The 576716-nt window shown below is 45.4% G+C and overlaps 2 protein-coding genes across 5 annotated transcripts; one reads left to right on the top strand and one right to left on the bottom strand.

Annotated features, from left to right (window-relative positions):
• Positions 1–177929: 177929 nt before the first annotated feature.
• Positions 177930–573666, top strand: CRACR2B (calcium release activated channel regulator 2B). 4 transcript variants are annotated; one of them, XR_013608854.1, is made up of 11 exons: positions 429690–430173; positions 454411–454667; positions 460510–460621; positions 482386–482554; positions 511921–512067; positions 512892–512982; positions 514542–514637; positions 558239–558426; positions 558938–559009; positions 565318–565543; positions 565595–571447. XR_013608854.1 is itself a non-coding variant. In XM_078682798.1 (11 exons), exons 1-11 carry the CDS (start codon positions 429960–429962, stop codon positions 573542–573544), a joined length of 1407 nt encoding a protein of 468 aa, XP_078538924.1. In that variant the 5' UTR covers positions 429733–429959; the 3' UTR covers positions 573545–573666. The 4 variants fall into 4 exon arrangements, 3 of the variants coding, with proteins under 3 accessions (XP_078538925.1, XP_078538924.1, XP_078538922.1); XM_078682798.1 differs by lacking the exon at positions 565595–571447 and adding an exon at positions 573539–573666 and having other exon boundaries at positions 429733–430173; positions 565318–565372; XM_078682799.1 differs by lacking the exon at positions 429690–430173 and adding an exon at positions 177930–178059 and having other exon boundaries at positions 565318–568935.
• On the bottom strand, positions 205787–256157 carry LOC144824335 (uncharacterized). The gene is made up of 3 exons (XM_078683452.1): positions 256077–256157; positions 238988–240172; positions 205787–205828 (listed from the first exon to the last, which is right to left on the bottom strand). The coding sequence occupies exons 1-3, from the start codon at positions 256155–256157 to the stop codon at positions 205787–205789; spliced, it is 1308 nt and encodes a 435-aa protein (XP_078539578.1).
• Positions 573667–576716: the final 3050 nt, after the last annotated feature.

Here is a 576716-nt window from a genome sequence, read left to right as displayed (position 1 = left end):
GGAACAGTAATGCTGAGGTGAGCACATCCCAGTGCTGTGAGGAGCAGTAATGCTGTTTTGAGGAGAGTGGATAGTGCTGTGTAACAGTTATTGTACAGGGAGCACATTGCACCATTGCTGAGCTGGGAGTGCACCGCTCAGTTCTTCCGTAAGTACGGTGTGTAGTGTCCTGTTGAGCCTTCATGCTGTAGTTCCAACGGTACATGCTGATGTACAGCACTGCAAGTGAATGCGGCAATGCCTGACGAGAGCATCCCATATTATCAAGCAGTATGCTTTCTGGAGAGAGCCTTATTGGGCAAACTGAAATCAAGATGATCGTCAAATGAAGCTTGATCCAAGTCCGTTACTGCCAAGGAGGTCTGTGATGAGAGGGCACAGCATGCAGCCTGCCCAAACAAGGTTTTGTAGTTTACTGCACACAGCCAGAACATGCTAGGATTGCATGGTAAGAACTCTGCCTATTGTAGAAAGAGTTTACTGTGAGATCACTGTCTGCTGTCAGAACATACTAAAATAGCAGATGTAAGGCCCAAACATGTCAGCACAAGATTCTGTAGTTAGTTTACTGTGTGCACCCAGAACTTGCAAGGACTGTATGGTTTGGTGGCTGCATGCCGCAAGAATGTGTGAAGATCGCGCTGGCATGGTCCAACAATGCGGCCGACTCTCACAAGAACTCAGTGGTGAGGTTACTGGATTCAGATACAGCACGCCAGTATTGAAGAGCGAGGTTGCTGCAAGCAGCTGTGACAGGTGATGTCTGTTGAGGCGAAGTCCATACACACAAGCGGCCCACACTAGGATTGTATTGGTGGGTTAGTGAATGCAGTCAGCCTACACAAGAGGTGGTTGGGGAATTGATGCAGAAGAACATGTGAAGAGTACAGAGGTGAGGTCCATTTACGCAGCTAGAACATGCAAAGCTTGCAGAAGGAGGGCCCTATATGCATCCAGGACCTGTGAAGGTGGCAGAGGTGAGGTCACAGCCACCCTCTGACAGATTCTGATTCGGCATCCTCATGAAGTCAGAGTACCTCAATGTTGCATGATAAGGTAATTATGCTGCCAGAACACACGAAGCTTGATTAGATGAGGGTGTTGCATGTAGTCAAAATCATGGCAGAGCTGTACTGTGACATACTATTGGTAGATGCAAACTGAATATGGATTGCTTTGTGGCTATTTCTGTGCTTGCAAGTAGCTGCCTGCACATGCAGTGACTTGATGTTGGTGCTTGTTTAAAGAGAGATGACCCCTCTCACTGCTTGGATGAGTTAGAGTGAGGGATGCGACTCGAGGGCTTCTCACCCACACCCTTGTCCAATCTCATTCATCTCTCTTCCTTGGTTTTCTGTCTTTATTTTTTGTCCCTTGTTTTTGTAGTTGCTTTCCTAAAACGGATCCTTTTAGGTTTGTGTGTTGTGTCGCACATTGCCTAGTTAACTTTGCAGAAGTCGTTATCTCTTTATATTAAAGTGTGCTGAGTTTGGAGGACTAGGCGACAGGGGATGTGTGTGGATCTCTGTAGAAAAACTGCTAAGTCGTGCACCATTCTGTGATGAGCCTCTCTACCGTTTTTATTATCCATTCCATGAGGGATCCCAGACGTGGGTCCTAGGGTTATTTAAAATAAGGTTTTGATGTTCTTCATGTGATAAGCCCATTGTAAGACGCAGTCTCAAACATTTAAAACACTGTCAAAAGTTAAGCCTGTTTTGAATTATATGCATTTTTTCTTTACATTTTTGCACTTTTTTTTATTTTGACCCTTTTTTGCTCAGTTTCCAAGTACTTAGAAATTACTTTTTTAAGAGGTTATCTGTAATGACATGGCTGGTACTCCTCGACTACATACTCCTCTTTGCTTCAAAAGCTGCTAGTGGATGTCTAGCTTGTGCCCCTCCTTGAGAGTTGCCCGAGTGTGAAGGTGAGGTGGTGGCGCTAAGAAAAGGTTCCTGAAATGGCTCTATGTACACACGATGTATGTGTCTGCTGGCACTTTGGAGTTAGGAGTGCAGTTGTTCCTTTTAGGTGTGCATATCAGACACATAGGTTGCAGTTGATGTTTGTCCTGTACAGTGTATCTTTGTGACGGCACACAGCAGAGGTGTGCCAGTGCAGATGATGGGAATCCGCCCCCTAGTTCTCCTTCCCCTGGCTGTGCTTGCTCCCCTGCAAACTGGCTGTGCTTGCTTTCCTGCCACCTGGCTGTGCTCGCTTCCCTGCCCCCTCGCTGTGCTTGCTTCCCTGCCCCCTCGCTGTGCTTGCTTCCCTGCCCCCTTGCTGTGCTTGCTTCCCTGCCCCCTCGCTCTGTTTGCTTCCCTGCCCCCTCGCTGTGCTTGCTTCCCTGCCCCCTCGCTGTGCTTGCTTCCCTGCCCCCTCGCTGTGCTTGCTCTCCTGAGTGTGTGTGTGGCTCTGGGTGGGTGTGTGTGGCTCTGGGTGGGTGGGTGTGGCTCTGGGTGTGTGTGTTTGTGTGTGTGGCTCTGGGTGGGTGTGTGTGTGTGTGGCTCTGGGTGTGTGTGTGTGGTAGTAATTGCTGTCTGCTGAGATCGTCCGTAGGGTACAATAGGTCTCACATTTGCGAGAGATTAAGCTAATGGCAATGTAAATGACAATGCCATTTATGTATGGTTTATCAAAACCAATGCATAAATACAAATTTTGTCATTTACAATGCCAATAGCTCTAACTTTTCCAAAGGCGAAACCATTGCATTGTAAATGCTTGTTAATCCTCTCAGTAGATGATAACACCGAAGAAGTAGGCACTTTAGAATTTTTTTTCCCATTTAGTATGGAGGAGTGTGGAAGAGGAGTAGTGAATGCAGGTGAAGTGGCCGTTGTTTCTATTAAGTGGGGAGTTGCAGCTTGGTCTAATTCCTCCATGTCACCGTGCGATCCCGAAAAAGGATTCCAGGTGTGAATTGTGGTGGATTTAGTATGTGGAAATAGGATGGACGTTGAAGCAGCGCCTCTACCAGACTTTTTTTTTTTGTCCTCATTCTGCCAATTCACTAGTTGGCTATAGTTCCTTCCATCTCTGGTAAAAACCAGGCCAGGTTGGAGTCATTCCATTCAAGAGTAAAAGCCGTTTCCCCTTCCACCCTTCACTACAGTCCCCGTAACACAGAAGGGAACCGGACCGACAGCTAAACATCGACTTAATCATTGGACCTCAAACTTTTGAATCCAATCCACCAACTTAACCCATGCTTTTTCTCGACTGCTGGGTTCATACTAGGTCCTGTTTACTTATATATTTAACTTTTTTTTTTGCATTCCAGAAAAGGAGGTGGAACACCCAATTCCATGATTTACTAATATCCCATCTTCCTAAAAGAATCACATAAAAAATGAATCTTGCATCTGACCTGCTGATGCAGGTAACGTTATCTTGACAAATTCCAAAGAAAACAAGCAGGGGGCTTACCCTCACTGAAATACCTGTGACTTCAATTAAAAATTCACACACCTCAGACCAAAAATTCGTAATCTCTGGGCATGTTAAAACACGTGAAGATCATCAGCTGCGGGATCTCTACATCTTGGGCATACATACTGTGTTCCTGAGAATTTTTTTTATCTCGCTGGGGACCAATACACCCTGTAAGCAGTGAAGAGATTATTGCATTTTAAATAGGCAGGTTTAACAGTCTCTCTAAGCATTGTAAATTTATATTCATCACTTCATCTCCCCAGAGCTTCTGGATATCTTTGTCCAGATCATCTTCTATGTTAACCAAAGTGTGATACCACAGAGCTACCTCCTTCGTAACAGTGCCAGTTTTTATTGCTTGATCTAACCAGGAATCATCTTTCTCCTCATTTTAATCTTGACTCCCCCTCCACACAGAGAGCTGGTAATACTTAAACTTGGTTAGTTGGCCCCTTCGAAGTAGATTCTATGTTTCCCAACCTACTAACTCAGTTCTTGACTTCAGATCTCTCCAGCAAGAGATACCCGCATTCCTTAATGGGAGTCTAAGTGAGTCGTTCAAACACTCTGGGGGCCCTAGATGCATAGTAGAGAATTCCTATTTTTTTCCGGATAATGACCCATACTTTCAAAGTCCCCAATAAATCTTCAATCTTACTTTTTTTTTAAACTTCGGGTCTTCAAATTTAAACAGAAATTGATCTTGCCCCTCCCTCAGCTCCCTAAGCATTGCCCCAAAGAAAATTCCTGTTGCTGAGCTATCAGCTTTTGTAGTGTAGTTCCTATAGTCCCAATAGGCTCTGCGCATTGGAATAATATATTCAGCAGTGTAGACGTAGGACTGAGTTCAACTAGGTCTCTACTGACTATATTAGACTTAAGTTTTTGCCAGCTAGCTCAGAGGTCACTAGAAACTTTCTCGAATAAACGAGGAGGAGTTTAACCTCCCTGGATAGACAAGAAGGGATTAGCTTCTGACAACCATATAACATGACAACTTTGCTCTCTCAGAATAAGAGTGTATCTCTAGAGTCATGTGACAACAATAGACAGCTATTTCGCTCAGTCAAGTGTGCATACTTAGTTTCACCAGAGTGCAGAGAAAAGAAAGACGGGCGTTTTCAATAAAAGGTGTAATTTATTGAGCAGTCTTCTTCCTCATACAAGAGAAATGAATTGCCACAATTGCAATACTCATAGTAAAGTAAAGTGCGTACAGTAAAAGGAGGATTAAGAAATAATACTGTAAAAGCATTGATATGGTTTCTTAGCCATAAGATACTTTAAAATAGATAAAATATATACATACTTATATACATTGACTAACATACTCAACTGGTGCTTCTAAATACGCCTACCCCGGTGTACCTGACCTAAGCCTAATACTTGGGAAGGAGTAAGTAAGTAGCAGTTTAAGTTAAGTTGGTTTTGCCAAGAATCTGAATCAAGAATTCTCTCTAAGGTTTTAGTCAGCTCCGTACCTGGGTATTAGAAAGCAGGAGGTCTGGTATCTCTCTCTCAGGACTCGATATCCCAGTAACCCGCGAAGGTATCTGGAAACACCGGAGCTGGATTTCTCTGCAGGAGAAAAGACAGCGTCTCTTTCAGTGCGTCAAAGAGGAGGGGCAGCGTCCGTGGGCTCTCGCATCAGCTGGGCTCTCGGGCAAGTAGATAGCTGCTCTGCTCCAAAATCACCACCGTGTGTTTGCTTAAGGCAACGTTGGTATATTTATACCTGAAAGGTGCCGGGTTTGACGTAAGGTTGGACATAAGACGTCAATAAAGATGTCACTAAGAACTGACCGTTCTTACAGTGCTTTACAGGAGTACTAGGACGAAATCAAAACAAAAGCACAGGGGATTTCCCAGGTTGCTGGAGGTTTGGTTTGTTTAGAGAACTCGTTGTGCTTTCTAGGAGTCTGGGGAAGTAGCCTTGCTTAATGTGACAGCATGTGCTACGACTGAATATGGATATGATTATTATGCCATTATAGGGATATTATTGATTATAACCGAACAAGGGCATAAAATTGTAATATCGATTTAGGCTCCTGGATAAAAACACAATACCCACTCCACGATCTAATGTCCATCATTACTAAAACTAGGCAATAGTAAACATTTAAAGGTGCATGTGTATTCAAACCCACCCCAAAATACATTTTTTGCATTTGAAATGGTGTATGCGAAATACATGAAAATGATATTGGTACTATACGCTTTTCAAGCAGTGTAATCATTTAGTTAAAACGATGCATATATATGATTAGCTGAACGATTTGCGAAATTGACACATGAAATGGCTCTTAATACAGAAAAGAAGGTCGAGACCATTCCATCACATATAAATACAGTCGCTGTAAATGTGCTAGAGGCTGAGGTAATATATTGTCTCTAGAGTTCCTAAAAATAGAAGCTCTGTTCTCTAAGAATAGTTCCACTTTAAGCAGAGTACAAGTGCCAGGAAAAAAGGTAAATATTTTGAAATCGAAGAAAAAATTATTTTGCTTTCAGTGGGAGAAAAATAGTTCTAAATATTTTCAGTAGCTTTTGTTTATCAAAGCTGAAGGCCGAATTCAGAGTTCAGGGAACGCTGTGTGCTCGTTTGCCTAAAAAGCTATTCTTTTTGTTCAGGGGAGAACATCATTTCAGACAGACTCGCAAAAAAGTTGTCTACGGCTTCAGGTGAAAGTTCGATTAAGTTAAAAAATGCCGCAACTGAGCAGTCGTGAGAATGATTGCTATCGTCGATGTCAGGATCAGCAATGCTCACAGAAGGTCGTACCTGGGTGATGCCGCTCTCATCTCGTACTTCACTACCCCCTAATCGTAGTGGTGAAGTCTCAACGAATGCCGTCATCAGGATGAGTAACTGCTGGGGACAACACGATGCATCAGCCGTTATCGGATTTAGCAAAGTATCTATATCCATTGGTACTGCTGATGGTAGTGTAAGACAGACGTCCAACACGCATTCTTCTCCGCATAGCATACATCGTAGCACAGGTAAGATGCAAATCTGCCAGATGGGTCTGAATGAAAGAAACCAGGTCATATTCAGATCTCTTAGCCGGGCTAATCCAAGGACTTTAGTTATGCGGTCCCGATAGCGTACAGCTAGGATCGTTTCTTCCATTGTTGCTGGAGTCTTGTCTGCGATTTGGCTTGCCATATCGGAGCAGAAGTATCAAAAATAAAATGCCTGCTACGAGTCCCAACAGAAGTGGTAGGCCGCCAAAGACAGAATGGACAAAATTAGGAAAAATGCCCAGAACTGTTTCGAAGGGTGTTAACAGTCCCGAAAAAATTGTCTTAAATATATGTGGGATACCACTGGTATCAGACATATTTAGGATTTGGCTTAGCATTTCTGCGAAATGCACTGGGCAATTTGATGATAAAAGGGTATGTATCTCTGCCGTTGTCCTTGCAACTTGCAGATCATACGTTTCTTTTGATGACGTCAAGGGCACAGTTGTCTGTAAAAGAACAGACTTCATTCTGCTTAAAGTATCAATTCGAATAGAAGAGATATTCAAAAAAAGGCCAAATTGTTGTCTCCGTATCTGGAGTGCTGTTTGGATAAAATACTTGCATACAGCAAGTGACCATGGAACTCACGCTCACAAGATAAGCTGTTCCTGGCACCATGCCACAACAGCTGTGGTCCACTATTAGAATATAACTCCCGTTAGAAAGTCGTCTAAAGAATGGCTCTATTTGTGTTGCAGGTGTGCCATGCTGGTGACATGAAAGGTTATTTGAAGTCCCCTCACAGGCCCCATGCAGGTCAATACCTTGCTTAGCGATTGTTTACAATTTTTCCCACTAAGAAATACATTCTGTTTCTTTTCACTATAACATGTGTGTGTGTAAGGCAATTTCCATGATGACTTAATGTACCCTTTACCCAACCTTTCATACTGGCCTGCTGGTATATACTCTTGACAGTATTTAAATTGGAAAGTTGTTATCGGAATTGTTATTATACCATGTATTATCCATTCAGTGACAGGTCTTTCTGACATTGTTAATGGTAATCTCTCAAGTTTTTCAATGCTCGGAATCGTATAGTCTGCTCCTTTCTGTGCCAAACTGATTTATGTATCACTAAGGTTAAAGATAGAGAATAATGACGTTGTGTTGATTAAACGCCAGGGCACGTAGCCTGAACGCAGATTTTGCAATGTCCAGCCAAGCTGTACAATAGAACGTAATTGGGACTGACCGTGTTGTAACATTAGTAAGTCTTGTTCTATGATATCAATAGCAGAGGATACAATACTGTCCAGTGAATATATTCTGGAGGACAGAGTCATTAACCCATTGTCCACAATAGAAAATGATTTTTCCAAATTAATACGATCAATTTCTCGTATTTTTTCTGCTGTTTTAATTTGCATCACTTTCCAAGCCTCGTTGTAAGTAGCGTATATACCGGCCGCTATGAAACGTTTTTGACGCTGTTTGCGTGGCCCCATTATGAAATCACGCAAGTCAGCACCGTCTTTAAGTAAAGTCAAGTGTTGCTTAATTTCTGCCAGTGTGGATTTATGTAGCTATTCGAGGCAGAGTTTTCCTACACTGTATGTTGTAACTATCCCTGGATGTTGTCTCTGGGAGTATCTTGGGTCTGGCCTGGTCAACTTGAACCCCTGTATTTTGTTCAGGAATCTATCTTGACATTTATTTGTGTCTGTGGGCCAGATCAACCATTTTTTCCAATCAGGATGAGTTCTGTTTTGGTTAAAAATATGGGATACGTCTATCTCAACATCTGTTGTGCTATTACTATCAGGTGTTGGCTTTGGAATAGACGGTTTGTTTAAGTCTTTAATTTTGGCTAGGCCAAGACAGGTTGTCTGTTGAATGGTGTCATTCAAGAATATAATTTGTTCTGGAATCATGCAGGCTCTAAATAATGCTTCTAGACCTTGGACCTGCCAATCTTTGGTACCCCAGATAGTTTTTGTTTCAATGTTGTTTTTCCAGAAATCAAAACCAAATGTGGTCATTTGTTCATAAAATGTTTCTGAGTAGATCAATTTAGTATTTGTCAACATTGTTTTCATTCCTGTCTTATTTAACAATTTGAAATAAAACGTTTCTGCATCACTTGTGTTAAATCCTGAAAAATGCGGGAATTTCCCGAAAAATGTTTTTGAACTACCCTTTGGTGGAGTTGCACAATGTTCCCATTGATTATAATTAAAAACATTTCTAGGTTGAGCAGATTTATGCAAATAGTAATGTGCATAGTGGTTGTAACAATACATTTCTTCATAATTAGATGAACCTTGTAAGAAATCATGTTCTGTAAATTTTGCTGACATTACTAAATCTGACATCATATCATTAATGCTTTCAAAGTCCCAATCATCAGAGAATGTACTCTGTTTTACAAAGTCACTTAATGAAACCTTAAACTGGTGTGGATATTTCAAGAGCTCGACCGGGCCATAGATTTCGTAATCTGTTTTGTCCCATGCTACCCCACCGGGTATTGGATTGGCTGTGACATTCACTGATGATAGTTCTCTTTTCTCGATGTGTGATGACTTGTGTGGCTTTAGGACCAAGTTGATGTTCTGACTTGCTGTGTCCATTGTACTGTATTTTCCCTCAATAAATCTTCCTAAACAAAGAACCATGATGAGCCAAAGCAGGAGGAAAAGTACACCTAACACAATCCAAAATTCAATCCATGGAGAAATCAGATAGGTTTCTTTGAGTTGATGAAAGAGTTCTCTTACTTTGTCTTTAAAAGTTTTTGTTGTTGGCTGTTCTTCAGGCTCGCTTGGATCCTCAGAAAAGTCATCGAAATTGATGAAGTAGCCAGATGCAGTTCTGTCAATTGTTGGAATCGCTTCCGGATTTTCAGTTGCTTTTGCATTTTTTGTTTCATTAGCATTGTCTGAGGCTATTTATTTATTTATTTATTTATTGCCATTTGTAAAGCGCAACTAATACCCGCGGGCGTCTTGGCGCTAGAGAATATTTGCATGAGTGTTGCTCAGTGCGGCTTGCGGTGTCCAGGATAATTTAAGGAAAGAAACTATTGGTTAAACAACCAGGTTTTTAGTTTCTTGCGAAACTGCAGGAGAGACGGGCTTAATCTAATGTCTTGCGGCAGGGTATTCCATAGTTTAGGTGCTGCTGTCAGAAAGCGACGATCACCCCAGGATACTGTTTTGGGCCGGGGGATCATTAGCTGGTTAAGGTTAGAGGACCGAAGCTGTCTAGGGGGAAGATATCGAACCAGCTGGTCCATTACAAACTGAGGACCTTGATTGTTTAGGGATTTGTACACTATGCATAGCGATTTGAACTTAATCCTATTCTGGATGGTCAACCAATGTAATTGTTTTATTGTTCCGGAAATGGCCGTGAATTTGGGAATTCCCGAGAGTAGACGTGCTGCAGCGTTTTGTATCGACTGCAGCTTTTTTTAAACCTTAACCTGGGTGTTTAAAAATAAACCATTACAGTAATCGAGTGCCGAAAGGACCAAGGAGCTAACCAAAGTTTTGGTGGCCGCTGCTGGTAGGAAAGGACTTATTTTCCTAATCATGCGTAACTTATAGTGAGCTGTAGATGCCACTTTATTCGCATGGTCCATAAAAGTAAGGCCATCGTCAAAGGTGACTCCTAGGTTTCTGACCTTAGCCACTGGTGTAGGGAGTGCTCCAAATGTAGATGGCCACCAGACTAAAGACCAAGATGGTTGAAGTGGACCAAAAATGACCACCTCGGTTTTTTCCGAGTTGAGTTTTAGGCAGTTTATTGCCATCCACTCTCCTATGGCCAGCATTCCCTTTTGAAAGCGTTGGGCCACCTCCAGACCGTCGCCTTTAATGGCTAATACCAATTGCGTGTCATCTGCATACGAAGTTAGGCTCATCCCATGGCTTTTGATGACACTAGCAAGGTCCGACACATAGATGTTAAATAGTGTCGGACTTAGGGATGAGCCTTGAGGTACTCCACATGGCAGAGACAACTGGGCAGATTGGTATGTCCCCAAGGTGACAGCCTGGGTTCTGTCCTTGAGGAACGAGGCAAGCAGTTTTATTGCAGTTTGTCCAACGCCCATTTTACCGACACGGTCGACCAGGATCTTATGGTCGACCGTGTCGAAGGCCGCAGACAGGTACAGCAATACCAAGACTGCTGTCCCACCCTGGTCTCTGATTGCTCGCACATCGTCTGCCGCTTTAATTAAGGCGGTTTCGGTCCCATGAAATTTTCGGAATCCGAATTGTGTGTCATCCAGCAATCTGTGGTTCTCGATATACTCCGACAGTTGTGAGTTCATAGCCTTTTCGACCACTTTTGCTATAAAAGGGAGACTGGCTATGGGCCTATAGTTCTTTAGTTCGCTTTTGTCAAGACCTGGTTTCTTTAAAAGGGGTTTCAGTAGTGTCTTTTTTAAGGCACTGGGATATGTTCCTGAACTCAGGATGGAGTTGCATACATGAGTAATGATTGGTATTATAGCGTCCATCACCGGAAGAAGCACGAGTAGAGGGCAGGGATCTAATGCCGATCCTGTTTTGATTGTGGTGACAATGGTTCTTACTTGGTCGTTGGTTAAGGGATTGAAGCTGTCAAAGATAGTGGTATGTGTATTGGAAAGAGTGGGATTGATTGTGGTGGAATAGGAAGCAAAAGCTTGATAAATGTCATCTACTTTGGAAAAGAAGAAGCTGGCAAGCTCATCGCACATTGTTTGTGATGGAGGTGGAATGAGGTCGGGAACGTTGCCTGACAGTATTTTAGTTATTTCATATAGTTTTTTGCTAGAATGTTGAGCTTGCTCGATTTGGGCAGAATAAAAAGACTTTTTTGCTGTTGCTATCATTCCTTTATGAACAGCGAGAGATTCTTTATATCGCTTTCTGCTTGCCGCATCGTTTGTTTTCCTCCACTGCCTTTCACAGTTCCTGCTGTGTTGTTTTTGCTTTTTTAATTTATCTGTATACCATAAAGCTGTTGGCCTGGATCGGTTTTTGGATATAGACTTTGTGGGAACCAGGAGATTAGTAGCAAGGCCAAGCCAGTGATGGAACTGTGATGTTACCATGTTTGGTTCAGATGAAATCAAAGGCTACATCGTTGTAGACAGGTGTTTCTTGACGAACTGTTGCAATTTGGGTTTCAAGAGGCACAAGTTCCATGGCATTGTTGCATAGTCCTTTTGTATTCACTGTAGGTTTATCAAATGTGATTAGTCTCTCAGTTTGAACCTCTTGTATTGTAGCAAGTTTAGGTGTTCTGCTACATCTTGGGAGTCCACTGGGCCTACTACTTATTATTGGCCACATGATTGTGGTTTCACCAGGTCGATTGATACAACTCGGTTCTCCTTTTTACCAGCAAGGGGCGATAGTACAACTGATCTCGTTCCGCTGACAGCTAAGACAGGTACTGCTTTTCTGTAAGAAGGCCCAAATTCCTTCTTTACCGCGATCTTCTCTCTGACCAGATCCCCAATCTTTGGAATCCAGACAGGCCTTGCTGGGACAGGTGGTTTATCTTCAGTGGCTGTTTGCTGTTGTTTTAGCTTTACGTTGCTCAGGCCTTTTCTTGTTTCATTTAAGTCCTGTAAAACAGCCAAACGATCTTTGATATCAAGGCATTTTTCTTCTACCACTGAAGTCTGACTATCTAAGTCCTGAATATGCATTCTAGTCCTGAACAATAGTTTGTACGGGCTGAAACCTTTCAGAGAATTTCTTGGCAGATTATTAAGACTACGTTGGACACTTGTTAAATGTTGGACCCACCCATCACCTGAACCTAATACCCTCGCCGTTATAGATTGCTTTATGTCTCGGTTTTTTCTTTCCACAATCCCATTTCCCTCAGGATGGAAGGGACAAGAGTACCGCAATGCAATGCCCATGCTGGTCATGGCCTCCTTATAAGCTCGAGAGCTGAAAGCAGGTACCTGGTCAGAATGTAGGATGCCAATTGCGTATGTGCCGATAAAGACTCGCAAATCTTTTATAACAGTTCTGGCATCAGCCGAGCGCTGGGGCCTACATTTTTAAGTGAATTTAGTCCTTAATAATATACAGTGGGAAGCATTTTTTCTGTTTGATTATGCGCATAGATCGCCTTATGCTCTCTAATTGGGGTCCTGGCACTACTCCGGCCGGTTCGCCACTGCGATCTCTGTTGCAGTTTTGACAGCTCATTACAAATTTGTAATGTTGCAGGCTCATATCCGGCCACCGGTATTCTGATTGTAATTCTTTCAGAGATTCCTTGATCTCTCGGTGCCCTAGACCTTCACCCATGTGTACGTCTGCTATTAACAAGACTCTCCTGTTCGTGTTTGGAATTACTCTATCCCCCACTCCAGGGATTCGAGCAAAAGGTACGGAGTTTGCATCTATTACGTATGTATAATTGAGTGGATAGTTCACGGGTAGTGCTGCGCAGTCGCTTTTTGAAGACGTTTTTACCGCCAGCATGGTTTCCCCGTCTATGTATTTTTCTGAGCGTTTTTTTGTGGCTACGGAAGCCGGTTGAGTTGCTTCCGCTGTGGCTGTGTTAGCCAATGAATTCCCTGCAGCGTGAACGCCATCACACTGATGACTCAGTGTATGTATCACGTGAGTCTTTTGTAGTTCTTTTCGTAAGAGAACTACTTGTTCCCAAAGCGTTTTTTGCTTGATTGTGGCACCTGTGTCATCTTTGTAACCGTTTTGAACCCAGTTCTGCAAGTCATTATTGTAAGACTTGACGCAGGAATGCGAATCGCACACTATTAGTGTCGGGAATTTGCGATCGGCAATATCGAGCGCCATTTTTTAAAGCTATTAATTCAGTTTGTTGACATGAATTGTCTTTTACAGATTGAGACATAGTTACCAGTGGTCTCAATTTACCTTTGTGCCACTTGCATTTAACAACCTCGCACGTAGCATTGTAAGCTTGTTTTCCCCAAACTGAGGGTTCTGCATATCTGTCTGTATATATTACACAGGCGTACTGTTGTAGTGGCAGAATTTCGATTGCCAGAGGATATTCTTTTTCATACGTTAGATCTTTCCGTTTTTTCATGTTCGGGTCAAAATAGTATTTCACTTTTTCTTTAGCAAGATAATTTTCCCATTGTATCCATTTTGGATCTAATGCCACGGTAGTTAAATTGCGTGGACTTGTTAATGACTCAAAGGCTGATTCTGTTGTTAAAACAGTTATCCTTTTGCCTTCGGCTTGGGCTTTTTCTTTTGCTACAGCTGTTTGAACTGCATTTACAATATTTTCCACAAGACTGAATGATTTTTCAGCTTGTGAGTACAAATGTGATTTGTAAGCTATTGGTACCTTTTCTCCCTCATAAGAGGTCAGATACGTGAATCTGCATCTTCCTGGGATGACTCGGATTACAAGGTTGCGTGTGTTGTCGCGAGTTTGTAATTTTGTTTTAGCTAACATGTCTGTTTGCAATGATCTCAAAATTTCTGTGTGTTTTTGAGTCCAATTGATTGGTTTAAAATCAGGTTTTATTAATTCATAGAGAGGTTTAACCCTCTCTGCGTAATTTAGAATGTATGTTCTTCCGAAATTCAGGAAACCTAGTATTGATTGTAAGTTCTTCAGCGTTTTTGGTGCTTGGAGGACAGCGCATTTCTCTAAGAAAGTGTCCGCTAGGCTTTTGCCTTCAATTGATAATTCATATCCTAAAAACAGGACAGTTAGATGGGCAATTCGTGATTTTTTAAAGTTGAATTTGTAACCCTCTGCTGCGAACCCAAGTATTATGGTGTTCACTCTTTTCAAGTGAGTATCCAAGTCATCATCTGTCAGATAGATGTCATCGACATAAGATAATGCCTCATCGTCATATATCTGTAGTAACTCTGTTACTCTTGCTGAGAATAATCCTGGGCTATTCTTGAATCCCTGTGGGAGTCGACAGAAATTGTTTTGTGACTCCATTATTGAGAAAGCGGTCAAGTACCTGCTTTCAGGTGCAATGTCTTGACAAAAGAATCCATTAGAGATGTCTAATGTTGTTTTGTATTTTTTGCGCACGATATTATTCATTAGTGCTGCACTGTGTGAGTTTTGTACTGCAAAAGTTTTGCAACATGAGTTAAGGTGTCTGTAGTCCAAAACTAGACGATATGAATCGTCTGGCTTGGAGACAGGAAACAAAGGATTGTTCATTTGAGAAGTGCATGTTTCAATCACCCCTTGGTATTCAAGTTGATCTAAGATCTCCCTGACTTTCTTTTTAGCTTCTTGCTTAATTGGGTACTGCCTCTGTGCAGTTGGTTGACATTTTAACTGGATTTTGTGAGGAGGAGAGTCCTCATCCCATCCTACATGATTTTTGTATAATGCAGGAGCTTACAGGAGCTTGGGCTACTGCCCATTTTCTTGCATATATATATTTTTTATGAATTGGAATATGATTTGAGAAGGCAGGCATAATCATTTCTTCGCCATGAGGGCACTCCCTGACAAACTCTGGGGGCCAGTCTTTCTCAGCTAAAAGGATGTCATAGCCTTTGGAAAGGTTATCCCAAAATAGACCCCTTACTTTCCTAGTCTTATCTCCCTCTATACGTAATGTTATCTCATATATTTTATGAGGTTTGGTAACTCTGGTATCCGCAGTTTCCACCTGAATGTATTCATTCCTGTCCACTGTCTCCAGATGATTCATCAGGATCTTGCGAGCTATGGTCACTTCTGCTGCGCTGTCTAGCACTGTCTGGGCCCACTCTCCGTTTTTCAGCTGTGTCCTCAGTATCCTTGGCATGTTTGATTATTTTAATACTGGCTACCTTCTTTTTTGGAAATTTTAATTTTTTACTTTGATGAGCAGGTTCCTTGTCTATGGACTTGATGTGCTCTTCCCTGTGTTCTGACCGTCCTCTTCTTTCAGATTTCTGCGAGGAAGTCTGAAAAGATCGAGAGGGACGTGTATCAATATCTTGATATCTATCAGGTTTCTTTAAATTATCCCTATTTCTAAGGTTGTATCTTTTCTCAGAGGGCTCCCTCTGGGGAGACTTGTGTCCTTGGTCCGGAGATCTTTCTCTCCGCCGAGGAGACCTTCCTCTGGACTGGAATCTTTTTTCTTTGGGAGTGGATTGTTTATTTCCATCCCAGCTCTTTTTTGGAGTGTTTAGATTATTTTTAATAAATATCTTTTCAGGATTTTCAGTTAGTTGGGGTTTTACTGGTTTCCCACCCAAACTATCTCTACCTAGTTCTTCATAGGATTTTTCTATGATTCTGGCAAGTTCAATTGGTTGGTCTGCTATATCTGTTTCTTTCAATTTCTGGCGGATCGCCACAGATGCTGCTTCTCCTTTTATGTTGGCTAATAATATAGCCGAGACCTGCTTAAATTCTTTCAGTAATTTCATACCCAGAGTTAAAGCAGGTTCTGGACCGTATTCATTTTGAATCTGTCTTAGCTCATCTGGTATTACCGCCATGGACGGAATACCATGTGTTTTTGTGTAAATGGAAGCAAAGACTGTACCCCAAGTGTCACAGTCCTCCACATGTGGTGCGATCCCCATAGGGAGACAGATAGTCAGAATTCTGTGTTTCTCAGTAGGGGTAGTATCCGGAAATACTGCCTCTATTTGAGTGATTTTTTGTGCTAACCAGTATGGAATTTGTTCCCGTTTTGCGGGTGTTTTACCAAGACAGGATTGTATATTCTGTGGTGTTATTTTGTTTGTGTTCCCCTGATGAGGGGTCAGCTGTGGAATGTTAATAGCTGGTTGGACTGTTGAAGTACGCATTACATATTGGACTAATTGTCTATGTATTTTAATCAGTTGTTTTAGCTGTGCTAAAAGTTCTGGTACTGACATTTTTTCGATGTCGGGATGTGGTGTGTAGCTGGCTAGAATCGGCCTTTAAACCAGAGCAGGTGCTCGTGGTATTTTAATGGGATTTTCACCTCCTCGAAAGGGGTGTACTCATCCGGAGGTTCCTCTATTTTGTAATAGTGGAAGTCGTGTGTGACAGCGTTTGCTGCTGGATAGTTTATCCATGAATAGAATACCTCTGTCTGCCGATATTCATGAGCCTCAATTACGAATACGACTATTCCACCTCTTGGTGTTAGTCCATTTTCTATAAGTTTAAGAGTTATAGTTCTTCTTATGTTGACCGGAATGAGTAAAGCATTCGGGTCATTCTGTTGGAGAGTTGTGTCTTCCAACAACAGTTGAGACGCTGTAGCATCTCTTTCTTCGTCTCCGTCAGGCATTTTACTGACAGAAGGTTTTTTGGTTGCAGATCAGGTTTCAAGGAAACAAAGATTAGGTGCACAATATTTTGGAACACTGTATCCTTCAACGTTGACTATACCAAAAACTATACATAGAAATCTCTTTCTACTAAGTTCCGGCGGATTTTTTTACCTTTTACCCACTCCAGACGTCTTTTGGAGTATTTACGGGAAAAGGGGTCTGTGTGAAAAAGCACGACTGAGTTACTCTAACGTCTTGCGTTAGATTTATCGCCTTACCAAATGTTGGGCGCCATGTAGTGTAGTTCCTATAGTCCCAATAGGCTCTGCGCATTGGAATAATATATTCAGCAGTGTAGACGTAGGACTGAGTTCAACTAGGTCTCTACTGACTATATTAGACTTAAGTTTTTGCCAGCTAGCTTAGAGGTCACTAGAAACTTTCTCGAATAAACGAGGAGGAGTTTAACCTCCCTGGATAGACAAGAAGGGATTAGCTTCTGACAACCATATAACATGACAACTTTGCTCTCTCAGAATAAGAGTGTATCTCTAGAGTCGTGTGAAAACAATAGACAGCTATTTCGCTCAGTCAAGTGTGCATACTTAGTTATCTCTAGAGTCGTGTGAAAACAATAGACAGCTATTTCGCTCAGTCAAGTGTGCATACTTAGTTTCACCAGAGTGCAGAGAAAAGAAAGACGGGCGTTTTCAATAAAAGGTGTAATTTATTGAGCAGTCTTCTTCCTCATACAAGAGAAATTAATTGCCACAATTGCAATACTCATAGTAAAGTAAAGTGCGTACAGTAAAAGGAGGATTAAGAAATAATACTGTAAAAGCATTGATATGGTTTCTTAGCCATAAGATACTTTAAAATAGATAAAATATATACATACATATATACATTGACTAACATACTCAACTGGTGCTTCTAAATATGCCTACCCCGGTGTACCTGACCTAAGCCTAATACTTGGGAAGGAGCAAGTAAGTAGCAGTTTAAGTTAAGTTGGTTTTGCCAAGAATCTGAATCAAGAATTCTCTCTAAGGTTTTAGTCAGCTCCGTACCTGGGTATTAGAAAGCAGGAGGTCTGGTATCTCTCTCTCAGGACTCGATATCCCAGTAACCCACGAAGGTATCTGGAAACACCAGAGCTGGATTTCTCGGCAGGAGAAAAGACAGCGTCTCTCTCAGTGCATCAAAGAGGAGGGGCAGCGTCCGTGGGCTCTCGCATCAGCTGGGCTCTCGGGCAAGTAGATAGCTGCTCTGCTCCAAAATCACCACCGTGTGTTTGTTTAAGGCAACGTTGGTATATTTATATCTGAAAGGTGCCGGGTTTGACGTAAGGTTGGATATAAGACGTCAATAAAGATGTCACTAAGAACTGACCGTTCTTACAGTGCTTTACAGGAGTTCTAGGACGAAATCAAAACAAAAGCACGGGGGATTTCCCAGGTTGCTGGAGGTTTGGTTTGTTTAGAGAACTTGTTGTGCTTTCTAGGAGTCTGGGGAAGTAGCCTTGCTTAATGTGACAGCATGTGCTACGACTGAATATGGATATGATTATTATGCCGTTATAGGGATATTATTGATTATAACCGAACAAGGGCATAAAATAGTAATATCGATTTAGGCTCCTTGATAAAAACACAATACTTTATTTAGGAGCATCCAACAGTTCTTAAAGAAAAAAGCATGCCCGTAAATCATCAGGTCGACTAAAGCCAGCCCACCCTTCTCCAATCTCCTCCTTAATCTTTTCCAAGATATGTGAGAGCCCTTCCAGGCCCAGATAAAGCTACCTAGTCTTCCTTGAAGTTTAGCGGTCTCCCTTTTATCGAATAATAATGGTATAAAGTTGAAGAGAAAAGTAATTTTTGGTAAGATAACCATCTTGATAAGGTTTACCCTGCCATACAAATTTAAAGGGAGATTTGCCCACCTAACCAATAGTCTCCCTACTTCTTGGCTGATCTTTTTCCAGTTCACCATAGTAACTTCTGCCAGTTTCTGCATGATTTTAATACCAAGAAAGCGCATGCTCGATTTTGCCTGCAAAGTTTGCTTTGGTTTGTTCCATTCCATGATTTCAGTCTTATTTCTATTCACCCTGTATCCTGATATCTTCCCAAACGCTTTTGCTTTGACATTAATGTGGGGATGGCCCTTTCGGGATTCAACGTATAAAGTAAAAGGTCATCGGTGTAAAGAGCTAATTTAATCTCAAAGTTTCCATACCTGAAGGAACAATGGTAGTGTCCTTTGTAATCCAAGCCACTAACGGTTTAATGTACATATTAAATAAAAGGGGGGGACAGGGGACACTCCTGTCTTGTTCCACGCATTATCTTGACCCAATCAGTTAGCTCTCCATTTACAAGCACCCTTGCTCTAGGTAGATGGTACAGAAGTTGAACGGCCTTTATTATGTTAGTGGGGAATCTGAATCTCTTTAGGACCTCCCAGAGATATGGTCAATGAACCTGTTTGAAGGCCTTGGCGGCATCCACTGCCACAACCGTTACAGGCAAATTGTAAGTTTCCGCCAGGTCTACTACTCTAAGCATTAAAAAGGTTAGCTCATTAAGCTGCCTCCCAGGGATAAAGCCTCTCTGGTCATTGTGTATAATGCACTTTATGATCTTAGCTACCCTGGCAACCAAAATCCCTGCGAAAACCTTATAATCAGTATTCAGCAATGATATGGGCCTGTAGGAATCAATCACAAGAGGGTCCTTATTTGGTTTCAAAATCAATGTTACCGTTGCCTCAGCCCAGCTTAAAGGAGGATCTTCCCCATCTCTCAATGTTACATTAAAAAGCTCCTTAAACCCTGGTACTATGCTATCTAGAAGGCTAAGGTAAATCTCAGTTAGGAGGCCATCTGGCCCAGCAGCCTTCCCTCTGGCCATTTTTCTAAACTCCTGTCGGATCTCCTCCTCTGTTATCTCGGCTGCTAGAGTCACCTTCTGGTCTACACTTAAATTCAGGACTTCAATATCCTTATAAAAACCTTCAATATTGTCCCTCCCAGGGGAGATATCTTCTTTGTACAGTTGGCTCATATGTCTAAAGACTTCCAACCCAATTTTAAGATTAGTGTCGACTATATCTCCTGTCCTATGATCTCTCAGACTTCTTATTTGATTGCGGGCTTTATCTGCTTTGGCTTTCCACGCCAACAAGGAGCCACTCTTCTCACCATATGCAAAGTGCTGTAGTTTGCTGACCTTTCATCTGTCCAACAGTATCTTATTGAGGGCTCTTTGATATTCTGCTTGCAACAGTTCTAATTGCTTAGTAAAGGAGGCTACATTGCTGGAACAATTATCGGGTATCTTAGAACTTCGCGTGCCGATACACGGCATGATGTGTTTTTAATTGTAACTAGAGATACACGTAAACCATGACACCCAAAATTGTAGTGGTCATTGGTTTAGTATGTGCATGGCTTATACAACGAAGGCACATATGAATCAGGTACTGTCTTAAGATGGCACTGATTCTTGGGTTCACTGAATGAAGTTTTTTGTGTTTGCACTCAGGATGGCTCCGTGAGAACATATCGAATCGCGATGCCGATTCACGGCTTGATTCCTATTACCAAGAAGGGTCATATCCAGCAAGTTTAGAATTGAATGCAATCTCATGAGGTCAGTTGTAATAATAACAATATTGTTGTTCTACTGTCAACATAATATGTAAATTGACATAAGTTATTGTCTTTTAACTAATGTGTATGTCGATAAATTAAAACTTTAGATGAGTGCTGTGAACTGGCACTCAATGGGGGATTGGTCCGACAGTAAGTGTATGACCTTAAGATGGCGCTGATTTTCGGCAATAGGCTGTTAGTCTCTTTTCCCTTGCAATGCTTTGCCTTGCCTTTCTTTCTTCTCCCCCCTTAGCACTGAGCCTTTACCCTCACTCTTCAACTCTGTAAAAAGCGGATCCCCGTTAGACCCAGCCCCTATGAATATTCTAAAGCTGGCCCTGCCTAATATCAGTACACACATCATCCATCTAGTCAACACCTCACTTGAATCAGGAAGGGTACCCCAAGACTGGAAACTGGCCATGGTTAGGGCCCTGTTAAAAAAGCCTCATCTCGACCCCCAGGACTTTTCCAACTATCGTCCCATTTCCTTGCTCCCGGGCATTAGTAAACTTGCCGAGAAATGGGTAAATAAACAATTAGCATCCTTTTTGGAGACCCACAACCTACTCCATCCAACCCAAACTGGGTTTCGGAGAGGGCAGGGAACGGAGACGGCACTGTTGAGGGTGGTAGAGGATTCCAGGAGGATTCTGGACGCAGGTGGCAGCGCGGCCATTATCCTTCTGGACCTCAGTGCCGCCTTCGACACGGTGAACCACCGGGTCCTCCTGTCTCGTCTCAGAAAGCTGGGCGTCAAAGACAGGGCACTCATGTGGCTGGAATCCTTTCTTGGTGACAGATCTTTTAAGGTCTTCTCAGAAAATAGCTGCTCTCCACTAATGCCATTACAGTGTGGGGTGCCACAGGGTTCCTCCCTTAGCCCCACACTGTTTAATGTATATATGGCGCCCCTGGCGGAAGTAGTAGCTCCCTTTGGGATCCAACTGGTAAGCTATGCTGATGACACCCAGCTAGTTGTCTCTCTCAATCAGGTGGAATCCGCCCCCTCCAGGCTTTGCCGTTGCCTGGAGGCAGTAGCAAACTGGATGGACTTGTCCCACTTGAAATTGAATGGAGGAAAAACAGAGCTGATGCTATTAGGAAAACGAGCCATATTCAATAACACGATACATTGGCCCCCTTGTATGGGTCCAGGACCTACCCCAAAGACCGAGATAAAGAGTCTCGGGTTTTGGTTGGATGCAGAGTTGTCATTCAAGACCCAGGCAAGGAGGACAGTGGCCACCTGCTTCGGACTGCTGAAAACAATTCGGAAAATCCTCCCTCAGCTACCCGAAGCAGCAAAGAAAACCATAGTCCAGTCCCTTATTCTGTCTAGGCTGGACTATGGAAATGCTATCTATCTTGGAGCCCCCGTGTCGGTTATCCGGCAACTTCAGGTTGTCCAGAATTCCGCAGCACGGCTACTTACGGGCACCAACCATCGTACATCAGCCAAGCCCGCACTCTGCACCTTGCACTGGCTCCCCATAAAGGAGCGAATCCATTTTAAGACACTCTGCACGGTCCATAAAACACTCTATGGGAGTGGCCCCCCCATTCTAGATGACATGATCAGACCATACAAACCCACCAGGAATCTCCGCTCGAACCAACAAAACCTGCTGATAGCTCCCAGGATCAGCAGAGCCCGCACAGGAGGTCGTCTGTTCTCCCACAATGCGGCTGGGCTGTGGAATGCTCTTCCTCCACCTCTTCGTCAGGAGCCTAACCTTCTTGTCTTTCGGAAAAAGTTAAAAACTCTTCTGTTTCCAAAAACTAGATAATTCAGATCTCCTTTTTTAATTCATCCCTGTCTGGTCAGTTTTAAGCGCTGGGATGCTCCCGAGTGGCCATGCGCTATAAAAGAACCTTTTAATAATAATAATAATAATAATAATAATGCTCAGGTAAAGATTTAAATGTGGCGCCCTCCAGTGTGACTTGTAAACACTGAGGAAGGACTGTTCCGAAACGCGTTTGTTACAAAATAAATGTGGTAAGCCACCACCGCGAGTGCTCTTATTCTCTGTTGGAGTGTGGATGAGAGTTTGGAGCATAATGTAAAGGCTGGGCTCCACCAGCATACTTGCACCCGCCTTGGAGTGATCCGCGATTTTGGTGCAAACAGAGGGATATATATATATATATATATATATATATATATATATATATATATATATATATATATATATATATATATATATATATATATATATATATATATATATATATATATATATATATATTCCAACGTAAAAGGTTGCCCTTCGGTGAAGACGCCTCCTTGATGGGAAAGTTCTCCGTATACTTAGCAGGCTGCAGTAGGTAACAGCTTCTCACTTGAATCTTGCATTCAAAGCCAAACGCGTTTCAGACATTAACTCTGTCCTTGTTCACTGGCAACAAATTGAGCAACAGCCATCATTGTAAACTTCATTATTTATTTAATCACCCAAGTCCCGCCCATGTGGGCGTTGTGCCTCATTGCCTCATGGTACTTGAAGTCCTTGCCATAAGTGCTGTTGTGCTCGTAATTTCTAAACTGTATTAACCCTAGTGGGTAGATAGAAGTTCAAAGCTCTTCCTTCTGCCAATATCCAGTCCCGCAAAATTGGACTCTCACATCTCGCAGCATCTTGAGTTTTCAAGCACTGCTTAACCGCTTGTCTGCAGTGTGGCGTTCTTCGCGACCGGACCGGCCGCTCATATTCCAACGTAAAAGGTTGCCCTTCGGTGAAGACGCCTCCTTGATGGGAAAGTTCTCCGTATACTTAGCAGGCTGCAGTAGGTAACAGCTTCTCACTTGAATCTTGCATTCAAAGCCAAACGCGTTTCAGACATTAACTCTGTCCTTGTTCACTGGCAACAAATTGAGCAACAGCCATCATTGTAAACTTCATTATTTATTTAATCACCCAAGTCCCGCCCATGTGGGCGTTGTGCCTCATTGCCTCATGGTACTTGAAGTCCTTGCCATAAGTGCTGTTGTGCTCGTAATTTCTAAACTGTATTAACCCCAGTGGGTAGATAGAAGTTCAAAGCTCTTCCTTCTGCCAATATCCAGTCCCGCAAAATTGGACTCTCACATCTCGCAGCATCTTGAGTTTTCAAGCACTGCTTAACCGCTTGTCTGCAGTGTGGCGTTCTTCGCGACCGGACCGGCCGCTCATATTCCAACGTAAAAGGTTGCCCTTCGGTGAAGACGCCTCCTTGATGGGAAAGTTCTCCGTATACTTAGCAGGCTGCAGTAGGTAACAGCTTCTCACTTGAATCTTGCATTCAAAGCCAAACGCGTTTCAGACATTAACTCTGTCCTTGTTCACTGGCAACAAATTGAGCAACAGCCATCATTGTAAACTTCATTATTTATTTAATCACCCAAGTCCCGCCCATGTGGGCGTTGTGCCTCATTGCCTCATGGTACTTGAAGTCCTTGCCATAAGTGCTGTTGTGCTCGTAATTTCTAAACTGTATTAACCCCAGTGGGTAGATAGAAGTTCAAAGCTCTTCCTTCTGCCAATATCCAGTCCCGCAAAATTGGACAGTGAACAAGGACAGAGTCAATGTCTGAAACGCGTTTGGCTTTGAATGCAAGATTCAAGTGAGAAGCTGTTACCTACTGCAGCCTGCTAAGTATACGGAGAACTTTCCCATCAAGGAGGCGTCTTCACCGAAGGGCAACCTTTTACGTTGGAATATGAGCGGCCGGTCCGGTCGCGAAGAACGCCACACTGCAGGCAAGCGGTTAAGCAGTGCTTGAAAACTCAAGATGCTGAGAGATGTGAGAGTCCAATTTTGCGGGACTGGATATTGGCAGAAGGAAGAGCTTTGAACTTCTATCTACCCACTGGGGTTAATACAGTTTAGAAATTACGAGCACAACAGCACTTATGGCAAGGACTTCAAGTACCATGAGGCAATGAGGCACAACGCCCACATGGGCGGGACTTGGGTGATTAAATAAATAATGAAGTTTACAATGATGGCTGTTGCTCAATTTGTTGCCAGTGAACAAGGACAGAGTTAATGTCTGAAACGCGTTTGGCTTTGAATGCAAGATTCAAGTGAGAAGCTGTTACCTACTGCAGCCTGCTAAGTATACGGAGAACTTTCCCATCAAGGAGGCATCTTCACCGAAGGGCAACCTTTTACGTTGGAATATGAGCGGCCGGTCTGGTCGCGAAGAACGCCACACTGCAGACAAGCGGTTAAGCAGTGCTTGAAAACTCAAGATGCTGCGAGATGTGAGAGTCCAATTTTGTGGGACTGGATATTGGCAGAAGGAAGAGCTTTGAACTTCTATCTACCCACTGGGGTTAATACAGTTTAGAAATTACGAGCACAACAGCACTTATGGCAAGGACTTCAAGTACCATGAGGCAATGAGGCACAACGCCCACATGGGCGGGACTTGGGTGATTAAATAAATAATGAAGTTTACAATGATGGCTGTTGCTCAATTTGTTGCCAGTGAACAAGGACAGAGTTATTGTCTGAAACGCGTTTGGCTTTGAATGCAAGATTCAAGTGAGAAGCTGTTACCTACTGCAGCCTGCTAAGTATACGGAGAACTTTCCCATCAAGGAGGCGTCTTCACCGAAGGGCAACCTTTTACGTTGGAATATATATATATATATATATATATATAAATGCTCGATTTCCCTCGCCTGGGCAAAAGGATGGACCGCACTCTGTGGTTCAAGCAAATACGAACTTTATTTTCGTATTCAAACAGCAAACAGGATGCGTTTCGGCATCGCGCCTTCGTCCAACTGTTACTGCACAGCATGTTGCTTCATTTTTAAATAAAGTTTCACAACAATTAATGAAATTACTTCATTTCCTGTAACTTCATTGACATGAAGGATGCACTCAAAGTCATTTGCTTTCAGAGCGGCCATCTTAGAGTGTATTTTATCTACATATCTTTTACCTAAGAAGCCTTGACCGTCTCACTGGAACAAACATTCAGCCCTGGATGGGCATTCATGAATCATTTGACAATTAATGTTTACATACACATTCAATGAAAATTAATAATAATAATCAACTTAAATATCAAATCCATTGTTTATGTAGATATTTACATTTCAATTAGCTACCAATATATGGTTCATCTTTTTACGAAGACTTTTTCAGATCTATCGAATGTGTGTCAGATGTGCAAATACTGAATGGGCTAAAGGGTTGCAGGTAGTGCTTTGAATCATTTAAGAGGAGGCGGGGAATGATTAACTTATTTGCCTAAGTGTATAGCTAGTTCTTCTTCTGTGTTTAGGCCTGCCGGAGTTCTGGTTTGGAGATCTATGATAAATCTCGATTCCAGTCTGCGGAGCTGGATTTCCCTGTCTCCTCCCCGATCTTTCAAGGGGACCTGATCTAGATAGAAGAAACTTAATAGATTACGATCACTCTTGTGTTCCTTAGCGAAATGCCTCGCTACGGGGTAATTTGGGTCATTGTGCTGGATAGCTCTTGCATGTTCGAGTATTCTTCTTTTTACCGGGTGTATCGTGCTACCGATTTAATAAAGTTTGCATGGACACTCTACGCAATATACACAATATGGAGTAGTGCATGTCAAGAATTTGTTAATTTTCCTACTGGTCAGTGTACCTGGAATCTCATAGGTTGTGATCTTAGTACTTGTTCTACATGCTTTGCAATGTTGACATGGAAAAAATCCAGTCAAATTGCCTAATCTTGGTGTCCTAGGAACTGAATCAAAGTGGCTGTGCACTAGAAGGTCTCTTAATGATCAATTTCTTTTATATGTGATCTTGGGGTGACTTGATATATCACCTCCTATGATTCCATCTGCTTTTAAAATGTGCCAATTATGAGAAATTGCGTGGTGAATTTTTCTAGAATCTCTTGAAAAGGTTGTAATAAAGCGAGGGGTATTGTCATGATTACTTGTTGGTCTACTCTTATCTTTTAGTAGATTTGCTCTCTGGATATTTTGAACCTTATTATAGGCCTGTTGTAGAATCTGTTCCGAGTATCCCCTCACTTTAAATCTTAATATTGACTCATGAGCTGCCTCTTCAAAATCTTTTGCTAATGTACAATTTCTCTTGAGACGTAGTAATTTCCCGTAAGGAATACTATTCTTTAGAGGTTTTGGATGACAGCTACTGGCTTCCAGTACAGAATTCCCTGCTGTAACTTTGCGAAATAATGAAGTGAAGATCTTTCCTTCCTTGATAAAGACTTTTAAATCTAAAAAGTCTACTTCTGAGTCACTGATGTTGCCACTAAAATATAAAATGTCTGATATAGGATTCAGCTTCAGTTTTGGGACCTTTCCAAAAGATAAAAAGGTCATCAATGTATCGATGCCCCCGATTATTGAGGAGACCCAGTGTTGGTTTTCATCGGCCCAGGCCACCTGCTTCTCCCACCAGCCGACGAACAAGTTCGCGTAGCTGGGGGCGAAGCAGGTTCACATCGCCGTTCCCCTACTCTGTCTGAAATATTGTTTCTGGAACAAGAAAATATTGTTATTGGGGCAGAAAGTAAAAAACTCAATTAACATCACATTATGCCGTGAAAACTTCAAAGAACGGGTCTTGAGGAAATATTGCACTGCTTGTAAGCCATGCTCATGAGATATACAAGTATAGAGTCTTGTAACATCCAAAACAATCATCAGCATCTCAGGATATCTGAGATTGTTCTAATAAAATCGGTAGTATCACGAATGTAGGATGGTAAAGTTTTCACATGTTCGATCAAGAAGAAATCTAAGTATTCAGACATTGATTCAGTAAGACTTCCCTTTGATAAAATAATGGGTCTGCCCGGAGGTGATGTCGTATTTTTATGAATTTTGGGCAGGTGATAAAAGGTCGGTGTGACCGGTTGTTGACATGTCAGAAATTTATGTTCGTTAATGTCAAGCATTCCTTGTGATACCCATTTGTCAAGCAATTTGTGATACTCGATAATACTAGTATTGTATTCCTCTTTGCTGATTTTGGTGTAACAGGTAGTATCCCTTAATTAGCGTAGTGCTTCTGTGCAATAAAATTCACGAGTCATTAGGACAATATTTCCTCCCTTGTCAGATGGTTTGCAGATTAGATTCAAATTTTTCCAGTGCCGTTCGTTGAGAAAGTGATAGATTCCACTGTTGTCGATTGTGATTCTTTGAACCTTGTCTTCTCATTTTCTCGAGACCAGTTTTGACCGATTCCTCAAATACATCGATGGCATCATATGGCATAGCAGGTATAAATCTTGAGGGAGGGTTAAAGCTGGTCTTTGCTCTTTTTTTTGTGATACCAAACTGTTCAGCAGATTCTGCTGTGTCCATAGTTTGTTCATGTTGATCACTTGTAGGTTGACTGGCCATTATTTGTAAAAGATTCAAGTCATCCGCCTCAAGATTTTCCATTGGTAAGACATTGATCCCAGTGTCTTGATTCATGTTTGTAATATTTCTAAGCTTATGAAATTTTAAAAGCTTTAATTTACGAGTAAATAGGAATAGGTCGATTCTGGTCTGGGTATATTCAAAGTCGTGTGATGGACAAAATGTTAGTCCCTTTTTAAGCACTTCTTCTTCAATCTTAGTGAGTTTATACGTAGTTAAATTCACTATTGTAAGATCCTCTAAAGGAACTATCGCCTGCTGCTCTCTTGCTCCTGGTTTGGGAGGCCACCCCTTGATGTTCTGATGTTGAAGCCAGCTCTTCGTGTCTGTCTTGTCTTTGTCTTTGTTCGGGGGTTTGCCTTTGGCCCCCCTCTGGTAAGACTGTCGCATTAGTTGAAATTCCTCGCGAAAAAGGGACTGCGAGGAAACCAAATCTCTTGCTGCTGATCGTTCATCTCCAGATTGCTCAGTGTCTGTTACATCTGATTCCGAGGTGAGAACTACTTGAGGGCTTTTCTTGCTGGCACTACTTCTCAAGGCTCTTCTTGAAGCATCAAATTTTTGAGCAAAAGTCAGGATGCGTCCTTGCTCATAATCACGAGCATCCCTCAGAAATTTTGTTTGTTTGCGTTTTCTAATTTTGTCTTCGTAGGCGAGAAGGTGTTTTTTCATCGCTTCACGTAGTTCGTCTCATTGTGTTGAGTCTTGGTCCTGCGCTATTAATGCTTCTAGCACTTCTATTTCTTTTTGGCATTTCGCCCTATCGCTCCAAGCAAATTTAATTAAGATCTTCAACATGCCGCCAGAATCTATGCGGTATAGCTCGCCCACTCGTCAAGTAATTGAGGGTCTGGATTTTCGTAAGCGGGGACCGTGTAAACACGGAGCCTGCGCGGGATACGTTGAACTTCCAAATAATTTTGAAGGGAAGTCGCTTCCCACCATTTTCTGATCTCGCGTTCAAACAGTCTTTCAAGTTGCACGAATAATGTTTTGAGGGGGCTTTGTACACTTGTTGCAGCATTACTTGCTGATCCACTTTGCCCTTCTTTTGTCTTGAAAATATATATTATATATATATATATATATATATATATATATATATATATATATATATATATATATATATATATATATATAATATATATATTATATATATTTACATTTATATGGGTGCAAGAACACAGCTTCACATCCCAGCACTCAATTTGCCCCAATGCATCATGGTAAATGCCGTGCAAGATACTACTTCAGTAGTAGAAATTAACTTTTGACTCAAGTTTGTGCTGTCTTTGCTGTCTAGCTCGAGGCACGTGTTTCTGGATTCATTCTTTCATCAGTAGAGAGAAAAAAGTAATTTTGGAAGTGCTGGAAATGCTGCTCAACGTCATCTCGGGTCTCTTTACTACATATTGGACACAGGTGCATCAAAACAAGCTCGTCAGTCCATAGCTCAAGGAAGCCTTTTCAAACAGAAGGAGGGTGGGAGCACACTGCATCGCTTCCCAGCACTCAATTTGTCCCAATGCATCATAGCAAATGCAGTGCATGATAGTACTTACTTCAGTAGTAGTACATTTTTCACCCTTGTTGTTGCAGCCTATGCTGTGTAACTCTAGATGCATGTTTCTGGATTAAGTCCTTTATCAGTAGAAAGCAACAAGTCATTTTGGGGGTTCGGAAAATGCTGCCCAAAGTCTTCTCAGGTCTCTGTACAACTCACTGGGTGCAGGTGCATCAACAGAAAATCCTGAACGCAGGAGCTCAATGGAGCGTTTTCAAACAGGAGTTGGATGGGAGCACACCGCCTCACATCCCAGTATTTAATTTGCCCAATGCATCATGATAACACTTACTTCAGTAGCAGAGATATATATGTATATATCTTTAGCAGGTGACTCTTTTTGGTTTGGACATTAACGGCTTGCCTGAGCCGTGGAAGTGAGCCCCGGTGCCGTAGGCACCCCTGCGGTCGCGTCAAGCGGCGTGACTGGTGAAGGAACAGGTGCTGAATTGCGAGGAGTTAAGAGCAAAAGTACAGCTCCAGGACTGTGTCACACTCCACTGGGATTTTATTGTGATGGAATGCACGCACAGAAACGGTGGCTCACTGCAGCTTATAGGCGAAAACTACGACAACCAGAAGGCCATTGCGGCCACGCACACTGGGGCGGAATGTTGCAGGTATTTAGTTGCCGCCTAATCACCGCATCTGTTGACTGCCACTCCCCAAAGCTCCTGAAGAAATGTTTACTATGAAACACGTCGGGCTGGGAAATGATTTTTTGCTGACTTTCCTGAAGCTTTTTACCAATGCTACCTCGCAATAAATGAACTGGCAGATATCTTCCTGTTGTGGGCCCTTCTTTAGCAGGTGACTCTTTTTGGTTTGGATATTTATATATATATATATATATATATATGCTGGAAATAAATTGAATATCTACGAACTATTGTTGGATGGTTTAATTGAATGGTGATTACTGCTGGTTCCCGAGTGCATTCACGCTACGTTTGGGAGCGTGTGGTGAAACGATATATATATATATATATATATATATATATATATATATATATATATATATATGAATCCGACTGTGATCCAAAGTTCAAGCATCCGGGTGCTCTTCAGCGGTGCACGCAAGGCGCGGCAGGACCCAGCCGCGTACGTATTTCTTTTGCGGTTTCTCCCGAAGGGGAGAATAGTTCCTTGTGCACTCCCAAGCTTCACAATAACTTTCTCTTACACGTATTGGTTCGTGAATTCTTTAATTATCACAGCAAGCCAGCAACACCTTACGCGTTTCGGTCTCTACGGAGAGAGAGACCTTGCTCACCCTCCATGGTGTGTTGTGCTTCCAGTGCCTATCCCTACTGCCCTCCATGGTCAGCTTGCTGCCTCTGCCATGCACCTTGCCCCTAGCCTCAGTTTCCATGTGCAGACCCCTATCCCCTCCCTCCTGCCTTGTCTGGTCCTTTATCTTGCCCCTGCCCCCTCTCTCCTGCCCTTCATGGTCCGTTATGCTACAACTGTCTCTCCTGTGTGTCTGGTATGATCAGCTTACTGCCCTTGCCTCTTCCCCCTCTTCTCTCTGTTGTCAATGTGCATTGCCCTGTCCCCTCCATATTGCGTTCCATGGCCCGTCGTGCTGCACTGCCATTCCACTTGCCCTGTGTGGTGTATTGTGCTTCTACAACCCCTGATGCCTGCTCTGCAAGTTGGTTTGGTGCTCATGCCCATCTTCCTCCTGTGCTCCCTTATCCGAGTCCAAGTCCCTACCCAATTCCTCCTTTCCTCCAGGATCCAATGTATATTATTTACCAACATTTTGAACTTGGTAAGAGGGAGATTTAAGAAAAGAAAACCTGGGAAATGTATTTTACCATTGACTCGCATTGAAAAAGAGGAGCTTTTAGGCAGGAGACAGATACAAACCCTTTTGGACTTAAAAACATCAGTAGTCTCCTGCCTGAATTGGGTCTGTCAGCATGTATGGTTGTACTGCCTCTGCCTCTTCCTTCGGCCCTCAATGGTCTTTCATGTTGCCAAAGCCTTTTTTTACCTGTACTGCATGGTTGGTGTCCTGCCCTTGCCCCCCCTTTCCTCAGCCCTCCTTTCCTCTACTCTCTATGGTCACTTCCCCTACCGCCTACCCAGGGTGGTCAGCTTATTGCCTTTTCACCTTCCTAAAATGAGGAAATATTTTCTTAGTTCTCAAATAGCGACAACACACTTTTAAATAATTTGCTATCTTTATATTTTTTGTATAGTTGATCACTCGATTATTTGTTACACTTAAGGGAGAGGATGTGTTGTTACTGTACCAAGATAGCTGCCAACACTTTCTGGTTGAAGTCTTGGCATCCAATAGCATTTCATTAGGTGTTTGGGCTTTGGGCTATCAAATATCTAAATATTTTAAATATCTCTGAAACCACTGAATGGATTTAGGACCAAATAGCAAGCTTTCGGTACCAACATCTAGCTTTCTGCCAAACTTGGTGTAATTCCGTTCAGTGGTTTGGGCTGTAGTCATGTTAAAAAAAATTAAAAGCTACATATACCTAACATTGGGAAAACATCTTGTGGGGCCCCCCCTTTTTTCTCCACCCCCTCTTGACAGATCTCCCCGAAACTTTCAACATAGCTGCTAATCCAAAAAGGGGATGTTTTTCGTAAATATTGTGAAGATTCGTCAAGTTGCTCAAAAGTTTGGTAAAACAAAAAATGCTTTTCCTCTTGAAACTTTTGTCCTAACTATAAGTACCTACTGGCGACCACCAGTGTACACTGAGAAAACCAAAGGTTAAAGTAACATTATGGTTAGGTGTGATAAAAAAGGATCTGTTTTCATAAAAAAAAGATCATACACATACACTGAAAAAAACAACGGTTAAATTAATGTTATAGGTGGGTGAATTTTATTACAAGACACAGAGGCTCCTATTATGCAGTCTTTTCTTGCTTTTATCAAACAGCAGCCAAGCAAGAACTATGTTTCCCAAACATGAAAAGTAAACTACAGAATTACATAAATGAGATGTTGAGTGAACCCATAATTATGTTGACTGCGAACAACAAGTCCTCTTATTTTGATGCAATGAGTTAAACAGGAAGAACAGAGAAGAAAAAAATAGGCAATAAAATAAATAACATAACAGTAATTTCCAAAAAACAGTTCATGCACAGCTTATGAACTCACATATGACATAACTCATGACATGTTCTATAACATTGTTTATGATCTCATTAATGACATCTCAAATGACACCATTAATGAAATCATCCAATGAGTGTGTTGGTTTGTTTTATAGTTTACATAGAGGTGGGTAACTGCCATATATTTCTGTTCTGCCTAATTTTGTACAGCTTATGTCCTACTAATGGGTAACATTGTTTACAAAAAGTGTGTGCTCCTAATGCACAATGGCTGTGTAGACTTACTAAACATGTTATAAATCTTTGTATTCAATAGTAACTTTATGTGCAGGTGCCAATTAGCATGGGTTCATTATGTTCCACACAACTTTTTTGACTAGTTTGTGCATAGAATGTTTTGCGGTGATCTGTCAAGCCGGAGCCGAAAATAAGAGGGGTTACCAAAATGCAAAATGCCCAAGCATTTTCCATAAACTTTTTTAGGCAGTGCTATAGCAAAAATTGCTGAAGGAGTGACATCAAATTTGGAAGGAAGCTAGATCTTGGTCCACTGATTGTGTTTCCTGTGATTTGGTTTAAAATTAGTTCAGTAATTTTTGAGAAATTATGGTTCAAATATATTGATATATTCAGGCAGTTGGGTCCAAGAGAGGTTTCCCAGAGACCCGCAAGAACGTGATTTTTTTCCTGTCAGTCTTCTTGCTCCCGCGGAAGTGAGAGACACCTGTGAGTCCCACAGGAACAAGAGACTCCAGCGAGTCTTTCAAGAGCGGATGCTCTGATTGGCTGGCTTTTGGAGGTTTAGATATTAAATGGCTGCTGTTACTGGTTACTCTGAAAAATTGCTGGTGTTGTGTGAATGAATCAAAGAAGTTTTATAAAGGGTAGGTGAAAGGCATCCTGTGCTCCTAGTTATTGAGAGAAGGTCTGTAAGGCATAAGTGCTGTGAAAAAAAATGTGTTCATTTTTTTGGGCTAAATTAGCGATCATGCAGGACTCTCGCGGTCTCGTGAAAAGTAGGGAGGACTAGGTGTGTTCTCGTTAAACTCTACTAGGAGAAAGGCAACTTGTCCTTGTAGTTATTGAGAGGAGGTCTGTAAGGCATGAGGAACAAAATGTAATGTTTTTCTTAATGTTGTGAGCTTGCAGGATTTTTGCAGGAATCTGAAAAGTAGAAAGGGGTAGGCGATCTTGATGGAGCAAGGTGCGAGCAACTGCTGGACTGCACATGCATGCCTAAAGCCTGCAAGTGAGAGTGAACTGCCTGTGCTCGGATGGGAAGTTCAAGGCTACTCTGCTCTGGAAGTCAGGATGATTGCCAAAACATGGACACTCCAGAGTTCTGAACGTGGGAAAGAAACGTAAAGTTACCAGTCAAGGAAGTGACTAGGCCAAAGACTGTCCTAAACAATACCCTTTTATTAATTTGCTGATTCACTGTGAATATGAGTTTGTAATGGTGAGGAGATGCTCACCCATCCCACATTTGTTCAATCAGAACCCGAGTTGGTGATGTTAGATACTTTTTAGATAGATTAAGTTAGGAAATTAGTGTATAAAAAACCCTGATTTTGCTTAGAAGGGGTCGCTCTTTCGATTTCATCTCGAAGTGCTGTCGGATTGCAGATCGATTCCTGGATGTAAGATACTTTGATATATTTTCTTGTTTTCTTTGCAGGACTGTAGGATAAGATGAGGGCGTTAGTTAGGGATGTTAGGAGAGAATGAATTTGGAACTATCTATTCTTTGCTAAACTTTCAACTGATTTCTAAAATAAATGACTATTTTCCGAGCTCTAAATAAAATGATCATTCTGAAATAAAGTTCAAGATTTTTACTGAATAAAGAATTAATTAATGCCTATATGTCAGACATACTAAAGTTTGCTTTTAATAAAAATTAGGAAGTTGGAAAATTAAAAGCTGGTCTTGTAATTTTTCCTACGCCTGATTTTCTTTCTAGCAGATCCATTGCCACTATGGTGGTGTGTCTGAATAAAATTCATGTTTGTTAAAACCATGGTAAATTGCTTAAAACTATAGATGTAAATAAATGACTAGTTAAATAGGTTTATACACACGCCAATGTTACAGCATTACTCCTTTGTATTTCACCAATCCCTGAAGTCGAATTAAATGACAGAGAAAGTGTGCAGTGTTATGGGCCCCACTGGTGAATGAATGCGTGTCTGGGTAATTCAGGGGAATGGTGAGGCTGATTTAGAATTTATTTTTGGAGTTCCACTGTAGCAATCTCTTAATACTCTCTAATATGCACACTTGTCATTGCAGAAAGCAGTTCGACTGGGGATGGAAGTTGTTTTATCAGAGATTACTATTTGCGCCAATCAACTTGGGAAGAGGTCTGAGCCACACCCTACAGCATACACCTTAAGCCGTGGGGTAAGCTGTCAGTGAAGAGGCTCGTACTGCTCTACACTCTACTTTGCACACCCAGCATCCCAGAGAGAGATGTGAGCAGTGTATCTCTACACACTACTATGGTTACCGGTCTTCCAAGGGAAATGTATCAGCAGAGAGGCCAGTCAATGCCCACACCCTATTACACACACCCATCATTCAAGAGAGTGGTCTCAGTGGACAGGTCCTTCCACAAACCATACTGTGCACTTCTGTCTCACAAGAGAGAGGTCACAGTGTAGAGGCCAGTCCCTCTCTATACCCTAATATGCACACACATCAACCAGGAAAGAGGTCTCAGCTGAGAAGCCAGTCCTTCCACACACCCTACTATGCACACCTGTCATCTGAGACAAAGGTGTCAATGACGAGGCCAGTACCTCTCTGCACCCATACTATGCACACCTGTCATCCCAAAAAAAGGTCTCAGCTGAGAGGCTAGCTCCTCCCCACACACTACTATGCACTCTCCTGTGGAGGAGTGATGGTGGATAGGTTAGTCTCTCCCCACAACCTACTACATACACTTGACTCCCTGGGGAAAGCTGTCAACATAAAGGCTAGTCCCTCCACACTCCATACTACGCACACCCATCATCCCAGAAAGAGGCTTAAGTGGAGGTACAAGGCACTCCACAAACCCTACAAGACACTTCTGTCATCCAAGAAGGAGGTCTCAGCTGAGAGTCTTATCCTTCAGTGGGATAATTTGGCACATTCCAGATCCTTGTTCATTTTGGGACCACTGCCACAACCCGTCTGCCGATCTGAGCCTCAAAACTTGATGACTGGTAGATTTCAAATGTCCCTATTATTTGGCTGAAGAATTCCAGGCCTGCATTGATATCATCCATGGCTCTGTCATCTCTGCGGGTACTCTTAGGGGTGCTGGGAAGGCCACTATTAGCAGTGTGGTCAAGACTTTCCTTTGCCTTAAGGAAAGTAAAAGTCAAGGTCAGATGAAAGACCCGGAGGTTCAGATCTTTAAACTTGAGTGGCAGTTCCTGACCGGGTTGTTCCCATCCCTTTGGTGTCAGTTGAAGTTAGACAAGACATCACTACAGCAACTCGCTCTGGAGGAGACCCATCACTGCTAAAGGACTTCTACCAAAAGAGAGTTTTTGTATTCAGGGATAAATCTAGTAAATTACTCTACTGGTTAGCCACCAAAGAGATGATCTACAGGATCGTCCCCAAGGTCCTGGACAGCTTCGATGTGTGGCGATGTAAGCCACCAGTACTGCTGCAACATTTGTCAACTATTATTGTTCCTTCTATGCTCACCAACCGCAATGTCAGAGAGAGCAAACCCGAACAACCGTGGTGGATAATCCCCTGTTTTGCTCTCCTTATCCCATATGAAAGATCTAGACTTACCCCTCATAGCGGACAAAAGAAGGGACACTTTGATCAAAAATAAGTCTATCAAAACACCTGGGCCAGACAGATTTCCCATCAAATATTACCGTAGTCTTCATTATATACTCATTCCCTGTCTTTTAGACCTCCATACAAAGGCTAAGGCCCACGGTCTGTTCCCCTCAGAGCTCAATGTAACCACTCTGGTGGTCATTCATAAAGAGGGGCGTCCCATGGATCAATATTCCTCTTACAGGCCTATTTCTTTGATCAACTCAGTCCAAGTGCAGACTAATGATGTGCTCTCTGATCCATTTCCTATCCGTTGAGGCACTAGCCAGGGCTTAGCTCACCTGATCAGGTGTGATACACAGATACAGGGCTGGTGCTAGGAGGGAAGACAGAATTGCACTATATGATGACAGTGAACTCTTATACCTGACCAATCCCCAATCGGGCCATGTCTAATACAGATCCTTGCGCTGTATGTGGAAGCTTCTGGACTCCACTCTAATTGGACTAAATCATTGCTGATCAAGGGTGTCACAGGCATGATAGCCTGGCAAGCCTCTATGCCAATCAAATGGACCAGTTTTCAATACTTAGATATTCATATCTCCCTGAACCAGTGCTGACTTGGAGTCTTAATCTCTCTCCTCTTCGACAAGCATGAAGCGGGACTTTCAACAATGTGCCCAGCTCCCACTCCATATTCTTGGCAGAGTAGCCCTGTTTAAAATAAGGCCGCTACCCCACTTCGTGTATATCCTGCAAACCTTCCAGCTGACAATTGCAGTTACCTAGTCCCAGATCCTTAGGGCCATGATGCGCTCTTTGGGCTGGCTGTCCTCCTCGTATTGCCCTCGATAAATGCTAGCAATCAATTTACGATGGAGGGATGGGCATGGCAGACCTATGACTATATTACTGGGCTATGCAGCTCCTAGTGATTAACGACTGGTTGACATAAGGGTGTGGAGACCAGGCATATTATGCCGAATTGTAGCTTTTGGGCCTTGATAACATTATAAGTATGGGGAGCGAATCCCCCAGCATCTCCCAGAGCATAGTAGTGATATTCCTGATCTGACACTAAGGGGCCCATTAGGATGTCGGGCGGATTGCCCCCGCCAGGCGCTAGGGAATCCAACAAAGCCTAGAAGATACCAACTGTATGCACATTTGACAACTGTGGTATAAAAATGCTAACCTACAAAGGCTATTGGATCCCATAGATCAGTTGATACAATATTCGAGCGAGTATTACAAGTGGGGTTTTTGTTCTGTATATTTTGTGCTATTGATATTACTGTATTATATTCTGTATGTCTCACGTTTAGATCCTTTTGCAACCTTTTTTGTTTCAATTTTAGAATTGGTGATTTATGTGTCTTTTTAACAATTTTTATTTGTATGAAATGTAATTTACATTGTTGACATTGTTTTTTTTTAATAGAACTGTATGTTTTCAGAAGAATTGATTGATTTTTTCTGAAATTTTAATACCAAATTTTGATTTTTAATAAAAGATTGTAAACGTTATACTTTGGTTTCTGGTGTGTCCCCTTACAATAGGTCTATGGGTTTTGTGGACAAAAAAAGAACATCTGTCCCTTGCATGCCGCAATCTCTTAATATTATTCCAGGGATTTTCTCTAGACTTACTTGGCGGTAGCCACCGCCAGCCTGGCGGGGGCAATCCGCCCGACATCCACACTCGTTCCCCCCCCGCCATATTAGTATGGCGGGGTGGGACCTCAGCGGACGGAAAGACCGTCCACCGCTTTTCCGCCCCGGTCGCCTTGCGGCCGGGGCGGAAAAGGAATAATATGGTGGCAGTGTCTATCAGACACCGCCAGCCATATTATGATGGTTGTATTTAGGTGCCTTTCCGTGGCGGTGATGCTGCCACGGAAAGGCATGCGGTCTTCACTCTGGTGGCCCCCTGCGGGGGTGAAGTATAGGAAGTATAGAGTGAAGTATAGGTGGAGGGTGCACACGGGGGTACCTGTGGTACCCCCTTCATTTGCATTTACAAAGCGGCAGGCACCGCGCGGTGCCTGCCGCTTTGTAAATGCAAATGCTGAAATGCATTTTTAGCATTGTGGCAGGCGGAGCAGAGAGCACCTTCCGCCACAATGCTAAAAATGCAGGATGTTGCCGCCACTGTGGCGGGCACATCCTAATACCCCCCACGGGACCCCCGCCCTTATGGCGGGCGGTCCTGAATACCGACAGGATGGCAGGCGGACAATGTCCACCCGTCATCCTAATGACCCCCTAAATGTCACATATGACCGGGTGGGTGATGTTTGGCAGGGGTCTAGCATGACATCATTTCAAGACTTGCAATAAAAATTTGCGTTTTCTAAAACTCAGTTTCATGTACACCTGCAGCTCTGTCACGCACTCGCATGCCACCAATCGGTGATTCTGGACCCACAGAATACAGTCTGTTCAAAGCGAAACTCCTGATAGGAAATCGGGGAGGGGGTTATATCCCTAATTTATGAATTGCTAATGATCAATACCCTCAATAGGTCCATAACACTCAAACAGAAATGGGAGAGCTGTGTGAGTCCTCTGGATGATGCTGATTGGAGGAATGCTCGAATGGCTCTACGGCCTATAGCCATCTCCTTCCATCCTCCTACAATCTTGGCCAATAGTGACATTGACCACTAGTAACAATCCTTGCTTTCTCCTAAAGTATCAGAATGGCAGGCTAATATCACTAGGGCACAAAGCAGGAGTATTTTATCTTTTTTGTTTCAGGGACTGTCCCCATAAACATCTTACAAAATGGGGGCATTAGTGGGATTATTTTGGGCAGTTTAATGTGTACTTTGGGTTTGATAAACTATTCATTACTGATATATCACTTTGTAGTGGTGATGTCGTATGTGAATTTTCCTTTTGGGAGATTGTTGGTACTTTGTACTGTACTGTACATCTCAAATCAATAAAATTGTGTTAAAAAAGATAAATAATTTTGTTAATGCTGCTTTTTTTCCTATAGGAAAACAAACAGGTTGCAAACTTTTTCTAAGAAGGCCTACTTTTAAAATTGTTTATATCAACATTCTCAAAGGGGAAGAGGTCTCTAAGAGACACCTTTCTGTTTGAGAATGGGTTACCCCTACCTTGCGGTGTCTGTAAATTTTTATGTTTTGCAGCTGGATTTTGATTGCAAAATATTAATACATCCTATTGAGAATCACTATTTGTAATGGACGGCCTAAACACGCCCCTTCCGTAAAGTTATTCGGTATATACTCACAAACCCAATTGCGAATCAGTCACATGTGACAGAGTCGCAATTTGGGCTCTTTTATCCATACCAAAAGGTCATTTTGCAGTCCCAAAGGCTCCAATTTTGGGAATTGGAGCCTTTGCAACAGCAAAATCTCTTTATATATCTGGCCGGTTGTTCTGTGGCCTATAGCAGTTACAAACTAACTTACTTTTTTTTTTTTTTTAGAACTAGAGCTCATTGTAGCTTCTAGCTCGGTTTTAATGTTGTTTCACAAAAAATGCACAAAAATATTTGAGTTTTTGTTGAACACGTATTTGCAAGTATGTTTTAACGTAATTCATTTTGGATGTTGTTAAATATGATGCACCTTTTCATCTTTCCCATCTCAAATGCACATCTAAGGCACACGTGCATTAATACCAATAGGATACCTGCGCTTGGTTGGTCTCTTCTGCCAGCCGGCCACTTTCCGCACCAGTGGTAATCTTGAGAGAGATGGACGAAGAAGGAGCCGTCACCGATCAGCACATTGAGGACTGGTAGGCTCGCTTTAGTGAGTTTAAATTGACTGGCCTTCTCCTGAAGTGTGGAATGTATCTATTCCCACACAGTCTGCCTACTATTGGGAGCTCAAGTCATATAAAAAAAACTCTACTGTCTGGAATACTACAAAATCATGGGTACTGGGTTCCACATCCAGGGTTTTTCTTACTTGACCAGGGCTACCACCCCGACTATTAATGGCATCATTGTGAAGCCATCGGACTTGAGCACATGATGAGAGCCTCCGACCACTCCCCTCTCCATCCTACTTACAGCTTTTCCCGAGGGCCCAGAGACCTGGGGCCTCTTTTATGAGAAATGACGCATCGCTGCGTGAAAGCAGCGATGCGTCACTTCTCAGTGCGCACTCCTTGCGACATACCTGATGCGTCATATTTAATGTATGACACATCATGTCGCAAGGAGTTACAGATACGTCAGTATTTCTGACGTATCTGTAAGTGCAAAAGTGACACATTGCTGGAGTGTGTCACAAAAGTGACGCAACTCCAGCAATGCGTCCTTTCACATGGGGAAAGCCCCATGTGAAAGGGCTTGCGTCAGTCTTACGCCTGCTGTGAGGCAGGCGCAAGATTTTGACGCAACAGCGTCCTAAAAGTGACACAGTGAAATCTCATAGATTTCACTGCGTCACTATTACGAGGCTTTTTGCGGGGGAACGCCCCCTCTGCATACATTATACCTGACGCAGGTATAATGTAGCGCAGGGGTTTACAAAGTGACGCATCTGCTTTGTAAATAGTGCGCAACAGGAGGCATGTTTTACGCCACCGATGCGTCACAAAAAGTGACGCATCGGATGCGCAAAACTGACGCAAGGCCTCATAAATGAGGCCCCTGGTGTCCAGCTAAATGGCATTACCCTGTCCTCCATCTTGAAATCACTGTCATAGCACACCACGTGATACCTAGCATTACTGTTCCTTGTTCTAAATAAAGAAGGGCAAGTTTACGCAGATGAATAAATATCGTTCCCAGAGACTTCTCTTAGCATCACACTTAACCAAGGACATTCTAACTGCCTCAGGCTATTAGCTTACAATGTAGCAACTACTATGGCTCAATAATACTGTGAGAATGACTGTATCCCATCCAACTCTACTATGAGAGAATCTTCGAATGTATTGTGTAGTAAAATGTTTCCTCTTGCTTCTCCCTCATTGGTGCATATCCCGAGAACCTTGTACTCATGTAGAATTGTGTGACAAGATTTATCTAAAGTCCTATAAAAGGCCATGCATTTCTCTGTACACAGACCCCTTCTCCCCACCTTTAGAAGGCGAATCTATGCTGGATTTTATACAGAACTTTACAGAGTTCTTTGTACCTAAGAATCGTACGCTTAGCTGCTAAACTTACAGATGGCATATTTCATATATTTTGCAAATTGATTCATTATATAAATATTCAAACATCAATTGGTATCTGTCATGTCATAGAGAATGCCTCAGTACTGATTTCTTGGAATTGAGCTTTTGGTTATGTTATGTTAACAAAGTTTTATATAGCGCTCGTACACCCAGAGGTTTCATGGCGCTGACTGACAGATGCTCTGGAAATAGGGGAAGATTAAGCATGAGCCTGGACGAACAGCCAGGTTTTAAGTTGTTTCCTGAATATCAGGAGGTTGGAACAGGAGCGGATTTCTGAGGGAAGGGAATTCCATAATTTGGAAGCAAGGGTTGCAAACCTGCGGCCTCCCTGGCGTGGGGGTTTGTAAGGGGGAATGGTCAGGAGATTTTGGTTAGCGGACCGGAGGCGGCGGGAAGGAGTGTATCTAGGCGAAAGGTCGTGGATGAATTGGGGGCTGCGGGCGTGGAGGGATTTGAAGGTGATGCAAGCCGTTTTAAATGTAACGCGTTGAGAGATGGGAAGCCAATGAAGTTGTTTTAGTAAGGGCCTTGCTGATTGCCAGCATGGCAGTCGATGGATCAGTCTGGCTGCCTGATTCTGGCCATCTGGAGGCGCCTGCTGAGGGCGATGGGAAGGCTCAGATAGATAGCGTTTGCATAGTCCAAGTATGATAGTACAAGAGCTATCACCACCTGGATCAGGGCTGGCTGGGTGAGCATCCGGCTTATCTTCTTGATCCTGCGGAGCTAGAAAAAGCAGGTGGACAAAACTGAGCTCTCTTGGGTTTTTAATGACAGGTCTTTGTCAATGAACACCCCCAGGCTTTTAACCGAGCTGGAGGGAGTGGGAGGGGAGCCAAGCTCTGGTGGCCAATAGTGTGGGCCACAGAATAGTTGGCTTTTGCCATTAAGAACTAGTTCGGTCTTGCCGGGGTTTAATTTCAGCTGGTTGGAGTCCATCCAGTGGCGATATGGAATATAGTGCTTTGAAAATCCTGAATCGATTCAGAGGAATTGCCAATGGTGAAGATGAGTTGGAGATCGTCAGCGTAGTTGAAGGTGACGACTTTAAATGTTTTAAGAGACTGAATCAGAGGGGACATGTAGATGTTGAACAAAATAGGGGACAGCGAGGAGCCTTGAGGAACCCCGCAGGAAGTGCGGAGTTTGGGGGCTGAGAAAGGGGCCAAGCAGACGGCTTGGGTACGGTCACTAAGGAAGGACCTGATCCAATTATGAGCTGAGCCACAGATGCCGGCTTGTTTGACACGGTCGAGAAGGATGTTATGGTCGACCGTGTCAAATACTGCCGAGAGGTCTAATAGGCATTATGACAGAGGGAATTCAAGACAGCAGTGATAACTGTCTCAGTGGAGTGAGCAGGTCGAAATCCAGCTTGGAAGGGGTCCAGAAAGTTGGATCGCTCAATGAAGTTTGAAAGGTGTGACGTAACGTGGGCCTCCAATACCTTGGCCAGGTAGGGGAGGAGGGAGATTGGCCTATAATTGCATAAAGTGGAGGGGTCGGCTCCTGTTTTTTTTAAGAGGGGTACAACGACTGCCTCCTTAAAGGTTTTGGGGACCACGCCTTGAGATAGTGATGCATTGAAAAGTCTCAAGATCGGAGGGGAAAGTGCCGAGAATATATTTTTTAAAATGTGGGGGGGACAACATTCTCGAGGAGAGCCAGATTTTACCCTGGTCAGGAGGGCTTGTAAGGAGAGTGCGTTGAGGGGTGGGAAGTGATCTAGGGAGCAGGTGCTGGAGGCAGCTGCAGGGGAAGGAAGTAAGGGATCAATGGCAGGGATGCTGGATTTGATGGTGGCAATTTTGCCAAGAAAATATTGATTAAGGGAATTGAATAGATCCTGGGTAATCAAAGGCTTGGGCAGGATTCTTTCGGAGTTGGAGAGTTTGTTAACAATAGCAAAGATAACCATGGATTTATTATCCGAGTGTTCTATTATGCTGGAAAAAAAGGCAGCTTTAGCTAGAATGATGGCTTTCATATAGTCTGCTCAAGCAGTCAAGTAACGGTTTTTTTCAAGTGGGTCGTAGGCTCTCCTCCATATCCGTTCCTTTTTTTTTTTTTTTATGCATCTAATGTTTATTTCTTCTGTTAAGCCTGTTTTCAGAATGCTAAAACATTATCAAGTTAGCAGACCGATGCACATGGAGAGAATGATTTGTCAAAGAATAAACACTTTGTTAAAAGTAGTAGACCCAAGACTGCAGCATATTGCTCATTGCTCCAAAGGCTATATATGTACCGCCATATTGCATTTTGGTGAATATTAAATCAGACTGGACGGTGCCTACCTCCTTCCACAGACAATACTCAGTTCAGTTTTTTTTTTGTTGTTTTTAAAAAAAAATCTTTATTGACATGAAGGCATATGAAGCATTTACAGTAGTACAATCAAATTTCAGCCCTGTATTCGTATAGTCACGTATCCGTAGACCATTATATTCATTGCATATTCCAATGTATGACTAAATCTACCCCAACAATAACTTGCGTAACTGTTCCCATATGTTTATATAGCAATCTTCGGAGTACAGTAAAAGGTCTTTCGTTGTGTGCTGTATAACGTTTGTCCCTCATAACATAAAGTCTAAAAAACCTAACATGGGTCATCACTCCCAGGTACGCATTCCCTGTTTCTCTCTACCCACCAGCCGTCCCCCATGCCCTTTGATTTATCTCGTAGGAAAGCTGTCTCACCATGACACTGCTCTTGGACCAGTAAAGTAGCCACCCATCACCCAGCCCGCTACTCATCCTCCCCTTCGGAGTGTAGGTCTTCTTCTTCCGGCAGTGGTTCGCATATTTCTCCCCTATATACATTCCAAGCTGCCCACACCTTGTTCCATTTGCGGGGGCAAGCCCGAAGCACATATACCGCCCTTTCCGTCACCATCAGCATGTCCATATTTTTAGCCCATTTATTTGCTGTAGGCAGTTCCGGAGCCCCCCATTTCTGTGCAATATCTCGCTTAGCCACTGTTATGGCTAGTGTAGCCCAAAGCAGTCCATACCTATCTAGGTCGTTGGGGTCCCAGATGTTCAACAGGCATTTACGAGGCTCGGGTAAAATGGGGATCTTAAGTGTTTGGGAGACAGTGCGCATAATTTGCTTCCAGAATTCCTGTATCTGCGGACAATCCCATAGTGTATGATACAGTGTCCCCTCCTCCCCGCAACCCCTTAAGCAAAAGGGATGAGGTGCCCTATGTATTTTGTGAAGCAGCGTCCTAGTGTAGTAGATGCGGTGCAAAATTTTTAGTTGCACCAGTCTGAACTTTGCCGAAATGCCTACCTCCCTCGGGGAGGCTAGCGCCTCATTCCACTCCGATTCATCTGCCTCTCCTATATCCCCCTCCCATTTTGCTTTAAGTTTCATTGTAGGGTCCTGCAGGTTGTTGACCAGTTTTTTATATGTGAGGGAAGTCGTGCTTTGTTGCATAGAGTCTGTCAGTAGTCTATCCTCTAGTGGTGAGGACTCTGGTAAGTCAGTGCCCATTGAAATCGCCCGGAGTAGAGCGTGTCGGATCTGCACGTACCTAAACGTTTCGGTGGGGCATAGGTCGTACTGTTGCTGGAGCTGTGGAAACGTAATCACCGTGCCCTTGTCCCATAGGTCCCCCACTGTGGAGATCCCTATGCAGTCCCATTGCGTAAAACCTTTACAGGATCTAAGGTTCCCTAATGATTTTGTGTCCCACAGCGGTGTCATTTTGGTGATCTTTCCCTTCCAGCCCATTCGTGTTTGCGCTATGTGCCACAGGGCCGCTGTGTGCTGCGTCGGACCCAACAGCTTTTTAAGTTGCGATTTATTATATAATACTGTGAGCATGCATTCCGTCCCTAGCTGTGACCAGTCCGCCTTGTATGCTGGGTCGTCTCTCGGGGTGTGGATCCACTGGTTAATTATTTTAAGTTGGGCTGCCCAGTAGTACAATTGAACGTTGGGTAGTGCAATCCCTCCCTCTTACCAACTTTTCACCAACTTGTCATAGGCTATACGCGCCGGGCCATTATTCCAGAGTAGGTTTGAAACTAGTGCTGCAACTTGTTTGAAATACCGTGGTGAGACAAGATACGGGGTGTTTTCCAGCACATATAGAAATCTGGGAAGAGCCATCATTTTAAATAGAGCCGCCCTTCCAAGGAGGGTTAGAGGCAGGGTTGCCCAGTGCTTAACATCTGCACGTAGGTGGTCCATAGGCGGCTTCAAGTTTTTATCAAAGAAGTCCGTGGCACTATTCGTAATGACGATGCCAAGGTATTTAAAGGAGGTCGTCGGCAACGCTAGGGGGCAGCCTTCCTGCAACACCGGTTCCGGGCCCTTCAGTATGTATATTACCGACTTGGACCAGTTCAGGGTATAACCTGAGGACTTCCCATGTATATTGCAGAGATTTAATAAGGCAGGGATCCCGTTGTCAGGGTCAACCATATAAATGAGCATATCATCCGCATATAGGGAGATTTTATCCTCCCATCCTTCCTCCCATTTGATCCCCTTGAATATGGGCGTTGTTCTAATCAGGATTCCCAAAGGTTCTAGCACTAAGGCAAAAAGTAAGGGTGACAAGGGGCATCCCTGCCTGGTCCCCCATCCCAGCGGGAACGTCGGCGAGATGTGGCCATTGGCCACCACCTGCGCCACCGGCTTCGTGTAGAGTAGTCGTATCCAGGCTATATACTTCGGTCCAAAGCCCATACGTGCAAGAACCGTAAATAAATATTCCCATTCAACTAGATCGAAAGCCATTTTGGCATCAAGGGAAAGAATCACTGCCTTCTCCGAGAGGAGGTGTGTACGAGCTAATACCCCATGAACCCTCCTGAGATTCAGTGCTGTACTCCTGTGGGGCATAAAGCCCGATTGGTCTGGGTGGATCAAGGTTCGCAGGTGAGGCATCAGACGGCTGGCCAGAAGTTTAGCCAGCACCTTGGCCTCTACGTTAAGCAGGGATATTGGGTGATATGAGGTACATTCAGTTGGAGGTTTTCCCGGCTTTGGTATGGTGACAATCGTGGCTGTACGCTGGTCAAGCGGAAGTTCCGCCCTTTCCAGGCTTTCCCTATACATGTCTAGTAGAGGTCTGCTGAGCTCCGAGGCCATCGATTTATACCATTCCACGGGCAGGCCATTGGGACCCAGCGCTTTACCTGACTTCAGTGCCTGAATCGCCAACTGAATTTCATCCTCCGTCAGGTCCACCTCTAGTTCTTGCATCGCGTCTTGTGTTATACTGGGGATGACAATGTCGTCAAGTGAGAGTGATGCCGCCTGTGCAGTGACGACGTGTTCTGGGGTATATATCTCCTGAAAATGATTTGCTAGGGTGCGCACAATTTCCTCTGGATGTGTCTGTAGCTGCCCGTCATGGGAGTGGAGCCTCTGGATACCCCTCGCGCTTCCCCCTCTCCTGTCTAACCACGCCAGCATCTTCCATGCCTTGTCGCCCACCTCATAAATTCTATGTGTAGTGCTTGTGATGTGATGGACTTGCGTTTTGAGGTGGGCTGGTAGTGTCGTTGCTGCAACTGCAGTGCGTATGCTGTTTCCGGGGTGGGATCCGCCATGTGGGTAGTGTTTGCGCTGTGGAGTGCCAGCTCTATCTCTGTGAGTTCTCGCCGGGATTCCCGTTTGTGCCCCGTTATCGCTGCTATTGCTTCACCCCGCAGGACCGTTTTATATGCTTCCCACAGGACCGAGGGCGAGGCCACCGTTCCCACGTTTTCATCAAAGTAATGTGTTGTCGCTAATTTAAGTTTCTTCCTGATCTTAGGGATTTTTAAATAATTCGGGTATATTGGGTAGATTCTAGCGCTTTTCTTTTCTTTGGTGGTGAGTGACAGCAAAATTGGGGAATGGTCAGATATGCCTCTAGGCAGGATGTCTATTTTGTCTACGGACCCCAGTCCAACCCCTAGGAACAAAAAGTAGTCTATTCGCGATAGGCTATTATGTGCGGCAGAATAAAAAGTGTATTGAGTCGCTGCTGGGTGTAGGTGTCGCCACACGTCTGTAATGCCCATTGCCTCCAGAAAGTCTGGGAGCGTTGCATTTTTCCTGGGGCGGTCTCTGATGGGAAAGGTATCCAACGTAGGGTCCATTATTGCATTCAGATCCCCCCCTATTATCGTATCACCCTCAGGGAGATCTAGGAGGAATTTACCCAGGGCAGGCAATGCTACGGAATGAAGTGCTGGGGGGATATACACGGAGATCACGTTGAGTGGCCTCCCCTCCCATTGGCCATGTAGGGCTGCGAAACGACCCTGGTCGTCCGTCTTGCGGTGTTCCACTATAAAGGGCGATGTCTTTTTCATTAGTATTCCCGCCCCTCTGGAGCCTGTTGTGAACTCTGCATGCACTGCCATCACATAGCCGCGTCTATCAAGCGCTTTACACTTTGCCCCTGTGAGGTGTGTCTCTTGGAGTAACACTAGATCTGGGCTCTGGCGTTTAATGGCTTGCAGAGCCAACCCCCTCTTTATTTTATCCCCTAAGCCTCTGATGTTCCAAGTAAGCAGGCGCAGGGGAGGTACTTCTGTAGTCGTAGGGGCGCCCTCAGTGGGTGCAGCGCGGAGTGTGTGGGTCATTGGAACGTTGGGATAGCAACATGTGTGACGTGTCGCTGGTCTCAGTGCAAATGCAGCGTTCCGAGTCGGTGCTTAGGAATAGGCTGGTATTCGGTGTGTCTGCATACCTTGTGGCGTGAGTGATGACTTCTAACATGAACATGAACTGTAAAACTTTCCCCCCGTCCCCCCTCCGTGCTCCCCTGCTCCACGGACAAACCCCAGCCCACTTCCCCAACTTTGCAGAGTGCTTTGACCCTTCCCCAACTATCTTACTTGCTCGTGGGGTTGGTGAGTCCCCTACTGGCACCTGCTTTGCCCACCCTACTCAGCTTCACCAGGCCCAAGGTCCATTGCGGCGCACTCAGTCCGCTCCATACCAAGTCCATCTTCAGACAGGGGCTGGTTGTCCAGAGTCAATTGGACCTTGCGCCACGTCGGCCTTTGCTCCTTCCATGTCGTCTCGATGTACCGAGTGCCCGGTCTGCTTGTCCGTGTGTTTGCCGTTGTGATGGTTCGGTCGATCCCTATGTTGACGGTGAGGTTTTCCCACTTGTCTCCAGCCTTCAAGCCAGTCTTGTGCCACTTCCGGCTTATGGAAGAACCACGTCTTCCCATCGGCTACAATCCGTAATTTGGCAGGAAACAGCATGGAGTATGGCAATTCTCTGTCTCGCAGCGCCTTTTTCACCTCAGCAAATGATTTCCGGCGTCTGGCCACTTCCGCCGTGTAGTCCGGGAAGAAGGCCAGAGTCGAGTTTTGAAGCTTAACAGGTGGTGAGACTCTTGCCGCTTGTAGGATTGCGTCCCTGTCTCTAAAATTAAAGAGTCCGGCCAACACAGGTTGCGGCGCGGCTCCTGGTTTGGGCGTGCCACCAGGCACCCTGTGCGCCCTTTCTACTGAGAAGAAGTGAGACAGTCCTTTGGGTTGCAATTTGTTTTTTATGAGATCTTCGACGTAGAGGTCCATCGCTCCCTTCCCTTCTGTCTCCGGAAGACCAAGGATGCGTATATTATTCCTTCGGGAACGCCCTTCTTGGTCGTCCAGCTTGTCTTGTAGAAGCCTGGTGACTTTCTCCATGCGTTCCATAGCTATTTGCAGCTCTGACATGTCCTCCACAAGAGATTTCGTGACTACCTCTACCTGGGACACCCTTTCAGTCATTTTTTGGAAGTCCGCCCGCAGCAGCGTTACCTCCGAAGAGATGGAGCCCACTGTAGCTTTGACGTCAGAGAGGGTTCTCATAATGTCTTCCAGTGTCACTTTCTTGGTTCCTTCCGTTTCTGGAGCAGCGTCCGTGGAGTTTCGCACACTGCTTTGCGATTGTCCGTGCTGGCTATAGGCAAACTTATCAAGTCTGGTCTGCGTTGACCCACTTCTGGTTCCTCTGCCCGCCATGGCTCGATGTTTGCGGCTATGGGTCCAGTCCCGGTCTGCACCGCGGTTAGTGTTCTGCAACGACCCTTGTATCCTCTGTGTGGGTCAGGGAAGAGCGGTTCGGAGTGGGTCCCGTCACTTTATGGGCCAGGAAGTGGGTCCCTCTGTGGTTATTTTGCCTTTCGTTGGCAGGGGCGTCCGGCACGCCGCGGTCGAGCCGCTCACCGAGGAGCCACCAGCTGCGCACCCGCCGAGGACCACCGCCCCCTCACCGGTCGTGCCAAACACCTATGATGCGTATCCTCCGGGCTGCCTCTGACCGGTGGGTCGCTGGTCTGGTCGGGGTGGTAGAGGTTCTTAGTGCCGCTACTCTGCGCGTCTAATGCGCCGCGTTGCTATCCGCCTCCATTAGAGCCCTGAGCGGGGACGATTTCGTTATGATCCTGCTGGGCTGTCTGGGCTTGCTCAAGACCGTTCCTATATGGCCAGGTGGAACTCCGTGCCAAGTACTGCTTGCTCGGCTGGTGTGTTGCACACGGTTAAAAATGCACGGGTCCAGTTGGAGACTTGCTGGAGTTTTGCCCGCCTGGCATCTGCCCCGCCGCTCCCCACCCGGGTTGGGGTTGTTGCCGCCTCCAAGGCCTAGCCGACCGTCACCGATCCCTCCGGGGTGCTGCCCAATGTGGTCACGTTGTCTACGGGACCCCGGGGGCACCTGCACTCACCGCTAAAGGCCCGCTCCGCTCGGGATCGGCCGCGCTGCTGCTGAGGGCGAAGGGGTCTCTTCTCACCCGTCGCGGTAGTATTCCTTCCAGCTCAGCAGCGCCGAGCAGGCCTCCTGTCCGCTGGGGTGCCGTATGGTCATGCAAGGTGTCTCTGGACGTCCGGCCACCCGCACAAGTCTGCAGCCGCCTCCTTTCCTCGGTAGTATACCCCAGGCTTCAGCAGGCGTTCCTGCCAGTCCACGCCTCTGCGGTGCCCCAGTAGTACCCACAATTGCTTGCACCGCAGGGGTGTCTTTTGCTTTGTCCCGGTCGGGGAGCCGTCCCCTGGATCAAGCCGGCCAGGCCTCACTTCCGCCGGGGCCGGACAATCACGCAAGGCCAACGCTCTTCACCTGCCGCAGGCCCAATTTCGCCAGTGTGTGATTTGGTAGTTTCCAGCCTCCGTTTTTCGCCAGGGTTGGATCGGATGGTGCCGCTTCGGTGCCGGACCCGGTTACCGCTACTTCGGGTGAGTAATTCAGCGGATTAATGTGTCGGATTGTTGAAAAGGCGCAGTGCCCTCGGGAGCTCTCACTCTATGCTGCCGCCATGCTTGGCTGCTAGCCACGCCCCCCCATATCCGTTCCTTTTGACGGACAACTAGTTTTTGGGCCCTGAGGTCATGAGAAAACCATTTATGGGCATCCGACCGGCGGACGTTTTTGAGTTTTTTTAATGGGGCATGTGTATTACTTGCTGCTAAGAGCCAGTTTGAGATATCTGCCTCGGACTGATCGAGGTCTGCATTGTAGGCTGGCATAGAATTCTCTAGATTTTCCAAAAAGGCTTGTTTGTCGAGGGTGCCCCATTTTCTAATGAGACCCCCCTTAGTAGTTATGTGTTTGCTATGCATAGAGATGGAAATACTGGATTTAATCAGGAAGTGATCGGACCATATGCAAGGAGAGATGATAGGCAAGGAGATAGTGAGGTTAGTGCTCCACACCTGGTCTAATATGTGTCCCTTGGTGTGGGTAGCAGAGGTAATGTGATGGCTGAAGTTGAGGCCCAAGAGAAGCTCCGTTAGTTCGCTGGCCTGAGGGCCGCCGAAGTCACTGTCAAACCAATAGTTGAAGTCGCCGATTAATAAGATTTTTGTATAATCGTTAACCATAGCGGCCAATTGGTCGCACAATGAGAGAGGGAAGAGGGGCATGTTTTGGAGAGGTCTATATATCAGTATGCATATTACAGGTCCCGTTTTCGATTCGAGTTTAATGACAAGATTATCAGCTGCGGGAAGGTCGAGAGACGACATCCTGGTGAAGACATGATTTTTGTCAATGATGGCTGCCACCCCCCATCTACTTTCCCTGGGGCTCGATTAACGTGCAGTATGTAGTAATTATCTGGGAGGGCTGCCAGGATGTCCGGGAAGGAATCAGTGTTGAGCCATGTTTCAGTAACAAAAAAATGTCAGATTTGTGAAATGAGAGGAGAAGAAAAATATCTAGCTGGTGCTTGACTAGGGACCGGGTGTTGAGGTAGAAAATGTGAAGTTGTTGATCTCCAGCACGTGCTGTGATGGACTGCTGGTTCGGACAAGGAGCAGTAGGAAGGGGGTCCAATGGGCTGGTGGGGGTTTGGAGGATACCTAAATGTATCAGATGGTCGACGGTGGTTGAACAGGGTAAATGGGCTGGCTGGCGATGATCCCTCAAGGTCTCCGAGGAATACGAGGCGAATGGGCTTGGGGGCTGGCTCCTGGGCCCGGACGGGCGCGGACGGGCGCAGACGGGCTTTCCTTTGGCACGCCGGTGGCGCACCCACTGCGCGGCTGGCTAGGGGTAGTCATTATATGCTGGCGAGGGCGGGAGGGGCCAAGCAACTGGACCAGCAACCCGGAACTTCCCCCAAGATGGCGGCTTACCCTTGATGTTCCCCGCGGCAGCGCCTAATCGGCTGCGAGGGATGCAAGTGCAGTAGTTTGGTAGGTAGGCTAGTGCAAAGCAATCAAATTTAAAAACAAAGTTTAAAAATGCGGCAACTAACTTTCCCAGCTTCCGCCTCAGGAAAGAGCAATCTATCTAGTCTGCGCGCATGAGTCCTGGCGCGGCTTATGTACTGGTGAGGGCGGGTGGTTTGGTATTAGTGACAGATCCAATTGGGGAGCACAAAGTCCAATTTGGGACTACTCCGCTCCCTGTCCTAGCTGTTGGTTAATTTTTTTATATGATCATTTAGTAGAAATAGATGTACTAACAGTAGGGACCTTCACCCTGGATGTAAGCCACTGCGAGTTCCACTGAGTAGCTATTGCCAACTCTAAATCTATGGGTGTATTACTCCTAGGTATAATCCACTGCCAGCTTTCCTGGGTTTTCTCTGGGTACAGATGCCCCATCACATAATGGATTATTACTCTTAGATATTACCATCCAATGCCTTCACTAGAATTACAACTTTTACATTATCTTCTACAAAGAGTCCACATTTTGGACAATTACTCTCACTGCCTGATAGGGGAAACGCCTTTTACAATGCAGGTTGAGCCACGCGTGCCGTTTCCCCTTAAGCAGAACCACACTTGCCTTAACCACGCATATGCCTTTAACCACGCATATGTGTGGTTAAGGTAGTGCCCGATCTATGCGCTGATGGGCAGGCACAGGAAGAAGATGGATCCGGAGAGAACGTGGTCTATTAAGTGGGGTTGGGGCCGGAAATGATGGGGTGGAGGAGTTCGTTTTTTGGGGGCTAGGGGTCATTTTTAGGGCTCAGGGTTGTTCTGAGGACTCGGGGGTCGGGGGTTCGATTGCCTTTTGGGGCTCTGGTGGGTTGGGGTTGTTTTTAGGGCTCAGGGTTGTTTTTACGGCTCAGGGAGGCTAAGGGTTGTTATTAGGGCTCGTGGTCAGGGTTGTTTTTAGGGATCGGAAGGTGTTGGGTTGTTTTTAGGTCTCAGGGGGGCTGGGGTTGTTTATAGGGCTCGGGGGAGGGGGGGTCAGGTTGTTTTTAAAGCTTTGGGAGAGTTCAGGATTGCTTTTAGGGCTGGTGGGATCGGGTCGTTTTTAGGGCTTAGGGTGAGGGTGCTTGGGTGTGATCTTTACCTCACATATTTCTTTTTCAGTCAGGCCATTACCACAAAATTGTGTGGTAAAGGCATGCGTGGTAAAGGTGTGCATGGTTAAGGAATGCGTTGTTAAGACGCATCTGTTGTTCGGGCAGCGCTGTAGAGGCATGCATGGTTAAGCCATACATGCCTCTATCATACAACCACTGATAGTCTCCTCCTGGCTAGTGAGAGAACTGTAATCCTAGTCCATTCCTGCAGATCTTGATGTAGTACGAACCTCCCTCTCTCTACCCGGGGAACATCCTTTACAACGCAACTTTTACAACGCACTACCACTACGACACAACTTTTACAACGCAAGTTATTACAACGCATTGCGCTGGGGGGCGCTCTAGGATAGGGAATAGTTTAATTTACTATCCAACACCTTCCCTACTATCCACGGGGACTGGAGTTGGAATAGTAAATTAAACTATTCACTATCCAGCGCCCCCCAACGCAAGTCGTTGTAACGACTTGCGTTGTAAAACCTGCGTTGTAAAGGCATGCGTGGTAAAAGCATGCGTTGAAACGTCATACATCCCTCTACCCTAATCATGCATAAAATGGCAGTAACTTGAGTCATCCAGATGCATATCCAACCATCCTCTCCCCTATAACTGGCTTACGCTGCTGCACCACCCTAACTCAAGTGGAGAGTCTTCTGCTGCAACCAGTGGTGCAGATGGGAACCAGATGAAAAGTCTTAACTTCCAAGGATCTGAGAGCTAATTTGAGGCACCACTCATCACAAATTTAACCTACTCCTCAATGCCTTACTTCCATCATCTATCTCACCGTTAAGCGCTGCGTCTCAAGACAAGATGAGAGCACCCTCTTTGATAAATCGAGCAGGATATGAAAACATTTCCAACAGAGGCTCAAAACAAAGATAATGGACTTTCAACCACACATGGTGTATGGTGTAGATTGGTACTCTGGTGGGTAAGTGTCACACAAGGGGGTAGCAAGCGATATATAAATGCTACAACACTCAAAAACAGCAAATCTGCACCCATTTGTCTCAGTTTCTTCAGTTGCGCGTTCAAGCGATGGAGGCATGAATGGCAAGCACTGGTAGTTTGTTGCAGGTTCCAGGAGCTTAAGAAGGAGTGATGGCTCTTGCATAGGACTGAGGTTCATGTCGTTTATTCAAGCTAGCTGCACAGACATTGGGACCTCCATGGAACTGCTTACATGGCCTGGATCTCGCTAATTGTTTTGTGCACGGGATCGATTTGCTAAAATTAGAAATACTAGTGAACTGGATGAACCTCAGACTACCCTCAGCATTACGCTCTAAATACGAACAGACCAACATGCAATGCACAGTACATTACAGATGCAAATAAAAACAGCAGCCCTTGGAAACAAGGCAGGGCTCTAGCAGACGATGCAAAGCAGGAGATGCAGATCGTGAGGCTTTGTAATCAAACCCAGTCAAATAGTGTCTGCACTCCTAAGCAAAAGAGCCCTGTGTTGGGAGTGCACGGTTTTGCTGAGGGATTTAAATAGCCCTCAGGCGCTGTGTGACCCTGCAGTAAAGAAATGTAAGTGGGCTGTCCCCGGCTATTGGGCCTCATTTATGGAAAGTGACGCATCGCTACGTAAAAACAGCGATGCGTCACTTTTCATTGCGCCCTCCTTGCGACACCAATGATGCGTCATATTTACAGTATGACGCATCATGTCGCAAGGAGTTACAGATACGTCAATACTTCTGACGTATCTGTAAGCGCAAAAGTCACGCATTGCTGGAATGTGTCACAAAAGTGACGCAACTCCAGCAATGCGTCCTTTCACATGGGGAAAGCATCATGTGAAAGGGCTTGCGTCAGTCTTACGCCTGCTGTGAGGCAGGCGCAAGATTTTGACGCAACATCGTCCTAAAAGTGACGCAGTGAAATCTCACATATTTCACTGTGTCACTATTACGAGGCTTTTTGCGGGGGAACGCCCCCTCTGCATACATTATACCTGACGCAGGTATAATGTAGCGCATGGGTTTACAAAGTGACGCATCTACTCAGATGCGTACTTTGTAAATGTGGTGCAACAAGGCACATTTTTTACTCCACTGGTGCGTCACTAAAAGTGACGCACCAGCGGCGTAAAAGTGACGCAAGGGCTCATAAATGAGGCCCATTGTTTTTATGTAGTCTACCTTGCTAGGGGCAGCTGCTCTCCATTGTGTAGGACCCTCCACAACCCCTGGGAGGAGAATGCAGTCCTCCTTTGTGTAGCAGTGGCGCTATTAACAGTTGTCAGCAGTTGGTAATACCGAGTTCCTGGAGGATTAGTGACTTTCACTGGTACCACCAAATAAATGCTATGGCTCACACATGTTTTTATCAGATCGAAGATCCTGATGAACAAAAACCTGGATATTCAATCTGCACACCAACTGGTTCGTACATGGGTATGAAGTTTATGATTCGACCAATGTACTAAGAGGTTGCATCGCCAATTGTACATTCACAGCGGTCATAAAACACCCGCCTACCGAATATTAATTAGCAAGGTTCCAATTTGCAACACCCAGGGATTATCAGCAAATTCAGGGATTGTGGCCTGCAAGGACAACAAACCAACATCCTCACAATCACTTTTCCTAACTGGAAACGTTGGGGAATATTCACAAGGAAAGTAGCGAAGCGTGTCTTTAAACCAAGAAGGCTAACGACACGCTCCGTCACTTTTGAAACGCAGAGCTGCACCATATTTACAAGAATATGGCGCAGCCCTGCGTTTCCCCATGCTCTGGTGCTAAATTAAGCTGCCTAGCACCAACTCAGGCACCTTTGCACCGTAGTGCAAGGGTGCCTGTGTTAAGAAAAGTGATTGTTTATGTGCCGAAAGGTATCCCTTCCTGCACATAAACAATCTGAAATGGTGATTTGACACTTCTATGTGTGCTGCTTAATGAAGCACACATAGATGTTGCAAAACATAATTTTTTTTAATGATTTTTTACATGCAGGAAGAAATACCTTCCTGCACATAAACAATCAAAGGCATTTTGCTGTTTCCATGTGTGCTGCACAACGCAGCACACATTGAAACAGCAAAAACGAGGAGAAATTATACATTCCACCTCATTTCGCCAGGGTACGACCAGCTTTTCCCTAGTCACACTGCCCATATTTACGCCACCCCTGCAAATAAGGGGCAGCATCACAATCAATGGGTGTTGCGGTGGAATGCCCACAGCAACACCCATTGCCCTCCCCTTTCACACTAAGTACAGCGTGAAAGGGGGCTTTATTTACAAGGGAGCGTTAAACTACGTTAAGTGGCTTAACACTGCCTTATAAATATGCCGAAGCCTGTGTCGCCAACACACACCGTCTTTAAAAGTGATGCATTGGCTTTGCAGTTTTGCTGCAAATGCCAATAAAATCACAGTTAAACCTAAAAGTGACATTGTGGTGGAGGTAGGGGGTTGTAAATATGCCTCTTACTTTTTAAAAGCAGTTTGTGCCTGTTAAAAGATAGGTGCTGCTTCTAAAAAATGTTTTTCCATTTAGGAATACATCAGGGCATTGAGGTAGGCAATGGCCCTTTGGAGCACTGCTCACGAGAATAAATCCATATACTACAGATGAATTTGAGCAAAGTTATTGCCTTGTTTTAATCCTTATCATTGTTAACACGTTTTGATTTATGATCATTTGTAAAGAATTATCACACCTCAAAGCATAAAGGTAACTGTTTTGCTAAAACACATAATTAGGTGGGGCCTAAAGTCAGCTTTAACTGTTTTATCCCTCTCATTACTGAACAAGCATTTACAATGCAATGGTCTCGTCATTGTTAAAGTTAGAGCTATTGGCATTGCTCATGACATTATTTTTTTAATGTTTTGTTTTTTAAAACATATCAATAAATGGCATTGTCATTTACAATGCCAATAGCTTAAACGCTCGCAAATGCGAGACCTATTGCATTTGCACCCACACAGAGCCACCCACACAAAGCCACCCACACACACATATAGAGCCACCCACATAGAGTCACCCACACAGAGTCATTCACATAGAGCCACCCACACACACACAGAGCCACCCTCACACAGACAGAGCCACCCACACATAGAGCCACGGTTGGACTTGGCCCTGAACTTTTTGCCTTCCTCCAATATTCTCTCTGACCTGTTTTTGTTGGTTTAATGACTCTGGGCACTTTACCACTGCTGACCAGTGCTAACGTGCATATGCTCTCCCTGTGTAAAAATGTATACATTGATTGGTTTCCATGATTGGCTTATTTGATTTACTGTCAGACCCCAGTAAAGTGCACCAAGAGTGCCAGGGCTTGTAAATACAAATGCTGCTGGTGGGCCTGCAGCACTGGTTGTGCCACCCACAGAAGCAGTCTAGTAAAATGTGTCTAAGGTCTGCCACTGCAGAACCTGCGTGCAGTCTGGTACTGTCATGCTGGCTGGGCAAGTGCACCCACTTGCCAGCCCCTAAACCTTCCCTTTACTTCATGTGAGTCACCCCTAAGGTACGCCCCAGGGCAGGGTGCATTGTAAGCATAAGGTAGGACAAGCCCTGATGTGAGTGGCTTGTCCTAATAGTGAATTACAGCCATTTTTGTTTTTCACTATTGTAAGGCTACCTGTTTTCATAGGCCAGAATGGGCTGCTGGAATTATTACACTCTATAATCCCAGTAGGCTCAGGGAACATGGTAGAAAGTCAAGTTTAGTATGCCTAAACTCAGAATAATAAAAGACATCTTTTAGTAAAGTTTATTTTACTATCCTGTGTTTGCAAATACTACTTTTATGAAGTTAGTATTTGCTTGCCTAACCATTTCAGCCCGCCTCTGCTATGTGTATCTGCTGTCAGGGTTCTGTGAGTGACAGGGCTGGGGCTGACAGGTGGTGAATAGAGGGATTACACCAGGATGGGTGGGGGGAGTGCCCGTTGACTCTGAATAGGGCTGTGCTCTGCCACCTCAATTCTGGCTCCGCCCCCTGGGGAGCGACTGATGACTCTGCCCTGCACTTTGTAAAGAGGGAGGGGAAGACTGTCGACAGAGTGCTCCTGGACTGTACTTGTCACCACAATGCTGGCTCCACCTCCTGCGGAGCGTCTGAGGTCCCTGCCCTGCTCACTGAAAGGAGAAACCAGAGTCTGCAAAACAAAGTGCTCCAGAGCTTAAATGGACTATGCAAAGGCCCCCCTGGCCTGAAAGAACAAAAGAAATGGTGTATAAAAGTAGGGGCCCTGCTCCTAAGAAAATAGATCCTGTTTTGACCACGAAGAACCTCTGCCCGACTAGAAGGAAGAAGCTGAAGGAGGAAAGACTGTCCCTGACCTGAAGGACTGGCCTGCAGTGGTGCCTTGCTGAGGAAGGAGAGGAAAAGACCAGAAAGGACTTTGTGACATTTGTGCCTGAAGCGATCTCCAAGGGCTTGCCCCCTGAACTGAGCCCCAGGACCACTGGACTCAATCCTACCTGTGCCCGTCTGTTGCTGAGCCCTTGCGTTCTCTTCCCTCGCCGGAGCCGGGATTACTGGTGCCCTCGCCCCCTCCTAAGGTCGTGACAGCCCGGAGCCTGGCCGCCCCTGCCCGCTGAGAGCCCCGCTCGAGTTCGAGCCGCTCTCTACCCGCTGGGCCGGGCCGCCCGCTCTCCTGTCACCGCGCCTGCTACGGAGCCCGTGGTGCGCCTCTCACCCCCTCCCGCCAGAATTCACACGGAGCGCATTCCGTAGCCCTGGACGGCCCGTATGGTGACAAGTACTCGGGCGCCCCCCATTGCCCTCCTGCTCCCCAAGGTCCGTGCCGCACTTCCAAGAAGCCTCCAGTACGTCCCGCACCGGAGGCCCCGTGCTGCACCTGTCTGCCCGGGAACGCAACACCCCCGCACAGGTCCCCAGGTAGGGGCCCATCATCGCGTAATAAGACGAAGTATGTTCCGCAGGCATGAACGGCGCCTCACCCCGTGAGCGGCCTTAATCCCCGGACTGCCGGCACCTCTCCTCGCCCTCCCGCTCCCCGGCCTCGCACTTTGAGGGGGTCACGAGCCGGACACCTGCACGGAGAACTGCGGGCCCCGTCCCAGGTCCGCCCTCACCTGGGGCTGCGCCTGCAACGCCTCGGAAGCTCACACAAGGTACTGTGAAACCCACAAACTCGATAGTGAGTCTACAATGGACTCAGGGTCCGCAACGTTCTGTTTTCCCCGCATCGCTGTGCGCATCAACCCTTACAGCGCTGTACACCTCGTACATTTCTACCGCGAGGCGCGTAGAAGTTGGAACACCTTTGTTCAAGCTAGCGAGGTACGCATCGCACGGGAGTGCAACGACGCGTACCCCATTGTGAGCCCACCGCGTGTATGCCTCGCATCAAGCGCCGCGCCTCGGACTAACGTATCTGCGAGGTGCGTGAGGGTTGGCGAGGCTGCTTGTTGATCACCTAACGAAACGTATGCAGCGTACAGGAGCGCTACGAAGCGCCCAGCAGTGAAAAGCACTGCCAAAACAGAACGAAGCTTTGCCTTACAGATTGTGGAACCAGTCTAAAGGATATTGGACCGTTTTAAAACCGAAGAAACTTGTGAATTAAGCCATCTTTAAGAACTTGAAAGAACTCTGTTCTACAAACACCAGTACTGTGGCCTCATTCTTTAAAAGTTATATGGTCTTGTGATAACTCTGCATAACTACTTATTTTTACATAAAGTCCATGTATTTTTTATACGAATCTTACGCCTGGTGTTCATTTGTGGTGGGTCCATGATTTTACTGTATGTGGTCATAAATGCTTAACTGACTTAGCGCCCTGAGGATTAGCCTTGACTGCTCGCGCCACGCAACCTAAAGGGTGAGCTGGGGTTATTCTTGAGGAGTGAGTCCCTTACCCTGACTAGAGGAGAGGGTCCCTGTTTGTCACAAGTGCATACCTGTGCCAACCAGAGAACCCCAATTCTAACAGCCACCTACAAAAAAAGCTACCCACACAGAGCCACACACACAGTAACACACACACAGAGCCACACACATACACACAGAGCCACACACACACAGAGCCACACACACACAGAGAGCCACACACACACACAGAGCCACACACACACACAAAGAGCCACACACACACACACAAAGAGCCACACACACAAACAGAGAGCCACACACACACACAGAGCCACAGAGCCACTCACACAGAGCCACATACACAGAGCCACACACACAGAGCCACACGCACAGAGCCACACGCACAGAGCCACACACACAGAGCCACACGCACAGAGCCACACACACAGAGACACACACAGAGCCACACACACAGACCACACACACAGAGCCACACACACAGAGCCACACACACATAGAGCCACACACACACACAGAGCCACACACACACAGCCACAGAGACACAGGTCAGCCAGAGCGCTGGCGTCCATACCCTAGGCACCCACTGCCCCTCACCACATGCCCACCTCTGTCCAGTAACGCCCTGGGGATCAGAGGCAAGAAAAACGATCACAACCAGGGAACAGAGGCAAGAAAAGCGAGCACAACTAGGGGGCAGAGGCAAGAAAAAACAATCACAACCACGGAAGACAGGCAAGAAAAAACGATCACAACTAGGGAAGAGAGGCAAGAAAAAACTATCACAACCAGGGAACAGAGTTGCAACAGCAACACGTGGATATGTGTGGACGACATGATGGTTCATGAGGATCTGCAGGTGAAGGAGAACCCAGGCTGGTGCTCAGTGTGAACATTGGACGGCTCTTCTCTCGGTCAGGACAGACCTGAACTATTGACGCAGATTATAATACTGGTGGCCACCACCAACGATCTCCGATGAAGCTCCTCACTGGGATCCAAGGCGCTGGAAATTGAATAATAAAGACATTTCTTTTTTCACATTTGGAGATGGGGACTGAAATGTATTATATGGATCCCTGGAGAACCAAATAAACTTTCTTTGTAATATCATTAATTGTGAATTTGGAACATAAAGACCCCTATTTTGATTATCTGTGAGAGGCTTGGCTGAAGGGACTGATGCTCCCTCCATTCTTGAGTCCTTCGCAAGAGGACAGTGTGTTCTGGGTCTCACGCCTGGGACAAGAGTCACACATGAGCAGAACCTTATCTTTTTGAAAAATTGGGGAGAGGTTGCTTCGTCTCAGCCATTCCTCCACTGACGCTGCAAAGTACTGATGTAGTTCAGAGCCTCGGGTTCAAGAGCGCTGATCAGACCACCCCCAGCACGTCTCGACACTTCTCTGGCGACCCTCAGTTTGAGTTATGGGGGCACCCTGGCTCTGGTCCTCTCAATCTTAAAACCCAGAAACTTGCGCTCAGGCAGGCTAAACGCCACTGGAGGCGTAGGTACTGTCCTGATCTTAAGGCTCAATACTTGGCCCTCCTTCGTGCCTATAAAAAAGCTATACTCTCAGCCAAATTGGAATATTTTTCCCAGAAGATTCAGCAGGCGGTCAATAAACCCAAAGAGATCTTTACGATTGTACATGAGCTTGCAGCTTCTGATAGATTCGCCCTTAAGCCCATTCCCTCCCAATCCCTATGCAATGCCCTCAACGACTATTTCATTGAGAAGATTGCCACGATTAAGTGCAATATTACCCGGCCCCCCCTTCCTTCTCCTGTCCCTCACTGCCGCCGACCCTTCCTACCCTTGACCACTTCCCCTTGATTTCCAAAGAAGCCTTCCTGGCTCTGCTGGGGAAAGTCAAGTCGGGCTCTCCCACTGACCTTTGCCCTGCCTATATTCTGAGGGAGACTTTCTCCAGCTGTCCGAATCCCCCCTCATTTTGCTTAGCTCTTCCATCACTCAGGGAACTGTTCCAGACCTGTTTAAAGTTGCCACGGTTATCCCCATCCTCAAAAAATTGGGCGCAGAGAGAAAAGCAAATAGGTTAAAAGCTGACCTTGAGAAACTGGAAAAGGAAATCAGAGATCTGAATTGACATGAGACCACTGAAAAAATTAAGATATTCTAAAAAACATTCCAGGCCATCTAATCTATTTAAATATAAAAAAAATTAAAAAGATCAAAATAGACGATAAAGAATATGATGGTGGACATATTTTTACCTTTGACTGCAAATATGTCAAATTGAATAGGGAAAAAACTGCTTCCACCACCAATAAGCAGGGAATTGCTTTGATCAGCAGAACGTCAATCTCATTCTTGGAAAACGTTTTACCACATATACACTCAAAAACTACTCAAGATGTTTAGTGGATCTGAAGCAACACAGAGTGAGGAACAAACTTAAAAAAGATGTAAAAAGAGTGGGAGAATGCGGAGAGGCAGACAAAAAAACAAAGAAAGGGGTACAAGCCAGGTTTATGATAAATAAGGGCCAGGTCAAATAGTGGGTAACCCAATGATTGTTTACACTTATGACAGCTCCAAGGATCAGACAATCAATGATTGTAGTGAACCAAGACTTACTACAATAATATTTATACAAGTCTGTTTGAAAATTAAGATTAAAACCGTTTTTCAACAATTGCATAACCAGTATAAATATGCAGTTGATAAGAATACACCATCAAATCAATTCATTTCAGATGTTTGCGAAGTACAAACCCTGCTATCTTAGAGTGATGCTGAATATGAAAACAATATGAAAAGGCTTTTGATTGAGTTTGGGGTAGAAGGGGATACTAACCTTGATTGTGGGTTTAAATCTCACTCGAAATGCTTACAACCTAGTTCAGTTTATCGATACACTGAAGACATTTATAGAAAGTTTCACGAGATTTGCACACACTTTAGGACAAAGATACCAACCCTGTTTATTTAGAAAATTCTATATTTTCAAAAGAAACGATGAGTTTATTATGACTTTAGTTTTAGTTTACAGTTGACCATTCACATATTTTCACTACAAAGGAAAAGCAGAGTCATGATGACAATCCCACATTTCAGTTTGTTCAGCCCACAATCAATTACCCGGCAAGGCCCAGTATTTTCATCAGATATCGACGGACCCCCAATAAAAACGGGCACCTCCTCCTCGTAAAGCAAGTCATAAAGTAGAAAACAGGGACAGGTGTGTGCAAGATTAGGCATGGTTTGTGTGCGATGAAAGGTTTATGGCACGTTGTGCCTTGATACTATCTCGTTCGGCCACTGGGAGAGGAACTGACCGAACAGGTTTGGCCTTGGGCAGTGGAGTCAGCTTGCCCAGGTCACAGAGAAGTCAGGAAAGGTGTACGTGTCCTTCAGGATCGTGTTTGACCTTAATCATTGGCCTATGTGAGGGCAACTCACAAAATGGCTGCCGTACCCAAAATGGAACCCGAGGGTTCAGGACGAAAACCGCGATTTAAAGGTGAAATCGTCACTCGAATAGGACGAAAATGCTTGTGCATAGTGTACTAGCCATTCTCGGTTTTCTGATATCAAAATCGTCATGATACGATGATGTTTATAACATGGGTCCAGAATTTCAAGTACTACAATTCAAGATAGATTTCCAAATTTGTATTGTTTTATTAACAATTATGGAAGTGAAGGAGACTAATTTGGGATAGAATAAATACGGCATAGGGGACTTAATTGGTGATTTTGGGGGTGAAATGTTTCTTTTATATTGATGGAAAACTACACCTTATTGTTAGAGCTTCACAAATCATATATAAATATACAGATAGAAAATTTGATAAAATAAAATAAAGAATTATACTTTGACATTCAGAAGGGGAAGTTATCCTTTCCTATTGTATTCATTTTGGGTACAGGCAATTTACACATATTGTCCCCTATTTGATTCACGACTGTCTGGGTTCCTAGTTATCTGGGGGTTTTCATATCAAAGAAAAAAATCCTCCTTGCTTCAATAATATGACATTGGGATAGACATTTTCAATAATTGATGCACTAACCTTCATTGGCTTCTGTAATACAGTGAGGTTTTCCACTAGGTTTAAAGTGTTCTTGCTCTTAATTTTTTCATTACATGTGCCACCCTAATATGGGGGTTATACTTCTTTACTCTTTCTGCTTTTTAAGTATGTCTTGTGACGCCTCATGTATTTTTAAGCATTTTTCCAGATGTCGCTCATTTTAAACGCTGAAGTGCATGTGTCCAAATGAGGTTTGCAGAATATCAAATATGCTGGTAAGCTTCCAATATAGCTATCCCTATTGCATGCTTGAACAATTTTGGCTATGGGGCCTGAGTTATGCACCTGGGGCACCTGTTCTCATATAGCGATCGATGTAGCACTGTTGCACTATGTATACTGTGGCAGGGGCATTCTAGCGCCTACAGGCATTGCACCGAATCTAGGGGCCCATTATGATTGCGGATAATCCGCATCCTCCGGGCCGGCGGAATCCACCGCCGGAGGATGCGGATTATCCGCTGCGGACTGAAGAAATACCCCCGTCAGATTAGGATGGCGGGGGGATATTTTTTCAGTCCGCAACTTTTCCGCTGCGGTCGCCTTCCGACCGCGGCGGAAAAGCTCTAACATGTCTGCCGGTGCCTTTCAGACACCGCCAGGCATATTAGGATGTCTGCGGTACTATGCCTTTCCACAGTCTTTTGTTTGGGGGCCCGTTGCGGGCCCCCATGGGTGAAGGAGGGTGGGGGTTGCACATGGGGGGTACCTATGGTACCCCCTGCCTTTGCGTCCACGAAGCGGCAGGCACCACGCGGTGCCTGCCGCTTCGTGCATACAAAGGTCAACATGCATTTTTTAACCTTGCGGCGGGTGCTGCTTGAAGCAGCATCCGCCGCAATGTTAAAGGTAGGGGATGTGACCGCCAGGGTGGCGGTCCCATCCTAATTGCCATGGAGGGACCGCCGCTGCCCATGCGGACGGTCCCTCTTCCTCGGGGGTGGCGGACAGACGCAAGTCCGTCCGCCATCATAATAGGGCCCTAAATACACGATTTACTATATATCTTGACTGGCTGGATGGCAGGAATATCTCAATACCAACAAGTATGACACAACCATAAATATGATTGTATATACTATCAAACATTTGTATATGGTGCCTCTCAAGGACATTTGAGAATGTGGTCTTTATTTCCTACTTGTGTCAGACAGTATGAAGAATGATACGCCATCGAATATGCCATACTTAATAAAATATTTCCTTCCTAATAGTAGCTGTGTAATAATGTAAACACATGCATGCCATGATGTTTTTGCAACACATGGTTGTGGTTGTAACAATTTATTGAGGCTGTATCATTTTTTAAGCTGAAGGATTTTGGAGTTATAAACAGAGATAGTAAATCTATAAATAACTGTAATTAGTATCCATTATGGTATTAAGTCCTTGTACCTGGTGGGAGTATTGGAGTGGCATGTACCATATTATTGGTAAATAAGCGGTTATTTTCCTAGTATGATATCATATACAAGTGATCCTTCGATATATTATTCTGATTAGACTAGTAGTTGATACATATATCTATCCCAGGTTTTTTAGATACTGACACTTGGATTAATTACATGGCCAATTAAACATAAGTAAAGACTAATCAAAAACTAAGAATATTTACATATACCACTTTTGTGGTAATTCTAATATATTTGTTCTTCCTCTAAATTATGTTTGTGATTGATATCTATAACTCACATTTGATAACTTATGTTGATTCTTGATATGAGATGTGTACCGCATTGATTATTTTCAGACAAAAATCTTCTTCATAGGAATACTGAGATGAACAAATTAGTTAATGTAAATAATGTAATAATTGTTGTTTCATAGAGTTATCTTAAAAGAGCAGACAACGCAATTGATTACTGTTTCATTATATATGCTAACATTCTTTGCCATAAGGACATAAAGAATTATTATAATTATTGGAAGACTCAAGATGATTGAAAAAATAGTGCACTAACTGACATATTCGGTGCGAATGTTGTGTATTCTTTTTTAATTGTATATTGTTCTTAATCATAATGTTTAAATATTTCTTGTGTGAATTTTCTGATTGTAGCTCTGAAGAAGTTAATTATATGTGCGGTTAATAAAGGATGGTTAATGACATTAGTTTTTGATTTGTGTGCAGTAGCTGTTAAGTAATGGGCTACATTAAGGGACTGGTATACTCCCCTTGAACAGTGTGCTGAGCATAACTTTGTAATAAACAGTTGACTCGATAAGGGTGGCAATTTCAAGATACCCTTGAGTGGGGAGTGTGATGGTCGATCCCCTTTTGCTCGTTCACTCTATGTTAATATTTATTTATTTATTTATTAAGTTTATATAGCGCTGGCTAGACCCGGAGGTATCAGAGCGCTTTACATGAGGAAGAAGCATTGTTTCAGAAAATGGTTACAAAGTTACATCAGTTACTGGAGCGTAGTTACAGGAATTACATGAGTGCAAAAGCATAGCATAAACATGAGGGAAAAACAATAGGCAAGGGGAGAGACGATAATGAAAACGTTCACGGTAAAAGATTAAAAATTAAAGCCCATAAGATAAGTAGGAAGGAGAGTTTGGTCAGAATGATTAATGTAAGATCTGTAATGTATGGGAATTATAGTAGTAATTTGTGTTTTCATTTTAAAATTTCATATTATTTTTTAAAAGATTTATGAGTATGTTTGCTGTAAAGAAAATGTTGTCTTTTGTTGTGTTTTTAAGGTTTTTCGAAACTGAAAATAAACTATTTTGCCTGACTGCTGACTGAAAGGCTAAGCCAGAAAGCAAGATGAAAGAAAACGAAACAGAAGAATTAAAGGAAATGTACCCCTACTTGCTATGCTGAAGAATCACTATGTGCGTGACAACTAGGGGAGAGTTGTTTCTTACTCTAGTTGAATCCTGAGTCCAAGAACTGAGAGAGACAGTTTTGTGTTCTAACTCACAAAGCTATCTAAACCAAACCTACTAGAGACAATTTATGGAGCAGGTGGGACCTGGCACCTGGAGAAAAAGAAAAGAAGTCCTAGATGATGTAGAACGTCCATGACCAGAGGAGGATGCTAAACCACACATGAGGTCATTGTTAACTAGTGTACTGATGGTGAAAAACCAGTACCAATCGTGCAAGGCCCTAAAAACTGATGTGGGTGAGACCTCAATGCATTTCCAGTAGAAAACTCATTTTAAAACCATTAAGATAGTCCATGCTAATTGAAGAACTTTGTGGCAATTTTGCCTGGTTTGTGAGACAAGTGTTTCATGTTTGTGTGCTCCCAGTGGTCGAAGTGGGCGGGAACGGCAGGGCACGGCGTGCCCCTACTTCTTTAATTCAGTAGATTCCGTTCCCCTACTTTTTTATTATGAACATGCGTCCCTGGATGTCAGAAATATTCTGTTCGTGGACGGGCGGGGAGTAGAGAAGGAAAAGGTCTCTGTCTCTTACTTCCTGCCCAGACAAGACAAGGAAGGTGTTCGCTTCTGCTCTGCCGCTGGCAGCTGCCCCCTCTTTCTTACTCCTATTCCCTCTCGTTCTAACTCCTTCTCACTTTTCCAAAAATCATGAATCAAGAAATGGTTCATACCGTCTCTTCCTGTCGTCCATTTGTACCCCTGTGAAATGGATGCAAAAAAGAAAACCACTTTTGCTGGAAATGCCGTTTTTACATTTTTCTATTCCAAAGTGCAGCCTCAGGAATAACATTTTCAAACTCTGAAAAATAATTAAATAAAGCAAGATGGAGTGTTCTTAAAGTGGCCAGATAATTTTTTTCAAACCCGAACACATTGGCGCCACTTTACAGAGTTTGCCAGTAAAGCGCTACTTTTGTTTTCTTGTCTTTCTTTGAACAGCATAGTTTTCCTCCAGTACCTCCTACCTGGAGGCAGGGCCGGCGCTAGGCATTGGGCAGTAAAAGTAAAGTCCACATTTGTAAAGCGCACAATCACCCGTAAGGGTCTCTAGGCGCTGGGGGCCGTCGGGAAGATTAAGCGAGCTATTGCCCAGAGTCACATGGTGGTGGGCTAACCTGCCGCCGGAGCCGGGGATCGAACCGTGGTCCCCAGATTCCAGCGTCAGTCGCCCTGGCCGCGGCGCCAGTGTGGGCAGCTGTCCGGGGCCTGGCACTCTGCCTGCCAGGATGGGGCCCCCCACAATGGCAATTAACACCCCACTAGTCCTCGTGTATGTCTGCCGATCAGAGTGAAAGAAATGCTTCACCAACGGCCTCCTGGGGCCTCTAAGGGATGGTGTGGGAAGGCCTAGGGGAGGGCACACCTCTCAGGCAGCCAGTTCAGAGACTCGGCAGGGCGCCCATTGTCAGCACTCCTAGGACCGGCCCTGCCTGGAGGTACTGCAATACCTGGTTGATGGGTGGATTGGAAAACGAAATGTGTACGGCGGCTTTGTGTTCACAAATGTGGTCTTTTGAAACCATACTGCTTACGTTTTGTAGGCATATAAGCAGTGGACATTGAAATGGGTCCTTTCTGGGCCCTGTAGTTATGTCCTTAACTTTTCAGGCAAAAATACTTGTTGATTTCTGAATAATGACTGTAAAAGCGTTAAGTTCACCATGTTCCTGCTTACATTTTACATGCTTTATTAAATATTTCATTCCTAATGAGTGTTTGCTTTTTCCAGGATGTTGTTACCTTTTCTTTTAGGCAGCATATTGCTCTTGCCTAGTGTGTAATTTGAATTGAGTCGCATCCAGTTATTTATAGCAGGTCAAATTGGATTGTAGCTGAAGGCAGTATGAGTTTCTCTCAGTGGGGCAGTATGGTGTTCAGTGAGGGAGCAGATGTAGCACTGGGGGCAGAGCTGCTAAATTTAGAACTGGGGAACCAGGTTCAGCCTTCATGAACAGTCCCCCAGACCACTCTCCTGAGGGAGCACATTCCCATGCCAGACCTTAGAAGGCACCAGAAAAGCCCTGGTGTGTTAGCACCAGCAAGTGGACCCTAGCAGTGGCAAGTGTGGGTTCACCTTGAAGGCTTGCCCACCACAATCCATACTGAAGTTCACCTCCAGTCTTGCGGGCAGGCCTACGAAGTAGCAGACCCTAGAGCAACAGTGACTCTGTCACTGAGGTCACAGGACCCCTGAGAAGAGCTGGCTCTAGGGCAGTGCGACTAGTGTGACCGCAACGGGTGCTGACTTTGAGTGGGGGCATCGTATATTATGGTTTTAAAAGCACTTGCTGCCTCCTTCCTGGCCGCCAGCTATTTTCGGCAATAATAAAAATGTCATGATAACTCTGATGAATAAAGCTCTTCCTAGAGCGAGATGGGAGTTTTGTCTAGTGGAAGGTTTGACTCATGGAAAGATAACGCAGAGGGTTAATGTGCCTGCTGCAAAGAAAATGTACCAGGCCCATCACAAAGTGCACATATTGTAAATAGGTCAGTGGGTTACTGCTTTTGTCAGTGAGATCCTTTTGCTACTTGCAGTTTATAAGTTAAAATCCTAACAAAGAACAGTGAGCTATTAACTTTCATCTAAGAGCTGCATACAAACTGCAAGGTATAACCTAGAGCGTTATGTTTTTTTCCCTAAGCCTTTGATTATCCTAATGTTGCAAAAAGTGTTATTTTTTATACAAATCAATAATGATTTTTAAAGAGAACCCCCAATCATGGAATTAAGTTTTAAATTCTGAGTTTGTGTTTCTCCAGGCCAATGACTATTAAACTATACTGTCTACTAGTATGGTTATCATGTGACTCCTACACCTTGTAGTCCTTTGTCTTATGTAACATTTCTTATACAGTCATTTACACACGTAAAATTGATTGTCTCTGTGTATATTGCTGACGACAGAAACTCCATGGCTCGGAAACAAATGGCTCGTGCTTCCACTTTTAAGCTTTTTTGGGACATTCTGTGATTAAAATAAATTCACAAAGTGGAATATGTTTCTAATGTCAATAGCTCATATTAATCGTTAAATAATCATGTGTATCCATTGGTTGAATTACATAACATAATAAGCTGTAACTGGTCAGTGAAATGCCACACAAATACTAAAGATTGGGATGTTTTGCGCATCCTGGCCACACCTCTAACTCCGCCCACTGATCCAATCCTCAGGTTATTCCCGCCCTCTGATTCTCCGCCCACAGTTCCCCTACTTTTTTTCCCCACTTTGACCACTGTGTGCTCCAGAAGACCAGGGGTGAAAGAAAAACAACTGTCCAAGCCAAGGAACAACCTTGTGGGCTAGTTGCTTCACCCAATCCCATATCAAGTTTATCTTTTCAGTCTGTCCAGTATAAGTTTTGTAGTGTAACAGGACATTTCCAGTGCAAAAACTATCCTTTAATACTTTCCGCACTCTGTATGTGAGGTGTACAGTGTAGCACACAGGCAAGGTTTGAAACGTTTTAAGAAAAGAAAACTTTTCTCAAAGCCAATGCCTTCCTCAAGGAGACATGCATTTTGGGCGCAAATGTCTCTCGAACATTATTTGATCGAAATCTGAGTAAAACCCAAGGGTGGTTCTTTGAGAACTCCCATGTACCACCCATGGTTTGCCATCTAGGCGCAAAGTAACATGAAGAAGTACATAGCCCTACATTGCATGACTAAGCAATTTACCAGTGCAAATCTGGATTTGCATTGAAAGTGAATCCCAATACAACATGTTGTGCTGTCTTTGCATGAATTTTGTGACACAAGCACAGTGCCAGGTTTTGCTACATTTTGCCCAAAGTATCTTATCAATGAAAAGTTATGAATGTTTTGCATTTTTCTTCCAGAAAGTAATAGGTTTGTCTGATGATCATATACATGGTATCATAAATCCTATCTCACTATATGATGCATTATGCACAAGTTTCTCGGCCCCCTTTCATTGTATGGAATCAACTTTCTCACCTCCCCTTTACAGCCTCTGTCTATTACTCCTTTTTCTTTCTTTTCTCTGTTTCGCATTCTTTCTTGTATCAGTCTTCCTCACTTGTTTCCTCTTTCTTTATCACTTTATCTTCCCCTTTTGCCATTTTATTTCTCACTAGTTCTGTTGTTTTTTCTCTCTAGTTTTATATATTTCGCTATGCATGTGTTTATCTCCCAATTCCTTATCGACGACTTGCCTTTCTGAAGAATTATTTTTAGTGTGCATTTAAATATTGCATACATAGGCCAAGATTATCAAAAGTGTCATCCAGCGGAGCATAGAAACCAAACTAGCTGTCCTGCGTTGTGTGACAGGGAAAGAGCAGGGAAGCACCATATCTACCAAGACATGGCACTCTCCTCTTCTCTCCTAGCGCCAGCACACAATCAGGCTGCCGAGCAGTACGCATGCACCGTTGCACCAGAATGCAAGGGTGTCTTCGTGCAAGCGCGTCCAGTTCAACGTACTATGCTTCAAGTAACTTTAACACATTTGCCACTTTGTTTGTGTGCTGTACAGTGCAGCACATATGCGAAGTGGAAAAAGTTAGGAGAAATAAAAGCATTTCTCCTGTTTAACGCCTGCTTCATAGTGGCATTATTTTTGGTACAAACCCCTTTTTACTATTCATAGTAGATAGGATTTTGCGTTCAAAACCATGGGTGGTTGCAATGGAACGCCCTTGTACCGCCCACTAAATGCCTCCTTGATGCAGAGTAACGCAAGGCACTGCTTTGGGTTACTTTGAGAGAACTTTTCAGCATAAAACAAGTTTCACTCTGGAAAGTAAACAAAAAACATTTTTTGCAGGTGTGTGTCTCTTTTGTGACCCAGTGCAAAATGTTCGTTAATTTGGGCCCATGTATGCTAACCGGGAAGAGGCAGTTGTATTGGTCTGCATGGAATTCCATCCCCTTAAAAGCTCGAGCCACCTCAAACCATCTGTTATTTCGCAAACTTATAAAAACCTGGCTGTTTGCGTCCATCTAGTACATCCTCTGTCGCACTAGTTGTAGGCATGTCCGCAAGCGCTGGGACGCCCCGTTGCTGGGGTAGCCATGCGCTATACAAGATCCCATAACATAACATAACATAACATGTAAATCAGCAGATCCCCTTAATGGTTGATAAATCCTAACTGCGCAAATGTTGGATGCACGCCTCCATCATCTCTTTGGTACTACAAATAATGGTGAACAGCAGGCACAACTGCATTGTTTGTCTACCAAAGAAATGAAGAAATCTGTGTCTAACAAATGTTAGGTTACCTCTCTCTAATTTAGCAAGATGCCCTTCTATTTTTCAGTGGCGGCTCCTCCGCTAAAATGGAGGAGCGTTGCCCCACTGCTTTGCAGCAGTGAAGTAAAGGAAACATAAAATTATAATAACTCGTGTTTTTATCATTTTATGCTTCCTTCTGCTGAAGCTTTGCATTTTGGGTGGGGCTGCACCGACGACAGAGCAAAGGAGTGGTATATCCAGTTCTGTGTGCACATGATTGTTTGGCCAGCCCTCTTGGGCCGGCCAAACATTCATGCACACTTTAATCTTCTACAGGCAGGCTGCATTACAGCCTGCGTGGAGAACATGCCCAGGCCCCCATTCCCTGGCTGAGCACCAATCCACGGCGCTAAGATCAATCACAATGCTGCATTTCAGTGTTGTGATTGGTTATCGGGTGGCTGGGCGCCGGGGGCTTCCTGCTGCTTCCTGCATCCTGCTGGGGGATCTGCTTTTTTTGTCCCCCGCCTCACCATCCGGGCCAGCAGCTGCTACTGCCCTTTTTGCTAACAACGCCCTTCACCCCCCCCCCCCCACCCTAGCAGTGTCCTTCCTTCATAGAGGTGTGTGAACCACTGAAAGCTTGATTCAGGCTCCAGCCTGAAGCCTGGCTCTAGCTCATCTCGAGGTTCTGTTGAAACCTTGATCCCATGATGAGCTGAGCTTTCATGTGGATTCTCCCTCCCTTCCTCTGCTTGGAATGTGATGTTAGGGCCAGGGCTGCCGATATAGGATCTCAGGAACAAGTTTGAGTCTCAGCGTAACCTCAACATCATGTGGTTTTGGGTAAATCACTTATCTATGCGTTCATCTAATGCAGGTAACCTTGTGTAGTGTAACTGATGCTCATGTAAAGCGCTCCACTATCTTTTGGTGGAGTGTCCGCTATATTTTAACAAGCATTTACAATGCAATAGGTCTCGCATTATTAAAGTTTGAGCTATTGGCATTGTAAATGACAATGCCTTTTATTCATTTTTTTTTTAAACCTGCAATCGGTGCATAAACACGCACTTTGAACGTATAGTACTTGCTTACGATGAGCAAGGCTGGCAGTAAAAGAGACTGCCAGCCTTGCGTCTCATAAACATGGACTATAAGTATAAAGTGCTTGTTTACGCACTGATGCAAATGAATAAAAGGCATTGTCATTTACAATGTCAATAGCTCAAACTTTAGTAATGCGAGACCTATTGCATTGTAAATGCTTGTTCCTTTTGTTCTTCTCTCCCTGGAGGGACTCTTTTTGGTTATTTACGTAAAATGTTTCTGGACAACGACAGAACACAGATTGAAAAGGGTTCCATGGTCAGCGCAGGTGAGCAGTGCGTCAGGGTAAGGCTGGAGACCACACTGGATGTGAAAGCACAGAGCCCGTCCCTGGCTCTGACTGGAAACCACGTCATTTTCTTCTAACGAAAACAATGGAAATGATTGCTATTCTGCGCTGGGCAATACATTGCAACCTTTGAGCTTTTGTGGCATTCTAAAAATAGACATTTTCCTTTTTATTTGCATAACATTTATGGCCACAGCTGGAAACGTTGTCCCGCCCTCCCCAACAGGGGCGCTTTACCTGACACCTCTGCGTAAAGAGATCCGGGTGGGTGGGCGTGAGGGAGGGAAAGTGGTGTTTAGCCATGTGGTAATGCACAATCAGATAGAGAGATGAGAGGGGTTATGCAAAATGCATTCATGCAGCTTTCTGATGAGATACGGATTCAGTAAAAACAAGGACGATTAACAGTTCAAACATTTTTAGGTCTCGCGACCTATCGATGCGCGCATGCGCATCGAGCGGAGCGAGAATTCAAGTAGCGAAAACATCATGAAACCACCAGCTTTTTGCTGGCGTTTTCATGGCGTTTTCATGCAGTTCACGTGAACCACGTGAACGCGCATCAGGCACTCCTCCCACACCTCCCAGACATCTGCTCGCAAAAGGCTCTCCTCCCTCCCCACATCAAAGGCATCAATCACCGTCCCACAGGCTTCCCCAGCGCTGCCCCGCCCCCTGCTTCACGGCCAGGCCATCTGTTCCCTGCCAGACCTCGCCACCCCTCACGCCTCTTTCTCTAACTTTCCTGCCTTCATGTTTCCATGCGTAAACATCTTCCCTTTGAACACTAGGACTGTTGCAATCACTGTGCTTACTGTTTTGTTTAACTTTAATCAAGGGGTATGTGCATTGGCGGCATGCACTGATGGCAAGAGCGTATTTTACGATTTTTGCATCTTAATTCCCATAAACTGACACTTCACAATTTATTGCGGGGGCGTTTCTTTACAAAGCCAATTACTTTGGTTCTGGTAGGGCAGCTGAGCAGCGCCTTACACCTCAACATCCCATTCAGACCCTGCTGCTTTCGCTAAATTGCATGCAACTCATCTCTGCTAACAAATACCATTAACCAACCACGCACTAATTCCCCCACCAAACAAGCATTGGCATTGCAAATAGGTCTCGCTTGTGGGACCTTATAAGTATTTAGTTTTGCAGCACAATATCTGATTATGCAACAAGGATATTGTGCTGCAAAACTAAATACTTATAAGGTCCCACAAGCGAGACCTATTGGCAATGCCAATGCTTGTTTTATTTCTCAAGATTGCATGTTTTCAGACTGCTTCAATGTTCATGGCCTTAATTTTACTACAGATATTTTTTTTAAATCTTAAAATGCTGGTAGAGATTATATTGATTTCAATACCTCAGATTTATTACTGGCTTGAATTTTTTTTTTTTTTTCTGCATCAGAAAAAAATCACACGGCTCTTCTGCCCTGGCAGCGAGGCTCGAGTACCCGTGCCCTAGTGGTGCACTGGCCGGGGATGGGTCCCCTCAGAGGGCACTGCGGCCGTCCCTGGCACGGTCGGTCACGTGTGTAGTGTGGTGGTAGGCGTACAGACACGGACACTAGGACCCGGGAAAGGGAGGAGAGTAGATAGGGTTTGGAGATCGAGGGAAGGAGTCGTGTGCAGGATTAAAAGCGAGATTCAACTATCATTACGTGACATGTCCTTGTCGTCTGTGGTCAACAAGGGACACGACAACGTGCATAAAGTGGGGGGGAAAGGGTGAGAGTCATCTCGGAGGGCACCCCAAACTCACCTGTCCAACGACCCCCGAAAGGGAAGCGTCTGGAGTCGGCTCGGTTCTCCTCTGTGGGCGGCTGAGCAGACGCCGCCGGAAGCACCGGCACTGCCCTCACCGATTCCCTCGGAGGAGACGGCTCCCAGGACAGCTCAACTACTCTCTGGGACTCTCTCATGTGCACTGAGGCGACGCCGCCAATCTCTTTATAGTGCTTTAACAAAACTACACAAGTTTAGAACAGCGCTAAAATAAAACAAGAGAAGTCCCGGGTCCCAGGAGGGGGCCCGGGTCAAAGTAGAGAGGCGGGGTGTTTTTTGGCGGCGTCGCATTGCCCAGCAGCCCGGTGAGTGAGGCACCCCAGTGCATGGAAAGTGAAAGTGCTTTCAAGGGCTTAAAGGGAGACAGGAGATGCTCAGGGCGCGCGCGTCCACATATCCAGTCCGATCTGGTCTGCAGCCTGCGCGTGCCCCTGTCCGGCCTGCAGCGTGCGCGTGCCCATCTCCTGTCCCCCTTTAAGCCCTTGAAAGCATAGCCACCGACTACAGGTCTTGCTGCGACAGGGCTTCGCCCTGTGTCGCAGGTGCGAGACCTAAAAACTGCAGAAGAATACACCAAGTAGTAGAAACAAAGCCTTAACATAAGGAAAGCCAAATAGATACCTATTTACTGGATGATTTGTACAGAGTGAAACGAGAAAATGTGGATACATTTTGGTTACCCTGTGTAAATTGTGTGATCATACCCAAATATTTTATTTCACCAAAACTATTTTTTCATTATTGCATATGAAAGCACAAAATTATCACTTTGAAAAAGTACTTCTCAGTGCAGTTCTATAATGAGCCCTACTAATGTCAAAGCTTCCACATGTTAAAGAAATGCACTTTTTGGATCTTTGAAGACACTATGATACTTATGTGGTTTGCTGCTTGATTTACATAACTTATATTTTCAGGCCTCGGCTCGTGCACAGGCTCTAAAATCATCCAAGCCAGACCCTAAGCTCGATCTCGGTGCTGGCTCACCTCTCCCTATAAATTAATTGGCTCGCCCTCTCTACTCCTACACAAGAGGGAGATTACCATAACGCGATTACCAACCTCATTGAAGATTGCTGCACCTGTAGATTGCAGGATGTGACCTTCCACCATTGCTATATGTGAGAGAATGCCTTACACCTGGATAAAAATGCTGTACTGAAGAGGGCGATCTCCTAACACACTCGTAGGGTTCGGGATGTTTAACTCACTATGGGGCATATCATCAAGGGGCAGCTATATAATTATCGCCGCTTTAGCGTCCGTTTTCGGGTGAAAAGCGGCAATAATTATATCCCATTATCAGCAAGGTCACGCTATCGCGTGAATCCTTGCCTTAGCGCCCTTTTCCCTAACGCCCAGATTTGCATCTCTAATGAGATGCAAAGTGGGCGTACCATACCAAACTGACATGGAAAATGTCGCTTAACAACATTTCTCAAATTAACAAGGAAATCTCTAACCTGCTTAGCGATTAATAAAGAAGCGCTAACCGCGCTTAACGCAGGTTCCTGTACGCCTGCTTTCAATCTGATTTAGCCATGTAATCCAATGGGAGGTGGATTACATGGCTAAGTCCACCCTGCCCTATCAGCAAGGTATCGCCTGTCACAGTGCGATTATCGCTGGACTTCCAGCGATAATCGCACAGTTTTGAAGCTAACACTTGGATTTCTATCGCTCTGGAGATAAGCGTTGCTGATAGCACGCTATCTCCGCGATAGAATCCAACGATAGCCAGCGATAATTATCCTAGCGCTAAGTGCGCTTAGCGATAATTATTGCCGGTTGTTCCTGATATGCCCCTATAAAAGTATACAAAGATTCCAAAGAGCGTGATCAGAATCAATGGTTCATGAGCCAGCGGGTGTGAACCAAACCTGTTCTGTAAAATAAATCTTCGTTTTACATATTTTACCGGGGGTGAACTCACTTCCCCTTCCTCCATTTCCCTTTGCCGCCGCCGACTGAAACTGCCGCTGCCATCTGGATAAGAAAGTGTTGGAATCCGTCTCTGGAATGGTATAACATTCCTTAAAGGGAAGGGACGGTTCAAATATTAATCTGTTTCACAATGAATGTGTCAACTCTGCATAACAGGGATGAATGAACACAAACGAGTTACGGACCATTTACATGGACACGATGTAAAGAAAGAAAGAATAGGTGCACTGTGGAAAAACAAACTATTCTTGACAATGATTACTGAAAAAAGTATCGTGGAAAGCAGAAAAAACACTTGCACTAAAGAGTTATGTAGCAAGAAAACGAAATAGCGTTCAAAGGACACAGGCGTTTAGCATATTTGAATGCACAGGCTGATTCTCACATTTCCTCAACTGCGATTTACATAAATACCTTTCTAGTTGGAAAAACAGAAACATGACAACCATAAACCAGTGTGGAAGGCAGGACAGAGGGAACCCAGGGAGCACCAGGGCAGTCATAAGGGCTTTGACCTCAGCCCTACTTAGGGGGAGAGAGGGTCCCATATTTAGTTTAAATTGTGCACTGCAGGGTTACATGAGTGGGAAAAGTGTGCAACACCATATATACTTACAATTGTGTTGATGATGTCATTGGTTGAACTAAAAGTTGCAAAGGCAAGCTGGTGTTGTCTTGTGTGAGATGTGTACTCCTAGATACTCAAGGGATACCCTATATTGCACATTTATGTGTACGGTCATCTAAGAATAAGCAAAGGTAAAATGTGAACATTTTCAGAAATCATACAGGATACTTGCTCCCATTGCATAAGGAGGCTTTTTTTATGAAGCAGTCACAAAACCAATAATTCTCAGCTCTGAAAGGTCGAGCTAATGACTCCATTACTTACTGGCAACCTTTAATACCCCAAATATGGTACCCCTCGTCCCAGTCAATACAACGTGAGGAGGCCCCGCCCACCAAAAGTCTTTTACCACGCTTCGAAAAAAAAAGTCCTTCCTTTATGTCCATGGCCTACATGGACTAAAGGCTCCTCCCCCCACGCCCGTTCTGTTAGTATCAAGACACAAGAGTAAGGAGGTGCAGAAGGCCTCACCAGGGAGGGAGGGAGGGGGTTTGACTGGGACGAGAGAGACCACATTCAGGGGAATGAAGGTTACCGGTAAGTAATGGAGTCATTACCCCCTCATTGGTCCACCAAAACATGCTACACCAACTTACGATAATACAAAATAAGTTTAGTCCGGGCACAACAATTACCTCATTGCTGGCTTCATAACATTTAATCCAAAGTTATCAGAAGTGTCAGTCAACACATCCAACCTGTAATGTTTAACAAATGTGTGAGGGGTGGCTCAGGTAGCAGCCTGGCAAATCTCCTGCATAGTCACCCCACCAACCTCAGCCCCGGAAGAGGAGACAAACCTAGTGGAACAACCTTGAATCTGAGAAGGAGGAAAGTCACAAACCGACTTATAGTACTGAGGAATAGCATGTTGAATCCATCGACTCAAAGTAGAAACAGACCCCTGTTTACCCTTGTTAACACTCACAAAAGCAACAAAGAGGGAATTCGAAACTCTGAATCTGAATCGATCAATCAATCAATCATAGCATTTGTATAGCACACTACTCACCCGGAGGGTCTCAAGGCGCTTGGGGGAGGAGGGTCCGCTACTGCTCGAACAGCCAGGTCTTGAGTTGCTTCCTGAAGGAGAGGTGGTCTTGGGTCAGGCGGAGGTGGACGGGGAGGGAGTTCCACGTCTTAGCAGCCAGGTAGGAGAAGGATCTTCCTCCCATGGTGGCTCTTCGGATGCGGAGAACGGCGGCGAGGGCGTGGCTGGTAGACCGTAGCTGGCGGGTGGGAGTGTAGAAGGTCAGGCGGTCGTTGAGGTATCTGGGGCCTTGGTTGTGGAGAGCTTTGTGTGCGTGGGTGAGGAGTCGGAACGTGATACTCTTGTTGACGGGGAGCCAGTGCAGGACTCTCAGGTGTCCGGAGATGTGGCTGTGTCGGGGGATGTCCAGGATGAGTCGTGCTGAGGCGTTCTGAATGCGCTGGAGTCTTTTCTGAAGTTTGGTTGTGGTTCCGGCGTAAAGGGTGTTTCCGTAGTCCAGACGGCTGGTGACTAGTGCCTGGGTGACCGTCTTCCTGGTATCTGTGGGGAGCCACCGGAAGATCTTGCGTAGCATGCGTAGGATGTTGAAGCATGACGAGGAGACGGCGTTGACTTGTCTGGTCATCGAGAGGGAGGAGTCTAGGATGAAGCCCAGGTTGCATGCGTGGTCCGTTGGTTTGGGTGCGCTGCCCAGGGCAGGGGGCCACCAGGAGTCGTCCCAGGCAGAGGGCGATGATCCCAGGATGAGGACTTCCGTCTTATCTGAGTTCAGTTTCAGGCGGCTGTTCGTCATCCACTCGACAACGTCTTTCATCCCTTCGTGTAGGTTGGTTCTGGCGGTGGCGGGGTCATTGGTGAGGGAGAGGATCAGCTGAGTGTCGTCGGCGTAGGAGATGATGTTGAGGTTGTGTTGGCGTGCGATGGCCGCGAGGGGGCTCATGTAGACGTTGAAGAGGGTGGGGCCGAGCGATGATCCTTGTGGTACGCCGCAGATGACTTCGGTGGCCTTGGATCTGAACGGGGGGAGGCGGACTCTCTGTGTTCTTCCGGCGAGGAAGGAGATGATCCACTCCAGTGCCTTCTCCTGGATTGCGATGTCGATGAGGCGCTGCACTAGGGTGCGGTGGCAGACAGTGTCGAACGCTGCAGAGAGGTCCAGGAGGATGAGTGCCGCTGTTTCCCCGTTGTCGAGCAGGGCTCGGATGTCGTCAGTGGCTACAATGAGGGCGGTCTCTGTGCTGTGGTTGGCTCTGAAACCAGACTGTGAGTGGTCGAGGGATCCATTCGTCTCGAGGAAGGCGGCCAGCTGTCTGTTGACTGTCTTCTCGATGACTTTGGCAGGGAAAGGAAGGAGCGAGATGGGACGGTAGTTTTTGAGGTCGGTGGGGTCCGCTGATGGTTTCTTCAGTAGGGCACTGAGTTCGGCGTGCTTCCAGCTCTCTGGGAAGGTGGCGGTGCCGAAGGAGGTGTTGATGATGTCTCGGAGATGGGGTGCGATGATGGAGTCGGCCTTGTTGAAGACGTGGTGAGGGCAGGGGTCTGTTGGTGATCCGGAGTGGATGGTGCACTGTTCATCGTGTGGATGGTGTCTTCGGTGCTGACCGGGGTCCAGGCGCGGATGGTGGTGGTGGGGGGCGTTGGTGTGGTCGTAGGGTGCGTCGGCTGTGGGCTGAAGCTGTTGTGTATGTCTGCGATCTTGCTGTGGAAGAACGAGGTGAGAGAGTTGCAGAGTTCTTGCGATGGGGTGATGTCGTTGTTTCCGGCGCTAGGGTTCGAGAGCTCTTTGACGATGTAGAAGAGTTCCTTGCTGTTGTGGGCGTTGTTGTCTAGTCGTTCCTTGAATGCGATTTTCTTGGTGGTGTGGATCAGCTGGTGGTGTTTTCGAGTGGCGAGCTTGAGGGAGGTCATGTTGTCTGGTGTCGGGTCTCTGCGCCAGGTTTTCTCGAGGGCTCGGCAGTTCTTCTTAGAGCTCTTGAGCTCGTCGGTGAACCAGTGTGCTCTCTTGTAGCCGGGTCTGACGGGGGGGGGTCTTCAGTGGAGCGAGGTCGTCTGCGCAGTTGCTGATCCACCTTGTGAGGTTGTTGGCGGCTTGGTTGGGGTTCGCTGAGCTGGCGGGAGGGTGCTGGCTCAGGGATGTGGTGAGCTGTTCGGCTGTGATCTTGTTCCAGCTTCTGCGGGGAACCTGTTGCGGGTGGTGGTGGGTCGTGGTCCTTCTGAAGCTGAAGTGGACGCAGCTGTGGTCTGTCCAGTGGAGTCCGGTGGCGTGGCTGAAGGAGATGTCTTTGCTGGAGGAGAAGACGGGGTCAAGCGTGTGGCCGGCGTAGTGGGTGGGGGTGGTCACCAGTTGCTTGAGTCTGAGGTTGGCGAGGTTGTCCAGCAGGGTGGTGGTGTTGCGGTCATTGTTGTTCTCCAGGTGGAAGTTGAGGTCCCCTAGGAGGATGTAGTCAGCGGAGGGGAGGGTGTGCGGGCTGATGAAGTCGGCGATGTCTTCGCTGAATTGTGTGCGTGGTCCCGGGGGTATGTAGATGAGGGTGCCTCTGAGGGTGGTCTTGGGGTCGGTGTGTATCTGGAAGTGCAGGTATTCGGCGGCTGTGAGGGTGTCGTCGGAGTTGGTTGCGATGCGGATGGTGTTCTTGTGGACGATGGCGATGCCTCCTCCTGTCTGGTTGACGCGGTCCCTCCGGGTGATCTTGTATCCGTCCGGGATGGCGATGGCGATGTCGGGCGCTAAGGAGGCGTTCATCCATGTTTCCGTGAGGAAGGCGACGTCTGGAGATGTGGAGTCGAGGAGGTTCCAGAGTTCGACGGCGTGTCTGTGGACGGAGCGGGTGTTGAGCAGGATGCACTTCAGGTGGTTGCTGCTGGTGCTCGTCTTGGCGGGTTTGATGCAGGTCCGGATGCAGGAGAACTTGCAGGATTGGCAGGTGAAGGGTCCGTGGGTGCGTCCTCGGGTGGCTCGGTGGCAGCCGGGGGTCCGGTCGGTGTTGAGTGCGTTGAGGGTGGCGGCGTCGTATATCCGGCGGGTGGGCTGGCATCTTCGGGGGCCAGAGGTTCTGTCGCTGGGCGCGGTCCAGGCGCGGACGGGCGCAGATGGGCTTGCCTTTGGCGCGCCTTCGGCGCACAATCAGCGCACCCGCTGCGCGTACGCATGCGCTCTGCCATATATGGAGGGTGGGGGGGCGGGGCGAGGGAGGGGCAGCTGGGAGGCGGGAGCGGGGTGGCGAGTGGGGGGGAGCGGTGAGGTGATGCGGAGGGAGTGTGGGTGGGGCCGCGGGGGAGCAGCATGCCTTAGTGCGATCCAAATAACACAGAAGAGTACTTTTAACATCAAGAAAGGAGAGATCATCAAGCTGTAGATCATCACCCTGTAACACAGGCAACATCAATTTCTGATCAGAATTAAATTTAGAACTAATCTTAGGAATAAAACCAGGATCAGGACGGAGAATCACACTATCAGGAAAAATGTGCCGATACGGGTAAGTAGCGACCAGAGAACCCAACTCCCAAATACGCCTAACAGTAGTGATGGCTGAAAGAAACACCAATTTTAGGGGACAATCAAACCAACTAGTCTGATTCCAAAGGCTCAAAAGGCTCACATTGCAAGCCCCTCAACACAAGAGGCAAATCCCAAGAGGGAAGAGTTGGTCATTTTGATCAATCTTATTGGGAAGGGCCACCATCAAAACTAAATCCTCTAGTTGTTCCTCAGTACTGTTGCATGCATTGTCCTCCTCTTGGACCACATATACTTTTTTAGGGCGCATATTTGCACGACAACCCTTGGCAAAATGGTCCTTCTTACCACATTTGCGACAGTCCTTGCCCAGAGCAGGACAATTAGTATAAGATGCAACATGACTAGTAGATCCACAACAGTAACATTGTGCCTTGTTGTGTTCATCACACTTTGGTGCTGGCAAGTCTACCCTGCCTTTAGTTCTAGGATTCCCTGTTTTGCACTCTGTACTATATTCTAACCCATCAATCCACACCAGGTGCATTTCAAATTTTTATGGCCATTGTCCCCATCATTCCCTTGGTGCACCTGGTACTTCCAGGAAATTAGAAGGCATTGCAAAGTCAAAGCACGAATGCTCCAAATGCTCGGGGAGGCACCCTCTCGCCAATTGCTTCGGGAATGCCGGAGGTACATCAGGGTCCTAGCAGGATGGACATAATTCACAGTGGCAAAAGAATTCAGGGGCGAGGGAGGGGCAGCAGCGTCCAACACAGGGAGTTACGGAGGGGAGAACAGGGACTTCAAGCGAAAAGCTCATACACTGGTGAGGTTAGACAGACTCATGTTTTGTTTGGAATCTTACCATAACAGGGAAGATAGCCATACTTTGCAGGAGAATTTCCCATGGGGTTTCAGGTTGGAAAACACTGGCCCGAGAATGTTGTTTTGGACAGAGAATTTGAGATCAGTCAAGCTACATCCACAACTGGTGTTGGGCAAATTAAGAAGGGAGATGCAGGAAGGGAGGATGGCCAGGCCTTTTGGAGTGGCCACTGGAAGACTTGATTGTTTCCCTGATTGGGGTAGTGCCTAAGAAGGAGACAGGGCAGTTTAGGCTCATTTAACATCTGTCATGGCCAGAAGGCCAATCAGTCAATGACTTAATTGGGAAAGAATTAGTATGAGTCTAACTCCTCAGTGGATATAGCTACGCCTTGGTGAAACAGGCATGGCTGAGAGCTTATATGGCAAAATGTGACATTAAATACTAATTCCTTTTATTATGTGTACATCTGGATGACTTTCGATTGCTAGGTATACATTTTGAAAGGTCATGTTATGTGGATAAAGCCCTCCCAATGGGATGCTTGATTTCATACAGTCTATTTGCGAGGTTCAGCACTTTCCTGCAGTTTGCTTTTCATGCAAGGAATGGGTCAAGAGAAAGTGACACGTTACCTCGATTACGTTTATATGGTCACGGCCAGCGGTAAGTTTTCAGGAGCTCGTGGAGGATGTGGGAGTCCCCTTGGCACAGGTGAAAATGGTGGGGCCGGTAACCACCATTTCTTTTTTAGGAACTGAGTTGGATTCCTGGGCAATGATAGCGCACCTTCCACAAAAAAAGTAGTTAGGAATGCAATTGCTGTTAGACACGATGTGGCAAAATCAAAAGTCACCTAAACATTGCATGTAGGGTGGTGCGGGCAGGTAGGGCATTCTGAAGGAGGCTAGGCTCAGGGCTCTCGGGGCATTCCCTTCCATACGATCATGTTAGGTTGTCTGCGGGAGTGAAGGCAGATCTGCGATGTAGAGGAATTTCCTGGACTCATTCAATGGCATTCTCATTCAGACACAACAGAATCTTGACTGGGATGTCCAGATTTTTTCGGATGCATCAGTTGGCATAGACTTTGGTTTGTATTGGCAGAGATGCTAGTGTGCGGAGGAATGGCTAGTACTGCTGGAAAAATGGAGGACGAAGTATTGCATTTCTTGAGTCGGTCCCATTAGTGGTGGCAGTCATATTGTGGGGCACCTGGGTACAGCATAGAAGGGTACTCTTTAGAATAGACAATATGGCTTTGGTGCAAGTGGTTAACAGGCAGTCAGTGAGAGACACTCAAATCCTTAAGTTGCTGAAAGTATTTGTGCCTAAATGTTTACGACAGGACATTCTGTTTAGAGCCAGGCATGTACCAGGTGTGGACAATTACATTGTGGATGCTTTTTCTCATTCACAGTGGAAGAGGTTCCATGGACTGGCCATGGACTGCCGCCGGAGTTATGGACATTGGGAGACAAAGGATCTGTCGGCTGAAAGTGGGATAACTGGTGATGTGAATGTTTGAGGCATATTAACAAGCTTGGGTTGAATTTTTTAGCTCAGGAGCTCGCCGCCACCCGGCTGAATGGGAAAGAATGGAGGACGCTCTGCAGTTTATATTACGACTGACAGAGCAAGGTTTATCAAGAGTCACGATCACAGGAAAGTTGGCAGGCATTGCCTTTATGGGGAAATTGTTGTGGGGGTATGCACCACAGGCAGGAGAGTTGGGTAAGAGGATGTTAGAAGGTTGGACTAGAGAAGAAGGTAGGGCGGAGCATAAGAGGAAGCCTCTTTCTTAGCAGGTTTTGATAGAGTGATTCATAGTTTTCCAGAAGTTTGTCATTCACAAGTTGAAACTGCTTTGTTTTTCACTCTAATATCTTGGATGGTTTGTGGAGCTTTTCATGTATCAGAGTTGTTAGGTGCCCAGGGTGACAAAGGTTTAAAATGTGAGGATGTTATCTTTAGACAGGACGGTTTGGAAATCTGCTTACTCAGGTCTAAAACTGACCAGCAGTCGATAGAAACAACAGTGCTCTTGCAAGTTCAGGAGGAGGTGTGGCCAGTGGCGTGGGGCAGAAAACAGAGAACACAGGCAGGGGGACATGAGCAGGTGGGTTTCACCCATCAACAAGGGGATCAGGTCACTTCCTTCCAACTATTGGCAGTTTTGAGGAAGGCGGTGATGCAGTTGGGTTTGGTGGCTATGGATTTTGGTACTCATTCCTTTAGGATTGGAGCAGCGACTGAGGCAGGCAGGAGAGGGTGGTCTAGGGAGCAAATAATGGGGTTACGCAGGTGGTCATCTGAGTGTTACCAGAGGTATGTTAGGAGCAATGAAGGAGAAGGGTTTGATTGTTAGTTAGAATGATGTGTGTATACTATTTTTTCTTTCAGGTTGGGTTCCAGGTCTGTTGGCTGCTGGCTTGGCGGTGTGGATGGTTGGACATTCCTTCATAAAGTGGGTGGATCGGATGGCAGGGAAGAGTGCTTGGGACAGGAACCTGAGTTTTCACAATAGCTCATTCTCAGTAGAGTGGTTTGGAAAGGGAGGTCAAAGGTGGAGGGAGTTGTTGCCCAAGCTCAATAAGTTGATGATTAGGAATAGGTGCCCAGATATTTTGGTCAGTCGCAGCTGGTCCATTGGACCTAAGGGGCCATGTCCCCTTACCATTTGCCCTTCAAGAACAGTGTCTGTTATACTGAGCAACGGTCAGCCTGGCAGACACTCTTTATTTTCAGGTCAGGCAGTCAGGAGTTAGATGTGCGCCAAATGCGCAGGTTCCTGGCTACCTGAGCTGAACTGTGCTGGTCTGAGGATGTCACAGCTCCTGTGGCCCTGAGCGCCTCAGCTCAGCAAAGGTCCATGAGGCCCTCCCCTCTCAGTGACGAGGGCTAGCGTCACTCATTGCCTCGGACCTGGCCACTTCAGTATTAAGCCCTGAAGCACCCAGGGCGGAGTGTCAATCAGTGACACTTCATAACAGAGTGGGGTGGGGTAAGCAGTCTCACCGACACCATCCAACTCCGTGAAGAGGTTCGGACAGCTGCCTCTCCTCATTAGCTGACCTTAGGTCAGCCAACAAGTTAGGGCAGCAGTCCCAATCTGACCTTAGGCCAGCCAATTTTCTGAATCATTTTGTCCACCATAAGCGTGGAAGGGTATACTCAGATGTGAGTCCCTTGCTCATTGCACCATCAGGATTCAAGCAAGCCGGGCCGACGACGCCTGAAATGGCAGAAACCGGTCCCCGGAAGCTTGTTTCCTTCCCAGTATAAGAATTGGCTTGGTAGTTTGGTTTGCCCTGTTCCCATCATGCACTGGGACAGGAACAGACTAATTTGCATATAGCCAAGTTCTGAGCTGGGATGGTGCAGTGAGCTAAAAAACGGTGATGGATCAAGCCCTGATCTTTGGACTGGGTAAGAGTGGTCTGCTTAATTCAGGCACTCTGTTCATCACCACCCCCTTTTCTGAATCATTTTGTCCACCATAAGCGTGGAAGGGTATACTCAGATGTGAGTCCCTTGCTCATTGCACCATCAGGATTCAAGCAAGCCGGGCCGACGACGCCTGAAATGGCAGAAACCGGTCCCCGGAAGCTTGTTTCCTTCCCAGTATAAGAATTGGCTTGGTAGTTTGGTTTGCCCTGTTCCCATCATGCACTGGGACAGGAACAGACTAATTTGCATATAGCCAAGTTCTGAGCTGGGATGGTGCAGTGAGCTAAAAAACGGTGATGGATCAAGCCCTGATCTTTGGACTGGGTAAGAGTGGTCTGCTTAATTCAGGCACTCTGTTCATCACCACCCCCTTTTCTGAATCATTTTGTCCACCATAAGCGTGGAAGGGTATACTCAGATGTGAGTCCCTTGCTCATTGCACCATCAGGATTCAAGCAAGCCGGGCCGACGACGCCTGAAATGGCAGAAACCGGTCCCCGGAAGCTTGTTTCCTTCCCAGTATAAGAATTGGCTTGGTAGTTTGGTTTGCCCTGTTCCCATCATGCACTGGGACAGGAACAGACTAATTTGCATATAGCCAAGTTCTGAGCTGGGATGGTGCAGTGAGCTAAAAAACGGTGATGGATCAAGCCCTGATCTTTGGACTGGGTAAAAGTGGTCTGCTTAATTCAGGCACTCTGTTCATCACCACCCCCTTTTCTGAATCATTTTGTCAACCATAAGCGTGGAAGGGTATACTCAGATGTGAGTCCCTTGCTCATTGCACCATCAGGATTCAAGCAAGCCGGGCCGACGACGCCTGAAATGGCAGAAACCGGTCCCCGGAAGCTTGTTTCCTTCCCAGTATAAGAATTGGCTTGGTAGTTTGGTTTGCCCTGTTCCCATCATGCACTGGGACAGGAACAGACTAATTTTGCATATAGCCAAGTTCTGAGCTGGGATGGTGCAGTGAGCTAAAAAACGGTGATGGATCAAGCCCTGATCTTTGGACTGGGTAAGAGTGGTCTGCTTAATTCAGGCACTCTGTTCAACACCACCCCCTTTTCTGAGCCAATGAGGGAAGGCAGCAGGCCCAACACTCCTATGACTTCTGAGGCAGAGCTGCAGGTAAGTGTGATTCTTTTTTAACTAAAGGTTGGTGCGTGCGTGTATGTTTGAATATTTGGTAATAAGTGTTGTGAATGGATGTGTGGGTGTGTGTGTGTGCATGCAAATATGTGAATTCATGGGTGTGAGTGAGTGTGTATGTGAGTGTCCTGTCGCCCCCAAACCTGAAATTACTGTCCGCCACTGATTTTGGTGATCCATTTAGGGGAAAATGACATGGTTGTGGAGAAAGGTCTGGCACTCTTACGATCAATGAAGCAAGATTTGAGAAAGGTTAAAGCCCAATGGTCATGGTGATTTGTAGCCTGGGTGAGTTCATTCCCAGGAGTTGTTGGAGAGGTGCAACCAAGCCATCAGCCTTAGATAAAGCCAAGAGGAAGTTTTATAGAGAAATGCAGAGTTTCTGTAGGGATTAGGGTTTATGAAGTCTAGAGCATTTTTACTTACGTTCTGAAGAGGCTGAGTCTTTGGGATGAGACCATACTTGTTGGAATTGAGGGAGTTCTTGGTTAGGACTGTGAGGAGAAAGAAGTGACTTATTGTTGCCGGGTGGAGGGAGGGAGGGCAGAAAAAGGCAGGTTGGTGCTTTTTTCTGGTGGCCCACAAGTTTGCAGGCCTTTACCAAAGGTTGATTTGGTTATTATAGGCTAATCAGACAGAAAGGGAGGGTATTAACAAGCCCACACAGTGATCCTGGAATAAAAAAGGGTACGTTAAGGGAATATCAAGTTGGGCTCAGGTTAATTGGTTCATTGTCAAACAGAAGGGGAAGTTTAACGTGAGACAATCATAGAAGTCCAATAGGTCATGATGTCAAAGTTTGAAGGGTAGGTATATGGGGGGCAGGTTTAGGGGAGGGGGGAAGGAATGTAGATTATTGAATGAATAGTGAGGTTTTCTGTAAGGCCTGGAGAGGTGTGGCGCCGCAGCCAGGGCGACTGACGCTGGAATCTGGGGATCACGGTTCGATTGCCGGCGGCAGATTAGCCCATCACCATGTGACTCTGGGCAATAGCTTGCTTAATCTTCCCGACGGCTCCCAGAGCCTGGAGACCCTTACGGATGATTTTTTGCGCTTTACAAGTGTGGATTATTATTATTATATTAGGCTGAGGATGTTATGTGATACTCACCTGTGTCAGTAAAGGGGCCTTTTACACACACAGTGGTCTGCAGCGTGCCCCATTTCACCCAATTACATTACCGCATAAAATATAATTAAAACTGTACTTAACAAAAGTAACAGACATTACAAGAACGCAATCAAACGGAATGGGATAAAGGCAGACCACTCACTGTATGAAGCAGTGAGTACAATCCTGTCACTGACCGAGCCGGTGGGGATTTACACATTCAATATATTGCCCAAAAATGTTTTCACAGTGAGCTATTAAATAGTAAAAACGTTAACACAACTGTGATAAGCTTCTCCCTAGAGAACAACAAACAACAACAGGAGGCGGGTTGGGGTGAGTGACTGTATCCTCAGGTAGGAGCCATAGAAACAAGATATTTGGAACCTCTTTAAAAATGTAAAATAATAAATATTCTCAGCTTGTGAATTGGGCTGTCCCGGAGGCGGGAGGCCTCATAGTTTAGGACAGGAACGAGGAGGACTCTACAAGGGGGTATTGTGTGAAGAATTTATGTCTGCAAGTTGACTTATTGCAGAGTTTTTCTTTACACAATGACAATGGCATTGAGGAGGAATCAAATGCTATTTTCTGCTGCGTATATCTCTGTACCATGTAGAACTAAATTTAAAGCGTTGAGCTAACATGTGGCATAAGTTGTTGCAAAAGATACCATTTTAGGGGGTCCAGAGCACACTTTTTGCAACGCTTTACATAGATCTTTGCAACATTTTTAAAAAACGTGCAAACCCGCACATTTTTATTTTCCAACAAGGTAAACCAAGCCCGTCTTGCAGGGAGTCCAGCAACTAATCCATATGTCAGGGCGAAATGGTAATGGTAGAGGCTGTTTGTTTACCTTGGCGTGAGGACTGTGACAGCTTAAGCACCCGCCATCACCTGCGCCCTGATATGCCGCTAGAGTTAAGGCACGCCACACTGACATCAGTCAGAATGAAAGAACACACTTTTTTTCCAAATGTCAGTTTTCAGCTGGACAAATAAAGAGTCTGAATATATCTGAACAACCGAAGGAGTGAACCAGTGAAAAATGAGCGTGAACACAAACAGAAGTTAAGTGGCTGAAGGCCTGTTCAAAGGCCCCGCGGGGGTGACAGTGCAGCAGGGTGTTTTCCCGCCTTTGTTGACGGTATTGACAGATTCGTGGTCTAATAGCGCTCCTATTGCTATTAATAATATAAGGCGGTTTTCGCAACGATGTGGGGACAGAAGCCGTAGCTTTAAGAAAGATCGGGGGCGGGCGAAACTGGTATACATCACACAGCTATGATATATTTTAGTCTTCTGTAATCCCTCGTTACAAGGGAAAGGCACGGAGTTGTTGTTTGAGGTGGACAAATATGCAAGAGTGCGCCCGACACCCCCAGTTCCCACGAGAGGGCTGACTCAGCAGTTCCGCGTGGTGCCACAAAGCACAGTTAACATGTTTTCAAGATTTACAATTAAATACATTCCAATGAGATTGTAATGCACTGCGCGGCAAGTTAACCGCTCTATCCCCGGATTCAATATGGCGACGTCATCTGGCATCAAACATTGAGCAGCCCCTATCTGCCGACAGGATACCTTTCTTGTCGCTCTCCTAGCTGAAGGAGGTCAAAGCGCCTGGTACCCCCGCGAGGACAACGGAGGGACGCTGGTGGCAGTCTACAGGTAGCAAAACGTCTCAGGATGTTCAGTTGAAAATACACATGGAGCACTGCAGAGGTCTATAGCTGTCACCTTTTGGGAGGAACTATTTAAGTATTAATAATATAGCAGCCGGAATATCACTATCATTGCCCGAATGCCCGCGTAACCAATCCGACGCTGCTTATAAGTATTTAGTTATGCAGCAGGTCCCAAAGTCGAGACCTATTGGCTGTACCAATGCTTGTTTCAAATAAGAGCTCCCTGAGGTCTGCTTTCGGACGAATCAGAATGGCATGGTCGGACCACATGAAACCGTAAGTCTGAATGTTAACAGAGCTTTTCAATGATGCAGAAAAAGAAAAAAAAGAGAGAATCGAGTTGTCTCCAGACAGAACAGTTAACATTTTAGACATTCCTAATCAGTTCCTCCTGTCATGTCTGTGCTCATGTCTAATTTAAGCTCTTTTTCTGCACACTCGTGTCCTCTTGTTTGTTCTCTCTACCATCACCCTCATCACACTCTCCTAACGAGTCTTCCTTCTCCCGCATGTGACCCTACTTGCACCCTCTCGGGTCCATCTTCATTTTTTTCTGCTTTTCCCTGTTTCCACCACACACTCCACTCCTTTGTGTCTCCTTTCTGACCTCTTTCCTACTTAACTTTTCATCCTTTCTCCTTTAATCCCATTTCCACCTTCTCACAACCCCTTCGAGCACTGTTATCTTAACATTTGTGTTTCTCTCTGTCTATGATGTCTGCCCTGCCAACATTTACTTTGGACCCTCACACCCCCTCACCCTCACATCTCCTCACCCTCACACACCCTCACACCCTCTCACCATCACACACCCTCACACACCCTCACTCACCCTCATACCCTCACACCCTCACCCACCCTTACACACCCTCACTCACCCTCACACCCTCACACACCCTCACCCCCTCACCCTCACACACCCTCACACACCCTCACTCACCCCCACAACCCTCTCACCCTCACTCACCCTCACACCCTCTCCTTTACACCCTCACACACCCTCACCCTCGCCCCCTCACACACACTCACACACCCTCACTCACCCCCACACACCCTCATACTCACACACCCCACCCTCACACACCCTCACACACCCTCACACCCCCTCACCCTCACACCCCCCACCCTCACACACCCTCACACACCCTCACACCCTCACACCCCATCACCCTCACACCCCCTCACCCTCACACCCTCTCACCCCCACACAACCTACCCTCACACAAACTCACACCCTCACACACCTTCACCATCACACCCTCACACCCCCTCACCCTCACATCCCCTCACCCTCCCTCACACACTCACCCCCCTCACCCTCACACCCCCTCACCCTCACACACACCCTCACACACCCTCTCACCCAGCCTCTCCCCCTCACACACCCTCTCACCCTCACACACCCTCTCACCCTCACACACCCTCACCCTCGCCCCCTCACACACACTCACACACCCTCACTCACCCTCACACACCCTCACACTCACTCACCCCACCCTCACAGACCCTCACACCCTCACACCCCCTCACCCTCACACCCCCTCACCCTCACACCCCCCACCCTCACACACTCTCACACCCCCTCACACCCCCTCACCCTCACACCCCCTCACCCCCACACAACCTACCCTCACTCACCCTCACACACCCTCACACCCACCCTCTCACCCTCACACACCCTCTCACCCTCACACACCCTCTCACCCTCACACACCCTCACCCTCGCCCCCTCACACACACTCACACACCCTCACTCACACTCACACACCCTCACACTCACACACCCCACCCTCACAGACCCTCACACACCCTCACACCCTCACACACCCTCACCATCACACCCCCTCACCCTCACACCACCTCACCCTCACACCCCCTCACCCGCACATCCCCTCACCCTCCCTCACACACTCACCCCCTCACCCTCACACCCCCTCACCCTCACACACACCCTCACCCACCCTCACACCCACCCTCTCACACACCCTCTCACCCTCACACACCCTCTCACCCTCACACACCCTCACCCACCCTCAACCTCACACCCCCTCACCCTCACATCCCCTCACCCTCACATCCCCTCACCCTCCCTCACACCCTCACCCTCACACCCCCTCACCCTCACACACCCTCACACCCTCATCATCACACCCCCTCACCCTCACACACACACTCACCCTCTCACCCACCCTCACACTCCATCTCACCCACCCTCACACCTCCTCACCCTCACACCCCCTCACCCTCACACACCCCCTCACCCACACCCACACCTCCCTCACCCTCACCCCCTCACACCCCCAAACCCCCTCACCCTCACACCCCCTCACCCTCATTCCCTCACCCTCACACACACCCTCACCCTCACACCCCCTCACCATCACCCACCCTCACCCTCACACACACTCTCACCCTCACACACCCTCTCACCCTCACACACCCTATCACACCCTTTCACCCTCATCCTCCCTCACCCTCACATCCCCTTACCCTCACACCCCCTCACCCTCACACCCCCTCACACCCTCACACACCTGCTCCCACACCCTCTCACCCTCACACCCCCTCACCCTCACACCCTCACCCTCACACCCCCTCACCCTCACCCCCTCACCCTCACACCCCCTCACCCCCGTCACCCTCACCCCGTCACCCTCACCCCCGTCACCCTCGCCCTCACACACCCTCTCACACCCTCTCACCCTTATCCTCCCTCACCCTCACATCCCCTCACCCTCACACCCCCTCACCCTCACACCACCTCACACCCTCACACACCCGCTCACACACCCTATCACCCTCACACACCCTCACCCTCACACCCCCTCACCCTCACACCCTCACCCTCCCTCACCCCCATCACCCTCACCCCGTCACCCACACCCCTGTCACCCTCACCCTCACACACATTCACCCTCACCCTCTCACCCCCTCACCCACACCCTCACACCTCCTCACCCTCACACACCCTCACTCACCCTCACACCCTCACATACCCTCACTCACCCTCACACCCCCTCACCCTCACAACCTCACCCTCACACAACTTCACACCCCTCACCCTCACACCCCCTCACACCCCCTCACACCCTCACCCTCACACCCCCTCACCCTCACACCCCCTCACCCTCACACCCCCTCACCCTCACATCTCCTCACCCTCACATCCCCTCACCCTCCCTCACCCTCACTCCCCCTCACCCTCAAAACAAAACATAGCATAACATAACACAACAAAGCATAGCATAACAAAACATAGCAAAACACAACAAAACGAAGCAGGGCATAACAAAACACAACATAGCATAGAATAACAAAACAAAGCTTAGCACAGCATAACAAAACATAGCATAACAAAAGCACGGCTTAACAAAACATAACATAACAAAATATAGCATAGCAAAACAAAGCATAGCATATTAAAATACAACAAAACATAGCATAGCAAAACTAAACATATAATAGCATAGCAAAACATAGCATAGCATACCAAACACAACAAAACATAGCACGAGAAAAACCGTCACCCAGGCCCTCATCACCAGCAGACTCCACTACGGGAACGCCCTCTACTCAGGAACAACAACCAAGCTCCTGAGAAGATTACACTGAATCCAGAACGCCTCGGCACGACTGATCCTCGACGTCCCCCGACGTAGCCACAACACACCCCACCTGAGAGGCCTGTACTGGCTTCCCGTCAACAAGAGGATCACCTTCAAACTCCTCATCCACGCATACAAAGCACTACACAACACCGGACCTACATACCTCAACAACCGACTCAGCTTCCACACCCCCACCCGAAGCCTCCGTTCAGCCAACCTCGCCCTCGCCACAGTCCCTCATATCCGGAAAGCCACCGCCGGCAGAAGATCCTTTCCCTACTTCGCCACCAAGACCTGGAACGCTCTCCCTACCAGCCTACGACAGACTCAGGACCTGCTGGCCTTCAGAAGACTTCTCAAGACCTGGCTCTTCGATCAGTAGCGCCCACCCCACCCCCCAGCGCCTTGAGACCCTCACGGGTATGTAGCGCGCTTTAGAAATGCAGTGATTGATTGATTGAAAACAAAGCATAGCATAATAAAACACAACAAAACATAGCAGAGCATAACAAAACATAGCATAGCATAACAAAGCATTGCATAGCAAAACATAGCATAGCATACCAAAACAGCATAGCATAATAAAACACAGCATAGCATAGCATAACAAATCAAAGCATAGGATAGCAAAACATAGCATAGCATAACAAAACAAAACATAGGATAGCAAAACAAAACATAGCATAGCATACAGCATCACTCAGCACCACAACAGCATCACTCAGGGGCACCACAACATCACTATGCGCTGCCACAGCATTACTGAACGCCACAGCGTCACTCGTTCGCCATCACAACATCACCCAGCGCCACCACAGCATCAATCTGTGCAACCATTCAACAACAACTGGTTCAATTATGTTCTCTCAATGTTTCAAGCTTTATTACAAATGTAAAAAAAGATGTTAATATTTCACTTCTGTTCTTGGATTTTCGTCACAATAAAATACACTGAACATAATCTTCACAAAAGTTAATTTCAAAAGTTTAAGCTATTGCCATTATAAATTACAATAACTTTTATTTAAGTATTAATTATTAAAAATAATTAAAAGCCATTGTTATTTCTAATATCAATACATGTAAGTCACGTAAATACAACACATATTGCATTACAAATGCTATATGTGTCACATTTGCGAAAGTTATAACTATTGGCATTGTAAAAGACAAAGCAACAATTTCGCTATTTTCACAAACAAAACATAAATAAAAAATGTGTCATTTACAGTACCAATAGCTCAAACTTTCCTAATTCGAGACCTATTGCGTTGCAAATGCTTGTTTTCTTTGCAATGATCACAAAACGAATGAAACTGATTTGGGGGGGGAACGGCTGGGGGCAGACCTAAAGAAAGTCACATTGTTTGGTTCTGTCACGTGGCCACAGCCTTGCTCCTTTTTAAAGCAGAAGAGATAGGCAAAGAAAACAAAGTCACCAACATGCGAGCTGCGTGGTGCGTGCACGCTCGTGTGACAGCAGTTGTTTTGAAGCACATTTGTGGCTTTTCCTTCTGGGAGCATCCACCTTGTGGGAGTGAGCAGCAGCCAATTAGCATGCACGCCGCTGCTCACTCCCGCAATGTGGATGCCGCCACAAGCACAAGTTTGTACTTGACAATGAGCAGAGCGATGGCTAAAGGCCTTACTATGCAGTGCATGTGTGCTACGTAGGCGAGACCTAAAAAAGAGAGCATCACGTGCACAGAAACAGGAAACGACAGCTACCCAGTCCACACATCATATGCAAGCAACACCAATACAAGGAGAATGTATGACGTTACAAAGCATACAATTACAACGCATGCATTTACAATGCAGTTTTTAGACCGCAACATCCCTTACAACGCATACATTTACATCGCATGCCATTACAACACATTTTTTAAAACTACATTTACAACGCATTCCATTACATCGCATAATACCTATACAACGCATACCATTACAACGCATACCATTACATTGCATTTAAGGTAAATGTTGGATAGTGTAGGGGTAAAAATCACTATTCTAACTCCAGGGGGTGCAACAGTAGGATAAGTGTTGGATAGTGTAGGGGTAAAAATTACTATTCTAACTCCAGGGGTGCAACAGTAGGGTAAGTGTTGGATAGTGTAGGGGGTACTATGCGTTGTAATGGTATGCTTTGTAATGACATGCGATGTAATGCCTGCATTGTAGTGACATGCGTTGTAGTGTCATGCGTTGTAGTGACATGCACTGTAATGGCTGTGTTGTAGTGTCATGCGTTGTAAAAGATGTTGCAATGTAATGACTGTGTTGTAAATGTAGTGCAATGTGATGACTGCGTTGTAAAGGTTGTTTTCTATACAAGGACAGTGGAAAACATGCACAATCAATACCTGCCTTATAAGATGGCTGAGAATGGCAGCTGCTTGTGTGCCTGGAATGCCCACATGACTTGCCATTCTGGACACCGACCATACCAAGTCGTATTGAGCATCTGTGCCTGTGACTCAATGGAAGTGGAGTCACAGGAACGTGGACCAAAGAAAACCACCTAAGACCCTTTTGGTTTGGTGGGAGCCTGAATCGTGCATCCTTGCCTAAGAGGAACTTCATTGACCTCTTCACCCTCTAAACATACGTTGTTTACTCCATTGTCTAGGACTAGTCATTCTCAACTCAAAACCATTGGCATAATCCTACAGTGGTGCATGGTTCCTGAGCTAACATAGTTTGAGGCTTCAGTTGCATCCAAATCCTTAACTAGAGTGTCCACCATTCCCAGTTGGTGTGATCTAGCTAGCCCAGTGGCTGGTCCAGATATTTGGGGGCACTCCAAACTCAAAAGGTATGACTGGCTATATATACACAAACCCCTAACATTTAAAACATGGTTTGGTCACAGCCATGAAGTCCCATCCAATTTCCTGGGATTGTCTATTCACCCCAAACTTGTGCAAGACTAGTTAGAACCATACAGGATCCCACCAGCCGTGTCTGGTAGCTCTTGTTGTAGCAATGGAGCACCTAGTCCCTTCTGTACAGTACATTTCATGAACTAGAGACTTTGGATAGTGCTTGGCAAGGACCTGAGTTCACTTTGGATGATATGTTTTGTTGATTGAGGATGATCGCCAATGGATTTGCCCAAGTACATTTATCTTGCCTGAAACCAGGACAGTGGTGGAACTACAACAAGGGGCAGGCGGATTACAGCCTTGATGAATCTAATGCTATTGGCTGAGGTTGTCTGAACACATGACACAAGGAAATCAGAGGATCACTGAGTCTTAACTAGTTCTTTTCATAGGCTAGTATTGTTAATAGAGCTCCATATTAAAGTCTTTATAACTCAGAGTTGGAGATGTGCAATGCTAAAATAATATTTGGATTTGAATGTAGTCAACAGAAGATACTAAAACATTTGTTTGCACCTTGTGTATTACATGTAACTGTTATACATGTTGCTGTTTTAAATAAAGACAAATGCTTTCTATACCCACTTTCTTCTCTGCTGGCCTTTGCCTGCGCAGGTGCTCCAGTGTCACGTGGCTGGTTTAGGCCTGGGGAGAAACACTGCCATTTTACATGCACATGTTTCTTAAGTTGTCTTCTTTTCCACAAGTTGAATTTTGACCCACATTTGCTTGCGTGACAGTCTGGGATATGGTTCCTAGAAATATTATTGTTTGTTGATCGTCTATTAGGCGACATAGCTATCATAAGAAGATAAACAATGACAGCCTGGCTGAGGTCTCTGCACAGTAGAATGGATTTGTTTTATTATATAAACATGAGCATTTCTGTGTTCAAATCAGAGGAGCACTCTCCTCTCACTGCAAGGTTGCTGTTTGTCGGAATTCCAGCCCAGCTGTTCCTGATTCCCTCTGCGAGGAGGGATGTCCAACTTGTGACAAAGACGGGCCCCTGAAGACACTTATCCTCAGGTAAGGGAGAGTGACATCATCCAGTAGGGGATTTGGCAGATCACCCGCCCTAGGCAACTAGGTTAAGGAGCACATAGTAGGAGAACACTATGCACAGTTCTTATATGCCAGCATATATACATTGCATTAGCACAATGGTGACATTTGTTATCCTTTTCATTGTTCTCGTGATGCTAATAACTCTCATTTGTATCTGTCTATTAATCGTTGCCGCACATATATTTTATACAAGAATCGCAATGCTACAATGAATATTAAAACGTCTACTTGTGTTCTTCTTGTATAGCTCTTTGGGTATGCACAAGTGACTAAATTAAAAGGGTTCTAGGGGCCAGATGTAGGTCGGCAAATACCGGTCGGTAACGGCCGATTTCGGCCGTTACCGACCGGTATTTGCAAATGGAGATGTAGGGGCCTTCAAATTTACAGAATCGGTATAGTTACCGAATCGGTAAATTTACCGATTCGGTAAAATACCGATTCTGTAAATTTACCGAATCGGTAAATCAATATGTAGGTGGCACTGAAAACAGTACCACAGGCCCTTACCGATTCGTTATTTACCATGTAATACTATTGCATAGTAAATAACGAATACCTGCGTACATGCACATCTGTGGATGTACACCTGTGCCATGTAACACACATACATGCCCTTAGGCATGTATGTGTGTCACATGGCACACAAGCCACAAACAGGGGTGCAACAGGGTGTCAAAGTGACACCCTGTCCCCATGGCAATTCGGTAATTTTACTGATTCTGTAATTACCAAATCGGTATTTGCCATTGAATCCTATGGGCTTCAAGGCCCATAGGAATCAATGACAAATACAGATTCGGTAATTACAGATTTGGTAAATACCGAATCCTCCCGATTCGGTATTTTTTACCGAAAAATTACCTACATTAGATTTACCGATTCATGAATACCGAATCGGTAAAATTCACTATTTATGAATCGGTAAATCTAATTTACCTACATCGGGCCCTAGATCTGTTACCACGATTCCTTAGGAGGTCAGGATTGTCATGTTCTGAGGTTGCATATTCCATTTGTTACCTTTCTTATTTTCAGGGGTACTTATGGTTGCACTGTGAGCTAGCAGGGCTATAAGCCAACATATCCTGAGGGGGTGCATAGAACCAGTCTGCCACCATCCCAACGTTTATGTTGTCCAACAAACACACAGGGGCAGATTTATGAAGGCCTTGGGCCGCCGGTGCGTCACTTTTTCCCATGTTAAAAATGTTGCACCGGCGGCGCAAGGCCTTCATAAATCTGCCCCACAGTTCCTACTGAGAAAGTAGAAGCCGTACGACACAGAAAGTCTTGGGGATGATGCTGATCTTGAAGAAGACTAGTTGCCTGATGATTGTTGTTTTCCCTAACTGTTCTGGCAGAAGAGGAATAATATCTCTAGTTAGCATTTTTTCATAATGTCCTGGATAATTAGTACTTCTTTACTGTAGGAAATTAGGTTATTAGTTGTGCAGGATGTGAGGCATGTGCAAGTAATAGGTCCACAAGTTCTCATTACTGGAAACTAAACACCCTATTGTAGCACTTGAGTCTCTCAGGGTAGCGAAGCAGACCAGATCAAGGTCTACTCAGAGAAAGGTGGTGGGAGCTCATACTTACCATTTGCTGGTACGCAGTAATAACACTCAATAGACGACTGTCCCGTTAGTGATTTAAAAAAAAAAAAGAAAAACTACATTTATTACACACGCACGCTACTAAATACTACGCATTGATTTACAAATATATACATAAAGCATTTTGAAAATACATAGGATGACAGTGAAATCACACATCATCCTGGACTGGGTGAAGCTGGTGGACTGTCACTCCGCAGAATTCTACGTAATAAGCCCAAAACTCCACCCAATTCTGCGGAGTACCGCAAGCAGGCGGAGTTGTATTTAATTGTGTCAAATAAATAATAGTCAATGAACTGTGCGGGTTGGATGCGCATGCGCACCCCGTGTTCACTCAATTGCGACGCATGTGATATAGCAGGCGAATGCACATCAATTATAATTTGTGTGTGGTGTTTTTTAAATAATGAGGCACATAACCTGAATACTTGCAGCGCACTGCTCTCTGAGGGGCAGACAGACCTGGCAATACTGAGCTTAATAATAGTATAATTACTCACGATTGCAGACTTCTTGTTTGCTGATATGCTGTGTCTCCAGCTGCAGCACTGATTGCAGTGTTGTGCTCACTGAGCCAGTACTCTCTGCTCAACAGAGCTTCTATTTCCGAACTTCCTTCAGGGAGCAATTTGTAATCCTCAGAACACACGCCTGTGATGATGGGATTTGCTACCAGAAGAGTATGCAATGATTAAAGAGACAAAATCCTGGAAAATGTTGCTCCTTGCATTCCAGAAGTGGTAGTAGAACGAGCTGCTAAGCCAGGCAAAACTCGCAGACGCTGATTGATTCAGTAAATCAACTCAGTCTCACTCTCAACTCTAGTGTAGACTCTACACAGATCTCAGAGGAGAACACTGACCTTTTTTTAACAACAAATTTGTATTGATTTTCCAACGTACCAAATGGGCGAAGCTCAGGGGGGATAATACATATAATGTGAATGAAATATAGTCCTTAGGTACATCATACAAAACCCATATAGTCTGTAGAATGGCAGACTGAAAAAACTGTAAACAGCACCAAACAGACATAGAGAGCATTACATGTACATGATATATACATTTCCAGCCAAATATAATAAAAGTCAGTGCACTGAACAGGTGAATTGCTAACCACCAATCGTTCAATGGGGTCATGGGAAGCGGACTGCGACATTGGGGGCGGTTCTATACCTCTGTGAGTGGCCCAACGGTTCCAGATCCTCCTGTGCTTCTGTGGGCACCCTATCACCTGAAAAACCACAATTTCGGCAGTCATGCATCTGTCCATTGCCTTTTTCCATTTAGTCACGCTGGGCGTGTACGAGTCCTTCCAGTGCTGTACTATGTCGCACTTAGCTAAAATGAGGCCCAAGAATAAAAGGTGCTGCTTAGAACGGTTCTCCCCAATGTCGTCTGAGCTATGTAGAAGCACTAGTTTGGGGTCCAGTGGAATACTCCAAGCCAGCGCCTGGCCCAGGCAGGGCACCGCACTAGTCCAGAACGACTGAATCGCCATGCAACTCCACACCTTATGTAGAAAGGAACCATCGTCGGCGCGGCAATGGAGGCACGTAGGAGACTGGATTGCACCCATTTTCCATGACCTGTGGCGAGTGTAATACACCCTATGAAGGTATTTAAACTGGATGAGTCTGTATCTAGCGGACACCGGTGCGTACCGAGGGCTAGCCAAGGCTTCGGCCCAGTCATCGTCTGTGAGGCCAGCAGATCAGCTGCTTATGCCGCTCTGATTTTGTGGATGGTGGTCTCAGAGCGTGTATTGAGTGTCTGATAAACTTGCCTGATCTTGTGAGCCCCAATGTTCCCCATCAGTAAGCGGCCCTCCAATGGGTGGAACTGAGGCAGGCTTCCAGTTGACGAATCTGAGGGTCTAAAGCATGTCGAAGCTGCAGATAATGATGGTACTGTAATTTATGTAAATTGTAATCCGATTGCAGACTTTGAAAGGATTTAAGGGTAGTGCCCAGCATGACATCCCCCAGCATGGAAATCCTGATATGGTCCCATTTGCGGAACCGACAGAGTGCAGAAAAGTGCCCTGCCAAAGGGGAGTGGATCCTGTTAGCCTGCCCCACCATCCCATGGACCGAACCGTCCGTCTCCAGATCTGTATGACTGTTGGCATGCCGGAGGAAGAGTGTCTAATGATGCATTGCTATATAGGAGGTGCAGCAAGGGGATGCCGGACATGGCAATCCTCTCGACTGCGTAGGCAGGGTCCATCACTCGCTAATCACCAGTAGGTGCGAGGTGGAGTAATACCCGTGGACATCCACCACTGCAATTCCCTTGCAGAACGTGGATTGTGTACACGTGGAAAGCGCAACCCGAATTGCATCCCCCTGCCACAGGAATCTATTCAGGAGTGCATTAAGTTGTGTAAACCACAATGGAAGAATGGAGTATGGAAAGTTTTGAAGCCGATACAGTAGGCGCGGTAAGGACACCATCTTAAAAATCGCAGACCTTTCGTATAAAGATAGGGGTAACTGTGACCAAATCGTCGTCTCATTACGGACAGCCGGGATGAATGGGGTGATATTGTGCGTCCAGGAGACTGTGGGACACAGCGATACAAAAAACCCCAGATACTTAAAGCCAGTATCAGCAATGAACAATTCCACAGCCCAGGTCTGACTTCTCTGTTCCCTGTAAATAGGAAAAAGTGTGGATTTGGATGGATTGGTGTTCTACCCTGTGGTTTTGCCGAGGATTCAAAGGATTTGGAGCACAAGTGGTCCTGAGAACCACGGGTCTCACATGAAGAAAAGAGCATAATCCCCGTAGAGTGCGATTCTATCTGAGCATTCCTGTGCAACCCGAATTGCATCCCCCTGCCACAGGAATCTATTCAGGAGTGCATTAAGTTGTGTAAACCACGATGGAGGGATGGAGTATGGAAAGTTTTGAAGCCGATACAGTAGGCTCGGTAAGGACACCATCTTAAAAATCGCAGACCTTCCGTATAAAGATAGGGGTAACTGTGACCAAATCGTCGTCTCATTATGGACAGCCGGGAGCAATGGGGTGACATTGTGCGTCCAGGAGACTGTGGGACACAGCGATACAAAAACCCCCAGATACTTAAAGCCAGTATCAGCAATGAACAATTCCACAGCCCAGGCCGGACTCCTCTGTTCCCTGTAAATAGGAAAAAGTGTGGATTTGGATGGATTGGTGTTCAACCCTGTGGTTTTGCCGAAGATTAAAAGGATTTGGAGCACAAGGGATCCCGAGAACCACGGGTCTCACATGAAGAAAAGAGCATCATCCGCGTAGAGTGCGATTCTATCGGAGTATTCCTGTGTCCAGTCCATCCTCCGAATCAGCGGGTTCCGGCGCACCCATGCCGATAGGGGTTCTATCGCTAAGGCAAACAGGAGAGTGAACAGGGGGCATCCCTGTCTCGTGCCCCGGGGATGGGAAAGGGGGTGGAACAATAACAGGCTGGGAGAACCGATGCTGTGAGGTCTGTATACAGCAGCCGCGTATAAGCTATGAACCAAGGACCCAGATTTACAGCCCCAGGAGCTTGAAGAGGTAAGTCCAGCTCAGGAAATCGAACGCTTTATCTATGTCGGCAAGTAAGACGGCCGCCTGGCAACCTAAGCTGGGCACTCGTGCGATGGCATTGTGAATTCACCTAATATTGGGCCTGGTGGAGCGCTGTGGCATAAAGCCAGACTGGTCGGGGTGTACGAGATCTTGAATGCAAGAGCGGAATCGGTCTGCCAGGACTTTCCCTAGGAGCTTGGGCCCGAAGTTCAGCAATGAGATAGGACGATATGAGGCTGGGTCATCAGGAGGACGACCGACTTAAGAAACACTCCGATCTCGGCATGTCGCCAGTCCATTGGCAAAATACGCTGTTCCAAGGCTTTATGCAGAGCCTCAAGCAAGTGGGGGGCCAGGATCGCCATATGTGGGCGCATAAATTTGCTGGGAAAACTATTCGGGCCTGGGGCCTTACCTGGGTGAATGTTTGCTAATGCCGCCAGCAGGTAATCTATCGTTATGGGACTATCCAGCAGGTCGCGCACTTGATCGGACAGTCTACGGGGGGAATATCCGAAAGGAATTAGATGATCAGAGGCTATCAACTCCAGCTCTCAGTAGAGCTCAGAATAAAAGGTTGAAAAAGCTTGAACCACCGCTACGGGGGAGGTACATAATGTACCATCTGGGGCCTTCAAGAGAGGAACCTGTACTGGGGTTGATCTAGCCTGGCGTAGCCGATGAAGCATTTGACTGGACTTATCGTCCCATTGATAGATCCTGTGCTGAGTAGCCAGCCATGCCTCTTTGGCCTCATCAGTAAGGAGCTGATGAATTTGCTGTTGGACATGTAACAGATTGCGCCGAGAGCTGGGGGCCGACCCTTCTAACAGTTGTGACTCTAACTGGCCTTGACGGTCTACCCATTCCAATACCCGTGCTAGGCACCTCTGTTTCTCCCCTGTACGAAAGCTATTGTCGGTCCCCCTGATCGTCGGCTTGAGAGCCTCCCATAATGTTATATGTGATGGAGATGTACCTACATTAAACCGGAGATATTCCCCAATGTCGAGTCATAAAGTCTCCTGAAACTTAGCATCCGAAGGAGCCAGGGGGACATACACCACCTGCACGGGGTCTGGTGGATCCGTAGGCGCTAATCTGTGTACATAACTGTGTGGAAGAAATATGTAGTCCAGCTGCGAAAGTGTATGATGTACGGCCGTCGCGTATGAAAACCCCGACTCTGTAGGGTGGAACGTGCGCCATGAGTCGGACCAACACAGTGTGTGCTCAAGTACATTCAGCTTGGAAGTCGGGGGGGGGGTCTGCCGGGCTGCACCGCACACCATCTATCCTGGGGGGCCATGGTATCATTCCAGTCGCCACCTAGGATCGTCAAGCCGCCAGGAAGGTCACCCTAGAGCTATGTAATTTTGTCTGCGAATGTTTGACCCAATGGAGGGAGCGCATAAATACTCCCTATCGTCATTTGCTCCCCTGCCACTGAGCCCTAGAGTATGGTAAAGCGCCCGCCAGGGTCCAACCACTGTTTAGAAATATGGATCAGCACACAGCGGTGAATGAGGATCGCTGTGCCCCGCACACCTCGTGTAAATCCAGAATGGTATATAGTGGCGAAGACAAACCTATTAAGGCAAGGATCTTTGTTGCCCAACAAATGTGTCTCCTGTAGCAGAAGGACATCAGCATCATAGCGCTTGGCCAAACAGAGTACTGCCCCTCACTTGACTTTGTTCAGCAGCCCCCGTACATTCCAAGATATTATGTTTGGTTCTCCCAATGAAGTGTTCCCCATATGTTGTATCATTCCCCGCGTCACAGTCCATATCTGTTAGTGTAATATCAATGGCTTGATGCGTGACAGTGTAAATGGTGCAGAAAACATTGATAACAATAAGAAACCCATAACCCCCCACCCACCCCCACACTCCTATACTTCCAGAAACAAGGAGTACCTGTTACGGTGGAAACATACCTCAGGCCCCAAACGTGAAGACCTAAGCAATCCCTCCAATAGAACCCACTCGGCCAACAGTACAAAACATAACACAAAATGTCCAGGGGCATGGACTGTCTGTCTTCGCCTAGAGCCGGTATGGAGGACTCCAGTACATTATGTTCTAATACCCCATTGTAAGGGCCAGCGGTCACAGCATGAAGCCAAGAGACTATCCGGGTCTACATCATTCAGTGGTTTGGGACTGATCATGGACTCTCCAGTTGGAACGGGATCTGTGTCGCTGTCTCGGCGTACCTCTTTTTTGTCGGCTCCTGTGGGACCCCTGCCAGGAGTCAGAATCCAACAGTGGCGGCGAGTGTGGCTTGAGATGGCGCCTCTAGTCAGTCCAGGCGAATATCTCCTCAGGAGAGTCAGAAAAGTGGGTCTTGGCATTGAAAATTACATTCATTCTGGCGGGGACAATAGCGCATAGGACAGATTTAGTTCCCGAAGCCTGCGTTTTGCTGCCACAAAGGATTGGCGCTGCTGCTGCACCACTCTGGGATAGTCAGAGAATATCATGATTGCGTGAGAGTTATAGACCATTTTTTCCTTGTGAGTCTCGGCAAATCGAAGGATGGCGTTGCGGTCAGAATAAATGAGGAGCCGAGCAATCACAGGCCTTGGGCGTTCCCCAGGAGGCAGCTTCTTGGCCAGGGTGCTGCGGGCCCTCTCGATCACAAAGCAAGGGGACATCGCATCGGTGGGCAGCAGGGATTTGAGCCAACCACACAGAAAATTGTCCATGTATGTGCCCTCGCATCCCTCTGGAAAACCCACCATGCGGATGTTGTTGCACCACGCCCTGCATTCAGCATCCTCGACCCATGAAGCCAACTCCTTTGTGACGACTGTAAGTTTGTCGACCTTCATTTGAAGGGTGGTCACTGTGTCTTCTACTGTGGAGACCCTGGTTTCCGCCTCTGTGATCCTATCCACAGCCTTACGAAGGTCTTGGTGGAGGAAAGATACCTCTGAACCGACCGCCCTGATCTGGGCTTCAAGCGCTGTCCATGATTGGGAAATTGTCGCTAGCAGGGCAGCGTTGTCTGAGGACGAGCCCTCGGCACCCTCCTTTCCTGAGCTTGTGGTGGGATCGCGGTCCATTGTGCTTTGCTTGTTTGTCCTTGCCCATTGTTGGAGGAGGAGGCAGCGGAGATACCAGGCAAAGAGCTTATGTCAACGGCAGGTAGGTCAGATAGACACGAACGCCCGTCCGCTGCGCCGTCTTCTCGTGTGTCCCGGATGTGGATCCTCCAAGTGAGGCCCACTGCTCTGCATACAAAGTCCCAAACATGTCCGGGGCAGAACTCCAGGCCAGCCTCACGGATTCTGGCCTCCCTGACGGCAAGCCACACCAGGCCTAGCCCAGCTGCTTCCGCATCCTGGGGAGGACAGCCAAGTAGACCCCCTAATGGGACCAAACTCGCCGGACCCCTGACCTAGGCATCCACCCCAGCCAAGGTCACTCAGGATCACCAAAGTCGGGTCCCGCCTTAACCTCGCCCGACTCAGGCCGTCCCAATGTTTCACAGGCTTTGGCACAATGCCGGCAATGGGGCATCCAAGACAGTCTCAACGCCGCCCCAGCGCACCTCTCCGGAGCTCCATGATCCACGGTGTGATCAGGTGAGGTTGTATATGGGGGGGAGGGAGGGAATCCTGTCCCAGGGCAGAGCACACCTCTGGCCCGCCGCCGCACCAATAAGGTTCCCATCCAGTGCCGGAACCACCTTTCAAGGACCAGGGGCTGCAGTGTCAGTGCCACCAGGAGTGTCAGGGGGGGAGAAGGAGACGCCCACCAGTGGGGCACCCCGGGCGATGCAAAGCCAAGAAATCCCTGATCCCGCCTGCCGGCAAGCCCCGCCCAGCACTTAGGCCTTACCGGTGTCGTGGTCCTCTGGTGGGGGACGATCTTCAGCCATTCCGAACTAGATAGCTCTCCGTCCGGGAGTTGCAGGATGCCACTGCGGAACAGGCGCAAGCACAGCGCGGCTGTTGGATTACTTCGATGACGACCTGCGTCGTCTCGGGTGTATAAGTTCACAGCCTGCCTCGCTCTCTGCGCTGCAGTCATGTCAGAGCTGGGCCCCAGCCAGGAACACCTGCCGCAGCCGAATTTGGGTCCCGATAGGGGTGGCGGTGTCTACACATACCGTCCCTCGGTCCGGAAAGTCAGTGGGGTCAGGCTATAAGGCGGATGTTTGCAAACATGAGCTCAGGCCGACGAAGCACGACTAAGATGCGTCTGCCATGCTTGGCTCCCAAGCCACGCCCCCTGGAAACACTGACCGTATAACTCAGATTCCTGTTCTGTGCTTTTTCGTGTAAGGGCAAGGAAACAAAATCTCCATAACTCGCACAGCACTGCATGATTTATTTTCGAGGTCCTATGTTACATGAAGTAAAAATGTGTGTGTGTGCCTGTTGATTTCTTTCTCATTCTTTGGGAAGCACCCAAGCGTGTCTATTTTTCCTCTAATGTGATTGGAAAGAGGCCGAATTCGTGAACCCCATTATCTCTTCACAAATGAAGTTAAACTAATGTACAATGCAAGGGAAGAAAAAAAAAAACGGGAAAGAATTTTGTCAGTACGACAGCCCAATACACATTCCGGACTGGTACTTGTAGGAACCCTACTTGCACCAATGACACTCGGAGCCCAGGGGATATTTGTTTAAGTAATTTATTCCCCGGAGCGCCGGGACTACGTGACTCTCACTGAGCCCGACCGGCGCCACACAAAATGGCCGCCTTCCGGTTCCGGTTGTAAACTTCCGGTTCCGGCACTGGTCGGCTACAACTAGACCGTCACCACATATCTCCCCCCTTTATGCAACTACCAACAAAAACAGGAGAAAATAGTCTTACTTAATGTCCATAGTAAAGTCCTTGAACCTCTTGGGAGTTCTCACGATTCTTCCTACTCTTGTTCTCACCACTCCTTCATTCTTCCCGCCTCCTTGGGTATCTGGGATGGCGAACAAACCTTGTGTCTCCATTCCTTCCAGTTTCCCTTCATTCCTCTCTTCGTCATTGCCTTTCCTGCTTGGACTCCCTCCTTTCTCCCTCTCTCTGCCGTTCCCACCATGTTCGTTCTCTGTCTCCTCCACTTACTGTACCATTCCTTCAACATGCTCCTCGACATTCCTCATTCACCATCTCTTCATCTCCTTCCATGTCTCCGTCTGCTCCCACTCCCCACCTCAGGATTTTGCTGCATTTCGCCATCCTGTCCTGCGACCACACCTTGCCATCGCTAAGTAACGCCGATCTGGCATATGGTTCTAAAACCTGTAGAGGCGGTGTGAACTTGCTTTCTCCTTTCCTTCTCATGGTCGCTACCTTTACTCTCACCCAGTCTCCTTTCTCCAGTGTCACTCCTTGCACATTGCGTCTCTTGTTGAAATGTTCGGTGTACGTCTCTTGTGCTTTCTCCAGATTCCTTTTTACTATTGCCGGCGACCATTTGCTCTGCACTACCATCTGCCTCCACGCTATGTTATCTTTTGTGAAAGGCTCTCTACCCCTCAATAATTTAAAGGGGCTGTAGCCTGTGCTGCCTGGCGTGATGCGGTAGGCCCATAGCATATTGGGTAACTCCTTCGCCCAATCTTGCCCATCACTTATTGCTGCTTGGACCGTCGCCATTATTACCCGGTTGAAACGCTCGGCCAGTCCATTTCCAGCTGGTGGTATATGGGAGTGTGCTTGACTTCTATCCCATTCCTGGACATAAAGGCTTCCCATTTGGCTGAGACGAACTGTGGCCCATTGTCGCATGTTATTACCTTGGGGATACCTTCCTTTATGAATATAGCATTCAAGAACGTTAGTACCGCTTCAGTGTCCACTGTTTCCTTCACTTCTACCTCCGGCCACTTGGAGTACCTGTAAATTAATACTATAGCGTACTTCTGTATTCCTTCAGTGTTCAGGATGGGTCCTATGATGTCAATAGACACCATCTCCCATGGGCCTCCGGGCACGGGGAACTTCCCTAACTGTGGCCTCATCATGGTTTGGGATATGTCTGCCTTGGAGCAGGAGTCACAATTTCTCACATACCTTTCCACTTGAGCGTCAATAGCCGGCCACCAGTACGCCTGTCTAGCTAGGGCTTTGGTCTTCGTAATCCCTTGGTGTCCTTCATGTAACAGCGCCATCGGTATACAACGTTTACAACGTAACTTTTACAACGCACTACCATTACAATGAAACTTTTACAACACAACATCCATTACAACGCATACATTTACAACGCAGTCATTACAACGCATGACACTACAACGCACACCACTACAACGCATACCATTACAACGCAGTCATTACAACGCATACCATTACAACGCAAAACTTACCATCCAACACTTACCCTACTGTTGCACCCCCTGGAGTTAGAATAGTAATTTTAACCCCTACACTATCCAAAACTTTCCCTACTGTTGCACCCCCTGGAGTTAGAATAGTAATTTTAACGCCTACACTATCCAACACTTACCTTATATGCAATGTAATGTAATGCGTTGTAATGGTATGCGTTGTAAATGTAGTATGCGTTGTAGTTGAATGCGTTGTAAAGGTATTTTTTAAGAATTCGTTGTAATGGTATGCGTTGTAATGGTGTGCGTTGTAATGGATGTTGCGGTGTAAAAAATGCGTTGTAAAGGTATGTGTTGTAAAAGTGTGCGTTGTAACGTCATACATCCGCGCCATCAAGTGTTCTATGAGTCCATGGGGAGGAATGACTTTGTCACCCCTGAGCAGGAACAGGGGGTCCTCCCCTAGTGACAGCTCGTCTCTCACTTCCCAGTACTTCCTCAAAATCTCGTTCAGGTGCCTCTTCTCCGGCCACCCGTGCATGACATACCCTTTTACCACTTCCAAGTCTTCATCTAGTCTGTACGCCTCTGCCCATTCCTGCGCGCTGATCACTTGCTCCATGTCCTGCACGGTCGCCACCATGTAGCCTTCCCATCCGGGTTCCTCCTGTTCTTCTGCTCCTTCCTTGGCAGCTGCCCTGCTCAGAAAGTCCGCTACTTTGTTCTGTGGCCCCGGTATATACTCCACTTCATACACGAAGTCTAACAGTCTTAGTGTCATTTTTGCTATCCTCGGGGTGGCATGCGCATGTCCATTAGATGTCAAGACCTTTATTAAGGGTTTATGGTCTGTGCGGACCAAGAACTTGGCCCCCCACGGATATTGTCGGAAGCGTTCCATCGCCCACACCACGGCTAGCATCTCTTTTTCTATGACACTGAACTTCTCCTCATTTGGTGCCAGGGATCTGGACGCGAAGCTGACTGTTGACAGCTCTCCTTTGTCTGACCTTTGCATTAATACTGCTCCCAGGCCCCGGTCGCTGGCATCGGTGGTAAGTATGGATTCTGCGGCCGGGTCAAATCCTTTAAGTGCTATGGCCTCGCCCATTTCCTGCTTTAAGGCCTCAAATTCTTCCTGCTCTTCCTTGTTCCACTTGAACCCGTTCCTCTCCTTCAGCAGTTGGCGTAGGCAGTGTGTCTTGGTGGCAAAGTTGAGGATGAATTTACTATAAAATTCGGCCATGCCCAGGAACGACCTGACGTCTTCTTTCTTCACAGGGGCTGGCACGTTTCTTATCGCCTCCATGTTGGCTCTCTTTGGCTCTATCCCTTTCTCGCTAACTTCATGACCCAGGTAGGTCACCGACGGCACACCAAATTTGCACTTCGTCCACTCTGCGGTGAGTCCATTTTCATGTAATGTACGTAGCACAGTGTGCAGTTTCTCATTGTGCTCTTGTTTGGATTTTCCCATTACAAGGATATCATCTTGGAAGAATTGAACTCCTTCCACCTTTTGGAAGAGTTTGTGCATCAGTTTTTGAAATACAGCCGCTGCAGATGCCAATCCAAACGGCATTCTCACGAATTTGTAACATCCAAAAGGTGTTATGAAGGACGTAAGATGGCGGCTGGAAGGATGGAGTTTTACCTGATGGTAGGCCGAGGACAGGTCCACCGTCGAGAACCACTTTATTCCTTTCGTCCTAGCAAGCATCTCATTTATGCGTGGGAGTGGAAATTTGTCTATTAGAATGTTTTTATTAAGTTCCCTGAGGTCTACACATAGCCTCACTTTCCCGTTGGGTTTTTGAGCCACCACCAAGGGCGACAACCATTCCTCGCTCTCTATGGCTTGTATTACACCACTCTTCTCCAATCTGTCGAGTTCCTTTTGTACTGCCTCCCTGCAACGGAGGGGAATGTTTCGGACCTTGTGGATAACAGGTTTCGCTCCCTCTTTCAACCGTATCATGTGCTTGAACCTGGCCAATTCTCCTATCTGTCCGCTGAACACTTTCGGATACTCTCTGTGCCTGGCTTCATCCTCTCTTCCTTCCTCCGTATGCATCAGCAACACTTTTTCTACATCCCCTGGATTCAGCTGGATCCCCAGTGCGCCTTGGTCCTTCCAGCTGAGCACCGACGGTCCCTTCTCCGCTACATACAGTTTACAGGTGGCTCGACGTCCTTTGAATTCAAATAGTAATGGGCAATAGCCCACCATGGGTATTCTCTGTCCAGTGTAGGTGACTGGTCTCACATCCATGGGGCGCAGTTCTTCCTTTAATTTTGTCCTGAATTTCTCTTCCCACACTTTTCTTTGAACAATCGTGATGGGGGCTCCTGAGTCTGCTATTATGTCAATCTGTACCCCACCGATGTGCATGTTGAGCCTTGGTTTGTCTGACTCCTTACATCCCACGTCCAGGACTTGGGCGTCGATATAGAGGACTTCATCAAGGTATTCCTCCTCTGCTTGCGCTTCTTCTTCTTCTAGACCCCCTTGGTCTATGTATTTGACGGTGGCTCCCTTGGATTTCCGACGGCACACCTTCTCATAATGACCAAACCCACCACAGAACGCACACTTTGCCCTAAACGCTGGACATACTTTGTCGTTGCCCAAGTGTGATGCGCTTCCACATCTATAGCAGCTCGGTCTTCCTCCCCTTCCTGTCTTTGGGGTTGCTCCCTCTGTCTGTTGGCCTCTCCTGGTGTCTTGGTTCCTGGGTGGTTCCCGTTGCCTGGGTTTGTCTCTATTGCTGTGCATCATGACTCTACAGACCGTTTGCGTTCCTCCTGTGTCCTTCCGGGCTGCTTGTGCACAACGTTTGGACATCTCTGCCTTCTTCACCAAGGCCCAGACCTCTTTAAGGGGAGCGTCGCCGTTCACCCATAGTTTCTCTTGAATGTGCGTGCTCGACGTATGCATTATGATTTGATCCCTTACCAGATCGTCGTGGAGGGTACCAAATTTACACGTGAGTGCTAGCTTCTGCAGAGCTGCCACGTACTCATCGACAGTCTCTCCGCTTTCCTGTTTTCTCTGGAAAAAATTGTATCTGTCTATGGCCACACACACCACAGGCCTGTAGTGCGCATCTAGGTCCTCTATGGCATGTCTGAATACATCCGTATCTGTCGCATCCCTTGGACCTTTGACTATGGTGTCAAACACTCTCAGCCCTTCTGGTCCCAGATTATGTAGTAGTATCTTCCTTCTCCTCGGGCTCGTGTACGCGGCTTCACTTTCGTCCTCCAGTGCCTCCAGGTAATTTAGGAAATATCGTTTCCAATCTTCCCAAGGCATCGTGGGTTCTCCTCTTTTTGGAAGGAAGGGCACCATGTGGGTGAGGGAATTGGACGGTGTCGCCATCCTTTCGGTGCCCCTCGGGCCTGCCTGGGCGGGAACAGTATGGTTGGGCGGGCTGCCAGGTGCTTGTTTGGCGTCTCCGTCCTCCCCCTTGTTCTCCCCGCTGTCTGCGCCTCCTGCAGCCCCTTCAGTTGCTGGGTTCGCTTGTAGTCCACCCCTGTCCACCTTGCTAGGCCCCTTACCCCGCTCCTGCTGATACGCCAGCGTGCCGTGGCTGGGGGGGGCGGGTAGGTGCTGGACTGTGTTTCCTCCTCTTTACCGCCTATGGTGCGGGGCTTGCCGCGTTGCTCCGGTTCTGCGCGCTGTTTACACTCGTCCCGCGCTATTCACTTCTGGCCGCATCTTTGCCGGGGTGGTAGCCCTCGGTTCGTAGTCGGTGCAGTGTAGTACCACTCCGATAGTGTGGAGCGGAGCCGGCACTGCTGCGTGTTAGTCTGTTGATGCTCCGATCGCCCTCTGCCGTGCTCCAGGATTTGCACCTGAGGCTCCGGTGCCGGTGTGTTCCTATTAATTTTTTTTTCTTTTTGGTTATTCCTGGCTCTGGTCCCGCCTCGTCGCCATTGTAGGAACCCTACTTGCACCAATGACACTCGGAGCCCAGGGGATATTTGTTTAAGTAATTTATTCCCCGGAGCGCCGGGACTACGTGACTCTCACTGAGCCCGACCGGCGCCACACAAAATGGCCGCCTTCCGGTTCCGGTTGTAAACTTCCGGTTCCGGCCCTGGTCGGCTACAACTAGACCGTCACCACAGTACTTGCACGTAAACAGAGGTGCAAGAAAGGCTGGACAGGTGAGAGCAGAGTTGAATAGTTGAAGCTAACTAGGTGAGGAAGAGGCACAGTTTTATCACTTCAACGCTTCCTGTCACTTACCATCACAGAAGTGGTATTTATACACCTGTTGAAGGAGCCACACTTTGCCACTAGTGAGGACAACGGAGGCAGTAGAATCCGCTTTGCAGCGGTTTCCGAAGTTTTTCCAAACATCGCGCTTCAAGCGGAGTGCAGCGTGACCCAAACTCCACCTGCGCAGTGCAGTTTTTGCCCACACCTGAATTCACCCCATAAAAAGTAATGGCCCTCAAAATCACAGTAACTAACCCACTTATGCCAGAGAGCAAATCACAATGTATGGGTATCACCTAAGATAAAACCGGCCTATTGGCATTATCAAGCATTCACATTTACCATATTACCAGAACAACAAACCACATGTTAAAAAAAACATCATTTTGGGAGTAAAGGCAATGATCAATAATAGCCATGGGTAAATGCAATTTGAATAAAGCATCCCAACCTTCTGTCAGCATTATTGATTCAATAAAACATTTTAAAATGAACTTAACATGTGTTTGTGTGATGTGTATATACGTTCAGACATTATACAATGTAACAATAAAAATAACCCCTAGAGGGACCCACTTTCAGACCACATAAAATACAGCCATACATTCAGTCCTAAAGGGCGCTGCACTCCATATATCTGCTTTAGACACCTTCTGGCCACATAAAATGTTGCCATAGAACCAGCACCTAAATTATCCTGTACTCCATATATCTTCATTAGACAGCTTCATACCACATGAAACCCAGCGGTAGAACAAGCCTGTAGAGGTTGTTGTACACCCAACTATAGAGCAAAAGCTCCAGCCTTGGAACTGCTTTGAAAAACAAATGAGAATCCTGGAGGGGTCATCCTTTCTTTGACCCTGTAGACTTAAGTTCTCCAGTTAGGTAAAGGTTCCTTGGGGCTTCTTAAGTAATCTGCGGCACTCCTGCAGCTTGCTGCATACTTTTTATGTTAAAAGGTTTGGACAGAGATAATAATGACCCTGCGCTGAGCTCCTAGCTACTAGACCGGTGCCCAACCAGGTTGATACTTGAAACACACTATAACCTTACTCATAGAGAGCTATTGCAAAAGATATCAATATTACAAATAGACGTGCAATGCCCCTAAATTGTATTTCATTGCGTTTTTTCTAAAGAATCTTTTAGATCTCTAAAGGATTTTAGAATAACTCTCTTATTTCATATCACAGTCTAAAATAGCTTCAGTACATATAGATCCACAATTGCAAGGATTCCAAAAAAAGACAATTGCAATGATTTCTAAAAATCAGAAAAAAACTTTCAACCAATTCAGTCAACAGATATCATGTTCAGTTTAATCAGTAGTTGCCAGAATTACACATTTTCATCCAACGCATGTTTCTCTAAATCACATGCTGCTTCATCAGGTCTGAAATTTAAGAAATAACTAAAGTTGTATTCACAATATTCATAGGCATGAATAGGCTTACTATTAAAGTATCAGAAGTATGAAACTATAAACTTTCATGGTTAAATACCACATGAAGACTCATGGAAATCATTAAAATCATTATTCCAAAGAAATTGAAGGTCTAATTTGTTTATCAGTTATGCACTCAGAGAGAATATGTACCAACATAATTTCAGTGTAAATATAAATATCCGAACACATCCCACAGCATATTCACTCAAACCTCAAATGTGAGTGAATGTGCTGTGGGATGTGTTCGGATATTTATATTTACACTGAAATAATGCTGATGTATTATAATATCTGGCTGAGTTTTCCTAACTTCATGTGGCATTTAACTTCATGCGGTTTACGAAATGCTCACCCCTCCGGCCAAATGTTCTCTATTGGGGCCAATCTCCTTGGCCCATTGTGGTGTCGCTGCCTACCTGTGGGATTGATCTGGGTTTTTGTGTGGGTAGGCCTAGTGCCTGTGACAGGAAACGTCCCAAAATGCAACGTGGACACGTCACATTTTTCAACATTTAAAAAAAGTAATTAAAAAAATATATATATCAAATCTAAATAAAAGCATTTCATGATAATTTTCTTCCTCCCGTTGTGGTTTCACTACTAATTCTTTTCATGCACTGGTTATGTTTTTATAATCCGTGACTTTTTGCACCGTTAGAGCTAAACATATAGAGAACCTTCTCTTTTGAGTATATTGTGTACTTTCCCTGCCAGCCTCTACCTTTATTAAAACCAGGGGCCCCCTTCTCTTGAGAGGATGTTTGAAATTTAAACAGATCTCTACAAATGTACAAGGATTTTGCAATTCAAAATAGTTTTTGCTCAAAAACCAAGAACAATGATTTAGGTTTCAGAATTAGTAAATATTTCTTCCATGACTATTAGGGATTTAGAGGATCAAATATTGTCGGTCTAGTCAAATATAGAAACAATCTTTAGTTGGAAGTGAGATATTCACGTTCGGCTATAGCTATGTGGCTGTAAGACAGAATAAACCTTGAGAACTTCTTTTTCAGATCAGATCTTCTTTTGTATAGAAAATGTTTTTTGAAAGAGACTATGAGGTTTTTTATCGTAGATTTTAAAGTACCTACACAACTTTCCATCATATGATCCGAAAGGAGGTTAAAGCATGATGAATGAACCAATTAAATATATCTAAGAGGAATTGGAATGCTATGAGTAGAGCAGTTGACTTTACACGATATGTGTGGGACGAGTGCGATAACCAGTGAATAGTGGGTCAAAAAGTTTAAGTAACTTAGAACTCAGTTCTTTTCACACACAGGAGATAAAGCGCTCAAGCAATAGAGAAAATATCAAGGAGTCGAGTACACTGGAATCAAGAAGTTGTGAAACCCTATAGGTAATCTTACTGTCACCACTAGCAGAGGATTACATTTTGCAACAGTGTATTTATTTCTAAGAGAAAGGTGAGTAAGGACAGTTTTCAATACTGGGAGCTAATAGTGTAGACTCACAGGACCTCTAATCAGCAAGAACTTATTCATCTCAGTAATAAGAATTTTTAAATCATCCCACTGATGGTTATTGCTTCTCTTTCAAGTATTTCAAGAAAATACATACAAGAATGGTGAGAAAACAGTACAGTGCTGTATCTTATTAAAATATCTACAGAATTTGTGTATAATGTTTTCTCTGTGGTACGTATTCTCTTTGAGTGTTTAACTGATAAGCACTCATATCCTCAATTCCTTTGGAACAATGATTTTAATGATTTCCATGAGTCTTCACCTGGGATTTAACCAGTTTATAGTTTGAACTTCTGAAATTGTTCAGCGGTAAGCATATTCATACCTACGAATATTGTGAATACAACTTTTGTTATTTCTTAAATTTCAGCCCTGAACAAGCCGCATGTGAAGACGTGAACCACTTGTTGCCTGAAAATGTATAATTCTGACAACTACTGATTGGACTGAACATGATATCTGTTCATTGAATTGAAATGGTTAAAAGTTTGCTTCCCTTTTTTTTTAAATCATTGCAATTGTCTTTTTTGGAATCATTCCAATTGCAGATCTAAATGTACTGAAGCTCTTTCACACTGTGATATGACATAAGAGAGTGATGTTAAAATCCTTTGAGATGTAAAAAACTTTTTGGGAGAATAAACTGCAATGAAATACAATTTATGGACATTGTATGTCTGTTTGCAATATTGATATCTTTTGTAATAACTCCGTATGAGTAAGATTATAATGTGGTTGGTGGTGACCTCACTGTCCTAGGGCCACCACAGGTAGAGAACAGTGTTTTTAGTCAATTTTGGCCCCGTTGGACATTATGGGGCACTCCCTCAGAGTGGTAGTGGTCTTGGGCACTTCCTTTTTTGAGCTGCTTGGCCTTTATGTTTTGTTTTTTCATCTTGGGAGTGCCCGGTCCTACTCGGGCACACCTACGGGTTTCCAAGATGGGGATCAGCCCAGGGAGCCCCCCTTCACCTCTCCTCTGTTTGGGCCCAGAATTGGGGAGGGGGGCTGGCCCCTGGCTTGGCTCTTGGGGGGCGACAGCACTCCCCGCTTTCTCGCCATGGTGAGGGGACCAGAGTTGGGCAGCCCAGGCACTAACAGATTAAATCCAGCCTGGGTGTTGGAATCCCCGGGCCCTCAGAATGCTGGGGCGGGGGCCCTACGCACGCCCACTCCCAGGGTAAAAAATGGCAATTTCTCATTGTGGGGACCCACGGGCCTTGGCCCATATTTGGGTTTTTTATCGATGCTGCAGCAAAGCATCAAACGCTCCGTGTCCTTGCCAGGGGTGTCAAATATCAGATCCTTGATCTCCCTGTATCTTGGGCCTCATTGGGCAGTTTTGCTTGATCTTTGGCTCAGTTTGCTCCAGTTGGCGAGCCATATCCAGTTGGCGAGCCATAGCCACCTGGAGCACTATCCTTAGGCCACCAGGTCACTAAGGTGACAAACCTTGCAGAGACATGGTTCCAATGGCTCTCTGCACCAGTCTTTCTTTTTTTTCTCCTCTGGGGTTTTATTCCTCCTTGGCGCAGAAGTCCAGTTCTTGACTCCCACAAACGATGTGAGGGAACCAGCTTCCCTGGACCTGGGGAGAGATCCATTTGTCCTGGGTTCACTGTAGTCTGGGTCCTGAGTCCAGATGGGCATCAATAGGTTCCTCCTTACAGAAGTCCATGGCTGCTGCCTCCAGTCCCAATGTCCAGCAAAAAGCACAACCAAGAGAGCTCTCCCCCTTCTGGAAGACTTTTTAGGTGAGGGTGGAACGTTCTAGAAGCCAGGCACCTCTGGCCAATCCTAGGGTGCCACATCACTCTCCTCGCCTGTCTCAATCCTCCTGCATAGTATGCTGGAACAATTCTAAATGACTTCACCAAGGAGTCACTTGTCACATTTCCTCTGGGGGGGGGCTCAGCTCCACCCCTTGCTGATCACTGCCAGGATCTTTCCCACTAAAATTTCAAAGCAAAGCCCCCTTTTGTTTTGGCTCCAGAGGTCTAGGCTCCTTCCTTTGTTCAGTGGGTTTGGGCTGGCCCATCCCTGGTACAGTAAGACAGCTAACCGACTTGATGCAGATCGTTTATCCCCACCCCTTTCATCCCGAGGAGCTGGGTGAAGCACTAATTTCTCCCTTTGTGTTGGGAGGCCTTTGTTCCTGCTGCTGGAGAGAAATGTAATTTAGTTTGGACAACAGGGTGGCAAAAGGCCTGGGCTAGGATCCTTAGCTGAGCCAGAGAATGATGACAATCATGGATGACCCATAAGCTGTACAGATATTTTCTTGCAACTCTCAGATTTGTATTTGGAAAACATGTTACGCCCATTCTGATAAGTCAATGGACTTTGTAACCCAAGGTAGGCAAAACTGCACTCAAAGGCAGTTTTTCTCCTACTTTTAAAGTAAATTGTCAATAAAGACAAAACTGTAAATCACACTGACTTTCTCTTTGAGTGCACACAAACATTATAAGGCCTACCTTCGGTCAATATCAAATCCTGAAGAGTCCCCTCTGCACCAGGCTACCTTTGCGCAGTTACTAGGCTAAATATGACGGTAGTCTCCCTCGCGCAGACTGCACATGTGTGCACATGCTTGTGCATATGTGTTTGTGTTTATCATCCAAGTGCCCCTTACCCTAGCTGCACCTCAGCAGCTTTATCATAAAGGCAAACCCTGGCGGTAAACATGCACAGTCCATTTGCCATGTGATTACTGTTAGTAAGACAGTTGTATTGAGATTCACCAACAGTAAAAAAGTTCAAGATTGGGTGATCCAAAAAGCTAAAAAAACAGACATACTGAATAGGCGGAACCCATTGTAACATTTGCACTCCAGAATGGAATTTGGGAATAAGTTGCAACTGTTCATATTAGTGTTAAACCAAGGAATTATTTATCTTTCAAGCAATAAATCATTTAAAGTGATAGAGTGAAACAAAGCAACTGGCCCTCCCTCCTCAGCAGTGATAAGCGTGGCTCAAATCCACCCGAGTGACTTACCACACTCGCCTATGATTACCAAGTAATAAGTCAGCCGGACAGTGGAGAAGAATAAACAAGCTATTTTATTAGGCCACAAACTCCCATATGAGAGGGCCCTGTCCGACCTCACCCCTAGGAGTGCGCCGAGAGGACTGACCCATCTCATCATAGCAATACATTATAACAGGATACATTAGTATAAAACACGCCCAGTCTGGAAAAGTACTGGACCCCTGAAAGAGCAAACAATGGCCTCATACAAGAGTCATCTGCACCTGCGATGGCAACATTTCTTATCTCGGCCCAAGGCCGCGGAGCCAGGCCTCAGCGTCTCCAACACATGAGAACAGCACTGATTAGAGGTTTGTTATAGTTTCGATCACAGTTAGCCAAAAAACGAAAACTGCTGCGTTTAGGGTTTTTCTCTATTCCTACAGGAGGGGTGAGCGAGCGCGACTCGCACGCAGAAGCTCTCCAAAATGGTGGCACACAAGCTAAGCTAAGGAAACAGAATAGTGTCACACGCAAAAATGAATATTGAAAAGGAGAATATAAACGTAAATACATGAATGAATATATCATTGGTTAGACACATTATGCTAACTCATAAGCGTATGTGTAAGTGGGCGGGGCATCGGAAAATGAAACCTATCAGACCCTCCTTTTAGCATGATGTGGCTAACATGAGTGCAGCCTTTATTAGCTAAAAGAAGGGCCTTTACATCAATTGCTAGGGGCGGGGCATCATATCAATCGAAAATATCATCATCAATAAGCATTAACCAACGAATATCATGAAGCTCTACATCATCTGAAACAGGATATTGGCGTGTTGGTCTCCGAGGAGGTCGTAAATTGCTGGCACACATGGAGCAACAAGGAGGAAGGCAATAAACGCATAAACAGCAGGTCAGCAAGATACCCACAACTCCCACAACACCCATTAAAATCTTCCAACCCCAGGAGGAGAAAACACCCCACAACCATGTCTTTAATGACCAGGTACCCGTATCCTGATGGAGTTCAGCGCCCAATCTATGGAGCTTTTGTACAGCTAAGTTAACAGTCGGGGCCGAGTCAGGAATATATACACAACAAGACGTCCCGATGACGCGGCAGGCTCCACCCCTGTCTGCAAGGATGTCGTCAAGCACTATCCTGTTCTGGATCGTAAATAATCTCATAGCCTGCATCTCAACGGACATATTGGCCGCAATATCTGCCTCCGCATTCACTACCTTTTCCATTACCCTTGACAGTCTCCTAATAGCTCTACTGTTAAAGATAGGACCCCAGAACGGCAGCAAACCCTTAGAGAAATCCGTCCATTGTTGCAAAGAAGTGTCAGTCTGATCTACATCCTCAACTTGGAGTGCCCTCCTTTTACGCTGTCCAGGCATTATAGCAAACCGCCGATGGGTCTTATGATAATCTGAGGGTGCTACATAAACAGGGGGGAGTAAATAAGCCAGATAGCAGACCCCACCCCAACCCTCAGGCAACCACAAATAACCATTGCCCCCGCATACAAAGTAAATATTCGGGGGAGTTATTAGAGAAGGACTAAGGGGCAGACGAATCGAAGCAGTCACATTGCAGGAGCTGTCCCCCACCTTGATAGGACCCCTCCCTAAGATACAGAAGAAAGGTGAAGGCCCAACAACTGCCAGGGGCACCAAGGAACGACCACTACTATTTGTCGTAGGAGGATGCCTATAGGCTAAGGAAGAGTTCAACTGAAGAAAACTTTCCCTCACTTTGTCAGTATCGTTGGGTGTCACAAATCGTTCTACCTTCTTCGAGCATGTCTCTAAAAATGTCTGATCAAAACATCCGTTAGTAAACAACCGTTCAAGGGAAGAGGTGGGCATAGGGCGTACTCACATTGTCAACGTCGATCCTGTACCAGGTAGTCGGGGGTCCAAAAGATCAGGCTGCTGAAAGAATTTAACCATGCCAATTAGAGTGTACCAACCCACACAACTATTCACTGGTGTTAAAGGAAGTGCCAGCAATCTATCCTTTTTATAGGCAGCAGAGGGAAGCAACCCACAGACCCAACAATTTGTCACATTATACACAGCATGAGCATGATGTAGAGTCTTAATAAAAACATTATCTTGATAGCCCTTCCGCATGCATTGTTCGCCATAATCAACAGTAATCATATTGTGTTCGGGCAAAGCAGATGGTGTGGGAAAAAACTTATGGACAGGGTAAGCTTCATCAAGAAAAAACAGTATTCCAAGCACTATCAGAAATACGATGATCAATATCGCTATGACCACCACCTTCCCTTTCTGTGATAGGGCAAGCCATGGGGAATCTGGTTCTGGTCTACGAGGAGCTGCAAAGGGTTGCTCCTCCTCAGGGATGGGGCGACCAAAGGGATACATTTTTTTCCTAACTAAAAGTCCAAAGCTAAACTACAAAAATACTCGAAATAGTCCCAGTCACTCCGAAGCCGGCCAGAGGGGTTCTTCACCCTCAGAAGGGATCTTCTCCCTGTGTCCGTTAAAGCCTCTCAGGCAGACTTCTATTGTTCGTTCCCTAATCCCACGACGGAGTCGCACAGTCTTGCAACTCAGGAGCACTAAATCTGGGCCCAGGCACAATCCTAATTTCTCATTCAACAGTGTCTCGATAGTGCACAAGGGCTCTTACCAACAGTCCATCCCTATCACTGGACTAACCTGCAACACAGTCCTCATCTAATCCCTGTCTCAGCCCTTCTTCCAGTGCTCAGAACCTTTTCTTCTCTTTTCTGGGCCCCAAATGATACCGAGTGCTCCCTCGCACCTCTAGATCCGTGAACAAAATGGGGGGCTCAATGACAGAAGACGTATTCTCTGCTGTTTGCTCGCTGTGTTCAGAAGAAGCCTCATCACTTGCAATCAGAACTGGCCTCTTTGCTCTTTGATCCGGCTCCTCACCTCTCAACGAAGCATCCGAGAAGGGGGTGTACCGAGGAACCGCCTCGCACTCCTGGTCCGCAACGCCGTCTCTCACCCATTCATCATATGGCAGCGGTAGGGGAACACGTTTAACATGCGAAGCATGCGTCCACGCCTTTCGACCCTGGATCTGAAGTGCGGTGCGGGTGGTCAGAATCACCTGCCTCGGCTCTGACCACCTGGGTTCCAAACAGGACTTCCTCTGGTACTTCTTCACGACAACCCAGTCCCCGGGTTGTATGGCGTGGCCTGGCCCCTCCGGCAGCGGCTTCAGGGTGTCTGCTACCTGCTGATGAATAGAACAAAGATCTTTAGTCAAAGCATACAGGTAATCTATCAACAAAGGATAATCAATTTCGGAGAAACATTTTGGTCTAGGGACGCCCCACACATTGGCGGGGCGGCCAAAAATAACCTCGTGTGGTGAGACACCTGTCTTGGAATTGACTGTCACTCTAGTAGAAAGTAAGGCTAGAGGAAGGGCATCTGGCCAACACAACCCCGTACTCTCTTGTATCTTAGCCATCTTCAATTTGAGGGTCCCATTGAACCTCTCTACCAAACCCGCAGCCTGAGGGTGCTGTGCTGCATGAAACTTCTGGGAGATCTGCAACCCCTTACATATCTGTTTCATCAATTCAGCATTAAAAGACGTGCCATTGTCGCTCCAGATCACCCGGGGCAACCCGTAGCGGGAGAAATACTCTTTGATCAACATCTTAGCTGTGGAGATAGCTGTACAATCCTTAGTTGGGAAAGCCTCCACCCACCTACTAAAAGAACATACCACCACTAGGACGTACTTGAGGTTCCTAACCCTTTCCATTTCAATATAATCCATCTGAATCACTTCAAAAGGGAAAGAAGGAGGGGCAAAGTTACCAACTGGAACAGGTGTTCCCTTTCCCGGATTATGCCATAAGCAAACCACATGCACTGTCGCACCAAATGGGTTGCTACCTTGGAAATGTTCTTATTGCTCCACACTGGGTCTAACAATTTGGGTATTCCCCTTGCACTAATGTGTGCTGGCCCATGAGCCATTGTCACCACTGGAAGGACATACGCGTCCGGCAGTAACCATCGTCTTTTGTCTGTCACATCCGTCCAACACTCATCCGAGTCCAACCGTCCCCCACCATCCTTCCATGTCCTCAACTCATCCTCAGTCGCTTTTTCTTGTATGTTCCGCACACTTTGTACAGTATTCGCGAACATGTTAACGTCCGGTACCCACCTAGCTGGTCCTGCCACAAACATTCGTGGGAGTTTTGTCCTAGCCGTCTCCTTTGCTGTTTGATCTGCAAATGCATTTCCCCGTCCTACATCATCCACCACCACTTTGTGTGCACTGCATTTGATCACTGCCAATCGTTTGGGAAGCGTCAATGCTGTCAATAGTCGTAGTATCAATGGGCCATTCTGAATCCTCTGTCCGTGTGATGTCAAAAATCCCCTCTCCGCCCACAGTCGCCCGTAACTATGAGCCACGCCAAAGGCATATTGGCTGTCAGTGTAAATATTCACGTCCAGTCCTTCACTCAACTCACACGCACCCTTCAGTGCTATTATTTCTGCAGCTTGAGCTGAGTGATACGGAATCCTAGAAGTCTCCACCACTGTTTTCAAGGTCGTGACTGCATATGCTGCAGTTGAGGTACCATCCGCAAGTTTAAAACAGGAACCATCAACATACAGCTCCCCGTCAGGATCATCTAGGGGGGTGTCTGTCAAATCTATCCTTCCCTTTGTCTCCTCCTCTGTCCAAAACAAACAATCATGGACTTCATCGTCCTTCTCATCTGAAGGGATGGGTATCAATGTGGCCGGGTTCAGAGTGGCACATCTTTTAATCGTCACATGGGGTGCAAATAAAGTCATCTCATAACCAGTAAGACGAGCACTTGTTAAATGCTGCGTCTGAGTTCTGTTCAGTAGAATATCCACAGCGTGCGGTACCATCACTGTGAGTTCTGAACCCAACACGAGCCATGCCGATTGTCTTATTGAGACCGCAGCAGCCGCTGTAGCCCTTAGACAGCTCGGCAACGCTCTCGCCACATTGTCAAGCATCGCAGAAAAGTAAGCGTACGGTCTCTGTTTCCCGCCAAAACATTGAGTTAGGACAGACAACGCGCAACCTTCTGCCTCGTGTACATAAAGCACAAAAGGCTTCTGGTAATCAGGAGTTCCCAAAACAGGCGCGGAACACAAAGCAGTTTTTAGTAACTCAAACGCTTCTTGACATGCTGGAGTCCAGGGCAAGGGTTCGAGCAGTTCTTTAGTAGTCAAATACAAAAGGGGTTTTGTTAGTAAAGCATAATTAGGTATCCACTGGCGACAATACGACGTTATACCCAGAAATGCGTGCACCTCTCGCTGCGTGTTAGTTACAGCCATGTTAGTTATCGCCTTGATGCGCTCCGGGGTCAACCTCCTCCCCTCCTTCGATAGGAGATGACCTAGGTAGGTAACCTCCTGTCGACAGTATTGGAATTTAGGAAGGGACACTTTATGTCACTTGTGAGCCAAATGATGCAGTAATTTAACCGTTGTTTCTCGACACCCCTCCTCAGTGTCAGATGCGATAAGAAGATCACCTACATATTGCAAAAGAACATTGCCTTCGGGAAGCTCTAAGTCATCTAATTGAGCTTTCAAAGCCTGACTGTAAATGCTGGGACTCTCAGTATAACCTTGGGGAATTCTACAAAATTTGAAACTTCGGCCAGCCAATAAGAATCCGAAAAGGAAACGGCTATCAGGATGCACAGGAATGCTAAAGAAAGCATTTTTTAAGTCCAAAACAGAAAAATATTTGGCCGTGGGGGGTATCATTGTCAAAATGGTAGTAATATCAGAGACCACAGGGTATTGAGGCTCAACCACCTTATTAATGTGGCGCAAATCAATCACAAATCGATAGACGTCTGGTGTGTCATCAGCCGCATCGGCAGAGTGTCGTTTAAGGATCGGGAGAATAGGGCTATTACAACTGTTAGAGTCTGTCTCCTCCACTACACCTGACCGTATCAGATCCTGTATTATCTGTAGCAAAGCCTTCTCTCCATCCCTAGATATCTTGTACTGGGGTATCCGCGGCAACCGACCTCCCGCCTTGACCTTGATGGACACAGGAGTTATGTCCATCTTCCCCACATCAGTATCACTACTGGCCAATAAAGTCTCTGGTATTCCCACAAACTCAGCCGGGAGAGGCTCGTCTTTCGAAAAACACTGCTGCGCATGCGCGACAGTAGGACCCAACGTGAGATACACACCGTCTGGAGAACAGTAAACCGTAGCATTCAACCTCTTTAATAAATCTAAACCCAACAAATTCTCGCCACAATTTGAAGTCAGAAGGAAAGGAGAGTCATCAGTAAAGGGACCAATCGTGAGAGCAAGAGGTTTCAAAATGGGGCTAATCACCGGAGTACCTGAACACCCACGGAGATATTATTCTTGCCAGACAGAGCCACCCCTGGGACCTGGGAACGTGCCACAGAACTCTTCATAGCACCCGTATCCACCAAAAATTGCTGAGAAGACCCCAATAAATCCGCAGTCACATAGGGTCCTTGTTGATCAACATCTACAGAAACCGGTCCCATGCTCTGTCCTACGCTGTCCTAATTATGAGAGAACCCAGTCAAGTCATCCATGGTATATGCGTCATTGTAGTACTGTCTGTCTCTACCGGCGTCACCCTCCACTTGGAAATGTTGGGGATCCTTCTCTTTGTCAAAGTAATTCCGTCCTGGTCTCCTGTCCTCATCAAACTGTCTGTCGTCCCGACGAAAGTCACCCCGACCTCTACCTCTGCTTGACCCAACATTGGTCCGGAGTTCCGGACAATCCCTCCACCAATGTAAATGTAGTATACTTGTAAAGCGCACAGCTGCCCCAGCAACGGGGCGTCCCGGCGCTGTATAACTCTGGGGAACCCGTCCTGGCTTTCCTTGTGAGATGGTCCCTGCTGGGAGTCCCAAAGGTGGAGCCAGGCATCCCCGGAATTGGTGGGGCCGTTGTGGAGATTAGGCAAGCTAATGCCCAGAGTTGCCGAGTGTGATCCCTGATTAGAGTAAGCACCGAAGCGAGAATTATCGAGTCTGCTGACCAAGGTCCACGACCCTGCCGCGTCGGGAATCGAACCCTGGTCCCGGGCCGACTTCTGCTCTCGGGTCTGCCGCCTCTAACCAGTGAGCCACACCACTCCACCCAGTGAGCCACACCACTCCACCCCACCACTCCACCAATGCCCCTCCTTTTTTCAGTTCGCTCACTGGTTCTGCCCTAAACGCTCTCTCTTCTCACCCCTTCCGTAACTACTTCCCCCTCGGCCCGCTACCATGGGTGGGGCTCCACATCCCCCACCCTTCGACACCTGCTGCAACAACACTCTCGTCTTCAAGTCTTTGGCTTTCTTCTCCTGTCTGTCTTTGTTCTCGTTCTCTCTATGCTCATAGTACTGAGCCATACTCAGAATACCAGAGGGGGTGGACGTCGTCCACGTACTCTCCGACGCCTGCAACCTAGCCGATATTTCCGGTAACAAATTTGTTACAAATCTATCAACGAAAAGTCGCAGGCCTCCATCCTGAGATAGATCCTGACCACTAAAGTCCATGAAAGCCTCCTCGAAACGAGTGAAAAAGTCTGAAACTGCTTCATCCTTTTTCTGCCTACACGCAGTCAACTTATCCCAATCCACTTTCTTTGGAGGAATAAGGGAGTGCATATATTTTATTATTCGTCCTGGTAATGCTAAAATCTCAGCCTTCGGCTTCTCCCCTGGCTTCCGTTCCTTGTCCCAATCCTTTATTTCCTCCCACGTGCCACCTAGTTCCTCTGCATGATCCGTCCCCTTCACCTGTCTCCACACATCCACCGGAACCAGCAACCCAAAAAACAATTCTATGTCAGCCAAAGTCATAACTGTCGAGGAAGCTGCTTCTGTCAGTTCCTTGTAGTATGCAGTAGGATTCTTTCTGGAGTCAGGCAACTGAGCCTTCAAAGCTAGAACCTCGCTCCTTTTCCAGGGCGTGTATACCCACTGTTCCTGGAAATGAGCTGCCACACGAGCCCTAGTGATATTCTGAGTTACTGGGTCCACCATTTCAGACACTTCAGGATGGAAAATAGGGTGTACCTCACGCATTGGGTGCACCCCAGGAAAGTGGGGCTCACCTGCCGTTGGCAACTTATTTCTGTACTCCAACAAGGACCGCAAACTCTGCAACACATCTCTTATTCCAGTATTAGCCCTATAGGCTCTGTTCTTGATGTCATAAAGAACCACAGGCGCCGTTCCACCATAGCCCTGTTCCCACAACGCTATCAGTGTCGTTGACATATGCCATAAAGCATGCTGCTGCATCAGGGGTTCATAATCTTTCATTGTGGACCAAATGTCTTCAATCGAGTAAATATTATTCCTAGCCCACTGACAAGCCTGATTAGCCACCACTGTTTTCTCATCCAACCCAACAGCGGAACGCGTAAGCAACTTTCGTACCTGAGTAAGTAGCCCACTTCCCGCACCTCGAGCCGGAGTCACCAGCCCACCCTGAGGGGTAGCACTGGCAGAAACAGTAGGAAGTACAGGAGAGGCCACAGGTGGGGCCGGTGAGCCCGCCGCCAAAAGAGATGTTAGGGGCGCGGTCATTGAAGAAGTGACAGAAGACAAGGCTTGTTCAACATCTCTCAACAAAGTTGGGGCTGAAACGGGGGAGGTGGAGGTGCCAGACAAGGAAGGGGCACCCGTTTGTGGAACCGAAACCACTGCAGAGGAAGCAGAACCCATCAACACAGGGTATAACGGTTGCGGGGCATATGGGGGAGGGGGCGATCATTCAAAATGTCCTCCATCTCATCTTGCTCTTCCTCTCTTACCACATAACTTTTATTGTCTTGTAACCTGTAAAGTCTGTCTGCGCGCTCAATCCGCTGCTCATTCTCTTTCTTAGTATGTTCTCTCGCCTTCTGCGCCATTGTCTGCGCCGCCCTCTTCTGAGCTACCTTCTCCTCTCTTAGCTGTTGCTCCTTTACTTCCTTCTGCCACATCCTCAGGGAATCAAACATGCTCTGGCGACTACGGCTAGCAAACAATCTGTCTTGTAAATAATCTAATTTGGCCACATCGAAAGAAACAGTCAAAGGCCACTGCAAATCCACGTTTCCTTTTGTGTACCTGTGCCACAAAGTGTTAAACAAAATCGGAGTCAGTCCATGCTTGACATACATCTCGAAATTAGGGGAGCCCTCCACTGGGGCGGGTTGGCTCTCGGCCAATCTAGTGTCTGAGGTGCCGCAGCAGCACCCAAGGCACCACAGCTTACTAAAACACGGCATCTCCACTCACACAATCTCACACCAACACAAAATTCTCCATCGTCCACTCACGGACTTCCAGATCACACAATCGCAACAAAACACACACACATACGTAATCACACTTCTTGTACGTTGAATCAACCCCTACCAAACACGTGTTACCAAAATGGGACAAGGCCCGTCGACCAAGTCCTGGGGAACCTGGACCCTACCGCAGACCGAACAGTGCACACACCGTTCCAAAATTGGGGATCACATCCGCCTCCCGAGCGGCACTACAGATCGCGGCACACTACACCACGTGGTATCCGGGACCCGTGCCCAACGAACCACACACCCTAGGGGTTCGGGTAAGTCCCAGAATCCGTCTGCAGTGAGCCGCACCTCGACCGCAGTACCATCCGGTCGGATGACAAAACAAACGTCCACCCAATCTCCACCAAGTCTGTCAGGGCGCCACTTGCACCCTGAGTTCCCCGGAGCACACTAGCCCCAGGAGCACGCCGGCTCCTCCAATCACCTGAGACGCACCGGTCTCAGAGACACACCGGTCTCATGGAGCATCCCAGCTCCCTCAATCAACAGTCGGACTACTCACCTTCTATACGCGGTACCGACCTCTACTGTTCTCCACCGCCGGCTGCTGGGACCAACACGGTCAGCTCCAAAGTTCCGCCTTCCGGACCCCGGCGCAGGATCACAAACCGGGACCTCTCCCGATCAGCAGGGTGGGGCAGCGCTGCGAGAACCAAGCTCAACATCAAAGTGGGTACCCAGACCCACCGTGCCGACCAGAGGGTCCCCGGCCTTCTGCTACCCACTTACGGGTGAGAAAGATCCTTATCGCGGGGTCCCTGTTCGGGCGCCATCTGATAAGCGTGGCTCAAATCCACCCGAGTGACTTACCACACTCGCCTCTGATTACCAAGTAATAAGTCAGCCGGACAGTGGAGAAGAATAAACAAGCTATTTTATTAGGCCACAAACTCCCATATGAGAGGGCCCTGTCAGACCTCACCCCTAGGAGTGCGCCGAGAGGACTGACCCATCTCATCACAGCAATACATTATAACAGGATACATTAGTATAAAACACGCCCAGTCTGGAAAAGTACTGGACCCCTGAAAGAGCAAACAATGGCCTCATACAAGAGGCATCTGCACCTGCGATGGCAACATTTCTTATCTCGGCCCAAGGCCGCGGAGCCAGGCCTCAGCGTCTCCAACACATGAGAACAGCACTGATTAGAGGTTTGTTATAATTTCGATCACAGTTAGCCAAAAAACGAAAACTGCTGCGTTTAGGGTTTTTCTCTATTCCTATGGGAAGGGTGAGCGAGCGCGACTCGCACGACGAGAGAAGCTCTCCAAAATGGTGGCAAACAAGCTAAGCTAAGGAAACAGAATAGTTTCACACGCAAAAATGAATATTGAAAAGGAGAATATAAACGTAAATACATGAATGAATATATCATTGGTTAGACACATTATGCTAACTCATAAGCGTATGTGTAAGTGGGCGGGGCATCGGAAAATGAAACCTGTCAGCAGGTATTCTTTGTTTACTGCTCTCTAACAGAAAACAATGCTTATAGCAAAGAATCCAGACTCCCCTAGCTCACAAGGTCCCACAAATATGCAACACAAACAAGTAGTTGCCAAGGGCACTGAAATATTGCTGACTTGAATACATATAAGACAAACTGAAGACGGTAAAATATTTACCATCTCACAGGTGTCAAGCAAAAAAGAAGACTAGCAAGAGATGAAAGAGAAGACTAAACCTCCGCTAAGGCAGAGGAGCATCGCTCCAGCGCTTCAACTGCAAGCTGAATACAAAAAAAAAATGATAATAACGCTCCGTTATTATCATTTTGTTTTTTGTATTCAGCTTGCAGTTGAAGCGCTGGGGCGGGACTGGCCTCCTGGTGTCACGGGGGCAAACCATCAAATGCGCATGATGGTTTGCTCGGCCGTCTTTGGCCGTCCAAACCGTCATACGCACTTTGCATGTTCTCCACCCAGTCTGCATTACAGCCTGGGTGGAGAACATGCAAAGACTGCCAGCCCCTGAGTGAGCGCCGAACCATGGTGCTCAGACCAATCACAATGCTGCTGTAAGCCAGCAATGTGATTCGTTTGAGGATTCTGGGAGGCTGTGTGCTTCGCTTCCTGGTTCCTGCTGCAGAGAGGACGGAGGAGAGGTGGTTCAGGTGGGATTGAGGTAAGTGTTTTTTTATTTTTATTTTCCCCCTCCCTCCCTCCCCCCACCCCACCACCCCCGTTACCATTAGCTGTTACTGGGGTGGGTGGGCTGTTTGCTGTCTATATGGAGTCGGCGTTTGATATTTGCATCGGTAAGATCTTTCTTCTCATCTATCAGCAATTACTATGAAGCATAGTAGGGTTTCTTTGATAAAGCTTACTGACATTGCAAATGAACACATGCAGGGAATTTTGGAGGCTATTTGCAATACCGTGCTCAAGTTAACATTTCTGTCATCTTTTAACGTAAACTGGTGAAGTAACGCTTGACGGATTGCTCAATTCGGCAAATATAGAACTAGGATATAATTGGACCATAAGAATGGGAAACTCTTTAACATCTAACAGTTAATATCGAGTATATGTCTCTCATTCTAGAGTAGATTAAAGAGGAAGGTTTAATGTGTGGTTTGCAGCGGTATCCACCGTTCCCTCTATGAGACTGTCTTTCAATTATGTACGCCATCTAAGTCAGAAGTAAGAACGTACAGATAATGCCTAGATTGGACGCTAATCTATATAGTGTCATACTGATTGTTATCAGACAATGACGTGTCGTATGGTATTGGAATCGACGCGCAGTATAGAAGTTTGGATATAAATATATTAGCTAAAGCAATATTGTCTTTGTTATTTGTGAAGTAGTATCATCATAATGATTATTATCAACTAGGAATTGTCTTGTATACTTTTCCAACATGTATTCCTAATGGGAGCTTTTTCTAACCACCGTATTTCTGGTAGATCATATCTGGATCCAGGATATTCACGTGTTAATCTACACACAAGTGGATAAGGAGTGTCTTTTCCGTCTGCAGTTAGAATCCTCATCATATACTGAAGAGGTTAGTGCAATTGGATTCTACATGCTAGGATTAGGTGTTAGAATTAAGAACAAATATGGGATTGAAGATGAGGAGTTTAATATAATTTACTTATGTCTTTACAGTAAATACACAGATCTTGTTTACCCGCTGACGTGATCCCCCATTGCATTTCTGATTACATAAACGTGACAAGGACCCTGACATTATCGGGTAAGTATATATGACTCAGAGATAGTATCAGATTTGGATAAGTGAGATCACATATGTGAGGAAGCAATAAATAGGGTAACACCGTATATATTTCACCCCTAGGCTCTGTTTTTCGACACATGGATTTTTTCAAAATTACTGCAATAATAAGTTGACGCCTACATGCTACAAGATGCAGGTAGATATACAATCTTATTAATTAAGAGGAACCCGAATTAAAGTGAACAATAAATACAAAACGACTACAAATGGTATAATAATAATGCGTTTAGTATTCAGCAGTGACTAGTTGGTTAAATGTGTTTAAAAGAAATCATTACAGTAGAACAAGAGAATTAAATGAGGCTATGCATTTGAATTAAATGAAAAATACCACTGTTCCAGTCGAGATCTGTTTTCTTCCAGTAGAAATTTGTCATATCTAACTAGAAAATTATATGGCCCAGTGACTATACACTAAAATGTAGAAGATGGGAGAATATATAAAAGACGTTTAACCTTTTACATTTGAGCTTTATAAACCAAAGGGTTATATCGAGCATATACATAACATGGAAACTCAAAATCGATGATTTTTTAGCTTTTTTATGCACAGTGGTGATGTCAAGAATGGATGTTGATGAGCTTTTCATGAGTATGTGAATATTTGTTTACGTTGGTGACTTACATGAAGGCTCTAGCTTTGGAGCTGGCCGACCTCAATGTTTTTAAAGGGAATAAAACGTCGTAATTTAGGCGTTGTTTAGTTATCATTGTAACCTGCACACTAACTTCGGACCACAATTATAATGAGGTAAAAATTCTTTTTGTATTAGAGTAAACCACTGGTATGGAGTATAAACCCTGAAGAAGGCTTTGCCGAAACGCGTTGGTAGTTTACATCTGCAACCAGTGCTTTCAAGAATCGACACAATTGCTATTATACATTTGTAAATTGTCAACAAATAATTGGGTCTTAAACACTCTTGATCTTTTTAGGTGGCGAAATATCATATAGCATCTGGTGGTTTAAATGTGGTTTTTCTGAAACATGTATATCAAATAACTGTTTTTATGAAATGAATGAATTATTATGTCTGTATCTATGTATGGTTTTTTGACCAACACTTTTTTGATAAAAGATTAACACAATAAAAATAAAAATAAGTTAAAATATGTTTCTATACAAAAACATTACCAGTTTTTTTTGTATTTATTTTGACTGGTGGTCCTAAGGTATGAGTACGAGACGTGTTAATTATATGCACTGAGCCCGGTGCCAGTTTCTTTTCCAAAATGAGCAGAAGAAATCTGTCCTGCCCTGAAAGGGTGCTTCCCGAATATCAAAACTACAATATTGATGGAACACAATATTGAGGATAGAATGTCAATAACAGATATTGACAGGTAACTAATACTAGATTTTCTACATCTAGCTCTACATATTTGTAGCTACCCAGTACATATATATTTAAGGTATGTGGAAATGGAATTAAGTATAGTAGATCTATTCTTCCCAAAGATGCACCTATCTTTTGACATATTGTTCCCCAATATTCTTGTACCACGATATTGTTGGTGTCGATATTCAGTAGTACAACCCCTGAAAGTAGGTTTTCCACCCTTCAGCCCTTCTGCCTGTCCACCTGACCCTGCCTGCAGCTATGCCATTAGGCAAGCACCCCTCCTAAACCCCCCTACCCTCACCCGCCCAGGAAGTACTGAAGGTTAGGGCTATGGCTGAAAAGAGCTGGGAACATTTTTCAGTTAGCTTGTTTTTTAAAGCTAAACTAACAAGCTACCTGTGAAATGCTGCTCTTTTATTAACCTATTAAAATATCTTGCTTTTGCATAACACTTATCATAGTTTAGCTGTTTCAAGTCACTGTAACTATCATTGCACAATTTTAACTGTTGTTCAGTTTACCCACCTCAGATGGATAAACGCCTGGGTTTTCTTCGACAGGATTAACACTCATCATCTTCAGATCTCTGCAATTTTGAGCTGAGAAGGTACAGCTCAGGAGCCAGTCAGTCAGATCCGGTTCACGGATTTTCAGAAGCCCAGGAAAAATGTCTTTTTATGGTTTGGGTCCTGACCCACCCATTAGCAACACGAAGACTTTGAGTTCATTTCCATTCATTTGTTGCCAATGCCATCACATGTGTTTTTGTGGTGGTGCTGTAAGGCAGCTGCCTAATGTGGGCTAAATCTTTCTGTGTCAATGTGTTGACCATATCTGCAGGAATGAGCTGTGGATCTTGAAGTAGCTTTTCTTTGCAAGTACTTGCAGGAGAGGCAGGAACAAGAAATGGCAGGAGTGGCTAGTGAGACCATCACTACAGCACGGATTCTGGAATGCAAAACAGATGCCGCTAGGATGGTCGAGTGAACGCTGACATGTTCCTGTGTGTACGATATGGAAGACACGAGTTAAAATCTTTACGGACTAACTTAGCCATTCATCTTTCTGAGGTTGATACATTGAGTAAGGGGCGTGCCAGAAAGTATATTTAGAGTTAGTTCACACGCCAAATTGGTTACTTACTTGTTAGTTAGAACCAAATGGCTATAAACAAGAACTTTCAATAGTATGTGTGACAAATTAGTTAACCTGGGGTATCCCCGGACTGCCAGATACGAAGCCTTGGAAAGATGCACCTATAAGGCTGACAACTCCACAGTTGTCCTCTGATCGACACCCACTTCGTGTCACCACACCAGGATAGACTGACCGGCACTGTTTTCTTTGTGTTTATTTTTATTTTTATTTGTGGCTGCTGGAGTGATTGTGTCTCCCTCTTAATGTTTTCTGCTTCTTTCAAAACTTCCCTAATACGCAGGATGTCCTTGTCCACAAGTGTTTTGATCTGCAGCTCTGGTGTCGGGTGTGAAGTGCTTCATATGCATTTTCCGTGTTATTCTGTAAGTCTCATGTTTTTGCGACGAGTTGATAACAAAACGATTATACTGTAACCATCACAAGGTTATACAATTGTAAAAGTTACTAAAGAAATAGCAAAACAAAAAAAAACAAGAACATTTAATGAGCAATAAATAAATCTATGTATACCTGATTGTATTGCCTGTTACTACTTTTCATATGCGCATGAGAGCCCCAACGAATGTTTGATTTGCATTTTTTTAATTCAAAATCATTAATTCGTATATATTCTAATACGTCTGATACTAAGGGGCAACAAACGCCAGCGCCTTATGTTCTAGTTTTAACTGCAATTTCACCGCATTTAACATGCTTAAAAGTCTATTTGTCTTTAAATGGTTTCTATTTGCTTTTACACACATTCAGACCCCGAGAAAGTGTTTTTCTGCCATATCTCTGTGTCTCTCTTAATTGCCTTATGAGGTGATGCTGTAGAGCCCAACTACCCACACAGACGTTCATCAGCCTCTTATCTGTTCCATAATGATAAACTCATTGTTAGCCAATATTTACACGTACCATGGCCCCCTGCCTGTGAAGCGTAGCAGCTCACACTGAACCGTTGCCTCGGCAGTGCCTGCATCAGGACACTCTTCGGCATCCGTAGATTGAAAGAAAGCTCCTGGGCCGAAGACGAATGTCTCAAGGTCAGCCAAAACTTGCCCGAAGCAGAAGCTCGCAGAAGCTGGCAGTTACCCTATAGGGTATCATTAAACTGGGAAATGATCAGAGCTGGTATTTAAAGCACTTAAAATGTGATTCAGGCAGGGTGAATCACTAAAGAAAATGTGCTAATACTATATTAGTAATAATAATAATGCCCATACAATAATAAGTATAGTGCTCATTATTATTAACAAGCATTTGCAATGCAATAGGTCTCACAGTAGTGAAAGTTTGAGCATTATCATTTGCAACAGCAGTAGCTCAGACTTTCAGTAATGCAAGACCTATTGGCATTGCAAATAAAAAAATTAAGTAACAAAATAAATTCCACGAATCAAGGCAAGGCTGTAGTACCACAGGCTGTTACTTGGTGTCCCTGTAGAGTTGTAATGGGACCTCTTTTAGCCACATAATTAATGCAAGTCTCTGCTGCAATATTTCTGTTTCTAATTCTGTTAAGGGTGCAGTACCTTATGTGGACACTAGAGGTCCCTTCACAACACCACTCGGACACCTAGTAATAACCCATGGTACTGCACCCTTAACTAGCTGAGTGCATTTGCGGCCGCACCAAGAATTTGGAACTCTCTCCCACCCGCCATCAGAAGAATCCCTTCTCTGGCACGCTTCAAAAAGGAGGCAAAAACTTTCCTCATGGGTAAATTCCTCATCTAATCTCTGCCTTCAACAACCACAGTGTGCCTGACTAATCTAAGACTATGACCTTTTCCACAGGTCACCTATCACTTCACCAAGAAACTGTGGGGTTTTATACGGATTCTAACTGTAATCGTAGCCATACACTTGTGTGTCTCTATTCCCCATGGGTCCAGCACCCCTGCCCCTCTCCAATCGTTTTGTATACTTATGTACTTCTAAGGCTTTTTTGTTTGTTCACTTCTGTAAACCTTGTTAAGCACTCTGATACCCTCAGGGTCAAGTTTGCACTCGATAAAACACTAAAATAAATAAATAAATCAATAATAAATCATTAATGCTAATGAAAGAGCATAATGTAAGTTTTACAAACTGTCCTTGTGCAAGCCATGCAAATTCAAAGAAAGGGGAAAAGCATTTTTTAAACAAAGCATAGTGATGCAGAAGAGCACAGTGATATAGAAGACCGTAGTAGGAGGTGAAAAGGAAGTAAGTTAGGCAGCAGACGTGCAGGGTAGAGGCCGCGTGTTTTGGCTGCGAATGCTTTAAGTTTGTGGCGAAAGGGGTCAAGATGGCGGCCGCAGCGTTGGCCGTGTGAGCAGCTTGTACACTGCTCTCCTGTGGTTCCTCATCTGGACTGATTCACCCGACGTGGATGGAGTGAGGACGGGGCTCGGACTTAGTGGTGACCCCTTGGCGATTTGGTGGTGGTTTTCTGGAAGCTTGTAGGACCCGGTTCTGGGTTAGAGTGGCGGGGAGGTTGGCGTCCTCGGCTGCTCTCACGGAGCGGGGCGGAGCACAGTGCAGCAATCCTTGCGGAGTCCTCGCGGAGCGGAGTGAGTGGAGCGGAGCTCGCAGTGCGGAACGCTGCAGCAGCTGATTCGCGACTTTGCCGGGCGGCTTGCTCCGGTTGGAGTAGTGGTGCAAGCAATGGCCCGAAAGGGAGAGGGGCGAGAACCCGTGGGGGAACCGCTGCAAGCTCAGCAACAGGAGCGGCAGTAATGGATGACGGAGGCGCTGTGGCGGTAAACGTGGTGAATGTGGATGCAGATATCACCCCACAAGCGTCCAATGGTAGCGGATTTGTCAACGGAGCTACCAGACGCCGGCAAACTGTGCAGGCTCGTGACTCTTCGGGGCCAGGTGAGCAAGTGGTTCTTGGAGATACGGGCCCGAATAATAGCTTAGCGCTCGAGAGTAGGCGCACACAGCAAGACACTCCTATTAAAAATCGTACTGTACCTGCGATTTTTAACAAAAGACCCACGCTAAAAGCCAAAATCTGTAGATCCAGAAGTAGTTAATCAAACCCCCCCCCGCCCCCGCTTGTAATGGGGGTCTCTGGGGCCATCATATTATCAGCTCCATCAGCAGAAATGGTGGATGTAGCAAACTCTGGGACAGACATGGCTGTGAATAGTTTGGAGGTATTGAGCAGCAGCCCATCAACTTCGGGCAAAGCCACATCAGGTAGTCTAAACATAGATGGTATAGACTGCAATGGAGGTTCTCTTGTGGATAAAGGAAATGATGCTGAATCTGCTGGTTCAGGGGAAAAATTCTACTCTATGTCTGACCTTTCAATGGTCTCAGAAAACGGCAACGAAAATGATAATGACAATGTCAGCACAGTTGGTGACTGGGGGATTATGGGGAAATACAGGATGAAGATGACGACTTAGAGCAATCTCTGAATCAAGAGACTGAGAAAAATGCAGGAGTCCGGGGATCGCCCACCACATGAGTTGACGATGCCTCTTGATCAGCCTAGATGGGATGGCACACCATCTGCGATGTTCGGTCAGGCGGCAACATTCAGTACAAACAATCCAGATGATGATGATGATGTGGTCACACTGAACACAATTTATAAGAGTATCATGGTCCATCGGGCCGAGACAAAGGCAGAAGGCTTGCGAACACAGGGGGCGGTGCGGAAATTACAAAATGCTGTACGTCGTATTGCAAAGTCCTGTAACCACTAGGGTAGTGGAGGTAGAAGAGCGCATTTCTGGTGCAGAGGACTCTCTGGTCAAACAACAGTCAGCTATTGAAATTTTACAAAAGACCAAGGCGGATGTTGATTGGAAGTTAACAGGTCTGGAGAACCGATCAACACGCAACAATTTACGGGTCTTGCGTATAGCTGAGTCCAAAGAAGGGCAGGATGTGAGACAGTTCATTGTTGAATTGTTTAAGGAGACCTTCCCTGACCTGAAGGACTGGAATTGGGAAACCGAGGTCATCAGGGCGCCTAGATTCCCGTTTGTACAACGTAGGAGAAAAGGGGATTGTAGGGGAGAGGTGAAGGTACAGCCTAGAGCAATTCTGATTTGTCTCAATAACTATCTGCTTCGTGAGGCAATCTATGACCTAGCGAGGCCGGACAGGCGTCGGTCTGGCAAAGGGTGCAAATTTTTTGTACGCCCCGATTTTTGTCCATCCACTATGCAACAAAGGTGGAAATTGAGGCAGTTAATTTCACTCTTTCAAGCCAGAGGTGGGCAGGCATTCCTCCTTAATCCCGCCAAGTTAATGGTGATTTATAAAGAACAGACTCAGTATTTTACATCGGAGGCTGTGGCGCAAAACTTTTTGAAGACATTGGGCAGTTAATAATATAGTGTACCTGTCTTCTCATTCTGTAACATTTCAGTTTTCATGCTCTCTTCTGGCTTTTTTTTTTTTCTTTCTTCTTCCCTCTCCGGTATAGCAGTAGTTTGCGTATGAGCATAGTATGCATATAATATTTGGTCATAAAGGCAGTGTGCTAATTAGTCAGGATGGTATATGACTACAAATGTAATGCTTTTTCTCACACTTGATTGTATGCATAATATTTCTGAATGATTACATCGGAAGAGGGTCGTATTGTTGTTGAAGAGATGCTGCGGTGACGGGTGGAGGTTGGGTTGAGGGCCACGGGGGGAGGGGGGTGGTGTACAATTACTCTCCATCACTGAGGACATGGTCCTTATGCCCCGGTTTGGGTGGTGGGGGGGTGCGGAAGGGTTGGGGGGTTAGTTGTCAGGGGAGGGGGGATCTAGGGGTGAGGGAAAATAAAAAATAAAATCAATACATGAGTACATTTCTGTTTATTGTATGAAAGCTTGGTATGCTGGGCGCAGGTTCTTCTGTCGTGGTGGTACAGTAGAGATAGATGGCGGTTAAGGGTATAAGATTGGGCATGTTGAATGTCAGGGGATTGAATCTTCTTAATAAAAGGCAGCGGGTTGCAAGTGAGCTACAGATGCTGCGCTGTGATGTGATGTGTCTCCAGGAGACCCATATAGTATGGGCTAAGAGAAAAGTGTTAACAGAGTTGGGATATAATGTAGTGGCGTGTACTAAGCAGGGTTGCTATTTTGGCAAAAAACACATTGCTAATACAGGTAGGATATTGACGGATGGACTCGGGAGATGGGCAATAGTAGAGTGTGTTGTTGGGACACTGAAATTCACGCTGTGTTCTATATATGGTTCTAATTTAGATGAGGGAGCAATTTTAGAATTTCTCAATGTTGAGTTGGCGTTATGGCCAACTCCTGTAATCGTATGTGGTGATTTAAACATAAATCTGCTGGCCAATGCATTGGGCAATAACAGTTATAGGTATACTGGCAGAAAACCAAAGTGTTTAAGGCGCTGCAATCACTGATTTCTGCACATGGTCTGGTCGATTCGTGGGCTCTACTGAGGGGTACTGACCCTGGATACACTATTTTTTCCTGTCCACACCTAAAATTGGTGAGGCTGGATTATTTCTTTGTCCGCACCATTTGCTGAAGGACGCATGTATCCAGGTCTATCCAAGGGTTACGTCGGACCATGGTCCGGTAGTCTTAACTGTATCATGTATTGGTGTAGCAACTAAGCCTAGGGGATTCTCTTTTGATCGGAAACTGCTTTTGGATCAAAAATTTCTTGCGTATATGAAGGAGTGAATCATTATTTTCTTTCATATCAATCGGGGGAGTACGGATACTGGGTATGTTTGGGATGCTTTCAAAGCTGCTTTTAGGGGTGAAGTTTTCAGCTTTGGGTTATACACTCAAAAACAGCAGGGGCTAAAGTTACATGAACTATATCAGGGTCTTACACTGGCTGAAGAGTTGCTTGTGCAGGGTATACATGCTGGCATAGATGTTGGAGAACTTACAACAGAAGTAGCCAGGTGCAAGGCAAAAATAAATCTTCATTGGAGCCAAGAGGCAGCCAAGAAATATGTCATCAAGTGTCAATTGAATTATGAGTATGGGGAGGCAAGTGGCAGGTGCCTGGCCCAAAAACGTAGATTAAAGGAAGCTGCTCAAATAATTAATACTATTTTGGACTCTAGTGGGAGGCGTGTTGAGAATGAGACTGGTATACTGGATGTATTTAAAGACTTTTACAAAACATTATATGCCGGAGAACAGTATGATGGTCAAAAAGGTGAACTACTCTTACAGTAGTACTGTGAGCAAGATCTTGGGGAGGAGAAAGCAGCGAGGTTGGAGGCCCCTATTACGATGTGTGAGTTGGAGAAGGCCATAAATGAGTTAGCAGCTGGAAAGGCGGCAGGGCCTGATAAACTTCCTCTGGAGATTTATACAATATTTTTCGGAGTCTTACAGGAGGATATGTTAGCCACATTTAGACGAGCTCAGAGTGGTGCCTCTCCTAAGTCATGGGATGAGGCTAGCATTGTTGTGTTCAAGAAAACAGACAAACCTGCCGATCTCCCGGCATCATACCACCCTATATCTCTGTTGAACATGGATGGCAAAATGTATTCAAAAATTCTGGCGACCAGGTTGGCGACAGCATGGATTTATCCCTAAACGGGGAACAACGAATCATGTTAATAGGGAAATAACGTTGTTTGATCATGCTAACGGTACTGGTGACGCCCTCAGCCTTATTTTATTAGATGCCGAGAAGGCTTTTGATCATGTTTCATGGGGATTTTTGTGGACTGTGATGCGACGACGTGGGTTTGGGCAACAGTTTATTAAAGCTTTACAGATGTTATATCACCAACCAGTTGCCAGGATATGTACCATGGGGCTCGAATCAAAACCGGTGTTTATCAGGCGGGGGACTAGACAGGGGTGTCACTGTTCCCCAATATTATATTCACTATACATTGATCCTTTTTTAAATATGATTGAAAGTAGCCCTCGGATCCAATCAGTAACCTTACAGCAGCAATAATATAGCGTCTTTGCATATGCCGATGACGTGGCCGTGGTATCGCCTAAACCAGCAGTGGCAGTGCATGAAATAGAGCAACTTGCAGCAGAGTATGTGGTAGCATCGGGCTACAAGTTAAATACAGCCAAAACACAAATTTTATGTGTTAATATAGGTCCATATACTGGCCAAAGGGTCTCACAAGAGGTAACTTATTTGGGGGTTCGGATAAGGGCCTCTTTGTCTGCGCTTGTTGAGTCTAATTGGGTGAAGCTAGTGATGGGGGTTCGTAGACAATTGGATCAATGTGAATGTCTACACCTATCGTTGGTAGGAAGATGTAACGTTTTAAAGATGATGATCCTACCAAAAATATTGTACTTTTTTAGATGTGTACCTTTGGAGATACCGCAAGCTAATCTTGCGCAATTACAGTCTATATGTGCGAGATTCATATGGGCACGCGGAAAAGCGTGTAGAGCATGCGATATATGGTTCTACCAAGGGCTGTAGGTGGGTGGGCTGTCCCTGACTTTACTCTACACTATTATGCGTGCATGTTACAACATAGGAATATATTGCTCACTGGGGTAGGGCCAATAGATATAGCAGAGTCTCCTTCTATATACCATATGTTGCTGGGCACTGATGTAAAAAAAATGTTTGTTTTTGAACCTGGATTGGAGCTACTATAAGCGCACAAGATTCAAGATTCTTATAGCCGCATATAAAGTGTGCAAAGCCATTAAGAAGATGTATGATGTAGAAAGAGTTTCCTTGTACACCCCACTAACAGCTTCGATTTTCTTTCCAAGTGTATTCTAGGATCGGGTTGTATACAACTGGCGTGCTAAAGGAGTCGCCATGGTTGGTGACCTATTCATGGAAGGTGAGCTAAAATCGTTTGACCAGCTCAGGGAGCAATATCAGCTCTCTCGGGCGGATTTCTTTAAATACCTACAAATTAGGGATTATCTGTTGAAAACCCGCTGGAATATTCAACCTAACCCCCTTATCGAAGCAGTAAGAAAGGAGGCACGAATTGGCACACTTTACACTCTTATGCTTGGTACAATGCCTGATGACCTAGAAGCTCATAGCCATAAATGGGAGAATAGATTAGGATGTCAGGGTATCCAGCTGGAGACTTCCATTGAGCTGGCTGGACAACTATTTATGTCTGCTAATTTGTCCGCCCAACATTACAAGACTGTTTTTTATCTTTATTTTACACCTGACAAAATCGCTAAATGGGGGTGGACCAGGAGGGAAAATGCTTTCGATGTGGGACTCCAGCTGCTGATGTGGTGCATATTTTTACTCATGTGGGCAGTTAAGTAGGTTATTTAAGCATGTCAATAAGTTTCTGACTGAAATCTTGGGGGTACCCACACATTAGTCACCTATGCAGATTTTGTTGGGGGTAGAGATGGGTGCAGCTGTGGATACAGTACCCGGTAATGCAGTCTATTTGATTTTTGTAGCCACAGCTGTGGTTAGGTTGTGCATAGCCTCTTGTTGGCTACAAAAGGATGCCCCGTCATTTGATGCTTGGAGGGCAAGGTTCCTTGCTATGTTTAATATGGAGTATAGTTTATATGCTCTGAAAGGTCGGCGGAAAATGAAGCTGGGGCGGCAAATTTGGGGTGCAGTCATGACTTACTAGGATATGTAAAGCCTTTTTTATTTTCCCCTGCACACATGTGATGCTATGTATTAATTTTATATTTTGCCGTGGATTCTGTTCAGATGCTATCGCCCTCCTGTTTCATGTGCCTCATTTTCTTTTGTTTTGTACTCATGTATTTTCAATAAACATTAAAAAAAAGTTTGTGGCCAAAAAAGTTTGGTTTATTTTTTCCTTTGGTGTAATGAAAGAATCAACAATTAATGAGTGTACTGGCGGAAAACTGCATAGTCATTGAAGATTATCACATGCAGGTGCTAATGTGCAAACACTTACATTCATTTAAAGACATTTCCAAGCAAACAGGAACTCGAGGAGGTTACGAAAATACGCTACTAAAATAATGTGTTTAACATAACTGTATTTAAATTTTGATTAAGAGAATTATTCCGCACTTACCCTCCTAGGGTTGCAGTGTTCAGAGTCTTGCCGGCAGGTGGAGACACATCCTGGAAGACCAGATATGAAAGCTGCAGCCACAGGTACCGGCTGCACCATGGCTGGACTCTGCTCCATCTCATCCTGAGCTGTGAGGTCAGCCCCAGGTGGAGCTCTGGGTCCAGTGCAGAGCAGGCCTGTAGTATGAGGTGAGCTAATTAGTAATCCCTAAGTCCACTCTACTCATGTGAAAGTGAGCAAGAGTGTAAAGTACTAGAACAAGCGTAGTACCTGAAATAGAAATGGAAATCCAACCTCACAAATCTATGATCCACTGCGATTGCTTGAATAGACCCATACAGAGAAAAATAGGATTTCCATCAACATACTGTGTAGATCAAATCTTTATCATTTGGTCATCCTAATCTGGCTGGCGTGTCCAAAGGCTTTCGTCAGGGCCACAGTTCTAAATACTCGCTACTGCATTTCAAAAGTGCAACAAAAAAGGATATCAGTGTGCAAACAAAGATAGATTCTCCTCTGTATCAACTTGGTGTATCGTCCATCCGCGTTGTACAGGGAGTGTGCCTCACCTCTACTGGAACCTAGCTCAGGAATAGAAGGAGGTCCCGCTCTGTCCGTCGCGACCCCTTTACGCTCATCTGAGCTCAGTGGGAGGCCAGATTCAGAGGATAATCTATCTTTGTTTGCACACTGATATCCTTTTTTGTTGCACTTTTGAAATGCCGTAGCGAGTATTTAGAACTGTGGCCCCGACGAAAGCCTTTGGAATTAGTCCAGTTTGGTTGAAACATGTTGGCCTATTGAGAAGCAGCTATTTGGTTAAACTGCTTCACTTGCTTGGTTTTATTGAGGGAGATAACAATGCTGATTAAAGTTTGTTCTTATTGTTTCTCTGTCCTTTTTTAATCTACACCACTTTTTCCTTTTTGCACTGCACTATTTCCCATCTAGATCATAGCTCTATGGTCGTCACAGCGATTGAGGGTTTGACCCTGACGAATCTGAGGCATGGCATGGTCTTACTGATCAAGAGACACGCCAGCCAGATTAGGATGACCAAATGATAAAGATTTGATCTACACATTATGTTGATGGAAATCCTATTTTTCTCTGTATGGGTCTATTCAAGCAATCGCAGTGGATCATAGATTTGTGAGGTTGTATTTCCATTTCTATTTCAGGTACTAAGCTTGTTCTAGTACTTTACACTCTTGCTCACTTTCATAGGAGTAGAGTGGACTTAGGGATTACTAATTAGCTCCCCTTTAGACCCCCAAGTTGTGTTTTGTGATAATATAGCTTGTTTGGGGATTTCATCCTGGTAATCGGTCTTTAAATAATTCCCTGTGACCCTTTTTCACCACATGTTATTTAGTACTGTAGTATGAGGTAACATCATGGGGAAAGCAACAAGGGAGTGAGAGATAGTGTTAGTGGTAGGAACGGGCACTGTTACCAACTGGGAATGGAAGTCCCGCCTTGCGGATGATGGAAGGCTAGTGCTAGGCGTGCAAGGCCATCTTTGTTTCACTGTATTTTTTCTGTGGCAATGACTGTAAGCGGTAGTCGCAGCCGCGCACAACAAAGTCAATGACATGGCCACCATTGTCAAAGTTGTAGCGCAGCATTCCTATTTGAAAAATGTTTTGAAATGTTTCCGTCCATGTCTTATGGATGAGCCGTGCATAAGAAAATAAAGGTGTGGCCACCGCTGTTGACCCCGAAGCATGCAAAAAGCACATCTTTAAAAAAACATGTGAAAGCCAGAAGTGTTGCGCTCCTTTAAAAATAATATATTAGTGCGTGTGGAGCATTAATGGCGCAGCACCATTGTTGAAGTGCTGCTTAAAAAAAGTTACGCGGTTGCAGGACAGCATGTTGTGCCTGCAATAGGAGAAAGTCATTTCAGAAAATAGTGCCGACCGACTGTAAATAAAACATATTGAGTAACAACACATATTACAGGGGCAGTCCTCAAGGGAAGTTACAACAGGAGAGAAGGAGGTACTAAAGAGGTACTGCTAAGCCTATTCACGAATGATAAGCCACCATTTACAAAGGACAGTAATAGGTGTCAATTGAAAAGATGGGCGGAAAATGGGCAGAGCTTCAAGTCCCTACCTGAATAAAGCATGTCTCAAAGAGACAGCGCAAGCGCTGCCTATGTGAGACCTATAATGCATGGAAGGTGGTAAATAGCCTTCCTGTGGCTATATCACAAACAAGTTCTGAACCTGCTCACTGGTGCAGAGTGGATTTGTACGCCTGTTTGTATTAATGAAACCCTGTTGTTTTAATGGCAGCACAGTTCACAAATGATCAGAAACACAGATTTATTTACCCCTCCGGTGGCTGAGCTGTGCTTGTTCACAGTACAGCTCTTGGTTCTAAAGCACAGGCATTACTAAATGCCATGCACTGTTTTTTATTTTCTGAATCAGTCGCTTTCTTTGAAAACTATTCAAAATCATGCTTATTCTCTTACTGCCCGCAAAAATATTCACAAAAACACATAAAAGTACAGATTCACTTTTACATCTCTGCATGCATGACTTTTATGTGTTTTTTAATGTTTTTATTCACCACCATTCCCAGAAGTTTGCTTAGAAAGCTGCGCTAGGCAGATGCTTACAGGCATTCTTATGGGAATGTCACAAGACTTAATCTCTGGACTCCTATTGTCACCGGTGATACTTCTACATAGTGTTGAATTATGCAAAGAGGGAATTGAGCCCTCAGTGCATCTACTCACTTTTTTTCTCAGCAGTGAAACATTACTACCCTAGGAGAAAACCAGTAGTTAATTTGAGCTGGTGGTTGCCGGTATGGCCCACCGGTACTCATTTTCAGGGACTGGTATTTATTTTTCCTCATTGGACATTTACTGAGAGCAAGAGAGGGGAAAACACTCAAAAGGAAAAGAAAGAGAAAAAGCAAGACAGAAAAACCGTCACAAATGGAAAAAGCAGGGACTGACAAGAGTGAGATAAAGGGGCTAGCAGTGTCTGGTAGTGGATTAAAGAGGCCTGAGGTGGATACAAGACTACACAGCCTTAGTTTTCAGTGCATCAACATTTAACAGCACCAGCCACAGGCTTCTGAGCAGAACTTTGGGCACCCGTGCTCATTCTTTTACAAATCAAGCACTGGAGAAAGTCCTTACCATACAACCCCAGAAAACCTGGCATCGACACATTCCACGTACTATCTAAAAAGGAGATATATTCCAGCCTTTCATTAGAGTAATTTCCCAAACTTTTCTTGCCTAGGAAGTGGTCAGATCGGAGTTTGTGAATCCTCACAAATGAACATGTGTATGTGTGTTCCCAAACCTACAAGGCAAACTGCAGTGTGTGAGGTTGCATGTGATCTCAATGAAAATCTAACATGTAGATAGATAATGATACTGACAAATTTATTTCCATAAACCATTGTTACCAGAATTGTCTTTTGGTAGACGAATCCAACCCACAGACAGACATTCTTGAAGAAAGTGTTGTTTCTTCACATTTGATTTTCGTTTTGTGGGAGGTTTTAAGGGGGTGGGTTCTCCCCAGTAATTCCCTGTCTCTTTTTTCCAAAGACACTCTTCCCTGCCTTCCATGCCCTTTGTAATACTCACAATCCCACTTTATTCCAGTTTTTTAAAACTCTTTATCCCTATTCCACTTTACTCCTGTTTTTTTACAAACACCTTACTCATCCTTCCAATATATTAAGGTTTTAGATCTTGCCTAACACAGAGCATATGATGTCTGTTGTGAGACATGTTGTTAGATTACAATGGGTTTAGAGCCAGCCCATTGCTTACCACCAGTTGGCTTCATTGTCACTCTCATTTGCTTACTTCTTATTTGTTAGTTGACGTAGACTTTCCTTCTTCTTCTTGTGTTTGTCCGTCCTCTGAACCATGGACATATTATTTGAGTCCTGCCACTGCTCATTTTTCAGGTGCTACTTTTTTCTTTTTGTTTAAGACTCTACAATAGTGTATGTGTTTTCCAGCTGTCTCCTTTGTGTACTTCCCCCAACCCGTGTTTCTTCCTCGCCCTCCTTTAGTTGCCATTCTTACTTCCTCTATTCCCAACTTTCTTTGCCATTCTTGCTTTCCCACCACCCCTTTCCTTCCCAACCCCCTCTTGTCTACCTTCAATTGCCCATGAGTTGCCCCATGCCCGCTACCCACCCTCCTTTGTCTGTGTGTTTTTCCATCCCGCTCACTTCCTTTTTTGCCTGTGTGTTGCCCCAGCATTATTGGCTTGCTTCCCCCTTCCACCAACCCTGCACTTTCAGATTGCTTCCCCATTCCCTCCTGCCAGCCCTCAATTGGCAGCTTGGTTTCTCATCTCCTACCCCCTGCCTTCCATTGTCAGCTTGCTGCAACTTTTAGAAAGTTGCCATTTTATTACTTTAACCTTTCAGTGCCTCTGCCTGTCTCTGAATACACATCTGGGTTGGGTGACAGCTGGGCTTTGTGCATTCCCTTTAGACAGTCACACAAAGGGAGAAGAGGTGTGACATTTGCATCCTGATGGCCGATCTCCAGGCTGATGGGCCTTCCTGAGATTGATTGGGAGGTAGGAGCGGACACTTGCACCTGAATAGGGGTGTCCCACACAAAGAGCTGCATCCCCGTTTTAGCGAGTCTGGACTGAGGGCAGGAAAGGCAGGAAACTTGTGATCTTCAAAGGCCTCTTTGAAGTCTCCCCCACTTCAAAGGCACATTTGGGTGTAAGTACCGGACAGCCCGACATCACCAAATCAGATCTTTCCTGGAACCGAGGACATTCTGGCAGAAAGAAGATCTGCTGTGCTGCAGGACGAACTGTCACTTTGCTAACTGCTTTGCTGTGATGCATTGACCTGACTGCAAGGTTCAACAATTACCCAGTGCTGACCCAAGGTCCTGACTGCAAGGTTCAATGATGACGCAGCACCAATCTGAAGACACGGCTGCGAGGCTTGAGAGCGCAAAACGGAACCAACGCATCAAGTCTTCAACACCGATGCTTGCTCCATCCAAAGGCACTTATTCTGCGGGCCCTGCATTGGTCCTGTAGCCGGCCTGCCCGCCATTGCGGTCATTTAAGGGAACAGTGGTTCTGCCACCTATTTGCTTCAAAAAAGCATGAGATCCTATAATCAGTTCTGTCCCTCTTTTAAGATGAGACTAACAATTAATGAAAAAAGAATTTTTTTTTTAAAAAGAATTTTAGCTTCTATCCAAACCAAAAGAAAAACTCATGTGTTCTATTTCCAAGATATGATTTTAAAATAAATGAATATACGCTGCCTTTTTTTAGCATCAATAAGGGCCTTTTTCTGAATATGCATGGCCACCTGAATCAGGGACAAACTCCTTAATTGCTTTGACCAATTTGGACTTGGCATCCCTGCAACGTTTGATGTACCAGGTCAGAAGATGCTTCCTCTCGGTTGTACACCTGGTTTCAACAAGGAAACGGCTCCTTAATTTCCTGAACAGCCCATTATGAGTTTCAGAAATTACATCCAATGATTCTTCCCAACCTTTCACAAGAAGTGGCACCAGACCCTCCATCCCTTCAGCCAGAATGTGGAAAATCTGACTCATGGCCTCTTGCGAAGCCTCAATACTGCACCATTTAACCCTACGCCAATTGCAAGAGATCCTGAGTCTCCTGTCCAATAGTCCTCCACAATGGTCAGCCTGTTCAATAAGGCTTAGGTTCAGCTTGAGGACCAAAGTATTACGGTCACTATCCTTTTGAGGCACTACTTGCACTTCTTCAAGGAGTGGCCATAAGTGGAGGCCCCAAAAAATATAATCGATCAAGCTGGGTGAATTTGGATGATGAAATGTATGGTCCCTAACCGATCAGGAATTGTTCTGCCATTACAGGCTCTCAACCCATGATTTAAAGTAAGGGCATTTATCTTTATTGCCGTCGGAGACCATTTTTCCAGAGGAGGTATTTAGAGGGCTGGAACTGACCATAAATCATCTTCTTCGGCTGAAAGGGCCAGGATATCGAGACCCAGATGCTCGAACTGACAATTAAGGTCACCCCCCACAATTATCCTTGCATCAGGTGACTGGAGTGATATATGTAGATTCAGTTGATCAAAGACCAGTGTTTCCCTATTTCTCCTAGCTGGTCTACAGTACACTTTATATATCAGGTAGGTTTCAACCTGTGGGGCCTTAAGACATACACACATTAAATTGGGGAATCAGTCATGATTTCTTTTACCATACCCTTCACTGTAGTCCTTACCCAAATAGTGAGGCCCCCAGAGGGCTTACCCTTGCCTACCTAAGTGGCGAGCGTGGTATAGTTGACATAACCAACATGAAACTAGGGTTAGAGGGACCAACCCCCAGATTCATCATGGTCATGTTTTGCGAGTCCTTAATAGCAAATTTTAAGGATTCGCTATTAAAGACTCGCAAAACGGGATGCATGTAGAAATCGCAATATTTTATGCGATTTCTACTGCTTCCATATTTGCGATTCGCTAATTTCTAATCGCAAATAAGGAATGGCTTTCCCATTCATTCCTATGGGCTTAAAGGCCCATAGGTGGAGTCATTCCTTATTTGCAATTAGCGAATCGCAAATAAGGAAGCAAATTCAAGGGTGCCAGGGTGTCCAAAGGACACCCTGTAGCACCCCTGAAATGGTAATGTACACTGGTGTTGCGCACACACATGTCCAAAGGACATGTGTGTGTGTAACATACAACTTGGAAAAATGCACTAAAGTGCATTTTTCTAAGTTTTTGCTATTTACCACGTAGTTAGATGAATCCCAAATGCAAAAATAGCGCTCGCAAAGGGCCAGATTCTCAGAATCTGGCCCTTTGCGAGCCGATTTCGGTTTGATGAATCTGGCTGCATGTCTCTTGGAAGAGGAACTAATCAGACTGTTCAATAAACTCTCACCAGTTGGGGAGTACTAATTTGGCTCCAAGCCTGCTACATTCCAAACGATTAACTGGACATTCCCGTGAACACCTAGGGCAACATGGGTTGAATGCACTGGAGGATTCTCTGGTTGGCCTTCAAGACTGTTGGGGGTATGGAGCAATCTATAGTGAACTATGGGGGGCGACACCTGTTTGTCCATTACCTCATTGGCCATAAGTCATTCCACGGCCTCTATATCACTCAAAACAGAGAACTTATAGGAACAAGCAACATGACCCGGTGTAATCATAGGATACTGGCATTGAACTGGAAGAAGGAGAGATGGCCTATAAAAAACCCAAGAGGGAGAGCAACCACTTTTGTTTCAACAGGTTTGTAAAATGCTTTTGTGCTCTAAATATTACATATGCATGCAGGCCTACAAACATTTAATACGTCACAGACCCCTTCAATATCTTTCTTAGACTGTCCTACCCATCCCACCCTCCTGATCTTTATGACTTCATTTAAATCCCAGGCCATAAAATGTTCGCGCTTTAAAAGCCAGCCAGGAGACTTATTACCGAAACCATCCCAATACTCTTGCTGCCCAACCTTCAAAGGGGGAAACCTAGCCAAAATAAGACAAAGGGGAAGGCTGCAGGAGGAAGGCTCAGATTATCGGGGCATGGGGCGTGGAAACAACTACCAGGGGCTGGTAAGGATGGTACCGAGGTAGGCGGGGCAGTGAGGATTTTGTTGATCTGCGGGCGAACACCAGGTTGAGTTACTCCACTGTCCTGGTGTACAACTGTGGGTGATCTAAGGGCTTCTCAGATAACTGGGTCGGGATAGGAGTACTAGTGTGATTGTCGCTAGGGGCAATGTTCTCCAGGGTTGGTGGATCACAAGTGACAGAGCAAACCCTTGTGCTCTATGAATGGTCTTGCAAGGATTTATTAAAGGCAGGAAGCACAAAGTTTTCAAGAAGACGGTCCATCACTGGTTTCAGTTTGTCCTCTAGTATTTTCCCACAAAGTTATCGCACAATGCCGTAAAGGTCAGGGAATCCAGGAGCTGTAAATTATCAGTATGGCATTCTGCATTTTGAGGCAGCGATGTGGGCATTGGTTGAATCCATGATAGCAATTGGCTCTTAGGGCTTTTATTAGCGGGGGTTGCTTCCTTTTGCTGCCCTCCTTCTTTCCAGGTTGGCTTTTCCTCTTGACCACTACAATGGGAGCCTGTTGCTGCACTGGGGAACTACCACTGGTGACTCTGGATGGGCGGCTACTGTTTCAGAACTAATATCCGGACCAGCGGGGACTAGCAAGGAAGTGCAGCGTGCATTTACACCTGCCAGGCATCCGTTTTTGAATTCCTGGTAGGTATAAATGAGGTATTTCCGGTAGTGAACTTATTTTACATCCTTGGTGAATAGGGCCAATGTCTTTCTCCCTGGACAATGTGACTTGACACATTGCTCCCTACACGTCCGAAATGTGCTTCTTTGCCGCTTCCCATCAGCCTCCTTGGCTGACACCCTCTGCACACTCTGGGTGTGTGTATGCTGTCAGAGCACTTACAGCTTTCCCTGACACTTCCCCATAGTTAGCGTTTCTGTTAGGTCCAATGGCTGTGCCAGCCCTCTGCCGCCCTGGGCGAAGGCCTGTAATTACCTAATGAAAGAGTCGGCTCTTCTAGTTACAGGTGTCTAGTAAGGCTTATTAAAGCAATCTGAGAGCCTACGCCTTTGGCGAACTCTATCAATGTCAGCCTGCCCTGCCCTGAACTCATTACTGCAATGATGAAATATGTTTCCGCCATTTAAAAAAATACTTCATTCATGTAAAAGAAACACCGCCTCGCATATTAAGGGATACTCACCTCTTAGCCTCAAATCGTAAAATTAATGTTCTCGCTGTCATCACAATCCTTGCATGTTCGTTTAAAACAATAACATGATTGGTTCACTTGTGTTTTTATTTCATTTTCAACCTTACAAAGAGCTTTTGACAGTGTCCACCATTTGAGGCCAGTATTAAAATGACAGGTCATTGGTTTAAAATCCATCTGTTCAGATGTTCTACAATTTGATGAAGGGGGCACCAAGCCACTCCCCCTCCTTCCAGGACCTGTTCTAAATGTACCAGTATAAACCCTTTCTGTAATATGAAACGCTTATGATAAAGATATTTGGTAGGAATCCAGACAGTTGAAACCTGACATGTTTTGGCTTTAAATGCACAAGCACGCAGAGTCGTGTTGGCCTACTAGGAATCAAGCACTGCCCGATGGGCTGGTGTGAAAGGTCAGTGTGTGGGCCGTGTTTTGCCGTTTGTGGGCCTGTGGAATGGTTTGTTCGGCTGCTTTATGCTGTTGGTTTCCCTGATGTTAAAACAAACATTTCCTACAGCAAGCTCAAATCCACACAGTCTTCCATACTTTGCAAAACCCATATACTACATCGTATTACTAGTTCAAAACTACCCCATTTGCAAACATGGACCATTTTTTTTAGCTCTCAAATTCACTAAAGGGGTCAAATTTATGTTGGAGCCTGGACCTACTTTCTATCCCAGTCCGACCCTGCAAGCATGCGTTCTCCTCATTTACCCAAGTAGGGACCCTGTATATATCCCCAAACTCCAAAACGAACCCATAGATGCATCAAGCATCAATTCTGCGAAATCCAAATAGCGAAAAATAACGAATCGCTATTAGGAATTCGCAGAATGAGATGCAACATGAAACTCGCTAATAATAAGCGATTCGCACCCTGCCGCAATCGCCAACTGCGACTTTGCAAAATTCCTTAAAAATTTGCAAAACCGGCTGTTTCCAACCCCCAAATTGTGAAATCGCAAATAGCGATCTCGCACATTGCGAGATCGCAAAAACGGGAAGTTGCATTTGGAGAACAATGATGACATCACTACCAGGAAGTAGCCTGCTCCAAGCATCATTCAGACCACAGAGCTGGATACAGGAGGAGGCAGAGAACTGAGCTCCAGGAGCCACACCCTGCAGTGCCCATACAAGAGTGCAAATCAATCTACAATGTCCCAGGAAGCTGCAGGACCAAGTGAGAAAGCACGCAAGTGGAAAATAAAGTTCAGTGAGAAGGAACTGGAGTACCTCATTGAAGGAGTGAGCAGGGACCATGACCAACTGTTTGGGAAGCTGTCCCGGAAGGTGGCCGAGGCAACCAAGAGGCGCATCTGGGTGCACATCAAAGCAAAGGTGAACGCGGTGGGAGTCACCCACCGGTCCATTGATGATTTTAAAAAGAGGTGGTACGACCTCGGAGACCGTGCCAAGGAGCGCATTGCTGAGAGACTGGGGGAGAGACTGGCTACGGGAGGGGGACACTCCACAGTCCATGAAAACACCCCCATGGAGCACCTAGTGGAGGACACCATTCACCCGGAAGCCTGCGTGGGCGTCACCCAACTGGACACCTCCCGCACCACACACCAATCTCAAGGTAAGAGGCATGCTACTGCTACCCCGTACCCTGACAATGCCCCCAGTACAATCCATATTTGTGAGCATAGTATTCCAGTACCGGCTCCTTCCAAATGCCCAAATGCATTGTGGAATCTGTAGTGTGTAAAGGTGCCTGATAGCCACACACAGCCAGATTAGTAAAGATGCACAGACCCCTAAAGCCAGCCAGGGAATGCATGCATTAACCAATAGCGAGCCTGCATGCATGTTGCAACCTCCCAGGTGCCTTAATCATACCAGTAATCATGCACTCATTCACATCACAGGAGGAGCGGATACTGGCACGTCCGACAGCCACTTCCTCCACATTGCAGAGACACCTGAAGAGACGGAGGGGGAGAGGCAGCATGCACCTGCACCGACACCCAGGGCCACCCCTGCAGCTACAGCCGGAGCACAACTGCACGACTCGGCACATAAGGCAGTGGAGCAGACCCCACCACCACACAGGAGGCAGACAACCCACAGCAAGTGTGCGGGCCCTCGCCAGCAGCAGGTCAAGGCAGCAGCGCTCCGTGCCAACCACAGCAGCCATGGAGCAACACGCACACAACTAGGGCCTGGGCATTGAGGCTCAGATGCTGCGTGTGCACCGCAAACAGGCGCAGCACATGGCAGCAATGCAGCTGCAGCTGTACAAAACAGCACGCAATATCAGTCTCCTCACAGAGAGTGTGCAGGAACTGACCACAGCGGGGAGGGAGAGCAACCAGCTGGTAGTAGCGCAGCAGGACGTCACCTGCAGACGCCACAGGCAACTGCTCACACGCCTGTCAGCCTACACCCGTTCGAATCTCCTGATCGGGAATGCTGCATCCCAGCTCTCGAGGAGATCATTGGCCATGCAGATCCAGATGGTCCAATGCTGTGAAGACGTAGCAAGGGCCCTGGAGCAGGTCACCAACGCTGTGGAGCACCAACAGGCGGCAGACCATAGCAATGCAAGGGGGGAGGATGATGCCAGCGAAGAGGCATCTAGCCTCAGCAGCCTGTCTGTGCCGGTGCAAACAGACAGGAGGCGCAGTGCCCGGCCCAACACGGCATCTCGACAGGACCAGCCTAACGTTGAGGGTGAGAGGCGACAGGGTGCGTGCGGCAGGAGGCGCTAGTTACATTACATTACAGGCTGTGTGTTGGTGAGGCAACCATGCACACCAGCTCAGATTACATGACCTTTGATCTTTGAATACCGTACCCATATTTGTTGCTGATGGAAGCACATTGAGACTGTGTGAAATAAACGCAAGCTTTATTCTGAAAACAAATTATCCTCATGTCAATCTTTGATGTGGCTTGCATGAGTGCAGTGTTGTGTGAGGGGTATGGATGCACAAGAAATAGTTCTGTGTGATGTGCGTGCGGCGCCTGTGACCTTCAGCAGGATTCTCCCCGTGTGCATGATGCACATATGCAGGTGGCAGGTTGTCCCCCTCCGACTCACTACCAGACACTTCAACAGGTATCCTCCGCAATATTGTGAAGTATGGCGCACACGGCCACGATGCGGCAGCAGATCTCAGGCTGGTATTTGAGGGCCCCGCCAGTCGCTCTATCAAATTTCTGGTGTGTATATGCGCACCATTGTAACTCCGTTCCTGTGGTGTTGCTGGGTTGAGGTATGGGGTGAGGAGGTAATCACGGAGGGCGTAGGCGCTGTCACCTGAAAGGAGGAGCAGAGGGTCAGTGCCTGTTATGCGCGGCAACATGGTCTTAACATACTGTATGTGGGCATGTGTACTTACCTAGGAGATGTCCCTCGCCAAATTCACCCATGGCCAAAACGGGTGTGTATGCCGCTGTGCCGGAAGATAAATGAATCATGCGTGCTCCCTGGGTATTGTGCCACAATGTCTTTAATGATGGTCTTCGCATTGCAGACCATCTGAATGTTGAGGGAGTGATATGACTTGCGGTTCCGGTACATGTATTCGGTCTCTGCGGGTGGACAGATGTGTATGTGGGTACAGTCGATGCAGCCAATTACATGGGGGAAATGTGAGGTATGATAGAAGTCCAGTTTAGTTTGCATTAAGTCCTGTTGGGTTGTTGGGAAGGTGATGTAGGGATGTATTCGGCTCAGCATGGCTTCCAGGAAACTCTGTGGGCAGCGTGAAAGTGTACTCTGGGATATACCCCCTGCATATGCGACTATCCCCTGGAAGCTGCCGGAGGTCAGGAGGTGCAGGTAGCACAGGACCTGGACATGAGTGGGCACGGCATTGGTCCTCCGTGTTGGGTGCTGCATCAGGGGGTCAAGTTCTCTGATGAGCTTCTTAATCATTGCCCCATTGAGCCTGTATTTGGAGTAGATCTCCTCTTCAGTTTGTCCCAGTAGTGTAATCCGCAGATGGATGATGCGTTCATGGATCCTGTGTCGGTTCTGGGCTGCAGTCTGGAGCCTCAGCCGCCTTGCCACGATGTAGAGACCTGCCATTGTGACTTTCCTCATGCTCCTACTGAGTCTCCTTAAGTGTGTTTGATTTAGCCAACACCTGTTTTTTGTTTGCAAACGTTTTTTTTTTTTTGACTTCATGGTTACCACCTGGTTTAGCTTCTCCTTAAATTGAGAGTCATTTTTAGCGAATTATGGTAATTTCGCAATGTGCGATTGCTGATGCATGTGGATTGCGATTTGTTTGCGAACTCGCTATTTGGTTGCGAAATCGCTATTGATTTCGCTAAATATGTGGGGAATCGCTTTTAAGGAATCGCAATGGGGATTTCAACGGGTTTAGCGATTCTTTGTTTTGCGATTTCGCAATTTGCTGCTTTTGTACTTGATGCATTGCGGAAGTGGAAATTGCTATTGCAATCGCTGTTTCGCAACGATTGCGATCGCAATTTTGCTTGATGCATCTATGCCTAAGGTCCTAATTCACAAAGAAAAACTGAGAGAAAAGTCAAACTTTATGACTTTTGATATTCACAAAGGGCATTTACCACTCGTAAATGCCCTTTGTGAATATCAAAAGTCATAAAAATCGACTTTCAGTATTCACAAAGGACATTTACAAGTCGGAAATGCCCTTTGTGAACACCGAAAGTCGTAAAGTTCGACTTTCAGTTTTCACAAAGGACATTTGCAAGTAGGAAATGCCCTTTGTGAACACCGAAATTCGTGAAGTTCGACTTTCCTCTCAGTTTTACTTTGTGAATCTGGGCCTCTGTATTCACAACTCACGCATTATATATTACACCATCATATGTCACACACTGAAATTATATAACCAAGAACCCACAAATCAGGTATTTCCATTGTGTACCCATGTAGGTGCCACATTGTCTGTTCAAATGCTGAATACCACGTACTGCCATCATATGTCCCCTAGGCAACCCCATCATGAGCAAGTGATTAGAATCTTATTCCAAATTACTCACAATCATGCTATTACCACCACGAGCAGGGTATTGTATTGATTTACTGGGTGAGTGGATGGGGGTGCCTCATCGTCTGGCAGTGAATATAATCATCAGTTGAGGTAATCATATGCTAGACTTTGCAGTCATATGCCCATGTCAGTAATCTTATCACAGGCACATTTAAATGGTACTGGCATTTTGCCCAAAGGGGTACACTGTTCATATAACATGCATTGCTGTTGTATGACCATCAATGGCGGCTGGTATTTAACAACTGTGAGGGGGTGGCTGGGAAGGGAGGAGGGAATAAGAAAAAATTAAAACTTCCTTGTTGCTGCTGCCTCTTGTTCCTCTTCACCCCCTTCCAGGGCAGGAACCACCCAGCTCCTAGACACGTCATAGCCAATCACACTGCTGCAATGCAGCGTTGTGATTGGTCTAAGCATAGTAGTTCGGTGCTCAGCCAGGGAATGGGAGGCTGGGCATGTTCTGCACCCAAGCTGTAATGCAGCCTGGTGCAGAACATACAAAGTGCACATGACGGTTTGGCCGGTCCGAGACAGCTGGTCAGAGCGTCTTGCGCACTTGGAGTGGGCAAACCACTCCTGCCCTGCTCTGTGAGCAGAGCAGTCCTGCCCCTACACAGCTAAGCAAGGACGGAAAATAGAATGTTAATAACAATGAGTTATTATCCTTTTATTTTTTTCTTTGTTGGCCTGCTCCGTGGGGCGACGCTCTTCCTCTTTAGCGGAGGAGCCACCACTTCTGACCTTGTGTCACATGTCCGATATTTTCACTTTATGCGCAGGTATGTAGCTGTAGAGGTAGATAAGGTATGCAGTATTGAAGACTTTAGCCTGCAGGGGTCATTATTACCTTTAGCAGGAGAGCCTGTCATTATGTGCATCAGCTGTCATGGGTAGGCAATTAGTGATCACAAAGCAACAGTTTTCATAGAATACAGAAGTGCATACCTGTACGTAAATGCATTGCATGGATAACACAAAGGTGGCACCGTGCAAGTGACATGGTGAAACTGGCATGACAAATAACTATCTAACAGTAGAATTGCTTCAGTATTTCTGTCATATGTGCAGGTACTCATATGTCATGTAACAGCACCATATGCCAACACAAGTGACCCAGCATTAGCCAGTGAATGCCACAATTTGTTTGCTAGCTGAATATGACATAAGTGACTTTTTAGGTGATGGGTGTTGAGGGAGGAACAGCGTAATTTTACATTTTTAGAATGTGATTATTCTAATGTTTCACGTATATTTCAAATAAAATGTTAATTTTAGCCATACGTACACATGTTTATTAAAGATTTACTGTATGCCACATGCAATATGAATCTAATGTACTGACAAGAGATATATTCATTCAAGTTTGAAAGTGCACATGCATATTACATGTGCACCATTGATTTAATATTATAAAATTGCCCTAACTAGGCCTGTTATCCATTCTGCCTAAAAGACTGTTTTCCATTTCTGCTTACATGACTTTTCCCTTGCAGGGGCATTCACACAAACTGTTAGTTTGAGGATACACATAATACTGTATCAGCGATAGAGAGAGAGCCTGAGAAGAAGACCTTGACAAAGCAACATGGAGAGCCAGAACGGGAACTGGAGAGTCCTATTCAGCAATGTTACAACATGGCTTGGTTGAGCAAGGACGATGTCATTCCCATGTTCAGTGCGGACATTTTGTGAATGTTGCAGTTTACAATGTGAGAATGGAAAAGGACAATGGAACCCCTGATGATGCAAACAGAGAGGTGGTACCTGAGAGATGGTAGTGTTAATAACTAGAATCTACCCTGTCTGTTGTTAGAGCCATTGGACTTTGAGAGGTTTAGACCGCTATGTTTGTTCCCTTGGATTCTTGCTGAGGTGTGTGTAGGAAGCTGGCTCCCTAAATAGTGCCCTAAAAAGAAGTACACTGTGTAGAGAGTACAGTGGGTCCCCATTTGGCTTACAGAGGCTAAAGTAGATAATACTAATGATCTCTATTGTGGTAGTGTGGGCGAGCCCTTAGGCTTATCAGAGGGCAGTACTAAGCATTTGTTGAGGCAACAAATGAGACACACACTCAAAGAATACGGGTCTCTATCGGTCTCTGTTTTGTGCCCTGGCACAGGCGGTCCATTTTTTTCAGACTGCAGTGACAGTAGGCACATGGATGTGTGCTACTTGCACTGCTCACTTCTCACTAGAGGAGAAATTACGGCTTGATATCATGCCAGGTGAGCGTTGTAGGGGAAGGGAAATCCTTTAAAGAGAGTCATTTTCTCTCTGGATTTCCCTTCTCTTTTTGAAAATCAGGAGCAGCAACATTGTCGTGGTGTCACCAGGGCTTTAAGTGGAAGCTTTTTCATTATTATATACAAGCCATAGTTGCTGCTTATTTATCTTATGCAATGAAGAACCATTGACAAAGCCAATAGTCCTGACTTGTTGTAGGTATAATGTTACTTGTTGTATCATATATCTAGATGCAATAACAGAAACAGCAAAATACAAGTCGAGCGGCACACTATACTAAGCACAGATTTTTAGCTTACGTGTTTTTAAGCCACGCACTAATTACATTGGCCACGCCACTTTGAGAGACCCTCCAGTTTTTTCACCCCACGTAAAGCCCTGCTCTCTCCCATTGCCGTTCTTTGTTCTGTTACTGGGGCGTCGTGTCCATGGTATAAGTAGCAATTGTCTGTCCAGTGCTTTAAATGGGCCGGTACTCACCGGTACTGACTACCGGCACTTCTTCATTTTCTCCCCTTGAGTACCGGCACTTTTTTCTAGAAGAAAGAGAGTACCCGTACTCATGGGGATCTGACTTTAACCGAGGCAGCGCTCTCCCTTTATCCCTCAAGTTATACTACGGCAGCACCTTTCAAGCACTGCACGGAATCAATCACAGGAGCTCGCCACCAGGACCCAGCGTGAGCCTTTTTAAATCAGAGCATGGGTGTGTCTGCTGAGTCATTTGCTTATCCAAAGATCTTTCACAGTGGGCGCTAAGAGGGGGCTGTAAAATCTAATGGGTGGTGGTGGGAGGCACTATTCAGGACATAACAAAAGAACGTATGGGAAGGCTTTTATAGTCGCCACACATCTGAATTGCTTTCTTGCACACTTCCACTTCCACACTCGCTGATTCCGATTTCATCGACCTTGGACAGACCTTAAGACCAATCAAAAATGTGGAGATTGGCACCTGATTCCCCAGTACAGACGTTGTTAGCTCTGGCCCTAACTCCGGTTTACAAATGTTCCAGGAGAGACTTGTTTATTTATTTTATGCATTTTTATATGGCGTGGACTTTACCCGAAGGTGTCAGAGCGCTTCACAAAAGGAACAGTAATGATACATGAGGAGAAAATTACAAGTGAACAAATTACAAAATCAAACGTTAAGTTACATGAGGCAAAAGTGACAATTGTGAGCAAACAAAATACAAGAGGTAGCAAACGATACATTACAGGAGGAAAACGTGATGTGTGCAGGTTACAAAAGCATACAAAGTACAAGTAGAGGTATAGTACTGCAATAAATGGCAGATACTTCAGTACAAGAACAAACGTTACATGAGGCAATGGTGGCACTTGCACAAGTATCTAAAGCAAACAAAATGTAAGAGGTAGCAAACAGTATGTTACAAGAGAAAAGTGACGTGTGCATGTTACAAAAGAGTACCAGTACTGGACAGATGGCTCAGTGGCCTGTAGGCCACCAGTTCGATTTAAGGCAGGCTGAAGCAGCATGTAATCCTTAGGCGGTAGATAAAATGCATGCAGATTTCGTGCATACAACTTTGGCACGGTCAAAAAGCTAACCCCGCCCCTTGTTCCCCCTTAGCCCCGCCCTAAACTCCGCCCACTGCTCCTTTTGGTGAGTACCTGCACTTATTTTTTTCCATTTAAAGCACTGGCAATTGTGTATCCCATCCAGGGGCTTCCTGCCCTGTACTCCACTGTAGCATTCTTTTATATAATCTGACATTGTGTAGTCAGTCAGACATTGCTTTCTTTGCCAAGCCAAGGGCTGTAGGTGACGTTTCTGAAAATGATAAACTCCATGTTGAGGAAACTCACTTAAACTTCTAACTATGTTTTATAAAAGAACAAAGGCAGTACTCTCCTACAAAACACCTGGTCTACGGGGCTTGGGAAATAGCTGATTGACTAGGGGCCTAATTAGGATGGCGGTCGGACTTACATCCGACCGCCATCCTTGCGGAAATGGGACCGCCCGACTAGCTGTCCGAGGGCCAGGGAGAAGGGGGGGCACTACGGGCCCCCAATGTCCCTTTCCACCTGCCTTTTCATGGCGGGTAAACTTTGAGTTTCACTGTAAACCATTTCCCAGACAGAGATTAGGTAGTGATTATCGGCCCTCCTGTGCAACGAAGAGCAGAGAGAGCTACTATAGTGATTGGGACGGGCCAGGGTTGCAAACACGGAAGCACAGTGCTGTGCCACGAGGCTCAGATTCACCAAAGAAGCTATGGGAGGTGGAGACATTTGCGAGCTGCTCCTGGACACAGACCACCACTGCAGTGTCTTTATAGAAACTTGGTGTGGTCATGGTAAAGAAGGCATATAAGAGTTAATTAATAGTCCTGGTGTTGCAATCAATGAATGATCCTCTGAAGGCAGGTCACGTATATTTTATAGTGAAGTTTATTTAAAGATAATAGTATGGGTGGAAAGCGGAGGTTGTAAGAAGTGTGTAGGCGCTATACTTTGGGCCAACATATTGACTGGCGCCTGAGAGCATATAGCATAAGGGTGCGGTACAGAGCCTCCTGCTACTGTGCGGCTTGGCCCCGGGCTCACTGAGTTAAGTGGCAGAGGAGAAGTCATAGTGGCCCTGCGTGAGCCTGATGCTGTGCGCCGCTAGTGCCCCGGCAGTTCGAACTCTGGCAGATTCTGACCTCCAGGGAGACCTTGGATGACCTACCTAGATACGGCCCGGAAGGTGATGCCATATCCCAAATGAATGTGGCTGAGTTATTGGGTGCAAGACTCTGGCTGTAATATAATAACTGCACAATAAGCGGCATAGTGAATCTTCATTAAGACGCACACTAGATTGTTAGCGCAGGATTTGACGCTACCTCATACAGTGCTTGGCTAGGTCGCAAGTTATAACGGAGCATTGTGCTGCTGAGGACATTGCGAACTGTGGGATGTGCTGGCTGGCATCATAGTTTGAGCTTGAAGTGGGGAGCACTCCATGCAGAACTGCCCTTTGGAGATATAGGTGTGACGCTACCTGATAATTGGTGCAGTCATGGGCAAATTAGACGCCAAACAACCGAAAATTACCTTTGACAATAGACGCTCGGCTAAACAAGTGGAACCTGACACTGAGGTGCAAGGTAGCTTAGAGAAAGACATGTCATGTGGAGACGGTGGAGAAGATATGCGGTCGCTGTTACTAGAAATGCGCACGAGTCTCCGCAACATAGACACGCTAACTACGCAGTTGGAAAGCGTGAAAGAACAGGTGACCACACATGAAACAAGACTGGATACTCTGGAAAATAGACAATACAGAATTCCACCAATTTCAAACTGAAACGAAAGAACAACTTTTACAAATGGATAAGCTACTGAGCATCATTAAAGCAAAGAATGATGATTTAGAAGCGAGATCTCGAAGGAACAACCTTCGCGTCACCGGCATTCTGGAAACCACAGCGATCTCGAAAATGGAAGAATTTGTGTCGGACCTCCTGCATGAGGTCTTTGATCCTCATCTATCCAAGGTATTTGTGGTGGAAAGGGCGCATAAAGCCTTGGGCCCGAAACCACCTGTAGGGGGTACACCTCACCCAATCCTGGCCAATCTACTAAATTATCAAGACAGAGACCTCGTATTGCGCTTGGCGAAGGAAAAGGGCCAGATTACTCACAAAGGTAACACCTTATCCTTTTACCCAGACTTCACCCCAATGGTGCAAGCGGCAAGGCAGGAATTCCTCCTAGCTAAGCGACTCTTGCTACAGGCGAATATACCATACTCTTTGTTATACCCGGCTAAACTAAAAGTGCAACACGATGGCACTGCACATTATTTTATTGATGCAAAATCTGCACTTAAATTTGCTAAACACATTGTTGGTAAAGCACCTAAAGGGCGTGGGGAGAAGGACAGACACTCCGACAGCAGGCTAAGCGATAACGATTGAAATGCTGATGTGTCATATTATAGTAATGCTGTACTGTCTTGTGCTATACGAGGGGTTTTTCTTTTCTCTGTTCCACCTACATTGAAACTAAGTGTATCATTCGGATGTGCTAGGCGACCCCCTAAGGGGACAGGATAAAAGTTTCCTTTTTCTAAGCAGGCGCAGAGTTTAGCCTGTGCACAATTATCCCGGTCACCCTGCGCAAGTAGGGGAGTAGGCCGGCTTAACCTCGCCCTCCTGGGAAGGTTCCCTAAGTTCTGCTTGTTAATGCTAGAAGTTGCTGTTGGGAGGGGTATACTACAACCTGATTGGGGGGTTGGAGTGGGTGGTGGGTGGGATTTCCGGGTTACTTGTTTATGTTTCTGCCAGTACACAGCAGTCGCAAAAATGGAAACGATGCAATGTCAACCTCTTAGCATGCATGGGTCAGACAGGACATTAAGTTGTGACTTTATTTCATGGAAACACGCACAAACACATTAAATATCCTGACATGGAACGTAAGGGGTTAAATGATGGAAGTGGAGATTTTAATGCTGTTCTCAAGGACACTGCTGACAGACAAGGTACAGCTCGATCATAGCACCCCCAAGCAAGCGCAGCTCTGCAAGACATTATGTCTGATGGAGATTTATTGGATATTTGAGAGGGAACTTGCATCTCCAGTCCACACGGGGCCTGGTCCCGTTTGGACTTCTGGTTAGTCTCACGTGATGTTGCTGCTTGGACACTTGAGGTGTCACATCTGGCGTGATCGCTGTCGGACCGTGCACCATGCCTGCTTAAATTATCCTTGCCTTGGATGCCCCCGCGCATATTCACCTGGTGATTGCCTTCACATGCATTGTTGGATAAGGCTTTTAAGGAGGAAACAAGGTCAGATATTATAGAATACGTTAACATAAATTCTGGATCGGTAGACACTGAAGCCATGCTTTGGGACGCATTTAAAGTTGTAATTAGAGGACAATGTATCGCAAGGCAGGCAGGAGTCCTTAAGGCCATTCGGGGCACGCTTGCTGACCTTGAAAAACAAATTAGAGAATTGGAGGGGCAATTTTACTCTCAGTCAGATCCAGCCATGGCTGGACTTCTGAAATCCAAATTACTAGAGTTTTAAGAAGAAGCGAACCGGGAGGTGAAGTTCCTTGGGAAGCATGCAGAGGCGAGGCGATACGGTGAGGGAGATAGGCCAGGGCGCTCTTTAGCAGGTATGATCCGACAGTCCCATAGCGCCACATTTGTACACGAGATAAGAGGAGTTAATGGGGTTGTTGTCAGAGGTCAAACGGAGGTACTCAATGAATTCTACACCTTCTACTCTACCCTTTATCGTGCGGCCGGAACAGCGAGCTCTGAAAATATGCTTGAATTTCTGGAATCTATTGCCTTAGTATGGTTTAATGACGCTCATAGAACGTATATGGACCTACCCATCACGACAGAAGATGTAGTACAAGTGATAAAGAGTTTACCACTGAATAAGGCCCCGGGACCTGACGGTTTGACGACTGCCTTTTATAAAGCCTATGCTGAAGAGTTGGCTCCTGGGCTTCTTGCAGTGTATGAGGAAGCACTAGAGACAGAGATCTTGCCACCGTCTATGAGAGAAGCGATGGTTATAACGTTGCTGAAGTCAGATAAGGTAGAAACTGAAATGGACTCTTATAGACCATTGTCTCTAATAAATGTTGATGTAAAGATATATGCTAAACTGCTGGCGAACCATCTTCAACCAATGCTTCCAATGATTGCACTTCCCGATCAGTCAGGGTTTATCCCAGGGAGACCAACGTCGCACAATCTGCGCACTCTTTTCTCCGTAATACATTATCTACACCCAAGTGTTCAGGCTGCAGTTATTTTCTTAGACGCGACAAAGGCGTTTGACTTGCTAGAATGGCCATACCTCTTCCTGCTACTATCGTCCATGGGATTCAGCCCTTTGTTTGTTAAAAGAATTAGACTCCTCTATATGATCCTGACTGTCCGCATTAGAGTGAATGGCTTGGTATCGGACACCTTCCAAGTTTCGATAGGCACCCGGCAGGGATGCCCGATATCGCCATTTTTGTTTGCCATTGCTATGGAGCCCCTAACAGCCAGGATAAGACAACACCATACCGCCAGGGGTATTGGGTTTAGTACCCGAAGCCCCCTGATATCGTTATATGTGGATGATATAACTCTATACATCCTTAACCCGGCAGAAAATCACAACCCAGTACTGCGTGAATTTATCAGATTCAGGGGGTTTGCTGGCATCTCCATTAACTGGGCAAAATCAGTAATTTTCCCACTTATGGGTGGCACGAAAGAGGTGACCTCTGAATATCCGCTGCGGTGGGAGGCAGATGAGGTCAAGTACTTAGGGGTATGGCTGAGCCGAAATCTCCAGGAGATTTGGAACCTGAACTTTGGGAGGGTTTACTCATGGCTAGAGGGTAAAGTCGCAATTTGGTCTAAACTGCCTTTGTCTGTTGCGGGGAAAGTGGCGCTGGTAAAAATGGTCATTCTACCAACATTTCTTTATGTATTTGTAAATGTGCCAATCCCCCTCACCCAACATTTTTTTAAGACTCTACGCTCACAATTGCTATCCTTAGTATGGCAGAAAAATAAAAGTCAAAAACAAGAAAACAAATGTTTTACTTTTATTTTTGTTCCCTGTCCCCCTGCTCTTCATACATGCCAGCCGCCGCTGCCTGCTGCTGCCAAGGGCCACAGACTTAACTGGTGCCACTTGACAGTTGTTATTGATACCTAATCTGTGCTGCCTTCTGTCCCCCTTCCATGCTCCCCTATACGGACACAGAGGCTGCCGACCTGCAAGCCTTGCACATCCGTATGGGTCCATACAAAATATGAATGTTAAGAGAATGAAGAAAGCATTTAATGGCACAATGCAAAGAGAAACATTAAATATGGCCGCCAGTGACTTACCAGCCATTGAGTGCTTATTTTAAACATAAATCCAGGCTGATCATTGAGCCGCATCTATCTGAAGTAAGTAGCTCTGAAAGCCCTCTAAAAGTTTCAGAATTGTGAACTACTTCAGTGATCAGGGTCTCTCTTAGGTTACCATCTTAGCACCCATCATATTGACCTCTAGGTTGATCTCTGACTGGTGTTCTTAAACATCTTGGCATTTCATCCAGGAATATGCAGATGACCTCAAGGTTCATTGCAAACTAGACTCTCCTACATACATCTCCAAGGCTCAACTGGAATAACGCTTTACAGCAGGGTTGTGATATAGTGATGCCTGCTATCAGAGCCAGAAGCCAAGGTGAAAGGCAAGTCATGCAGCATCATTGCAGTTTCAGTTTAAACAATGAAAACGAGAACTTACTATTGATGTTAGGTTTTTCTAAATTTTTGGCTATGTGTTTATATTTTGCTCATAATTTGCTACTGGAAAGAAAAATCTCTCTGCGTACTATAGCTCATTTTGAGTTACAGACTTTTTAATATGATTTATATAAACATTGATTCTAATATGTTTTTGCAACAAACTACTAACTGCTTTTTGTGTGTTTAAATTTGCACTGCATGTCCCACTTTTATTCTTCATGTCTGCAACCACACACCCTCTTTCATTTAGAGTAGCAAGACCACAAAAGATTTAAGAGGTTTGTGGAAAGAGTGATGATGTGACCATGTATTTTAAGGATTGAAATACCCTATGTGAAAAGGATGTTGCAAATCCCCTCGGATTTTCATGTCCTTATAAGAGGTCTTGGCTTTTGGACTCATTCGTTTAACTGGTCATGGAAATCCTCAGTGACTTGTAAAATCCTTATAATATTTTACTGTGATACTTTCTCCTGTAGATGATGCTAATGCCAACATATGCTGGTTCTACTGTTGGCCTAAATGGCTGATTTGCCACTTTTTGCATCATTATTCAGCAAACCTGTAACTTGCCTAGTGGCGTAACGAAACACGAGGGGGCCCCCCTGCAAAGTACATGCAAAGGGCCCTCCGCGCTCCGGACCCAGTCCGCAGCCCTCAGCTCAGGTACCTGCCAGTGCCAGAGGGTGCCCCCGGACTCGGAGATCAGGGCCCCCCTCTCCCGCACCGCGGTGGTTCTTTTGTTACGCCACTATTAACCAGCGGCTGGAGGCAGGACTCGTTATGTCGTACGCCGTGATAGTCCAGTGATGGAGTTTGCCCACAACCTCTCATACGTAGTGCTTATATTGTACCGGTGCTTCCTGGTGGACAGCATCAGAACTTATTTTTGAAGTCTGGAACTAATTTATCATTACCAGGTTGATCTAGAACAAGAGAGAGAAAGGCAGAAAAGGGTGAAAGAAGGATGAAGGGATAAATAGAGAACAGTCACAAAGGGAGAAAGCAACAATGAAAAAATAGTCAACAAGAGTGAGGTGAAAAGACAGGAAGTGTAAGAAAGAGGCATGCTGTGGAATGAAGAGTAGACTGTATTGGTATTCAGCAACACCGGCATTCAGGCACAGTCTCCAAAGAAGAACAACCTGGGGGGCATTTGTTTTGACAAATTAAGCACAACCCCGTGTCTGATCACACTCACAAACTTCATTATGGTTTCTGAGGTTCTCAACAGCATGAAGGATGTTTACAGACATATACACAAACACAAATTTCCAGCAAATTGAGTAAGAAGGAAGTGAGCACCGGCACTTTCCTAAGGCAAGGTAAGTCAGAGAAGGAAGTGAGCAACAGCACTTCCCCAAGACAGGGTAAGCCAGAGGAGGAAGTGAGTACCCGCGCTTCCCTAAGGCAAGGTAAGTCAGAGGAGGAAGTGAGCACCAACACTTCCCTAAGGCAATTATCTGTGCTCGCTTCCTCCTCTGGCTTACCCTGTCTTGGGAAAGTGCTGGTGCTCACTTCCTTTTCTGACATACCTTGCCTTAGGAAAGTGCCGGTGCTCACTACCTTCTTTGGCTTACCCTGTTTTGGGGAAGTGTTGGTGGTTACGTTATTCACCACTTACAATCAACTTATACCAAATGGCAGACCTAGATGCAATTTTTGGCCGTGGGAATGTCTAGACCAGCATGGTATGTATCTGCAGTGCATCTTTGGCAGCATTATTTAAGTGATAGTCTCTAAGTCCCTCTGGACAAAAGCTAGTTTGTAAAAGAATGTCCTTGACTGATTGCACAAGTGGATGGACGTTGTTTGAGAGTTCACAGATTAAGTGATGCGTCCCATAACACTAACCGTTCCCTGGTAGTGATCACAAGCAACATGTAAACACTTCCCACACAGGAACAAACACACTTCCAACCACACACCTCACACAGTATAGCGTGCTACCCATGTAAGCAGGCGCTTCAGATCCCCACATAGGGGTAGTAAGCGCTATATACATTTTCCAATACAACCAGTGCTTTAATTGGGCCGGCACTGTCGGTACTGAGTACCGGCACTTTTTTATTTTGTGAGGGAGAGTACATGCACTTCTCAAGAAAAACGAATAACTTTTAATTGGAGAGTACCGGCACTTTTCAGAAATAAGCAGGTACTCTGGTACAAAGTACCTGGGGCCTCATTTATGAAAAGTGACGCATCGCTGCGTGAAAACAGCGATGCGTCACTTTTCACTGCGCTCTCCCTGCGACATGATTGATGCGTCATATTTATAATATGACGCATCATGTCGCAAGGAGTTACAGATACATCAGTATTTCTGACGTATCTGTAGGCGCAAAAGTGACGCATTGCTGGAGTGTGTCACAAAAGTGACGCAACTCCAGCAATGCTTCCTTTCACATGGGGAAAGCCCCATGTGAAAGGGCTTGCGTCAGTCTTACTCCTGCTGTGAGGCAGGCGCAAGATTTTGACGCAACAGCGTCCTAAAAGTGATGCAGTGAAATCTCATAGATTTCACTGCGTCACTATTACGAGGCTTTTTGCGGGTGAACGCCCCCTCTGCATACATTATACCTGACGCAGGTATAATGTAGCGCAGGGGTTTACAAAGTGACGCATCTGCTTAGATGCGTCACTTTGTAAATAGTGTGCATCAGGAGGCATGTTTTACGCCGCCGATGCGTCACAAAAAGTGACGCATCGGAAGCGCAAAACTCACGCAAGGCCTCATAAATGAGGCCCCCGCACTTCTATTTTTCCATTTCAAGCACTGAATACAATACAAATGCACTCTCCTTTGCAAGAGTCCAGCTGTGTACCGTGAGTACCTCTGCGCTTCCTTGTGCACACCTGCATTGTAAAGTGGCAGCAGTGTGCAGCTTTTCAGGGCCTTCGGTTGTTGGGTGTAAGAACATAACAAGTGAGATTCAAACGGCCTTTGTTTCAAAGCTGCAGCACCGTGAGCGGAGTGTAAGTTTCAGCTTCATTTGCAAAAAAGTACGTGATTACCGGATGTTACCACGTCATGTTCACTGTGCTCCTTCAGCTCCATTTAAAATTCCTTCTTCATAATAATAATGATCGGCATTTATAATCTACGGGAGTCGGCATACATATTTAATGACAAGCACACAAGGTTTTCTGACGTTCACTAAGGGGAAGTTAGGAAATTATAACTAATAATACGTTACAAGAAACACTTATTTATGTTTTTTTGCCTTTTATTTCACCAACAGCCTAACAATTTTTTAGTGATAAACATAAGGTTACTGCCTCCTTTTCCTGGGGTCCGAGTCCCAAGCGGCACGCACCGTGTTAATGCAGGCTATAAACTGCTCGGGGAGCTGTAATCCCTACTAGATGCAACTTGGATGAGGCCACACCAAGGCCATACAACATGGAAGAGGAGTGACAAGTTCACACAACATGCACTCTGCAGCCAGAGTGCTGTGCTGAGGGGGCCCCCTGGAGCTTGGGGCCCCCCCCGCACTGCGGGGGCTGCGGGGACCTGTGTTACGCCCATTACTTGCCTGTGCTCGTCCATTTGCGGTTAAATGTGATTTACGTGGTTTTTGATGCTGCTTTTCCAGCTGAGTTCAGTGTATTTGGTTTATCTCATTCTACATAATTCTGATAATCTGATACTTCACATTGTCAAATATTACTTTGGTTACCCTGTTTTCTTTGGTATAACTATGCCCTGCTAGCTAGCCAGTTTGCTTTCTGCTGAATACTTTCGATTCCTTTCAGCTCTCTAAAATCTAGCTGGGTGAATGCCGAGCTATAGAAGACAAAATATAAACAAATTCATTAAAACCTCCTCTAGATCCCTAGGTGAGGTGATTGTATATCAGAGTTTGCCTAAACCGCTCGTCCAAAGTCTAAAGAGGGAATCTATCAGGGTGAGGGTGACCACTGTGTGTCCAAGAGCCCTCCTGGTACATGTGGAGTTAGGAGTAAGTGACCCACTCTTTAGACAGACCCTCCAGCTTATCGCGATTTTGCGATTTGCAAAAAAATCGCGAAATCGCGCGATCTCTGGAAATGCCGCGATATTTGGCATAAAGCCCGCGAAATTTGCCGTTTCCGCCGAAGAGGAGCGAGGCACCCATTTTCCATTTGATTTGCGGCGAGAAGAGAAGGAGCCAGGAGGTCGAGGACGCGCGGCCGAGAGAGGGAGAAGACCACGGCGGCCGAGAGAGGGAGAAGACCACGGCGGCCGAGAGAGGGAGAAGATCAGCACCACACCAGCAAGAGGGGGAGAGAGCACGAAGCGGCAGCGACACACACGAAGACTCTTCCTCATTCCTCAGAGACTCGGACTCGTCGGAGCAGGAGGAAAGCCGGCCGGCGGCGAACAGAACACTGACAGGTACCGTCCGTAGGCAAGTTTAAAACCAGCTTCGTTAAGAAGCGCTGCCCGGGTGGGAGGGGGGCAGTGGAGATGTGGAAGAGGAGAGAGGGAAAAGCTGTTATTGCAGGCCTCGCCCGGCCTTGGGTAAAGTTTTTATTATTTATTTATTTATGCATTTTTATATAGCGCGGACTTTACCTGAAGGCGTCAGAGCGCTTCACATTAGGAACAGAGATGAAACATAATGAGAAACATTACAAAAGAACAGATTTGCAAAAACATACGTTACTTACATAAGGTAATAGTGACATTTGTGAGCAAACAAAATACATGAGGTAGTAAAAACTGTGAGCAACCAAAAATACGTGAGGTAGTAAAGGTAATAGTGACAATCGTGAGCAAACAAAATACTTGAGTAAAACTTGTGAGCAACCAAAAATGCATGAGGTAGTCAAAAGTGATTGATGAAAAATTTATAATGCGCAAAACAATAACCCGCAGGTATCAAGGCGCCTAACAATAACATCTAAAAATGGAAACATGCATCCTTACACATAGGCTTGCAGGAAGAGGCGAGTTTTAAGGGCACTTCGGAATTTCTGTAGGGAGGGTAGGGACCTGAGATCCAGAGAGAGATCATTCCACCATTTAGGGGCCAGGGTGGAGAAGGCCCTGCCACCCCACTTGGCTCTTCGTATGCGGGGAACTGTCAGGAGCAGTTTCCTGGAGGAGCGCAAGTCCCTTCCAGGAGTGTAGTGGGAGATGATGGAACCAACTCCCGTGTCGCTGTTCTTTGCAATGGCTCTATAGGTCATGCATAGGACCTTAAACCGTACTCGGTGCTCTACCGGTAGCCAATGCAGCGCTTTCCTGGCCAACGTGGCCGAGGAGAGTCTGGGAACATCCAGAACAAATCTGGCTGCGGCATTCTGGACTACCTGCAAGCGCTGCAGCAGGCTCCTGTTTAGCCCCGCGTACAGCGCATTACAGTAGTCCAGTCGTGAGCCGATAAGTGCGACAGCTATTTGCTTTCTGGATTGCTGAGAGAGATATTTCCTGATTCTTCGCAGGGTGTGGATTAAGCCCCAACAGGTGGAGATGGTTCTACTAACCTGTCTGCCCATATCCAGGGCAGGGTCTATCATCACCCCAAGATTCTTAGCAGATGTTGTGGGGGAAGGGCACTCTCCTAGCGAGTCAGGCCACCAGCTGGCTGACCAGATGTTCTCTTTCCCTCCAAACACCATCACCTCAGTCTTCTCCCCATACAGTTTGAGTGAATTCTGGATCATCCACTGACCAACCGCCTCCATGCAAGATCTAAAGTTGGAGGCAGTTGGTACATCTGAATGGGAAAGAGAGACGAGGATTTGGGTGTCATCTGCATAAGAAACTACCTCCATCCCGAAAGTTCTAATTAGTCTGGCTAGTGGGGTCACGTAGATGTTAAATAGGGTCGGACTAAGAGCCGACCCTTGCGGGACCCCACACAGCACCGGTCGGGATGGAGATAGGAACTCCCCCAGTTTGACTCTTTGTTCCCTTCCGTCAAGGAAGGAGGTCAGTAGATCTAGAGCTGCGTCCTTCACCCCCACTTCCCTCAGACGAGATGTAAGTACTGAGGGGGGGAGGGTATCAAAGGCCGCAGTTAGATCTAACAGGACCAGGAGGGTGGTCTGGCCCCCATCCACTTTCGTGCGGATCTTATCAAGCACAATAGTGAGGGCCGACTCAGTGCTGTATTCCCTCCTGAATCCGTGCTGGGAAAAGTCCAGACAGCCCGAGTCTTCCACGAAGGCAGCGAGATGCTTGTTTAGATGTGCCTCAAGCATCTTCGCAGGGGCTGGGAGCAGTGAGATCGGACGGAAGTTTTTTAGGACCTCCGGATCAAGGGAGGCCTTCTTTAGCAGGGGTTTCACTACTGCACTCTTCCACTCCGAGGGGAAGACACCGTCTCTCATAGCTAGATTCATGATTTCTAGCAGAGGCGGTAGGAAGGTTTCCCTACACTGCTTAATGATTTTCAGTGGGCAGATATCTAGGGGGGAGCCAGATTTGGTCTTATTAAGCAAGATCTCCAGATCTTGTAAGACCAGCGGGGGAAAAGAGTCCAGGGTGCTCAGAAGGGAGATATCTGTGGTGGTCATGTTCATCTCAACCCGAGCAGGGGGCCCACTGATAGATGCTCTTTGTTCCTCAAGAGCCAGGTAGATATCCTGTATTTTGGTGTGAAAGAAGGAAGCAATTTTATCACATAGATCTTGCGAGGGTACAACAGGGTCAGGAGTTTGTAGGTTGACTAAGGAGTCAACGATTCTGAAAAGCTCCTTCGGCGAGGAGAGCGAGGTTGTCATGGCCACAAAGTAATCTTGTTTGGCCTGCACAATCTTAGCCTTGTATTTCCTGACCAGGAGTTAGTGAGCTTCCTTGTTCTTGAGGTCCCAGCCTGAGTGCCAGAGCCTCTCCATCCTCCTCACTTCTTGCCTGAGGAGTCTGAGGGATTCAGAAAACCATGGGGCAGATGGTCTTTTTCTGGCTCGGCGGCGGGTCTGTACTGGGGCCAGTTCATTCAGGGCCTCAGTAATAACCTGTTCAAAATGACCAACTGCGGTCTGAACACTGTCCATGCCAGTGGTAGAAAGACTGACAGCCCATGGCGCAAAGGAGTCATTGCTGATATTCCTAACATTTCTGGCAGTTTCCACTGAGTGTTTCCCTATTTTACTTCCATCCATCCTATGACATTCCAAAAGGAAAGGGACCGCAAGGTGATCGGACCAAGACAGATACACCGGATCCTTGATGGTCAAACGATGGTCATTAGAGAAAATACCATCTAGTATGTGGCCCGCACGATGGGTAACCCCACTAACTCGCTGCGTGAGTCCACAGGACGCCAAGGCCTCGATAAGACATGAGGTATCAGATAGATCATGCCGTTCTAAATGGTAATTAAAATCACCTAAAATGGAAAAAATTTCTCGACCAAAGTAGGGTTCCAAGGACTTGAGGAAGTTGTGCGTGAAGTCGGTACTCGGGCCAGGAGGTTGGTACAGCAGAATTCCGTTGAAAAAAGGGCATTGCACTTCCTTTATGATGAAATAGAAAGCTTGAAAGTTATCCGGAAAGTCGGGTATAGGTACTGTGTGGCATTGCAAGTGGTCTTTGAAGAGGATCGCTATACCCCCTCCCACTCGTCCCTGTCTGTCCAGTCTGGCCAGGCAGTACCCTTCCGGGACCGCTTCGATCAGATCAGGACCAGATGAGTCTTTAGCCCAAGTTTCAGTGATGAACACTAGGGCAGGCTTTCTGTCTAAGACCATCTCCCTAAACATTATCTTGTTTTTGACAAGGGAGCGGGCATTGATCAAAATGCCTTCTACTCCCACTGTCCTGGGTCTACAGACGGCGGGGTGGTCAGAGGAAAGGTGACGGGGAACAGGACTAACAGGCCCACGCGTGTGGTAGCAGCCACATCGTAAAGGGAAATGAAGTTCGTCAGGTTCACAGGAGTGCGAGCACCACAGTGCACAAGAGGAGATGAAAGTGACAAGTGTGCAGTTATAAGAGAAAACAGAGTATAATTTGAGGTATAGTACTGCAATAAGTGCTAGACACTCAGGCACAGGAACAAGCGTTACGTGGGCAAGGTGGCACTTGTGCAAGTATCAAAGGTAAAAACATGTGAGAGGTAGCAGCCGTGTGTTGCAAGGGCAGAGTGGTGTGTGCATGTTACAAAAGGCACACCCTCCAATCACAGGCATACACTGATCTACTCTGTGTGCTCAAGAGTTCTGCAAGGGCTGTTGGACGATTCATACCACACATCCATTTCCTTGGTTTCTGTATATTTTAAAACCCGGTAACTGTGCGGTCCTGACGTGTCCCACCACTTGTCTCTCCTTTTACAATTATTTATAGTTTTGCATGAAGGAAAACATAAACCCAGGCTTACGAAAAAGTATGTGTCCAGGACTAAAGGATTTTTGTAAATGTGGATATTAATGTTGCTTTCTCCCTACTTGCAAGCTAGTCACCTGCAAAAGAAACAAAAATTTGTGACATCGTTTTGTTATAATTTTTTTTTTAATTAATATATGCTCAGCAATTAGTACAGTCCTAGTTTCTTTACTCTACAAAGTTAGGCTGTTCGATGGGTTCAGGGGGTGTTTCAACGTGAGAGGGAGAGCATGGAGCGGGGGTGGATGTAGGAATAAAGAATGGAGGGCAGTAAGTCGGGGGGTAGAGCAGAGGGAGATTTGGAGTGCTCGGAAGAACTGAACGTACGTGGCCAAGATTAACATGCCTTTTAACTAAAACAAATGGGCTGAATTGTAAATAAACAAAATGTACATAGCTCCATGTTGTCAAATAACTCAAACAGTAAGATATCTGTGTTTGGTGTTGCAAAAACCCCAAAATAAAATGCCGCTAAATGCCGCTAAATTTCCATTTTTGTGCCGCAAAATTTTCATTTTTGTGCCGCTAAATTTGCCAATCCATGCCGCTATATCCTGGGGGGTCTGTTTAGATGTCACACACTTACACCTTTAGCTTCCTCATGTTGAAAAGCCATTGTCTACCATACATACAGAGGGGCAAGGGTCACCCCATGCTCATGACTTGATAGATGTCTTGTCTGCCTCAGTTCTATGCTCCTTGTTAAATGGCTTTCTTCCTTAATTTGGTTTTGTACCTGGCCCTTGAGCACAGCCTCTATACCATGATTTTGACTGGATGAGTTATAGCTCTCGAATGCTAACATCAAGGGATTGTTTTTTCGTTCGCGTTTTGGCACTCCATGGGAACACATGGATTTCATTGCTCTCTCGCTATCCGCATTCTTCTTCCTAGTTACCACCTCCCACACTTGTCCATTTCTCCACTGCCCTTTTTACCACGCGCTTCATTGTTTTTTTCTTTACTTTTTTATTGCCTTTGCAAAAGCCTGGTAGCAGAACATCAGTTCCAGGCTGCTTGTCTTCCTGCTTGGCCCTTGCTCCACCACACCTTCTCAAATCCTGCTTTATATATATATATATTTTTTTTTTTCTTTCTTTTTTTTGCAAGCATCTGCACACTAATATCTGGCTGCCCTGTATTTGGTCTAAATCCATGTGAATACTTTATTTCTTGATTTGCTGTCCCAAATTAGCCATTCACTATCTCGGAACAGTAAATTAATAATAGAGTATATCAGAAAAAAATCATTCCAAGAAGACCACTTCGCATCATTGTGCATGTGCATGAAGCATCCACTATTTTGGAACAACTTATATTATGCTTTGAAAACATAACATTTCATGACGCATATAAGTGTGTATGCATCGTGTGGACACATGGTCGAACATCTTAAAGTGAATTTTTTTAAACTATAAAAATGTGGTGCAGCGTGGCTAAAAATAATTATTAGAAAAAGGACTATGATGCATCCAGTGCTAATGCACTTTTAAAAAAAGTATTTGTCCTGGTTGTCTCATAACTCCTCTAAGAATGTGCTTGTGACCACATTGCAAAGCATCTGAGCTGCTGTACAGCATAGCTACAAAACATATTGCCAAAGCCAATAGATCTAATAGGCGAGACCTATTACCTTTGCCACTGCTTGTTATATTTTTGTGCAGCCTGTCTCATTATCCAACAATAAATGTCCATTGTTTATTTATAGCCTTAGACGTTATATTTTCCCCAACAAATTGATTATTTTGTCTCCAGTTACGTGAAGTCATTTCTCCCTCTTTGTGCCTATGAATATGTAATATGTGGGTGTTATCCTTTGCATGTGCCGCTGGTGATCAGTTTCAATGTGTTCTTGCTCCTGTATATGTGGTGGTGGCTGCCTGTTGCTCAAGAATCCGGTACTTGTTTCCTTCTAGGTACGAGGAGGATTGTGTGCGCCTCTGTTGCCATGGACCTGTTTACGCCTCTTTAGGCTTGTCTTGTATTTGCCTAAATTCCCCTGTTGTGCTTTCTAAGTCTTGTAGAGTTGGATGCGGGATATCTGTTGATCCATCTGCCGGTGCATTTGTTTCTCTCTGGTTGCGGAGAGCTGTTTGCAGGCACCTGGGTGTTTCTTTCTTCGATGGGATACACGCACGGTCCCTTTCTTTCCTTCCATTCACAGGGAGGGCGCGGCTTACTTTTGCCCCAGCTATTATTGTCAGCAACTAAGGCATGTGACAGGCTGTATTTTATGATACCTTTACTGCCTCGCTTACAAAGCGCTCAGACACCAGATTTGTTGGCACGTCAGGGGAATATACAAATCGTAAATAAATAAGAGGGAGGGAGGGAGGCTGCGTGCAGCTTCCGGGTCGCTCGGGGAAGCCTCTGAGGCCGTCCCAGTGCCCTGCCTCTCTGCCCGGCCCGGCCCATACCGCCTCCCGGCCCTGCCCACCTGTCCTGCCGCTGTGAAGCTGCCAGAGCTCGGGACCAGGATCCGGGTCAGGCGGCAGCAGGTGCTCCCCTGAGTGCCGGCAGTTCCAAGTGCATGCAAGTCCCCAGGTGAGCAGCTCTAGCTTTCCATGGCACCTTTTACGATTACCTGCCTTCCTTCTCTCGTGTTCGCTTCAATCTGAGCCTGTTATGTCTTTATGCCCTCTTCTGCATTTTTTGTAGCCTCCTCTTTGTACTCTTTATAGCTCCCAAACACATGTAGAGAGAGGCGCACTTTGCTTTTTGATTGCTCCGTGGGTAAATACCACACACGCATCTGGTGGTTGGTGGCGGCGGTAGTGTGCAGGTGGTGGCGCGTAAGAAGAAGTGAACGTGTTATTCAAACTCCCTCGGTGATAACACGAGCCCTCTAGAATTCCCTCAGTGAGAGGCCGCCTGCTGCACTTTGGCCCCTCTGCTTACAGCTGGCCGCGCAGTGGCACCCGTCACCACCACGCAGGTGGCATTCCTGTGCATTTGAGTTTCTGGTGCCGTTATAGTGATTGGGCCAGGGTGATTGGGGCGACACCGCGCTAGAGCTGAAGGGGTTGTAGAGAATGGAGACGTATGCTGCAGGAGAAGCCAGCTGTTGCGCCTGGGAATGCCAGCGAAGCGCTATATGAAAAGCATGCCCTGATTCTTACTTTTTTATTCGCGTTTTCACCTGACTGGCTGGCAGACTGATTACAATTAAAAGGCGCTAACTACAGTTGCGAATACATTGCTGGAAGGAAGGAATGCATGCTCTGAATTGCCACGCGAGACTGATTGGTAACACAAATGCCTTATAATGAACATATGGGTCATTCGTTTTACCCTGGTGGATAAGAGCGCACATTGGCAGCGATGGGAATGGTCGATTGCGGGTGTCTTCTCAGCGCATCCTCCGATTCACAGGTTGACCTTGGTGGTCAGTGCCAGTTCACTCTGGAGAGGGTAGGCCTCCTACTTGTTTAGATGGACAGCACAACCTCGAACTGCTATTGTCGATGAAGGTTAATCCTGCAGCAAAGGGGCCTATTTAGCGCCTTTCTGCCTGAGGCATTCCGGTTTATTAAACATTCTCTGACTTTTGCAACCCACCAGCCAATTAAAAGTTAGCTTCTGAGGCCTCTGTCTAATCTGCCAGTGACGGGTTCCAATCCTGTCTTGACTGACTTAGCTGGGTAAACTAGTATTATGTGGTAGAAAGTCACGTATAAAGCCAACTTGTAATGGTCTAATAAAATGCATTAAGTAAGGGCCACCAAGGTTGAAGACCGAGTGGTTTATAAATGTCAAAATAATCCAGTGATTATATTAATGGACAATGAAGTGCAACATGGTAAAGTATTTAATCTTCTTTATATTGATGCAGGTTGCACAAAAAAGCTTTTTTTTTTATTTTACTGGAGAATGATCTCGGTAAACCCTGAGCCAGTACTGGGCTATTGTGAGGGACACTGGAATTATGCTCCAGGAAGGGCCAAATTATGTGTCAGAGTCGACTAAATTATGCTGCAAAATTATGTGGCACATTTAGTGGTATTATTACCTCGTGATTGCGACATTTTTACCCGTTGGCACTATCTATGCAAAGGTTTCACCTGATTAGTACCCTTTGACACACAAATACAGGAATAATCAACAGAAAAGTGACAAATCAACCTCTGCGAAGGGCATTTCTCTGCGTGGCAACACATGTTGCAGCATTTTTAGCACGTTTTGGTCAGTTTCAGATAGAGCTATTTTTTTCGTTGAGATCTGCAAATAGTACAGCACATGATGACAATGTGACAAATATGGAGAATCCATATTTATGTGGAAAATGCAGCAGCCATAAAAAAAGGCATAATTCCAGTGCCTCTGGCTAAAGTGTTGTCTTATATAATAAAAGGGTTCACTTATGGTGTTAATGATGTGGGGTTTTATAGACAACATTTTTACTGTGTAAAAAGCGTGCTGTGCAAGTAGAAGTGAATGATTTCACTGCTACTGTCTTCGATGTTCAAATTACAATGTGCTGCATTCTCAATATAATATTGAAGTTTCCTTTACGTTTCATTGAAAAAACGTGTCTCACACTAAGAACAAATGTAAATATGAGCAGCCTTTTTCCGTGCTTTCATTATTTAAATGCATTGTCATACTTATGACCAATTAGATGTGCACAATGAAATCAGAATGTAAGTCATAATTCATGGGAATGATAATGTCCAGTTATTATGGAAATAATTCATGAGATTTAAATAATTCCAGTGAAACATGGGTTTTTAAACCATTGCTTCATGTGCACTGAGGGCCTCAAGTCTTCTTGTTACTCTGCCCTATGCCAATGTGAAAGGGCAGGAATGCCCAGTATTTATGAAATACGGTGCATTCTTGTCCTTTCCCCCTGCACGGGCACATACCTTCCTGCCTGGCGCCATCGTAGGCACCCTTGCACCACGATGCAAGGGTGCCTCCTTTGCAGGCAGGATTGTTGTTGCACGAAAACAATCCTGAGTGGTGTTTTCCTCTTTCTATTTGTGCTGCAGAATGTGTGCTGCAGAATGTGTGCTGCAGAATGCAGCACACGAGGAAAGAGGAAAAACCAAGGAGAAATACAAATATTTCTCCATGATATGCCTGTTCTGGGGGGGGCGTAAGGTTGTTGTGCTGCCCCAGGTTTGCGTGATTAACTTAATCTGGGGCTGCGTCAAAAAATCCATGAGCGCTGCTTGAGAAAACCCATGCGGCGCCCATGGAACGCCTCCTTGACGCAGAGTAACGCAATGCAGCGACTTGCACTGCTATGTCATACTCCATATCTACAGGGGCGGCTCTAGGCCCAAGGCGGCCCTGGGCAGGGAGCGTAGGTAAGGGGCCCCAGAAGAGGCGGTCCGGGTGTGGCGGAGCCCCCCAGAGCTCAGGAAGGTGTTTTAATAAAAAGTCCAGAAAAGGCGTTCGATGACCAATACCTGCGGCTGCTCCTGTCCTTCCGAATTCGTCTCAGAACGATAACATTTAGGAGAAGGAGGGTATTGTGACACACGACATGAGGGACCGGCACAGACAGCTGCAGGGCCATGACAGGGGCCCGGACCCACAGCCCCACCACAGAGAATGAACCGGTGGCCTCTTTGCCCGGAAACATTAATATCGATGCCATATGGTGAAAGGCTGAGTGTGGCCTAAAATAAGTGCGCTTACTCACAATTATTACTGGCACTGGCAAAGGTTAAAATGGCTAGGTAGGGGTGACATGAATTAAACCAAACGTGGGGCGTGCTCGCGTTTCATAAATGCTGGCAATGGTTACACAGTCAAACATGGTCATTGTATGCGGGGAGGGGGCCTCCAGAGTTAGAGAAAGTTCCCTGCCCGGCAAAGGTTTACAAAAATGGGCACATGCTGTTGCGGTATTACTTAAAGGTGGGGGGAGAACGCCTCCTGATAAATGAGAGAGGTGGGCGGGTAGGCCATCGTCTAATCCTCAGACGGGACATGCAGGGTATCGTGCAGTAAGAAGAATCGATAAAAAGCCAGTTCAGCTATGGGTGTGTGCCTTGCCTGCAGAGTAGGACAAATGAAGAAGAAAGGGTATTGAGCAGCAATCTAGCTTACCTTACAATGCCAGCCGTAGCTCAGGATTTAGAAAACGCTGGTGCCGAAAGGAGCTGAAATATAATTGGAGTGTGCGCGAGGGTGCATGAACGTGCAACGTCATCATTTCTCACACTTAGGCAGAGTCAGCACAAGACTACAGTATTAGCGTGGCGGCCCCTGGGGTTTGGCGACCCTGTGCAGGTGCACAGCTTGCACATGCCTAAGGCCGCCCCTGATATCTATGAGGTCATGCAAAGCCCTGCAGTATCGCTATGCGTTGCCTCATAGATATGATTGAGGGGGCTTGTGCTGCCGACAGCGTATGCCTCTCATAAATAAGCTCCTTAATGTATATAACAATATTCACTTACATGCTGGACACCTTGAATTCATTTTTTAGAAGTTTGAATAACAGCTGTTGTCATTAGCCTATTCAATGGCATTCGCTTTACGGCTGGCATTGTCTTCTAGAATCATGCCTGTAAGAAAAGGCAAAGCCTAAATAGCCCCTTTCATTCATGTTTATAGGGCAGTATCTGTGCAGTTTAAATGCAGTACACTGAGCCAACTTCTTGCTGTGCACGTGGACTGTCACACGGATGCTTTGGGCATGGATTTTTACATGTGGGTGAATGTGCTTGTATGTCTGTCAGAGGACGGCAAAGCTTCTTATTGGACACAATAGCCATGTGCATAGAAACGTGCCACCATCCTCATACAGTTATTTCCTTTATCGGTGCTACGCATGGTCACCTGTTGTACGGCTGTTTCTATACAGCGATCAATACTAGTTCCCAATGAGCCCGTTTCTATACGCTTCAGATTTTGTAACTATAAGATAAATTGAGGTTCCCAGGTTCACACAGTGAAGTTATGTGAAGTAGGCCGGAAATATATCAAGGCTTTATGGTTCATAATACATTATTTTACCACGTGACTAGTATATCACACTTTTTCACTGACCTCACTCTTCAAAATAAAATGATTAGAGCTGAGGGAATGGAGTAATAAATTCTTCTAGTGGGTTGCGGTTTGTTTATAAGCCGGGAAACACACCCTGTGACCGAAGATAAGAAAAATGCTTAACAAATCCCCACAACTGACACACTTCCAGGTTCCATTCAGGTTACTTGGAGTCAGAGCTGGCTTTAGAGCTGGTGGCACCCTGGGAGACAATGTTTGTTGGCGTCCTCCCCCCATGACCCTCTTTTCCATGAATTCCCTCACTACCACCCTTTAACAGTGACCCTCAAGTCTTCATAACCACTCTCTCCCACATGCTTTTCTTTTGTTTTATAGCACTACTCATACCAGAGTTGGGTGTAAGTGCACTTTATATCTCACACCTTACACAGAGACAATGACCCACACGTGTAAATCAGCGTATAAGAAATGTTACATAAGAAAGAGGACTACAAGGTATAGAAGTCACATGTCATCCATACTGGTAGGTAGTATAGTTTAAGTGCGCTTGATCTGGAGTAGCAAGAACTCAGAATTTAAAACGGACCACTATGGTTGGGGTTGTCTTTACTAATAAGAATTGATTTCTATCCAAATAAACCCTTTTTGCAACATTTAGATAATGAAAGACTAGGGAAAACCCCACAAAGCTCTAACCTATACCTTAAAGTTCTCCAGGAAGCTCTTTGATGACAGTTAATAGCTTACTGTTCTATATTAGGGTATTCATTTATAAATTGCAAGTAACAAAATGATTTAGCCAACAAAAGTTGTAATCCAAGGAACTATTTACATTATATGCACTTCTGTGATCTGCATGGTACATGTTCTTTGCAGCAGGCATATTCACCCTTGGTGCTACTTTATGATGAGTCAAAACCTCCACTAGACAAAACATGAGCTCTATCTAGAAGGTCCATTAATCACCAGAGTTATCTTGACATTTTTATTGTTGCCTGAAAATTGCTTGAGGCAAGGAACCTGCAACAGGTGCTCTTAAATCCACAATGTATGTGACAACACAGCACATCTTGAAGTCAGCACCTGGTGCAGTAGCACCCATTGTACCACCCTAGAGCCGTACCTGCCTGGAGTTAAACATGGTCAGGTGTTTGAACGCTGGGGAATGATTTTGACTCGCCAGCCACGTTAGTTATGTGTACTGCTGGCATCTATAGCCGATCGCTGCAATGGGAGGTTGTAAAACCAGAGCTAAGCGCAGATTATGTATCTACCCGTCTGCCTTCGCATCTGCAACAATCCAGTAGAGTGCAGCAGAGAGCAAAGACCAGCAAACGCCACAAGCTAACCGCCACACCAAGGGCCGCGAGTAGCGAGGAGAGGAAAGGAAAGGAAAACATATGACGGTCGGCAGTAGATTCACGACGGATCTGAGAGCCTTGGACCCGTAGAGCCGTAGAGCCGGAGCCGTAGAGGCGGTGCCGGAGACAAGAAGAGGTGAGAGGCGGCCCTGAGGCATTACGGGGGGGAGCTGACAAGCTGTGTTACCGCTGGCTCCGAGTACGGCAGGGAAAAGCTGGGGGAGAAGCAGTGGAAGCAGCGATCCTGGCTGCACTGAACACCGCGGGATAAAACCTGTAAAAACTGTTTCCAAAACTGTGTGTGGCTGACACGAGTGGCTGACACGAGTGCTCTGCAGGAACTGTAGGAACTGCTTGAACCGGGATTGCTACTAGTATTGTGAGCGCCCTGGTTTCTCTGGCATGTTGCTGCGGGAGTTTTAATCAGCAAATCAGCTGAATCCCTGCTCTGGAGTTGCGATGTCCTCTTGTATTTTAGACCAGGAAGCATATGATCATTAACTTAGTGGCTGAGAAAGCTTCAGAAAAAGAAAAAAAAGACAATTAGCCGCTAAGTAGTTAAACCTAAATAAATAAATATTACATCATAACCACAACCAAACAGTGAGCAGTGAATCGACAGGACAGGACAGGACGCCAGAACGCCATTGCCTCGAGGCGGACGCGAGCGTCTCTACCGCTGTCGCTACCGCTGCTGCTGCTGCTGCCGCAGAGGGAGTCAGAGGGACATAGAAAACAGCAAACGGTAAACGGATTAACTGCCACAACCGAAAAGAAAGCGGGCCATCGGCCGGCCGGCTGCTGGCTCCCACCTGCTCCCATCTGCTGTCGGCTTGGCTGTCAGCTTTGCGGAGGTGCCGTGGACTGGCCACGCGTACGAGTAGCAGCAACTACAGGCTGGTGTGAGCACTGAGTCAAGCGTTGTAACAACAACACCGCTGTAGCCTTGCTCCGCCGCACCTGGTCACCTGGTCCCCCAACCAAAATCTACCAGCCCGTCGAAGGAGCCGAACCCGCACACGCTCTGGTTGCAGCACAGCAGTACAGCAGACCGGCCATGTGCGAGAGGAACAGCAGCTGCTGGCGGGTGTGAGCGCTGAGTTAAGCACTGTGATAACAACACCGCAGCAGCTTTGCCTCGTCGCGCCTGGCCCCCTTACCAGCCTCATCGCTGATGAATTGAGAAAGTCCAGGGGAATCCAGGAGCCAGGAACCAGGAGCGAGGGATAAGAGCATCTGCGAGCCGGCGAGTCAGCACCAAAGTGGCAAGGCACGAGGGGGTGTAATCTGCTGATCAGGTTGTTGGCTGAGGCTAGTACTGCCTCAGTCGCTTGGAGGTGAGACGTTTGCAGCAGAGCCTGTTGCCAGCTGCTAAGACTGCCCCTGGGCTGTTGCTGTTTTTGCAGCCTTGCAGCCCCAGTCCATTACCTCTGGGCATTCAACACTTATGAGAGGGGTCAGGAGGTGTCTAAGATTTGGCCCCGCCTAGCCCGCAAATAACACCTTGTGAACTCACCATGGAAAACATCAAGCCCCTTAGAAGACTACCACGGAGAAAGGGCACTACTCTCCGCTCCGCCTCTCCCGGGGAGGTTCAACAGGAGTCGCCACCACCTCAAGATATAACGTTACACTCAGGCGGCCTACCATAGCAATCTCGGATCAGCGACTTCTTCGGAAAAACTCCTCTCCAAAAGGGCTCTCCTTCCACTCATCCACTACGGCCCGACGCGGATTTTAACACTGACACTCAGAGCGAAAACTATTGCTCTCCTAGCCCCGTTCACATTAAAAACTCAATTCTGGAGAAATCCTCTCTGTCCTCGTCCAAATCCTCTGCCTTACATGAGACATACCAGCTGCATACGCTCTCTCAGGAGGTCGCCTCTACGACCCAGGACAGTCTCTCTGCCTCACTGAGCACCTCCTCTGCAGCCCTGGGAAATTCATCCTCACCTGTTTTCAGCTCAGACTCCTTAAATACTACTGTATTAAACACTGCGACCAAGCTGCAAGTCCAAGCCCAGGTCTATGGCAGCGTCCAGTTGACATCACCAGATCACCTTGATAACTGCAACGTGGCTAATCCAACTTTGAAGCACCAACTTCAACACAGCCCACGCTTACGTTCAGGGGCTCCCTTAATTGGACATAATGACCATTCATCTTCAAACAAGAGTTTTAACTATGATGATTCTTTCTTACCTAACAAACTATCCAACCGATTTCTGGCCTCCTTAGAAGCCCGAATCGAATATTCACTTGCTCACTCACCGGGCTTTAGCCCGCTCTCAAACTCTCTTAGAACGTTAACGGAGGACCGGAAATCTCCAGTGTTTACTTCCTTGGACACCACACACTCTATTTTGGTCTCACTGACATCTCTGCATGCAAAGCAAGACGCAATAGCTAAAGCCACATTATGGCAGTCGCAGAAAATGGAGCTGCAGTTCGACTTAATGCAAACTCTGGCCTCAGCACTATCGGAACTGGGCTTCAGGATAACCTCTCTTGAAAGTGTGGCGGCGCTAATGGGCACTCAGAATTCCTGCCCTTGCTCTCCAATAATCGACAAACTTTCGTCTCTCCCCGAAATCTTGAGTGCAATCTTGAAAAGTGTGAAGTGTCATAACAACGGAGAAGGACCATTAGAGCCCACGCGAGAGTCTCATCTTTCATTCACCGTTGAAGAGCCCTTATGCTCTGCCATAGTACCTTGTCCATCCCCAGAGAGAAAAAATACTTCCCCTTGTGTCGGCCCAGTCACTACAAGTCCAGCCCGCTTTACACCGGGGACTAGTCCCTGCCCCCCCAAAGCGGGCTTTGAACCCACTGAAGTCATTAGTCGAACACCAATGCATTTATTAACTACACGATCTGTCTGCCCCGACACTGTCCATATGGACATGGCCCACAGCTTTCCTAATGCCTCACTGAAACCTTCATTGTCAAGGAGGGAGAAAAAGAAACTCAAAAAACAATCTAAAAAACAACGCTTAGCGAAAAGGAGAGCGGGGCTTGAAGGCTCAGCAGCACTCAGTTTGCCAGCCATTAAATCAAGGGGTCTCCCTTATTTCCCCATTTTCAACTTGTCTTCAAAATCCAAAACAAAAACTACCGAAACAAGCATGACTGACGAGGGCTTAAAGGTCACCAGTGAACAGCCCGGTCTATCAACCCAGGGAGGTCCTGGGGCCACAACAGCCATCGAATTAAACTTCCCACCAACAGTGAATGATCCATTGTCTAACAAAATCACAGCATCAATTATCCATGATCAAAGACCTAGGAATCAGACCATCACTGTACAGTCTGTTGCAGCAAAACCAGAAACCTAACCATCTACAATTCAGGAAACAGCTGAAAACCTTCCTTTTCCCTTGAATGGTTATGATATTTCTGGTTATCCTAATGCGCTGGGATGCCTACGGGTAACCATGCGCAATATAAGTGCATATTCCATTCCATTCCATTCCAAACACGGAAGAGTCCACTTAAATGTCAGGTAATGGCGAAATCATCGAACGCGGACCCGCAAAGTGCAATAGAGGGCGATGCAACAAGCAGCTGTGCTTATCATTTATCTGAGGACCCATCTAGAGCCAGTTGGCTCTCCACTGTGCACATGCAGAGGCCCTGTCCGCCCCAATTGCCACAAGTATCAGAAACGGTAAGCCACCCAGGGGGTAATAATCACCCACCTGAAGCTCGCTTCCAACTTCTGACGGCGCCAGCACCTTCAAATGACCTAGCTAGGACCCAGAATCACCATAACCTGGAAAAGGGAGCAGAACTAGTCTTTTTTCCTCACTACGAGCACAAGGGCTCATACGATGTCCTCAATAGAGGCAATCTCATCCGTCTAGTTAACTGTGTTCCAGCGTTGTCTGGGGTTACCTCCTCAGACCTTATATCGGTCAAGTTTTTTACAATACCAGGAAAAGGGGGCTTAGAGGCCACCACCACATCGTGGTCCCAGGAATCCATTAAGAATGCAATCCTTAGGGAAGCCAATTTATTTGAAAATTGGGGCATCGAAATGTGGGTTCCTACCCATCAAAAATATCCCCACGTTCTCCTCCCCCAGGCCCCAGCGAAGTAGTATATTAGCGTACTGAAGGGGTCCTGGGGGGCAACCCATGCTTGGCTTCTGGAAGCGTCGAAAGTGGACAATCTCTTAAACATCGCATGTCATAACAACCAACGTCTGATAAGCTGCAAACCTAACTGCTCTGCCTTCTATGCAAACGATATCCGCCACGGCTATTCTGCCCTTGAGCCTCTTACTAACTTAGTCCAGCAGCGCCCTTCCTAACACGGGCGCCAGTCGGTTGAACCCTAAATTAACCATCACATCCTGGAATGTGGCCGGGCTAAAGTCAATTCTTGCCTCAAAATCAGCCGTGGATTTCCTAAACAAAAGCGATATCATATGTCTCCAGGAGACTTGGTCTCTATCTCCTTCGCCTTTGCTTGGCTATCACAAACTCTTTCAACGAGCCGTCCAGGCCAACCCCCACGGAAGACCCTCTGGGGGCCTCTCAATTTACATTAAGCACAGCTGCAAGATAACGGTCACACCTATTTCTCGGAACCTCACAACAGGGCAGACAGTACTCATCACCGGCCTCTCACTGTCAGGTAGGGCCCTCCCAATTCTCCTAATCAATTGTTACCATAATATAGCGAAAACCACAAAATCAACTGCAACTGATCTACTGGTAAAACATCTGGAAGATCTTCTACTGGAATTCGCACTTACGGAGGTACTGTTATTAGGAGACTTTAACATCAAAGACCTCGCAACTAATGGTCTCCTAGCAAGGAAAACCAAAGAGCAGGAAGCGATGACCATTTTTCTAACAACTTACAACCTCCGGTCAGCTCAGCAAATTATACTGGAACAGCACCCGGGTGTTCATTTTTTGCCCACGTTTAGAAACATCTCAACTATTGATTATATTTTCTTATCACCGCTTTTGGGCAATAATCTGGCCAGGATGGAAATTCTCGATCGTATGGAGAGTGACCACAACCCCCTAAAGGTAACAATGCATCTGCAAACGCCTTTTGCCGCGGAAACAACAGAAGTGGGGCAATCATCGCGGGCCAAACTCCACACCATGGCTAGAAGAATTAAATGGGATTCACTAGGCTTTGTCAAGGTGGGAATTTGGCTTAAGGCCGAAATACCTACCTTCAGACAAGAGGCCCCCACAGAGTTACATCACCTGTGGGATAATGCCATTGTTAAATTACAGGATCTCTTGGTTGGCCGCGTGGTTCAGCCCAGACCATCTGGGCCACGTCCAAAGCAAATTCATGATCCAGCACTAGCCTCCCAAAGAAAGACCCTCAGGAGGGCTGTGCGCCGGCACAAACTGATCAGCACTGTACATACTGCCAATAACGTGGCTTCGCTGCGAAAGACCTTTAAGAAATCCTTATGGGAAACCAAGAGACTAAAAGAACACTCTGAGTGGCTAAAAATATTCAACCTGCTTAAGGGCAATAGCCAGTCCAAGTTTTGGGCCTACATGAACAAACTCCATTCCACTAACAAGATGAGAGGAAACGCGGTTTGTGAAGAAGATTGGGTCCTGCACGTGTCCCAACTATATCGCAGTGATACCTCGGACCCAGCGGTGATTGGACTAGGAGATCGTGTCGAATCCACTCAAACAGAAACTCATGAGCTGACGACTGCAGCCGAGGTCTCCAAGCATCTGCGAAATATGAAAAACGACGGTGCCCCAGGGCCCAACGGTCTTCCGGCTGGGGTATTTAAATGTGCCCTGGAAGAGTGGGCGGTCCTCTTGAATCCTCTATACAACAACGTGTTCAGGACATGCCAGCTACCAGACTCATGGTCAGGCTCGATTCTATGCCCCATATTCCAGAAAGGAGACCCCACGCTTCCGGCCAATTACCGACTCATCGCACTGTTTGATCTTGAGGCAAAGGCATACGCACGATGTCTTCTTAGGGTGCTTGAAAAATGGGTTGCTGACAATAACATAATACCATACTACCAAACGGGGTTTTAGGCATCAGCCTCCACAATAGACAATATCACCACTCTAGCCATCCTGAGTCAATAAGCAGCCCAAAAAAAACATCTTCCACTTTACTGCTGCTTTATTGACTACAGCGCGGCTTTCGACAAAGTGTCTCGGAACACCTTGTGGAGGAAACTGAATAAGTGGGGGATCCCGCAGAGCCTCCTAGGAGCACTCATCTCCCTGCACAAGAACACATGGGTGCAAATCAAAACCGGCCCAAAGACAGTCTCTGATGGGCTAAAGCAAGGCTGCGTTCTTGCCCCTCTCTTATTCAATCTTTATATTCTAATCTTTTTATTGGAACATTTTTAGAGAACAGCAATCTCCTCCCGCCAAAACTCGGCCCTGTTAATAAGTCTCTGCATATATTACAATATGCGGATGACATTGTAATAATGAACCAAGCCAAATCGGGTCTCCAACGAGCGTTAAGTACGCTCCATATATACAACATCGCTAATGCCTTGAAAATCAATCAGGCAAAGACCAAGGTACTGATATTTGGCAGATGTAAGAATAAGAAAAGCTTAAGGTGGAACATCGGGCCTGCCAGGATCAACACAACCGTAAAATATAATTATCTGGGAGTCTGGTTCAACAAGACGTCTAGACCTGCAGCTCATTTAGCTGCCTTGCAAAAGAGAGCAGGAGCAATCACATACTCCCTGACTCGGTTGAACCTGTCCCTGCGCAGTCCCTCTGCAGAAGCCATTCTGAAGGTGATCAAAGCTACTCTTCTTCTTGCCTTAACCTACGGGCATCAGGCCTTTCCCGGGGCGTGCTCTGCTAGTCTTGATCTCGCCCAAATCTCCACCTATAAAAAAAAATTCCACCTCCCAAGTTTCATTCAGCGAGCAAGACTACGTTTGGAGCTGGGCCTACAAAGACAATCAATTTACTGCGAGGCCGATACCCTGAAATATTTCATAAGGTTATTAAAAGCCGGTGACAACACTTTAAAATCCCAGCTAAAAGAAACCTTTTCCAGTCCTGGCAATCCTTGGAACATTCAGATTGCAAAGGCCATAATAGTGCTAGAGATGGACAACGCATCCCTTCTTTTAGATACCATTCTATACTCAGCCTGGAAAAATGCCATCAACAGACAGGTCAAATTAATTTCCCATGGCATGGATCTGCACTCCGTAAAAACATCTTCCATTTTGTTCCCACTGAACTCTTCGTATCTTCCCGGGAAACCGCAAGCCTATTTCCAGGAAAACTTAAATGCAGTGGCACGGAAGAATATTATGTTCATGCGACTTCTTGGCTTGCGTTCAACGGCTTTTAACAGATGGGCTCCAACAAGGGAGGGGGGCCTGCAGACTGTGCAATTACCACTCTGAGTCATGGCTGCATCTCCTGTGTTGTTGCCCCAAGAAAGTCCCTCTTAACCTTTTCAGCGCGACCGCAATTCCCCCTCCGGTGCTGGGCCCTAATAAAAACGGGCGTGGTCATGACGGAACGGTTCCGTCATGAGCACAGCTCAACCGTAGCTCATGACGGAACCGTTCCGTCATGAGCATCGAAGGGGTTAAAACCCTTGTATTTAAGATGGGGCATTAGGACATGCTGGGAGGCTTTGGCCTTTTGTTTTGCGTCTACTGACACTCAAGTGCTTGCAAGGTCGGGAACATTTGTGAGACTCTTGGACAATCTTCTGTTACCTTCTTCGGCCCCCGCTCTCCTACGTCCTCCCCCTCAAAAACTCATCACCGACTTTTTCTCCCCCGTGGTTTAGCACTTTGCGTTTTTATTATCTTTATTTTGGTTTTGCGTAGCAAAATGTTTATATCGGCAATTACAAGACTGTTTCTCTTAGAAGCACAACGGACACTAAGCTCTGTGAGCTGTTTCTCAGCTTTATATCTCTGTTTTCTTCCTTTTATCTTAAACATTACAAATGTGTTAATGCTGATTTTTTATATAAGTGCTAATGCTGTCTTTTATAGCAGTGGTTTTAAGTAACTGTGCTAAACTAATAAAAACTTCAAACTACCTGTGGTATAGCGCCTCGAATGAGCGGGGCTGATGACAAGCTCTTTGTCAGAGCAAACCTTCTTACGGATTCCCAAGCTGTTATGATGCCAGTTGCAGAGTCCCAGGTCCTTCGTATAACAACTACAGTGGGCCTGCACTTCGTTCGTCTGTAGCCCCCTCAGAGAACTTGTGGCACCTTCCACAGGATCACACAAGAGTATTACCCAATTTTTTTTACTGTTTTCTTACAGCGAAGGGAAGAAAAGGCCGCTTAGAGTTCACCGAAGTGGGAAATCGAGGGAATTGATATTCAACCTCCAGAGCAAAGACATTTTATGCATGTCATCAAAAACAAACAAAGATTTCCTGGGTTGAGTGCTGGCATCGAACAGTGCCACCCCGCAAGTGTGGGCCCAGTCAGGGTCAGCCAAACGTGTCTGGTTGGAAACAGTGGTATAGCTAGATCATCAGCTGGAAATCCATGGAAGCTCTCTGTGCTAGAGACTGCTCGAACCAGGCAGTGATGCCCTTGGCGGAAAAAGGCCAGACTGGAAAATCACTTCTTGGCATAAGAACTGTGCATGGCAGCCGAACATGACCCTCCGAAGCAATGCTGTGCATCGCCTGTCTACTAGAAGCATCCTAACCCATGGAGCAAACTATAGATGAGCTGCAAGACCTCTTTGTTTTGCAAAATATTGAATTATAGTCAGTGAGATGGTGATCCTCACCTAAAATTGTTATTTTTGTCAAGTCTGGTGAGCCGGGAGAGTAAGGGAAGGCAGGAGATGCTATTTATTTTAGATATGACATTAGCCTGACTTTTTGATTTTGCTAAAATGATATGTAGGATACGCTTACTTATAGGGGCATTCAACCAGCCTTCTTCATCCATTGGTCTATTGCTGCGTCACTCATATATTTCTTCTGTCCATTGCAGTATACAACATGGGACCATGGGTCAACCCACTCAGCCATTGGCTAATTCCACTGGGATTGATGGCAGTCTACCCTTTCACATGGAGCACATCCTCATCCCAAGTAGTTCTCATGAGTGCCAGGGACGACTATGGCAAGGTGTGCTTTATGAGACAAAACATTTTGTTTTGCTTTTAGCCATTTTTAGGTTGAGCATTCAAGACCTCTTGTATATACTTTAGTAGATACTTTTATGTGTATGTACTTTGTGGGCACTGGAGAGCAGCCCTAGGACTTGTCTGCTTCCACTTAGGGTCTTTTTTTCTGTTCAACTGCCTCTATTTAACTGTCTTGATAGAAAACGACCAGTAGAGGTCAGTAAAATACCAGAATTGCTTTCTGCTGAGGGACTTTTAAAAAAAAAATGTTTCTGGCAACTGCCTCTATTTAACTTTCTTGATAGAAAACGACCAGAAGAGGCCAGTAAAATACCAGAATCACTTTAGCATTCTCTAGATTCCAGTCCATTGAAATTGTCTTCCACGAGCACCCATAGACAATAATATTTTTTTCAAGTCTTGAATTTTCAGTGATATGACCACCAAAGGCCCTGATTTTATATTAAAAACAGAGCCATTTCCCGCTGAAAGGCAATATTTCTCTCCATGTGTCCCGGTACCTTGTGTGTCCCTCAGTTTGGTGCTTAGTTTCCCTCCATATTAGAGAACAGTAGATGTTTCAGCACCCAGGCTAATGTGCTGCATAGCTAAATACATATAAGGTGCCAAGGGTGAGACCGATTGCATTGCAAATGCTTGTTTTTAATATTGACAAAAGGCAAGCACCTTCTCCAACAGTATTCCTGAAAACCGCAAAACATCCAGGTCTTCGCCCTACCAATTAAGTAGCCAGTATTTGTGCGCGTCATTCATTCGTCCAGATTAATGCAAACTGCATTTACCAGCATTTTTCCATTCCAGTGCGTTAGGATGTCTGCCCGCCTTTATTAACGAGGATTTGTGTATACAGCGGATTATCAATGGTGTGTACATAGCATGAACACCCCATCATGGTTTGTGTACATTGTAGCACCCATGATGAGTGCCCACGCAGGTAATCAATGGTTTGCGAATTGCAAATGCCACGAAGTTTCCTACTTGCGTGCACAGCATGGTTTAAATGGTGTTTGCACATGGTGTACCCACCTCACTGCTGCTCCTGTTTAATGCTGCCAGGGGCCTAAGCACACGTTCTGCTTTACTAATGGTTTGGACAGGATGTCTGCGTACTATGAATGCCCACAAGGTGCTTTTACCAGGGAATTTGCTAGGATGTTGTTTTTAAAATCAGTTTTTACACAACATACACTTGCTCGGATTTGTGCATGTCATAACTTTTCAAAGAATAGGATATAGCAATCGTTACATGCCTTGTTAATGAGTCTCATGACATTTCTTCATACTGTGATGTACATGAAACGCAACGAATTATTCATGAAGTGTACAATTAACTAATTGCTCCAACTTTTATTTTTTGAATTCACCCATATTTATGTACACCAGGAGTTGGGAAAATCATGAACCAGGATGTTTGCATAACGTAAATGAGTCAGGCTTTGTGCACAGGATTAGTCGGTATTTTGACATGAAGCACTTAGGATTTTGTTATACAAGACATTTGGCAATAATTCTGAACACTGTAGATTGCAAACATTTCTGCATATCATTCATCATGAATTTATTGGTCTGTTCAGGTTGAAGACCTAGTGGTTTATAAATGTGAAAATAATCCAGTGATTAAATTAATGGACAATGAAGTGCAGAAAAACTACTTCTGAAACCACAAAAATTCAATAAGAAAAAAACATATAACCGAACCTTCTCTGGGATGGCACCTAGAATTTGGAATGCTTTACCCCCAGAAACCAGACTCAACCCTTCCACTGCCTCATTCAAAAAGGAAGTAAAAGCCATCCTCATGGCCAAATTCACATGAATAGGGTCCATAGAAACCCACAACCTGAACGGGATAAAGACCCCTGTAAGCAACCTTTGCACCATATCGTCCCTCGGTCTCACACTACGAGACAGATTGTATATCGCTTCTTACTTATTTGCTGTTTACAATACGCCCCTGTACATTTGTTTTTGATTTGCTCTTCTTTTTTGATGTGTAAGTAACATTTATTGATTGTACAGCGCTCTGATATCCGCCAGGATCTTGTTCGCGCTCTATAAAACTTTCAAAATAAAAGATAAAAAATAAATAGATGGACATTGCTACTCTCCGATACAACTTTTGTACTACTCTTCGGAATATATGTATACAGCAGGCGTCATAGTAGTAAACATCTCTCACGTCATGCTGTTGGCTGTTTGGTGCATTGTTCCACCTCCTAGGAAGTGATCCCATTTATCATGGTAGAGGTGCATTGTTTTCAGTATGTGGCAGGAGCTGTTAGGTGAAAGTGGGAACCATCTTGAAAATAATGCTTCCTCTTCTCAAAGCAAGACATTCTGCATTACATGTACATTTTTATCCAAAATATGATCTCTAAATGCTCTATTCTAGGTTGTGTTATGTTTCAATGAAAATATTTTTGTTGCAGAAAAAACACCCATTTAAATTATTTTTCTCTAAAAGTAAAATCTGACAAATATCCTGCACTTTATGCTTTTCTTGACGAGCTGTGCCTTTACATGACTTAGTATTTTATCCAGTCTCCTGCTTTATTCCCCATGTTAAACTGCCCTGTTTCTTTTCATTGGGAGTGTGCTCCTCACAAAAACTGTACCTACAATTGTGGTCCTTCTTCAATATTGCTGGTTGTGTGTACCACTGCAGTTCTTCTGTGTCATTGGTTGTATCTGCCATTATGATGCTTATTCGGTGTCTCTCATTGCATCATTGTGCGCACTGCTCTGAGTTGCTGGCACTGTGGTCCATTGTGATCCTGTTTGCCTTTGCGGTACTTTTTCTTCGTCACAGGTTATGTGTACCATTGTAGGACTTAAACACAGTACTTTTAGAGAAACAATGAATCCATTCTAGCTAATATACGTACTGGCACATTTATTATTATTTATCAACAGTTTGCCATAGTTACAAGCTGCTACTACTCTTTTTTTAAATTCAGGACACCTATTATTTCATTTGGTATTGCAAGATTGTGTTACTCACACTTTGTACACCTAATAACAGCTTCTGGTACTGCCTTCTTTTACTGCACACTCTTTATTTATTTATTTGCAAAGTTTTATATAGCGCTGGCTAGACCCGGAGGTATCAGAGCGCTTTACATGAATAACAGTTTTGCATAATTACATTAGTTACAGTAGCATAGTATAACATAAAAGACAAGCCCCCATAGAGGATAAAAGGTATGGGGGAGGGGGGTAGAGACAGGGGGGTTGGGAGGCAGATCAGATCTGTCAGACCACCAATGGAAGAAATTACATCATGTGGCCCAAAAAAGTTAGAGTAAACGAGCCCACAAACCAGTTGGGATCACAAAGTCAGGGCCGGACTGGACATAGTGGGCACCGGGCAATACCCCGGAGCGCCGCATGGGTGGGAGGATGGTTTGGGGCCCCTGGGGGCCGTTTTTGTTACAGGGCCATTTTTGCAGCATAGCTGCAAAATCGGCCCTGTAACAAAATTGGATGAAAACCGGCCCTGGGAAAGAGCTCGGCGGCACCCACAACCCCCCGGGGGGGAGGTGGGAGCGCGGCCGAGCACTTTGCCAGGGCCGGTTTTGGTTCCCAGTCCGGCCCTGCACGAAGTTACAATGTCCAGTGCCAGAATTCACTCACTAAGTTGAGGTCACCTTGGCAATGTGGGGGGGCCACAAGGAGGGGGCGAGATAAGGGTGCCTCACAGTGATCATTAATGACTGGAGGGGTGGAAGGCGTCTCAAAGGGGGTCATCAAGAAGCAATGGACAGGCAGGCGACATAAGGCGTGGACCAGCGGCAAGCAGTGATCAAGGACTCAGTCGCAGCAGTCCAGATGGCAGACGCAGAGCTACGGTAACCAACGACCTCGGCACAAAATGGTGGACCCACAGATCAACAGAAAATCCAAGCCAAAAACAGTAGAGAAAAACCAACATCAAGGAGCAGGACTGGTATGGGCAGGCAGGCAAAGGATAGGGAGGAAGGAAGGTTGCTGGAATTCACCGATAACTCTCGAGTCGACATGGAAATTCTGGTAGCGTAGCAGTATCCTGACCCAACCTGCTGTAGAGACGAGGGAAATCGGATTGGGGGCCCAAGCAGCAGCCCCAGAGGAGGAGAGGCAGCACACTCAATTGGATTCGCCATGGAAGACAAGCTCAGGGTCGGGAGGGCGTGCTCACTCGGACTCCGCAGTGGAAAACAGGCTCAGGGGTACAGTGCGGCAGTGTCGCTGTATTCTCGTTGCTGCTTTATCTGTGGCACAATAATCGAGCGTTCCAGCAGTAAACCTGAAAGGTGTAGTGGGATGTCCAGGAAGGTGTTGCAGATCATCGGTGTTTCGTCGGAAAGGCGGGGGAGGAAGGAGATGCAATGGAGAGCCGAGGAGAACTGTGCCCAATGTCCGTCTGGGTAGGTGATGGCCGCGGGGGTGACCCGGAGCCAATTACCTCTATAGCTGTCTAGCGGCTACACCGGGCATCGGCCATGATTCCTTGGTCTCTGCTGCCAGAAACATCAATCGCGTTTCTTCCGAAGATATCCAGCCCAAAGGCGCATGGCTTGGACGACAATGTGCATGGGCGCCTAGGCCCGTTGTCTCCATAGCCCCGAGGCACACAGCGGCGAATTAAGCTCAGCCAAACGAGTTCGATCCGAGAACAAAAACCAGCCTCCGACTTCGGAAGACCTGGGGAACAAAAAGGAACCCGCCAAGAGCCCATACATGCAAAGAAGACGAAGTGCGAGCCGATCTCTCCTCCCGAAAGTTTGGGAAGGAGCAGCCCAACCAACCAACAGACGGGAGGTGGAGGCAGAGGAGGTGAGTGCTAAGAGGAGCACCGCGAGTGACCCACAACCCATTAGACCCAGCTAACACCCTCCTGCCACCACAGCCATGCACACCGCCCAGTGCAAACACAAAGAAAACAAACGAACACACAGACTCTGAGAATCGGATGCAAGGCGGAAACGAAACCAGAAACCAACCAAGGGCGCCGCCATCTTACCTATCTTACCTAGAACGACCGCTCCCGTAGGACTCCGCTCCCTCGCAGCCACAAAGTATAAAGAGCAGACGCTGGCTGACCCCCCACCCCGGAGAAAGTGCCGAGCAGAACATAACCTCCGGGCCCCGCAGGAAGCGCAGAGGCAGCCGGGGAAGCTCGAAGCTCAATCCATAACGGGGGCCGGGAGAGTACAGGGGGAAGAAGGAAACCGAAAGCAGCGCTGGGGGCGGCCATCTTGCGAGCTCATGCCTCCTCTTCAAATTGAAGTTAGAACAATGCGCAGGCCCTAAAAAGACCAACAAAGACACGGAAGGCCGTGCCACACCTGAGACAGATTAAACAAGGAAGGGCAACAGAACCACACCTTGAAACGGACTAAAAGAGGAAGAGCAACAGAACTGAGACCAAAAGCAGCCATGGGGGCGGCCATCTTGCGAGCACAAACCTCCTCTTCAAAAATGAAGTGAGAACAATGCGCAGGCCCTAAAAAGACCAATAAAGACACGGACGGCCGTGCCACACCTGAAACGGATTAAACAAGGAAGGGCAACAGAACCACCGCAGACCTCGCAAAAGACAGCAGCGCCAAGCGTGAGACAAACTCTAAGTATAACGCGCTACGCAATAAGGCAAGAGGAACAAAACACACCACAACACGTCGAGCGGGGGGTGAAGAAAGGGGACAATAAGGGGGCAATAAGAAGCAGTCAGCCACGAGGCATCGCAACACACGAGTAGGTGCACCACTCCTGAGGAGCTGGCAGGTGCAAAGGCGAAGACGAGAAGCATCAGGGAACCCAGCAGATATAGAACACACCACACAAGCTCTACACCAAAAGGAGAACCAAACAAGGCCCTAACCTCGCTCCAAAAAGAGGGCAGACTAGGCTGTTTCCAAACAAGAAGAGGCCTAGACACCATGGCGAGCCAGGGGGAAAAAGCCTCGAACGACATCAAAAAACACAGGAGAGACATTTCAGATTCACCCCTGAAACAAAAGAACGAAATAACCCTAGACATGATCCTAAAAAGGGTGAATGAAGGCAACGAGGTAGCCAAGTCAACTAAAGCATCCATCGACAACATGCAGCTGGAACTAGCAGCAATAAGAGCGGACCTCCACAACACGTACAACAGAATAGAAGCAGCGGAAAAACGGATCAGCGACATTGAGGACGTAACGCTACAGAGGAACAAAATGCTAGCAGAGAACACCAAGATCTCAAAAGCCCTTCAAAAACAACTGGCAGAGCAGGACGATCGAGCATGGAGAGGGAACATCGGCATCCTTGGCATCCCTGAGGGCGCAGAAGATAAAGCCGGGGCCTGCACAACCCTGCTTGAGGAAATAATACCACAACTAACTGGGCTCAAGTTCGATAGACAATTCGAAATAGACAAAGCCTACAGAGTGCCAGCCATGAAACCACCGCAGGGCAAAGGACCACGGCCTATAATATGCAGCCCGCTAAGATCGAACCATACAGAGGCGATCTTCGCCTTCGCTCGTAAAAACCCGAACCTGAGATGGGAAAGCAACAAAATAATCCTCACGCAGGACTTCTCCAGACAAACAGTGGAAACCAGGAAGGGTTTCCTATCAATGAGAGATACGCTACGAAGAAACAACATCACCTTCAGCTTCGCGGGACCAGCGAGATTCAAAATCTCCGACAAATGGAAAACACTGATCTTCGACGACCCAAACGACCTAAGGAAGTACATCAGAGGACCGCCAACAGAAGACATGGAGTCCCAGAACCTAGGAGCGGCAAAAAGAAGCACATCACCAGACAATGGGGAAAATGGAGAAAAGCCGATGTGAAGGCCAAAGAATGCGTCCACCAGACTTAAGACCCTAACGAACAATGTTACCTCAATACCGATCTACCTCATTCTTTCTACCTCCATTCGCACCTCAGCCAGGTCATACAGAGCCAACCAAGCTACCTCACAACAGACCTACCTCACAACGTATCTACCTCTGGAGGCGTGTAACTGAAGGACCACATAAAGGGGAACTGAGGAAGTCCCACATATATCCTTTATGCAATGTCGATTTGTTCACAGGGCGCGTAAGGACAGAACATGGGAAGAACTCAATACTGTGCCATGGGGGGGGAAATGGAACAGGGAACTTTGCTGACGCACACCCACTCAGCAAGCAGCGGGGGGAGGAGGGAGGTGTGGGAGGGGGGCTGAGGGGTAAAGGGGGGACACCGGGTACAGTTATATGGTTCTCCCACATCTCCTAATCTATCTTTCACTTTTCTTCTCTTCACTACCTACCCAACTCTCGGGAATGAACACAAACAACCAACAAACAGCATGGACAAGGCACACCGCCATAAAGTGGGAGGAGCAGTAAAAACTGTAAGCTCATCCTACCCTGCACTAAGACAACCCAACACACACAAAGCAACACAAACTAAGCGCGACACCTACCGCATAGGATGACACACATACAACAGGGTCAGCTGTTAGCCAATATCAAAGTAGTCTCCTTCAACGTTAAGGGACTCAACCACCCGGTCAAAAGAAGGAAGGTCATAGAATACTTAGCCAAGCTAAAAAGCGACGTGTGTGTCCTTCAGGAGACCAAACTATCGGCCGATGACGCAAGCTGGCTCAAATCGAACTGGATAGACCACGCGATAAGTTCACCTGCATGCCACAAAAAGAGAGGAGTTATCACACTGATAAACAAAAAAGCCAAACTAAAACTGCGAGACTCCTACGCCGACGAAGAAGGGAGAGTCCTAATAACCAGCCTGACCAGGGGGGAGGAGTCAATACACATAGCAAACATCTACGGGCCAAACACGGAGGACAGGGACTTTTGGACAAAAATAGGAGACAAACTGAGTGAACTCCCACAAGACGATCTCCTAATAGTTGCAGGAGACCTAAACCAAGTGCTATACCACGCGACAGATAGACACCCACACAGGCCTAGTCACAACACGCAGGGGGAGAATACTCTCAAAAACTTGTGCGCTAAGCTCCAACTTAGAGACCCATGGAGACTCCAAAACCCGGACGCCAGAGACTACACTTTCTACTCACACCCCCACAACTCCTTCAGCCGGATCGACTACATTTTTATCTCGGAATCACACACTCACCTCATAGACCAAACAGAAATAGCACCAAGGTCAATCTCGGACCACCCACACATTAGCCTAACACTGTCAGGGAGGCACAACGGGGAAACTACGCGCAGATGGAGGCTCAATGATGAACTCCTCAAAAAGGAGACCATTACAGCAGAATTAGAGGACTCCATGAGAGACTATCTAGAGCATAACCACAACCCAGACACCGACAGGGGCATCCTCTGGGACGCCCTGAAAGCCACCATCAGGGGGAAACTACTATCCATCAAAGGAAGATTGAATAGAGAGAGAAACAAAAAGATCACAGAACTAGAGAAAGAACTAAAGGACCTGGAGACAGGTCACATAGCAAACTTGGAAGACAGGAAGACTCTCACAACACTAACAAAGAAGAAATACGAGCTGAACAAAATCTAAGCGAGAGAGCGGGAACATGGCTCAACAAATACAAGGCCATCAATCTGTGCACCGCCAACAGAGCTGGGAAGGCACTTGCCTCCTATCTAAAGAGCAAGCAAAGACAGCACGCAGTAGCCACCATCACAGACTCTAAAAACAAATCACAGACCGCAAATAAAGAGATCCTCAGGGTTTTCAAGGAATTCTATGGAGACCTATACAGGGAGGACCAAAACCTCAACAAAGATGGCGGTGCCGAGCTCCTAGATAAGATCTCTCTACCTACACTCACAGAGACACAGAGAGGAACTCTAGAATTAGACATCATGGGTGACGAAATAGACAAGGCAGTAGCGAGCCTTAAAGACAACAAAGCCCCAGGCCCAGATGGCTACACAGCGAGATTCTATAAACAATTCCTACACGTAATCAGACCAACAATGGTACATGTGTTCTCAGACTGCATCCAAAAGGGGAAAATGACACCTACAATGGCGGAAGCCAACATTATAGTGATCCCAAAGGAAGGTAAAGACCCACAACACCCCAAGAACTACTGGCCAATCTCCCTAATCAACGTAGATTGCAAGATATACTCAAAGATCTTAGCGACAAGACTAAACGCGTTCCTGCCCAAACTTATACACTGCTCACAAGTAGGCTACCTTAAAAATAGGATGTCCCATGACAACACTAGACTCTTATGACACCTAATAAACTACGCTTCCGCCAGCAACAATGCAGCGGTCATGATCGCCCTCGATGCAGAAAAAGCCTTCGACAGAGTGTCATGGCCCTTCCTAGATCGCTGCATGCAGAAATTGGGTCTAGGTACTAACTTCAGAAGGATGGTACTAGCGCTATACAATGAGCCTAAAGCCCGCGTGGTAGTGAACAGGGCTACATCCGAACCACTCACCCTAGAAAGAGGTACAAGGCAAGTCTGCCCACTCCCTCCAGCCCTCTTCCTGCTAGCCCTGGAGCCACTTCTAGCCATGATCAGAAATAACAAAGACATAAGGGGAATCCCAATTGGGGGAGACACAGTTAAGCTAGCTGCCTATGCGGATGACATCCTCATTACCACTGAAAACCCAGGCCCATCAATAGCCGTGCTTATGCCGACTATAGAGGAGTACGCACAGGCCTCAGGATATAAACTCAACAAAGACAAATCAGAATGCAAGCCACTTAACATCCACACAACCAGGGAGGTGCTGGGGAACTCAGGGCTGGCTTGGCAAAAAAAATTCCTGACATACCTGGGCCTACAATTCGGGAGAGATCTCAAGACCACGCTAGACCACAACAAATCGACACTACTAAACAAACTGAAAGGGAGATTAGAGACGTGGTCACCTAGATTCATAAGCTGGTGGGGTAGAGTGGAAACAATCAAAATGATGCTAACACCGATGGTTAATTACATGCTCAACATGCTACCACTGATCAACACAGAGGACTTCCACAAACACCTAGACAAAATGATAAACAAATTCCTCTGGAAAGGCAAAAAGCCCAGAATAAGCCTACTTAAACTAAGGCTAAGCAAAAGCCTGGGAGGGCTAAACGTAACAAACTTTAAAACATTTCAAACAGCATGCATAGCTAAACAAGGGTTATACTGGCTAACCCCAGAACAAGACTACACGCCAGCATGGTTCTCACTGGCGAAAAGAATCTTAAATGGCCTCGATCCCCTAGCCCTACATACAGCGAGCAAACACCTCGAGATGGCCAACAACCCAATACTGAAGAACACCAGGAACGCCCTACTCAAAGCAGACAAAAAAATGGAGGCTAGCATTAAAAACACTAGATGGGAATCGATATGGTTTAACCCCAAAATAAAATACCGCGAAAAAACGCTCAACATGTCCTCCTGGTACAAACATGGCATCTCCAGCCCCAACCAACTAAGCAACCAAGACGCACACATCACATTCGACACCATAAAACATACACACAAACTAAATGACATTGAGCTCTATAACTTCCTCAAAATAAAGTTGGCAATCACAAGAGCAGAACTTAACAAAGCTAGCCCCCCCCCCATCCTACAATACGCTGCAAACCTAAACAAGGCAGGTCACCAGACGTCTCACCTCTACAAGCTCCTAAGCCCAGGAAAATCCAAACTCAACAACAAAGCTTTAGAATACTGGGAGTCACTCCTCCACAGGCGTCTCGCCGAAAGGGAACAGTCTAACCTCTGGACGTCAGCAACACACAGCAAAGTCACCACCACTCTAGCACAAACAAAATTCTGGCTACTCCACAAGATATACTGGACCCCCTCCCGCCTAGCTAAAATAGGGATACGAGACAGTGACGAATGTTGGAATTGTAGCAAGGAAAAAGGTGACCTGGCACACCTAATCTTCCACTGCCCTAAGGTTAAAAGATTCTGGAACAGAATAAGCAACTTTATAAACAACGCTCTAGGCCTCTCAATACAGCTAGACTTCCACGTGGTGGCCACGGCCTTCATGGCACCATCAATCCAATCCAAAGAGGACAGAGAGGTGATTGACCTCCTACTCACAGCAGCAGTTAAGACGGTCCTAAATAACTGGAAGGACACAGGGAAAGCATCCTTTAAGGTCTGGTTCAACTGGATCACCTTCCTGCGGGGGGCGGACATCATTACTTCTAGTCACACATCAAAAACACACACAGGAGGCAAAATGTGTCTCTCCCTGGACAACTACCTGTCCTCACACAAACCCCCCTAGGCAATCACCAAGGGGGATAACACACCCATAGGCATAGTAGGCGGGAAGCCTGCCCAACTCCATCAACACTCGAACATTGTGTTCCCTCCCACTTTCTCACTCTCTCTCTTTTCCCACTTTCCTTTCACCGTCACCCGGGGGCACGGACACATGCCGCAGATAACGCCACGCACCGAGTATACGAATGTAGCACGCATGATCTCACAAAAGGCCGTATGTAACCTAACCGGCATATAAAGTTGTCAAGCTGTTCCTTTTCCCCTCGGGAGACATCTACTCTACTGCTGTATACTGTACCGTGTATATAAAACTTCTTCTCAATCCAATAAAAATTCATTTGATATCCAGCCCAAATGCAGAAGGTTGGAGAGAAAAAGGACTGCAATTAAATATGACCCCAGGTGTTTATAAGGGTTGAAGGATGGGTTAGATTTTCAGGGGATTAGAGCCAAAAAGGCAATCCCTAGCCAGGAGCTCCCGACCTGAGCTCCTCACCTGTCTGCCTTCTTGGTATCGGCCTCTGGGCAAACATAGCATTGACAAAGTCAGTAGGTCTGATTTGGATGTGCTAAACCAGGCAAAAGGGGCGTGTTTGAATGCATAAGCAGTTTAAAACCAGACTTGTTGGCTTGCCAACACTTACTAGTTACTTTGCAAATGTAGGCAGAGATCTCCACCATCATGGCAGAGGTGTCCCTATGGGAAAGTATATATTAAAGTTTATTATACTATAAAAAATATGTTGATGTATAATTTGAATGTAAATACATTTCTGTGCAGGGCGAAGGCTGTGCATAGTAGGGGTGTGGCCAAATCAAGATTGTGTGTCTGGAGGCATTGGTCTTCTATGATAAGGTGTGCACAGGCCAAAGGCTGAGTGTTGTAGGTGCTTCATCACCTAATAGAGCTTGGATTCCTAGAGGGAGTGGGCTTTCCATGAAGACTTCAGTTCAAGATGAAAGGTATGTGTAGTAGCGGCTTGAAAGATGAAGACTAGAAAGGTATTTTACATAGTGGATAGTTGGCATCAGATTACAAACATGGTGGCCGTGGTGTTGCTGCACAGAATTTGTCCAGCTGCACAAACTCACTGTATAACATACTAGGTGATTATTACCATTAAAATGGGCTAGAGAGCCATTTCAAAATGGCGACTACAGTGATTTTGCTCACTTCCTAGTTCTTCCTCTATAAACAGCTGTGTAATACTTGGATACTGGTATAAATATGAGCAACAAGATGGCAGCCAGTGAGAATCCTGTAATACTCCACGAAGGATATGCACGTCTGGAGCACACTTCCTAGGTATGGGGCTGCATTGTTTTTTCAAATTTTACATGTGGCATGTACAACCTTATCCAGATGTATGCCGGACCAGATGCACACATATACAGCAGGTTTAAACTGGGACATATAGACTGATGAATCATGCAACACGAATATGGATATACTAATGTTGCACGTACCACATTATGGTTACCACACACGTATATACGGTTAGTCAAGATTTGGGCACTTATATTGTTGGCATTTGCAATGTTTACGTGGTTTGTTTACACTTGGGCACTATCAATACAGTTTATCATGTCATTTCGCTGAAATTGACATGCAGATGAATTACAACTATTAAAAACACAGAATCACTGCTGAGCGTACTGATACATGTGATGCATAGAAGTCTTGTTTATACTTTGGGCACTAATAATGCACTCTGTGCTGTCATTACGCCGAAAATGACATGGAGATGAAATATTTAAAAACACCAAGGGGCATATTATCAAGCGGCAGCGATAATTATCGCTGGCCGCTCTTAGCGCGAGTATAATTATCGCTGGATTATATCGAAGAGATAGCGCTTTATCATCAACGGTTATCTCCAATGCGATAAAAAATCCAGCGATAGTGATAAAATGTGCGATTATCACTGGAAATCCAGCGATAAAAGCACAGCGATAGGAAAATCATCCTTGTAAATAGGGCAGGGTGGGCTTATCCTTACAATCCACCTCCCATAGGATATAATGGCTAAGTAAGATTCAAAGCGAGCAGATTGATAATAGGAGAAAGGTTTGTTAGCGCCATTATCCACGTTATTTAAGTTAGGTACGCCCACTTTGCATATCATTAGCGTTGCAAAGCTGGGTGTTAAGGAAACGAGCGCTGAGGCATGGAATCACACGCTAGCGTGTCCTTGCTGATAGTGCGATATAATTATCGCCGCTTTTCACCCGAAAATGGACGCTAAAGCGGCGATAATTATATTGCCAGCCCTTGATAATCTGCCCCCAAATCTCTGCTGCCCCTGTGATAAGTTACTTATCATGTTCAAATACGTCTTGCCACAATGTGGAGAAGTTGCCACAACAGACAATATTAGGAACTAATTGCTTGTGGATGCATGTTGTACACTTGGGAAGCGTATTGTAGAATGATGCACACTGAAGCACATGCTGGGAAATAGCCACGTAGATTGATAGTACATATGTATACTACCAGAGAAGGAAAGAAAACAGTGTCTCACACACATATATGTTATTTTCAGTGACTGGACAATTGATTTTAGAGAATCGACCTTGCACCTACACATCTTGCAAGTGCTGGAGGTGAGCTGAGATAGATATGTATGATGATGTTGATTGACTACTTCCCTGGCATGTATTAGTAGTGAAGGGTATGATATATAATGCAGGACTGAAGTACTAGATATTTGGAGACTTTGGGATAACAGATGCAGCCTCGATTTATACCTGACTAGGGAAGCAGATATCGTGACAGTCATTTGATCATTGGTGGGAGATCTATAATACTAATCACCTCATTTTCAACCTTTGACACTTCTATGGTATACTCAGCTTCTGTCCTCTGGGATACTTGATTGGTGTGTGCCACTGGCTACTAGACCTGCTATAGATATAATGTATAACAAGTACTGTCTTTCTTGATAGTTCACGATAATATCTCTTCTACACGTGGTGAGTGGGCCAGTGTGACCCAGGTGACAATTTTCGGGCCACTTCCTGTCCAGGGATGACTCCTAAGGCATGTATGTTTATCATGGTAGCCTTCATAAAGTCTTCTGCCAAATCTGCAGCAAAGATGAAACCCATGTTGGCATAGAATTGAAAGACGATTTGAGAGAAATAAAGGCTGTTGGTGAAACATACTATGGAACTCAACGTTGATTTACTTTGGACTGCTCAATGTTTTTTGTTTATGACCTGGACCTGATCCAACAGAAAAAGAAATGGTGGCTCTTCCTCCTTCTTCAGCACCCGTTACTTAATGTTATCTGCTGATTGTGACATTTGGAACTTTGTTGACATTTAAGTGTGTGCGTCCTCCTTCCACAGCCACCTATCTTGTGCTTGTAGTAGGGCCTTGGTCACCTAACGGGCCTGGGTGTCTGGAGGGAGTGAGCTCTCTGTGACTACTTCTGTATAAGTGGAAGGATGTGCGTAGTAGGGACTTGGCCACCTAATGGACCTTGTTTGTCTGGAGGGAGCAGGCTCTCCTTGAGTTGAGCACAGGGTTACGTCGATGCATAGTTGGACCTTGTCCACCCAATGGAACTTGGGTGTCTGTAGGGAGTGGACTCTCTCGGGAGACTTCCCTACAAGGTGAAGAGTGTTCGTAGTAGGGGCGTGGCCAACTAATAGGGCTAGAGTGTCTAGTGGCAGTAAACTCTTTTGTACGAGGCAAGGAGTGTGTCTTGTAGGGGCATTGCCATTGCCAACTAGTGGGGTCTGGGTGACTAGATGGAGTGGGCTCTCCATGAAGAACTGTGCATAGTGCAAAATTGATGTGTGGTAGGGGCTTATTCACCTAATGAAACTTGGGTTTCTTGAGGGAGTGGGCTCTTCATGAAAACGTCTGTACAGGGCAAAGAGTGTGCGCAGTAGGGGCATGGCCAACTAATGGGGTTTGGTGTCTGGATGGTCCGGGCTCTCCATGAAGACTTCTGTGCAAAGGGAAGGATGCGTCTAATAGGGTCTAGGTCATCAAATGGGCTTCGGTGTCTGGAGGGAGTGGTCTCTTCATGAAGACTTCTCTAGAAGGTGAATAGTGTTCATAATAGGGGATTATACACCTCAGGGGCTTGGGTGTCTGGAGGAAGTGGACTGTCTATAAATACTTCTGTGCAAGGTAAAGAGTGCATGTAGTAGGGGCATGGCTACCAAACCGGGCTTTGGTGCCTGGTGGGAGTGGGCTCTTCATGAAGACGTCCGTACAAGGGGGGATGTGCTTGGTAGGGGCTTGGTCACCTAATGTTTTTTTTTTCAAGAAGTGCACTGTCACTGGAGATGTCTGTAGAATGCGAAGGGTGTGCGTAGTAGGGGCTTGGCAAACTGATAGGGCTAGGGTGTCTGGAGGGAGTGGACTCTCTGCGAATATTACTGTCCAAGTTGAAAAGTGTATGAAGTAGGGACATGGCATCTAACGGGGCATCAGTGTCTGAAGGGAGTTGACTCTCCATGAAGAACTCTGTACAATGTGAAGGGGGTGCACAAAAGGGGTTTGGTAACATAAAGGGTATTGGTTTCTTGAGGGAGTGGGTTTTCCCTTCAGACCTCTGTTCAAGGCGAAGGGTGTGCATAGTAAAGGCTTGGCCGCCTAATGGGACTTTGGCGTCTGGTGGAAGTCGGCTCTCCATGAAGACTTCTGTAAATGGCGATGGGTAAGGGCAAAGCTACCTAACGGAGCTTGGGTGTCTAAAAGGAGTGGCCTCTCAGTGAAGACTTCTGTACAAGGTGAAGGGTGTGTATAGTATGAACATGGCCACTAAATGTGTCTTGGGGTTCGGAGGAAGTATGTTGTCTGTGAAGATATCTGTACATCGTTGGATGTGCGTATCTGGGGTTTGTGTTTTTTTGTTGTTGTTTGTTTTCTAAAAACTTTTTTCCACTGGTCCAGCAGTTTTCTCATTGGAGGCAGTGCAGACCCTGTATGCTCTTGAGGGAATACTGTGAAAGCACACGAGGGGTTCACACTGGCACCTGCAGAAGTGCTGCGTGACTGGCCAAAATTGTTCTTCTGACCCCTGGGGGGCTCACTTTAGGAGCACCCCATAACTGCAAGGGGGCAAGCATGCCCTTAAATTTCCCCTTTGGATTTTTTTTCAAGATTCAAAACACTGGGGCCGAGTCCTGCGTTCTATAATGGAAGTCACAACCTCTCTGTTTGGGTTGTGGCCAGCCAATGAGACTGCCTGGCTCTATGTGAATGCACCCGTTTTGCGGTACCAAGACAGATGATGGGAAAAAAAGCCCTCACTGCCAATAAGAGTGCTCTATGTGTCTGATTATACAACCCTCTATATATTTCTGTTTTTTAACCTTATTTTCCCATTAATGGCTGAACTAATTTACACAAAAACATAAAAAGCATGCTTTCTAATTAAGCAACTATCTTTCTGCACACGACGGAGGGGCCTTTCTTTCATCTCTTGCTTGTATGTGTCCATATGTTGGGCACCCTCCCCCCACCCCCCTTTCTTGACTTGTTTATGTAGGTTAGTGTAGCGTAATATTAAATAGAATTCGTCCACAGAAAACAGGCAATAGATACTTTAATTACGCTAGCAAAATAGTCATCTGAAAGCCTTTTTGGCGAAGCACAGCGCTCTTCATGCCTTTTCTAAACACTGTAAACAGTCGATAAATTATGGGAGCCATCTCTCCACTGGGATTGGCTTGTCTCCAGAATGTGTGCGGTCCAGTGCAGTGCGTTGTGGTGGACATTTCTCTGTGTCAGACAGAGGTTTAATGTTAAACTGTGCTTATCTGAAGCCACTCCTCCCACACCCAAAGGACGCCTATCAACAAAAGATGGAGCACTCTATACCCACTCCCACCTGCACTCTACCCCCAGTGGATCGATGTGTGAGTGTGATAACCCGACAGATGGTTTGGGTGAGAGGCCCATCCTTACACAACCCGAGTGCATTCCCTTCACTGCATCACCATTTTATCGTTCATAGACAGCTGTGCCTGGCACATACCGAGGAATGTGCAGGAGGGAAGGTTGAAATGTATGCACGCTGAGGGAATGCTGTCCCCCCCTTTAATAAGCTGGTATGTGGGATGGAGTAGCCCACATACTTATTCATCACAATTCAGAAAATTAAGTACACCTATAACTAATTTGTCCTTATTATTTTTGACATGTCATAAAAAAATATTTCACACAATAGGTTCACACAGATGCACAAAAAGTCTAAGATACTGCTTTGTGTGACTTGTAGAGCCACGGTGGTATTCTTCAGATTAAAAAGTTTGCTTGTCATAATGTGTGGTGATAGCCTACAGACATGCCATTGAACACTCCACTTTCTCATGGCTACAGAATATGACAATTGGCTTCTCAATTGGAGATTGATTCCTGGATTGACATGGCTCGCCATTTATTACAAGGCATCCTTTATGTTTCAAACTTTGATAAGTACAGTCAAAAGGCTTGTGATGGTGGGCGAGTAACATGGTTGATTGTTCAGCCATATGGCTGTGATTTTCATCGGATTTTAAAGTAATCCCTAATGACAAGGCTTGCAAAGGGCAGTGAGACCACTGATTAGGGGTCGTGCGCGAATATTTTGAATGAATGAATCAGTGTCCAGTTAAGAAGGCCGTTAGTATTTTCTGTAGCCCTGGTAAAGTGGAATATTCGGCGAAACACGGGTTGGCAGTTACCAAAAAATGTGACACTGTAACTTTTTTAATCTGAAGCTAAATGCTGGAACACTGTAAATCATTAGAAAAGCACGCAAGACAACCTATTGTACTTTTTGTTGATCTATTTGAAATTATTGCGTTTAATATTCATTGATGTCATACCAAATGTAATAAGGGCACATTTGTTATAGATACACATAACTTTGCTTCCCACAACTAGCCTGAATTTTGTAAAAAAAATGTGTCAGGAAGATACCTGACATTTGGTGTGTAGCAGCAGCACAGGGCCATCAAACTTAAACAAACCCACTAGCCCCATGAGCTAGCCAGGTTCTGAAAGGTTTCCAGCGATGGAGCAGCGTCATCCAAGCCCAAGCATTGCTCTGAGCGGCTGGTAGGACACTGTCAAAGTCAGTGCAACACCTGACCGACGCTTATGAAATGAAGGCTAGTCAGTCACAAGCAGCATGTGCCTCTGAAAGTCCTGTAACAGCCCAGTCTTTTGCTTGGATGACAGTAGAGATGGGGCACAGTTTTTTTCTGGAAGGCTTGAAATCCCACAAAAGTTTCAGTCATATATCAAGTTAAAGTAGGAGGACCTTTTCTCCGGTTTGGTGGAACTATATTTATTTATAATATTGGACTCAATTAATCACATACATCAGAGAAGGAGAGGAGAGAAGAGGACCTGAGAACTTAATCACACTTTCCTGGGTCAATTTAAAATTGCTTGCAAGAAAAACGTGAGGCATAGAGGATGGATGGACAGCAATTAAAGAAAAGCAGAGAATAGTATTAAGATGCAATGCCATCGTCTCTTTCAATGTCTTGGCAACATCACATTGAGAGCCGCTATCAATCAGATTTTTAAACACAGAAGTTCACTTTAGTCATGTGTATTAATTCATTGCTGTTTTTGAGCACATGCGTGTTGGTAGCAGCGGAGTGCCTGTTGCCAGCCGCACAACATACATGAAGATGCAGAGTCTTCAAGAGTGATCAAAAACCTGAAGATCTACTTCACCAGGTGTGGGGTGGGATTACTACTATATTGTGCACCCTGCGACACAAGGAAAGAGCCTACTGAGGTGACTCACTGAAGTGCTGTCACTGGACCTGTACACGGCGCTATCCATCAGTCTGTTGACTCAATAACTTTCAGCCGCCTTTAAGAGCTGCTTTGGCTGACTCATCCGTTCTAAGCAGCTACTTAGGCCTTCGCACAGAATTCTGGTGTTTGCTCTCTGGGGTTTTCATAGGTTCATTTCCTTCTTGCACTTAAACTGAAAGCCACTCCTGGCTCTGAATGAGAGGCCCTCTGGTAGCTCACTCCTGGAGAAGTACCAGCTACAAACATAATGTTCCCAAAATTATCTAGTCTCCTGCGATGAGTCCCACTAGCAGCTCTTCGTTAGTTTTCAGGCTGATCTGTTCAACATATCAGTGCCCGACTCTCCAACGCTTTGTAAACAGTGAAACATCTGATGACATGCTCTAAAGTTTAAGCTTGATTCATTTGGCCTCCAGAGTTACCTTTGTGGGCTCTCGATGCTGGAAAGCGGAGTATAGAATTGCCAATATGGGACATCCACTGGGATTACAATCCTTATCAGACCTCTCCTCCTCTTCTTGTTCCTTTATCAGGCTCTTTGTTGAAGTCTTGAAAACAGACTACCAAAAATGCATGTCCTTGAGAGAGTATTCCTGTAACCCAAGTGCCAATATCCACTTCAAATTGTCTTGAGGGTTCTTACTTCTATTAATACATTCTTGCACTTTGGTCATGGCATGCATCTCTCTCACCCTCTCTCAGTCAGTAATAGTGATGACAACTGATTCCAGCAACTGTAAGTTGCTTTATTTGTAGTACTTTCTATTTTACATAAAACTTAATTTAACGCTCTGGTCCTCTAAGGAATGCAGCCATTGTTCCTAAAATGTGTTGGTCGAACCATCAGTATCCTTCACTCAAAGACCAAGCTCGGATTCCTACAAATCTCACTTGGAAGATACTTTATTGTGGTCCATCCTATAAAATGTGGAACTCTTCAGCTGTTTACAAGTTGAAAATACACATGCACCTCTTATTCTGGAGAGACATAGGAACCTGGTTCTTTTCCTTCTTCCGTCGTGTGGTGGAACACTGCCTGCCTACACGCGTTTTTCATCTCCACTACTGTTTATGAGCACATCTCAGTGTTTCCACTTCCTTGGCTTTGACTTACTTGGCCCTCGCTGCTAAAGTTGACTTTATGAAAGTCTTTGCAAGGTATGTTTTAAATGAATTAGGCCTCTACATTTCAACGCAATCTTGTGATACCTGCACATACGACTGCAGCATTAAGTCTGCCGCACCATTGTTGTAGATCTTCCCTAGTATTTATTCAGGATACTCAATGTGAGGCCACTGGGCACCTTCAAATCACACTTTTATGCTTTTCATTTTACAATCTGTCAGACTAAGCAATGGTGCACGGGGACACCCGAGTGGAAGATTGTAATACCAATATCTCCATTGTGGACAATGCCGCAAGACAGGATTTTTGGCAGTCAAACTGGCCTAAAAACGTTTCCTAAAGTCATGGAGCTGGGTAGTGGATTCATGTTATTGTTTAACTGCAGGACCTGTCGGTATTTAAAACTTTCAGTATATTTTTGCATTCAAAGTCTTATTTTCGTATATCTTGACATAATGCTCGATAATGCCACAAAAAGACAAACATTTTTTAAATAACAAAAATGGACAATGTAAAGATCCGAAAGGTAGGATCCTTGTGGAAAATATTTTATGTAAACATTTTTATGTGAAACTGGCTAGTAGAGTTGTAAAGGTGCCTTAAATTGTTTAGGGAAAAATCAAGTCTGTGGCATATACATGTAATTATATGTAGTAACATTAGGCCAGTTTCATATTAAATATTATATAAAATAATAGAATATTATTGTTGAATAATGCCACCTATGAAAAGCCCTGCAGCTTCTTTTGTTGAATTATGCTACTTACTTTGGATAGTTTCTATATTTGTGAACTTTTAGTTTAATTCTAAAGTCGTGTGAAGGTGGCCACAAAAATAATCCTCTGCAACAGTAAACAATAAGTAATCAGAGTCAAAACATTGTAAAAATAGAGGCATGGAATGCAATATGAAAGCAGGATAAGAAAAACTCTTAATCTATTTTGTTCCATTGCACTCGTTTCCACACCTAACGCCCGCATTATGAGTGACCCAGAAAATGACTTGAATTGTCCTCACCCTTGTCTCACTCTGTGGTGGGTAAAATCCAGGTAGCTACTGTTGGACCCTGCGCATCTACTAAAAACATTAGCAATTACTGAGGCAATCTGTAATTCCAGGGCTGATTTCGCTGGTCCTTCCTCATTTTCTCCCACATTTTGTCCCAAATATTTCAGCTGCTTTCATGATATATTGTATATATTTCTCCATATTTGTAAAGCACCCTGAGTCAACGTTAGAATGTTCCACACTTTATAAAAACTTCAAAGTCACATAAAATGAAAAATTAAAAGCTGTATAAGACAGAGATCAGAATTCGACCAATACGGTTGAGGCAATCACGGATACCTCTATTAAAAACTGGTATATGGAGAAAAACACGCCCGAAAAATAAGATCACACTTATGTATTATGGTACGGATGAGGTGCAGCAGAGACCAACTTCAGATGCATCAAATATTACTCATAAACCAATTGCTAAATAAAATTGCAAGCTTAAATAAAAGAAATCCCAGCAGAACTAAATCAGTCACTAAAAAAACACTGATTGTAGTAACTGATTTCCCAAAAAAGATACCAGTTAGCTGTCTTTAATTAAAAGGGGTTGTGAAAAGCAGGAATACAGAGAATCTTACATTTCTACTTCTAGAAAATCAATTGAAACTTCACAAGGACAACAGGAAACATTAAAGCCTAAATAGTTTATTGAGAAAAACGTTCATTCTAAGCACAGCCAAACTCTAAGTAAAGCCTTGACCATGATCATAATTCTAACTTCAATTATTACATTGGACTAAAAACAGAGTATAGAACCATACGCATAGCAGTTAACCTATAAATGCAGCTCTTGGCAGCTGAATGGGTGTCCCATATACAGAAGAAATAAGCATATAAAAAGGTGCTTAACTAAGCCCAAACAAAATAGCAACATATGCTCTGCCACACACCTAATCTAGGTTGGAGATGATATCTACTCTAAATCAGACAAATGTTACTTAAGACAAGTATGAAACAAAACAGTCACAATGGCTGAGCTGTACACGAAAATCCACAAGACATCCGGGAGAGTGGCACAAAAATTTGACCAACCAAAAAGCCCAAAACAAAATGTGTTTTTTTGGACCCAACAATTAAAGGACATTAAGGGATACCAAAGTCAAGCAGCCTCACCACTTTAGGGTTCCATAAAGCATGGTAACGATGTGGTTTCATGCAACGCAGTTTATACATGGCATATGAAGTACAACATTATTTGTTAATCAGGAGATCAGATGTATTTGACTCAGAAGAGTTCACGCTCCACTCCCCATGTAGGAACCATTCTCTTCTATAAGAGAGGTTTACTAAGTTCCTCGTGTGGCCTATTAGCATGCTACTGCTAACCCATGTGCAGGTTATTGTGTTCATTTTATTTTGAGTATTTGTTATGTGCAAATGCCACACAAACCTGCCTTTAATTTTTTTGATGAAATACAGCAAAATGATTTTTAGGAATGGTTTCATGTTTAATACTCCCTTGATATTTGGCTATTGAAAATAATTTTTGGGACTCAGGTGCACAGCCCGATTTAGAATTTGACTGACAGGGTACTCTAGCGTAAACGCAACAGAGTATCCTGTCTACCAAACCCTTGGTCCATCAGCCTTATTTAAAGAGAGATGGGCCTTACATTTTCTGTCGATGGAGCCCTGTTGGGCCGTTAGAGGAATTACACCGCTTGAAGGCCCTATTTGAGGGCAACAGTGTAATTTCTGGATTTTTTAGGTCTCGCCTAGCGATGCAGCGCATGTGTTGCACCCCTTGGCGAGATCTATTGTCTTCGGTTTTGGTAGCGAAGGGTTCCAAGAAATGTGCATGCGCCCGGACAGGCGTGCACGCATGCGCCCAGACAGGCGATGTGCACGCGTATGGCTCACGCGTTCAGCACAACACGCGCACAGTGCCTAAAACATGAATGTCACCTTGTGCAATACAGCTTGTGCTCATGTAAAGCGCTTCAATAGCTTGGGGTCGAGTTTGCTCTATACAAAAACTACACAAATCAGATGCCGTCACGAGCGCACTGCAGCCCGGCGAGCTCCAGTCCTATTGGGCAGGCAGCAATGTCAGAGTGCGTACACGACCCTCGTCACCCTTGCGTCCCCAGTAGGGCTTACGTCGTGTCTGACCATGACCTTGCATTCCAGCTCTTGAGCCGTTGACTACCTCTGCCATCTGGCGATTGTATGTTCGTACCTGGTGATGTCTCAACTGTCCTGGAAACGAGGCAGTGCTGCTATGGGCTGTCTCACCTACACAACAAGATGGGAATGACTAGGCTGGGTCTCTTGAGTGCAGGAGTACTGGAAGGAGGCTGCTCTAATTGGCTGCTTTTATCCGTGGGCGGGACTCCCTCAAGGGCACCAGTCACTGTGACGAACATTCACTGCCATTAGGTGAAATGGCTTCTGGTGGATGTGGACGAAGCAATGGCATCCGACGACTAGGCCAAGATGGCGGCCTTGCTGGAGAGTGAGGGGCCCGAGGAAGGGGAGTGTCGCTCATCCTGGTGGGAAACATTGAAGAGAGGAATGCGAAGGACAGGTGAGGGAAAAGTGTGATTGATGGTAGGTGAAGGGAAGACTGTGGAAGATAGTTGAGGACAAGGGTAAAGTAAAGTGAAAAGATGATTATGGAGGAGAAGTCCACACATGAGTGGAGGAGAAAGATGAGCGGGGTTAGAGGAGAAGTGTGGGGGAAAGCTGATAACACACGAGATATGATGAGAGTGAGCACACCCATCAGCCGAAGTTTACCTGGCTGAGCAGGAGACACTCTTAGAAGGAGAACTGGGCAGTACATTTGCACCCCTTTATTCATAGCGTCCAAATCAGCCCAGGAGTATGCGAGGGGCGAAAGCCTGTGCGTTACGTATCAGAATGAGCTGCCTGCTCTTCTATGTCAGCGACAATAGTGCTGTCCCTGAGGGGACATGCACCCAAGCCGGTGATATGTACCCCTCCACGAATGCCAACTGCCCTAGCTTGTCTCTTGCTTGTGCGCAATGGTGATGTGGCGCGGCAGCTCAGGGACAGTGGATTGGTGTTGCATGCGCTTTCCCACTTTCATCACCGTCATTGTATCGAAGCTGACATATTACAGAATAATGTGACTACAAAGGCAGGCAATGTCAGCACAGCAGCGCCTATGCCACTGTAAAGGCATGTGGAAACACTTGTCACAACTCATTGGAGACAGGATCGTCTAATGTCACATTTTTAGGTCTCGCCAGGGTTGCGCACATTTTATGGATAACCAGAGACACTGTTACCGGCCTAAAGGAACTTTCCAGGACTGCAAGTGTGCAACTTGCTTATCAGCTGTCAGTGTACATACAGAGCTGTTGCAAACCAGCGTACAGCGTGGCCACTTATTCAGTAGCACAATACTTAGTAGTCTGTCGCCGGGGAGTGCCTTTCTTGTTATTTTACAATTGTGAATAGAATGTTGAATTGCTGCTCCTTTCTCTGTAATGATGTAAATGACTTGCACAGAAGTGAGCAAACACCTGTCAATCTCAGCCTGAAAATCAAGTTCCAGCTGGAAGTTTCTGACCGACTTGGACTGCGGGTTTGACCCATAAATGGTGGATGCCCTCGAGCTACAGCCTAGTATAGAACACGCATTTGCAATGCAATAGATCTTGCATGTGCGAGATTTTGAGCTATTGGCATTGTAAATGACAATGCTTTTTAAAAGGAATTGTCATTTACAATGCCAATTGCTTAAACTCTTGCTAATGCTTGTTACTGTCTGTCACTGCCAGGAAAAGCCCGTCTGTAAGGGACAGAAGAAAAATAATGACCCCCACGTCCTCGGAGAAACTCCAAAGAGGTGGGGCTGATTAGTTTTATGTTTTTCAAAAATGATTATGTAAAGCAAAAGAAATGTCTAAGGTTTGGAGGATGACGTTCAAAACTGATGGCGACTGTCTATCAGATTTTTTTATACCTTGAAGGAGCTCTATGTGACAATGGTCCTCTTCAAGTTATAGAGATGATGGCTGCACTAGTGATCATCCCTAAAGTGTTAGACAGTATGTTAAAGATGAATACACTCGTAAATGCAATCAATAGTTGCGTTATTCATCAATCTTGCCTTGAGGTGTACAACAGTTGAGAAATACGTCTTGTAGCCGTCAGCGCTTTCTGCAATACTCCAGTCATCCTGCAATCCACATTCGATTCCCCGAACCCGAACAACTATGACCTCAGGTTCCATACCTGGAGCCTGATGTCGTTACACCGACCACAACACAGTAGTCCATCAAACTATATATAGTTGACCCTTCGTTTTTGCTTGAACAACTTGCCCTTCTTAATACAGAATCAGTAATGTCAGAATGCAGCAAATGCATCCATTCTGCAATGATAATCTACTCTATATCCTAGTTTTCAGTGGCCATGGTGGAAGGAAGGATAACTCAGTGGGCGAGGGTACCTAAAAAAATCGTTAACTTTCTTAAAGCCACCAGCCAAACTATGTGGCACAACCTACAACATATTCTCATTTTCAGGTGAAAAGACTAGCTTCAAAATTCCATTACCCAGTTACTTGGGATCTGGCGTTGGCTGAGAGGCACTGAATGTAGTTGAATGAGTGGCCGGTTACAACTCACAGGGTCTTGAAAGTTGGTGTTCATTAAAGTGTCTACTGGTGTTGGGAATAAACATTGCACCTGCAGTAGGCCTTCAGGGGTACCAAACAGCCAAAAGAACACCTATGGGCTCTAATGCAGCTATTACCAAGGCGATTTAATGGACCAAATGTTTAGGCTGGTAAAATGTGTTCCCTTGTTACTGTTCTTGGCAAATTCGGGAGCAAGTCAAAGGCCCAATCATGAATTCCACAAGAGAATTCTGCTTCACTCAACGCATAGGAGGGCATTGGTGAGGTGATTTTCACTTAAATGTAAACAAGTCAAGCTTGACCATGCATGCATCCTCTTTCTGTGCAACTTTATAATTTTCAGAGCTTTTCTATCCTCAAACAAAAATGTATGCAGGATTTTTACCCACAAGAACATTAAGGAACTGAATACACTACCCAAATTGCAACGTGGGGCCTTTGTGAATGGTGCAAAATAACAGAAGATCGCTAGCGCATGGATGTATGCGGTAGGTGGGTTATGGTTACCTTTACAACCTCATTCTCCATGGCTTATTGGGAATCTGAGAAGAATACCTGTGTTTCCACCCTGCGGACAGCGGACATGAATGTCCTGTAGAGTAGTATGAACTTTCCACAGGAGATTGAATTCCTCCTACTCTAGTTATTTGCTAGATGAAAATGACTTTGTATAACCCTCTTGTGAGTTCACTTGTGGTTCATTTTATTATTCTTGTTAATTGCATTGGAAAGGAGAAGTTAACATGAATGCAGGTTTCAGAGGACTCATCTGAAGGCAGTAAAACACTAGGCAGGCGGCTGTGGTCATAAGGATCAGTCACTCTGTGGCTTGAAACTCCCTGCTGCTGTAAAACATGGCTACACCTCAGATAAGCAAAGTGGGCTGAGTGTGTGATCAGGAATTCCCCACACAGGTTGTCCTTGTGGCATATTTATACTAGCTGTCCATCAACAGAGGTCAATAACACGTGCTCATTCAGCCAATGGGATCGCAAATATGTTCGAGACTCTTATGAACCCAACATCTGTGAGTGATTGTTAAACCCTTATCGCCAAATCCTGGTGATAAGTATAAGTTCCACATCTGCGAGCAGCTGCTACGCCCTACTGTGAAGTCCTGTGCCAAGGATACATTTCTCGTTAATTGGTGTTTTATTTAAGAACGCACCTCCTGAGATGGCTTCAGCTAGAGTAAGGATTCCCTTCGGAGAGTACCACAGGTCAGAGGGATTAGCTCCTAAATGGAAATAATCATTCATGCCAAGAGCAGGATGATTATGTTAGCTCACTCCTTGATTCTGACATATTAAGAGCGCCAGGAAGCCACACACACTTTCCTCCGGACCAGGAAACATCTAGGTAATAGGTATCCAGAGTGGCTTCTATACAACCTGTGAGTACATTTTCATAAGAGAGCTGTTTGCATTGGACAGGCCCTGGAAGACTTCACAATATCAAATTCTGAGCAGAGGTTTGGAAGGGAACATGTCTAGGATAGGCTAGTGCCCCCGAAGTGTCAAAGGAACCTCCATCTCCATTGGGTGCAATCAAACTTGAGCACACCCCCCACCAGATCAAGCTCCTCTAACCAGTCATACTCACATCAAAGGAGAAAATCATGGCCAGTAAGCTTGGAATCTGAATGATACAATAGTTCTTGTACCACTTGGAAGAAAATAAAAGCAGTACCTTTCTCTTTATCTACTCCTATGGTTAAACCTAGGATCTACTTCTATGCCTGGCAAGGCGCTAATTAGAAGTCGGCTGCAGTCGTATACCCAGAGGGAGATGGCGCTACTCTTGCCGATTCCATGTTGCCCAGTGTTCTTAATCTCAAAATGAGCTAATACCACAACTCCAGACCCGATAAATATCCTCACTCTGGGGAAGGAGCAGAGGGCACAAGCACAGCCTGCACCCACCTGAATCCTTCCTTAAATACAGGGAGAGCTAACATGTCCCAACCTGCATCCCGTAGCATAAAGCTGGTGGTGAATGGGACCGAAAGATCTCAGAAAAGACCGGGAACCAGGATATTTGTGCTAAAAAGGACCCATTCTGGAGACTTCAACTCATAGTTGCCTGGTGCAGCCATGCAATTTCTGGCCATTCCAAGTTTCCCTATACCATATGCAATACCATCGGCCAGCTCTGGCTTTCGAACAAACAACATTTGAGTCCATACCCCAATGGAGACATGAAGCCGCTTAGTAGTATTGAACTTGAGTTCCACACATAGGTCTGCAGAAGAATTTTGAGATTTCACATTTCTCTAGAAGGTCAATATTGCTGGGGCGAGTCAGTTACGTATCCCGCTCGCCAAATACACAAACCCATTTGACTGTGCACTAGGCCCTTATGCCTTTTAAGAAGCTTTGGCCAGTTGGAACAGTTCTTGGTTTCTCTATATATCATTCTGCAACTCACAAATTGCGTCATGTTCTCACACGATATCAGCTCTGTTTACATGGTGTCCTGTTGAGCTTGAAACCCCTGTGCTGATTGGATTTCCAGCTCCTTTGCGGTGGTTGGGCATAATTGATGTTCATCAGGGATTTCGCAACCTCCCAAGGACATCAGAAGCAGTCATGGAGGCTTTGCTAATTTTTTTATGTTGGGAAGGAGGGAGTAGAGTGTCTCTCGGGCAGTGCTCACCACAAAGCCCCACCATCCCGGAGGCTTGTCATGTCAACTGAGAATAAAAGGCTCAAGGCTTCACCTCTTTCCCAGAGCACCATCCAAGCAGTGGCGTAACCAAAATGGTGGGGCTCTCCTGCAAATTGTGACGAGGTGTCCCTGAGTTCCTATATTTCACAGATATGTATTGGCCTTGGGCTGAATAGGGGCCACCTGAAGGATTGGTTGCTGCCTCAGGGGTCTGCCCCCCGGGTGCTCCAGGGGCCTGCGTTACGTCCCTTCCACTAAAACCCCCTTCGGTCACATGGTGAGTCAATCTGGCCAATAGGAAAACTGGATCTTGGTCACATAATACCTGCCCTTTGTGTATATATGTTTTATATGGTACTGTCAGGATGTGAAAGTGAGTTCTTTATGACCGATTTGATTTGATTTAAAGTTTTGTAAAGCGTTCTTATGCCCGGAGGCGTCATGGCGCTAGCCTATAACAACGTTGCGCAGCCCTACCTAGTTGCAGTATAGCCATGTCTTTAGGGTTTTCCTAAAAGAAAAACGAGTTGAAGCAGATTATATACTGTGACGCAGACCGTTCCAGTGTAAGGCTGTACCTCTGTTGAAACTGCCGCCTCCCCAAGAAACACATTTGTAAGAGTTACCACCAGATTTCTGGCGGTATTGGAATGAAGAGCTCTACCTGGAAAATACCATCTAAAGTTCTTATTTAGGAAGTCAGAACCTATACCATTCAGGGATTTAAATGCTATGAATAACGTGGAGTTCATTAAGAGCCCAAGTAGCCGAGTTAAATTTAGGAAGATTTAACAGTATTTTAGCGGCTGACTTTTGCAAAGTTTGTAGTTTAGTTAACAATCCCTTTTGTAGATTTAAATAGAGTCCATTACAGCAGCCGATACGAGAAAAGACCAATGCAGTTACTACTATCTTTAGTAGCTCAATTTGAATCAGATGGAAGATCTTTCGATGGTTTTAAAAGAAATAAGGATGATGAGATAACTGCATTCTGATGAACTGTCGCTAGTTTCATTCACCTTCATTGATTTCTGGCCAGTCAGCAAAGTTATTTTTATTGCATGTTGCCTACTGTTAAAGTTCTATGAAAAAATCTTGCTAAACATTTGTGAATTTAACATAACGACCTGCCTCCTCTGGGAGCAATCAGGGGGAAGAATAACGTTCAGGAAAGTGTACGTGCTCCCCTGAAATGTCAAGCTTCTCGGCTTTCTACCATAACTAACAAACTGTCCACACCTTATTTCCGCCAGAAACCTCTAAAATCCGGCGAGGTCAAAGGGCAGGCACACCTAGCCTGGGCCCTGAGGCTACAGGACCCACCTCTCAGTGGAACTCTCCTGACCCATCACTGTCGAAGAGAGCAACAAAACCAAGTCACTTTTTTGGAAAAGGAAAATTGTTGTTTCCAGATAATTTGCCAGCATCCACCATTCTTACCTTCCACACACCGACCTCTCATTACCGCTTTAAAGAATCGGGCCTGTCCACTCAGCAAGCACACTACTCACAAGACCTTGCCGCTCAGTTTCAGCTGCTAAGCACCTCACAATGCACCAGCCCATAAAAAAACTTTTTAAAAATCACTTCTGGAAATCAGTCTTCACCAGTCCAGAGTGCCAAGAACACCATCTCTAAGACATTTAGGGCATGCAGCTGTGGCCACTGGCTTTCCTGTTGCAACTCCCAACATTGCCTTAGCGATCCCTGTTCCCACAAGTGGCAAATCAGTGCAAAGAACGCAGCAGTGGTAAGCCTTTATGGGCATTAAGATCCATTTTTTATCACACTAATAGTGAATAATATCTTGTTATTCACTGAAAGTGTAATACAAATTGGAACTAGGAGCTGGAATGGGACCTTAACTGGCAGTAGGGATAAGTTAAAAAAAAATGTTTTAAAGTGTGTGTTGTGTCTGAATGCGTGTGTGTGTGAATGCTTTTGTGTGTGAAAGAGTGAGACTTGAAGACAGGTAGTGATAAAGAATTAATGAAACTGACTGTCAGTAAGTGAGTATGAGTACGTTGGAGCGAGTGAGAATAAGAGTAACTGCAAGTGAGTGAGAGTGAATGAATGAATGAGTAAGAATGAGTGTGAGGGCATGATAGAGAATGTGAATGAGAGTAAGTGTGAATGAGAATGAATGGCAGTGTGCGCAACTTTGAGTAAAAAGGAGTACGTCTGAGGAGGTGAGAAAAAGTGAGAATGAGTGAATGAGAGTAAGAGTGAGAAAGCATGAGTGTGTGAGAGAAAGGATGAGTGCGAATGAATGTGCAAGAATAAGTCAGAGTAAGCAGAGCAGAGTAAGTTGGAATAAGTGAAGTGAGTGAGAGTAAGAATAAGAAAGTTTGAGTGAATTGTAACAATGAGAAAGCATCAGTGAGAATAAGAGTTAGACAAAGTGAAAATGAATGTGTGAGTGCAATTGAGTGAAAATGAGTGATTGAAACTGAGTGAGAGAGAATGAGTGAATGTAAGCGAACATAAGTGATGCTCTGGTGCTATGCTTGCAAGCCTGCCATATGCGCTGGCATACTGAAGGTAATTTTTGGCCTATAGAGGCACCTGTGGCAAAATACTGGTGTTGTCATACTGGACATCCAATTCTTAGTAGGACAGGCATCTGCGACCAAGAACCGGCATTAGCATACGTGAGGTAACTTTGGGCTCAATAGCCACCCATGGTAAAATACTGGTACTGCTATACTAGATGTATTTGCTGGCACATGTGACATCTGTCGCAAAATGCTGGCACTAGCACACTGGAGGCAATTCTTGGCATAAGGATGGATAAGGGTGGCAGCAACCATGATAAAATGCTGTCAGTGACATACTAGAGGTAATTTGTGACATAAGTGTTGCCCATGGCATATGGACACCATTAATGGCAGAATTCTGGCACTGGCACATTGAATGTCATTTTGGCACCCTTGATATAGTGGGGTAACCATGACACAAAGGAGCTATTTTTTATGCCTCAACTTTCACACACCTTTCAGCTGTCTGTAGTCAAAAGCCTCTTTTGGACCATTCCAAAAACTTGCAGTGGGATTAGAACACACTGTTGCGTGCATTGATTGGCTTTATTGTGACTCTCATTTGCTTGCTTCTTATTCGTTGGCTTGCCTTACTCTTCTTGTGTTTGTCCCTTCATGAATCATATCCTCTTTACCATCCTTTCAATTGGCCAAGGTTGTATTCTTCCTCTGGTCACATCTAGGGAACTACTGTTTTCTTTTTCATTAAACAGTCTATGAGAGTGGATGTGTCTCCATACTTTGTCTCATGTTGTGCTGCTTCCCCTCCTCAAAAGCATCTCCTGCCTTTTGCCTCTTTTTCACACGCCTCCCTCAACCAACTCCTCCATGGCGCCCCTACCCCGAGCTTACTTGTAATTTTTTTCCTGAGGACTGGAAGCTGCCTTTTGCTGACAGGCCGCTCTGCAACGCTTAAATCCGATGTATGCGCCTCCGTTGCTCCGTCGCTTCTGGACTACTCCTCATTGCTTTATTCCGCATGCATCCCACCTTCTCCTCCACCCCCCAGAATCTTTTATCTAAGTTATTTTGTATTTCTTCGGAGGGCCCAGCAGTTGCCATTTGCAGCCAGGCCGCTCCACTATGTAAAATGCACTTTTGTCCGATGTAAGCGTCATCTGCCATCTTAGATGGGTACTTAAAGACAAAAGAAAAGCAATAGGCACATGCATGAATAGTGACACACACACATATGCATGCATATGTCATTATGCATGCACACACCTACAGAATTAACAGTGAGTAGCAGCGGTCTTATCAATGTGCCCTTTTTTTTTTTGCCAATGCTGTGATTTTGCCAAGTGACGAAAAAAGTATTTACAAAGCCAATATGTCAACAGGCCAAATTCTATTGGCTTTGCCAATACTTGGTGGCATATGTGGGCAATGATAGCACATTGAAAAAAATGGGTTTAACTCCTGAGAAATGTCAGGTTTCATTTTCTTGGCACACTATAAAAAGAATCGAATATTTTACAAGAGCCTTTTTAGATTCCATGGCTGCTTTTTATCAAATTTATGTGAAAATTGTGCTTTAAAATGCACTGTTTGATGCCATTTTGTTCCTAAATGTTCTCTGGAGCAGAACCCCCTCTGACCCACAATTCCAAAGATCATGTCAGCACCCTAATATAATATACATGGTATCTAAAATAAACATTTGTCTGTCTTGTGTTGTTATATTAGTCATGCTGTTATAATGTAACTTCTGTAATGTCAATTATTGTGAGGTCAATATGGTTTAAGTCATACAACATCAATTCCGTGGAAGATATAAAGGCTATCTGATGTCACTTCTTGTGAGGTCATTAAGGATGTGTGATGTCACCTCTGCCACCCCTGGCATTTTGGTGAAACGATGTCCAAGCACCTGGGGAGCCTACAACCCTTACTGGCACATGCATCAAGGTAGACTTTTGCGATTCCTTAATTGCGATTATTAAGGAATCGCAACGAAGGAATTTAGTGCATTTTAGTGCATTTTTCAAAGTTTTTGCAAATTACAGACAAGTTTGATTTGTCTGTAATTTGCGGACCCAAATAGCGAAATCGCTATTTGAAAATGCTTCGAGTATTGCATTTAAGGAATCGCAAATTGCAATTCCCTTAATGCAATAGCAATTTAGGAATTCGCAAATAATTGCGAATTGCGAATTCTTAAAATGCGCATAGGATACCCTTTCATGCATCTCTAAAGGGCAATTTGCGATCGCAAACGGCCGATTTTTGCGAATCGCACCGTTTGCATGTCCCTTCGTGAATCAGGCCCTCAGTTTCAGCCTTACAGCATTTTGTTCGTTGTAGGCTTTTTTGAAATGCAGTTTCTTTGTTGTTAGCACTGTTTTATATGCTGCATTTTCACTCTTACCCTCTGTACTGCTAATGTTGTTTGCAAGCTTCCTAGACACTACCTGTACATGTAGGGAAATGCCCCGGTGGTAGTGCTAGGCAGGTGCAGGCTGGACTCAGGTACACAAGCGTTACTGCAGGCCATACTCCCAGTGATTATGGTCAACATAATTCTTTACTCTATTTTGCGGCGCCTCTGTTCTTGGGTGGTTCCGGTATCTCAGGATATTACCACCTTTATACAGCCTGGTCTATGGAATCCAGGTCGGGAGGGTGGAACAGGATGATGATGGTGAACGTGTCACTAGTTGTCTTCGCAGTACCTTTGCTGTTGAAAGGCGTGTTGATGGGGCAGGCATATGACAAGTGGTTAATTTGTAAAAAAAAGTTCTGGGGCTCTCGTCAGGAGGCAGCTTGAACCAGTTTATTTCTCCTGTTAGCACCGCCTCAAACAGAACCAACTGATAACCATGAAAGCAGGGAGAGAGTGTGACTTAACGGCCAGAGCTGCTGACTTTGGCGCTGGGGAACCAGGTTCGAGTCTGGCCTCGGCTCAACATCCTCTGATTCTGGGCAAATCACTTAATCTGCTCGTAAATGAATGTGTCCTTAATTGATGCTCAAGGAAAGCGCTAGTTCTGATGATTAAGTGCCGGTGCTGAGCACCGGAAACCACTGCATCAAATTAGGCACTGCATATAACCCACCGTCTCCTTGCACGACCTTTTTTTCAGACCATCATCCTATCATAGACAGCTTCATTAATAACAGCTTTGACTAATTACGCATATGTCAGTGTTCTTATCTATAGGTCAGCACATGTAACCAGCCTTGATTACCAATAACACTAACTTGCCAAACAAGAATGAGAAACCAGTTTAAATTGCATACCCCGGGATAAGATGACTAATCCTCATCTCTTCATGTGACTGATAGCCAACAGAGCGTACCCAAGACTGACATGCTGCTTGTCCTGTGTCTTTTGCTTGTCCAATGAGTGCATCCATGGCAAGACTGCTAACACTGGGATGAACAGGAGCGCGCGGCTGACCCCAAAAGCAGAACACAGAGCTCCCTTCCGAAAGCGAGTACTGACTAGAGGGTGACACAGCCATAGTACCATCATGGCAACACTCCCCACCCCCAAGCACATTGCATGCATGCAAATAAGTACACACCACACAGATTTTGTTTTGGGAAAAACTGCTGCAGGTTTATTACATACAACGTTATGTAATATGGTGGGTTATCTTACGGGCGATCCAAGGGCAGGCAGCATTCTCGCCACCTGCCCGCCTGATGAGCCAAGCAGCACTGGAGTGAACCCCATCTGGGCTGCCCCTTCTGGTGATCCTCCTCCCGGATCACGTGACACCTAGTCCTTTATTACTCACACCCCTTTCAGGGCGGAGCGTAGCAAGGCAAGCCCCCGGTTGTTCAGGCCCACAACCGCCCGAAGGACTAACGGGGTGCCAACACGGTTTCCAGAAACCTCCCATGAGGCTCCTGGGCTCTGGCTCTGGCACCCCTATGAGCCGTGCAGAGGTACCCTTCTGTACCCATTTGCCTCCAGACCGCCCTGTAACTCCGCCTGCAAGGAAAAAAGTACAAGATTACAACATTCTCACCATACTTCCTACCACCATTCACGCTGGGTAAGCAGTAGGGTGGGAGACAGCGTGTCCTACGAGGCAGCGGCCGTGGCGTGTCCGGTGCAACAAAGAGGTCGCCAGCGGGGTGTGGGGGAACTATATACCCCTCACCCCTCTCGGGCACCGGACATGACGCTGCACCGCCTGCGCCCAGGAAAGGGACTCCACCAGAGACCCTGCCCCCTCAGGAGGAGGGGTGTGAGGTGCCCGATGCCACTAGAGGGCCGCCCTCTTGAGTGGCCTCCTGCAGTGGCCTAGGGCAGCCGCAGGGACTGCAGAGAGGTGACACTGCCAGGGGCTGCAGAAACTGCAGAGAGGGTGACACTGCCAGGGGCCGCAGAGAGGGTGACACTGCCAGGGACTGCAGAGAGGGCGACACTGCCAGGGGCTGCAGGGACTGCAGAGAGGGTAAAACTGCCAGGCTCTGCAGAAAGGGCAACACTGCCAGGGGCTGCAGGGATTGCAGAGAGGGTGACACTGCCAAGCATTGCCGAGAGGGTGAAACTGCCAGGGACTGCAGGACTGCAGAGTGGGTGACAATGCCAGGGATGGCAGAGAGGGTGACACTGTCAGGGTCTGCAGAGAGGATGACACTACCAGGGACTGCAGAGAGGGTGACACTGCCAGGGACTGCAGAGAGGGTGACACTGCCAGGGACTGCAGAGAGGGTGACACTGCCAGGGACTGCAGGACTGTAGAGAGAGTGACACTGCCAGGGATGGCAGAGAGGGTGACACTGTCAGGGACTGTAGAGAGCGTGACACTGCAGGGCCTGTAGAGAGAGTGACATTGCCGGGCCTGTAGAGAGAGTGACATTGCCAAGGACTGCAGAGAGGGTGACATTGCCAAGGACAGCAGAGAGGGTGACACTGCCAGGGACTGCAGGGGCTGCAGAGAGGGTGACACTGCCAGGGACTACAGAGAGGGTGACACTGCCGGGGAATGCAGAGAGGGTGACACTGCTAGGAATGGCAGAGAGGGTGACACTGCCAGGGTCTGCAGAGAGGCTGACACTGCAGGGTCTGCAGAGAAGGTGACACTGCCAGGGACTGCAGAGAGGGTGAAACTGCCAGGGTCTGCAGAGAGGGTGACACCGCCAGGGACTTCAGGGGCTGCAGAGAGGGTGGCACTGCCAGGGACTGCAGAGAGGGTGACACTGCCAGGGACTGCAGGACTGCAGAGAGGGTGACACTGGCAGGGCCTGCATAGAGGGTGATACTGCTAGGGATGGCAGAGAGGGTGACATTGCCAAGGACTGCAGAGAGGGTGAAACTACCAGGGTCTGCAGAGAGGGTGACACTGCCAGGGACTGCAGGGGCTGCAGAGAGGGTGACACTGCCAGGGACTACAGAGAGGGTGACACTGCCGGGGACTGCAGAGAGGGTGACACTGCTAGGAATGGCAGAGAGGGTGACACTGCCAGGGTCTGCAGAGAGGGTGACACTGCAGGGTCTGCAGAGAAGGTGACACTGCCAGGGACTGCAGAGAGGGTGAAACTGCCAGGGTCTGCAGAGAGGGTGACACCGCCAGGGACTTCAGGGGCTGCAGAGAGGGTGACACTGCCAGGGACTGCAGAGAGGGTGACACTGCCAGGGACTGCAGGACTGCAGAGAGGGTGACACTGGCAGGGCCTGCATAGAGGGTGATACTGCTAGGGATGGCAGAGAGGGTGACACTGTCAGGGCCTGCAGAGAGGGTGGCACTGCAGGGTCTGCAGAGAAGGTGACACTGCCAGGGACTGCAGAGAGGGTGAAACTGCCAGGGTCTGCAGAGAGGGTGACACCGCCAGGGACTTCAGGGGCTGCAGAGAGGGTGACACTGCCAGGGACTGCAGAGAGGGTGACACTGCCAGGGACTGCAGGACTGCAGAGAGGGTGACACTGGCAGGGCCTGCATAGAGGGTGATACTGCTAGGGATGGCAGAGAGGGTGACACTGTCAGGGCCTGCAGAGAGGGTGGCACTGCAGGGTCTGCAGAGAAGGTGACACTGCCAGGGACTGCAGAGAGGGTGAAACTGCCAGGGTCTGCAGAGAGGGTGACACCGCCAGGGACTTCAGGGGCTGCAGAGAGGGTGACACTGCCAGGGACTGCAGAGAGGGTGACACTGCCAGGGACTGCAGGACTGCAGAGAGGGTGACACTGGCAGGGCCTGCATAGAGGGTGATACTGCTAGGGATGGCAGAGAGGGTGACACTGTCAGGGCCTGCAGAGAGGGTGACACTGCAGGGTCTGCAGAGAAGGTGACACCGCTAGGGACTGCAGAGAGCGTGACACCGCTAGGGACTGCAGAGAGCGTGACACCGCTGAACAGCTCCCATAATCCCTGTGAGAGGTAGCAAAGCCATGACTTCACCGCGGCCTCCTGCACCCCGCTAAACACTAAACACTGCAGGATGCAGCACCTTGACCTCCTGGAGCCAGTGGAGCCAGCGAAAGTCAGCTCTGGCCATCCGCCACCACCAGGAGGACTGCGAGAGCGGCTGTGGGGGTTGGGGAGGCCGAGGAGTGTTCGACAGCGACTGAACCAGCTGGGCTCACCACAACCCGGGCTGGACGGGAGGCGGAGGAGTCACTCAGAACACCCAGACTGACTGTGGGAGCCGGAGTGGTTCGTTTGCAGGTTGGAGCACAGGGACAGGCCTGACTGTGAATCTGCGCTGGCCAGGACCAAGCCAGGTTGATGCGGTCCGTTGACCCGGGCTGGTCAACACTGAGAGAGGGGAGCAGGCAGCTGACTTCGCCCGAACTCACTAAATGCAGCTGCTCTCGAGCTGTCTGAAGCTAAATTCATTTCAAGTAAGAGTGTGCCTAGCTCTGGAGTTAGTGAGGGGCACGGAATAAGAAGTTATTGGTAATAAAGTTGCAAATCTGTGCTCAACATGCCTTCCAACATTCTACAAAGTTCCACGCACACAGGAGTGACATCTATACTTGCAGGCACATACAGACTTGCACATAGCACGGCCAGTCAGTGACACGCACACACAACATTCACGCACAACACTTTTCTCAGGCCGGCGGGCTGATGTAACATAATTTCGCTATGCTGGCCTAAACGTTTATTTTACACTGTTCTACTAATATCACTACAAATACTCTATCATTGACCTTAAGCACAGCGCCGCCATTGGATAGTTTTCTCTTGAAACTGGCGAATGCACGTATTCTTAAAGGAGACTCTCAAATTTCGTTTTCCATGTTAATTATTACCATTTTAAAATACTTAACAAAGTTCAGTTTAGCAGTGGGGATGGATCAGATGGTGCTTTCATGACAGTGGCACCGGGATTCAAGTTATTTTTGGTGGTGACTCTGAGATTACCATGCATTGTCATTGATTAACTGTTTCGGCTTAACAAACCATTTGTTTTAACTATAATGTGTACTAGACATAACATTCGACTTTATTAAACTATAAAGCAAAACATGTATTTTATTGGTTATTACTATTCCAAATATACCTGCCTGGTGACCCTCTTAGCAAAAAGTAGGTCAGTGATCTTGTGTAGGCACTTTAGAAGCATTGGGCGCTTTTGAGGCAGTTTTCGTACCACAACATGGGCTAATGTGTGAAAACTATCTTACTACATGGGCATAACTGTTGATTTCTATTCAGTTTTTTGTTCTCTAACATGCATCACTAAAAGTGCCACACATAAGACATTTATATGTCACATGTAAGAAGACTGAATATATGGCTATGACACACATAAGCAGTCTGAAACTTTGACAGCTATGTATTAGGTCACTGCACTTCAGTTAGTTTACTCAAGAGGCATGTTATTCTTCCAAAATGCCAGGGATAAACTTGTTTCACATTACTAGTTGACTCAGTGGTGAACAGTGGCTTTGGAGAAGTTCTACGGTCTTCTTAGAGTTTATCATTGCTCAAATGGCTGTCATTTCTGATGTTTATTTGTTTCCCTAGTCTTCATTGCTTGATTTTGCTCGCAAGAAAGTGTCACTCATAGTCATTGGAATGTCACTCATAATTACTCTGAAATTATGAAAATGTCACACATAGCAATCTGAAACCTTGGCAGCTATGCTTTTTGTTGTTTGCAAGTTGCCAATCATTTTGGCTCAGAGGCCTCCTTAAGCTCCATCGCAATAACCAATGTAAGAGCAAGCCAGTGCGATGGCAATGGCAGTCAAAGGATGGATTAGTTTGTGTGAATTTGCAGTCGCCACAAATTCAAGCTATTTGAAAAAAAACTTTAGCAGTCTTGTGAAGTTTGGACCTAGCACGGGTTTAAAAATCAAACAAACACGGCTGGAATTTGTTCCTGCTACCTCACAGGGCTATAAACTAGCCACCTCTCCCCTGGTCACACTTGCTTGCCATGCCCACCCCTGTGAGTCACGCCCCTCAGCACCAGACATCATCAGACCTGGAATGGATGGCGCAAGGCTGTAGTCCTCAGTTTCCTGATGCCCAGACCTACGTCACAAGACTTCTGGCAGATGGAGAGAGGGTGCTAGCATTCGTCACAGCATTTCTTCTGGTATTCGGGGCAAAGGGTGGCAGTAGCAGGTAAAACTCTGGAGCCAATTCTCTTCGGCCCGATGTCTCGTGCTTTTTCAGTGGCACATGCTGCTGTGTGAAATACATCTCAGCAGTACTTAATTTGTAAAAGAGCTGGGGCCTAAAAAAAATTCCGAAGTCTGAAGGGGTCGCTGCCAAATTTCGGGATTGCTGAATACCAAGGATGCGTAGTCTTGATTTCACCTCATGACTCTTTCTTTCACTAACATACTCTCACTGTCTCTTTATCTCTCTCTTGTAGGTTCTTTTTCATCCTTGCTTTCTCCCTTTGTCACTGTTTTTCTCTTCCTTCTTCCCCTATCTGACCCAGAGCAAAGAAGAAAAAGGCAGCAAAGTCTAATGAATAAAAAGAAGTGTCATTCATCTCAAAAAAGAGTGCCGGAGGCCATTCCTGCAACCACCTGAATTCGCTTGGGAAGTTTAAACTACAGAGTCAGCATTAGGCTGGTTTGAACTTACATTTCTTGTTCTGACAGAGCTTTCTGTACCCATATGTCTTGTGTTGATAGTATTTTCAGAAATTGTATTGCTTGGTCATGTGTGATTTTCTGAACGTGTATTGCTCATGTAGGTACTTTTTGAAAATAATTATATTGCTTGTGCTGATTAGTTGGCAAACTAGAGAGGTGGAAAAGGAGGAATGAACAACTGAAAAAAATTATTAACCGATAGGGGACTACTAATTCTCCTATATAGGTGGCAACTAGTTCACACAACCTACTACTTCATAAATGAACGTACCATCACAAATAATGGAGAGCGTGATTATATAATTTAATTTATCATAATCAGCTCGAAACATTCTTCAGCAGTTTAAGTCAAGTTCAAATTTACATTCTACACAAATATACATACATATGTACACAACTATATACAACATTAAGAGACATAATACACAGAATTAATACACACAGTACATAATCATAAACAAAATCATCATCACCCGGGAAAAATATTGAAGCAAAAAGCTAGGTGTCCTCCTATTACTTCTAGGAAGTACACTCCGAGGCAGTCGGACACAGTTGGTTCAAAACAAACAATCTAGAACCAAAATATGCAAACTGTGTCAAAAAGATATCGTTCCACTCTAATTTATACTTGAAAATGGACTCCTCTTTCAGGAAAGTGTCAGTGTAATAAGTTGCACAGAAATTATATTGTTCCTGATACTTACTTTTCTGAACTTGCAATGAGTGTATCAGTGAAGTTTTCTGAAATAATATTGCTTATGCACTCCATTCATTTTTGCATCGATACCTACTTTGGGCATTTCTGGCACCGCACTTCATTATTTTTCTATGCTCTTTATATCCGTATGCTTGTACCTATTCAGGCATCCAACCTGTAACAGTACATGATCCTTAAAACCCTGGGCCTTAGTTAGAGTATGGCAGAGTAGAAGCACCACCAAAAATAGGCAATGCTTCTGACCCACTCACCTTGTGGTTCTCCTACTCTGTTTAGAATTAAGGGAAGCTCCCCATTGAAACTGGCAGAGCCTCCTCTGGGTCCACCAGTGTGAACTCTTGACCTGCACGTCCATCTAACAAGGAGCGGCCAGATCACAGTTGTGGTCTTTCCATCCTGTTGACTGTCAGCCATTTCCCCTGCTAGGTCCTCCATGCAATGCATTGTGCACACAGCCAAGAAAAGGCAAAATGTCCCCCGCCCATAGGGAAACTTCTGCCTGTGCAAATGGTTTTTATAAAGAAAACAAATCCTCGTAATGGAGTGGCTGTTTCCACAGCACTGAGATCCCTGTCAGACAAATGAGATGTCGAAAATGGGCTGCTAGTCCTCTGACAGCATGGTAGATACCCTGGTGTCTGCCCCCGGTAGACTGTCAAACCATCTACCAGGATCAAAATTAGACTCTCTGTCCTAGATTGCCTTTTCTCTCTCTCTGTTTCTTTCCTTGGAAAAATCACTCCAATGGCTAGGAAAATCTCTGGATACAAATAGTGTCCTTATTCATTAACAGCTAAATCAGTGCCAGAAATTGAAAAACAGTGCTCCAGGATCCCATACATTGTGAGCAAGGCGATGGAAACAAACGGGGGTGGTGTCATGTATGATGGAGTGTGACAGTAAGTTTACATATATATTTTTGTTTTTTTTAAAATATGCCCTTAAAATAAATTAGCAACAACAGTTCAGCCATCCAATTTAAAAGTGGAAAAGAACATACGTGTTCTCCCAGCACCGGATCCTCTATCACCATCAGAGGACAGCTCGGTGGGTTTTCAAGAAAGCTCAGTTCCAAGAAATCCTGTGCTGCTGCCAGTATATTCCAGGGACCAATTAGTCCATGCATAACTGCTAAGGCCATAATCCTTTCGCCAGGACAACTCGTGAGTAATGATAGGACTCATCAGCTGATTAAAGTCGACGTCAGGAGAAACCGGTCCGCAGAGACACAAATCAATGGCCCAATCGAAATCACAGGCCAGGCAGTGAAATACAGGCTGGACACAGGTGAAGTAGGAGAATCGAAAAGATAATCCATATGCCGTGCTCAATATCGCTAACGGCAGGGTGCCATAATATTCAAGCATGCGATTGCGGAACAGCGTCAGCAGCTGCCGGGCGGTGCCTTGTACAGGAAGGACATCCATATTTAAAGATACAGAAAACCACTAGAGCGCCCGCTGCTAATGCAAGTAAAACTGGGAATCCACCAAACAAAGATGAAAAAATAGAATGAAAGAAAGCAGGGATGACTCCAAAAATTGTTTCAAAGGAAGTCACGAGACCACTGCTAACAGTTTTAAAAAAATGTGCCAGGCCCTTTGTGGAGGACGCGTTAAAGATAGTACGAATCATCTCGCCGAAATGTAAAGGCAAATCAGTATTTAAAAGGGCCTGAACCTCTGTACGGGTGTTCGCTACGTGAAGAACGAAAGTTTCACGAGCCGAACTCAAGGCCACCTCCTTCTGGGACAAAAGAGCCCTTATTCTTGCCATGCCGCTGAATTCTGCTCTCAAGGTTGGTATCTGTGGCCAGATGGAGGACTCCCTATGTTCATGTGTGGGTGGATACAGAACATTCCTACAGCAAATAACACGTTCACTTACTGTTACAATATAAGGGACACCCTTTATTAACCCTCAACACTCTTCATTATTTAAAAGTAAATAACTACCATTACCTAATAAGGTAAATGTGGGGATGATAGCAGGAACCGGCGTGCCTTGCAAAACACAAGCCAAATTCGGTCGGTGTTGGTTGCATGAACCGTGTAATTGTATGTGTCTACACATCAATGAATGATCTGGTGTCTCAGAACACTCCTCCCCATTTAGATAAACTTCTTGACCATCTTTGTAACACCTGTATGTGTATGGAAGGGACCAGACTTCATGAAGAAAACCACTACCCAATGGTTCATAACGACCAATTGGTACATATTTCATACAATTAGAAAATTTATATAAAGCAAAAGGCAGCGTTAATAAACCTGGATAAGCCACGTTGCAGCAGTGGCCTCTGCCACGGAAAAAGGCAAAGATTCTAACCTCTCAATATGTAACATACTAAAGGTAGCATCACGCATTGAAAGCAAGCGTTGTTTGTCAGTCAAATTAAACGGGGCAAAGAGTGAAGAAACGTTCATGTACGTCCAGGGAACCTTATTATTTTTCAGAGTCTGAAGGGTCCATGCAAATTGCATGATTGACCGTAACTGATTTTGACCATGGTACAATACTGACACTTCATCATGCACAATATCCACAACGGATGACACAATGTTATCTAAAGTGTAAATACGGGAGGAAAGCACGTTAATACTATTGTCAACAACTGCAAGCACTTTCTCCAAATTCGCCTGATCAATGGCCCTAAGGCGTGTAGCAGCCTCAATCTGTGATGTTTTCCAAATTTCATTGTAAACTGCATATATCCACCTTTTTGACCTGCCACTAGCCGGACCTTTAATGAAATCATTTAAATCCACGTCTGCATTCAGTTTAGAAAGGTGACTTTTAACTGCAGGTAAAGTAGAATGTTTCAGCCAATTTTGACACAATTTGCCTACAGAATAAGTTGTGACAGTGTGGACTAAGTCAAAACGGGGATCAGACCTAACAGTTTTAAAACCGTCAGATAAACCTAAGAATCTATGCTGACAAGAATCAGCACCACGGTGCCAAAGCAACCAACCTTTTGGATCCAAACTGGAAATGTTAAAGGAAGAATTAAGGAGTAGGGCCCGTAATTCTCTAATGGACAACTGAGTAAAATTACTCCAACCATCATATTCCTCCAAATCCGGGACAGTAGGGGTGTTTAATTTTTTAGAAGTAGCCAATCCAAAGCATGTGGTCTGGGAAATAGTTTCATTTAAAAACAACATATGATTCGGGATGAGACATGCACGGTGCAAAGCCTCTATGCCTTGTACCTGCCAGGCTCTTGAACCCCAGACTGATTTAAGGTCTATTGTTTCCTTCCATTCATCGTAGCCTCCAATAACTAATTGATCAAGGAAGGTCTTCGAATACAACAATTTAGTATCGGTAAGTCTAACCTTGGCCATTGGCATTTTTATAAATTTAAAATAAAAGGACTCGGGATTGGACTGGTTAAAGTCAGTGAAATAAGTATACTTTTTCAGAAAAGTTCCTGAACTGCCTAGTGCAGGCGCCGGGCAATGTTCCCACTGTGTAAAATTAACAGTATCCCTTCGGGATGATGTTTTATGTAAGAAGTGGTTGCCATAATGTTGGTAACAAAATAAATCACCATAATTAGCAGATTCTAAATATAAATCCTCAGCATCAAAGGCAGCATAATATTGCAAATCAGAAAACAAACTTTCAACTGTATTAACATCCCAGTCATCAGAACGAATGTTTTGTCTCACTACATCCCCCATATTTACTCTAAGTACATTAGGAACTTTAACGACTTCTGTTGGGCCATGAATTTGGAATCGAACCGCATCCCACACAATTCCATCAAGGACGGGCCATGCTGTGATGTTAACCAAAGTTAAGTCTCTTTTCAATCTGTGTGTAGAATGAGACGAGGAAAGTGGGGCCAAAGTTCCATTTAGATGTGTAATGCACGTTCTTTCCTCGACATAGTGTCCATTGATGAGTCGAAAAAAATAAAACACAAAACCAATTGACATAAAGAGGTAAACTGAAAAAAGGACCAGCCAAATGTATGTCCAAGGGGGAATCAAAAAATGTTTTTTAAACAGGCTAGCATAAACTGCAATACGAGAGGGTTTCTTCGAGGCAAGGGAAACAGAGTCAAATGAAAATCTGGATTCCGTGGCTAAACGTGCTTGCAGGTCAGGCATGGACAAATCAGTGGGGTAGGTATAGTCTATCTCATCATTGTTAGTTCCGGGTAAAGTATTTAACAAAGGACTGGAAACAGCAGGTAACTCGATGGCCACTTCAGGCTCAATAATAGAAGCAGTGGGCATAACTGAATTTCTCACAATGGAAGGACATGAAACAGCCGGTGTCATGCTAAGAAGAATCGGCCACTCTGTGTATCTTGACATTGTCAATTGAAATAAACCTGTTTTCCTTACGACCAGGAAGTGGTGGTAAAATGACTGTTCTGGTGCCCTTCACTCCAAGGACTGGAACCGGAGCTCGATAGGAAGGACCAAATTCTTTTTTGTTATCGATCTTCTCTCGAACCAGTTCTCCAACTTGGGGTAGCCAGCCGACTACCGGGATCTGCAAGGCATCATCCGATGTGGAGGGCAAATGTTCCTTTGCAAGACTGTCTCTGGTCTTTTGTAGATTCTGTAAAACATTGCAATGTTCATCTGCGTCAAAGGAAGTGGCGCGAACCACACAGTCTAGACCGTCAAGGTCAGGGACGTACATCTTGATGCCAAAGAGCATTTCGTATGGGGTCCGCCCACCCAGAGACCTTCTACGGAGATTATTAAGAGCACGCTGCACGCCATAGAGGTGGGCTAGCCAGTTTCTGCCAGTGCCTATAACTCGAGCTGTCAATGATTGCTTTAGATCACGGTTCATTCGTTCCACCACACTGTTACCCTCAGGTCTGTAGGGAGACGAAAACTTGACTTGGACCCCCAACGAAGTCATGGCATCCTTATACGCCTTAGAGGCGAATGCCGGACCCTGATCCGAATGGAAGGTACCACAGGCAAAAATCCCTATAAAGACACGCAAATCTCTAATGACAGTCCGTGAATCAGCGCTGCGATGGGGCAACTGCTACTAAGATGTACTTATACGCAGTATCAGATGAAAAAGGACCGCAGTGATCCAAATAAACACAACCCAGTGGTTTATTAGAAATGTACAACTGTGTCTGTGGCGGACGCGTAGCAGTTGAAGGTTTAATCTGCTGGCATATGTCACAAAGAAGGACATAATCACGCGTCTGTTTGTACAGTTCCCGCCACCAGAAACGTTGTTGTAATTGAGTTACAGTGGCCGAGACGCCCGCATGAGCAGACGCCAAACCTTCATGCGCTGCTGTAATCAAGTCATCCCTGTGATCCGAGTTGGGAATCAGACGTTCTCCAACTCCAGGAATTGTCACAAAAGGAACCTTTAAGGGACTTAAGTGGTATTTGTACTTCGAAGGGAATCCCGAAGGATGTTTACCTCCCTTCTCACAGGCAGCAACCGCTGCCAAGATGTCGCTATCAATCTTAGTTTTGGACCTAGTAACTGCTGCAACTAAGTATGTAGATACTGCTGATTTCGCCGCTTCATCCGCAAGCGAGTTACCGACAGCGTGAACCCCAAGACGCTGATGGCCAAGAGTATGAATTACATAAACAAGCGGTAACTTATCCTTAAGTTCCGCCACTCGAACCCAGATCAATTTATGTTTTATTGTGCTACCCTTGGAATCACGAAATTCATTCCGAATCCAAAAGAACAAGTTTTCATTGTAAGACTGGACACAGTAGAAAGAATCACTTACAATAAGAGTAGTAACACTAGGATCTGCGTACTCCAACGCAAGTAAAAGAGCACGAAGCTCAGCCAATTGTGCGGTGCAATCTCCAAGCGGCAACGTGTGCACTTCCCTGGATATGAACTCATCGTTCAACATAGCACCGACCACAATGGCGCAAGCGGAAACGTAGGCATGTTTAGAGCCATGCGCAACCTGCGCCGAACCATCAGTGTAAATGATGCAATGGAAGTCCTCCAAAGGTCGCATAGCTAGAGGAGCAGGGTGAACAAACTCATACTGCAAGTACTCCTGCGACCGCAACGAGGCGTCAAAAATAAACGTGACATCCGTGGACGTCAAGGACGCAGCCCACTGAATCCACCGAGGGTGCAAAGCTTTTGAATTAGGTACACTGGCTTTCGTGACTGCCTCCAAGTGAGGACAGGGTGTTACAACTAACATGCGTTTCCCTTGTGACAGAGCCCGTTCCTTAAGAATAGCCATCTGTACAGCTGTTAAAACCTTTTCCACAGTGGGAAACCGCATCTCAGCCGAAGTGTACAAGTGTGACTTGTAAGCAATAGGTACTGTGTCTCCTTCATTAAAAGTGAGGTACGTGAAACCCACTGTCCCTGGTATTATTCTTATCACCAGGTTGGTATGGTTGTCACGAGTCAGTAAAAACTTAGAAGCGAGCAAATCAGCCTGCAAGGATTGCAAAACGGCTGAATGCTCAGGCAGCCAGCATGATTTAGAAAAAGTTGGTTGTATCAAAGCATACAATGGCTTGATACGCTGGGCATATTCCGGAATGTATGTTCTCCCGAAATTTAGGAAACCCAGCAAGGACTGTAATTTTTTCAGTGTAGTAGGAGCGCGCAACTGTGCGCACTTCTCTAAGAAGTGAGGAGCCAAACCTCTACCTTCATTGTTGAGCTCATAGCCCAAAAACAACACTGTGTGTTCAGCAATGTGCGATTTTGCAAAGTTAAATTTGTAACCCATGTCAGCGAAGTTACAAATAACCGAATTTACACGACACAGATGCTCCCAAATATCGTCGTCTGTGAGATATATATCATCCACATACGAACAAGCATCTGGGTCGAGTGCCTCCAGAATAGAGACAATGCGAGCGGTAAATATACCAGGACTATTCTTATAGCCCATTGGGAGACGCCGGAATTGTTTTTGGACCCCAGCGCACGTAAAACTGGTCCATTGGGAGCTAAAGCTGTCCAATCTGTGGGCATAAAAACCGTTGGATATGTCAAGCGTTGTCTTGAAACGCTTTCGCACGAGACTATCCACAAGGGCAGAGCCGTGAGTATTCTGTACTGCACAGTTACGGCAATGCGAGTTTAAATGCCGGTAATCCAAAACCAACGATATGATCCGTCAGGTTTGTTAACAGTAAAAAGGGGATTATTCATCGGTGACACACACGTTTCAATAACTCCCTGATATTCCAATTGTTCAAGGATTTCCGCGACGGAAGATTTTGCTTCACGCCGAATGGGATATTGAGGTTGAGGCTGCGGCTGAGACCGCAACGGAGTTTCGTGGCAAGGCGACAATTTATCCCAACCACATTGGTTACGGTACAGAGCCGGTGCGAGAGCCCGAGCCCACTCTTCTGCAAAATGCTGCGCATGCTCTTTCGAGACAGTGTTCGCGAAACTGGGGAGGATTACCTCCTCCCCTCGCGGCGCCGCGAGCACAAAAGGTTGGGGCCAGCCAGCCTCCGAAAGCAAAATATCATACGTAGAAGACAGATTTTCCCAAAATACCCCTTTAACGGAACGCTGTATGTCACCTTCAATTAACAGGAAAATTTCATAAAGTCTTTCAGGGGGAGCAAGTCTCGTATTTGCTGTTTCTATTACAACGTACACATCAGTCGCTGTCACCCTCAGTAGTGGACGCAGCGCCTCTCTGACTATGGTAATCTCCGCCGCGCTGTCCAGCAAGGTCAGAGCCCACGTCAGATTCCGAAGCCGCGTTCTCACTATCTGTGGCATATCTATGCGCTGTTAAGGCTGCGACTTTCTTTTTCGCAAACTGCGGTCGCTGTGGTGTGGAATCCTCCTGCTTCGACGCGCCGTCAGTCTGGCGGGGTTGGCCACGTCCCTGCTGGCCACCACGTCCCCGTCCGCCTCCTCCTCCACCGGTCTTTGGGGCCGATGTGTCCTGAAAGGAACGAGGAGAGCGTTGATCAGAACCCTGAAATCGATCAGGTGATGTAATCATCGCGCGATCGCGCAAATCATAAACTTTTTCTGTCGGCGCAGGAGCTTGTTTTGCAGGTAAAGAATCCTGAGTCTGCTTATTTTGCTTCCCCTGTGTCCGTTTTTTAGGCCAATTTTGTTTTTTGGACTTGGGCTGGACATCTGACACAGCAGATTGTCCCTGTGGTTGTTTTTTCTCCTTTACTGAAAAATATTTCAGACCTCTACTTGTGCGGCCAATTGTCTTATAAGCGGCCACAACTATCTTCGCTAACTGTCGGGGTTTATCGGCATCGGGCAGAGCAGCCAAAGCATTCGACACCTGAAAGTTCACCGCATCTCCTTTAATATTGGAGAGTATGAGATCACTTACTATCTCAAACGAACCACACAGGCGCATACCCAATTCAACCGCTGCCTCCGGTCCGTGATCATCCTGAACACGTTTAACGATCTCAGGCAGTGCGGTCATAGACGGGGTGCCGAAGCACCTCGTATAAACGTCCGCAAATGTTTTTCCCCAGCTCTCACAGTCAACTAGCTCAGGAGTTAAATCCTTCGGTAAAGTGATCGTCAACATTCTATGTTTATCAGCAGGAGTAGAATTCGGAAACACTGCCTCCAGTTGGTCAAACTTCTCAGCTAGCCAAAAAGGGAAGTCATCGTTATCAACCGGACGTGTACCAAAAACCGAATTTACCATCACCGGATTAAGACGTAAACCGCCTCGATCCGTTGGAACGGCCGCACCCCCCTGGGGACCACCCGGGAGATGTCGACCTATGTATTGCACTTGTGGTAAATAAGTAAATAATACCTCTCTTTTTTGACTAGACATATATCATAACAGATAGCTCAATAAATAAGAGTCAAGATTCGAGGTAGTAGGAGTTTTGCAGGTTTAATACAGCATAAGGACAGGAACAGGACAACCTGCATAGGAATAGGATGACAGGGCCCAGCAGCTGCTGGGGCTCGGTCTGGGATGAGCGCGCTGGCTTTTAATAACAATACATGAGCATATATACATAACGCAAACACATAGCATTACATTGCAGTAGGCGTAGCAGTGGGTGGAGCAGAAGGCGTGACGCGTAGCAGTCGCGAAAGATAAGGGCGAAAGTAGGTGTAACTGGGCGTATACATGGACATGTGATGCAAACATAACAGAATATGTCATGAATGGGGCGGAAACCATGGAGGGGGCTACCTAAGGAGCCGGGACCTCTAACCTGATGGTGCGCGCAAACTGGCAATGACGTATCACTAGGAGAAGCTGGGGGCTATGAACTCTGTGCTAGGAGCAGAGACTGAAGTCTGGAGAGTCAGGGCGACATGTACCTAAACAGTATCTAGTATCTGATGTTTAGAGAACATGTTGATATAAACTAGAAGTTAGGAGGGGAAAGGCTAACTTGATTCTAAGACTGGACCATGCATTATTCTACATGTAGTGCGTGATGAAGAATATTAAATGACCATTAAATGCAGTATTTCTCGAACGTGGAGACGTGAAGGCTAGACAATGACGGAAACTATTGATGCAGTTCAGTAGTTTAGGAATGCAGAGAAGGAGGACTGAACTGATAACTGGAATCATAACATATTCTTGGCAGACTCAGAGACTGAGCCAGGCTGGGCCGGGCACTGCAAGGCAGGAAGTAAGTGAAGGGTCGAGGATACAGGTGGGGGCTGTATCGCTCCTCAGCGAGGCTTCAGGAGACAGGAGCTGAATCTGATGTCCGGGCCCTTTTGAGGCCTAGAAACGGGGACTTTATAATAGAATAACGTGCACACTGAGAAACGTGGCAACGTAGCTTTACATAGGCCTGATATTCGTAGTATTCACGAGAACTGGAAACTGGCATACTAGAGGTGGACACAACTATAATTGCGTCTTGAATCGAACATGGGGAATGCATATGCATATTTAATCATGCACACATAACTTATGATGGATGACATGTAGGGACACAGAACATGGCAAAATTTACTTTTCCACATTCCCTCCTTGTCACTACGTTTCCATCAGGAAACATCAATTTTCATGATACCGTCTATCATTTCATACAGTATCATTTGCTCGTCTCGAATTATCCTGGAACGGGATTTAGAACGGGGCTTGGGACTAGGAATACAAGAGGTAGCACAAATGCCGCAAATCGCAGGGCCACATTGTATACAGAGGCAGCAGCTAAATATGATCGCTACTGCAATACCTAGGAAGGACAATATTTTCCATCCCCATGCGGACATTATATTCCAGAACCAACCGGACCATGTCCAGGTGCCTGGGTCTTGGTGTATCAGATGGGCAATTTTATGGAGTCTGGTTATAGCTGAATAAACAGACGGCGCGTTATTTGGAATGAAAATGCAGCAACTAGATCCGATGACTCTACAGGCCCCGCCCCTATCGGCCAGTATGACGTCAAGGACGAGACGATTCTGTAAAACGACAAATCTCATAGCAGATTGCTCTTCGGTTAAGTTACCTAGAGCAGAGGCAGTCTCATTTACTACAGCTTCAAGGGTTCTGGTTAACCTACGGATCAGTTTACTATTCTGGATAGGTCCTATAAAGAAGAAGAAACCTCTATTGAAATCTGTATACTGTTCTAGAGCAGTTTCAGTATAATCGACAATTGGGGACTCCCTTCTATGTCTAATGTGTACTAGATGTGTGTTTCTATGATAATCAGGTGGGGCTAGAAAAACTGGTGGCAGTAGGAAGGCAATGTAACAGGTTCCCTCCCAATCGAGGGGCAAACGAACATATGCGGTTTGACCACAAATAAAATAAGAATGACGTGAAGCTTTGAAAATAGATTTCCCACTGTCACTATACTTGACAATAGTAGTACAATCACTATGTCCTACATGTACGGAACCATAATTTCGGACACATAATTCGCCTTTGACTGGCAGTACTGAAATAGCAGGTAAGTCTGGAGTAGTATCAGACTGAACATTCAGGACCATGAAATTCGAAGAATAGTTTCCTAGATTATATACTTCATTTTCTAGATCTAAACCTGTTCTGTGGGGAAGACCTTGCTTGTCTGGAAAACATGTACTGTTAAGAAAAGACATATCTGTTGAGGATGACGTTAACGTGGACCATGCTCCACACGAACCATTATGTGAAAATGGATAAGGAAAAAGTGGCAGAACTCCCTTCGGTGTCTGGAAAGGGGGGAGTCGACCACACACCCAACAATTAGTGGTATTGCTGGACTGGTGTGAGTAATGTAACATGCGGATAAATGAGTTATTTCGCATAGCGAGGCGGTAAGAGAGTTCATGAGGGGGCAGGTCACTAAACGTGTGCTCTACTGTAGCATTAGCAGACTTATTTACATGTGAAACTGGGAAACATAGGTAAAATGCATAACTGGTGCAGGAAATCATAAGGCTGGAAAACAATATGAAACATAGAAAAACGATACATCGGATTGAGTTTTGACTAACTCTCTCACTATGGGGGTCTATTTTATACATGTCAGAAACAGTCTGACCGTTTCACCTAGGGGAGGACTTAGACAATCAAACTGACTGACTTATTTTACTAGACCGGAGTTTTAGCTTATACTCCTGTTGCGGAGTTTTCTCTAACAGGGGAGGGGTTGTAGCAATGTCTTTTGCGGGACAGTCCTTGAGAACAATATTTTGGCAATCCTTCAAATCCTGGGAAATGTTCTTTAAGACGGGTTTCAGTCCATTAAAAAGTTTGACATGAGAAAGGTGCACCCAGCCTTTGCGTCCTTCCAACTTCACGGCTGTACGGGTGGTGAGGAGGACCTGTCGGGGCTCTTTCCAACGAGGCTCCAGCGGACTTGATCTGTCAAAGTTGCGGACCATCACCATGGATCCTGGAACGATTTCATGCGGTGCCACCTCGGTATTGTCTGGAAATGCGGCAGCAACCTGTGAACGACATGAGTTGAGGGCAGACATCAAGGAAGCTAGGTAATCTGTCAGCATATTACTTGAAACATCGGTAATACTTCGGGGTCTAGGAGTACCCCACATATTAGGGGGGCGGCCGAATACGACTTCATACGGGGACAGACCTGATCTGGAATGTGCGACCATGCGCATATAAAATAAAGCGACTGGTAGAGCTACTAGCCAGTCCACACCCTTTTCTTTACATATTTTTGCAATTCGGATTTTCAGAGTCTGGTTATGTCTCTCTACGAGACCGGCTGCTTCGGGATGGCGTACACAATGAAACTTCCACTGGTACCCTAGCAAAAGGGAAACATGCTTCATGAGTTCAGATGAGAATGGCTGGCCGTTGTCAGAATATATGACTCTAGGGAGTCCATAACGAGGGAAGAACTCACGAACCAACTGCTTGGCAGTGGTCGCGGCTGTGTAATCTGGGACTGGATATGCTTCTGTCCACCTGGACAAAGCGCATACAACTACAAGGACATACTTGAAACCTCGACATCGCTCCATCTGAATATAATCCATCTGGAGGACTTCAAAAGGGTGGTCAGGGGGCTGGAATCCACCTTGTTCCACCGGGACACTTTTACCTGGATTAAACTGACAACATATCATACAGGTACGGACTTTCTGCTTGGCTGCAGCTCGTAAATGCTTGTTGAACCAAATGTTCTGGATACTGTCTAACATAGCTTTTTCTCCTAAATGTGCTGGACTATGTGCGGTATTAATAATGACTTGAACCATAGAGTCGGGGAGAAACCATGTGGCTCTACCCTTTGTTAACCATCCTTGATCTGTCTGGACCCCTCCTTGTTCGGACCATTTCTTGATTTCCTCGGGAGTAGCATGTAACTGTATATCTATGACATCTTGTGTAGGGTCCTTAACTGTCATACATGTAGTCGGATCTGGAGCATGTGTCTGTGTCGGATTAACTTGAATGTCTGGAGTCTGTGCTGTAAGCTTGGCTGTGCGATCTGCTAGATCATTACCTTGGGAAATAATGTCAGTAACTTTCGTATGTGCTTTGCACTTCATGATAGCAATAGATGTCGGCAAGTGTATGGCATCTAACAGAGCTTGAATAAGGAGACCATGCTGAATCTTGGTTCCATGAGAAGTCATGAAACCTCTCTCCTGCCAGAGCACTCCGAAGTCGTGTACGACTCCGAATGCGTAGCGTGAATCTGTGTAAACATTAACTCTCTGGTTCTTGGCATGTATACAGGCTTGTGTCAGAGCAACTAGCTCTGCTGCTTGAGCGGACAGGGTATCAATACGGTGTGTTTCAATAACTTCAGTGTCAGTAGTCACTGCATACGCGGCGACTAGTTCTCCTGTACTTGTTCTCATACATGAACCATCCACATAAAGTGTCAGGTCGGGATCTAATAACGGAATATCTGTCAGATCTTGTCTTGGCTTTGTCGTAATGTTAACTACTTCCACACAGTCATGTGTGGCAGAATTTGAATTAACTGATGGTAACAGTGTAGCAGGATTTAAAATGTTGCAGCGTCTGATTTCTATGTGTGGCTGGAACAGTGTCAATTCATAACCTGTTAAACGTGCAATTGTCAAGTGCTGAGTTTGTGTTCGGTTTAAAAGAACTTCCACAGAGTGTGGAACTTGTACTGTCAAGGTATGTCCTAAGACTATGGAATCACTTTGTCTGATAGCTAGGGCTGTGGCTGCAACTGACTTGAGGCACGCAGGCAGAGCCTGGGCTACAGGATCTAATGTGCTCGAAAAATAAGCACAGGGCTTGTATTGTCCTGCTTGATCTTGTGTGAGAACAGATAATGCTGTACCTTCGCGTTCAGTGACGAAAAGTGTAAAAGGCTTACTGTAGTTCGGTGTTGCTAGAACTGGAGCTTGGCATAGGGCTTTCTTTAACTCATTGAAACTAAGTGTATGTTCAGATGTCCAAGGGAGGACAGTCGATACGGCTGCCTCCTGTGTCGTTAACTGTATCAGTGGCTTGGCTAGAAATGCATACTGGGGAATCCATTGTCTGCAGTAAGAAGTAAGGCCGATAAAGGCACGTACCTCCTTCTGGGTCTTGGGCTGAGGAAGACTCGCTATCAACTGGATACGGTCTGGTGTCAACTGCCTACCCCTCTTGGACAGTAAGTGTCCTAAGTAGACCACTTGCTGGACACAGAATTGAAGCTTAGAAGGGGACACCTTGTGCCCCATCTCGGCTAGGAAATACAAAACTGCAAGGGATGCTCGCTCGCATGCACGTTCAGAACGGGCTGTGATCAGTAGATCATCGACATACTGGAGCAGGGCAGTGTCAGTTGGCATGTGAATGTTGTCTAGTTGTCTCTTGAGTGCTTGACTGTAAATACTAGGACTTTCTGTGAAACCTTGAGGAGCTCGTGTAAACATATAGCTCCTTCCATTTAAACAAAATCCGAAAAGAAACTGGCTGTCTGGATGAATAGGAACACTGAAAAATGCGTTCTTGAGGTCTATGACAGTGAAGAACGTGGCTTCGGAATCAATGGCTGTCAATAGGGAAGAGATGTCTGGGACAACTGGGTACTGCGGAATAATACATTTATTAAGCTCTCGTAGGTCAATCACTAATCGATATACTGGGGGTGCATTTGGATCAGTACGTTTCATGACTGGAATGATCGGAGAATTACATACATTGGAGTCAGTTTCTACAACCACTCCTTGAGCCATGAGCTCGTCAATAATTTTGGATAAGGCTGCTACAGCCTCAGGTGGCAATCTGTACTGTCTGATTCGTGGTAACACTACACCTGGCTTGAGAGTCACACGATAGGGTGTGATTTGCATGTAACCTACATCAGTTGGACCATGCGCCCATAAATACTGCGGAACATTAGACAGTCTTGAATCAAAATCTCGTAATACATAGTGACCCTTAAAGTCACGTAGGAACAGACGTATTCCCTCTGGGGAACAGCATATAACTGCACCTAACTCTTTCAGTGTCTTAATGCCTAATAGGTTTTCTGGACATGACTTAGTAAGTAACAGATCAGTAGTGCGGGACAATGGACCTACTTCTAGAGAAACTGGTTTTGAAATCTCATTTACGATAGGTTTTCCTGAAAATCCAAGGGAAACATTTCTTGAGCCTGAGAGCGGAGCCCCTGGAACTTCGGCGTGACTAATTGTGGTCCTACTTGCCCCTGTATCAATCAAAAACTTTCTGTCTTTCCCTAATACTTGACTATGAACATAGGGACCTTCTTGATCTACAGGTATCTCGATGAGAGGCAAGCCTACCTCCCTCTCTAGGCTGTTTCATGAATACTGCTGGTACTCTGGATACTCAGACTGTGCATACTGGTACATCTGCGATGTAACATGCTGTGTTGCAGCAATAGGCTGCGGTGCTGGAACTGTCTGTTGTGCATTCTGTGGCTGAGGAATCTGTGAAACTTGTTCTTGTCTAGGCGGACGTGGTCTTTCTTTAGTCTTACCAGTAGCTATGTTGTGTTTCAGAACTGCACACTCATTTATAAAATGACCTGGCTGTTTACAATAATTGCAATTCCCTTTAACGGGAGCTGCAGGATGACTGGCTTGATTCGGACCCCTCTTCTGACTGTCTTGAGGAACAGATTGTGCAACTAGTACTTTCATTTTCGTGTCTTTCATACGTTTTCTTTCGTGTTCTTGCTCTTCCCTGATTCTGTTCTGGTGGTATTGAAGCATTTGCAACATCTGGGACGGGGTATTAGCTTGCCAGGTACTTTCGACTTTCAAAACTCGATTTTTAATTTGTGGACTTGAATTCTCGACTAATTTAGTAACAAAAAGGTGAGGGTATGACTCACTACTTGTCTTGAGGCCACTGTTGATGCTGAAACATTTTTCAAATCTAGAATAAAAATCACTAATATCCTCGTCTTGCTTCTGTTTACAGGCTGAGATTGCATCCCAGTCTTCTTTTCTAGTTGTCAATAATCGGGGTAAAACTTGTATTAATAATTCTGGTAATTCTTTACATTTATCTCCAAGACCGGTACCTGGTACTCGTGCCTTATCTTCAGCTTCTAGAACTGCCCAATCGATCTTTTTCTCTCCCACCTCCCATTCTTTTTCCTTGAGCTTTTCATACACCCCTGCGGGCAGCAGAACCTTTAACATTTTAATTATATCTGGGTATGTGTATTCTCCCATACGGAGCATGTCTTTTAATTCTCTATGGAACCCTGCTGGATCTTTGTCATGACAGGGAATTAATTTCTTCATCTCGAGGAGTTCCATCTTTGTTATTGGAGTGTATACAAACACTCGCTGCATTTCGCCACCCGTTCCTTTAACTGGGTGGACTTCTCGTAACGGATTCTGTCTCTCCATGTAAAATGGTTTACCTTCTGGAGGTGAGGCATGAACAAAATGCGGGTTCAAAAACGTTCTATATTTGTGACGCTGTTCTAAAATGACACTAATTAAGTCGGTACCTAGACCTTTCCATCTATACTGGAGTAACTCGTTCAGGACATCATGTAACGGACCTGGATCAGAGTGTTGACCCTCATACAAAGTAATGAGGTGCTGAATCATATACATACCCACCAGTCGTTGCTCGGCTGGGGGCATTTTCAGAAACATTTGTGCCACTATTTCGTCTGGAAAAGTGGTAGAATCAGTAATCCATCGGACTGCTGATCGGGCTAGTTCTTGTTCATGCATGGTACTTAACTCACTGTAACCGATTCGTGATTTCAGAATGTGATCGGTAGCTTGGAATACTTGTTCTAGTGAACCTTGTTCTGGTGCTGGATGATGGAAAGTAGACTTGTGTTCTAGGCGTAAATGGCGATCTGGAAATCTAGATTTTCCTACATACGCTATTCTGGCGGGATTCTCGTCCTCTACCTCTTCAGTATCAGAGTTACTTTCTTTCTCGCTTACTTGTGCTGCTTTACGTTGTTCGTGTATCTTTATTATTTCTCTACGGATTTTCTTGTACATACTCTCCATAGCACCGACGGTCTTGTGTTTACCCTCGGCTATATTATCACTCCACCTTGTCAGGATTTTCATTTCGGCTGGATCTTTAGACGGGTAATCTTGTTCTCTTATTAGACAATTGATCAGAAACTTTAATATCATGAGCTGGATCTCGGCTTTCCTTTGAGACATGGCCTCGCTAATGCTTTCTGGATCATCCCCTGTACGGATGAAACGATATATTCTGTCTAGATCTTCTTTCATATTCGGTAAGGTGACTAGATACTCGGCCACCTTTCTTACGCGGAATGAATATAAAACCATATTATCCTCGCCTGGGACTGGATCATAGCCGCATTCGGCAAGGGATTTTCTTATTTCTGCTACAGTCTGATGTCTGGGCGTACGCTGTGACGCTTGTGCATGTAATTCGGCTGTCGTTAAACGCTTGTGTGGCGGCGGGGTTTGAGGAGTAGCTCCCCCTGCGGCCCCTAAACTGGAGTCTAGGTCTACTGAGGCTCTTCGTCCTGGCAGAGTGGGAAATGGAAATGCAGGCTGGACTTGTATGACGGACTGGACCGGGGGTACCGTAACAGGTACTCCGGTGTCTGGAGGAGCGGGAAGTGCCTGATTTACAGGGACCGGTGGAGCGCGAACAGGATTTGCATATTCTGGGACTGTGTCGTCCAAATAGGACGAAATGAAAATATCAGCTGCGGTCTGTTTGTGACGTAGCTTGGTCGGAACTAATGGTGGCGGGAAATTACTGGATGCCTCTGGGGTCGCTTTTGGCAAGCCCTCGGCAAAGAGAGGATACATACCCCTAATAAGGGCATGCCTCTGTCTGTCTGACTGTTCGGCTTTGACTTGTTCACCTATCTCGATTAGTTCTTTTTCTTGTGCTCGTTCTAAGGATTCTCTACTTAATTCTGACTTTCTGATTTCCTTTTCAGTTCTTTTATGAGCTTCTTTACGCCATAACTCGATGGCATCTTTCTGTGACTGTCTGGCTTTCTTTTTCCATAATGCCTCTTCTACTCGCATGATGCACTCGGCATCCCATGTACCCGATACGGGCCATCTATACTTTTCTTCTAACTGTTTGGTATACTCTACCCATAAATCTAGATACAATATGGCGCTTATGCCATGCTTCTGATACATAAAATGACCTGGACTGTCCCTCGGCGGAACAGGAACTGCTTCTTCTAACAAACCTTTCCTAGTTTTTAGCTGACGTAATCTCGAAAAGAGAGACATTGTAAACTTGAATCGGAACACAATACAATACACGAGAAACAATAACAATTGGGAGAACAATTCAGGCATACCACGACATTGGAAATACATTGAACAACATCATAACATAACAGTTCGGACAGAATATTACCTGGAATACTGAGAACAGAAACACAAGAATTTCTCGAGAACGGAACAGACTAGAGTTACTGGATGCACTGCTGAAACAGTACGGAACATACCGGTCCCATAAAGGGACGCATCAAGACCGGTATCCACCTAGATGAACACTTCGTTTGTGAGTCTGTGTACCACCAACCCACGGACCAGAGTCAATTTAGATTGACCCTGTCTAGATTCTACCCCAGTAATGGTACTCACCGGGCAGCAAGAACGGAAAGCCTCGGACTGGACTGGACTGCTACGACGACGGACGACGAACTTCGGACTTCAGTTACGGGTGGGCCTCCGGATACCTCGGACCTTGGACTCTTGGCTTGGGCTCTGGTCGGGACTCGCCGCGTTCCTCCACCGTCTCGTTTGGATGCTGGACCGCCTCCTCCGTCTCCTCCGTGGGCCTGAGGGATACTTGAAGCAGAAATATCTGCATGTGCACGGTATGGTTCCGTCACGGCTGCAGAGGGTCAGGGGGTCGGCGTGGCTTCACCGACGCGTGGGGAAAGGGCAAGTCCCTATTCGGGCGCCATTATGTGGTAAATAAATAAATAATACCTCTCTTTTTTGACTAGACATATATCATAACAGATAGCTCAATAAATAAGAGTCAAGATTCGAGGTAGTAGGAGTTTTGCAGGTTTAATACAGCATAAGGACAGGAACAGGACAACCTGCATAGGAATAGGATGACAGGGCCCAGCAGCTGCTGGGGCTCGGTCTGGGATGAGCGCGCTGGCTTTTAATAACAATACATGAGCATATATACATAACGCAAACACATAGCATTACATTGCAGTAGGCGTAGCAGTGGGTGGAGCAGAAGGCGTGACGCGTAGCAGTCGCGAAAGATAAGGGCGAAAGTAGGTGTAACTGGGCGTATACATGGACATGTGATGCAAACATAACAGAATATGTCATGAATGGGGCGGAAACCATGGAGGGGGCTACCTAAGGAGCCGGGACCTCTAACCTGATGGTGCGCGCAAACTGGCAATGACGTATCACTAGGAGAAGCTGGGGGCTATGAACTCTGTGCTAGGAGCAGAGACTGAAGTCTGGAGAGTCAGGGCGACATGTACCTAAACAGTATCTAGTATCTGATGTTTAGAGAACATGTTGATATAAACTAGAAGTTAGGAGGGGAAAGGCTAACTTGATTCTAAGACTGGACCATGCATTATTCTACATGTAGTGCGTGATGAAGAATATTAAATGACCATTAAATGCAGTATTTCTCTAACGTGGAGACGTGAAGGCTAGACAATGACGGAAACTATTGATGCAGTTCAGTAGTTTAGGAATGCAGAGAAGGAGGACTGAACTGATAACTGGAATCATAACATATTCTTGGCAGACTCAGAGACTGAGCCAGGCTGGGCCGGGCACTGCAAGGCAGGAAGTAAGTGAAGGGTCGAGGATACAGGTGGGGGCTGTATCGCTCCTCAGCGAGGCTTCAGGAGACAGGAGCTGAATCTGATGTCCGGGCCCTTTTGAGGCCTAGAAACGGGGACTTTATAATAGAATAACGTGCACACTGAGAAACGTGGCAACGTAGCTTTACATAGGCCTGATATTCGTAGTATTCACGAGAACTGGAAACTGGCATACTAGAGGTGGACACAACTATAATTGCGTCTTGAATCGAACATGGGGAATGCATATGCATATTTAATCATGCACACATAACTTATGATGGATGACATGTAGGGACACAGAACATGGCAAAATTTACTTTTCCACACACTAAAGCCCGAATCACGGAAATTGAGACTACATGTAGCCTTCGAATTTCTGCAAGGGTACAAGCCCCGTGATTCGGGTGCGGGGTAAAACCACCCAACGCAGGCCAGTTTGTACCTGGAATTGAGAGTGGACCTAACCTCGCAGCGGACAAAGAGTGGGGGAGGGCGCCATCAAACCAAACTCGATGCTGCCAATGATCAATAGGTATTTCCAGTGCCCTGTACGGTGTATACTCAGCCGGTACAGGGGAGGCCGTGTAGGAGTGGAACAAACCAGAATTTGCGTCCACAGCCGGAAACGTAACCCAAGAATAAAACAATTCAAAAGGGAACGCCGGATCAGCACACACCACTAAAATCACAGCCATTCCATCCACCGGGACTTGGTACGTCTGTAGATGTGTGCGCACCGCTACGCGACTATGTTGCGCAATTGCCACCGCCGCCATGATAACACTGGAATTACGGAAACACAAAGAATACTTTGTAGCACAACTGGGTAGTAATTCAAAGAAACCGTTTTAGAAAGAATCAATCTTGAAAAAGACCATAAATAGGTAGGTTTCACCTACACCCCTTTTTCCGGAAACGGATGTGAAGGGGTTAAGGTTTGAACGATATACTACTCGAGTGTCATGATATAAGACCACCGAAAACGTTGGGCGCCATGTCGCAGGGTTTCTGTTCTCACACAGAACTGTGCACAAAGGATTGGAACCTCGGAGAATTAGGGTGACCCAAAACTCACCTAAGTACCCAACAAACCCCTTACCGAGCTAGCTACAGTGTCTCATTGGTCATAACAAACTCCCAATGTTTAGACAAACCAGAACATGAACTTACAGTACCTCAGGATATGTGGAACTCATGAACACTCTTTCGTTATACTATCATTACAAACCAGAACATGGAGTAAAGAAGAACACATGTGCATTTGAAATGTTTATTTACTAATGCCGTCTTCTCAGGCGCAGTATCTTAGATAATACAAGTGAACATATTATCAATAGCAAAGTTACCAGCATAGTTACTAGTACATAAACAGCGAACGGTGACAGCATGATAACATGCTGTAAATGAATAAGAGTTAACAACACTTATATCTCACCCTCCCTAACACACATATTATATTATTAGCTAAGAAGGTCTCTTTGGGTTGTATTAGGGCGGGCCCATACCTTAGTGTCCTAGCATGAAGGAATCACATCAGCATACACCAGCTCTCTCTTCATGTGAACCGCATCAAGTGTGTATTTGTGCCTCAAGCAAAGCAATATAAAACCAGCCTCAAGCCCAAAGTTGGCAGAAGCTGCACTTATGTTATGTCTATGAAGCCGTGAAGATCAGACCTCATAACAAATCTTTATCGTGTTGTTCCTGAAACTTCAGCACTCTCTGTACAGACATAGTTTATTAAGCAAAGCTGATATCAGAGTAATAACATATTATTCTCATGTAAACCACAACGAACTACTAGGGTGAAAGCTAAATCAACAATTAAGTGTCGTGTGCAGAAGTTGCAAAAATGAAAAATGGCGTTTAAACCTCTAATGAGCCTATGCTAACTTAACACGGTATAAAGATATTCAGTAGCTACATGACAACACAATGTATCACCTTCTGGCCAGGCGTGGCCAGAAGGCTATAAATGAATGGACGGAGGTCGCTCGTGGCTTCCGGTCCGACCAAGTAACCAATGAGTGTGTGTCTGTTATTACCAGCTCCTTGTAACTCACCGGTAGGCCCACAGTGTAGTAATCCTGCTCCCCTACACTGGCGACGAGGGTGGTGGAGCGGTGAAAGAAGAACCCTGGCTGCGGAGCGGGACAGGTCTGGCGGTATCGGAGTGGTTCCAGATCCACGTACTGTCCGCCGTGGCGTTCCCAGAGCTGGAGAGGGTCGTCTGCCTTGCACCGGTAAGCAGCGTGTGCAGAGCTGCATGAGGACCGCAGTGAAGAGGCGTTGGCAGGCGTGACGCGGCGCCACCTGGACGTGCGGAGAAGGCCTGGCCGCCACGTCCTAGAGGGCGCGCATGCGCAGTTGTCAGGAGGCCTGCCTTAGCGTCGGAGACGCACGAAGAAGCCTCGGTCTGGCCGAGAAACAGAAGCGTGGCCGATCGGAGAGCACTGTGCTCCCGGTAATGTGGAGCGACGCCTGTGAGCGGGCGTGAGGGCCGCGAACGTTATCCCTGGGCCACACAAGCATTGGCAGTGACACTTCAAAAAAGCAAAAACAGTTGCATCGAAAGGAAGTGAAACTTAATGAGGCACTGCAGCTGAGGGATGGCAATGGACAATGTGATGAGTGGCTAATAACCTGGGGACTAAGTGACTGTGAGATCACAAGGAAGGCAAGCAACACACGCACTGCACCGAAAGGAAGTGGCTGGTACGCCATCATCAGTGCCACGTGTCACGCGCCATCTTAACACGTGGAAGTGAGGACCCGACTCAGTCCAGTATAGACATGTCGGTGATACAGGACGCAGCAACGGCAGGAGGGACCCAACAAGCAGCAGCCCCAGCGCCAATAGCGGGACCGGCAGGGCAACAGGTAGTGGGCGCAGTGGTCCAACAGTCGCCGCACGCCCAAATCAATCCAATTCCTCCATTCAGCGCGTTGGCGGATCCAGGCACGGCGACGCCACGCTGGGGGGTGTGGCTCAGTCGCCTGAATAACTACTTTACGGCGACGCGGGAAAAAGACAATGAGGTGAAAAGATCACTGCTACTACACTTTGGTGGTGATGAGCTCTACAAGTTGTTCTTACATCTGCCAAACACCTGAGCGGCAACAGATTATAATGCCGCAGTACAAGCGCTAAATGCACACTTCGACCCACAATTAAATCCCCATTACGAAAGGTTCAAGTTCAGACAATCCCGGCAAAGGGAAGGAGAGACGATGGACGCTTTTCATGCCCGACTGAGGGAACTGATAAGCACATGCCCGGATGATGATCAAGAGAAAGAGGTTACAGCGCAGTTGATCCAGGGATGCAAGAACAAACACCTAAGGACACTGATTTTGAAGCAGCCCCGTATAACACTGGATGAAATACTGATGCTAGCGAGGTCACATGAGTTGTCAGATGCACGAGCCACAGCGATGGAATCGGCCATCAACCCGTCAGCAAATACTGAGGTGGCTGTCAAGATGGAAAGGGTAGATGCGGTGCAGAGCACCAACCGCGGTAGTAGAGGAAGATGGCCGACCAGGACACAGCGGCGTGTGCAATGTGGTTCCTGTGGATATGAAGAACACAACCGAGACAGCTGCCCGGCACGGGGAAAGACGTGTGACAAATGTGGGGGAAGTAATCACTTTGCCAGCGTATGCAGAGGTGGCACGAGAGGAAATTCGCAAGGGCAAGGATCAGCGGGGAGGAAAACACCCACCAAGGCAGTTCGGCAGCTGACCCTGGAGGACACACGGGATGTCCACTCGCCGATAGGGAACAGAATGCCGTCCCGCCAATCACAACGGCTGGATGACTCGTCAACAGACGATGAAGATGAATGCTATTATGTCTCATTTGTAAGTGAGCTAAAAAGGCGGCGAAGACCACAGCCGAAGTGTCAGATCCAGATTGATGGTTCGACGGTAACCGGAGTCATAGATACTGGAGCTACGATCAATGTAATGGGCATTCAGCATTACAAAGCGCTACGGCCAAGACCTCAACTGGTGCCGTCTAAGGCACGCATCCTCACCTATGGCAGCACGACTCCGTTGCCCCTGAGAGGGAAGATGACGGTGCAGGTGAAAGCTGAAGATCAAGAGCTGACGACTACCTTTCACGTAATTGATAAAGAAGCCGATTTGCTAGTTGGCAGTCACACGGCGGAAGACCTCAAGCTAATTGCATTCGCAAATGCAGTCAAAGCACTACATACAGAGGAGAACCTTCAACTGTTCCCGTCGTTGTTTCAAGGTCTAGGGACCATTAAGAGGCCACCGGTCAAACTACATATAGATAAAGCAATACAACCAATTGCTTTAAGACATCGGAGGATACCGTTTCATCTTCGAACGGCGGTTGAACAGGAACTCATCAAACTGGAAGAGCAAGGGGTAATAGAAAAAGTGACGGGACCGACACCATGGGTGTCATCGATGGTAATTGCGGAGAAGCCTCGGCAGCCTGGCAAGATCCGGATATGCATAGACATGAGGATGCCTAACAAAGCGATCAAGAGGGAAAGGCATCTCACGCCCACGGTGGATGACATACTAACAGACTTAAATGGGGTGCAATGGTTTTCTAAGTTGGATTTAAATGCTGGCTACCATCAATTGAAGTTAGTGGAAGAGAGCCGGTACATCACAACGTTTTCCACGCATTTAGGCCTGCGGAGGTATAAAAGACTCAATTTTGGCATGACCTCAGCAGCTGAAATCTTTCAGAACACCATCAAAGAGATTCTGTCGGGGCTGAGTGGGGTGTTAAATGTCAGCGATGACATACTCATCCATGCCAAAACCAGCGAGGAACATCATAAGAGACTGAAAGCGACACTTAGGAGGTTGGCGGAATTTGGTGTCCCACTACATAAAGAAAAAAGTCAATTTTTCAAACATAGATAGAATTCTTTGGATACGTGTTTGGCTCAGAGGGAGTCAAGGTAGATCCACCGAAATTAACTGCCATAAAGAATGCTCCAGCCCCGACCACGGCGTCGGAAGTGAGAAGCTTTATGGGGATGGCACAATACTGTGCCCGGTTCATCCCGCAACTTGCCACCGTAGCTGAACCACTGCGGAACTTGACCAAAAAGGAGAACCCCTGGAAGTGGTCCCGGGTAGAAGCAGAGGCCTTTGACAAAATAAAAGCAGCATTGCTGGACAGCACTACGATGGCTTACTTTGACACGGCATGACAAACGGAAATACTAGTGGACGCCAGTCCAGTTGGGCTAGGGGCATTGCTGACGCAAGAAGCGGAGCCTGGAGTGTGGGTGCCACTGGCGTTCGCAAGCAAGGCACTCACAGCAACAGAGGCCAGGTATTCACAGATTGAGAGAGAGACATTGGCTGTGAAATGGGCCTGCAATCATTTTCACTTATACATCACAGGGCAACCGTTCATAATGGTCACAGACCATCAGCCACTCCTGCCGGTACGGCCCCACATCCACCGACGCGGATTGAGAGATGGGCCATTCAGGTTCAACATTATCAAATGGACCTAGTCTACAGACCAGGAACCAAAAACCCAGGGGATTTTCTGTCACGACATCCCCCGGTGGAGCCAAGTGAAGCCCTGGATCAGGAAAAACGGACTGAAGAATTCATAGACATGGTGTCCCAACTGTCGTGCCCCCAAGCTCTGGCACCGGAAGATATCGTAGCCCAGTATGAGGAAGATGCCGTCATTACGAGAGTCAAGGTGGCGATGGACACGGGGTCCTGGGAAAATTTCCTGCGGAATGTGAGTGACTGGGATGAAGCTGATCGGACCCGGTTGTCCCAGTTCTGGAGAATACACAACGAGCTCAGTAGAGCGAACAATGGGCTTATACTTCGGGGATCAAGAGTAGTGATTCCCCGCACTCTCCAAGACCGTGCAACCTCACTAGCTCATGAGGGACATCAAGGCACGAAGCGGATAAAAGCCAGAATACGGGAAAAGGTGTGGTTTCCTCAAATGGACAAAAAGGTGGATATGCTAGTAAAGAACTGTCGAGCCTGCCAAGTGACCAGTCTTCCAGAGGCACCAGCTTCCATCATAACGGAAGAGCCACCCCCAGCGCCCTGGACCTGGGTCAGCTTAGACTTTGGGAGTTTTCCAGATGGAAGGGTGACTGTAGTACTGGTAGACAGTTACACAAAATACCCAGTCGTGGAATTGGCACCGTCCACCAGCTTCACAAATGTCCAACCGATCCTCAGCAAAATATTCGCAATGTTTGGTATCCCGCAGGTGGTGAAAACGGACAATGGACCCCCGTTTCAGGGACACGAGTTCAAGAATTCCTGCAAGGATTGGGGATAAAACACCGAAAAATCACGCCTCAATGGCCCCGAGCTAATGGGGAGGCGGAAAGATTTATGAGGACTGTCAATAAGACCCTGAGGATCGCATTGGTAGAGGGGGCGGACCCAGAGGCAGCACAACAACTATTCCTGAGGGAGTACAGAAGCACCCCCCACAGTACCACCCAGAGATCCCCCTGGTCGCTGATGTTTGCAGGGCCCAGACGTGACTTACTACCAACAGCGGAGCACTGGATGCCTGAACCATACTCACCGGCCGACTCCCAGGAGAGAAGGAAAAGGACGAACGAGAAGGCAAGCCACAAGAGGAGGGCGCGAGACAGAGTGTTAGCCCCAGGTGATGCGGTGCTGGTGAGAACACGTCGGCCAGGAGGAAAATTTAAGACTCCGTATGAAGTCGAACCATGGACAGTCAAGGCAACCAAAGGTACGGCTGTAACGGCACAAAAGAATGGGGAAGAGATCACCAGAAATGTGTCCTGGTTTAAGCTTATTTCATCTAGGCCTGAGAACCAAGATGTGGGGGAAGGACCCGTAGTAGAAACTGCGAGCCAATCCGACACTGGGTATGAGCCTGTTGAGAATGAGGAACTTACCAACACATCCTCATCTCCAAAGAGAAGAGAACCTGAACCGGTGCTCACTCGAGGACGGAGCACTCACAACCTGAGACCGAATCCCAGAACCAGTCGGATGCTGGCAGACTTTGCATGTTGACTTTATAAGTTTTATTGGAAAGAAAAGAAAAATAATCACCAACTTGGAAAGGGATGTGACAGTCTAGTGTTTCGCGGGTCTCGGCCGAGACCCGGAAACACTCCCACACAATGTATCACCTTCTGGCCAGGCGTGGCCAGAAGGCTATAAATAAATGGACGGAGGCCGCTCGTGGCTTCCGGTCCGACCAAGTAACCAATGAGTGTGTGTCTATTATTACCAGCTCCTTGTAACTCACCGGTAGGCCCACAGTGTAGTAATCCTGCTCCCCTACACTGGCGACGAGGGTGGTGGAGCGGTGAAAGAAGAACCCTGGCTGCGGAGCGGGACAGGTCTGGCGGTATCGGCGTGGTTCCAGATCCACGTACTGTCCGCCGTGGTGTTCCCAGAGCTGGAGAGGGTCGTCTGCCTTGCACCGATAAGCAGCGTGTGCAGAGCTGCATGAGGACCGCAGTGAAGAGGCGTTGGCAGGTGTTACGCGGCGCCGCCTGGACTTGCGGAGAAGGCCTGGCCGCCGCATCCTAGAGGGCGCGCATGCGCAGTTGTCGGGAGGCCTGCCTTAGCGTCGGATAACGCACGAAGAAGCCTCGGTCTGGCCGAGAAACAGAAGCGTGGCCGATCGGAGAGCACTGTGCTCCCGGTAATTTGGAGCGACGCCTGTGAGCAAGCGTGAGGGCCGCGAACGTCATCCCTGGGCCACACAAGCATTGGCAGTGACACTTCAAAAAAAACAAAACAGTTGCATCGAAAGGAAGTGAAACTTAATGAGGCACTGCAGCTGAGGGATGGCAATGGACAATGTGATGAGTGGCTAATAACCTGGGGACTAAGTGACTGTGAGATCACAAGGAAGGCAAGCAACACACGCACTGCACCAAAAGGAAGTGGCTGGTACACCGTCATCAGTGCCACGTGTCACGCGCCATCTTAACACGTGGAAGTGAGGACCCGACTCAGTCCAGTATAGACATGTCGGTGATACAGGACGCAGCAACGGCAGGAGGGACCCAACAAGCAGCAGCCCCAGCGCCAATAGCGGGACCGGCAGGGCAACAGGTAGTGGGCGCAGTGGTCCAACAGTCGCCGCACGCCCAAATCAATCCAATTCCTCCATTCAGCGCGTTGGCAGATCCAGGCACGGCGGCGCCACGCTGTGGGGTGTGGCTTAGTAGCCTGAATAACTACTTTACGGCGACGCTGGAAAAAGACAATGAGGTGAAAAGATCACTGCTACTACACTTTGGTGGTGATGAGCTCTACAAGTTGTTCTTACATCTGCCAAACACCGGAGCGGCAACAGATTACAATGCCGCAGTACAAGCGCTAAATGCACACTTCGACCCACAATGAAATCCCCATTACGAAAGGTTCAAGTTCAGACAATCCCGGCAAAGGGAAGGAGAGACGATGGACGCTTTTCATGCCCGACTGAGGGAACTGATAAGCACATGCCCGGATGATGATCAAGAGAAAGAGGTTACAGCGCAGTTGATCCAGGGATGCAAGAACAAACACCTAAGGACACTGATTTTGAGGCAGCCCCTTATAACACTGGATGAAATACTGATGCTAGCGAGGTCACATGAGTTGTCAGATGCACGAACCACAGCGATGGAATCGGCCATCAACCCGTCAGCAAATACTGAGGTGGCTGTCAAGATGGAAAGGGTAGATGCGGTGCGGAGCACCAACCGCGGTAGTAGAGGAAGATGGCCGACCAGGACACAGCGGCGTGCGCAATGTGGTTCCAGTGGATATGAAGAACACAACCGAGACAGCTGCCCGGCACGGGGAAAGACGTGTGACAAATGTGGGTGTGTCTGTTATTACCAGCTCCTTGTAACTCACCGGTAGGCCCACAGTGTAGTAATCCTGCTCCCCTACAAACAGGACATCCACGCGTGCAGTATTGCTGCTGGCGATTCATCTGTGCCTACTGTGTCCTGGTCGAGCTGCCTTCATTCCTGCATGTTTTGCGGACAGCTTTCTTGACTCCGGTAAGGTGCATGGGCACATCTATGCGGAGGCCACCCAGAATTGTGTGCCATTCCAATTGAGTTGTTTGTGCCGCAAACTGTTGTTGCTGCTTTGCGCGAGCGTTCCATCTTCATTATTTCACTAAGTGTGGCTCACGGTGATCCGCACACCACGTTATTACGTCACACGTAACACGCCATCTCGCATACACCCGCGGCCATCTTTAAATCAGGCATCTTCCATAGCCTACAACGTTTCCTTAACTTTCAAGTCAGGCATATTTGTTGTATATGCCGATCGCGGTGATCTGCACATCAATTAACAATTTAAACATTTACTTGTGCCGACCTCGGTCATCTGCACACCATTTTCAATTCAAAAAGTAATTTGCAAACATTCATTTTAATCTCATATTAATTCATTAGTCATGTTTTTCTCTCCGTCCGCACATCAAATTAATTTAATTTTTATTACACATTCAATTACTATTTAGTTTGTATTCTAAATGCGCACATAATTTAACTGTTTTGCAAAATTTAATTCCAGCTATGTTTCAATCTATTTCTCCACCTGCACCTTTTATACCCAATTCAGTTTCTCCAGAAATAGACTGGGAAAATGGAAAGAAGGATTTGAAGCACATCTTGAAGCTCTTAATGGAGAGTCTTTTACATGTAAAAATAAATATGCTGTTTTAAGACATTGTTTCGGTATTGAAGCCCCCAACATAATAAAACACATTCCTAAAGAAATTGTCATCGTTGGTAATGGTGAAGGTGACAATGTAATAGATGAATATGCCACTGCCATCAAAGCATTAAACAATCGTTTCAAAGCGTGTAAAAAATATAACTTTGGAATGACACACGTTCTATAAAAGGGTTCAATTGCAAGGTAAATCTGCTTCAACATATGTTGGCGCTTTACGTATTCTCGCTTCTTCATGCGAATATAAAGCTTTCGAAGAAGATGTGATCAAAGATCAGTTAGTCGAAAAGACCAATAACAAAAAGGTTCAGGAGGCACTTCTATCCAAATCTGACCTGACTTTACAAAAGGCTTTGGACATCGCTACAAGGGTTGAAAGCACTTGTTTATACATGTAGTAAATGTCTTTAACGGACAGCAATAATCAAAAAGTGTGTGCAGTCAAATCAAAATATAAGAGGTCTAATGACCTATAGCTTAAACCAGATAAAAAAAGTAGTAACACTACGTCAGGGAAGGTAACTGTGCGTTACAGATGTGGCAGTACTAATCACCTTGCTAATGCTATATCATGCCACCATTGTTAAAATATACGTCAAGTGCTCCAAGAAAGCTTTTCCGCTGTTTGCAAGTATAAAAGAAACGGACCATTCAAGAAAGTTCACAATGTTGAATCTTTGATGGAAGAAAATATGTCGTCCAGGGAAGATGATGAAATTCTCACCATTGTGGGCATGGATTGTTCCCAAGGTTTTTGGGGTATCAATCCTCAAGGACTGAAAAGACCTCTGTGTACAATAATAGTAAATGGTGTTAATGTACAAATGTTGGCAGATTCTGGGTCTCCTTTCACTTTAATAAGTGAATCACTCTGGAAGCAATCCTTCCCAAAGCAAATTCTTGATAAGTCTTGCGTACATACCATTGGTTATGGTGGAAAAATTAGTGATGTTGTAGGTGAATTTAATGCTGATTTCGAATTCAGGGATAGAAAATCTAAAGGCATTGTATACGTAGCAAGGGATGAGGCATGTCTTCTCGAGTGGAGAGACCAAGGTAATCTTGGTATCATCCTTGATCCCAATAACATACAACAGGTGATGTTAAAGAAAGATTTCTTCCAAGTTCAAACTGTCCAACAACGTGCTTGGATGTGTTATATCCAGAAGTGTTTAAAAAAGAGTTGGGTCTTTTCAAGGGATTCAAACACAGGATTAAATTACCAATGGTGCTCAACCTGTGGTACACAAGGTCAGGAGGGCGCCCCTAGCTTTACAATCTGACTTAAAGAAAGAATTAAATAGATTGTGTTCAAGTGATGTAATTGAACCTATTGAATCTTCTGATTGGGTGTCTCCTGTGGTTCTGGCTAAAAAGGCCAATGGTAATTTGCGTATGTGTGTAGATTTACATGATTTAAATAAGAACATATGGATTGATAAGCATCCTCTTCCTAAAATCACGCAGATGGCATCTACACTCAAAGGTGCCAAGTTCTACAGTTTCTTAGATATGTTATCTGCATATCATCAAATTGAAGTACATACTGAATTAAGACACCTAACTGCTTTCATCACTCCTGAAGGCCTTTTCCAATTTAAGCGCTTGCCCTTTGGTCTGGCCTCTGCGTCTGCTGTCTTTCAGAGAGGGGTTGAAAGTATGTTCAAAGGCATGTCTGGGGTCGTGGCTTTTCAAGATGATGTTTTAGTGTATGGTGAGGTTCAAAGTCAACACAATAACAAATTGTGTCAGGTTTTTTCTTTGTTAAAATTAAAGGGCATCCCCCTTGACATTGATTGACAAATGTAAACTTAATTGTACTTTGGTGGATTATTTAGGGTACATGTTATCTGCTGATGGTGTGCAACCCAGACACAGCCTGGTTAAGGCCATTGAAGATTTTGGAATCCCAAGTGACAAGGATCAATTAAGGTCTTTTATGGGCCTCATAGAATTTGATGCCCGTTTTATTCCCAATTTTACATCTAAAACTTACAACATTAGATCTCTTCTTAAAAAGAACGTCCGTTTTTCTTGTAATGATGCATGCACCACTAAGGAATTTAATTCAATCAAACATGAAGTAGCCCATGCCATTCCACTTAAAGCGTTTGAGCCTTGTGACAAGACCATAATTATGACTGATGCCAGCCAAAAAGGTTTAGTTGCCGTCCTTTTGCAAATTAGCTATGGCAAAGATGAAGTAATTGCATTTGCATCGAGGAGTTTGCATGGAGCTGAACCTTCCCACTCCTTGATTGAGCAGGAAGCTCTTGCATGTTGGTGGGCATCACTCATTTCAAGCATTACCTGTATGGTTCAAAATTTGTGGTATGTGTTGATCATAAACCACTTATCGACCTGTTCACTACTAAAGGGGGAGGGAAAGCTACTAGGGTTCTGGTCAGTTGGAAGGAGTTTGTCCCTAAGATGGATCGTTTCGTTATGTCCTGTTGACAATCAATAAATACAACTTCAAGTTACCTTACCAGCGTTTCTACTTCTCTACAGGTCTCTTGAAGCTGATAGTAGTATCTTGTCTGATTGGACGAAATTTAACCTGAACTAAAATCTGTCATATGGTGAATCTTGTCCAGCAACAAGTTCCACATGGTGGGAACCATTAATAAGAAACGCCTACACCCGGATCTACTCTTTCAATATCCAGTAACTTCCAGCTGGTTTGTATGGTATGATCTCAAATTACGCGGGGGACAGTAAATCCTACCAGCCACGAATGTAGGGGATTGCCCATTCATGCTTTTGAGCGCCATGCAACCCGCCTTCAACGGTATTTGTATATAAGAGCAGTACGCTGACTCTGGTAGTTCATGCACTTGCTCGAGAGATCTGTGTACATCTAGTCACAGGTTTGACCCATCATGAAACAGTATAGAGTATTAATGTACAGGGACATGGCACAGGCCCCTGCTGTGCAAAGGGACCCACTTTCCAGGTGCCCACAGTCATCCTAGAGCGCTAATTATCCACAAGAATTAGATGCATGGGCCCCTCACCACACTCTGTAGGTGGACTCTATCATTTTCCTGTAACACAGGGTTAATGCACCTGTTGCAAAGACTAGGATGTAACATTGAAGTCACAGATTGGTATTTTATGTAGATGGCTTAATGGGTCACTGTTTTAGTTGCAGATACACTCGTGTTACCTGCAGGTCACAAGTTACAATTCTTGTATTGTAGCTTAATGAGCATAATGAATTATGAATTGGCACCAATGAGTTGCATACATGCTGCAAGGTGTAAGTTTGCAAACGTAATAGCTTTTTTTCTTAACATTTGATTATGGAAAGGGGACTACAATTTTTTTTGGTGTAGTAATAATTACTTTTTGCCAGTGCTGTGTAAATGGTTATTGGTGTAATTACTCCTATCTTCAGATACATCTGACATTCATAGTTACATTGCATTAGTTTCACTTGCCTACAAAGATTTGACTTGTAAACTACCTGGCTTGAGATCACTGTTTATCTTTTAAGCGCTTGTGAAGGACAACAAGCTGAGCGCCTTTGTTTCCTAGATGGCGACGGCATCAAGGTGTTAATCTCCAATTGGAGGTTAACATGCAAGGCCTCCTTCACCTCCTGGAGTTTGCTACTGAATGTCCTGGTGATGAAGACTCAGTACACACATTTCACTAATATTTAATTATGACTATGTCAAGAAGAGTGATAACAATATGAGACAAAACTGCAACATTTAAAGTCCTGCAGCAAACGGAATCATAGGGGGTTAGTGCTGTTTCTTGCTGAATTGTACCAGCTGTACAAACATGGTCCACAGAATACATTAGCAGATATTTCTTTAGGTTAGCACGTGTTTAGTTGGTGAGTTTGAATAGTACAGAGTAGGACAGCTCATAATAATTCAAGATGTGGTGCTGTATCCATGGGTCATGCTGGAGCTGACCCAAACATCCAGAAAATGAAGAGGTGTCCAGAGCATCAGAATCTATTAAATCCACACTCACACTATTTGTATGTCTAAAGGTTTTGCCCAGTCTGTCACTAAGGGTCCTGAAAGCCATATGTGACTCAGATTAAATATAATGGCCTATTCAAGGGCCTCTTGTGGTCGTGAAAGCTGTATTATTCCTTGCTGGAAAGTAGGTAGATAGACTGACTCAGTTATTTATGAGTACAAGTTGTATCTAAGAACCAACACCAAAGCATTTCTAGGCTATATATTATACTTCAGTTATAGTAAGAGAGAAAACAAAAAACCAAAACACAAAACAAGAGGAATTACAGACTATTTGTTTATTTAAAAAAATTGTAAAACCTGTTTCAGAAATGGTTGCTTTCAATATTTTAGGAGAAACAATTCCTGCATGATCACATATGAACTAAAATGATTGTGTGGCTGTATAATATATAGTGCTTTATTGATGGTTTTCAAAGTAATGGTAATGTGCAGTACAGGTGAATGCATAAAGCTTTTAAGAAATCTGTTTATTCAACTCATGATATTCTTAAATTATACTAATATTAAATATCTTTCCAAAATCACATAGTGTTACATTGCTGCAGATTATTACCAGAGCATTTAATATTGCCGTGGGTGTGCTCCTTCCTCATAATAACAAGTATATGTGGGTGCCATATAGTAATAATGTCACATGGTAGCATTTGTGACATTGCGTCTCCTTTAATCAGTAGAAGATTCCTTCAAGGTGGGTGCCATCTTAGAACAAAATCACATGACACTTGTTTCGATGTAATGATAATGTCTGAGGGCCCTGTGCCCTATAAGACAGATGTCTGTTATGGTTAGTTTGATAATATATCTTCAAAATGAGAGACAAGGGCGTCCCCACAGGAAGACAGTCTAGGACTGTGTTTCACACTTAGTACCTGGGATCTAGGGTGAATGTACCATTTTCAAAGAAACAAATTTATAAAGCATGCCAATAATATGGCGGGAAAGGTAAAGTTACAGTGATTTATACTCAATTACTATCCGTGTATGTTCAGAAGAACTATGTATATTTACTGTTCTAATTACTTATATCCCTAACGATGCCAAATTTTATAAAAAGAAGACTGTTGCCTCACCGTATAATCTACATTAAGAACAATAGTTTTTTTTAAAAATAATACCCCCAATGAACACGACCTAGTTTTCAAAAAGGATATACATAAGTCAATGTTTAAAAAAAGTGTTTAAAAAGGAAGTTTACCACACCATGAGTTACTCTGTTACACATTTATTATACATACAAAATTTTAAAATTCCATCATTACAAAGTATACAATTAATTGAGGAAACAACGTTAATACATTTGCATAAAAAACATTTAAAACAAAGAATCACAGGTCGACGCGGCGTTTCGGTTTCTTGTATTTCTACCTTCTTCAGGACAGATTCTACATCAATTTAAAAAAGATTTAGAAAAACAGAGTTACTCTAAGTTGCATTGGTGCAGATCATTGTGTATTCACATTTATGAATAGTCACGAATGTGGCAACACAAACTTCATTTTTAGGCATCTCTAGTACACAAGAAAAGCATCATTTTGTAGCACAGACTTTTCAGTTTCATATTGCTGGTGATGTTTTCACACACAATTAGGTTTCAAAAAACACATACTTATTTTTAAACCATTAATTTAGGAAACATATTGACCATATCTTCTCTATTCATACACTTCGAACAAAACTAGTGGTGTTTACCTCTCCCATCGACTATAGTCCAATGCTTATGCAGCCCAAATGGAGCACTCCTATAAGTACAATCGGGATAGTTGTAGATTTATTGCATACCTTAAAACAAGTGGGGTGAGTTTCCCCACCAGACAGTACTTTCTGTTCAGAACCTTGTTGCCATCTGGTTTTTGGGCTTATTTTCGGTTTCTGTTTGATATATTACCTCTGGATAAAATAAATGTAGGGATAGCACATTAATGATTTTATATCTTCAAGGTATATATCTATATGTCGTAATGGACGCTCTTATAGACTAGACAGGAGGTCTTGGTAAATCCATACCTCCAGAAATAGTGTGTAAATATTATTATATACCTTGTATTTGCACTTTGTACGCTTGGTCTTGGACTACCAGGAGGAGCCACCGTATTTTCCTTTGTGGGTTTCTTCAATGACCCTGGGAAATATTTAATTGTTTAATTATAGGTTTTTTCATCAGGTCCAAATTGTAGATTCTGGGCTCTATTTGTTTAGCAGTTTTCCCAGGGTCATTGAAGAAACCCACAAAGGAAAATACGGTGGCTCCTCCTGGTAGTCCAAGACCAAGCGTACAAAGTGCAAATACAAGGTATATAATAATATTTACACACTATTTCTGGAGGTATGGATTTACCAAGACCTCCTGTCTAGTCTATAAGAGCGTCCATTACGACATATAGATATATACCTTGAAGATATAAAATCATTAATGTGCTATCCCTACATTTATTTTATCCAGAGGTAATATATCAAACAGAAACCGAAAATAAGCCCAAAAACCAGATGGCAACAAGGTTCTGAACAGAAAGTACTGTCTGGTGGGGAAACTCACCCCACTTGTTTTAAGGTATGCAATAAATCTACAACTATCCCGATTGTACTTATAGGAGTGCTCCATTTGGGCTGCATAAGCATTGGACTATAGTCCATGGGAGAGGTAAACACCACTAGTTTTGTTCGAAGTGTATGAATAGAGAAGATATGGTCAATATGTTTCCTAAATTAATGGTTTAAAAATAAGTATGTGTTTTTTGAAACCTAATTGTGTGTGAAAACATCACCAGCAATATGAAACTGAAAAGTCTGTGCTACAAAATGATGCTTTTCTTGTGTACTAGAGATGCCTAAAAATGAAGTTTGTGTTGCCACATTCGTGACTATTCATAAATGTGAATACACAATGATCTGCACCAATGCAACTTAGAGTAACTCTGTTTTTCTAAATCTTTTTTAAATTGATGTAGAATCTGTCCTGAAGAAGGTAGAAATACAAGAAACCGAAACGCCGCGTCGACCTGTGATTCTTTGTTTTAAATGTTTTTTATGCAAATGTATTAACGTTGTTTCCTCAATTAATTGTATACTTTGTAATGATGGAATTTTAAAATTTTGTATGTATAATAAATGTGTAACAGAGTAACTCATGGTGTGGTAAACTTCCTTTTTAAACACTTTTTTTAAACATTGACTTATGTATATCCTTTTTGAAAACTAGGTCGTGTTCATTGGGGGTATTATTTTTTTAAAAAACTATTGTTCTTAATGTAGATTATACGGTGAGGCAACAGTCTTCTTTTTATAAAATTTGGCATCGTTAGGGATATAAGTAATTAGAACAGTAAATATACATAGTTCTTCTGAACATACACGGATAGTAATTGAGTATAAATCACTGTAACTTTACCTTTCCCGCCATATTATTGGCATGCTTTATAAATTTGTTTCTTTGAAAATGGTACATTCACCCTAGATCCCAGGTACTAGGTGTGAAACACAGTCCTAGACTGTCTTCCTGTGGGGACGCCCTTGTCTCTCATTTTGAAGATTTACTATCCCCCCAGTCCCCTATTAGTCTGTGCGGGGTCCTCCTTTCCTTTTTTAACCTAGTTTGATAATATAGCCTTATAGCCCGCCGTAGAGGGCTATACCGGCTATTAAAGGCCCTCTCCAGCGTTAAAGGTCCAAGCCGAAGGCGAGGGCTTTTAACAAGGGAGAGGGACTTCAATAGCTGCTATAGCCCAGCTACGAAGGGCTATAAGGCTATTAGAACATTCTGCCACTAGAAGGTAGAATGTTCTAACAAAAAATAACAAAGCCTTATGGGAGTGTGAGGGGATTGGAATATCCCTCAAGCTCCTTGTAGCCTTTGTTCACAGAATCATTGGAATGTTGGAGCTCCAGGCTTAAACCAGCCATTATAAGCCCGGAGCACTCCAATTGTTTTCAATGGAACTCCCAACATTCCAATGTTCTAATAATGATGACATCATGTAAGCTTGTGAGTAGCATGGTGCATCAGTAGGATTTATATAGAATACATTCTAGTGTCATCCATCTTTTGGAAGGTTCTCAACTTTACCTCTCTTAACTGGTTTACCAGCTACTGCATCATCCCCTTCTGCATCGTAGAGGTCACCTTGATATGGTCAACCTTGGAGCCTCTGGCAGTTTTGGGGTGTCAGCAGCTTCACCTTCCCTCTGGTACTGTTATCAGTACCAACACATGCAGCACCTGGGACACAGGGCACTTGAGGACACATTACCAGAATGCCACCACCCTTTGATATCAGTGTATTTTTTTACTTCTCCTTGCACACGCCTTCCCTTGTCATATCGTGACGTTTTGTGCTTAGTGTCCACTCATAACATATGTAGTCATCACAGGGGAAATAAGAATTTCTGGTTCACAACGCACTTTCTGGTCCAACAGAAAGCAGAGAAACAGCCCCAGTACATGGATTTTTGGTAACATTGACCAAATTAAATTTTCCTGCCATTGTCTCCGGCGACCGTTTTATTCTTGTTGCTCCTAGTGCCTCTCTGTTGCCCTACAGGGCTGCTTGTTATTGTCTTGTTGTAAGACCAGCGCTGCTTCCTGTCCCACAGATTGGGTAGTGGCATCTGTCCTCACACTCTGCAACACTGTCCGTTTAAGCAGTGCGATGCACCATCTCTGGAATATGTCCCTGACCCTCACACACATTAACCAACATTTCCAGCATAACCATTGGTTGGAATTTCTCTCATTATATGTATACAAACATATAGCCAACTTGGTGACACCAACACTGAGAAATTAAAGAAAACAATGCACGTCAATATCCTAGTAATCGGGTTGTACGTAGCATGATCCTGCAGTGGTCGAATGGGGGCGATTGCAATGGGTTGTTTAGAGGGTACAGTGTATTATGTATGTATGTACAAATAATGTGCCTTTCCTCGCACCTGTCCGATGTGGGATTGGGGGAAATATTGAAAATGACTGTGTATGACTCTAATTGTTCTGTTCCTGCTCATGACAATTTACAGTCGATAATAAAGAGTGTTAAAAAAAAACTGAGAAATTAAAGAACACTTTCATCAAATGTCTTGATTTGATCAAGAATTATGTTTTATGTGTCAGCGTGTTGCATCCATCCTGATTTCTTTTAGGTTACCAGGTAGCTCAGTCTCGTGTCTCAGGTGGTTGTCCATTCCTCCATAGAGCCACTGCAGCACTTCTAGACAGCATCCTGGTGGGTTTGAAATAGTCTCACAACACCAGGCCTCTCTATTTTGTTCCAATAGCTCATCTGCAGTTATCCGTGTTTTCTTGTATTTGGACACAAGTAATTCTACGGTCTCTGCAGGCCCTCTCAAATTTGTATTGTCTGACCGGAGTCACAACCGGTCTGCTGTGTCGGCATGTAATTCAGTGGCACGTGGCTCCTGACCTATTATTTCTGGGCTTCCCTGCATGGGGGTAAGAGGTGCTAAGGGTTCTATTATTATTATTTGTTGTACTGGATCATTTTACAGGACTATGATTGGCGTATTTTCTTTATAAACAGTTACATGTTGTGCCCCCATGTAGGTAAAAAAAAATGTATGCCCTTTTGGTGTACGGCCTGGTTTTATAAGGTAGGCCTATTGCAATGCGTTGTGCTGTATAATGGCCCTGATTCTAAGGCTCCCATTTCAAGTTTTTTTTTCTGTGTTCCCTCAATAGGTGTCCCTCATATTATATGGTCCTGGTGAGACCCCATATTCTGTAGTGGGTCAAAACATCATAGACTAGTATCAAACTAACAGTGGGGTAGCAAACGGGGCAGCCCCCTGCTCTTGCATTCGGCGGCCGAAGGCGGCATACCTAGTATAATTAGGGGCCGCCATGGGTGACACAAGGCCTGGCTACGCCACTGCAAACGAACTGTGGGGGAGATTTATGTTGGACTTGCTACACTTTTGTGCTGCCGTTGCGTCACTTTTGTGACGCAGCGGCGGCGTAAGCCCTGCACCACGTTGTGACATACTTACATTGTGACGCATCTTTGGAGATGCGTCACGGTGTAAGGCCCTGCACCACATGAAACCTGGGTCAGGTTTCATGTGGGCGTTTCCACGCAGTGGGGGCGTTCCGTCGCAGGAACGCCCCTGAAAAGTGACTCAGTGAAATCTACAAGATTTCACTGAGTCACTTTACCAACACTGATGCGTCAAAACCCTGCGCCTGCTTGAAGCAGGCGTAAGGCTTGACGCACCACGTTATAGATAGGGCAAGTTGGAAAAGTGCTGGAGCTGCGGGCCGCACACAACACAACTTCAGCACTGCACCAACTTCACACCCTAGATACGATATGCATCTGTTTATTCCTGTGCCATGGTGCGCCGCATTGTACATGCAAAAACAACAGTTGATGGACAGAATGCAGAACAATGTCATACATTCACCCCAGTAAAGAAATCTGGGCCTAAATCCATCGTTTTTTTGCTCACCATGCCTTCCAGTTTGAACCCAGCCATATGCAAATCAGTCTTGACCCTGTGCCTCATGGGAATAATCCAGACCGAACTGCCAAGCCAGGTCCTCCCCGGACTTAAAACAAGCATCCTAGGACCGGTTTCGGGGTTTCACCCCTCTTCAGCCAGGATAGCTTGATTCCAGTGGCATGGAGAGCACGGGACTCACGTCTGAGCATACCCGTCCCACTCGGGGTGAAAAATGCAAAAACAACAGTTGATGGACAGAATGCAGAACAATGTCATACATTCACCCCAGTACAGAGATCTGGGCTTAAATCCATAGTTGTTTTCCTCACCATGCCATTCCAGTTTGAACCCAGCCATATGCAGATCAGTCTTGACCCTGTGCCTCATGGGAACAGTCCAGACCGAACTGCCAAGCCAGGTCCTCCCTGGACTGGAAACAAGCATCCTAGGACCGGCTTCGGGGTTTCACCCCTCTTCAACCAGGATAGCTTGATTCTAGTGACATGGAGAGCATCATCCCCTTTTGTATCGCTTTGTTCGCCCTAGTTGGCAGGGCATGCTCAGACGTGAGTCCCTTGTTCACTTTTTCACTGGATTCAAGATACCAGGCTGATGATGATTATGAATCCGAAACCGGTCGCAGGATGCTTGTTTCCGGTCCAGGGAAGACATGGCTTGCCAGTTCGGGCTGGACTGTTCCCATGAGGCACAGGGTCAGACTGATTTGTATATGGCCATGTCTGAACTGGGGTGACAGAGTGAGCTAAAGAATATTGATGGATTAAACCCAGATCAGTTGACTGGGGGTGAGTGTTTGATTTGCTCAAACGCTCCTTCCATCATCCCCTTTTGTATCGCATTGTAAATGCGGTGCATCATGGGTGTCGCAAGGATAAACTTGCGTGCCGCATCTTTCCTGGCGCATCTCTGCTGATTTGCAGAGATGCGTCAGGTGACATAAATCTGCCCCTGTGTATCCCAATCTTTTGTTCAGACGGATTGTTTGCAGGCTCTTGTAATAACTACATTTAGGGCGTTTGTTTTTTAGTGGTGGAAACCCATGTTTTTTGTTTCTTTGTATTATTTATGTATATTGTTCTTTTGTGAAGGGATCTTTATATGTGTCCCCTTTGGGTTCTCTTTCACTTGGGACATGTTACATTGCATATGTGTTTTTGAATTATTTATACTAAATACTTTCACAAGTGCTCTGATGTTGTGAATCATCATTTATGTGTGTTCTCAGTGTTGAATCTTTCCTAAATTGCATTCTACTGTATTTTTGATCTATGCGATTGTGCTGATTTGAGCGTACATATCAAATAGTTTCTTACCTGTCGGTGTAGTTTTGCAGCTTGAAGATCTTTCTGGATTCACTATGCTGTGCATTATTCTGCGGTCTAGTGGTTGGGTCCGGAATTGTAGTCTTTTCTTTCTTTTTTTTTTTCGTCGCTCAGGTGGGCGTCGACGTCCCACCTTTTGGTGTACTTTCTGTGATGTCGGCACGTTTCCTGTGGAAGCTCCCACCTTTGGGCGCCACCTTCGGATTCTTTTTTCTTGTTTTGTATTCTGTTTGCGAATCCTTTGGCAATGTTCAGTATTTCTTCTCCAGTAAGAGATTTATCCCCTTTGTCTTTAAGGTGTCTGTGTCTGTATTGTCCTTGTATTACCACCTGCTTCTCCAGCCTCATCTTTCTGACGGAGGTGGGTGGGTTCGCTAGTGAATCCAGAAAGATCTTCAAGCTGCAAAACTACACCGACAGGTAAGAAACTATTCGTTTTGCAGCGTGAATCTTTCTGGATTCACTATGCTGTGCATAGACTTTGTAGCGGTTTGTTATGTTTGTGGCGGCTGGGTGGAAGATAAGCGTTGGTTGTTAAATATATGTTGAAGCACTTTCTGTCCTACCTGTGCTTCCTTGTTTATTTGTATATCAACACAGTAGTGCTTAGTGAACGTGTGCACTGAAGCCCATGTTGCCGCCAGGCATATGTCTTGAATGGGTGTGTTAGCCAGGAAGGCTATCGTTGCCCCTTTTTTCCTGGTAGAGTGGGCCCGTGGCCCCTCTGCTAGTTCTTGGTCTGCCTGTTTGTGGCAGAATTGTATAGTTTGTGCGATCCATCGTGCGATGGTTCCTTTTGTTACTGGTCTACCCATGAAACTGCTTGCGAAGGACACAAAGAACTGTTTTGTCTTCCTATGTTCTTTGGTTCTTTCTATGTAGTGCATTACTGCCCTTCTAGCGTCCAGAGTGTGCAGTGCCCTCTCTGCGCTTGTGGTCGGTTTCTGAAAGAAGCTTGGTATTTGTACTGTCTGGTTGATGTGGAACCTTGACACCACCTTTGGCATAAAGTGTGGGTCAGTTCTCATTACCACCCTATCATTGTGTATTTGGATGTAGGGTTCTTGTAGCGTTAGCGCCTGTAGTTCGCTCACCCTGCGCAGCGAGGTGATTGCCACCAAGAAGGCTGTTTTCATTGTTAGCATTTGTAGGGTGGCCTTGTGAATGGGTTCAAAGGGCGCTTTCTTGAGCTCAATCCTCTTTGCCCCTTCCGGGAATCTTTTTACTATCTGTGAAGTAAAGAAGCTCTTCCCTGTTTCTCCTCTTGTGTATGCTACTATTGCAGCTAGGTGTACTCTTAGCGAGGATGAACTTAGTTTTGCCTTCAGTAAGTACGTGAGATATCTTAGCACCGTTGATTCCCTTGTCATCTTCTTGTGTAGCTTTTTCTTGCTGCACCATTGTGTAAACCTTTTCCATTTTGCCACATAGCACCTTCGTGTGCTAAGTCTCCTTGCCTCTCGTAGTACCCGCAGGGTGCTTTCAAGTAACTTCAGGTGTGCAAACTCTATGTCTTCAGGAGCCATGCTGCTAGGCTGAGGCTATCTAGCTCTGGGTGTAGTACTTCTCCATTTTGCATGGAGAGTAAGTCTTTCCTTTTCCCGAACTTGTGGGGTGCACCCTGTGCCATTTCCATTATCTGTGAGTACCAGGTCTGCCTGGCCCACTGCGATGCCACCAGGATCAGAGTCATGTTGCTGGTTTTGCACTTGTTGAGTACTCTGTGTATCAAAGGTATCGGGGGAAAAGCATAAGCAAATGTTTTCGACCAGCTTATCCTTAGGGCATTCCCCAGGGACCCTTCCCCTGGTTGCCTGGATGCAAAGTTTTGGCATTTTGCATTCTGGCTTGTTGCAAATAGGTCTATTGTCGGTGTTCCCCACCTTCTGAATAGCCTTTGCGTTTCCTGTGTATTGAGCTCCCACTCGTGGGAGGCCGATGTCTGTCTGCTGAGCCAGTCTGCTTCCACATTGTCCTTCCCTGGTAGGCGTCTGACTAGCATGTCTATTTTTAGTGGGATGGCCCATCTCCATATCTCCTGTGCTAGGTTCGATAGCGGGGCTGATTGTGTTCCTCCCTGTTTGTTGATGTAGAACATCGTTGTTGTGTTGTCTGTCTGGATCAACACTCTCTGGTTGTACAGTTTTGTCTGGAAGGCCTTCAGGGCGAGGAACACTGTCTTTAGTTCCAATTAGTTGATGTGTTTGACCGCATCCGCTGGAGTCCCCAGAGCCCTCACCCTGAGCTTGCTCATGTGAGCTCCCCATCCCTTCTGGGATGCGTCTGTGGTGATGGTCACCGTTGGGGTCGGTGGTGTCAAAGGCTTCCCTTCCGTTATGTTCTCCTTATTCCACCAAAACATCTCCTCCTGCACTGCGTGCGTTACAACCACCTTCTTCCCAACTTCCTGTAGCTTGTGACCATTTTTCTTGCAGCCATTCCTGGAATGGTCTCATGTAGAGCCGTACATTTGGGACCAGATGAATGCAGGAGGCCATCATGCCCATGATCTTGCACGCTGTCCTCATTGGCAGAGCTCGCCCCTTATGGTAGAGGCGCGTCTCAATCAGGAGGGCCATTGTTCTCTTGTCGCTGGGGAACACCCTGCTCTGTATGGTGTTGATCTCTGCCCATAGGAAGATTTTTACTTGCTCTGGTTCCACTGAGGATTTCCCCCAGTGAATGGAGAATCCCAGGTCTGCCAGTGTACATGTGCGTGTTCTTTGCATGTCCTGTGTGAACTTGCCTTTATTAGCAAGTCGTCCAGGTAAGGGTATACATGTATCCCTTCCCTCCTTAGGTGCGCTGCCACTGCTGCGAGGCACTGTGTGAAGACACTAGGGGGCAGATTTACAAGGCCCTTGCGCCTCATTTACGCCGCCGTTGCGTCACTTTTGTGATGCAGCGGTGGCGCAAATCCTGCACCATGGTGCGGGGTACTTACAATGTGACGCATCTGGGAGATGCGTCACGTTGTAAAGCCTTGCGCCACAAATAGGAGTTCCTGCGCAGGGGGGGGCGTTCCGGCACAGGAACGCCTCCTAAAAGTGGCTGAGTGAAATCTACAAGATTTTACTCAGTCACTTTTAAGCCAATGCTGCGTCAAAACCATGCGCCTGCTTGAAGCAGGTGTAAGGCTTGACGCAGCATTGGAAGAATTGGGCACCCCCGAGCATTGCTGGAGCTGCGCCGCGCTTGCGACACAACTCCAGCAATGCGTCACCTTTACGGCACAGATGCGTGACACATCTGTGCCGTTTTTGCCCCATGGTGCGCCGCATTGTAAATGCGGCGCATCATGGGTGGTGGAGCTGCGCGCACAATTACTGGCGCATCCCTGCTGATTCGGCGTCGGTGCTCCCTTCGAGGACTTAGACTCTGATTTTCGAGAGTCTAGCTCAGACTTTCGAGGGTCTGTCGGGGCTTTAGGTGTCGTCGAGTCTCCTACCTCTTTAGAAGTCTTCTTATCGGTCTCTACGACCGTGTAGTCGTCGTCTTCTCCAACGACATTGTCGCCCTCATCGGTCGAGAGCCCCAGGTCTCGAAGGGACGGCGGTTGGCCCTTGCTCTGCATGTTGTAGTTGGTCCTTCTCTGTCGCTCTCTAACCCGGAGAGTCTTCGGTGTGAAGGCGGAGCAGGCGTTGCAGTCCTTGATCTCGTGGTCGACTGGTAGGCAGAGGTTACAAACGGGTGCTGGTCCTTCTGCGCGTATTTGTGGTGGCAGTTACGGCAGAATTTAAAGGGTGTCTTGTCCATTTCTTGCGCTCAGGGGGCCCCCTGTGTGCTCATTCTCCGCTGGACGTCGAAGTTCTCGAAGTTCTCTTTCTTCTTCGTCGTCCCGCTCGATGGTGTAGTTTCTCGTCGTCTTCTCAATCCTTTTCGTGCAAAAATCGACTTTTTGGCGTCTTCTTTTCTCCAAAACTCTGGAGCCCTTTGGGGAACGATCCAGACCCAACGGCGGAAAAAAGAATCTGAAGATGGCGCCCAAAGGTGGGAGCTTCCGCAGGAAGCGTGCCGACGTCACAAGAAGTACACCAAAAGGTGGGACGTTGACGCCCACCTGGGCGACGGAAAAAAAAAGAAAGAAAAGACTACGATTCCGGACCCAACCACTAGACTGCAGAATAATGCACAGCATAGTGAATCCAGAAAGATTCACGCTGCAAAACTATTTTTCCAAAAGGAACCTTTGTGATAAGAATAATGATTTATACTCATGGTTCTTTTTGAGTAGGGTTGCCTTCGTGTTGAGAGAACCATAATACATGTCAGCATGGCAACAACTACCCTATGACAACGAATAATGGTCCTGTCAGATGGTGACCTATACACCCAGCCATACTGTAAAGCCTATTGTGGAAATGTATAGAAACCTGCATAGCGGGTAAACGTTTCATCCTGCTTGAAAACAAGCTTTCCTTTGTGCTTCTTGAGCATACATGAAAGGAGAGATTATGAAAGTCCATCTTAATGAAGGGAGGAAGAAGGGGGTGCAGGCAATGTGTATGAATGCCATTGAGGATGTTAGGGGAACAATTTGGTGACTGTAGAGGATAAGTTACTGCCGTCAAGAGGGTGGAACGCACTGTAGACAACCAGAACTAGGTCAAAGCTGGGGGTACTCATAAGCTTGGGCAAGGATGATGAAGATGAGAGACAGGGGAGTGAGTAAATAAGTTAGTGAGGAAGTCCTGTCACAAGTTTTGTCAGTTTGCTCAGGTATCTAGAGAATTAGGAGCCAAGAGCATGGCAGTCTTGGACGACTTGCGCAAGGATGTAGATATTGCGACATTGTTGTTACAGGTAAAGGATGAAAAGGAGGTGGAGATGCCATGATGTACTATTGACGTGAAAGATTGCGGGATAGTGGTTTTCATTCTCCGAACTCTTTGCTAGATAAGGAGGAAATGCTAGATGTCAGATAAGACGGCAAAACAAGGCTCCCCATTACACTCGAGCAGCTGTGAGGGTATCACACATGATGAAGTAATCCCTGAAAGTGAAGTTGGATAAGTTGGGCCACGGTACTCCAGAAAGTGCTAGCCCTTCAACCTGGTTAGCTCTAGTGTGTTTTACAGCAAAGGCTGGGGTGGCCTTCGGATGTGTGGGGTGTTTAGGTACTTGAACCGAAGTATATGGGTCGAGGGGCATCCCAAGTGGGAGACAGCCAACGTTTTAGGAACTGTGCAAGATGGTGATGTGTTAAACATGAATGATTTATCTTCTTTGCATTCGGAGCTGTATATTGGGGACATTGTGGAAATTGTGGGAGATGCCGTGGATTTCTATGTGATTTAATTATCATTTCCTTCCCACCGGATGGGACTCCATCATGGTCCTGACCACTCGTCTTGTTTGTGATAGATATGGAAGTTTGTAATGCTTGTCAGAAGTTGACATGGTGAGCGCAGTGCAGAATGCTCCTTACTGTCATACAGTATTCTCATATTTGGAGTTATATTATTACAGGTTTGTGTGGAGATTGTCAGCAAATCATAACCTATTTGTTTGTTGGTACACGAAGGGCTTTATTTTCTTTGCCCTTGGGATTGTTTAGGATCATTCCTAGTCTGTGAAAAAAATTAAAGCGAAGTCATCTCATCATCAGTTTAGGCTTTAGGGTGATGCAGTCAACTCGCCAGAGATGAAAACAGCTCGGGTTGGGGTACAGAATTAGCGCAGGTGATGGAAGGTAAGGAAGAGTTGTAGCCTTTAAGTCACAGGCCCTTTATGAGTGTAAAAGTCAGGACTTTAAGTGGGCCAGGTCTTACCGGGTCTGAGCACCGGCAGTTTTTTAAGGGAGGGCCTCGAAACGGGTCTCTATCGGGCTCTGTTTTGTACCCTGGCACAGCGGGCCGTTTTTAGGTCTCGGCCTAGCGTACACTGCGCAGCAGTGTCGCGCAGCCGAGATTTTATGTTTTTCCTAGAGTGGGGCTTGAACCCGCCCCTCTTCTCCATTGGCTGGCTTCCTAAACGGAGGCCAGCCATTGAAGGAGAGGGGCATCACTCCGTTCAAGCCCCGTCTTTTTGGGATAGAGGGGTGTGTTTTTGGTGCTCTTTCTCTCCCTGACATCATCGGGAGAGAGCAGCCCCTCATCACGCTGCCTGCACGCTCAAGTCAGATCTCTGATTGGTGTTCCTTATTAACCAATCAGAGGGCCGACTTGGGTGTGCAGGCAGCGTGAGCATTTACTGATTTTTTTTTTTTAAGACAACAACCTGCCCTTTTGTAAGGTATATCACTCTGTTTACCTCATTCTGTTTCTGATCGCGCTCTACTGCATGCCCTTTGACTCGGGAAAGAAGGATTCTTCTCCCCCCTCTATAATGGCATCTTAGTGCCCGCCTTGCTAGGAATAGTTTGTAGTACGGGCGGTGTCTTGTCCCTCCTGCCCCTCTATTTTACCTATTTATAAGTTCAAATTGGGTATTTGTTGTTCTTTGACGAGACCTTACCTCGGTATCGCAGCGTCCTTCTTCCATCGTTTAGAAAGTGAGAGTCCTATACCGCTACACCATTTTATGTGTGTGTCTGATTCTAAATTATACACATAAACCCGCGAGATTACGTAACAGTTTCGATGTGTCTCTACCCCTTACTCCGCATGTCCCGCGGCCATGCCCGACCGCCGCCGGAAGAAGTAGAGAAGCTGCCGAGTCCTCTGGTGAGTGCTTGCTCCCCTGCCCCCTCGCTGTGCTTGCTCCCCTGCCCCCTCGCTGTGCTTGCTCCCCTGCCCCCTCGTTTGTTGTGCTTGCTCTCCTGCCCCTGCCCCCTCGCTGTGCTTGCCCCCTGCCCCCTCGTTCGTTGTGCTTGCTCTCCTCCCCCCCCTCGCTGGTTGTGCTTGCTCTCCTGCCCCTGCCCCCTCGTTCGTTGTGCTTGCTCTTCTGCCCCTGCCCCCTCGTTCGTTGTGCTTACTCTCCTGCCCCCTCGCTTGTTGTGCTTGCTCTCCTGTCCCTCCTCATTGTTTGTGCTTGCTCTCCTGCCCCTGCCTCCTCGTTGCTTGTGCTTGCTCTCCTGCCCCTGCCCTCTCGTTGCTTGTGCTTGCTCTCCTGCCCCTGTCCCCTCGTTCATTGTGCTTGCTCTCCTACCCCTGCCCCCTCGTTGCTTGTGCTTGCTCTCCCGCCCCGACCCCCTCGCTGCTTGTGCTTGCTCTCCTGCCCGTGCCCCCTCGCTGTGCCTGCTCTCCTGCCCCTTTGCTGTGCTTGCTCCCCTGCCCCCTTGTTCGTTGTGCTTTCTCTCCTGCCCCCTCGTTGCTTGTGCTTGCTCTCCTGCCCCTGCCCCCTCATTGCTTGTGCTTGCTCTCCTGCCCCTGCCCGTCGTTGCTTGTGCTTGCTCTTCTGCCCCCGCCCCCTCGTTGGTTGTGCTTGCAATCCTGCCCTGCTATTGGCATTGTAAATGACAATGCCATTTATTTATGTTTTAAAAACAAAAACATAAATAAAAATAATGTCATGAGCAATGCCAATAGCTCTAACTTTAAGAATGCCGAGACCATTGCATTGTAAATGCTTGTTTACGGACTGCAGTGACAGCAGGCACGTCATGTGCGCTTGTTCTCACTTCTCACTAGTGGAGAAGATACGGCATGACGTGATGCCAGGTGAGCGTTGTAGGAGACTGGGGAAGAGAAATCCTTTTAAGAGAGTTATTTTCTCTCTGGATTTCCATTCTCTTTTTGAAACCCAGGAGCAGCAACATTGTTGTGCTGTCACCAGGGCTTTAAGTGGGAGCTTTTTATATTTTATACAACAAGCCATAGTTGCTGCTTATGTATCTTATGCAACTAACAACCATTGGTAAAGCCAATAGTCCTTACTTCTTGTAGGTATGATGTTACTTGTTGTATCATAGCTGGATGCAATGACTGAAACATCAAAATACATGTCGGGCAGTACACTATGTTAAGCAAAGATTTTTAGCTCACATGTTGTAAGCCACACCCTTAATTACATTGGCCACGCTCCTTTGAGAGACCCCTCAGTTTTTTCATCCCACTTAAAGCCCTGCTAAAAGTATACTTTATTTTCTTGTTGCTTGGCCATTTCACCATCTTTATTTTTCCCTAGTGTTCTTCTAATTGATTGGTCATAGAGACCATAAGCATTTGGTCCACAATTGTACATGTACAGTGTAGGTACTAGTTTCGGGAGTCACAGGGCAGTCAGGGGTCATTCTGACCTTTGGGGCAGTTTCCCTTGAAGTCCTAGAGCCAGCATACTATTGGACTTACAATTGAGCACCAAGTACACCACTTAAGCACATGCTTTAACAATATTGAGGTACATTAACATCTTTAAAAATATTGGAATGACAATAATGTCAAAGGACATCTTTTTGCAGGTAAGAATACACCCGTACCTGCAAATGTAATGTGTGAAATGTATTTGTGTAATTTCCCGCCTGATGTACTTGATCTTGCAATCGCTCCAATGTTCAGTGCTCCGTTGCTAGCTAGGTTTGCGCTTTTAAATACCAATAAATACATGTATAGATAGAGAAGAATATTTGTTTTACTATGTTAAAAATATTAACGTTTTCAATAAAGTTTTATGAAATATCAATATATAAAATGTATGTTTTTTTTCTTTTTTGTGAGATTTTATTCATTTTAGTATTACAATTATTTTAATTTTTTTTATTTGTAATTATTTTTAGCATAGTTCAGATTACACCCTTACTCGGTCTACCTGTTGGATGTAGTAGTGAGGGACTATAATTACAAAGTTAGTATTTACCGGAGGTATCGAATATAGCAGTAGATGTCCAGGGTACTACTGCAGCAACCATATCCTGGTACTAGTGGATAGAAGTAATCAGAGTCTATATCGCTGGTGAAAAAATAAGGCTTTTCTAGAAAGATTGAAAAGAAGTATGCAAGGAAGACATATTGCTTGCAGGCATTAAAGAGGAGGTGGTTAATGGATGACCCAAAAAACATAGCGTGAATACTGGCCAGAGGACATTTGGAAGGTTATAAGAAACTAAGTATGTCCGACTGGGAAATACTGCTTGGTAAAAGGTTGTTTTCCTCAGAGGATCTTCATCAAAAGAGTGCACAATCAACTTAAGAGGGGCACTCAGGGAAAAATATTATAGAGAACTTTGAGTCTTTGACCTATTAGTAGCCCAATATGTATACTTAGAAAAGGAGTTGAGATACAAATGGTGTGTGCTGTTCCACCAGCAACACCTGCAAGTGGTTCACATGCCACATTGCCCCCAGTGGGAGCACCTGAAGGACTGTGGGTTAATCGGGCATAAAGGATCATGGTTCTGGTCTGCTGGTGAGTGGAACATTTTCCTTGTAGTAAAATAGGATCATATGATTTGGAATTTACCCAGAGTGGTGCAAGTTCTGTCACCTCTGAGGACATGATACATTTCTTGAGGGAGAAGTTTTGCAGGACGGTATTTCAGTGAGGCGTTTGATGAAAAAGCGGTGCAGATCATTTCAAAGGTAATGAAATATTCTTTATTGAAATAGTAGTGGGGTATATAAGGACAGCGTTGTACAGGTGCCAAGGCCAAAGTTTTTTCAAGAGGGTCAGTTGCGTGGTAAAGCAATGCCTCAAGGTGGCTGGTGGAACGCCAGAGAAGAGGCAAGAGAGAAAATTGTGTGTGCTTTCTGGGTGGCTCAGACTGATGTCTATAGTATATGGACCACTGAGAGAGTAAAACAGAACCAGGAGAACCAAAACCTCAGTAGCTGCTGCATTCACAGAGTGAATTAGTGTCACTGGAACATGGAGTGGTGTTTTGGTCGGATGGCCCAGACTTAATGAAGTCTTATCTAGATTTTGGGAAGAAGTGCAAATTAATAAAGGTAGTTAATTTTAGAGAATAGGCAAACATTGACCATGGCAAGGTTGTAGTAGGTGCCTGTTTTCCCTAAGGCCTGGGAAGAGTGAGGGAAAGTCAACTATTGGTGTGCATTAACTAAGGTCATGTGCCAAGCAGGGACACAAAAGTAAAGAGGCCCCTCAAACTGGCAAAGAGGTTAAAAGAGGAAGTTGTATTTTAGGTTGTTCTGAAAAAAAGCTATGCCTTAAAGTGCATTTTTTACTTTATAGGTATACCTTTTTAGGTCTCGCCTAGGCTGCACGCATGCGCTGCTCTAGAAGGGCCTTTGGCCATCCGTCTTCACTTTTCAAGCACTAGCACTCGTGCTTGTTGCGGCATCCACCTTGCGGGAGCGAGCAGCGGCACGGCCACGTTAATTACAAACCTATGGCCCCTGCTCGATCCCGCAAGGTGGATGCCGCCACAAGCACCAGTGTGAGTGCTTGAAAAGTGAAGACAGTGAAGACCGCTTGTTTACGTCGTAAAGCACTTCAACCCGTCACCGCCGCTCTTCCATCGCTGCTTTTTATGGTTTATTAAATCAGTGCGACAGCTGCACTTGCTAAGCCGAATAGCGAACAATGGCAGCCGTGCGCTTTTGTTTTCTTCAGTGCTTGTTTGTTTCTAATATTCAGCCTCTTTCTGCTCTCCCATGTGCCCCCTTCGAGATCCTCCTCTCCTTCCACATTCTGCTATTACCCTCCTACTCAATAGTCGTCCACCACCACCAACACCACGTCCACCACCATATCCACCACCACCACCACGTCACCACCACCACCACCACCATGTCAGCCACCACCACCATGTCCACCACGTCCACCATCACCACCACGTCCACCACCACCACCACATCCACCACCCCCACCATGTCCACTGCCACCACGTTCACCACATCCACCACCACCACCATGTCCATCACCACCATATTCACCACCACGACCACGTCCACCACCACGTCCATGTCCACCATCACCATGTCCACGTCCACCACCACCACTACGTCCACCACCACCACGTCCACTACCACCACATCCACCACCACTACGTCCACCAACACCACCACGTCCACCACTACCATGTCTACCACCACTACCACCATGTCCACCACCACGACCACCACCACCACGTCCACCACCACCACCACGTCCACCACCACCACCATGTCAGCCACCACCACGTCCACCAGCACCACCACATCCACCACCACGTCCACCATGTCCACCACCACATCCACCACCACCACAACCACCACCACGTCCACCACCACCATGTCCACCTCCACCACCACATCCACCACCACCATGTCCACCACCACCACATCCACCACCACCAGGTCCACCAGCATGTCCACCACCACCAGATCCACCACCACCACTTCCACCACCACCACGTCCACCACCACCACGTCCACCATCACCACATCAACCACCACCATATCCACCACCACGTCCACCACCACGTCCACCACAATGTCCACCACCACCACGTCAACCACCACCACATCCACTACCGCAACCATCACAACATCCACCACCACCACCACGTCCACCACCACCACCACGTCCACCACCACCACCACCACCACGTCCACCACCATGTCCACCACAACCACCACCACCACGTCCACCACCACCACGTCCACCTCCACCACCACATCCACCACCACCATGTCCACCACCACCACATCCACCACCACCAGGTCCACCAGCACGTCCACCACCACCAGATCCACCACCACCACCTCCACCACCACCATGTCCACCACCGCCACGTCCACCATCACCACATCAACCACCACCACGTCCACCACCATGTCCACCACCACCACCACGTCCACCACCACTTCCACCACATCCACCACCACCACGTCCACCACCACGTCCACCACCACCACGTCCACCACCACCACCCATGATGGGTAAAGTGTCACTGGAGGGCAGGGGTAATAGGAGTGTCAACTCCGGCTGTACATGGGACATTTAAGGATGCATTGGGTGCGGGAATAGGGGCTAGAAGTATTACACCAGACCCAAGATACATTTTGAAGAGGCGCAATATCACAGGGGCTCCTGTAAAAGCACTCGCAGCATCTCTACCTCAAGGTGGCATACCTGCACGAGCCACTCACTCAAAACAAGCATTGGCATAGCCAATAGGCTTCGCCTTTGGGATCTTATAAGTGTTTAGCCATGCAACACTTGATGTTGTTGCACCAAGGATGTTGTGCTGGATAACTAAACACTTATTAGGTCCCCCAAAGGCGAGACCTATTGGCTATGCCAATGCTTGTTTATTTTTTCTCCTGTCGGCCTTCCATATTATTACAATGTGGAACGCACAATGTACTTGAAAGGAGGGGGTCCAGTAAGCTATTTTCAGATTTAGCCTTGAGACAGTCATAGCTGTCTTGCCAGCTTCATGTAATGAAAAAAGGTAAATAAATAATACATACATAGAGGGACTTTGGGTTAATCCTCTTCATCCAGTGGTCTATCGTACTATCATTTATATTTCGCTTCCACCCACATGTTTACAGCATGAGGCAGTGGTTAGCCCACTTCAAGCACTGGCGCTCTTGCAGTGAGTGACGGTACTTTTCCTCATCACATGTGCACATCTGCCTAAAGAGACATGTACTTCAGTGTTATGCAAGACACGGCTGGCCATTCAGCCACCCTGTCATTTTCCCAGCAGGCTGCAGGTTTGGGCTGCTTTCAGAGCTGAATGGGCTATCATGACCCAACCATAAAAACTCATGCTCAGTTCCATTTCCAATCTCCAGCAGTGTGGGTCTGGTTTACACATTTTTGCCAGGGCTAGTTTTATTTATTCTGGGCTGGCCATTGTGCCAATGCTTTTTTCTTTCTGTTTGTTATCAATTTTTATTTTTTTTCTCAGTCTTGTGTGCTTAAGATATGCCTTCAGGTTACAGTAGTTCTGTGCCAACAGTACCTTTTCATCACACCAATGAAAATCATATTTTCCTATGATGAAAACTAAAAGTGTGTTTCTCTACATGCATACTACAAAACACCTGCCCTGTTGCAATACAAATTACAATCAATTGTTATTTTTTTAATGTAAAGATTTTATTGTAAGCATGTCGACCCTGTCCTGTGTTCTTTAATTTTCTTTCCATTTTTTGTGGCATATGCTGCAACAAAAAATAAATACAAATTACTATTGCACCAACTTGCCAAGGCCAGACCCTTTAAATTTGCCAATGTTTGTTTCAGTAGGTCCTGACACTACTGGGAAGGGGCAACTTTCTAATAGTGCTTGCTATATACTCAATAAATAAATGCACGGATGTCAGAAGTCTTTATCATTTCAGCTGGTGGCTGTAGAAGCCGCACTACCTTGTGCCCTACCTGCGGAGTAGGTTTTCTAATGCAGGCGCGTGGGCACATGGCTTTGATTCCGCAAAGTTACAGGATCTGCCATCCACACAAACAATGCTCATGTAAAACCTAAGGATACGTGTGTCCCGACCGCATGCAAAGTGCAGCCTGCCGATGGGCAAGTTATTTTAAGCATTTGTGGGCACTGCTGTAATCTCCAGGTGCCTGTCTGTAAGAAGATGCGGTGGATGGAAACCACAGGCGAGTCTCCTCCCGTGCCAGGGAGCTCTTCCTGTCTTGGCACACCAATCAGACTACACATCCCTCTCCAAGCACAGTCACTGAGTGGCTTTAAAAGTAGCCAGGGGGAAATTGTTTCATAGGTCTGGTATCAATTTTATGATTATCAGACAGGGCTGCCAACCACAGGGCGCGCCTACTATTAGCACAGTAGTAACAAACAAACCTGCAACATTTGATACTGAGATCCGCGCCATTTAATACGTACCCACTAATGCCAAGCAGGGCAGCCTTCAGACCTACTTCAAAGAGTGAAATGTGCCACAGGATCCTGCTCAGTGGGTCCTCCTTTAGGGAGTCAGCAGAATGTGATTAGTTCCCCTGGTACACAGCAGGGAAGTCTGAAGGATGCTGTACTTTTAACTACCTCAAGGCAACTTGCTGCAAAGGTCTAGTTCACCACTCAGTAAAACTCAGTTTACCCACTTCCAGTGTGCTTGGCTCAACACCATGCCACCTGATCTGGGAGTCAAGTTTCAAGCCCTTCTTGTCAGCAGTCCACCCCATTCCAATTACTCACTGCCTACATTTGCATGTTAGTATCAACATTCAAACTACACATAAAGAAGCTAGTTTATATTACTTATTTAGTTCTCAGTAGCTCCTGTCTAAGCGCCCGATACACAGATGTGCAAACGGAGTCACAGGGAGAACACATCAGGCTGGGCTGGACCCTGAGCGTTTCTCGTCTGAGTAATGCAGTTGGCCAGTATTGGACTGAGTGTTGAGCTGGACTGAGTGCTGGACTCTGTTAGTGTTGAGCTGCACTGACTGCTGGGTTGTGTTAGTGCAGGATCGAGTGCTGGGCTGAGTGCTGATTGTTGAGCTGGTCTAGTGCTGGGCAGAATACTGGGTTTTGCTAGTACTGAGCTGATGGCCACTGCTGAGCGCTGTTAGTACTAAGCTGTGCTGACTGTTGGGTTTTGCTAGTGCTGGTCTCACTGCTGAGCTCTGTTAGTGCTAAACTGTGCCGACTGCTGGTGTGTGCTAGTGCTATGCTAGTGCTGGGCTTGTTCAGAGTTGTACGCAGGGCTAGTGCTTGGCTCCTGGGGTGAGGTGGGTGAACAGGCTGATGGCCTGGTCTCTGTGCTTGGCAGATCTCTGCAGTGAGCCATGGGTTGGGCTGTAGCTTGGCTCCTGGTTTGGGCTGTAGCTGTAGCTTGGCTTCTGGGTTGGGCTGTAGCTTAGCTCCTGGGTTGGGCTGTAGCTTGGCTCCTGGGTTGGGCTGTAGCTGTAACTTGGCTCCTGGGTTGGGCTGTAGCTTGGCTCCTGGGTTGGTCTGTAGCTTGGCTCCTGGGTTGGTCTGTAGCTTGGCTCCTGGGTTGGGCTGTAGCTTGGCTCCTGGGTTGGGCTGTAGCTTGGCTCCTGGATTGGGCTGTAGCTATAGCTTGGCACCTGGGCTGGGCTGTAGCTTGGCTTCTGGGTTGGGCTGTAGCTGTAGCTTAGCTTCTGGGTTGGGCTGTAGCTTGGATCCTTGGTTGGACTGTAGCTTGGCTTCTGGGGTGGGTTGTAGCTGTAGCTTAGCTTCTGGGTTGGGCTGTAGCTTGGATCCTGGGTTGGGCTGTAGCTATAGCTTGGCTCCTGGGCTGGGCTGTAGCTTTGCTTCTGGGTTGGGCTGTAGCTGTAGCTTAGCTTCTGGGTTGGGCTGTAGCTTGGATCCTTGGTTGGACTGTAGCTTGGCTTCTGAGGTGGGTTGTAGCTGTAGCTTAGCTTCTGTGTTGGGCTGTAGCTTGGCTCCTGGGTTGGGCTGTAGCTTGGCTTCTGGGTTGGGCTTTAGCTTGGCTCCTGGGTTTGGCTGTAGCTTGGCTCCTGGGTTGGGCTGTAGCTGTAGCTTGGCTCCTGGGCTAGGCTGTAGCTGTAGCTTGGCTCCTGGGTTGGGCTGTAGCTATAGCTTGGCTCCTGGGTTGGGCTGTAGCTGTAGCTTAGCTTCTGGGTTGGGCTGTAGCTTGGATCCTGGGTTGGACTGTAGCTATAGCTTGGCTCCTGGGCTGGGCTGTAGCTTGGCTACTGGGTTGGACTGTAGCTGTAGCTTTGCTCCTGGGTTGGGCTGTAGCTTGGCTCCTGGTTTGGGCTGTAGCTTGGCTCCTGGGTTGGGCTGTAGCTTGGCTCCTGGGTTGGGCTGCAGCTGTAGCTTGGCTCCTGGGTTGGGCTGTAGCTTGGCTCCTGGGTTGGGCTGTAGCTTTGCTCCTGGTTTGGGCTGTTGCTGTAGCTTGGCTCCTGGGTTGGGCTGTAGCTTTGCTCCTGGTTTGGGCTGTTGCTGTAGCTTGGCTCCTGGGATGGGCTGTAGCTTGGCTCCTGGTTTGGGCTGTAGTTGTAGCTTGGCTCCTGGGTTGGGCTGTAGCTTGGCTCCTGGGTTGGGCTGTAGCTTGGCTCCGGGGTTGAGCTGTAGCTTGGCTCCTGGGTTGGGCTGTAGCTTGGCTCCGGGGTTGAGCTGTAGCTTGGCTCCTGGGTTGGGCTTTAGCTTGGCTCCTGGTTTGGGCTGTAACTTGGCTCCTGGGTTGGGCTGTAGCTTGGCTCCTGGTTTGGGCTGTAACTTGGCTCCTGGGTTGGTCTGTAGCTGTAGCTTGGCTCCTGGGTTGGACTGTAGCTGTAGCTTGGCTCCTGGGTTGGGCTGTAGCTGTAGCTTGGCTCCTGGGTTGGGCTGTAGCTTGGCTCCTGGGTTGGTCTGTAGCTGTAGCTTGGCTCCTGGGTTGGACTGTAGCTGTAGCTTGGCTCCTGGGTTGGGCTGTAGCTGTAGCTTGGCTCCTGGGTTGGGCTGTAGCTTGGCTCCTGGTTTGGGCTGTAGCTGTAGCTTGGCTTCTGGGTTGGGCTGTAGCTTGGCTCCTGGGTTGGACTGTAGCTTGGCTCCTGGGTTGGGCTGTAACTTGGCTCCTGGGTTGGGCTGAGTATTGGTTAGCCAGGGATGGTTAACAAGTGGCTGGACTGTGGACAAGCCAAAGCGAGAAGCTATCTCAGCTTATTAGTAGAACTGCCTTTGATGGTAAGCTGTTTTTTAATGGAATTTAACACCAAAAATCCGTAAAAATATGTCAGTGGTCCGAGTCGCGGCCCATAGTCATAGGTTTCACTCCATAGCTTCTTCGTCCTCCCGTGGTCAAAAATTACCATTGTTGAGTTGGGCAGTTGTAGGCCTACAGATAGTTTAGTTTGTTGGCTCTACTATAGAAATAGTTACTACAGTATTATTGTTTTGGAATTCTTTTTTTCTCTTCTAATTGTTATTTTTATTATTAACATGTTTAGGTAATTTATACGCATTCAGTCACTGGGCTTTTTGCACACACAATTAAAAGGCGCAAAAGATGGCTCCTGTGTTAGTGCAGAAAGTTCTTTGACAGCCGGCCTGATGCACCACTCTGAAGATGGTGAAAGGCGGCAGAGCTCAAAGATTGTGGACTAGAAGAGGATTTATTATAATCATTATTATTATTATTAAAGCTGAAAGTATAGTGGCAAGGCAGAATGCGTAGCAATAAAGTCTATTAAAATGGGGGTTAAATGATCCTGAAGAGAATTATTTAACAACGTTCCAGTGAATAGTTGTGTAAATTATGGGTGTTGTTGATACGCTGGCTTGGACAAAGGGGGAGTGGTGAAATCTTTGTCGTCCCTATGGAAAGAAGATGGCGCGCTATGGGCGGCCCGTCCACCCGGCGGTGCCCTCCGGAGACAACATGTTGCCCTCTGGGCTGCCCGTCCACCCGGCGGTGCCCTACGTCCGCTGCCAGCGCGGAGAACAGGCCCTCCTGGGGCACGGCATTCTCTTCTGGAGCTGGCTTCATCTGCAGGGCAGAGGCCCGCGGACGCTCAGGGCACGGGCCTCTCGGGAAATCTCACCTTATCAGCAGGTGTGTTGGCATATGCTCAAGAATACACAAATGCGGAGGAAAGTTCACATTACTCCAGAGATGACGTGAATGTGATATCTAAGTTCTATACTGGACTGTCCCAAGAGGTGGACTACCCTGTAGAAGCACTATCAATCGTTTACTCTTTGTGTATACTGTTACATACACTGTTACCTTAAGCCTACACACCCTACCATAACTATTGTGCACTTTTTATATACACTATTGCCATGTATAATCTGTGCTTATCCCATGTAACTGTATTTACTCCTTATGTAACTCGTGCAGCTGCTACTGGTTCGTGTATAGTTATTGGTATATTGTTGCTAGATATTTCTGCCTAATCCATGTAATAATACTTACCCTATACGCCCTGCTGCCTATCGTGCCCTTTTATACACATTCCTACCATGAACCATGTACCTGTTCTTTCCCCATGTAATGGTGTCTTCCAGTGGGGGCTGGCACAGGTAAGAGTGGGGAGGCGGGGCAGGGTGGTGATCATGGATGTCGACTTACGACGGGATAAGTTAACCCTTTCCATGCTGATGACGGAAACGATCCGTCATCAGCTGCGGTTGGGCTGTGCTGATGACGGAGCGGTTCCCTCATGGCCCCGCCGCAGCGACTGCGCGGCGCTGATTCCGCGCCTGGCCGGCGCGTTCTATTGAGCGGGCGGGGCCATGACGGAACCGCTCCGTCACGAGCACAGCTCAACCGCGGCTGGTGACGGAGCGGTTCCGTCACCAGCATGCGGCCGCCGCGCGGCCGCCCTGCCCACTTAGCGCTGCGGCGGAATAGCCGCAGCAGCGATGCGGTTAAATAAAATGTTAAATAAAACCACTTACCTTGCGCTCGCTGCATCGCTGAGTCGGCGATGCGGCGAGTACTAGGCAAGTGGTTTTATTATTTCAAGTTAATTACGTTTTACCAGTGTATGTCGACTTCCCCGACCCCCACCCCACCATGCCCCGCCCCACCTCTGCCGGCCACGACTGGTGTCTTCGCCACATGTACCTCATGCAACTATTATCATATAGTTGATGGTATATTGCTATCATATTTTTATGCTTACTCCATGTAATTGTCTTTACCCCACATGTAACTCATGTAACTATTATCTTGTCATCTATGTAAAGCACTCTGATACCTCCTGGTCAAGTCCACATTATACAAAACTCTATAAATAAATAAATATTGTTGTGATTCCGTTATACCAGCGCCGGTAGGACAGGGACGAGGGCGGAATCAGTCCCTCACACAGCTCCCAAGCACTTCCCTGCAGATCACTAGGGATCCCCTCTTCCCCAGGAAATACATGGATCCTTCAGGTCAGACAGACTTGGTAAATCTTACAGGATAGATGGATGCCCTCCTCATAGCTCGTCATAATCATTTGGTAAATAATCCTAGATGTCTCGTCATCACATCTGTGTATATCATTCCTCATATCTCTGCATCTCACAAAAATTCATTTAATGTCTTCAAAAAAGACCTGTAGTGTAGTGTCTAGAAAAAAGGGGAATCCCTTATTAAACACAACTACTATTCTAGTGTTTACTCTTGAGACAATGTCAACTTTCCTAACATTATCTACCATTACATCTCATTTGTTTTGACACTATATTTAGTATCACAGTACAGTTTCTCAAAAATGTTCCTTTACGGTTGCATGTGGGAAAAAAATCATTTATTCAATAAAACCACAGTATATATTTATACACATATCCTTATTAATACTCCTCCCTATTGGGTTACAATCTAATCATGTGGATATACCAACCATACACATGAAGTTAAAAACAGCAGTCGACGCGGCGTTTCGGTGTTAGACCAAAATTTTCACCTTCATCAGGACGAATTTTTTTTTCTTTAAAATCTAAATATAAGAAAACATTATTTTCGAACCCTAGCATGTACTCTGTACCCTAGTGGTCGATGATTACAATCACATTTGTTGTTTGCCTCTGTTTGTAAATCTAAGGCGTTCTTTTTATACAAACAATACAATCTATTGGCAGACAGTATGAGTTGGGTCCTATAACCTCAAATTACATTTTCTTATTATCATATGTCTACTATTTGTGTTTCACACGCAAAGTTCATTTGAGTAATTTAGAGAATCACAACACTAGCAAAAAGTTTTTTTTTAAAACCACATTCGTTGAAAAGCATTGGACACATTAAATTCCTAGTAACACATTCCTAATAATTACTTTTACAACACATCCTATACCTCTATGGGCAGTAGGGCAGAGTTGATCTTTTATCATTCTTGAGCATACCTTAAAATTTAGTTGGATGATGGTTAATCAATTACATAATCTTCGGAGGTTCAGGTATTTCACCACCGTTTCTGCCTCTTTAATTTGGCCCTTGATTAGGAAAAAAGATGAGGTATTTACCATCTTTTCTTGCATTCAGATGATATGCAGATTCTACGTCTCAAATGCCTTAGAATTGATTTCTGGGACATCAAAGGAATTATTTTTATGTACCTTTTGCGATAATCCTGTTATTATGCCCGTTGGAGTCACCGTCTAATTAAAAGCTTGCTTGTTATGAGCAGTATGAGCATATGAAGTATCTTTAGGTATCTCTAAATTGTACATTGATATCAGTGTTTTCAACTGAGTGAATGCAGAAGCCAGCCCCTCCTCCAATACCATAACAGCCTTTTCTATGCCAAAGCCTGTGCTTTGATGCAATATGTGGAATGCAGGAATTAAAACAAAATCAACCAAAAAAGCCTAGTCTTTAGTCATTATGTGGCAAAAATATATTAGTTAGAGGGGTGCAGAGCAACACTGTAAGAATGGCGGTGGGTATTTGAGGGGAGAAGCAGCACTGGAGGGAGAAAGCAAGAAAATAGATGCACTCTCATGGACTGCTGCATGAAAAAGAAACAAGCATTTGCAAGGCAATCGGTCTTGCATTAGGAAAGTTTGAGCTATTGGTATTGTAAATGACACATTTTTTATTTATGTGTTGGTTTTGAAAATAGCGAAATTAATAGCTTTGTCATTTACAATGCCAATACTTTTAACTTTCGCAAATGTGACACCTATAGCATTTGTACTGCAATATGTGTTGTATTTACGAGACTTAGATGTATTGATAGCACAAATAACAATTGCATTTAATTTTTTTTATGATTAATACTTAAATAAAAGTTATTGTAATTTATAATGGCAATAGCTTAAACTATTGTAAATAACTTTTATGAAGATTATGTTCAGTGTACTTTATTGTGACGAAAATCCAAGAACGGAAGTGAAATACTAACATCTTTTTGTGACATTTGTAATAAAGCTTGACACATTGAGAGAACATATTTGAACCAGGTGTTGTTGAATGGTTGCACAGATTGATGCTGTGGTGGCGCTAAGTGATGTTGTGGTTGCGACGAGTGATGCTGTGGCATTCAATGATGTTGTGGTAGCGCATAGTGATGTTGTGGTGCCCGTGAGTGATGCTGTGGTGGTGCTGAGTGATGCTGTGGTGATGCGATAGATAGAGTGTAATTATGTGGCGTGTAACTATGTGGCACTGAGTGGTATTTGGAGTGTATGTTGCATTGAGTGCAGTGTAAATATGTGGCGTGTAATTATGTGGCACTGAGTGGTATTTGGAGTCTATGTTGCGTTGAGCGCAGTGTAAATATGTAGCATATAATTATGTGGCACTGAGTGGTATTGTGTGGAGTGTATGTTGTATTCAGTAGAGTGCAATTGTGTGGCATGTAATTATGTGGCACTGAGTGGTATTGTTCGGAGTGTATGTTGCATTGAGTGCAGTGTAATTATGTAGCATATAATTATGTGGCACTGAGTGGTATTTAGAGTGTCTGTCGCATTGAGCGCAGTGTAATTATGTAGCATATAATTATGTGGCACTGAGTGGTATTGTGTGGAGTGTATGTTGTATTCAGTAGAGTGTAATTGTGAGGCATGTAATTATGTGGCACTGAGTGGTATTGTTTGAAGTGTATGTTGCATTGAGTGCAGTGTAATTATGTAGCATATAATTATGTGGCACTGAGTGGTATTTGAGGTGTATGTTGCATTGAGTGCAGTGTAATTATGTGGCGTGTAATTATGTGGCACTGAGTGGTATTTGGAGTCTATGTTGCGTTGAGCGCAGTGTAAATATGTAGCATATAATTATGTGGCACTGAGTGGTATTGTGTGGAGTGTATGTTGTATTCAGTAGAGTGTAATTGTGAGGCATGTAATTATGTGGCACTGAGTGGTATTGTTTGGAGTGTATGTTGCATTGAGTGCAGTGTAATTATGTAGCATATAATTTTGTAGCACTGAGTGGTATTTGGAGTGTATGTTGCATTGAGTGCAGTGTAATTATGTGGCGTGTAATTACGTGGCACTGAGTGGTATTTGGAGTCTATGTTGCGTTGAGCGCAGTGTAAATATGTAGCATATAATTATGTGGCACTGAGTGGTATTGTGTGGAGTGTATGTTGTATTCAGTAGAGTGCAATTGTGTGGCATGTAATTATGTTGCACTGAGTGGTATTGTTCGGAGTGTATGTTGCATTGAGTGCAGTGTAATTATGTAGCATATAATTATGTGGCACTGAGTGGTATTTCGAGTGTGTGTTGCATTCAGTAGAGTGTAATTATGTGGTGTGTAATTATTTGGCACTGAGTAGTATTTGGAGTGTCTGTCGCATTGAGCGCAGTGTAATTATGTAGCATATAATTATGTGGCACTGAGTGGTATTTTGTGGAGTGTATGTTGTATTCAGTAGAGTGTAATTGTGAGGCATGTAATTATGTTGCACTGAGTGGTATTGTTTGGAGTGTATGTTGCATTGAGTGCAGTGTAATTATGTAGCATATAATTATGTGGCACTGAGTGGTATTTGGAGTGTATGTTGCATTGAGTGCAGTGTAATTATGTGGCGTGTAATTATGTGGCACTGAGTGGTATTTGGAGTGTATGTTGCATTAAGTGCAGTGTAATTATGTGGCGGGTAATTATGTGGCACTGAGTGGTATTTGGAGTGTATGTTGCAATGAGTGCAGTGTAATTATGTGGCGTGTAATTATGTAGCACTGAGTGGTATTTGGAGTGTATGTTGCATTGAGTGCAGTGTAATTATGTGGCATGTAATTATGTGGCACTGAGTGGTATTTGGAGTGTTTGCTGCATTAAGTGCAGTGTAATTATGTGGTGTGTAATTATGTGGCACTGAGTCGTATTTTGAGTGTATGTCGCATTGAGTGCAGTGTAATTATGTGTTGTGTATCTATATGGCACTGAGTGGTATTTGGAGTGTATGTTGCATTGAGTGCAGTGTAATTATGTGGCGTTTAAGTATGTGGCACTGAGTGGTATTTGGAGTGTATGTTGCATTGAGTGCAGTGTAATTATGTGGCGTGTAATTATGTGGCACTGAGTGGTATTTGCAGTGTATGTTGCGTTGAGCTCCGTGTAAATATGTATCATATAATTAGGTGGAACTGAGTGGTATTGTCTGGAGTGTATGTTGTATTCAGTAGAGTGTAATTATGTGGCGTGTAATTATGTGGCACTGAGTGGTATTGTTTGGAGTGTATGTAGCATAGAGTGCAGTGTACTTATGTGGCGTGTAATTATGTGGTACTGAGTGGTATTTGGAGTGTGGTGGTGGGGAGTGGGTGGATTTGTATAGTGCAATTATGGGGATAGTAATTAAATAAGTAAATAAATAAAGTAAGTAAATAAATTATGTGGTATTGAGTACTGGAATTATGTGGAGTACGCTTGTGTGTTATGGAGTATAATTATGTGGTGTGCTGTTGAATTGTGTGTCATGAAAGTGTGTGGATAGTTTTGTTTTTGGTGCGGGACAAAAAAGGCATGTCCTTTATTGAAACTTGACCATACTGGAAAGTGAGAGGCAATGTAATCTTTCATTGAGCTGGAAGAAATATGATTAAAATTTTCATTTTTTCTGCATAGCACTTGCAGAACAATACACAGATGTCACATAAAATTTGAAAGTGGAATAAACTTAAAATTAACATGAATTTCTTCAACAGCTGATTATTTTTGTAATGTTGGGGGGGGGTCATACATAAAATCAGATCCGCCTAGAATTTCTGTGAACTAAAGTTATTGCCCTTCAAGGTTCAGACTGGGGAGGCTTGGCAGAAGGAAAAGCTAGAACTGAATTTGTCCGTTCACGCAACTTCATTGAAATAGATATTGGGATCCATGAAACACCATTTCCACATGCAGCATTTGTGCTGTCTGTGGAAAGGCCCTCAATGTTACTCTGCGCCACTATTACTTATTTAAATCTTACAAATATTGACGATAAGGAAAGAAATGGAGCACAGTGAGTGCTCGGTGGTTGTGATTCAAGAGCTGTGTATTGGTAGGAATGTCCTGGTACTGGTGAGCTTGTGCAGGGTCAGTTGGTGAGCAGCTGCAATTAGTGGCTTGAAGAAGTGCTGCAACTACATAATTGGGGAGGACTAATTAAGTCTGCAAGCAAAACATCGCAGGAGCTAATAAGGTTTCCAAATAAGACTTTGAGCTTCACACTGTTGTCTTTATCACGGTGCTGGTTGTACTGTTACTTTGTGTGCCCTAGTTTATGTTTTATATGTGTAAATGTGGGCACATGACCACGTTCGCCAAGGCTTTTTTTGTATATATGTATATCATTTAAGCAAGGGAGTAAGTACATTAAGAAAGTTATTTAAAAAAATTGATTACGGAAATTAATGCCAGTCTGCTTGCTAGCAGTGATATATGTCAGTATTTTGGTTTGATTGTAAACACCCCAATGATTTTGAGAAATGCTTCCACATAATGTTGTATATTTAAATAATTATTTCCATGCAAGCGGACTAATTTCTTCAACAAGCATGGGCACGCTTCACATTTACCGATACTAAGGGCTAGTTTTATGAAGCCTCTTGTTGCTTTTTCAACAACATTTATGGGTAGGAGGCCTTCGGTTTGAAAAGTAGTGCTTTTGGTGTGACTGGTGAATGGAAGGACAGCAGGAGGCAACACAGAGGGCGTGTGAGGTGGCAACATGAATAACAGCGGCGTGGGCAGATAAAAAGCAGTCGCACTGGGCATGCCAGACCACTTAAGCTTTTTCGCGGGTGGGAGGCAGCACTGAGGGTATTTAACATGGACAATGGTAAGAGGCCATTCGGGCAGTCTGATTACCGAGTGCAGCGGATGAGCACGAGTGTGCGCAGAAACAGCATATCTCAATTAGGAACCGATCATGGTGTCTAGGGATCGACGTATCCAAGTAGTCAATGGGGCAGCGTAACTAGGCTCAAGGATCTTTCTAAAATTTAGTGCCTATCGCACAATTCTCTGCGAGAAGCAAGGGGTCTTGACGTCCGCAGCTGTGGGGGTGGGAGAGGTGGGGCTCGTTCACAATGCATTTAAACATAAATAAATTGTAAGTATCCATCCATATTTTAAAAGCATATGCTCAACGAAAAGAAAAAGAAACCTATTACAATGTAGCGCAGCAAAAGTAATTCGAAAAACAATTAACCGACATGGCTCCGTTTAAAAATAAACAGTTTCAAAGCGAAAAAAGTATACATAAATTACAAAAGCACGATGTGAAGGTGGACTTTCATTGCTTACAAATTGAAACACATTGCTGCTGGAAACTGCCTGTAAATGAACTCCCATCTGGTGAATGCATAGGGCAAAAAGACGTGCATCAGAACACAAGCTGAGGCAGGAAACAACAAGCTCTTGGCATTGCGTGGCGGGGGAGCGGCTTAGACACTTTAGTGAGGCAGCGCTGCTCAGCAAAACAAGCTCTGGCATTGCGCGGACGGGGGTGGGGGAGCGGCTTCCTTTGAATTCTGATGCCGAGGCTCAGACAAATGGTGTGGGATGTGAATGGTGTGGGATGTGGCTGGTGATGTGCACGTGCCTGGCTCACATGAACTGTAGCCGATCCGCAGTTTGGGGAGACTTTTGAAAACCTTACTATAATCTCGACAAGCAAGAATTGCTAAAGCAATGCCGTAGTCGAGACCTACAAAGTATTTCCCTGAATGTGCGCAGGGGTAGGATATAAGTCATCCTATCAAAACAATGGTAAAGATGCAAAAGGAAATCCATTAAATAGGAAGCAAGCAAATGGGAGTGAAAAGAAAGCCAACCAATGGTAAGCAGAGGGCTCTCACGAAGCCCACTTTAAGTTGTTGGTGTGGTATACAAGAGATCTTCGGACAACAGACGACTAAGAGGTGTCGGAAGTTGAGATCTAAAAATGAGAAGTGGAGGAATTATGGAAGGATAAGGTAGCAAATAGTGGATAAAAATCTGAAGAAAACATGTTTTTAAAGATTTTTTCTGAATTGGTAACCCTCACCCTGTGCTGGATACAGCAGCCAAGGCACAAGCTCTGTACGATTGATGCTTTTAAAATGTTCAATTGGCAGAGGGATGTGGGGGCAGAAGGGAAACCTGCATGGATATGCTATATTAAAGATACCCAATGTGCCAGTAGGTTGTTATTTTATATTAAGAATTTATAATTCTTTACAGTATCTAGTCTTAGAGAAGGTTTTAGATCACTTCAGGCATTGGTTGTCTGGCCTCTTAGTATTGAGTGGATCATGGGTTTATGGAGATGATAATCCACCAGAGCACTGGCCACTGAGGTGGATTTGCTTTTACTCGTTGACAGGACTATTGAACCCCAATGCCAATGGAAAAGTTTCCATTTCATGGCTTTACAAGGATAAAACTTTCTTAAACCACCTGGTTTGTTTCAAGGAGTCAGAAGGATACTCATCTACAGTGTGAAGGTTTTACTGTTGTTAACTCATGAGGATGTATAGCACTGAAAACGTTTGCTCTTATGAATGCACAGGGATGTCCATCTCTTGTCGGGGTAGATGGCTCTTAATCTCTGATGGCACAAGTTCTTGGGAAGACATTGTTCACAAGCTGTAGGAAGCTGGCTCTCTAAATAGTGTACTAAAACGAAGCACACTGAGCAGAGTCAAGTGATACACCGGCGCTGGGGCTCTCTGGTCTCTGGAGGTGCTGTCATAATAGCGTGAGATGTTATTTGCATGAACGTCAATTCAGCAAAAGGCAATGGGTAGCAGAAATGACATCACACACCATTTGACCTACACATTCACTCACACAGATGCTTACGCACACAACCACTCACACACACACTCTCTCACATAAACACATTTTCACCTGTACACATGCACACAACATGCATTTAAAAGCATTTTCACTCACCTCAGCTGCCAGGGAGGGTTATATTCTAGCTAAGTGTACACATTTTTTTATTACACTAATAGTAAATAATATACTGTTAATCACTATTGATGGAGTAAAAAATGACAAAAACAAGTATCTTGGAGCCCCAACTGATGTCCAGAAGTAGAAGGTGCCCCCTGTGTTTCTGGCACTGATTTTCCAGGGGTCACAAATGTAGTGCCAGGGGTTTCCAGGGGCAAGCTAGAGGTTGCAACTGTCACCCCTGGCGACCCTTAAATGACATCCATGGTTGCTCGAATTTTTTAGGAGCACATGGAGTTTTTTCTAAAAACTAAACTATGATATTGTTCAGACGGGAGAACTGTCCAACGCAGAATATTTAGCAAAGGGACTGTCAGATCATTCCCAGCTTTGGGTCTTAGTGGGCAAGACGAAATGAGGGGGGGTCCGTGGAGTGGAAGCCGAATAACTGGGACCACAGAGCTGCAGACGTGGCGCAAGAGATACAGAATGATACAGAGCTCTGCTTCTCTGAAACGAGGTGTTGTAACTTTCCTTATTTCCCACTTTACTTTTCCCCCCTCTCTCGCTCTGCTCTCTTGGTATGACCCGCGCTCCATCCTGGAGTGCGAGATAGAATGTTGGTGATTGATGAAGCCGCCAAGCCGGGAGCACTTGTTTAAGCTATGACTAATAAAGCTTACATTTGGAATTCACGTTGAGTAGTGATTTATTACTACATTTTTGGCGACGAGGACGTGGAGCTGAGCCAGGGTCAGTTAGGTGCTTTCCCCCCTGGATATATGATGCTTGTGCGGAGATTTGAAGTGAAAGAAGTAGACTCACCAACTGATGTTTGAAGATCACTGGACAGCAGACATATTGGCAATCCAGGCTGTATTCATCGAGGAGTTCCCGTGGGGGGACGTGAGATTCGCGATTCCGGAACGGAAAAAGAAGTTGGTGTGAGTCCTCGGTGAAGGAGAGCTGGTGCCGTGTAGAAAAGAGGAGCGTTCCTTTCTCGCCTGAGGTCTGACTGGCAGTGGATAATGAAAGGGTAGATTCACCAAGTGAAAAAGACGAACACGAGCCAACAGGAAGAAATCGGAGCTTAGCCAGGAGCAGTGTGGTCCAAGGCAAGTTATCCAGTTGCGGCGGGCTCGTATTCAAGCTGATTTCAGCCTAAAGAGTTACCGAATTGAAGCGTGAGGCGAGAGTGAAACTGTGGAGGTGCCTGCACTGTAGAACAACGGGGGAATCGATTTCATTCCTGGCACTGAACGCTCGTCCGCACCTTACTGTGTCCCCTCCGTGGTTTGTGAGGACTAGTGTGCGGGCCGTTAGAAGCAGTCGACACTCGTGAGGGAGTAGACTCCTGGTCTTGCTCCGAGGAGCCGCAGGGTTGTTGACGGGAAGTTCCGGTTCGGAAATTGTGAAAGAAGAAACAGGACTTCGCAGCCCACGTTACTTCCCGCATGAATACTGGAGTAGAGGAAGAAAGGCAAAGAAGTACTTAGGCGACCTCTGGTGTTCCTGTGTGATGCATCGGATGCTGTGGGATTCACACCAGTCTATGAGGTGAGCCTATGAAGCTGCGAGAGTGAAGAGCGGGGAGCAGGCAAAGAGCTGCATTCTGTCACTGCATGAGAAACTGACCCGGGGCAGAGGGTTTGGCGATCGAAGCTAGTGTGAGGGACAGCAAAGGAGCGGGACCCACTTAACCAGGGAAATTCGGGGTCGAGAAAAAAAAAGATGGTTTGTGAAAATTATGAGCTATTGTTTATGATGGTGAAGGAGATCAACCAATCTGTATGACTCAGAATTGCAGTGAGCCTGTGAAACACGGTCAGGAGCGGTGAGCGGAACATAGTGAGCAGTCAACCGTTGAAACTGAATGGTGGCGGTGATTTGTAACAGCGTGAGGAAAGAGCTGAGGAACAGGGGGTAGCGAACCTGGGTTCCCTTGATCGAAAATTACTGAGGCAGCGTCTTCGAGCTGAGGGAAATGTCGGAGAAGATCAGGGAAGGAGTTTAACCCCTGATGCCACGTGAGGAACAGAACTGAGGCAGCGAAGTGAAGCTGTGTGAGGAATGAGCAGAGGAACAAGGGGTGTAGCGAACCTGGGTTCCCACGGAAAAAAAAAATATCCACTGAAGCAGCGTCTTTAGAGATTTGAGACGTCTTAGAGGATCATAGAAGGCGTTGAACCCTTGAAGCCACATTGAGAAATAGAACTGAGGCAGTGCAATGGATCTGCGTGTGGAGATGGCAAAGGAAAATATCAGGGTTCTGTGAAGTAAACTAAACCGAAGCAGCGCGCAGAAGCAGCGTGAGGAAACCTCAGAACTAAGGTAGAGTGTTTGGAAGGGGCGTGAGGAGAATCCAAAGAAACAGAGGGAGCGTGGCGAACCTCCAGGGTTCTGTGAAAGTAAACTCAACCTAAGCAGAGCGCAGAAGCAGAGTGAGGAAACCTCAGAACTGAGGTAGAGTGTTTGGAAGTGGCGTGAAGAGAATCCAAAGGAACAGAGGAAGAGTGGCGAACCTCTAGGGTTCTGTGAAGTTAACTAAACCGTATCGGCGTGGTGAAGCAGAGTGAGGAAGATTCAGAACTGAGGCAGTGCTTTATAACGGTTATTGTGTGTACTGTGGGGCTGCATTATTTAAGTGGTGGCACCTTCTGGGGAAGTTAAGAGGTATTGCAGTACACCAAACATGGAGTGGGGCCGAATGTACAATCTCCCTCCACCTGTACCGTTCATGGAGGAGGTTAATAAAAACATTGCTGAGTGGAGGGAGTGGAAAGTGTACTTTGAAAACTATTTGTCCGTCCTGGAGGAAGAGGTAGCATCTCTGTCACCGGAAGCAAAAGCGGAAATTCTACTCCACAGCTTAGGTAAGGGTGGAAGGAAGATGTATCACAATATGGAGAAGGCTTTTATGAAAGGTACCGACAGAAATATGTATGAGAATATTCTGAACGTGTGGGATGAACATTATAAACAAGCCACAAGAGGAAAGGCTCAAAGGAATGAAAGTTTCGAGGAGAGAATGGAAGGCAAAGAGGATGTCAGAGCCAGCAAGATATCTCTGAGATGCACAGTTATAATAGGTGAAGTTGAGATAGAAATGTTTACTGACTCTGGTTCGAGATATAGCATAGTAAGCAAAAGAGATTGGGACAGAAAATTTGCAATAAAATATGGTAATGAACTAAAAGAGGCCAACACCGTCCTGAAAACATATGCAGGGGAGGATATACAGGTTATTGGTTACAATGTCATGGACATAGTTTATAAAGAAAACAATACGAGGAGTACTATATACATAACGAGAGGTGTTCTCAACATGATAGGGTGGAGAGATCAACAGAAGTTGAGGATTTCATGGGAGAAAAAAATAAAAGGACACAGGAATGAGCTGGCATGGTATCAAAGCAAACAAGAAACCAGAGGTGAAACTGTTAATGTTCGCTTGCAACCACCTAAGAGTAATGCAGCATTTAAGAGAGCTGCAAAGGAAAAAGAGTGGGGAAGAGAAGCTATTAGGGATGAACACAACAAAAAAAAAAGCACTTATCAAAGCCAGGTGGAGGAAAGAGAAATACGTAAGAAACCAGAGAGAATGGACAGTAGGAAACAAAAAGTGAAGACGGATGGAAAATTGGGAAGGGTGGTGGAGAGTGTAAATACCACAACCAAAGAACGAGGATGGCAGATGAATAAAATCAACCAGTCCGTTTGCAAGGAGATGCGGCACAGAATGAAGCCGGATGGGTTCCGACCCAAGTGGTCAGAGGAGCATATGGACAATTGCGATCTAGAAAGAGAGAGAGGTGCAAGTTACATCGAGCCAAAAGGAGAGAACAAAGTTGTATACTTACAAGGGATCGAGTATGGAATAATGGAGAGGGAGAGTAATATAAAGCAGAGAGACCTAAAAGGATCCCCATTAAAAGTTATGGAAGGGAAGAGGGGTCCAGTCTATGATTTTTGGAAGAAGCCGAAGTGCAATGGCTCAGAAGACACGTATGATTTCTGGTATGGCAAGCCTAAGAGGGAACAAGAGAACATACTTAAGCCAGATGAGACTCATGCAAATGATCGGGGGCTGTCTAAAACAAATTGCGACAAAGATTGCAATACTGGTCATGATCAAGGAAATGGGAGCAGAAGAAGGCCCAGTCCCGGCATGGATAAGGGCATGGAAACGGAAGCTTGTTTCATCAGTGGTAGCCTTAGGGGTGGGTCCGGTCCCAAGCTACTGCCCAGAGAAAAGGACTGTACAGCCATTCTAAATCTTCCGGTAAGGGATGGTAATTCCAGCAGGTGGGGTTTGGAATCCCAGGGAGAAATAGACGGTGTAGCAAGCTTGGACATGGAAGAGCTAAGTGTGAAAAGGTGGTGATTCTTCTTTTTCACCAACCTGAGGATGCCTATAGTGACACATAGTGCATACATTTATCTGCTTTTCCCATACCTTAATGGTGCACCCCTGTTGGCTCCTGACAGTTCCAGTTGTCTAACGCTTGACAAAGTGACCTCATAGCCTTCCCTCCCTTTCCTGAATTTTAAATGCACCGGACTGTTACAGTTGATTAATGTTGGAAATGTAACCTGATAACTTTACTCATTACTCTCTGAATTTTAAAAGAGTCTTATCTTATCTCTGTAGATGTATATGAGGATAGGGCCACCCACTCTATTGTTACAGAACATGCCTGGGGACCATATATGCATTTTTCCCCTGCTCCGCCTGTTGGAGCTATACACAAACCTGTTCAGAGCTACGGTATCACAGTTAATGTGCTGTTAGGACTGTTCTTCTGCTTAATCTTTTAAGGGGTCCTTTGCCTCCGACCCCATTATTGCTGTGCTGTATACTTCCCCCTCACTTTTCTTCTCCCCTTTTTCCCCCCCTTCCACTTTTATCCGTTCTGTACCTATTGTGGGAAACCATCCCTCGCTCCCCTCCCTACTCTTCCTTAAGGAGGGAGGTGTGTTGTAACTTTCCTTATTTCCCACTTTACTTTTCCCCCCTCTCTCGCTCTGCTCTCTTGGTATGACCCGCGCTCCATCCTGGAGTGCGAGATAGAATGTTGGTGATTGATGAAGCCGCCAAGCCGGGAGCACTTGTTTAAGCTATGACTAATAAAGCTTACATTTGGAATTCACGTTGAGTAGTGATTTATTACTACACGAGGGCTTGGTGGAGTCCGCTCTGATGCTCTGGGAGGCATACAAGGCATAGCTCAGGGACCGTACGCAGAACCTTCTTGCATGTAAAAAGTGGCACGAGGTGGAACGGGTGGAGGAGCTTGAGCGCCAGTTGCAAGCCCTAGATGATACACACCTGGGTCATCCTACTTCGCAGACCCTTCTGTAACTGGAGGTGCTGTGCACAGAATACCAGGAACTGGCCAAGGGAGAGGTAGGGCAGAGTCAGTTGGTCGCCCATCACCGTCTCTATGATACAGGTGATAAGACAGGCAAACTGCTTTTGTGGTTCAGCAGGAAAGAGGCAGAGGCGCTCTGAGTGGGGTCTACCTTGGTGTCTACAGGGGAATCCCATATTATTGACACTCAAATAGTTGGATTTATCAACTCACTTTTATGTCGCCTTCTATGGGGTACGTTCATTCCTGGGAGCCTACCAAATCCAGGACTTTCTCACTACAGTGATGACCTCGGTCCTGTGTCCACGGACGACCTAACGGATCTAGAGGTGAACATAGACCTCCTGAGGTCCAGATGGCCATAGCTAGGTTTAAACCCGGAAAGACCCCTGGGCCTAATGGTCTCCCCACTGAAATGTTTAAGAGATATACTGGCATGCTAGGTCCCCACCTCCTGAACATGTTTTGCGAAGCGTGGGACCAGGGGGCATTTCCACCAGACTTGCAATGCTCAACTATCGCCGTTATACAGAAAGAGGGCAAACCCAGGACCAGTTGTGACTCATACTGACTAATCTCTAGGTGTTGGCCACTATTATGGCGACTAGGCTGTTAAAAGTTATAACCCTGTTGATACCCGGAAACCATTAAGGTTTCATGCCAGTCAGATCCACCCGACTTAACTTGTGGAGATTACACATCTGGCTGGTCGAAGTTCGTGGCACGGGGACACACCATGCCTTTCTTTTCCTGGATGTGGAGAAAGCCTTTGACGCTATTCAATTGCTCTATCAGCATCAATCAGCATTGAATGCTGGTGAACGAGGCAGTGGGTAGTGTTAATATATCAGGCCCCGAAAGCCGCGGTAAGGGTGTATCGGAACCTTTCAAAACAGTTTCCGATAGCACAAGGGCTGCCCCCTCTCCCCTCTCCTTTTTGCTCTCATGTTGTAACCACTGGCATGCATTATCAACGCCCACCCTGATTTTAAAGGGGTTCCGTCTATGGTTGTACTGGTTGAAGCAGGCTATTACTGGCGACGCAGGTGACATTGGGAGTGTGGAGACGAGCCTCTAAGATTATGGGCTGGGCATCTAAGCTTACTAGGGAAACACTCTTGTGGGAAGGGGGCATGATGAGAGAACTGAGGAAAATGAAAGGATTTGAGCCTTGGAACCTTATTGGCATCTCCAACATAGCTGATGTGTTGGAAGATGGAGATTTAATTCCCTTCCCCTCCCTGAGGCGAGACCACCATCTTCACCAAAATCAATACTTGAAGTATGCCTAGCTCCGGCACACTTAGCTGGCTGAGGGATTTGATGCTCTAGATATACCTGAATATGCCCTGCTTGAGGGTAGGTTGATTATGGAAGAGCTGGGGAGCAAGGCCATCTTGCATACCTATAAAACTATAAACAATAATATCCCTGACACATTAGGCACACTGCGAGAGAGGTAGGTGACTGATATTGATGAGATTGATGATAACGACTCGGGGGCAGCCTTGATGAATATCCTTGAAGTCGCCATAAAGTTGCAGCTCCGGCTGATCCAGTTGAAAGTCTTTGATCGGGTTTATTACGACTGAGCTAGGCTGCGTTGGATGGGGAGGGCTGCTTCACTGGATTGCTTGCAATGCATAAGTGTTAGAGGAGACTCTCTGCACACACTTTGGAGGTGCCCCACAGTTCAGATGTATTGGAACGATGTTGTCCAGGAAATTCATGCTATCCTTGAGGTTGTTGTCCCACTGGACCCTAAGTACGTTCTCCTAGGGATACCAACAGAGATGGATGATCAGAGGGCCCAACTCTTCTTCTTTATTTTGGGATTGATTGTAGCAAAGAGGGAAATGGCCAGATATTGGGGGAGGTGGGTACAGGAGGTTCTCACTGCGCCAATGGAAGGAGGGTATGGACATGTACATGACGGCTGAGCGAGTTACATATGAAGGTAGGGGGTGCCATCGCAAACATAGCGAAATAAGGCGACCCTGGATCAGTTACTGGGCCTGAGACCGATGAGGTGGGTAGCCTGAGACAGGGAAATGAGGTGGCCGAGTCTGAGATAGCTGGATAGCGGTGCATATAGTGGACTAACCTGTGCAGATTGGCTTGCCTTGCTGTTGAGCGCTCTGTGCTGTGGTCACTGCTTGGATGGTTGTCTCGGGAGGACTTTCTACCCCCTTACTGATAATTCATTGAATTTGATGTATTGGGGGCTGCTAGCTTACTATTTATCAATATGTCTCCTAGGGAAGCACTGTTTTTGATCGTCCATGATTTTTGATTATTTTGTAGTTTCAAAAATTCACATAAATATATTTGCGAATTAGACTATGGACCTTTATTTTCTGCTGCCGAGGTCCTTAGCCATGTTTTATTCTTCACATTTAGAACGTCTACATTTAGTTCTAGCTGAGGAAGTGCACGAAGAGGCTTCTTCTCATGCAAAAAAACGTGGATTTCGATCTAGGCCCAGTTTTCAACGCTTCACCAGTCTTCTCCAGTTTTTTTTAAGTTTCTTTTTTGCTGGATTTGTAGAAAGTTAAGACTGGAGGCCGCTTGCAGAGTGCTTGTGTTGTCGAGTTCAGATGCACACTGCAACCTTCGTTGTTTATTGCGTTACAAAAACATTGAGTGATCTCTTAGCCACGATTGTTGTGCAGCAACGGAGTGTGAAGTTTCTAATCAGCTGTGGCGTGTTGGAACTGCTGCAAAATGTCATTGTTACTGAGGTGTGAAACGGAATTTGTTCGGGCGCTATTTTTCTTCTATAACCCACTTTTTAAAGAGTTGTTTAGTTTTTTGCAGGCGTGCTCTTGATCTACTGCACACGTTTGCGCCCCTACAAATTGTAGAAGGTATGTGTAAATTGTGATGAAGAATATTGGCATGTTCTATATATCTTCCAAATTAAAAGACCGGGTTATCCATGCAGTGGTGTAGCATTGGTGTAAGATGCTTTAATGCAAGCAAGGCTAAGGCGCTCTATGTCTGCAGGGTTTTGTAGTAAAAAAATAAAGCAGCCATTGTGTGGTGTACTGTGCTCCTACGATTGATACCTACTGCCTGCTCTACAGCTTCATGCAGGCTGGAATTCGGACTCCGAAGCTGTTGGGCTCAGGGGTTGGCTGCCCTAGTAAGATGGGTAGCCTGTTTGGCCAGAGGTAAACCGGGCACCTTACGAGCAATTTTAAAAAAGGAATTATTGGGCAACTTTAATGAGTTCTCGCAGCTTGTAAAGAATTTTCGAAAAGCGGTTTTGTTGCTTGAACTGGATGAAAGCACGTTATTCCTACTTTCTCCATTAGAGTTAAAGTTACAGTTAAAAAGTATGTCCTGGGAACTTTGTTATAAATCGGATATACTTGCCCAACAGAAGTATAAAGAAAAGGAAGCCCTGGTTAAAACCTATACACCAAAATTAGGCCAACAATATCTGAATTGGAATATACCTCACGGAGTTCGTAGATTATGGTACCTTTTACGTCATAATTTGCTTCCACTTAATCCACTCTTAGCAAAATGGTATGGAGTTTCTCCTCTATGCAATTTATGTAATAATGCTATTCAAGATCTCAATCATGTTTTGTATATATGTCCGGTATTACGCGCTATGCGGCAAAAATGGATAAAACCAATTTGTTTACAATTGGGAATTGTGAATGTAAAAATGTTTTTCCATGCTCTCTATTGTCCCCCTAACGAAATGTTCTGTTTCAGAATTTTTAAATATTTTAAAGAGTTTTTAGATATTTATTAATGAATTTACGGGAGATATTGATGGTTGCACTACTTGAAGATAATTTGTATCTAGTCCTGTTATCGTCTGACGCTTTTATGTTTATTGTTATGCTAATATGTATGTACTTTTATGTGGCCCTCAGTGAGAGACAAATCATAATAAACTTTTTGAACTTTTTTGATACCTACGCCCCTGTATCCACGAGTGAATACACCACTAAGTGGCACAACACACACCCACAGGCCTTCATGGTGTCTGGTTTAAGAGAGCTCAGAGGATGTAACAACAGACTCTCCAGCAAAACATGGTCTATATATGTAATTACAAATGCTAGACAAATTTCATAAAAAAGGACAAAAGGGGCAGTAAAATTAATTGCTACTAGTGGGCCGTAGCACTCATTGTGCTTCCCCCAAAAAGTATCACTGTAAAATATTTAGGCCTGCCCCTTCAGCCTGGGTTTGCAGTTTTAAACTAGCATTTCGACCTGGCAAAATAAACTTTCTGCCACGCCTAAACCTTCCTTTTTAATGCCTATAAGCTACCCCTGAGGTCGGCCCTAAATGCGCATTGGGCAGGGTACATGATATTTTACTAAACATGACAAGTATATTTAATGTTTTACCAATCCTGGCAGTGAAGAACCTCCAAAGTCACCCATTTTTTACTGCAGGAAGGCTGGCCTTCCCATAGGTTACACTACAACAACTTATAATGCTTAATTTCAGTTTGGGAGCAGATAGAAATATGGTTCAATGACTCATATTAATAGTAATTTAAATCTAACAAAATGGTCAAGTTGGATTTGATATTACTAATTTGAAAATGACGCTTTTACAAAGTTGTCATTTATCTGCCTGAGTCAAATGTGCTTTCCTTCCAGTACTCACTGTCACCCAGGAGCTTAATAGCTTCTTGATTACGTGTGAAGTGACTACCAAAGCTGAGACAAAGGGAAAGCGGTTGGTCTTCCCCTGACAGTATATCTACTCTGTTACATGCAGATGTAGCTCACACCTGGGCCTTCCCCGTCTATTGTCTAGCTAACCAGCCAGGCACCTATCCTAGTGAGAGAGGAGGTGACCCAGAACTGGTTTGGAGCGACCACAAGTTTGCCCATTATCATAGCCACATGTCTGGGTGGGCGCTCGGAGCTCTGCACAGGGGAAGTAGCATTCTGCCATGGTGGTTTTGGGTAGAAAAGGGCACTGTGGGATAGTTTATAGTACAACATGCAGGAAGTGCTGCAATAGTGGGTGGGGTCTCTCCTGGAAACTTTTACCCCATTGGTTATGGACTGGCCAAGAGTTTTCCTCACCAACAGGCTAGCACTGGGAAGAAATGTGGCACCCCCAGAGGTGCCACATTTCCTCCTCAGAGCACTTCCGGACCTATGAAAGAATAGCTGAGGACTGAAGTTACCGTCTGTGACCTGAGAATAGCCTTGAAGATTGGACCTTCTTTCCTTCTTGTAACCAGGACAAAGACGTGGACTCCAGAGGTCATAAGGCGGACCTGTTTAGACTACAGTCACCCAACAAGTTTCAAGCGGTCTTTATACTGCAGTCCTAGCTGACCAGTTGCAATGAGACTTTCCCAGTACCCTGCTGCTGGCCTCTGCTGGAGTGATTCTTGATGCCCAAGTATAGTGCACCAAGGTTCTGGACCCTTGGCTGGTGGCTGGTGTCAAAATGTACTTCTCCTATAGTGTCCTGAAACCTGGAACATAGACATTTTTTTGGCTACGTTTTGCTCTTAGTAATGAAGGGGCACCAGGAACAACCTGCCAAGCCGATCCGATGACAGTGCATTGCCAGCTGGGCCAAAGATTCAGGTTGCTCCCACTACATTTTCACCACAGCAGCAAATCCAATCCATCGGTACCTTGCGGAGAACTTGTCTGGCCCCGTGAAGCCCTCTTCAGGCACAGACTGGAGCCTTACCCTGTTGGAAGAATCTGAGTGTAAAAAAAATTACAAAGTCTCAAATCTTCACAAGTCGAAGGCATAGAAAGTATCCTTCTGGCAAGAGATTTTCTGTGGGGGCGAAATTCTAATTTCTCCCACTCTGATCTTTTCCACCAAGTGTCAACAGCATCACCAGGACCTTGTCCAGTGGCTATTCAACAATGTGGAGCCCTCTTCGTCCACAGCTTTCTGCCTTGCATTTCCGGCATAATTAATGCAGCATTCTAAGTCTGAAAGGGCATTGTTTTGACTTGCATGGTTGCACCCTTATGTCTGGACAAAGTACAAAAAGCCAAATGACTTTGCAACTTTTTAGCTTGGCATGGTGGCACTGTGCTAATGGTATACTTAAAAACTCTGCTAGAAAAACAAACATTTGAGTTGCATAGATTTGGAGAGTCAGTGGTGTTGGAGAGTGTTCCGTAAAAAGGAGCTGCCCTTCCCCTAAAACTACCCACACATCCCTGATTTCTTTGTTTAATATACACATATATACGCATACATATGTGTACATATACATTTATATGTGTGTGTGTGTGTGTGTGTGTGTGTATAAAAAAAGGACCTGCAAATCAAAGAACTCCTGATTTAAAGCATTGCAAAGTAAAGCACTGTGATTTCAAGGTTCATGCGATGTGACAATGCAATGTAATGACTCTGAGGTAAAATACTGTGAAATGATGACTTAAAACCCCGGCTAACACTTGAAGGCAAAGACTATTGCTCACCAGTCTAGGAGAAATAAACACAAGGCGATAACTAGTTGAAACTGGTCCCAGAGTGGTACCATTGTAGGACACAAAGACCGTCTGCAAGCTTAGCATAAAAATTGGACATGAACCACCAACCAGAGTGCCAAACGTTTTCTAATGGAATCCCATGGCAGTAGTATCCATCACCCCTGCTCCAATTAAAGAGGACAATAATCCAAAGAGGGAATCTGTGTTTGGGTCTGGGTCACTGCCAGAGCTGCAGGAGTTGATAGCTGCTAAGAAAGAGGGTTCTGTTCTCGTAGGCCTATGCAAGGTGGCAGATAAACAAACTGCAGCTGGGTTGGTGGGGTGACACAGGATGTATGACGTTACAACGCAGGCTATTACAACGCCTGCCTTTACAACGCGGTTTTCACATCGCATACCATTACAACGCATAGCGCTTTTGGGTGTTGGATAGTGAATAGTTTAATTTACTTTTCCAACTCCAGTCCCCGTGGACACTAGGGAAGGTTATTGGATAGTAAATTAACCTATTTCCTACAATGTGTTGTAATAGTTTGCGTTGTAATGACCGCGTTGTAATGGTAGTGCGTTGTAAAAGTTTAGTTGTAAGTGATGTTTACCGGTGACACAGCATGGTCTGAAAGGAAGAGCTGCTATATGAAGACCATGCACCCAGAACTCGGTATCAGCAAGAGGCTGATGATCCCACAGCACACAGGACTTTTCTATTGTTTCTAGTACATGATACACCCTGTAGGGGGGACAAGCACATCAGGAAAACCAAGGACATGTGACAACCTTTTTTTCTACTGGGTAGGGATAGGTCAGCACATATAGATATTCTGCAGATCCTTTCCAAGTTCTCAAGTCAGTGGCAATTCTAGATGCCATACAAGGCACCCTTGGTGGCATACCTGGGGTTGAAGGGTCATTTTAGAGGGTTGGGGTGGACATAGATCCTCCCTCTACTTCAAGAAACAAGTACATCTTGGTTGTAGAGCATGATGCCACCTGATGCACTAAGGTGGTACTTCTGAGGAGCTCACCCTGAACCACAAAGGTAGTGGTGAGGAAACTCCTTCTTTTCTAGGATTGAATTTCCCTTTCGTATCCGACAGGACAGAGTGACACATGCTGTCTCCTCCTGTATCAGGGTGATGTAGCAAGTTGAAGTAACTTGCCACTTCTTTACCATATACAACCCCTGGACCAACTGGCAATCAGAATGCTTAAACAATATGAGCATGATGGGAACTTTACCGGGGAGCCTAAAGAAGAAATGGCATCTCCTTCTACCATGTCTTTTATTCAACCACATGGAAATCACAGAGAAGGGGGACAGGATATATCTACTTTACACTTTTATTTACATATCCTGTCCACAGTGAACTGACTTTGATCAGAGAAAGCTAGGAAAGTACCATTGAGTTCCAAACCCATAAGGTGGTGGACCATGTTCTAGACCATAGGAAGCTGAAGATTCAACTCTTCAACAATGCAAAAAAGACCTTTCAAGCTAGCCAAGAGTTGATGAGGGAGAGGGAAGGAAGTGCCCCGAATCGGTCCAGCCGGGTCACTCGTGACCACCTCTCGGCCTTCCCAAAAATTAAGAGTCGGGAAAACAGCGGAGAATACAATCTAACACCTTTATTAGTATATACACTGCAGCGTAGCCCAGTCCGACCAGCCGCATGGGATGGCTGTCGAGGGACTACCCCCAGAACACATGGTGACACAAAATAATCCTTCCAACACCTCTCAAATCTCCGCCCCTGATGGAAAAATACAGCTTGGATGGAAAACTGAACAAAGAAGGCACTGAGAGATGAGCTACCACCTGCAGAATGGGCACACGTTATCAGACTCCCAAGTGCAATGCTACTCGGTCTCGGCTCTCTCTAGTGTGGGAGCATAACTATGTCCAGGGATAGGTATGCGAAGCTGAATAAACTATTCTCTTTGTGCCTCTGAGTTCCAACCTTGCATGAGATAAGGAAACTTTCTGAACAGCAGCTTCTGGTGAGACATAGAGAGAGTGGGAGACACACAGGCTGAGCTCTTCTTACAGCGTAACATGGCAACTACCGAAAGGAAAATGGCGTCTCAGATGCTAACTTTAGCCTGCACAACCTTACTAAAAACTGAACACACATACACATTTGCAACAGTTATCAATATAAATTAGCTACATGAATCCTAACACAACACGGTATACATCATGAGGGACGGGGCAATGGGCAATGGGACATTCAGTTGTAACATATGGACATAAGGCAATGCCAACAAGCTTGTAGGAGTGTCAGGATGTGTTGATGCTAGAGCAAATTTGCTCTCAGCTTTGGGGGGGAAAGGAAGTGGTCCCCACAAGGTGGTGAGGAAAATCACAGATGTCAACTACTTGGTTGACACGGGTGGCACTCAGGAGCCCCGGAGAGTGTTCCACATGAACTGGATTAATCCATACCTCTTCAGAGATCACATCGTTAACATCCTGGTAATGATAGAAGAGGTTTCGGCGAAGAGAGAGACCCTTCTAGACTTGTTGAGGTAAAATGTGCCCCTGACCTAACTCCTGAATAGTAGATGGAGTGTACAGAGATATTAGGACGACTGCCCGCCTCTTCTCCCCCCCTGCCCCCCCCCCCCCTGTTTGGCCCAAAGCACATACACAGAGGGTAGTTTGTCCTTTAAAAACTATGCAAGATGTCAAACTGTGATGAGGAATGTCTCAAGGCAGAGATGACTAAGATGTTGGATCTGGGCGTGATTACCTACTTCTGTAGTCCATGGGTCTGCGCTTTGTTATTGGTACCTAAGCTGGAGTCCATGTACCCTCGCTTTTGTGTGGACTGTCAGTCCCACAATAGCATCTCAAAAATGGATGCCCATCCTCACTTCCACACTTACGATGTGATGGATAGATGATGTGTATCCAAAAAGCTCAGTACTTTGGATCTGACCAGTGACTACTGTTAGATTGCCCTGGTGCCAAGGATTATAGACTGCATTCTACACCCCAGAGGGCTATTACCAGTTTGAGGTCAGGCCCTTTGGAATAAAGAACGTTCCTACCACTTTGCAGTACCCGGTCTACTATGCCTTGCCTATCCTGGAGGAGCTCTGTGTGGCCTTTGTAGGCTGCATGATTGTCTTCAGAGTTTCTTGGAAGGGCCCCTTGAAGCCCCTTCGATCAGATGCTGGTGAGGATGAGAGGGGGCACACTGACCATCCAGCTTAGGACGTGCCCGGTGGAACAGCTCTTTTCAGTCTTTTCCAGGCACTGTGTATGATGGAAATATCAGATTTGAGCAGAAGTAGGCAGTTGTTCACGTTGAGATTTTGAATATAAACAGTCCTTGCCGCACTAACAACAATAACAAAGCAACTAAGGCAGAGTGAAGCCAGAGAGAGTTGACTGTGAACCCGTGTTACTATTACCTGTGATCCCACCTGTGTGCTTCCGCATGCACTTTACCAGCACTTTGCATTCGAACTACTGCCCGGGAGGAAGGCATGAGGAGGTTTGGTACCATTTTCCATTTGGCCAATGACAGGTGCCAGTAGTTGAAGCGTTCTTTTTGTTCTTTGTAGTTTAGTAATAGCAGTTTTGCTTTTCCTATTAGGCGATTGGAATTTTGAGTGCTGCAGAGAAGACGATAAACTCTACCCCTACAATGCCCCTCCTTACTTTTCCATATTCTAATGCCCTCTATCCGTCTACAGTCATATGTGATTACACACAATTATGCACAGGCACCTTGAAATATGACTGTTTCTACAATGTAGCTAACACTTGCACTGTCCCCCGGCGGCTCGTCATCCAGTGTCAGCTAAGCAGTTTCCTCCATGCAGAGCAACAGACACGAAAAATATTATTCCTATGTTTTTTTCTTAATTCATCATTGTGAAGGGAAGGGTATGCTGATACACGAGCAAATCGAGCTCACTGGGTGAAATGGATTTTATAAAATGGTTTTGCAGTGAATTGTCTCTGACTGTGCTCAGTCTTAATTGCTTTGTTATTGTTGTTAGTGCTGCAAGGACTGTTTATATTCAAAATCAGAACTCGAACAACCGGCTACTGTGCTCCAGGTCACAAGACTGAATGACAGAACTGGCAATTCTTAATACAATCTATGAAAGGGCTCCTCGAGACAAAAAGTAGTAGGATATTTTTATGTTTTCAAGATAGCGAGAAAAATCGGTATAAGGTACATTTGCATGTATTGAAGCACAAGAGAGATTGTCCGCAAATTTGTCATCTTATTTTTTTTTTTTAAACCCAAGGTAATTTTAATGTCCCCTGCGTCAACTAGACCAGCCCTAAAACAATTTGAAACCACAGTATGAGACAGTCAAGATAAATGTTCCTCTCCCCGCCCCAAAATGCAATCAACAATAATCTAACTTTTAATCAAACTAATGGCACAACATATTTAAGTTGTGTCTCCTGAATGACTGAATCGGAAAGGACCATTATATAAATCTGAAAGACCAGGGAAGTGTTATGAGACTGTCTACCGTAACACAGGCGGGCACCAGAAGTTGAGACAGCATTTCATAATGTTCCCTGTTCACTTACGTCATGTGCAGATGGTGAGAGGGTTAAATAATAGAAGCCTTCTGATTTGTAACAATGGTGAGGAATATCAAAATCCACCCACATTACATGCAGGTACATTAGTGCTCAATAAGTTCCTCCAACAGCCAATCAAAACACTTTTCGATAATATCAAAATCAGTAGAGGAGGTAGAGAAAAGCAGACCAATGTGGGTTTACTCTGGAATGCCCCACCGGGCATTGCTAAGAATGTCTGTTTTCCAAAGTTCCGCCGCCTAGGCAAGCTGTCCAAAATTCTTATGCCTATTTTGTCTCCAGTTTTCTGGCCGAGAAACTGGAAACCTAAACATTGTTGGAATTTACCACCTCAATCAACACCAAACAACAGCAGAGAGGCAGCTAGTACCACTCCTGCAGCCTTGAGCCAGCCTAATAGAAGTACGTCTAGAGCTACTATTTGACGGATGGAGGCTTCGCGGACCTCATCTGTTGCATTCTACAGCTCCACTGACCATAAAAGACTTGGATCTCCGAATTTGTATCAGAAACTCTTTCTTGGACAGGCTACAACTCTTACAGATCTCAAAAGTCAAAATGAGTACTTTCTTCTTACTGTCCAACCACAAACAGCACAGTGTGTCACAGTGCTCCTATATTTCACCAGTGTGTTCTACTACATGTGCGTGTCTCCACTAACCAAAGTCATTAAACACTATGGGCCAGATGTAGGTAGCCAAATACCGGTCGGTAACGACCGAATTCGGCCGTTACCGACCGGTATTTGGCTACCGAGATGTAGGAGGACAGAAACGGGGCAAATCGGTAATTTTACCGATTCTGCAAATATACCGGTCGGTAAATTTACCGACCGGTATTTCTACAGAATCGGTAAAATTGATATGTAGGTGGGACTCTTCTGAGTCCCACAAGGCCTAAGAAATCGGTATTTTACCATCAAATTCAATTTGATGGTGAAATACCGATTGAGGTGTGCATGCACATGTGTGCATGCACACCTGTGTCATATGACAGGCAGACCTGCCCTTAGGGCAGGTATGCCTGCCACATGGCCCTCGTACCTTTTTTGGGGGTGCTAGAGGGTGTCAAAGTGACACCCCCTGCACCCTTGTCAAAGTCGGTATTTACCGATTCGGTAAATACCGACCGGTAATGCCCCATTCATTCCTATGGGCTTCAAAGCCCATAGGAATGAATGGGGCATTACCGGTCGGTATTTACCGAATCGGTAAATACTGACTTTTAAAGATTCGGTAAATCCACATCTGGATTTACCTACATCTCGGTACATGACATTGTAAACCAATTTGAACGTTCAAAATACTCACCTAATAGTTAGCCTCAACAGAAGCTAGACCACCCCTAATTATACTTCAAAAGATATTACAACCCCGCAGTATGTAGGTTAGTGACTCTCTAGCTCCGAATGAAGCCAAAACTAAGCCATTGATAGGTGCCCGTTCTACGAGTCATTGGTCTTCAGTTCCGATTGCCATCTTCTGTAGGTTTCACGCACACCTCGCCAACAACGGTCGACTAACTGGACATCATATTCCATCAAAAGCTAACAAAAATCGTATACACCTGATTATCAGGTATTCAAACTTCCTGATTTGGCCTGCTGATCAGCTGTCATGCTAACCAAATATGAGTTTAATTTTACAACAATTCAGAAAAAAACGATCTGCCTTATTTTTGATTCTCATAGAAGAGAGTAAATCGTCCTTTACACCTCCAATCTCCATCAGCTTCAAGTAAATGCAAAAATAAATTGAAATTACCACTTAGATTAATCAGAGATTAAATCAATATGTACATGCGTTTTATAAGGAAAAAACTATAATTCCTACAGGGAGCCACATTCCAAAGTCAGAGACAATGCACCACTACATATGTGGAGAAGTGTGGCTCAATGGTTAGAGCGGCAGACCCTGATGCAGAGGTCTAGCCCGGGACCAGGGTTCAATTCCCTGCCTCGACGGGTCTTGGGCTCAAAATTCCACGGACCTGATAATTCTCACCTCGGTGCCTATTCCAATCATGGAGTCCAACTCTGGGCAATAGCTTGCTTAATCTCCACAACGCTAAGGATGCCTGGCCTCCACCTTGGGGGTGCCCAGGAGTGGACACCTCACAGGGAAAGCCAGGATGGGTTCCACAGCGGTATTTGTACAAGCGCCTTGAGACCCTTGTAGTGCGCTATACAAGTATCAATTTACATTTACGTACAGGTTCAAGTCCTCATGACACAGAATACAGTGCATTTGAGTATTAAATAAATTCAGTAGCACCTAAACTCTCAACTATTCAGACAGGCTTTGCCATATGAAAGTTTTTAATTTTTAATCTGCCCCTCCCAATTTCTTTTTTATTGCAAATAAGTAGAGCTGAAGCATCAGTTTGATGTATCCACTACATATGGCCATCAGCAGACCAAATTACCATAATTTAGCATAGGTAAAGGCTAATTAATTCCACTGTTGGTTGGACCATTGAGCTATAACCTTTTCTGAACCAATTCTTGACCTTCGAGTGAACCTCAAATTCTTAATCTTGCTTCTAGGCGCTAGTTAATGCTTCATAGCTTTATGCGTATAGTGGTCATGGAACTATAGCTACCTATGACCTATAAGAGTACTGTTTAAATACTCCCAGCAGCAAAGCGTGGTGAATCTATAAAAATATGTACTTTAGACCAAAGCAGGTGCAACCTTCAGCACTGAAATGAACTGGACTCCCTCACATGAGTGTCTGTTTGCAGTGCACACAGACACTCACATGAGTGTCTGTTATCAGGTGCCTTGAACAACTACACAATTTGTTTGGTGCTCCCACTGGCAGTGGCATAGCTAGACCTTTGGCCGCTCATGGTGGCCCTGGTGGCAGTGGCAATAAACAAGAAGAAACAGGTGAATGAGTGAAAATTGCGCTGGAAAGAAACACAAGTGAAAGTCAGTATCTCATTCAGCTCTAAGGATAGGGTCCTGGTCACCCTCCACGGACCAAACAATGTACTTGAAGGACAAATACACAATTGTAAATAGAAGAAAAGTGGTATATCCTGAGCTAAAAAACAGTGGTATAGTTCATTAATTAAATCCAGTAAGACGAATTGTCCTCATTTCATCTTGATTTTTTATTTTATAATCTTCATCAAGAGAGAACCCACTAGCCGCCAACACGTGTTTCGTCTTGGTGTGGTGACCAAACGACTTCTTCAGGGCTAAGGCTGGAACCAAAACGTCAAGAAAATATACAGCGGGCCTTCATAAATCCACAGCAAAATGACCGGAGAAATTATCAATATATGTATTCCAAAATTAATACGAGAATCCAATGGTCCTGCGTATATGGAGCCAGTCTTCAATGTTCAAATATTAATGGATCACAGCAATCCGCCTTATCGTGTAAATGCACCTGTGACAATATCCAGAATTCACCCACGCCCTCCGAGTACGAGGGAAGATAAAACGTAACCTGTCCAATGTTGGCGTTCTGCCCTGGTGGCAGTGGCATGTAAGGGATGGAGGGGTTCTGGCGGATTCCCACAGCGTCCATAGGTAAGAGTGGAGGGCTGGTGATTCCCACGCATCTGCCGCCCCACGACAGGAGGACGCTGCCCCAAAACTTGTGTCGTCCTAAAAGGTCCGCCCCCCATTGCTACGCCATTGCCCACCTGTCTTTGTAAAAGTCCAGAAACTGACCAGCGAACCTCCTCCCTCACCAGTCACAGACACGGGATGTCAAACTCCTTTATTTGAAGGTTAAATATATGGGTGAGGATATCACTCATGCAAGGAGTACATGGGCCATCACATAAACACACGCAGCTGGGGCACCGCGCCAATCCCAGCGCTACTACTTCTCTACTGTTACGGGGGTGGAGTAGTGGGTGCAGGCTGACACCTGGACACACAGTATTAATGCACGTGCCACTCTCCACAGCCACAGGCTCGCACCTACAAAAAGGCCCTGAGTCTTTAGCGATGGTTGACCCTCCTAAAAAGGGATTCTATAGAGCAGAGGTCTTCAAAATGGGGGGCCTTAATAGATCTCGGGGAGAGCGCCAGGCACTGTCTAAGACAATCATCATACCACTAACAGTGGTTAGTTTTTACCAAAGAAAAACAGGGGTGGGGGGGAAGGCAGAAAGATACTTTGTAATGGGCCATTACTAACCTCTTTTGTCATTCATATGATGGCTGGGAGTAAGACCGGGCTGACCAGAACAGTATGTTGGCAATTAGTAATTTGATTGCATTTTTAAAACGGATAACTGCAATGTTTAAATATGTTTATACATATTTTAAAGATTGCTGATGTTTAAGCACAATATGAAAAAATAAATTTTCATTCGGGGGCCCCGGTGATTTCTTTTTTACACCAGAGGAAGCGATGCATTAAAAAGTTTTCAGACCACTTCTAAAGAGGGATAAATGCGCCACCAGGTTTACAATTAGCACCGTCCAGTTCATAAATACTGCATACTGGTGATCATCCCCACCCTATCCGTTGACCGAGCCTGTCGTCCCGCTTACTCTCTGATCCTGGATCCTGAGGGCTGTATCACTAAAGGTGTCTCAGTCAGAGTAGTAGGGAGATCAGGCTGCCCACGGGAAAACTGAGAAGAGGAAGTTAACTGTCCCTCTTCAGAATGTGACCCTCCGTGCTTCAGGAGAAGAGGCTAAGGATGACATCAGCTCACCTCCTCCATCCTCCATTTTGTCCTTTGCTACACACAGCCACATGACAGCCTTCCAGAAACCCAGAGGACAGGGCAGGCTTCTAGGACCAGCTGGATCAGCTGATCCAAATGCGACAACAACATGGAATTGCCATGTTATTTAACATAGTCAAAGACACTCGCACAAGTAGCATGACAACTAAGCGCTCTCACCATGGTCATGTACAAAAATGTAACTAGCCAAAGGGCTCTTGCCACGCAAAGGATTTTGATGTGCTATCACGCTAACTGTATTCTTCTGCCAAAAAGCCTGGGGATGAGGCTGTCCCTGCGGTAACTGGTCTCAGTGCTAAGAAACGCTCTGAAGACCAGTGTAGTGTAGTTCCTATCTTCCCAATAGGCTCTGCGCATTGGAATAATACCTACAGCAGTAAAGGCCTAGGCCAGACGTTAACTAGGTCTACTACTGTCGATACTAGACTTAAGTTTTGGGTTTGCCAGCATAGCTCAGAGTTCGCTAGAAACTTTCTCGAATGTTCAGGAAAGAATTAACTCCCCTGATTAGACAAGAAGGGATTTAGTTTCTGACAACCATAGAACATGACAACTTTGCTCTCCCCTAATCAAGAGTGTATCTCCAGAGTCGTGTGAGCACAAGGCAATTATTTTACTCCGTCAGTACGTGCATTCTTAGTCTCATCAGATTGTAGAGAAAAGGAAGAGACGGGCGTGTTCAATAAAAAGGTGTTATTTATTGATCAGTCTCTTTTCTCGTACAAGAGAAATGGATCGATATTATTGCAATACTTATAGTTAAGTAAAGTGCATACATTAAAAGCAATAGTATAAAATAATACTGTAAAAACATTGATATGGTTTCTGAGCCATATGATGTTTAAGATGATTAAAATATATTTACATACACATATACATTTGACTAAACGTACTCAACTGGTGTTTCTAAATACGCCTACCCCGTGTACCTGACCTAAGTCTAATGCGTGGGCGGGAATAGAAAGTTACAGTTTAAGTTAAGTTTGTTTTTGCCAAGTGAATAACTAAAGAATTCTCTGTGAGGGGTTATTCAGTTCTGTACCTGGAAGTTAGGATGAATGAGGAATGGTATCTCTTTCTCTGGTCTCGATATTCCAGGCTGCCTGCGAGGGCTGCCCGAAAGCGCCGGTGCTGGGTCTCTCGGTAGGAGATAGCAGCGCGTCAGGAAGGCGGGGCTGCTGCCAGCGGGGTCTGCTCTGCTTCTGGGCTTCGGCAAGTATGGCTGCTCCGTCTCGTCACCACGCGTGTGTTTGCATAGGGCAAGATCGGCAATATTTATACCTTAAAGGTGCCGAGATTGACGTAAGGATGGACATAGATACGTCAATAAAGATGTCATACGACTTGCTCGTTAGCACATTCTTTTACTGAAGTTCTCTGTGAAATCAAAACAATGGCCGCACGGATTTTCCAGGTTGTCATAGGTTTGATTTGTTATGAGAACGTCGTATGCCTTATCAGGGGCTGGAGGAATGTCGCTTGTCTAATTAGATCTCAAGCGTTATGACCTAATCAGATAACACGTTCCTGTGCCGTAGTGTGACTGCGTCAGATAACGGTATCTGCATCATGGGGGCTTTTCTTGCCTCATGGGCTGACTGTTAGTTAACTTGATAGTTAGTTTAACCAGAATAGGGTCAGGAATAGGGGGATCGATTCAGAACCTATAGGAATACATGACACCCACTCCACGCTAACTATGGTCATATTTACTAATCTATGCATAGTATAACATAGTACAACATACTATAGAGTATAGTGTATACCTTACCACCCCAAAATACATAAATGCATTTTGAAACTTTCAAATATACTGAAAAATTGCAGTCATATATATTGTATGCACTTAAGCTATGAATTAAACGCTAAAGTAAACACGCATTTGTAGACATTATTGCTTATTTAGTATATGAGAAATACACATGAAATGGCTCTTAATATGGCTATACAGAAAGAAAGTTCGAGACCATTTCATCACATAATAAAATATTTGTGAACATACCAGCGGGCAACTAAAGTTTATAAAGTATCTAAAAGTAGAAATCTTAGTTCTCTAGGAATAGTCTCTTACTTTAAGCAGAAGATAAGTGTCCCGAAAATTTTGTAAAAAATAATTTGGGGCTGCTAAAAAATTGTTGTCCGTGAACTGGTGGGAAAAATTGTTCATGTGACTTTATTTTTAAAGTTGAAGGCCGAATTCAGGGAACGCCGTGTGCGAGCTTGCTCAAAAGTCTCTATTTCTGTTCTGGAGAGAACATCATATCATTAAGGCTTTCGAAAAAACTGTCAACAGCTTCATGGGAAAGTTCCACTAAGTCGGAAATAGGTGTAACCATGCATTCGTGCGCATGATTGTCTCCATTGACATTCTGATTTGCATTGCTGACAGAAGGTCGTACCTGATCAATGCTGCTTTCATCTTGAACTTCACTACTCTTCAATCGTAGTGGTGAAGATTCCACGAATGCCGTCATCAGGATTGGCAGCCTTTGAGGGCAGCACAAAGCGTGAACCTTGGTAGGAACCAACAATGTATCTGCATCCACTGGCGCATCCGATTGTAGCGTCAGACAGGTGTCTAACACGCATTCTTCTCCGCATAGCAGACATCTCAATACAGGTAAAACACATCTTTGCCACATTGGTCGAAATGATAGAAACCAAGTCATGTTCAGGTCTCTAAGCCGGGAGAGTCCCAGGATTTTTGATATCCGGTCCCGGTATCCAATGGCTAGGATTGTATCTTCCATTGTCGCGAGAGTTTGATCTGTGACATGGGTTGCCATAACGAAAAATAAGGACTAAGAATAGGATTCCTGCAATTAGTCCCAGGATCAGGGGAAGTCCGCCAAAAATCTAATGGACGAAATCTGGAAAAATACCCAGTATGGCTTTGAATGGTGTTAATGCCATCGAAAATACTGTCTTAAATACCTTTGAGACCCCAGTGGTATCAGAAATATTTAAGATTTCGCTCAGGATTTCCGCGAAATGTACGGGGGAATTAGTTGATAATAATGTATGTATCTCTGCAGTCGTCCTTGCGACTTGTAGATCATACGTTTTTTTTGATGACGAGAGCCTTGTAGGCGTCTGAAGAAGCACTGTTTTTATTCTGCTTAAAGTATCTATTCGAATAGAAGTAATTTTCAAACTGGGCCATGCCCTTGCCTCCCTGTCTGGAAAGGAGCTGGGGAACAAAGAACGTCCACAGCACTTGACCTTCGCAGTCGTAGTGACTAGATAAGGAGTCCCGGGCATAAGACTACAACATTTGCGGTCTACAATAAGAATGTAACTCCCATTATAGAGTCTTTGAAAGAATGGTTCTATTTCAGTTGCAGGTGCGCCTTGCTGGTGACATGAAAGGTTGTATGAATTCCCTTCACAGGCTCCATGCAAACTAATTCCGTTACACAGAAGCGTGCCGCTTAGTGACATGGCTTTTGTAGTTCGGACTGGACTGTTCCCATGGGGCACAGGGTCAGCGCTGATTTGCATATCGCCATTGTCTAACCCAGGGTGGTGTGGAGTGGAAAAACGATGGATTTGGGCCCAGATCTTTTGACTGGGGTGAATGTGTGACATTGATCCACATTCTGTCCATCATTGTTGTTTTTGCAGTAACCGCTCTAAGTGTACTGGGGATGCTCAGACGTGAGTCCCAGGCACTCCACACCACTGGAAGCAAGCTAGCCGGGCTGATGAGAGGTGTTACCTCGAAACCGGGCCGGTCCTCGGATGCTTGTTTCCGTTCTGGGAAGGACATGGCTTTTGTAGTTCGGACTGGACTGTTCCCATGGGGCACAGGGTCAGCGCTGATTTGCATATCGCCATTGTCTAACCCAGGGTGGTGTGGAGTGGAAAAACGATGGATTTGGGCCCAGATCTTTTGACTGGGGTGAATGTGTGACATTGATCCACATTCTGTCCATCATTGTTGTTTTTGCAGTAACCGCTTAGTGACATAGCACAATTGTTGCCACTAAGAAACACTTTCTGTCCTTTATTACTGACACATGCATGTGAATAGGGCAGGTTCCAAGTTGTTTTAAGGTACCCCTTCCCCAATTTCTCGTACATGCCAGCCTGTATATATTTTTGTAGAAGAGAAGGGACTAATATATTTTTGGCAGTATTGAAACCTGAAGGTTGAGATTGGAATATTTATGATTCCGTGGATTATCCATTCACTGACAGGTCGTTCTGACATTGTCATTGGTAATCTTTCTAGTTCTCAATGCTCAAGATTGTATAATCAGCACCCTTTTGCGCCATACCGATTTGTCTATCAGTAAGGTTAAAGATTTGGAATAGTGACGTTGTGTTGATTAAACGCCAAGGCACATAGCCTGAACGCAGATTTTGTAACGTCCAGCCAAGCTGTACAATAGAACGCAATTGTGACTGACCATGTTGTAATAACAGTAAGTCTTGCGATAATATATCGATTGCTGAAGACACAATGCTGTCCAATGAAAAAATTCTGGAGGACAGAGTCATTAACCCATTGTCCACTACAGAAAGTGATTTTTCCAAATGAATACGGTCAATTTCCCGTATTCTCTCTGCTGTTTCAATTTGATTAACCTTCCAGGCCTCATTGTATGCTGCATATACAGAGGCTGCTATGAAACGCTTTTGACGCTGTTTGCGTGGTCCCATTATGAAATCACGCAAGTCAGCACCATCAGTAAGTAAAGTTAGGTGTTGCTTAATTTCAGGCAGTGTGGAAGTTTGTAGCCACTGAAGGCATAATTTGCCCACACTGTAGGTTATTATTATCCCTGGGTGATGTCTTTGGGGATATCTAGGGTCTGGCCTGGTCATTTTGAACCCCTGTGTTTTATTCAGGAATCTGTCTTGACAGTTATTTGTATCTGTGGGCCAGATCAACCACTGTTTCCAATCAGGATGTGTTCTGTTTTGGTTTAATATATGGTTTACGTCTATCTCTTCATCTGTATCAGAGCTATTGCTAAACATTGTTGGCTTTGGAATAGACGGTTTAATTAAATCTTTTATTTTGGCTAAGCCAAGACAGGTGGTTTGTTGAACAGTGTCATTTAAAAATATCATTTGTTCTGGGATCATGCAAGCTCTAAACAAAGCTTCTAAACCCTGTACTTGCTATTCTTTTGTACCCCAAACACTTTTCAAATCAACATTTTTGTCCCAATAATTAAATCCTAAAGTATTCATTTCTTCGAAGAATGAATCTGAATATATCAACTTTGTGTTGGTTATCATGGTTTTCATCCCTGTCTTGTTTGACAATTTAAAATAAAATGTTTCAGCATTACTTGTGTTAAAACCTGAAAAATATGAATATTTGTCGTAAACGGTTCTTGAGCTCCCTTTTGGAGGTGTTGCACAATGTTCCCATTGATTATAATTTAAAACATTTCTAGGTTGTGCAGATTTATGTAAAAAATGGTTACCATAGTGGTTATAGCAATACATACTATCATAATTTGTAGAACCTTGCAAATAATCATGTTTTGTAAATTTAGCAGACATTACTAAGTCAGACATCATGTTATTAATGCTTTCGAAGTCCCAATCATCAGCAAATGAGTTTGGTTTTGCAAAGTCACTCAAGGAGATCTTGATTTGGTGTGGATATTTCAGGATCTCGACCGGACCATAAATTTCATAGTCAGTGTTGTCCCAGGCTACCCCACCAGGTATAGGATTGGCTGTGAAGTTGGCTGAAGAAAGTTCTCTTTTCTCGACGTGTGAAGATGTGTGTGGTTTGAGGACCAAGTTGATGTTCTGACTTGCTGTGTCCATTTTAGCATATTTTCCCTCAATGAAGCGTCCCAAAGTTAATACCATGATGAGCCAAAGTATGAGGATACATGCACCAAAACCCACCCAAAATTCAATCCATGGAGAAATCAGATATGTTTCTTTCAGTTGGTTCAAAAGTTCCTTAGCTTTGTCTTTAAAGGATTTTGATGATGGCTGTGTCTTTGATTCACTGAGGCTTTCAGAGGAATCATCGAAGTTGATGAAGTAGCCGGATGCAGTTCTGTCAATTGTTCCAATTGGTTCAGTATTTTTGTTTCTTGAATTGTCACCTGGTACTTCATTATAGATCGGTGTGTCTCTGCTAAATGTTTTTATTTGGGTTTTCAGAGGTCTGAGTTCTATTGCATTGTTGCATAGTCCTTGTTGTTCTTCTGTAGGCGTTTCGAATGTGATGAGCCTCTTCGTTAGGACCTCTGTACTGGTAGCAAACCTTGGTGTTCTGCTACTTATTGGGAGTCCACTTGGCCTACTGTTTGTTATCGGCCACATGTTGTGGTTTTACCAGGTCGATGGATACAACTCGGTTCTCCTTTTTACCAGCAAGTGGCGGTAGTACAACTGATCTTGTCCCGTTGACAGACAAGACAGGAACTGCTTTTCTGTAAGAAGGCCCAAATTCCTTCTTTACCGCGATCTTCTCCCTGACTAGATCCCCGACTTTTGGAATCCAGACAGGTCTTGCTGGGACAGGTGGTGATTCTTCAGTGGTTGTTGGCTGTTGTTTCAACTGTATGTTGCTCAGGTCTTTTCTTGTTTTGTTTAAGTCCTGCAAAGCCAAACGGTCTTTGACATCAAAGCTTTTTCTTTAACCACTGAAGTCTGACTGTCGAGGTCAGAGATAATCATTCTAGTTCCAAATAATAATTCGTACGGACTGAATCCCTTCAGAGAATTTCTTGGCAAGTTATTTAGACTATGTTGGACACTTATTAGATGTTTGACCCACCCAGCTCCCGAACCTAATACCTTTGCCGTTATAGATTGCTTTATGTCACGGTTTTTTCTTTCAACAATTCCGTTCCCCTCAGGGTGAAATGGACAAGAGTACCGCAATTGCACGCCCATGCTGACCATGGCCTCCTTATAAGCCCGAGAGCTAAAAGCAGGACCATTGTCCGAATGCAGCATGCCAATTGCGTATGTGCTGATAAAGACTCGCAAATCTTTTATAACAGTTCTGGCGTCAGCCGAGTGCCGGTGATCTACATTATAAGTGGAAACTAGCCTGTATATGTTAATCGCAAGCCCTGCTTTTTATTGGTCATATTATCTGCCTTGATACGACGAGGTATTAAACTGTTTCTCTCCCCACTGCGATCTCTGTTGCAGTTTGGGCAGTTTTTTACAACCATGGTGTAATGCAGGCTCATGCCTGGCCACCAGTACCGTGATTGTAATTCTTCCAGAGAATCTTTTATTTTATGGTGTCTGAGACCCTCGCCCATGTGTGCGTCTGCGATTAACAAGCTTCTCCTGTCCATGTTTGGAATCACTCTATCCCCCACTCCAGGGATTCGAGCAAAAGGGACGGAGTTTGCATCGATTATGTATGTATAATTGAGTGGATAGTTGATCGGTAACGCTGAGCAGTCGCCTTTTGATGACGTTTTCACCGCCAGCACTGTTTCACCGTCAATGTATTTTAATGTACGCTTTTTTCGAACTACGGGAGCCGATTTAGTGGCTGCCGCTGCGGCTGTTTCAGCCAATGAATTCCCTACAACGTGAACGCCATCACGCTGATGACTCAGTGAGTGTGTCACGTGAGTCTTTGGTAGTTCTTTTGTAAAAGAGCTATTTGTTCCCAGAGCAATTTCTGCTTTATTGGTGCATCTGTGTCATCTTTGTAACCGTTCTGAATCCATGTCTGCAAATCCTTGTTATATGCTTTGATGCAGTAATATGAATCTGACACTATAAGTGTCGGGAATTCGCGATCCGCATTATCTAGCGCCATTTTTAATGCTATTATTTCAGTTTGTAGTTCTGAATTAGTTTCTACTGAGTGTGATTTTGTTAATAGAGGTCTTAGTTTACCTCCGCGCCACACTTCTTTTGTAATCTCACATGTGGGGTTGTATGCATGTTCTCCCCAAACGGAGGGTTGAGCATGTCCGTCTGTATAGATTACACAGGCGTAATGTCGTAGAGGCAGAATGTCGATTGGCAGAGGATACGTCTTTTCATATTTTAGATTTTTTCATTCTTCTAGATCTGGATCAAAGTAGTAGTATACTTTGTCCGTTGTGATTGAATTCACCCATTGTATCCATTCCGGATTCAATGTTGTTGTTGGTAAATTACACGGTGTTGTTAGTGCCTCAAAGGCTGATTCTGCTGTTCTGACTGTGATATGTCTACCGTCAGCTATCTCTTTTTCTCTAGCTATTGCGGTTTGAACTGCACGAATGATTTTTTCTGTATTACTGAATTTCTGTTCAGCTTCTGTGTACAAGTGTGATTTGAATGCAATTGGTACCTTTTCTCCCTCATTTGAGGTTAGGTATGTGAATCCGCATCTCCCTGGGATGACTCGAATCACAAGATTGCGTGTGTTATCACGTGTTTCTAATTGTGTTTTAATTAGCATGTCTGTTTGTAAGGATCTCAAAATTTCTGTGTGTGTTTGAGTCCAATTGGATCTTTTTAAGTCTGGTTTAATTAGATCATAAAGGGGTTTGACCCTTTCTGCGTAATTTGCAATGTATGTTCTTCCGAAATTTAGGAAGCCTAGAATTGACTGTAGGTTTTTTAGTGTTTTAGGAGCTTGGATTACGGCACATTTCTCTAGGAAATTGTCAGCCAGGCTTTTGCCTTCACTTGATAACTCATATCCTAAGAATAGGACTGTCAGATGGGCAATTCTGGATTTTTTAAAGTTGAATTTGTAACCCTCTGCTGCGAACCCAAGTATTATGGTGTTCACTCTTTTCAAGTGAGTATCCAAGTCATCGTCTGTTAAGTAAATGTCATCGACATAAGATAATGCTTCATCATCATATAGTTGCAGTAATTCTGTTACTCTCGCTGAGAATACCCCCGGGCTGTTCTTGTACCCCTGGGTTAACCGACAGAATTGTTTTTGAGTGCCATTTACTGAGAATGCAGTTAAATATCTGCTCTCTGGTGCTATGTTTTGACAAAAGAATCCATTGGAGATGTCCAAGGTTGTTTTGTATTTTTTGCGCACTATGTTATTCATCAGTGCAGCACTGTGTGAGTTTTGCACTGCAAAGGTTTTGCAACATGTGTTAAGGTGTCGGTAATCCAAAACTAGACGATATGAATTGTCTGGTTTGGAGACCGGAAACAAAGGATTGTTCATTTGTGAGGTGCAAGTTTCAATCACCCCTTGGTATTCTAGCTGATCTAGTATTTCATTTACCTGTTTTTTAGCTTCTTGCTTAATTGGGTACTGCCTTTGTGCAGTAGGTTGTGATTTTAACTGGATTTTGTGAGGAGGAGAGTCCTCATCCCATCCTACGTGATTTTTATATAAAGCAGGTGCTAAGGCCACTGCCCACTTTCTAGCAAGTGTGTATTTTTTATGAATCGGGATTTGATTCGAGAAGGCAGGCATAATTACTTCTTCGCCATGAGGGCACTCCCTGACAAACTCTGGTGGCCAGTCTTTTTCCGCTAGAAGGATGTCATAACCCTTGGATAAAATAGTCCCCTTATTGTCCTAGTCTTATCTCCCTCTATACGTAATGTTATCTCGTATATCTTGTGGGGTTTGCTAACTCTGGTGTCTGCAGTTTCCACTTGAAGATATTCATTCGTGTCCACTGTCTCCAGATGATTCATAAGGACTTTGCGAGCTATGCTCACTTCTGCTGCGCTGTCTAGCATTGTCTGAGCCCACTCTCCGTTTTTCAGTTGTGTCCTCAGTATTCTCGGCATTGTTAACTACCTTGATACTGGCTACCTTCTTTTTTGGAAATTGTAATTTCTTTTTTTGTTGAGCAGGTTCCTTGTCTTTGGACTTGGCGTGCTCTTCTCTTTGTTCTGATCGTCCTCTTCTTTCCGATTTCTGTGACGAAGTCTGAAAAGATTGAGAGGGACGTGTATCAATGTCTTGATATCTATCAGGTTTTTTAATATTATCCCTATTTCTAAGGTTATATCTTTTCCCAGAGGCGTCACTCTGGGGTGACCTGTGTCTCTGGTTCGGAGATTTCTCCCTTCGCCTAGGAGACCTTCCTCGGGACTGGAATTTCTTTTCTTTTGGATTGGATTGTTTGTTTCCATCCCAGTTCTTTTTTGGTGAATTATTAAAAAATATTTTTTCTGGACTTTCAGTCAGTTGCGGTTTTACTGGTATTCCACCTAAACTATCTCTACCTAGTTCCTCATAGGATTTTTCTATGATTCTGGCAATTTCAGCTGGTTGGTCTGCTATATCTGTCTCTTTTAACCTCTGGCGGATCGCCACGTTTGCTGCTTCACCTTTTATATTGGCTAATAATATAGCCGAGACCTGCTTGAAGTCTTTCAGTAATTTCATACCAAGAGTTAAAGCAGGTTCTGGACCGTATTCATCTTGAATTTGTTTTAGCACATCTGGTATTACCGAAATGGATGGAACACCGTGCGTTTTTGTGTAGATTGAAGCAAAGACTGTACCCCAAGTGTCACAGTCCTCTATGTGTGGTGCGATTCCCATTGGGAGACATATAGTCAGAATCCTGTGTTTTTCTAGCGGGGTGGTGTCAGGAAACACCGCCTCTATTTGGGTGATTTTCTGTGCCAACCAGAATGGTATCTGTTCCCGTTTAGCCGGAACTTTACCTAGGCAGGATTGGATGTTCTGTGGTGTGATTTTATTTGTGTTCCCCTGGTGAGGGGTCAGCTGTGGAAGTTTAATCGCTGGCTGAATTGTTGAAGTCCGCATTACATACTGGACTAATTGTCTATGAATTTTTAGTAATTGTTTTAGCTGTATTAACAGCTCTCCTGTAGACATTCCTTCGATGTCTGGGTGTGGTGTGTATCCGGCTAAGACCGGCCACGTTGCTCCTGGTCTACCTAAAGGACCGAGCCTGGTGATGTGATTATTATGTATTAGGGCGCCATCAAATAAGAGCAAATGCTCTTGGAATTTGAGTGGTACTTCCACCTCCTCGAAAGGAGTGTAAATGTCGGGTGGAACCTCTATTTTGTAATAGTGGAAGTACTTTGTTACAGCATTTGCTGCTGGAAAATGTATCCATGTATAGTATACCTCTGTCTGCCGATATTCGTGTGCCTCAATTACGAATATGACTGTGCCACCTCTAGGTGTCAGTCCATTTTCTATAAGTTTTAAGGTTATAGATTTCCTTTTGGCGACCGGGATAAGTATTATATCCCCGTCCGCATCTAGTGCTGCAGTATCAGCTGCTACTATTTCAGCTGCTAATCTTACTGCCTCTCTTTCTTCATCACTGTCTCCCATTTTACCGACAGGATGGTATTATGTTTGTTTGCAGATCAGGTTTCTTTATGGAAACAGAGATTAGATGCACAATATTTTGGAACAGTGTATCCTTCAACGTTGACTAAACCAAGAACCTTACATAGGAGTTCCCTCCTGCGAGGTTTTGGAGGATATTACCTTTCACCCACTCCAGACGTCTTTGGAGTATTTGGGAAAAGGGGTCTGAGTGAGAAAGCACGACTGAGTTACTCTAAATGTCTTACGTTAGTTTTATCGCCCTTTCCAAACGCGTTGGGCGCCATGTAGTGTAGTTCCTATCTTCCCAATAGGCTCTGCGCATTGGAATAATACCTACAGCAGTAAAGGCCTAGGCCAGACGTTAACTAGGTCTACTACTGTCGATACTAGACTTAAGTTTTGGGTTTGCCAGCATAGCTCAGAGTTCGTTAGAAACTTTCTCGAATGTTCAGGAAAGAATTAACTCCCCTGATTAGACAAGAAGGGATTTAGTTTCTGACAACCATAGAACATGACAACTTTGCTCTCCCCTAATCAAGAGTGTATCTCCAGAGTCGTGTGAGCACAAGGCAATTATTTTACTCAGTCAGTACGTGCATTCTTAGTCTCATCAGATTGTAGAGAAAAGGAAGAGACGGGCGTGTTCAATAAAAAGGTGTTATTTATTGATCAGTCTCTTTTCTCGTACAAGAGAAATGGATCAATATTATTGCAATACTTATAGTTAAGTAAAGTGCATACATTAAAAGCAATAGTATAAAATAATACTGTAAAAACATTGATATGGTTTCTGAGCCATATGATGTTTAAGATGATTAAAATATATTTACGTACACATATACATTTGACTAAACGTACTCAACTGGTGTTTCTAAATACGCCTACCCCGTGTACCTGACCTAAGTCTAATGCGTGGGCGGGAATAGAAAGTTACAGTTTAAGTTAAGTTTGTTTTTGCCAAGTGAATAACTAAAGAATTGTCTGTGAGGGGTTATTCAGTTCTGTACCTGGAAGTTAGGATGAATGAGGAATGGTATCTCTTTCTCTGGTCTCGATATTCCAGGCTGCCTGCGAGGGCTGCCCGAAAGCGCCGGTGCTGGGTCTCTCGGTAGGAGATAGCAGCGCGTCTCTCAGCGCGTCAGGAAGGCGGGGCTGCTGCCAGCGGGGTCTGCTCTGCTCATGGGCTTCGGCAAGTATGGCTGCTCCGTCTCGTCACCACGCGTGTGTTTGCATAGGGCAAGATCGGCAATATTTATACCTTAAAGGTGCCGAGATTGACGTAAGGATGGAAATAGATACGTCAATAAAGATGTCATACGACTTGCTCGTTAGCACATTCTTTTACTGAAGTTCTCTGTGAAATCAAAACAATGGCCGCACGGATTTTCCAGGTTGTCATAGGTTTGATTTGTTATGAGAACGTCGTATGCCTTATCAGGGGCTGGAGGAATGTCGCTTGTCTAATTAGATCTCAAGCGTTATGACCTAATCAGATAACACGTTCCTGTGCCGTAGTGTGACTGCGTCAGATAACGGTGTCTGCATCATGGGGGCTTTTCTTGCCTCATGGGCTGACTGTTAGTTAACTTGATAGTTAGTTTAACCAGAATAGGGTCAGGAATAGGGGGATCGATTCAGAACCTATAGGAATACATGACACCAGCACGCTCGACGAGAAACGGTACCATATTACGAGAAATACCATGAGAGGGGAAGAAGAAAATTTAAAAAGCAAAGATACACGACCAACAAAGGGCGAGAGTGCCATCAATGCCCCTAAAAAAATGGTAAGGGGATGTGGAATGGATTGCCAGTTTTCCATCATTCATTCTCCTATACCTGTCTACCAGGTTGGTGTTGCTGGTGCGTACGAAGGAGAATGCCCAGGCGTGCTTAATCTGCAATGGATGCTCCAGGGGTTCACACAACGAGGGTTGACTTTACATTCTACAGTGTTTTAATAACAAAAGGAAATGCCTTGGTCATGGATGTCACTTAAGAGCTGTCTCGGTTACTATCTATCAACGAAGTAAGAGGGTTCTAGACTGGCTCGGGCTGCCCAACATATGCACGACTCATCACAAGCCCCTATCCAATTCAGTTGCTATCAGAGGTGTTGTCCTACTAATTGTGTGTTTCTTTCTCAACCACAGAGATCTTTTCCGTAATGTGAAAAGCTACATTATGTACTTGGAATTGCTAGAATTTATGTGACATGTACCTCAGTGCCATGCTTAATTTGAGCAGGTGGTTGCTACTGGGTCTCAGTGACACTTCCTTATGGATGCCAGGAGCGTTTTTTTCTCCTGTGGGGGTTGGTCCAAATAATCAATTAATATAAAGGTCCTGGCTGCCTATTGAGTCGCACTAGGTTATCGCTTTATTTGCCTGTGGTGTAGGACCGCTGGACAGCTGAAGCCAACCGTGATTAAATCAGGCAGAGACGTTTTAAAGCATGGGCAAAGTGGGCTCTACCCCATGGCCCCCACAAGACTGTCTAAAGTTTTAAAATAACCAGTTTGCTTACTTACTTTCTTTTTATTAAAGCTAGCCCAGCCCTTACTTGAGCGATAGTGATGGATAAAAAAAATACCTATTAGACTCCGGTTAGATCCAGTAAGCGCTTTAACCTTTTAAAATTCACAGGCCCATCAATTCACATTCCCCATGCCTCTGCCTTTGTACAGCATGTGCCACTTACTGAGCAGTAAAGACGGGAATTGTGTACTCTCTCTGTGACTCCATCATCCTTGTGAGCTGCTGCCAGAGGTGCGATCACAGACTTATGCCTCCCGACTCAGAATACCAGGCCCAGGTAGCACAGGCAGTGGGGTAAACAAGAGCACCCAAGAGCACCACATGCCCGAAAGATGTTGACAGATGAGCGACACCACACATTACCCCCAGGTCCCTCCTGTCCTCGTCCCCTTCATACTAACCAGTGAGATAACCTATCTCCCAGACAGAAAAAGAAAAGCAGGAATGCTGGTACGCCCCTCACTCTCCCTATTGGGAGTACATAAGGGTACAGTACCCAGCATGCCTCCTGTTCTTTTTTCTGTCTTCGACAGTTTTTCTGTAAGAGCTCGGTCCTTGAACGCTCTGGTGTCCCCCTTGTTTTGCTGGGCAGAGTGCCATCTTTTGTCCCTGGTGGCTGTACATGTCTGGGGGGTGGACAATGGGGTGGCGGATGCCCTCAGTCGTTTTTTTCCTGCCTCCCTGGAGTTGGCCTTGACCCCGGTGGCCTTTCATCAGGTGTGCGTGAGGTTTGGTCTTCCCTTTCTGGACCTCTTTGCTTCCCGGCTCAATGCGCAGCTTCCCCGGTTCTTCTCCCGGATTCCTCAGAAGGGGTCTTGGGGGGTGGATGCCCTGTCCCTTCCTTGGCCTTCCCGCCTGCTTTACAAGTCAAGTCAAGAGATTTATATAGCGCGCTACATACCCATAGGGTCTCAAGGCGCTTGAGGAAGGGTGGGGAATTACTTGTCGAATATCCAAGTTTTAAGTTGCTTTCTGAATGCTAGGTGGTTCTGAGTAAGGCGAAGGTGAGTGGGAAGTGAGTTCCAGGTTTTAGCTGCCAGGTAGGAGAAGGATCTACCTCCCATGGTGGTTTTGTTGATGCGAGGAACAGTGGCAAGGGCTTGGTTGGAGGATCGTGGCTGACGGGAGGGGGTGTAGAAGGACAGTCGTGTGTTGAGGCATTCGGGTCCAAGTTCGTAAAGTGCTTTGTGTGCGTGGGTTAGGAGGCGGAATGTTATCCTTTTATTGACGGGGAGCCAGTGGAGGTTTTTCAGGTGACCAGAGATGTGTTCTTTACGCGGGATGTCTAGTATGAGCCTGGCTGAAGCGTTCTGGATGCGTTGGAGTTTTTTCTGGAGTTTTGCGGTGTTACAGGCGTATAGGGTGTTTCCGTAGTCCAGGCGGCTCGTTACCAGTGCGTGGGTGACCGTTTTTCTAGTTCCGGTGGGGATCCAGCGAAATGTTTTTTTGAGCATGCGAAGAATGTTGAAGCAAGATGAAGAAACGTCGTTGACTTGTCTGGTCATCGAGAGTGAGGAGTCCAGGATGACGCCCAGGTTCCGTGCGTGGTCCGTCGGGATGGGTGCTTTTCCAAGGGCCTCTGGCCACCAAGAGTCATCCCAGGCGGAGGGGGAGGTGCCTAAGATGAGGACTTCTGTTTTGTCTGAGTTCAGTTTCAGACGGCTGTGCTTCATCCACTCGGCTACTTCTTTCATTCCTTCGTGTAAGTTGGTTTTGGCGGTGTTAGGGTCTTCGGTGAGTGAGAGGATCAGTTGAGTGTCGTCAGCGTAGGAGATGATGTTGAGATTGTGTTGGCGAGCGATGGCCGCAAGGGGGCTCATGTATACATTGAAGAGGGTGGGGCTGAGTGACGATCCTTGTGGCACGCCGCAGATGACTTCAGAGGCCTCTGACTTGAATGGTGGGAGGCGGACTCTCTGGGTTCTTCCGGTGAGGAACGAGGTGATCCATTCCAGTGCTTTTCCTTGGATTCCGACGTTTCTGAGGCGCTGTAGAAGGGTGCTATGACAGACTGTGTCGAAGGCAGCGGAGAGGTCGAGGAGGATGAGGGCGACTGTGTCTCCATTGTCCAGTAAAGTTCGAATGTCGTCTGTTGCTGTGATAAGTGCGGTCTCAGTGCTGTGTTTGGCTCGGAAGCCGGACTGTGAGGAGTCGAGGGATTTGTTGGTTTCGAGGAAGGTGGCGAGCTGGTTGTTGACAGCTTTCTCGATGACTTTGGCCGGGAATGGAAGAAGCGAGATGGGGCGGTAGTTTTTGAGTTCGGTGGGGTCAGCTGTGGGTTTTTTCAGAAGGGCGCTGAGTTCTGCGTGTTTCCAGCTTTCCGGGAAGGTGGCGGAGTTGAGGGAGCAGTTGATGACATCTCGGAGGTGTGGTGCTATGATGGAGTCTGCTTTGTTGAAGATGTGGTGAGGGCATGGGTCTGTTGGGGATCCTGAGTGGATGGAATTCATCAGGCGGATGGTGTCCTCAGTGGAGATTGGGTTCCAGTTGTTAAGGATGTTCAAGGGGGGTCAAGGTTCTGCAGAGGGTTGGGTGGGTTGGTCTCCGGGTCGGTTGTTGAAGCTGTTGTGGATGTCTGCGATTTTGTTGTGGAAGAAGGAAGCTAGGGAGTCGCAGAGGGCTTGGGAGGGGGTGATGTCGTTGGAGTTGGCTGATGGGTTGGTAAATTCTTTGACGATGTTGAATAATTCCTTGCTGTTGTGGGCGTTGTTATCTAGTCGGTCTTTGAATGCGGCTTTTTTTGGCAGACCGGATTAGTTGGTGGTGTATGCGGGTGGCGTTTTTGAAGGCGTCCCTGGTGCTGGTGTTTGGGTCTTTTTTCCAGGCCTTCTCGAGGGAGCGACAGAGTTTCTTCGATTTCTTAAGATCATCGTTGAACCAGGAGGCGTTTTTGCTGCCTAGTTTGATTTGACGTTTTTTCAACGGTGCTAGGATGTCAGCGTTGATGGATAGCCATTGGGTGAGGTTAATGGCTGCTTGGTCGGAGTTTGAGGAGTGGGCGGGGGGGTTTAGAGGAAGCGATGAGGAGATCTGGTCGATGGTGATTTTGTTCCAGTTTCTTCACAGGGTGGGTTGAGGATGGCTGTGGATTGTGGTCTTATTGTAGATAAAGTGAACGCAGCTGTGGTCCGTCCAATGAAGAGCTGTGGTGTGACTGAATGAGACATGTTTGCTGGAGGAGAAGATGGGGTCGAGTGTGTGACCTTACGCCTTTCCTTCTCTGGTTCTGATATCTCGCTTTCTGTCTCGGCTGCTGATGGAGGATCGGGAGGTGGTGGTGGTGGTGCCTTTCTGGCCCCGCAGGTCTTGGTTTCCCACTCTGATACTGTTGGCTGTTCAGGGTCCGTGGTTCTTCCACTTCCCTCCGTCTCCATTGCGGTCCTCTCCGATGTTGCCCCTGCGGCGGTTTCGGCTGTCGATTTGGCGGTTGAGAGGCAAGGGTGGCAGAATAGGGGTCTCCCGGAGCATTTAGCCTTGGCTATTCAGCGGTCTCGGAAGCCTTCTTCCCTTCAGGCCTATGGTAGGCATTGGGGTAACTTTGAACGTTAGTGTCTTGGCCTGGCGTTGTCACCCTTGGTTTGTCCTTTGCCGGATGTTCTTCAGTTCCTTTGGTATGGGTTCTAGAAGCGTTTGTCTGTCTCTACTCTCCGGGCTCAGTGGGCTGCTATCAGGGCTTTTCGGGCCCCTTGGGGGAATCTGCCTGATGTGGATGGTTTGGTTTCTCGTTTGTTGCGCAGTTTCGCGCATTCCCGCCCTGTGGTGCGTCCTTCTTTTCCTCTCGGGGATCTTCCCTTGGTTTTGAGGTTTTTGGTTGCTGCTCCCTTTGAGCCTTTGGAGGAGGTTGACATGAAGTTTGTCACCTTCAAGGTTGTTTTTTTGGTGGCTTATCACTTCTGCTCGTCGCCTGGGGGAGCTGGGTGCTTTGATGGCTCGGGAGCCTTTTCTGTTGATGGTGTGGTCCTTCGTTTGGATTCCTCCTTCGTTCCTAAGGTTTCCTCCCAATTCCATCGCTCTCAGGAGCTGGTCCTGCCGGCTTTGAATTCGGCTCAGGTGGACGAGGACGACCTTCCTTGGTCCTTGCTGGATGTTTGCCGGGCTTTGCGGGTCTATGTTGATCGGACCCGTGCCTTTCGGCTTTCTGACTCCCTGTTTGTTTCTTTTGGGGCTGTCTCCAGGGGTTGCCGTGCTTCTTCTTCTTCCATTGGGCGTTGGTTGAAGCAGGTTATTGTTCTGGCCTATTCTCTTTCTGGTTCTCCTCCCCCCGGCTGGGGTTCAGGGGCGTTCTACTCGGGGGATGGCTGCTTCCTGGGCAGAGGTTCGTGGGGTGTCCCTTTCTGAGATTTGTAGGGCCGCCACTTGGGCTTCTGCTAATACCTTTGTTAGGCATCACCGTATCCAGAATGTTCTGGGGGATGACACTAACTTTGGTTTGGGAGTTCTTCGGGCTGTGTGTTCCTGATTCCCCTTGTTTTCCTTATGCTGTGCTGTTGTTTTCAATACATTGCTGGGTTTTGCTATACTGCTGTGTCCTGGTGGTTTGTTGTTTGATGATGGCCGGTTGCTGCTTCGGTATTCTCACTGGTTAGTATGAAGGGGACGAGGACAGGAGGGACCTGGAGGTAATGTCCTATTACTTACCGGTAATCTTCATTACTCCGGGTCCCGTTGTCCTTATCCCCTTCATACCATCCCTCCCTCCCTCCTGGGCTTTCCGGCCCTCATCTTGGGCTTGGTGGTTCAGGAGGCATGCTGGGTACTGTACCCTTATGTACTCCCAATAGGGAGAGGGAGGGGCGTACCAGCATTTCTGCTTTTCTTTTTTCTGTCTGGGAGATAGGTTATCTCACTGGTTAGTATGAAGGGGACGAGGACAACGGGACCCGGAGTAATGAAGATTACCGGTAAGTAATAGGACATTGTGATTAGAAGGCTTGGTTGTATCACTAGTCTTTCTGCTTTTCTGGTGCAGTTCATCTTGAGGCCTCTTGTGCCAATGTCGGGCCGGAGGGTAGGCCGCGTGTTTCTATGCAGTTCAGAGCAGCATTATACGTTCCCTCCATTACTGACTGTCAATCTGGAGCTGCTGCTGGGCTGCTGGGCTGCTGCGATCAAAACCTAGACCCATCTGTCTCAGAGTCCCTGTTCTTTACATGGCAGGGGACTGGAGTACAGTAACAATACAAAACACTTCATTTGCACAGACCCGAAAGGTGAGGCACCAGTTCACTGTGCCACATGCAGCTTATCTGTTTGCTTCTCTGTGGCTTAGGATTGGGTGGTAAATACCGACTCCTAAAGGGCCTGTGGCACTCTTTGAGGTGCCAGCTACATCTGGATTTACCGAATCGGTACATATACCGATTCAGTATTTTACCGAATTGGTAAATTTACCGAATCGGTAAATTTACTGATTCGGTAAAATTCGGGCCCCCTACATCTCAAATACCAATTACAGGTCGGTAACGGCCGAAATCGGCCGTTACCGACCGGTAATTGGCAACCTACATCTGGCCCTTAGACATTTATTGACCCACCCTTGGGCCATGATAAGTTTTGGATTATCCGAAACTCGCCCTTCTCTTTTTGGTATTATACTGAATAGGGATACAATTAGTGCTTTCAACAGTAAAAAAAATTAAATGGTCTGCACATTCTGGTTTATTCCACCTCTCTTTTTTATGTTCTTAAAACAAATTAATTTTTCTTCTCCTTACTTGCATTTTGTTAATGACCCCACCCCACCGTGGGTGGTACACCCAGGAAGGGGAGGCTGGCATGTGGTAACCAGGTGCCCACTCACCATTTGTCTTATTGCTGCAGGTATTGGGGGGGGCACATCAACTGTAACCACAGGTCATAACTCGACCAAAGACACATTCATCTATTCTCTTTTTTTAATCTTTATGCTTCATGTACAATTTCAATGCCGTTCACCCAAAACTGATGTGGGCTTTTATTATCACATCCATATATTTCCACAAAGATATGCTTCGTGTTGGCTCTTTCTTACGCGCCACGCTTGTGTGGATCATAAAAGTCATTGTCTAGTTCTCTACAACTGCTGCCACTTTTGGTCTCTCTGCCAACTTTCGTTCTTCTTCTTTTGATCCCTCCTTTGCTCTAATCTCTCTGTGCACTAATTTTATTATTTCAATGTAATCTTACGCCCCAAATTTTTCTGTTGTAGCAAGCATTAAGTGTAACAACAGCAAAGGAATTCTGAGGCTGAGATTGCCGTCAGCACCTCGCTGTTGGTCGCGCTGGTCGCGTTTTCTTGAGCTCCGCTCTTTAACTTTTAACGACCCGTTTTTTGGATTTATTTTATTTTTAATTTTTATTATCCCCTGTTCTTAGCCTCCCGCTTGCCCCCTACCTTGCACCATAATTCTGGTTAAACCCACCGCTGTTTGGCGGGCCCGGTTCTGGGGAGGTTGTGGTGACGGCGGACATCTTGCCTTGGGCAGAGGAGGGTGAGCGCCATTTTGGAGCGTCCCAGGTCAGCAGGGACGCGGTGAGCACGCTATTTAGGGCGAGCACCACGAGGAGAATACCTGCAAAGGAATTCTGAGGCTGAGATTGCCGTCAGCACCTCGCTGTTGGTCGCGCTGGTCGCGTTTTCTTGAGCTCCGCTCTTTAACTTTTAACGACCCGTTTTTTGGATTTATTTTATTTTTAATTTTTATTATCCCCTGTTCTTAGCCTCCCGCTTGCCCCCTACCTTGCACCATAATTCTGGTTAAACCCACCGCTGTTTGGCGGGCCCGGTTCTGGGGAGGTTGTGGTGACGGCGGACATCTTGCCTTGGGCAGAGGAGGGTGAGCGCCATTTTGGAGCGTCCCAGGTCAGCAGGGACGCGGTGAGCACGCTATTTAGGGCGAGCACCACGAGGAGAATACCTGCAAAGGAATTCTGAGGCTGAGATTGCCGTCAGCACCTCGCTGTTGGTCGCGCTGGTCGCGTTTTCTTGAGCTCCGCTCTTTAACTTTTAACGACCCGTTTTTTGGATTTATTTTATTTTTAATTTTTATTATCCCCTGTTCTTAGCCTCCCGCTTGCCCCCTACCTTGCACCATAATTCTGGTTAAACCCACCGCTGTTTGGCGGGCCCGGTTCTGGGGAGGTTGTGGTGACGGCGGACATCTTGCCTTGGGCAGAGGAGGGTGAGCGCCATTTTGGAGCGTCCCAGGTCAGCAGGGACGCGGTGAGCACGCTATTTAGGGCGAGCACCACGAGGAGAATACCTGCAAAGGAATTCTGAGGCTGAGATTGCCGTCAGCACCTCGCTGTTGGTCGCGCTGGTCGCGTTTTCTTGAGCTCCGCTCTTTAACTTTTAACGACCCGTTTTTTGGATTTATTTTATTTTTAATTTTTATTATCCCCTGTTCTTAGCCTCCCGCTTGCCCCCTACCTTGCACCATAATTCTGGTTAAACCCACCGCTGTTTGGCGGGCCCGGTTCTGGGGAGGTTGTGGTGACGGCGGACATCTTGCCTTGGGCAGAGGAGGGTGAGCGCCATTTTGGAGCGTCCCAGGTCAGCAGGGACGCGGTGAGCACGCTATTTAGGGCGAGCACCACGAGGAGAATACCTGCAAAGGAATTCTGAGGCTGAGATTGCCGTCAGCACCTCGCTGTTGGTCGCGCTGGTCGCGTTTTCTTGAGCTCCGCTCTTTAACTTTTAACGACCCGTTTTTTGGATTTATTTTATTTTTAATTTTTATTATCCCCTGTTCTTAGCCTCCCGCTTGCCCCCTACCTTGCACCATAATTCTGGTTAAACCCACCGCTGTTTGGCGGGCCCGGTTCTGGGGAGGTTGTGGTGACGGCGGACATCTTGCCTTGGGCAGAGGAGGGTGAGCGCCATTTTGGAGCGTCCCAGGTCAGCAGGGACGCGGTGAGCACGCTATTTAGGGCGAGCACCACGAGGAGAATACCTGCAAAGGAATTCTGAGGCTGAGATTGCCGTCAGCACCTCGCTGTTGGTCGCGCTGGTCGCGTTTTCTTGAGCTCCGCTCTTTAACTTTTAACGACCCGTTTTTTGGATTTATTTTATTTTTAATTTTTATTATCCCCTGTTCTTAGCCTCCCGCTTGCCCCCTACCTTGCACCATAATTCTGGTTAAACCCACCGCTGTTTGGCGGGCCCGGTTCTGGGGAGGTTGTGGTGACGGCGGACATCTTGCCTTGGGCAGAGGAGGGTGAGCGCCATTTTGGAGCGTCCCAGGTCAGCAGGGACGCGGTGAGCACGCTATTTAGGGCGAGCACCACGAGGAGAATACCTGCAAAGGAATTCTGAGGCTGAGATTGCCGTCAGCACCTCGCTGTTGGTCGCGCTGGTCGCGTTTTCTTGAGCTCCGCTCTTTAACTTTTAACGACCCGTTTTTTGGATTTATTTTATTTTTAATTTTTATTATCCCCTGTTCTTAGCCTCCCGCTTGCCCCCTACCTTGCACCATAATTCTGGTTAAACCCACCGCTGTTTGGCGGGCCCGGTTCTGGGGAGGTTGTGGTGACGGCGGACATCTTGCCTTGGGCAGAGGAGGGTGAGCGCCATTTTGGAGCGTCCCAGGTCAGCAGGGACGCGGTGAGCACGCTATTTAGGGCGAGCACCACGAGGAGAATACCTGCAAAGGAATTCTGAGGCTGAGATTGCCGTCAGCACCTCGCTGTTGGTCGCGCTGGTCGCGTTTTCTTGAGCTCCGCTCTTTAACTTTTAACGACCCGTTTTTTGGATTTATTTTATTTTTAATTTTTATTATCCCCTGTTCTTAGCCTCCCGCTTGCCCCCTACCTTGCACCATAATTCTGGTTAAACCCACCGCTGTTTGGCGGGCCCGGTTCTGGGGAGGTTGTGGTGACGGCGGACATCTTGCCTTGGGCAGAGGAGGGTGAGCGCCATTTTGGAGCGTCCCAGGTCAGCAGGGACGCGGTGAGCACGCTATTTAGGGCGAGCACCACGAGGAGAATACCTGCAAAGGAATTCTGAGGCTGAGATTGCCGTCAGCACCTCGCTGTTGGTCGCGCTGGTCGCGTTTTCTTGAGCTCCGCTCTTTAACTTTTAACGACCCGTTTTTTGGATTTATTTTATTTTTAATTTTTATTATCCCCTGTTCTTAGCCTCCCGCTTGCCCCCTACCTTGCACCATAATTCTGGTTAAACCCACCGCTGTTTGGCGGGCCCGGTTCTGGGGAGGTTGTGGTGACGGCGGACATCTTGCCTTGGGCAGAGGAGGGTGAGCGCCATTTTGGAGCGTCCCAGGTCAGCAGGGACGCGGTGAGCACGCTATTTAGGGCGAGCACCACGAGGAGAATACCTGCAAAGGAATTCTGAGGCTGAGATTGCCGTCAGCACCTCGCTGTTGGTCGCGCTGGTCGCGTTTTCTTGAGCTCCGCTCTTTAACTTTTAACGACCCGTTTTTTGGATTTATTTTATTTTTAATTTTTATTATCCCCTGTTCTTAGCCTCCCGCTTGCCCCCTACCTTGCACCATAATTCTGGTTAAACCCACCGCTGTTTGGCGGGCCCGGTTCTGGGGAGGTTGTGGTGACGGCGGACATCTTGCCTTGGGTAGAGGAGGGTGAGCGCCATTTTGGAGCGTCCCAGGTCAGCAGGGACGCGGTGAGCACGCTATTTAATGCTCGCTTGGTGCGCGCAGCGGAGACGCGCAGCGGTGGCGCCTTCCCTGCGCCTGAGTCGTGCCAGAGTCCTGCCCGTCTGCGCCCGTCCGCGTCTCGGTCGCGGCGAGGTAGGACTCTGTCACACTCTTTTATTCTTGTTGTGCACATTACTATTTTTTATTGTTTCAGGGATGATTGTTTACGGCTTAGCTGAGCTGTTCGCGTTGCGTCCCCCCTCTCCGCTGTGCCCTTGTTTACCTCCGGGCCGGCGGGCTTTGAGGAAAGGGTGTCTGATCTGTGGCTGGCGGCCAGTTGTTCCATCGGAATTATCAACACCACCCCCCTCCCAATACTGCCAATGCGCTCTTTTGAACACCAGGTCGCTTGGTAGGCATTCCACGGAGATCTGGGATTTGCTCGCTAACTCTCAACTGTCTTGTCTGTTTCTAACAGAGACATGGCTCGGGGAAGGCTCAGGGCCGGATGTGGCTAAAGCACTACCCCCGAACTATACCATCTTCAGAAATGATAGAGTTGAGGGGAGAGGAGGAGGTGTAGCGCTTATTGTGAAAAAGGACCTAATCTGTTCCTCTTTTGTGATAGACAATATATCTGGGTGTGAAGCCATTGGCTTCAAGCTGTCACTTTCACCTTCTCAGACATGTACCGGACTGCTTGTCTACAGACCACCAGGTCCGATTGGTACCTTTTTTGAAGATCTACAAGCCGCGCTCTCCATTCCTTGTATGCGCTCGGCGCACTGTCTTCTGCTAGGGGACTTTAATTTTCATATGGATCTAGCAATGGATCCAAATGCTGTTAGAATCCATGATGTTGCGGCATTGCTTGGTCTTGTCCCTTATATTAAGAGCCCCACCCACAATAAAGGGCATATTCTGGATCAAATCTTCTCTACCAAACCGATTGAAGTATCATCTCCACTCCCAGTGTTGTGGTCTGATCATTTTTTGTTAAATTTTAAAATTCCTTTTTATACGGCCACAGGGCAGAGAGGACAGAGTAACGGGTTTCGACAATCCAGAGCCTTCCACCGTATTTCGGTGGAAGCAATGACTGAAGCTCTCCGTCTTCATCCTTGCAAGCTCACTGATGATCTGGAGGCAGACCTGGAGATGGTGCAAAAGTGGCTAACGGATAGACTTGATGATTTGGCCCCTATGAAGACTGTTAATTCAGCCCGTCACTTGGCCTCTGCTCCATGGTTTACCTCCTCATTAAGATTAATACGCCAAGAGTGTAAAAAAACTGAAAGGCTCTGGCGAAGAAAATATGACCCTGAGGATAAACAAAGATATAAAGATATGATTAAAACGTATCATAAACAGATTGCCGAGAGCAAGCAAAGCTACCTGGAGCTTAGAATAGATGAAGCCACTAATACTAGTAAGGAGCTTTTTAAAATAGTTAGGGAGTTCACCTCACCGGCTGCCTGCTCTTCTGCCCACTCACATTCCGAAGAGTGGATAAAACAGCTTGCAGTCTTTTTTGCTAAAAAAATTAAGACTATTCAGGAGTCTTTTCCAGCTGTAGACCCCACATTGCCAGTATATAGCTCTACTTTTACCTCCTTGAGTGAGGATACTATGCCCTTCCTTTCGACATTCCCTCAAATGTCCTGTTTGACCTCGTTTGATCTCTTATCTCGACTGCAGTCAGGTTCGCCTATGGACCCCTGCCCGGCTAAATTCTTGGGCAGAGTAGCTGCAGCTGTAAATAGTTTGCTGAACCCTCTGATGAACATGTCTTTGTCTACAGGAGTGGTTCCCTTAGCATGGAAGCATGCACTGATTTTGCCCCTAATCAAAAAGCCAAATTTAGATCCCTTGACGCATGCTAATTACAGACCGATATCCCTTCTCCCTGCTCTAGCCAAGGTTGTTGAAAAACACGTGCAGCTCTCGATTACCAACTACATCGAGAGCAACAACCTTCTTCATGACACACAGTCGGGGTTTCGTGCTAATTACAGTACAGAGACAGCCCTTCTGGAGGTCACTGAAGCTATCAGGGAGACGCTCGATCTTGGAGGTAAGGCTGTACTAGTCATGCTGGATCTGTCGGCGGCTTTCGACACCGTCCCGCATGACGGTCTCCTTTTAAGACTCCAGGAGATCGGGTTTCGCGGGACGGTGTTGGACTGGTTTAGATCTTTTTTATCTGACCGCCGACAGGTGATCTGGGCACCACCGTTCTCCGCTGAAATGCCGTCGCTAGGGGTGGGGGTTCCTCAAGGATCCATTCTGAGCCCCATCCTTTTTAATATCTACATGGCCCCTCTGGCGGCGGTGGCGGAGGCTTATGGTGCCCAGGTCATATCCTACGCTGATGAGACCCAGCTCCTGTTTACTTGCAGGAAGGGAGAGGCATTTGATGGGGCTAAAATCAGGGACTGCCTTGACACCGTTTTTTCATGGTTTCAACAACACAGCCTTAAATGCAACTCAGACAAGTCTGAGTTGCTCTTTTTTGGCTGTGCTCCGGATCCATGTTGGAAATCTTGGTGGCCTCGAGACATGTTTCCTCCAGACGCGGTGTCAACGCAGGCCAAAAATCTGGGTGTGATCTGTGACGTTGATCTGTCATTTAGATCCCAGATCAATGTATTATCAGGGAAATGTTTTAGCATTCTGCGGATGCTCAGGAAATTTTTGCCGCTGCTGTCACTGCAATATAAGAAAATTGTGGTGCAGGCATTAGTGGGATCACGTTTCGACTATGCTAATGCACTCTATGCGGGCCTGCCGAAGTATTTGGTGGCAAGATTGCAGATAGTCCAAAATTCTGCTGCAAGGGCAATTTTTGGCCTTCCACGCAGAGCTAGAGCCTCTGGTTTACTTAAAGAGTTACATTGGCTACCGATTTCCAAAAGAGTCATTTTTAAAACTTTGACTCTGGCATTTAAAGCCCTGCATTCTGTAGGCCCTTTGTACATTAGGAAGAGACTGGCCTTTTATGTCCCAAAGAGGGTGTTGCGTTCAGCTTCATCTGCCACGATTGTGGTCCCTTCTTTTAAACGCGCTCGGATGGGTGGTCGGTCCTTCCGCTATCTAGCGGCCCTCCATTGGAATGGGCTTCCGATCTCTTTGCGGAAAGCCAACAGTCTCCTGACGTTTAGAAAAGAACTAAAGACGTGGCTCTTTTCTGCATGATCATCACGACTTTCTGAGCTGCGGGCTGGATTGACTGGTCTCTGATCTCTTTGCTAAAGCGCCGGGACACCCGCTTGGGTAGCCGTGCGCTATAAAAGAGTGGGCACATAACATAACATAACCAACGATCTCATCATACCCTTATATGCACTTGAACTCTATCACTGACTGACTCCTTATCTTTTTAAATGTTCACCTCATCCTTGTCACGCCTTTTTTTCCAATCCACCTGCTCCTGTGTTGTCTTTGTTTGCAGTTTCTACTTCATTATTCAATCTGCTCCTCTCTACTGTCCCTTCCTTCTCTGTGTTACTCCTGCCTCTTTTCTGGTGTAATCGCTGGTACTCCCTCTGTCTTTGTCTGAACAGTACCCCAACTGTTGTTCTCCCTTCTTCTCCGTCTATTCACTCGTTTCACGTCTTTAACCACATACTCTGGAACTATTACTTAGCCAAACATTTGCCTCGCACTTTTCTTTTGCTCTCTCCTTCTTCCAACCCTCTCTCTTCGTTACTACCCCATTTCTCACGTCATTTGACATTTGCTTCTCACTAGCCAAAATATTTCCATCTCTCATTACCCAATGGAATTCATTACTATTGCTCTCAAACTCCATACCATCTCCCCCATACTCACCCCTCCCGCTGCCCAGTCTTTGTTTGGTATTCTCCTCTGTGCTTATTCTCTCCTGTGCTTTCCTCTTCTCTACCATGCCTGTGCTTCTCTCCTAACCTCATTTTTTTGACCCTATCCATTTTTTTCTCTCTGAATCATTCACTTCTTTCTCCACATTCTATGCATCTGTGCTCCCATCCGCATAGTCAGGTATCCACAGGACTCACTTGAGACCTTCCTCTGTCCATCTCTAACCTCTCATTGTAATTGCCACTCCTATTGCTTGAAGACCAACTGCGCGCTCTCACTGAATCCTGCTCTAATTTGGTGTTGCCTGTCTCTTCCTCTTCACTCTCTCTGATTGGTTTTGTCCTCTTCTTTCCTTGGTCCTGAAGGTTTCTGAAGTTGGGTGGGTTTTATTGGTGGATTTTACGGCTGACTTGACACTTTCTTACAACTATTTGAGCGAACTCAGAATGTTAACTTTGGGGTATTTTTTTAATGCGTTTTCTTCTTCATGCCCCAAAATAGCTTGATAAGTAAAATACATATTTATTTGGAACGATCTGAGAACATGTAACGTAAATGTGCAGAATATGCTAGTTCGGGAGTGGACTTCATCAAACCTAAATTGTCTTATGGGTCGCGTACTAGAGTGTTGCATTATCGAGAAGCTCCTTGTCTACAGTCTAGTTGGATTCACATACAATAGACAGCCAATGAGACAGTTCATACTGGTAGCAGGTGCTGGGGTGTGGCAATTTCCTTTTAGGTCCATAATTCTGCTGAGGCACTCTGTTGCTGAAATATACTTGATGTTATGTATACCACCAATTGATTGTCTTTCTAGAAACATGAAATCTGTGATTGTGCCAGCCATCCTTTTGATTGTGGGCTTCTTTTGAGATTGTAAATACCAGCTAACGTCCTTGTGTGGCTTCAGATCTTACTATTTATTGTTTTGGTCTTTTTGTTTTGTGACTGTGTCTTCACTAGTAAAGGCCTGTCTGTAATTACCAGAATCTTCAGCAATAAATGCCATTGGGCGATTTACTTCGAGAGGCCAAGAAGGAACCCTGAAGGCACCCTTTCAACCATGAGTTCTCTAAGAACCTGACTCTAACTGGAGCTCTTTTCAAACCCTTTATTCATAGAAGTTCCCTCTTTTCTAAGCTCTGAACCTGTGACCTGCTGGCAATGCACAGGTCTCTGCAGCTGAGGCTCCACCTGCTGAGCTATGTTACTGGCATCACGTCTGCACGTAACAGAAGTCTTTATCTCGAAATACTATGTTTCTGTGTACATTGTCTCTTTTGTTTAACTACCTTACTTGTAAAGCGCTCTGATACCCTCAAGGGTCATGTTCGCTCTATATAAAACCTTCAAAATAAAATAAATAAATAAATAAATCCCTCTACTGTGCGTTTATTAAATGTCGCCTTTAGTCAATGACATCCCATCCATCGCTCCGTCGTCAGCGTGATATTCCTTCCAACTCCCTCTCCATCATCTCTCTGTTTATTTATATATTCATCAAGTTTTATATTACGCGAACTAGACCCAAAGGTATCAGAGCGCTTTGCAGAGATATCGCAGCAGCAAAAACATGAGATACATATGGAGTAAATAAAAATACAACGTGACGCTATATAAAAATGGAAGACAATGTATGGTAGGATATGCGGACAAATACCTCCATTCCACCAAACTGTGACACTTCACAGTGTACATCTTTCTCTCTTCTTCCTACTCAGTGTCGGCTCCTCGTCCCATGTAGCATCGCTGGTCATACAATCTCTTTACCCAAGGGGTTCTGCACTCATGCACGGAAACTCCTGTGTGGACTCCTCAGAGCACAGGACACGGCTCACTGTATACTGTCCAGCCCCATTGGGTTCTCCTCTGTGATTAAAGGGCAGCCCTTTGCCTTTTTAAGATATTTTCTAACCACTGCCAGTACTTTAAAGCGCATCTTTGAAAATTCCCTTTCTCAAGTGATTTGTTTTTGCTGACTTCTAGGGTTTTTGACTGAGTGGACTTGTCTTTAGAGTTTTTTGAATGGTTATTTTATCAGTTTTTGCAGGGATGGCTGGCAGGTACATATTTTGGTAGGGCGGGCAAATGGGTGCTGGGTGGGTGAGTGCATGCAGGCATGATGAGTGGCTCGGAATAAAAAAAATTATAAAGTCACTTACCTTGCTTGCTGGATGTCCGATATCCTCCTCATTCCGGTCCAGGGCAGTGCGACCGGTGCAGTCGCACTGGGTGCTGGCCTGCAGAAGAGGCTGAACCTGAGGGGGGTGCGCTGTGTTTGGCAATAACTTATTATTGGAAAGATGAGGGGCACTTTTGCCCTGTGGTGGTGAGAGAATCTAACGGAGGTGGGCATGGGGTGTGGGACGTCAAAAATGATTGCCGCCCCGGGCACCACCAGCACGAATGCTGGCCCTGTTCTGGTCCCTCCACTCTGAGTGCTCCTGCTCTAGCCAATTTCATTAACCAATCCTGGCGCAACTCTCATGTTGGTAACCAGCATGAGAGAAGTGCCAGGATTGGATTGAGTGGGCCTGCTGGACGTTCCTTTAGGCCCTGGACACCTGTGTTTGGTCTTCACCCAGATGTCTAAAACAGCAGGCTGGAGAGCTGCAATTTGCGCATGTCACTTTGGCCAGTGCAAGACACCCGACCAAACTCACATGCGTAATTTGGAGTGTCCAGCTAGATTCTCCAGTCCTCAATGCTGCCAATAGACAGCAGAGGAGAACATGCATCCATTTTCCCCAGCACGGGCAGGCTGGCGGCTGTGGCATGCCCCGTGAACAATAAAATGGCAATTAAATTATTTCATTACCATTTTATTTTTCACGTTTAGCACAGCTGCAGAAGATGGGGGAGCAGGTGGGGGCAATGCTACCCGCCCTCTTGCAGACACCGCCACTGATTTTTTGGCAGTTGACAGGTCTTGGCCCATGTTTTTTTGTGGGAAATCAGTGGCTCCATGAATCATCAGTTATGCAGGTTTCTTCCACTTTGCAGCCTGACAACGGGAGCTGTTGTGTCTGAGTGGTACTGTTTTTGTACTGGGATGATGCCAGAGCACACCAGTCTGTCATTAAGTCACTAAAATCAATTGCAAGAGCAGGAGATAGGGTCCAGCTACTGCTGCCAGTTTGTCCCATGTCTCAGGCCAGACAAAGAATTGCGATTCTCCTATTACCATGACTAGAAAATCTGATTTCATTAAAGACGCAGAGGCTGACATTATGCATATTCTTTTAATTCAGTCTCCAAGCAGCCACATACATCACAATATTAAAAGGTTCCATAACAGAACATTATAAAGACATAAAAGGCATGAGCAATCAACAATCAGCCTCTTTTAAATGTGGAGAAGAGAAAAAGTCCATAAAACTTCTAAATTTCGAAACGATCCTCAAGTGAGTAAAATGAAAGAGAAGGAAGAACGAGGGTAAATCCAAACCCCAGACGTCTCGCAGTTAAGAAGGGTTACCTGAAAAGAGAGAAAAGTAAATACCTCCTGAACGTAAGAAATAAATACAACTTAACAAGTTAATAGAAGAGGTAAGAGATACTACTAGTACTGTTAATAAAATTAACATGTATTCACTGTAAGCCCACTATCCAGTGGGTGGGATGGGTGGGATAGTGTCAGCCTCCGTGTCTTTAATGAAATCCAGATTCTCTAGTCATGGTAATAGGAGAACCGCAATTTAATTACAAGAACAGAGGCTACAGTATGCATATTGGTAGCTTTGTAAACCTACATCAAACATATGTTCGATAGGCTTGCAATACTGTCGTGCAAAAGTGCTAGCATTCGACCAGTCGGCCACTTTGAGAATGTCGTCCAGCTTACCTCCAGACCAGAGAGATTTACTGGCCATAGCACCTCTTAGGGAGTGAGCTTGAAATACCATTAAGTCAATACCTGCTAAACTCATTACGGTTTTAACCCATCTAGCAATAGAGGTCGAGATTATACCTTTATGGGGTTTAACAAAGGATATAAGTAATTGGTTCACACACAGGGGACGAAAGGCAAACATTCTGCGATCATACTCTCTCATGCAATTCACAACACAAAGTTTTGGGCATAAATCAAAACGTAGATAAAAGATTGAATCAGACATAGTCTTTGTTCTTCTACAAATCCTGAATTTGACATCAGACATGTTTTTGGATCTATTTGTAACGTCCAGGGCTTTGACATCAGAGACCCTTCTGTAGAAAATTAGGCATAGCAGAGTAACAAGCTTAATGGAAAGGTTTTTCCTATTCAGGAGGGTATTATCTGGCCAGTTATTGAAAAGATCTAGGATTAGATTAACGTCTCGGAGAGTTTCATATATAGGTTTAGATGGCCTTCTTAAATGGATGCTTTTCGTCACTCCACAAACAATGAAGTTTTTAAATACCATTTTACCGTTGACAATGACATGGCCAGCAGAGATAGTCGATCTATAAAAATTGATAGTTCTGTCGCTGAGACCCCTTACAAACTGTTCAACAAGGAAGTTTACAATGTCAACAATAGGTGCCTCCAAGGGATCCAGGTTCCTTTCCATGCACCAACAAATCCAGCTTTACCAAATGTTGTTATATCTGTAGTGAGTACCTTGGGCCCAAGACTCTCCGAGGAGAGTTGCAGCTGTCGACGAACGTCCTGAGATTTCATTGGATCTCCTGACACTCTCCAACAAGAAGGGTTAAACTCCCTGTCTGAATTAGGGGGTGACCTCCTCCATCTACGTCAGTAAAAAGATTCTCTTGGGTAGGAATTAAGAAGGGGGGTTGTAAGCCAGTTCCAGAGTGGTGGGGAACCAGGCCTGAGATGGCCAAAAGGGAGTTATTAGGACAAGGGAGCACTAGTCCTGCCCCACCTTCTGTAAAACTCTTTGGATCATGGCAAAGGGAGGAAAGGCATAGGCTTTGTCTCCTTTCCAAGACTGGAGAAAGGTGTTCACTGCCAGAGCACCCAGGTCGGTCATCCAGCTGAAATATTTTTCTAGTTGGAACGTTAGTCTGCTCACAAATAGGTCTATCTCTAGGGGACCCCAAATCCTGTTCAGGATGCTCAATACGGAAACATTGAGTTTCCAATCCCTGTGATATAACAGGAATCTTGAGTTCCAATCTGCAGAGATGTTTGATTTCCCCAGGAGGTATTCTGCTTTGAGAACGATCTTGTGCTCCAGACAGAACATCCAGAGTTTCTTGGCTAAGTTTAATAGATCCGTAGATTTGGTACCTCCCAGGCGATTTATATAAGCTACCTGTCCATCTATAAGATGAATGACCTGCCCTGGAGAGAGTGTTTGAAGCTCATCAAGAAGTAAAGACCAGCAGTTAGCTCCAAGTAATTCATGTGGTGAGAGGATTCCTCTTGCGACCAGAAACCACCCATGTTCTGATCGAGAAGGCAAGCTCCCCAGCCATGGAGGCTCGCATCTGATTTTAAACAAATTCTGGTTTTGAGCCTAAGATCGCTTTGCCATCCCACCCGTCTAGGTTCTCAAGCCACCAGGCTCGTTCTGATTTGGCTTCCTGATCCAGAGTAATCCGATCTCCGTGCCAGAGGCCAGAACTTAGCGCTCTCACTCTTACCCTTTGGAGGACCCAATAGTTTAGGGGTCCGGGAAAGGTGGCTTGGATGAAAGAAGAGAGGAGACCCAGTAATCTGTCTAGCTCCCTCAGAGATAAATCTTGTTGTTTCAGGACAGATTTGGGCAATTTTCTTGGAAGGGAGAAGAAGGAGACATCTTGATGTATCTACGGTGAAACCTAGGAACTCCAAAGTTCTTGAAGGAGTCAAGATTGATTTTTCTTTGTTTACGATAAAACCTAAGCTTTCTAGATCTATTACAGTCTTCAGGTCTTGGGTTATTTGTGGGTGGCAGGGTGGGGTCCAGGTTCACTGCTGAGGGGGCTCATTTTGTTGCTGGGGAGCTGTCGGTGCTTCTAATTGAACAATACAAAACAAATAGATTTGAAGCGTACTTTTATAAACATTTGTTTTGAATTGTTTATTAAAAAAAGCCCGGTAGCCAGCCCGGCCCTGAGTGGAAGAAGCATAACGTGCACATGTTTTTAGGAGATTAATATTATGCTTTTGACGATGGGCCTTGTGCCAATGTAGGACACTCATGAGGTAAAGAAAGTGAAGGGATTACCACAGTAGGATGTCGGGTTTTATTAGTGCTTGATTTTTAAAGGTAGAAAGCTTATGTTTTAAACGCAGAGGCCCCCACCAGGACATGAAGGGAATCTTAGCAGTTTAAGTATCAAAATGTATGTGTGAGTCTTTTTTCAAGCGTTCACGGTTAAGTGCTGGAACAAGAATGGCAGCACCCTTCCTTATCAGTAATTTAGTATGCAAAGTGCAGTGACGTCCTCAGCATTGTTATGTGTATCGTTAGGGGCGGAGCTGCCGACTTTGGAGCTGGGGAACCATGTTCGAGTCCCTGCATCAGCTCAACAGCTGTGATTTCTTAAGCAAGTCATATACTCTGCCCATGCCTACAACATTAATTTTACCTCTAGCATAAGATTCAAATGTAAGGAGGGTGTCTGCCATGTACCTAAAGGGGACTGATGGGAAAAAATTTAACATGAAGAACAGGAAGATGAACGCAATATTTGTAATTGTTTGCACAAATGTAAGCACTTGTGTGATTGAGACAACAATAAATGCTTAACTTGTCCCAAGCGACACCAAAGGTTCATACAAACACTCACTTAAAAGAGAAGTATGTTGAAAAACAAAATGTAGTAAATCGTCCTTGTGAAGTAAAGGGACAACGTCCTTAATTAACATAAACCAGAGTACGCATGCGGCTGGAAGGCAAAGCAGGCACTCACAGTGTATGTTTTCTGAGCAATAAAACTTTTGTTATGTGTGGCCTCACAAACAGATCTGGCGACTTTGAGGGGAACCATGTTTGAGTCCAGACGGTGCCGCTCAGCATTCTGGGATTCTGGACAAATCACTTAATCTGCCTGTGTATAAAACATCAATTTGACCTCTTGCATAACATTTACATGTTAGGATATTAACAAAAAAATATATATTGCCCTCAAGCAGTAGGGACGCACTCGAAAGCTTGCCTGCTTTTCAGCATATCGGGTCAACTTTCGGCGGTAACAGGTAAATTCTATTGCTTGCCATACACGTTTCGAGGCTTCCATGCCTCTTTCTCAAAGGCTGTGCTCATTCCAATGAAGGTGTAGTGACATGCTCGCATTTCAACATATTTATTCAGCAGTTTTTAATTGGCTACAGGCACCAGTGGGCCGTGCTTAGTGCTATATGATTTCCGTTGTATGCTGTGACATTGAGTCCAATGAGAGCCAAAGGTTTAATTTCCAAAGTTGGTTCATTGTACCTTGGGACTATGAAAGCGTTTATATTCCTTAGTAGGATCATGCTGCTGGCACAAAAGTCCTCTTCACATCGGGCTCACTGTGCTTTGCAAAGTCATGGACACAGTTCCAGACGAGCCTCTCTGATTTGATGAGATGGTGCTATCCCCACGGTGGGGCCGCCATGCAGTAATTTTTCAAACAAATTGCTTTCAAGCAGTAGGGACGCACTCGACAGCTTGCCTACTTTTCAGCATATCGGGTCAGCTTTCAGCGGTATACATATATATAGGGCTACTAGTAAGAAAATTAAACACAATGAACACAAAAATGAAGGCAATTGTCAGTGCATTCACAAACTTAAGCGCTGTGTGAGTGAGACAACAATATATGCTTATCTTTTCCCAAATGATACTAAAAGTTTGAAGGTCTGTTATTAGCACATTAAAGTCATTTGTGCTGTAGCGCTGATTTAGAACACTTGTTGGAAATGCAACAAAGGAATAAAAAATGATAGGAAAAGTGCCATAAACAGATGAGCACACACACACTTCAATAAAACATATATTAGACAAGAAATAAAGAAAATCGAAAAAGTAAAGTATTCAATCAATCAATCAAGGTATTTGTATAGCGCCCTACTCACCAGGAGGGTCTCAAGGCGCTTGGGGGGGGGGGGGGGGTCCGCTACTGCTCGAACAGCCAGGTCTTGAGCTGCTTCCTGAAGGAGAGGTGGTCTTGGGTCAGACGTAGGTGGATGGGGAGGGAGTTCCAAGTCTTGGCTGCCAGGTAGGAGAAGGATCTTCCTCCCGCGGTGGCTCTTTGAATGCGTGGAACGGCGGCAAGGGCGTGGTTGGTCGATCGTAGCTGGCGGGTGGGAGTGTAGAAGGTCAGGCGGTTGTTGAGGTACCTGGGGCCCAGGTCGTGGAGGGCCTTGTGTGCGTGGGTGAGGAGTCGGAACGTGATTCTCTTGCTGACGGGGAGCCTGTGCAGGTGTCCGGAGATGTGGCTGTGTCGGGGGATGTCCAGGATGAGTCGTGCAGAGGCATTCTGGATGCGTTGGAGTCTTTTCTGTAGTTTGGCTGTGGTTCCGGTGTAGAGGGTGTTTCCGTAGTCCAGTCGGCTGGTGACGAGTGCCTGGGTGACCGTCTTCCTGGTTTCGGTGGGGATCCATCGGAAGATCTTTCGGAGCATGCGTAGGATGTTGAAACATGATGATGAGACGGCGTTGACTTGTCTGGTCATCGAGAGGAAGGAGTCCAGGATGAAGCCCAGGTTGCGTGCGTGGTCCGTTTGGTTTTGGGTGCGCTGCTCAGGGCATGGGGCCACCAGGAGTCGTCCCAGGCAGAGGGTGATGATCCAAGGATGAGGACTTACGTCTTGTCTGAGTTCAAATTCAGGCGGCTGTTCATCATCCACTCGGCTACGTCTTTCATCCCTTCGTGTAGGTTGGTTCTGGCGGTGGCTGGGTCGTTGGGGCAATGTCGAAAAGAAAGATAAAACTAAGCAGGCGATTGGGTGTAAAAGAAAAATGCGCACTCACATGGACTGTCTGAAGAAGTTGCTCCCACAAGAGAAGCAGTGGAAGGACACAAGTAAAAGTAAAGTAAAGTCCACATTTGTATAGCACACAATCACCCGTAAGGGTCTCTAGGCGCTGGGGGCCGTCGGGAAGATTAAGCGACCTATTGCCCAGAGTCACATGGTGCTGGGCTAACCTGCCGCCGGAGCCGGGGATCGAACCGTGGTCCCCAGATCCCAGCGTCAGTCGCCCTGGCCAAGTACTTGGCCCATGCTCCACAGGAGGGTTAACAAGGCATAAAGGGAGTCAAGTTGGCATGCGCTTACCAAATAGAAGCAGCAGAATGAGAATGACAAAGGAGCCAACCAATGGTAAGCAATGGGTGGGCTGTAAACCCACTAATAATAAACAAAATATCTCAAAGAGACAGCGCATGCCCTGTCTATGCGAGACCTAAAAAGCAATACAGAAAACGCCACTGGTACAGGCCTGTTAATGTCTTGTCTGTCTCAGCATTGTTAGAGTACTTTTTTTAAAAGTACCTGGATCTAAGAATTTCCATTCGTCCGAGATGTAATTTTATTCAGAATTATATGCATATAGATAATTAGCATCTCTTTCTAATTTTCTATCTTCTGATTTTTTAGTGCCTAATGGATGCTGTGTGTTTTATAAACTATTTTAATTTGTTTATTCATTCATTCATAGGTGGGGGTTCCACTGCTTACCAAGTCTGCAAACAGAACATTATATACAAATGTGACACTGTATTAGAGCCTCACAATCATGTAAATGTTTGAGTGTTGAAAGTTAAAGACAAAAAAAGGAATCCAAACGTGCTAGATATAACTTAATGTGTCAGCTTTTGATAATGATGTCAATGTCTCCACCCACTTCCATGACTGTATGCGTGCAATCAGTTCAAAGATGAACATACACTGCGTGAAGCTAAACTCAGGAAAAATAGATGTGGTACTGTTTGGTAACCTCTCTCCAGCATGGCCACCTTCCCGGTGGCCAGAAGAATTAGGCCCCTTCCCATCTAAGGCCTGAACCTAGGAGTTTAAATTGACAAGCTGAAAGTTGGAAGCCAGGTTAATGCCACTGTGTCCTCCTCCTTCTACGCACTTAGGATGATCAAAAACATTCTCCCTTTTATTCCAGCCAACACCCAAAAAAACATCATCAACACCTTAGTCTAATAGACTACTGTAACGGCTGATGTATGGACATACAGGAAAAGTATACTAACAGCCTTCAGATGGTGCAAAATGCGGCCGCCAGGTGTCTCCTAGGAATTCCCAAATTCCAATCTGGTTCTCAGGAAAAACATAAGTTACACTGGCTTCCAGTAAGGAGTCGCACCAAGTTCAAAGCCCTTTGCATCACCCACAAGTCTTTGAAAAATAGTGGCCCGAGTTCCTGAGACTTCTTTGAGTGGTACAAACAGACTTCTGTGCTCCTTAGGAGCCAAGAAATTGGTGGTCGCTAGATTCTGAAAGATGAACTGGCCTGGGGAGGAAGGAGCTTCATCACAGGAACAACCAAGCTCTGGAAAAGCCTTCTTGCCTTATCAGGGCCTTCCCCGCCCAGATATACTTTAGAAAGGAGCTTAAAACATGGCTTTTTAAAAATGAGGCTCCTTTTGAATCGTGTGCAAGTGTAGTTAGCGCCAAGACACCTCGGGGTATACGAGCACTTTAAATCTTTTTAACATAAAATAACATTATCTGTGCCTGGACATCCGGAGCTGTAATGGCATTTTAAGGTTGAGTGAGGCAGGTGATAATATCCATGGTCGCTTCAGGCAATAAATATACGTATGAGTCTGAGATTGGGTGTAAAATGTCTATGCCTAGCATGTATCGATAGCTGCACCCCTTTCATATCATGACCACATACAGCCCTGTTATATCACACCGGCACTTCTTCTGTATAATGGTATTTTCTAAACCAGAATCTGTATCTGCTTTATCTACTTTTCATTGTGTTAACTCACATGTTAACAGGCTCAAAGTTTATGCAAGATCTCTTACTATGATATAACCAAAAGTCATATGACACCACTTCCTGTATTGTCATGGGACTAGTGGTGGTGTCAAAAGGCACATCACATTATTTCTGATGTCGTTGCATGATTGTGAGGTGCTTTCCACTGCCTTGGGGCAACAGCAAATCAAATAACAAATGTCTGGCGACAGAGTACCAAAACAGACTTATTTATTGAGCCTCTCTCTGCCTTTGAGAGCAGAGTAACTGGGTTTTGGTCACAAGCTGCATCTTTTGAGGGTGTATCATGAGAGCTGAGGAGGAGGGCTCTCAGTTTCCCATTTGACTTACTCTTCCATATGCAGGCAGAGAGCCAATAAAGTACTTCCCTGTGCACACTTTTGAAAACTGGGGAAAACGAAAAGAGGTCTTAGGATTGACTGACCTTTACAGCTGTCCGTGGACATCGGCAGCATTAGAACTTTAAAAGTAAAGCGGTTTCCTTACATACGTGGAGATGTGCGTATGGGCTTGTGCTATAATGTTAGTGCACATACAGGACACACATCTCAGGATAAATAAATGCACAACTACATTAGCTCCAACTTCAGTATTTTGCATAACACAAAATAAATATGGATAAACACCTATAAGAAAGGCACAAATAAATACGGATGCATTGTAGAAGGAAATGTTTAAATAAACATACATGTCATCACGAAAACGCTCTATTTATAACAGACCAGGAGTACCAGAGCAGGCCAGCGCTGTCACAGGTCAGGCCTTGCAGTGCGCTAGGGGCTGGGGCGGTCTGCCCAAGAGTTAAGAAGTCACAATGAGGACCTCGGGCGGTGCTTTCACTCACTCACAGCTTGGTTTACGAATGTTTTGTCTCGCATGACTGCGGGCGACGAAAAATGAATTCCACCGACCAGAATCACTGCGTCAGCTTGGGTTACAGCTGCCCACAATGGGGTGGGGGAGGGGCATCGAGGAACAGGAGCCGCTCTGGGTGACCCCTGGCGTGCACTGCGCAGCGGGCCCCCACAATGAAAGAGGGGGCTTCCGCCGGTGTGTGTAGAGCTTTAATGTCTTCGGGTCGTTGGCAGCTCTCCCGCGTCTGAGAGTAGTTCCTGCCCTCGGCCGGGGCGGATGAGGGTAGGAGATGGTGGATCCATTTCAAACCTACTCACCCAGCCTGGCTTTCAAGTTCCTTTCTGCGCGTAGGCTGGATAATAATAATAATAACACCAATGAGAAGTAGTTGTTCACTCACGCGCACCTCGCAGCCTCGGCGGTGCGAGGGAGGGGGGCTCCAAGCTCCAGGGAGTCCCCCCACCCCAGCAAAAGTGGTAGGTGGTGGGCCAGGGAGGGAGGACCCCCTCCGAGTGTGTAGTTTGCAAGGGGCCCCTCTCAAGTTCCGTTATGCATGTTGTTACTATTCTCCTTATTGTCGTTGTAACATTTTATCGGTTTATAAAGTGCCCACAATAGGCCAAAATGTCTCCACAGTCTGGATGCTCAAACAGAATATGTTATGGCCGAGTGTAAGACACTTACCACCCTACACCTCTCACTCACCCGAGGCGCTTGGTCCCAAGAGCATCCCTCCAACTGCCCCCCTCAAACTCCGTCACTTCCCATTACAGAACAGATCCTTTGTGAAGAGAAGTGACGCTACACAACTTAATGAATGTGCATGCCTGGTGTAGCATTTCCTTGCGGGTGACTCCACTCTCACGTGGTAATTGTATATAAAATTACGTTTGTGTACAAAACGAGAACAGTGGGGAGGAAACGATATCGCAAGCACCACAAAAGGAGGTTTCACTCAAAAAATCTACCTGCTCATAACTTTATGAACAATATGTTTTTTTATAGTTATTGTTGCAAGTACGCAAAGGTCAGAAGACATTTTATATGTCCCTAGAGTGCACCCTTTTGTTTTTTTTACTCAGTTTGTCTGTTTGAGAAACATGAAAGACTGAGCAAGTCTCTTGGGTTCTGAATTTGTGAACTCCCAAGTCAAACACACATTTCTGCATGTATTGTTCACTGCTTGTTTGTGTAATGGTGAGTTTGTGAGTGGGAGTGATTGTGGTGGCAGATACCATTCACCTCACAACCACAGAATGAGAGGCTGGTGGTACAGCCTACTCCTTAATTGTTGTTACTCATTTGCAAGAATCCTTGTGTCTACTTAGTGCCCAGAAGATATTCATTTTTAGGTTTTGCCTGCACAGCGCTTGCGTGGTGCTTGAGAACTCTATTGTTTTTAATATAAACTTAAAAGGGACTTTCATCCCCCTCCTCTCTTTCCTGGCTTCTCATTGGTTTCTGTGCGTGCCACTTACACTTTTTCTCAATTTCTATTTGCTGAAGCATATTTTCCTGCATTTCCCAATGCTTGTTCCTACTCTGCCTCTCTTATCAAATCCATCCGCCGAAATCCTCTTAACATCCACTTTGGTGAAACTATATTTTCATAAAGAATTTCCTTTTACTCTTGAAGCATATTTATTTAATAATTTATCACCCGGAGAGATTCAGTGATTTTCATAGAATCAGAGAATGTTGCACGGTTCTGCGGAGACTTGAACCGGGACCCCCAGGTATCTAGTCAGCAGCTCTGGCCACTGCACCACATCTTCTCCACTCCAGTGTTATCTGTGAGGGAGGTCTTTCCTTCTACCGAATGATAATTGATGAAATCAGTTCTTTTTTCCTTACATAGTCGAAACCGATGCATTACCAATGCTTGTTAATCGTGTAGATTCACCAAAATGCCGGGGATAGCAGAAGTGACATCATATATTTTGACCTCAATTATATCACAGGAAGTGATGCCATATGACCTTAGACACGCTGTCACCATCCCCTCAGCTGTTTGTGATCCGTCTAACGTTTCTATTATCTGTCACGTCTTTCTCACCTGTTGTTGACTCTTGTTCACCCCTCCTGTCGGTCCTAACTGTGTCTTTCTCACTGATCTCCCTATAATACATGTTTTACCCTCTCTCACTGATCTCCTTTTTCACCTGTTCTGTCTCTTTTTCCACTCTATTTCACCTTTCTCCCTCCTCTCCTACTCCCTTTTCTGTCCTTTTTCACTTGTCTATGTCGCAGTATTATTGATGTTTCTTTCATCCCTCTTTCTCTCTCTCAAACATACATCCCCCTGTGTTTGTTTCTTGATTTCTCCCCCTTCTCTCTGAAGTGTCTTCTTCCATTCGTTACCCTTATTTCGCCTTAAAGCCTTTTACCTTTACCTTCTCTCTCCTTTTCTCTCTCCTTCTCTCCCCTGTATCTCTTCCTCACTCTCTCTACAAGCTCTGGGGCAGCGGGAGGCATGGGGAAGACCACTATAAACTTACAATAGGTCTTTCGCAACCAGATAATATGTGCTGACTGGTAGACGAGACCTAATATTTAAAAAAAAGGTATTCAGGAGATTACCCCATGAAGGCATGCTAGTTATACATATACTAATACATATACATAACATAGAATTGTGGCTTGCTAAGGCAAAAGGCGGCTCCACTGGGGGAAGAAGATCCCTTGCGGAGATGCTACTATTGAACACATAGTTAAAATATTTTGTGAAAAGTTACAATTTGTACAGCTTTCAGACAAGCTGTGTTACATTCCTTTGAGGAGGTCTAAAAAGAGCACAGTACCTTCCTGCAATTACACTTAATATATTTATTTTAGTAAAGTGACCATAATGCATTGGTATGAGATACTGAGATAAAACACTTGATCTAATGAAGATGGGAAAGATGAATTGTATGATATACAAGTACATGGACCACAATCCAATGCAAGTCTTTAAACAAAGAAAAGGCTATTTAAGTCATGACCTGCACCCATCAGTGATTTCCAGCCAGATAGTGTGAGCACCCATTCTGGTTTTTTTAGTATATAAGCGTATACATATATTAACAAAAATACAGCTAGGCAGATGGATAGATGGATGGATGGATGGATAGTTGGATAGATAGATAGATAGATAGATAGATAGATAGATAGATAGATAGATAGATAGATAGATAGATAGATAGATAGATAGATAGATAGATAGATAGATAGATAGATAGATAGCTAGATTGTCATCAAGAGCTTCTGGTGACATCACACACAGTGCTTAATATGTAAAAATGATAGCGCTCTCGTCAGGAGGCCACTGCACTGTCCACCACCTGCTATGCTGCCAATGACAGTAACAGCACAACTACCAACCGCTACCCTCCTATAAGTGTGAGAGTTCAAACTATTTCAGGCCCCCAAAGCTATAAGAATGACTTGGGCAGCAGGTAATAGTCAGTCAGTCAAACCACTTTATTCGATTAATTAAAATTATACAAAGTATAAAACGTACATCACAAATCACAATTATTTACATCAGGTAGACACCATATTTTAAAAAGTCATAAATATCATCTTATATAATAAAATTACCCTGGGTCTCAAGATTATTAATAACAGACATAAGTCTAATTTACTACAACTCAAAGATAATTCATACCATATTAACATTAGGAAATCTTTTTTTCCTCAATCGAATAGCAGCAACAAGAAAACTAGCAATGTTAAAAATAGACCATACATCATCTAGCATTTGGAGATATACTAAAGCTGGTGTAACTTGGAAACCCTTTCCTCTCAAGAGAGGAACCAGAAACCGCCTCCTGATGGAATCGTAAAAACCACAAAACATGATAAAATGCAGTGTATCTTGTGGAGAACAATTATCACATTGGCACACACCTATCTCCTCAGGTTTACACCAGCCAGGAAGGTTCCCCAACGCAAAATGAATTAAATTAAAACGAAACCTCGTCAACAACCAGCGGTGATAGGGTTTGGACACAATTCTTAAATAAGGCTCAATCAAAGGGGAGGAATTTAATAAATAGTGAGCCCTAACCAAAGGTTTTTGTAACTCTAATTCCTCCCGCTCCATCATTTGTATGTTCAAAAATTGTGATCTCACCCATTTTGCATCTTCTTTTGCAATCCCTTTTGGGTTGTTACAGATATCAATCCGCCCCAGTTTGTTGAACATGTGCTTAATGTATGACAGCCAGGGCAATACAATCCCTTAGGATTTGGTGATTCAATGTTAGCTCGGGATTGAGCCAAGTTTTAATCCAACACACCAGGGGGGCCAATCTCAGCTGGTCGGTCACATAACTCAGACCTAATTCCTGGTGAATGGAAAATGTTGGGGTTGATTGGGGTACCGACAAGAGGGTGCGTAAAAACCTATTTTCTATCAACTGTACCCCTCATAAATATTTATAGCCCCAAATGGCAGCGCCAAATGTAGCGATTGCCAGACATTTGGATCTATAAATAGCCGGTAATAGTAATTTTCAATTAATATAGCATTAATAATTAACTGTTGTTGTGGTCATGTCTAAATTACCTAGACAGCGCCACCTTGTGGCACGATGTCCCAAGCACCAGTGCTGACAAATAAGTGCCGGTGCCGAGCACCGGAAAACACTAAATTAAGCACTAATCACACAGCACAACGCCAAACACAGAATGGTCTGTAAATGTTACCCAAACCCTGAGATGGAAATATTACATCATATTACATATGTTAACTGTTTTGTATTTGTATTTTTTTATTTTAGGGTAGTTAGCTTGAAAAATATGTTAAGGCTTGTTCAAAATGCAGACAACAAAAGTAACTGATGGAATTAGAATTTTTAGCAGCAGATCAGAGACACATTGATGGAGGTCAAAAAGAATTACTTTAACGAAAATGATGGGTCTGTTGAGGCGAATGTAATACTGTGGGAAGCCTACAAGACTGTGATTTGGGGCTGTGGGGTAGCAGCTATGGCAGGTCATAAAAGGGAGAAACGTAAACAGCTGGAGGAGGTGGAATACGAGATCGCCCGACTAGAGGGGAACCTGGTGTCCTCGGTTGTATTGGATACCGCTCATAGATTGGCTATTAAACAAAAAGAGTACAGAGATATGGCAGAGGAATCGGCGAGAGCCCAGTACCGGGCCATGCTGCATCGGGTCTATGACAAGGGCGACAAAGCCAGTAAACTGCTTGCATAGCTTGATAAGAGAGAGATGGCTAAGAGAGGGGTTGCTTAGGTTATCGACAGGGAGGGTAGGTTATTACATGACGGAGGGGGGATTGCGGAGGAATTTGCTTACCATTTCAGGCGGGTTTATACTACAACAAATTCATCCACCCTGGTGGAGGAGGTGGAACTGTTATCAACTTTGCCTTTGCCGGTCTTAGAACCACAAGAGGTAGAAGATCTTGATGCGGCCCTGATGGCGAAGAGGTGTTAAAGGTGATTGGCGCTTTGCAGTCCGGTAATGCCATGGGCCCTAGTGGCCTCCCCATTGAGCTTTATAAAACCAATGCCGCCTCAATTGCCCCATTCCTTGTGCGAATGTACGACGAGAGTGTGAAGGCCGGTGTGTTACCCGAGACACGTCTTGTGACAGTTGCAGTTATTCATAAGAAGGGTAAGCCTCCTGAACATTGCAGTTCATACAGACCCATTTCCCTCTTGGATCCGGAAGTCAAAATCCTAGCTAAACTTCTTGCGCAGCGCCTTTCGCCCTATCACCATAAACTAATACACCCGTACCAATCCGGCTTCATGCCGGCTAGAAACACGGCGTTGAATCTCCGCTGACTACACAGGGTGATGGGGTGGGCCTTTACCATCAAACAAGACTCCGCCATAATGTCCCTTCATGCCAAAATGGCATTTGACATGATTGAGTGGCCCTTTTTGTTTGCCGCACTCGTGAGATATGGGTTCGGTCCTCGATTCTTGTCTTGGGTACGCCGCCTCTATTCACAGGTCTCAACTGGTTGGCCGATTGGGGAGATAAGATCTCCCTGTACGCCGATGACATTTTGCTTTATCTAGCAAGCCCTGCTTCTCAATTCACATGTTACTACGATCTTAGCCGATCCTGAGCCGAGTGGGGATTGGTAGTTACAGTGAGAAGCACCTAACTCCTACCGGATGGCGTGGAGCTGGTGCAAGACACTTGGGGTCTGAGGCGACTCTCCCAGCCAGGGTTGTTCACAGTCGAACATCGTAGGGCCTCTGGAGGGCAGAATCGCACCTGTCAGCTGACTGGGGCTCCAGAGGCCCTACGATGTTCGACTGTCAACAACAAGGTTCCGCAATCTGCCGGTAACCGCGTAATTCTACCAAGTCCCCCGATCACTCCACGGGATACCCCGTCTTCTGCTAACCATAGATACGACAACCCCGTCTTCACTGGTAACTTTATCCGCCCCTGGACAAGCCCTCCAAGCCACGCAACCTCGGGCTTAGCAACCCTGGCCGGGAGAGTCGCCTCAGACCCCAAGTGTCTTGTGCCAGCTCCACGCCATCCGGTAGGAGTTAGGTGCTTCTCACTGTAACTACCAATCCCCACTCGGCTCAGGATCGGCTAAGATCGTAGCGTTCTGTACTGTCTCCACGCTACCCTCACATGACCCAAGGCTTGCATATTCAGGCAGTACATTGTTAGTCCTGATGATGATCCTTCATTTTCTAATAGGATCGAAACGCCATCGACAGTTGATGTAGTTAAAACATTAGTTCCCCACTGTGTGACCCAATTGTGTTTTACTACATGAGTGCAGCTTGGCTGATTTTTCTTACTGCACTAGCATCTCACTAATTGTAAAATTGCCTGAAAAATACCCTACCCTTGTAAATATTGTTTTGTCTTGCCTTGTTGTATGTACTGGATACAGGACTGTGTCCCATTGTATTTATGCTCTCTTGAATTTCCTTCAAACCTTCCATTTATTAAATAATAGGGTCCGGCTGGACACCTTATTCATTATAGCGCAGATTGTGGCCTATAATTATTTAAAGCCTCTACAGTAATTTGTCAAGGACCGCTGTTGACAGATAATACTAATACCCCTGGTCCTTGATTACCTAGTGGGTTCCCTTGTTTTTCTAATATAGTAAGTTATCTCTATGCAGGCAGAAAACCAAACGTGTTTAAGTCATTGCAAGCACTCCTCACCGCGCACGAACTGTTCGATTCATGGTCTTATCTCAGGGGTAGTAACCCTGGTTACACCTTCTTCTCTTCACCTCATCAGAAGTTAGTGCGGCTAGATTATTTTTTCGCTCCACAACATATGCTCTCTGGTCCACAAATACAGGTCTACCCGAGAGCCACTTCCGACCATGGTCCTGTGGTCCTGACTTTAACCTCTATTTCCCCAGCTAGCAAGCCTCAGGAATTCTCTTTTGACCGTATGTTGTTGTTGGATATAAAATTTTATGACTATATGACGAATTGGATTGTAGAGTTCTTTAATCATAATAGGGAGAGTACTGAGATGGGGTTTGTGTGGGATGCGTTTAAGGCCGCTTTTAGGGGGGAGGTTCTCAGTTTCGGGCTGCATGCCCAAAATCAATTACGGATGCAGATGCAGGTGTTATACCAAGGCCTAGGTCAGGCTGAAGAGCGGCTGGTACAAGACATACACTCAGTCAGAGATACCCAGGACTCGGTAGCGGAAGTGGCCCGGTGTAAGGCGAAGGTAAACTACCAGTGGAGTCAAGAAGCGGCTAAAACATACACCATTAAGCAACAACTGCTCTATGAGTATGGGAAGGCAGATGGCAGGTGCCTGGGCCAGAAAATGAGATCTAGGGAAGCCGTACAAAGAATTAATTCTCTGATAGATTCCACTGGGCAATCGGTAGAGAGTGAGGTTGAAATAGTGGAAGTGTTTAGGCAGTTTTATATCAGTCTATATTCCAGCAAAGATTATGATGTTAATAAAGCCGCAACATTGCTAGAACAATTTTGTAAACACGACCTGGATATGGAGATAGCATCGAAGTTAAAGACCCCGATAACGATGCTGGAACTCGAAGAGGCGATTAAAGGACTTCCTGCGGGCAAGGCAGCGGGTCCTGACAAGCTTCCCCTTGAGATTTATAAATGCTTTTTCCAAGTTTTGAAGTACGATATGCTGGCTATGTTCAGGCTGGCTCAGACTGGCGTATACCCTAAATCATGGGACGAGGCCAGTATAGTGGTTTTTAGCAAAAAGGGAAAACCAGCAGATCAACCAGCCTCATACCGACCTATTTCATTGCTAAACACGGATGGAAAGCTCTATTCTAAAATCTTAGCGGCAAGGCTTTCAGGAGTGATCTCCTCGCTGGTGTCTCTGCGCCAGCACGGGTTTATACCCAAGCGTGAAACAACTGAGCATGTTAATCGTGTGATCACTCTAATAGACTATGCCAATGGTCTGGGCGAAGCTTTGAGTCTTATACTCTTAGACGCTGAGAAGGCCTTTGACCAAGTTTCTTGGGCTTTTTTATGGGATGTGATGAAAAGCCGTGGGTTTGGGCCACAATTTATAAAATCTATACAGACATTATATCAACAACCTATCGCTCGGATCTGCATAATGGGGTTACAACCGGCAGCAGTTCCTATTGAGAGGGGAACAAGGCAAGGCTGTCCTTGTTCCCCGTTGTTATTCGCCCTATATATTGATCCATTTTTAAAGATGATTGAGAGCAACTCCCGGATCCCGCCAGTCACAATACACCAGCAAGATTATCGTGTACTTTCGTATGCTTACGATGTGGCTGTAGTCTCCCCCAAACCATCGGTGGGGATGCCTGAGATTGAACACCTTGCAGCTTTATACGGTTCGGTATCCGGGTATAAATTAAATACCGCTAAAACCCAGATTCTATGTGTAAATATTGGATCTTATATAGACTTGAGGTTTCTTCTAGAGGTTATGTATCTGGGGGCACAGGTTAGAGCTTCTGCTTCTGCCTTGGTACAATCTAATTGGCAGAGGTTGTTGACTGGGATCCGTAAACAACTGGACCAGTCTGAATGTCTGCATTTGACACTGGTTGGCAGATGTAATATTCTAAAAATGATGATACTACCTGAAATTTTGTATTTCTTTCGGCGTATACCATTAGAGATACCTCAGGCCAGTCTCATGCAATTGCAGTTTATTTGTATGAAATTTTTATGGTCACGGGGAAAAGCTCGGCGTGCAAAGAAATTCATGGTTCTACCAAAGGCTGTTGGTGGTTGGGCGGTACCTGATTTTGTTCTATATTATTATGCCTGCATGCTCCAGCACATGAATATATTACTCACTGGGGTAGGTCCTTTAGACCCAGCCAAACAACCTTCAATATTTAGCATACTGTTAGGCACTGAAGTAAGAAATCATATTTTTCTTAATCTGGACTGGAATTATTATAAACGCACAAGATTTAAGGTAGTAACGTCTGCCTATAAAGTGTGGAGTGCTATCAAAAAACTATAGAAAAGGTTTCCAGATATATTCCATTGAGTGCCCCGATTTTCTTCCCTAGTGTTTTTTGGGATAGAGTAGTGGTTAGTTGGCGATTGAAAGGCCTAAAATGCTTGGGTGATTTATATATAGTGGGCGGGTTAAAATCGTTTGGACAGCTTAAGGAACAATATCAGCTCTCAACCTCGCATTTTTTAAAATATTTACAAATTCGCGACTTTCTGCTGAAAGCTCGCCTGTGAATACAACCTAACCCTCTTATTGAAGCCAATAAGAAAGCAGCTAGGATAGGGGTACTCTATAATTTAATGCTGGATGCCATGCCCAACGATTTAGAAACACATGTTAGCAAGTGGCAGAATAGATTAGGATGCCAAGGGATCTCGCTTGAGACTTCAATTGATTTAGCCGGACGAGTACTTATGTCTGCCAACTTGGTTGCCCAACATTACAAGACTATATTTTACCTGTATCATACGCCAGATAAAATTTCAAAATGGGGGGGTGTTCCAGATGGAAAATGTTTCAGATGTGGTGCTTTGCAGGCGGATGTGATGCATATTTTTGGTACTTGTGTAGAATTGAAGAATCTGTTTGGGCATGTGGATAAGTTCTTATCTGAGATTCTGGGAACTCCTGTCCAGCTCTCACTGATGCAGATTTTATTGGGCATAGAAACGGGGATGGGTGCAGCTCCAGCCTCTAGTAATACTGCTTACCTGGTATTTGTAGCCACAGCCGTGCTGAGGCATTGTATAGCCTCGTGTTGGCAAAAAGACGCTCTTTCATTTGAAACATGGCGGACGAGGTTTCTCTTTATGTTTAATACTGAATACAGCTTATATGCCTTGAAAGGGAGGCGGAAAAGGCTTCTGGGGCAGCAAATCTGGGGTTTGGTTAGTTCGTATATGGAAGTAGATGGTTGATTGCCCCTGACTTTCTCAGTATCTTTATGCATTCTTATTCTATGCACCGCTATGATGTACGACATTTTGGATTCGCAAAATTGTATAATTCTTGGTATAGCGGAATTTTGTAATGCTTGTTACTTTTGATTAACCTTTGTATAGAATCCTTATTTTCCCCCTTGCAATCTCTTGACGTGAAATATTGTTTTGTACTCATGTATTTTTCCTCAATAAAAAAAAAAACAGGTGAATGTAGGTTATATCGAACCAACCACGTTTTGATTGAGACCCTACCAGATGATGAAGCATGCCACCTCGGTGGGTGATGGAATTCTATCCTCTTTAAGAGGACTCCTTTCATCTATTCAGGTTAGTTTGTTGGTTAGTTTGTTGTTGTTAGAGTCTATTGTTATCAGACCAACGGGTTTTCTTGTGTTATTTAAGGTTTAGATTGGGGATAAAATTCAGTTTGGTCTTTAAATATTTTCCCTAGGATCCCCTGTTTGAATCATTTTGTGATGTATCCCCCACTGCTTCCCAGGGGCTGCGATGCCAAAATTGTAACAGACGGCTTCCAGCATTTAGGTATATACATTATGCAAGATTCCTTAGTTTTTTACAATAGGAATCAGGTGCCAACCCTGAACCGCCTTCGGGTGGATGTACACCACTGGAAAACATTGCCTCTCACGCTACTAGGTAAACCTGCCTTCTACAAAACTATGCAATACAAAAGGGGATGATGGACGGAGCGTTTGAGCAAATCAAACACTCACCCCCAGTCAACTGATCTGGGTTTAATCCATCACCATTCTTTAGCTCACTCGGCCACCCCAGTTCAGACATGGCTATATGCAAATCAGTATGACCCTGTGCCTCATGGGAACAGTCCAGCCCGAACTGCCAAGCCATGTCTTCCCTGGACCGGAAACTAGCATCCTGGGACCGGTTTCGGATTCATAATCCTCATCAGCCAGGCTATCTTGAATCCAGTGGCCAAGTGAGCAAGGGACTCACGTCTGAGCATACCCTGCCACACTTAGAGCGAACAAAGCGATACAAAAGGGGATGATGGACGGAGCGTTTGAGCAAATCAAACACTCACCCCCAGTCAACTGATCTGGGTTGAATCCATCACCATACTTTAGCTCACTCGGCCATCCCAGTTCAGACATGGCTATATGCAAATCAGTATGACCCTGTGCCTCATGGGAACAGTCCAGCCCGAACTGCCACGCCATGTCTTCCCTGGACCGGAAACAAGCATCCTGGGACCGGTTTCGGATTCATAATCCTCATCAGCCAGGCTATATTGAATCCAGTGGCCAAGTGAGCAAGGGACTCACGTCTGAGCATACCCTGCCAAACTTAGGGCGAATAAAGCGATACAAAAGGGGATGATGGACGGAGCGTTTGAGCAAATCAAACACTCACCCCCAGTCAACTGATCTGGGTTTAATCCATCACCATTCTTTAGCTCACTCGGCCACCCCAGTTCAGACATGGCTATATGCAAATCAGTATGACCCTGTGCCTCATGGGAACAGTCCAGCCCGAACTGCCAAGCCATGTCTTCCCTGGACTGGAAACAAGCATCCTGGGACCGGTTTCGGATTCATAATCCTCATCAGCCAGGCTATCTTGAATCCAGTGGCCAAGTGAGCAAGGGACTCACGTCTGAGCATACCCTGCCACACTTAGGGCGAACAAAGCGATACAAAAGGGGATGATGGACGGAGCGTTTGAGCAAATCGAACACTCACCCCCAGTCAACTGATCTTGGTTTAATCCATCACCATTCTTTAGCTCACTCGGCCACCCCAGTTCAGACATGGCTATATGCAAATCAGTATGACCCTGTGCCTCATGGGAACAGTCCAGCCCGAACTGCCAAGCCATGTCTTCCCTGGACCGGAAACAATCATCCTGGGACCGGTTTCGGATTCATAATCCTCATCAGCCAGGCTATCTTGAATCCAGTGGCCAAGTGAGCAAGAGACTCACGTCTGAGCATACCCTGCCACACTTAGGGCGAACAAAGCGATACAAAAGGGGATGATGGACGGAGCGTTTGAGCAAATCAAACACTCACCCCCAGTCAACTGATCTGGGTTTAATCCATCGCCATTCTTTAGCTCACTCGGCCACCCCAGTTCAGACATGGCTATATGCAAATCAGTATGACCCTGTGCCTCATGGGAACAGTCCAGCCCGAACTGCCAAGCCATGTCTTCCCTGGACCGGAAACAAGCATCCTGGGACCGGTTTCGGATTCATAATCCTCATCAGCCAGGCTATCTTGAATCCAGTGGCCAAGTGAGCAAGGGACTCACGTCTGAGCATACCCTGCCACACTTAGGGCGAACAAAGCGATACAAAAGGGGATGATGGACGGAGCGTTTGAGCAAATCAAACACTCACCCCCAGTCAACTGATCTGGGTTTAATCCATCACCATTCTTTAGCTCACTCGGCCATCCCAGTTCAGACATGGCTATATGCAAATCAGTATGACCCTGTGCCTCATGGGAACAGTCCAGCCCGAACTGCCAAGCCATGTCTTCCCTGGACCGGAAACAAGCATCCTGGGACCGGTTTTGGATTCATAATCCTCATCAGCCAGGCTATCTTGAATCCAGTGGCCAAGTGAGCAAGGGACTCACGTCTGAGCATACCCTGCCACACTTAGGGCGAACAAAGCGATACAAAAGCGGATGATGGACGGAGCGTTTGAGCAAATCAACCACTCACCCCCAGTCAACTGATCTGGGTTTAATCCATCACCATTCTTTAGCTCACTCGGCCACCCCAGTTCAGACATGGCTATATGCAAATCAGTATGACCCTGTGCCTCATGGGAACAGTCCAGCCCGAACTGCCAAGCCATGTCTTCCCTGGACCGGAAACAATCATCCTGGGACCGGTTTCGGATTCATAATCCTCATCAGCCAGGCTATCTTGAATCCAGTGGCCAAGTGAGCAAGAGACTCACGTCTGAGCATACCCTGCCACACTTAGGGCGAACAAAGCGATACAAAAGGGGATGATGGACGGAGCGTTTGAGCAAATCAAACACTCACCCCCAGTCAACTGATCTGGGTTTAATCCATCGCCATTCTTTAGCTCACTCGGCCACCCCAGTTCAGACATGGCTATATGCAAATCAGTATGACCCTGTGCCTCATGGGAACAGTCCAGCCCGAACTGCCAAGCCATGTCTTCCCTGGACCGGAAACAAGCATCCTGGGACCGGTTTCGGATTCATAATCCTCATCAGCCAGGCTATCTTGAATCCAGTGGCCAAGTGAGCAAGGGACTCACGTCTGAGCATACCCTGCCACACTTAGGGCGAACAAAGCGATACAAAAGGGGATGATGGACGGAGCGTTTGAGCAAATCAAACACTCACCCCCAGTCAACTGATCTGGGTTTAATCCATCACCATTCTTTAGCTCACTCGGCCATCCCAGTTCAGACATGGCTATATGCAAATCAGTATGACCCTGTGCCTCATGGGAACAGTCCAGCCCGAACTGCCAAGCCATGTCTTCCCTGGACCGGAAACAAGCATCCTGGGACCGGTTTCGGATTCATAATCCTCATCAGCCAGGCTATCTTGAATCCAGTGGCCAAGTGAGCAAGGGACTCACGTCTGAGCATACCCTGCCACACTTAGGGCGAACAAAGCGATACAAAAGCGGATGATGGACGGAGCGTTTGAGCAAATCAACCACTCACCCCCAGTCAACTGATCTGGGTTTAATCCATCACCATTCTTTAGCTCACTCGGCCACCCCAGTTCAGACATGGCTATATGCAAATCAGTATGACCCTGGGCCTCATGGGAACAGTCCAGCCCGAACTGCCAAGCCATGTCTTCCCTGGACCGGAAACAAGCATCCTGGGACCGGTTTCTGATTCATAATCCTCATCATGACATGGCTTGGCAGTTCGGGGATTAAACCCAGATCAGTTGACTGGGGGTGAGTGTTTGATTTGTTCAAACGCTCTGTCCATCATCCCCTTTTGTATCGCTTTGTTCGCCCTAAGTGTGGCAGGGTATGCTCAGACGTGAGTCCCTTGTTCACTTGGCCACTGGATTCAAGATAGCCTGGCTGATGAGGATTATGAATCCGAAACCGGTCCCAGGATGCTTGTTTCCGGTCCAGGGAAGAAATGGCTTGGCAGTTCGGGCTGCACTGTTCCCATGAGGCACAGGGTCAGACTGATTTGCATATAGCCATGTCTGAACTGGGGTGGCTGAGTGAACTAAAGAATGGTGATGGATTAAACCCAGATCAGTTGACTGGGGTGAGTGTTTGATTTGTTCAAACGCTCTGTCCATCATCCCCTTTTGTATCGCTTTGTTCGCCCTAAGTGTGGCAGGGTATGGTCAGACGTGAGTCCCTTGTTCACTTGGCCACTGGATTCAAGATAGCCTGGCTGATGAGGATTATGAATCCGAAACCGGTCCCAGGATGCTTGTTTCCGGTCCAGGGAAGAAATGGCTTGGCAGTTCGGGCTGCACTGTTCCCATGAGGCACAGGGTCAGACTGATTTGCATATAGCCATGTCTGAACTGGGGTGGCTGAGTGAACTAAAGAATGGTGATGGATTAAACCCAGATCAGTTGACTGGGGTGAGTGTTTGATTTGTTCAAACGCTCTGTCCATCATCCCCTTTTGTATCGCTTTGTTCGCCCTAAGTGTGGCAGGGTATGGTCAGACGTGAGTCCCTTGTTCACTTGGCCACTGGATTCAAGATAGCCTGGCTGATGAGGATTATGAATCCGAAACCGGTCCCAGGATGCTTGTTTCCGGTCCAGGGAAGACATGGCTTGGCAGTTCGGGCTGCACTGTTCCCATGAGGCACAGGGTCAGACTGATTTGCATATAGCCATGTCTGAACTGGGGTGGCTGAGTGAACTAAAGAATGGTGATGGATTAAACCCAGATCAGTTGACTGGGGGTGAGTGTTTGATTTGTTCAAACGCTCTGTCCATCATCCCCTTTTGTATCGCTTTGTTCGCCCTAAGTGTGGCAGGGTATGCTCAGACGTGAGTCCCTTGTTCACTTGGCCACTGGATTCAAGATAGCCTGGCTGATGAGGATTATGAATCCGAAACCGGTCCCAGGATGCTTGTTTCCGGTCCAGGGAAGACATGGCTTGGCAGTTCGGGCTGCACTGTTCCCATGAGGCACAGGGTCAGACTGATTTGCCTATAGCCATGTCTGAACTGGGGTGGCTGAGTGAACTAAAGAATGGTGATGGATTAAACCCAGATCAGTTGACTGGGGGTGAGTGTTTGATTTGTTCAAACGCTCTGTCCATCATCCCCTTTTGTATCGCTTTGTTCGCCCTAAGTGTGGCAGGGTATGCTCAGACGTGAGCCCCTTGTTCACTTGGCCACTGGATTCAAGATAGCCTGGCTGATGAGGATTATGAATCCGAAACCGGTCCCAGGATGCTTGTTTCCGGTCCAGGGAAGACATGGCTTGGCGGTTCGGGCTGCACTGTTCCCATGAGGCACAGGGTCAGACTGATTTGCATATAGCCATGTCTGAACTGGGGTGGCTGAGTGAACTAAAGAATGGTGATGGATTAAACCCAGATCAGTTGACTGGGGGTGAGTGTTTGATTTGTTCAAACGCTCTGTCCATCATCCCCTTTTGTATCGCTTTGTTTGCCCTAAGTGTGGCAGGGTATGCTCAGACGTGAGTCCCTTGTTCACTTGGCCACTGGATTCAAGATAGCCTGGCTGATGAGGATTATGAATCCGAAACCGGTCCCAGGATGCTTGTTTCCGGTCCAGGGAAGACATGGCTTGGCGGTTCGGGCTGCACTGTTCCCATGAGGCACAGGGTCAGACTGATTTGCATTTAGCCATGTCTGAACTGGGGTGGCTGAGTGAACAAAAGAATGGTGATGGATTAAACCCAGATCAGTTGACTGGGGGTGAGTGTTTGATTTGTTCAAACGCTCTGTCCATCATCCCCTTTTGTATCGCTTTGTTCGCCCTAAGTGTGGCAGGGTATGCTCAGACGTGAGTCCCTTGTTCACTTGGCCACTGGATTCAAGATAGCCTGGCTGATGAGGATTATGAATCCGAAACCGGTCCCAGGATGCTTGTTTCTGGTCCAGGGAAGACATGGCTTGGCAGTTCGGGCTGCACTGTTCCCATGAGGCACAGGGTCAGACTGATTTGCATATAGCCATGTCTGAACTGGGGTGGCTGAGTGAACTAAAGAATGGTGATGGATTAAACCCAGATCAGTTGACTGGGGGTGAGTGTTTGATTTGTTCAAACGCTCTGTCCATCATCCCCTTTTGTATCGCTTTGTTCGCCCTAAGTGTGGCAGGGTATGCTCAGACGTGACTCCCTTGTTCACTTGGCCACTGGATTCAAGATAGCCTGGCTGATGAGGATTATGAATCCGAAACCGGTCCCAGGATGCTTGTTTCCGGTCCAGGGAAGACATGGCTTGGCAGTTCGGGCTGCACTGTTCCCATGAGGCACAGGGTCAGACTGATTTGCATATAGCCATGTCTGAACTGGGGTGGCTGAGTGAACTAAAGAATGGTGATGGATTAAACCCAGATCAGTTGACTGGGGGTGATTGTTTGATTTGTTCAAACGCTCTGTCCATCATCCCCTTTTGTATCGCTTTGTTCGCCCTAAGTGTGGCAGGGTATGCTCAGACGTGAGTCCCTTGTTCACTTGGCCACTGGATTCAAGATAGCCTGGCTGATGAGGATTATGAATCCGAAACCGGTCCCAGGATGCTTGTTTCCGGTCCAGGGAAGACATGGCTTGGCAGTTCGGGCTGCACTGTTCCCATGAGGCACAGGGTCAGACTGATTTGCATATAGCCATGTCTGAACTGGGGTGGCTGAGTGAACTAAAGAATGGTGATGGATTAAACCCAGATCAGTTGACTGGGGGTGAGTGTTTGATTTGTTCAAACGCTCTGTCCATCATCCCCTTTTGTATCGCTTTGTTCGCCCAAAGTGTGGCAGGGTATGCTCAGACGTGAGTCCCTTGTTCACTTGGCCACTGGATTCAAGATAGCCTGGCTGATGAGGATTATGAATCCGAAACCGGTCCCAGGATGCTTGTTTCCGGTCCAGGGAAGACATGGCGTGGCAGTTCGGGCTGCACTGTTCCCATGAGGCACAGGGTCAGACTGATTTGCATATAGCCATGTCTGAACTGGGGTGGCTGAGTGAACTAAAGAATGGTGATGGATTAAACCCAGATCAGTTGACTGGGGGTGAGTGTTTGATTTGTTCAAACGCTCTGTCCATCATCCCCTTTTGTATCGCTTTGTTCGCCCTAAGTGTGGCAGGGTATGCTCAGACATGAGCCCCTTGTTCACTTGGCCACTGGATTCAAGATAGCCTGGCTGATGAGGATTATGAATCCGAAACCGGTCCCAGGATGCTTGTTTCCGGTCCAGGGAAGACATGGCTTGGCAGTTCGGGCTGCACTGTTCCCATGAGGCACAGGGTCAGACTGATTTGCATATAGCCATGTCTGAACTGGGGTGGCTGAGTGAACTAAAGAATGGTGATGGATTAAACCCAGATCAGTTGACTGGGGGTGAGTGTTTGATTTGTTCAAACGCTCTGTCCATCATCCCCTTTTGTATCGCTTTGTTCGCCCTAAGTGTGGCAGGGTATGCTCAGACGTGAGTCCCTTGTTCACTTGGCCACTGGATTCAAGATAGCCTGGCTGATGAGGATTATGAATCCGAAACCGGTCCCAGGATGCTTGTTTCCGGTCCAGGGAAGACATGGCTTGGCAGTTCGGGCTGCACTGTTCCCATGAGGCACAGGGTCAGACTGATTTGCATTTAGCCATGTCTGAACTGGGGTGGCTGAGTGAACAAAAGAATGGTGATGGATTAAACCCAGATCAGTTGACTGGGGGTGAGTGTTTCATTTGTTCAAACGCTCTGTCCATCATCCCCTTTTGTATCGCTTTGTTCGCCCTAAGTGTGGCAGGGTATGCTCAGACGTGAGCCCCTTGTTCACTTGGCCACTGGATTCAAGATAGCCTGGCTGATGAGGATTATGAATCCGAAACCGGTCCCAGGATGCTTGTTTCCGGTCCAGGGAAGACATGGCTTGGCAGTTCGGGCTGCACTGTTCCCATGAGGCACAGGGTCAGACTGATTTGCATATAGCCATGTCTGAACTGGGGTGGCTGAGTGAACTAAAGAATGGTGATGGATTAAACCCAGATCAGTTGACTGGGGGTGAGTGTTTGATTTGTTCAAACGCTCTGTCCATCATCCCCTTTTGTATCGCTTTTTTGCCCTAAGTGTGGCAGGGTATGCTCAGACGTGAGCCCCTTGTTCACTTGGCCACTGGATTCAAGATAGCCTGGCTGATGAGGATTATGAATCCGAAACCGGTCCCAGGATGCTTGTTTCCGGTCCAGGGAAGACATGGCTTGGCGGTTCGGGCTGCACTGTTCCCATGAGGCACAGGGTCAGACTGATTTGCATTTAGCCATGTCTGAACTGGGGTGGCTGAGTGAACAAAAGAATGGTGATGGATTAAACCCAGATCAGTTGACTGGGGGTGAGTGTTTGATTTGTTCAAACGCTCTGTCCATCATCCCCTTTTGTATCGCTTTGTTTGCCCTAAGTGTGGCAGGGTATGCTCAGACGTGAGTCCCTTGTTCACTTGGCCACTGGATTCAAGATAGCCTGGCTGATGAGGATTATGAATCCGAAACCGGTCCCAGGATGCTTGTTTCCGGTCCAGGGAAGACATGGCTTGGCGGTTCGGGCTGCACTGTTCCCATGAGGCACAGGGTCAGACTGATTTGCATTTAGCCATGTCTGAACTGGGGTGGCTGAGTGAACAAAAGAATGGTGATGGATTAAACCCAGATCAGTTGACTGGGGGTGAGTGTTTGATTTGTTCAAACGCTCTGTCCATCATCCCCTTTTGTATCGCTTTGTTCGCCCTAAGTGTGGCAGGGTATGCTCAGACGTGAGTCCCTTGTTCACTTGGCCACTGGATTCAAGATAGCCTGGCTGATGAGGATTATGAATCCGAAACCGGTCCCAGGATGCTTGTTTCTGGTCCAGGGAAGACATGGCTTGGCAGTTCGGGCTGCACTGTTCCCATGAGGCACAGGGTCAGACTGATTTGCATATAGCCATGTCTGAACTGGGGTGGCTGAGTGAACTAAAGAATGGTGATGGATTAAACCCAGATCAGTTGACTGGGGGTGAGTGTTTGATTTGTTCAAACGCTCTGTCCATCATCCCCTTTTGTATCGCTTTGTTCGCCCTAAGTGTGGCAGGGTATGCTCAGACGTGACTCCCTTGTTCACTTGGCCACTGGATTCAAGATAGCCTGGCTGATGAGGATTATGAATCCGAAACCGGTCCCAGGATGCTTGTTTACGGTCCAGGGAAGACATGGCTTGGCAGTTCGGGCTGCACTGTTCCCATGAGGCACAGGGTCAGACTGATTTGCATATAGCCATGTCTGAACTGGGGTGGCTGAGTGAACTAAAGAATGGTGATGGATTAAACCCAGATCAGTTGACTGGGGGTGAGTGTTTGATTTGTTCAAACGCTCTGTCCATCATCCCCTTTTGTATCGCTTTGTTCGCCCTAAGTGTGGCAGGGTATGCTCAGACGTGAGCCCCTTGTTCACTTGGCCACTGGATTCAAGATAGCCTGGCTGATGAGGATTATGAATCCAAAACCGGTCCCAGGATGCTTGTTTCCGGTCCAGGGAAGACATGGCTTGGCAGTTCGGGCTGCACTGTTCCCATGAGGCACAGGGTCAGACTGATTTGCATATAGCCATGTCTGAACTGGGGTGGCTGAGTGAACTAAAGAATGGTGATGGATTAAACCCAGATCAGTTGACTGGGGGTGAGTGTTTGATTTGTTCAAACGCTCTGTCCATCATCCCCTTTTGTATCGCTTTGTTCGCCCTAAGTGTGGCAGGGTATGCTCAGACGTGAGTCCCTTGTTCACTTGGCCACTGGATTCAAGATAGCCTGGCTGATGAGGATTATGAATCCGAAACCGGTCCCAGGATGCTTGTTTCCGGTCCAGGGAAGACATGGCTTGGCAGTTCGGGCTGCACTGTTCCCATGAGGCACAGGGTCAGACTGATTTGCATATAGCCATGTCTGAACTGGGGTGGCTGAGTGAACTAAAGAATGGTGATGGATTAAACCCAGATCAGTTGACTGGGGGTGAGTGTTTGATTTGTTCAAACGCTCTGTCCATCATCCCCTTTTGTATCGCTTTGTTCGCCCTAAGTGTGGCAGGGTATGCTCAGACGTGAGTCCCTTGTTCACTTGGCCACTGGATTCAAGATAGCCTGGCTGATGAGGATTATGAATCCGAAACCGGTCCCAGGATGCTTGTTTCCGGTCCAGGGAAGACATGGCGTGGCAGTTCGGGCTGCACTGTTCCCATGAGGCACAGGGTCAGACTGATTTGCATATAGCCATGTCTGAACTGGGGTGGCTGAGTGAACTAAAGAATGGTGATGGATTAAACCCAGATCAGTTGACTGGGGGTGAGTGTTTGATTTGTTCAAACGCTCTGTCCATCATCCCCTTTTGTATCGCTTTGTTCGCCCTAAGTGTGGCAGGGTATGCTCAGACATGAGCCCCTTGTTCACTTGGCCACTGGATTCAAGATAGCCTGGCTGATGAGGATTATGAATCCGAAACCGGTCCCAGGATGCTTGTTTCCGGTCCAGGGAAGACATGGCTTGGCAGTTCGGGCTGCACTGTTCCCATGAGGCACAGGGTCAGACTGATTTGCATATAGCCATGTCTGAACTGGGGTGGCTGAGTGAACTAAAGAATGGTGATGGACTAAACCCAGATCAGTTGACTGGGGGTGAGTGTTTGATTTGTTCAAACGCTCTGTCCATCATCCCCTTTTGTATCGCTTTGTTCGCCCTAAGTGTGGCAGGGTATGCTCAGACGTGAGTCCCTTGTTCACTTGGCCACTGGATTCAAGATAGCCTGGCTGATGAGGATTATGAATCCGAAACCGGTCCCAGGATGCTTGTTTCCGGTCCAGGGAAGACATGGCTTGGCAGTTCGGGCTGCACTGTTCCCATGAGGCACAGGGTCAGACTGATTTGCATTTAGCCATGTCTGAACTGGGGTGGCTGAGTGAACAAAAGAATGGTGATGGATTAAACCCAGATCAGTTGACTGGGGGTGAGTGTTTCATTTGTTCAAACGCTCTGTCCATCATCCCCTTTTGTATCGCTTTGTTCGCCCTAAGTGTGGCAGGGTATGCTCAAACGTGAGTCCCTTGTTCACTTGGCCACTGGATTCAAGATAGCCTGGCTGATGAGGATTATGAATCCGAAACCGGTCCCAGGATGCTTGTTTCCGGTCCAGGGAAGACATGGCTTGGCAGTTCGGGCTGCACTGTTCCCATGAGGCACAGGGTCAGACTGATTTGCATATAGCCATGTCTGAACTGGGGTGGCTGAGTGAACTAAAGAATGGTGATGGATTAAACCCAGATCAGTTGACTGGGGGTGAGTGTTTGATTTGTTCAAACGCTCTGTCCATCATGCCCTTTTGTATCGCTTTGTTCGCCCTAAGTGTGGCAGGGTATGCTCAGACGTGAGTCCCTTGTTCACTTGGCCACTGGATTCAAGATAGCCTGGCTGATGAGGATTATGAATCCGAAACCGGTCCCAGGATGCTTGTTTCCGGTCCAGGGAAGACATGGCTTGGCAGTTCGGGCTGCACTGTTCCCATGAGGCACAGGGTCAGACTGATTTGCATATAGCCATGTCTGAACTGGGGTGGCTGAGTGAACTAAAGAATGGTGATGGATTAAACCCAGATCAGTTGACTGGGGGTGAGTGTTTGATTTGTTCAAACGCTCTGTCCATCATCCCCTTTTGTATCGCTTTGTTCGCCCTAAGTGTGGCAGGGTATGCTCAGACGTGAGTCCCTTGTTCACTTGGCCACTGGATTCAAGATAGCCTGGCTGATGAGGATTATGAATCCGAAACCGGTCCCAGGATGCTTGTTTCCGGTCCAGGGAAGACATGGCTTGGCAGTTCGGGCTGCACTGTTCCCATGAGGCACAGGGTCAGACTGATTTGCATATAGCCATGTCTGAACTGGGGTGGCTGAGTGAACTAAAGAATGGTGATGGAATAAACCCAGATCAGTTGACTGGGGGTGAGTGTTTGATTTGTTCAAACGCTCTGTCCATCATCCCCTTTTGTATCGCTTTGTTCGCCCTAAGTGTGGCAGGGTATGCTCAGACGTGAGCCCCTTGTTCACTTGGCCACTGGATTCAAGATAGCCTGGCTGATGAGGATTATGAATCCGAAACCGGTCCCAGGATGCTTGTTTCCGGTCCAGGGAAGACATGGCTTGGCAGTTCGGGCTGCACTGTTCCCATGAGGCACAGGGTCAGACTGATTTGCATATAGCCATGTCTGAACTGGGGTGGCTGAGTGAACTAAAGAATGGTGATGGATTAAACCCAGATCAGTTGACTGGGGGTGAGTGTTTGATTTGTTCAAACGCTCTGTCCATCATCCCCTTTTGTATCGCTTTGTTCGCCCTAAGTGTGGCAGGGTATGCTTAGACGTGAGTCCCTTGTTCACTTGGCCACTGGATTCAAGATAGCCTGGCTGATGAGGATTATGAATCCGAAACCGGTCCCAGGATGCTTGTTTCCGGTCCAGGGAAGACATGGCTTGGCAGTTCGGGCTGCACTGTTCCCATGAGGCACAGGGTCAGACTGATTTGCATATAGCCATGTCTGAACTGGGGTGGCTGAGTGAACTAAAGAATGGTGATGGATTAAACCCAGATCAGTTGACTGGGGGTGAGTGTTTGATTTGTTCAAACGCTCTGTCCATCATCCCCTTTTGTATCGCTTTGTTCGCCCTAAGTGTGGCAGGGTATGCTCAGACGTGAGTCCCTTGTTCACTTGGCCACTGGATTCAAGATAGCCTGGCTGATGAGGATTATGAATCCGAAACCGGTCCCAGGATGCTTGTTTCCGGTCCAGGGAAGAAATGGCTTGGCAGTTCGGGCTGCACTGTTCCCATGAGGCACAGGGTCAGACTGATTTGCATATAGCCATGTCTGAACTGGGGTGGCTGAGTGAACTAAAGAATGGTGATGGATTAAACCCAGATCAGTTGACTGGGGGTGAGTGTTTGATTTGTTCAAACGCTCTGTCCATCATCCCCTTTTGTATCGCTTTGTTCGCCCTAAGTGTGGCAGGGTATGCTCAGACGTGAGTCCCTTGTTCACTTGGCCACTGGATTCAAGATAGCCTGGCTGATGAGGATTATGAATCCGAAACCGGTCCCAGGATGCTTGTTTCCGGTCCAGGGAAGACATGGCTTGGCAGTTCGGGCTGCACTGTTCCCATGAGGCACAGGGTCAGACTGATTTGCATATAGCCATGTCTGAACTGGGGTGGCTGAGTGAACTAAAGAATGGTGATGGATTAAACCCAGATCAGTTGACTGGGGGTGAGTGTTTGATTTGTTCAAACGCTCTGTCCATCATCCCCTTTTGTATCGCTTTGTTCGCCCTAAGTGTGGCAGGGTATGCTCAGACGTGAGCCCCTTGTTCACTTGGCCACTGGATTCAAGATAGCCTGGCTGATGAGGATTATGAATCCGAAACCGGTCCCAGGATGCTTGTTTCCGGTCCAGGGAAGACATGGCTTGGCAGTTCGGGCTGCACTGTTCCCATGAGGCACAGGGTCAGACTGATTTGCATATAGTCATGTCTGAACTGGGGTGGCTGAGTGAACTAAAGAATGGTGATGGATTAAACCCAGATCAGTTGACTGGGGGTGAGTGTTTGATTTGTTCAAACGCTCTGTCCATCATCCCCTTTTGTATCGCTTTGTTTGCCCTAAGTGTGGCAGGGTATGCTCAGACGTGAGTCCCTTGTTCACTTGGCCACTGGATTCAAGATAGCCTGGCTGATGAGGATTATGAATCCGAAACCGGTCCCAGGATGCTTGTTTCCGGTCCAGGGAAGACATGGCTTGGCGGTTCGGGCTGCACTGTTCCCATGAGGCACAGGGTCAGACTGATTTGCATTTAGCCATGTCTGAACTGGGGTGGCTGAGTGAACAAAAGAATGGTGATGGATTAAACCCAGATCAGTTGACTGGGGGTGAGTGTTTGATTTGTTCAAACGCTCTGTCCATCATCCCCTTTTGTATCGCTTTGTTCGCCCTAAGTGTGGCAGGGTATGCTCAGACGTGAGTCCCTTGTTCACTTGGCCACTGGATTCAAGATAGCCTGGCTGATGAGGATTATGAATCCGAAACCGGTCCCAGGATGCTTGTTTCTGGTCCAGGGAAGACATGGCTTGGCAGTTCGGGCTGCACTGTTCCCATGAGGCACAGGGTCAGACTGATTTGCATATAGCCATGTCTGAACTGGGGTGGCTGAGTGAACTAAAGAATGGTGATGGATTAAACCCAGATCAGTTGACTGGGGGTGAGTGTTTGATTTGTTCAAACGCTCTGTCCATCATCCCCTTTTGTATCGCTTTGTTCGCCCTAAGTGTGGCAGGGTATGCTCAGACGTGACTCCCTTGTTCACTTGGCCACTGGATTCAAGATAGTCTGGCTGATGAGGATTATGAATCCGAAACCGGTCCCAGGATGCTTGTTTCCGGTCCAGGGAAGACATGGCTTGGCAGTTCGGGCTGCACTGTTCCCATGAGGCACAGGGTCAGACTGATTTGCATATAGCCATGTCTGAACTGGGGTGGCTGAGTGAACTAAAGAATGGTGATGGATTAAACCCAGATCAGTTGACTGGGGGTGAGTGTTTGATTTGTTCAAACGCTCTGTCCATCATCCCCTTTTGTATCGCTTTGTTCGCCCTAAGTGTGGCAGGGTATGCTCAGACGTGAGCCCCTTGTTCACTTGGCCACTGGATTCAAGATAGCCTGGCTGATGAGGATTATGAATCCGAAACCGGTCCCAGGATGCTTGTTTCCGGTCCAGGGAAGACATGGCTTGGCAGTTCGGGCTGCACTGTTCCCATGAGGCACAGGGTCAGACTGATTTGCATATAGCCATGTCTGAACTGGGGTGGCTGAGTGAACTAAAGAATGGTGATGGATTAAACCTAGATCAGTTGACTGGGGGTGAGTGTTTGATTTGTTCAAACGCTCTGTCCATCATCCCCTTTTGTATCGCTTTGTTCGCCCTAAGTGTGGCAGGGTATGCTCAGACGTGAGTCCCTTGTTCACTTGGCCACTGGATTCAAGATAGCCTGGCTGATGAGGATTATGAATCCGAAACCGGTCCCAGGATGCTTGTTTCCGGTCCAGGGAAGACATGGCTTGGCAGTTCGGGCTGCACTGTTCCCATGAGGCACAGGGTCAGACTGATTTGCATTTAGCCATGTCTGAACTGGGGTGGCTGAGTGAACAAAAGAATGGTGATGGATTAAACCCAGATCAGTTGACTGGGGGTGAGTGTTTGATTTGTTCAAACGCTCTGTCCATCATCCCCTTTTGTATCGCTTTGTTCGCCCTAAGTGTGGCAGGGTATGCTCAGACGTGAGTCCCTTGTTCACTTGGCCACTGGATTCAAGATAGCCTGGCTGATGAGGATTATGAATCCGAAACCGGTCCCAGGATGCTTGTTTCTGGTCCAGGGAAGACATGGCTTGGCAGTTCGGGCTGCACTGTTCCCATGAGGCACAGGGTCAGACTGATTTGCATATAGCCATGTCTGAACTGGGGTGGCTGAGTGAACTAAAGAATGGTGATGGATTAAACCCAGATCAGTTGACTGGGGGTGAGTGTTTGATTTGTTCAAACACTCTGTCCATCATCCCCTTTTGTATCGCTTTGTTCGCCCTAAGTGTGGCAGGGTATGCTCAGACGTGAGTCCCTTGTTCACTTGGCCACTGGATTCAAGATAGCCTGGCTGATGAGGATTATGAATCCGAAACCGGTCCCAGGATGCTTGTTTCCGGTCCAGGGAAGACATGGCTTGGCAGTTCGGGCTGCACTGTTCCCATGAGGCACAGGGTCAGACTGATTTGCATATAGCCATGTCTGAACTGGGGTGGCTGAGTGAACTAAAGAATGGTGATGGATTAAACCCAGATCAGTTGACTGGGGGTGAGTGTTTGATTTGTTCAAACGCTCTGTCCATCATCCCCTTTTGTATCGCTTTGTTCGCCCTAAGTGTGGCAGGGTATGCTCAGACGTGAGTCCCTTGTTCACTTGGCCACTAGATTCAAGATAGCCTGGCTGATGAGGATTATGAATCCGAAACCGGTCCCAGGATGCTTGTTTCCAGTCCAGGGAAGACATGGCTTGGCAGTTCGGGCTGCACTGTTCCCATGAGGCACAGGGTCAGACTGATTTGCATATAGCCATGTCTGAACTGGGGTGGCTGAGTGAACTAAAGAATGGTGATGGAATAAACCCAGATCAGTTGACTGGGGGTGAGTGTTTGATTTGTTCAAACGCTCTGTCCATCATCCCCTTTTGTATCGCTTTGTTCGCCCTAAGTGTGGCAGGGTATGCTCAGACGTGAGCCCCTTGTTCACTTGGCCACTGGATTCAAGATAGCCTGGCTGATGAGGATTATGAATCCGAAACCGGTCCCAGGATGCTTGTTTCCGGTCCAGGGAAGACATGGCTTGGCAGTTCGGGCTGCACTGTTCCCATGAGGCACAGGGTCAGACTGATTTGCATATAGCCATGTCTGAACTGGGGTGGCTGAGTGAACTAAAGAATGGTGATGGATTAAACCCAGATCAGTTGACTGGGGGTGAGTGTTTGATTTGTTCAAACGCTCTGTCCATCATCCCCTTTTGTATCGCTTTGTTCGCCCTAAGTGTGGCAGGGTATGCTCAGACGTGAGTCCCTTGTTCACTTGGCCACTGGATTCAAGATAGCCTGGCTGATGAGGATTATGAATCCGAAACTGGTCCCAGGATGCTTGTTTCCGGTCCAGGGAAGACATGGCTTGGCAGTTCGGGCTGCACTGTTCCCATGAGGCACAGGGTCAGACTGATTTGCATATAGCCATGTCTGAACTGGGGTGGCTGAGTGAACTAAAGAATGGTGATGGATTAAACCCAGATCAGTTGACTGGGGGTGAGTGTTTGATTTGTTCAAACGCTCTGTCCATCATCCCCTTTTGTATCGCTTTGTTCGCCCTAAGTGTGGCAGGGTATGCTCAGACGTGAGTCCCTTGTTCACTTGGCCACTGGATTCAAGATAGCCTGGCTGATGAGGATTATGAATCCGAAACCGGTCCCAGGATGCTTGTTTCCGGTCCAGGGAAGAAATGGCTTGGCAGTTCGGGCTGCACTGTTCCCATGAGGCACAGGGTCAGACTGATTTGCATATAGCCATGTCTGAACTGGGGTGGCTGAGTGAACTAAAGAATGGTGATGGATTAAACCCAGATCAGTTGACTGGGGTGAGTGTTTGATTTGTTCAAACGCTCTGTCCATCATCCCCTTTTGTATCGCTTTGTTCGCCCTAAGTGTGGCAGGGTATGGTCAGACGTGAGTCCCTTGTTCACTTGGCCACTGGATTCAAGATAGCCTGGCTGATGAGGATTATGAATCCGAAACCGGTCCCAGGATGCTTGTTTCCGGTCCAGGGAAGACATGGCTTGGCAGTTCGGGCTGCACTGTTCCCATGAGGCACAGGGTCAGACTGATTTGCATATAGCCATGTCTGAACTGGGGTGGCTGAGTGAACTAAAGAATGGTGATGGATTAAACCCAGATCAGTTGACTGGGGGTGAGTGTTTGATTTGTTCAAACGCTCTGTCCATCATCCCCTTTTGTATCGCTTTGTTCGCCCTAAGTGTGGCAGGGTATGCTCAGACGTGAGTCCCTTGTTCACTTGGCCACTGGATTCAAGATAGCCTGGCTGATGAGGATTATGAATCCGAAACCGGTCCCAGGATGCTTGTTTCCGGTCCAGGGAAGACATGGCTTGGCAGTTCGGGCTGCACTGTTCCCATGAGGCACAGGGTCAGACTGATTTGCATATAGCCATGTCTGAACTGGGGTGGCTGAGTGAACTAAAGAATGGTGATGGATTAAACCCAGATCAGTTGACTGGGGGTGAGTGTTTGATTTGTTCAAACGCTCTGTCCATCATCCCCTTTTGTATCGCTTTGTTCGCCCTAAGTGTGGCAGGGTATGCTCAGACGTGAGCCCCTTGTTCACTTGGCCACTGGATTCAAGATAGCCTGGCTGATGAGGATTATGAATCCGAAACCGGTCCCAGGATGCTTGTTTCCGGTCCAGGGAAGACATGGCTTGGCAGTTCGGGCTGCACTGTTCCCATGAGGCACAGGGTCAGACTGATTTGCATATAGCCATGTCTGAACTGGGGTGACTGAGTGAACTAAAGAATGGTGATGGATTAAACCCAGATCAGTTGACTGGGGGTGAGTGTTTGATTTGTTCAAACGCTCTGTCCATCATCCCCTTTTGTATCGCTTTGTTTGCCCTAAGTGTGGCAGGGTATGCTCAGACGTGAGTCCCTTGTTCACTTGGCCACTGGATTCAAGATAGCCTGGCTGATGAGGATTATGAATCCGAAACCGGTCCCAGGATGCTTGTTTCCGGTCCAGGGAAGACATGGCTTGGCGGTTCGGGCTGCACTGTTCCCATGAGGCACAGGGTCAGACTGATTTGCATTTAGCCATGTCTGAACTGGGGTGGCTGAGTGAACAAAAGAATGGTGATGGATTAAACCCAGATCAGTTGACTGGGGGTGAGTGTTTGATTTGTTCAAACGCTCTGTCCATCATCCCCTTTTGTATCGCTTTGTTCGCCCTAAGTGTGGCAGGGTATGCTCAGACGTGAGTCCCTTGTTCACTTGGCCACTGGATTCAAGATAGCCTGGCTGATGAGGATTATGAATCCGAAACCGGTCCCAGGATGCTTGTTTCTGGTCCAGGGAAGACATGGCTTGGCAGTTCGGGCTGCACTGTTCCCATGAGGCACAGGGTCAGACTGATTTGCATATAGCCATGTCTGAACTGGGGTGGCTGAGTGAACTAAAGAATGGTGATGGATTAAACCCAGATCAGTTGACTGGGGGTGAGTGTTTGATTTGTTCAAACGCTCTGTCTATCATCCCCTTTTGTATCGCTTTGTTCGCCCTAAGTGTGGCAGGGTATGCTCAGACGTGACTCCCTTGTTCACTTGGCCACTGGATTCAAGATAGCCTGGCTGATGAGGATTATGAATCCGAAACCAGTCCCAGAATGCTTGTTTCCGGTCCAGGGAAGACATGGCTTGGCAGTTCGGGCTGCACTGTTCCCATGAGGCACAGGGTCAGACTGATTTGCATATAGCCATGTCTGAACTGGGGTGGCTGAGTGAACTAAAGAATGGTGATGGATTAAACCCAGATCAGTTGACTGGGGGTGAGTGTTTGATTTGTTCAAACGCTCTGTCCATCATCCCCTTTTGTATCGCTTTGTTCGCCCTAAGTGTGGCAGGGTATGCTCAGACGTGAGTCCCTTGTTCACTTGGCCACTGGATTCAAGATAGCCTGGCTGATGAGGATTATGAATCCGAAACCAGTCCCAGAATGCTTGTTTCCGGTCCAGGGAAGACATGGCTTGGCAGTTCGGGCTGCACTGTTCCCATGAGGCACAGGGTCAGACTGATTTGCATATAGCCATGTCTGAACTGGGGTGGCTGAGTGAACTAAAGAATGGTGATGGATTAAACCCAGATCAGTTGACTGGGGGTGAGTGTTTGATTTGTTCAAACGCTCTGTCCATCATCCCCTTTTGTATCGCTTTGTTCGCCCTAAGTGTGGCAGGGTATGCTCAGACGTGAGTCCCTTGTTCACTTGGCCACTGGATTCAAGATAGCCTGGCTGATGAGGATTATGAATCCGAAACCAGTCCCAGAATGCTTGTTTCCGGTCCAGGGAAGACATGGCTTGGCAGTTCGGGCTGCACTGTTCCCATGAGGCACAGGGTCAGACTGATTTGCATTTAGCCATGTCTGAACTGGGGTGGCTGAGTGAACAAAAGAATGGTGATGGATTAAACCCAGATCAGTTGACTGGGGGTGAGTGTTTGATTTGTTCAAACGCTCTGTCCATCATCCCCTTTTGTATCGCTTTGTTCGCCCTAAGTGTGGCAGGGTATGCTCAGACGTGAGTCCCTTGTTCACTTGGCCACTGGATTCAAGATAGCCTGGCTGATGAGGATTATGAATCCGAAACCGGTCCCAGGATGCTTGTTTCTGGTCCAGGGAAGACATGGCTTGGCAGTTCGGGCTGCACTGTTCCCATGAGGCACAGGGTCAGACTGATTTGCATATAGCCATGTCTGAACTGGGGTGGCTGAGTGAACTAAAGAATGGTGATGGATTAAACCCAGATCAGTTGACTGGGGGTGAGTGTTTGATTTGTTCAAACGCTCTGTCCATCATCCCCTTTTGTATCGCTTTGTTCGCCCTAAGTGTGGCAGGGTATGCTCAGACGTGAGTCCCTTGTTCACTTGGCCACTGGATTCAAGATAGCCTGGCTGATGAGGATTATGAATCCGAAACCGGTCCCAGGATGCTTGTTTCCGGTCCAGGGAAGACATGGCTTGGCAGTTCGGGCTGCACTGTTCCCATGAGGCACAGGGTCAGACTGATTTGCATATAGCCATGTCTGAACTGGGGTGGCTGAGTGAACTAAAGAATGGTGATGGATTAAACCCAGATCAGTTGACTGGGGGTGAGTGTTTGATTTGTTCAAACGCTCTGTCCATCATCCCCTTTTGTATCGCTTTGTTCGCCCTAAGTGTGGCAGGGTATGCTCAGACGTGAGCCCCTTGTTCACTTGGCCACTGGATTCAAGATAGCCTGGCTGATGAGGATTATGAATCCGAAACCGGTCCCAGGATGCTTGTTTCCGGTCCAGGGAAGACATGGCTTGGCAGTTCGGGCTGCACTGTTCCCATGAGGCACAGGGTCAGACTGATTTGCATATAGTCATGTCTGAACTGGGGTGGCTGAGTGAACTAAAGAATGGTGATGGATTAAACCCAGATCAGTTGACTGGGGGTGAGTGTTTGATTTGTTCAAACGCTCTGTCCATCATCCCCTTTTGTATCGCTTTGTTTGCCCTAAGTGTGGCAGGGTATGCTCAGACGTGAGTCCCTTGTTCACTTGGCCACTGGATTCAAGATAGCCTGGCTGATGAGGATTATGAATCCGAAACCGGTCCCAGGATGCTTGTTTCCGGTCCAGGGAAGACATGGCTTGGCGGTTCGGGCTGCACTGTTCCCATGAGGCACAGGGTCAGACTGATTTGCATTTAGCCATGTCTGAACTGGGGTGGCTGAGTGAACAAAAGAATGGTGATGGATTAAACCCAGATCAGTTGACTGGGGGTGAGTGTTTGATTTGTTCAAACGCTCTGTCCATCATCCCCTTTTGTATCGCTTTGTTCGCCCTAAGTGTGGCAGGGTATGCTCAGACGTGAGTCCCTTGTTCACTTGGCCACTGGATTCAAGATAGCCTGGCTGATGAGGATTATGAATCCGAAACCGGTCCCAGGATGCTTGTTTCTGGTCCAGGGAAGACATGGCTTGGCAGTTCGGGCTGCACTGTTCCCATGAGGCACAGGGTCAGACTGATTTGCATATAGCCATGTCTGAACTGGGGTGGCTGAGTGAACTAAAGAATGGTGATGGATTAAACCCAGATCAGTTGACTGGGGGTGAGTGTTTGATTTGTTCAAACGCTCTGTCCATCATCCCCTTTTGTATCGCTTTGTTCGCCCTAAGTGTGGCAGGGTATGCTCAGACGTGACTCCCTTGTTCACTTGGCCACTGGATTCAAGATAGTCTGGCTGATGAGGATTATGAATCCGAAACCGGTCCCAGGATGCTTGTTTCCGGTCCAGGGAAGACATGGCTTGGCAGTTCGGGCTGCACTGTTCCCATGAGGCACAGGGTCAGACTGATTTGCATATAGCCATGTCTGAACTGGGGTGGCTGAGTGAACTAAAGAATGGTGATGGATTAAACCCAGATCAGTTGACTGGGGGTGAGTGTTTGATTTGTTCAAACGCTCTGTCCATCATCCCCTTTTGTATCGCTTTGTTCGCCCTAAGTGTGGCAGGGTATGCTCAGACGTGAGCCCCTTGTTCACTTGGCCACTGGATTCAAGATAGCCTGGCTGATGAGGATTATGAATCCGAAACCGGTCCCAGGATGCTTGTTTCCGGTCCAGGGAAGACATGGCTTGGCAGTTCGGGCTGCACTGTTCCCATGAGGCACAGGGTCAGACTGATTTGCATATAGCCATGTCTGAACTGGGGTGGCTGAGTGAACTAAAGAATGGTGATGGATTAAACCTAGATCAGTTGACTGGGGGTGAGTGTTTGATTTGTTCAAACGCTCTGTCCATCATCCCCTTTTGTATCGCTTTGTTCGCCCTAAGTGTGGCAGGGTATGCTCAGACGTGAGTCCCTTGTTCACTTGGCCACTGGATTCAAGATAGCCTGGCTGATGAGGATTATGAATCCGAAACCGGTCCCAGGATGCTTGTTTCCGGTCCAGGGAAGACATGGCTTGGCAGTTCGGGCTGCACTGTTCCCATGAGGCACAGGGTCAGACTGATTTGCATTTAGCCATGTCTGAACTGGGGTGGCTGAGTGAACAAAAGAATGGTGATGGATTAAACCCAGATCAGTTGACTGGGGGTGAGTGTTTGATTTGTTCAAACGCTCTGTCCATCATCCCCTTTTGTATCGCTTTGTTCGCCCTAAGTGTGGCAGGGTATGCTCAGACGTGAGTCCCTTGTTCACTTGGCCACTGGATTCAAGATAGCCTGGCTGATGAGGATTATGAATCCGAAACCGGTCCCAGGATGCTTGTTTCTGGTCCAGGGAAGACATGGCTTGGCAGTTCGGGCTGCACTGTTCCCATGAGGCACAGGGTCAGACTGATTTGCATATAGCCATGTCTGAACTGGGGTGGCTGAGTGAACTAAAGAATGGTGATGGATTAAACCCAGATCAGTTGACTGGGGGTGAGTGTTTGATTTGTTCAAACACTCTGTCCATCATCCCCTTTTGTATCGCTTTGTTCGCCCTAAGTGTGGCAGGGTATGCTCAGACGTGAGTCCCTTGTTCACTTGGCCACTGGATTCAAGATAGCCTGGCTGATGAGGATTATGAATCCGAAACCGGTCCCAGGATGCTTGTTTCCGGTCCAGGGAAGACATGGCTTGGCAGTTCGGGCTGCACTGTTCCCATGAGGCACAGGGTCAGACTGATTTGCATATAGCCATGTCTGAACTGGGGTGGCTGAGTGAACTAAAGAATGGTGATGGATTAAACCCAGATCAGTTGACTGGGGGTGAGTGTTTGATTTGTTCAAACGCTCTGTCCATCATCCCCTTTTGTATCGCTTTGTTCGCCCTAAGTGTGGCAGGGTATGCTCAGACGTGAGTCCCTTGTTCACTTGGCCACTAGATTCAAGATAGCCTGGCTGATGAGGATTATGAATCCGAAACCGGTCCCAGGATGCTTGTTTCCAGTCCAGGGAAGACATGGCTTGGCAGTTCGGGCTGCACTGTTCCCATGAGGCACAGGGTCAGACTGATTTGCATATAGCCATGTCTGAACTGGGGTGGCTGAGTGAACTAAAGAATGGTGATGGAATAAACCCAGATCAGTTGACTGGGGGTGAGTGTTTGATTTGTTCAAACGCTCTGTCCATCATCCCCTTTTGTATCGCTTTGTTCGCCCTAAGTGTGGCAGGGTATGCTCAGACGTGAGCCCCTTGTTCACTTGGCCACTGGATTCAAGATAGCCTGGCTGATGAGGATTATGAATCCGAAACCGGTCCCAGGATGCTTGTTTCTGGTCCAGGGAAGACATGGCTTGGCAGTTCGGGCTGCACTGTTCCCATGAGGCACAGGGTCAGACTGATTTGCATATAGCCATGTCTGAACTGGGGTGGCTGAGTGAACTAAAGAATGGTGATGGATTAAACCCAGATCAGTTGACTGGGGGTGAGTGTTTGATTTGTTCAAACGCTCTGTCCATCATCCCCTTTTGTATCGCTTTGTTCGCCCTAAGTGTGGCAGGGTATGCTCAGACGTGAGTCCCTTGTTCACTTGGCCACTGGATTCAAGATAGCCTGGCTGATGAGGATTATGAATCCGAAACTGGTCCCAGGATGCTTGTTTCCGGTCCAGGGAAGACATGGCTTGGCAGTTCGGGCTGCACTGTTCCCATGAGGCACAGGGTCAGACTGATTTGCATATAGCCATGTCTGAACTGGGGTGGCTGAGTGAACTAAAGAATGGTGATGGATTAAACCCAGATCAGTTGACTGGGGGTGAGTGTTTGATTTGTTCAAACGCTCTGTCCATCATCCCCTTTTGTATCGCTTTGTTCGCCCTAAGTGTGGCAGGGTATGCTCAGACGTGAGTCCCTTGTTCACTTGGCCACTGGATTCAAGATAGCCTGGCTGATGAGGATTATGAATCCGAAACCGGTCCCAGGATGCTTGTTTCCGGTCCAGGGAAGAAATGGCTTGGCAGTTCGGGCTGCACTGTTCCCATGAGGCACAGGGTCAGACTGATTTGCATATAGCCATGTCTGAACTGGGGTGGCTGAGTGAACTAAAGAATGGTGATGGATTAAACCCAGATCAGTTGACTGGGGTGAGTGTTTGATTTGTTCAAACGCTCTGTCCATCATCCCCTTTTGTATCGCTTTGTTCGCCCTAAGTGTGGCAGGGTATGGTCAGACGTGAGTCCCTTGTTCACTTGGCCACTGGATTCAAGATAGCCTGGCTGATGAGGATTATGAATCCGAAACCGGTCCCAGGATGCTTGTTTCCGGTCCAGGGAAGACATGGCTTGGCAGTTCGGGCTGCACTGTTCCCATGAGGCACAGGGTCAGACTGATTTGCATATAGCCATGTCTGAACTGGGGTGGCTGAGTGAACTAAAGAATGGTGATGGATTAAACCCAGATCAGTTGACTGGGGGTGAGTGTTTGATTTGTTCAAACGCTCTGTCCATCATCCCCTTTTGTATCGCTTTGTTCGCCCTAAGTGTGGCAGGGTATGCTCAGACGTGAGTCCCTTGTTCACTTGGCCACTGGATTCAAGATAGCCTGGCTGATGAGGATTATGAATCCGAAACCGGTCCCAGGATGCTTGTTTCCGGTCCAGGGAAGACATGGCTTGGCAGTTCGGGCTGCACTGTTCCCATGAGGCACAGGGTCAGACTGATTTGCATATAGCCATGTCTGAACTGGGGTGGCTGAGTGAACTAAAGAATGGTGATGGATTAAACCCAGATCAGTTGACTGGGGGTGAGTGTTTGATTTGTTCAAACGCTCTGTCCATCATCCCCTTTTGTATCGCTTTGTTCGCCCTAAGTGTGGCAGGGTATGCTCAGACGTGAGCCCCTTGTTCACTTGGCCACTGGATTCAAGATAGCCTGGCTGATGAGGATTATGAATCCGAAACCGGTCCCAGGATGCTTGTTTCCGGTCCAGGGAAGACATGGCTTGGCAGTTCGGGCTGCACTGTTCCCATGAGGCACAGGGTCAGACTGATTTGCATATAGCCATGTCTGAACTGGGGTGACTGAGTGAACTAAAGAATGGTGATGGATTAAACCCAGATCAGTTGACTGGGGGTGAGTGTTTGATTTGTTCAAACGCTCTGTCCATCATCCCCTTTTGTATCGCTTTGTTTGCCCTAAGTGTGGCAGGGTATGCTCAGACGTGAGTCCCTTGTTCACTTGGCCACTGGATTCAAGATAGCCTGGCTGATGAGGATTATGAATCCGAAACCGGTCCCAGGATGCTTGTTTCCGGTCCAGGGAAGACATGGCTTGGCGGTTCGGGCTGCACTGTTCCCATGAGGCACAGGGTCAGACTGATTTGCATTTAGCCATGTCTGAACTGGGGTGGCTGAGTGAACAAAAGAATGGTGATGGATTAAACCCAGATCAGTTGACTGGGGGTGAGTGTTTGATTTGTTCAAACGCTCTGTCCATCATCCCCTTTTGTATCGCTTTGTTCGCCCTAAGTGTGGCAGGGTATGCTCAGACGTGAGTCCCTTGTTCACTTGGCCACTGGATTCAAGATAGCCTGGCTGATGAGGATTATGAATCCGAAACCGGTCCCAGGATGCTTGTTTCTGGTCCAGGGAAGACATGGCTTGGCAGTTCGGGCTGCACTGTTCCCATGAGGCACAGGGTCAGACTGATTTGCATATAGCCATGTCTGAACTGGGGTGGCTGAGTGAACTAAAGAATGGTGATGGATTAAACCCAGATCAGTTGACTGGGGGTGAGTGTTTGATTTGTTCAAACGCTCTGTCTATCATCCCCTTTTGTATCGCTTTGTTCGCCCTAAGTGTGGCAGGGTATGCTCAGACGTGACTCCCTTGTTCACTTGGCCACTGGATTCAAGATAGCCTGGCTGATGAGGATTATGAATCCGAAACCAGTCCCAGAATGCTTGTTTCCGGTCCAGGGAAGACATGGCTTGGCAGTTCGGGCTGCACTGTTCCCATGAGGCACAGGGTCAGACTGATTTGCATATAGCCATGTCTGAACTGGGGTGGCTGAGTGAACTAAAGAATGGTGATGGATTAAACCCAGATCAGTTGACTGGGGGTGAGTGTTTGATTTGTTCAAACGCTCTGTCCATCATCCCCTTTTGTATCGCTTTGTTCGCCCTAAGTGTGGCAGGGTATGCTCAGACGTGAGTCCCTTGTTCACTTGGCCACTGGATTCAAGATAGCCTGGCTGATGAGGATTATGAATCCGAAACCAGTCCCAGAATGCTTGTTTCCGGTCCAGGGAAGACATGGCTTGGCAGTTCGGGCTGCACTGTTCCCATGAGGCACAGGGTCAGACTGATTTGCATATAGCCATGTCTGAACTGGGGTGGCTGAGTGAACTAAAGAATGGTGATGGATTAAACCCAGATCAGTTGACTGGGGGTGAGTGTTTGATTTGTTCAAACGCTCTGTCCATCATCCCCTTTTGTATCGCTTTGTTCGCCCTAAGTGTGGCAGGGTATGCTCAGACGTGAGTCCCTTGTTCACTTGGCCACTGGATTCAAGATAGCCTGGCTGATGAGGATTATGAATCCGAAACCAGTCCCAGAATGCTTGTTTCCGGTCCAGGGAAGACATGGCTTGGCAGTTCGGGCTGCACTGTTCCCATGAGGCACAGGGTCAGACTGATTTGCATTTAGCCATGTCTGAACTGGGGTGGCTGAGTGAACAAAAGAATGGTGATGGATTAAACCCAGATCAGTTGACTGGGGGTGAGTGTTTGATTTGTTCAAACGCTCTGTCCATCATCCCCTTTTGTATCGCTTTGTTCGCCCTAAGTGTGGCAGGGTATGCTCAGACGTGAGTCCCTTGTTCACTTGGCCACTGGATTCAAGATAGCCTGGCTGATGAGGATTATGAATCCGAAACCGGTCCCAGGATGCTTGTTTCTGGTCCAGGGAAGACATGGCTTGGCAGTTCGGGCTGCACTGTTCCCATGAGGCACAGGGTCAGACTGATTTGCATATAGCCATGTCTGAACTGGGGTGGCTGAGTGAACTAAAGAATGGTGATGGATTAAACCCAGATCAGTTGACTGGGGGTGAGTGTTTGATTTGTTCAAACGCTCTGTCCATCATCCCCTTTTGTATCGCTTTGTTCGCCCTAAGTGTGGCAGGGTATGCTCAGACGTGAGTCCCTTGTTCACTTGGCCACTGGATTCAAGATAGCCTGGCTGATGAGGATTATGAATCCGAAACCGGTCCCAGGATGCTTGTTTCCGGTCCAGGGAAGACATGGCTTGGCAGTTCGGGCTGCACTGTTCCCATGAGGCACAGGGTCAGACTGATTTGCATATAGCCATGTCTGAACTGGGGTGGCTGAGTGAACTAAAGAATGGTGATGGATTAAACCCAGATCAGTTGACTGGAGGTGAGTGTTTGATTTGTTCAAACGCTCTGTCCATCATCCCCTTTTGTATCGCTTTGTTCGCCCTAAGTGTGGCAGGGTATGCTCAGACGGGAGTCCCTTGTTCACTTGGCCACTGGATTCAAGATAGCCTGGCTGATGAGGATTATGAATCCGAAACCGGTCCCAGGATGCTTGTTTCTAGTCCAGGGAAGACATGGCTTGGCAGTTCGGGCTGCACTGTTCCCATGAGGCACAGGGTCAGACTGATTTGCATATAGCCATGTCTGAACTGGGGTGGCTGAGTGAACTAAAGAATGGTGATGGAATAAACCCAGATCAGTTGACTGGGGGTGAGTGTTTGATTTGTTCAAACGCTCTGTCCATCATCCCCTTTTGTATCGCTTTGTTCGCCCTAAGTGTGGCAGGGTATGCTCAGACGTGAGCCCCTTGTTCACTTGGCCACTGGATTCAAGATAGCCTGGCTGATGAGGATTATGAATCCGAAACCGGTCCCAGGATGCTTGTTTCCGGTCCAGGGAAGACATGGCTTGGCAGTTCGGGCTGCACTGTTCCCATGAGGCACAGGGTCAGACTGATTTGCATATAGCCATGTCTGAACTGGAGTGGCTGAGTGAACTAAAGAATGGTGATGGATTAAACCCAGATCAGTTGACTGGGGGTGAGTGTTTGATTTGTTCAAACGCTCTGTCCATCATCCCCTTTTGTATCGCTTTGTTCGCCCTAAGTGTGGCAGGGTATGCTCAGACGTGAGTCCCTTGTTCACTTGGCCACTGGATTCAAGATAGCCTGGCTGATGAGGATTATGAATCCGAAACCGGTCCCAGGATGCTTGTTTCCGGTCCAGGGAAGACATGGCTTGGCAGTTCGGGCTGCACTGTTCCCATGAGGCACAGGGTCAGACTGATATGCATATAGCCATGTCTGAACTGGGGTGGCTGAGTGAACTAAAGAATGGTGATGGATTAAACCCAGATCAGTTGACTGGGGGTGAGTGTTTGATTTGTTCAAACGCTCTGTCCATCATCCCCTTTTGTATCGCTTTGTTCGCCCTAAGTGTGGCAGGGTATGCTCAGACGTGAGTCCCTTGTTCACTTGGCCACTGGATTCAAGATAGCCTGGCTGATGAGGATTATGAATCCGAAACCGGTCCCAGGATGCTTGTTTCCGGTCCAGGGAAGACATGGCTTGGCAGTTCGGGCTGCACTGTTCCCATGAGGCACAGGGTCAGACTGATTTGCATATAGCCATGTCTGAACTGGGGTGGCTGAGTGAAGTAAAGAATGGTGATGGATTAAACCCAGATCAGTTGACTGGGGGTGAGTGTTTGATTTGTTCAAACGCTCTGTCCATCATCCCCTTTTGTATCGCTTTGTTCGCCCTAAGTGTGGCAGGGTATGCTCAGACGTGAGTCCCTTGTTCACTTGGCCACTGGATTCAAGATAGCCTGGCTGATGAGGATTATGAATCCGACACCGGTCCCAGGATGCTTGTTTCCGGTCCAGGGAAGACATGGCTTGGCAGTTCGGGCTGCACTGTTCCCATGAGGTACAGGGTCAGACTGATTTGCATATAGCCATGTCTGAACTGGGGTGGCTGAGTGAACTAAAGAATGGTGTTGGATTAAACCCAGATCAGTTGACTGGGGGAGAGTGTTTGATTTGTTCAAACGCTCTGTCCATCATCCCCTTTTGTATCGCTTTGTTCGCCCTAAGTGTGGCAGGGTATGCTCAGACGTGAGTCCCTTGTTCACTTGGCCACTGGATTCAAGATAGCCTGGCTGATGAGGATTATGAATCCGAAACCGGTCCCAGGATGCTTGTTTCCGGTCCAGGGAAGACATGGCTTGGCAGTTCGGGCTGCACTCTTCCCATGAGGCACAGGGTCAGACTGATTTGCATTTAGCCATGTCTGAACTGGGGTGGCTGAGTGAACTAAAGAATGGTGATGGATTAAACCCAGATCAGTTGACTGGGGGTGAGTGTTTGATTTGTTCAAACGCTCTGTCCATCATCCCCTTTTGTATCGCTTTGTTCGCCCTAAGTGTGGCAGGGTATGCTCAGACGTGAGTCCCTTGTTCACTTGGCCACTGGATTCAAGATAGCCTGGCTGATGAGGATTATGAATCCGAAACCGGTCCCAGGATGCTTGTTTCCGGTCCAGGGAAGACATGGCTTGGCAGTTCGGGCTGCACTGTTCCCATGAGGCACAGGGTCAGACTGATTTGCATATAGCCATGTCTGAACTGGGGTGGCTGAGTGAACTAAAGAATGGTGATGGATTAAACCCAGATCAGTTGACTGGGGGTGAGTGTTTGATTTGTTCAAACGCTCTGTCCATCATCCCCTTTTGTATCGCTTTGTTCGCCCTAAGTGTGGCAGGGTATGCTCAGACGTGAGTCCCTTGTTCACTTGGCCACTGGATTCAAGATAGCCTGGCTGATGAGGATTATGAATCCGAAACCGGTCCCAGGATGCTTGTTTCCGGTCCAGGGAAGACATGGCTTGGCAGTTCGGGCTGCACTGTTCCCATGAGGCACAGGGTCAGACTGATTTGCATATAGCCATGTCTGAACTGGGGTGGCTGAGTGAACTAAAGAATGGTGATGGATTAAACCCAGATCATTTGACTGGGGGTGAGTGTTTGATTTGTTCAAACGCTCTGTCCATCATCCCCTTTTGTATCGCTTTGTTCGCCCTAAGTGTGGCAGGGTATGCTCAGACGTGAGTCCCTTGTTCACTTGGCCACTGGATTCAAGATAGCCTGGCTGATGAGGATTATGAATCCGAAACCGGTCCCAGGATGCTTGTTTCCGGTCCAGGGAAGACATTTATTTATTTTATTTATCTATTTATTTATATTTAATTTTATAGAGCGCACAGCTACCCTGAGGTTTCCCGGCGCTAAACCAATAAGAAGAGTGTACAGCAGCAGAAATTAAAGATCAAAGAGCCACGTTTTGACATCCCTTCTGAATTTTAGATAGTTGGATTCCATCCGAATGGAAAGAGGAAGAGAATTCCACAGGGATGGAGCCAGAAAAGCAAAAGATCGACCTCCCATTCTAGCTCTTTTCGTCCTGGGGATCCGAAGTTTATGTTGGCTAGATGAACGGAGAGTGCGGGAAGGAAGGTACGGATGAATAAGAGGTTTCAAATACTGGGGGGCTTTGCCAGTGTTAATTTTGTGTACAAAACAAAGAGCCTTGAATTTGCATCGATTGTCAATGTTTAGCCAGTGAAGACTACGACGGTGCAAGGAAGTGGAGGATTTGTAGGGTAGGTTACATAGGAGACGGACTGCCATGTTCTGAACCGTTTGTAGTTTTCGAATGACCTCTTTACCCGCACCCAGGAAGAGAACATTGCCATAGTCGAGGCGAGATGTTATTAGCGCCTGGACTACAGTTTTCTGGGTTTCAAGAGGAAGCATCCAGGTGATTTTCCTCAACCATTTGAGGATGGTTGTACAAATGGAGGAGACTCTCACGGCATGTTGTCTCATGGACAGTTGATCATCGAATATTATTCCCAGGTTACGAGCAGTTTTCGAAGGGTTGGGAGAGGTGCCCATTTGAACAGGCCAGTGGGAGGGTCCCCATAAGGCAGGGTTGTTGCCAAATAGGAGGAGTTCCGTTTTCCCTCCATTCAGTTTTAACTTGTTATTATACATCCAAGACGCAATATTATTAAGTCCATGACAGAGGGACGATGTGGTGGAAAGATGACAGGTGGAGAGGGAAAAAATAATCTGTGTGTCATCTGCATATGAGAATATAGAGAGCCCTGCCCGCTCTGCAATATCCGCTAAGGGTCGAACATATAAATTAAAAAGAAGGGGGCTTAGGATAGAGCCTTGTGGGACACCATATGCAGATATATGAATTTTTGACATAGATGTAGCCGAAAAGACTTGAAATGTCCGTGGCTTGGCAGTTCGGGCTGCACTGTTCCCATGAGGCACAGGGTCAGACTGATTTGCATATAGCCATGTCTGAACTGGGGTGGCTGAGTGAAGTAAAGAATGGTGATGGATTTAACCCAGATCAGTTGACTGGGGGTGAGTGTTTGATTTGTTCAAACGCTCTGTCCATCATCCCCTTTTGTATCACTTTGTTCGCCCTAAGTGTGGCAGGGTATGCTCAGACGTGAGTCCCTTGTTCACTTGGCCACTGGATTCAAGATAGCCTGGCTGATGAGGATTATGAATCCGACACCGGTCCCAGGATGCTTGTTTCCGGTCCAGGGAAGACATGGCTTGGCAGTTCGGGCTGCACTGTTCCCATGAGGTACAGGGTCAGACTGATTTGCATATAGCCATGTCTGAACTGGGGTGGCTGAGTGAACTAAAGAATGGTGATGGATTAAACCCAGATCAGTTGACTGGGGGAGAGTGTTTGATTTGTTCAAACGCTCTGTCCATCATCCCCTTTTGTATCGCTTTGTTCGCCCTAAGTGTGGCAGGGTATGCTCAGACGTGAGTCCCTTGTTCACTTGGCCACTGGATTCAAGATAGCCTGGCTGATGAGGATTATGAATCCGAAACCGGTCCCAGGATGCTTGTTTCCGGTCCAGGGAAGACATGGCTTGGCAGTTCGGGCTGCACTGTTCCCATGAGGCACAGGGTCAGACTGATTTGCATTTAGCCATGTCTGAACTGGGGTGGCTGAGTGAACTAAAGAATGGTGATGGATTAAACCCAGATCAGTTGACTGGGGGTGAGTGTTTGATTTGTTCAAACGCTCTGTCCATCATCCCCTTTTGTATCGCTTTGTTCGCCCTAAGTGTGGCAGGGTATGCTCAGACGTGAGTCCCTTGTTCACTTGGCCACTGGATTCAAGATAGCCTGGCTGATGAGGATTATGAATCCGAAACCGGTCCCAGGATGCTTGTTTCCGGTCCAGGGAAGACATGGCTTGGCAGTTCGGGCTGCACTGTTCCCATGAGGCACAGGGTCAGACTGATTTGCATATAGCCATGTCTGAACTGGGGTGGCTGAGTGAACTAAAGAATGGTGATGGATTAAACCCAGATCAGTTGACTGGGGGTGAGTGTTTGATTTGTTCAAACGCTCTGTCCATCATCCCCTTTTGTATCGCTTTGTTCGCCCTAAGTGTGGCAGGGTATGCTCAGACATGAGTCCCTTGTTCACTTGGCCACTGGATTCAAGATAGCCTGGCTGATGAGGATTATGAATCCGAAACCGGTCCCAGGATGCTTGTTTCCGGTCCAGGGAAGACATGGCTTGGCAGTTCCGGCTGCACTGTTCCCATGAGGCACAGGGTCAGACTGATTTGCATATAGCCATGTCTGAACTGGGGTGGCTGAGTGAACTAAAGAATGGTGATGGATTAAACCCAGATCAGTTGACTGGGGGTGAGTGTTTGATTTGTTCAAACGCTCTGTCCATCATCCCCTTTTGTATCGCTTTGTTCGCCCTAAGTGTGGCAGGGTATGCTCAGACGTGAGTCCCTTGTTCACTTGGCCACTGGATTCAAGATAGCCTGGCTGATGAGGATTATGAATCCGAAACCGGTCCCAGGATGCTTGTTTCCGGTCCAGGGAAGACATGGCTTGGCAGTTCGGGCTGCACTGTTCCCATGAGGCACAGGGTTAGACTGATTTGCATATAGCCATGTCTGAACTGGGGTGGCTGAGTGAACTAAAGAATGGTGATGGATTAAACCCAGATCAGTTGACTGGGGGAGAGTGTTTGATTTGTTCAAACGCTCTGTCCATCATCCCCTTTTGTATCGCTTTGTTCGCCCTAAGTGTGGCAGGGTATGCTCAGACGTGAGTCCATTGTTCACTTGGCCACTGGATTCAAGATAGCCTGGCTGATGAGGATTATGAATCCGAAACCGGTCCCAGGATGCTTGTTTCCGGTCCAGGGAAGACATGGCTTGGCAGTTCGGGCTGCACTGTTCCCATGAGGCACAGGGTCAGACTGATTTGCATATAGCCATGTCTGAACTGGGGTGGCTGAGTGAACTAAAGAATGGTGATGGATTAAACCCAGATCAGTTGACTGGGGGTGAGTGTTTGATTTGTTCAAACGCTCTGTCCATCATCCCCTTTTGTATCGCTTTGTTCGCCCTAAGTGTGGCAGGGTATGCTCAGACGTGAGTCCCTTGTTCACTTGGCCACTGGATTCAAGATAGCCTGGCTGATGAGGATTATGAATCCGAAACCGGTCCCAGGATGCTTGTTTCCGGTCCAGGGAAGACATGGCTTGGCAGTTCGGGCTGCACTGTTCCCATGAGGCACAGGGTCAGACTGATTTGCATATAGCCATGTCTGAACTGGGGTGGCTGAGTGAACTAAAGAATGGTGATGGATTAAACCCAGATCAGTTGACTGGGGGTGAGTGTTTGATTTGTTCAAACGCTCTGTCCATCATCCCCTTTTGTATTGCTTTGTTCTACAAAACTATGGCATTTCCACGCTTTCTATATGTCCTACAGAATACTCCGCTCGGGGTTCTGCCTTGCTATTTTCAATCTGTTGATGCTGAGGTTCGCACCCTGCTTTGGAAAGGTGGAGCTCCCCGTATCGCCCTTCCTAAGCTTACGAAAAGCTGGTATGATGGCGGCATTGCCTTGCCGGCCATTGAATTCTACTACTGGGTCTCTCAGCTCCTGGTCTTGACCCACTGGACACATCGTCCTATTGCGGACCCCGCCTATAGGATGGACAGATATAACATGCTCCCAGGTAGCTATCTTAGTGCACTTTATGGCTGTGCGAAAAACTCTCCCAGATTCTTCCCAACCTCCACCACAGCGGCTCTGTGGAACAAAGCGACAGCTGCTCTTGGATGGAAAGACAGAGTTACACGAGTGACCCGTTGCTTGACTCGTGCTGATTGGGGATGTTTTTAGGCACCCGGGGTTCGATAAATTGGAACCAATCGGCCTCTCAAAGGTTGGGGATATGTGGAAGGCGGGTGGAGTGACTCCTTTTGCTGACCTGCAGAGAGACTACATACTGCAGAGTGAGGAGACCTTTCGCTACCTCCAAGCTAGCAGTGCTCTTAACCGGGCGATCCCAAAAGGAACGGACCTACCAGTCTCCACACCCCTGGAGGACAGGCTCCTGGATGACTACCTCCAGGAGAAGGCTATCTCACTAACCTATCATAAAATCCTCAACAACACCAGACGCCCAGGAAAGATTTTGTTCACGATGGAGGACCGACATTGGGGACATGTACAATGATGACTGACGGGAGGCCCTCGCCTCCCCCTGCGAGGTGGCGATTTGTTCCAGCTTAAATGACTCCATAGTGTCTATTATACAAGTGCCTCGCTGGTCAAGATGGGTTTGCTGGACTCCCTGGCTTGCCCTCTGGGATGCGGTCAAGTTGGTAAGTTGGTACTTATTTGCACCAGTGGTGGGAATGCCTGGTCATTCAACGGTATTGGGAGAAGGTCGTATCGTAATTTGTCTCGGATCAGTAAGGTCTTTTAAATATCTGGGAGGCCACTGACCTTTCCCGCTTAGAGAGATTATGGTTTTTTTTGGGTTGCATAGTGGCAAAACGGAATATAGCGCTTACATGGAAGGGAGGGGTCCCACTCCGCCACGCTGAGTGGGAGTCCGATAAGGACTGGTGCATGCAGGTAGAGAGAGTGATTGTTGAGAGTAGGGGCTGCCCGCACAAATGGACGAAAATCTGGGGCGCATGGAACGAAAGCAGGGGCTTGCTCTGTACTCCAATTCCCAGACTCCCATTTTCGCACTGATAGACAACGAAGATATCTGGCGTTTGAAAACAGAGGAAACTGTATGATATGTGGTCAAATTGTTGACCCTATGTTTTATCTTTGAAAGTAACTGTAAACCGATCATGACTGCCTGCAATGGCTGATTATTGCACCACATTGTATTTGTTTTTTACTATTTATTTGTTTGTTTGTTTTATTTCCAATAAAAAATTACCTCCCCTCAAAAAAAGAATCACAGTAGAAATTGTAGCAGCCGCGGTCTGTTCAGTTAACAGCGGTGGGGCCGTGTAAGGGGGGATTAAGAGGGACGATGCCAAGGGAAAATTAAATAAATAATTAACTTTCTCCCCTGGATTTATTCAATTCTGTGGGTGCAACGTTTATCACAAATCAGGATTTAATAATATCCCTGTAATCATTTAGTGCAGCAGTTGTGCGGATCCCGGCTTAGAGCAGCACTACTGTAGCAAGTCTGTTGTGTAGACAGTGACAGATTACCAGTGCAGTGCATGTCTGAAGTGACGACAGTGACAGCTAGGCAGGGGTTTAGAGCAATGATGCTGTGTAATGGTTATGTGTTTTCAGCGTTATCACAGTCCCCCACCCTTTCACGCAGCCACAGTTACGTTTAAGTGACTCTTTAGAATTTGTTTAGAGACCTTTTGAATGAGTTGAGAGTGGAAACACCTTTGTGTGCTTTCTAAATCCTCTCCACATTCCTCCGCTCTTTGTACTGTCTAGAAGCTCACACCCCTTAGTGTGTACTTGAAATCACTTAACTCTTTTGAAAAACTAAATAGGCTGTGCCTGGGCTCCCCGTGAGAGTTGTGATTTGTTTGGAAATTTACTCTAATGTTTCTTCCGACCTACTACTCTCGCCACCTCCTTTTGCCGCCACACTCTTATGCCTGAACGCTGTTGCTGCTTCATATTTTCCCCATTTTATGTGTATAACTAGAAACGTTATGCTTATGCAGATTTGTTATTGAGAGTGAGTGTTGGACAATGGATGGATTGATGTTAATTATAATACATTTGTTAATTTATATAGGCTGGCTTATCGCCCGTGAGGGTATCCAAGCGGTGTCCATGGCCATAGCAAGTGATTCACCCAGAATCACAGGATGTTGAGCCAATGCCAAGACTCGAACCTGGATCCCCAGCTCCCGAGTTGGCAGCTCTGGCCGCTGCACCACATCCTCTCTCTATGTAACAGTGCAGAACAATCACAAGTCATTATGGATTAATGACCTAAAGCCAAATTAATCTAGATTCTTGGTCATCTCAGCAATGAGCCCATCTTTTTGCAAACTGCTAGGCATTCTCAACCAGAGAGACAATAGATAATAGGAAATGAGGAACCATAACATTCTCCCTCAAAGATGGCTTCTTCTCTGTAACAATTCATATCTTTGGGTGGAACTAAGTCAAATTGAGAGGACGCTTAAGGTACACGCAGAGACATAAACACCCACAAAGATGTACTTTTACTTTCACGACAGACTGCTACATTTGTAAACATTGAAGCACAATAGCAGCCTGGATATTATATAAAACAAAGAGATTAACAAAATTGTAATGGATGTGTTGGGATGGAGAAAGTTCATGCGCTTTGCTCTGGACAGTGAGTCCTCCAACCTCAAGTTTAACAAGCTGTAGAATTTTAACCCTCGCCTCAACATACACGGAGATCATACGGAGATCATGGGGAGATCATGCGGAGCTCTGCGGTCTGGAGGGGATTACTAGGTGCAGTTTCCATAACGAGCATGACTACTGTCGGTTCAACGTAGGGTAGAGGACTAACAGTAGGGGCAGGGATATAGATCATAGCAGCAAAGCTGGTCTTTTTACCTGTCCAAGCCAGGGAGGGTTGAATACTGGCTTCTTGCGCCTCTTTTCAAATATGTCTGTCAGGCCTCACAACCAGTTCCTACAGGGGTGCACTATATTCTTGTAAATATGGGCAATCCTTGCATTTTTTAAATGGCGTGGCATAGCTAAATTGCTTGCAGCACTGCGCCATTCTTTTGTAAATATACTCCTGGGACTCCTATACAACTGCAACTGCACATTCATCCAACAGGCTAATACTGTTGTCTCAAAAGTACAAAATATCAACCAGAAATGCTTAGAAAAGTACTCTCTGATCTGATCACACAGGCGGGTGGATCTCCAGACAGTACTTGTGCAGTCCTGATTGCACTGCCGATACATCTGTGTTTATGCGCCTTTCCAAAGTGCATCTGCAGAGACCTCTGAGGTTCTGTGCAGTTAGAATCTGTCAGAACTGTACAAGAACTGATCAAACATCTCAGCGTGGAACAAACAAATAACGATCCATCCACTTAACATACAAGTGCATAGGCTTGAGCTTCTTTAGAAGTTTGCACTACAACTACAACTTAGTCCAGAACTTTATGCTGAGTGAAGCAAGAATTAACCCCTGCGCTAAGAATATTAGAGATGAAACCATGAAAGTGTTGGATTCACGTGAGAGATGCAAGGAACCCCGATTTTAGAAACTTAGGTAAAAATGTGGAAATGGCATCCTTTCAAAGACTTTGCACACTTCATTGTTGTCCAAATGGACTCCTTCCTCCCTTATATTAAGAGAACTGTTAATTTGTTCATTTAAAAACAGGCTTGGTGATCTTCCAGGCTGAATCAGTATAGGCTGTGATCGAAAGAAAGATGTGAGGTGTATCATTTCTATAACACAGCACCATTACCTCATAAATTTTTGTTAGCACATAGTTCTTAATCAGGGGTACCAAGATTTGCTTCCATAGGATAACAGATTTAGAGTAGGACAAGAAGAAAATGATCCGTAATATCCGGGTGTCCCAATTTACAATTACATAAACCGCTACAAGTATTAGTGGCAGACCATTTTGCCGTGCAGTATAATACAGGCAATGTCCCAGCTCTAAATTTTTAGTACAGAGGCCATCTACCTTCTGGCACAATTGCATTTAGGTATGGTTCAGGGCCTAAGAAAACGTCACTAGCGCTAGCCTCTATTTCGTAAGTTTTTATATGTCAATAGGTCGATTTTGTCACTACAATACTTGTGGCATTTACTTTATTAGGGTTGTCCCATAGTTCATTGCAGTCTATGGCTTGTAGAATATTGTTTGCATGCCTGATCCATTCTTTTCCTTATGCAGTCCATGGTGATAACTTCCGGCAGAGCTTTTCAACACACGTTGCAATGAGGATTTGGTCTAAAGAGCCTCTGTCATCAAAGTGACTTGTATAAAAATGTAAAAAAAAAAAAAAAATCAGGAATAACTTCGAAAGACCCTCTGCCACTAAAATGGCTTGTATGAAAATATTAAAAAAAAAAAACATTTGGTCAGAAATAGCTTTTAAAGGCCCTCTGCCACCACCTCATAGTTTAGCACTCATTCACGGTTCAAAAACAACTCACATGTGGGGATCTTTCCTTTAAATTAAGTGCAAGTCAGGAGGCCGTGATGGTTGGGCCAACATCAGCCCCTGGACCAGTTGATTCAAGAGAGGGGCCTTCCATGGCTACCTCCCAGCTTCTGGTGTCCCTACAGCTCCTGCTGGCAAGGGAAAACCCTTTGAGGGTGGCAGGCTGCGTAATGGTTAGGTGGGATAGCACGGCAACCCCCTTACCCTGTGCCACTGTGTCACTGATTTGACCTTGAGTATGGGGATTGTGAGTGTAAGGTAGATGGCCATGATAGATGCCGCTTGAGAATTGTGAGGCCTGTGGAGGCTGTGGAGACTGCGGCACTCGTTGCAAGCTTAGTCTAGACTGGTTGGTACTGGCAGTTGGTGCAACAGTGGATGGAGAATGATCGCACTCTGTCCATACCATTGACCCTTGAGAGAATATATGTAGGCCGTTTGTAAGCCTCTATAGGCCTCTGTAGGTCTTCTGTAGGATGTTGGGAGATTTCCACCGCGCTTCTCCCTGAACTGTTCCCTTTCAATCCTCAGTTTGTTGGAACATTTGATAACTTTTCAAAAGTCTTTCCTCTATCCAATAATTGTGCTATGGCGAGTCCTGTGAGAGCACGTCTGCGGCTTATGCCATCCCAGGCGGTAGTTGGGATGGGAAAAGAAACGTGGAAATGGCGAGATTAACTTCTTTGACTGTGTGAATACTGACATGAACATGGATGTTTCCACTGACTCTAGACCGGCTTTGTCATTGCCCTTGCCCTCAAATCCAATGCTGAATCGCCCTACAATTAGTATTAAAATAGATCATTTAAACCAGTCCTCTTACATAGGAAATTCTGTCACAAAATAATATATCATAAATCTAGTGATGATTGACCCTCATTTTCACGAAACAGTTGCACTTGCTCCTGCACCGGGGCCTGTGGTCACTCATGCTATATTAGATTCTATCTGTATTTTGCTGAGCAAGTGTCAGTCCGTATCTGATGATGCTTATCAACTGAAGCAAGAACTTCCTCCCTTATAAAACTTGTCTCATTCACTAGATGTTAGGAATGCCTGGGGGCCACGACTATAGTATTCTTTTGTTATGAATCAACAGTCATTTCTACAATAAAGACAGCAGCACTACTTGAGTTTTTGACCCAATTTAAGACCCAATTTAAGCCGTAGCACACATGATTTTTCTCTGATCTAAGATGTCCTCTTTTCTTTAAGTAACCCTACTATGCCAGACACTATATTAAAAGCTACCATTTGTAAAGAAAGAGTACCTGACCTTTCAAATTCAATTGATAACAGTTTGCATAAGCAGGTGTATTACTAAATTATCACTCCTAAATCTGCTGTCACTGATGCAGACATATTTTGAGGGTATCCTGAAGTGTTGGTCCTACTGAATACCCAAGAAGCTTGACAAATCAACTTACTGCAATCAATAAAGGAACAAGTGTCTTCGCCAGCGACTAAGATTGACTCAGAAATTGGAAGATGCGTCTGATATTACTCACCTCAGTTTCAATACCATTGCCTCTTCAAAGATCTTAAACATCAACTACTTAGTCTTTGTACCTAATGAGGAAAATATGCATACATCTTACCGTCATATGTTGGTGCTTAAAAGGCTTGAGGTCTTTGGAAAAAAATCCACCCTGGCATCTGTATATGGCAAATGTAGGCCCCAGAAATTACCTAGGGAAGTAAGTAAGAAACACAGGGGCTTTAATGATGCAAAGAACCATTTACCTAATGATATAATCAAAACGAAATCCTCTCAGTCTAAGATGAACCCCCTGGTGTGTAACCCAGACTCTAACATCCTGAATAAACCGTCAGGTAAACTGATAGTTTCATCTTTTAGGCCAAAGATCCTTCCTCTTAGCCATCTTGTAGTCAAAAAAACTCCAGGAGCCGGGTGGTCCCTACATCCGCTGAACGGGCCCTACATGCCCTCCACATTACAACTGGCCAAGACTATGCCACGGAAGGAGGCAAGGGGGCTGTCCAGACAGCAGGTCATATTTTGGCCTTGTTTTTGTAAACCCTATCAATCTCGGTTGAAATGGAAAGCTAAACAATGTAGACTGGTTTTAAGAGATTCCCTCCCTGAAAGGGATCAGTTCAAATAATTTAGCTTTGGTGGTGGTTTTGTAATGTTGATAATGTGAGAGTTACCCAAATTGTGCTTTCATTAATTAAACAGTGGCAGACCCTGGTAAGAGTGGCATTAACCCCTTCGACGCTCATGACGAGCTGGGCTCGTCATGAGGTAGCCTCCTCGCACGCTCATGACGAGCCCAGCTCGTCATGAATAAAGGGATTTACAAATTCTCAGCGTGCCAGCTGAATTCCGCCCGCAGCCTAGAGGTTAAGTATCCTTCATAATATAGGGATACTGTTCAGTAAAAGTCCTAAAATTAAGAGATCTAACCCCCAATGTGCACAAGCCGCTGCCCTTTTTGGGGACCCATGGTGATCGAGTGCCTACTCAGGTAGAAACTCTTATGGTCCAGTGGAGAAAAAAAAGAATTGAATTGTGCCTCAGAGGATATCATCCTTGAATCTGTGTATTTTGTCTCAGAGACCTGCAAATTCTTTGAGTATTAAGAAATAGTATTCTATGGCTTTTGATGATAAAGGCACTCCTTGTGCCAAAACGCATGTAGACACCATCTAGTAACTAGCCACAGACTGTTGATTGAAACAAATGATACTTTGATCCATTCATTGTTCCTGTATTTAATCCAGTTTTTTAATTATTGATGATCATATATTGTAGACTGATCAACTACTTTAGAATACATCATACATATAAAATGTCCTTTATTTCTTTGGTCAATGTTATTATGTATGTTATGTTTACATTTTTGTCTTTAGTCCATAGAATGCTTGAGTGAATGTTGATATGACTGGAGTTAGGATGTGGACTTATATATATTTCATATTTATTGTATTACTTCATTAAAATATATTTTGTACTCTTTCAGGTCTTGTTCCTTCTGGTTTATTTATGAATTATTGTTAGTTTTTGATAATTATCGATTTGCCTAAGGTCTTTACATTTATACTTAAATCGGGGCTATTCATTTTGAATTTGATGGAGAATGGTTTAAAAACAGATTGGTCATATGAATTAACATGTATAAATTGTTCTATCAGGAATCATTTTCGAAATGGGAGTCATAAAACTAGACCAAGTCCTGGTAAAATTAAGATCTATGCATTCTTTATCAGTTGTTATTTTGGCAGGTGACCTGCATTTAAATTGCCTCTTGGTCTTGGACAATGTCTTTTCAGAGCTGCTTATGTCTAATTAGATTATTGAACCTATTGTGTGCATGGAAAACTGTGGTGATAAGGCAGAACACTTAGGTGTTGATTAGGATGGTGGGCGGATCACCACCCCCAGACCAGCGGTGGCAATCCGCCCACCATCGCAGCATTCTATTTTATTGTATGGACCTGACGACCTGATGTGGAACACGTTTTTCCTAATTTGTGATTCTTGCTTAAGTAATTTGAGCCTTCATGGATTTTCCACGAATTGACAGACTTTCTAATAATACTCAATAGTTTATTACTGCCCTGATGAAGCCCTATTCAGGGTGAAACACGTTGGCTGTATCTGCTTTGTATTCAACATCTGTGGTTGAGGAACTATTAAAAGAAGTATTAACTTAATTGAAGAGTCTGGAAAGATTTGTTTTGCCAGCATTTGTGCAATTTATATTCATGTTGCCTCGCTGTGCTTTCTTTCTGTATTTCAATTGTGGGGTTCATTGGCAGTGGACCTAGGAGGTGGGCAACAGTGTCTTTCTGTATTTACACTGTGTACGGTGAGGTAGTGCGGCGTTAATCAGCCCTTGCTGCCATTCCGTGTTTCTTCAGATGTGTATTGGTCTTTAAGTGTCTCAAAACTGAAACAGATATTAAAAGAGAAGGCCCATTATATAAGTTACAACCTCCACATTGTTTATTTAACTACTAAGAGCTCGGTAAAAATGTTACCCAGTGGATAAGTTCAAAAGACATATATCCTTACTTATTTGTTTTGTTGCCGTTTTGGGAACTTTCGCCATAAGGTTGTTCTTTTTAAAATAAAAGGCTTTGTCCATGTAGTTTAAAAATGTCAAGTGTTCCATGACCCATATTCTGCATGAATCTCTTTTCCTTGTGTTATGTTGTGTTAAGAAAGAGAGGCAATACCACACTACCTTAAATCAGCCTGGAAGAAAGGGAGACGATTATGCTCTCTCTCATCCTGAAAAATGGTCAGGACTGGGCCTTTGCCATAATTTAGCTCTTTCCTCGGCCGAAATAACTTTTGTATTGGACACATTTTAAAGGTTTCTCTGAAGAAATTATTTTGGTTGAATACCAACTTTACAAGAGGCTGACTGCCCCCATTTCACTTTAGTGCAATTTTTGTTATCATAAATTGTGTTTTTAAGATTATTTTCCATGATGATGCAAGAGAAGGGAATATTTGGGTAAGACAGTGAATGCTTTTTCCTTCTTATCTCACTCATGCTATTATTAATAGAATTAGATATTGTATGTTTTTAATATGACGGCACTTAATTGTAAATCCCTTGATTATCTGCTATTTTTATGGTATTTTAATATTTTGAATTGCAATATTATTATTAGGTGTGTTTAAATGTGATAACCAATAATTTAATCAGGTATCTATCTATCTTTTCAACTATTAAAGCACTTTACAGTGAATACCTTGAACACCTGCTGTTGTCGATGCACTTTCTTGCTTTGGCCTGTATTTCCATGTGCAGTGCAAGGATGTGCATTTTAACAATGTTAACAAAAGACGGGATTGTTAGTAATATAGCTAGGCATTTGATCTTTTCTAATGCACTTCATTGTAATGGCTCTGAATATTGACTATAAATTATTTTACTTCAATAGCCTGTATTTTGTGTTAAAAACTAACTTTGCGGGCTTTAATGATGTTAACATATGGGGGATTACCCAGAATCTTGTTTTCCTTGTCACATTGCTTAACAAAATGAAGTATGTCTGTGTCTTCATATATCATCATGTTCAATAAACACTGGCAATGCCAGTATTTCTGGTTTTTATTGCTGTAAGACGTGCAAACATAGGTATGCAGAAGGGCAGACTCCTGCATGCCTGTGCTTTCATGCTTTAGCACATTAAATCCAGATTCGTTAAAGTGCCCTTTGACCCAGCTTCACTTATAAGCGAAAACAAGGCTATATTAAAGGCTCTCGTGCCTTCCTTATAATCCACTTTTTAACAAGGAAAGTTAGATTGCAAGGAAACCTTCATTGCAGTCCTGCTTCCATCTCTACAACATAGAAAGAAATGCAAGACTATGCATGCACATTTTAGCTCTAAAATAGCCCCTCATAAAAATGAGAAAATATAAAGGCAATCCTAAGAGCCTTGGACTTGTAACACCAATCATGATACATGAGCTTTCTTGCTCAGGGCTCTATTCTGCTTAAATCACTGGTCTGAACTAAAAAGCAACACTCAGCAGTAAACCCAGGCAATACAGTTGAGTCCACTGCTGACACCTCCAGATTACCCATCTGCAGATGATAAAACCTAAAGAAAAGTGTGAGGGAAAAACCATGCAGCTGCCATGTAGATATATCACACCAGAATCACCATACCATCCAATCAGAATCAAGAACCTCCTGTAGTAGAATGAAAGGTAAAGGTAAAGGTCGGGAACCTAAGCCAACTGCAGAGAGCACCAACTTTATCCATCTGCTAAGTTTGGACACTGATGGTTCCAGAAGTTAACAAGTGAACCCCAAAAAATAGCCTTTCTCTCTGAACCCTACTGCTCTGGAAAAATAAATATAAAATGGTCTGCAGATGTATACACAGTAGGGAATAGCTACTTCCCTCAGGGAACAACCAATAAGAAAAGAGCGGGCCATTTTTTTTTAGCAGAGTGGTAGTTAGATTAAACTTTAGGCAGAAAGAGATAAAACATTTGGAATGAATATCAGGTAGACGTCTCTCTACATGAGAGCCCCAATGACTGAGGTAGCTGTGCTATAAAGTAGATACGGACTTTAGTCATTTCCAAGGGAAACTCCGATAAAACTTTAAACAGATGATTTTGCAATGCTTGAAACACTAAAGACCGTTTCAACAGTGACACTAATATTTTATAAGATAAATCAGCAAAGAACAAGCTTACGAGGCATTTAAATGTTCCGTTTTATCCAGACAACCATTTGGATCTAATGTGAATTGCAGCTCATTATGCCTTCAGGGTACCAAAGACCAACCTCTTATGGAAACTTTCCGTAACAAATGCTTGGGCAATTAAAGGCTTGCATGTCAAAGTTTAACTCCCTTATGTCATTGGCTAACATAGGCTACAAAAGCATATCTGGCCTAATGCGAGTAAAGGATCTTTAACTGGCTTCTTCTTAGCACTTGGGATAATTTTCTGGGTTTATAAACGAAATATGAAAAACTATGAAAATGGTGAAGTTGATGGATCAGGAGGGAATGCCTTGAATTCCATGAGGTTGCCATTTCGCTGTACCTTTCACCTAGCTGTCTGTGATAGAACGTCCATGTTGCCAGGAAATTCGGCCACAACTGAACAGTCCTGTGGTAGACCAGTATTTGCATAGTCAGGGATATTGATGGAGCTTACCTCCAGATGCTTTTTTAGGTTTGGACAATTATACATGGAAAGGGAATCCTCTTTGTTTAACAGCTTGAATTTGCTTCCTCACCTGAAACATATGTCCCTTGATAGGATGTATGTATCAGGAAAGGACTGCACTTCCCCCAAAATAGAGTTGCAAACATTTTATCATCAAATCCTTTGCCATTGATTCATCAAGAGGCAATCCAAGAAACCTGATTCCAGTAAGTAGCCCCTGTGCCTTTTTGGCTTTCCCTGTGGGAAAGTGAAGGTAGGAGGCAGGAGAAATACGGTCGCTTTTCCTCCTACAGTCGGACTTGGTTAAGTGGTTTGGGACACCATAATGCAGCATAACTACACCACCGGCCAGCTACCCTTACAAAGAACTCATCTGCTCCTCACTGTGTGGTATTTCTCTCCTCCACACGGTTGCCAGTGGTGACCAGCCTAGTAATGTCATCAGGTCTGTGATAACCACTGGTGCATCTCCTTTCAATAAGTGTGACTGCAAAGTACAAAACATAAAGTATTTTAGACATTACTTTTCAAGAAGTTGTGGAGTAGGTTGGCCCCATATCAGCAGCAACACAAGTCATAAAGGGTGCCCTCTGGAAAGTACTTCCAACAGCCCCAGAATGAAAAGGTCATGGTGTTCTGGATGCTAGTGCTCATTGTAGGATCAAAACTTGTGAATGGATCTTCAGGACTTGAGATATCAATCTAGAATAACTCACATGAAGGTGACAAAGCTGTAGCACACAGGGCTGGGGCTTGTAGAACTGGAGCCTGCTGTACTGGAGCTTGCCGATTTGCAACAAAAAATGCGTCAATTTCGCCCAGCCCTTGATTCAACAATCGAGCTTGCCGGACTAGAGTTTACAGACCTGGAGCGTAGAGGAAAACAGTGGAGTTGGTACACGGGAATAGATGATAGCCCCAGTAAAGAACACCACTATCACATTGTATATATTAGTGGAACAGGAAACGCCAATGCGCAGTCCTAATTGCAGTCATTATTGACCAATGAGTCTACAGCAGAGAGACTGGCAGCCGTGATGGGATGGCTGAATTACTTATCGGTAATCGTCTTTACTCTGATTATGCATTCCTCGTTCCATTTCTTATTTCTGCTAATAGTAAGCCAAAGCCTTAGGTGTGCACCCCTGTCACGCTTTCCTCTTTGATTTTTACTTTCACCCTCTTTACTATGTAAACAAATGTCCCCTGCTGCCGGGCCTTAGTAAGGTGGCGGAGAAGGTGGTGAATTGCCGCTTGTCGGACTTCTTGGAGGCCAACTCCCTCTTAGGCGACTCCCAAACGGGTTTTCGCCCTGGTCAGGGGACCGACACCGCCCTGCTGGCGGTCGTGGAGAATGCTAGGAGCATTTTGGATTCGGGGGGATCAGTGGCAGTGATCCTCCTGGACCTCAGTGCTGCTTTCGACACCGTGGACCATCAGGTGCTTCTCCAACGACTGGCGGGGGTGGGGGTCACTGGTCTGGCCCTCGAGTGGTTTGCTTCCTTCTTGGAAGGACGTACATTCGAGGTGTGGGAAGGCCATGAAAAATCATCTTCAATCCCTCTCCAGTGTGGTGTGCCACAGGGCTCTTCATTGAGCCCTACTTTATTCAACGTCTACATGGCCCCCCTGGAGAGTGTGGTACTGCCGCTGGGTATTAAAATCATCAGTTATGCTGATGATACTCAGCTGGTGGTAGGCCTTTCCCAGTCGGCTCACCATCCTGACCGGCTACACTCGTGTTTGGAGAAGATCTATACATGGATGTGCAGCTCAGCACTAAAGCTCAACGGCTCCAAGACTGAGCTGATGCTGCTGGGGAACTCTTTTCCATCTCTGTCCCCCAGCAGCTGGCCCGATTGCCTTGGACCAGCACCCACTCCCAAGCAGGAGATTAAGAGCCTGGGGGTGTGGCTTGAGCAGGACCTTTCGTTTAAAACCCATGCTAAAAAGACTGCTGGCGTGTGTTTTGGCCTGCTCCGCTCAGCTCGGAAGATTCTACCTCTGCTTCCAGCGGCCACTAGGAGACTTCTCATCCAGGGGCTTATCATCTCGCGGCTGGATTTCAGCAACGCGCTGTTCCTGGGTGCCCCAGAAGCCACCTTGAACAAACTACAGCAAGTGCAGAATGCGGCCGCCAGGCTCTTGACAGGTCTCCCCAGGCATCAGTCTGCTCGCCCCGCGCTGAAGGCGCTGCATTGGCTCCCTGTGAGGGACAGGGTGAAGTTTAAGTCACTCTGTATCGCTCATAAAGTCCTGCAGGGGGTAGGTCCACCTATTCTGGGGGAGATGGTTCAGCCTTATAAGGCCCCTCGCTCTCTCCGATCCGACCATCAACATCTTCTGCAGGTAGGGAGGGTGAAGAAGGCAAGAACTGGTGGCAGAAGGTTTTCTATAAACGTGGCCACCCTGTGGAACTCTCTTCCCCTACATCTACGTTCGGAAGCTAGCCTTCTTCGGTTCCGCAAACTTTTAAAAACTTTTTTGTTCTCTGCTTAACTTCCGCACTATTCTGGTAGTTTCATTCTCTGGTGAGCGCTGGGATGCCTAATGGTAACCAGGCGCTATACAAAACTCAGAATAATAATCTATTTATACCAACTGTGGTACATTAGCTTTGATTCCCATGAAAACTCATAATAACTTAAGGAATGGGACAAGGAATGGAATCGCAGTAATAAAGATTATCGGTAATTAATCCAGAATTACCTCCTCATCCTCCATCTCCTCATCCCATTCCCTATTTTGGCATACATACCAAGACAAGATTTGTTCTTCACTGGACCACTCAGGTCAGAGGTTTGTGCCGATACAAATAAGATTGAATTAAATTATACACAAAATCAAACTTCACTTCATTGTACCTACACACTTCTCAATGCGTTTGTGCTAAGCATCAATTCATTACCTTGTACTAATTTCATGATTCACGATAGTTGACGGATTTACCCATGTGACTGCTACACATTTGTCCACAATGGATGTACCACCCCATTCTGCCCATGAGGCTTCCATCTTGTGGAACAAGCTTGAATAGTTCCTGAAAGAGATTTAACTTTATTACAATGTGCCATTCAAATTACCTCTTTCACAGTTGACAAGGATGATTTACAACCTCTATTTGCTGCACTAAAATTCACAAACATGAAAACACATGTTCAATAGTCACAACATCTTTCTATGTATTTTTTTACGGTTCTATCAACATCCAAACTATTCAAATGAGGATCTCCATTTCTGTCTGAACCAGTTTGCAACCATTGTATCTTCGAAAAGTTTTTAAATATGGCAGAAAACAAATCAGAGCACTTCTAGACGTCATGCCGATGTTATGGCTATCAAAAATAATACTTTAAAAGAAAAACTCATCTAAAGGTTCAAATTGCTCCTCCTTCATGGCTGATAGTACCAACCTCCATCTCAGGCGATACATTTTTCATCTTTAGTCAAAGCATGTCGAAAGTTTTAAACAACTTCATAACCCACGACTCAATGTCTACCAGTGGGCCCACTGGAGAACAAAAAGCTTTGATAGCGAACCACTGCAGCCTCAAAGTTGCTACTGATAAGTCCTTATGAAAAACCTCCTGAAGGAAAATATATGGAATAAAATGTGTCAGTAAACAATTATCTTTATGGCACCAAACATCAAAAAAATTGAAATGTTGATTATAAGCCTTTCTGGTTGACAGCCTCTTAGAAGCTTGAATAGACAATGACACAGAAAGTAATAATTCTGACTTCACAAGTCCCTCCTCTCCACCTCCAAACGGATAACCTTACACGTTGAAGGCTTAGGCGAGGAAGCAGTGGATGATAAAGGGAAGAAGGATCTATCGGAAGAACCAACACTTCCCATACCAATACCACTTACAGAAAAGAAACCACTGTCTTCTCAGCCAGTAAGGACATACCAGACTTACTTCAGCTTACTCCCTCTGAATTTAAAAGGCATACAATAAAAGTTTTTGCCCACTGGCTTGTTAGTGCATCTATTCCCATTGCCAAGGGATCTTACACTATTGTAAAGTCCTTCAGAAGAAGAGCATTGTTCTGATCTGAAAACATTTCTATGGTTGGGTAACGATATCTTTCGCTGATAGTCTGAGATTGTGTGAAGATGGGAACATTCTGCTAGGGAGTCTGGCTCTGTGTTGTCCTCCACCCTTAAATCAATTGTTCTAATTGACTGAAAATAATTCTCTGACCATAAAAAATCTTGTGTACCAAATGATTCAGAAACCTCATTCTAGTACTGAATTGTCTCTTCAGGTATGCAATCGTTACCATATTGTCAGTCCTTCCTACTACCACTGAGTTGATGACGATTTATTTGAATGTTTGTCAAGCCCTCCAGACTGGTACAATTTCCCTCCAATTGGAGGAGTGCCTTTAGCTGTTTTTCAATTGATAACTGAGCAAACCTCTCTTGCTTGCATCTGTCATTATTACTTTCACCACTGGGGCAGCAATGAATTGTCCAAATCCAGAATACAGGCAAACGTCTATCTTCTTGCAGCCATCGATATTGCTGCTTTGTGTCATTTTATCTGTTTTTACTCATTTTGGGTTTGTTGCAATACCATTTTATTCTGTTGGGGGTGGTATTCTGGGATATTGCTAACTTTGCACACACACATTTCAGCACTCTCTTTGGTCAGCCGCAGCACTCTTGTTTGTGCAGATGTTGTGCTAACAAAGTACCTGCCTATGGGTTTTACCACAATCCATCCTTCAAAGCCTGTTATCTTTAACACATACTTTTTACAATAAGTAGGTGTCGTATTGATGAGTCACACATCAATTAAGTGGAAAGAGGATTTAATGTAATAGCAGAGCAGGTACACAGCCAGACAGGTTAGCAGTCAGGGGTAACTGACTATATTAGAATACAACACATAGGAACGCTCTGAGTAGAATGTGGAATGAACATAGTTAAAGCAACATCACATAATTAAGCAACATAACACATCCCCCTTTGAACAATATATAAAATAATGTTATAACTTGTGCCCTACACCACCCCCCATCAAAACAGAGAATAAAAAACTTCATAAAGGAAAATTTTCAGAAATGTAATCTGCTAACCATACGGGAGGCTTTTTCTCACGCCTAGGGTTTCTGAAAGCATGAACCTCATTATCACATGCAGAACTTGAAGAAGTAGAAGCACCCAAATCTGACGAAACTTGGCCAGAAACGTCTGAGACAGGACAACTGGAAGTGTTGGACGTCTGGAAGGCATCAGAAGCTTTAGGACAAAACAAATCCTCTAAGTCAAACAAGTCAGAAGACTCCTGAGAAGACGCTATATTAGGAGGGATAACCTGAGGAGGAGGACATTTAGCAATCCTTTTGAGGTTCCAAACACGTCCATCAGAAAGACGAACAGAATTGTTTAAAACTTCGACAATTTGCATAGGTTCATAAAAACTACTTTCCTCCTTGGAAGGTTTACCGGGTTTCTTGACCCTTACCCATTGACCAATAACCAAGCTAACATCTTTCACCTTGTGCTTCGAGTCATACAACATTTTGCTTTTAAGATGTGAAGCTTGGCTCTTTTCCTTAACAACATCTTCAGACCAATTGACCACATTGGACTTAAACAACCATCCTGGAGTAAACTTGGTACGTGGATTCCTGCCACGCATAAGTACAAAAGGAGGAAAACCAGTAGCTTCACATATAGAGGTTCTGTAAGACCAAACCATCTTTAAAACTTGAATTTCCCATTCCTTACTCTTACCAGACATTTGAATTGTACTTTTAATGACACGGTTAAACCGTTCAACCATACCATTACTGTTTGGATTATAAAGAGCAGTGGTCTTGTGCTTGATACCAAGTGTATCAAAATACTCTTTAGCCTTATTAGAGGTAAATTGGACACCATTATCACTAAGTAAAACTGAAGGAATACCTTCCAACGTGAAGGATGTATCTAAGAACTTTAAAACAGTAGCAGTATCAGCTTTGCTCACAACCTTTACACAAGGCCACCTAGAAAATAAGTCCATTAAGACCAAAATGTATTTTTGCTCACTGCCAACTGGACCCATGATATCAATGGCTAAATGTTCCCAAGGAGAACTAGGTGCAGTCATGTTGCCCATAGGAGGCTTACAGACAACTAGTGATTTGTCAGCTGTTTGACACATTTTACAGTTCCTTACAAATTCATCGATTTCAGCATCCATACCAGGCCACCAATAAGAGGTTTTAACTGTACGTTTAGAACGAACTATGCCAAAATGCCCCTCATGGCATAAGGCCATGATGGAGGACCGCAAAGACTTCGGAGGTATGACTCTCTCTCTAAACCAGATGTTGCCATCTTGAACACTTAGTTCTAATCTAACATCCCAAAAAGGCTTCAAAGGATGCTTACAGTCAACTTTCCTCGGCCAGGAGCCTGCTAGATGAGATTTTACTAATGAAAGCTCTTCATCTTTCACATATTCATCAACCCACTTTTGCTTTAAGATGCCTGCACCATCCATGTCTTGTACATAGGCTACCTGAAAGGAGTTCCACAATTCATCCTCACATTCATCGAGTTGCTTAGGCATTCTAGAAAGAAAATCGGCTATACAATTCTCTTTGCCAGGTACGAATTCCACTTTATAACAAAAATCTTGCAGTTTAATAGCAAGTCTGGCAACTCTCGCTGAAGTGTTAACAGTACCTTCAGTAGTTAGGACTCTGAGTAATGGCTTGTGATCACAGCGCAAAGTAAACTTAGTACCCCATACAAAAGCTCTAAAGTGATTAACTGCCCATACACATGCCAAAGTTTCTTTTTCGATGGTTGAGTATTTTTCTTCTGTGGGCGAGAGTGATCTGGAAGCATAAGCAACTATCTGCTCCTTACCATTCACACCAACTTGGGACAAAACCGAACCCAAACCTTTAATGCTGGCATCTGTGGTGATAATAGAATGAGCATCAGGATTAAAACTTTTTAAAGAAGCAATATTGGCTATACAACTTTTGATGTCATCAAAATCTTGTTCACATTCTACTGACCAAGCAAACTTTGTCTTGTTCTTTAACAGCTGTCTTATATTATAAGTTCTGGTCGCAAAGTTGGGAATGTATTTTGAACAAAATTCGGCTAAGCCAATAAAGGATCTGACATCATCTTTTCCCTTGGGGGAAGGAGCACTTTTGATAGCATCAACTAAGTTGGGTTTTGGTTTAATCCCATTACAATCTATAACGTGCCCTAGGTAAGTAACATGATCACTGGCAAAGGTGCATTTGGTGTATTCAACAGTTAACCCTTTGTCGTTAAGGATGCTCAAAACTTTATTTAAAGTATTGTCATGATCTGCCCTTTCCTTTCCAAAGATGAGGATGTCATCCTGAAAAAACTTAGTGTTTTTAACAGTGGAAAACAACCTGTGCATTAAACGCTGGAAAACAGCTGCGGCCGAAGCCAAACCAAAAGGCATCCTTTTAAATTGGTAACAACCCTGTGGGGTTATGAAAGCAGTGTATTTCCTGCTGTCTCTAAACAAAGGGATCTGATGGTACGCAGATGATAAGTCGATTGTAGTGAACCATTTAGCCCCGTCAAGCAAGGCTAACATTTCATTGATCTTCGGCAGAGGAAATTGATCTACCACTATATTATCATTTAAGTGGCGAAGGTCCACACATAATCTTAATTTACCATTGGATCGTTTCACGACCACCAAAGGGGAAACCCATGCAGACGTTTCAATCGGTTCAATTATGTTGGATGAGACCAATTTCTCAAGTTCCGTAGCCACGTCTTTTCTTAGGGCAATTGGCACACTTCTAACCTTATGGATCTTAGGTGTGGCAGAATCCTTCAAAATTATTTTGTGTTCGAAGTCTTTCAATTTGCCAATTGTCTTTGTAAAGACTGCAGGGAATCTTTTTAACAGTTCCTCACCGGTTTTGGTGCCCTCATCCATAACTAAAACTTTTTCTACAGAGTTGGGGTCAAGAATAATGTGTAAATCCCCTTGGTCTTTCCACCCTAAAACAGAGGGACCTTTTTTTGATACATATAACTTGCCATATGATCTACGGTTCTTGAACTCAAATTTCAGCCAACGAAAACCAACTATATCAATTTTGCCACCATCATAACCTTCAGGATCAATATCAGGAGGAGACAGTTTTGGACCAACTCTGTCAATAAATGTGTTACGCCATATATCTTCGTTTATGATCGTATAAGGCGAACCAGAATCAGCATAGACCTTGATGCGTACACCCCCTATGTGTATCCAACATTCAGGTTTGTTGTCAACAAGCAAACAGCCATCCCTAATGTTTAGGAGTAATTTCTTTTTCAAAACTACAGCACAGTCAGATGCTTGGTCCTCATCACTAGAAGTGTTCTCATCAGAAACTAAGTCTTCTTGAATACATTTGACAGTCTTTGTCTTCCTTCTACATGCTTTGGTGTAGTGACCATACAGTCCACAAGCACCGCATTTACTCTTTTTTGCAGGACATGATTTGGCAAACGCCAAATGTTCTAAACTCCCACATCTATAACATTTGGGAGATTCATTATTGTACTTAGGCTTTGCCCATGTTTCGCTTTTTTGTTTAAAATTACCACTTCTTTTTGAACTTGCGTCTACTTTAGCCACAACATCTTTGCTGACACTTTCAGATTTTAGAGCATTGGCACATCTACTGGATGACTCAGCTTTACGAACTAAGGCTAGGATATCTTCTAAACAAGCATCCCCATTCATCCAAAGACGTTCCTGAATTGCAGGATTATTAGCGTGCATTACCACCTGGTCGCGAATTAAATCTTCCAGTAAACCACCAAAGGCGCAATCATCACCCATTTTTCTCAACTCACCAACATAGTCATCCACAGACTCATTTTTAGATTGTTTCCTTTGGTAAAATTTGTAACGCGTAATGCCCATACAAACCTTCGGAGAGAAATATTTGTCTAAATTGGATAGAGCCACTGTGAAAACATTACTATCACCTCCCCCTACAATGGGCTTGTTCATTTGGTTATAACATTTCAGACCTTTTGGACCCAATGAGTGTAAAAGAATACGTTTCTTTTGATCAGTAGACATTTTACCATCGGAATCCACAGTGTCAATATAATTGAGAAAATAGTCTTTCCATTCTAGCCATTTTAACGTTGGTTCAGAGCCTTTACACCAGAATTCCTGAGGGTTACTTAAAGAAAATGTTTGTTGACTCATGTTGATGTGAATTAATGCAAAAAAATTAGTTAATAATATAAATGAAGATTGCAGAAATAAGTTATCCGTAAGATGTACAGTTGTTTATGGTGGAATTGTTCAGTGAATGAAAATACACTATCCTTCTTTACACTGTCCAGTCTTCACCACCAAAACGTGAAGAATTTGAAGAAATTCTTGAAAGTGTTACAAATTAAGCAAGTAGTTTAGTTCGAAGTGTTAAATAGCGATTACCTGTGACCGCGATAAAAATCCGACTTGTGGGTGTCGAAATAGGCAATTAAACGAAATAAACTGTCTTCCGTTTTTTCTTTGTGTGACGAGTAGGCCTGCCCAATCCAAAATGGCCGCTACGCACCGTGTGATGCGTCACGTTCTCTGCGAACGTATGACGTTACAAGGATGCAACGCGAGTCGGAGACAGAACCTCCAGGCTTGAAGACACGCGCATTCGAAGCGCGTTTTGAAGAGCAACGGTAAGCGCTCGAGCGCAGGTGTGAAAGCGCATCCAATGTATCCAAAGTAAGGATAAAGATTACAGTCTTAGTAAAATAAGGCGTCGCTCACCAGGCTTTGTTGTGCGTTAAAGCAATTAGTGTCTTCCATGCGTTGTCAATATATCGTAACGTCGTCTCTGCTCCACTTGTCGTCTCGACCATAAGGAAGGTCAGAGTTACCATTAAAAGCGGTACACAGGCTTTAAAAAATCATCCCGATCGTCGCCAGTTGTCGTATTGATGAGTCACACATCAATTAAGTGGAAAGAGGATTTAATTTAATAGCAGAGCAGGTACACAGCCAGACAGGTTAGCAGTCAGGGGTAACTGACTATATTAGAATACAACACATAGGAACGCTCTGAGTAGAATGTGGAATGAACATAGTTAAAGCAACATCACATAATTAAGCAACATAACAGTAGGCCTACAAGCTTTGTCATACCTTTTCATAATAGACAGATCAGGCCTATGAAATCTGGCATGATTTTCCCAATGAACTGCTGAAGCCTTTACCCTTTACCGTTGGCTGTACATTTTACCCAACACTGGTCTATTCAAGTGCACATAAACTGGCAACCATCATTCACACAGCTATAAAATTACTAATATGTAGAAAAATACAGCTTGCAAAACAATATACAACCCCGTTCAACGGCCTAACACGAGTCATCACAGTGAAACCCCTCAGGGTTTGACAGAGTGGGTTGCCAACGTCAAAAACCTTGCCAATTATGGTAATCGGTGAAACTATAGGCTTTAATATACAGTAATAACAACCTTTTGACTTTAACATATGCTTTTCACAATAAATACGTCAGGCCTAGTGCCTTTTTCATTACATTTCATAATAAACAGGTCAGACCTACAGCCATTATCATTGGCTTGTCACCATAACCAACTTGGTCCTGGTGCATTGAGGATAATCTTTGCCACAAGCCAAAAAGTGCAATACATGCAGTCTTTTTAGTGGAAGCACACAATTCGGACCAATCAAATTCTGTACTCAGGGGGACTAACATGTGGGTTGAGCCTAAGCCCCTTTCCCAGTAGGACTCTGAAAGCTCCTTCGTGCTGATCACATAAGGTCAGGTGCCATCCAGGCCTAAAAATGCATGTAGGTTAAGGAACTGCCCTTCGCCCCTCTGTGCTGCTGCCATAGAAAAACACCATAAGTTAACTAGCCATCTAAAACACTTTAATAGTATTACAATGTCATGTGTGGACCTTTGAAAGTTCAAGTTCAGTCAACTGGGTAAATAAACATAATGAGCATAGCTGTGAGGAGGGTAAGCACTTTTTGTGGAAACAGATGACTTCTACCCAATCTAAACATGTATACTGGCTCCCAACATGCAGATGGAGCCAAAGCCCCTCTCTTGAGGATTCTCACATAATTGTCTGGTGACAGCTGCCCTGTCAAGCCAGACCATAAAAAACACCTCCAAGTGCTGCATTACACAAAGGCAGGCCCAGCACTATGTTCGTGAGGGATACACAAAAAACAGACCGTATAGATGGGTGAAGTGCCTTTAGATAGTACAGCGGCCAGAGGCACAGGAGTAGCAGAAATCAAAGAGGAACGCTTGATAGCGATGCACATGCAAGACTTCATCTTACTATTAGCCAAAGTGACAAGGAGGTGCGGGTGAGGACATAAGCTCTCAGTCATGAGGCGTTCGAATATTTGCATGAATATACTGGGCACAGAGAACATGGATGCTCAGTCTCGATTTGAACTCTTTACTGGGTTGCCAAGTTTACACAGTTTGAACCTGGGATTAGAAGTGATGCATGAAGTAGCACCAGAATTAGGGGTGCCGGAGGTGCTGCAGTACCTCCATTATACTTTAAAGAGTTTAGCTAGAGAATGAGCTGTTAAAGGAGCCCCACAAAGGTTTTCTCCTGGCATTTTTTGTGTTTTAAAACAAACCCTGTCAAATATATACTTTAGCGCGGTGACGTTATATTGAACAGCACCCCTCCTCTACATATTGGTCCAGCACCAGAGGATGCATCAGTCCTGCAAAATCAATTAGAATGTTAAATCTAGAATTTCAGGCCCGCTCTCTCATATTTCTTTTTCTTAAACGGTGACTGCGCACCACGGGTTAAGAGGGTCAGGAAACGCCGTGACGATAGGTGGAAACCGGAGCAGCAGGAGAAACCGGAACTGTGCTGGCAGCCCCGGCGCTCTGCTGCTAACGGCCACCCCAGCACCGCAGCCGGTCGGAGCACCTCCAAACAAAAACACCATTATTTAATGCGCTCCCCAGCGTTAATCACGTGGCATCGAAGCGCTAAATAAATGCTGCATTGTTGTTATTCCACGGCGGGCCCTCTGCCGAGCCTTCTGCGCGCGCGGCGGCTCGGTGCAGCCGCGTAGGACTGGTACTACGGGACTCGAGAGATGGGGAACAGCTCCCCGGACGGCGCCCCCAGGGAGCGGGGACCAGGTACCGTGCCTCAGGCTGGACTTCTGAAGGATGCGCTCTTTTATGGCTCTAATGCTTGGACGGGGTCTGCGCCTGGAGCACCCAGAAAAGTCGCTCGATCTGCGACCAAAATTCATCTGTCCGGAGCTGTGGAGGGAGTTGGGAAATCCCACATTTCACCTTCTTCTGGTAAGACGGCCGTGCCGGCCTGTTAACAGATCGTCGTAATAGGTTTACTGGGAAGAGTTTCGTCAGCGCGCGCTGTTTCAGTATAGAGAGCGTTATTTTGAGATAGATAATCTACGAAATCTGAATGTTCATGCTCAGGATATGAATTCTGCCAAAAACTCGCACCATGTAATTTGAAATAAACTGGGTTGAGCGATAAACCAGTTTGAGAACGTTTACTATTGTGGTTACTCTATGCAGGCTTCTCCAACGAGTAGCCCGGGGAGCTACTAGCAGCTCTGCAGCTACCTGCGAGTAACTCTCCCGTGTGTAGCCCAGCTTATTAAAATAAAGGCCTTTGCTTGTCAGAATTATTATCGGTATATTCAAATTGAAGAGTGTGTATTCGAGACGAAAATGTGTGTATCTTTGGAATTTCTAAGCTGATGTTTGGAGAAGCAATGGTTCAATAAAAAAAGAAAAAAATTGAAGCTGATATTTGAGTGTTGGGTGCTGTATTTCTAATATTATTATTATTACCTTAATGCCAGGGGCGTTGCTGCTACGACTGTGCGTTATTATGCATGTAAAGCCATTCCAAATTGACATACCCTTTGTTTATGTTAATGATGCTAACCAGTCGCGACCAGTATGACTCGCGGCTGGAGGTACGAGGGGGTGGGACGCGGGGAGAGGGGCATTCAGGGGGAGGTTTAATTTAAAAAAAAGTTGCGTTAATGTACCTTTGCCGGCCTGTCCCACGCCGTCGGTCTGCATCAACAGGAAGCAGCAGCAGGCAGTCTCCATCCCCTCCCCTAAGCCAATCACAATGCTGCAATGGCAGTGTTGTGATTGGCTGGGACGCTGACCCCACAGGCGTTTATGCCTACTTAGAGAAACTGCAGAGTGCGTATGACTGGTTTGGTCAGCCCTGGGGTCGACCAGTCAGCGCCCACAACAGTGGGCTAGACACTCCTCCCCTGCCCTCCAGCAGACACGCCCACCCGCCGGCCCCCAACCAAACCCTGCCTTCTGCTTTCTCGCAGAAGCAGTGGGGCAGCGCGCCTCCGCCCACATAGAGGATCAGCCCCTGATGCCAACCCTTCTTGATGTACTGAGATGATCTTGCATACAGTGACCACCAATGTCACCTTGTGGGATAAGGTGGCTATTACAACACTACAAAACTAATAATATTAGTAGTTAAGGGTGATTTTTATTGAACATAAGTAGCTTGTACTAAAGAAAAAGATGGAGAACCCTGCTTTAATGTCTCTCTTCTGCCAAGCCCATTCGGCTGGCCAATGATAGGGGTGAGGTTAGTGAGAAGCCACTGCCTTTTGTTTGCCAAACAGCTGTTGTAAAAAGACTGACTGAGAAGGTCACCAAGATTTTTCCCGCGCTACGCTCGGTGCACAATAGCTTGGCACTCACATGGCACCCAGTGTTGCATGATTTACTACTTTGGCGTAACTCTACAAGGTGTGCTTACCCAACCACGGGTGACACGGGTAAGCTTGGTTCAAGGCACCAGCAATGAATGCGAAAGACAGGTTACTCTAGCCCCGCAAAACACTATTCAATGTGTAATTGACATAGAAGTATTTTTTTTATCAGCTGAGGCGCGAAGACAGTGTTCTGCGCAAAGGGCAAACACACACCGCGGTAACAGTTAGTGAGTCTTTCCCCGGGACTCAACGTTATCAACTTCAGGTTTCAGACGGGATGTAGCGTCCACGATGTGCAAAGTGAGCCGGCAGTAGGTGAGACCTCAGGCGATAATCTGGACAAAGGACCTCTCCTGACGAGTGGTCAAGTGGTCATCCTTATATACTAAACTTTGTCTCTGACATAGATTATGTGCATCAAGATATGTGTCCTAGATGTTTCCTCATGAACATATAAGGTGAAGAACGCCAATTCTTGCTACACTATTTTGATTATATGATGGTATGTGTTCTTAATTTACCTTGACCTGGTAGAAAATAGGCATTTGACCCAGACAAATGTCTCCTTGTTACTTGTTTCTGCGTCATTGATGGAGGGGCTTGACACTTTCACAGTTTTTAGAAAGATAAGGCCAGGCGATATCTGCGTCTAATAGCAGACTTGACAATGGTTCTGCCTAAAAAAGAGAAGATAGAGGCTTCTGTTGTTTGAGAGAGGGAAGATGGCGGCCCCCTTAGTTGAGATAGAGGCGAGGCTGACATAAGATGGAGTCAGACCTTGGGGACTTTACTGTGCAGTGTGGTTAGTTATGGAGAGACCTCTTGGGGATTGAGGGCAGGTCTGGGAATGGATGACTCATGGAAGGCCTGCTGGTGGTTGTCAGAATGTCTGTAGCACAGCGCAGGGTTTGGCTGCCATCAGTTAACATGGAACCTTTCAAAAGAATGTGCTTGCAAATTAAGTAAATGTTTGCCAAACGAGCCTTTAGAACAACACTCGGAGTCTGCCTCAGCCTGTCACTTGTACATGCCTTGCCAAGGCCTCTTGGTGGCCTGCTGGGAGTAACGTCATAAAACAGAGTGGGAGTTCCCAGGTGGCAGGCTGCAGGGTGTTTACACAAGCAGCATAATGTTTTCTAGCTGAAACATACCAAAGTAAACAGAAAGCTCTGCTGGCTTATTTGCCTTGCGTGTGCTGTCTCTGGGATAAGGTTTTGCTCTAAGTGCATCCACCCTTTATTTAAGAGGCCTTTGATTATCAAGGCAAACGGAAAGAACTATTTGGGGTTCATGTCCTCATTTTCAAAATTGGGAACACTATATCTATGGGACATTAGGTACAATCCAAAGCTGAACACTCCAAAGATACTGTAGTGCCTTAGATTTCTTCATCTGCAAGGGGTTGTTATTGTAAGATCGACTTTCGGTCCCCACAGGATTGTGTTGTGCTTAATGAAATATTCCTTTCTCCACTGTCTCTAGATCTATCTTCAGTAAATCATCCATCCCGCTTTCACCCCTGCAAGGTAGCATCGGCTGCTTTTTGGAGGTTTTTATTTTAGTTACCTACAAGGTAGAGAAACATAGGTCACGGCACCTGCAGTCTTTTACTAGACACCCACTGACCTCATGCAGGACAGACGGAATCGCACCGTTTGCGAATGCAAAATCCGTTTTTGGGATGCATCAAACCTTTGTGCTTAATTCGCTATTTTTAGCATTTCTTAAAAATGCGATTGCATTTAAGGAATCGCATTTGTGCGATTCCTTAAATGCAATGCATCATTTTCTAAAAAATAGCGAATTTGAAAATTGGAAGTGCAAATTAACACGAGGTTGAGCCTCGTGTTAATTTGCGAAAATCCTCAAAAACGTAAAAAAATGCATTTTTAAAACTGACATGTTACAGACACACATGTCCTTAGGACATGTGTGTGTGAAACATCCACTTAAAAATACATTTCAGGGGTGCAAGGGGGGGTCCTGTGGACCCCCCCCTGCACCCATGGAATGCATCAACATTATGCGAATTCTAATTTGCAAATTCGCAATTCCCATTGATTCCTATGGGCCTTTTGGCCCATAGGAATCAATGGGAAATGCGAATTTGCAAATTAGAAGTCGCATAATATTTGCGAACCGGCAAAAAAAGCGAATTTTACCGAATCGCAAATATTAAGAAAAAATAATCATGCATCCCGTTTTGCGACTTCCAAATTGCGATTCGGTATTTTTCGCAATTTGGAAGTCGCAAACGGCCGGGATGATGCATGTGGCTGAGAATGCTTTATTGGGGAGCGTGGATGCTTTCCACCTGATTTTATGATGTTTTTCAATCACTTTCCTGATTTTGAATCTTTTCTCGAATTAGGAATTGCAGTAGATGAGTGGTTAAGCTCAACTTTATAATGGTAAGAGAAGGGGTTGGGTCCTTATGAAACTAGGAGCAGTTGGATCCATGAAACCAATATATGCAAAACACCTCCCTATTTTTTTACCAGGCACCTCAGAGAACAATCACATTAATCAGAATGTTCAAAAGTGGAGCAGATCATAAATTCCATACTCAAATTCATTTATACAGAAAGGTTCTCAATGGTGTTTCTCTTTTTGAAGAATATGTCACAATCATATCAAACAACGTGAAGTAATGAAAAAAACCATCAGCAGTGAATAGAGTACGAGTCTTCAATGAAAACAGGAAGGGCATCAATGTACACAATTCACGTATTTCCCTTATAAGTGTAAAAATCTCACAATCTGAGATGATATTGTGAAATTCCCATCCAACTATATTGGAGTGGATTTGGAACACATTCCAGTGATGTTTTTTTTTTTTTTTTTTATATATTTCTGTTTATTAAACCAGTGATGTTGTTTTGATGTTCCAATGTTCTCTAATATGTCCTGTGGGATAGGAAAAAATTAATTATCTGGAAGAGCAAAAGCAAGTTCTGCTTAGGTGTTAAGTGTGCACTACTTGATTGATCATAGCAAGCCTGGACCCCTGGTGTATAGTGTCGACGCGTTTCAACACATTTTTTATGCTTCCAAAGTAAGACATTGGTTGCCCATGACATGTTTGGACTCTTGATCCTTCTATTCCCATTGCCCACCATCCATCTGCAACCGCTAAACTCTTCTTTAATTGCTGAACTAGTGAGAAGGAAAGGAAAGAGGCATGCCCCCTATAAGTTTAACACACACAGGAGGCTTTGCTTGGCTTTATTCTTAAATGCCTTTGGTTCTACTTAGGTTGCAGTTGGTACTATTCACACCCGCTGGTAAAGTAGAAAGTTTGCAGTATGGGGATATGAGGTACTACAGCGGTCATTAATTGAACCTGTTAGTATTCCGTACACTGACCTGAGAACACAGCACCAACTGGATTTTACCAGGGAGCAGAAGAATTTTCCTGATGACGCCCATGGAACAGAGAGGTATAGTTCACAAAGCTGCAAGAACAATCTGTGTCACTGAAAAAGTTAAAAAAAATGTGTCTAGTATAAATAGGTTCTCAGTTTGAGCAGGTCGTAATGCACTCTTAATTCACTGCTGCTTATCAGAGGCACGGGAAGTTTAACTCGGCCCAAGAGAGCACATTATCAGCACTTCATGTCCTTTCGAGAATAGGATTTATATATTAATCCGGATTCCAAACAACAGGACAAACATTGTAGCCATGGTATTTTTCCACTCCTGCCAATCCGCTATCAATGCACAATATTATAATCCATTGCCAAATGAGGTAAACCCAGGAACTGTAATTGGAGCAGAGAGACTTCTCAAGCAAGCTTCACGCCATTGGCTTTGTTCAAATTAGGGGTGGGCATAACTGCCATAATTCTCTCTTGCGTAATTACTGCAGAATTACTTGTAATTATGCGTGATTACGTAAGAAGCGTAATCCAGCATTTATTGCTATTTTCTTAGTGCAACATGTACCCTAGCATCCAAAATGGGACTGAGGATTCATTTTGAGCTATGGTAATAGTGCTAAATGCTACAGGACATGAACAGCAGTAGCCAGCAATAATAATAATAATAAAACCATTTTTAAAGCGCCTGGTTACACCTGAGACGGTGTGTCCCCGCGCTAAAATATGCTACTACTCCCTAAGAAGGCCGAAACCGGGTCAAACTAAAATCCCGGGCTACAACAAGGCACTTATTTACTTGGGAAAAAGGTAAGTTTTTAAATTTTGTCTGAATCTTATTTCGGAGGGCTCCATCCGAAGATTCAAGGGGAGGCTGTTCCAATGTTTACTTGCTAAGAAGCGGAAGGAGCTACCTCCCATCCTGGTCTTGCGGACACGAGGTAGTTGGAATAACATCACTCCGGCAGATCTAAGATTTCGGATGGGGCGATGAGTGGTGAGGAGGTTTTGCAGATAGTATGGGCCTTTTCCCTGGGCGATGCGATGAACAATACAGAGTGCCTTAAACTTAATGCGCTCCACAATGGGGAGCCAATGAAGTTTGCACAATGCCGTCTTTACAGATGCCCTGCGTGGAAGATTAAGTACCAGGCGGGCGGCGGCATTTTGGACACACTGTAGTTGTTGAATGCCTTTTTTGCTCAGGCCTAGGAGAAGGGCATTGCCATAGTCCAGATGTGGTGTGACTAGGGCATGAATAAGTTTCTTCCTGGCACCAATGGGGAGCAGGTCAAGAACTTTGCGGAGAGTTTTCAATATTCCAAAGCATTTTCCCGTGATTTTACTAATCTGTTGCTTAAAGGAAAGCTCCGCATCTATCATAATTCCTAAATTTCTAACAACCTCCGCTGGGCGGGGGATTGCCCCTAATTCCGTCGGCCACCAGTCCTGCGACCAAGTGGAGGGGGACCTACCAACCACCAACAACTCAGTTTTGTCGCCGTTTAGGCGTAGGCAGTTGCTGTTCATCCACCCTGCCACAGCCCGCATACAGTTGGAGAAGTTAGTGGCTTCCTCTGGCTGGTTGTTGGCAAGTTTAATTATTAGTTGGGTATCGTCAGCATATGTGACGATATCCACACCATAGGCTTCCACAACATGTGCCAGAGGCTCCATATAAATATTGAACAGCGTGGGGCTCAAGCTTGAGCCCTGTGGAACCCCATGTCTCAACTTGCGAAGGGATGATTTATACGGAGGGCAATGCACCTGAAAACTCCTGTTTTCCAAAAAAGATTTTATCCATTCCAGGGCTGGACCCTCTATTCCCATGTCGGAGAGGCGAGACAGCAGCGTTGAGTGCAGCACGGTGTCAAATGCTGCACTAAGATCTAATAACACCAACGCTGCTGTCTGCCCCTCATCAACAAGTTGTCTTAGACATTCTGTGGAAAAGAGGGCCGCGGATTCGGTTGAATATCCTGCTCTAAACCCTGACTGGGTTGAATGGAGACAAGAGTTCTCTTCAATGAATTTCATAAGTTGCCTATTCACTACCTTCTCCACAACTTTCCCACAAAAGGGGAGGAGAGAGATAGGACGGAGGTTTTGCAGTTGGGAAATGTGAATGTTCGCTTTCTTTTTCAGGGGTATAACCTGTGCGGTTTTCCAAACGTCCAGCACATGACACTCCTGGAAAGAGAGAGCGATTAGATGTTCAATCTGCTCGATCATGCCATCAAAAGCTCCCATACAGCGATTAGGAGAGATTACATCAAGAGGGGATCCAGAGTGGATTCCTCTCATAATGGAGAGCAGATCTGACCTCTCAGGGATTAAGAAGCTTGTTAGATGGGGCTTGGTAGCGGAAGCATTTCTCACTATCGAGTGTTGAACAGGTGTGCTATCTGTAAAAGTGGCATGTATTGAATCCACTTTTTTCACAAAAAAGTCCGCAATCTCATCACATAATTCATTAGAGTAAGTGTCTCGGGCCTCAAGTCTGGTAGGGACCGTGAGCTCTTTATATATTGAAAAAAGTTCCTTAGTAGGGTTTTTTGCGGATTCAATGCGTTCTTTGAAATGCACACCTTTAGCTGCTCTTATGAGTTTATGATACATTTTTAATTCATTTTGATATTTTAGCTTGTCCTCTGGATCATAATTTTTTCTCCAGCCACGTTCAGTGTTTTTCAGCTGCTTGCTCTCTCTTGGTTCTTTGTTCCTGTCCTCCTGCGGTAGGATTTTTGCCCCAAATTACTCTTAATTACTTAAACTGGCGTAATTTCTGTAATTTCACATCACAAGAGTAATGCATAATTATTAAAATTAGTCCTTGCCCAGTGCCGCATTCCACCTTTTGACAGAGGTCTTGGCCTGACGAGCCTCTACCTGTACTATTTAGCGACCCGACTACTCACGCTTCATGACTGGTTTAACGGCGGATGGTCCGATCCGGCGTATCGCTTGGAACTGCACACTCTGGGCTTCGCCTCCCTTCAGGGATGCTCTATGGTGCGGCTGTCCCTCGGGCTCTCCCTGAGGTTACTCGAGGGGTGTTCCTGGCTTGGCGGGCCTCATTGCGCCACACCCGCTGGTCGGGCAGACTGACGCAATATACCCCCCTGTGGTGTGGTACCCGGCTCGGGGAGGTGGCGTCCCTGGCAGGGTTCCGGCAGTGGGATCTCATTGGGATATCCCTGCTGGGCGATGTCTGGAGTGGTTTCCACTTGCGCTCCTTTCAAGACCTGCAGGCCAGGTATTCTCTTCACCCCTCCCAAATTTTCCACTACTTGCAGCTGCGCCATGCCCTTCGTGCATATATCCCAGATGGGACTTCCTTGCCGGAGTACAGTCTGCCAGAGGCTCAGATTATGACTGGTGATTTGGGGAAAGGGGGGATTTCCAGAATATATCGATCACTCACTAATAATACCCCCAACTCCCTCTCTCACCTCTGTGATAAGTGGGAGGGCTGGCTTGGGGCACTGGAGGATGCCGACTGGAGAGATGACTTGATGGGCCCCAAAACAATCACGGTCTCGTCGCGGCTTCGGTTAGTCCAAATTTATTTCCTACATGCTTCCTATCTTACACCGCTGTGCCTTCACAGCGCAGGGATCCGGTCGGATGCCCTTTGCCCCCGCTGCTCCCATCCCAGCGCAGACTTTTATCACATGGTGTGGCATTGTCCCGTGATACAGAGGTACTGGGAGTCCTTAACAGGAGAATTGACTGAGGTCTTGGGCTGGGAGGTCCCTCTGGCTCCTACACGTATTTTATTGGGCATAACTGATGGTCTAGATGGTAGCAGGGCCAAAAAGCTTTTTCTTAACACGGCCTTGGTGGTAGCAAAGAGGGATATCGCTGCCCATTGGCTGTTGGCTACGGCACCAACATTGGCGCAGGGGTGTTGACTGGTGTGCCACCCAGGAACGACCTCTCTATGTGGCCTGGGGATGCCCCGGGAATTTTCACCAAATGTGGGGGAAGTGGGTGGGGTTGATAGAGTTTTAAGGTGAGTCGGATGGTTGTATGAAGCGCTTCTAGGGATTTGGGCCTTTGATTTGCATGTATGTCACCTTTTATGTCTATGTGAGTTGTGCTTACCCTGGACTATTCCCATGCGAGGTAACCCTGAATTGTGCTGTTTGTTTGGTTACGTTGGAAAGTCAATAGAATTGCTTATAAAAAAAAAATCGTCAAATTACTCCGGCATAATTAAAAATTCACCCAGGCCTGGTTCAACTATTCTTTGCTTATTCTCTGATAAGTTGCAGAACTGATGTGCAAAATTAGCCTGTGTTAACAATGGCATTACAACAAAGTGAACGGAGACCTTGAACCTAATAAACCAGTTGGTAAATTGTATTCCTCTCCTTGTTTTGCAGTCTAATTTTGGAAATAAAGACACCACAAAACAAAATATACAGGTACAGGCCTCGAAAAATCATAAAAAATTGACTAGACCTGCAAGCCTAGGGACTTAAATAATCGACTCAATCTATTTGTAATCCTCTTGACCCATAAACTGGTTTCAAATGATGTGATCGTAGGCAAATATTTTAATTCATTGAGCCACCATTTTATTCATTATCACATATGAGAGAACCTCCAAATGTGCGAGCTTAGCATGTCTGCTGTACAAAAAACTCTTTTGTTTGACATAATAGACGTAACTTTTTGGGGTTTATAATACAAATCTAGCTACATATAGGATACACATGACCCCTGACTTGCCTCTTAGTTCATTAACAGCATTGCATTAGGGCATGGGCAGGAATGTTTCTTAACTCATGTTTAAAAGCAATCACTTTTAATAAATACATAACTAAAGCATGAAGTGGTAGCACACTCATTTGTAATCAGCAGATTTTACATTGAAATGGCCACAAGCTTTCCCACTGGCATGAGGCTTTACTGATAAAACTATATAGTGTACAATGCTTTGCAAATGTGTCATCTACGCATCACCAAGTAAAGTGTTCTGGTTTGTTTTGCTCCTATTTAACTCTTTATTTGCATCACACTTCTTATGTACAAAAAAATTGGCTTTTGTAATTCCTGATATATTCATAATATTAATTTACAGGCTATTCATTTAAATTGTATGTGTTAGAGAAAAATAACTGACATCTTCAGACAGCTCACTTGATGAAAACCAAGAGAGAGAAAAATCAACCTAATTTTCCAAGAAGCAATTAGTTAAAAGACAAACGGACATTTGACCTCTTTCCTTGAACAGACAGTAAATGTATCAAGATAAAAACAAAATTTAATGGCATCTTTATTGCTCATTCACTTTCTGAATGAACAGAACACCTGTTCCTTTCCAGCTTAAATTTACTTTTTATATGGAACTAGTAGATGCTAAAAATTACTTGGGCAATTAGATTTTTCGAGGCCTGGGGTACACCCTCAGATACAACAGTACATACACATCCAGCGCAGCACAGACATGCCTTAACACTGTTGGGCCGATTACCTTGGTGGTCATACGAGCGTCCGACCATCATCGTTGCGGGAACGGGACCAACTGACAGGTGGTTGGTGGTCCTGCCTGCCAAATTAGGAACCGACTGCCGTGGAGGCGTCGGAAACATGCTCTTTATATTGAGGCTTGTGCTGCGGCCTGGAAAAGAGCCGCAGCACAAGCCCCAGTGCAAAAAGCCATGTTTTCAAACATCCCTGCACCCTGTGTTACACAATGCAGGGATGTTTAGGGGGGCAGGGCCCATACAGAGGGCTACGGAGGACAGGGCCCCCCAAAAAAGGATTTCCACCAGCTTTTTCACGTCGTAAGAACCAACGTGAAATGGCTGTCGGAAAGCTGGATCGTAATCCTGAGAGGGCACTGCCTCCATTGAGGTGAATGCGATTGGACCGCCCATCCGATGGCCTCCTGAGCCTGTCGGTAGCTGTCGGTCGGTCCGTGGGCCAATGTGGTCCTACTGACGGCACCCTAATGCGGCAGTGTTGGACTTGGCTCCTTTTCCCAAAATGTTTCGCCCTTCGCCCTCCTAATTGTAGGATATCTCCCCCATAATGAATAAAGTGTATAGGCCATGTGAGGTACAAGATGCCCTGGTTAATGTTAAATGTCATGCAATAGTGTGTGCACTGATTTAACCCCCATTGCAAACATGTACCCTGGTGAAATGCTGCATTTGTGTTTTGCATCTGAAATGGCTGCCATGGCTGTACGTTGTGCCACCTGACTATAGGAGGTTAGCAGTCTAGTTGTTAGGTACCCAGCCACCCCTAGGTTTTGGAGGGAAGCCTGGCACCCAGGGTGCTCTACTCCTCCCCCTGAGCCAGTTTAGACCAGTTTGCCACAGAATTCTAGAAGGCTCTGGCACTGTCTGGGAGGAGGGTTTAAGTAAGGGGGATGTGCCACAATGCGGAGAGACAGAGCTGGGACAGGAGTGCGAGGGGACCTGCTGCAAGGGGATACCGCCACTTGGGCCTGTGTGCTGGGCCCTGCACCCATCTAGGCCCCATAGACCCCCCAGGGCTTGTGAGACCCACTTCAGGATTTCAGGCTGCCGTGTAGGAGGAGGACCACGCTTCAGTGGGGATGCTGTTTTGATGATGCCCCCACTAACTGCTGACCTGGCCCAGTAGTGCCTAATGCTCTGTCCCCAGGGCCCCTGAAGAAGGAGGGCCCCCCTAGGTCCCTGGAGCTGTTGGGACCTCACACCACGCAAGCGCTGCGCGAAGAAGCGCTCAAGAGGGAAGGAGTGCTGTGGACTGGAACCCCCCCAGGAGGTGAGAAGAGTTACCCTGGGACCCCTGGGGCTTGCTGTGGGACTGTCTGCCCCCTTGCGATGGGTGCCTGCCAAGCGCTGTACCTGCTAAGCGCTGTATGGGGAGGATTGTGCCCCCAAGGAGCTGTGCTGTATAACTTGGAAGCGCTGGGGAAGTGCTATAGTCCTGCCCCCTCTGTGTGCCAGAGAAAAGCGGGAGCCTACCCCGCATATTGCCGTGTTTTCGTGCCCTTTTGTAGAGTGAATAGCGCCGCAGGAGCCTACCCCGCGTGTTGGCGCGCTTGTGGCGTGTTTAAAATAATTAATAGGAGGGTGCCTACCCCTCATTGTTGCCGAAATCACAGCCGCGGCCCGGGGAGTGTTGGCGCTGCCTCTTGCCGGTTGTAAGCTGCCGAAAATCACCGCTGCAGCCCGGTGCTATTTGGAGGGGTCCCCCATTGCTGCCATCGCCGTTGCGGCGGCCCCCGTGCCAGGAGAGGGCCACTGGAGTGAGGAGAGGGCCGCGCGAGGCCCCGATGCCGAGAGGGCCTGTATCACGTGGCTGGGGCGCCGGTGAAGTCGATTGGTTGGTGCCGCCGCGCCCCTGGGAGCCGCGTGCTGATTGGCTCCCGGGCAGAGACTAGTCCCGGAAGCCGGGAGAGGCCTCGCGGAGGCCGCTTGGGAAGCCCCGGGTCCCCGTGAGGAAGAGGGAACCCGGGTGAAGACCAAGGAGGGGCTGAGGAGGGCCCCAGTGCCTCGAGCCGGTGCGGCCTGTGACCCGCGGGGCTCCCGGTTGAACAGGGGAAACCCCGCGCCTGCCCAGAGGAGAGCGGCCCGACGCCTGCAGGGCTCCCGGTAGCGGGTTATCCCTGCAGCCCCTACAGAGCGAACCCGGGAGCCACAGAGACCGCGTCAAGAGCCCGGTGAGTGGGGGCTCGAATGGATTGTGTGGGCAGCGGGGTACACTGTCGGTGCCCGCCCCCGGGGATATAATTCTCCTGTGGGCCACATCATCTCCCGTGAACATTCCGAAACACAGAGGGACTCCGGCTGCCAGTGTTTGGTTCTGGGCAGACGCCACATGGGCATGGTTTTTCCCTATATAGAGTCCCAGTAGGGAGGGGGCACATTTTGACTACAGTTTAAGGCCTCCTGGTTTATCCCTACTGATGTTCTAGGCCCGATGTCAATGTCTTGCATCTCATGTTGTATTCGATGTGGCACTTACCTGCCCCAGGGTTTTCAAAAGAGCTATTGATGACCCAGGTTAAATGTGTTATGCCTAATGTTTATCTTAATGCAGGGTGCTGGCTGATATATGCATACTGATGTTACCACTGAGGTTAATATTTTACGCCTATCGATGGATTGTATGCTGATGCCATGTATGAGGAGTCTTCATACCTAATGTGTATGTTATGCCTAATGCTTTAGGTTATGCTTACAGCTTACTTCTAGGTGATGCCAAGGATTAAGGCCTGAGTTGGCCCTGCGATATTGATCTTGGGTTTCAGCATTAGTATTTCGTTCCCTCACATATTCTGCTAAGGTTTCATGCCAATGATAACATTTTTATTTCAGCTGGACACTAATGGACTTCCTTAACCCTTTTTCTTATTTCTCCCATTTTTCCTTGTAAATAATCCCCCTGGTATACTTTGCTCTGGCGCCAGTTGGCGCCCCCTTGTGATTACTGCTGTTATTGTGTTTTACCTTTGCAGGTTGGAGATAATACAAAAGATATTCTTTTTCCAACCAGAAGTGGTGTTGTGTCTCTTTTGTAGTGTGCCTGGTGGGTACTGCGTGGATGCTTCACACATGTCCTCTGAAGTTTGGCCTGCCCGCTCTGCTCCATGCTACGCCCTGTAGAATTGGTAACCCCATTTCTAACAGGCAGTCTGACTGACATCGTAATGGGCTGCTGTGTATCCACTGGCTCACAAAAGCACGATCCACCAGGACATACCACATACCATCCGATGACAGAACACGTTAAGACAGAGCACTGGACATACAAGCAACACAGACCAAGCATACAGGCTATTTTGGCACCCCCCAGCTCGCTACCTTCTGCTGCCTACCTCACGTATACATCTGCCTGGCAGTGAGCACAAATACAGATTAAGAAAATGCATAAACAATATGGTACAGTCTTCTCGTCTCAGCACTTTTCATCTAATTAAGCTGTGTTATGGGATAACAGGCAAGTGATGCATGCATACTTGTATTCAAACACATCTATTCACTGGATATGAGACTTATTGTGCAGCACAGGCTTCTCACTCCGTATAGTAAGCCCATTCCCAGTTACCCCTGCCTCAGTGATGTCTTAAATACTTTTTTAAAGACTGACTCAGAGTTATTTTAAGGTGTCTCCCCCACCCTCAAGTTTTTTTAAAAAAAATCATAAGAAAAACGCACATATGCATCCATTGAATGACTTTCAGGCAGCCGTCTTCATCCATTGGTCAATTGAAATCTGGATATTGCTTCCATCCACCACAGCATACAGCGAAGTTCTGTGGGTCAGCCCGCTCCAGCCATTCGCTCACTTACACCTCGAGGGATGGCATTTTTCATGATCACAAGTGCATCCACCTGAACAGGAGTGTCTTCCACAGCCAGGGGTAATGTGCCTTACTTTTTATTATTTTTTTAAATACTGAATATTTTCACCCTCTCCAGTGGTTTATTTTTTACCTATTTTTATTTGCAACACATGCCTGTCACCTTTACATGGCAACATTTGTAGTATTTTTTTATTATAAACTTTTGATTTCTATTACATATGCTTGTAAAAAAAACATTGTACGCTTTGCGAAGGCCAGCTCGATTGACTTTTCTAATGCTGTTTATGTAAGAGACTTGTTGTGGCTAGCCTTCCCTCACCAGTGTTGATGCAAAGGGTGTGTACATTGCTAGTGCCAGTGAATTTACTTTGTTGTTTGTTTGATGTTCAAACCTAAGCTGGCCTATCTAAATAAAAATAAAGACCAATATCTGTAAGATCATGCAGTGAATACACTTGCTGATTTATTAATACAATCTCTACAGGCCTCCACTACAACTGACACTCAGAAATTAATATGGTAATAAAGTTTTCATCGTGCTCTGCTTGCATTTATCATTTCTAGGGCTGCCACTTTGAAGATATGGCGTTAGCCAAGGCCTTTGGTGGTTACTAAATTTAAATTTATAACATACTTATTCGGGCTTTAAGACAGCCCTCTTCAGCTATTGGTTTTGTTATTGTGTCAATCACATTTTTCTTCGCCCACTACAGCGTGCAGCATGGTACAGTGGGTCAGCTCAATTCAGCCATTGGCTAACTTTACTGTGACTCATGACTTTCTGCACTTTCACAAGGAGCACAACCACATACAAAGGAGTCCCTTAAGTGCTCGGGACTACTATATTGAAGTGTATATTAAAGTGTGCTTTTAGAGACAAAACAGTATTTTTGCCACAAACAGTCGATGCACGCTTTTCCCTCAGAGAATACAGGTGCCTTGCACAGTTGCACTTAAAGACCTCAGAATGTGACGCTTTTCAGCACTTTCTAAGTGGGTCTCTTACCAACAGTCAGGCTTTAAAAAGAGTACCTGCACTTTCATTTGAGCGGGAAAGTATCAATACTTCCCAGCAGAAGTTCAAGACTTACGATGGGAGAGTACCTGCACTTCTCAGAAGCAAATAGGTACAAGAGTTAAATATGTGTAGGTGAGCATTGTGGCATGTTTATACCACTTTTAATCCCATACCGGACACAGAGTAGCCAATGCATCAACATCATGATTGCTGCAACATGTGGAATTAGGGAATAAGTGTGGAAATATCGCACCTCACCCTTGCACAAATTTTACAGGGAAAACTTGATAAACAAGCATTAAAAATGCAATAGGTCTCGCCTTTCATTAAGTTAAAGCCATCTGCTTTGCTATACAATACCATTAGCAAAGCAAATGGCTTTAACTTAATCAAAGGTGAGACCAATTGCATTCCAAGAAGTAGAAGCGTTTCTTTTGTAACCCAATTCCGGCGAACTTTACTTCGGTGGGACTAACTCCGTGCATCTACCAGCAACAAGGCGGCCATCTTCCACAGGGGCTTTTTAACAAATACATCTTATAACACACGGGATAAAACAGAGTGGCATGCCATGGGTGGTGATGGTGGGGGAGGGCACCGCATGAGCCGCTATAATTAAATATAATGAGTTGGGCGAGCTGCGCACAACAAGACGCGCGGCCGCCATTATTTAATGTTAAAAAAAGACAAGTAGGCAGTAGCGCTTGTGAAAAGCACAGTGCTCTAAAAAAAAAAAAGATGCAAAAGCGGGCGGCCCCCGATTGCAAGCAAAAGCACAGCGCGTTGTGTGTAAATAGTAACCTGAGCCACGAGGAATGCAGCTGCCACCCTGCGTGCAGCTGCTTGCTCCCGAGAGCAAAACGTCGTGGGAGTGAACATTACAAAAGAGGTGGGACATGCACCCGCCTTGAGCCATTTGAGTGCTTTCATTATTTAAAGACACACGCAAAAGCCAATCCAATGTGTGGGAGGAGTGAGACCCACACGGAGTAGACACAAGAAGCCTTGCGGAGCAGCGCATGTGCGCAGCTAGGCTCGACCTAAAAAGTGATACAGAGAACTGTGGGTGAGGCACACAAAGGTAAATAGCGCAGTAGAATTTATAAATGAAAGGCCAAATGACAGTTTAAAATCAAAGGGCCAACAGATACACAAATGGCATTGCCTCCCACTGCCTTGGGCAGAGCTCTGAGTTCACTGCAAGCTCAAATAGTTAATATAGGGGGTTCTGATGGACCAGGAAGCTCCTCTCCGTACATAATGTGCCGCTAAGTTCCACCAAAATTCTGCTTCGTAAATCAAGGTGATATTTAAAAGAAGTAGAGGTTAGTAACTGGGGAAGGGGCAGAGAATAGAAATTATGACATCCCCCAGGCATCACCAAAGAATGCTACTAGTAAATGCCCCGCTCTAAATGTGTATCCCCATTCTTCAGTCTCCCTCCCTCTGCCCGAGGAAAAAAATGAAGCTAAAGTAAAAATCTGACGAAATAACACAGCCTTTTGATTACATATACTTTACGCCGTATTTTAACGTGCATGTTCACATTCTCCATAATTATACCTCAATGAAAGCTTATATTTGCATTACTGAGTAACATCACAATTTGGACTAAAACTCAAATTAAAAGTGATATATAGTGAGAAGTGCACAGCACATACAGGGCAAATGTAATCACTTAAATAGTCATAATTATATGCCCTATTGAGCACCTTTTAGTATCCACTGAAATGGTTTATAAAAAAAAGTTTGAAAAAACTTCATTGTAGAAACACACACTAGGGCTGAATGAAAATTGTGTCAAGGTGGCCGCCTGTGCTCATAAGACGGGTGCGGGCTAAAAGTTTGATTCCTTTTAAGTTAGTTATAGGCAATCCTATAGGCTTTGGCGATATGTTGAAGCTGAATGGGGTAGAAGGCATGGGCGGGTAAGTGTGAAATTCCTATGTAGTGTCTTCTCTGTGATGTATTTTCTTGCCTTATTTTGGTGCAGTCGCTCTTGCAAGAGACACTGTTATGTCTTTATCCACATATGGATGAATTGTGTTAAGAGTACTCTTGATGTTATGCATCTTTTTAGCCATTCTAGCAGCCAGACCATGCATGACCGACTAGCATTGAATGCATGGGCAGGCATGTTACATTGAATGTTCTGCACACTGGTCACTCCCATGGAGAATCAACCGGAAACTGTGACGACCCTGCTGTGCACCAACGAGCACAGAGATCCCAGAATTTGTTGCCAGGTCTGCCATGCAAGCCCCATGAAGAAGCAAGCATGCACCAAGCGGTGACGACAAGAGCTATGCTTGCTTTTGCAAAGATTGTGATGAAACAATTGTTGTCATCGCACCAGATTAACCCTGGGGAGTTGACGATTTTATCCTAGGGATCCCACGGAAGTGGAGAAATCATTAGTCATTCTGCGGACATTATGTTAGGATGAATCGTATGCTTGTACCAGGATACAAAACAATGCTTTTCAATTGAATATAAGGTGCAGGTTCACAACGACAGCCACACCCGACACAGGCTCCACCAACAATCACTCTGGAACCTTTAAGAGAATTACCCAAGGTAACACTTGTAACACAAATGTATGCGAAAAGAACGACAGGCCGCTAACGTATTAGGTGCACATACATAGAAGGCCATGAGCACACAAAACACACCCATTGTGGGTCAACAGGGAGAAGATGTGCAGTAACACTTCCAGCCCACATAACAACTAACTGCTATGCACATAACAACTAACAACATGAACCTCAGTTTGCTGACCAGTAGATCTCCATCCACTGTTTTGGAAGGAATGTTATGCTTTTCTACATACATTATATCAACCACTTTGAAAAAGGTTAAAGTATACGTTCACGTAGGCATTTGGGACATACTGTTGTGCCCAAGTTAACAGTGTGCTGCTTTGCAGCACACTGCTCAATGTTAGCCTTTTATTTATGCATCTACATGCGACTCAGTCATGATACCAAGAATGAAGGAACATCAAACAAAAGTGTCAAAAACATGTCCATTTATTCTTCACATAATTACTCAGCATTTAATAATAGATTAATTTCACAACATGCTATTACCAATTCAATGTTAACATACTACACTAGTCAACCACGTCATATTTAGTGAGATGCATCACCAACAATAGAAATAACACATGTCGTGTAAAAAACATTTTCTCGATAGCTCAATAAAAATCTACCAGTGGATCACTTTGATCACTCTGCGGAAGGGCTATTGCACATGTACCAAGGTTCAAATTCATCATGTTATCAGAGCATTTGCTAACTAAACATGTAAGCAACCCTAAAAGGATCTACCAAGCTTACTTCATTTTACATTTCAGAATTCAGGTATAATTGGTACCATTTTTGCCGTGATTTCCGTGCAATCTTTTTTTTCAAGTAACACCAAATGAGACGATTACAAACCTTGAACAGTCTGGGCTGAAAAGTAAACTCACGACTCACATGACGTTTGAACAAATCAGAAATAATGGCATCTGACTATGTATTAGAGTATTCAGGAACAAGCTCTTGTGCTTCTAGGTAGACACAAGGTCATATTCCATCTTATGCGTACAGCTAAACACCATCATCCAATTAAAAGATAACTGCACAATGATTAGGCAACAATGGAATATGTTAACTGCTGCAAGTTTTCAGTTCTAACATGATAATTCACTACAATCAGGGCAACAAGTGAAACAAATATGTTGCGGGGCAGTAGCACAAACATGTATCTACACACATGCCTTTAACGTTAGCCATATGGCAATGAAGAATAGCAACCAGTATACAGATACATTGAAGGACTGCAATATGGTGCTACCAAATAAAAATTATGAGTGCTTCTGGTGTACATAGTTAATCTTGTGTACTACAGGTCCAGCAAAATAATTTACAAAAGTTTTACACCTACATCTTACCTCTTCCCTGGTGGAGGTTCCTAAAAATCTGGTTGCTTGTCTGCCTTGTTTTCAACTCTTTTCCCACTTCAAAAACTGAAAGCAGAAGAAGCCAATCGGAAAGCTACGTTTATAATGACTGGCAGGCTAGGGAACAGTACTTGGATGGGTTGAGTGACATAAGCGCCAGACTGAATCCGTAATTGGTTAGAAAGGAAAGGGCCGCCCCGGAACGGACTGTCCAGTCGCTCCGGAAGATCCCGCCCTTGGAAGTGATGAACCAGCTGCTCTAGAAGGGACTGCGCTTTCTACCCGGAAGTGACTGTTTATTCTCAGCGTATTATTACAACATAGGCATCTGGAGTATTTTGTTATGTTGTAATGTGCTGGATCTTTCTCAAATCCTTTCCTGGTGATCAGAATTCTGTTGCTGCGAGCTCCGTGTTCTACCAAATAGATGAGTGATGCAGTAAGAGACTTTGTGTAACATAACTGGTGCTTATGTAAAGTGCTCCAATACGTTCGGGTCAAGTTCGCGCTATGTAAAACTACAGCAAAAGAGAAAAATAAACAAGCGCGACCTGGCCCGCGCTCACAATGCACGATGTTTATAACAGCTTCATCGATGTGCACGCGGGGACTGGATGCTTTACTGGTGGTGAAAAAAAAAGTTCCCAGAGTGTCACGCCACCAGTAAAGTATCCAATCCCCGCGTGCACATCTACTGTCTCTTCTGTCGCTCCGCGTGCACGCTTTGGAATCCGTATCGATTCCAAAAGACCCTCGTCATGGCGAGGGCAGCGCATGCGCGCTGCTAACACCAGACGAGACCTAAAAAGTATGTGGAAAAATATAACAAATTTCGACTTATGCAGCTCAGATTGGGGATAAAATGGAGTATTAACATGTTATTCCTCATTCCAATGAATGGAACTTGAAATGGAGAAGTAATACTGCACCCAGTAAATAAGGTACCATGCAGGAACGGTATTTACCGACTGCAGTATTACCTCCTGAAATTATGGGCGATCAAAAGAGGCCTCGAAATTAGATCAGAAGCAGAATGGAAAGGTAACGGGAGACCAACTTGTAGTAAGTTTTAAATATTTTTCTATAGTAGTAGCTAAGTTAAACAGTTTGTATAAATTGTTACTCTTTCAACAACATATATGAATAGCTACTTTATATATCTAAGACAACAACAGAACAACTGAATGTATTCATCCCAGACTCCAACACCTACTAAGAGGACACGACATGTCAGGACCTCTGTGCAGTTCAAAGTCACAACATCAAAGGATATTGTCACCAATTTATTCAACCACATTCTGCAAGGTCGCTTCTTCATTTCTATTAGACATGGCATCTTTTGGTGTCTTTCCCCAGGCTTTTTGCTTTTGGGCCTCCTGTTGTTAATGGTATGTTGGACTTTGTTGCGCTAATTAGTGCCTCTGCGTACTTTCTTACTGCTGTTCAGTGTTAAAGTGCAAGTGCTCCTACTGTAAGTTGTGTTTATGGATTAGTGTTTCCATGTTTGGCTTATTTGATTTACTGTTAAGTCCCTAGGATAGGGCACTGTGTGTGCCCAGGGCCTGTGGGGGACCTGCAGCACTGATTGTGCCAATCCCACAAGCAGCCTTTCAGAGGTGTGTCAGACCTGCCACTGCAGAGTCTGCAAGCTGTTTCTACTGCTATGTCGACCTGGCAAGTGCCCACACTTGCCAGTCCCTAACCTTCCCTTTTCTGAAGGGTGCCTTACGTAGGTCCAAGGTTCCTCCTGGGCAGGGGCAGTGTCTGTGAAAGGTAGGACATGTCCTGGTGTGTGTGATGTGCTCATAGTGAAATACCGCCAATTTTGTTTTTCACTATTGCAAGGCTATCGGTCCCATAGGCTAACATGGCTTTTTCTTTGTAACATCTTACAAGCATAATTCTCCATTGAGATAAGAAAGAGAAATGGAGTTTAGGCTCTCTGAATTCCAGAATTTATTAACACATCTTTTTAAGGTGATGGCCTTTAAATTGTGTGTTTGAAAATGGCACTTTTAGAAAGTACTATTTAAACACTACAAGGGAACCCAGGGCGCAATAAACTAGGGACCTTGGGTAGGTACTTGCTAACAGAGACAATGGTCCCTAGACAAGAAAAAAATGTGAATGAAAAAAATATAGACTAGATAGTGCTACATTCCAAGTGTCCAGCCGGACAGTTTAATTTCTCATAATGGAAATATCAAGGTAATACATAGTGTGATACAAGTGGGACACCAGCCGCTGTCCGACTCACACACTGTGGGGACAAGAACACAAGGGGATTGTAGGCAAGGTAGGGTCATCTGAGTATCATAAATCATATACAGACAATCCACGACAAACACATATGCATACACAAATTCACTGTGCAACTATGCAATTAGTGCATTAGATCGTGCAGCATTAGCCACGACGTACAAGGACCCCCATTGAGGACCTGTGCTCTCATTTTTCGGACCCCATTGGACGGGACATCGTCTCCCCTGATTTTCGCTACTCCTGGCTCACACATTATTGTGAGTTACATTGCTTCCGCCCCCCTGTATGGGCCAAAGTTATTATATTGTTTCTTTAGGCATATATTACTGTCCTGAGGATGAACCTTAGATTATGTATGGCTCGAAACGTCGTCGACCTAATGCACTAATTGCATAGTTGCACAGTGAATTTGTGTATGCATATGTGTTTGTCGTGGATTGTCTGTATATGATTTATGATACTCAGATGACCCTACCTTGCCTACAATCCCCTTGTGTTCTTGTCCCCCCAGTGTGTGAGTCGGACAGCGGCTGGTGTCCCACTTGTATCACACTATGTATTACCTTGATATTTCCATTATGAGAAATTAAACTGTCCGGCTGGACACTTGGAATATAGCACTATCTAGTCTATATTTATTTCCTTCACATTTTTTTCTTGTCTAGGGACCATTGTCTCTGTTAGCACTTTTAGAAAGTAGGCATTTTCTTACTTAATCATTCTGCGTGTCCCTGTTGGTTTGTGTATTGACTGTCTGGTTTTGGCGCGGCAGGGTCTGGGGCTGGGGATGTGCGTTCACTGTAGACAGTCAAAAGGGGGGTTGAGGTGTGTCCTGCCTTTCCTGCGTGACTCATAGTAGGGCTGGTCTGCATTTAGAGTGGTGGGAGGAGTTTTCACTAGCACCTTAGTTGGCAGTGTCTACTCTGCACAATGTTGTCTACACCTCTTGTAGGGAAGCTGGGCCAGAGAGGGCAGAACTGGTTTGGACTGGGCTGAGAGACCTTTGCCACAAAGAGGATAAAGAGAAAATGTGGTATAAATATTGGGGCCCTGGCCTCAGGGTTTTAGAACTCTTTTGGATCAAGGAACCTGTCAAGAAGAAGAGCTGGAGAAGCTGTGAGGATGAACTAACACTTTGTGGTGTGCTTTGCTGTGTTGGCCTGCATTAGCTGCTTCTGTCTTGGGCAGAGAATGGACTGGACTGAACTTTCCGCACCTTCTTTGTTTGAGTTTCTCCATAAGCTTGATGTAGATCTTGCCTCCTGTTTGAGAAGTCTCAGGAACCGCAAAGGCTTCAGATTCATCTGCTACCAGCACTGGAATATGTGTGTTATGTGCTGCAACAGAAGAAAAAGCAACCGACTCCATCAACAACGCTGCTGGCTCCGTGTCCTGAAGGCACCGCAGAGGGCACTGGCACACTTCGCACCGCAACCTTGGTCTCACCGACAATGACACCTGATGCGGTCACCGAGCCGCTGCTTGCACTGCGATCTGTGGGCACCGCACTTTGCACCACCTCGCTTCACACCAACGCCCTCGTATCCCTGACGAAGCTGCTCAAAGCAGACATTTTGACGCAGCTGCTTGTACCGTGGTTTGTGGGCACCACTCGTAAGTTACACAATGCACTGCCCCGTCCCACACCGCAGCCGTAGCATATCAAAGCCAGTGCCATCAACTCAGGTTTGTCAGTCTACAGCGACGGTTCAGCAACAATGCCGCTGCTTGCACCGTCACCTGCGAGCACCATACAACTCTGCACTGCAGCCATGATCTCACTGATGCCGCTGGATGTCGTCACCAAGCCGCTGTCTGCACCACGACCTGAAGGCACTGCATGGCGCACCGCAGCCCCGATGCTCGCCGACACCAGCACTGCTGACTTCAACCGCACAGAGTTCGACCTGCAACGTGCATGACTTCAAGGCCCCGATGACTCCTGCACCGACCTCTGGAACCAATGCCTGCTGAAGCCGGCTCTACGAAGTTCACAGCGAGTTCCCCGATGCCCTACATTTCTAAAGGTACTGTTTTGCAGGTCTGCCCGACACTAACTGGACCTCCGTGCCACAGTCAGCCAGAACTATTTGGATTTGTTGATCACAATGCTGTGATAGCCCCTGATGGAGCTATTCACTTCACGGAACAGTATTTTAAATCTAGGTTTGCTTATTGATATTTCTTAGAACTGTATGGAGGATTTTTATCATTTTCGGTCTTGTTTTAAAATGATAAAATACAGTATATTTTTCTAAACTGGTGTGATGTCCTTTTGTAGTGTTTTCTCTGTGTTACTACTGGTTATGTGCAAATGCTTTACACTCTGCCTCTGAGATAAGCCTGACTGCTCATGCCAAGCTACCAAGGGGTTGAACAGGGGTTATTTTAGAAGTGTATCCCCTTATCCTGACCAGGAAGAATTGTCCCTACTTGAACAAGGTAAAAGCCTGCCAACTAGAGACCCCTATTTCTAAAAATGCCCTTCTCCTCAAATCTTTAGCCTAGGTATACTCTTCTCTCCACTTTCCTCTAGATTACTTTACACCACAACCTGACTCTACTTTTCATACATATTGTCTGCTCAAGACTTTTCCCCTAGAAAAAGAAACCCTTGCATCCTCTGCTGCATGGGAAAGTGGGAGTGTTTCTAGTTCACATGTCATACTTAGATGACGGTTAACCTCGACATTTGAGAACCTCCCTCACATCCTACCGCCATCTGTGGGCGCCTGTCGGATTTCCCTACTTGACCCTAACCTTCTCACCACTCTGCTGAGACTTGCTAAGTTGGCTCTAAATAACCTCTTATACACATGTACATATATATATACTGTATTTCTTGTGTTTGCATGGTGTTCTCTACTCAAATGTTATTTTTGTTTTTTCAGAGCGCGTGCCCTTTGCGGCCACAGGGCTCGTAGAGCCCGTCTTGTTAGAAATGGAGGCACACAGAAAAGAGCGGACAAGGAGTACGCGGCGGGGGAGACAGGGATCTGCTGGAGTGCAAGGAAGCCCTGCTGTGGTCGGCATGGGCCTGGGACTGGCCAACGGAGATACCCAAGAGGAGATGTTGGAGAAGGCCCGGGAGCTGTTCCAGCTTTGTGACAAAGAAGAGAAAGGTCTGATTACCAAACGAGACTTGCAGGTATGATCTGTAGACATATAAGGTGCACAGAATGTATAACCATATATAGTGCACAGAAAAACCATAACTTCTGGGCCTAAGTATCTTAGAACGCAACTCTGCTTCCCAAAGCATCAAGCTTTAAAATGGCACTAACTTGAAACTATATATATTCATCAAAAGTGGCAGGATGCACACCGAATTACACACGTATACAGCTTAGAAGTGCTCAAAGGCTTTATGTTGCTGGTGCAACTCTGGAGCATGCTCCGTCCATGCGCGTAAAATTCTTACAAAATAAGTGGAGCCGTGGCAGGTCCCAACAGAGGATGCACTGCATGAAATGAGTTCAAGCACAACTCGAGTTCCAACAATTGTTTCATTATTAATTCCTTTTATTTAATCTCGTTATTGGTAATCCAAGAGGGATGGTGAATCCCCATGTGTAGAGAAAAGCCTGGCTAGGCATCCGTTGAACTTGTTGATGAAATATTTGGAATAAAGATGTTGGATCAAAATGGATTACCACTAACAAGATTAAATAAAAGCAATTAATAATGAAAAGCTTGCTGGACCTCGAGTTGTTCGTGAACTCATTTCATGCTGTGCATCCTGGGTTGGGACTGACAAGGCTCCACTTATTTTGAATTAACTTGAAGATGCCAAGTTCCAAGATGGACTCATATTGTCCTTCTTCACCCATGGATAAAATGAGTGCGGTTTCTTGTGGCTATTAAATAACTGCCCTTGCCTACAAACCCTTTTAAGCCACCTTTGCATTCTTTTCAGTCTACATCTCTGGTACATTCTTTATCTAGACTTCATTTAAACACCAAATATGCACCAACTACCTCCTTATGTCAGCTTTGTTCAAGAGATAGGATGACTGCACTCCTCAGAGGTTCCGCTACCTTCTAACACAATTGAGTCGTTGGAGGACTTTGATAGCCAATCCCTGCACAAGAAATAAGCTTATTACATCAGCATATGACCCTTTGGACCACCACAAATAGAGGAGGAAGGCTGTGAAACTCTCCCTAGATCTGCTCTGTTGAATATGGAACCCACATTTGTTGGTCCATAGATCAGCAGTGGGACTCTGGCCAGCCCTTCATCATTTATCAAAGTGTTCGGAACTGCATTGCATAGTGTAGCATGCTTCACGAACACGACAAGCATTCATTCACACATGTACTCGTTCTCTTGGGTGGTGCTCTAGACAGCTAGCCCTGCCTTCCCAGATAACTTATCACTCAATGGTTCCTCTAAGATTGCGAGCATTTTTGAGTGCCTACCTCTTACCAGAAGCTAAAGAAATAAATCCCCAACGCACATATGTTTTCTTTTATGCATGGTTGCGTCACTGCATAATCTACCAGCTATCTGGCCTCCCATTCTCTCAAACTTTGTATCTACTTTGGACACTCGTTTCTTCCAAACACCCAGAAGCCCTGGTGTTCCCATCTTTCAAATGCACATCCCCTTTCAGCCCACCAAACCCCAGCTTATGTCGTGACACTCTGTGCATTTCCCATGCCATATCCCACCCAATAATGCTGGCAATTAATAGCCCTTTGTACAGCCTCCCAAGCAGGGATCGCCCACACTATGGGGCACATTAAGATGGCGGGCGGACTTTGTCCGTCCGCCATCCCAACGTTAAAAGGCACCGGCCGCCCTAGGGGTGGGGGTCCCATGGGGGCCATTGGGATGCGCCCCCCACACTGGTGGGCGAATCCTGCATATTTAACATTGCGGCGGGCGGTGCTAAAAGCACCACCCGCCGCAATGCTAAAAATGCACGTCATGTATTTCAATGCACAACGTGACAGGCACCACGCGGTGCCTGCCACGTTGTACATTGAAATGCAAGGGGGTACCATAGGTACCCCCTCATGTGTACCCCCTCACCCCCAGAATCCCTGGGGGCCTGCAACGGGCCCCCGCAAGAGATTCTCGCATGCCTTTCCGTGGAGGCAACGCCGCCAAGTCGACCGGGCGGGAAAGCGGCGGACGGTCATGCTGTCCGCCGTGGTCCGGCGGGGGGGAAATGGGTGGCGGGCGGGGACGGATGTCGGGTGGATCGCCACTGCCATGCGGGCGGTGGTGATTCGCCCGACATCCTAATGACCCCCTATATCTTTAGCAGGGCCAGTGGTCCTTATTCTACTCATGTCGTGTTGAGAAACGAAGAACTGACATTGCGGAACGTAACCCAAAAAGTCATGTTGGGCATCGTTTGCAATGATTTCATTGTTGATGGAGCCATGTGCACGTTGTATATGCTCCTGACACCTGTCACTTGCACAGATGTTTACATTCTTCTTTTGCCCTAAAAGAACGCCCTCCCGGTGGAAAATGTTGACCGTCCCTCGTGGTTCTTTTTGATGATCAAGCTCTGTCACATCACAACCTGCTTCTCACGTTACACAATTGTGACATTTGTGAAGGGATACTCTGAGGTGCTGTTGTGTGGGCAAAGTACCTATAAGTAGCAGAATGGCAGTATGATGGTACTACATAACATAAATCGACCAAATAAATAGGTATATGTAATTCGACGGTGATCTCCCAGTTGTAGGAACCAGACTCCGTACATCTATAAGTACCAGCAGCGAAACCACAGTTGATCCCAAGAGGCATTACATTATTTTTTGTTAATTGGTTTTTAATCTTTCTCCAGTCAGAAGCATAAAAAGACTCTCTTCCGGGATGAGGCAGTTTGGTGATTTTCTATTTAATTAAAACTCCCTCAAGTTTACCACTCAATTTAAATCGACTTTCTGAGCTTGGCATATAAGTCACCTTCCAACCCAAAATCAAATCAACCTGAGTACGGACTACATGCTAAATCCTCCTCTTTCACTGATGAGTCAGATTTCAAACCCACATACATGACAAGTCTATTCCTCATGCTAAGGTAATTTACATTAAGATGAAGTACATTAACCTTTAGACAAACCATGTCACCAGTTTCTGATATTGCCTCCGAAAGCTTCACAGCACTGAGCCATTTTCATTGCATTTGTCTTTTCCTTCTGTGACCATTGTGGTGACATCTCACAGACATGAATTCTCTTGACTTGCCTCTCTGATTTTTGTTTGCTTTGTTTGTTTTCTGCTTTTCTTTATTTCCCCATCCCGAACCCCATCATATAACCAGTCCTATAATTCAAATGGTGTTTACTAGTAGGTACTACTAGCGTAACAGAGCGGCCTAGTGCCAGCCCTCTAGTCCCCTAGAGTAATCCTCATTTTAGAACCAACTCTATGTACCACCCCCTCAGGAGGTAGACACTTGTCCGATTGTACCGCCCCAAGATCCACACCTTAATTCTCAGAGGTCAACCCCTCCTATATCAACAGTAGGAACCCCGATTACCCCAGCCAAACCCTCCCCCCCAAACCGCTGCTGGTGTGGGCCTTTGTTCAGTATCTCAACTCCTAAAAGGAAGAAACCTGTAGGATCGCAACTTATCCTTCCTTGCCTTAAATGAAACTGCCTTCAGAACCCTCCTTCCTTATTCCTCCGCTGGTGCCACTATAAAAAAGTGCACTTGCTGAAACCGTGCATTTCTGCACCCCTTCCAGGTCCTCATCATGATACGACCCCATGTTGTGTCCGGGATGGGCTTCCCGACACTCGTCTCCCACTTCTGTTTGAGAACCGCCAGGGGCTCCAGGCCTTCGTGTAACATTCGGGAATGTAGGCAGGTAACTGCCTTGAACGTACCCGCCGCCATTACCACATATTAGCATGCCCTCGTGGTTCGTGGTTCTGACATGCCCTGTCTTCCAATGTTTCCACATCGCTGTCGTTACAGCCATGTGCAAGAGGAAACTTCCGTCAGGAAGGCCAAATTGGTCCTGCACCGCCTGAAAGGGCAACAACTCGCCATCAGCATACAAGTCGCCCACCATTTGCAGTCCCATCTCCTCCCATTCCAGGAGCTGGGACCATTCCCCTCCATGCGGCAATGCCGTCAACATGCCCAGAGGGATTTCAGGTGCGTATGGGTGTACTACTCCCGCCCTCTTTTGGCTTTTATTCCAGCACATCCTCAGGGTCCTCTCCTCTGGGGTTAAGTTCCGAACCACCAGTTGTTGCTGCATGACAATATATGAGAGGACATGCCTCTGTATCCCCGACCCACGAGTCTGGTCCGGGCCCCTAAATTCCCGTGCCACATTCTGTGTAAGGATCTGCAGCTGCGCCGCCAAATAATAAAGTTCGAAGTTAGGAACTGCTAGTCCCCCCTCCGACTTCAGCCTCAACAGTGTATCCAGTGCCACCCGTCGCCTCCCGGTCCCCCACAAAAAATCAATGGTGAGCGTCCGCAATTCCCGAAGAACCGTGGCGGCACCCATAGCGTCAGCGTACGGAAATAGTAGAGCATGCGTGGCAAAGCTACCATCTTGAGCAGCGCAACTCTCCCCACCACCGAAAGAGGCAAAGTTGCCCAAAACGCCATACAGCCCCTCAGAGCTCTTATGCAGCGTCCTATGTTCCCTTCCAACATATCGTCAGCCCCATGATAGATCCGAACTCCCAGATAGGTGAAGCACAACCGTTCCCATATTAGATCAGCGGCCAGTTGCGGCTGGGGCAAATCAAGCCCTCAAAGGGAAAATACATGTTTTAGTCCAATTCACTCTAAGGCCCGATAACTTCCCAAAGTCCGATAACATGCTCACCGCCCCTTCCAGTGCACCGTCGCATATTCTAAGTTGACTTGCCTCTCTGATACTGTGTTTTTTGCTTGTGGTCTTCTGTAAGGCAGTGGTGAAGGCATGGGGAGACATAGGAGCAAGCCATGTATATTGGAGCTCACAAGCAATGATTGTATGTATTTATGTATTGTAATTTACACAGTGCGGGCCTAGCTTGCAAGCAGTGGTGAACTGTACGAGATATAAGCTTTAAGAATGTGAACAGTGGGGACAGGATGAGACAAATTCTCTTCTGTGTAGGGCTCACAGGCTGGGAGGATGTGATAACTTAACGAGGGGCACACCTATAGTACTATACATTAGTGTATCATTCTTTGTTAGTCCAATAAAAGATCCTCAGAAAGGAACTTGTATAAAGTGGACCTTATAGCGGTGTTCCAGCTGCAGAGGTACCATGTTGGTATAGTCTGCAGAACGCACTAGGCAGGTGTATGAGAATCAATGAGAATAAATCCAGCCTTCAGTGTCCAGATGTTGTAGCAGATCAGTCCTAGCTTCTTATTCTTGAGGTGGGACATTGGCTTATGCTGTTTTCTTGGAAAACATTAGGACACTGGGTTATCCTGAATTCTATTTCCACAGCATAGATCTCATGTCCTGTTCAATTGCTAGGCCTTGTTGGTGGAATTATTTCTCAGTCACTTTGCCTAAGCTATCCTTCTCTTGTGGCATCTCTTTACCCCTTGTGTTTTTGTGTTTCCATAGCTGGAGAACCACAAACAACTGTCCTAACAATACTGAGCTTCTTTATAAACCTGTCACTGACATCTGAGGCATCTTAGCCAAGTGTTTTTAAAATACACACCACAGACAGGAAGATGCAGTGCATGTGCTGGCGTGGACATCTGTTGGATGTCAACTACATTAAAAGATACATTGTTTTTTCTGTCATCTTTTGATGGGTGACCTAGCAGTGAGGCACACTCACAGGCACTATTGTATTTAATCTGATCCATTTGGGGTTTATGGACGCATCCTCTGTTGGCTAAAATTCATAGCCAAGTATGTAAGCTCAAAGTTTATTGGTCACATATTAAATTGATTGGTTCCTACATGGTTGCATTCATGGCACTGCTGTTGACGCTCATCACTGAAAGTTTAGTCATTCATCAATATTACTTCTTGTCCACAGCGGCTCCAGAGTGAACTGCCCCTTACTCCTGAGCAGTTGGAGGCCGTATTCGAGAGCTTGGATCAGAGTAACAATGGCTACTTGACACCTGTCGAGTTCAGCATGGGCTTAGGTAAGTGCACCCTGTGATGTTAGGTAAGTGCACCCTGTGATGTTAGGTAAGTGCACCCTGTGATGACTAATGGGAAACAAACTAAGGGGACAGAAGATGGGCACCCTGTGATGACTAATGGGAAACAAACTAAGGGGACAGAAGATGCCCATTGAGCTCAATAGGCATTTAGTCTAGAGTGTGTCCAATGTAGGATGTCTTTAAAGGGATATAAAGTTTTTCCTTTGAATTTAGCAGAGTTGTAGGCAAGGGTGATTGTACTTTTGGGAATCTGCTTCAATTGAATGTTTATGTGTTGCGGCGTATGTTAGCTTTATGTTCGTGTCACCGTTTCTGCGTCTACTTTTTACTTCCCTTTTAATGTTGCATGATAATGAAGGCAAAGTAGCAGCTTGACTTGACATTGAGCACTTGTGTTTAGGTGACCACAGTCCACTCCCATCACACCCTTTCTAGAATTCCTTTACTCGTTTCACCTACAGACACATATTACATTGAAAGGATCCTGCAGCGAATGAATGAATGACATGCTTTTATTGCATGAATGATTAAAATCATTGTAATATTGGTCCTGCACTGAATGCAAGAGCCTCCTTAATAGAAAGGCAGCAGCTCTGTAGGAATGGTATTATGTGTTGCTATTCTGTCTGAGCAGGTGCCCTTTCATAAGGCTTAAATCAGATACCCATGGTAAAGTCAGTATCTTCCAGTTGTGGAGGTTGCTCATCAGTGCTCAGACCATGTTCCAGAACAGAACACTTTCTGTACCAACTTAGTCTCCAGGCACAAACATGTCTCCTGCTTAACCTCCCCCTCGATTGTCCTTTGCTGTCCGCTTACCTTTTTACTGTCCTCGCTCACAACCCATGTGGCCTTCACCGCCATGCAGTCAGTCACTGCGAGTCCCCTCCACACCATCTGCCTCAGTGTGGCAAGCTCCTCAGCGAGATCCTGTATTCTTCCACAACAAGGGGTGACTTTAGGCAGAAGAGCACAGCTTCATTCCCCTTGAGATCCACCCTCCTCCTTTTTTAAGGTCTGGGTTGTGTATTCCTTCTGTTCATGCGCAGGCGTTTGCATGCTCTGACTATCTTCTATTGCTATTTTCAGCTTGTATGTTAGGGGCACATGGCTTATAATTCCCAGTTACATGCCTGATCTCCAGTATCTTATCATACAGTAATGAAGATGACAGATTTTCAACCAAAAATGTACCATTTTGTACAATTAAAATCTGTGTCCTTAGTGTGACACTACATTGAGATCCTTCACATAGTGCATGTTGTACCAATCCAATTTTCTGTATCGTTGATTTTGCCTAAAATTGCTGAGTTGGTCATTTGGTCAAGAAGTGTGGTATTAGGCTTATCTGAGGTTACTACTAACTCCTTCCAGAAAATGATCCTTTAAGTACAGCATTTAGATCATTATTCTAAAAAAGAGTCATTATTTGCCCTTTGAGACTGTAAAGAAAGCAGGTAAGTCCAGCAATAAACTATGAGCCACAGACCATCACCTGTCAGGACTCCTCTAATCCAGGTCTTCTGTGCCCAGGAGTTGACACCCCACTGAGGTCCTTGCAAAGCTGTGACTGGGGGACCCTGTGAAGCCAAATGAGTCAATTATAAGTTTTAACTACCTGTTTTAGAATGACGGTAATGGGGCGCCTACAGACAACAGCTAGTGCCCTATCTGCCCACCTCTGTGTTTCTTCCCTCATTGTGACTGTAAAGGGTGGTGCTGTGCCTAGTAGTGGAGTTGCTGCTGGCTCGATTATTGTAAATACCAGTGGGCTGCTGCACAGCAGCCGGAAGGGATGTTAACCCAGCTGCCAAAATTTGGATTGCAGGTCTGACTACATTTCCAACAATGCCACTTCTCTGCAATACCATTATGTAGACCATTGGTCTTGCAGAGAAAGCCCTTTCGATGTTGTTGAGACTACTCCTAGAATGCCAGTAAATATACCTCTAGATTGCAGTACAATCCAGGTATCCACATTTGTGATGACAATTCCCCCATGACGGACATAGAAGGTGTAAATGTCATAATGGGCAGTTTCCCCTGTGCTGCTGAGACTCTTGATGAGTCAAACTTCTGGAGTGGCATAGTTGGCTCCACCGCCCTACCAGCAGGTTAATGATCCAGCCACAACAAGCTAGGTTGAAGCTTTGTGGAGTTTTGAAGGCAGAGCCAATGTGATTCTGACACTGCTAAGCAAGGGTTCCTGAAGGAAAAGGAAACCTTAACAATAAAAAAAATTGAGAATACTTGAACTAAGCTATATATTTATTTTGGGAGCAAACCTGTTTGAGACTTGTTTCTTGGTACAACCCAATGTGGAACAGGAATGAGAGGAAATTACAAGGAGTTTCGGTGAAAAAAAACACTCAAAAGACCCTATTTAAACACAAAAGAGTCACATAACATTGACTGCCACCCTCTAGAAGCAAGTATTTGTGTTGCATCTGATAATAGTGGAAGTGACTCTGGAATGTATGTTGTGGGCTTGGTTATATGCAGCTGTAAGGGTCAGACTTTCAGGATGACTGATAACGCGCTTTCTTGCTGATGTCTTTCTGAAGGTTTTGTGAGACTATGCACTTTACTGCAGAAAAAGCCAAATCACTGCGGATGGGTTGGATACAAAAGCGAGATAGGGTGGAAAGAAGGGCAAACGTCTGTTCTTCAAATGCAAAAAGAGTAACGCCCTTCAGTTCAACTATGTTTTTGCGAAACGCAGATTGCCTTCTGTAGATCTGAAGAAACCTTAGAAGTTGTATTAATTTTGTTCTCTGAATTCATAATACACAGAGCCAGTGAATTTTCTGTATGACATATCATTTTGCAGGCCTGGTGGCTATCAGTAGAGTGAGACTCACAACGTGAGTGTTGTTGGTTATGTAGCAAGAGCAAAACACAAGACGAAAGTGACAGCTGTGCCGGTGACACATACGGCTAACAGGGCACACAGAAGTACAGCGGAGTTTCTCAGCTCTTTCTTACTATGTCATACTCTGCTCTCTGTCTTTCACTTGCCCTTTATTTGACTCACTCATACTCTCTGCTCCAGTTACCCACCCCCCAGTTTTCTGCCATAATATTGAAGGAAACATAAAGCTATACAAGAATACTGTCAAAAACATTGTGGGACAAAATATAGAAGGCAATAAAAAAAGTTTTGGTATTCAATATCTATTTTTTTATGTTGTATATAATATTGTTTTCTTTAATACAGTTGTATAAAATATAATTTTCAATTAATTTAAGATATAAGTTATTGTATTATTATAAGGATTTAGTATTGTGATAATATTTGTGTTTTAGTCCAGTTTATAATTTTTTATGTGAATTTTTTAAAATTTAACTAGGGATTTTTAATTTAGTAGTGGGTATGTTTGGATTTAAGGGATTATGTTAGGAAATTATTTAAAATATAAATTATTATTTTTTGTTTTAAAAAAAATTGTATGGTAATTACGTTATTAATTGATAGGTATGTACCTTGTTAAATTATTTGCTTTTTAATTCAAATGTTTTGTTAATTCTTAATTGGTTGATCAGTTTATTTAATTACAAAAGTTTGAAAATGAGTTTTATATTTAATATATTTATTAATTCTGATTGTTTTATTTAATATTGTTTCATTGTTAATTTCTTTATTCACTTTAATTCTGCGGTCTTTATTACGATGGCAGTCGGATGAGATTCCGACTACCATCATGGCGGATGGTAACCGCCCTACTAGTAGTCGGCGGTTCCACCTGACGTATTCCAATGTGACCACCTATAGGCAGTCAGAAACATGTCCTTTCTATTGCGGATTGCGCTGCGGCCTGGAAAAGGGCCATAGCACAAGCCGCAATAGAAAAGGCCAGGTTTGCAACATCTGTGCACCGTGTGCCAGGCACCATGAGGTACCTGGCACACAGTGCACGGATGTTTGGGGAGCACCACATGTACTCCCCTGGCCCCACAGTGGAGGCCAAGTTGGGAAGGGGGCCCTCAAAGTCTATTTCAAGGTGCTTGTTTATGGCGGTGGGCCATAATCCCTACGGCGGTGCCTGCTCAGGCACCGCCCCATGGTAGGGATTAGGAATCCGACCGCCGTCCTGATGGGCTCCTGGATCCTGTTGGAGGCAGTGGCCTTTCCCCCCACCTAACTCGCTCCAACTGGTGGAATCGAACTCCTGGGTCAGACCGATGGCATAGATGTCGGTGGTACCCCCACTGACGGCTTGTCGGTGGTACCCAAATCGACGGTTTGTCGGTGGCAGTCCCACCGACATCAGAATGAGTCCCTTAGTGTTTTTTGGTACCATAGAAGGAAGTGTATTTTAAAAATATTTTTACTTTTTGTATATTTTTTATTTATTTTGTAATATTCAATATATTAATCAAATTTTGTTGTATTTATCTATAATGTTTTAATGAATATTTTTTTTTTACTTTAGACATATTCTAGTAGTTCTATTTTGTTTTATTTATTTTTTTAATTTTGGAACAGGAAAGGTAATAAAAAACTCTAACCCCTCCCTCCAAGATCCAACACTTTCTCTACTGTTGTCCAGAACGGAGTGAGGGATAGTAAATTTAACCCTTCCAAAGATCAACACTTTAGGTTGGAGTGAGAATATTAAATATGACCCCTTCAAAGTGAAACACTTACCCTACTGTTGCTAAGACTGGAGTGGGAATAGTAAATCTAACCCCTCCAGAGTCCAACACTTTGCCTGCTTTTGCTTATGTTGGAGTGGGGATAATATATAAAACCCCTCCATTTTCCCTGCTGTTGCTGAGATTGTAGTGGGAATAGTAAAATATGACCCCTCCAAAGTGAAACACCTTCTCTATTGTTGCTTAGATTGGAGTGGGAATGCTATATCTAACCCTCCAAAGTCTAACCCTTTCCCTGCTTTTGTTCATATTGGAACGGCAATAGCAGATGTAGCCTCTCAGAAGTTTGACACTTTGCATAATTTTTTTTCAAAAAAGTATGACCCCCTTCGAAGTCCAACACTTTCCCTCTTATTGCTTTCACTGTAATTAGAATAGTAAAGATGTCTCCTTCAAAGTCCAGCACTTGCCCTACTATTGCTTCGTATTGTTAATATTTATTTTACTATTTTTTCCCAAAGTTTAAATAATTTCTAAAAATTAATAATTTGTATTTCTTATTTATATTATAATTGTGTTGGTTTCACATTCATTGTATTTGTTAATTAATATGATATATGTTTTTTTTATTGATGTATGTATGTTTACTTTATAATTTTTTTTCTTATCAATAGTTTTATGTATTTTTTAGTCTTATGAATGATATATTTTAGATATATTATATATTAAATTAATTACATTTGATAACACTGTGTCTTTTGCGCCTCAGGTGGCAGAGGTAGTAGGTACCTGTTTTGCTCTCTTAAAAATGTTTTTTTTTAAACTTCTGTATTTGCCTCCCCTTATGCAGAAAAATACAATGATACACGCTTTGATCACTTCTAGGTTGGGCTATACCAAATCACTCTACTGGGCACTGCCTGCCTACCTCCCAAGGAGATTGCAGCTGGTGCAGAACGCTGCCACTTGTCTTTTGCTGTATCTCCCCTGGAGAACTCACATTCAGCCAGCTTTAAAACATCTACACTGGTTACCTGTGGCAGAATGTGTCAGGTTCAAAGAATAAGGGCTGCATTAGGATGACGGGCGGACTTTTGTCCGCCCGCTACCCTAACGGTGCTGGGACAGGCCGCCAGTGGTGCGTCGGTCCCCCACCAGCAATTAGGATGCCACCGCGACAGTGGCATCCTCCATTCCCAGCATTGTGGCGGGCGGTGCTCACAGCACCCCCCCGCCACAATGCTGGGAATGCACTGTGTGCATTGTCATGCACAAAGTGGCAGGCACCGGCAGGTGCCTGCCACCATGTCCATGACAATGCAGGGGGTACCATGCCACGAAAAGGCTTGTTACTGCTCCCATGCTAATATGGATGGCGGTGTCTAGCAGACACCGCCACCATATATATATATATAAGCCCTTTTCCGCCCAGTCGACTGGCGGACGGTCTTTCCGTCCACCGGTGTCCCCCTGCCATATTAATATGGCTGGGGAAATGGGTGGCGGGCGGGGTAGGATGTAGGGTGTATTGTCACCCCCATGCGGGCGTTGGCGATCCGCCCTACATCCTAATGGACCCCTTAGTTCTTATTCATAGATCTTTCAATCGTAAAGGCCCACAGTACTTGTCCAACAGATTTATTCAGTTGCAACCGGTTGGTTCACTTTGTTGGGTCACTTCGTTCCTCTAGTACTTTACTAGGGGTCATCTTTCAGTTCAGAAGGGAAAAAGGGTGCTGCTCCTATTCCTATCTGGCTGCCAACAAGTGCGCTGGGACACTCTTGGAGTAGCTGTAGCACTGTACAAATACTTTAAAAAATGTAAAACATTTTTATAATTCATATATTTTTTTAACTTTAACATTTTAAATAAAGGACATATATATATATATATATATATATATATATATATATATATATATATATATATATATATATGTATATGTATATATATATATATACATACATACATACATATATATATATATATATATATATATATATATATATATATATATATATATATATATATATATGTATGCATGTATGTATATATATATATATATATAAAGTTCCGCTTTATCAAGAGGCCCTGTCTACGCTGGATTCCGCTTTTGTGGTTTTCTTTTCTCCGGGGTACCGGAATCAACAGGGCCCACCACCCAGCAGAGGAAGAAGTATGACGGTGCTGATGTCATTGTACACCACGTCGGGCAGGTAGGACTTCCATGCCTTGCCCCCGCCAGAAAGGATTCCTATGCTGAGGAGGTTGAAGCGGTTGGGGTCCGGAGGAAGCGCCGCTGCTCAAGTGTGCTCTAGGACATTGGGGCAGTTCATAGACTTTGGAGCATAATTCTTCTTCCCCCACCTCACTCCCGCAATACCTACCAGAGTTTGCCACTGCATGCTGGGACTTGTAGGCGCAGCTGCCAGGCGAGCTAGAGGAGGCATACACGTTGGGACAACATCAGTGTGGGAGGAGCTGCGGTCTTTGAATGAGGAGAGGGCAGGACATTTAAACCTTGACTCACGCCCGTATGCATAAGCACTTGCACCTGGCGCTGAAGAGGCAGACCACGCCGAAATGCATCCGCCATAGAAGGTGACAGAAATCAACTCTGTTTTGTGCAGCTCATTAAAGCGCTTCTGAAGTTTCCCCCAGTTGTGGCCTTTCTCTTTCCTTGAAGGAGTTTCGTTGGATATATATATATATATATATATATATATATATATATATATATATATATATATATATATATATATATATATATATATATATATATATATATATATATATATATAGATATATATATAGATATATATATATATCTATATATATATCTATATATATCTATATATATATCTATATATATATATATATATAAATATATATATATATATATATAGATATATATAGATATATATAGATATATATATAGATATATATATATATATATATATAGCATTATATGTCCTTTATTTAAAATGTTAAAGTTAAAAAAATATATGAATTATAAAAATGTTTTACATTTTTTAAAGTATTTGTACAGTGCTACAGCTACTCCAAGAGTGTATATATATATACATCCAAATTGCCTCACGACTTGCACGTCCCAAGAAGAGGAAGCGTGAGCTTCGAAACGCGTCGGACTTCAATTCTGTAAGAAAGAGGCATCCAGCTTGAGAAAATAAAGAGGTTGGAAACCTGCTGCCTTTGGAGTGCGCTTTCAAGTCGTGAGGCAATTTGGATGTATATTTAACGTGGCGGCCCCAGCCACGGAGAGCGCACCGCCCGCTGGAAATGAGGTAGCGGGTCTGAGTTGATGGTTAACGGACTATTCACCTACAGCACCGGGCAGCCTAAGTCCAAGCTGAATACCATCTCTATAGCCCACTGCAGGGCTTTGAACAACATTAAACACCATAATTGGGCTGAAGTATAACGACCTCCACCAGAGGGGCTATAACTAACTGCAACTACCAGCATGCTGCTCACTGGCGAGCGCATGCGCAAAGGATAAATATGGTTGCAGCCTTTCGCTGACTTCAGCAGTTGCGTCCCAAGAAGAAGAAGCGTGAGCTTCGAAACACGTCGGACTTCAATTCTGTAACAAAGAGGCATCCAGCTTGAGAAAATAAAGAGGTTGGAAACCTGCTGCCTTTGGAGTGCGCTTTCAATTCGTGAGGCAATTTGGATGTATATATATATATATATATATATATAAAGTTCCACAGGTGCCCAAAAGCGGAGTGCACTCCCTGTTCACAGACTCCAGTTTGGGGAAGATACAAATGCAGTCAGCGCCAGCAGAGCCTGGCGCGTTTCAGGTTAACACCCTTCCTCATAGGCTTTTCTGCATATTGGTGAAATGCACGCAAAAGACCACCAGTTTCATAGTCCCTTATTTATTACTATTGCCACAATCAAACCCAGGTGAGTAATTGCATAGTTCAATCCACAGTAATTCGTTCCACAGTGATGTATGCTAGGACTGGTGGTCCATCAAATAAATCCCCAGTGGGCTGCCTGCAATGACAACAATTAAAAAATATATAGTCACAACTGCTTTTGCGTAGTTCTTCTCTGTTCAAATTATGTGCAAACCAGGTCCGCAACACTGATAAACACACCAGTGGCGGAACCACTCCAATGTGTGGCGGTCCTCTCCTGGGCCGGGTCGGCCGAAATATATATATATATATATATATATATATATATATATATATATATATATATATATATATATATATATACTTTCGAAGGTTTGCGCAGAGTAAAGTCTGCACTCCCAGGCAGGTAGGTAACAACCTTAATCTATTTAAAACAAGCAGCTTCTCATTCCGTTTTAGTCCTTTGGCCTTACGCGTTTCTGGGAATTCTTTCCCCTTTGTCGGAGGCCAGCGTGAGCAATATCAGATACTGTGCGCTGTCTCATCCGCTGCGTGCTATTTATACTTCAATTGGCCTCTGGTGTGCCAGTTCATTTAATTAGCTTTCCACATGCACGCTGGGACTTGCAGTCAAATCTGCACTCTCAAATTCCTCCAGTGGGTTGATTTGCTCATGCTACTTTAGGACAGGTGCAAGCAGCCCTCCATTGAGCCTCCGAATGAGACTCTACTTGCTGAATGAAATTACCTGCCACGCAAATCATGGAGGAACCTTTCCTCCATGCAGACCCCTCCTGTTTAATGGGGCGGTGCGTCGACTCGACGGTCCGAAGCCGCTGTGATTTTATTATTTCGAAGGTTTGCTCAGAGATAAGTCCGCACTCCCAGGCAGGTAGGTAACAACCTTAATTTATTTAAAACAAGCAGCTTCTCATTCCGTTTTTAGACCTTTGGCCTTACACGTTTCTGGGAATTCTTTCCCATTAGTCAGAGGACAGCGTGAGCAATATCCGATAATGTGCACTGTCTCATCCCCAGCATGCTATTTATACTTCAATTGGCCTCTGGTGTGCCAGTTCATTTAATCAGCTCTCCACATGCACGCTGGGACTTGCAGTCAAATCTGCACTCTCAAAACCCTCCAGTGGGTTGATTTGCTCACGTTACTTTAGGACAGGTGCAAGAAGCCCTCCATTGAGCCACCAAATGAGACTGATGTTTTTTGTTGATAGCAGTTTATAATCTTTACTGATGGTACATGTTACATGTTACAATGATGTAATTGTTATCTGCATGCATGTCTTATGGATAGTATCACCAGGAGAACCCCTCACTAGATTGAGTGCATATACATTCAAAGATAGCCGCCATGAACTTGTCATTCAAGCATTGTGATCTCAGGCCCAAAAACTGTCTTTTGTTTCTACTTCTCTTTACTTAGGAGAAACTGATAGGTTTTGTCAATGCATGTGATCAAATCTGCAGGGCAGCCGAAACGCGTTGTGCATTAAACAACTTCTGGCACATTTACTTTGGACTGGTATATCTTCATTCTGAGAGCCCCCTGATGGTGGTTTGTTCTAAAAAGATATATATATATATATATATATATATATATATATACAAGCTCCAAACACACCGGAACCGTGGGTCACTCTTGGTGTCGGGTGCCGTCCAAATGCGGCGGTGTACCGCGTTATTAAATCCAAGCTCCAAACTTTGTTCCCATACCCGGCCGGGTTGGGAAACCAAGAAGACAGCACTCCCGGGCTCAAAAAGATGCAGCAGAAGTTTTTATTTCTTAAGCAAACGCGTTTCGGGTAGTGGTTCAACATTGTGGACTACGCAGCGCCATTTTTTAAAACCACAGTTGGTAATTGAAATGAACAACGGACTCAAAACATTATTCAAAGCAGCAGCGCCATATTAAAGCGGTCAATGCAGTCACAGGATAGACAACAGCATGCATTATTTACATATAATTTCCAGCTGTTGTCTCATACTAATGCTTTAAACATTTGACACAATTCAAGCCGTGTATCGGCCTTGACTCTCGCTTTCATTTCTTCATGATTTTCTATGGTTACGGGGTGTTTTCCTGTGTGGGCCAGACTTGGAAACTGCTAAATTATTCGTCAAAAATTGACGGATATGGTTTTTATCCATATCAAAAAAGATGAATGCTTTATAATCTTGCCGTGGATCGGCAATTGCAGCACAAACGGCTGCATTGTCAGTTGCACTAGTCTGGTCCCATCCATGAATCACCCCTCCTCCAACTAATTAAAATACACAATTTAAAACAGACAATCACGAACCCACCACCCACAACGACACCAGTTATTTCATAATCCTGTTCATTTTCAATTCATCACAGTTACTATATCATATACAGTTTCCTTTGAAAATCAGTAACTCATCCTAAATGAGTTGCCATCTCCTCCCCCATATTCAAGCCTCCAGGTGCCTTAGTTTCGAGATCAATGATGTAACATGACTCGAGTCTTCTGAGAGTTAAAAGCCTGTTTCCACCTCTTGCACTTTCTGGGACACAGTCCAAACAGAAAAATCTCAATAGATCCCTATTGCTATTATGTTTAATTGCAAAGTGGCGGGCAACAGGGTAGGAAAAATCCTTGTTCATGATAGCTCTCATGTGTTCTAATACTCTAAGTTTCACGGGATTGATCGTACTGCCAACATACCTCAGTTGGCAGGGACACATAAGGCAATATACAGCATGGTCTGTCAAACATGTCATAAACTTGTTAATCTTCCTCCCATTATGACATCCTCTTACTTGATAGGAAAGTGTACGTTTGCTAAAGGCACAGGCTTTACACTTTCCGCATTTCCTTGCATCTCTTAATGTACCTTTGATATTTCGTACAGGTTCCAAGTGGCTGTGTACCATAGCATCTTTCAAGGATCTGGCTTTTCTAAAAGTCAGCTGTGGGGTTAAAGGTATATCTGGCCCCACTATATGGTCGGTTTTTAGAATATGCCAGTGCTTGGTCATAATTGCCCTGAGTTTCGCAGAATCTGCCGAATAGGTAGTTACCATACGAAATTTCCCTTCAGCAGTAGATCTTGTTTTCTTAGTAAACAAGGAGTTACGTGGCAGTTTCTTGACACGATTGAGAGTATCAAGTAAAAGATTTAGTTTATAACCTCTCACAACGAATCTGTCTATACTGTCAGAGACCGCTAGGTTGAAGTCTTCCTCATGGGTACAATTCCTTTTTAATCTAAGGAATTCCCCATAGGGGATACTATTGATCAATTTGCGGGGGTGGCTGCTAGTTGCAAACAGAACACTATTGCCCAGGGGGTTACGAATATTCACCGTCCCTGCTTACGAGAATCCCGATCCTCTCCTGTTGGAAGCCTGGGCTGCTCATATTGCTTTATCCTGTAAGGGAATGCTGGAAATTCTAGTGCAATTTGCCTGGAGTGACCGGGATAAGACGGTCAAGGAAATTGAGGCACTAGAAGAGGAAATACTCAAAAATCCAGACAAAGATGAGCAAGAACAACTGCGCTCAGCTATGAAAAAGAGGCTGCAAAAATATGAACTTAAAATCAAAATGAGGAAACAGGAGAAATTTGATCGGGACGAACGTGACTATGCGATGGGCAGAGTACTTACCTTTGCCAGGAAATATGATCAACCACGTAAAGATCTAGCAAAGAAGAATCAAATGCCCGATAAAACTACTGAATCCAGAGTAGAAACCTCAGACTCCGATGTGATCGTGAGTGAAATGTCCGGTGATGAAATGGCAGGCCCCTCCAACTTACCAAAAAATACTCCTTTTCATCAGGAGTTCAACGTTATCAAACAGAGTTGGCTAAGGGGTGGAAAAAACAAACCACCGGAGGAGGAAGACAAACAAGAAGAGGTGGCTGGAAAAGGAAGGGGCAGAGGAAAAAGCAGTACAGCCTCTCGTGCAACAAGAAGCAGGAAAGTCAACAGGTGGTGAAACAAGACTCTTTAACTATTGTCAATCTTTCAAAACGAATCCTTTCCCCATGTGAAGAATCTGTTTTACAACTTGGACTCACATTTTGCCCCAATGTGCATTTAGAATACACTCAAACACGGATAGACCTTTATAAATTTATCAGGAAGGTCAAATTGCACAAATATTTTAAAGTAAAACCAACAGCGAAGGAGGCCAAACATTTGAGGGGCAATAAGAAAGGGATCGATCTTTTAACAGTCAATGACTTGACTGCATGCGAGCTCCTAGAAGATTTGCGCCGAGAAAATGAATGTGAAATTAATGTTCCCACTACCACCTATTCTCAGAGACTGGCGCATGTTGGTGTTGATCAGGAAGTTCCCAACAGTGGGTACAAATTACCATCTAAATTTGTACCCCAAATCCCAATAGATGCCATCGACACATTCTCTGACGCTGTCATCAAGGATTTGATGGCCATGAGAACAACTCACAAAGGACAAATTGAAAATTACAACATCACCAAGAAGCAGAGAATGGCGATAAAGACCCTGGCTGAAGACAAATCTATTATCTGTAAACCTTCAGACAAAGGGGGAAATATCGTGATTATGTCACGGGAGAAGTATGTAGAGGAAGCGAATCGCCAACTACAGGATGCCCACTGTTATATGGAGATTGACAAGAAAGAATATCTTTCTAGTATTGAGACTTTACACGAACTTTTGAGGAAATGGCATTGCAAGCAAATGTTGGAATTGGAAGAGTATATGTTTTTGAAAAATTCCAATTCCATTTTACCAACATTTTATCATTTACCAAAAGTTCATAAGAACATCAACACACCCCCAGGGAGACCAATCATCTCCTCCATTGGTGGACTGACAGAGAACCTCTCCAAATTTTTGGATCATTATCTGTTCGAGTTCGTTCTAGGATTGAAGTCTTATATACGAGATACGACGGACTTCATAGAGAAGATTGAAACTGTGACATGGCAATCTACTTATGTGATGGCAACGCTCGACATAACAAGCTTGTACACATGTATAGAGCATAGACAGGGACTACATGCCATAGACTACTTCCTGAGAAAAAAGTCATTAAAATACGCTATGCATAATGAAATGTTATTAGAATTGGTTAGCTTTTGCTTACACAATAACATTTTCCTTTTCCAGGAGACTCTATATAGGCAGCAATCGGGTACTGCGATGGGTTCCTGCTTCGCCCCCAGCTACGCGAATTTATTCGTGGGCTGGTGGGAGGAGCAGGAAGCCTGGGGACCAGCTAACGCCACATGGACCAACAAAGTGGTGAAATGGTACAGGTACATCGATGACCTGTTCCTAATATGGAATGGGTCTATCGATGAAGTTAAGAAATATGTCGAACTGCTAAATCAAAATGTCTGCAATCTCAAATTTTCTGGGGACATTAGTGAAACTCGGGTCAATTATTTGGACTTGCAGGTGACCGTGAAGGATGGAAAAGTCTCAACCTCCCTTTACCGCAAGCCCACTGCGGGCAATAGTGTTCTGTTTGCAACTAGCAGCCACCCCCGCAAATTGATCAATAGTATCCCCTATGGGGAATTCCTTAGATTAAAAAGGAATTGTACCCATGAGGAAGACTTCAACCTAGCGGTCTCTGACAGTATAGACAGATTCGTTGTGAGAGGTTATAAACTAAATCTTTTACTTGATACTCTCAATCGTGTCAAGAAACTGCCACGCAACTCCTTGTTTACTAAGAAAACAAGATCTACTGCTGAAGGGAAATTTCGTATGGTAACTACCTATTCGGCAGATTCTGCGAAACTCAGGGCAATTATGACCAAGCACTGGCATATTCTAAAAACCGACCATATAGTGGGGCCAGATATACCTTTAACCCCACAGCTGACTTTTAGAAAAGCCAGATCCTTGAAAGATGCTATGGTACACAGCCACTTGGAACCTGTACGAAATATCAAAGGTACATTAAGAGATGCAAGGGGCTTCTTTCCATGCGGAAAGTGTAAAGCCTGTGCCTTTAGCAAACGTACACTTTCCTATCAAGTAAGAGGATGTCATAATGGGAGGAAGATTAACAAGTTTATGACATGTTTGACAGACCATGCTGTATATTGCCTTATGTGTCCCTGCCAACTGAGGTATGTTGGCAGTACGATCAATCCCGTGAAACTTAGAGTATTAGAACACATGAGAGCTATCATGAACAAGGATTTTTCCTACCCTGTTGCCCGCCACTTTGCAATTAAACATAATAGCAATAGGGATCTATTGAGATTTTTCTGTTTGGACTGTGTCCCAGAAAGTGCAAGAGGTGGAAACAGGCTTTTAACTCTCAGAAGACTCGAGTCACGTTACATCATTGATCTCGATACTAAGGCACCTGGAGGCTTGAATATGGGGGAGGAGATGGCAACTCATTTAGGATGAGTTACTGATTTTCAAAGGAAACTGTATATGATATAGTAACTGTGATGAATTGAAAATGAACAGGATTATGAAATAACTGGTGTCGTTGTGGGTGGTGGGTTCGTGATTGTCTGTTTAAAATTGTGTATTTTAATTAGTTGGAGGAGGGGTGATTCATGGATGGGACCAGACTAGTGCAACTGACAATGCAGCCGTTTGTGCTGCAATTGCCGATCCACGGCAAGATTATAAAGCATTCATCTTTTTTGATATGGATAAAAACCATATCCGTCAATTTTTGACGAATAATTTAGCAGTTTCCAAGTCTGGCCCACACAGGAAAACACCCCGTAACCATAGAAAATCATGAAGAAATGAAAGCGAGAGTCAAGGCCGATACACGGCTTGAATTGTGTCAAATGTTTAAAGCATTAGTATGAGACAACAGCTGGAAATTATATGTAAATAATGCATGCTGTTGTCTATCCTGTGACTGCATTGACCGCTTTAATATGGCGCTGCTGCTTTGAATAATGTTTTGAGTCCGTTGTTCATTTCAATTACCAACTGTGGTTTTAAAAAATGGCGCTGCGTAGTCCACAATGTTGAACCACTGACGAAGGGACGCTGTCCCGAAACGCGTTTGCTTAAGAAATAAAAACTTCTGCTGCATCTTTTTGAGCCCGGGAGTGCTGTCTTCTTGGTTTCCCAACCCGGCCGGGTATGGGAACAAAGTTTGGAGCTTGGATATATATATATATATATATATATATATATATATATATATATATATATATATATATATATATATATATATATATATATATATATATATATATATATATATATATATATATATATATATATATATATATATATATATATATATATATATATATATATATATATATATATATATATATATATATATATATATATATATATATATATATATATATATATATATATCGGGGTCCGAGAATAAAGTGGGGCCATAAAACGCGTTTTCCCCATGTTATGTCTATGGGGATTTGTTTTTTTTAACACAACTACAGCCCAAACCGCTAAATGGAATTACACCAAATTTGGCAGAAAGCTAGATGTTGCTCCAGAAAATGTGCTTTTTGTGATTTGGTGTAAATCCGTTCAGTAGTTTCAGAGATATTTAAGTTTAAAAAATATAGGTATCTGGGGATGCAAATCCTTGCAGTGGACTCGCAGATCCTACTGAAATCTGATTGGCCGCCAACTCTTCAACCAGTAAGTGTTGGCTGCCATCTTGAGATGCGGCTTGAAGCTGGGTCCCTGAAAAATTGACAAAATAAAGAAAAGGAGGCAGGGTAGGAATACCCAACCCCGCCAGATATGGTGGGAGGGTCCCGTAGCGACACTTGCAACGCATGAAAACATTTTTTTAATTCCATTTTGCCACAGATTCGCAGGAGGATCTTTGGCAAAATTGGAAAAAAAAGGAAGCACAGGCTCCCACGCTTCATTACTAATTGGCCCCTGGGTGGACCAGGTCCCGCGGGAACTGCATACTATAGTGATAGTGGGGGCGCATGGGCCCCCCTCCTGGAGCTTACTAATGCCCTGGCGACCACTACCTCACTGGGGCTTCTTATTCAATAAATGCCCTTCCCGCCTCCCCCGCTGCCCAAGGGACTGCCACCTCCCTATATAAAGCCTCCACCTCCCTAATTAAAAGACACCACCTCTCTATTAAAAGCCTAATAAATTCTAAAAGGTCAAACCTGAAATTTATCAGGGAGAAAGGCCCAGAAAAAAAGACAAACCATGCGGAATTTGGTGTGTTAAATAAATACTGATGATTCCAAATATTAGGCCCAGTTTTTCTCTTGAAAACGCGGAGGAGGAGATATCTACACACTTGGTAAATACCTAACCTATTCCCCCGAATGTGTAATGAGGGCTCAATATTTTTGTTGGCGTTATTTTTGACACATTATTATTGTATTGCAATATTTTTGTCCCCAATAATTTGTCCTACAGCCCGCTATTCCCCTCAACCTCATTTCCCCACCTTCTATGTTCCTGTTTCTATATTTATCTTTCCATTCCCTATCTGTGTACCTTGTGCTTTCTCTCTTTTTCCGTTTATCTTTTTTTTTCCTCTCGCTTCCTCTCACTCCTACTTCCTCTCTCTTCTGTGATTCATGCTTCAGAGTTGGTAATAAGTATTTCCTTATAAGTGGAAATACTTGCGTTTTCGGAAAGGTGTCTTACTGTCTCAGATATCATGTTTGGATCTGAGGCAGATGCCTGACTCTGCATAAGCCTTTTCTTACCCTTAGTCGCAAACACTCCTTATCTCTGAGGATTTCCTTGTAGCTCTTCACTGCAAGATAATATATTTTTAGCATCATTTTTTAGAAGACCCGCTCTGTACATTGCTTGGCACCGAATAGAAGTTATGTTGCTCTTCATTGTAATGCTCTTGTCTGGCTTTCCGGCTTGTTCGCTGTTTACACTGAGGATGTTAGCAATGGAGCACCAGTTTCCAACATTTCTAAAATTAGCTTTCGAATGTGTCCGCAAATCAACCTTTGACCTCTGCAAAAAAACTGTTAGCAAAATGCCATCGGGCACCTCGAAGATAGATGTGTTATCCATCCCAGGAAAGCCTCCTGCCCCTGTCCCCCAACTGCGCCAGAGAAGGAATGCTTTCTGCCGCATGCCGCGTGCAGTTTGGTCCGACGCCGTAGATTGGTCCGACGCCGTGACGTGATGGTTCCAAACGTGACGCAGCCTGTTAAGAGCATGGAAGGGGAGTGGGTGCGCGTGCATGCTTGCATCCCTTGATCTGGGGCTCTAAACAGTGGGAGACTTTTCTGGAAGGCCAGTACCTCCCTATCCACGAACCCCTCCCTTGACCTCAATCCTTCTCAGTGATAGAGAGTTCAGTCTGATGCTTTGTTTCAGCCAGACCACTTTTCTGGTAGTGTCGTTTACAGGCCTCCTAACCTCTCCTTAGCCACATTATTATCCGTGGCCCGGGCTAGCAAGACACTTCAATATTCGGAGTTTTTTTCCATCATTCGTGGATCCCATGTGCTTGCCTCGGTTTGCTGCTAATTGCATCTTCAAGGTGACCCCAAATATAGTTCTTTTTGTTTCTAAATGTATTTCTGAATACATTATTTGCTTCCTGCTAGTGTGCTAGCTCCACTTGCTGATTACATAACCTTGGCATCCCTCTGGGCCCTAGATGTGAGGTACCCCCTAGATTCAGCACCTCTCCCAGTGCAAGGGATGTCAGTCACCACCTGGGAAGATATTTGACTTTCACGACCACCTTCTTACTCAAATTTTCAGAGCCATCTTCTGCAGCAGGCCCCTTCTGCATTTGCATTTATGTAATGACTGACTTCACAAGGCCTTTAATAGAGTCATCCACATTAACTCATATCCTCTGCTGCTATTACTCCTCATGGAAAATAGTTCACCCAGAAGTTGGCAATGGAACAGAGAAAAATGTATGCTGGGACAGACACAGCGGCTGCCCCGCCCCAGGATAAGCTCCATCCTCGATCTCCGCCGAGGACTGGCCGCTTTACGCTTACATCATCAGCCAAGAAAGAGTACTTTGCCAACAGGATCTTTAATAGGAAAAATACTTTGTTCATGTTTTGGATTTGCTAGCTCAGCCTCTGGCATTTCTTCCCCGTATTGTTTCCCCACCATCTACTTAGTATGACGTCAATTTTCCCTGAGCAAGTGAAAACTATAGGCCTTGTCGTTTCTTTTCTCATTCAGTCATTTTTAGAAATCTGAGAGATGGCCACGTGGCATCCACTAAACTTCTTATCTCGGCATTTACATCTCATCCCTGCTGGCTTTGAAAACGCCATTCAAGCAAAAACTGGCTCACCTCCTCTGACCCATGCCTCCTTCATGCAGACTCTACGCTGTCATTACGGCTTGATTTTAAAATCTTTCACCTCCTCACATCTGCATTCAGTATCGAATGCCTTTTCCTTTGCATCTAGTTTACACTTTGGTGTGAAAAAAAAGAAGAAATTAATAAAAAAAAGTTTTATATTCGTTTTGTGTACATTCATTTTCCTTTTTTTTATCTGTTTACATTTTTCTTGCGCTTTGCCATAGCAAACAAGTGAGCCCACTTTGCTGCCGACTTAGGAAGCGCTAGTGCAGAAGCTGGGCACATACCGTTTGCGGCTGCCCGAGGCCACCGCAGGAGGCCACTCAAGATCAAGAGGGCAGCCCTCTAGTGGCATCGGGCACCCCCTCACCCCCTGCCGTCCTGAGGGGGCAGGGACTCTGGTGGAGTCCCCTTCCTTGGCGCAAGCAGTGCCGCGTCATGTACGGTGCGCGAGGCGGGGTGAGGGGTATACAGGTCCCCCCACCTCGCTGACGGCCTCTTTGTAGCGCCAGACACGCCGCGGCCACTGCCTCACTGGACACGCCGTCTCCCACCCTACCGCTTACCCGGCGTGGCTGGTGGCAGGAAGTATGGTGAGAATGTTGTAATGTTGTACTTTTTTCATTGCAGGCGGAGTTACAGGGGGAGTTACAGGGCGATCTGGAAGCAAATTGGTACAGAAGAGCACCTCTGCATGGCACATAGGGGTGCCAGAGCCAGAGTCCAGGAGCCTCATGGGAGGTTCCTGGAAACCGTGTCGGTGCCCCGTTAGTCCTTCGGGCGGTTGTGGGCCTGAACAACCGGGGGCTTGCCTTGCTACGCTCCGCCCTTATTAAAGGGCCGTGAGTAATAAGGGACCAGGTGTCACGTGATCCGGGAGGAGGATTACCAGAAGGGGCAGCACAGATGGGGTTCGCCCCAGTGCTGCTTGGCTCATCAGGTGGGCAGAATGCTGCCTGCCCTTGGATTGCCCGTAAGATAACCCACCATATTACATAACGTTGTATGTAATAAACCTGCAGCATTTTTCCCAAAACAAAATCAGTGTGGTGTGTACTTATTTGCATACATGCTATGTGCCTGGGGATGGGGGGTGTTACCATGATGGTGCTATGCCTGTGTTGCACTAGCGCTTGCGTTTGTGTGACCCCTTTAGGAGTCCCAAGAGACTCAATCAACAATATCGGGAGAGCTTCCTGAAGCAATATAAATGGCTATCACTACACAATGCCATCCTTGCACCCCGCGTATTCCCACGTCTCACACTTCCGGTTTGCGGCCATGTTGTTTTTCCAGCAGAACCATTCAGTTCTTAATGAGACTGTATTCTTTTTATTCTGCCTAATTTAAATGTTTTGTATGACTCTTATGCTGACTTTCAGCAGCTTCGGGTGTCCATTGTGGGAAAAGGGCGGGGACAGCGAGCGGATTTTGGCATTTGTACTTCAAGCTAAAGACGTTTGTCTCTCTTCACCTGCTATTTTACCCTTCGCCCTTTTACAGTGTTCTGCCTGCAATGCACTTACATCCTTGCTCACTCTCATGAGACATCTTGTTCTGAGCCGTTAACATTTCTCACATCTCAATGCAGAAAACAGTTTTGGGAGAAATGTATGTCACAGGTTTATTAAATGAGGTAATGTGTTAACTTAAAGGCGGTCCCATACCTGCCATTGTTTATGCAACTTAAGCTGTCTGCCAGCTTGATTAATCAACAACCATCATGGCTACAAGGCAACTGATTCAGAACTTCCACAGCTGCGAAGGGCACATCTGAAAACCATAATCCAGCACAACACAGCTCATAGCTCCCTCCCAAAGCGGAGTGACCACATGCCACCCCCTTCAGCTTCTCGGTCTTGCAACCGTCCCAGGGAATAGAGGTACACCGTCATTTTCAGCCTGGGCTGGGGCCCTTTTCCTTGTTTGATTTCAAGCACAAATGCATTGATTGCCATGTAGCTTTTCATTGTGGCCCACAAAAAAGGACTAAGGTCTGAACTGGGATTAAGTCCCCTCGCCCCTCACCCTGGAAGTGATCTCATTGGATGGATGGATGAGTAGGACCCAACAGGCACAGATCCAGTTATTGTTACCTCCTGGAGAGTTCACCCTGTGGAAAAGTGTGATGTGGGGGTCTTAGCATGGGAATGCCTTGCTACGCAGCTGCCTTCCTACTTTGCCACACTGCGTCGACACAGGCAGCAGCATTCTTCCTGCTTCGTACATGATCCCCCTTTTCACTTGTACCTCTGTTGGATTTTGCTCATTGCTTTGCCTGTTTCCAGCACACTGACATCTTCTTTTGAGGACTCTAAACACACACCTTCTGCACATACCTCAACTTAAACCATCCTTTAGCTGCTATCCAGGATGAGGAGCAAAGAACTTCATCTTGACTGAAGGTTTTCATTGCAGTCTTTTCTAGTATATAGATATTGTGACATCATGGGCCATTTTCACATTCAGTTCTTGTTGTCTTGAATTGTAAAATGTGAACTCGTTCAATTTAAATTCTGCACCATACTTGCTCTTTTGACCTATTAATATGACCTCCACAACATACCCAATAAGGCATAATACCCATATGCTTGTCATGGTTCCAAATTTGTAAACTAGTGTGAGTGGAATCTTTTACTTGTCATAAGACTATACAGCAGGGATGTGAGTGTTTGTACATCTGTATGTGTGTTCTGCCTGAACCAGCCTCCAGCTCAAGTTCACCTGTATAAATGGGGCAGGTCTGATTCTTGTGTCTCCTAAAGCCACCTTGCAGATGTCAGTGTGCTCCCTGGTGTGCAGTATTAAGGTGAAAAAAATCTGCAAATACCTCAAAATGATTGAGCCACCTCAAAGATGAGCTGTCTGTTACACAGCGTGACTATTGGAGCATTGATCATATTATTTTCAATATACATAAGTATGTTTCTATATTTTTTCCTTCACCTCCACCCTCATTAACAGGAAAGCTTTTTGGGGTCGAGCTGTTTCCAGAGATTGAAAAAGTGGAGAGCTCTGGCATTGAGGAGACCTTTGAGTCAGGCTGGTCAGACGAGTTGGACGATGCTGAGAGTGAAGAGCGACGGTTCTGTTCCATGATGGAGCAGCTGGGAGCTGCCCAGATCTTCGAAGGGTGAGTCTTCTAAAATGTGGTCATGATCAGTTAGGAAACTTTTTCATTATGCTCCTAAAATGAGCACATTATGAAACAAAACTCTTGTTGGCATGGGCTGACACCTTGGTCAGACACAGCGAGGGCCTAAGAAAAGGAGAGTTTTTTGAGGACTTTTCTGAAGCCGCTTAGCGTTAGTAGGGATTTGACGCAGACAGATATATCATGTTGGAGCTGGGCCCGCACACTGCATGTCTTGTTGTCCTAAATATTTAGCTTGTTCTGCTTAAAGAAAGAAGAACTTTTTTTTGCAGAACTATCCCACTTGGGTAAGCTGGGGTTTGTGGTTAGCAGTTGGTTTACTCCTAAAGTGCATGCGGCAAGTGGTGGTAGACAGTGGTGCTTGTGATATTGTGACTGTATTTCAGTTAAAATTGCACAATTCACAAATTATTTCCTGGGTGTCCCACTTTTTCTGTTACTGCTCCCTGCTGTGGTTCGCCAATACTAACCAGGCTTCCACAGGAATAATCATGCACACAGATGTTTCTCCATAAAAGCTCTTTTGTAGAAAGAAACAGCACTATGTGCCCATTCAACATATTTAGATGTCTAAACTACGCCTATGTGGAGCCCTTGAGAGATAACATCTTGAGGAGCCCCCATTGTGCATGGTTAATATCTTCTGATGTCATATGGCCTGCGGTCCTGCAGGATTACTTTCAATGTTGTGCATGTGGATGGCAGAAGGCAGAGCTGTCGGATCCCTGAGAATCCTTCACGGATCAAGCCATTATATGGAGATCCCCAGAGCGTGTCCACAGAACCATTCACTGAGACGTCATGAAGGGAGGCCTAGTGTCTTTCATTTAGGTGGCCCAGGGTCAATGAGAGTCCACTGGACTTAAGGAACCATGCTACTATCTCTTTGTTTCTAAGGCAAGACCATCTGACTGTAGTGTTGTTAGACAGAAACTGTAAACCATCCGATACCATCTGCTCTATCAGAAGTAAAGAGCAAAGAGGCTCCCGTGCATGATGTCTTGACTTCACTTGTTGGCCACCGTACCATTTTGGATGTCTTGTCATGGCTTAAGCTCCCTGCCCTCAGTATGCTTGCACACCGATACACCCCATGCACTAGTCCCTTTGTTCACTTGTGCCTCTTCTACTTAATCTTCTGAATTTGATAAAGCCTTCCTAACTGATTAGCAATGTACTGATTAGCAAATTGCAGTATATCGATTTTGACCCTACTATTCCTTTGAATCCATTTGATTCGCCCCAGATGTTCTTATACACCATAGGAATGTTAAAAAGAAAGGTATATGAGCTGACACATTAAAGAAAGTATATATATTTGGTTGTTACCCTCACCTGCTAATGTTGCACTGAAGTTGACTTGTCACAGCTGGCTGAGGGCTGTGATATACACTGTTTTCAATGCCACCACCTGGGCACAGGCAGTACATTGGTACCCTCCCACCCCCCTTAGGGTTTCAGGTGTCTTTCCTTCCGCAGCTTCCTCCATGTCTTTCATCCTCACCCCCCCCCCCCCCCTCAGATGGCCCTAATGCAAGCATTACATGTTATAGAGGCAAAAAAAAGATGTTGGATCTAGTTGCCACATCTCTTTTTGTGTAGATCCAGGCTGTTCTCAAACAGATTGGGAAGAGCCTGGCACTTAGGCACACCGTGGCACATCCCAAACTCGTCCACAGAACGTCACCTAACAAAACCCATCTGTGCAGGGAAGCAGCATCATCAACGTGAAGACAAGTGCTCTCCACCGCACAGTTGTGTGATCTTGTCCAATCATTACTTCTTTCTGTGCCTCATTAGCCACAGCTTTCTAAATTGGGAGCTGCAATGTGCTTGACTAGAGTATGAAGCATTGACTGCACAAGAGCTGTTGGAGCAGAGAAAAGAAGTGAAGGCAGGGGCGCAAAGCCCTTTACTGCACAAAGGCAAAGGATCCCCGGAGGGAGGATTGTTGATGATCCCTCACTGTGCCAGCAATAAAAGCCCGAGGTGGATCAACCTGTTCATGCTGTTCCAGTTGGCAGAGTCTCGTGTCAGATGCATATTTCACAGGCCCTCTGGGTGACGAGCTCAGTGACGTGGCATTGCTAAGAGCAGCGCGCACACCCCGCCCACGACTCTCCCTCCCCGCCCTCAAATACTTTTTCTCCTTCTATTGATTTTTCCACCCACTCACATATCCTCAGCTCACTCCTCCCGCACAACTCACAGACACATCGCATAATGTCTCGTTTTTCCTCTCTCTGACTCTCACTCTCTCCCACGTCTCTCTCTACAAACCTCTCACTCTTTCTCTCGCTCCTCTCGCTGACTCTCACTCTCTCCCACGTCTCACTCTACACACCTCTCACTCTTTCTCTCGCTGACTCTCTCTCACACATCGATCATGAAATTGTATTTATTGTCATGGCAAGCCATACTAGAAGTTAACAGTTGACATGTGCACAGACCAAACTGGTTGGACCTTTTAGTTTTGTGCCCAAGCGTGTCAACGTGCTAATGTCCGTCTATCTATCTATCTATCTGTATTATCTATATCTTTCTTTCTATCTATATATCTATCTATATATCTACCGATCTTTTATATCTAGATCTATCTATAGCTATCTCTCTTCCTCTCTCTCTCTCTCTCTCTCTCTCTCTCTCTCTCTCTCTATATATATATATATATATATATATATATATATATATATATATATATATATATATATATATATATATATATATATATATATATATATATGTATATATATTCCCCATAAAGCTTACTTATAGGGGCGTGCCGGCCGTCTGCATGGATCACATATTACATTATTCAATACAGAATATAGGTCCCAGACAAAACTTGATGGTCATATGTGATTTCTTGAGTCATGCTATGATGACTTTTGTGTTGTCAATAGTAAGGTCACAATCAGTACTTTGGAGATATAATCAGTATCATGAGCTGATTATTAAACACAAATCCCAGCTACTTAATTATGTTGTCATACCATTTCTATGAATTTTACATTAGTCACATGTATATGAATTTGGCATGCAGCAGTGAAGACTCATTGTAGGGGGGATGTGGTGCAGTGGCCAGAGCTGCCCACTCCGGATCTGGGGACCTGGGTCATTCTCTGTGCTCAGTACCCTTGCCCTAAGGACCTGCTGGTCTCATCTGTGGCTGTGCTGCCTGCTGGGTGTTAGGCACATCCTGCAACTGTGCGCAGTAGACACTGTGAGCATAGCATAGTCTTCAACCATGCTTTGTGCCTATTGCTTCTACCTGTTGCGTATGCCAAAGGGGCACTTGTCAGCATGTGCTAGCCTTTACTATGTCCTGTACCAGGTATCCAGTGCCAGCAGGGCATGGGCATTGCTTTCGAAACCCAAAACCTACAAATGCAGTGCCTAGATGGCATGGCCTAAATTCATGCAATGCAGTCATTGTAAATACCCAGTGACTCTGAAGCAGAATTTTGGAACCTCAGTTCTTTGGGGTTTTGAATCACATTTCTCTTCTTGAAGCACTTTTTAGGACCCCGTCCCGCAAGGTTATATACATATAACCATAGGTAGACATGCTTGATGACACCTTTCACATAAAGCTCGTTGATAGGATGCAAATTACAGCATTTGGACAACATTTCTCTTAAGTCTCCTAGGATGACACACCGTTTTGCTCTTCACCGTTTCAAGGAAAGTCACTTGGGGCCAGATGTACAAACATTTAGAACAGCTATTTATTCGCATCCCTGTAGGTTTCAAGTCGATCTACCTCATGTATAGTATTGCCTGTTCAGGGAAATGTACCAGCACTCGTCTTTGTGTAGGACCAAGAAAGTCGATGTCAATTTCATTTGGAAGTATAACAAGTCGTTTCTTCATATTTGTTGCTTCAAGGTAATATTATTTGCTCTCAGAATTTAAATGCTGCCGGGTTCCAATACTATTTTCTGGGGGGTTTACTTTCAGATCAAAGTTTAATCCCTGTCATTAGGACTCCAGTTACTGGTCTTTCTTGATTTCCCCTTCTTTTATGTAGATCTGTTTAATTTTCTCATTTATGATTAATACTTTTGTATTTGTTTATTGTCTGTGTGTGTTGTGGGATCCGGAGAAAGTTGGGTGTATCTCTTACACTTGATCTCTTCTAGGTAGTCCAATGATGCATTGTGATCTTTCCGGCATCATTCTGTGTAACAAATAAGGAAGAATAGATCACCAATTACTGTGTAGACAGGCAGACACACACTGGTTTTTCGTTTTCCAGCCAGTGTCTAGGATATATAATGATAATACTATGTTTTCCAACTTTTTCTCTTTGATTTTCTCTCACTCATTTCACATATCAGCAGTTTCTCTTTGCATCCTTTTTTAGAACAATCACATATTGATATATTTTGAAAAGTCTTATTGATTCTGCTTTTCAATAAAAAGAATATACATAAAAATATGTTATCTATAAAATACAGCAAATTGTGTCTTTTTCCCTGGTATCATTTGCTGAAAGTGTTGTTCTTTCCTGTGTGTACAATTTTGGGAAATAATTTGGTAGCCACTCAGCCAATTATTTCTAAAGTCACATCCCCTTTTGTGTCTACCCCCGAGAGAAATGGAAGGGGTGACGTCAGCACCTCTTGTTGTTCATGATATACTGTACCCATGGTCCTTTGACGTATTTTGGATTACCCCATTAGTTCATAATCCATGTGCATAGGGCCAGGTCTATGATAAACCTGGCTGGTGAGTTACTTTTAATTCTGTTCCTATTTTGTTTCTGTTTTCACTTATTGAGTCTCTGGAGGTGAAGTGACTTAGTGCCTATATATCCAGTGGAGGGGCATTGAGTGTAGTAGAGTGTTGTAGAGTTCTGCAGAGTGGAGTGGCATAGTGTGTCATATGCATGGTGTGGTAGCACATTGCCATTGAGGACAACATATTTACAATTAAAATGACCATTACGTTTGCACATACCATTTTATTGATAAAACTATACAGCACACAAACTAGAATGTGTGGAAAGAACATCACCTAGGAGGAGGAGCTTTGCGCGCATCCGAGATGGCCGCGTGAGCACAGGGCTCCTGAGGACCCTCGCTGCCTCCCGCATTTATCCTGGACAATATCCTGATTTGATGGAAGATCATTGAAGACACAACCCGGCTGACGTACTAGCAGGTTTTTGGGTCGAAATCGGACGCAGGGTCCCCGAGCTTTGCCGTCTTGACATTTGCGGCCTTCTCCATGGAACAGCCTGGACCTTGAGTTGTAGTAGTGCCCAGGTCGTAATTTAACAACAACGGCTTGAGGGGATCAGACCACAGCCTCACTTCACTTTCGGTTTCGTTTCTCCGGCGCACTGCCTCATGTATGTGGTGTGTCTGTTGGTCGGACGAGCCCCGATGCCAGCTCAGTGAGTTTCGAGCGGGCGACTGTTTGGCTGTGGAATCCACTTGGCTCAACTTTGCCTCCTGTATTCTCGTGTGTGAATTTCAAGGAGCCATTTGGACCAGATCCCAAGCCTTCCTCCGGGGCACCCAACTCGCCATGACGGGCACGCCTGAGGGTGAGAAACGGAGGGTCAAGACCACTATCCGTGGAGGTTCAACCCAGACGAATGTCATGGATCGCTATACACTTTCTAAAGGATCCCCTGGTGGCGCACCTAAGACCCGGGAGGAGGTTGTCGACGATCCTGCTGTGTTGGCGGACTTAACACTACAAGACGTGATGGGCGCCATTGCTGGTATTCAGTCTTCTATTGGCCAACAGTATGAAGCCTTGGCTCTGAAGTTGGACACGGTGGCTATTGATGTCAACCTCATTCAAACTGACTTGGCCAAGACGAATGAGAAAGTGAAGTCGTTAGACCTAAAGACATCCAGCCTTACCACAGACGTGTCCGACTTGCAAACAGAAGTGCGCAATCTTAGATCTGCTAATGACTTTTTTGCTCGTCGCTTGGAGGATTTTGAAGGCCGTGCACGGCGCAATAACGTACGTGTTATTGGAGTCCCGGAAGATTCTAGTTCACTCGCCACTGATCTTCGAGTGGAGGACCTCATTCTTAATCATCTGGCACCAAAGGGCCTGAGCAAACTCATTGCCATCGAACGTGCGCACAGAGTGCCAGGGGGGCAGGCGAAGCCCGGTCTTCCCCCCCGTCCGATTATTGCACGGATCTTCAACTTTAGAGATCGCGACGCCATTTTGCAGGCGGCACGGACAAGGGGCCCTACGCAGTTCGAGAACGCCGCTGTGAATTTTTATCCGGACTTTTTATCAATCGGTCCAGAAACAACGTATGAGATTTCAAGGTGTGAAACGGCGACTAAGAGACATGGAACTAAAATATGCTATGTTCTTCCCGGCCCGACTGCGTGTTGAATATGACAATCGAACATTTTTCTTTGTCAGGCCTGAGGAAGTGAGTGATTGGTTGGACACTTTGCCGACTCGCCGTGCTGGCCAGGAACATGCTGGTGGTGCTGAAGGGGGACTGATGGACCAAGAATGATTATGGTGCCTGTGTCCGGAACACTATTCAACATGATCGGCCGGAACTCACTGACTTTTTTTGATCGTTCCGTTCGTATCTTTGGAGGTAGCGGGGATGGCGGGACCCTTTCCTCCTCTGGGGTTTTCTTTGTGTAGATTAGTTCTTTGTTTGTAATTGCTAGGGCGACAGGCACACTGCAAATTGGGGTGGCTTTTGAGTCGGTGCAGGGGTGCAGGGTGGGGGGGAATTGTGTTGGGAACCTTGGGGGGAGGGAGGGACGTGTTCTGGGAGTGTTTGTTTTTTCTTCTTCAAGGCAAGGTACTTTCATTATCTTTTACATTGGTGTGATGCTCGTTTTGCGATGGGAGTTAATTGTGGATCTGGATGGGGGTAGAGGGTTGAGGGTATTATGCTGGAATGTGAATGGGTTGGGTGATCGCATAAAGAGAGGGGTGGTTATGCAGCTGTGACGGCGCCTTTCGCCTGATGTCGTTCTGATACAAGAGACACACTTGATAGGAAACACTTGTCACGCTCTTAATAGACGGGGTTATCGTCTTGCTGCCCATTCTGGATTTACATCTAGTTCTAGAGGAGTGGGTATTCTGCTTAGGGTTTCCCTCCCCCTCGAGGTTGATGATGTGATCCTCGATGCCAGGGGTCGATATGTTGCACTTATCGGGCGGTGGGAGGGAAAACCGATCTCGTTGGTGTCAGTTTATGTCCCCCCGGGCTTGCAATCCACGACATTTACGGACCTGGGGTGGATGTTTCTGGGTCTCCCGGAGGGTGTTTTGATACTGGGTGGTGATTTTAACTCCATCATTTCTGGCAGGATAGACCGCTCTCCCCCCCCGAGATCTTCCTACTGCGCAATCCTGGTTGGGCGACTTCCTGGACACATTGGGCCTCATAGACTGTTGGAGACTAATGCATCCAGAGCAAACACAGTTTACTTTCCACTCGGGAGCTCATGGCAGTCTTTCTAGATTAGATTATATCCTGATAGCGGCGGCACTGTCCCCCACGATTGGAGAGATTAGACACCTGGCCCGGGGTATATCGGACCATTCCCCTATTTGGTTTCATTTTAATCTTAGCATCGGGACTGAAGGCAGGGTGGCCCCGATTAAACCCTGGTATCTCCTCAACCCTAAGACACGCGCTGAATTGATTAAATCATTTGATCTGTATTTTACTGAGAATGCTGGTTCTGTATCCTCACCTGTCTCGTTGTGGGAAGCTTTTAAGACTGTGATCAGGGGACAGGCATTGTCTTTGGTGGGGTGTGCCAAGAAATGTAAGAATGAGGCAATTGTTCAGCTCGAGACTGAAATCACGGACCTGGAGACGGCATTGGAGCAGGGGGTGTCTCGAGAAGCATTACATGTCCTCCGCCTTAAACAATTAGAATATAAAACTTTGGTTACTGATGCGGCAAAGACGATGAGTAGGGAACAGCAGGGACGGCTCTATGATGTGGGTGATAAAGCAGGAAAATTGATTGCCTGGCTGGACAGAAGGGAGAGAGCGAATCGAGTGGTTCCGGTGATTAAGACATGCGGTGGTGTGAGTGTAACTGATCCTGTTGGAATTGTTGAATGCTTTGCTGATTATTTTCGAGAGGTCTATACCTCGGTGTACGACAGGCCTGAAGAGGATTCACACTTGTTGCTTCGGGACATAGCGCTCCCATGTTTGTCGGAATCGGAGCGTGATTGCTTGGATGCCACGCCCTCGGTGGATGAGGTGGCTATCGCGCTGCCCTCCCTTCGCTCCGGCAAGGCTCTGGGTCCCAATGGCCTTCCTGTGGAACTGTATAAGTTACGCCCTGATACTTTAGCTCCCTATCTCCGTGATATGTTTTTGGCTGCGCGAGATAATGGCTCCCTCCCCAGAGATCAGCGTCTTGCGACCATTGTGGTGATCCATAAGGAGGGTAAACCACGAGATCGCTGCTCGTCTCATAGACCCATCTCGCTCTTAAATGCGGAGCCCAAGATCCTCGCCAAATTGCTTGCTAATCGTCTGATTACAGTTATTAGCGACCTGATTCATCCGGATCTATCGGGTTTCATCCCGCACCGTAACACGGCATTAAATTTGCGACGTCTGCATGGTGTTCTCGCGAGGGCCCCGACGCTGCGTGAACCGGCCATCTTGGCGTCCTTGGACGCCACGATGGCCTTTGATACTATCGAGTGGTCTTATCTCTGGGCGGTACTCGTCAAGGGTTTTATTGGTTGGGTCAAACTCCTGTATGAAACACCACTAGGCCAGGTGGTGGTTAATGGCCGCGTCTCCGTGCCTTTTACTCTTGGGAGGGACACACGACAGGGTTGTCCGTTGTCCCCACTCCTTTTTGCTTTGGCGTTGGAGCCTCTTGCCGCTTGGCTACGGTGGGAACCTTCGATGAAGGGTATACGCTGGTCGCCGGAATTTGAAGATCGCATTTCCTTATACACGGATGATATTTTATTGTACCTTACATCTCCCCAAAAATCGCTCAATGTGTTGTTTGACGTACTTACCTCCTTCGGGAAGAACTCGGGCCTCATCATTAATTGGTCGAAATCCTACATTTATGTACTTGCGGGTGATGTCCCTCATTTGCCACGGGGCTGTCCCATCCAGTTTTCGCAGTCTGGCTTTAAGTACTTGGGTGTGTTTATCTCGATGGATCCGGCGGTTCGTTATGAACGTAATTTGCTCCCCCCACTCCAACGGTTACGCTCCGATGTAGCGTGTTGGCATAAATTACCGTTGTCTCCCCTAGGGCGTGCGGCCCTTTTTAAGATGATGTCCTTGCCGCGGTTCCTATATGCCCTCCAGAATAGTTTCGATGTCCTCCCGTCGAAATATTTTCGGGAAGTAGAATCGTTGCAGAGGCAACTAATATGGGACGGACGTTCGCGCATAGCTCTTCCGAAATTGACTCTCCCCTGGTATGATGGCGGTATAGCGCTCCCGGATATTCGTAGGTATTATTGGGCTTCCCACCTTGCTGCTATCAACCACGGGATGTATGGCCCGGCGTTGAATCCAGCATTTGAAATGGACAAGTGGCTGCTCCCGGGTGGTGATTACTACAGGGCACTTTACTCGGGATCCTCTCGTTCACGACTCACGGGACCTATCGCTATAGCCGTGCGGGTATGGCATAGCGAAACGGCAGCTATGGGCTGGAGTGATAAATTAACGGGGGCGACACCGCTCTATGCCTCTGCGAAGCTCGGTGGCCTATGGAGGACGAAGGGATTTGATAAGTGGGACATGATCGGTATTAGTAAAGTGCGTGATCTCTGGGTTAAAGGAAAGATTAAGGCCTTCTCGGAACTGCAAATAGAGTATAAGCTGAGTGACAGGGAAAGATTTCGTTACATCCAGGTACGTCATGCTCTGAACTCTGTGTTGCCAGTGGGTAGTGCTATTCCGGATTCCTCCCCCTCGAAGATCGTATACTAGATGGCTATGTGGCGGATAGTACTATCTCACTGTTCTATAAGAAAATGATTAATGACCGATCGAGTCTGCTCGATCGCCTCCGTGAGGCCTGGATTGCTGATGGTATTGAACTGGATGACGAGGACTGGCAGTCCGCGATCTCCTCTCCCAAGGAGGTGGCGATTCCGGCCCACCTCCGTCTGGTCCAACTCAAGATCCTCCACAGAATCTATGTCACTGGTCCCCGTCTGATTCATATGGGTTTCTCTACGGATGGCATGTGTCGGCGTGGGTGTGGTCTCCTTGGCACCTATCTCCATATCATATGGGAATGCCCTGAGATGGTGCGATTCTGGAAACGTATACATGAGATTATGGATGATGCCACGGGTGTTGTGATGATGCCAGAAGCCCGACAATGAAATGTGGGGAACCTCTATTATGACCTATCTATCTTAATATAATAGCATTTAAGTCTATTCAAAATTACATAAGGGATGCAACAGGGTACATGAAATCATTCACTTAGACATAGTATTTGTTATTTTCCATTTATTCTTCTTTGAAAAAGATTTTTTCATTTTTTAATAAATATATAGTCAAAATTGTGATGCAAAAACATAATAGCGTTTATACAACTATATAAGATACAGATCTAAGACATTGTTCAACAGGAACCCCTGAACAATCTGTAAACAAAAAATCTCACTCATACCTTCATTCATACAGACTCAAACTTTCATATCTAGTGTGCTGACAAAACTAATACAACATACACAGTGAAACAAACATGTCCTGTATTAGACTCCTCAAGGTATAGTACAACTCGTAATTCACATCTTCCTTTTTTTTAAATTATTTGCAAGGGTTGGTAGTCTTTTGTAATCCTTTCATTTTTTACTTCAGGGTTTGTTTCTATTTTGTGTGAGGGTCTACGGTGCGTACGGCCAACGTACGTTTCGGTGGTATCATTTCTTTAATTCACCTTCTTCAGGGCCAACATGAAACTAAACAAAGGACATATACATGCATTCTATTAAAACCCGGGGGTTCTCATAATCTTTAGCATTCCTGTTCCATTCATGGGAATGTACAAGGATAGGTCTATTATGTTCTGAATCTCTGTGCAGATGTTGATTCCAAGTTATTTTGGTCCACGGTGTGTGTCTGTATTGCTATTCACATGAATTGGTATATCGGGCAGGCACCAAGAGTGGCTGGTGCTGCTCTGATGTCCTTTAAACGCGAAGTTTGTCGTCTCCGGGGGGGCGCCTTCGGCCAGTATCTCTGCCACAGATCACCGGAAGCCCGACAATGTCTATTGAATGTATGGGGTCCGAATGACTATGACGTGTCGCAGCTTCGGTGGGTGACTCTGGCCAATATGGTTGCGAAGAGGGATATTGCTCAGTTGTGGGGATCCCCAAGGCCGCCTACAGTGACTGCTTGGAAAGAGAGTCTGGACTGGTGCATGTTTCGAGAGAAAACAGTGTATATCGCAAGAGGCAGGCCCAAAAAATGGGGGAAGATTTGGAACCCTTGGAACTCATACCGTGGAGATATTTGTACGCCCCCGCTCACCGCTATCCCGAGTCCTTCCCAGTCGCCCTGACCTACATCCCTTCCAGCTGTGGTATATTGTGCTGTTCATATGCAATTCTGCCTCTGCCCCCCTCCCCTCATCTGTATTCAAAGACTTTTTTCTCCTGCTATCATGTATCTCCCGTCCTCCTTGAGCACGGACCTAATGGCTGTATTATTACTGTACTGCCTTGCTTGTTTGTTTGTTGTTTTGTTTCTCTGTGTTTCAAATAATAAAAAGTTACAAAAAAAAAAAGAACATCACCTAATGTACTGATTTGTTTTGTTTGTATTAAAATATATGTTTCCACCACACTTCTGAATTACAAAAAAGTGCTTCATTTATGTTTTCCTAATTCCGATATATTCTGAAATAATTGCACAGTTCATTTATAGACATTTTAATTTTGTTGTGTGCTACAAAAAGACATTTTCTTTCCCAGTACCCAGCAAGATTGACGCATAAAGCCTCTCATTTTGAAATCAAAGAAAGAAAACAAAACACCAAGCTCCCTCAGAAGACAGTCTGACATTTGACCTCTTTCTTTCAATGCACAGCAAATGTAACAAGATTAGAATAAAATGTAAATGCCTGTTTGCAGAAAGCAAGGATTTATGGAAGAATACGTGGATCACGGGTGAATAAGCTTTGCTCCATGGGAGGGTCGAAGACATGCTGAAAACCCTTAAACAAATAAAGTCAGCAAATAGAAAGCCAGAAAATGTGAGTTACACACAACAAAGCCAATGATAAGCAATGGGCAGAACCGGGGCATCTTTCTGAATGCCCACAAGAAGTCTTTTCGCAACCAGACAGTTGCACTGTCTGGTAGGATTGGACCTAAAAAGGACGTGTGGCAGAGTTCCTTGTATGTCCAGTAGTTTTCAGGTAACAATTAAAATGTCAAGATAACTAATGATTAATGTTCCTGCTGGAGAGAGTTTGGAATTTTGTCTAGTGGCCCTTTTGACTCATCATGAACCTGCGCAGAGAGGTAATTTGACTGCTGCAACAAACGTGCATAGAATGTATACAACACAAATTACTGAACTGTATTTTATGTGGATTGCACAGCTTTTGTTACAGAAATCCATTTCTTACTTGCAGTTAATAAGTTGCAACCCTAATATAGCACAGTGAGCTATGAACTGCCATCAAAGTTCTGCCTGCAAACTCCATGTATAGGTTAGAATGTTATGTTCTTTTCCCAGTCTTTCATTATCCTAATGTTGCTATAAACAAAGGGTTAATTCAGGTAGAAATGCCTTCTTATTAGTACAGCTAACCACTGTGTTACGTTTTATATCCTGATCTTGTGCTTCTCCAGACAAAACACTCCTAAATTATAGAAGTGTGGCTCAATGGTTAGAGCGGCAGACCCTGATGCAGAGGTCTGGCCCGGGACCAGGGTTCAATTCCCGCCTCGGCGCGTCTTGGGCTCAATTTCCTCGGACCTGATAATTCTCGCCTCAGGTGCCTATTCCAATCATGGAGTCCCACTCTGCAACTCTGGGCAATAGCTTGCTTAATCTCCATGACGGCCCCCACAACGCTAAGGATGCCTGGTCTCCACCTTGGGGGTGCCCAGGAGTGGACACCTCACAGGGAAAGCCAGGATGGGTTCCACAGCGGTATTCGTACAAGCGCCTTGAGACCCTTGCGGGTGAGTAGTGCGCTATACAAGTATCAATTTACATTTTACTGCCTACTACTATTGGTGACGTTACCCCTACATCCTATAATCCTCATCGATTTATGTAACATTTCCTATAGACAGATTTACCCACTTATGATTCATTGCCTCTGCATAATGTGTGTGTGATGTAAAGTGCTCTGACACCCTATACTGGTATTAGTAGCACTATAAAACAAATGAAATGCATGTTAGAGGTGGTCTATGGAGAGATGAGGGTTACCTGTGGAGCATGGTAGTGAGGGAATTGTGAGAAGAGGTTTTTGGGGGAAAGGCGTCAACAAAGCTTGTTGCACTGGATGCTATGAGGGCCAAAGCCGGCCCTGCCTGCACAGCAGGATTTTGAGCCATCTGGTGATGTGCCATAAAGAATTTAGAGAAACCAAAGTAGAAAGAATTGTTCTGGGCCAGAGGAGGATAAATTACACCTTTTTGACCCTGAAGAAGGAGCAAATGAGTTCTGAGCATAAATAACAAGACTAGTTCTGTTAGGCAGTTAATGAAATATGGTACGGGGCTCTTAAAGAGACCAAGGCAAAGAAAGGTAGTTTTGTAGAAAGTTTTAACCTTGCCTTTTTATTGGATAATGGTATTGAGGTAAAAGATGAATTGAGCAAACTGTATTTCTTTTTCTGAATTCTGAATGTCTACAGTGGTTGAGCTTAGAGCTGCAGAATAACTTACTGCCAATGGTTCCTTGTTTCTATATATCTTTTGTGTTTTTACTGTATGTGTCTAGCAGTACGGTGAAGATATCCTGGTTGTATATGTGGAGTGAGGTATTAGAATTTGGAGTGATTCCGGGGGGGGGGTTTATGGCACGGCATTAGAGTCTTTGTTTGAGTAGTTTGATGGATGGTTTTTTGAAGGATGTGAACTGGTAGTTCTGTGTGGTGCATTTTGTTATGTGGAATTTTGAATACAATGGTTCAGTGGTCTGACCAGGTAAGGAGGATACGTCAATAACAGTGATGGAAATGTGGGATGTGATCAAGAATGCTGTCCTTGATGTGAAAGGGGACAGGGCAGTGTTGGGCGAATTCTGTTGAGGTCAGGTGTTCAGTGAACAATATATTTCATGTTTTGTGTTGTTGGAAGAGGGAGGAGAGCATACATGATGCATAATGGAGAAATGTCTATGAAGGGTCTAGTAGAATTACCCTACGCCTATTTTAAAGTTTTTTTTATTTGGGAAGTAGTTTCTCAAGTCTGGGGAAAAGTTTGTGGGTGAACCATGTTTTTGTGATGAGGAGGGCCTGCAAGTTGGAGGAGGTGAGGCTACCTGCCTATCGAGCATGGTGTGTCTGACAACTAGCATGACATTGAGGCCTCAGGTGAGGATGCTGATGAGGAGCACAGGAATTGCTGGTGTATTTGGTAAATTGTAACGTGGCATGCTTTGGGATCCTTAGTTGTACTTATGATGGTAATGTATAGTGAGGTAGAGGGATTCAAGCAGCAGCACTCTTTCTCAGTATGGGTGCTGAGGGAGTGGGCTTCGGGCTGGTGCTTTTGCACTTGTCAGAATGAGGGTTCCAGGACTTCTGCACCACGACCCTAGCCCTAAATAGTCCAAATAAAAGATAACATTATACCTTTTTGTATCATACCAATAGCCCGTGTTAGACGGTATGCAACCTTTACAACGCAACTTTTACAACGGACTACTTTTACAACGCAACTTTTACAACGCAGGATCTATTACAACGAACTACCATTACAACGCATTTTTTTACAACGCAATACCTTTACAACACATACCATTACAACGTAAGTATTGGTAAGTATATAATTATAGTAAAAATGTTTTATTTTGGGGTTTTTGGGTAAAGGGGTATTTTTAGGGTTCAGGGCCAGGTTTGGGTTTTTGGGTAAAGGGGTATTTTTAGGGTTCAGGGCCAGGTTTGGGTTTTTGGGTAAAGGGGTATTTTTAGGGTTCAGGGCTAGGTTTGGGTTTTTGGGGAAAGGGGTATTTTTAGGGTTCAGGGCTAGGTTTGGGTTTTTGGGTAAAAGGGTATTTTTAGGGTTCAGGGCTAGGTTTGGGTTTTTGGGTAAAGGGGTATTTTTAGGGTTCAAGGCTAGGTTTGGGTTTTTGGGTAAAGGGGTATTTTTAGGGTTCAGGGCTAGGTTTGGGTTTTTGGGTAAAGGGGTATTTTTAGGGTTCAGGGCTAGGTTTGGGTTTTTGGGTAAAGGGCTATTTTTAGGGTTCAGGGCTAGGTTTGGGTTTTTGGGTAAAGGGCTATTTTTAGGGTTCAGGGCTAGGTTTGGGTTTTTGGGTAAAGGGGTATTTTTAGGGTTCAGGGCTAGGTTTGGGTTTTTGGATAAAGGGGTATTTTTAGGGTTCAGGGCTAGGTTTGGGTTTTTGGGTAAAGGGATATTTTTAGGGTTCAGGGCTAGGTTTGGGTTTTTGGGTAAAGGGGTATTTTTAGGGTTCAGGGCTAGGTTTGGGTTTTTGGGTAAAGGGGTATTTTTAGGGTTCAGGGCTAGGTTTGGGTTTTTGGGTAAAGGGGTATTTTTAGGGTTCAGGGCTAGGTTTGGGTTTTTGGGTAAAGGGGTATTTTTAAGGTTCAGGGCCAGGTTTGTATTTTTGGGTAAAGGGGTATTTTTAGGGTTCAGGGCCAGGTTTGGGTTTTTGGGTAAAGGGGTATTTTTAGGGTTCAGGGCTAGGTTTGGGTTTTGGGGTACAGGGGTATTTTTAGGGTTGAGGGCTAGGTTTTGGGTTTGGGGTACAGTGTAAAAATAAATTAAAAATAATATTAAATTAAAATAAATTAAATTAATTTTAATTAATTACATTAAAAAAAATATTATATACTTACCATTTTGGGGTACAGGGGTACAGGGTAAAAATAAATAAAAAAAAATATTAAATTAAAATAAATTAAATAAATTTTAATTAATTATATTTAAAAAAATATTATATACTTACCAATACTTACGTTGTAATGGTATGCGTTGTAAAGGTATTGCGTTGTAAAAAAAATGCGTTGTAATGGTAGTTCGTTGTAATGGTTCCTGCGTTGTAAAAATTGCGTGGTAAAGGTAGGCGTTGTAAATGTATGCGCGGTAACGTCATACATCCGTGTTAGACTGCCTGTGACTACAAAGTGAGCGGGTTCCATGTTATGAAAAATGTACACAACACTTTTGCAGCACCAAAATTGTTTGACATATATTTGCAGGATGCAATCGTGTAAACTTTTTCTTTTTTTTGTAATGCACAAATGTCTGTTTAAAATATGTTTTATTGACACTTTATTTACTTTACATTTATTTCTGATGCATCTGGGTTAAGTGCCAGAGGTTACTAAGTTCCATGAGTAAATATATTCTTTTACACTATTTTAAACTAAGCTTATGCATAAATTGCAAATAATACATTTGCTTTTTATGTTCAGCACTCCCTGTACATAATTTATTTCTGTTTATATATGCTTCATTTTTTTGTGGCTGTGGTGTATGTGGGTGTGTCAGGGAGAAGTGGGTAATAATAAGTTAGGGTGCGCCAACAGAAGGAATCGAGGGAAGCCAACACACAGGACCACAGTGATGGTAGGAGGGTGCAATCATATGCTTCACTCGAAGGGAAGGATATCACACATCCAATCAGAACACTGTGAGACCAAAATGTTCCATACCGGGACAAAAACAAGAATAGAAGGAAGGCCATCCATAAAACCGACAGCAAATACTAGAGGTAGACCACAAACCCATCAAATTATGAGCAAGGAGTGGCCAAAACTCAATCTATGTATAGGATAAGTATTGAAAATAATAGGTCTGCCAACAGACAGTTACAACTGTACTTGGTCGAGACCAAAAAAACTGCTTAAATGGTATGGCATGCTGAAGAGTGGAGACAACAATCTGAGACTTCTCTACTGGTCCCAAGCCTTCACTGTACATCTTCACCCACAGCTATAAGTAGCTGGACTGGCCTTGCTTATCGTCCCTCATCTGCTCATCCCCAAGGTACTTGGCTTCATGGCCTGTTTCAGCACAATGATCGCTTTTACCCAGAAACTTCTTTCAGGCTAAAAGTGGATTATTTGCCTGCAGGCCCGACGACTTTTATTGTGCATGAATTCTGCCGGCGCTCTTGAACGAAGTATAAGGCTCGTGGTACGAATGGCAACGTATATTGTTTTCAATGTACTGTGAATCTGCATTAAATAGATCAATACAATAGCATGAAACGGTCCATGAAAAATAATGAAGTATACCCAAATATCTCAGAAATGTTTATAAAGAACTCTAAAATAGACAGAAAGAGAGAAAATACACGTTTCATCTTAAAAGAAAATTAAAAAAATAAGGAAATAATGATGCGCTTGGATTTAATTTTCCAAATATAAGTGGTCTGGGTGGTTAAATTACAAGAAGTTCACATGATGATGAAAAAAGCAAGACGTAAGCCAATTTGATATCACTGCCTTCAATGAGGGTTCAGTGTCGTGTCCCAGGCATATAGTGTTTGAATATTCTCACCCACACTTTCGGAAATCTCATTGCCATGCTTCTTGATTCTAAAAACCGGAGTCAATTTCAGCTGTGGTACTCTGTGGCCTAGCGTTTAGGGGGTGAGCAGTTAAGTATCCCTAATGAACTGAGGCCAGATGCACAAAATTTTGGGGTGGCGATGGTGGACTGCAGGGGTCAGCAGACCACCATGTTGGTGATTGCTTTTAAATAAAGCATTACTTTTCAAATGCAGCATGTTTTCCTTAAAGGAAAAAGGGGTGTGTTTCAACAACACAAAATGAAACGTTTAACTTTCATTTTTTAAGAGTAGGCAGTGATTTATGGGAAACAGTGGTTACAACGCTGTTAAAACAATGCGATGCTATTAAAACGCAGTTGTTACAACGATTTCGTTGCTACTACGCAATACCTTTTTATCGCAAGTCATTACAATGACTTGCTGTAGGGGGCGTTAAGGTATTGGGGATGAAATCCAACACCTTCCCTGCTGTTGCGCAAACTGGAGTACGAAAAGTAAATAATACTATTCCTAAGTCCAGCGCACCCCCTGCAGCAAGTCAATGTAATTGCTTGCGATGTAAGGGTATTTTGGACTAAACGCGGTTGTTGTAATGACCGCGTTGCAAAAGTACGCAATGTCATAGCATGCATTGCAGCATGCTATATTCTGATTTATGGGACCACTGCCTGCTCTTAAAAAACATGTTTTCCTATAAGGACCCCTTCCCTTCCCAGTTGCGAATGGGTTGCCAACTCCTTTGAAGAGTTGGTAAAATATTAATGTTTTGTGAGCAGAATTTGGTCACAAAACATTAGTAGATAGCACTACTACTATTCGGTATTTGAAAGGGACACCGTAAACACGCCCCTTCCAAATACCGAATTGGTGTAGGATCATAAACCCAAATTGTGATTCGTAACTTGCTACTAAGTTTCAATTCGTGGTTTGTACATAAAAAAAAAGAAATTCAGGTCACAAATGGCCCGATTCTGCAAAACTGTTGTTACAGAGACATGGTTTATGTGTTTGTTGGTAAAAAATAGCAATGAAGTTGATAACACCTACAGGGCCTTTTGCAAGGTGCTCTATGTTGCCACAGACTTAAATTCATAGAGAGGGGGTCTGTCCTTAGCATTAAATTCTAGGGGCATGAACAGTAGAGTGAAAGTCATGGAATTAAATTAATAATAAGATGATGTTGGTGAATTCTCAAGAGTTGTTAGGTGTGAGCCCACCAGGACGTCTGTGGAAATGAAATTTGATTTATACTCATACTGCAGGTACAGTACTCCATCATTTTGTACCTAAAATGTTCAGATGAGAGTAGTCTAAGAGCCTAACCAGTTCTTGACCAGGGGTCACACATATCCCTGGCATTAGGAGTATCCCTGCACCTGCCCTTTGGTCCCAAGCTAATGTGCAGGATGCGTGTTCCATATATTAGCGTGCAGATGGCTTTTATTTATTTATTTATTTAAAGCCATTTGTAAAGCGCCTGGTTACTCAAGAACAGAGTGTCCCCGTGCTGAAGACTGCACAGACGCTAGAGAAGGGAGAGCTGGATAGCCATCTGAGGGGAAACGGTTAAGTGCGTGGAAATAATAGAGTTTTCAGTTTTCCCCGAAACCTAGTTTCAGAGGGCTCCATACGGATCTCGAGTGGGAGTTCATTCCAGCACTTAGAAGCCAGATATCCAAACGAGCAGCCACCCATCCTGGCTCTGGTGACTTTAGGGATTTTAAACAGCATAGCCCCAGAAGATCTAAGATTTCTGGAGGGGCGGTGTATTGTAAGAAGGCTTTTTAAATAATCAGGCCCTGTGCCATGAGCGATGCGATGGGCAAAGCATAATGCTTTAAATTTGATTCGCTCCTTGACGGGGAGCCAGTGAAGTTTGGACAGGGCAGATTTCCCTGAGGCTCTGCGAGGAAGCTTGAGCACAAGTCGTGCAGCGGCATTCTGGACACACTGGAGTTGGTGGAGTCCCTTTTTGCTCAATCCCAGTAACAAGGCGTTCCCATAGTCCAGATGGGGGGTTACTAGGGCATGGACAATGGTCTTCCTGGAGTCCATGGGGAGGAGGTCTAATACCTTTCCGAGAACCCTCAATACGCTGAAGCATCTGGCAGAGACTTTGCTGACCTGAGGTAGGTATGAGAGATTTGAGTCGAGTGTTATGCCCAAGTTGCGCACCGAGACCGCTGGACAAGGCAGGCTACCTAATTCCGCAGGCCACCACACATGGGACCATGCGGAAGAAGATTTTCCTACCACCAGAAGCTCGGTTTTATCGCCATTGAGGCGAAGGCAGTTCTTATTCATCCAGGCTGCCACAGAGGAGAGACAGTTGGAAAAATTAATGGCATCCTCTCTGTGGTCCGGTGTAAGCTTGAACATCAGCTGGGTGTCATCAGCGTAGCTGACAATACCCACCCCGTAAGTCTCCACTATGCGAGCCAGGGGTTCCATATAGATAATAAATAGAGTAGGGCTCAGACTAGAGCCCTGAGGAACACCATGGCTCGCCTTCCTAAGAGAAGACTTAAAGGGGGGGCAGTGCATCTGAAAATGCCTGTCAGCCAGGAAGGACTCCATCCATGCCAGGGCATGTCCCGTTACTCCCATGTCAGATAGCCGAGACAGCAGCGTTGAGTGCAGCACGGTGTCGAAGGCTGCACTCAGATCTAAAAGTACCAACGCTGCTGTCTCTCCATCATCCACTATCTGCCTCAGAGTTTCGGTGGAAAAAAGCAGGGCAGACTCCGTTGAGTGCTCTGCTCTGAACCCAGATTGAGTGGGGTGCAGGAGAGAGTGTTCTTTTAGATAGCTCATCAGCTGTCTATTAACTACTTTTTCCACAAGTTTAGCGCAGAAGGGGAGAAGGGAGATAGGGCGAAGATTTTGAAATTGGGTAATATGAATGTTAGCCTTTTTTTTAAGGGGGATTACTTGGGCAGTTTTCCAAGCATCCAAGACCTGGCATTCTTGAAAGGAGAGAGACACCATAAGGCTGATGTGGTCAATTAATGTGTTCTCCAAGATTCCTTTACATCGAGTCGGCGGGCACACATCGCTCGGAGAGCCAGTTTGGATGCTATTTGCAATGCTCAATAACTCTTGTTTAACAGGAGTGATAAAGCTCGTGAGACCGGGAGTCCCCGTGTTGCTGGTCTTGGCTATTCCAAGTTTACTTGAGCTGGCCTCATACTCCGTAAAGGTGGCTAGATTTTATCTATCTTATTCACAAAGAAGTCAGCCATGGAGTCGCAAAGTTGTTTCGAGTGAGTGTCTTTAGCTTCCAACCTCGTTGGGATCCTAAGTTCCTTGTAGATAGAAAAGAGCTCTTTTGTGGGATTGTCTGCTGAGTCGATTCTGCTTTTAAGATGGCTTGTTTCTGTATTGTCTTTGGGGCTTCGACTTCTTACACTCATGTTGTCAAGTTGACTCTTACCTAAGAAGCTCTCCAACATGGAGAGACTGACACATCAGGCTCACATGTAGAGGGACTACACAGATTGTGCCAGAATCTGCTTTCTTATATTGGCCTTTGTCATAATGGTGGGTTTAGGTAGCCTTCAAGAGGTCTGTGTCATGTGTCCAGGTATCTGTGCATCTATAGTTTTAGCAAGGTATTCAAAATCTTCTAACAAAATGGCAATCCATGGCTTATGGGCCATGAATTTTCCAATTCTCATGTTTGTTACTTTTCTTTGCCTTTTTCCAGGCAGATACCTTCCATCTCATTACTTTTTAAGTAAGTAACAGTTTTTGGCATATTGCTCCGGATAGCTTCCCTGAGCAGTAGGGGTTTTCCCTTTTAGTGTCCATCCTTTTCTTACATGATATTGCTGTTGCTTGCACCGTCTTGCTACTCAAACCGTGTTAGGTTTTTACGGTTCTGGCTTGACAGTGCAGCTTTTGCCAGACAATGATGTGAGTGACACTGGAGAAGGCCTTTGGCATCACCCAGTTGTTGAGAGGCATGAGTACATGTTTTGATTCAGTAGAAGTTGTGCGCTTCAACAAAGAAGTGCTTGCCCTACACCAGCTGTGATCATTTTATTTATTTAGCCAGCTGGCTTAGCTGGAACTTTCAGGGGCACAAGCATGTCATTGTAATGCTGTAAAAGTTTCTTCGATAACTAGATACTTTATGGTGTTTGCCTTTATCTGGCAGCAGCACAGGTGGGAAGGGAGAAGTAATTAATCTAGATGGTTTTTTAAGTCCGGCGTGACAGTGCAACTGTCAGCTGACTGTTTAACCCACACCAATATTATTCTACCACACTTTGTTTCCACACAAATGCATATTAATTCCCATACTATTTACTTGTAATGCTTCACATTACCATACAACATTCCTTTAAAGCCAGACCTAATGGCATTGTTTGCATTGGCATGCTAGTGCAGAACTAGTGATTTGTGGATATTTCACTGCGGTGCAAACACCAACACACTCTCTGCGAAGGTTTATGGCCCACAGTGATTGCTTTTTTATGAAGGTGGGGCCCCCCAACCCGTGTCCCCACTGCTGTCCTCTCCCTGCCCACAGGCATTTTGCCGCCACTCATAACATCACTGTTGTAATGTACATCAGTGAAATAAACACGGAACAAAGTCCAAATGCCAGAACTGGCAGTTTTGAAAGTGCTGTCTCCGTTCACTTACTTTGTTCTACTGGTTCGAATCTGTGCATTTGCATCCCATGCTACTATTCCACCCACAAGTTATAAGAAATGGAATATTTTGAAGGGGTCAGCCACAGATAGGAAGCGTCAGCAATGGCAATAGATCTCACCTATTAGAGCTGTTGCATTTGCCAATGTTTGTTTGTAAAAAGTTTTTTTTTTTTAAACAAAGACATGTATCTTACTGTATCTCAAAACTGTACATTGAATTCAAGCAAGTAATCGAATAAGAAGCAAGCAAATGTGAGTGACAGTAAAACCAAGCAATGTTAAGCAGTGGGTGGCTCGAAGTCCACCCACTGTAAGTTCACAATAGGTATTTTACAGGGAGACAGCTTTCGCAGACATAAAAAGGATTACGTTGAGTAAGGTTTTTTAAGACCTTTTAGACCGTATGAATTTTTTTGCCTCTTGTTTTTAGACCATTGTTTTCTGGGATAGTTGGTGTTTCTTTGGAAAGGCGTTATCTATCTGTTCGTTTTAAGAATGTAAAAGACAGTCCCGCTATGTCCAGCACATGACAACTACTTCTGCCATAAGTTCCCCGTTAAAAGTAGAGTAAGTTACAAAAAGGGATGTTTGCAATGTCAAAGTCTCAGGGATCAGCAGGTGGAAGGCCAGATATCCTACCTGTGAAGGATTTAGGGAGCTGTTGGTAAAGTTTGGTGAAACTCAGGAGATGCGCTGTTGGTACAACACAAAACAAGCAGTTGTGCACGTCTGTCTCCTAAAAAAAGAGAAAACTGTCAAAAGGATATGACTAGCACAGAAAACAACTGTCCCCGAGGCAACTGTGTATGCTTGAATAAAAGAAGCTATCTACTGGATAAGCGGCGCATATGCTTTCAGAGTCTTAGTGCCAATACATTAGGGTACCTCTCGTCCGTTTCTTTCATCATCAATACAACTGAAGTTGAGGCAGTTGATTACCCCATTTGAACAAAACGGTGCAAAGATATTTCTTCAAAACCCAGCAAGATTAAAAATAATCTATAAAGGCACCATTAAAATCTTTACCAGTGAAGTGCAAGCAGAATCCTATCCACGAAATCGTAGGGAACACTAACCAGAAAGCTGGCAAATAGCAAAAGCCAAGAAAGCCTGTTAAATGAATTAACAAACGACAACAATCTAAAACGCAGGACATAACTCTCACATGTCATTAATATAAGTAGATATTGAGTAGAACCTATATTTTAACGCAGAGGTTCTATTTATGTACCAAAGAGATGTAGGGGATACATCTCTTTGATTCCGGGCCACGGGGCACATCTGACACATACTGCCCTAACTGTCAACCACACCTGGGAACTCTGTACCCAGGGCGTCTCAATGGGGAGGTGGGAGGGGGGGCACAGAGAGGGTAGGGCACGGGGTGCGAGAAAGGGGGGATAGCAGGGGTGGAAGGGGGAGGGAGGGGAAAGGGCAGAAATGTTGCACAAGGATATGGTGTTTTGTTATTGGCATTACAAGTTTGGGTTGGGAAAGGAATACAAGATATACAGCAAAGTAAAGATAAAACAGACAATTATCAGCATAGGGTCGAAAGTTTTAAAGCTATATGGCATGTAGAATAGCCTCGATAAATGTATGTGGGCTCAATGAGCAAAAAAAGAGATTCAAGGTAGCAGCCCTACTCAGAACATTGCATGTTGATCTGGTTTGTCTGCAAGAGACCCACATAGAGGGTACCAACGCATACCTGTTGGGCCAATTAGGATTTGAAGTTATGGCAAAATCAAATCAAGGGACCAAAACTTGAGGAGTGGCGGTGCTGGGCAGGAGCAGTGATACAATTATAAAGAGGAAAAAAGAAGACCAATGGGGGAGGTGGGTGCTGATAGAGATATCCTTTAAGGAGGAGACGATCACTCTAGCTACAATTTATGGGTCCACAGAGGATGACCCAGACGTATTTCAGTACCTGGATGTGGAATTGGCACAATGGCCTGAGCCAATTGTATGTTGCGGCGATTTTAATCTGCATGACCCAATTAGTTCATTCTTGCAGCCAGGGTCACAATATCTAGGGAGGAAAAGGAAAATGTTTAGGTCACTGTCGGATATGGCGATTCATAATTCGCTGGAAGATCCTTGGGTAAAATGGCATCCGAACTTAGATGGTAGCACTTTCTTCTCCGCTCCTCACCAGGTGCTGGTCAGACTCGACTATTTCCTAATTTCAAATAGTCTAATCGTTGAATCAAAAATTGAAAAACAACCTCGAATTATATCTGATCATAGCCCATTGGTTTTGACGTTAAGACTAGGGCATTCCCATAAAAAAGAAGTGCAATGGACCTTTGAAAGGGCGCTGCTGCAAGATAATGAATATCGGGTATACATGACAAAATGGATTAAGAATTTCTGGGATATAAATAGAGGGACAGCACCCCCATGGGTAGTGTGGGACGCCTTTAAGGCTGGTGTTAGAGGGGAGACGTTAAGCTTGGTATTGTCCGCACAAAAAAAAGAGAAACGGAAGGCAGAAGAAATCCGACTAAACCTACTGAGGGCCAAAGAAGAATTAGCAGTAGCTATCCTACAACAGGTCCCGAGAGAACAAAACATCCTTAAACTAATAACGCTTAGAGCAGACGCCCTGGAAGGAGTTGCCCAAAAGACGGCCAAGAAATACCTGGCAAACAGGGAGAATGCATATGAGCTCAGTGAAAGGGTGGGACATATTCTAGCTGTGCGGACTAGGCAGAGAGTAGCAGCAGCAGATATTAAAGAAATTGCTGCTATTCAAGGAAATATGGTAACAGAGCTAGGACTGGTAAGGGATGTCTTTAAACAGTTCTATACAGCTCTCTACTCCTCAGACATAACAGCAAGCACGGAAGAGATAGAAAAATATCTGAGCGAGGTGCCTCCTTCGGTGCTCTCCGTAGCCGAAAAGGAGGACTTAGATGCTGGATTCCGGTTAGAGGAACTGGTCACTGCTCTTGGCAGTCTTCCCACGGGGAAAGCAGCAGGACCCGACCAGATCCCGATGGAATTTTTTTTAATATTCCAAACAGTGATCATAGGGGACATGTTCAATATTATGGTGATGGCACAAAAGGGTGAATCCGTCCCTGAGTTCTGGGGTGCAGCCAACATCATCGTAATACCAAAGAAGGGTAAACCCATAACCGAACCAGGCTCGTACCGCCCAATTACGTTGATGAACGCTGACGTCAAGATCTACTCAAAGATACTGTCTAAAAGATTAGCAGGGGTTGTTGAGGGGTTAGTTAGTCCCTCCCAGCATGGGTTTATCCCAGGAAAAGGAACAACGCAGCACGTCAGGCAGGTCATTACCATGTTTGATGCAGCAGGTACCCTAGGAGACCCTATGGCAGCGCTGTTTTTAGATGCAGAGAAGGCATTTGATAGGGTCTCCTGGGGATACCTATGGTCAGCCATGAGGGGGAGTGGAATTGGGGAGGGCTTTATCAAGGCTATACAGACCCTGTATATCAACCCAATGGCTAAGATTAGGGTCAATAGGGGATATTCGGCAGCAGTCAAGATCTGCAGAGGGACTAGGCAGGGCTGCCCGTCATCCCCCCTGCTGTTTGCATTATACTTGGATCCCTATCTGCTTAGGCTGGAACAGAATCCACAGATCCCGGCAATGAATATAAATGGCTGCGCAATAAAAACTCTTGCGTATGCTGATGACGTGGCCATTTTGACACCTAACCCCTCCGCTGCCATCAGGGAGATTGAAGCAGAGGCTCAATGTTTCGGTCAAATCTCTGGATATAAACTGAACAAATCGAAGACACAGATTGTTGAAAATAGATATTCGGCGTGTAATGACGCTAGGGTAGTTGATTCAGCCGTGTACTTGGGGGTGGCAATATCAGCAAATCTTGATATGGTGGTAGAGATAAATATGGCTCCACTGATGGCAAGAGTAAAAACGGATCTTATAAGGATGAACAACTTACACCTATCGCTGATGGGCTGTACCAACATTATTAAGATGCTGATTCCACCCAAATTTCTTTATTTTTTTTAGATCGATCCCTTAATTCTTTGAGAACAGCTGGTTTAATACACTAGAGGCAATATGTAACAGATTTATCTGGGCACATGGGAAGACGCGTAGGGCATATAGATATATCACGCTCCCAAGAGAAAGGGGGGTGGGGAGCCCCGGATTTCAGGTTATACTACATGGCAGCTGCTCTACAATATATGCAAGGGCTAATAGGAGGAACAGATTTGGATCATAGAGTTAATAACCTGTCTACGAAAGTATATGCTACTGTGTTAGGGACAGATGTGGGAAACTGCTTCTTAAATTGTATTGATTTTGGCTACTTTAAAAGAACCAGGTTCAAGACAGTTTCCGCTGCTGTTAAGATTTGGATTGCCTTCTTGAAAAGAAGTAAATTGGGGAAATACAACAGATATATTAGACTATATAAAAACAGGTTGTTTCCTCAAGCAATCTTCGCAGATGAAGTAATGTCAGAATGGCTAAACAACGGTATTGTCCAGATTGGGGACTTATTTGATGCAGAGGGGATGCTACAGTTCGCAGATCTAAGAACTAAGCATGGTATCGATAATAGAGGCTTTTTCAAATACCTCCAGGTCAGGAGTTTTTTGAATAATAAATCAGGGGGGTCAGTTGGAGTGAGTAGGAATGAGATACTGGAAAAAATTTGACTTTTGGGGGATCGCACCATTAGGTCCTTTTATGCCTGTTTGGTTAAAGGGAAAGCTGACGACTTGGGAAAAGTGGGTAATAAATGGGCGGAAAAACTTAGCGTGGATGTAGGGTGGTTTAAGGAATCACTGGACCTAGGCTGTACTATATTGTGTTCATCCTCCATACAGTCACAACATTATAAAACTTTGTACTCACTCTATCATACCCCCGCCAAGATAGCTAAATGGGGGGGACCACGGGTACCAAGTGCCCCCGATGCAACGCTAGTGAAGCTGATAGTATTCACATATTTGCTACCTGTCCTCAACTACATACGTTAATCAGGGACATCGAGGGTTTTCTGCACAGATCATTGGGGATCCAAATTAAACTTAGCCCAGTTCGGATAATTTTAGGTCTGGGTATGGAAGGAGCCGACACACAACAGGAATTTCTGTTCGTGGCAATGTCAGTATACAGATTGACCTTAGCAAGGGCTTGGCTTGATAAAAATCCACCGGCACTACAAACCTGGCTGGCTAATCTGTTAAATGCATACAATATGGAGAAGAATATTTATGCACGAAAAGGGGAAGGACATTAGGCATGAGAATATGGCAACCCATAAGTAGGTGGAAGGAAGGACTTGGGCCGCAGGTAGACCCAAGAAGGACTTAATGTTTAACGGTGGTAAAGTAAAAAATATATAAATAATGATGGTGGTAATGTGTAATGAAATGTTCGTATATCTTGTAATAGAGGTTATTTAGCTATGAGGCATGAAGTAATAATGCTGAACAATGTATAATGTATAAAGTGTGTGCAACATGGAAAATAATAAATATAATTTAAAAAAAAAATCAATACAACTGAAGTTCATGTTGTCACTCAGTGATGGAGAAGGGAGCTGAAATTCACATTCCTAGCAGCCCTGTTCGTGAGCACCCGGGATTAGTGTCCAGCCAACCCCATTGAGTTCTAAACACTGCCAACAATCCACTTGTGTTAAAGTGCAAAATCCTCGCACCTGAGAATTGGAGGATTTTTGTAACCGATATTAATTAGCACTTTTCAGCTGGGTTGGCAGCGTATGACCAAGACTTAGAGAGGAACAGTAGGAGGCGCTGGAAGAAGTATCGATTTAAGTGCTCTAATTTCAGTCAGTGCCATGGCTCACATGGGAGGGATGGGAGAGTGCTAGGTCTAGCCCATGCGGCTCCTCCAGACATTTCGGGCTGTCCCATCATACATCATCTCTAAATAGCGTTCGAAATAGTTACCCTTAAAGGTGCTGTCAGGTTATGTCCTTTGAAGGTGCTATTCATTTGTTTACCGCCTTAACCGCAGCGCCAATTCCGCAGCGATGCGGGGCATTCCATTAGGTGGGCGGGTGGTCGGCCAACGGACATGTGCAGCACTACCAAGGTATTGCTCGCGACGGCCGTTGGCCGACGGGCGCACTTAACGGGTTAATGTATGTATTGTGTATGTTTGTATAGCACCAACATCTCACATTTCACGTATGTCAAAGTACTGGAGAGATGGGAGAAGTGTGGCTCACTGGTTAGAGGAGGCAGACCTGGAAGCAGACGTCAGCCCGGGACCAGGGTTCAATTCCCGGCTCGGCGGGGTCTTGAGTCCTAAAAAAAAAAAAAAAAACATCCATGGACTTGACAATTCTCGCTCCGGTGCCTACTCGATTCACGGGTTCACACTCTGCGACTCTGGGCAATAGCTTGCTTAATCTCCACAACGGCCCCTCGCGGCGGGATGCCTGGCTTTCACCTTGCGGATACCCTGCCGGGGTTATCTCACAGGGGAATACCAGGACGGGTTCCCTAAGCAAGCGCTTAGAAACCGCTTGGTGATTTGCGCTATATAAATTCCTGTACATTTACATTTACATTTACAAAGGGGTAACACATGAAGAGAGGGCTAAAGTCAAGACGGGCAGAGCGCCAAGAGTTGGATCCACATTTCCAGTGCCCCCGAAAATTTGGTGCCTGAGTCAAGCGGGTGGACCTTTAGGAGTTGCACAGTCTTCCAGCACTCTTGGTGATTCCAGCTCCATGATAGATCAAGAATGCACTTGCCCTTGTAACTGAAGGCTTCTTTCAAAGTAGTGATCCATGGTATTGGGTCAGAGGTTCTGAATGTGCAGGTGCTAGTCGAATAAGAAATCTCCCAAACCTCTATTGTAATTTTCCGACAGAGGGTCAATACATGACCGCAGCTTCAGTGCAAGGTCTAGGTAAGTGTATTGTAAGAATCTGCAGATTCAAATGAGCCCACCTTGCCTTTTTCTTTTTGTTCCTAGTCAGAGAGAAGTGAGGGAGCTCTGGGCCCGACTTCGGAAGGATCGACCGGAGCTTCTTGCCAATTTTGAAGAATTTCTGTATCGAGTTTCCTCCTATATCAGGGAAGTGCATCACGAGAAAGACACCATGGAGCAGGCGCTGAAACGGTGAGGAGCTTTGGAGGGGGATGAAATATTTTAATGAAGTTTCAAATAAAAAGATTCATGTCCAGATGAAACAGCCAGGTTTCCATGTGTTATGCAATGGAACATTGACTATCAACTCCAATCACTGGGTGCATTCATGGCATGCCAGGTGATGTCATCTGATGTTTGTTTATGCTACTTTCAGTTGATGATTTACTTTACATCATCACAACAGTGCTTGTGACCCAGATTCCCAGTACATTCCTGCAGCACATCCACTGTGGACGAGTTCTCCCTGACTCCAATAGCTGTAACCCAGCAATCACCTAACTACTGCCACTGCCACACAGCACTCATCGAGCCACTCTCTTTGTGGTCAGACATTCAGTTCAACTGTGCAACTGTGACACATTATTTACTGCAGAACAGTCAATGTGTCCTACCAATAGCCCTTCTCAGTCTGTGCAACCCACTGATTTCCTGCCTACAGTCAATGAACCTCATAGTATATATTAGCATTGTAATACATGTGTTGTCGTTAGTGATAGTGATTAGAATAACTGCTCACATGAGGTAGCCATGTGTGAGCCAATATGACTGAAATCGGAGCATGCACACTGCCTTGAAATCCATGTCTGCGGATGTGCACGCCACAATAGTCATGGCAGTAAAGTTAAAGGATTAGATACAACTGGAAGAGAATGGTATAAATTCTTCATGATGGGTTCCACTTACTTTCTGTCTTTCCCATCATCTTCCACCTTCATTTCACGAGTGTAGAATGCTTTGAATTTTTTTAAATCTTGAATCCTATGAAAACCTGATGGCCATTCTTCGCTTTTCAGAAAAGAGACAGACCATGGGCGAGAAGTGCGCACCCTTTATGAGGAGATGGAGCAGCAGATTAAAATCGAGAAGGAGCGTTTACTGGGCAAGGTAAGGTAACTCCACCCAGGCTGATTCTGAGAAACACAGTGACCACTGGGGAGGCAGTATCAAGGGCAAGGTCGTGATTGTCCAGAATGGACATGTTGTGTTTTGTTCCTTTATCCATTCATTCCCACTTTGCTTTCCATCTTTTCCTTAACCTCCTATTCTTCCAATACTTCCTCCTTTCACTGCAGATACTTCCAGTATCTTACCCTCATTTCCCACGCTGTTCCACTACTTCCTGATCCTTGGTCCAAGCGATGTTGAATGACATACTGTCTGTCTCAATTCAAGCAATGTCAAATAATCAATTCATGGCCTTTCTTAGTTGGCAAGACCCTGCAAGAACCCTGTAAGCCCCCTCTGTGCAGCTATGCTTCCTGCCTCGTGGGCTTCCTGCCAGCTGCTCCCTTATTCCACGTCTCCTCATCAAATACATGTTATTATGCGCTAACCTATCCTCTGTCCCCAGTCTCAGGGATCATCACTTCACTGGCATTAATTTTTTTCTTAAGTGATCTCTGTCCCCTAAACCCCTTATTGCCCAACAGGTAAATGGTGCGTTTCAGATCACGCGGCAAATCATCATTGTGCAAAAGTTAAATGTAGGTCAGTGATACAAGGGCATGTGCTCCAGAGTATTGTCAAGTGCGCCAATACCACAGTTTTTGGTGATTCAGGACTTTTTAGGTCTGGGCTTTGAGACCGCTTTAGCTCTCTCACAAACTATGTTTTTCTTTAAGAATCACATATAACATACATACAAACATAGAGGAGTTTTTATTCACTGGCTTCATCCATTGATCTGCTAAATCTACCAACAACAGTATTCAGCAGAGGGCAGAGGTCAGCCCACTTTGCTATTGGCTCATTCTCTTTGAGTGACTGCACAAAGACTGTGCACATTGTTCACGTACTAGTAAAATAGTTCCTTTCCCTTCTGTTGCAAAGTTAGTTCAAACTGTCTTTTTTTTATATTAACTTTAAATACAGGCTATTTATTTTGACTGCACTTCTTTTTAAAGTTAATGTTATAAAGTATTTAAGTGACATTGTAACAGTACAGCTGACTACGACTCCTTTGCTTGCTTTGGTAGTGATTTATTCTTGCTTCTAATAGTAATTATAATAATAATAAAATGCATGGAACAACTGAAAGGCTCATTGTTTGAAAAACATCGGTATAAGTGAATGCTTTTGAAAAATGTTAATTGTTATTTTGTAGCGGCCATGTTTGGGTGACAGCATATTTTTTTTGTTCCTGTTTTTCTTTTTCTTGCACATGCTTACGATAAAAGGTAAAAAAAAAAATAGCACTGCGCCTGAGTGCCAAGGCTTATTTAGATTCTTGGTATTTTCTCCTGCTCCTCAACTCTTTTGCTGGCACCTGATGTGCAGGTTCACAATTGCCACCTTGGTGTCACCTTTTGCTCTCTAATGCCAGGAAGCCAGGCTGATCAAGAAGGTGTCACGCCCGGCACTGGCCTCACATATCCTGAATGCTCCCCTCTTGCTCTTGAATCATGTTGACAATATGGATGTGTGTCTCTGCCCCTCTCCCACAGGATTCTTCAAAGCACAATGGTAGAAACACATTACTACAGAAGGAGCTGAGGAACAAGGAGCAGGAGCTGGAGAACATTGTCTCCCGCCAGAAGCAGGTATGCTGGATTGAGCGTGTAAAGCATTGTTGTCTGGTTGATAGGATCAGTGTTGGCTGCTTCCGAACAGGGGTGGTGGGGTGGAGGGAGAGGAATGAAAAAAAGATATAGCACTTACCTGGGTACTGCCACCTCTTCTCCTCCGTCCTCTTCCCTTCTGACTTCCTGCATCACAGGAGCTCACAAGCTCCCAGACTCCCCTAGCTAATCACGACACTGCAACAATTGATGGACAGAATGCAGAACAGTGTCATAAATTCATCCCAGTACAGAGATGTGGGCCATAATCCATAGATTCTTTTTGCTCACCATGCCATTCCAGTTTGAACCCAGACATATGCAAATCAGTCTTGATCCTGTGCCCAATAGGAACAGTCCAGCCCGAACTGCCAGGCCAGGTCCTCCCTAGACTGTGAACAATCATCCTAGGACCGGTTTCGGGGTTTCACCCCTCTTCAGCTAGGATAGCTTGACTCCAGTGGCATGGAGAGCATGGGGCCTGGGTCTGAACTGAGGTTGTGAAGTCAGCTAAACAATGATGATGGAATCAACTCAAATATGTGACTGGGGGTGAGTGTCTGAAAAGTTTCAGTGCTCCGTCCATCATCTCCTTGTGTTTGCTTTGTTCGCCCTAAGTTGGCAGGGTATGTCCAGGTGTGGGTCCCTTGCTCACTTTGCCACTAGAATCAAGCTAGCCTGACTGATAAAGGGTGTTACCCAGAAACCGGTCCCAGGATGCTTGTTTCCAGTTCAGGGAAGACCTGGCTTGGCAGTTCGGGCTGGACTGTTCCCATGAGGCACAGGGTCAAGACTGTATTTCCATATAGCTGGGTCTGAACTGAGGTGGCGAAGTGAACTAAACAATAATGATGGATTCAACCCAGATCTGTGACTGGGGGTGAGTGTCTGAAAGGTTTCAGTGCTCTGTCCATCATCTCCTTGTGTCACCAGCATGACCGCAGCATCATGATTGGTCTGAGTGCCCTGGTTCAGCACTCAGACAGGGAGTGGGAGCCTGTGCATCTTCTCTACTCAGTTGTGCATTACAGCCGGGTGGAGAAATGCTAAGTGCTCATGAGTGTTTGGCCGGCCCAAGACGGATGGCCAAACCGTCATGCACACAAGAGAGTGCCCACCATTCCCCCTCCCCCGCTCCGGTCAGCCCAGCTCAGGCTCGCCCCACCTCTAGAATGTAAACCAACTGAGCTAGTACAGGAGAAAAAAAATGATAATAACATTGGGTTATTATCATTTTATTTTTCAGTTTTTGTACTGCTCAGAGAGGAGTGGGGCGCCCCTGGATAGGAGGCTCCTCTCTTACCTTCACTGACCAGATGGGGGCTGTTTGACAAATTTATTTTAAACATTAAAAATATACCCATCATAGGTTCTCTCTTAAAAATTGAGATTTCCAATTTCTTATTTAATTTAAGCAGTAGGTAGGAAAATCATAGATTTCCAACTATTCTCCAGTTTGGCAGATTTCCCACCAGCAGATAGCATGCCATGAAAGGGCACGTTTTAAGATATAATTCATCACAACTTTTTTTCCTGTCATTTACATCCTAAGGAGTGGTTTTCCCAGATGGGAAGAAGCTGCCTGCAGAACCTGATTAATATTACTAAAGTTAAGTGTACATATTGGAAGTGAAAACAAATGGGAACGTTTGTTAATATCCATCAAGTTACAGGTTGTAGCCACTGCCCTGGTATTACGCTTTGAACACTAAACCTTACTACGGCTGAAAATCGGTCAAATGTGCACAGAAGCGGACTGTGTGAATCACAATTTGCCATTTTCCTCTGGAGATAGCAATTTTTGCTTTTTGGTGCACATGAATGTATGTGAATTTGTCCCTGTGTGTGTGTGTGTATTTTTATTTTTTTACCAAAGAAAGCCGTGAAATGATAATTTTGTTAGAAAAATATCACCAGATATAACCAAGTTCCGGAAACTATCTAGGATTGTGTTTTGCTGCTCAACTAAAGCTTACCTCGAAACCGGGCCGGTCCTCGGATGCTTGTTTCCGTTCTGGGAAGGACATGGCTTTTGTAGTTCGGACTGGACTGTTCCCATGGGGCACAGGGTCAGCGCTGATTTGCATATCGCCATTGTCTAACCCAGGGTGGTGTGGAGTGGAAAAACGATGGATTTGGGCCCAGATCTTTGGACTGGGGTGAATGTGTGACATTGATCCACATTCTGTCCATCATTGTTGTGTTTGCAGGTACCGCTCAACTAAAGCTGGCATATTCTAGCAGAAAAAATTTATAAATTTGTGTATCCATCACTTTGTGCTGCTTATTGGTAGGGTTACCATCTGCGAACATGCAGTTCAGTTTTGAATTCTATGTCAGAGGGAGCGCATGCGTATGGGTCTGGATGGAATTGCTTTAATCAGAGAAAACAGGTCTTGCCAAAACGTGCGTTCTGGCATAAAAGGAAGCTTAATGCATTTGAGAATTTCTTGCAAAAAGATGGCAACTGTAGGTAGGTTTGAGGCACCAACTTTTCTGTCCGTTTTAGGTCGAGCCTACTTGGCAGTGCATGTGCTGTCTGTTGCAAGGTATATTTTGCTTACCAAGAAAATAGAGGGGCTTGAAGCCCGCCTGTTGCTTACCACTAGTTGGCTTGCAATATCATATGCCAACTTCTTATTTGTGACCCAGCTTGCCAATCTTATGTTTGTTTTGTTTGTTATGTTAGCTCATATTTATATAGCGCACAGCTACTCCATGGAGTGTCCCGGCGCTGGAAGAAACATAGACCACATAACGACGAACAAAGCTAGTCACTTCAAAGGGAAATTATAACTGGAAGATCCATGTTTTGAGACTCTTCCTGAAGGAAAGGAGGTTAGGGCTCTGCCTGATGGATATTGAAAGGCTGAGCCACAGCCGAGAGGCCTCCCTAAGATAAGGGGCTCCACTCTTGTGGAATGCTTTAAAGACCAAGACCGGGCTTTAAACTGAATTCTTTTTCGCACAGGAGCTGGGAGGTATGAGTTCTGGGCCCTGTCAAAAAGATGGCCCTGGCTGCTGCATTCTTAATCACCTGCCGACGGCCCAGGAGAAATTCGGGGAGGCCGAGATACAGGGCATTAACATAATCCAGTCTAGAGACGATCAGGGCCTGAACCACTGTCTTCCTGTAGGGGACTGAGAGCAAGGGAAGAAAGTTCTGAAGCATTCTCAGCAGCCCAAAGCAGACCCCAGCAACCGTCTGAATTTGGGTCTTCATGGAGAGGGCCGAATCCAAATTGACTCCTAAATTCTTCACAGTAGAGACGACTGGCACACCAGGGGAAATGTCCTGTGGCCACCAGGCATGCCAGTCTTCAAACGGGCGTGGGCCAAAAAAGATGATTTCTGACTTCTCAAAGTTGCATTTTAGATGGTTATCATTTAACCAGGAGAAGACTTTGGAGAGGCAGATATTAATCAGATTACCATTGAATTCAACACCCTTCTTGCAGATGAACAACAGCTGAGTACCATCAGCATATTACACTATTTTAGCACCAAATTTCTCGTTGAGAAGGGCAAGCGAGGCCATGTACAAATTAAATAATGTTGGCCTCTGAATTGAGCCCTGGGGGACCCCAACATGCATAGGAGAGATCGCCGCAGAGAATGGAGGGGACCAAATAGTTTGGGAGCGGTTGGTAAGAAAGGACGCAAACCAGCTCAATACCGTGCCACCAATACCACTTTCACTGAGTCTTTGCAGTAATCTAGTATGGGGCACGGTATCGAAGGCTGCATAGAGGTCCAGTAAAACCAGAACTGCATTGCCTCCTCTGTCCAACATAGCTTTAATTGTCTCCGCTACTTCTAACAGAGCAGTCTCGGTGCTACAATTAGCTCTGAAACCCGACTGGCTAGAGTGCAGCAAGCAGTTGGTCTCCACGTAGTTTGCTAAAACTCCATTAAGAAATTGTTCCACAACCTTGGAAAAAAAGGCAGGAGTGAGATGGGCCTATAATTACTGACAGCCGCAGGGTCTGCTGTAGGTTTCTTCAATAGCGGGAGAATTTTAGCGTGTTTCCACGTTTGGGGCATCGACCCTTCCCTCAAAGCGGTGTTCAGAATAGGGTTCACTATGGGGTTGATCACTTCGGCAACAAAAGACAAAACTTTAGCTGGGCAGGGGTCGTAGGGGGAGGCAGATTTCAAAGATTTCATTAGCACCAGAGACTGCTCCGAAGTGATCATAGGGAACTCCGTAAGCGAAGCACTAGGAAGTGGACACACCTCTAACTGAGGTCTCCCAACATCCTCCAGGTCTAATGACTGTTCTACAAAGGAGTCCTGGTTTTCTGCGCTCCTGCGAAATGGCTCAGATAGCCTCATTAAAGGCTTTTTTAAACTTTAGCTACACTGCATAGCATCGCTCCACAGCATCTTAGATCCCATGATAAAGTCCATCAAAATGGCCAGGTTGAGTTAAGAGGAGATTTTTAATAAATATCAGTGCAAAAAACTTGATGACTGTGTCAAGGTGCAAGAATAGTTACACAGTCAATTGTTATTTCGGTCACATCAGAACAATGACCTAGGTCTTCATCAAGACATACAATTTAGGATTGCAACTAAAAACCCCAATCAATCTGTGGTAAATATAAAATTGAATTGAAAATACATTTGAGTCTGAAATTAATGGGTCACAATAATTTGTCCTAATACTTCTTTTTGGTAACTTTTTATCCAGCTACACTCTTAATTCTTGGAAGCATGTCTTCGGGAACCTTTACACCATATTCTTATAAAAAACATAATGAAGCCACAGACGTTACCCCATCCTGGATTCCCCCAGGTGTCTAGTTTGAAAAAATGTGCATGTTTGCTAGGTTTTCCTAGGTGCCCACTAATTTATGGCCCAAATGTCACACTTACTAACTTTGCAAAGAAAGGGTCAGTTTGTACTAGGTCTACCCACACAATTGAGGTACCATTTTTATCAGGAGAGTTGGGGAATGCTGGGTGGAAGGAAGTTTGTGGCTCCCTGCAGATTCCAGGACTTGTGAGAAAATGTGTTTCTTTGGTCAAAGTTTGAGGTTTGCAAAGGATTTTGGGTAAAAAAAACTTGGTGAGAGTCACTCAAGTCACCCCACCCTGGAGTCCTCCAAGTGGCTAGTTTTAAAAATGTGCAAGTTTGCCAGGTTTCCCCATTGTGCCGGCTGAGTGAATGCCCAAAATCCACAGCTACATACTTTGCAAAGAAAGGGTCAGTTGTGAGTGGAAAAATGTGATGTATCCATGTTGTGATTTAGGCTGTTTACTGCCGCGGGCACTAGGTCTACCCGCACAATTGAGGTACTGTTCTTATCAGTAGACTTGGGGAAATGCTGGGTGGAAGGACATTTGTGGATCTTCAAAGAATTCCAGAACTTTCCATCACATAAATATGAGGAAATGTGTTAATTTAGTCAAAGTTTGAGGTTTGATTGGGATTATGGGTAGAAAAAACCTGGTGAGAGCCAAGTAGGTCACCCCACCCTGGTCTAGTTATTAAAAATGGACAAGTTTGCTAGGTTTTCCTTGGTGCCAGCTGAGCTGGGGCTCAAAATCCATTTACCGACTTTGCATAGAAAGGGTCAGTTTTAAGTGGAAAAATGTGATGATCCATCCTGTGTTTTGGGCCGTTTACTGTCGTGGGCACTAGGCATATCCACACAACTGAGGTACCATTTTTATCAGCAAACACGTGATAGCATGGAATAGTAGAACATTTCTTATTACCAATTAGATTTTGCCTCATTTGTGCCTTCCAAATGCAAGTCAGTATTAAGAAAGAAAATATTTTGGAAAATACACCATAAATCATATGCTATTACAGGTACCCAAAACTTCAGAGAGGTACAAATAACCACTGCTACTAAACTCCATATCATGTGCTTATTTCAGAAATACATAGGTGTCCTTGATACTAATTTTTCACTCTACATATTTCACCATATGAATTGGTCTATACTCAGTACAGAATGAAAAACCATTGTACAGTTCAGCTCAGTTGTTGGCTCTGGGTAGCCTGGGTTCTTGGAGAACATACAAACCCTATATATCCCCGCAATCAGAAGGGTCTTGCAGATTTAATAGTATATTGATTTAGTGAATGCGGCCATTGTGACAAAAAGTTACAGATGAAAATGTTGCCACAAATTGCCATTTTTTTCTACTCATTTTCTGTACTTTATTTATTTCAACAGTTATTTTCTTTGGAAAAACTTGGGGGATCTACATATTTGACCCCTTGCTGAATTCATACTTTTGTCTGCTTTTCAAAAATTCATAGCTTTTCTGGATCACCCATGGGTTTCTCACTAGTTTCCACTACAAACTGGAAATAGGTTATGTGCACAAAAAATAGGAAAAATGGGCTATCTTTTTTAAAAATGCAATAAATGTAGTAAACATTTTTTTTAATTCAGTTCTGGGGAGTTGGTGACATCATCACAGCAAACCATTCGTTGATGACATTTTTAGGAGAGAAAAAAACTGTTCTATCCAGAGCACTTTTTTCCTATTTTTCCCATAAGCCCAAAATGGTGATATATTTTGCCTCTATTCTCTGTCCCTTCAATGGGAATCCACACATCCTGGGTACTTTTAGAATCCCCAGGATGTTGGAGACAAAGGACACAAATGTGGTGTGGATACCTCATCTAGAAAAAGAGCCCTAAGCCAAACTACCCTAACTAATCGAAAAAGGGCTCAGCACTGGAGGTGGAAAAGCCCCAGCAGTTAAGATTTTAAGCGCACAAGATCTCTTGTGTCACTCTGGTTTTGATGCTTTGATTTTCCATAATGTCAGAAATATTATGCACATGAGGTTCATAAGTTATTTTGCAAACATTGTTGCAAAAATCCACAATTAGCACCAGCTTGTCCTTAATGAACATTATTTCTCAAACATATGTATTGTCTCAGTTAAAATCTTGAGGAAAACCTAATCAAGCCAGTAAACTGAAATAACATTTTTGGAGCCCTGGTCTTCCTTCAAATGGACAACCGGGTTGAAATTAGCAAAACCCTGGTTTCTGCACTTCAGACACATGATCTGCACCAGTCTTTCAAAGAAATGTATAAATAGGATGGAGAGGCTTTAAAATTAGGCTCTTAAAATATATCTGAGTTTGTGCAGGAGGAACCACATAAAACCTGCCCTGAAAGCTCTTCGATGACTCTCAGTGGTGGCAATGTTCAAATTCAATATTCCCTGCACTGTTTTGCACTGTCCAGAAATGAAAGTTTGAGAGTGATCATTTGTCTGAACTGTGCAGTTTCTGTAAGTAGAATGGTTTTGCTCCCCAGGTCCTTAAGCCATTAGAGTTTGTTTAGTGCTTGTGAGAAAGAATTGGGGTTTTCATGTGGACAGCTGTATAGATAATGCATGCTGTTTTTAAAATATTTGGCGAATTCATAGGTATCCAATCCATCTGAAAGAGTCAAGAACAGGACATAGTAATATGTTTTGTTGATAGAGATAAGACAACCAGCAGAGTGAAGTATAGCTTTGAAGTGGGCTAGTCACGCTGTAGGGCGTCAAGTGAGAAGGGCGTTTCCACAGTTATTTCTGGCAATCATCATTGTCTGCAATTCATTGAAGTTTTATGATGCTGGATCGGGGGCAGATTGCTAGAATTACAGACATTTTAAAAATTGAGTTACAAAGAAAATTCTTTAAAGACTTGTATAAATTGGGATGGAATGCAGATAGGTTGGAAGTTTGTATCCTTCCATGTAAGTGTCACTGAAGAGCCTCTGTCACCAAACACAAAAGTTCAGGTGTCGGGTATGTTCAGTAAGAATATGAAATGTCTCTTGTTCGATATCCGTTTAAATTGGCATCAAGTTCTCTGAGCTCTGAATTTAACATGCACCTTGAGATGAACCAAAGAGTTAAGTGAGAGACCAAAAGATTTAACAGTAGTAATAATCTTCTGTTGATGCCACGTAGATTTACCATTACTCCAGCCCGTGAGGGGACCCTTGCATTAGCACTGAGGGGGAGAGGTTGGACTTCCTTCTTGATTGGATTTACCTTGAATATTATCTGTGCCATCGAAAGTTAGAAATGTCTGCGAATCGTGGACTACGTCATTGTTAAATGTGTTTGCAGTTTGTCAAAACAGAAAAATCTGAGATTTTGCATTCAGGTTACCAGTAAAGAAGTTAGTTGGTCAGGCCATTTCTAATGCCTTTTCACCAATCCCTCTCATTCCAACAGTAATAATGAAACTGCAAAAATATCAAACTAAATGATTCTGATTGCACCAGAATGGCTGAGACAGTAGTACTATCTAACTTTTCCACAGATGTCCAAGACACAGCACAAAAGACTATGCGTACCAGATCTTAGGGGCAAATGAAACATCTGAATTTAACATCATTGAATTTGGCAGCATGGCTCCCAAAGTCAGACAATATGGACATTTAAGTCTGCCACCAGCACTGTCGGGCGGGTATCCCCCCCGAGTGTAGAGCAGTGGAACACAGACTTGGATTGGTGCAGGGCAACAGAAAAGGTGGTCTGTGAAAGTAGAGGATGCCCCCGGAAATGGGGCAAAATATGGAGACAATGGGTGGAGTATAGGGGAATTTTATGAGTAGGGGGTGGGAAGGCAGAGGGTATACAAGAAACTACTAAGCGAACTAACACTAATGTAAACCATATGGATTTTAAACTGGGGCATGGTCCAGAGTAAATGTTGTATTTTTTTTTAAACATATTTTATTGGTTTTCTTCCACCATACAGATTGAAACATTTATCACATCATCTATATCCATCAAATATGTCCCCATTTTTAACTCCCAACTCACCCCTGGGATCCCTCCCCCCTTTCTCTCGTTGGTGTGGGCATTTTCAGACTCCCATATCTCATCACATTATTAGCTGTACAGATAGTTATTCACAATACTGTTCACTTATTGATGATCATATGCACGATTATTACTTATTCATCCCCCACCTCCAATGGTGATTCCAGCAAAACCTGGACCAGTGCCTCCCAAGCTCTTGCCATCTCCAAAGCCTTTTCATTTTCCACTCGTTTAGCTTGTTGCAACCTGATGACACTCTCGCTACTCGCCCACCTACAAAACTCTGCACGCCAGCGCTTGCTCGATGGTCCTTCCCTTGATTTCCAGTGCCAAGTTATTTCTCGCTTAGCTAATAATAGCCCTAGATCAATAAACTTGCTAGTTATTTTGGTTTTAGCTGTGTGTGGGAACCAGTGCAGCAAGCAAGTTGCCATGTCGTACTCTAGTTGTCTATCCGTTATATAGCATTCAAGAGTTCCCCCACTTCTGCCCAATAACTCCCCATAGTCGGGCAGTGCCATAGCATATGTTCCAGTTCCACATCCCTCTCCAGGCATCTGGGGCACGCCGCGTCCTGGACCTGGAAATATTTCCTGATCTTTCCCGGAGTCAGGTAAGCTCGATGTAGTATAAAGAATTGTACCTGCTGAAACCGCGCATTTCTGCTTCCCTTCCATGTTCTCTTAAGAATGTGGTCCCATGTTGCCTCTGGTATTGGTCGGCCTATACTCACTTCCCACTTTAGTTTCAGGTCTACTAACGGTCGCAATCCTTCATGTAACATCCTAGATTGAAGGCATGTGACTGCTTTAATGGTTCCCGCTGCCATTACGACATATTGGCAGGCCATTGTGGTCACTGGCTCCGCCTGCCCACCTTTCCAGTGCTTCCGAATCGCCGCCGTAACCGCTGCATGAATCAGGAAGCTACCTTCAGGGAGACCATACATTTCCTGTATCGCCTGAAATGGCATCAACTCCCCATCCGCCTACACATCCCCCACCATTTGGATTCCCAGTTGTTCCCATTCCAATAGGGGGGTCCAGTCCCCTCCATGCGGAAGTGCTGTCAGCATTCCCAGCGGAATCTCCGGTGCATATGGGTGGGCTACCCCGGCCTTGCGTTGGCTCCTATTCCAGCATAGCCTCAGTGTCCTCTCTTCCATAGTTAGGTCCCGCAGATCAAGTTTCTGCTGTAGGACTATGTAAGACAGGACGTGTCGTTGTATCCCCTTTCCTCGCATAGTTTCAGGGCCCCTAAATTCCACTGCAATACCTTGTGTTAGAACCTGCAGCTGCGCCGCTAAATAATAAAGCTCAAAATCGGGTACAGCCATTCCGCCCTCCAGCTTAGGTCTCATCAAAGTAGTCAACGCTACTCACCTTCTCCCGTTACCCCACAGAAAGCCTATGGTCAGGGACCTTAGTTCCTTAAATATTCGCGGTGGTATCCAGATTGGTAAGGTAAGAAAATAGTAAAGCAATCTGGGTAAAGCCACCATTTTGAGCAAAGCCACTCTTCCCACCACCGATAGAGGGAGTGTTGACCAGAACGCCATACACCCTTTCAGAGCCTTTACACAGCGCCCCACATTCCCTTCCAGCAAATCTGTATTGTCATAGACATAGATATAGATTCTAACCCCCAGATAGGTGAGGCACGTTGGTTCCCAAGTAATCTCCCCGACCACCGTCGGTGGATTCGAGCAAGGCCGGATCGGGAAGAGACACGTCTTACGCCAATTTACCTTAAGGCCCGAGATCTCCCCATATCGCGATAGCAAAGATATTGCTCCTCGCAATGCTTCCTCAGTGTTCTCCAAGAAGAGAAGCAAGTCATCCGCGTACAAAGATATATACTGCGGTATGCCATTGAACCTCAATCCCTGGTAAATCTGTCCTAATTGCGCTCGGGCCGCGAGGGGCTCTATTGCTAATGCAAATAGCAGTGGGGACAACGAGCACCCCTGCCTCGCCCCCCTCAGAACTGGATACTGGGCGGATATTACCTCCCCCAGTCGCACTCTGGCCGTTGCCGAGGAATACAATACTCTCGTCCAGTTTCCAAATTGTTTGCCCAACCCGAACCGTTCCAATGCCCTGTGTAGGAATGTCCACTCCAAGCTGTCAAAAGCCTTGTCTATGTCCACAGAAAGGACTGCTGGTAATCGTGAGTCATGGTGACCGTCACCAATAACCCGTATTAACCGTCTTATGTTTGAAGCAGTGTTCCTAGTCGGGATGAACCCCGCTTGGTCTGCATGCACCAGCGTAGTCATGTGTGGCAGGAGTCCGGTCGCCAGTATCCGACTCAAAATCTTATAGTCCGCTGTCAGCATGGATAATGGCCTATAAGAGGTCACATCTACGTCCGCTCTCCCTGGTTTTAGTAGAGGGATAACCAGCGCCTCTCGCATCGACACTGGCAAGTGGCCTAGCTCCCCGGCCTCTGTAAAGACCTCCAACAAGCGGGGTGCCAAAATGTCTATGTATTGTACATAGAATTCTATGGGCAGACCATCCACTCCCGGTGTTTTGTTCCGGGCCATGTGTTTAATTGCACTCCGGATCTCAGCTAGCGTTATGCCCTGCCCCAATAGCTTTGCCTGGTCTTCTTCTAATTGTGGGAGCGGGACCTCTGCCAGGTACTCTTCTATGTCTGCATCCTCTGCTTCCAGAGCACTCTTGTACAGAGATTCATAGTAATTTAGAAACCGCAAAAGCACCTCTGCCTGTGAATGAACCAAAGCTCCTGTGTCTGTTTCTATTCCCATGATCGGGCCACCTTTCGGTACTGGGTTCGCTAGCCGTGCCAAAAGCGTTCCTGCTTTATCTCCTTCTGCATGTACTCTCACTGTATAGCCCTTATAGTCAAAGCTTCGCAACCGCTTGACTTCAATCGCTACCCTTTCCTTTGCTTCTATTAGCCCCGCTTGTAGCGTCGGCTGCTCCGGCCTTCGTTTTTCCATTACCCTCAGGTTATCCTCTGCTTTTGCCACATCATTAAGCACCGCTTTCCTGAATCCTGAATATTTACTGATACATAGCCCCCTTATGACTACTTTAAAAGCGTCCCATTAAACTGCTCTGGTAGAAGCCGTTCCCTGATTTTCCTCAAAGTATCGTTCAATGCCCCCTTGTATTTATGTACGAAAGACTTGGTCTTCCAGTGTTTCCGGGCGGAGCCGCCATGTAGGGATCGTGGACCGCACACGCAGCCATTTAATTGACATTAACTGCGGGTTGTGATCAGATATAGTTCTTGCTAGGTACTCAGAGTGTGCTGCCACGTGGGCAATCGAGTGAGAGCATAAAATTGTATCTAACCTGACGTGGAGCTCATGTATTGTCGAAAAGAAGGAATAATCTCTGTCTCGGGGATGTTGCCTGCGCCATGTATTAACTAACCCCCATCTGTCCTGCCAGTCTGATCTGCTTTTGGCTAATCTCCGAACTGGAGAGTCGACTAGTGGAGGATGTGACCTGTCCAGCTCTATATCCGTTATTGAACTAAGTCCCCTCCCACTATTGCTGGACTGGCCAAATAGTGCGCAAGTGCTCCCGATAGTCGATCCAGAAAGCGTGCCTGATCCACATTTGGGGCATATATGCTACATAGTACAATGTCCCTACCGTAGAGCCTTCCTTCCACCGCTACATATCTGCCCTCTGGGTCTAAGACATGTCTCGTGGCCTGGAAAATGACACCCACTCTCACCCAGATTAGCACTCCCCTAGCGAATGCCGAGTATGCTGTGCTGAAAACTTGTCCCCTCCACCTACGCTGCAGCGCCTGACCCTCTGCTCTGGTAAGATGTGTTTCTTGTAGTAGGGCTATTTGGTTCCCCTCCTCACTAGATACGCATGAACCTTGTGGCGCCTTGTCATTGTATTCAGACCCCTTACGTTCCATGTGATACATCGCAGTTCAGATAATGTTCCCATTGTGTTTACCTCTCAGCTTCGCGCTTCTCATGGTACGTTCGCCCACACCACCGTTACTCCCCCATGCATCAACACCCCATACAACACCCCCATCCCTTCCCCTCCCCCCAGAACAGGACCTAATATCAGTCTATCAGCCCTCATCCAAACTTTACAACAATTCGCACAACTATGTTCTGTAGTCCCCACTACAGGTTGCCTTAAGGGCAATTGAGGGGTAACTCGGTTCCGACAGGCAGCGGCCCTCGCCTCAGGCCCCGCCGCCCATGATCCCATATTTCAACTTGTTGCATTTGCTCTTCCCCCTGCCGCCCCCAGGCTCAATGATATGCTCAACCAGTCCATGTTGGGGTGCCAGTTGCTAGAGTCAACTCGGGCAGGTTATTCATCAAGCATGCCTTCCGCTGTTCCGGGCGTAACTGCCGGACCCTTACTGCTGTCCGTTTCTGAGAGTTCAATGTCCGATCTCATCTTGTCTTCCTCCGATTCTGTTCCCATTGCCGATTCAGTCCTCTGCGATCCAGTTATCTCTGCCGTCACCGCCAATGCCCCTTGTCTATCCGCAGCTATTTGAGTTGGCTGCTGTTTCCGCAGGCTCTTGTTTCTTGTCCGCAGCCGTTGGGATTTACGCATCTGGGATGTTTTAGGCGGTTCGGATTGTCGGTGGCCTTTATGATCTGTGCCCGCTCTGTATGTTTCAAGCCATGTCCACGCTTCTGCGGGTGCAAAAAAGAACTGCATTGTACCATCTACAATAACTCTTAACTTTGCCGGGAAGATCAATGAATACTGGATCCCTTCCTCTCTGAGCTCTTTCTTAACTGCCAGATAAGAGGCCCTGCGTCTCTGAATCTCCTGTGTGTAATCTAGAAATATTGTGACTCTACTATGTTCTACGGCGAAAGGCCCAGCTGTACGTGCTCTTTGGATCAGCATATCTCTGTCTTTATAGTGGAGTAACTTGGCCACCACCGGTCTAGGCGGACGGCCAGGCAGCGGCTGCCGAGCCGGGACCCTATGCACCCTCTCAAGCGTGAAGTAGGAAGACAGTCCCTCTGGTGCAACCTCCGACTTGAGCCAGTTCTCCAAGTAAGAAATCATGTCGGCCCCCTCTATTTTCTCCGGCAGGCCCACTACGCGTATGTTGTTGCGTCGGTTTCTACTTTCGGAGTCTTCTGCCCTCTTTTCCAATGTCGCTATACGTTCCAGAGCATTCCCTAGTTTGAGCTCCACAGCTGCATGGGCCGGCGTCAAGTCCTGAATGGCCATCTTGTTCGCTTTCACTCTATCTACCAGCTTCGAGTGGTCTGCACGCAGGAGCCCCAGCCCAGCTGCCACCTGCGCAATGTCCTGATGCAGGGCTTCTTTCGTTGCCGCAATGGCTTCTAAGATCTAATCAAGATGTTGACGTAGCCCTGTTTCCGACATCGCCTCCTCAGCCCCTCGCTCTGCTCCACGAGTATCGTCCTGCCCCGCGGCCTCCTCCTTATTTTTCGGTTTCATATCCCTCAACAGGTTGCCCCTTTGTGCCGTAGAGTTATGCCACGTTGCTCGAGGACGCACTGGTTCTTGCTTCTTTTCCCAGTGCCCTGATTGTTATGAATCACCCTGATCGTTCGTGGAACAGCTCTTAAGGGTCCAACAGTGTGCGTCACATAGAGTCTAATCCTTGATGGTGTGGACACTGGGTATCTCACCACCCCAGCGCGTAGGTCCTGCATCCAACTCCTGTAAAGCCCCAACCGCCCGTGATCTCCTGTTTCCGCTATCGCCTGTTGTCGCAGGCCCTATTGCTTCATCCGCCTAGCCGTGTGTCCGTATTCTGCCCAGGTCTCAGTATTTACATTGTCGGCCCCTCCGGCATTCTCGTGACCCGGACGGCTGCGCTCTCTGCTCGGCCCTCATCAGTGCTTTCTCCCTACAACAGGACACCGGGCCCCTTCTTCCCGCTTACAGTCTCTTTCCTCCACGATACGCTTTAATTTGCCCGTCACGTAGGTCGTGGGCCCTGGGGTGTTCTCCTTTTCCCCTCGATCGTACTATGTCCTGTGTCCGTTCCCAGTCCCCTCGGTGCCCCTTCCTCGTATCACTCTTGGCCCGCTCTCTCTGCCTGTCGCTGCTGTCCTCGCACCCTCGCCCTCGCTCAAGCGGTGTTGCGTACCTGTCTACCGCTCCCACCTCCGCAGTACAGGGTCCAGGCGCACTCCACCACACTTACCCGGGCACAGCTGTCGGGCGCTGCAGCTGGCGTTTCGTTTCCTCTTCCAACGTGTTGGACTCCGCTCATCTTCCCCCGCCACCACGTCTCTAAGGGTCCCTGGGCCACTCGGTTATCTCCTTCCAGGCCCGCGATCTCCACGCTGTAGTAGCTGACCCCCAGCCGCTCCGCCGCAGACCAACTCCCCGCTTCCTTGTCAGCGCTCACAGGTTTTGCTCCGCTGTGCCTGCTCTCCCGCCCAGACCGCTGATACCATGTCCCATGGCCCGTGTCTCCACAATCCTGCCTCTCAAGGGTCGGAAAGCCCCACGGCCGCAATTTTGGTGCTCCCCTTCAGTTCGTGGGTTACTCCGGGCACTGAGGCGCTTGGCTCATCGTGTTCGCCTTCTCCTGCGTGGTCTCAGCAGGGTGATTCTTCCCGTTCCTCATGTTCGTACTGCACCCCCGCACCTGCTTTCCCAAGGGTTTCCGTGTTGCGATGTCCCTTTATCCGCTATTCTCCGCCGCTTCTTGCCGTTCCTCACAGAGCCGCTCCACTACCACAACTCGCGCCTGGGTCGCGCAGGAGGTTCCGATTGCGTCGAGGTCGCTTGTGTTTCCTTTCTTTACTTCTCCGACACTCGAAGCATTAATTTGTGCAGCCTGGCATACGTTTAAACAGGATATTTTAAGGGATATTTTAAGGGATCGGGCGCGGAGCCACCAGCTCACGCCGCCTCTCCCATCGGCGCTCAAGCCACGCCCCCCAGAGTAAATGTTGTATAACCAGCTATATATAACATTTAAGAACTCAATGTATCAATAATGCTCATGTACATGTGACAAAGTATACTGCAATTGACAAAAGTGTAATAAAAAGAATAACATTTAAAAAAGTATACTGTCCTATAACAAAAGGTTGTCATTCCATGAAGTGAAAACGTTTTTGTAATTGGTGCTAGAAGAATGAGCACAATCCAATATTGTGTCAAGAGGGTGTAATTATACAATATTTGTTGCATTTGCCATGATTAAAATTGCATTTCCCTACGAGAAAGGTTCATCTTGCTGCAATAAAAACTTGAAGAAAATAACTGTGGAAGAGCTAGAAAAGGTGTTTCCTCTTACTAGAAGACATTCCCTTCATTGGGAACTAAAGCTAGTTTTATCCACACTAACAGGTCCTCCACTGGAGCCTATTCACATTGCAGCATCTTCCATAGAAAACAGTCTTTGGTTGCTGTTAAATCCATTCGAAAGAGAGAGAGAGAAATACAGCCTTATCAGCTGTACAACCTCACAGTGTTTCCTTGCAAATAGAATAGTACTAAAAGCACATTCATCTTTCCTGCCCAAAGTTGTTTTGGAGTTTCACATTTACCAAACTATCAAATTACCCACCTTTTTTTCCAATATGTCCAGTTCAGTGGAATGTTCACTCCATTCACTATAATTTAGAAGGATACTTCATTTTTACCTCTACAAAAATAGAGCTAAGAAAATCAAAGCAACTATTTGTCAGTTGTGTTAAACAAGGCCCAGCCTCGTCCAAATAATCTATTCTCTGATGGATTGTAACACGTATTTCGTTATGTTACCAATATGCAAATATACCATTCCGGGAATAGCTAAAGCCATTTCAACTAGAGGTAAAGCATCCACTACATCATGGATCAGAAATGTCTGAGATTTATAAAACAGCCACATGGTGATCAGTGCATACATTCACAAGACACTATTGCCCTGACTCAGACAAACAGGTTAATGCTAGAGCCGGCCAACAAACCCTTAGAAATCTCTTCAAATAGTCAAGATTCTCTGTTCAGGAGTCTCAATTGATTACCTTTTGGCTTTCCTTCTACTGTTGAACAGTTGCTATGTAAGAATGTTGCTAGTTTCCTAATCTAGTGTATCGATTTTGACTATCAGTGAAGATCCTATGATACAAAAGAAAAGGTTACTTCCTTGTAGTTCTAGTTCTGTATTTTAGAAGCCTTCATTGAAGTTATAAATGATCCACCTGCCTAACTCATTAGGTCCCTTTGAACAATAGAAACACCGTCTTCCAGATAGTCACCGTAAAAGAGAATTTGTTTTAAGAGTCAATTTCCAGTACAATGTATCACTGGCAGAGGAAGCCCCACTGGAGCCTAAAAGCTCCAGAAGGAGGTGAGGCAGAGCTCGACTCCAAGACCGCACCAAGTTTGATGTGTGAACAAAGAAACGTAATGCACATGGAAATCTCTCCAACTCCCATGCTGTACTGTCGAACGCGGAGTGCCCAACGGTGACCAGTAAACAAGTGGGTAAGCGCAGGTAGACCCGCAACCCACACAGTGAGTTGCTCTTCAGCATAACAATGTTTGACAGTTTTTAAGCCTTTTGTACCTCAGATGCTGCAATGAAGTTGTCCCTCTGGAATGTGAGAGCCTACATTTCGGAAAAACCTTGGATTGGATAGGCTTATAAAAGGATGCTGATCATCGTTTGGACATATGGACTTTTTCACCTTATGATTATAATTATATGGGCAAATACATTAAAATGAAGTGTTCCGGGGTCCATTCTCAGAGCGGGTTAGCAGAACTAGGTCTACAAGCAAGTAACCTTTTCTTATGCTCAGTAGAATGACATATGAACTTAAGTTTCCAGGGGTGGGCGTGTGTGTTATTTAGTTCCTTTGTCGTGCATTTGAATAAATTACATGTGTTGGACTTAATTTTAAAGACAGAGAGAGCCTGATTTATTATTCAGCAGATGGCCCATTGCTTTGCCAGGGGGACAGGGTAGACTACTCCGTCCCCTTGGTGGAGGGACCGCCCGCCAAATTTATAAATGACCACCAAGCATGCGGTCATTTATAATGAATGGCAGGAATTGCTGTCATGGTTGTTCCTGCCAATGCATTCCGCTGTTTGGTGCAGGGCTAAATCAACATCACACAGCTCTTTACCAAACAGTTTTATTTTTTTATTTTCAAAAAAGAAAATCCCAAAACAGGATTTCCTTTTTGTGAATACAAAATGAATGCCCCCTCGCCATGGGAGTGATCTCCCATGGCAAGGGGGCATTATTCAGTTTTTTACTGTCCCTTACCACCAGCATTTCTTTGCAGTGATGGACAGTAAAATAATGGCTATATGTCCAGTCATCCTAATTAGGTGGGTGGACCTATAGCCACTTTTCTGGCGGCCCAGCGGAGTAGTCACCGCCATAACCAAACCAAAATGGGCAGGCGGACCATTGTGTGGGCAGTATAGGTACTCCATCGCCTGCGAGGAGTACATTGTCTGCCAATATAAAAATCAGGGCCAGAAGCTTAAAATATGAGTGCTATCCCACTGACAGTTTTGATAGGGATTCTTTAAAAATTAGAGCTTTCCCACCAACAGTTTTGTTCACTCTGTTTTGACAAAGATTCTTTAACCAGCAGGAACTGGCAGGAGTAAAGGTCAAGGTCAAGCAGTGGTTGGGAGAAAGGGTTGAACCATGTTTGTGTTGCAAAGCTGATCTGTAATTTAGTTAGGCAGAAAATAGAGACTGTAGAACCTAGTCGATATCCCAGACTTGGGCTAGGTTGATATGTGTGAGATTGGTTGGATATGTTGTAACATATAATAGTTCTGGCTCACCTATGTTCTAGATGGTGGAGAAATAAAAAGGACTCTATACATAGCAGGCCTGAGAGGGTGTTGTCACATCGAGTTAAGTTGGTAGGAGGCATCAAGACAAACGCTGGAGGCAGGGCCGGACTGGCTACCTGACGTTTTGGTGTGCTGCCAAGCTGGAGGCTGATTTCGTTGATGGGTACCTGCGTGTGCTTAAAACCATTCATTTTGCTTTGCTTATTTAGAAGCACACGCAGTGAAAACAGCACCCAGCTTTGCCGCACGCCAAAACGCCCGGTAGCCTGTCCGGCCCTGTTTGGAGTCATTGTGAGTCTTTAAGCATGCTCCTATAAATAGAGCAGTAGAAATCTCCAGTGGGCTTGCTAGGGCAGGATGTCAGAATGTGTCTGAGTATGACTCAGTGAGGTATGGGCTATGACAGTCATCTGGTGTTCATTATTTAAAAGTATTGGCTGCTACGTAGATGTATTGGATTAGGAGAGAGAGGTATGAAAATGGTGATTAGCGTGATTGACTTTATAATACAAGATGAATAATTAGATGAGATATGAATGGGTAGGGAGTTGACCTTTTTTGCAGTTTGATAGAGCGCAAATACGACTTCAAATTATTGGCGCACTTTACATAAGCTCCAGTTACATTACACAAGGTCACATTTTTGGGGGGTACAGTGAGATTATAAGTGACTTGCCCAGAATCACTGGATGTGGAGCCAACGCCGAGATTCAAACATGGTTCGCAACAGAACCTTGATGCCACATCACCTCACCTAGAATAAAACGAATTTTCTGGAGATTGCTCCAAATTCCTCCTTGCATGTCTGTCTGATAGCATTAAACCACCAGTAAAATGGAAAATTAGAGCGGTAAACTACAAGCTATATAAAGAAGGCAATTAGTACTGTAAGAAGCTAGGTTTGGGTCTGGATGAGGTTCAATAGAAGGGTCCAGGAGAGAAATGCTTCATGTGTCAGAGTAATGCATGGATGTTGGGATAGAAGAAATACTTCTGTGTGAGAAGGGTTACGGTTGCCAGGTATCAACAGGAGTATTTTTGATCTCTGCTGTGAAGGCTTGTTAGACATTTAAAATCTCCTCATAAATTTTCATAGGGACAGGAATAGGAGAGTGAGGTCTTTCAACAGGTCCAGAATCAGGCAGGACGACTAGCATATAGTCTTGGGAAATGCAATCCACTAACAGCCAGTGGAGTGCTGATGAGCAGTGGAGTGCTGCTCATCAGCACTCCACTGGCTGTTAGTGGAATCATGAATTTTTCTACAACTATTAACCTTCTATACCCTTGCCTACTAACTGTCCTTCAGCAGAAAATGAAGGAAAGTTGAGAGTTTGTGTCAAGCAATCTCATATGGGATACTTTTGTGGCAAGAGGTTGTTGCTGCGTAGAACCCCAGTAATCATCCTCTCAATCGTTATTGTAGTAAGGCCCTCTACAGCAAAATTTCTTGTTGGATATGGTATAGATTGTATTTATTCTGTTATGCCTTGAAACCAAGCAGTGGCACTCAGTGATGTGGTATTCTTGTATTAGGGCTGAAAGTCAGATCCATTTTGCCATCTGTTTTCATGGACATTTTTGTTTTTATCTTGATGAATGAACATCATGTCATCCTGATACATCAGTTGTTAGTCTGTTTTTTCTTGGATCTTAAAATCTTTTCTGTTGTAAATGATTGAAGCAGCACCCTTCTTCCAGTTTGTAGAAGTAGTTTATTGGGTGACATCTTAAGGCCACGCACCACAGCTGCAACTGGCAAATGAAATTCTAAGATAAACAAGTGTTGAATCACTTGACACAGGTTCCTGGAACTCCACTAAATAGTATGTGTTCCACAGTAAGACATCACACACCTAGAGGTCCACAATAAGACATTACATTTCCTCCCTTTCCCAAATAACAAAACCAGACACAGAAACATGATGACACACACACACAGAACAAATACACCCACATTAACACACATAAAACACTGTATGACAACATACACCATGAACATAACAGGAAGGAACAATTAACAACACAATGAAACAAATATGTGCACCTTCAAACGCTATACTACAAAACTAAAAAAGAACAAACACGTTAACTCTGCGCAAGTCATCCAACCATCCCGGTGGTCTGCAGTTCCTCGCCAAATTCACAGACAATGTTATGGCTCTAGGTGACTTGTGAGTATCTAGAAGGGCATCACCAGCTTCACTGATCAGGTTGATAGCTGAGCCTGTGGAAGATACTGCACCTTCTTCTTTGAACAAGCTGAAAATCACCAGAAACCAACTATTACATTCTTCTGCATCTTATTGTTCCTGGTAGAACCTCTTAGTATTGAACAATGAAACATGCCTTAAGTTCGGCCTTTGATCATTATCAAGTTTAACCCAATTCCTATCTGTTTCACTCAGTTTATGTGGCCCTTGAAATGTGGACAAACCCTTACTAGAATCTCCTGGTTTTACCTTTTTCCAGTCTCCTCTAACAATGTGATGAACGACAGGCTCCTTACCGCTGGAAAGGTCATCCATATGTGACTTAAGGTCTCCCATCATGAAGGGATTCATTTGGTGCTATGAGATCTACATCGCATAATTTCAAAAGGTGATTCAGACGTAACAGTATTCACACTGACACAATGGGCCCATAATCTGTTTTTATCGCCCATTGTGAAATCAAGACGTACTGCCAACTCCATGATTTCCTTGACAAACCTGTTTATTGTTTCAACCTGACCATTACGTGGTGGGTTGTACAGTGAAGTACAAATGAGTTAAACTCCCACAACCTGCAAGAAATAGCCCATCTCTTATGAGGTTAATTGCATTCCATTGTCTGTTACTAAAATTGTTAGACTCCTACAATGCGAAAGTTCCCCACAGAACAGCAATTGTGGAGCAGGTTGTTATGTTATGCATGAATACTACCTCCAACCATCTTGACAAGGCATCCACAAGGACTGCAGCATATCTTTCTTGCTCTGGCAGAGTGAAGAAAAATCCAATAAAATTGAAACAAACGTCCTCCCAAACATTACTCGCGTGGCATACAAGTTGCTTCTCCAACCATATTCCAAGCATACATGTTGCTCCTCAAAACATGTCCAAAGCCCTACTTTCAAATGTTTTCCAGCATTCTGACATACGTCACACTCCATCACCCACCTCTTCACCTGTTTATTCATTGCTGGTCACCAAAACCTTTCTCTTAATCTCTTACCTGTTATGGTCTGACCCAAATGTCCTTCGTGGGCCAAGGCGATTTGTTTTTGTCCAACTCCATACAGGCACCCAAATGTGTCACCATCACATACTCACTACAAAATGATTACTCATCTTTATTTTCACAAAAAAACACACTCAAGGGGGAACAGCAATTTCCTTGCATACAACCGCCTTTGATAAGGTCTATGACTTCTGATAACGTACTGTCAGGACACATTGAAGTATCCATGAAAGGTTATCCAAACACGATTTCTAACTACAGATTTCAAAGCAAGTAGAGGAGGGTTGGCACAGTTCATAAGTCGACAGTCCTGAAACTTGTCTCTTAGCAAGCTTGAAATACATTTTGTACAGAGTAGGGTGAAAAAGAGGTTAATTCCTACCAATTCTAAGTAGCGGTAGAACAGAGTCATCAGGGCAGTTCGCCTTGGGATGTGCCAGGCCAACTCATCGTCGAAAAATTGTTGTAAATAATTGAAGCAGAGTCCAGTTTGAAGAAGTAGTTTATTGGGTAAAACCCCTGTGACACCTTATGCCAGGTACCACAGCTGCAAATGGCAAATACAATTATAAGATAAACAAGTGAGGAAGCAGGGTTTTCTATACCTTAAACTTCTTATGTAATCATTAATTAACCCCCACCACTCATCGTATTGGCCTTTGTTCATCGACAAGGAGAAGTAATGAGCCATAATCTACATCAGTCCAATAACATGTTAAATCGTATATGACTTTTAGTTCAGTCAGTAAAGAGAATTAGTGTAAGTTTAAGGGTTTTATTATCGATGTTTCAGGTTTCTTAATTGTATTCAGCAAGAATGAATTTTATGAGCAGCATCATTAGAAATTAACATAGTCCTATAACTGATATGTCACTATAAAGTAATAAAGTAAAATAATACAATAGTCAAAACAATAGTAATGGTTGTTATAATGCAGCAAGCAAGTTCCATAAAGGAAATTCCCTAATCTAAATTAAATTGGAATAATGAGAGAAAAGGTGTCCGTTCAGATACCTGAGAAAGAGTTCTGATGAGAGAAATATATGTGCAGGCATAAAGCCTTTGCATAATAAGCTTGAAAGTATTTACAGCTCTAAATTAGCAGACTATCAATGAAAATAGGTTAGGCAACCTCACATCAAGAGAAATATCAGAAGCTCAAAGATGTGTCTCCGGTCAGAGAGTCGGGGAAGGAATCCATCTGTTAATCTAAGATCGTGTACCAATATAAACAAACAACATTCTATGTTGAAACATTATTTTCTTTCATCTTCTACATCCTCCAATAGAATATCAGCAAACTCCTGGGAATAGGCCAACTCCCCATTTTCCCAGACTGGTAGAATAGTCTTTAGACATTGAAAAGTTGCAGCGTTGATATCCTGTGGTCCAGACTGTTCTTCTCATGACTTATTCTTCCTGTTACCTCCTCTTCTCCCGGTGACAAACTCACCATCAGTTGTCTAATACAGAACAAGTCCCTAGTCACTAACTAGCAGAAGGCTTCTGGAAAAGTACAACATCTGCAGAAAAGCCCAAAAAACATATCTTGTGCAAATAAAGATTCAACATGAAAACAGGCCTTTGAATATATTGCATTTTTTTCTGTTCTCATATGCTCAAAGGGGTAACTTACATCAGCACATTTACTTCACGCTTTGGCCTTAAATGATTAAGTATGAGTAACTACTATACATTTAGTGTTAAGTACATGTACTTATTTGAAGGTAGGCTTTGTGCATTATTAACAAATGGCACTTTATTGGGAAAATAACCTTTCACACATCACAAGTATGGAATCCAGTGAAACCGGCAAGGGAATGACACAGGCACCTGGAACCCCATTACATAATACATATTCCACAGTAAGACATCACACACCAAGCATTCCACAGTAAAACAATATAACAGTTTCATACTGAGATCTGGCCAATCTCATTTTTTATGAGCAGTGCTAAGAGAAAATGTTTGACTACCCTACTACGTACTTGTCTAATGATTTCCATTTTTAGATCTATTTTGTACAGGGTAGGTTTCGGTCAGTCTATTGCTCATAAATATACAGATAGCTTTTTTAACCTATCTAAGTTTCTTGCTCCTTATTGAACAGCTTTCCTCCCTACTCTTGTGTTTGACCTGTAACTTGAGCATTACTTCTTTACATCATTTCTGATTGGATGTCTTGTATCATCCCACTGCTGCAGTGAGGAGACTACGGTGCATATTAGCAAGAACCTCTTTAAAATTATCGCCATTTTAGCGGCAGGAAACTGCAGCTAAAACGGCGATAATGGGCTTGCTAATATGTGTTGTAGAATTCCAACAGAAGCTCAGGTTAGATGTCCTGCACATCTAACCTGGGCTTCTATTGGAATTCTATAACGCATATTAGCAAGCTCATTATCGCTGTTTTAGCTGCAGTTTCCTGCCGCTAAAATGGCGATAATTTTAACAAGGTTCTTGCTAATATGCCCCCTACTTTTTTATTGTCTTTCATCACTCCATGGGAAAGTGCATCGCTTTCCTCACTCTGTGCCCATCTACTCTACTTCTCTTACCCACCTTCTTTTCCATTGCCATCACCGCCCCTTTAATTGTTTTTGGTAAAAAATTGAAAAAAAGGGCATTAAGGGCCAGATGTACGACTGTTTTTTGCGATCGCAAAGGGGCATTTGGCCCCAATGCGACCGCAGAAAAAGGATGCACAGTGTACGAACCCTATTTTGCGAGACGCTAATCCATTAGCGACTCGGAAAATAGGGTTAGGGACTCGCTATTGGGAAGGGGCATGTCACGGGCGTCCCTTCCTAATAGCAAGCGCAAATGCCATGTATGAGTGTTTTGCGACAGCAGTCTAACAAAAAACGCAGTTTACCACCTACTTCAAGTGGGTGGTAAACCATTCGCAAATGAGAAAGGGACCCTGTGGGACCCCTTCCCTTTTGTGAATTGGTGCAAAAATATTTTTCAAGTGCAGGCGGTGGCCCCAGAGACCACTGCCTGCCCTTAGAAAATGATAGTGAAAAGTTTCATTTTTCTTTTTAAATGCATCACATTTTTGTTCAAGGAAAACTGGCTGCATTTTTTTTTTATTGCTTTATTGACAAAGCAGTCCCAGACATGGTGGTCTGCTGACCCCAGCAGGCCACCATCCCTGAATTGCTAGCCATTCCCAATGGGGTTGCAAATTGTGACCGCCTCATTAATATTCGTGAGGCATGCAATTTGCGACCCCATTGGGAATCGCAAACAGTGTCTGAGACACTGATGTACATTACATTTTGTGACTCACAATTTGAGAGTCGCAAAATTCAATGGTCGTACATCTGGCCCTAATTATGCTAGGGTCCAAGAGCGGCACGCTGCTGTCTTTCATTTGCTTCACTATTGCTCCTCAACTCTCCTTTTCCCCCTTTATTTTTTATATTTCGACAAAGACCCAGCCTCTGCACAAGGCTACCAAGCTGCTTACATCTTTCTTTTAGGGTTCATGCTTTTGCTGTTTTTAATTTACAATTGTCAGTCTGCCCAAGTGGGTGCAAGTGTGTGAACAAGTGCCCATATTGGAATGCTTCTTTGTTTTTGAAAAGCCATTCAAGACGGTTTGTCACATGTGCACATTTACAATGACATAACAAGGGGTAATCTAGAAATAATTTTTCTCATAAAGAAGAAACTTTCCAAGATGGCCACCCATTCATGAATGTGTTGTATCACAGCTGTTGCCATCTTGGAATGGTTTTTCTTTTTGAGAAAAGTCATTGCTGCATGGCCGTCAGTTCGTCATGATGCATGTATGTTCATGCATTGTGACACTAGAGCCCCCATTTTAGTTTTTTGTTTGTTTTCGTAATGCAAACAAGGATTGGCAAAACCAATAGCTCGGGCAGGGCCCTTTGAAAGCAAGATCTATTGGCTTTGCCAATGTTTGTTTCCGTCTGATGTTCTTGATAATGTAATTAGTTGCACTGTTTTAGACCATTCCCTTTGTAATTTTATTGCGCTATTTTACTACTACAGCGGTCCCTTTCTATTGAATGGTAGGTCACTTGTGTGGCTATTGTTATTAAGAGGGTGAATGTGAGCTGGTGCATGTTTCCATTGATCCATTTTGGTATCATGGCTGTAAATGGCCTGGTGGGTATAATCTATGAATCATTTTCTGCACAAACAGAGTGTAGCTGACAATATCCCAGGTGTAAGTTTGCGATTGGCCAGTTCAGCACATAGGCATCTCTGAATCTTGTCTGGGACAAAAAGATCTGTGGCTATGACTAGGTCAAAGACAGCACTTTGGAGTATGCAGTAGCCATTAAAGTGGCATACGCTCAGGAACCTGTGGAGTGGACCCTGGTCTAAACCTTAGTCTAGCGAAAGCCTGCTAGGATGGAACATGCTCAGAAGGAACCCAAGAGTAGGACAGGTGGGCATTACCACTAAAATAAATTAGTTGCTGGCTGGTGATACCTCAAGTTTACCTTAGCTCTCAGAATCATTCCTGAAGAAAGTATAGCTCTAGACCAGGCAGGCAATACAGCATAGAAGCATGGTTTGAGAATCAACGTCCAGACATGCAGGTCACCACATGGGCTACCAAGCCTGTGAGTAGGTCAGGCACCTAGGTAGTCCCCTCTCTTCTAGTCCTTGGTGAGGTTTGCCTTCCTTCCTCGCTCTTTGCCTAGATTGAATCTGGGCACGCCTGGTTGAGACTGTGGGTAACCCAACCATCATATTAGTTCTTTTAGACAAGTGAAGGGAGACACTGGCGCTCCACAAGGAGTGGGGGAGGGGTGTACCTGTAACAATCTTGTCTTTAAGGACAGCTGTGTGCCCCTGCGCTTGCCTTGATTGGATTATGGAGCATCAGATAAGGTGCAGTGAGTCAGGCCTTCTGAATTCATTGCCATTGCGCACATGTTAGTTTATAGACACCTTGCTCAGTTCTGACTCTTAAAAGAGCAAGTGTAAATATCCCACCGCTGACCTGGAGGAACCTGTGCTCTTCCGTGCAAAGTCTCTGCAGGCGCTTCCAGGTGAACTGTCGATTGGCCAGTTCCCTCCTGCGGAATTCCTGGATATCCCTGGTGTCCGACTGCCAGGTGCCTCCAGCTGGTAATGCTGAAGGACTCTGACGTCAGAAGGCAGGTCCTTCCTACATGAATCCAGGAGGGGCTGAATACCCCTTTTGTCCCACATCTTGGATCTTATTGCTTCCTATTTCTAGCAGTGGTCGAAGTGGGGAAAAAAAAGTAGGGGAACTGTGGGTGGAGAGTCAGGGGTGGGAATAACCAAAGATTGGATCAGTGGGCGGAGTCAGGGGTGTGGCTAGAAATAGCAAAACATACCATTTTTATTACGTTTACCATTTCACTGACCAGTTACAGCTTATAACGTTATTTAATTCAAACAATGGATAAACATGTTTATGTGAGGTTTAATTCAGGAAAAAGCAAACACTCATAGGGAATACAGGTTTATGTAACGCATGTGAAATATAAGCAGGAACAACATGTTACCTTAATTCTTTTACTCTCATTGTTCAGAAATCCATGAGTATTTTTTGTCTCAAACATTGAGGACATGAATACAGGGCTCCTCCTGTACACATGTGTTAAGCAGGGCTCAGAAGAGAAAGGGACTCTTCAGGAGAATCTAGAATGAATGAATGAATTTATCATTTATATCGCGCTCGAATGCCCAAGGGCGTCTAGGCGTCTAGACTCACGGAAACCCACAAAGGCTCCTTCATATTCATGTCAGCCAGCTAGCTGCTCAATCATAATATAACAAAAAGAACAACTGATGGACAGAATGCAGAACAATGTGATACATTTACTCCAGTACAGAGATCTGGGCCTAAATCCATTGTTTTTTTGCTCACAATGCCATTCCAGTTTGGACCCAGCCATATGCAAATCAGTCTTGATCCTGCGCCCAATGGGAACAGTCCAGCCCGAACTGCCAGGCCATATGTATTCAAGTGTCCTTTCATTCGGGAAGTGAACACAAAGCAGTACCCACTGAACTATGCACATAAAATATTGCTCTTTGATATGCATTGTACACTTTCTTTCCAGCAGGCATATTACCCCTCTGCGCTACCTTAGGTGAGTAAAACAGCCACTAGACAAAACATGCTTCCATCTCTCTCCAGCAGGTACATTGATCACCAAAGTTATCTTAGCACTTGTATTGTTGACCGAAACCTGCTGAATATACAAAGAACTTTGCAGTGTTTTTAAAACTCCTGTACTTGTACAAAACCGCCCCCCCCAACCTAAACTGGCCCCCTACCCTTCCATTCGCCCTGGGAAACGCCTGATGCCTGGAACGGCCAGTCCGGCATTGTTACCTTTTTCAATGCAATACGGAAGATATATTTGCTTATTAGATATAAAATTCATGGATCACTGTGTTTCCAGTTTAGGGTGCACAGGTACCCCGTTCAGTGTAGTCAGTTTGTTAAAATAAACTAGTTTGTGTGCCTCCCTGTACCACAGCGTCCTCTACACAGAGGGTTTTACACTCCTTGTTCTGGAATCCACTGCTAATTAAGGTCTGATATTGCATTGTCAACAATCTGCTCTGCTCGGTTGTGTCACCAGTTAATTCACAGTTGTCTGATGGCCCTTTCAGTGTTGCTTTGCAGGCCCCTAGATAGAAGGGAAGGGGGAGGAGGTTGTGGGCACTGCAGAGTAGGGCGGCCAACTGGCATGGGCGCAAATTCAGGATGGTGAGTGTAAAAGTTCAGGACAAGCGGTCAAAATTCACAACAAAAATTCAGGACAGGAGGTCAAAATTCAGGACAAAAATTCAGGGAAACAGGTATGCTTTGCAGACACATCAATGGATGTCATGCAATAGTATATAAATGAATAGGCAAGGAACATAAGTACACCTCACTTCTCCTGCCCTGTCACTTTCTCCTGCCCCGTCACTTCTCCTACCTCATCACCGCTCCTTCCCTGTCATTTCCCCTGCCCCTTCACTGCTCCTTCCCGTTCACTGCTCCTGCCCCATCACGGCTCCTGCCCGTTCACTACTCCTGCCCGTTCAATACTCCTGCCCATTATTTGCTCCAGCCTGTTATCTGCTCCTACCCATTCACAGCTCCTGCTCATGCCTAATCACTTCTGCCCTTTCACTGCTCCTGCCCTTTCACTACTCCTGTCCAGTCAGTACTCCTGCTCATGCACGATCATCGCTCCTGCCTCGTCAATTTCCCTGCCCCCTCCCTTCTCCTGTCCCCTCCCTTCTCCTGGCCCCTCCCTTCTCCTGCCCCGTCACTTCTCCTGGCCATCACTTCTCCTGGCCCATCACTTCTCCCCTCCTGCCCTGTTCACTTCTCGTGCCCTGTTCACTTCTCCTGCCCTGTTCACCGCTCCTGCCCTGTTCACCGCTCCTGCCCTGTTCACCCCTCCTGCCCTGTTCACCCCTCCTGCCCTGTCACCGCTCCTGCCCGGTCACTGCTCCTGCTCATGCCTCATCACTGCTTCTGCCCTTCACCACACCTGCCCCATCACCACTCCTGTCCGTCACTTTTCCTGCCCGTCACAGCTCCTGCCCGGTCACATCTACTGCCCTGTCGCCTCTCCACCCTGTCGCCTCTCCTATCCTGTCACCTCCCCTATCCCGTCACTTCTCCTGTCCTGTCACTGCTCCTGCCCCGTTCACTGCTCCTTCCCCGTTCACTACTCCTGCCCTGTTCACTGCTCCTGCCCCGGTCAACGTCGAGGCCTCGGTCAACTGTAACAGCGTCCACAGGAGGTACAACGTCAAGAAGACGCTAACCTTCACCTTCTCCATGCACAACGTCTAGACTTTGGTCTCTGTTGGCCAGTTCACTCCCAACGTCGAACCACCAGTCTCCGTCGGCGGGCATCATTCGACGTCTAAGCAGAAGTCTCTCTCAAAGTCAGCACTTCAAAGTCTGTCGGCTCCTCTCGCCCGACGTCGAGACCAAGAACTCTTTCAGAGGTTTCTCAAGTCTTGGTAGCGCATAGCCGCTCGACGGGAAACGGCCCCTCTCTAACGCGGCCGTTTTCACGAAAACCTTTACCACGCATGCATTACAACGCATGCCTGGTAACAACGAGAGGCTTTACCACGAATACCTTTACTACGAAATACGTAGTAAAGGTATGTGTGGTAAATGAAAAAAAAAATGGAGGGGGTTTAGGGAGTCTCCCCCCAGAAACTAAAAAAGCGTGGGATTAAAAAGGGGGGTTGAGGGAGGGGTCCCCCCCAAAAAAAAACTAACCTGAAGTGCTGAAGATCAAGCAATCAGCGTCGTTAGAGAGGAAACGGAATTAAACTTCCGCTTCCTCTTTACGACGTACGACCGACGTAACCAACGAAGATGGAGAGGAGACGAGTTAAAAAGGTAAAGGGAAATGTTATTTTTTTTTTAATTTAAGTGTTAAGGGCAGGGGTAATTATAAGGAGTGGAGGCTGAGGGGGTGTAAGGGGAGAGGTATAACCTTTAACAAGAGTATGCCCTCACCATGCATAAATTAACAACGAAAAACGTTAATCTATGCGTGGTAAAGGAATATTAGTGGTAAAGGTTATGCGTAGAAAACGAATTCCGTTTTAACGCATGTGTGGTAAAGGCATGCGTTGCAACGGAATTCGTTGTAACGACATACAACCCCGCTCGACATCGACGCACGCTCGCCATCAGTGAGGCATCGCTCAGCATCATAGGGTCTCTCTGAGTCTTCAGTTTTTTTTAGGCAGGATCTCCTCAGGTACCGCTCTCGACGTCAAGAAGCTGCGCTTTTCTGTCTCCAGAACAGCGAGCACAGAAGAGCACCCGCGGGCTACTGTTCCTTCTATGCATTAACCACCAGAGCTATCTTACCATTATTATTTTTCCCTAAAAATTGCTGGGCACACAAAGATGTCTGCTGCAGGTTCTTTAACTCCTTAGGATATTTGAAAATGCAGCCTGTTTGTGACCATTTAAGTAAGCCAGAATAGATTTACTGTTACATTCCTTGCAGCTAATTTCTTTGCTGCAGAGTTTGTTCAAAATGAATATATAAATTGACTGTCAGTTTTTTGTGACTCTACCCCTTGTGACTCCACCCCGTTTCTGTTGCCACACCTTGAACCCCAATTGATGGAATTCTGAATTAAGAAGCATATTTTCAAACAGATCACGAAGTGCAGGGCAGTAGATGAAGGTGGTGCTCCGTATTTTCTGAATGGGAGAGAGTAGAATTGTGCCACATCTTCAGAGAAGTGGCACAATTCTGCTCTCTCCATGTGCTGGCGCACTTCTAGCTGTCTAGTGCCAACACGGGCAGCCTTGTACTAAAGTGCAAGAGTGCCTGCGTTTTCCTGCACAAAAACTACCCATTGAAGATATTTCTTCTAGGTATGTGTTCTACAGAAAGAACAAAGAAACAGTGTGTAATTCCTGAAACAGCAGCCTGAAAATTTCGACCGTTTTTTACAGGATTGGTTGAGCAAATCAGTGGCCTGAGAGTTGCCGTTGCTGCTACTGGGTGCAGTCTGACTATTGCAGGCGCGCAACACCCATTGGACTCACCGGGCTTCAGCCCCCCCTCAGCCCCCCCCCCCCCCGTCGTGTGTGGCAGCCCGGGATCAGACAGATCCCGGGCACACACACATCCGCACCCGAACGATTCACAGGTCTTTAAAAGACCATTTGAATGTTAATTAGGCCTTGCAGTTGTTTCACCCCTTGTTGGAGGCCCTGCAGCTCCACTCTGCCTACTGATTAAAAGTTCAGCCCCCCCGAAATTTTTTCTTAGCCTCCCCCCCCCCCCCGAAATTTGGCTCTAGTTGCGCCTCTGGACTATTGCTGGGATAATATATTACAGAGAGCCTGAGAATTACCGTGCAAGACTTTGAAAATCAAAAGATCTCCGTTTTCATAGGCTACACTCTGACGCTGTTTATTTCACTGTTTATTTCAGGAAGTCAAGCGGTGACTATTGGGCCTTCACCGTGTGGCACAGGTCTGAGAATGAAAAAATTAAACCCACTGCACCCAAGTCACCGCTCAGAGAGGCATATGCACAAGGAAATTGTCTAAGCCTTGCGTTAAGCCAAGATAGCTAATACCACGCTCTGACAGTTTCCAAACGCAGGGATGTGCCGTATTTACAAGAATGTGGGGTACCCCTGTGTTTCCCCTTGTGCTGGTCCAAAATAGCTGCCTAGTGCCAAAGCAGGCACCCTTGTACCATTGTCCAAGGGTGCTGTTTGTGTGCAGGAAGGTATCATTTCCTGCACATAAACAATCAGCAATGCCGATTTGTAATTCTATGTGTGCTGCTTTATTCAGCACACATCGAAGTTGCAACTCATCATTTTTCAATGATTGTCCTGCACATGAACAATCAATAGTGGCAGTTTGCTGTTTCTGTGTGTGCTGTAGAATGTAGCACACACAGACACAGCAAAAACGAGGAGAAATTAATAATTTCTTCTCATTTCTCCAGATTAAGACCAGGTTTTCCCTGGTCTTATTTTTTATGATGCCTCCTATTTATGCCACCCTTATAAATAGGCGCAGCGTCAAAAAGCAATGGGTGTTGCGGCGAAACACCTATTGCCCGCCCCTTTCATGCTAAGTGCTGCGTGAAAGGGAGCCTTATTTACAATGGCGTTAAGCCACTTTGTGGCTTACCACCGTTAGTAAATAAGACAAAGGGTTTATCGCCACAGAAATGTCATAAAAAGTCACTTTCGTGAGCCGATAATTCCTGTAACTATGCCTCAGACTCTTGTACTCCGGGCACAAGTTCTTGTGCAGTCATTTGTGACAAAATGATGCCCACACCTCGTAAGTAACTGATAGTGAATCTTATAATATTAGTTCATGCTCTATTTACAAGAAAAACAAGTATGAGCAGGCTTTCTCAGATTTTAAAGAGCACTGTGCCTTATGCAAAGAACTCTTATCAAAACAATGAAGTTATCTTAATTGGGCATTGATCCTACCCCGCGCCATGTTGACGATGCAAAACGTGCAAAACCCACAGTTGACAGCTTTAGAGGTGAATTTACTTTTCAGAGGCCTTAGGCAAGGCAAAATAAAATGGCATTTCCTCGCCAGCACACACGTCTTTTGTTATTTGCAGGGCCACTGGAATTATGCAACACCTTTTTTGCATAATTATGCGTTTGCCACATAGTCCATCATCTGCTGCACAATCTGCAAACCAATAATTTTTTGTTTTTTTTAGCTCAAACGGATCAAAAGTTACAAAAAATGTGGCACTGTGTTCAAGCGCAGTGGAAGGCTTTTCGTAAACGTTAACTGGTCATCTTTCAGTTGTTTATTTCTGCATTTGGTTGTTAAATTGGTACAATGTGGTAAATTACAAAGTAAGCAAGTAATACTATAAAAAATTTGCAGCATTATGCTGCATAACTTGGCTTTTCTTGCCGCATAATTTTAGTGGCCCTGATTATGTGTAATCAACCTTTGTAATAGGGTGTCTCCTACCCTACATGGTTTCAGAATCATTTGTTTCTTCGACAACCTCACCTGACCCGGTCAATTTACCTACAGTCTGTGACGTTTGTTTGCCAGGATTGGTTGACCTTGTCAAAAGTGTAGGTTTTTGATCATGGTAGCTGAAGTAGGGTAAAGTTTCTTAAGTGTCATCAAGCAGTGCTTTTTTTCAGGAGCAGGCTGGGACGTCTCCTGTGTTTGTAACAGCTCTTTGTTGGTACAAGCTGTCTCAGTACACATGGTTTTAGCTGATTTGTGGTAGGTTTGGGCCATGTTGGGTGAATGTTTGCAGTGTATGTAGGCACTTGTTCTTTGGATGTTTCTTACTGCTGTGGCTTAAAGGCTTAATGCTGCTGTAACAAGTGACACTTCCCGACTTAGTTGGCTTCAATTTAAGGGTCTCAGTAGGGGGTGGGGGATCTGCGTGTTTATATTCAGCACGTGGATCTGTGAATTGTAGGTATCACAGAGATTGCTGCTACTGGGTAGCACAGAGATCGCTGCAACAGTTGCACTGACCCGCCAATCTGCCTTTTCATATTGTACCTATGGGTGGTAAAATGTGAGGTGCACTTCACTACGTCTGTTTTCACATCGAGGGGCCTGCTACAGCTCCTCGCTGACATTCGGGGCTGGGGAGCCAACTTCCACTTTAAGCAGATATTAGAAAAGCGTGTAGCAGCACAGTGCTAAATAAAAATTAAAAAAACAGATAGGGAAGTACCCAGGCCACCTGCTGCTCGTGGGATGTTTACGGTAGGAGGGCCTTGGGTACTGTGTGGATTTGCTCTGCATTGGCACCAGGCTCAGAAAGGTACCTAGGCAGAGTGCCAGCCCTCCAGCACAGCCCTGTTCCTGCCACAGTCCTGATAAGGAAAGTGCAAGGTGGGGGCGTACAATTTCTGATAGTGTACAGGGCCCCTGAAATGTTCATTTATCGCATTCCAACTGTGCTTTGTGTTTAATCAAGTGGAAGGTGTTTTCACATTCCAACAACCCCTGCGTTTGCCTCTCAATCATGCGCACTCTCCCTTTTTAGGTCTCGGTAATATCCGGTCTGCCGTAGGCAGACCGGAAGTCCGAGATTTATTTTCAGTAAGAGGGCTGCTTTATCCCTCCCTCTTTTTGGCTCTCCCTCCATTGGCTGGCTTCCTAAACGGAGGCCAGCCATTGGAGGAGAGAGCCGTCCCTCCAAAGAAGCTCCGTCTTTTTCGGATTTGGGGGCGTAAGTTTTGCTGTTCTTTAGACAGTGACGTCGTCCGTCACTCTGGACAGCAAAACACGCCCCCGAATCCGAAAATGGCTGTGTGTTTCTCCGAGGCATTTCCGCCTTGCCTCGGAGAAACATGGTCATGTGGAGCGCTCCTCTCTTGTCTAGAGTGGTTGTTTTGCTCTCCCGGTAAAGAGGCTCACACAGTACTTTTTCTGGGCTCTCCTGATCCGAGCCGGTAGTTGTAAAAAGGGGCATTGGTGTTCCTGTCACACAGCGCTTTTATTGCTGATTTTGCGCATTCTTCAGTGAACGGTCTTTATCTTTGCGGCGCTCGCCCTCCTCGCAGGCTCTAATCCGGGAAGAGCTCCTGTGAGCAGCTCCCTGTGTTACAAACAGTCGCGCAAGTGTTTTCGGAGCCCCGAGGAGAGTTAATGTACTTTCAGAGTGTAATCAATTGAAACAGCGTGATTTACAGAAGCTATGCTCTGAAGCCAGCCCGCGCAGCGGGAAGCGCACTGATACCCGCTTTCTCTGCTCTCCCCACCCCCTCCCTCCTCGCAGCATCCATGCTCACACCGTCGCCAGAAGCCCGTGCGTGGCTTCCAAGTTCTCACAGTGTGCGAGGGCTTTCCCAAAAACCTCCCCGACTGCCCCCTCCCTCCCGCGGGGATTTAAGAGCTCCAGGCAGGGGAAGAAGTGAAGCCCGTAACTTGTTTTTTGTTTGTTTCCCTGCTCTCCGGCGAGAGAAAAAATTACATGAAGCTGCAGAAATACCACCTGGCACCTGTTTTTTCTCTACTTACAAAATATCATATTTCAGGCTCTTGTGCCCCCTCTATTATAGTGCTCCGTTCCTCTGTCCAGCGCTGCCCATGGCCTTGTTTGGAGAGAGCCCAGCCCAGCCCTGCTCCAGCTGCAGCATCCCCGTATGACTCACGGGCCTTCTCCTGGTGCTCAGTCGGAGAAGAAGCTCATTACCATTATGCAACAGATCTCCAGTGCGGGGGGGATTATGCAGCCAAACAATTAAGCAGCAGTCTTTTTGCGGGGTGGGTCGTGGCGGTGCAGGCGGGTTCTCCTCGGTCCTGTTTCCCACACCCGCTATTTCTTACCACTCTTGCGCATCGATTCCGCTCCGGGCTACGGTGCTAGGCGGGCGTCCGGACTGTAGCACCGGGCAGGCAAGGAGGCTAGGATACGCAGCCTGTACCATGCCAATGAAATGAACTCCGGTGCACAGACACCGACATAGCAAGCTGACCATTCCAAGCATTCACCCAGTGGTGAAACACCGACGTCACTCCTCTAAATGCAAAGCACACGCCACTGCCTCAGGGCAAGGCCAGAATTGTCTCGGGATAATCGAATATTCTTGGAGCTGAATGAATCCAGAATGTACACCACCCTCCCCACATAGACGACAAGGGGGCTCGCTAACATTGCTGTGCATCTGTAAGCGGCGGCAGGTAGCCCCCCCCCCCCGAGGCTGTCTCTCGCTAAGATTAGATCGCCTTTGCGATTTGTGTTGAGGGTACTGGAGGGTTCAGCAGCAGCTGGCCCCAGAAGCCGCCGTGCTGAATTCATTGGGGCGCAGTTTCTAATGTGGGGTGGTGACGCTTCCCTGGGGGGCGATGCCATAATCTCTGGTACCGCAAATAGGAGGTATTTGGCTGACCTCACCCTTCTGCAGGACGGGCGGGGGGGGGGGGCTTTCTCTTGGCCCTTCATATTGAGTCACTACCAGTTAACTATAGGCATGATTATCTTACCTCGATGCTGCCCTCTGGACTTCTCTTGACAGCCCTTGGTGCCCCACAGCTGAGATCGGCTCTACCCCGTAGTAAGGCTGGATTCCCTGCACACACACACTCGCACCGTCGCTTTGTTGTGATCCATCCATGGGCACTCTCCGCTCGCGGTGCAGCCATTAGACTCCTTTGTTTTGCGTGGAGGGGCAGGGGGGCGTGGGGGGGGGGGGGTTAATGTCGGCCTTTGATGGTACCACAAGCCTTTCGGGACAGAATAGCTGTGTCACCGATATCCCTTCAGAAAGACAAAAAGATCTAAGGTGCTGAGATTGTGCGGGGGGAGGCCGCTTGGGATCCTGCAGGGAGGTGTCTGATAGAGTGAAATCACCCCATGCACAATATACACATCAGACACACTAACACTACCCCATGTGCGTGTAAATGTACCTTCTCTCAATACAATAAATACACGTGCAGCTGTGCAATTCACCTCAGAAGGGAAATGAATGCGGCTAAATGAATTTCAATCTGGGTTCTAATCTCTTGTGACTACGTTGTGTGATCCTGGGCTCATCCGAGTTTCATACCTATCTAAGAGCCAACATCGGATACTCTTAGGGGCTTATTTACAAGCCCCTTGTGCCCCCGTGCGTCATTTTTAATACGGGATAAAGTGACGTGCATACAATAAATCCATGTGGAATGTATTTACACAGCTAGTGAAGCTCTGACGTGTATGACGACCCTACAGCGCTTACTCCCGCCCCCCCGCCCCCTGTACCCACAAATACACACCCTTGTTGTTTATTTATACAAACTGTTAACGGGCACATTCAATACACGTGCACAACAAGCCATTCACACGGGATTCTACAAAAACTATGCAAGAACCCACTCACCCCCCACCCCCACACACATCACGGTTAATAAAAACAAATAAAGCACCGCCGGATGTGTAATACTGTTTATTTTACTCTGGAAAGGAGACGAGCCTCACTTGAGAGCCACAGCGCGCTCCTGGCTGAGCCCCATGCTGTGGTACACCCACCAGTACCCGCCCTGTGCCACACACCGCTGTGTTGTATGCAACCAGCTAGTGCGAATGCCCATGTGCACTGTAACACCACCCAGTGAATATGTCATGACACACTTGCCATCGCATGGGTCGTATTGCCCCATCTAGCATGCCTTCCACACTATGCAGTACACACGGGTGTTGAGTGCCTCGATGCCTATGTTTAACGCACGGCGCTTTGCCATAGATATTAAAATCTATGATCCATATCTTTGTCACATTCCCAGCGCGTGTGGTGTATTACAGTAAATAGTGCATATGCAACGTTACACGCCCCAGCACATATTTTATAGTACAACTTTAGAGACTAGTTAGGTTACACAACACTGCCTTCTGCATATTGCAATGCAAGGTGCATATCGCATAGCACGCGCTAGTGCCTGCGTTACATCGTGCTCTCTAATGAATCTGTCATTGCGCAGAGTGCATTGCATATTATATGTCACGCCCCGGTTCATCTTATATCATCACCATTTTTGGTGCATAGTTTAAACCATACACTATATTTAGATTCCATTTTTAATCGTGCTTTCAGGACTATATTCCATATGACACTCCTTTCACGGGAATTACATTTTGCGATGGGGGGCGGGGTGTGTGGGTGGGGGGTTGTCATTCAGTGTTGCTGCTAAGCTTCCCCCCAGTCACATTCACAAACATCCTCTTCTTCCCGAATAAAAGTGAGATTATACTGCATGCTTGTCCATATTTTACGTAGTTCGCAGAAACACATTTTAAAAGCAATAAAGTTCCTGATACCCTCTAATTACAGGGATTTGTAAGATAACTTTGTTTTTAGGAAAACAACTAGACTTATTTAAGATAGGTTTCATTTCTTTAGTGCATCAGAGATAACTTTATAGAACACCTCTGTGTGTTGAAGCCGAGCTAAAACATTAGTACAGAAGAAAAGAGACAAACTTTGGTTTGTTTGTCAGGCAGGTCATGAGCAAATCCAAGCGCTTTTAGCTTTCTCCAAGGGCGACGTTTGGTCCAGCGGCTCCAGAACATGGAATTTGGGAGGTTGAAATGAGCAGATAATACCTATTTTGTGTCGGGGGGAGGGGAGCTCAGAAGTGCTTACTGTCACTAGGGGTCTGTGTGTGGCTCTGTCGGTGTCAAAACCAAGCGCTTTTAGCTTTCTCCAAGGGCGACGTGTGGTCCAGCGGCTCCAGAACATGGAATTTGGGAGGTTGAAATGAGCAGATAATACCTATTTTGTGTCGAGGGAGGGGGGCTCAGAAGTGATTACTGTGACTAGGGGTCTGTGTGTGACTCTGTCTGTGTGTGGCTCTGTCTGTGTGTGGCTCTGTGTGTGTGTGTGGCTCTGTCTGTGTGTGTGTGTGACTGTCTCTGTGTGTGTGTGGCTCTGTCTGTGTGTGTGTGTGGCTCTGTCTGTGTGTGTGTGTGGCTTTGTCTGTGTGTGTGTGGCTCTGTGTGTGTGTGGCTCTGTCTGTGTATATGTGTGGCTGTGTGTGTGTGCGTGTCTCTGTGTGTGTGTCTCTGTGTGTCTCTATGTGTGTCTATGTGGTTCTGTGTGTGTCTCTGTGTGTGTCTCTATGTGTGTGTGTGTGTGGCTCTGTGTGTGTGTGTCTGTGTGTGTGTCTCTGTGTGTGTCTCTGTGTGTGTGTGTGTGTGTGTGGCTCTGTGTGTGTGTGTGTTTGTGTGGCTCTGTGTGTGTGTGGCTGTGTGTGTGTGGCTCTGTCTGTGTGTGTGTGGCTCTGTGTGTGTGGCTCTGTCTGTGTGTATGTGTGTGTGTGTGGCTCTGTGTGTGTGTGCATGTCTGTGTGTGTGTGTGTCTGTGTGTGTCTCTATGTGTGTGTGTGTGGCTCTGTGTGTGTGTGTGTCTCTGTGTGTGTCTCTCTGTGTGTGGCTCTGTGTGTGTGTGGTTGTGTGTCTGTGTGGCTGTGTGTGGGTGGCTCTATGTGAATGACTGTGTGTGGGTGGCTCTGTATGTGTGTGTGTGTGTGGCTCTGTGTGGGTGTTAATGCAATAGGTCATGCATATGTGGCTCTGTGTGTGTGTGTGGCTCTGTCTGTGTGTGTGTGTGACTGTCCCTGTGTGTGTGTGGCTCTGTCTGTGTGTGTGTGTGTGTGTGTGTGGCTCTGTCTGTGTGTGTGTGGCTTTGTCTGTGTGTGTGTGGCTCTGTGTGTGTGTGGCTCTGTCTGTGTATATGTGTGGCTGTGTGTGTGTGCGTGTCTCTGTGTGTGTGTCTCTGTGTGTCTCTATGTGTGTCTATGTGGTTCTGTATGTGTGTGTGTGTCTCTGTGTGTGTCTCTATGTGTGTGTGTGTGTGGCTCTGTGTGTGTGTGTCTGTGTGTGTGTCTCTATGTGTGTCTCTGTGTGTGTGTGTGTGTGTGTGGCTCTGTGTGTGTGTGTTTGTGTGGCTCTGTGTGTGTGTGGCTGTGTGTGTGTGGCTCTGTCTGTGTGTGTGTGGCTCTGTGTGTGTGGCTCTGTCTGTGTGTATGTGTGTGTGTGTGGCTCTGTGTGTGTGTGTGCATGTCTCTGTGTGTGTGTGTCTGTGTGTGTGTGTGGCTCTGTGTGTGTGTGTGTCTCTGTGTGTGTCTCTCTGTGTGTGGCTCTGTGTGTGTGTGTGGTTGTGTGTCTGTGTGGCTGTGTGTGGCTGTGTGTGGGTGGCTCTATGTGAATGACTGTGTGTGGGTGGCTCTGTATGTGTGTGTGTGTGGCTCTGTGTGGGTGTTAATGCAATAGGTCATGCATATGCGAGCGATTAAGCTATTGGCATTGTAAATGACAATGCTATTTATTTATGATTTAAAAAAAAAATGTCATGAGCAATGCCAATAGCTCTACCTTTAATAATGCCGAGACCATTGCATTGTAAATGCTTGTAGTCTATGTAGGCTGCATGCAGCACTGTCCGCAGGTTGCCCCTTAGTTCCGCGTTGTGCTTTCGAGCCAGGAGGCGGCGTCAATGGTTGACTGGGGCGCGCCTGGGCCTTGTAGGGCAGTTTATCTTGCCTACTGGTGGCGTTTTTGGCCTGAATGCTCCTGTCCTCCAGGTGTTATGGATCGCGCCTGGCTTTGGCACTATTGTGTGGAGTAGTTATTGTTTGAGGGGCATGTTTTCTTCATGTGTGGACATGCACTGGGGACCAGAGGGGTCGTTAGAGCTTGACTGGGCAGTTCATTTGGGTTGGAGCGAGGGCTAGTGCTGCCGAGGTCGCCATGTTGATGCCCATACGACTGGCCCAATTCTTCTGTTGAACCGGCTGTTTGAGTGACACAGTTTATCTACAACAGTTTACAAACATCATGCATGACAATGCATAAAGCACGTTATTGCTTATGGCATACCAATCATCCAACAGTTAGAGTAGACCAACCATCGTGTGTTAAACTGTTATTTACCCATGACAACAAGTGTTGCTTTTTATTCTGCTACGTCATTTCTATAGCACTGTTCAACATCTTGTTGAAGCAGCAGACTTGTGGAGTGGGGAGTTTCCCATTTTCTAGTGCATGGATAAGGGGAAAGGTGTTGACAGCAGAGACATTGGTGTTGGGTTTTGCTTTTGGATTTGCAGCGTGTAGTAGAGACGTAGCATGAACTTATGCAAGAAATGGAATGTAAAGGGAGTGTGAGGAATAGCTTGACAGCGAATACACACACGTGTGACTTGAGATCAGCAGGGTCTGCTCTTTGGGCGCATATTTCCTCTGAGGAAGAAATTACACAACAAGGAATAATTCCCTTGTCTTGACACATATAGTTGCACACCTCCGATTCACACTCGAAGCATTACAGAGATCCAAATTCTAATCATCAACACAATATGCACGTTAAAATAATAAAAATTAATGACACATGCTAAATGTGTAAGGAAAGCATTCACACACATAAAAAAATCTACAAATAGTGACCAGTGTGTATTTTCGCATTGTGTGTGTAATTTTGCATGCATTTCCTGTGTTTTTTCTTTATGCAGGATAGTGTGCCCTGGGGCATATAGTAAATCTCAAGTTTTATAAGCAACTTTGGAGTTCGGTTCCATATAAGCAGAAGTCTATAAGCCAAGTTCCTGATACAGGCACGGATAACCAAACGGAGTTCATATACGTAAAATGCAGTTAATGGAAGTATAAACAAAGGATATACACACATTTCTGCTTGAGTATAGGCGTACGCTGACACGCTCCTTTAGTACTATGCACATTGCATGAAGTGTACAGGTACATGGGAAACTATGGATATGATACTACTACACATAACACTATGGCTCAGATTTACAAATACTTTGTGTCAGATTTGTGTTACAGCTGCAGCAAAGGGTTATATTTGTGTTTACTTTCCAGTCCTAAAGTAAGATAAATACCGCTTTAAGCTACGTTGTTTCAAGTGGGCATACCAAGGGTGGAACACAGGAGTTCCTATGCAACTACCCAATCGATATCTACTAAAATAGGTTAAACAGAGATTTGCATTAAAAAGCCAGACGTAACCTGTGAGAAAAGGTTTCTTTTCTCGAAAGGTTAATAACTTTGCATGTGTGCTGTAATTTACAGCATACATCTAAAGTTGGCCATGACACCAAGGATGACAGTGCAGGAGGCCTCAGAAGGGTCATGGAAAATCCTTAACCCACTCAGGCTCGAGTCTGGAAGGAAGCAGTATTTCCCTAACACATTTTTTCCAGGCATACTAAAGAGAGTGTTCCTCTGAATGTGTATTATAAAGTTGGTATTTGTCTGGGTGGGTGGCAGTGCAAAAACACTGTGGCTGATACTGTGTCCAAGTTTTTGTAGCTGGATAACGTATGGTATGACCTGTGTGTGATTGACTGGTTCGATGGTAAGATGCAGGTGGGGGGTTGTGGTGTTTATGTTAATAGCCCCCTCACCTCCTCCAGCCTGGCAAGTACGTGTAGGGGTTGTGAAATTTGCATTTTCTGATGCATTGTTTTGTGTGTATACATATTGTACTATAATTATGTGGTTTACAATGATTTTTCAGATTTGTGACCAGTTTTGTGTGTGCGTTTTATATTAATTTACATATTGCTGATATCAAACTTGTATCAGACACAAGATGCAACCACCCTTTGGATGATAAAGAATCATCGTAATCCATTTTTAGTCTATTTTAGTTTAGAAGTTTTATTAAGTTCATGAAGGTAAAAACGCGGTAACTCCATTGTACAAATGCGTGTATCATGCCGAAGCCTTTAAATACAGCACGTCGAATCCCCATGCTTCATATAGATGCGTTAAACCCAATGCATTTCGGCCCTACGGCCTTCGTCAGGGGTACATCTGCAGTAAAGAATAAACATTATATCAAGAATTGATTTTGGTGTCACTAAATACACTAATTCAATTAATACCTTTAACGGTGTTAATCATCCAAAGGGTGGTTGCATCTTGTGTCTGATACAAGTTTGATATCAGCAATATGTAAATACTACGTTTCCCAGAGTGCTTCAGGACATAGCACTTATCAGGATAGCACCCCAAATGATTACATCGGATAAACTTTGAGAAAATACGTGTGCGGGTCGCACCTATTCATGTTTTTTATATTAATCATAAATGAGAAATATGTCCAGTTACTGTCATTATATTACACCTTACATTTCACTAAAACATATGCTGTAATTTATTTTACATGCTTTAAGGTCTACATCTCATTGCTACTTCTAATTACTTTATTCCAACTTGACTTCATGTGTTAGGTCATTTAAATGTATTATTATTATTATTTTAATTTCTCAAATTTGCTTGCAAATGCACCATTTGTCCACTCTTTTTTCAAAATTTTCTTAGGGGGAGAACCCCCCGAACCTCTGTAGGCTGTTCGGGTTCTCTCGCTACGCTCGCTCGCCACACTGAAGTACGACAATTATTTTACGCTATACCACTTTCAAATGTCACCAGCCACCACTGTCTAAGAAGCAGAACAGTTTCTTCCTCTGGGTCAGCTGGAGAAGTGTTTTGTAAGCTGCATCGTGTACTTTCTGTTCCAAACTGTAATCATGTACAAAGTCCCTGGTGCACTGACCCAGCCTGACGTGTAGGCTGTCCAAGGCCCAGACAGCCAGGGTGTGTGGATTATGGCAGCCCCCTGGGTCTGTGTGACATCTCTGTCTCCCACACAACTGGAATCTAGTCCCCTTTTCTAATCAAAGCTATGCTGTGTGTCCACCGTTGGCTCCGGTGCTCTCTGTGAACCTCTGCAGCTAATGCCCTCTGCTCTGGCATGTGTGTCTTCTCATTGACAGCTGGAACGAAGGCTGCAGGAACTGAACTCGGAGCAGGTGGAGACCCGCGTCAGGAATGAACAACTACGTCAGCTGAATCAAGACCTCCTCGAGCAGCTGGAGCAGAGCAGGTGCAGTCTCGAGGCTGCGCGTGGCCAGCTGCAGACCCTCCAGAAGCAGGCCGACCTTGAACAGGACCTGAAGGACAGGTAGAGCTAGGGAGGGCTGGGAGGGTATAGAGCAACAGCACCTCAACATCATTCCCGCAACCTCAAGCAATACGTTATGCTTGCCTGCTCATCACTGGCTCGTCGCAGTGTTGGTACAATGTTCTGCTATGAAGTGTGGTATGCATATATTGATTGACTGGGAGGAAGGCAGCCTTTGACATTATTTAGCTTGAAATGCTCTTCCAAGGTGAAACATGCTCCTTTTGATGCTCGGTCAGGTGTTAAATGCCATTCGTTGTGGACCAGATACAGACCAATGAAAATACAGGTGTCTGCTTTCATACAGAGATCTGGGCTTTTATTGGTTGGTGGGTTCCTACCAAAAATATATTTTTGTTTACCATTCTACAAAAGACATTTTCCAACTCTGGTGACTCAAGGCATGTTTGTACAAATGGTATCTGTGCTGAACTCAGAGGCCGGCAATCATGTTGCGGATGTACACGGAAGTCTTCTTTTAGACCATATGATATTTTTTGTGTCCCTACAGGGTTGTGTTCAAAGTCTCAAAGAACATGCAGAAAGAAAAACAGAGCCTTCTGCGTCAACTGGAACTTCTCAGGTGAGGGGACCATGGCAGGAGAATGGCATTAAGATGTAGGATTAAATTAAACCACCAGGGGAAGCCCTGTGCATAAATATGGGTGTAACTATGTCCAGGTAGTGTTAACAAATGTAATAGTGGGTGAGTGGGACTCCTCCAGTAAAGACTATGGCATGCGAATCGGAAGAGAACCCCTGGACTCCTTTAGCTCACTTTGAAGGGGCTCAAGGAACCCTTCGGTACCCAATCTTGCAAATGAGTCATGGAAGCCACTTGTCATCATCAGGGACAATACAAGGAACCTACTTTCGGCACAGAGGGAAGGAGGACCACATCAGCACAGGTAACAGTAATGTTACCACAACAGAGCGAAGAGGAGTCTGCTGCTGGCATTTTCAGGGAGATGCTGCTTCAGCTCCTACTCAACACTATATCTAAGGGAAGAAGATTTTTTTCTCTGGGCTTGACAAGCATCCCCGTGAGAAGGGAAGCTGGAATACACCATAGCTGTCCATGTTTAGGTGCCATGGACCAAGAATGCAAAGGTCTTCAGCTGCAGGGGGCATAGAAGCATCCATCATTTAAACAGGTGACTGGGCAGTGCTCATTAAATAAAGCTTAGAAATGGGTTAGGGTGCTAATTGTAAACGTTACACAAGATGGTGGCGGGGACAGCAGCAACACCACAGAGGTCCTCCAGATGCTAGTTCAGTGAGTGAATCACACCTGCACAGGACAACCATTCACCCTTCAGGGACATCCATGGTGATCTAGAGTCATGAATGACAAGGTAGAGCATGATTGTGCCATATATCCTCCCCGCAACGGGCACTGTTGTAGGTGACACACTGTCATGACCCTGGCAGCTATGTTCTGACCCAGGGAGCCGGTGTAGTCCAGCCTCGAGCCTCTTGTCCAGCAAGGAAAGAAACTAAAGTGGCACACTACTGCGCAGTACCTCCGATGAGGCTGAAGACTGTTTCATAGGCATGGCAGGTGTGGTCCCGAAGACTGCTAGCCACTATCCTGCCCCCAAAGATGTTAGGTTGATTGGACATAGGACACCCAACTGCAGGGAGGCCTCTGGGCCGGGCTATGCCGCAAGTGATTAGAGACACTCAACGGCAACGTGTCAGAGGAGGTTGGAGCAGCCTAAATGCACTAGCCTTGGTTCTACACAACTGCAAAACACGGAGAGCCACCATCTTTGAAATAGGAATGCAGGATCACAAATAGACTGCTGACTTCTACAGCCACTCTAGATCTTCCCATACTGTGTGGCCGTATGTTAATCCCCATACAAACAGGGTGCCCACTCTGAATAAACCTCAAATGCAGAAATAACAACATAAGCCAGCACTGAATCTGGGGCACAAAGTCCCAGATTCTGGAAGGTTTAGCATCGGGTTAGCGTTCATTTTTTAACATTAACCCAACTCTACACCTGTTTTGGGATTCACGATCCAACGCAAATAAATATGTGCATTGGTTTGTACAGAAAAGTAATGCAAAGCAGCGTGAACCACTGCTTTGCATTACTTTGCGAAAGTGAGTGTTACATGGGTGGTTCGTGGGCAGTCCCATACAACCACCCATGCCTTTTGACGCTAAACCTGATTCATTAACTAGTGGAATGGGTTTAGCGCCAAAAATTAACTCAGCTGAAAAACGGGCGATAAGTGACGAAATGTTTACATTTCTCCATGCCTTTCCGACTTTGCATGTGTGCTGCACTGTGCAGCACACATACAAAGTAGGAAATTATTTTGGCATGTCTAGGCATAGTATTTTGTACAGGAAGGATACCCCATTTCTCTGAATATAGCACTCTCCTGCTCTCTTCCTGTCTCACATCGCAGTGTAGTCTCTTAGGATGCTGCGCTGCGTTGCATGACAGTGTTCAGAGTCTGGGCCAATATGTCATAAACAGTAGCACTCTCTAACATCAAAGTACAGTCATTGTGGAACAAAGGAAATTATTAAACCTTGAAAAAAATCTCCTTGTGTATAATTAAATTACCCTTGAATATGAGCAGTAACTAATTATGAACAGGAATACATGAACACTTGTCTCCCTCTTTATTCATTTGACCTATCTGTAAACATGTGCCTAATCTATTGAAAGTGCCCCAAGGAGATGGGGAAAGACCATGACTATCCTGAAAAATCTTGAAAACCTAACCTTCCTGTACACAGCAAAAGGGGTTAAAGTAAAACAATAAATATGGGGGGGTGAAGGGGATGGTCAACTGGCAAGAAATATGGCCGCTCACCTAAGTGGCTCTGATAACTTATCTCCAATATCCCCTGTCATCCATCTACCCATCTGCTCTGCACTCGTGCCTGACAGTGATACAACTGCAGGAAGAGACAGTGGGTCACGGCTTATTCCAGCGTGTGCGTCCATGGGCTCAGTAGAGAAAGCTGGAGCATCAGTGTTGCATCGCAATGCCTGTCCTGTCTGTAACCAGGCACGGCCCGTGCCGGGCGTTATACTGTGGCGGTGACGTCAGGCAGGGGAGGGTCAGGGTGGGGGGTTGTAAAATGCGGGATATGGACCATTAGAGGTAAGTACCGATAAAAATAAATAAAACGAATTTCGTTGCCCACGCTGCATCGCCAAATGTGATGCAGCGTGGGCAACGAAATTCGTTTTATTTATTTTTATCGGTACTTACCTCTAATGGTCCATATCCCGCATTTTACAACCTCCCACCCTGACCCTCCCCTGCCTGACGTCACCGCCCCAGTATAACGCCCGGCACGGGCCGTGCCTGTCTGTAACCCAGGACCAGGCATGGCAGGGAGAGGAAGGGGAGGAGCTTGGGGGCAGCCAGGCATTTCGCCCCGAGACGCGCAGGAATAAAGAAGTGTTGAAATGCCCGCTGGTGTCCCATGTGTTCCTTGGTGCGGGGGCAAAATGCAGCAAACAGGCACACCAAATGCTTTAACCAAGTCAGCCACAAATTCCTGGGAGATTTCTTACCCAAGCAATATCATCTCGAACAAAACCAGATAGAAATATCATAAGTCTCTAAAAACCTTTCACCCAGAAGTACTTCTGGTCGATTATCCCTGTCATCCAAAATAAAGAAACATACAACCACTCCTCTATTCCATTTAGAAGACATCTAGACCTGGAGGCAGACATTCAATAACCTACTAAGAATCACTGAAGCTCAAAGAATCACAAAAGGTGTGACATTACATTCCAAGGAAAGGATTTTGCCTTCAATCTGTATGACACAGTCATGTTTCAAGCAGACCAGAGAAATCTCTTCTTATTTCACTCTTACTACCAACACTTGAAAACGCGGAAAGTTAAACTAAGAGGAGAACCCACCAAAATCTTTGTCTCAGGTCATAATAATATAGAGCATGACACTATCATTATACAAGCAAACAACACCAGCTCATTTACCCAATCACAATCTCCTCAACACATATAGAGACTGGACACATTAGCCACACATACCCTAACCCCCCACCTCCAAATAGCCCTCATAACCCTCAGTGTAACAGACGAAGTAGCAGTCTCACCAGATAACCTACCTTCTACAACTACACCTCTACCGGTATTGAACCAATCTGACACCAAACAACTGAGGTACCTCAATCTCAAGTGCAAACCTTTTCAAATCGGGCTCATAAATGCCCGCGGTGCGCCAAACACTCAACAGAATTTCAAAACATAACTGAAGATGAGAACAGTGCCATTCTGATTCTGGGGATCAAAGAAACGTGGTTCACTTTTGATGCCCTGACTGTCATAAACACTCTTGTTCCAACCAATTGCAGGATCTTACTTTAAATCTAACTAATTGGCCATCATTTACCATGACTCACTAGTCTGAAAGGTGATCAAAAAGCCCAACTGTTCCTCCCTCAACCATTTAACAGCACACCTTTCCACCTGTCCACACTCACCCTTTTCTTTACCCCTGATGTACTGAAAACCAGGCTTTCCCTTGCCATTCCTAAAATAAATCTTAGATCTAACCCTATCCATTTAATCCAATTTTTTTTAAATCCTATTACTTGAAGACAGCCGAACGATAACCAAGTAACAAAAGTTGGGAAAAAGCTAGACCAGGGGTCACTCAACTGGTGTCAGTTCTAAAACACAGAGCAGGCACATTTTTGACCTAGTCTTTACACACGGACTGTCCATCCGAAATCCAATAGGTATGCCAATCTCATGGTCATACAGTGTCTTGGGTATATTCATAATAGAAATCAGTTGGACAAATCAAAGGGCCAGTAATCAAGTAGATCGATGCCTTCACATTAAAAAATATGGATAAAGGTCCTCTATCCGGATTTCTAGAGGCCCTGAGTGAAACTCGCCCCCTCCTTCATCAGATAGTACCAGCTCAGTCACCCTTTTCAATACCCTTCATCTCAGCTCAGGATCACCATGTTTCCTATTTAACTCAAAAAACACAAATTGGATGACAAATCCTCCAACACTGGTTTGACAATAATCTCTCTAACGTAAAAAGAAAAATTTGCATACTGGAATGACAAACAATGAAGGAAAATGAAGGACGCCCCTGACAAATAAACCTGTGAAGAGCACATGAGAAATTACGATCAGAAAGCAAAGAACTCATGCTATCTAAACTGAATCAACGAAGCTACAACCAAACTAAGAACAATTTAAAGACATAACTGAGCCGGAAGTACTGAAGAAGAAGTAGCCTATATGAATGCCTCCTGCCATTCTTTGAGAATGAAATCTGAAATATTCATTCTACCATTTACTTCTTAGGTATTTACATAACACCAGAAGCAGAACTCTTTTTCCAGCGGAATCTGACTCCGCTGCTGGATCGACTCAAAGCATCACTGGTGTGCCCTGCCGCTCTCCCTTCTGGGAAGTCCGGCTTTATTTAAAATGATGTCCTTTCTGTGTTTCTTATATGTGTTACAAAATATGCCCCCTGAGGTTCCTAAAGGGTAAGGCATTCGAGGCAGAAGTTCGTCTTCTACTCTAGACGGTGGCCAAGCACTGATCGCCTTCCCAAAACTGATGAAGGGCTCGTATGATGGGGTAATTGCCCTTCCAGGTATCCAAAAATACTACTGGGCGTCACAATTGATTATGAGTAATGACTGGCCATTTATGACACAGACTGAACCAGCGTTACAAATGAACAGACATGCGATGGGTGCCAGGCCATACCCGGTGGCGCTCTATGGAGGGTGGATGCAAGGCGGGCTACCCACCTCACCAGAACAATGATTAAAATGTGGAAAGTAGTAACATCATACTTCGGGTGGGGGAGAAGAATAACACAGGCCACCCCACTCTGGGATGCGGAGATGATGGCAGTAATATGGAGATTGGAGTGCTTTGATAGGTGAAACCTAATTGCCATATCCATAGTGGGGTACGTATGGGCTAAGGGAGATGTGATTCACCTGGTGGAATTAACGGGAGACTAACAATTATCAGCCTACCATATCTACAGGTGAGGCATGTCCTGAGATCAGTATTAGAGAAAGGGAGGGAGCTGGAGTAAGCCTGCCCCCTGGAAGACAGAATAATAAGCAAACCAATGCATAAAAGAGTCACAAACCTGACATATAAAGAAATCCTAAACCACACCCCAATGCTCTTGAACAACTGAAGGAACAGTGGAAAATGAATGTGGGTGACTTTAGGGATGGGGAGTGTGAGGAGACCCTAGATGTCTCTAGAGAGGGTGCGATAAAGTCAGGGTTTCGATTGGTACAGCTACGTATGCTACATCGATCATACTGCTCACGAACGGTCCTGCTGAAAATGGGCAGGGCAAACCATTATTTCGAGGATGTGGGCCAGAAGGCCTCTTCTTTTGCAGCCTCTGGGAGTTTATGGGCTTAATGTGTGGGGGAAGACAGAGGAGACTAGACTTCAGAAGGTATGGATCATGCTGGTATTAGTGGTAGCCAAAAGGAATATTGCGAAGCCCAAGGAGCCGGAATCTTTCCGAATCCGGAAACCTGGAAGCGGGATATGGACCAGTGTATGCTGGTGGAAAAGGTGATATATGAAGGGGCTGCACTAAGAAATGGGAAAAGAAGCGCTGTTAGGCTTTGGTTTAATCTCCGTAGGTTAACTGGGAGAGTTTATTCTTCAGTCCAAATTAACCACAAGTCCAGGAGTTCTTCTTCTAGTGGAGTACTAATAAGTATAAGTGCTTTCATGGAAAAAGAGAAAGCAAAATTAACTGTGGCTTCATACATCAGGGTACACTTGTTCACTAAATCTAGGGTCCGATGCAGATTCTGAACATATGGCCAGCAGTCCAATCACTTCTTTCTGTCATTCTTGTCTGCAGGGAGATGAACAAGAAGCTCCGGGATGATCGTGACTCCTTTGAAGCCAAGAAGCTGGTTAGTCTCAGGAAGACCCCTGCGATGCCTGTGCACCTTTCCAATTGCTGCTGCTGTCACAAACATGTGGAAACACTGCACTGTCATGAAGGACATTAGCTGTGCTATCTAGTGGCCGCTAAGATGATATAGACACGTGAATGTACACAGATATGTATATTGTAAGAGACTGTAATATATATATCTAAATGCTGCACATGTAACTGGAATCCAGGATAATAGGCACAGAAGTCAGTGAACTTTCCGTCCTTGCCGAAAAACAGTGCAATAGATGTCTTTTCCTTCTAAGATGAGACGTTCATCTTTACATGAACCCCTGCTTTCAAGGGCTGCTCTTCCTGGATCATAATGGAACAAGAGGTTTCTTTTGTGCAGCAGTGGTGTTCATAAGCGGGTAGTCTAGAGAAGTGGAAAAGCAGGTAACATGAAGAAATAGGGCTTAATGATACTGGAAGAGACTTTTATGCAGGCCAGTACACCCCCACATTATTGGAACCAGGCGCCTTTTCTTGATTTTTTGATTTATGCTTGAATGTGGATTTGCAGTTAAATGACATGGACATTCAGGACACCTCCAAAGATAATTTTAGGGATTGCTCCCACATTCCTTTGTGCTCAAAGATATGTTTGGAACTTTTTGCAGGCATACCCGAAAAAGTACAAAACTGTTTTCTTTATCCTCTGCCTCGAAGGGTCGTGTTATAATACATCTGATAACTCAGCTTGTATGGATCATGGTATGAAGACGATGACACGCAGGACCATTCAGAACACTTCATTTAGAATTTGCACAGAATACTACACATGACATTCAATTTGTTTTAAATCTGGAAATAATGCTGGTCAAGTTCACAATTTCGTTTTAGAATTTGGACTCATAATACATCTCTTTCCACAATCTGCATAGTATTCCAGGCATGCCAGCTATCTTACTTTAGAATATGGCAGAATTTTCATCTATCTTCTTTCCAGGCCCTGCACAGGACATACCTCTGTTCTGTTATTCCAGAATGTGATAAGAATGAAAGGAATGTCTGCCATTTTATTTTATATTCTGCACTTTGTTACATATGTCTTCCATATATATTTCTGAACCTTCACAGCAATCCATAATTATTTCTGTAAGAAACTGCATTAACAATTGGAGTAGGTGACTACTCAACTCAAGTAATAATCACAGTCCCTGTTAGGGTTAACCACTAATTCACTAAATTAACATGAGCTCGACCCCTGGATAGCTTCGGCACAGAGCAGACAGGATTAACTAAGAGGCAATTTTTAAAGTATTTATGCAGTACCAAAGCAGTAATAAATATGAAATATAGAACAATAAAAATCCCAAATGTGAATTAGAAAATGAGAGTGAAATGTGATAAACAAAATGACACCAAAAAGACAAAAATGCAACGAGGGAACCGGCGATATGAATTTTTAAATGTTCAAGTAGAAATAGTGCCAAGAGGCATAAAGAGCCATTGATAGTTAATGGTCATGGTAGACAGGGACCTAGGCGCAATTTGATGCTGACTGTGATGGATCATGTCTTGGATACACCAGCCATGTTGATCTTCATCAAAGATTTTACCTTCTCACGTTAGACTTTTAAGACCCAATCTCCCACAGGAGTACAATTCTAAATCCCCAGGACCTGATTAGTTGCAGGAAAGGGCTCTTGTAGCTTGTTGCATCCCAGTAACATGATGTTTCCCTGCAGCTTTAACAGGAGGTCAGCTTTATGACCCTAGTAGTCCACATCTTTGTCCCAGATGTGAGAGAGCTGGTCCACCCCTTCTCAGTTTATATCAGGTCGCAGACAGCAGACTCAGTCCTCTGCTGATCTTCCTCAGGTCCAGGAAGGTTCTGAAGTGGGTGTATGGAGATGTCACATTTGTACCTGGCAAGAATGGATTTAACATTCAAGCAGGATTTGAAATTTTAATGTCAAAACGGATGCTCACAGTACCCACTCTGCATATTCTGGGAGGTTCAGAGGAGTCATCTCTGCCCATTGAGGTTCAGACCATTGTTTGCTCCTGGGAGGGATTCCAACCCTACTCAAATACGAGTCCCTGATTGGGAGAAGTTTGAGAGTTAATGCAAATTACTCTCCAGGAACTCCAGGGAGGGAAAAGGTAACTTTCTAAAAGTTACATTTGCTTATTATTTATTAAAATACGACTTTACCATTGAATTTCATTTTTACTATTTATAATATCTGTTTCATTATTTGTGTAGCTAGTTCCATCCCTGAGATACAGTATTAGGATGTTTTATCTGTACTCAAGTTTTCTACATGGGACAGCTATGCCTACCACATTGAAACATTGATTTTGGGTTCTAGTCACATTCATAACATGAGAACATTACATTTCTACATTTCCTACTTTTAAACATGCACCATGCTTTGGGGCCCACAAGACCTATATAGTAGTGACTTTTTAATATTGAAAATCGTTGTTTTGGCCTATTAAAAGGGTGTATTTTAATAGGATCAATTGCAGTTTTTACACTGCAACGGTCAGGCTACACTGGTAGGCCAGAAGTCATATTTTATGCTTATAGAGAAGTTAAATATATCAGTTCGGAATATGCCAATTTGGGGTGGGGGGGAGCACAGGCACTTTATTACTGGTTAACAGGGGTAAAGTGCACAGAATTCTAAAGCCAGCAAAAATATAGTGTCCTACAAAAGATGAAAAATACAGGGTCACCATGCACAAAAGACATTAACTACAGTCTCTCTTTTTATTTCATAATAAGCATAATGCGCCACATTAGTAACTTTATTTTATATACTCCTGCACTGGACAGAGGACCAATTCACATTACGTAGCACCAACCCCAGATAGTAAACCAGTATAAGTCTAAATGCCAAGAATAATTCAGTGTGCCAGCTCCAAAAGTGCCCCCTGTCCAAGGACACCACTCTTAACAACAGAGTCAAACGTTTAACTTTATTTTATAATCGACACAGAATATTGTGTGAGACATCTTTCTTAAAAATAGTGAGAGTTCCAGAAACGTTGGTCCTCGTATTTCAAAATCTTCACAATATTCCAGACATGTATTTATTTAATAATTTAAACAGCATGCAATTGATAATACCTGGCACTGCAAAGCAGGCATCTTGAACAGGATGTAGGAGTCCACACTCAAGTCGGCAAGGATAGCAATTTTCAAGCTTGGACAGTGATATGATGGAGAAATTGAAAATGAAACTTAAAAAATGCTTGAGATTTTAAAATTCATGCATAACCTCATTACTACTTTTTTTCACATAAAAAAGGTGAAATGCCATAAAACTACAACGCAATGAATCCAACATCCATCACAAAGTGTACACTTTCGATATTTGGGAGGAAAGGCAATGGAAAGGGGTTTTGTTCAGAATGGTTTTAAAGACTGAGGAATTAGGGTGCTGAACTGTTATATGGAGCGGAATTAAAAATTCACACTTTAGCTCGGATTTGCCATTGTGTTGGGTGTAGTATTGCCATTGTTTTGACTGCGCCAGTGTACATTTCTGTGAACTGATGTCTTGAAAAGAATCCCTTCAAAATGTGGTTCAGCTCCTAGTGATGTGTAACTCTTCGGTCAGTACAAGCATGTCCAGAGGCATGTGCAGTTACTCTGTTTGCACTGGAGTAATATGACTGCAATTTCAAATGCTCCTTCAATTCTCACTGGTATATAAGCAAGCACGAGCTCTTCATTAAACGTTAAGGTTTATTTGCCATAGAAACAGAAGGGTAGGTCAATATGAGCTGGCCACTGACTTTATTTGAGTCACCAGACCAGTATCCAACTATAAAACATATATTAAAACATTTAAAAACTAACCCACATGAATGGTGATAAACAGCTCTATTTCCAAAAGAGAAAAGTAAAGGGAACACATCAGTATAAACAGTAGGCTAAAAGAAAAACTCGAGAGTGAGTGAACAAGACAAAGATTGACCCAACCAATTTACATTATCGACCTGTTGCATTTCCCTGCACACTCTCTGAGGCAGGAGAATCCAACACCTTATTAAAGCTAACACACAAATATGAACATCTGTGGCAGACTTTAAAATATAGGAATCCTAAAATCATCAGACAGAAAACAGAGTAGTGCAAGACGTAGAAAACCAGAAATTAAGCATTCTCATGAGTACTCCCAGAATCTGGAAAAATATCTTTGCACCCTAACTGACTCGCCACATCACTAAAGCGCTTAAGAACGGAGATAAAAACCCATCTTTTCAAGAACCTCTCATTCACCTTTGATAGGTACTAGATCCCAAACTGAGTCAGTATTTTACAAGAGGGCTTAAAGCTCCCTTTGTTAACAACAATCTGTTTTCCCTTCTTTGTTCAGCATTCTGTTGTTCTCCATCTATGCTGCTAAGTACTTACAAACTTATTAAGAGTTATTCTGCCCTTTGAGACCTCCTGAAGCCAGAGCATCCCAAGTGGAGCACAGACTGAGGAATAAACTAACCACATTTTCCAAGGTTGAATTAAATATCTACAGCATACTGGTGGGCTCAGAGGTGATTGGAATTGAGTACCAGTTACAGCGGCTCCATATACAAAATGAACAATGTTGGAGTTGTGCCACCAAATGAGATGGAAATGGAATAGTCATCCAGGCTCTCCAGCTACTTCCTCTTGCTGAAACCAATCACCTAGGAATGGAGCATTCCACCTCAACACTACACCCAAAATGTCTATATGGGCTTCTAGGATGCTGAGAAGAAGCTAATAATGTATCAAATGCCACAGTGCCGGAAGACAGGAATTACCCCATCCAGTACTGGATAATGTGCTTGACCTGGAGGGTGGCCATTTCTCTAGTTCGACCCCACTGGAAGCCAAACAAGAGCAGGACCAACAGATTGCTACAGGCAGTTTGTAAGTACAGCTCAATAGATATACCACGAGCAATAGTCATTGCCTCCAAAGAGAAAGCCAAACACTGTATGCAAATGAGCTAGTACCTCAGGAACACTCTTTGTACCTCTAGGACTCGAATGAGGAGATGTATAACAACCCCGTTAGAAAAGACTGGTTAATCAAATGAGTTCAGTGCAGCAAACATATCTCAGCAAGAGGTGCGGAATTCCCTAGAATTAAAGGTGAGCATCACGGAAGAAATTGTATCAGCAGGCTCACGCCAAAAAGATTAGAAAAAAAAGGAACATGTTTTTTTATATATCTTTGTATGCTCAAGTATACACGTACACATACCCATACACAGAAACACACACAAACGATTTCACTCTAACTTGGAGCAAAGATTGAGACATTCCCAGAAGGGTCTTCTCCTCAGGCAAGGTTTCACTTTGAACAACATTACTTCATCATTTGCTATTTTTCAGTGCTCAAATAGTTTCCAAAGTCAAATCAGCAATAGCTACATCACAGCCTTCTTCTTGCCGGCCCCTCATACCATCATTCACTGAGTACCGCCCTTGTTCTCCAGAAGTTCATCTCCCACAATATGAAATTCATAGATCGCTGCTCTTCTCAAACAGGGCTGTGACCTAGTCGTAGTATTCTGCCCTAGACATCATTCCATACCAGGGCCATTGGATTCATTCTTGTTACCAGATTGCTTATTGGCCGGCGCTTAACTCTTCCAAGGAGCGTGAGCCCAATAGCACCCAAGGAGAGTCATTGAACTTGTCACAGGCAGCCTGTCACATCAAATAATGGAGTGACTCACAAATGAGTGTGGTGCATGACTCTACAGTCCAGGACTCTCTTCTCCCCCGGAACAACTGTGGTGGACTTTGAATCACTTCTGGATTTCCATAGGGTTCTGAACGCGCACCCTTTGTATAGTTGCTTTCTATTAGCCTGCACCAGGCTTTCATTTTAGCTATCATTCTCAATGTTTGAACACAAGGGTTTTGAAGCAACCCTTGAGCAGCGAGATTGTAAAATATGATACTCTAGTAAAAACTTCTATAGCATATATGTATAGTTAGGTATATACATAAGCGTATGTGTGATTATTGTATATTTATTTGTGTATAGTTATAACCATATACCTTGTAAGGTAGATTAAAGTGCCTCATGGAAAAGTTATTAATCTCAAAAGCTTAAAATGGGTATATATGATTGAGTGCCACCATAATATCACTCTTGTTCTTTAACACTTGTGTTACAAGCATTGCATTAGGGGAAGATATTTTTGGTTGCATAACTTAAGCAGATAATTTATCGGTGCTTAGTCTTTATAGCTTGACTGTAATGTCCTTTAACACGCGTTGGGAGTGGGAAGTGGTTTGATATGTGTGCTTGTCTTTTGTCATCCGGTCTACATTTCTGTTTTCTGTTTTGCGGTTTATGACTTTCCCTATTCTGAGTCACCTCTCTGTTCCCTCCTGTCCATCTGTCTTTCCCCTGTGTGTGCCTTAATCCTCCTGGCTGCCACTCTCTAATAGCTCCTCCCTCTTTTCCCTATGGGCTCCTTCCAATCTCCCACCAGCCCAACCCACCATTTTCTCGTTAGTGTTACTAGGATCTAGTGTTTTTATAGATTTTTTTGTTTCATATAAACTAAAGGCGGGTTGGTCTGAAGCCTGCCTCGCCTTCAATAACTCCTTTTTTGTTTCTATTTAAAGAAGTGGTTTGGCAAGGCAGCTTTGTCAGAGCCCTTTCTTTCTATCATAGAAAAAAGGAGGGCTATAAGAAACGTTCCCTTGGCAGCCAACATTATTTTAAAATAGATACAAAAGCAAGGCTGTAACAAGGGAGGTTTCGGTACAGTCCTCCTTTCGTCTATTTTCTGGTTTAAATATACTTAAGCTGAATGAATAGGCAGGTTAAGCCCAGGCCTGTCAGCTATGCCAATGCTTGTTTTCTCTTTCCTTCAACTTCGCTCACCTTGCCTCCTCTTTTTTCTTCTTCTCTACATTTTCATTATTTGTCTGTCTCACTAATTGTAACATTTGGGTCAATGTGGAGACTGGTGCAATGATGAAGGAGGCACTAAAATACTAAAGTAGTGCGATTACTTCTGTAAACTAGTATCAATGTCAGAACCTCCCTTGCCTCTTCCTGGTGCGGAATAGAATCAGACCCAGAGGAGCCAGACATAAAGTAGGTGGAGTGGCATGCCCAAGAATGGGTTTTGCAAAATGGAGAGGAGACACAATTTACATCTCTTACAATGTGCTTCTCTTGACCCTTTTTAGGAGGTGCACAGTAAGGATGGGTGGCTTCATGGTTTTCACAAGAGCATGGGCGGGCGGGCAGGCAGGAAGACCCATCTAGTCGGCTTGTTTCATCACCTTGACATACAGCTTTGCTTTATGCCAATAAGCCTTCAAGAGAAAGTCCCGGTTTGAATGTAAGGTTCCAGCTGGCCTTCTGTGTGAACGCAAAAGCCCTCTGTGAAAATACGCCATAATGATAATATTGAACAGTGAGCTATAAACTGTCCTCAAAGAGCTCCATGCACACTGCAAGGTATAGATTACAGCATTATGAGTTTTCCCTTGTCTTTCAATATCCTGATGTTTCAAAAAGGGTTCTTTTGGGTAGAAATCAATTCTTATTATTAAAGGTGTTAGCCTTTTAAATTCGGACTTTGTGCTTTTTAGGTCCAGGCACTCTATAACTCTTCTGCCTACCTGTATGGATGGCATGTGACTCTTTAATCTTGTAGTCCTCTGTCTTATGTAACATTTTCTGTACACCGATTTACACACGTATGTAACATTTCCTGTACACCGATTTACACACGTATGATTGATTATCTCTGTGTAATATGTGTGTGTGATGTTAAGTGCTCTGACACCCTGTGGCGCTATTAAACTAATTAAATACATCTGCTAGAAAGTGGTTATGGAGACTTGAGGAGCACTGTTAATTGGTGGTAGTGAGGGAATCCGTGGCAGAGGTGGTCATTGAGGGGGGCGCCAGCAAACATTGTCCACCACTGCAGTCCAACAACCAGGGCTGGCTTTAGCAAGGGCCCTGGTTGGTGGACTGAAGTGTGTGTCTCGTCACTCACCATTACTACATTGAAAATATTTGGGGGGAGAAATGAAATACAGGTGTTCAAAATAAACTGAAGGATTCACTTTACTAAATGCTTGGTACAAAACTATGAGACGTGCAGTGGAACCGCACGGTTAGGCTAACTTGATAATTAATGTGTTGTTTCTCAAGGAATGAGCCTTGCCATGGAGGAACGGAGGAAGGCTGCGCTTCTGGGGGATGTTGTCGTGCGCACAAGTACCACCCCACTGCTCCCTGGTCTCAAAACACTCACCTACCATCAACCGCGTACCAGCCTATTTTAGGCCTCCAAGAGAAATGGCGCGTTGGCCAAGGCAAGGAAAAGCCAAACAAGAGAGGGGCTTCACTGCCCCCCTTTAACTTGCTAAATCGTTGAAGCATTCATTTTTCGATTTTCATTCAGGCACGTCCTCTGTACAGTGTATTCCTTTTTTGGTCAAAGTCTTCCAATTTCTTCTGTGCACATTTTCGGTAAAGTGTATTTTCTTTTTGTTACCTTCTGAATGTGAAAAACCAAAGTTACAAAGCTAAGGCAATAAAAAAAATGTAATAAAAGTCAGCGACCGCACAAGCTAGGTGAGAGAAGTAAAAACATGCGTTTGTTCGTCTTTTCTTTGAATGTGGAATTAATACTTACTCTGTGATCGGCACATGACCTCACTGTTTGCGCAGCAGGTAATCAATGGGCGCCGGGCCTGGGTGTGGGCACCTCGGTCAAGTCAACGCGCCCTGGGGGAGGCCGCTGCAGAGCGCAAACACTGGGCAGCATGAAACGCACGCACAGGTCAATATTTGAAGCCAGCAGGGAGAGGCGTTTAATGGGAAGGGCGGGATCGAAAGGGACCACTGCCAGCAATTTCACAAACCGAGATGGCAATCTTCGGCCCACAGACATATCAGGCATCCGCCAATCGAGAGCAGCTTGATGAGACGGCGACTTTGGCCTGTGACTTTCGTCTTAAAAAGCGAAAGGGAGTGCTTCCGCTTTTGCCCAGGTTACTTGTCTAACATGTATAAAGTGCACGTGCGCTGGATGGTTTACACGCGACCTGTATGCATGTGTGCAAAGGTTTATAGATGTATGTGTAGGAATGCAGCGAGCCTCGTGTCATGTGGTATTTATTTTATTGCATGGGGTGCCAAACATCTATCTTTAGCAATGGTGGTGCGACCTGAAGAAGTAGCCAAATGCCACGTCATAGGGGTGTCAGAGGTCCACAAACAGAAGCAGCAATTGTGCCACTTGACTAAAGAAACACTATAGTAAATGGGTCTAGTGGTCTACTGAAATCCACAGACACTACCATATATGGGTCCATAGGGTCCATATGGTAGTGGAGATGGGACAACCCAAGGAAATGCACAGACACCATAATGAATGAGTCAATGGGGTTCACCCACTTGTGGAGACATTACAGCCCAATGAAATCCATACACAAGAGTGAATGAGTCGATGAGATCACCTAGAAGCAGAGAAGATACGATCCAAAGAAATATACAGAAACCACCGTAGATGGACATAACCTGAAACATTGTTCTCAAACCTGGCTTCCTTGCTTGACCAAACTGGGTGATCTCAGGCAATTATTCTACGTTGCCATGTCTCCTTTTTCTTCATTGTCATATATGAGAGTATCATCAAAAACTCGAGTTGAGGATGTGTGCTGTAAAAAAACCTGTCTTCATTACACAATGTTCCTCCATGTATAATAACAACTTACGTCACATTTAGGCTGCACCTGACAACTGGCGCCTCTTGGTTCACTACTGGCATCGTCCTTGATAAGGAAGAAGGGGAACGCATATATTTTTAAATACTATCACTTCTAATAAATGCCTCTCAATGTAATGATGCAATCTAAAATACTATGGGGAAACCCTTCCCTTTGTTAAAGAAATACATTTGCTTGAACTTTGAAGAGACTTTATCACATTTTTATTTGCAGTTTCTTGCACAGTTTACATGCCAAATAGTTTCATGGCTATGCACAGGCTCTTGCAGCCAAGCCAGAGTATTGGCTCAGCTCTGCCTCAGCTCCCTCTTTTAGTCTGTTGACTTGCCAACATCTACTTAATAGTACAGAGAAGTACACATTTGACCATATTTGCAGCAATACAAGGTAAGTCATGATCAAAGATGGTAGTGGCGGGGGCATTGCTTGGACAGCCATCATGGCGGATGCAACTTAGTTGAGCTCCGACCATCCAAGCCCATGATCTGACGAAATCCGACGTAAAATCCCACTCAACAGACCGGGAAACAGTACCCCTTACAGTGGAGTTCCCAATTGATGTTCTGGTCCTGGAGTGGCAGCGAATTGTCAGACGAGACGATCCATCTCTGCAGGGGAGGAGCTGTGGCTTCGCGCAATAACCACTCCACGCTTCAGTTAGCGTAAAAGGCCATTTATTAGGACAGGCATGACATTCAGAAATAAACATAACATCATTAACTTAAACAATCCCCCCAACATCCTGCCATTTACCCCATCATCCACTCACGTGCGTCACCAGCCACTCCCAATTCACACCACGACCTCTTTGCATCTCATTCACTTCCCCCTTTCACTTTCCAACTCCTCCGTCATCTCCATCCATCGCACTCCCGTCTACCACTCCCCCCATCCTGCACCTGTAACCCCCTCTCTGAAAGGGTGATTCTGCCCGTCATGGACTCCCCACCCCTTCCAGTTCCCCCCACCCAGGGAACCCCCGGAGGGTGGTTACTTGCCCCACCAAGCGTGCACCTTTCGAGCTCAGTCTCTCTTACACCAGATCGATTTGTTCCACAGACAACTAATCAGATCCCGCAACTCCATCAGGTAAAATGCATTTCCCATGTGAGAAAGGTGCACGCCATCATCTCGGAAAAGAAGTGGCTGCTCCAGCTGAAGCCCGACATGAGCTAGCACTTCGATACCCTTGTCCGCACAAAAGAGTCTCATTGCCCTGTTCAGTTTCCTGCGAGCCCTTTCCACAGCCGCAGGCTTGAGTGCACCCCTCCAAATCCTTCGTGGAATAAACTCAGTCCACACAATACAGGCGCCAGCCAGATTGCGTTTCATCGCCTCCAGATCCCTCTGCATCAAATGCAATAGTGACACCCCCGATTGCTTCACCAAGTCGTTTTCCCCCAAGTGGATGATAAGCATGTCCGGGCAGCCCAGCTGCGACACTTTCCTTGTTAGCCATGGTAGCAGTTCTCCCCAACGCATTCCGCTCTTACCCCACCATTGTACTTCGTGATGGCTGCTCCTCAGGCCCAGGTTACGGCCGTACACCCGCCTGGCAGCGTATTTCTCCCCCCAGTGCACAAAAGAGTGCCCAA

Source organism: Lissotriton helveticus, chromosome 3_1 (assembly GCF_964261635.1).
Source record: "Lissotriton helveticus chromosome 3_1, aLisHel1.1, whole genome shotgun sequence".
Classification (NCBI taxonomy): domain Eukaryota; kingdom Metazoa; phylum Chordata; class Amphibia; order Caudata; family Salamandridae; genus Lissotriton; species Lissotriton helveticus.
This window is presented reverse-complemented; position numbering and strand designations above follow the sequence as displayed.

Excerpts from the sequence above, each read along its gene's own strand:
- CRACR2B (XM_078682796.1), top strand. The coding sequence starts at position 429,960 with ATGGGGAACAGCTCCCCGGACGGCGCCCCCAGGGAGCGGGGACCAGGT. Across the intron at positions 482,555-511,920 it reads GCTGCCCAGATCTTCGAAGG|TCAGAGAGAAGTGAGGGAGC; the intron begins GTGAGTCTTCTA and ends TTTTGTTCCTAG. Across the intron at positions 514,638-558,238 it reads TTGTCTCCCGCCAGAAGCAG|CTGGAACGAAGGCTGCAGGA; the intron begins GTATGCTGGATT and ends TCTCATTGACAG.
- LOC144824335 (XM_078683452.1), bottom strand. The coding sequence starts at position 256,157 with ATGGCGTACCAGCCACTTCCTTTCGGTGCAGTGCGTGTGTTGCTTGCC. Across the intron at positions 240,173-256,076 it reads CACAGTCACTTAGTCCCCAG|GCTGATTTGCTCGCTTCTAA; the intron begins GTTATTAGCCAC and ends CAATCCTTGCAG. Across the intron at positions 205,829-238,987 it reads ATGCGGGCGTCTCGGCCACT|CGAAATGACATGATAAACTG; the intron begins GTAACTCAATTA and ends TGTCAATTTCAG.